The following is a 576,716-nucleotide window of genomic DNA, read 5'->3' on the forward strand; positions in this document are numbered from 1 at the left end:
GGAACACAGACTTGGGGCACGTTTATTACTTACTGGGATCTGTTGCCCTTCCGATTAAAGTCTGCAGTGCACTGCATTTTACCCTTACTCTGCTCTAAAACACGCCCTGCTCCGAGGGAGGCCAGATTCTGTTATTGTCTCAGCCTCTGCTGCCGCTGTGACCAGCACCCACAGGCACAAAGCACAGCACTGTGGAGAAACAAAGGAGGACGTAGACGTACGTGTGTAACGCCACTTTATCCTGTGCGAAGAGCGGCCTTGTTCTGCATCGACGCAGATCTTCCCTTAATAGGTAGGATTAGCGCTCCCTCTCCTGCAGTCAGTGTGGGTCTGTGATGTCACTAGGGCCGAAGTGATGTCCTGTATCTCCCACGCCTCCATACCCAAAGGTAATCCAGCGCCTGCCTCAGGCTGGGGGAATTGTCACCTTGGGACCCAGCCACCATGCTTCGGGGAAGCCAGGGGGCCACACAGACAGGTAACACGCCTGCCAGCAGCCCAGCTGAGGTCCCCAGATGACCGTCCCCAGACAGGAGAGAGTCACATTTCAGATGACGGCCTCCAGCTAGGCTTCCAGCAAGCCAGCTGTCACCACGTGGAACAGAGACAAGCTACACCCCCTGAGACCAGCTCAAATCGCAGATTTGTGAAAAATAACAAAATAAATGGTTGCCGTGGATTTCAGCTGGTAAGTGTCAGAGTCTTGTTGGGGAGCAAAGCAAAAGGGAAACACACATGTGCCAGACCCGGGGCCACTTAATAAAGGTATTGTTAGCTAATAATGTACAAAGGCTATTCAAATGTTAGCACTGTTGTTATTCACATCCTGCTCACCCTGCATTGCAACAGCAGGGACGGGACATTTAGTATAAACATCCTTGTGTGAAACCAGAACTCGAGTCATTTCTGCTTACATTATTATAGAGAAAATAGGGACAAACACATAAATTAGTGCCATAAAAGAGTACACGGGAGTGCTTTGCAAGTTATTCATACACAACTCGTGTGTTGAGAACTACTGTAGGCCAGGAACATTGCCCTGTTGCACCCGCAGGGATGTTGCGGGTTGCGTTATCAGGGATCTTACATTCGTGTAGGTGTAGATAACCATCACGCTAGCAAAGGGATAAACCACTGCCGATAGAGACCAGTGCGGAACAGGGCCGGGTGGAGAAGCTGAGATGAGCTAGGACCTTAGAGGCAGGATCAGAGAATTCTTTGATAAAATGGCATTTGTGCTGTGACCCTGCCATGACACCTGGCTGGCTTTGCCAACATCCAAGGGACCAGTGAGAAGAGAAAGTAGTCGTTGTTGGAGGAACGCTTTGAGAAACACATAGAATATAAGGAGCAGGGGCAAAGCAGTGAAAGGAATATCTTTTGGAGAAATGGGCAAGCCGTGAGTGGGTCCTTGAAGGCCGTTGGAAGGTGCTAGAACTGTATTATTCTGACTGCAGTGAGAAGCTGCCGTGTGGTGTTCAGCAGGAGATTCTAACGATTATCTATATATATGGCCGATAAATGATGTCAACTGCCATGTGGTGTCTAGGCCAGAGTGGAAACAGGGAGACGTGTCAGGAGGCTGCAGTCCCCCCTCATTATTCACGGATTCCGTATTTGCAAATTCATCTGCTTGCAATCTGTTTGTAACCTGAAAATCCATACTCTAGTCCTTTGGGGGTCATTCATGGATTTGCACACAGCGGTGAAAAATTCAAGCAGTTTTCCAGTTGGGGTTGACCAAGGTGACACTCTGTGTCGTTTCAGCTCTCAGGCTATCAACAAGTGTCCTCTCTGGAGATTGCTGAGTGCCACATTTTCCACATTTCTGTGCCCTTTGTTTGTGATATCTCTGTTGAAAATGACCCGCAAGCAAGTGCTGATTTGCTGTCTGGTGTGTGTAAGTGCAAAAAGCCTGTGACATGTTTTATGGAGAAAATACATGAATTACTTACGCTTCTTGTAGACACGAGTTATTAACATTGGGTCCCATGTGAATGAGCAAAATTACCTTTAAATATGGTGTCTTTAGGGATGCCTGGGTGGCTCAAGTCAGTTGAGCATCCTACTTTGGCTGAGGTCATGATCCCACAGATCCTGAGTTTGAGCCCAAGTCAGGATTGGGATTCTTTGTCTCTCTCTCTCTCTCTCTCCTCTCTCTCTCTCTCTCTCTCTCTGCCCCTTCCCCACTCGCGTGCTCTCTCACCCTCAAAAACAAATAAACATTAAAAAAAATTACATATGGTGCCTTTAAAACACACTTAAACACACTTAAAAACACTTAAAATACACAGAAACACACTTAAAACTAGGTTATATAGTGATCAGTTGATAAAAGTGTGGTGACCAAAGACTCCCAGAAACCTAACTTGATATTTCAACCCTCAGGCATGGTTAAGTATTCGCTAATTCAGTGTTGACAGCTCCATTATAGACCATAACAACAAGAGAATCGACCGTGTTTCACTAGGTCCACATGGTCCGCAGAGGTTGTGGGGGGTGAGAAGTGGTTGAGCTTGCTCAAGTGATGGGGATTGAGAGTGACGGGGATGTCAGGCGTGAAAAATCCAGCACTATTCCCAGGTTTTGATGTTGAGTGGAAGCTAGGAAAAGATTCTTCCAACCAAGGAGAAGACAATTACATATGGGTTTATGTAGAATCCAGCGTTTGAACTGTGAAACAATAGGCTAATGGATATGAAATTTAATATTTGATCACACGTGCACATGTATTTTTATGTGGGAATTGTGTACTCACAGGGCACAGGAAGTGCAACTCAGAAAAGTTGTGAGCAAATTAGAGTCATTGCTTACGGTATTTTTAAGGTTACGTTTTGTTTGTACATATCAAGAACCTCAAACCTTATCCACAGCAACATGTATGTTAACTCAAATGAATCACAGGTACATGTAATTAAAAAATGCCCGCAGAGTCAAGAAAAAAGTATAGCAAAGGCAATAAATGTTATGCTCTCTGTGAACCTAAAACATAGAAGTGAAGGTTCTGACATAGAAGCAGAGTCCGACTCTGTGGGAGTTAAGACTCTTTATGCTATCAGTCACTAGAGAAAATCTAGATAAGAGAAACCAATTACTTACAAATAACACCCTTCCTTCCCATCCTCCCTCCTTCCATGTCTCCTTCCCTGCATGATTTTTTTTCCAGTATTCAGTGAACACTTCTGATGTTTAAGAGACCTCTCCAGAATCTAGGAATACTTTAGAACTTACATTCTGTTAGAGTGAGGGCAGAGAAATATTGAGCAAAAATATATTTCACAGGGTTATTTCTTTAAATGGGATAAAGTGCCATGAAGAAAATAGAATTACATGCTACAGGGTAAGGGTGAGTGTTGGCCTATTTATATGAGATGGTTAGGGAAGCAAAGCCAGTAACGCTTTGTATGGCTAGAAAAGTAAAAATGAAAATATCATTCTATACTTGATGGTGTATTTCTTTTTGTTTTTGTTTGTTTGTGTGTGTGTGAGAGAGAGAGAGCACACACGTGCAAGCAGGGGAGGGGGCAGAGAGACAAAATCTGAAGTAGGCTCCATATTCATCATGGAGCCCATCACAGCCTTGATCCCACAACCCTGGGATCACTACCTGAGCTGAAATCAAGAGTCAGATGCTCAACTGACCGAGTCACCCAGGCGCCCCTAGATGGCATATATCTGTACATTCTCTATCTCTAAATATGTAGGCGGGGTGCCTGGGTGGCTCAGTCAGTTAAGCATCCAACTTCAGCTCAGGATCTCACAGTTCGTGAGTTTGAGCCCTGTTGGGCTCTGTGCTGACAGATCAGAGCCTTGCAGCCTGCTTCAGATTCTGTGTCTCCCACTCTCTCTCTGCCCCTACCCTGTTCGTCCTCTGTCTTTCTCTGTCTCTCAAAAATAAGTAAATGTTAAAAAAAAAAGGTAACAACTCGTTAACACAACGTATATCATCCAAAAATAAATAAATAATAAATAAATAAGTAGGCATCGATAATTTGTCTTTAACCCATATTTAGCTGTCTTTTTGGTTTGTTTGTTTGTTTTTTAGCAAGGATTTTGTTAACTACAGAGCAGAGAGTGAGTTAAAGCCAAGTAATGGGAAACATCAGTTATGAACAGGTGGTACCTCTGGGTCTGCCTCACCCACTGTCAAACTTGGTGGTTTTCAATAGGATGTCCTCAGGCCATATGCATCATTATGTAAAAGGCAGGTTCTAGAGTCCCACGTTCAGTCTTGCCATTAACAAACACATGCCATGATAATCTGGAGCCTTAATGTTTGAGCATCATTGACTGTCTGGTTGCAAATTCCAAATTTCTGACATAAGGTTATTTGCTTCTTGGCACATCTCTGTGATCATGAGTCACAATGGACCTTGTCGCTTCATTCAAGGACTTTTTAGGTTTTCCACACTCCCCAAGTTTCTGTCTTTCTGGGAGAACTCTGAAATGTGAATGTTAGACCGTGTGGCCAGAAGTTGTAACACAAGTTTAAGATCCACTGATGCAAGAAAAGCCTCTGAACATCCCAGTATCACACTTGAGCAGAGGATCAAAGGGACAGTAAGTGCAAAACCGTATAGCCTGCCAACTCCACTGATGTCCTAACCTGCAATTTTGGTGAGTCAAATATGTAAATCATATGTTGATATAACTTTTCCACGAAGGAAAAGGACCAAAAGTGATTTACATCCTACTATGTGCCAAGATCTTTCACAATATCTCAAACGAAATTGATGAAATCCTTTCCAGCACAGTTTAGGGACAGCATTGCTCCCTACATCCCCGCAGGAGAAATCACTTGCTGTGGCAAGTGGGAGAACAGAATTGCGCACTTACCATTGGCTTTTGCCACAATTCCAGGTGAATTCTAAAAGTATTATTTCATTATTTTATTCTAATTTCCTTTTTTTAAATTAAGAGTATTTTATGTGTTCCTCATAGGCATCAACCAAGAAAGATTTTAATTTGGCTTTCCTTAAATAATTCACCGTTCTTTCTCCTACTGTTTAATAACACGTTCTAATATGAAACCATGACTGAGATCTAAGAATTCACTTCAGAACATATGGCTTATCAGCAGTAGCAAGGTTAAAATGCACAAGAGGTACAGATACTTATCCCAAGAGTTTACATATGTATATTTATATACATATATGTATGTGTATATTTATATTTATATTTTGCTATTGACCATCAAACTGTAGACCGGTTTTTGTCTAATCATATTTCAAACATAGTGTTTAATTAAAAATATATAAATATATTAGGGACACCTGGGTGGCTCAGCTGGTTAAGCATCCGACTTCAGCTCAGGTCATGATCTTGTGGTCCATGAATTTGAGCCCCATGTCAGGCTCTGGGATGACGGCTCAGAGCCTGGAGCCTGCTTCAGTTTCTGTGTCTCTGTCTCTGTCTGCCCCTTTCCTGCTCATTCTCTGTCTCTTTCTCTCAAAAATACATAAAATTTAAAAAATAATAAAAATTAAAAAATAAAAATATATACATTAAATATATCTTTAATATAATTGTTGCTGTGGGTAAAGGTTGATGTTCTTGATGTGTACAAACTGTATAAATAAATATACACACTATATATGTATATATATATATATATTTATAAAATACTACATATAAATATGTGTATGTGTGTATGTGTATGTATATGTGTGTGTGTGTGTGTGTGTGTGTGTGTATATATATATATATATAATTTCTTTCCTTCCTCCCTAACCTGTGGAAACATCAGCAACACAGAAAAGTACTGGTGAATAAAGCTGTCCATTTTGGCAATCTAGGGAATGCCTTATAGCACACTCTGTCCTACTTTGTTTTTCTGCTCAAGACCCCTGTAAAAATTCCCCAGCCAAAGATAATTCATGGACCTTCATCATATACTGTCCAATATGCATGTCAAAGCATTGCTATAATCATATATATTGTATAATGTCTCCATTAACTTACATTGTGTTTGCTTATTATTTTTTATAATATTTTTTTATTTTTTTAAACATTTATTCCTTTTTTGAGAGAGAAAGACAGAGCGAGAGTGGGGGAGGGGCAGAAAGAGAGGGAGACCCAGAATCCAAAGCAGGCCCCAGGCTCTGAGCAAGCTGTCAGCACAGAGCCTGACATGGGGCTCGAACCCATGAACTGTGAGATCATGACCTGATCTGAAGTTGGACACCCAAACAACTGAGCCACCCAGGCGCCCCCTGTTTGCTCATTATTAAAACATTTGTTCTGTGCCCTGAAGCAAGGTATCTGGCCACTTTTTATTAATTCACTTTAATATATATTGGGAGAATCAACATATTTAATATTCCTACAATGAATATTTACCAATGTGTAGTAAAACCATATTTAAATGTATGTAAAAGCATTCTGAACATAGTATATTAATGATTCGAGTACGTCAACATATATGTGAGTGCATATATGTGTGTATACATATAGAGAGAGAATTTTTTAAGTTTATTTATTTTGAGAGAGAGTGGGAGAGAGAGAATCCCAAGCTGACTCTGCAATGTCAGAGCAGAGCCAATGAGGGGCTCCAACTCATGAACTGTGAGATCATGATCTGAGCCGAAATTAAGAGTTGGATGCTTAACCGACTGAGCCAACCAGGCACCCATGTATAGAATTTCTTTTAAGTTTATTTGTTTATTTTTTGGGGGGGTGAGTGTGGAAAGGGCAGAGAGAGAGAATCCCAAGCAGGTTCCCTGCTGTCAGCCCGGAGCCAGACAAGTGGTTTGATCTCAGGAAACCTGAGATCATGACCTGTGTTGAAACCAAGAGTCTGACGCATATCTGACTGAGCCACCCAGATTGTTTAAAATTTGTGCTCCACAAGCAAGCTATGACGAACAGTTGTATGGACTCTACAGGATTAAATTAACTTAAACTGTGTATATAATTAACCTAAAAACAGTACTCAGTGGGGTTCCTGGGTGGCTCAGGCGGTTGAGTGTGGACCACTCTTGATTTTGGTTCAGGTCATGAATTCGCGGTTCATGAGATCAAGCCCCGTGTCAGGCTCTGTGCTGACAGTGTGGATCCTGCTTGGGATTCTCTCTCCCTTTCTCTGCCTCTCCCCCACTTGTGTTCTCTGTCAAAAATAAATTAATACATTTGAAAAAAGAAAAGATAAAAAAACAATATGCAGCAACACTGCAGTCCCAGAATTTAAGGTTTCCATTATTTTATACATTCATTCCCTTTCTATAGCAAATATCCACTGGGGAATGACTTATACTCCTGTGGTTAACTGTAGGATTTTTAAAACCCAATAAAACCTAATAAGATAATATTTTACAAACAAGAGAATTAATTTCTATTAAGTATTTATCTGTTTGTATCGTACATCATCATAAATCAAATAAAAGCATGATATACCCTGGAGCTGAGAAGGAAGGACACATAACATACCCATCCTAACATGATTTTTATTACCTGCCTTTCCCCCCAGAGGAATACAGTGAGCGAATTAATGAAATCTGCTTTTATTACTGATTCACTGCTTTTGAAATGAAGACTCAACTGTGGAAGTTCCCGTATTTAAATTGAAAGTAGACTAGGAGTTCGGAAGTCGGTTGTCTGGGAGGGACAGGTGGTTTCTGGTGGGGAGAGTTTTGACAGCATTGAGGGCATGGGTGCCTGGGCCAAAGGGGCCAGCAGGTCATTTGTAACTAAAGCGTAAAAACCCTCTTCCATGATAGTTTTAGTATGAAGTGCAGGATGGCCGAGGGAAACCCATAGGGAATGCAGACTTGTAAGCTGAAGGATCTTATGGAGTCTTCAGCCCCTAAAGGTACCCACCCAACTGAGAAGGTAGTCTAGATCCTTCCAGGAGTGGGGCACACAATGTGCGGGTTATTTCCATTTCTTCCATCTTCACGGGATTTAGCTTACCCTGGGATATGTCTCAGCTAGGGAAAGCAACAATGAGCCAAAGCACAGTTGATGCATACTGGAAACTTTGTTGTGTGTGCAGAAGGGAGGTAGAAAGGCGGGGGCGGGGGGGGTGTGCCTGGAGGCTGCATAGTGTAATTCAGGCTGTGTGTCCTCCAGGTGTCATTGTGACTTCCCAACGTAATGGCGTTCTGTCCTCTAATCAGTCCACAATGTAAGCAACCTTTTCCTCACAGTGCAGGACTGGCAGGAGGGACGTGGTTAATATTTGTTGGAGGAAAGGAGGACAGGCAGTGGATGTGTTGGAGACGGATGGATGTGTGCACAGATGGACGGTCCATGGTGTGTAGATGGGGCAAAATGAGAAAATGTTGCTGACGTTGTTTTGAAGTTGTTCAAGAATGCATATAAAACAGGGTAGTCCCTTCAGAGAAATAGTGGATTGCACAAAGCCTGTGGCATCAGGTCTTAAGCTCGTGTGATTCCTTTAACACTGCTGGACAAGAACCTTCTACCCTGTATACAGAACATCAAAACAAGCCCCGGATGGTTGAGCGTCCATTTGTGGCTGCAGGTCTGACAAAACCCTCTCGGCTTCCCACTGAGCTTTCACGTGTTTTGTGTCCAATGTACCCCCTCTGTTGCTTTCTCTTCTTGTTTGAAACTTAGCCACTCTTTAAGATTTAGACGAGGATGGGCTTGGTTAAATTGCAAATGTTATAAAACCCTGCTTTGGTTTCCTTCATTTAGCTTTCGCTACCAAACGGTGCCTCTAGATCGACACTGATTCTGACCACGGGACACCAGAAAAATCTTCACTGTTGCACAGGAGCGGATCCCGGAGGCACTGGAAATTTATGGAGCATCAGGGAAGCAGATGTCTGGGCAGCTCTACGAGACGTCAGGAAAGCTGATGGAGATGTTGTAGAATTTCACCTGTATCATTCCGCAAAGACCATCCCTCGTGATGGTAAAAGTCCTAACAATTAATTACACACCAAAAGGCGACACGGTACAGCTGGGAACGTGAACATCCCAGGCCGGCGAGTACAAGGAGGGCCCTGGTTATAGAGTCAGGGCAGGAAGAACCATCTAGTAACACCAAAAGAGGGATGAAAGAGGATGTGTAAAGGATATGTTTCAGCAGGGAAACCGTAAGACACTACACAAAGGGGCAGCTATGAATCACAGTGTCTGAAAAGAAGCCAGGAAGTCAAGGAGGCGTAGGATGGAGTGGAGATGCTTGAAATGATTCTACGATGCGTTTTCCTGAAGCACCCAATGAGGATATTCTCCAAGTGTTCAGTAATAGATGCAGGGTGAGTCCTCTGAGCACGTTAGCTCGACCTAAAGGGACTACGGTAGAGATACAGTCTTCATTACGTGTGGCGGCACGCACGTGTCTGTGGAGATGACCATCAGAGAATTCGGGAACGGTGTGCCATAAGATGGAGTGTAATTTTTATCCTCTTCAGAGCACATTGGATGCCTTCTCTGTGACAGCCGTTACATGACTTGAAGCTGACATGCATGTCAGGTGTCTTCACCCACAAGTTCCTACCAGGGCACCAGATGCAAATGCCTCACAAGAGCTCAACAGGCACCTACTGGCTGGGCACCTTAACTATCTCGTGTCAGCATGGTGCTTACAGTTTAAAATGTCTTAACGTTCAGGAACACCTGGGTGGCTCAGTCAGTTCAGAGTCCCGCTTCGTCTCAGGTCATGATCTCATGGTTGGTGAGTTCAAGCCCCACGTCAGGCTCTCTGTCAGCACGGAGCCCACATCGGATCCTATCTCTCTCCCTCTCTCTCTGTCCACTCCTTCCCTGTTCACTGTCTCAAAAATAATAATAAAAAAAATGTAAATGTCTTCACATACATTCACTCATTAAAATCCCCCACTATTCCACGAGGCTGGTGCTAATCTCATCTCACATGGAGAAAACGGAGAGGCTGAGACGTGTCCTAATAAAGGCAGGGTTGTCTTTGTGCCAACGAGGTCAAGAGCCTTTCCCTCTCTTCTCTAACAATGGAAAAGTAGCAGCTATATCCCCAAATGTCCACTGTTGAACCAGTCCTAACGGTCTTACAGATGTGAGAAGTTAAGGTGCAACATTGGAAATTTAGTATTTCGTTCTTTAGTGGCCCCACCTACAAAACACTAGTAATAAGAAAAATACCTAAGAAGCCCCTGGGTGGCTCAGTTGGTTAACCTCTTGACTCTTGATTTCGGCTCAGGTCATGATCTCGTGATTCATGGGTTTGAGCCCCACATCAGTCTCTATGCTAATAGTGTGGAAGGAACCTGCTTAGGATTTTCTCTCTCTCTCTCTCTCTCTGCCCCACCCCTGCTTGAACATTCTTTCAAAATAAGTAAACATTAAAAAAAAAAATACCTAAACCACAGAGTGGTATGCAAATTAAGTAAATGAACACATGTGAACTTCCTGGAACGGTGCTTGGCAGAAAGCCACCATTATCACTGTTGTCGACACTCCATTAGTACAACAGACATGAAAAGTGCACATTTTCCTTGGGGAGGCCAGTTATTCATGTGTGAGGTATCTCCCGTAAGTAATAAAGAGGTATTTTGGGGGGCACCTGGGTGGCTCAGTTGGTTAAGCGCCGGACTTTGGCTCAGGTCATGATCTCACGGTTTGTGGGTTCAAGCCCCACATTGGGCTCTGTGCCGACAGCTCAGAGCCTCGAGCCTGCTTTGGATTCTGTGTCCTCCTCTGTCTCTGCCCCTCCCCGACTTGCATGTGCTCTCTCTCTCTCTCTCTCTCTCTCTCAAAAATAGATAAACATTGAAAAGATTTTTAAAAAAGAGGTATTTTTTTGGCTCCCGTTTGAAGCAGGCAAATTTTCAAGGGCCAAACAGTGATGAAAGCCGGTTAACCTGCCTGCCTTTCCAACGGGGGTCTCAGGATCTGATCAGCCGCAAAGCTACACACAGTCTCCTAGCTGGACTGCTACCTGCTGCCCGCCAAGGACACCGTCCTCCCGGCAACAGCAGAGAGGAAGCCGGATGTCCTGTCAGCTACGCCAGGACTGTTCCTTCAGAGCCACCTTTGAGCCGTGCGGCCTTCGGCACACCCGCTCGGAGGGCACCAGGTCCCCGAGATCCACTCTTCCCACTGGCATCTCATCAACATGGTGGCAGTAATCCCTCAAGAGAGTTGGCTGAGAGTATTCAATCAATAACACAAACAGGTTCTGAGTTAGTGAGGAAATGCTATGAGCTATGAATTCCTATGGCTGATAGGAACTCCTGGCAGATTAGCAGGGGCCAGGGGGAAGGATGTGGGGGTGCGGGCCTCTGGCCACAGCAGCCGCGTCACAGTAACCTCTGACCTCACAGAGAAGGCTGTGGCAGCAAGGGTGACATGACGCTGTAGCAAGCACAAACGTCCCATGCACTGAAGCAGCCTCGTTGCCTCCCCCCACCGGCGCCTGCTCCTGGAAGGCACCAAGGAATGGATTCACGCATTGACTCAGTACACCCTAAAGGAATGTCTGTTATTCACGGAGCTGCTGTAGGTGCTGGAAAGAATACTGAGGGTGGCCCACCAGGCTTCTGAAGCTGCTATTCGAACGGATGGGGACAGATGCTACACAAACAGGAAGACAAATGATGATAGTGGTTGAAATTGGGGACAGTGAAGACAACGAAGGAAGGTAATGGAGTACATTGGATGATAGCAGCCGCTCTTGCAGGAAATGCGAGAGCAACGGGCAGGATAGGAACGGGCAGGATAGGGGGCAGGGTGGCCACTTCAGTTCGCAGACAGGACATCCGAGTGGAAGAATTGAATGGTGGTAGGAGCCAACCCTGAAAACTACAGGTGTGTGTATTCGGGAAGGAGCATCAGAGCGGACAAGGTGCCAAGACAGAGCTTGGGAGGTTCTGGAGAGGTCTGGCATGTTGGGAGTGCAACAGACCAGGAGGGAATGTTGTAGGAGGGAAGGAGTTCGTGGAGCTGAGCGCCACGGGAGAGTGTGGGTCTTGTTCATGTCGTGATGGAGGCCCATCGGAGGATTAGTAGGAATCTGCCGCAAGGAGCTGATTTAGAGGATCGTGCTGCTGCTGAGTGGAAGGTGGGCTGCAGTGGTGTGGAGGGGCATTCTGGGAGAAGCAGCATGCCCCCAGGGGCCGGTCACAGTCCCGCCGACAGGACTGCTCATGTGCGCATGGCCAAGAAGCTTTCTGCCTCCCCACACCTTACGAGATACAGAAGATACGAAATACTTGTGATTGGACAGGAACCAGTAGGTTGTTGACAGAAATGCTCTTCAGGCAGAAGTAAGACATAAAATAGACATCACTCAACACATTATAAAGCCTCAGCCTTGACTGTCGCCGGTATCATGGTGAACAATTCCAGTATGAATCACGATGCCCCACGGATGGTCAGGCACGTAAGGCTCTTAAGTCTCAAACATTACTACTGAAAAAGAGAACGCATGGGGTATGTAAACAGGAAAAGACACCTTGGGAATGTTTCATAGCACACTTTGCTAAAATTTGCTTCTTTGCTTATATATTTAAAAATCACATGATTTACGGGCACCTGGCTGGCTCAGTCAGTAGAGCATGCAATTCATAATCTCGGGGTCGTGAGTTCAAGCCCCACACTGGGCGTGGAGCCTACTTTTTATAGATTCATTTAAAAAATTAAAAATCACATTATTTAAAGGATGACTGAAATGGGATATTCGTATCCAGTAATTTTATTGACAAGGCAAAATATGGTGATTTCTCTCTTCTTTTGATTCTTTGTCGGAACACAATGAGTTTACTCCAACTCGTCCAATATGGACCTCCCACTCTGTATCTCGGCCTTGCTACTGCTCTGAGTCTCCCTACTGTAAAGGTGAGCTTTGCTACCCCACTTCCTATTCATTGTAAAGCTTAACTCACACCCTCCTTTCTCCTCAGCATCATTATATAGCACGTTCTCATCTCAGTTCCTGAAGGGACACATGTCCCCAGTTTGATTTCCAATGTGTGATTCCCAGCCCAACATTTTACAGTATTCTACTTTGTGCATTCAACTACTGGAAAATGATTTCCTGTTGCCTAGTTTGGGGGCACAGATTTGTAGCAATTTTTTATCAGTTATTCCCAGAAGGCAGTTTGCTGATGTTTATAGAGTTTGGTCTATTACAGCGAGTAAGATGTGCTTTGCATAAGGACATCCCTAGTATTGTTCATGATAGCAGTACTGTGGAATGTACGTAGGCCCTGCCGAAATGGACCATGAGGTCTGAATCATTTCCACTTAGATTTTTTCCAATGCATCAAAAAGGCACAAGGAGGTATTGCTGTGTGGCTGATAAAGCCAGAAGCTTTTATTTTTTTTTTTCCAGATGATGATGATGAGAAGGCCCTGATTGTGTGCTGCATTCAGAGACAGGAAGTTTTTGGGTGAACTTCATGAATCCTCCGGCACTGACAGAGAATATCAAATTGAATAGGGGCAGCCTGGGAGGAAGGAAAGAAAGACCTCCTGCAATCGTATGCGGTTGTCAAGAATGAATCACCCACTAACTCTTCGTATGGAGCCTCTCAGTCGGGAATATAAAAATAGAAAGAGACACTCAAAGCCTACTCTGTCATTCACCTTTCTCCCTGGGAAACTGCTTTGCCAAACACCAGATAGAAAAAAGAAAACCTGAAAACAGTGGCAAGATCAAGGTCTATTGTTGGAAAAGAAATATTCCTGCATAGAAATGTCTGGAGACTGAAAAAAGAAAAAAAGAAAAGGCAAAGTGCTTCCCTTGAGGTTGTTGATGTTTGATGGAAATCTGTGTAAAGTCTTTCTGAGTCAACAGTTTAATGGGGTGCTGGCTGCGGATACACCTTGAAGGATGAACCTTCAAGAATGTGTTCATTGAGAGACCATACGATATTATATACCTGCCTCCTGGAGAGAACATCTTATAGATTCCTATTGGAGTAGAGTTTCTGCAATTTTGCACATGAATTTTTGCTCACATCCTCTACTGTCGCTAATCAAAGCCCACACAATAAAACATGCCTTGAATTTTAGTTTGGGGGAGGTTGCAGTGGGTGCAAGGGAAGGGAGAGATAGGTTTCTACAAATAAATGTGTGTGTTTTCTCTTATGAGCAAAGGATAATATTAGACTAATGAATCTCTCTTTGGTGTCTCTCTCAGCAAATGTCGACCTAAATCCTCAACCCAAGCTTCCCAAGCTACTGAATAGGGGTGCCTAAGAGCACCAAATTCCTCCGGGTTTTCTGATGGATTGCATACTGATACATCTTTATGTTTTTATTTTGTGCTTTGTCTTCATTGGGAGTTGACTCATAACCGTGTGGCTGTCAGCAGATATGGACATCAAATGAATGAACAGGATTGTCTTTTGTTGAGCCTGTGTATGCCTCATTTTCCTGAGAGTCCAAGTTTCTGGGGATGTCTAGAAATCCTTTTCTCAGTTATGTTGCGTACACAATTCTAAGACGAGGCAGCCTAACTACTCAAGCCATCTTTGGGCATCCCTCAGCAGAACATGTTTCTCTTCTAGATGGTTCAGCCAAGAGGAGACATCTACATAATATACTACACATGGGTCCATGACACATGATATCTATGAAGAAAAATGACACAGAAATAAAAACATAGTAAGTGCAAACCATATAGTGGACCATTTGGGGTTGTGGAGGCTCCTCATTAAAGGATGGGCCCATGGGGCATCTGGTGGCTCAGTCAGTTAAGCTCAGTTGGTTATCCAAGTCTTGATTTTGGCTCAGGTCAATGACCTTGTGGTTCCTGAGACAGAGCCCCACGTCGTGCTCTGTGCTGAAAGCGTGGGGACTCCCCAACTCGCTCTCTCTCTCAGAATAATTAAATAAACTTTAAAAAAGAAATATAAAGGACGGGCTCACTTAATGCATTGGGAGAGACAGGTATTCCTCAGCTATTCACAGATGACTCAGAAATAGCTTGCAGTCCACAAAACTGCCAGGTCACTAAACCTGAATATCTCGTTTTCCCAACTTCTAAACAAACCCTACTATTTTCTTGTGCACCAAATCTTTGTCTTACTCGTATGGAACGGTCATCTTGATTGCTGCCATCTCTACTAAATTGAGATGATGAAAGTTCTTCAAGGTGGTTTTTTGGGGGGCGGGGTAGATATTATTGGGATATTACTGCATACCTGTTGAAAACCTATGAAACATATGAAACATATGAAAACATACCTATGAAAACATATTTGGACTTAAGCTACGTAATGGATCTGAGTTGGACACCCGTCAGTCTTCTTATTCAGTCTTGGGCATGATGACAATGTAATGTTAATATCTTATGGTTTTCTGGGTATCTTCTTCCATGTAGACATGAAGCTACAAACTTCGCTTCCACAAGTGCACATCAGGAGCTCTGGCTAGCCCCCGCATAGCATCACAGTCCCACCACAGAAGGTGTCTTCCGCACAGTGTCAGAAAATGAAAAGAATGAAAGTGCCCAGTGGAAAAGAGGTAAGTAAATCATGGCGCCCACATAAAATGAAATTATCCTGCTGTTTAAGAATTATGTTTTCGGATGGCTCAATCGGTTAGGTGTCTGGCTTCGGTTCAGGTCATGATCTCACAGTCCATGGGTTAGAGCCCCGCATGTGGCTCTCTGCTGTCAGTGTGGAGCCCATTTCAGATCCTCTGTACCTGCTCCCTGCGCCCCCCCCAACACTTGTGCTCCCTCAAAAATAAACAAACATTAAAAAAATTAGGTTTTCAATACATGGGTTCATGGGTAAAGTTCAAAAATAGAATATTAATTGGGAAACAAGATATAACACTCTATAGAATTAAATTTTGAAAGTTATATGCATACATATCTATATGACCTGTGTATACACCGATTTACATCCCGTATGCACATCCCCCATCACATTTACCAGAGAGAGAAAGAGAGAGGGGAATGGGTGGAGGAGGAGGATGAAAGGGATATTATGCAGAATCTTGAGAGAGGTTAACAAATCACTATCTCTAGTAAAGGCATTGTTAGGTCACTTTTACTCTCTTCCTTGCCTTTTAGGATTTCTAAAATAAAATTAAATATTATCGCAAAGGTGGGATATAAATCTCCAAAGGTGATTCTTCTGTAGATACATGGCTTTCTGTTTTGCTACCATGGGCCTCCCCAGAAGTTAGTTACTCTTGCCCTGTAGGCGAGGGAGAATTGCAGTGTTCACTTTGGATGTGTACAAAGACAATGCAAATTGTTAAATCCATAGCTTACATTAACACCCCGCCCAAAAAAGATTTCCGTTTTTCCAAAACTAATGCTGTTATACAACTTTCTTATTCCAAGGTGGCATTTTAGTAGGAAACTTTGGTGATCTTGATTATACTTCAGCAAATGCATACTAGCCGGGCAAGCGCTGTGCCGACCTCTGTGTCTTGACTGACAAATGGCCAAGTTGCCATCTGGCGTTCATTTGAGATGGTCACCTGGGAAACCTGAGTTAATAACACATCAGTGAGTCAGGTAATCAGGTACCATCATTTATCGGGTGCGGATCTCAGAAGCTACAGAGATGGTGGGAGTGACACTTGCAGAAAGACATTGCCCTGGTTCTATTTCTGTCAGCTCAAGAAAGCAGAGATACTCATTTCTTAGAGCTCTCTTTGCACCATCTAGGAAGAAAGTCAGACTTCTCACACTACATGATAAAGATTTTTTTTTTAATTTTGTTTAAATAGCCGAGATTCTTTTCTTTCACATACACACAAGTATATAATATTAGAGTCCTGCATATATTTTAATGTGATCCTTCTGCCTGCTATTAAATCTGGGAAACTTTGTAAGAAGCATTTAAAATTATGTAGCTGTTGTCCTTAAATTTTCATCCTTTTCTTCATTATTTTCTGTTGTAAATACGTTTTCTTATCTCTGACAGTTTTTCTCATAGTCCTTTTTGGCTCATTGTCCTTTCCATCTCTTCTGTTGTACTGGTGATTGGGAGACTCCCCTAAGACCCCATGCTGGGCCTCCATTTATTCCTCCAGCCGCTCTGTCTCCCCAGCCGATGTTTTCTATTCCTGTGGTCATCTCATACCTTCATATGACTGCCAAATTCTTGTCTGCAGCCCTGACCTCACCCCTAAAACTGTAAATCCAACTATCTGATTAATATCTACACTTGGATGTGTATAAGGCTCTAGAAATTAACATGTCCACCATCAAGCTGTTGATTCTGTATTGCACACAAACATTTCCTCTCTCTTCCTCAGTTTCTCCATCTCATTAAACAGCAGGTGAAATCACATTTACACATCTGGTTTTTGTCTTTCTATCTTACCACACCCATTAATAGACCATATCAATAAGCCTCTCCACTCCATTTTTTAAATTGTAGTCCAGGGGTGCCTGGCTGGCTCAGTCTCTTGATCTCAGTGTTAAAAGTTCAAGCCCCATATTGGGTGAGGAAATTACTTAAAAATAAAATAAAATCTGGGGCGCCTGGGTGGCTCAGTAGGTTGAGCTTCCGACTTTGGCTCAGGTAATGATCACAGGGTTTGTGAGTTTGAGCCTCGCTTCGGGCTCTGTGCTGACAGCTCAGAGCCTGGAGTCTGCTTCAGATTCTGTGTCTCCCTCTCTCTCTCTCTCTGCGCCTGTCCAGCTCACATACTGTCTTTCTCTAAGGTGAATAAACATTAAAACAATTTTTTAAGAAATAAAATAAAATCTTTTAAACATTAATCAATCAATTAATTATAGTCCAAACCAGTCCAATTTCTTTCATGCCCACCACTGACACCTTACCCCTGACTGCCACCATAGTTCATCTTTGCTGTTATGAGAGCTTCCTAGGGCTCTCCCAAGACCAACTTGCCCTGTTGTGCAGTCCAGCAACTATTAACCAACAATTCCACACTTTTTTGGTCATAAATTACCACTCATGCTCAAACCCCCTCAGTGCTTCTAATCACGCTTAAAATGGCAGCGAAACCCGTAGTTTAGCCTAAAAGCCTTACATGATGCCTTTGCTTACCTCTCTAGGCTCATCCGCCATCTCAAACACAAAGCACATCATAATGTTTCATAAAGTTGTTTTCAGGGGTAAAGGACCTAATATATATCAAGTACTTAGAGCAATATTCACACGGGCAGTCAATAAATTTATTTTTGCATACCACATTCAATAAATATTAGCCAGGTAATATGAGCTATCCTATTATCTAGGATATGAACTAACTTGTTTTAAATCACAAGTAATAATTAGGCAATATTTCTCTCCTGCGGTGACCGTATCCAATATCCAAATCATCACTGCTCCCTCCAAACTGAAACAGGTCAGATATCTAAGGCTTTCATTTTCTTCTCGGAACTCGGTAGCTTAAAAACACTACAGAATGGCGCTATAACCATTCTTGCCCGCGTGTTTTGGTGAACACACATACACATTTATGTTGGATATTTATCCAGGAGTGGAAATGCTGGATCACGGGATACGTGTGTAGACACCACCACATGGCTTCACAAAGCGCTTTTATTCCAGATTGCACACCATGCTATTTTTTTTTTTTTGGTCTTGTCAAATGGTTTTCAAATTAGCTAGGTTGAAAAATAATTCTTCCAGGATATACTCCATATGACAAAATGTATTCCTGTTAGCTCAAAAGATTATTATAATTAGGAAGAAATGTATCAGCATAAAAATTATCTAGGAATTACAAATTACATATCACTCTGCATTTGTATTGCATGTATCATTATTTGGAATATCTCATTATTTTAATTGCAACCAATTACTCTGGTTGGCATAGTCACAGCAAGCAGTATTATATATTTTAGGAATAAATTAAATATATCATCTAATAGCTCATTTTAACATCCTGCCTTTGCATTCATTAAAGGATCAAAGTTTCCATTAATGCTCATAGGAATTCTGAATCCACATAAATATATCATGAGGCTGAAGGTGCACATCTTTAAGGTGGGTTTACCAGCAGTTGGGAATGTTAAATTGATGGCTCATGTACATTTCTACTTTTAATTTAGCGCATTCAGTTACAGGGGCCTTCAATACTCATGTTGATTGTACTGTCTGTAAGGTGTAAAAATAACTACACTCCGAGATGATATTCTTTGATCGTTTAATCGGGTTTTTACTAGTGATTTCCTAGGTAAATAAATTAGTTTCCCATCTCTTAAAAAAAAATTTATTTTAGAGAGTGTGAGCTGGGGACAGGGGCAGAGTGGAAGAGAAAATCATAAGCAGGCTGCTTGCTCCGTGCAGAGCCCAAGCCCAAGGGCAGATCCCCAACCCTGGGATCGTGACCTGAGCCCAAATCAAGATTCGAGTGCTCATCCAACTGAGCCACCCAGGTGCCCGTCCACTTTCTTAAAGTGTACAAATATGTTTGTTGAGTGAGAGAAGTGACCATTTTGAAAACAATTTGGAGTAATAATATCCTGAGTTGGACAGAATTTCAAAGATTGTAGTATAAACATTGAACTTGCTAATGCTGTTCAATGGGACTTTCCTCTGTCTACCAAAATGAAAATGCTATGTTTTGGTGCCGTGTTACATAATTTTGTTGCTGTGCTTCTTCATACTCGACAACAGATTTAACCTGAGTGTGTGCCATGTACCTGTGGGTAGTTCATTGCCCCTGCTGATGTGCACATCTGATCTCTGGCTTTCACTTGGCATTTCACTTCCAGTGTGCAACCACATTCTAACTGCACACTGCTGACTTTTATTGAAATTCGTTCTCTTCCTATCTTTTCCAGCTGTTTTTTTTTTATTGGTTTCCTCTTTCGTTTGTATCATTTCCTGTGTGTCATTCGATTGCTGCTCACTGATTTACACAGATTAACAAATAAATCCTACAAAAATAAAAATACATTGAGCACAGCCTTAATATTGGAGGAATTAACTAAGTTAGCTTCCTTTTCTGGAATCTGTGCTTTTCTTTTCCAATATGGATTTAGAAGTAGATAGAAAATAAAATCCATTTGGAGCATGAACTGTACCTAAGATTGATGTACACTTCTTCCTGTTTCTATCCTAATCCACCACAAATACAAACCCAGTGTCTTCACCCAGAATATTCTGGTCTGGGTGGCTTATAAACAGAAGACATTTATTTCTCACATGTCAAATACTGGAAGTCTGAGAGCAAGGTGTGAGGAGGTGTCTGGTGAGCCTCACTTCCTGGTTTTAGTCTTCATACTGTGTCCTCTCTCTGAGGTCTCTATAGAAGGTCACTAATCCCACTGATGAGGGCTGCACCCTCATCACCTAATCACCTTCCAAAGGCCCCTCACTCCTAACACCATCCCATAAGGGGCTGGGCTCCAGCATTAATCTGGGGGGACACCTTTACTCTATAGCACCACACTTTATTGTTTGTATTTTTTTAATTATAAATTATTGTCAAGTTAGCTAACATATAGTCCATACGGTGTGATCTTGGTTTCGGGGGTAGATTCCCATGATTCATCACTTACATACAACACCCAGTGCTCATCCCAACAGGTCCCCTCCTCAACGCCCATCACCCATTTCCTCCCTCACTCCCCACCCCCTACCAACCCTCAGTATGTTCTCTGTACTTAAGAGTCTCTTATGGGTTTGCCTCCCTCACTGTTTTAAACTATTTTTTCCCCTTCCCCTCCCCCATGGTCTTCTGTCAAGTTTGTCACGTTGCACATATGAGTAAAAACATACCTGTCTTTCTCTGACTGATTTATTTCACTTAGCATAATACCTTCCAGTTCCATCCACGATGCTGCAAAAGGCAGGATTTTATTCTTTCTCATTGCCAGGTAGTATTCCATTGTGTATATAAACCACATCTTCTTTATCCGTTCATCAGTTGATGGACATTTGGGCTCTTTCCATGATTTGGCTATTGTTGAAAGCACTGCTATAAACATTAGGGTGCATGTGCCCCTTCAAATCAGCATTTTTGTATTCTTTGAATAAATGTCTAGTAATGCTGTTGCTAACACCACACTTTAAAACTTAAAGCATGAGTATGAAGGCATCAGAACACCTTGGCCATATTGATTTCTCTGTAACAATGTCATTTTTAGAGGGATACAAACAATGGTATTTTATAGAAATCTGACATAAAATGGCTATTTCTAAAAGTGTGGTGAGTTCTGGTATCTAGTCCTTGCATTAGAAAAAGTCCCATTTTTACACAAGCCAAAGTCGAGCATCCTAACACTGTGTGGTTTATATCTTGGCTTTAGTCAGAGGGAGAACAAGGGATAGAACAAGGGCTTTGGAGCCTGGGAAATGTGAGCTCAAAACTTTAGCTCTCTAAGCTGCCATTCCATACTCTGGGGGACAGAGATACTACCATCAACAAAATTTGTCGAGTACGTAGCAGAGTATATGACAAAGTGCCCTTCAAAATGGTTGTACCAATTTCCCACCTTCCAGCGCCATTTGAGAATTCCACTGACTTCTCTCCCTCATGGCCCATAACCGACCAGCTGTTAAGCTCTTACCATCTGATCTGTAACAGAGGCAAATGAATGGCTACACAGTGGAAACTTAGGGTTGCCAGTGGGAAAGTGCGTAGATGGTGAGATACTGCTGAGATTCTGGCAGCATCTAGTGCACAGAAAACCCAAGGGTTACATTCAGTTAAAGTGGGTCTATACCCCAAGAGGGAGTATCTTTGAATGTGTTCTTCTCTTTGGTCATCTGTTCTGTCTTCACCCTCTCCTCCCTTTCTTCCTGTCTGGACTGACGTATGTCTAATGCCCATTCCTGTTTCAAATCCCAAGTAATCATCATCTTTCCCAATATGGAACCTAATTTTTTTTTTCTCTACCACACTGTATCCAGTCTTTTGCAAAGTCTGGTTCATCACAGATGTAACTTTCTCTAGGAAGCTTGACTGACACCTCTCATTGACTTAGTGGTGTTCTGAGTGAAATCACATGTACTTAAATGGACCAATAGCTTTCAGAAATGTGTCTGTTTCTCCCATACACCAGGCATTCCAAAGACAGGAGTGGCCTCCACTTTGCCCCCAAATACTCTGTCATTCTCTTTGCTTAATTCCCACCACCCCCTCCATCTTCCCCCTTCCAAGACCCTTCTCCCACCAGCCTTGGGCATTCCCCTGACCAGCCTACTCTATTTGAGGACTCAAGGATCATGCCCCCAGCAATACTAACGGAGTGATACAACACTGTGAGAAATATAAAGTACATGCAGGGCTGTTTTTGCCATGTTGCAAATGAACTGTTTACAACATAGCTTGCTATTGCTTCTTCCACCATTACTTAGAACTGGCTTCCTTTTTCTTCCTTTTCCCTTTTCAGTGATTTTTCTCATTTCCCCAGAGACTTATTTAATCATAGACATTGTAGCACTTAATTAATTTCTATTGAGTACGGCCTCAAAATATCTCAGACTTAAATGTGGGGTCTCCTGTTTTCCATCAATGACTTCCTGGCAAATATTGAGTTATTTACCCGCAGAGCAGGAAACATACACAGTCTCATTAATCTCTACTCAGCTATCCCAAAGTCCCCCTCCTCCCAGACCTCAGTGGGAAACATATTGAGTATCCAGTCTCATATATTATTTAGAGGGTACCATTGATTTATACAACTTTTCCTAGGTCAGAAGTCTGGTGATTCATTGGCCCCATATTTAGTTTGACTGCAAGAAGAGTAACTGTTTGTGAGAATACTATTTCTCAATGCATGAGACTGTTGTAGTGGGTTTTATCTACTTTTGGCAAAGAACAGCTCTCTGTAGGTGTAACAGCCTGAACCATGTGGCCTGCTTGGGGAATAAACGTTCTACGGTAATAGCTGAAAGGGACTGCAGAAACTATTAAACTAAAAAGGCTTTCCCCAAATCAGAGATTATCCCATCACCCATGTGTAGATGGAGAGATTTGAAAGCAATACGGATTATATTTCCACATGATTGATGAACAAAGGAATAAGGCATGTCCACAAAGAGCTCCTATTTTCAAAACCATTTTTGTATTAGACAAATGCCCATTCCTTTCTCAGAAGTCCATGGCAAACTTCTTTTATGGCTTTGTTCTGCATGCCGGAAAATACTGGCATTAGTTCCCCTCACTTTCCAAAGTTATCTGAACAATCAAATCTTGGCTCATTCCCTGGGTGTTTTCTGATGTTTGAAAATTTCAAAATGATAGTGAAAGAGTTTAGAGAAAAAAATGTAATGCCAAAATATTAACAGCCTTGGAAAAGATAGGGCTTGCGGCAGCCCATGAATCTACTCTTGCTTTTTGCTGGAGACACTGAGAAAAAGAAAGAAAGGGGACCAGGACACCTCCCCTGTGTCAGCTCTTGGCGAACACTGTAATGCTATTTCCTAATGGGAGAGTCCATATCTATGATTCACTTGGAGCAGAAGGTAACTGGCATGGCTAGGTTTCTTTATGCATTTAGGGACATGGCTCCCCCTGGAATATTACATAAGCTATCTAACTATCTGAGTGCAAAGGAGAAATTTCAGGAGAGAAGTTGACTCCCTTCTTTATAGAGAATGTTCCCACAAGCATTACTTAGAGATTCCAAGATTGAATGAAGGCCTCAGAGTGTCGCAGTGAAACAAAAAAGAATTTGAATGGTGCTAATGATCCCAGAATTTGCTCTTCCTGTATTATTTGTAAAGTTTGATACTGGGTGAGATTTTGGGACCTCATTTGATAATCCAATGTGACTTATCTCTATGCTGATTTTATATTAGTAGACATTCTTCACCTTTGTCTTTAAACATAAATATATCACATTTTAATGTTTTATGCATACTGTTCACTTAGCTCTGTCATATTTGTAAAGAAGAAAGGCTCAAAATTAATGCACAAAGCATCCAATTTTAGAAACAGAAGAATACAGATATATCATTTTTAAGGATAATTTTACCTGTCCTCTGAGTTACTTATTTATCTTCTTGTTAGATTTGGTCTATACATCATGTTAAAATATAACCACTTGATCATTCCAGACTGTGCAATCCATTTTGAGAGTGACACACTAAAATGTCTGCCTGTAACGTTTTTTTTTTGTTTTGGTGGACTTCACACCAGAGTAACTCAGTAGGGACCATGATCTTCCACAGGAGGACCTCCACTCAAAGAGCATCGAAGTTCCTTTCCCGTGGGTCGGTCAGTTTCTTGAGAAAGGAACTCTGGCTGTCAGCACTTGGTGGGCAAGTGAGGGAAGGATTGAATAATGTGTAATTTTGGATGAAGAATTTAGCCTCATTCACAGTTTTCAAGATCAAGGCACTCCACCACGAAATAAAAACAATCAATAATCATCTTCATGTAGAACTTTGCAATACCTTGAAAAATCCGTGGGAACATTATTCCCCACATAGAATCCCATATCAGACAGAATTATCAATCGTGTGTGAATGTAAAATACAAATATTTGCATATTTTCAAAGTCTCAATAATTTACCTTTTCTGAAGAAAGCACTAAAGTGTGTGCTTTACCAACAGAGAAAATATTGAGGGTAAAGACATAGGAGTACCAGTATAAGAGAGAAACCAAAGAAATTTGAAGAGGATGGGGAAGAGAAATCCAAGTATGGAAGCTACATGGCATGTTGGGAGACAACTAGTGCAAAATGACACAGATTTGTTTGTGTCATACATCTAGATGTATGCTTCTGGGAGAAAGGTTGGTGATAACTCAATAACAGATAAATAAAAATAAGTCAAGCAAATAAAAGGCAATTACTAACTCCAGGGAAAACCAAAGAGTTATACAAAAGTTAACCATATCATTGTACATTATATGGTTTGGTTCGGAATAACAGGTATACAGCCTTAATAGTATAAATGAAGACTATTGATTCAGCCAAAACTTGTGATTGTTATATGGGGTGTAGGAGAAGTGTTGGAGGGGAAATGGTAGGAGACACAAATCAATAAGTAATAGGTGGATAATCTCTAAAACTAAAAACTCAAAAATTGCACATCCTTGCTTTTTTATTTTTTGCTTTGTTTTAATGTTTATTTATTTTTGAGAAAGAGAGAGCAAATGGGAGAGGTCAGACAGAGGGGGACAAAGGATCCAAGGCAGGCTCCACACTAACAACAGAGAGCCCAATGTGGGGCTCAAAGTCACGAACTGTGAGATCATTACCTAAGATGAAGTTGGACACTTAATTGACTGAGCCACCCAGGCATCCCCATCTTTGCTTTTTTTTTTTTAATAGGAATACCTGAAGAAACAGCAAAAATAGTGAAAAATGCATACCTCCTGAGCTCTAGAGATGGGGAAGAGTGATATAAAGGACTACTGGTTTTTAGTACAGTACAGCAAGATAATTTTGTTTTATATATGTGCACACACATACCTTTAATACATTTTTAAATTAAACACTTTTATGAAATAAAAAGGTTGCTTTCCAGAAACACCCTCAATTTCCAACTCTTGGCTCTTTTGCCCCAAGCACCCAAACTGTGCCCATTTTATGAACTGGCCCTCTGCTGGGTGTAGTCACTTCGGGGACCATCGGATGGTGTTTTTCTCTGACTGTGAAATAAACACCAAATTCAGAATTTTTTTTTCTGTACTGCCAAAGAAATGCATATATTGTCCTATGTAAATGTAATAGTTTTATTTGCATACTCTTTAAATATTTTGTACCCTCTAAGTTTTGGTACCATTGGGCAAAGCTATGTCCCCTCATTCTAGATAAAGTCCTCCTTTGAGGAACAAAGTCTGTCCAAATCTGACCTTAACTCTTTCTAACCTTTCATCTGTTCCATCCCATCCCGCTGTCTTCACCTTGGCTATGTTGAAACTATGCCCAAGCTTTTTCATATTCTGCACCATCTAATACTAAATTCCTTTATTCGTCCCAAAAGAATGAAAAACTTAGAATACTTTTTTTTTAAGTTTTTAATTCTTTCAAGCCTTACTGAAACCAGGACTCCATTCACATGAGTCTGGTCAATCCATTCTCTCTCCTCTGCCCACAAGACTGTTTCTCTTCTTTCTTCCTTACCCTCAGGAATAAGTACTTATCTATATACACGTTTCCCTTTTTGAAATGAGATCCTCAGACATAGAGAATGTATCTTAATCATCATTATATGATGATTCTGTCCACAGTCAGCCCATGACAGTAGCAGACACTCAGTAGAAGTGCAGTCAATAAATATATAGAGAATGACTAAATAGTGACTAAGTTAATGGACAAAATACCAGCCTACTTGCAGTGTAAGGAGAGATGGATTCTCTTCTTCTATTATATGCAAGATCTGCATGGGCACAAAATTAAAAAAAAAAAACCTACGGTGACACAAAACATTGTTCACAGACTGTTTTTTATGAACACAGAAATGAATTTGTTCCTTTATCAATTCTCAAAACATCCAATTTTATGCTAAAATATAATGCCACTTTCATAAGATGGTTGTCGTAGTTGAAGTACTTGTATCCATCAGCAGAATAAAATTGTTTCCATAATGGAAATCAAACAACATACCATGAGATGCACATGTGTTCACTGAGACTGAACTTCCAGAAGTACTTTTCTTGAGATATCATTGATGTTTTACTATTTATCTGTCTTCGCCATATAATTACACATTATGTAGATGAAATCGCCATGATCAAAATAGTTTCTGAATGTTACAGAGATGTTATGTACAAGTTCTTTGATTGATCATGAGCTATTGTTAAGCTCCTAGTTTTTAACGTGCAGAAGGAATGGTGAGTCTTTAGTATTTGCTAAACAAAGCCTACACGTCTATGTCAAATTTTGTGTGCGTCCCCATCTTAGCAATTGACAATGAGTTCTTACCTTCTGTCTGTCCTTTGTTCTTTCACATTCATGTGAATGGATGCCTCACTGTCCAGAGATGCTCGGTGTGTACTTATTTTTATATACCCAGCATCTGGTACACTGCCTGTACATGCATAATCATTTTTAAAAATTTTTTTTCAACGTTTTTTATTTATTTTTGGGACAGAGAGAGACAGAGCATGAATGGGGGAGGGGCAGAGAGAGAGGGAGACACAGAATCAGAAACAGGCTCCAGGCTCCGAGCCATCAGCCCAGAGCCTGACGCAGGGCTCGAACTCACGGACCGCGAGATCGTGACCTGGCTGAAGTCAGACGCTTAACCGACTGCGCCACCCAGGCGCCCCTGCATAATCATTTTTTAAAAGTCAGTGTAGGGAGGAAAAATGTAGTCTCTACAGATGAACACAAACGTAACAACATGTTACTGGTGGTAAATCAGGAGTAGGAAGAACACAAGATGATATCTTTTTCTTGTTTCTTCATTTCTGTACTTTTCAATTTACAAAGCCCAAAAAATCTTTCCTAAGGACTAGATATTCACATTGTGGCCCACAGAACTGCTGCACTGTGGACATTGCTTAGGAGCCTCTTAGAAATGCAAATCCTTGGTCAGGTCTCTAGAAGTACTGAATCTGAATTAGAATTTTTTTTTTTTTTACGGGATCCCCAGGTGTTTCATATGCATATTTAAGTTTGGGAGGCATTTTTCTAAAAGAGTTTGTCTCAATATCCAGCAAAGTGTTTATCTCCCCATTTTGAAAATGTACTTCATATTGCCAATAATGGTTTTGGTTTTCTTAATATGAAAAGCTTGATGAAAAATATTACTGCCTCCTATAGTAGGCACTGGAGAACCAGAGAGGTCAGGAAGAAGAAAGCCATGTGCCTATCTGAGGAAGAGCCTTGTGAGGAGAAGCCCATGCCTTCAAGGGGATTTAAATGTTCACGGATCAGAAAAGGGCTTTATGTGGCCCCTGGGAACGAGTGGAATGAGCAAGATGGGAAGAGTAATAAGAAGTCAGGGAAGGGGGTCATGAAAGAAGAAGTCGTCAGATTCTGCTTGTACTTGGAAGATGGATGCTATAGGACCTCATGAAACAGGAGGCTCTGAAGGATGAACAGAGCTCCAAGATAACACCTTATGCTTTGTCTGAAGAGTTGACATTACGTTGTGTGGGGAATAAGCTTAGGAATTCCCCGGGCTTGTACCAATGGGTTAACAAGGCATAAAGAATTACAAAGCCATAGGGTGCTCTCACCCAAGCCTGGGTAAACAAGATAAGACCCCCAGAATAAAGTAGGGAGGGGCCTAGGCCCCCAGGATAGAGAGGGAGGGGCAAAGTTCCCAGAATAGAGAGGGGGACAAAGGTCCCCAAAATAAAGGTATATTAGGTAAGCAAGATTAGGTGTTCAGGGTGAAAACACCCCCCAATTTAGTATTATAGCAGAAAGCTGCTTTCACAGGATGGAAGGACCAAATTAGGTAAACAGGTATATAGGGCTATAGACAGCTGCACTGTGGTTGAAGCTGTCCAGAGCGGAGCTGATTAGCAAAAGGAAAGATGCCTTGTTAACCCATTGGTACAAGCCCAGGGAATTCCTAAGCTTATTCCCCACAAAGTTGGAGAAGACAGCAAGGGAAATAGGGATCTTTGCTTTTTTTTTTGGTTATGGCATTGGAGAAGAAGTGCTGAGATCTTCAGATTTTGACTCATTAAGATGAGTATTCCCTTCTTTCTCCTGGATAAGCCACTTAGGACAACATGGATGGAACGTGAGGGCATTATGCTGGGTGAAGTAAGTCAGACAACAGAAAGACCAATACTGTATGACTTCCCTTATCTGTGGAAGCCAAACTCGTAGAAACAGAAAATAAAGGGTGGTTTCTGGATGATGGGGTATGGGGAAATGGGGAGATGTTGGTCAAAGGGTACAAACTTCCAGCAATAAGATAAATACGTTCTTGGGATCTGATGTACTCCATGGTGATTTTAGTTAACAAGTTAGCAACACTGCGTTGTATATTTGAAAGTTGCTGAGAGTAGATCTTAAGTGTAATGACCACTAAAAAGAAATGGCAATTCTGTGAAGCGATGGAGATGTTAGCTAACTCTACTGTGGTAATCATTTCGCATTTTATAAGTAGGGCACATCATCACATTGTACTCCTTAAATTTATACAAAGTTATAGGTCAATCATATCTTTAAAAAGCTGGGGGGAAAGACTGGGATGGATTTTAGGCACCTGTGTAGAGCTGTTCAGGGAGAGCTGAATGTGTCAATCTGGCGTTCAGGGGAGACATACAAACTTGAGATAGAAATTTTATCAGCAGAGGTGAAGTGTGAAGCCATTCTGCTAGATGAGATCTTGATGGGAGCACGTGTAGACAAGCAAACAGAAACATCTGAAGACCAAGCCTGGGCCACTGCAGAGCTGAAACGTTGTGTATACAAGGGAAACAGACAAAGGAGCTTGGGAAGAAACAGCAAGGGACTTAGGGAGGGACAGAATGGGAGAGCGAGGTGTTCACATGATGAAAGGTTTCCAAGGTGGAGACAGTGAGGATTGTGTCAAATGACATAGGAAGTCCAGACTGAGGGGACAGGTGATGTAGGTGATGGGAATTAAGGAATGCACTTGTTGTGATGAGCACCAGGTGATGTGCTGAATCAGTGTATCAGACACCTGAAACTAATATAACACTGTACGGTAACTAACTGGAATTAGAAATGTGTTTAAATGACATATTAAGTCCAAGCGGCTGAGGACTGGGGTTAGCATTGTATGCAGCAGTGTGAAGGTTACTGGTGACCTCAAAAAAAGCGCATTGTCATTGCAGAAGTGTGCAGACACCTTCCTTGTGTTAAAGAAGAAAGTAAGGTAGAGATCGGAAGATGTCAAAGTCAAACAATTTTTTTCCAACATGTTCTCTCATCAGGAGAGAACAATGGGACAGTTCCTGAAAAAGGAAATGGGGATAAGAAGAAAATTATTTTTACTGTTCCTTTGCATGGGGGCGAGGCTTGACAGCTGAGTAATCACTCACTGCTGATTTGATTCATCTAGTTCAGTGTGACCGACTAATGATCACAGAGAAGAGAGGGAGAACCATGGAGGTCCCTGAGAAGTCGAAGTGGGGCCTCTTTCACTGGATGGGTGCTGGGGGTGGACTGAGGTCCCAGAGGGGAGGGTGAAACGTGTGGGCTTTACGAGGGGTAGGTGGGTAGACTGGAACGTATTGATGGCCTGTGCTTTCCCAGTGAAACATGAAGGTCATGACCTGCAGGCAAGGATGGGGAGAATGTATGGGGCATTGGACAAACGGTCTTTTGAGGAGAGAGGAGAAGGAAGGTTCTAGATCCCTGCCATTCAGAGCGTGTTCTGCAGACCGGCAGCGTCGTGACAACCTGGGAGTTAATTTAGTTATCACCAACTTGTCCTTCACTGAAGGAACCAGCATCCGCACAATCTCTCAGTGATTTCTAACCCAGTTGTTTTCAAATTTGTACACTGGATCCAACCAGGAAGATTTAAAATATCTGGATGCCCGGGACCGTGCTCAAGACCAATTCCATCAGAATACTTTGGGGTGTGACCCAAACATCATCATTCTTTAAAACTGCCCAGATGGTTCTAGTAGAAAACCAATTTCTATCAGCGTAGGTAAGTCGATGCCCTTGGGAAAGCCCACCGGAGGTTAATGATCCTGTGTTTGAAGACACCATTCTGCTAGGTTCCACGTTTTTCTCCAGCTCCATTCTGCACAAGGGCAGGTGCAGAATACAAGATGAGGTGCTTTTAATGAGTACTGGAGTTTTGCCAAGCAGTGAGACTAGGAGCAGAGTTCCGCTTCCTACTCTGCCTTCTTTCTCCTGCTCTGTTCTCACTCTTGCCAACCAGTGGGGCTCCATTTGCAACTCTTCCACATTTTAGCTTTCTGAAGGGATTTAAAAGGAAGTTTTTGAGAGTTGGATGTCCCGATGTGTGCCATGCTTTCCCTTCCCTGTATTCATCACATATTCCCATCAGAATCATGCAAGCATCTGATAATTCAACAGATCCCCATTGTGTAGTGTGTGAATAATTTTATTTTGTTGTTTGAGCCTGTAGAAACTCATAAGTAAATCTTTGTGATCCCAGAATCTTGATTATTATTTACTGTTTTTTTTCCCTTTTCTTTCCCTCTTTTTCTTTTATGGATTTACACAGATTTCCAACTTCCCCCTAGACTCCCTGATTTAATTTTGGTAATTTATATTTTCCATGGATATTCTCCATTTCTCTAAAATTTTCCAATTTGTCTGCACATATTGGCACATCATGTTGCCTTATAAATCCTTAATTTCTTTTCTGTGTGTCTGCCATATTCAGTTTCTCGTGTCCAACTTTGGCCTTTTTTGTCCTGCTTTTTCATTATCTTTTACAGAGTTTTGTTTCTTTTAGTAATTAAATCAAAGACTAATACTCTGGGGCTTATTGATAATCATTGTTTTCTTTCCTTTTTGTGAAGTTTTATATATATATATATAACATATATATATGTTTTATATATATATATATAACATATATATAACATATATATAATGATTGATATTTTATTTATATGTAATGAACATATTTATAGTAGGAAAATTAGGCTGCACATATAGGAAAGGGAGGGAGAAACAGTCATGACACAAAGCCCACGTGACATTTGATAGTTCTCTGCAAAAATGTTTCCTGTGCTTTTCTGTACAGATGCTGTCTGCCTACGTAGATTTCAGGTGGCCTCATAGTATAGTCTTCATTGTCTGCTGTGTTTTCTTATTCTCACTTTGATGGTAGAGAAAGTGATGAAGTTAGAGGTGAAGTTATGGAGCCTGGAATTCAGAGTCTCAGCTTCTTACTTTGCTTTGTATCAAGATGCACATTTCTTATCCACTGTGAAAGGCTCCACTCTCTGGTACTTTCTGTGGGAAGCGGAGATAGTCACACCTGCCCCACAGGGATGATGAGGTGATTGTGAATACGAGCAGTTTCTGCCTCATTACATATGCATCAGGTCAATGGCTATTTTATAAGCATCCCTTTTATCTGTTAGCTTGCTTCAAGGTTTTTTATTATTTTAAGGAAATTATTCTAAATCCCTCAATAGGCATTTTGTATATTCATCTGACAATCTTTACAGTTTCTGGAAGTACAATTGTCAGAAGTACTGGAAAGATTTTATTTTATTTTATTTTATTTTATTTTATTTTATTATTTTAATGTTTATTTATTCTTGAGAGAGAGACAGAGTGTGAGCAGGGGATGACAGAGACAGAGAGGGAGACACAGAATCTGAAGCAGGTTCCAGGCTCTGAGCTATCAGCACAGAGCCCAACGCAGGGCTTAAACCCATGAACCATGAGTTCATGACATGAGCTGAAGTTGGACGCTTAACCAACTGAGTCACCCAGGCGCCCCAGGACTGTAAAGACTTTGAATAAATATGTCTGAAAATGCAATAGTTTACATGATAAATAATGCTTGACCTCATTTTCAGAGAAGAAAACTGCATTTTCAGAGAAGAAAACCTTCTGTTGTTTTAATATGACTTCATTTATATATGCACGAAAAGTGAATCCACGTAGCCCTTTTCAACCCAGATTAGGCCCTAAGGGTAATGACTTTTTTTGGTAAAGCTTTTATTTTTAAGTAATCTTAACACCCAATGCGGGGTTCAAACCTATAACCCTGAGATTAAGAGTTGCATGCTCCACTGACTCAGCCAGCCAGGTTCCCCCCTCCCCAGCCAGCCAGCCCCCATCCCCCCAGTGATGTCTTTTCTGAGCACCTATATGAGTACTAGGTTTAAGAAAATGGTCACCGGGTGCCTGAGTGGCTCAGTCGTTGAGTGCCCAACCTCAACTCCAGTTGTGATCTCTTGAGTTGGTGAGTTCAAGCTCCAAGTTGGGCTCTGTGCTGACAGCTCAGAGCCTGGAGCCTGTTTCAGATTCTGTGGCTCCCTCTCTCTCTGCCCCTGCTCAGCTCATGCTCTGTCTCTGCTCTGTCTCTGTCTCTGCCTCTGTCTCTCTCAAAAGTAAATATGGAGCCTGCTTCGGATTCTGTATCTCCCTCTCTCTGCCCTTCCCCACTCACGCTCTGTCTCTCTCTCTCTCTCTCTCTCTGTCTCTCAAAGAGAAATAAATATTTTTTAAAATGGTCACTAAAATCACTGTTTATATGCTGTGGTTGAGGTAAACAATGCTTGTTGGGATGGAATTAATAGGGAAAATTAATTCAAATTAATTAATTCAAATTCATTTACTATATTTAGGATGAATATTCCTTGAGAATGATTTTGGGAAATTGATAAATGGAGTATGTTCAAAAGCAATCAACTGCCTTCAAAGAATTGGTTTTTAATAATTTGGCATTAGATTGATTAAATTGCAGAAATCAGCTATTTAATAAATAGATCTGGAGCCACACCATTTGATATGTAGCAATTAATTCAACCTTATGTAATTATTCATTTTCCTTGTTTATTTTTGCCTTTTAATCTGTCAAAAGCAGGAAAGATAGGTTATGTCTTCAACTGTCCTTTCTGTTAATTTGCCAATTTTTTATCTATTTTAGATTCACATTGTTCCTAACTCATTAGATGCCATAAAAAAAAAATTTTTTTTTAATTTAGTTTTGAGAGAGTGCGAGCAGGGGAACAGCAAAGAGAGGGGGATGGGATCCAAAGTGGGCTCTGTGCTGACAGCAGTGAGCTTGATGCAGGGCAGAAGCTGTGGAACCAGGAGATCATGACCTGAGCCGAAGTTGGACACTGAACCGACTGAGACACCCAGGTGCCCCATTAGTTGCCATTTAATCTATGTTTAGTTTGCTGTGCTTTTTCAGTTTTGTTCACTTTTCTCTTCCCTTTTATAACTAAGTTGAATGACTAGTGAATGTATTGTTGGTTTTGTTTGTTAGCTCAATATGTAAAACTTTTTGAATATGAACTTGCCTCTAAGTATACTTTGGGCCAAAGACCATATGCTTCAATATTCAGCCATTTCTGGTCACCAGCACCACCGATGGCCAGTGTCTGACGTGTCCATCTTTTCCCTGTCACATTATGCTTCTGAGTGAGATGAAGGCAATTGATATTTTTCCCTTGAACCCAACTTATCCAATGTAAGTATTTCAAAATATTTATTTATGGATGCATTATTGAATAAGACAGAGAAGGTTGAGGGATGAGCCAATAGGTTTGTCAGTAAGCACATGAATAAAAAGATACTCCATCATCAAGACAGTGTGGTATTAGCCAAAGACTAGACAAATGGGTGAATGGAACAAAACAGGCAGCTGAGAAACAGACCCACACGAACACAGTCAACTGATCTTTGACCGAGGAACAAAGGAAATACAGGGCAAAAGAGAGTCTTTTCAACAAGTGGTCCTGGAACAGCAGGATGTCCACATGCAAAAGCATGAATCTAGACCATAGACCTTGTACTCTTTATTTTTTATATTTTTTAAAGGTTTTATTTTCAAGTAATCTCTACACCCAAAGTGGGGCTCAGACTTACAACCCCGAGATCCAGAGTCACTTGCTCTAGTGAGTGAGCCAGCTGGGCGGTCCAGACATTATATCCTTTAAAAAATTCAAGTGCATCATAGACGTAAACGTAAAATGTGAAACTCTGAACATCTAGATGATAACAACATCTCGAAAAAATCAAGATGATCTGGGGTTTTGCGATGACATTTCAGGTACAACACCAGTCTATGAAAGAAATAACAGATAACCAACACGGCATTAAAAATTAAAAAGGTCCGGGGGCACCTCGGTGGCTCATTCGGTTAGGTGTTTGTGACTCAGGTCATGATTTCACAGTTCATGGGTCCAAGACCTGCATCGGGCTCTGAGCTGAATGCTTGCTCAGAGCCTGGAGCCTACTTCAGATTCTGTGTCTCCTTGTCTCTCTGTCCCTCCTCCACTCATGTTCTGTCTCACTCTGTCTCTCAAAAGTAAATAAATGTAAAAAAAAAAAAAAAAAAGAAAAAAATGAAAAAGGTCTGCTCTACAACAGGTACTATCAAGAGAATGAGAAGACAAACCACAGGCTGGAAGAAATATTTGCAAAAGACACATCTGAAAAGGACTGTTATCCAAAATATAGGGGCGCCTGGGTGGCGCAGTCGGTTAAGCGTCCGACTTCAGCCAGGTCACGATCTCGCGGTCCGTGAGTTCGAGCCCCGCGTCGGGCTCTGGGCTGATGGCTCAGAGCCTGGAGCCTGTTTCCGATTCTGTGTCTCCCTCTCTCTCTGCCCCTCCCCCGTTCATGCTCTGTCTCTCTCTGTCCCAAAAATAAATAAACGTTGAAAAAAAATATATAGAAAGAAGTCTTAACCCTCAACAATAAGAAAATAACTCGATTTAAAAATAGGCAAGAAACCTAAATAAAGAGACAGCTCACCAGAAAAGGTATACATACATATGGCAAATAAGTGGATGATGACAAGTTCTACTTCTTATGTGAGTAGGGAATTTGCAAATTTAAATAACACTAGAGACACAAATGTTGGAATAGTCAAAATCCAAAATGCTTACAACACTAAATGCCGGTGAGGATGTGGAAGACCAGGAACTCTCATATGTTGCTTATCGAAACGCAAAGCGATAAGGTCAGTCTGGAAGACCGTTTGGCAGTTTCTTACAAAACCGAACTGACTTTTACCATAAGATCCAGCAGTACTGCTCCTTGGTATTTATCCCAAGCAGTTGAAAACTTACGTCCACCCAGAAACCTATACTTGGATGTTTATAGATTTATTCATCAGTGCCAAAACTTGGAAGTAACCAAGGTGTCCTTGAGTAGGTGAATGGTTAGAAAACTGTCACACATCCAGATAATGGAACATTATTCAGTGCTACAATGAAATGAGCTATCAAGCCGTGGAAAGATATGGAGGGAATGCGAAGGTGATAGAAGCCAGTCTCAAAAGGCTACATATCGTGTGATGCCAACTCTGACACTGGAAGAAGCACAGCTAAAGAGACAGTAAAAAGATCATTGGTTGCCAGGTGTGGGAGGGAAGTAGTATGAATAAGCATAGTACAGAGGATTTTTAGGGCAGTGTATCTGTAATGTATGCCGTAATGGTGGATACACGTTATTAACGTATTTGTCCAAACCCACAGGTTATACAGCGCCAAGAATGAATTCTACTGTAAAGCATGGACTCTCGATCATAAAACGTGTCAATGGAGGTTTGTGGATTTTAACAAAGGTACCATTCTTGTGTGAGATGTTGATAGTGGGGTAGGCTATGCACGTGTGCAGGCAGGGGGTGTATGGACAGTCCCTCATTTCTGCTCAAAGTCACTGTGGACCTGAAACTATTCTATAAACTAGAATCTACTTTTTTTAAAGGTATTCTGGGGGGGCATCTGGTTGGCTCCATTGGAAGAACATGCAACTTTTAATCTTGTAGTCATGAGTTTGAGCCCATGTTGGGTGTAGACATTACTTAATTTTTTTTGTTGTTTAAAAAATAGGGGCCCTGGCTGGCTCAGTCAGTTGAGCAACTGACACTTGATTTCGGCTCAGGTTGTCCTCTCAAGGTCCTGAGATTGAGCTCTGTGTTGGGCTCTGTGCACTAAGCCTGGAGCCTGCTTAGAAATCTTTCTCCTGTCTTTCTGCCCTTCCCCACTCAGCCACTCTCTTTCGAAATAAATAAATAAACTTTCACTTTTTTTTTTTTTAAGTCAAAGGATATTTCAGGTGAGCGTTTTGAAGAAAATACTTGAAGACAATATAAGGAGTAGGTGGAAGGGGGCGATTTTGATGGGTTATGGGTGTTCTGAGGGAATTGAAACTCCTCTTCTTTTGGGGAGAAGGCTGATTTCCCATGGTTTGCTGCTGCCCTTATGGTGAGGAGAGTATTGTTATTACCATATTGTTAGCAAATTGTGTGTGTGTGTTCCAGTCAAAGAATGTTTTCAGAATTTTTTTTTATTTTTTAATGTTTATTTATTTTTGAGAGAGAGAGGGAGAGGGAGAGAGAATGAGCAGGGGAGGGGCAGAGAGAGAAAGAGATACAGAATCCAAAGCAGACTCCAGGCTCTGAGCTGTCTGCACACAGCCCGATGCAGGGGATGAATTCACGAACCGTGAGATCATGATGTAAGCCAAAGTTGGACGGTTAACTGCCTGAGCCACCCAGGAGCCCAAGATTATTTCTGTTTTTAAAAGTTAGCATAATATTCTTTATTACCTCATATCTGATCCTTTTTGTGAGGCCACCTGCATACAACTGGCCAAAACAGAAAGAGCATCCTTTGCTTCTAGACTCGTAGTGTAATTTACGTTGGCTAACTATCACTGCTGATCACATTGCATATATTCTCTGCATTTTCATTGATTTATTTCTTTTGACTTATTCTGTCAAAGGCTGGGAAAGCATATCAAGTTTCCCCAAACAGTTCAGTGCCGTCGCATTTTAAAACACATTTTGCAAGTACGTTTCAAATATATTCGGATGCTTTGTCATCCACCTCATAAATATTCACAACTATAATAGCGCCATTGACATTTTATCTTAATTGATGAGTGCTTTCAAATTTTGTCCTTGACATATTTTAGTATCACATATTTCAACAAATCAAACTTTGTTCCAGCTTAGAGGTTTTTTTTTTTTTTTTTTTTTTTGTAAACTTCTTTTTGTTCAGATGCATTGGTAAAATACTTGGAACGTTAACTTTTTATACAGAGTTCTAAAAAGAAAAATAGCATTACCTAAGATCAACTTCAGATTATAGGAAAGAGAGAAAAATGCTTCTCCATAACCTTTCCTAGGGTGATGAAAACAAGTGAAACCACAAGACTTCGTCACATGAAGTCATCATTCAATATATGCTAATTTTGAAAGGATCTAGATGGGATAGTCCAGCCCAAATTATTTAATTAATTAATTTAAATGTTTTTATTTCTTTTTGAGAGAGAGAACACAGACGGGGGAGAGGCAGAGAGAGAGGGAGACGGACATAGGCTCTAGGCCCCAAGCTGTCAGCACAGAGCCCAGTGTGGGGGTTGAACTCACGAGCTACGAGATCATGACCTGAGGTGAAGCCAGATGCTTAACTGCCTGAGCCACGCAGGCGAGCCATGTGCAGCCCAAATTTTAAAAAGAGAAAGAGAGAGAACCAAACAGTACAACACATTGATATACATATTTACTGGTTAATACATTGATAGTTAATGTTTATTCACCGTGTTTTCAAGTGTCTCATCAAATCCTGGTTTCTGTTTTACCATGTCCTGTGCTTCAACCTTAGAGATTGTTGTCCCGTGACATGCCTTGTCTTGTTGCGTTTATGTTGTATTTATGTATTTCACTCAGCAAGTTAATAAGTGTTAAAATTTATATGCTTAGAGGTTTAAAAAATAAGTGCATGAGATCTCCACGTTTTCACATTTAGAATGTTTCTACAAACGGCACACTAGATTTCTTTAAAAAAATTTTTTATTAAATTTTTGAAAAATTTATTTGGAAAGAGAGAGGTGGGAGAGGATGAGAGAGAGAGGAGAGAGAATCCCAAGCAGGCTCCACACTGTCGGAGAGGGGCCCGATGCAGGGCTTGAACCCACGAGCCTTGAAATCGTAATCTGAGCCAAAATCAAGAGAGTTGCTCAACCGACTGAACCACTCAGGCACCCCAGAAGATTTCATTTAACAGTATTATCATAGTGGAAATATATATCAGAGTTAGGCAAATATAGGAGACAAGCATCGTTATAAAAACAGAACTATGTGGTTTTAGGAGTAATTTCTTTTTTTTTATTTTTATTTAAAAAAAATTTTTTTTAACGTTTATTTATTTTTGAGACAGAGAGAGACAGAGCATGAATGGGGGAGGGTCAGAGAGAGGGAGACACAGAATCCGAAACAAGCTCCAGGCTCTGAGCTGTCAGCACAGAGCCCGACGCGGGGCTAGAACTCACGGACCGTGAGATCGTGACCTGAGCTGAAGTCGGCCGCTCAACTGACTGAGCCACCCAGGTGCCCCATAGTCCTTTTAATATAAATGCTGAAATATTTGGGATATTTGTCTTTTATGGTGTATGTGCCTTAAGAATTTAGAAATGGCTTAACTCATGGTTCTGACTTTTTTTGTGTGGCCACGAGATCATGACCTGAGCCGAAGTCGGCCGCTTAACCGACTGAGCCACCCAGGCGCCCCAGGAGTAATTTCTAAATTTTATTCCTTAAAGCTCAACCACATAAACTCTATGTGCTTGAGTTTCAGATGTGTAAAACAACAGGAATTAGATTATGTCAATTATATTTCGGGCAGAAGAATGCTGCTTCCCACAAAGACGTCTGTCTCATAATTCCCAAAACACATGACTACGTCCCCTTCGATGGGAAAGCAGAATTCTAGCTGCAGGTGGAATTAAGGCTGCCAATTCGCAGACCTTAAAATAAGGGGGTTATCCTGGGTTTGGTCCACGTGGACCAATGGAATTGGAAGAGTCCTTCAATGTGGGACAGAGGACAGAGGACAGAGTCAGTGTTCAGTTGAGATGACACTAAGCGGACTCTTGAGGTCATTGTTGGCTGTGAAGAGGAAAGGGGCGCCAACCGAAGAATGCGGTCAACAGAAAACACGTTCTGCCAGAGCCTTCAGAAAGGACCACGGCCTTGCTGACATCTTGGAAGCCCGTTAAGGACTTCTGAAGTCCACAGCTGTTAAGATGATCTGTAAACCTGTGTTGTTTCTAGTGTTCAATAATTTGCAATCTGTAGATTCACTCGCTTGCAGTTCAAATATTTGCCTAAAAGCCTAAAGGGCTCCTGGTTCTTCAGACTGATAAACTTGTGTCCGCCAAGAAACACAGTGGTGGGTTGCAGAGCCAAAAATATGGACCGTTGGGAGGGCATCAGCGTTCATACAGTGCAACTGTATTGGATTCCGGACTCCCCATGCTGAGCTCAGAGAGCCCCATTTTTACAAGGTGACTCGATTTCAGTTTTGCAAGCTCACGGTTTTAGAACTTCACTGGAAACAGTGTCAGGTCTTCTCGTTCTTTATTGTCATCGCTGTAGCTAGATTGAAATAGGATAAGAGCTTAATTATTTTGCTTTTTATTTTATTATTTCCTTTTCGTTAGTAGTAATGAAATGAGGCACACGTCTGAAGTTAGCAGAAAGACTTTGTGGTAACGACTTCCTTTATGCATCACTGAACTTCCTCATTCAATCAATAATTTCATTATTTTATGGGGAACTTTGTAAAGCTCCCCTTTCCGTGTACATACATACATAACCAGTTTTGTTGTTTGTAAACATCCGTTCCTGGGGCACCTGGGTGGCTCAGTCTGTTGAGCATCTGACTTCGGCTCACGTCATGATCTCACGGTTTGTGGTTTCGAACCCCGCATTCGGCTCTGTGCGGACAGCTCAGAGCCTGGAGCCTGTTTTGGATTCTGTGTCTCCTTCTCTCTCTCTCTGCTCCTCCCCTGCTCGCATTCTCTCTGTCTCTCAAGAATGAATACACATTTAAAAAATTAAAAAAAAATCCATTCCTGTCAAAACTATGTATATAATTTAAAAATATTATAAATTTCCATGTTTAGTTCCTATCAGCCTACCATCTTGATGATACTATGGAATATCATTATTCAGATCTGAAGTTTTGACAAATGACGAAAACCAATCTAGTGATTTGCTCCATTACACGATAGGAAAAGTCTTTCTTGGTAGTAATACTGCTGAACTTCAGAACAGTGTTCCCATCAGCAGATAGAGGTCTTGGGTTTTTCTCTGTCTCTGTTGGAGCATGTGGTATTGGCTATAACAGAGACTGGAATAACTTTATAGGGCTACAGAATGAAAACCGAAATCAAGGGGATCCTGAAGGTATATTTTTTTCTCAATACTTATTGCTAATACCGAAATGGAAGGCAAAGAAATGCACAGAAATGTGGTGTCTCCAGTTGTGAAATGTTGAGAATTTTTTTTCAGGGGGAAAAATGTGCTTCGAGTTTCTCGGTCTTTTGCAAGACTCTTTCCACCTAAGTAGACACTCCCTTTGTCTCCTAGAAATGTGCCTTATATTTATCCTGAGTGGTTATAACTCATTTATGGGTAGCTCTATTTTGCTCCTCAAGTAACATCTGAGGATGCTTCCTTTTTTATAAGAAGGTAAGTGTGCTTTCTCTTTGTGACAATCCTTTGTACCGCCTGTGTACGCATGTATCTTTTTATCTTTTTTTTTAAATGTTCATTTTTGAGTGTGCATGAGCTGGGGAGGGGCAGAGAGAGAGAGAGAAAGAATCCCAAACAGGCTCTGCACTTGTCAGCACAGAGCCTGATGTGGGGCTCGATCCCACGAACTGTGAGATCTTGACCTGAGCTGAAGTCAGATGCTCAAATGACTGAGCCACCCAGGCGCCCCACGCATAGATCCTTTTTTTAAAAAAAACATTTACGTTTATTTATTTATTTTGAGAGACAGCGTGCACATACACGCCTGCACAAGTTGGGGAGGGGCAGAAAGAAGGAGACACAGAATCCCAAGGAGGCTCCACACCGTCAGGGCAGAACCTGGTGTGGGGCTCAGTCCCACAAACTGTGACCTGAGCTGAAGTCGGATGCTCAACTGACTGAGCCACCCAGGCGCCCCACACATGTATTTTTTTAAAAAACAAACGAAGGTTTCAGAGTTTTCCAAGCCCACGCAGACCCCTTCTGTTACAAATCCTCTTATATTTAAGGAATTTTAAACCTAATTTTCAGTTCAGTTACCCCCCGACCCTTCTTATGTCAAGGTGAGTTCTAGAGTGAGATGTGTGTAGCTAATGTTTTCTGCTGTAGAGCAGAGTTGGTTAGCCGTTTGGCCCCCAAATGTCCAGAGGGCATATCCACTGAAAAATCTACAAAGGCGCTGCTAGGTATTCTGGGATCAGGGAAGGAAGGAGGAAACCAGGTGGCTCTGGAGGTGTTCCTGCTTTGAAGAGTAGGCTGCACACATTATTTTTACAGGAAAGGTAACAAATATGTATTGAGCTGCTCTCAGTCCCCATGTATGTAACCCTCATAACAACTTCAAAATACGTCCTATATTCCTTTGATAAATGAATACATTTTGGCTCAAGAGGTGAAGCGACTTATAAGACGATTGAGTTTTGTGTGTCTACAATGTCCTGTCTCTTGTGACTGTCTTCTCTCTTTCTCTCTTATTCTCTGCCGCACAACAGATACGGTTATCCAGGCTGCTCATGTCTCTGGGCTGTGCAGGAATTTACAGACCATCCACCGAACCATCTCTCTCGTCCGTGGAAACCAGAGAGGATGGGGTTAAGCAGATAAAAATAGCACCGTCATTTTAGAATAGATGCAACGCGAGATGATGTTTGATTACGATACATAATGGATTCCTCAAACGCTTAAATGTAATTAAAGATATAAAAAGGAGAGCGGGAAACGTAAAAACGTGATGAATATACACCAGTGTAATTAGTTGCTTTCTTGAGACACGGCAGTAGTCGCAGACGCCTGTCCATTAAAAAAAAAAAAAAGCAAAGGAGAGAAGGCAGTCACAAAGATGATGTAAACGGTGCTCCTGCAGGTGGTGAGAGTGGGGACGCTGGGAGAAAGGGTGGAGAACAGAGAGGCTCACATCGTTAGGCTGGCCTTCAGGAAGAGCCTCGAATGACAACTGCATTGTCCAGAGTGCTAGGTCAGTGTCATAGCCGCACTGGTAACTGAACACAATTTAGGACAATTCTACTGCAGTCCAGGCCTTGAAATTTAGTATATTCTGTCTTGCAGAAAGTAACGGATCTGGGATTTCTGTTCAACAGGACCAACCAGAAAGCAGTATTTCTCTTGGTATGTCTGTTCTGATCATTTGCTCCTTTGGTTACACAAATGAGCCTAGAATGGAGAGGAGACTCCAGTTTTACTCATTAAAGATTCCCAGGCACCCGAGAGCCTAGACTTCCCCCTGCTTTGAAAAGTCACAAATACAGGGGCGCCTGGACAGCTCAGTATGTTAAGCATCCGACTCTTGATTTCAGCTCAGGTCATGATGTCATGATTTGTGAGGTTTTGAGCCCTGCGTCGGGCTTTGTGCTAAGGGCCTGGAGCCTGCTCAGCATTCTCTGTCTCCCTCTCTCTCTCTGTCCACCCCTCACTCATGCTCTCTCTCTGTCTCTCAAAAATGAGTAAACATTTTTTTTTAATTTATACAAAAAGGTCACAAATACAGAGTCATTAGATTTGTCAATCAGATCCATATTTTTCCTTAAAAATATTAGCATCTTGGGGCGCCTGGGTGGCTCAGTCGGTTAAGCTTCCGACTTCAGCTCAGGTCACGATCTCACGGTCCGTGAGTTCGAGCCCCGCGTCGGGCTCTGGGCTGATGGCTCAGAGCCTGGAGCCTGCTTCTGATTCTGTGTCTCCCTCTCTCTCTGCCCCTCCCCCGTTCATACTCTGTCTCTCTCTGTCCCAAAAATAAATAAACGTTGAAAAAAAAAATTAAAAAAAAATTAGCATCTTGGTGTTGGTCAGTCTTCAGTTGAATGATGGTGGTGGTGAGTGCCGTGAGGTTTTGAACAGAACATTCATGGGGCGCCTGGGTGGCGCAGTCGGTTAAGCGTCCGACTTCAGCCAGGTCACGATCTCGCGGCCCGTGAGTTCGAGCCCCGCGTCGGGCTCTGGGCTGATGGCTCAGAGCCTGGAGCCTGTTTCTGACTCTGTGTCTCCCTCTCTCTCTGCCCCTCCCCCGTTCATGCTCTGTCTCTCTCTGTCCCAAAAATGAATAAACGTTGAAAAAAAAAATTAAAAAAAAAAAAATAAGATCTTCAGAAAAAAAGAAAAAATTCTGTAAGGTATACTCCTTTTATTTTTAGAAAAAAAAAAGCAATTTTTAAACTTAAAAATACTTTTGGAATTCCAAAGCAGTGAAGATATATATTTCTATCAATGATGTGTTATTTATGTCTATGAGTGAGAAGATAAGTATAGAAAGAATGCACAAAATTATAATTGTAGTGTTAGAGCACAGTTTCTGGACCTCAGTACTATCACTTGTGTCTAGATATTTCCCTGTGCTGGGGCATCCTGTACATTGCTGGACATTGAGCAGTATCTCTGGTTTCCACCCACTGGATGCAGTATTAGCCCCTTCCAGCTGTCACTCCAAAAATGACTCCAGACATTGTCCAGGTCCCCTCCAGGGAATCACTGTCCCGGTTGAGAACCACTATGTTAGAGATGAAGTTGTTTCTTATAATTCTGACATTTGGGAGACTTGTTTCCTTTTTGTCATATTTTTGGATCATCTGAAATTTTCCGACCCTCACATCCCAGAAAGTGTAAGCTCTGTGAGAACACTGATCTTGTCCATTCTGCTTGGCATACCCACAGCCTGGCAGGTTTTTTAGATTTTTGTAATGTTTATTTTATTTTATTTTATTTTTTTTAATTTTTTTTCAACGTTCATTTTTATTTTTGGGACAGAGAGAGACAGAGCATGAACGGGGGAGGAACAGAGAGAGACAGAGCATGAACGGGGGAGGGGCAGAGAGAGAGGGAGACACAGAATCGGAAACAGGCTCCAGGCTCTGAGCCATCAGCCCAGAGCCCGACACGGGGCTCGAACTCACGGACCGCGAGATCGTGACCTGGCTGAAGTCGGACGCTTAACCGACTGCGCCACCCAGGCGCCCCTGTTTATTTTATTTTTGAGAGACGAAGACAGAACGTGAGCAGGGGAGGGGCAGGGAGAAGGAGACACAGAATCCAAAGCAGGCTCCAAGCTCTTAGCTGTCAGCACAGAATCCAACGTGGGGCTCGATCTCACGGACGTCGAGATCATGACCTGAGCCGAAGTCCGAGGCTTAGCCAACTGAGCTACCGAGGCGCCCCAAGCCTAGCAGTTTTAATAAATACTTCTTGAATAAATGAATAGAAATATAATAAAAATAAATCTGCTCATGCTTTATGGAGTGGATAAAAGAAGATGTGATTTCATTAATAATATATTTAAATCTATGTGAGTTCTTAAGCTTTTTTTACTGACCTTGGTTTAGTGAATTTTACAAGTAATATAAATCTTCTACTCTTTCCCATTGTCCTCTCTGTTAATGGGGTTAGATTCTCCACTAATGGGCATTGTATGCAAGGTTGTAGAGAAATAAGTAAGAAATATATTACATATTATGATTACTTTGTAATTTATAAACTGGGGAAAACTCTATAAAATGTGAAGACAGCCTGTCGACTGAAAAGGAAGAAGCCATTCACATCCCTAAACTGGTTGTTTGGCTTTGCTTACATTTCAGTGGGATGTGATGGGGAGGGAGGTGATGTGTTCAAACTTTGGGAAGGGAACTGATGGTGGTGACCAAGTTACCAGACTTCGAGAGGAAATGAAGGAAGTAGAGAAGCTTCAGAACAGGTTACCCAAGAAAGCTGGAGAGTCAGGGACAGGAGCAAGGAAGAACCTGCTGTTATTCACAGAGGTACACGGGGTGTGTGGGGGTGTGAGTGCCCAGCTCAGTGTACCATGCACAGAGGCAACGTGCCAAGGCCAGAGGCCAAAATGTCAGCGCTATCCAAAATGCGTCATGTTTATTCACAAAACTGTGGGCGACAGGCTGAGCACATTTGGAAACAGCGGGCAACCTGGGCAAGTCGTAGAAAGTAGGCAGCTGTTGTTGGGGATTCCTAGCAGCACTGAAGAGAACCAGCCATCACTGGGATGTGGGCACTGGGGTAGGGGTTCGGCCTTCTGGGGTGCCACGGCTCACTCTGCATGCACACTTGAGGGCTGAGGGTCCTGTCACATGGTCGGGCTGTCAGGGCTGATGATCATGTGTTCTCACACTCAGGGGTCTCATTTGGGGCATGTGCTTACTTCCGCTGAGGACTTCACCAAGCCAGCATGTACTGGAGCGACCAAGAAGTGCCTGGGGCCACAGGGGCCACTAGGCACATTCTAGCCCCTGCAGGCTAGGCCACCATGTCCCTTCCCTCTCATTGGGAGGTCAGAGATGGCATGTGCCTTCTGCTGTTGTTGGGGGACTCAAGGGTGACTGGGGCCTGTTGTAGTGGAAGGGACGGACGGAGGGACAGAGGGAGGGAGAGGGGAAGGAAGGAAGGAAGGAAGGAAGGAGACAAAGGGAGGAAAGGAAGAAGGAAAGAACATAATGGAGAGTTACGTAAAAGTCTTAGATCATTCATGGATGTTGTGTTGAAATTAAAAGTACAGATTGGACACTTGGAAACCCAATGTGTGTGCAAACTCATTTCATGTGACTCTTTTGTGGATTCCATAACGGTCCGTGTGAAGGGCCCTTCTAAGAACTCTTCAGACAGAATCCCCTAGAACAGGGGGTGCTGCGTCTGCTGTTGTCTTTGGGATGCTAGTTCCCGGAACAGACACGGCTCAGTGCACTGTAGCTCTTACGCAAAGTCACTTAGGAAGAATTATTTCCAGTGGGAATGCACTGTTAGGGAAGCTTTCCACAAATGTTAAGTTATTGTCCATCTTCTTTGACTATTAACGTATTCAGGTGCATTTTGTGAACTGTACTACCTAGCATGTCCCCTCGAGACAGAACTTTCTGCCACCATGTTTCACTGCCAAACAGCCTGACTGAGAGCTTCCCCTTGGCGTAACTGTTGAATTCTTGCTCTTTTCCCCCATCTAAAGCCCCCTTCTTTCTCCAGGGTTCTTGACATTGCCGTCGGTGGGGTAGCTGTGAACTTCTGTTCCTCACGTCTTGTTCACGGGCTTGGCCTCTCTGAGGATTAGGCTGCTGCTCTGTGCCCCCCGGCGGTGGGATCACAGGAGCTTATGGATCTTCCTGCTGCCCCCCTCTTACTATGTAGTTGGCATCGTGATCCTGGAACCCCGCTGGAGCCTGTACCTCCCCTGAGAGCTCCCAGCAGTACTACAGGGGTACTGGGCCCCTTCCTTCCGTGTTTCCCTCCCTCCCTCGGTGCTCTGTCCTGAGGACACTTCCATTCCCTGGCCTGTGAATCATGGGCTTGGGGCTGGTTCTGGGAGAATCTGATACACCCTGTCTCCTTCCCCTCCACTTCTGTCATGTCTTTGTGTCGGTTCCTCTCCACCAGAGCAGCGCTGGCTCCCAGAGTTCTGCCACCCCACGCAGCACCACCCAAAGAGCAAGCCTTTGTCCCCCAGCTCCTAGCTGGGCTGTTTTTAAACAGGATGTCTACAGTTTCCCCACTGAATCCGTAGCAATGTGAGCCCATTGGGCGTAGACCACGCTTCTTCAAGGACATGTTGTTCCCTGCTTTCTTCCTCTTGTTCTCTCCTTATAGCCAAGGCAGGCTTCCTCTGTGTGCCGAGGCTGCGGTGGGGGTCAGCTGGTTCAGTTCTGGTCTGCATGCCTGTGAGGCTCCTGCTTGAAGACGGGAACATGTCGTGTGACGCTTGGGCTGTCCTACCCATAGACTTCATAGGACGCTTGGGCTGTCCTACCCATAGACTTCTGTCCCCTGTGCAGGGCAGGGCTCCGCCCCAATCCAAATTCAAGTGTGTGCTCTGAGCCACTTGTCTCTGAGCCAAACCAGCTTGGAAGGCCCAGCATTCCTTGGATCTCTCTGTCCTTAGGATCCTTCCAGAAACTAGTGGTCTGCCAATTGTGTGCAGTCTACTCAGCTCTTTCATGTTTTGAATAAGTCTTTAAAAGGTTGACCCCAATTAACTCATAATTAAAGCCAGTAATGTTTAGTAAAATTTTCTAAAGACTACATAATAACTCACTTGAGCAGAAAAAAACATTGTTCCTAAAATACTCCTTTAAAAAATGTGTGAAATAATAAAGACTAATTTGTGTATGCTTAAAAAAAAAAAGACTTTAAAAGGTTATATTGTTCAGGTTTTTAAGAATTATTTTCAGTCCCAGTGGACAGATGTGTAGGATGCAGGGAGTGTTGCTGGAACAGGAGAGTCTGTGACTTGTCTGCTCTCTGCCATCACTTCTTCCAGGCCCCTCTAATACCTTCACAGAGTTGTGATTGTCTCCAACACGGGTTACGTAAGTCTTTCCTGGTTCTTACTTAGTGACCCTAGGAATCAGCGAGGCCTTCCTGCCTGCACACTCAACAGACGACCAAGGTCTTTCAGCTGCCAGAGAAGGCCCTGCCCATCGCTTAGGCAGGCCCACACAGCTTTGTCTCCAGGACGTGTTGTTGTCTTAACGCCCTGCCTTTAGAAGATGCCTCTGATAAGTGAGTGTCACATTAGCATGCACTCTGCTCCCAGATATCTGTGGACACCCTCTTTCTTCTACGAGAGGGTGTACTTCTTCACGAGCCGTGCTACTCCGCACAAAACATTTCTTTACCCGCCCCCCCAATGCAGAAACATTTTCCCTATTCTCGCGTCCCATGCCTTAAAATATCTTCCCAGGGTGCTTGGGTGGCTTCGTCGGTTAAGGGTCCAAATCTTGATTTCAGCTCATGATCTCATGGTTCTTGAGTTCAAGCCCCACGTAGGGCTCCTGCCCTGACAGTGCAGAGCCAAATTGGGATCTTCTTTCTCCCTCTTTCTCTCCCTCTCTCTCTTCCTCTCTCTTTCTCTGTCCCTCCCCTGCTCACACACACACCGGCTCTCTCTCAAAACAAGTAATCAAACTTTAAAAATAAATGTTCCCAACTACCTCTACATGCCAACATATATCCCGGGACCTTTTCTTTCTTTCTTTTTTTTTTTTAATGTTTATTTTATTTTTGAGAGAGAGACAGAGTGGGCGTGGGAAGGAGCAGAGAGAGAGGGAGACACAGAATCCGAAGCAGGCTTCAGGTTCCGAGCCGTCAGCACAGAGCCCGATGCGGGTCTCGAACTCACAAACTGCGACATCATGACCTGAGCCGAAGTTGAACGCCTAACCAACTGAGCCACCCAGGCACTCCCAGGACTCTTTTCAATGCAGCAATCATCTTGAGTACTGGAGGTGGGTATCACCCTTTGGGTTCCGCCTTCTTGTCCTGTCACATGGTGCACGATGTATAGTTGACAGAGTAATCCATCCTTAATCTGAACATTTCTTTTTGTTATAACCATCCTAGTCCATAGTATTAATGCAGGTATATCCCTGTTTTGTTTTTTTTTTTAAAGCAATGAGGAGAATTTCAATGCAAATGAGTGTCACCGTCACTGGGGTTAATTAGGCATTAACCTAATTAAGAGGCAACCAAACCAGATGCTGAAGAATCCTAAGGAGGGGTCTAAGGGATAAAAGAGAACCCCGAACAGAAGTAGACTTTTACAGTAGACCTTGGGAGAGGTATCCTATGCTTAGGGAAAGTAAATCCAGGTTTTAGAAGTCTGCCTGTCTGTTAGAAGAATGATCAAACTGAAGTAAGAACGGAGAACATGTGTGTCAGCACAAAATCAGCATGAACAGAGCTAAGAGGATAATGCATATTGGGACTGCAGGCTGAGAAAGTTAAAGATTGCACTTGGCTGTTTATCCATTTACAGCACCCCCAGAACTCTGTTCTTCTGGGATGGTAGTGGGAATTAGCAGACAGTGCTTAATAATTGCACGTCATAAAGTCTGAAAGACAAGGAACATCTGGCTCAAGAAAAAAAGAAAAAATTATACCCCTCCGAATGAGCATCACTCTTCATAAATGATGCTCACTTTTAAGCATTAGCTTAAAGCTACAGGGAAGGAAAAATCTTGGAATGGATTTCATGAACAAAAGACGGCAAAGAGTTATCCATTGTAGAATTCCCCTAATTTCTAAGCTAGTATCATTAACATGCTGTGAAGGCAATAAGCTGGTTTATTGTGATGAAAAATTGTAATTATCTGAAACTTCAATGTTTACTTGTCACTTTGGTTCCTCTAACCATTCACATAAGGTCTTAAATTCTGCATCCTAAACATGTATACTTGCTTATATGTCGTTCCCGGGGACCCACGGCTATGTTGGCGTGTCTTCAGCGAATAGTGAATGAATGAGTGGTTAATGGAATGTTATATGAACGTCTCTTGTTTGTGTTTCTTCTTCTTTAGAGCCTCTCTACGTTTGTACAATAAGATTTAAATGAGCAGAGAATTGGATTTATTGTCTTCTTTGATATAGCACTGCTTTCTAATTCCATTCATCATTTTCTCTGAGTAGTTACTTTTAGAAGAACTGTAAACAACTATAAAATTGTTAGGCTGATTATCTGTGATGTTGGTTAATACTTAAACATACATCGATAGTGTTTTTGTGTGTCAGTCTAACATACAGACATTACCTTCATTCGGAATTATAGGTTTCAGTATTATGCAGAATGCACAGCCAATCTATGGTGAGATTAGCCAGAGATATTGTGAGATGTCCCAGAAGAAACATCTGCTTACATGGAAATATAATGTGCTTATAAAATGGTATAAAAATTTGGGAAATTGTGGATAATTCCCTTTTCTTTGTCATGTAAAAATTATTCTTTGCCATCTTCATTTTAGAAATACATCTCAAATTAGAAATATTAATTCAAACATCCCACTGGTCTTATAATTTTAGGTTCTGTATACACGGTCTGGGAAGCAGTGAGCAGACTTCCCTCCATCTGGACATCTGGTACGAGCAAAGAAATTCAGTAAAGTACAATTGTACAAATCAGATTAATCATGTACAAGCACAGAAACTCTTTGGCTCAGGTATTCGGAGGAGCAGAGGGTTTAGTCTGCGTATATCTCCTAGTCTCTTAATTACTGACCCTCAGAAGTCATGTGACTATCTGTAGAAAGACCCGCATGTCCAAATCGTTGGTTGTTGTATCTGAGAATGAATTAGCCCTGCAGAATCTTCTCATCCCCCAAACCCACCCCTATAAACTTTACAGTCCAGTTTTGGAAATATCAGGGCCAGCACAGAAAGTTCCAAACAGAGTGACCAAGGTGGAAGGTGCAAATTACAAATCATAGGCTTCTTTGTGTCTATCATGAGAGACAAGAAAACCATAAATGGCCTCTGTGCCTGAATTTGGAAGTAGGAGTTGAGAGAAAGCTTCTTCTTTTCTTTTTTAAAAACGTTTGTTTGTTTGTTTATTTATTTATTTATTATTTTTAATATGAAATTTATTGTCAAATTGGTTTCCATACAACATCTTCATTTTAGAAATACATCTCATCCCAACAGGTGCTCGTCCCAACAGGTTGCCTCCTCAATGCCCATCACCCACTTTCCCCTCTCCCCCATCAACCCTCAGTTTATTCTGTTTTTAAGAGTCTTATGTTTTGGAAAAGGTTCGAGAAGGAGGGAACGTTTATTTTTGAGAGAGAGGGAGCGTGAGTAGGGGAGGGGCAGAGAGAGAGAGAAGGAGACACAGAATCCGAAGCAGGGTCCAGGCTGTGAGCTGTCAGCACAGAGCCCGACACAGGGCTGGAACTCGTGAAGATCATGACCTGAGCCAAAGTCGGACATTTAACTGACTGAGCCACCCACCTGGCCCGAGAAAGCCTCTCTTTGAAGGCTGAGAAAGGTTCGAAGAGAGGCTTTGCCAAATGAGGCCACCTGCAGATACCCTTTGAGGGCACTAGTCTCTCGGATGGATGTGAAGGAAGAAATAAGAAAGAGATGCTGCAAGACCTTCCTCACTACTCATCCCTTCTACACCATAGAGCAGAGGTTTACCCCTCAGTGGACATATGAAGAGGACTAATAAGACACATTTATTTATTTTTGACAGGCAGAGAGAGACACAGCATGAGCGGGGGAGGGGCAGAGAGAGAGGGAGACACAGAATCCAAAGCAGGCTCCAGGCTCTGAGCTGTCAGCACAGAGCCCGATGTGGGGCTCGAACCCATGAGATCATGACCTGAGCCGAAGTCAGATGCTTAACCGAAGGAGCCACTCAGGCGCCCCTTAAGCAAAGGAATATATTAACAAGGAATTCAAATAGCGAAAATAGTCTAAGGCATGATTTTCTGAATATGGATGGAACTAATCTTTACTGTGTTCAAATCAGCCCAACTGAAGAGTATTATGACCTGTAAATTACAACAAGGCATACTTTCCATTTGTTTATTTTTGTCTACCTGGTCAATAAAATTTGCAAAGACTAATAATACTCATTGTTAGTGAAGGTGGAGAGAAAACTGTTCTCAAACTGCTGAGGGAATTTATCTAGGTACACCTTTTTGTGAAGGGCATCGTGCCCAGATCCTTTCGGAATTTTAATTGTGTGTTCCCTTTGAGCCAGCAGATGTATCTCTAGGGGATTTTCCCAGTGAGAATCCTTGCAGTGGGCAAAGATACAAGCACAGACATCAAACAGAATCTAAGTGACCACACGTAAGGGGAACCTGGCTGGTTCAGTCAGAAGAACATGTGACTCTTCATCTTGGGGTTGTAAGTTCTTGGGTACAGAAATTACTTAAATAAATACAACTTTAAGTGACCACGCATAGAAAATGACCATCTGAGTTTTAGCATGGTGATATAAGGCAACTTAAAAAGAATGAGCGAGGGGCACCTGGGTGACTCAGTCGGTGAAGCATGCGACTTCGGCTCAGGTCATGATCTCGTAGTTCATGGGTTCGAGCCCCATGTCAGAGTCTGTGCTGACAGCTCAGAGCCTGGAGCCTGCTTCAGATTCTGTGTCTCCTTCTCTCTGCCCCTCCCCTGCTCACACTCTGTCCCTCTCTCTGTCCCTCAAAACAAATAAACATTAAAAATTGTTTTAAAAGTTGAGGAAGAATATATACTCTACAGAAAGTATGAACCAAATCTATTCTTCATCTCAAAAAATGTGCTTTAGTGTATGTATATCACACAAGGAAACAAATATATACCAATCATATAACAAGTACTATTCTTAACATATGCATAAGGGAAAAGGATTGAAAGTCTTTTCTTTGTTTTTTTTTTACCTGTATATATGCTCTCATTTTGTTTTGCTTTGTTTTTAATATAATTTATTGTCAAATTGGTTTCCATACAACACCCAGTGCTCATCCCAAGTGCCCACTTTCCCCTCAATGCTCATCACCCACTTTCCCCTACCCCCACCCCCCATCAACCTTCAGTTTGTTCTCAGTATTTAAGAGTCTCTTATGGTTTGCCACCCTCCCTCTCTGTAACTTTTTCCCCCTCCCCTCCCCCAATGGTCTTCTGTTAATTTTCTCAGGATCCACATATGAGTGAAAACATATGGTATGTGTCTTTCTCTGACTGACTTATTTCACTTAGCATAATACCCTCCACTTCCATCCATGCTGCTGCAAGTGGCCAGATTTCGTTCTTTCTCATTGCCAAGTAGTATTCAATTGTATATATAAACCACATCTTCTTTATCCATTCGTCAGTTGATGGACATTTAGGCTCTTTCCATAATTTGGCTGTTGTTGAAAGTGCTGCTATGAACATTGCCCCTATGAACATTGCAGAACATTGGGGTACAAGTGCCCCTATGCATCAGTACTCCTGTATCCCTTGGGTAAATTCCTAACATTGCTATTGCTGGGTCATAGGGTAGATCTATTTTTAATTTTTTGAGGAACCTCCACACTGTTTTCCAGAGCGGCTGCACCAGTTTGCATTCCCACCAACAGTGCAAGAGGGTTCCTGTTTCTCCACACCCTCGCCAGCATCTATAGTCTCCTGATTTGTTCATTTTATATATGCTCTCATTTTGAATTAAAACATATGCACAACTTTTAAATTCATACATACATACATACATATACACAACTTTTAAAGTAAGATTAGCCAGCAGATGCAAACTTTCTAAAAACACTCAGAATTCATGCAGTAGGAAGTAGCTGGACATTTGGCTGTTCCCACTGAATATTTATGGCTTGACAGTCTAAGAGCTCTTTCTGAACATTCTATTTTAAAAAAAGATATATAGGGGCACCTGGGCGGCTCAGTCGGCTATGAAGCTGATTTGATTTAGCTAAGATCATGATCCCAGGGTTGTGGGATCAAGCCCTGTGTTGGGCTCCACACCTCCCTCTCTCCCCTTCAGCCCCTCTCCCCCACTCATACTTTCTCTCTCTTAAAAAAAAAGGGGGGGGGGCGCCTGGGTGGCGCAGTCGGTTAAGCGTCCGACTTCAGCCAGGTCACGATCTTGCGGTCCGTGAGTTCGAGCCCCGTGTCGGGCTCTGGGCTGATGGCTCAGAGCCTGGAGCCTGTTGCCGATTCTGTGTCTCCCTCTCTCTCTGCCCCTCGCCCATTCATGCTCTGTCTCTCTCTGTCCCAAAAATAAATAAACATTGAAAAAAAAATTAAAAAAAAAAAAGGTCTTCTGGCTCGCATTGAGGAGGTAAACCTACCAGAAACTAACATGTCACCTGTTCATCACATGGTTCCATCCTCAAAGGGGAAAATACTTGAGCCCAAATAATAACAGTTTGAAGTGCTTTTCAGGTAGAACGCAATTGTAAAAATAAATGGCTTTTTCCTCTACGAAATTTCAGGAATGTAAACTCATGTGAATATTGCTGCAGACTATTTGATGTCATGAAAGTTGAAAATAGAAAAAAAAATCTGAACACGAACAGAGCTTTAAATGAGTATTCATCAAGAGTATGAAGACACGTCATTGAGAGAAATGCATCATAATGAAAAAACATTAGCAAGAACAAAACTCGGTAATAAAAACGTCAGTAACTGCGTATAGTAATTCAGTACTTTGCACTGATTCTGGTCTGTATCATTCTGCATTCACTGATCTTCAAATTTTGTTATATGCTGTGAACAAAAGTTCATTTCTTTCACTTTTTCATGGCTCTTTTCTCCCATAAATAACATTTTAGTGATAGTTGCAGATTATTCAGGAAGAACAAGATAATGGGAACTAAAATAAGTAGGTAAGGAGTATTTTTCTTTATTCTAAACATTCCATCTGTCTAACTGTATTTATAGTATGTAAAACACCTGTTTTTATTTCCAAGGGACCAATCTGGTTCTACAGTCGCAGCTGGTGATAGTCTGTGAGGGTGTTTAGCTACTATTTCTTGAGCAGGGCAGATGGCTATCAAAAGCAACTTGATAATTTTATTTTTTATCACATCCCCAAATTTGGACAAACTCATGCGGACAGAATTGATAGTGGTTCAAGTCGAACAGTGCAGGACATGTGTTCAGTGTATATGCATGAGGGATAACCATAATCATGTCAGACTCGAAGGCACCAATCACTGAGAATGCTAGTCTCACAAAAATCATGCTGTCAGTAGTCAATACCTAGGACTAAATGGTAAAGGAACAATGATAGTAGTAATTTCCAACAGCCACATGGACCTAAACTGTCAGATGAACTGCACTGGACCAGACCCCTTCGGAACCAACGGTGGCTTAAAACAGTCACTCTCTCTACACGAGTCTGTACAATAAAGGGAGAAGTGGCACAAAAATAGGTTTATGATGAATTGTACTAAGACAAGATGCCCAGGTCAAGTGACATCTGGAGGAAAAAGCTAGGGTTACCAAAAAATAAAATTGACCAATTATTGGGAGCAGAGACTTGGACAATTCCTTATGTAAAGGACTAAAGATAACTATAAATGTGGGACCTCTCCAGCTGAGGAATCAACTCAAGCAAAATCAACTTGGAACATACAAAAACTTCTCATGATCTGGGCCAGGAATTAACTGGTTGATGAGCCAAAACCTTCAGCCGTGCGCAGTCTGAATGCTCGTTATCTTTAGGGTGAGATTATTGAAAGCTTTGGTGTGTGTACAGTTGGTACATTGATGAAATGCAAGAAAGACAACTCTAATAATGAATAAGAGAGAATAAGAATAGAGATGATGAATAAATACTGTTAAATTTAAGTCACTAGTACTTTTGACCTGATTATCCTACGTGAATGCAATTTTCAACACGTTCAATATTATATGTGCTTACTGTGTGCGCTCTATGTAATGCTTAAAGCATTTAAGAAAGTCAGACGTATCAGACTGTGATTTGAATTAAATGATTAGAAAATTTCATTAGGTGAGTTTTCAGTGTTTAAATGACTATAGATATCTTTTTGTTTAATAAGCTTTTGCTTTATTGGTTACATAAATAGAATACGGATATGTAGGAGAATGCTATATAAATAAATTGGGTATCGAAATAAAAATAGCATTCATGAACATAAAAAGGAATCAACATTATAAAGGACAGAAGCATTGATATCTCACATTGTTTATAGCTAGTAGAAATGAAGATTTAAATTAAATTCTAGAAATAACTTCTGGTGAAGGAAAGATAAAAGAAAGGAAAGAATTTCCTCTGGATTATGGCAGATAAGATCTTGAAACCATGGATGATATAATCACTAATTGAGGATACGTTATTTTGGGATATTTAAACCAGTAATAGGAAGCAAAGAAGACAGCCCCATGGAAGTATTTATTAGCTATTAATAAAATTCTTTTTTTTTCAAGTAATCTCTGAGCCCAACATGGGCCTCAAACTCACAATCCTGAGATTAAGAGTCACATGCTCTTCCAACTGGAGTTAATTCTTTTTTTTAATGTTTATTTATTTATTTATTTATTTTGAGAGGGAGGTGAGGAGAGAGAGAGAATCCCAAGCAGACTCTATGCTGTCCGTGCAGAGCTCAACGCAGGGCTCGATATCACAACCCCATGGATCGAGAGCTGAGCCGAAATCAAGAGTCCCAACTCTCAACTGACTGAGCTACCCAGACATCCCTGGAATTAATTATATTAAAAAAAATTTTTTTAATGTTTGTTTATTTTCGAGAGAGACAGAACATGAGTGGGGGAGTGGAAGAGAGGGAGGGAGACACAGAATCTGAAGCAGGCTCCAGGCTCTGAGCTGTCAGCACAGAGCCCGATGCGGGGCTCAAACCCACGAAGTCCAAGATCATGACCTGAGCTGAAGTCAGAGGCTTAACCAACTGAGCCGCCCAGGTGCCCCTGGAATTAATTCTTAATAGAAATGTTCACTATTGCAAGGGAAGTATGTGATAGAGCTGAGCGGTTAAAAGTGTGAATTAAAAGCCAAAGGGTAACAAGAAAAACTGAAAAGCATGTATTGTTAATCGTGGGGAGACCACCTGAAAAAGAACGTACCTGAGGGTGGCTCACGACGGCACGATGGTAGGGATGAGACTGACGGCTAAGTGAAGGACGTTTCTGGGACCGCCCAGTGGAGGCATTCAGTAGGCAGTGGGATAGATGGGGCTGGGAGTCCTCTGATGGAAGTCGGGGCCAGGGCTGGGTCTTGTTGGCCATTGGCTGATGGACTGCACAGGAAGACCCATTAACTCACTGAGAGGGAGTGGGGAGGGGTGTGGGCTCGCAAGGTGATCTGACGTCCCTAACCTGAGAGGTGTGGGAAGAAGACGCTGGCACAGGGCTGTGGGAAACAGCCAGGGTCACGGGAGGAAAAGTAAGAGGACAGCATGCATGTTTGCAGATGGTGTGTGGAACACGGATGAAAAGTGTCGCTTGTGTTTGTCAACTCACACGTCTCTGAGATCTTGCAGGAGCAGCCTGGATGGAGGTGGGCGAGGAAGCCAGAACAGGAAGGAGGAGGGTTGGTAGGAGGTGAGTAAATGGAGGTATTCGGCTCTGAAGGTGAGCGGAGACACGGGGTGTTTTCTCAGGGAAAAGTGGGGACCAGGGAAATTTGTGACATTAAATTTGGACGACGGTGAGGCTTGTTAGCACTGGGAAGTATGAAAGAGAAAGGGATGGGGGTAGTGATGAAGGAGAGATCAGAGAAATGATGGAAAGGGTCCCTGAAAAGAGAAGAGGTGATGGGTTACAGGGTAAATGCACAAATTCTGGGCAACGGGAGGGGAGACATGTTCTCTCCATTTCACCATGGAGAAAGGAAGGGAAGTGGGGAGTGAGTGCAGGAAGATTTGCCGAACTGGTTTTGAGAAGCTGGTGGTGGGATTCCCATTAAAGCATCTGATTCCCCCTGTCTGGCGTGGAAGACGAGGTTACAGGTGGACTTTGAAAAGAACAGGGGAGGTGTGATGGTTAAGCCCAAAAGAGAAGGAAAAAAACTTGTCATAGTAGGGTAGCTGAAGAGTGAATTTACTAGGAAACATTTGGCATTGGCTCCTTGTAAACATGAGAATGAATTTAACAGAACTTGAAGACAGATTTTTGCAAAATTGGAGTACAGTAAAAATGTAACATATATTTTGCCAAGTCTTAAACTTTAAATTATTAAGTAAACTGCTCAAGTCATTTTACCATTGGAAGTAGAAAGACAAATATTATCATTACTAACCATTAAAGTAAGTTACTGCGGAACACCCCATCACTTATTAATAGACTCTTTCCTCAAGTGGTAATGGAATCTGGATATTCATTTTCTATTAATGTCAAAGGTAAAGCCATTTTCTCTAATGCGTTTAGAAACTTGCTCACCAATACTACGGTCCTAAGTACTGAAGGTTTTATGGGATTTCGCATCACAAGGAAAATGCCTCACACCTTTGGTATTTCCATGTTTGGGAGAGCCCAGACTCTAGCACATTTCTTCCCATCCATGATCCTACTCGCTCAAATCCAGGGGGGGGCTCTGACATGAGAGTGCTTTTTCGTTACCACCCTAGGATCCTTCACTGCATAAATTCCACAGAAGCCGTTGAGTTCACAAACAGTAGAAGAAACAATGCCAGCTGGCCTGGCAGACCCACATTTTCCGCATAAGTTGTTCTAAACTTAAATGCACTGCCTTTCATTCTGCGAGGAAAGCCAACACCCCGCTCACTTTTCTCTATCCCTCAGAAAGGATGGTCATAGCTAACATCTCTTTCGAAGACCTGGCGTTTCAGAAAGGGTTCCTTCTCAGTCTCACACTGGGGCTTTTGATCTGGCCTCCACCACCTTTCCCTGGAAATGTGCTACATACACGGACGCTTTTTGTGCTCTCTGCCATTCAGCCATTTAACTTTCACATTTGCCTTCTTCTCTCTATCCCTTGAAAACCAAATAACTTGGGGACCAATGTGTCTATGAAATACGGCAATCTTGTCTGTGCCTTGGGCCATTACTGCCCTCCTGGAAGAATTTCTTCTTCACATTGCTGTGGGAACCAGCATCTGACCACTATTTCTCAAAACTCAGTGAATCACTTGGTAATGTAGTTAAAATGCGGGTTCGATTCGGAAGGCTGAGGATGAAGCCTGAACTTCTGCATTTCTATGAAGCTCTTAAGTGATTCCCCAGTACTGGCTTAAGGAATGCAATTTGAAATCCAGGGATGTAAGGGATCATCACTCAAGGACTTACTAATGTTTTTGCAGGGCGGCACTTGAAAACTAAAGACTAGAATCTTGTCTTCCTCGTTTCAACTGTTTTAACTTTCCAACTCAATATTTATCTCATGAGCCCATCCCTCCATGAAATTGGCTCTCACCGATCGATAGTCCTAGGGGGTCACATTCAATGGCTTTTCCATTCCTATCTTACTGGCCTTCTCTGCTCAACTCAACCCAGTGCACTACTCATGCGATTAAACTGTACATCCGGGCTTTCAATAACATTACCGGGCAAACATCAATTTTATAAAAAGCCAGTACTAAAAATATGTCAGTGTTTCTCTCATTTGGGCTCCATGCCTGAGCTGTCAGAATATGCAACCCCACAGGAGATCAGAGATGGCACATGACCCAATCACACCCTGTGAGAATTTTCTCTTGGAATTTCTGTTAGGCCTATTAAGAAAATAATAGAGGGGCGCCTGGGTGGCACAGTCGGTTAAGCGTCCGACTTCAGCCAGGTCACGATCTCGCGGTCCGTGAGTTTGAGCCCCGCGTCAGGCTCTGGGCTGATGGCTCAGAGCCTGGAGCCTGTTTCCGATTCTGTGTCTCCCTCTCTCTCTGCCCCTCCCCCGTTCATGCTCTGTCTCTCTCTGTCCCAAAAATAAATAAACGTTGAAAAAAAAAAAAGAAAATAATAGTAATAAGCATCATCATCATCATCCCTCCCTATGCCCTGTAACCACTTATATGGTAAAAAAAATAAATTTTGCTCAGAGAGCAGCCACCTTACTCGCCATCTGGAGAGAATCTATTCTAAAGATAGATGATATCTGGTGACTTGAGTAGCTGCACGCAGGTGTGCTAGATATACTCTGGACTGTCCAGCCAAGGTACCAGCCATTGCCATAAAATGTGGCCATCATCCTTCTTGTATTCCTCTTTGGCTTAAGGTACTTTCAGCTGGTTTTCCTTCACATGCAACAACAGCTTTTGACAATCAACTGGCCTAAAAGTGACCTCCATTTGGCTTCTAATCATCTCTAACGCCTCCTTGGAAAAATGGACAAAAGGCATTAAGAAAAAATTCTCTGAAGGAATTAAGAAAGTGAAGGTGACAGGGGCGCCTGGGTGGCTCCGTCAGTTAAGCGTCCGACTTCAGCTCAGGTCATGATCTCACAGTCCGTGAGTTCGAGCCCTGAGTCGGGCTCTGTGCTGACAGCTCGGTGCCTGGAGCCTGCTTCGGATTCTGTGTCTCCCTCTCTCTCTGCCCTTCTCCCATTCATGCTCTGTCTCAAAAATTAATAAACATTTTAAAAAATAAAAAAAAAAGAAAGTGAAGGTGACAAAATCACTTAACCTTTGTTGGCTCACATTGAGCAGCCCTTCTGCCAGTTGAATTTTACATTCCTTTTGTCATGTTTTGAAAACATAAACACTGACAGTGTGAATTAAATTTGCAAAATCTGTGCCTTACTATGTAGGGAGTAGATACATTCTTCCCATTCTGAAACATTCATCTCATTATCACATAAGTAGGTAAATCTGTAGAGTTTTCATGTTCTTGCACAGGTTTTATTTTTGGTTATTTAAGAAAAAAATTTTAATGTTTATTTACTTTTGAGAGAGAGAGCGAGATACAGAGCACGAGTATGGGAGGGGCAGAGAGAGAGACACACACAGACTCCAAAGCAGGCTCCAGGCTCAGAGCCCTCAGCACAGAGCTCAATGTGGGGCTTGAACTCATGAACCATGAAATCCATGACATGAGCCAAAGTCGGACGCTGACCTGACTAAGCCACCCAGGTACCCCATTTGCAGTTTTTAGATGTTATGCATCTGTTTGCTATTATGAATGCACTGTTCTACTTTTTAAATTCTGCTGGTATAAAAGTACTATTTTCATATATTACTGTTAATATTTTTTTTTCTTGGAAGAAATTGTGTGTGAGAGGGGGAGAGGGGCAGAGGGGCAGAGGAAGAGAAGGGAGGATCCCAAGCAGGTTCCATGCTCAGCACAGAGCCCGACGTGGGGCTCAATCCCACGACCCTGGGATCATGACCCGAGCCAAAATCAAGAGTCAGACGCTCAAACGACTGAGCCACCCAGGCGCCTCTAACACTGTCAATGTTTTCATGACTACTTCTTGTAATATTTTTTACTTGATTATATTGTTCTTTGAGGCCTCAAGTCATTTATTACTCAACTGTTGAAGATTTATGGCATGTTAGGTCATGAGCACAGTGAAAGACACAACTTACAAAGGAATATGGCTTTGCTATTTTTTCCACCATAAATATAAATACCATTTTCCACCATAACAAATTAAAACACACTTGCAGAAATGGCTGATTTGAGAGCTGGGGAAAAGAAAGTAGAAGATAAGCCTGGAGAATCTTGTTCTAGAAAGCAAGGAATGGTTCAAAAATGATAAGGAGCTGTCCAAAGGACAGGTGTGTCAGCCAAAATAGGTTCCCACTGACCAAACTAAGGCCAATGTGGTCATCAGAATAAATCCTGATAGTAGATTTTAATCCATTGAATAGAATAGAAAACCATGAGTCCACATGGAGATAAACAAATTGAAAACTTGATGAAGAACCAGCTATTTATATGATTCTGAAAATGCTTCCACACAGATCTGTATTAATCATAAAGAGGAACACAGTAAACTTATAGTGGAAAAAACCTGAAACACGTTACTTTAACCAAGATTAAGTCATGTACCAGCTGATAGAATGCAATTAGAAAAAGGCATCTAGTTCCTTTAGGTGTGCTATTAGATTTTGTATTTGGGATTTTTCTTGTTTCTTGAGATAGGCATGGATTGCAATGTATTTTCCTCTTAGCACTGCCTTTGCTGCATCCCAAAGTGTTTGGATTGTTGTATTTTCATTTGTGTGTGTATGTGTGTGTGTGTGTGTGTGTGTGTATATATATATATATATATTTTAGAATTTAACTTTATTTTTTAAAATTTACATCCAGATTAGTTAGTATATAGTGAAGCAATGATTTCAGGAGTAGATTCCTTAATGCCCCTTACCCATTTAGCCCATCCCCCCTCCCACAACCCCTCCAGCAACCCTCAGTTCTCCATATTTATGAGTCTCTTTTGTTTTGTCCCCCTCCCTGTTTTTATATTATTTTCCCTTCCCTTATGTTCATCTGTTTTGTCTCTTAAAGTCCTCATATGAGTGAAGTCGTACGATTTTTGTCTTTCTCTGACTAATTTCACTTAGTAAAATACCCTCCTGTTCCATACACATAGTTGCAAATGGCAAGATTTCATTCTTTTTCATTGATGAGTAATAGTCCATTGCATGCGTGTGTGTGTGTGTGTGTGTGTTATATATATATATATATGCACCATTTCTTTATCTATTCATCCATCGATGGACATTTGGGCTCTTTCCATACTTTGGCTATTGTTGGTAGTGCTGCTATAAACATGGGGGTGCATGTGTCCCTTCGAAACAGCACACCTGTATCCCTTGGATAAATGCCTAGTAGTGCAATTGCTGGGTTGTAGGGTCATTCTATTTTTAGTTTTTTTAGAAACCTCCATACTGTTTTCCAGAGTGGCAGCACCAGCTTGCATTCCCACCAACAATGCAAAAGAGATCCTCTCTGCATCCTTGCCAACATCTGTTGTTGCCTGAGTTGTTAATGTGAGCCATTCTGACAGGTGTAAGGTGGTATCTCATTGTGGTTTTGATTAGTATTTCCCTGATGATGAATGTTTCCATATGTTTTTACATTTCTTCTCCAATTGCCTGGTTGACCCATTCATTCTTTAGTAGGATGTTCTTTAACTTCCATGCTTTTGGAGGTTTTCCAGACTTTTTCCTGTGTTTGATTTCAAGTTTCATAGCATTGTGATCTGGAAGTGTGCATGGTATGATTTCAATTCTTGTATACTTATGAAGGGCTGTTTTGTGACCCAGTATGTGATCTATCTTGGAGAATGTTCCATGTGCACTCGAGAAGAAAGTATATTCTGTTGCTTTGGGATGCAGAGTTCTAAATATATCTGTCAAGTCCATCTGATGCAATGTATCATTCAGAGCCCTTGTTTATTGATCCTGTGTTCAGATGATCTATCCATTGCTGTAAGTTGGGTATTAAGGTCGCCTGCAATTACCACATTCTTATCAATAAGGTTGCTCATGTTTGTGATTGTTTTATGTATTTGCAGGCTCCCATATTCGGCGCATAGACATTTATAATTGTTAGCTCTTCCTGATGGATAGATCCTGTAATTATTATATAATGCTCTTCATCTCTCGTTATAGGGTTTAAAGTCTAGTTTGTCTGATATTTGTATGGCTACTCCAGCTTGATACTCCAGCATGGTAGATAGTTCTCGATCCCCTCACTTTCGATCTGAAGGTGTCCTTAGGTCTAAAATGAGTCTCTTGTAGACAGCAAATATATGGGTCTTGTTTTTTTATCCATTTTGATACCCTATGTCTTTCGGTGGGAGCATTTAGTCCATTTACATTCAGTGTTATTATTGAAAGATATGGGTTTAGAATCATTGTGTTATCTGTAGGTTTCATGATTGGGCATTTGCAGCAATGTGGATGGAACTGGAGGGTATTATGGTAGGTGAAATAAGTCAGGGAGAGAAAGACAGATACCATATGTTTTCACTCATAGGTGGATCCTGAGAAACTTAACAAAAGACCATGGGGGAGGGGAAGGGGGAGAAAAAAATTACAGAGAGGGAAGGAGACAAACCATAAGAGACTCTTAAATACTGAGAACAAACTGAGGGTTGATGTGGGGTGGGGGAGAGGGGAAAGTGGGTGATGGGTATTGAGGAGGGCACTTGTTGGGATGAGCACTGGGTGTTGTATGGAAACCAATTTGACAATAGATTATATTTAATAACAGAAAAAAAAGAGGCAGCATTACATCTGTGACGTCCCTGACAATCAGAAGGAAATATCAGATACAATGAAGCTCAGGAAAATCCTATAAAGTAACTGTAGTGAGTGGAATAGTGACTTCCCAAAGTCCTGTCCATCTAGAACCTCAGAATGTGACCTTATTTGTAAGTAGGTCTTTGCAGATATAATTTGCTAATAGTATCAAAATGAGGGGCACCTGGCTGGCTCAGCTGGTACAGCATGCAACTTTTGATCTCAGGGTTCTGAGTTCGAGCCCTATGTTGGGTGTAGAGGTTACTTAAAAATAAAATCTTAAAAAAAAAATAAAAGAATGGGAAGACGGCCTCATCCTGTATTTAGGGTGGTCCCTAAGTCCAAAGACTGGCATCCTTATAAGGAATAGTGAGGACACAGACACGTGCACAGCGAAGAAGCCCACGTGAAGACAAGATGGTAGAGGGATGAGACCAAAGGCCAGAAATGCCGAAGACCGGCCATCAGCCACCAGAAGGTGGGAGAGAGGAAGGGAGCATATTTGTCTTCAGAGCCTCCAGGAACAACCAACATGGCCTACACCTTGGTTTTTGGACTTCTGGCCTCCTGAACTGTGAACGAGTAAGTTCCTGCTGTTTGCAACCACCCAGTTTGTGATATTGGTTACAGCAGCCTTAGGAAAGTCATAGAGAAACAGACCTGTAAACTTCCACACTCCCACTGATGCTCCCTGTGCCACAAAGTCAAAGAAAGACTGACACAAACGGTCCAGACTGAAGGGCACTCCTAAAAGAGACCCCAGAGAGCTCCCTCACCCCGTCTGCCTTGGGAGGACACAGGGAGAAGACGGCCGTGTGCGAACCAGGAAGCACGTTCCCGGAAGACACTGAATGTGCCAGCGTCTTGATCTTGGCTTGTAGCTTCCATGAGTGTGAGAAGTAAAGTCCTGTAGTCTATGACCACCCAGCCTCTGGTGTTTTGTTATAGCATCCCAAAGGGCCTAAGACACCTTGGTGTGGATGATAAAACTGCCATGATCGTGTTCAGCCAGTGGAAGGAGCCATAGGAAGTAGCAAACTGGAAGAGATCCCCACCCCTTTGGAGGGACTGACGGGGATGACTCCCTTGGGTTTGATAGCACCGTTAGATACTTCTCCTTCGGGCTGGTCGGTACAGCTTCCCCTCCCAGCTCCACAGCCTTGCCAGTAGGAGGTTTGGGGGGCACCAGGAAGTGTGCCCATTGCCAAAGTATCGCCCGTGGGAGCAAGCCCAGGGGTCGGTCACTCCTTTGCCAAATTTTCTCCTTTCCTGAAGCAGCTACTGGGTTTGAAGCGGTGCCACCGTCAGCCTGCCCGCCAGCACTTACTCTGAGCCCAGGCGAGTGATGGGTTGGGTGGGGGTGACGGTGGAGGTGTGACCTTGGCTAGCAGTGCATACCAATATGTCCTGCGTTGTGACAAAAGGAAAGGCACTGACTGTGCGCCCCTCTCAAGCATCCTGGCCCTTTCACACTGCTACAGCCTCTCATTTGACCTGCACCTTCCAGGATGGGATTGGGCACAGTTCTAAATCCATGAACCCTTTGAGCCTATAGACCATAGCCTACGAGCCAGGGACCTACCTGCAGCCATGAGCTGGCCCACGGCTGTAAAATCATACGGCAAACCTGATGGGACGTGGTTAGGAGACAGCTGTGCTTCTGGACTATCTGGAACGATGTGGCTTTTCATAAGTGGATGGTACACCGATGTGCCCTTTACTTGGTCTGCCCACAAAAGTGAATTTGACTATAGCGCCCTAAAGAATATCTATAAACAGCGTAGGTACGTGAAAACTTCACAGTAAGTAAATAGAAAAATTCAGTAACTAAATGTGTCACCTGTGCTCAGTTAGGATGTATGTGCCATGATCTGCCGTATGTCAGGCCTACGCGTGTCTGCATGCATATGTATGCTGAAGTGTCAGGTTTTGACCAAGTAACTGTACCCTATTTCCAGATTAAGACGGATATGCTATTACTGTGAGGAGTGTAGGACTGCATGTTCAGAAATACTGTCTATGGTGTCGGAAAGACTGAATCCTATCTTTGCCCCTCTTTAAGTCAGTCAGGTGCAGGAGACATTATCCTCAGAGGAATACATAAATATATGTATCAGCCCTGAGCAAGGAGATATTTCACCTGTGTCAGCAGAGGCGAGGTTAAGTGCAAAGCTGAGTGATTACATGGTGAGTTCAGCCCAATCTGCAAATAATAACTGTCAATCTGTAAATAATAGTAATTAATAATAATTACTTGTAGTTATCAGTAATTACTACTAATCATTAGCAATTATTATTGTTGTTTAAAAATTTGTCCAGTTTTTCTGATCTTCACAGATTGCTTTTCTTCCTGCTTTATGTGGGTAATTACTTCAAATTTCGAATTTATTTTGCTATAGTGTAGCAATAACTTAGGCAAAAAAAAAACCCTGAAAACCCTGAGCTTCCTTAATTATTGGTTCCTCAACTGTAAAATTAATGGACTAGATCCAAAAACTTTCTATGATTAATATGTAGAAATATAAAAAGGGAAAATAATTATACATGTACCTGTTTTAATCATCAGAAGAACCTTAAGAGCAGAATAACTGAAATGTGCCAGTTTTAAGTGCCCTTGTCTGTTGAAACTCATCATTTAATGCCCAGAGCCGTACGGCTGTGTTTTTACAAGCTTCTGGTATGCACACAATACACCCAATATTGTGACACCAGAATGTAACAGAGTTGTTTTTTTTTTTTTAATACGCTGCTTGCTGCTTTAGAGTATTATTTAACTTCAAACCCAAACCTAGTTTCTCTAATTGTCAATGGAAACAGCGGGTTCCCATAGTTACAAAGGAAAGAGTGTTACTGAAGAGAACAGAAAGACTAATGAAATTTTAAATGACAGATTCAAAGGCACAAGGAATCTGGCCCCAACAGGGAACCGGGGGCTTATCAGGGCGATGATCACAGTAATTACCCTGCAAACATATCAGGATCTGGCTCTGAGCGTCTCCTCAGACTTTCCACACACCAGTGCCACAGCCCTTCCAAATACTGATGTCGATCCTGTTGCAGAGCCTGCTGGGAGCGCCTGGTTTCCAATCATCAGAGATGCGTGAGGGCACATTCTGGGCACGACAGAGCCTGCCCTGTGACCTGCTTCACACGGGGGCCCTGTGTGGCACCCCAGCACACACAAATTACATTCCACAGTGTCCCGCCTCCACATTTCCCTCCTGGTGGAAGGCTACTGGCCTGCACACCCATCTGGGATCTCACTGTGTTCCTCAAGGAAAGTACTGTCCACCAACATGCTCCAAGACCTAAGTGGTAGGGGTGGTAGCTTAGAAGTCTAACACGCTAATATCTGTCTTTGCTTCCGGGAGGCATCCTAAAGAATCTACTGAAATACCATACAAATGGGATGTTCATGTAAAATGAAAAAGGGGAAAATCTGGTGAATGAACAGATGTGACATTGAACTGAAAATCATCATGTCACTTATAAAACAACAGACTAAGATAGAACTACTTGTTTTCTAAAGTAACAAGAGACGCGTACTCCAAGGAGTATCGCTATTCTGTAGCGGGCCTCTGCCCAACTCGGAAGACTAAAGTAACAAGAGACGCGTACTCCAAGGAGTATCGCTGTTTTGTAGCGGGTCTCTGCCTAACTCGTAAGAAAAGAAGCAATAGTTGGTCCATGAATTAGTGTAAACCCACAGACAAGTCTTCAATGTGATAGGGTAGCCACTCAAACAATAGAAGGCCTAGAATCAGTAGAACATGACTTGAAATAATAAATGAATGATTACTTTGGATTTATTTCTTATTTACTAGGCTACATGCTTGAATTGGTGCTTCATATTTAGTAGTATATTATCTAAGTTTCTAGAGTAGATACATCCAGTCCATTGACTGATGGCTAAACATCCAGTGAGGTATGGCCTTGCAGGAACAGAGGGGGCAAGAGGGCGAGACATCAATATGTAGGCAGAAGGAGATTGAGAGATACAGAGATAAGGAGAGAGAGAATTATTAATGGCAGCTCCGGGTTCATAACCGAGAAGCATCAAGACAGACAAATAATCACGTTAGCTGGGGAGTTGGGGTTTAAAAGGAGGAAGGTGGGGATGGAATAAACCTCTACTGAAGAACGAGGAAACCCTACCTAGGGTCCAAATCTGGGCTTCTGGGCTACCATGTCCCATCCACCCTCTACCAGGCACAATCACGTCCACCTGTGAGAAGCAAACCTTTGCTCCTCCAACCCTGGTGACACTGGCATGTCACAGAAACGCCCACGTGTTTCACCGCAAAAACATGCAGCCACATTCTGTGTAGGAAGACAGCATTGGTGGTGGTCCTGTTTCAACATTCCATGGTTTATCCAAACTGCTGACCCTTCTAAATCTTTCAAAGGACACGAAAACTAGTAATCAAGAATCCTGATAGGCTTTTTAAAAAAGGGATTTAATTAGAAACATCCATCAAAAGCCATGTGGATAAAAATGAGAAAAAAAAAGGCATGAAATCTATTTTGCATTATAAACTTTGAAGCTTTCTATTCAAACCAATTTTCTTTAAGTAAAAACTTAATGGTGTCACCAAAGCCATGTTGATACAGAGATTCCATTTTCCTCTTGCTTGGTGGAAAAAGGGCTTGGTTCAGTCTCACCAAGTTAGCCACAGACAGCTAGAACAGAAAGACAAATTGAAGCTATGAGACATTACAGTACAGGGACATGTAACCTGAGATTTCTTATCACAGGTACAATTAGGGGCTTAAAAAGTCTGTAGGAGAAAAATCCAACTCGAAAGGTTAACTTCACCCACAGGCTAGATGAGGGTCTCTGGGTCTTGATGCTAATGACGTGTGGGGACACATACTTGTGCGTTGTGGGGGCTGTCTGTGCATCACAGGATGTTGGGCACCAGTCCTGACCTCTACCCCCTGGATGCCAGGAGTGCCTAAGCAGATGTGAGAAGCAAACGTGTCCAGGCATCGCCACTGTGTCCTAAGTGTAATATCACCTCGGGGTGAGAACGATTAGACGAGGTTAAGGAAGTCAATATGTAAGTTCTTCAGTCGAGTTTTCCTCCAATACTTTGTGACACTTAATTATCACCATGTTTTTAAACCAATAAACGATCTAATTTAAACTTGCCCTGAAATTCTCCCACTAGTTTACTGACCTGAAGAAGTGAAGAGAGAAGAACTTTTCACAAACGGACAGTAAATGGGGACAGGTCTGCATACTCACATCCGTATGCATAACATGTATTGGAAACTAGTAAAAAACCATATTACTGAGAACATGCAGTTTGTACGTAACATTATCAATGAGCTTCCAACATTTTGGAAGCGTGTGGAAGTTCTTAGGCAGGTGACTTCAAATATCACTGAACACAGCACTCACCATGATGTCCTGTTTGGCGATATTAACATACACATTCAACTGCCCTTTGTCCTGCGGGGAGATGTCCAGTCGTCCACTGAAGGGTGAGATGGTCACCGTCCGGCCGACAGGGAGGATGGGAAGGCCGTTGGTGAGGCCTCCATCCACCCACTTCTGTGGAAAGAAACAGCCCGTGTCGGCACATGTCCATGAGACACGTCCCACGTGGAGCAGATAAACACAGATTTTTCAACAGGACTCCTTCCTTGTAATATCATCGAAGCCTCTTCTATGCTCTTCAATTACTGTTTATGGGGACTAATCCGATGGGTGATTTTTTAAATCTTTCTACACAGATCATTTACCCATAGAATGAGAAGCTGACAGAAATCAGGAAACCTCTCCAATTGTTTAAAAACTTTCAGGGGCGCCTGGGTGGCTCAGTCGGTTAAGCGGCCGACTTCGGCTCAGGTCACGATCTCGCAGTCCATGAGTTCGAGCCCCGCGTCGGGCTCTGGGCTGATGGCTCAGAGCCTGGAGCCTGCTCCCGATTCTGTGTCTCCCTCTCTCTCTGCCTCTCCCCCATTCATGCTCTGTTTCTCTCTGTCTCAAAAATAAATAAAACGTTAAAGAAAAAAAAAAATTTAACAACTTTCAGAAGAGGGGCACCTGAATGGCTCAGTCAGTTAAGGATCCGGTTCGTGGTTTCAGCTCTGGTCATGATCTCACGGTTCGTGAGTTCAAGCCTCATATCAGGCTCTGTGCTGACAGTGCGGAGCCTGCTTGGGACTCTCTCTCTGTCCCTGTCTCTCTGCCCTTCCCCTGCTCCCTCTGTCTCTCTCTCTCTCTCTCAAAAATAAATAAATTAAAAGTTAAAAAAAAATTAAAGCTTTCATATTATTTATTTTTTAAATGTTTATTTTTGAGAGAGACACAGAGTGCAAGATGGGGAGGGTCAGAGAGAGGGGGAGACACCTAACCGACTGAGCCACCCAGGTGCCCCTAGTAGATTATTTTAAATACGACGTACCTAAATTTTTATGATGCCGGTGGATGCATGAGAAGACATGTAATAAGACTGGGGCTCACTATTTAATCAGAGTGGAAAGCCATGTTTACAGTTGATCCTGAATAACCAACTAGCAAATGGGACGTTCCATTTTTGTTATAAGAACTAGACATTGGCATTTCCTGTAGCAAACTTAAAAATAACCAGAACCAGAAATCCTTCTATTTCCAAAGTGGCACCTTGAGTTTAAGATGTGAGTTTTTATTTATTTTTTTTTCAGGTTTTTTTTTTTTCAGTTTGTTTATATATTTATTTTGAGAGAGAGACAGCGAGCATGAGCAGGGGACGGAGGGAGGGAGAGAGAGAGAGAGAGAGAGAGAGAATCCCAAGCAGGCCTCGCAGAGTCAGCACAGAGCCCAACGTGTGGCTGGAATTCACAAAACGTGAGATCACGCCCTGAGCTGAAATCAGGAGCCGGACGCTTCACCGAAGGAGCCACCCAGGCGTCCCAAGACATGTGGTTTTAAAGCCAGAAAGAATGAGAAGCACCACATAACAAAACAAAAACAAAAACAAAAACAAAACAGACATTAATCACAAGAGGTTTCTTTGTTTTCTTTCAGACTCGTGCCTAATGGAGAGGGATGGACAGAGCAGGTAAGAGCAGCTTTAGAGGCTTCCGCACAACCGTGTGGTCAAAGAGACAGAGCATGAGCGGGGGAGGGGCAGAGAGAGAGGGAGACACAGAATCCGAAGCAGGCTCCAGGCTCCGAGCCATGAGCACAGAGCCCGACGCGGGGCTTGAACTCACGGACCGCGAGATCACGACCTGAACCGAAGTTGGGTGCTCAACGAGCTGAGCCGTGCAGGTGCCTCATTATGCTGTCCATTTCAGAGCCACAGAGTGTCAGGCCACTGTTGTTCCAACGTGAGGACATAATCTGCTGTAACAATAAATAAATGTGTGTGTGTGTGCACACACACAGCTGAAGTGCAAAATCTCCAAGTTATATCTGTGATTGGAAATAGCTTTCAGTTGATAGTCGCAAAAAAAAAAAAAAAGAAAAGTCTGGTAATGGTTGACAAGCCCCCAGAGAAGAATCCTCACCGCAGAATTCTGCAGGCTGAGTTTCCCCTGAACATTGAGAATGTCATGTAGGGAACCATATCTGTGCTGCTCAGCGTAGAGGCATAGGAGGGAGGAAGGGTTAGTAGACAACGTCCTGAACTTGGTTAAAACACACACTCGTTTTGTTCTAAGGTGTCTTTTTTTTAAATGTTTTTTACTTGCTTTTATTGCTAAAGCTGGTGACTGATCAGCACTGCACTGTTTGCAATGGCTTTGGCCAGAAGCAGCTCCCCCAAAGGGCATAAAGGTAAATGAGTGGACCCTGTTGAAAAGTGGAGGGGACTGCATTTTGCTGTTGCAGAAAACAGAAGCAGATCAAGATGAAAAGAAAACCGATCTGCACGATTTGCATGTCATTATTTTTAAAAGAATGTCACAGGCCTTACCATGTAATTACATTATATAGGCACACATTCATATGTGGTTGTGTGTGTTTAACTCCCAGACTCGTATGTGTGTGTATTGTGTGTGTGTGTATATATATATATATATGTTTATATAAACAGGTTTTTTTTTATGTTTATTTTTGAGAGAGGGGGAGAGAGAGCCCGTGTGCAGGAGCGGGGCGGGGACAGAAAGAGAGGGAGACAGAGGATGCGAAGCCGGCTCTGTGCTCACAGCAGTGAGCCCGATGTGGGGCTCGAACTTATAAACCATGAGATCATGGCCTGAACTGAAGTTGGAGGCTTAAGTGGCTGAGCCACGCAGGAAGAATTTTTAAAAGGGAGATTTGCAGTGAGAAGGCCCCAAAATAAGCGGTTCTGTGCCTTATTGTCTCAGAGCTTGCTTTTGTCTTAGTTTTTTCTTTTGCTTTGGGCATGGATACCAATTTCTATAATATGTTAACAACTACAGGAAAAAAAAAACCACCTCCCCAAATTATCTTTCATAGTCTCAATAGGATATTTGACCAATGACGTAGAGCTGTGCTTCGTTTTCATCAAGGGATATCAATAATATGTACCTTGTGTCATGGGACTTGAGAGCTCATGTGACTTCACTCAATTTAAGGAAAAGAGGGCAATCTGGCTCATCCCACTGCCAAGTGTTCTAATATATCACAGGGTTAATGAGTGCTGTTTCGGGGATCTGAAAAGTCTTTGTCCAGATTTGCTTCACTCTTGTTAGCTGATTCTGATTGCATAAAGGACTATAGGAAACGTACAGCTTATCTAATGACTTGACTGAATGTGCAGCAGACCAGCACCTCTCTCACCGTGACCCTGCCGGCTCGGGCACTCTGGACGCAGCACCTCTGCCTGCTGATGCGTGCTCTAGGGAATGGATCTAGACCATTCCCCCAAAACCACTTGTTCTTTCTTTCTTTCTTTCTTTCTCTTTGTTTCTTCTTTTTTCTTCCTTCCTTATTTCTTTTCTTTCTTTCTCTTTCTTTCTTTTTTTAATACATGAAATTTATTGTCAAATTGGTTTCCAAACAACACCTAGTGCTCATCCCCAAAAGATCCCCTCCTCAATACCCATCACCCATCATCCCCTCCCTCACCCCCCATCAGCCCTCAGTTTGTTCTCAGTTTTTAAGAGTCTCTTAATGCTTTGGCTGTCTCCCACTCTGACCTCTTTTTTTTTTTTTTCCTTCCCATTCCCCATGGGTTCCTGTTAAGTTTCTCAGGATCCACATTAAGAGTGAAAACATACGGTATCTCTCTTTCTCTGTATGACTTATTTCACTTAGCATCACACTCTCCAGTTCCATCCACGTTGCTACAAAAGGCTCATTTCATTCTTCCTCATTGCCAAATAGTATTCCATTGTGTACATAAACCACAACTTCTTAATCCATTCATCAATTGATGGACGTTTAGGCTCTTTCCATAATTTGGCGATTGTTGAGAGTGCTCCTATAAACATTGGGGTGCAAGTGCCCCTTGCATCAGCACTCCCGTATCCCTTGGGTGAATTCCTAGCAGTGCTGTTGCTGGGTCATAGGGTAGGTCTATTTTTACTTTTTTGAGGAACCTCCTCACCGTTTTCCAGAGCAAAACTGCACATTCTTTCAGGCACGCTGATTCCAGCCAAATCGCTAGTAACAACAGTAACAGCGGTAAACATTCCTCGGCCCCAAATTAAAAGTGGAAATGTTTTGTATCCAGTGTGGTCTAGTTGAAACGCCTGCCTCGGACGTACTGCTGTCCGTGAATTCTCTGGCTCTTTGCTACTGATTCCTCCCAGTGTTCCGTGCTGCCCACCTTGCGGCCAGCATTCTGTAAGGTGGGAACCACTGCCGTGGGCTTCTATGATTCCAGAATCTTTCACAGAAAAAACAAGAAATAAGAAAACGAAACCCCTGTGCTGTTCTTCCCATGATGGTTCGGTATCAGTTATAAAGGGACTTTGGTGACGGTCACCATCATGCATGTGTCAGGCCTTGTGAAAGTTTGGGGTACACGCTGAGGTGCCCTGGGAACCTAGGAAGGACACGCCCGGGGTTTAGGAATTTGAGCACTTCTTGTGAAGTAACTAAAGGGGAAAAACGTAAGCAGGTGATGTCCACAGCGTGTGCCGTGGTGGGCACTGTGCTACGTCCATCCGGGCGAGGGTCTCCAGGCACGGCTCAATCGTCTTCAGGTGTATCTTGCTCGAAAAGCAGGTGAGTACAGGGGTGCGTCTGTCGGTTCGGCAGCCCACTTGATTTTGGCTCAGGTCATGATCTCACAGTTGGTGAGTTCAGTCCCCGCTTGGGCTCCATGCTGACAGCACGGAGCCTGCTTGGGGTTCTTTCTGTCCCTGTCTCTCTGACCCTCCCCTGCTCTCTCTCTCTCTCAAAATAAATTTATTTATTTATTTATTTATTTTTAATTTTTTTTTTCAACGTTTATTTATTTTTGGGACAGAGAGAGACAGAGCATGAACGGGGGAGGGGCAGAGAGAGAGGGAGACACAGAATCAGAAACAGGCTCCAGGCTCTGAGCCATCAGCCCAGAGCCTGACGCAGGGCTCGAACTCATGGATCACAAGATCGTGACCTGGCTGAAGTCGGACGCTTAACCGACTGCGCCACCCAGGCGCCCCAAAATAAATTTTAAAAAAGCAAGTGAATACAAACCACTTTGTCAGAACAAGCAATGAAACGCTGATGTCTATAATTATTTTAAGTACCAGAGCGCAGGGCTGAATGGTTCTTAGAATGTCTCCCCTATTAGTTTAAATGCTGTTGCATAGGAAGGTCATGCTGGTGTAGTCAGATTCCTCACTTGACAGAAGCAGAAACTGAGGCTTGCAGGGTCACTCACTCTAAGTTACAGGCTGGCTGCTTTTGCAAATAAAGTTTTATTGGCAGACAGCCATGCCCTTCCGCGGAGACACTGCTGTGCTACTTTTGCACTAAAACAGCAAAGCTGAGTAGCTGGGTCAACAGACACTGCACGCCCCACACGCCAGGGCGCTCACTACGCAACGCTTTACAGAACGTGTTTCCCAGGCACGGCCGCGGGGTGCGCGGACAGAAGGGGTGCAGCTGGCCTTCTCACCTCCCTTCTTCCTTCACACACACCGTAAAGCGGCCGTGTCTGAGGGAGGCAGGGAGGATCAGAGTTGTTTTCTGCAGGGGCACCTGGGGGGCTCAGTTGGCTGAGTGTGCGACTTCCGCTCAGGTCATGATCTCACCACTGGGGGGTTCGAACCCCACCCCAGACTCTCTGCTGTCAGCACGGAGTCTGCTTCCATTCCTTTCTCCCTGTCTCTCTGCTCTTCCCCAGTTTGTGCTTTCTCTCTGTCTCAAAAATAAATAAAAACATCAAAAAAAATTAAAAAAAGAATTGATTTCTGCAGGGTACAGGAGGTGGGGATGGGGGAAGGAATTATGGCACACATGCCTTATTTTCTTTTATGATATAGAGGACAGATAGTAATGTCCCACAGAACATTCTTGGGTTTGTTTTTTTTTTAATGTATTATTTTACTTATTTGAGAGAGAGAGAGGCATGGCAGATAAAGAATCTGAATCAGGCTCCAGGGTCTGAGCCGTCAGCACAGAGCCCCATGCAGGGCTTGAACGCACAAACCATGAGATCATGACCTGAGCCGAAGCCGGATGCTTAACCAACTAAGCCAGCCAGGTGCCCCTGAACACTTTTGGTTCTTGATTCTCAAAATAGAGGGGAGGGAAAGACAGAAAGACAAGCAAATACCCACTCCCCAAAATGTAGATCAGACCCTCCCATTAGACATAAAGAAATGCAGGAGGGGAGAAGAGATCTATGATCCCTTCTTAATCACAGGGAGACAACTTAAAACAAAAAATTTCAGAAGAGGTTAAAAAAAAAAAAACCTTCATTACTTCTACTAAAGATTATTGGTACATTGTCTTAACTTTTGAATTTCTCATTTTTGATTCAAAAATGATGACTTTAGGTACTTACTTTTCAGAAAATGCTAGAGGTGTTTAGCTAGTGACAGTATAAATGTTACATCAAAAACATTCCCTGGAACACTAACATGTTTTTTCAAACTGACAGTGCAAAAACTTTTAGGATGTTGCTGAAAACTAAGACCTTCTCCGTCGGAATAACTGACTTGATATCCAGATTCCCGTCAAGCCTAATCTGTCCGGTCGCCAGGCCAGTTACCACTTACTGTTGACTGTGTTGGTGACTGCACCACCTATCTGTGTGAAACATCTAAGTCATGAAGAAATAGACATGGGAGAATTATGGTAATAGTTATATACAAATACGTAGTAACAGTATTCCACGACAGTCTTTCCCACAAATATGTCAGTAATGAAAGAATTAATAATCCATATCCCATACAAAATGCTCAGTAGACTAGAATAATTCAATGTTAAATTTTCTCTAGATAATACATAGTCAAAATATTGCCTGAATTCTAATTCAGACAAGAAAAAAGAAAAAAAAAAAAACACCCTACAGCTTGTCTTGTGATGTGCATACCATCAGTTCTAGAGATGATCTTCTTCTGTTATTATGACCAATTAGACCATTGCCAATGCTGATGCTATCACTTAAAAAACCAAACCAGACAACTTGTTAGTTCAGACCTCCTCTTGAAAATGCTCATGCTTGTTCCAAATTGATGTCAAGAATTGTGAAAACGTGGCGTTTTCTGAGGATGCACATTCAGAGGCCAGATATGCTGACTGAAGATTCCTGAGTAAGAAATACAAGTCTGACCTTCAATATGTTTCTGTTCTTCATTCATTTATTCAGCGGCTAATGACTATCTACCATAAACAGGGTCCTAAAAACAGGTCTTAGAAGAGGAAGCCAGGAGACCTACAAGAACTTTAAAAAAGTTAGGGAAGGGGCTCCTGGGTGGCTCATCCAGTTAAGAGTCCGACTTTAGCTCAGGTCATGATCTCATGGTTTGTGAGTTCAAACCCTGCATTAGGCTGTGTGCTGACAGTGTGGAGCCTGCTTGGGATTCTCTCCCTCTCTTTCTCTCTAAACAAATAATTTTTAAAAAAAAATTAGCAAAGGGGCTCCTGGGTGGCTCATTCTGTTAAGAGTCCGACTTTGGCTCAGGTCATGATCTCATGGTTTGTGAGTTCAAACCCTGCATTAGGCTCTGTGCTGACAGTGTGGAGCCTGCTTGGGATTCTCTCCCTCTCTTTCTCTCTAAATAAACAAATAACTTTTAAAAAAAATTAGGGAAGGGGCTCCTGGGTGGCTCATTCTGTTAAGAGTCTGACTTTGGCTCAGGTCATGATCTCATGGTTTGTGAGTTCAAACCCTGCATTAGGCTCTGTGCTGACGGCGTGGAGCCTGCTTGGGATTCTCTCCCTCTCTTTCTCTCTAAATAAATAAATAAACAAACAAACAAATAACTTTTAAAAAAATTAGGGAAGGGGCTCCTGGGTGGCTCATCCAGTTAAGAGTCCGACTTTGGCTCAGGTCATGATCTCATGGTTTGTGAGTTCAAACCCTGCATTAGGCTCTGTGCTGACGGCGTGGAGCCTGCTTGGGATTCTCTCCCTCTCTTTCTCTCTAAATAAATAAATAAACAAACAAACAAATAACTTTTAAAAAAATTAGGGAAGGGGCTCCTGGGTGGCTCATCCAGTTAAGAGTCCGACTTTGGCTCAGGTCATGATCTCATGGTTTGTGAGTTCAAACCCTGCATTAGGCTCTGTGCTGACGGCGTGGAGCCTGCTTGGGATTCTCTCCCTCTCTTTCTCTCTAAATAAATAAATAAACAAACAAACAAATAACTTTTAAAAAAATTAGGGAAGGGGCTCCTGGGTGGCTCATCCAGTTAAGAGTCTGACTTTAGCTCAGGTCATGATCTCATGGTTCATGAGTTCAAACCCTGCATTAGGCTCTGTGCTGACAGTGTGGAGCCTGCTTGGGATTCTCTCCCTCTCTTTCTCTCTAAATAAACAAATAACTTTTAAAAAAAATTAGGGAAGGGGCTCCTGGGTGGCTCATTCTGTTAAGAGTCTGACTTTGGCTCAGGTCATGATCTCATGGTTTGTGAGTTCAAACCCTGCATTAGGCTCTGTGCTGACAGTGTGGAGCCTGCTTGGGATTCTCTCCCTCTCTTTCTCTCTAAATAAACAAATAACTTTTAAAAAAAATTAGGGAAGGGGCTCCTGGGTGGCTCATTCTGTTAAGAGTCTGACTTTGGCTCAGGTCATGATCTCATGGTTTGTGAGTTCAAACCCTGCATTAGGCTCTGTGCTGATGGCATGGAGCCTGCTTGGGATTCTCTCCCTCTCTTTCTCTCTAAACAAACAAATAACTTTTAAAAAAAATTAGGGAAGGGGCTCCTGGGTGGCTCATTCTGTTAAGAGTCCGACTTTGGCTCAGGTCATGATCTCATGGTTTGTGAGTTCAAACCCTGCATTAGGCTCTGTGCTGACAGTGTGGAGCCTGCTTGGGATTCTCTCCCTCTCTTTCTCTCTAAATAAACAAATAACTTTTAAAAAAAATTAGGGAAGGGGAGCCTGGGTGGCTCATTCTGTTAAGAGTCTGACTTTGGCTCAGGTCATGATCTCATGGTTTGTGAGTTCAAACCCTGCATTAGGCTCTGTGCTGACGGCGTGGAGCCTGCTTGGGATTCTCTCCCTCTCTTTCTCTCTAAATAAATAAATAAACAAACAAACAAATAACTTTTAAAAAAATTAGGGAAGGGGCTCCTGGGTGGCTCATCCAGTTAAGAGTCTGACTTTAGCTCAGGTCATGATCTCATGGTTCATGAGTTCAAACCCTGCATTAGGCTCTGTGCTGACAGTGTGGAGCCTGCTTGGGATTCTCTCCCTCTCTTTCTCTCTAAATAAACAAATAACTTTTAAAAAAAATTAGGGAAGGGGCTCCTGGGTGGCTCATTCTGTTAAGAGTCTGACTTTGGCTCAGGTCATGATCTCATGGTTTGTGAGTTCAAACCCTGCATTAGGCTCTGTGCTGATGGCATGGAGCCTGCTTGGGATTCTCTCCCTCTCTTTCTCTCTAAACAAACAAATAACTTTTAAAAAAAATTAGGGAAGGGGCTCCTGGGTGGCTCATTCTGTTAAGAGTCCGACTTTGGCTCAGGTCATGATCTCATGGTTTGTGAGTTCAAACCCTGCATTAGGCTCTGTGCTGACAGTGTGGAGCCTGCTTGGGATTCTCTCCCTCTCTTTCTCTCTAAATAAACAAATAACTTTTAAAAAAAATTAGGGAAGGGGAGCCTGGGTGGCTCATTCTGTTAAGAGTCTGACTTTGGCTCAGGTCATGATCTCATGGTTTGTGAGTTCAAACCCTGCATTAGGCTCTGTGCTGACGGCGTGGAGCCTGCTTGGGATTCTCTCCCTCTCTTTCTCTCTAAATAAATAAATAAACAAACAAACAAATAACTTTTAAAAAAATTAGGGAAGGGGCTCCTGGGTGGCTCATTCTGTTAAGAGTCTGACTTTGGCTCAGGTCATGATCTCATGGTTTGTGAGTTCAAACCCTGCATTAGGCTCTGTGCTGACGGCGTGGAGCCTGCTTGGGATTCTCTCCCTCTCTTTCTCCCTAAATAAACAAATAACTTTTTAAAAAAATTAGGGAAGGGGAGCCTGGGTGGCTCAGTCGGTTAAGTGTCCGACTTGGGCTCAGGTCACGATCTCAAGGTTCGTGAGCTTGAACCCCCACGTCGGGCTCTGTGCCGATAGCTCAGAGCCTGGAGTCTGCTTCGGATTCTGTGTCTCCCTCTCTCTCTGTCTCTCCTCCTCTCATGCTCTGTCTCTTTCTCTATGTCAAAAAAAAAAAATAAACATTAAAAAAATAAAAAAATAAAAAAAAAAAAATTAGGAAAAGGAAATAGACATCAGACTACATCAAATAGCTACTAGACAGGTTAGGAAGGAATTATACTGTCTATTAAGTTAATCTTCTGCCTTACGAAAGTATGAAACTTATTTAAAAAAAATTTTTAATGCTTATTTTTGAGAGAGAGCGAGAACGCACAAGTGGGCCACATGGTATACTCACCAGGCCGCACCACCACAGGGCACTACTCTGCCTCCTGCTGCTGCTGTCACCTCAGTCACTTCAGAAAAACCACCAAATCCTGCCAACCAATCAAGACCTGACTTCCACAAAAACACTAAAACCTAGAACAGGAGACGTGTTTTCAGCATGATGGGATTTTTTTCTGTAAGTTAAGTCATAGGAAAAGCTCACACCCACTGGCAAATGCTGCATTTAAATCAAAGTTTGTGTTTGGCTGAAAATGGAAAGATTCCAGCAAGCAAGCTGGCCTACAAATCCTACAGAAACTGTGGGAGGCTCTCAGGCTGAAAGAGCATCTGTGATAAGCACGGAAGGAGGCCAGAATGTTGGTAAGTGTGTGCACACGTGCACAAGGTCTCTGAGGGTTCTGTCCCTCACCATGTGCTCAGGACCCCCTCTTTGTGGACAGCAGTAAAGCACAACGGAAACCTGACGCTTTCAGGAGACCTTAAAATTAAGTAAGTGTCACATGTCTACTTTGCACAGACACGGGTAATGGGCAACAAACTAGACAGACTGGGGCAGGAGACACGGCAGAGGCACAAACACTGGAGATCATCCTGGGAAAGGTGCCCACTCACTAGCTAGGTGACCTCTGTGAAGTCAAATGCACATCTCTGAACCTCTCTTTCTCCTCGTCTGCAAAATACAGCACAGTCATCCCATGACAGGTGAGGGGGTTCTGTTGCAGCCAATAGAAAACGATAACAGCATGAGTTGTACTGCTTTTTCCATTACAAGGAAAATGGAGAGTGGACTGGTAAGGGTGGCCTCCCCAAGTCGTTCAGGGCACGTCTTTCCAGTTCACTCTGCGGCCATCTCCATGGTGGGATTGGTGACCTCATGATGCAGAATGGCTGCTGCAGTTCCAGTCATCACAGCTAGGTTCTGGGCAGCAGGAAGTAAAGAAAGGTATACAAGCTCCCTTCCTGTAAGTCCCACAGTAATCCAGCTTATAGCTCACCAGCCAGCACTTAAATGGGAGCCTCACCTAGCTACAATGGAAGTCTGGAAATGTCCGGCCAACCACTCTGATTCTGTCATAAGGAAGGAGAGGAGAGTTCACGGTGGAAGAAAGCTAGAAGCCTCTATCACCTGCACCTCATTCATAATACCTTTACTAGTATTTGTACAGGAAACTGTTTAGCATAGCGTTAGAGCATCCTTGGCTTCTGGGGCTCAGCTGTATTGTAACTTTTTAAAAAAATTTATCTTATTTTGGGAGAGAGAGACGGCGGGGGGGGGGGGGGAGGGGGGGAACGCCAAGCAGGCCCTGCACTGTCAGCACAGAGCCTGATGCGGGGCTCAAACTCACGAAGCGTGAGATCATGAGCTGAGCCGAAACCAAGAGTCTGGCACTTAACTGCCCGAGCCACCAGGCGCCCCAGCTCTTGTAACCTTGCTTCCACCCTCCCTTTCTGAAATTCCCACCTCCTTTCTAGCACATTCTGCATCTACACCCTCCCTGCTCAATTGCTACCTCTTAATTATTGATCACGTTGGCAATTCTGGGGACTCTTGACTCCCCAACCCCCTTTCATAACATGTCATCTCTAAGACACCTTAGAGGTTTTTTTGCCCATTTCTATCATTATTGTATATTCTATGTTTAGCCATTTCTATCATTATTATATATTACACAATCATACTTTGAAGTAAAATCATTACATTTCAGATCATTATAAAGTTAGTTTATAAGATAACATTGATTTTGGTAGCATCTTAATAAAAATTTATAGCTAAAAATAAATGTTAACTTTTACTCCTATCCTATAATAGGAGGGAAAATGCTATTGAACTTAAAGTAATTACAATAAAGTACAGTACCTCTCAAATTTTTAGATGGCAACATACCTCACACTCCTTGGGAACTAAATACCGGTTAGGTCTGAGAGAAAGTACCAACAGTAGGGGGAAAAAAAAAACAAACCCAACCCTGCTTTCCATGAACTGATGTTTAAATTATTTTATGTTGCTCTTAAAAAAAAAAAAAGATCAGTGTATATTTAGTTTCTAAACAGTCACAAAGAGGGTTTTAGCATTCTGTTTGGACTGTATGCCTATGGCTAATAAACAGAGCTAAACTGAACTGTCCCTCTTAGGCTCTGCAACTTTGCATCTACACGGCTTTTCCGGTTACTTAACATCTCTGTGCCTCTCTCTCCCCGTGTGTCCCTTTAGACAACGGTCCTGGGGCAGACCAATTTGGGCCCAGAAGTGTACAGGAAGCACGGCAAAGGCCTGGAAAGACCAAGAATGCTCAAAGCAAGAAAATCAGGAGGGCTTGCGAGATCACAAAAATCGATGCCTTTGTTGTGAGATCACCAATTCCTTGAGTAGAGGTACTGTGCACAGGGCCCTCGAAGTCCCTGAGTGAGTGAATGAATGAATGACAGATATTAAACATTTTTCATGTACTCACTTAGGAGTAAGTGCATATGATGTGTATATATATATATATATATATATATATACTAAATAAAACAAATGGCATTTATTCATCTGTGAATATGTGCCTGATCTTGGCTATGTGTTAAATAGATACTATATTGCATTATACAATATGTATCTCTAGTATGTGTTAAATAGATGCTGTATTTGATTATAAATACATATCTCTGGTATATGTTAAATAGTGTATTTGATTATAAAATGCATATTTCTGGTATGTGTTAGATATTCTATTTGATTATAAATGTATATCTAGTATATTTTAAATAGATGCTTATATTTGATTGTAAATATGTATCTCTGGTATGTGTTAAGTAGATACTGTATTGGATGATAAAATGCATTGCTCTGGTATGGGTTAAACAGATACTGTATTTGATTACAAATACGTATCTCTGGTGTGTGCTAAGTAGATACTGTATTTGATTATAAAATGCATAACTCTGGTATGTGTGAAATAGATACTGTCTTTGATTTTAAAATGCCTATCTCTGGTATGTGCTAAGTAGATAATTTATTTGATAAAATGTGTAACTGTGGTATGTTTGAAATAGATACTGTCTTTGATTTTAAAATGCCTATCTCTGGTGTGTGCTAAGTAGTTAGTGTATTTGCTTATAAATACGGATCTCTGGCATGTGTTAGAGAGACAGTGTATCTGTTCTACAGTGTGCGCCTGTATGCAGGAGCCAGAGAGGGTAGGTAGGATAATGAACCTTTACTGCAGCGGCTGCAGAAGGCAGAGAGGAGCTGGCCCACAGCCCCGCCTGAGAGCAGATGGCAGGTATTAGCTCACCTTTCCCTCCCTTCCTTCTCTCTCTCCCTCCCTCCTGCCTGGAGTGCGGGGCCCCAGGGGAAGAGAGCAGTCCTGCATTGCTGGGGAAGTACAGGGCCGGGGAGGGGCTTGCTGCCTGGCGGGGGGGGGGGGGGGGGGGGGGGGGGGGGGGGGGGGGGGGGGGGGGGGGGGGGGGGGGGGGGGGGGGCTGGGCTCCTGTGGGGGTTGGGGAAGGGGAAGGAGTGGGTGCTGGTGGGGGGGGGGGTGGTCACATGCAGAGCCCTGAGGCTTTTCCCTGCTGGCAGCTCAGCTCTGCCTGAAGGGGCTGTGAGTAGGAGTTTACTGTTTTAAAAATTCTTTTAGTCTTTTTTTTTTCTTTTAACAAAAGGGACAAAATTTATAACCCGATGGAAAAAGGGGCATCCCCATCATTCTGAGTGTCGAGGTCTTGCTGCCATGCCTCCCGTACTTGATTTCTTTTCTGTTAAAAACAAAATTATTTAAAAAAAAAAATCATATAAACTGATTTGGAATCACCAGCATAATGATAAAATTGGATCCTTGAAAGGAAACGTATTAATCCAGGGAATCCTGATGATTCATCAGTTAAAAGAAGGTTACCTGCCCGTTGTACTCCACTGGTTTCAGGCCCGCGTAAATGGGCAGGAAGCTGCTAGCCAGGAGAACCTGGAGGAGGAAACAGAGAAACAGCCGGCAAGTGTAAGCATTCACACACAAAACACACTTGATGTATTAGTAAAACATGTTACGTTTTTCCAAAAATAACAATGTTCACTGTAAAAGATTAAGTTCTATATATTTCTTTTTTTTTTTAATTTTTTTTTTAACGTTTATTTATTTTTGAGACAGAGAGACAGAGCATGAACGGGGGAGGGTCAGAGAGAGAGGGAGACACAGCATCTGAAACAGGCTCCAGGGCTCGAACTCACGGACCTCGAGATCATGACCTGAGCCAAAGTTGGACGCTCAACCGACTGAGCCACCCAGGCGCCCCAGTTCTATATATTACAACTGCACACCAGACACAGTTAAGGAGAAGGTGACACTTCTGTCTGAAAAGACCATGAACACAGAGGCGAGATTCCATGCTCTGTGACTCAACTGACTTCACCTGAGTAAAATCGCTATTTTAATTGCAGACGACCAGGTCATTAGAAAATTTAACTTCCAGGGAGGTCTACATTCGTGAGCACATACAGGCTGCAAATAAATTATTCACGATGCTCTGTCATATGCTATAAAAATCATTTCTCAGGTTGCACTGTGGAGGGCGCCTCGCTGGCTCAGTCTGTGGAGCGTGCGGCTTGATCTTCGGGTCTTGAGTTCAAGCCCCATGTTGGGGGTAGACTTTACTTGAAAAAAATAAAAATAAGGTTGCACTCTTATTTTTCAGAGGAGCAAACCCTCTGGTTATTACAGAGGAGACCAGCCTGCAGCTTGGGAGGATTCTAATTTCTCCCCACGATGTTGCTAACGGGAGCGACACATTTCATGTGCTAGCCACATGGTCTGCATATATAATGCGACGGCAGCAGCTTGGGACAGCAGGTACGCGTTATCTTCTATTGAAAAAGGCGAAAAAGGTCGCCATTTAGAATATTACCATTTCTTCCAACAGAACTTGGGCATTGGGAGCTTTTCTGACATTTACATGTTTCTTTTCTTTTTTCTAGTGCAGTCTCCAAATCACTACTGTTCTGTTTGGAAAGACACAGCAGTAGATACTGAATATTTAAGCTAGAATCTTTCAACTAGTAACTGTTTCTTGTCAAGGATTTCATGAGATTTGGCAGGGGTGGGGTGGGCGTATATTATTCAGAAATGGATTACGGCCCCACAACTGATTTGCAAATCGCCTACTTAGAATTATTTACAACTCAAAGAGCATTTTTCCCCAGGGAAACAATAGTGTAGGTATGTTTTCTGAGGTCAGCTCTCCAAGGCCAATATGTATATTCTGAACTGTGAGTAAGGATAGATCCAGTCACCAGCAACTGGACTTTCTGTAGGAGGCGTCCTCTGTGGGGTGGAACCTGGCTGGACAGCTTTTATTTCTGCGTCGTGTACCTGGAAGTTGGCACTGGCTTCTCTGTGCAGTGGTCCCAACTCTTAACAAGGCCCGTGGCTCCTCGCTGCTGAAAAGTGCTTAAGGGACAGGGTCTGTGCCTCCTGCATGGTCGGTCAGGCCTTCTCGGGCCTTCTCAGACCCACAAATACCTGTTTGACCTCCCCGTCTCCACGGCAGGAATGCAGATGAGCACCCTTGATGGGGCTCAGTGGGACAAACAAGGATTCGCCCATGGTGTTGGGGACGTGTCGAGCACAAGGGCTGAGGGTCTAACAGTCCCCATGGCAACGGGCTCCTGACAGGTGGCCTGGAAACATCTGGGGCGTCAGGTGTGAGTAGTAGAACAGCACAAACCAAGACTCTAGCAGGAAAGAAGGAAAGGACTGACACGCGTCACATATCCCTCTTGTTCCAGGCTGGTGCCGGGTGCCCGAACCAGCGACGTCATCTGTGTGCCCAGTGAAAAATGAAAATACAGGTATTAAGAAATGCAAGATGTCAGGGTGCCTGGGTGGCTCAGTCAGTGAAACATCCAACTGTTCATTTCTGCTCAGGTCATGATCTCATAGTTTGTGAGATTGAGGCCCACATTGGGCTCTGTGCTGACAGCATGGAGCTTGCTTAGGATTCTCTCTCTCTGTCTCTGTCTCTCTCTCTCCACCTCCCCTGCTTGCATGCACACTCTCAAAATCAATAAATAAAGTTAAAAAAAAAAAAAAAGAATTGCAACATGTTGACAACAGATCATCAAACCAAAGTACAATGGCAATCTTGCATGAGATTTGTCAACCATCTACAAACAAGACTGTAGGCATGCCTGTCCTTAGCATCCCTCTTCTATTTTTAATGTTTATTTATTTTGAGAGAGAGGGAGAAAGCGAGCAGGGGACGGGGGGAAGAGAGAGGGAGAAAGAGAATCCCAAGCAGGCTCTGCGCTGTCAGCACACAGCCCAACTTAGTGCTTGATCCCATGAACCGTGAGATCATGAGCTGAGCTGAAATCAAGAGTCGCTTAACTGGCTGAGCTGCCCAGGTGCTCCCGCATTCCTCCTGAAATGTGTGGCTTGATAGAATGCTGAGCTGTGACGCTAGGCAAACCTGTTATACAAAGAGGAAAGCAGGAGTGAATATCATCTCGGGTGATTTGTGGGGCATTACTTCATAAGCCAGTGGGGGATGACAGGACAGAGCCAACCTTCTCGGCCCCACGACATCAGCACTTGGGTGTTTTCCAGAGAAAGGCTGTGCACGGTTTCCATTGTCACTGCATTCACCCTAAATGAATTTGGCTCTATCATCAATTGGCTACTCTTTAAAAAAAAAAAAAACAATTACAGGCCCTAGGTATGTTTTGTAGACACGCTGTGGCTATTTAATGAAGTAATTTGGCAAAAAGCAACATCGTGCTGTGGCAATCACTGGAACGCTCTGGGGATAGCAGACATATTGTGAAATTACAGTTCTTAAGGGTCTTTAAAGAACCGAAGACACTCTGTAAATATGACGATTTATTTCATTATGCTGCATAAATAATCATATGTGCCCTGCAAAAAAAAAAAAAAAATCACCACCATTAGAATCAGAATGATGTGTTTTTCCTCCCCACTCTCCATGTCAGAGTATAATGTAAAGTTCACAAGTTAATGCTTGCAAGTGTTTTCGGTGTTTGGTTGAAAAATGCTATTCAATTACTTTCCTACAGATAAGAAGAGTACGAATCTTCCTAAATGATACGAGGACTGCAGTGAACTAGAAAATACCTGTCAGTCCTCCAAATCAATGTATTTACTCTGACATAACTCACTTTCCCTGTACGTGGGCTGCTGATTTGCATATCAGACCAAGTGCAGTGGGAAAATTAGCTTCCACAGTAGAGAACTAAGTGGTCTGTCTTATTCGTGGTCTGTTTGCCGCCATTTTATCGCAAGCAAATGGAACGTTCGAAGGAAGGAGGCGAAGACTCACACTCTGAGGCCACGTAATAGGACACACAGTAGGTCTAAACATGTCCCTACAGCGTGTCTTACCTCGTTGTTTTCCCAGTGAAATTTTTCTCACCAATAAAGCTCCACACACATAGAGTAGAGGTTCTCAGTGAAGGGAAGAGTGTCTTTGTTTCCTGGGGACATTTAGCGATGTCTGGAGACAGTTTTATTTGTCACTATTGTGTGTGTGGTGGTGGGGGGATGGTTACTACTGGCATCTAGTGGGTAGAGTCAAGGGATGCTTCTACACACCTATTAGTGCACAGGCCAGCCCCCACCACAGACAAGTATCAGACCCCAAATGTCAATAGCGTTGTGGCTGACACACGGATGTAACATCTGGGTCTTGCCATTCATGGCCCATCACAGGACTCAGTACTTTAAACAGTGCACAGAGGTCAGAACGTTGATTTGCTTTTTTGTCTCATTCTTACTTAAATACACAATGATAAAAATAAAAGCTAGTGACATCCTCTAGCAATGCACAGAGCATCGCCAAGTGCATATTCAATGCACGCTCTGACTAGCTGTTTTCATTTTACATGTTATAGAAAAGGGGTGTTTAGAAAATTATGTGGCCTGGCTTCCTTCGAGAATGAATTCCCAACAAGTTTCATTTATGCCTAAAGTTTGCTGTGGAGTTTAATGAGGAGCTGGCTATTTATTCAGAACCTGCTGGTGTAGTTGAAATTCAAAGACACGGTCAAATTTATCTTCCCAGGCTTCCCAGGATAATGAACAATCTTACATCAGGCCTTCGTTCACCTTCACTAGGCGAAATGGGCGAAGATCTTGCCGTAAGAGCATTCTCGCTAAGCGTGCGGCAACACGGGACTTCAGCACGATGGAGAGAGGGTGGTTCTTCGCAAGCGGGGCACGGTTCTGCACGAAAGCCTTCCTGGGACTATCGATCCACGAGCATTCACTTGGGTCAAATGACCAGCTCAGACTACCCGCGTCCACCAGCTTTACAACGTGAAGAATTCAGCGCTTGGTCCTAATGCACACAAGCGGCCACCACCAGCACGCCATGGCACAGTTAACTTCACAATCATGTCTGCTCGGCTGAGGAAGTGACCTAGGACTTTCTTAGAAACAAAGGATTTACCTCCCTCGTCACACTTTGCTGAAGGCTGATATTAAGATGTGCTTGCATTTCCTGGCTGCATGTTTCCTTGTGAAGAAAGATAGCCCAGAATTCCCGGGATAATGTGTAACGGGGCCCGCTAGTAAAGGAATCGCTAAGGACCTATGGCACACGGGACAAGAGCCTGGAGAGCAAGGGCCCCTGACTTGGTAAGTGCCCCCACACACATGACTGCAGCTGGTCTGCATAGCAATTTGTGGGGTAGGTGGGAGTGTGCATTCCAACTGACAGAGAAGCTAAGGCACTGAGAAGTCAGTGGTCCACCCACACTCCCCCGAAGATGAGGGCTAGGCTTTCCATCACCAAGGTACCAAATGCCTTTGCAGAAACTGACCTCAACGTGGTGTTGATCTCCTCAACACATCCGACCCACAGAAATGATCAGTGGAGTTCATCCTCCAAGGATACATTTTTATCTGCCCCCACAATTCATCCCCAAAAAGGGTGTGGCACCCCAAGTGGATATCCCTGGTTGATGAGAACAAGGGAGGTGTTTGGGGGAGGGGGCCCCTCGGGGCTCTGGCTTCACTGTGTACGGGGATCCTTCGTCTGGGGCTCATCTCCTACTGGCCTGGTAGCACACTTCACAAGTGCCTCCCTGTCTCTGCTCATTCACTACTAGGGGGAGGGGCGTACTCAGCACAAATGAGTTCTGCACAAAACAACACCTGCAGACCACACGTGTGACTTACAGTGGTATACAAACAATGGGGGGAAACCCCAACACGGAGTGTCTTAGTCAACTCTGGCTGCTGTACGAAATACCATAAATTGGGGGACTTCTAAACAATACACATTTATCACAGTTCTGGGGAGCACAAAGTCCAAGAACAGGGCACCAGCAGGTCTGGTGTCTGGTGAGAGCCCACTTCCTGGTTCATGGACAGCCATCTTCTCACTGTGTCCTCATGTGGCCGAAGGGGCCAGGGTGCTCTTTGGGGTCACTTTGTGAGGGCACTGTTCTCATTCATGAGGATTCGGCCCTCATAACCTAATCACCCCCAAAGGCCCCACCTGCTAATATCATCTCATGGGAGTTAGGTTCAACGTGAATTGTGGTGACAGAAACATTCAAGACCTAGCATTTCACCCCTGCCCACCCCCAAATTCATGTCCTTCCTGCATGCGAAATATATTCATCCCCTCCCCGTACCCAAAAAAGTCTTAAGTTGTTCTAGCATCCACTCCAAAGTTTAAAGCTCAAAGCCTCACGCAAATAGCATCTAACTCCACTCCGGGTGGGACCTGAAGTACCGTTCATCCTGAGGCAATCTGCTGTCCAGCTGGGAACCTATTAGATCAGTCAGGTTATGCGTTTCCCAAAAATGCGGTGAGAAGGCACAGCAGAGAAGGTCCCCTTCCAAGGGGAGAAATAGGAAGGCAAGAAGAAGCATTCGGAGCAAGTCTGAAACCCAAGGGGGCAAAGTGCCACTAGACTTGAAGGCTGGAGGGTAGTCCTCTGTGGCTTGATGTTGTGCCTTATGAGCCCATGGGGGCAGGGTCCTGCCCCTGAAGCTTTGCTGGGCAGGGATTGGGCCCCACCTCTGTGCTGGCTCTGCGCCTCAGTCTCCCGCCAGAGGCTCCCTGGGGCTGGACCCCTGTGCCCACTGCGCTCTGTCTGGGATCTCCATGGTGGGCCCTCTCCCATGGCTCTAAGGCAGGGAGGACTGGCCTATGAGAGGTGAGGGTGCGTCTACACTTGCCCTTATTCTCTGGGCTTCTGATGAGACGGGCAGGCCTCCTGTGACCTCTCTGAGATGCCTCAGGGGTCACACTTCCATTGTCTTGGGACAATAGTCCTGGCTTCTCTTTATAAGGCTGACAACAGCCTCATCAGATGACTGGTTTAGCCACCTCTTCCAGTTCTGTTCCCAAGAGGCTGTCATTCTTTTCAATAAGGACAGGCTGAGAAAGTCCCAAAGTTTTAAGTTCTACCTTGCCTTTGATAAGCAATTCCATCTTTAAGTCATTTCTCTCTTCTTGCATTTTCTATAAGCAGTCAAGAGAAACCAGACTGCTCCTTCAACGCTCTGCTTGGAATGAGGACTCATCAAGTATTCATTTTCATCACTTCCAAGTTCAACCTTCCAGAAAACGCTGGGACAAGAACACAGTTCAGGCAGGTTCTTTGCTCCCTCATAGCAAGGAGGGCCTTGCTCCTACAGCGTTTGAGGACATGTCCTTGTTTCTTTCCGAGACCTCATCAGAATGGCTGTGCCACGCACAGTCCTACCGATTCTGTTTCCAGCACCTTAGGGATTCATTACGAATATGGCGGCTCTCTCTCCAGCTCTTCTCGTTCTTTTCCGCGTCCTCTTCAGAATCACCTTTAAAGGTCCATTCATGGCAATGGGGGCTCTTTCTAGCATGTACCTCTAGTGTCCCCCAGCCTCCGTCTGCTACCCGGTTCCAAAGCTGCTTCTGAATGTGTAGATATGTGTTACAGAAGCACCCCACTTTCCTGTGTTGGTCCATTTGGGAGCTACAGACCGGGTAGCTTATAGACAACAGACATCGATTTCTCACATTTCTGGTGGCCGGGACGTCCAAGATCAAGGTGGAGTCAGTGCGTGCTGAGAGCCTCCTTCTTGCTGTGACAGGGAGGGAGCATGACCTAGCTGTGCAGGCTCTCTTTTATTAGGGCACTGATCCCAGGTGGGAGGGTTCTACCTTCATCACCTGTTCACCTCCCAAAGGTCCACCTCCTGGCACTATCACGTCAGGGATTCAGCATTCACTGTCTGAACTGGAGTGGGGGGGGGGGGGCTACAAACGTTCAGACCATAGCACTGAGTTAAATCACTGTGGACATAAGATGCAGAACACTATGGAAATCCAACGCTAAGGGAATCTTTGGACCACATAACTGGTTAACGGAGGTTCACAGAAAATAATCTATCAGCACAGATATCAAATCAAAGAGTAAACTAAAAGCAACTAAAAGCGCACTTAACTAATGAAAGTTAACTATGAGTCATTGCACAAAAGCAAATTTATAGAACGAAGCTAATGGTAAAGAGGTGTAAAATTAAATGCCACAAGGTGGCAAAACTGGGTAGTAATGCATCTCCTGAGATATTATAGATTTAGGTGAGCACACTGTGCGTGAACACAGATGATAAGTAAGAAGTGAAAGCAATACATAAGCAAAGGTGAATTGTACTCCCCAGAAAGAAAGCGGTGACACTTCAAATTTGACAACAGACTCATACGGACATGTCAACCGGTCACGTGTGTGGCTGAGTGCCTTATTTGTTTAACATTTACTGAATTTTGGCTTTAACCAACATGCACACAGGGCTTTACTGCTGCAACACCCTTTTCCATGCTTCATTCCATGTGCTCTCCATGGTGACACATATGGACTTCTCACCTCCATTCCACAGTTGGACAAACTGAGGCTCCAACATAATTAGCCCCAGAGGACACTGCCAGGAAATGGCAGACCGGGATGGAAACACTGGGAGATGCACATAAAACATGCAATACTTCAGGTGGGCCTGCGTGCGCCCACGCGGGCAACACTTTTACACAGGCACCCGCTCCGTAATGAGAACTGGCAGTCAGCTGGCGGATAATAAGGAGCCCAGCATTAACAACAACAACAACAACAACAAACACAAAAAAAGCCCTAGTTGGTGAGGGAATGAATAGTTACTGATAAAATGGGTGGGAGATGCAACATGGTAGGGCGTCTGGGGGGGGGCGGGGCTCAGTCGGGTAAGCGTGCAACTCTTCTTTCAGCTCAGGTCGTGATCTCATGCTTTGTAGGATCAAGCCCCTCATCGGGCTCTGTGCTGACAGCACAGAGCCTGCTTGGCATCCCTCTCCCTCTCTCCCTGCCTCTGTCTCTCTCACAATAAGTAAATCAACTTAAAAACCTAGGAAGCAAACCCAAGGCTGTGTTCAGACCCAGGTATACAAGACCCCCAGGAGACCAGCTGTGCACCGTGGGGCTGGTTGCCCTCCTGGCTTTGGGAGGCCTCGTGGCTCCCTGTCTCCCCATCTCCCCATGAGGGAAGTGGAAAAGCTGTCTCTGAGCTTCCTTCTCTCCTTCCCCGTGGCTCTACGTGGTCAGAAGGGCCACCCTGCACGTGGCACTTCGCAGAGCATTCCACCACTGGCCTCTTTGCTACCCAGACCACGTGAGCTGGTCACGTCCCCACCCAGAAGGGAGCGGGCTTTCTTCCCCCTCCACGAGTCTTCTCCTCTCCTCGTGTAGTCTCTGCTGGTCCTACTCCGGAACCAAATGCTTCCCAAGTATTCCAGGCACGGATATCAGACATTTCACAGTCACCGTCTACCATCGAGGAAATATCTATCCTTCCTATTTTCCGTTCTGAAAAAGGTTAGAGTGTTCAGCTAAACATTTAAAACGCTTCTCGTAGAACCTAGGATAAATGTTAATTATTCAATTATTCTCCTTACAAGATATTACACATTTGTGTCAACTATTTCTCTTCTGTTCAATGAACTCAAGTAATTACACCAATTCTCTGAATAGTTATTATCCAAAACAAAGGAAATTGAAAAAAAAATCATGTTTACTTACTGCAATAGTTGCTGTTGCTACTGTAACAAATTACCACAAACTGAGAGCCTTAAAATAACACATATCAGTTCCTCATGCTGTTGAGTGATCGGCATCTCTCCTGGAGCTAAAAGTGAGCTGGGACTGGCCCTCACTCCTTCTGGGAGGCTGCAGGGGGAGTGTTCCCTGCTCATCCACATACTGGCAGAGTTCTGTTGCATAGGCTGCTGGACAGGAGTCCCCTTGTGCCTTGATGGCTGTCGGAGGGGAGCGGCCAAGGCGCCCTCTATGTGTGTGCTCTATTTCCAAGAGGGCTCTAAGGCTCAGAACGAGCAATGGTGCCTGGCGTCCGGGAAAGATCTCCATCTGGAAGGACTCACAGACTTATTAGTTGGGATCCACCCAGATAATCTGGTGTCATCTCCCCATTTCTAGATCTTTACCTCAATTGTATTTATAAGATTCTTTTTGCCACGTGAGGTGACACATTCACAAGTGCCGGAGATTAGAGTGTGGACATCTTTGGGGGCCATTATTCAGCCAACCACACTGCCACATAAAAGGAATTGAGAGACAGGGAGCTTGGGTGGCCGAGTCGGTTAAGCGTCTGACTCTTGATTTTGGCTTAGGTCATGATCTCGTGGTTGGTGAGTTCGAGCCCCGTGTCAGGCTCTGCCTGCTTGGGATTCTCTCTCTCCCCTCTCTGCCCTTCTCCCGCTTGTACTCTCTCTCTCTCTCTCTCAAAATAAGTAAACTTAAGAAAATTAAAAAAAAAAAAGAAGTAATTCAGAGGAGGATAATTTTATCCACCATATGATAATCTACACGTAGTCATGTAGAATGTTGGAGACCTTGGCTGTATTCCCAGCAGGGCCATGGACCAACTAAGTTATTTTGTTTTTTAATTTTTTTTTATGTTTATTTATTTTTGAGAGAGAGACAGAGTGTGAGCAGCGGAGGAGCAGAGAGAGAGGGAGACACATAAACCAAAGGAGGCTCCGGGCTCTGAGCTGTCAGTACAGAGCCCAACGCAGGGCTCGAACTCGGGAACGGCAAGATCATGACCTGAGGTGAAGTCGGAAGCTTAACTGAATGAGCCACCCCGGTGCCCCAGCTAAGTTATTTTGTAAAGGTCACTCTACATGGAGGACCCAGACTCTTTGTTCTTTCATCGTAAACGAGGCCACTGTGACAGATGCCTCTGCAGTTCGTTTACGTATTCATGCATAGTCACTCACTGAGCCGTGCCAGGTGCTGGGACTATGAGAGTGGAGAAAACAGAGCAGCTCTTGGCCATGCAGAGCTTACATTCTAGTGAAGAGAGACTGACAGTAAAAATGAGGTCATAAAGCAGGAAAATCCGCAGCGGGTGAACAGGGATAAAGAAGGTAGGACGGGAGACAGGAAACACCAGGGCTCCGCCAGTGAGGACAGGGTAGGCAAAGGACAGATGCAATGAGGAGGAAGCGAGTGGAATGAAGTCCACCTGTTTTATGACACAGCCACTGCAGTCCTCCTCCCGTGCAAACCAGAAGAGGTCTTCTAACACACTGACAGCCTCCTGTACCTGTACTGGCATCAGCACGTTGTGACAATTCACGTGTGCACTGACCAGTTTCTCCCTTTATACTTTGCAAGTCTCCATGAGATTACAGAAAAATGTCTAAGATAGAAAGACTATTAATTTATAAGCGAGAGACTAGCACAGTCAGCACAGCAAGTAAAAATATTCTAATCTATTAAGTCACAAAGTAATTTCGCTTGTCAGTTCAACATTTCATTAGGTATTTCAAATTATATCATTCACCCAGTAAAACTCGAACAGTATGATTCGATGGTAAAAATCAATGCATTTATCATGTAATTCAGGCGGAACTTTTACCAGTCGCTCCAAATCCATTGCCCACTGCTGGAACCAAACACACATCCTCCATCATGTCATCCAGAGCTGGCCATGATTCCCACAAAGGGGGAAGGAAAGAAAAAAACGGCCCAGCTTCTGCAAGAAAAGTGCACTCTTTCCAATTTACAAATATTTGATGTATTACCTTAGCAAGCACGCTGTTATTTGCAACTTTAGCCAAAGTATTTCCCGGAGATAATAAATCCACCAGTGAGCAACTTTCCAATGCGTTTGCGTAGAAAAGCATGAAAACAAAATGGGAGAATCCAATGGGACATGAGACTGAAAAGCCAAGAGACCTGGGGTCCAGAGGGCATTCCCGCTGGCAGGTCATGCAAAATCTCTCCACCCCTTTCTCCTCCGTGAAAGAAGAATAAAAGAGCAGTCATCACGTCTGTCTTCCCTGATGTACAGGAGGCCTGGGAAGGACCGAATAAGGCAACGTGTGGACGAAGTCTTACGTGAACTGGAAGCTACCAGCTACGTCATTTCAAGGTACTGAGTACAGCTACCCTGCTCAGCTGCACCCAAGTGACGCTGTGTGACACCCAGGGACACTGGTCAATCGATCCCCAAACACATGATTTGTTGAGTGTGCATCATCTATCAGGTGTGGTGTGAAACCTGGATCTACAGAACGTGGTGATGCTCACTGCTGGAAGAAGTATTTAAATCAGTACTCGCCGAATTCCTCAAATGTTGAGATGCGGCTGTGTTACCTTAATAAGGTCCTCCCGGGAGGGAAACTTTGAGACCAGGTAATTTTGTCTGGTTTTCATGTTGGTGATAGATACGTGCAGTCGGTTGTGGGCCAGCTCATGAGCATTGGCAGGGAGAATCAAGTCCATTCCGCTTCTAAAGAAGAAAAAGTGACTCGCGTCACTCACCTTGAATTATTGAACGCCTTGTAAATATTTTAGGAGAGAGGATTCTGTGCTGAGCCTGCCACGGTTTACACAGAGTGTCCTCCACCCTGCGTCTTCACAGGCTTTGGGGGAAATGTTCTATACACAGAGGTATACCTCAATCGGGCCATGAAATCATAGCCGGGTGTGAGTGCCCCAAAAGACTGCCTTCGGATTTCTTCGGCAAACTTGTAGGTAAACTCATTACATTCCTGGAAAAGAAAATGAATAGGTGACCCTGTGATTTCCAAGGAACAATAACGACAACAATTCCTTCTTTTTCCAGAATGCTGTGGCCATCACACAAGGAACCCTGGACCCTACACCCTGTAAACCCAACCCTTAGAGTCTGGGGGCCCCTTTCCTTCACAGGTACGTGAATCCCCATTTGACCTGGCTCTCACCCATCGTTCTTAGTCCCCAGGCAGGCTCTGTGTTTTCCAAAATCCCATCTTTTTGTTTTTTGTTTCCCCCCCTTCTTTTCTTTTCAAACGAGTTCAAATGGCTTCAGCCACATCTGGGGAATCCTTGAAGTCTCAATTCTGATGCTCATTTAGGACCCATTCTGCTACACGTTTTTCCAACACAACTGACCTCCTCTCCCATCCCAACTCTATGGCCTCTGGGAACAGTCTGACTGCGACAGTACTGATTATTTTTTTTTTTTTAAATGTTTTTTTTCAACGTTTATTTATTTTTCGGACAGAGAGAGACAGAGCATGAACGGGGGAGGGGCAGAGAGAGAGGGAGACACAGAATCAGAAACAGGCTCCAGGCTCTGAGCCATCAGCCCAGAGCCCGACGCGGGGCTCGAACCCGCGGACCGCGAGATCGTGACCTGGCTGAAGTCGGACGCTTAACCGACTGCGCCACCCAGGCGCCCCACGACAGTACTGATTATTAATGATACCGTGAACGACCAAGAGGGGAGTCATGATCACTGCCGTTTGTCTTTCGAGTCCAGTCTCGGGCATTGGTATTTGTTTGTAACAGTCTCTGAGGGGCACGGAGTTGGGGAGCGGGGTGCGTCTAATGTGCTGGTATCCACGGATGCAGTGTCTGTCAGCTCATGCTCACATAACCCTGCAAGATGGATATAATCACCCCACTTGACAGGTAAGAAGACTGAGGCTTGGAAAGATTAAGCTTCCTTCTCAGTTTTTTCAGCAAAAATCCTCTAGAGTTGGATTTGAAACCAGGTCTATCTTTCCTTTATTAATTCATACATTAAGCAACCTAGATGGGGTCCGAGGCACTGGGACTCAGCCAAAATGAGACACAAAGATCCCTTGCCCTTATGAGACATAGCGGTGCCTCAGTGCGTGGGGCCCAGAGCACTGTGAGAGCGCCGTGAAGGCGTGAGAAGCAGAATGAAGCCTCTCATCCCCAAAGATGTCCACATTCTGGTCCCTGCACCGTGTGCATGTTTCCTCACGGAGCAAAGCAATCTTGCGGATGTGGTTAAAGGTTTTGAGATGGGACCTTATCCCGGATTGCCTAGGTGAGGCCAGTATAATCACAAGGATCCCTGTAAGTGAAAGAGGCTGTCAGGAGTATCAGCCTTAGAGAGATCTGAAGGTGCCGTGCTTAAGGTGAAAGAGCGAGGGAGGCGCTGTGACCCCAGAGATGCAGGCTGCTTCTAGAAACCGTAAAAGGCAAGGAAACCGATTCTCTTCTGGAGCCTCCCAAGGGAGCGCAGCCCTGCTGATGATCTGATTTTGTCCAGCGAGACCTTTCCAGAATTATGACCTCCAGAACTCGAAGGGAATAAATGTGTGCTGTTTTAAGCCACTAAAACATTTTATCGTAGCAGCCAGAAGAAAAGTAATACAGTGAGCGTTAACGAGAGCCTCCCACAGCGTGTGACATGCGTAGGAGCTGGACAGGAGATGGGAATAGATGGGGAAGACAGAGACATCTGTGAGCACAGGCCAGCAAGGGACACTGACCTGAAGGTCATCATCAGTGAGCCGTGTGAGGACTAAGTCACCTGGGGCCTTGGGAAGCATGCTTAGAAATCTGGATCCTATGCTGAGTCAAAAGAGAGACGGGAGTGGCGGGTGGGTGGGTGGGTGGGGGGAAGGTCGAGGGAATAAGAGAATCAGAGTTGTGTTTGGGTAAAATCACCAGAAGTGCTGTGAGGTGGGTGGTCTGTCGGCAGTGGGAGTGGATGCGGGCCGCCATCAGGAAGCCCCCCCCCCCCCCCCCCCCCCCCCCCCCCCCCCCCCCCCCCCCCCCCCCCCCCCCCCCCCCCCCCCCCCCCCCCCCCCCCCCCCCCCCCCCGCGAGAGACCGCCCCCCAAGTGTGTGCTGCTTCCACTAAGCTGGACGGCCCACTAACCTCCTTTCTTATGTTAATTTTAGTTACACACACCCCTGATCACAATGGAAACTTATTAAGGAATGGACTTTGTGTGCTAACACTGTGCCTGGCAAACTGTGAGGGCTGAGGAAAGGCTTGAAGCACTGAGCTCTTACATATCAACATCTAAATTTGCCTGCCACCTAAAATACACCCAGCATCAGGTGCTTCTCTTAATTATACATGCATACGCTCTGAACTAGATTAATTACTCACGTATTTGTCACAACACCACACAGCTCGAGGAACCGTCAGCAAGAGCTGAGCTAACACGGATGTGACTAAGTACAAAACAGTGTGCTAAAAAACTCAAAGCGATCCTACAGGTGGTGTATTTCAAGTGTTGAAAAGAAGAGAAATAAAATAACCTTAAACCACATGGCTGAAAATTTATGTTGAAAAAGGAGAAATGCGGATGCTCTAGGTTAATACAGAGAATCATTCTCCACCTTCCAGTGTGAACGCCCAATAAGTCCTACCCCTTTACCAACCTACCAACCAACCCAATCACAGCAACACAACTAGACGATAAGATGGGTTTCCAATTCATTGAAAAAACATGGAACAGGTAATCTAGCTTCAATATGATATCAAATCTTGAATCCAGATAAATCGTCACTATCTGATCACAGAATTTCAGGTAAGTGCCAGTATTATGGCAGAATTTCCAAATCACGTTAATTCTAAATCACACTTAATACATTTCTTTTTCTTAATGTTCACTTTTGAGAGAGAGCGAAAGAAAGCGAGCAGGGGAGGTGCAGAGAGAGAGAGGGACACAGAGGGTTCAAAGCAGGCTCTGCGTGGACAGCACAGAGCCCGACACGGGGCTCAAACTCATGAACCGTGAGCTCATGACCTGAGCTGAAGGTGGACACTCAACAGACTGAGCCACCCAGGACCCCACAATTAAAACATTTCAAAATCTAAGGATTCAAAATCAAGCCTACTCAATTCCATAGCTGGGGGTTTGCCCCACCTACAGAAAAGATGGCCTAGGGAGGAGGAAACAATCTCTTAGTAGACCCCTGCCTCAAAAAGTTCTGGAATAGAACTACTTTGCAATCCAAACCATAGGATTCTGCCAACTTAGGGGGTGTTCACACCTTAGTTATATGTTCACTGCCTTCAGGTTCTCATTCTGTGCCATGTATACAGTTTTCCATCACCTTCCTAGTTACCAATAAAGCAACCATAGAAAGACGGGAAGACAAGAAGTGTTATTTCCAAATAGCCTCATATCCAGTTTTTGTGCCTTAAGAAGCTTGTCATCGATTTGAGAACAAGATTTTGGGTGTTTAAAATTTCGTAGTTTTGAAATTTTAAACGTGACTTAAATTTATTCTTGGGCATGAATGTGTTAATTATTATTTGATTACCGCTTAAAGCCACTAGAGTACGTAAGGAAGGAATGAATGTGATATTCTCCACCTACAAAGACCGCTCTCACAGTCAGCAGATGCATGATTGCTGTCCAGAAGCAGAAAACACATTTTTACCACATAGAATGCATTAAGTGAAATGCCTAATGGAAGCTTATTTTCATTACTTCTGAATAAATCGCTTGAAATTCATGGCGTCTGACTGAGAATGAAAAACAAATAAAACCCCTGTATCATTCCACTTAATAGAAATTATTGGCCCACGTTTTCATTTATACACCTGTTTGTCAATAGGAGCGAACAAAGCGTTATCGGCCACATGCTCAGGGCCTTGAAAACAGGCCCTGTGTTCTCATGATCAGATAAGACAAATATTGTTTGCTTGAAAGAAACTGAGCTGGAATCTTAAGACTAAATACTCAAGAGTAAAAAAAAAAAAAAGGCATTTTGTTTCCTTGTCTCACTGTCACCCCAAATAATCCTTCCCGTATCTAGAGCACAGATCCCTAATAATTAAATTTTTAAAGAAAAGTCTTAACGTTTTCTGTTACCCAGGCAAAGGATTATTTCTCTGTAGTTAACTTAGCACAGCTAACGTTCATCTCTGTGGTTCGGTCTTAATTTCCTGACAAGGAACACAGCCTAGTTACCACTTAATTACCTCTATTCTTTCTGGTGCTGTTAGTAGGACGGTAGCAACCAAGGATCCCGCAGAAGCCCCTGCAAAGGCCTTGACATCCTTCAGGAGCTTTCGGCCATGTCTGTAAAGTGCCGATGCTGCCCCCAAGTGGTAAATCCCCAGAAACCCGCATGCTGCAAAGGACAGGTTGATGTGCTTCATTCGAGCTGTGAAATTGACGAAACAAAAGACGAAAATGCTGTAAACTGGTATAGCTTATTCCACATGGCTTGAGTCTTAGGATAGTCATCATTCCAAGGCTTTCTTTAAATATACAATTCTCTGTGCTAAGCACAGTATTTTCAATTAAAGTCTAATTAAATACTCAAAATTTTCAGGAGAACTTTTTCCCCTTTCCCCTTGACTCAATATAGTTTTATTAATGAAAAAAATGACACCATTCCATATTTATTCATCACATATATTATGCAATGTACAAGTACTCGGCAAGAAACGTCAAATTACAACCGGCAAGGCTTTTTTTTTTTTTTTTGACCTTTGTACTTTTGAGACAGGGCTGCTATAGTGAAAGGTAAAATCAGCATATACTAGCAAATTCCTAAGGAAGGAAGGGTGCATGTGTTCTTTGCAAATGCATCACTACATTTCAAAAGTCCCCCTTCCCATTGCCCCACATTTCCATTGCAAGCATCCATATATTCAAAACAAAACAAAACCAAAAAAAAACACTGATGCCCACGACTATTCCATAAGGCAATGAGCGATTATTCATTAATGCCATATATTTTCATCACCAAGTTTCTCAAGACGAACTAAGGTCATGACTGGCAAGGGCAACTGAAGGCTCCAAGATATGTGAAGCGCACCCGTTCCTTGATGGCTTGTTATAAAGTGAACGATAGAAGTGTTCCGTGAAGGCTCAGTGCACCTGGCATCACCACGTGGATGAAATCAAGCAGCCACAACGCTGCTCACCTGGAGGACTCTCATTCTGCCCCCCCACCCCCCGCCACGACTCCGGGGCCTTCGAATGAGGCACCTGGCCTGGGCCTCGAATTTAGGAACCTGAGACCACCCTTGTGGGCGGGAGGAGGCTCAGCCTAACCGCAGTCGAGCCCCGGGGTTGGTTTACTATCTGCAAAGTGGAGTGGGGGCACTCCGTATCGGGGAGGCCGGCCGGCGCAGGCCCTGCTTCCGTCTGCTGCCAGGGGGCGGTGGCGTGGGGATCGCCGCCACACCAGACAGGGTTCTGGGGCCCAGCTCCGACCCACCCACCCGGGGGAGCGACCTCCAGGGGCTGGAACCCGCCCCGCGCCCTCCCTGAGCTCCGCCCTACCAATGCAGGCCTGAGGCACTTCCATGTTGAGCGGCCCCCTTAACCGGAAGGCGGGGCCTGGCCGTCACTCAACAAGGCCCCGCCCATCAGGGCTGGCCCACGCTCGCGGCGCGCCTGCCCAGGAAGGTCTCGTGAAGGGGTCGGGGCGGAGCTACGCGCGCGACGCTCCGAAGCCGACAGGCTGACGCAGGCCTCCCCCCGCCTCCCCGCCTCCCGCGGCCCCGCCCACGCTATTTAAACCACTGGACTCAACATGGCGGCGCGCACTCGGACGCTTGACCCGGGCGTCCCCGGACGCGGGTAAGCGGCGACACTTTCGTCCCCAGTCCTGCTGTCTCCCATACGTAGCGATGCGTTGTAGTCCCTCTGCGCTTTTTAGCTGACCCCTCGCTTGCGAGCTCACTGACCCTGAACGACCCTCAGGCGCTACGCACCGGAAGTGCTTGGCCCTCTTCGCGGCTGTCTCCCGGAAGTGGTTTTCCTCCTTTTCTCCCCCTTCCCCTTTAGGGGCGGTCCTGCTGGCCCAAAGGGCGGGGTCCACGGGCGGCGTTGTGGCCGGACGCCTGGCTGCTCTTCAGCGCCCCTCTCTACTTGTTCCGTAGGCATTATTGGAAAGGCCGGACTGTGGCTTGGGGCAGCGTGCACAGCCTCAGGCTCCTTAGGCTTTGTGACCTTGCGCGGGTTGCCTCACCCCCGTGAACTACTCCGCTGAGAAACCTGCAAAGTGGGATGCTGACGTGCAAGCTGGTGCTAAACCGTACCGGCCTTCAATAGACGGCCTCTGTTTCGTTTGCTGGCTCCGGATAGACTTGAGACCTGGTGGCCAAGCCCGCTGGCATCCCCTGTGAGCCAGCTTCTCGGTCTAATCTGAGAATAAGCGAGGCTGGAATTCCTGGAGGAAGGTTCTCCAGGTTCCCTTTGTCGAAGGACAGATTTACCCTGACCGCAGCTACTATAGGAGAATCTGAAACATGTGCCAGTGTCTTGGCCCGAAAGTGAAGGGTGGGGGTGGGGGGCTCCCCAAATGGCCTTCACGTTGGGCTTTTTCTTCCTCCGGCACTGGGGATGCCAGGACCTGAGCCCACAGCGCTAGCTGTAAGCCAGAGAGCCCCGGATGTGAGGAGTGCGCAGATTTTGGTGTTCGTGCTCCTGAATAGCCTTCTGAGAGCGAGCGGGGGTCCTGAAGACACCCTAACGTCTAAGCCTAGTGCGACTCCGTTAGGTGAGGAGGCTTTCACTGCCCTTAGAGTTTCGGGAAGGGAAGGTGAAGTGTACGTCGAGTCGAGGAAATCGGGGAGGACGAGCTCTCCCTTCTCTCTTCCTTGCACCGCCCCGTAAGCGTGGTGGAGGGTGGTCCTGCCAGGAGAGCATCCTCCAGGAAGCGTCCTAGGAAGGAGGGCTCCCGGGCCTCCTATCGGGTGTCCTGAAGCAGCGTCTGCCTTTTAAGAGCCCCCTGCTCCCCCCTCCCCCCATTGCTATGCACCCCGAAGCTTGTGAAACCCTGGTGTAGCTGGTGGGGTGATCTGGCTCCAGGTGACCTGGTAGCATTGCCGGTTCCCGGAGAGACAAAGTCCCCAGAGCCAGAGGCTGGGGCGGTCGGTGAGACGGCAGCTCTTGCCTGTGTGTGAGCACTGTCGGCAGACTGATTCAGAGCGTGCTGAAAACTCGGTCACTGGGCAGCCTGGATGAGCAGCGTGACCACGGGAGCCTTCGCTTAAAGGAAACCTGAGATCCCACGCTGGTACCACACCTGCTGGTGAGTGAGATTGCTCGCCATTTGAGTGTCATGGCAAACGCGTTCCAAAAGCTGCATAATTTAATTCTTACCGTTTTAGTGCTCGCTTCGGCAGGACATGTACTAATTCTTACCGTTTTAAACTGTCTTAAAAACTAGTCTCTCCTTTTTCTCTTCTACCCCATGGTATATTCTCATGCAGCTGATTCGAATAGCTCCCCAATCATGGGCGCCTGGGGGGCTCAGTTGGTTAAGTGTCGGACTCCTGCTATGGCTCAGGTTTTGATCTCGTGTTTCGTGAGCTCAAGCCCTGCATTGGGCTCTGTGCTGACAGTGCGGAGCCTGCTTGGGATTCTCTCTCTCTCTCTCTCTCTCTCTCTCTCTCTCTCTCTCTCTCTTTCTCTCTCTAAATAGATAAACTTAGGGGCGCCTGGGTGGCGCAGTTGGTTAAGCGTCCGATTCAGCCAGGTCACGATCTCGCGGTCCGTGAGTTCGAGCCCCGCGTCAGGCTCTGGGCTGATGGCTCAGAGCCTGGAGCCTGTTTCCGATTCTGTGTCTCCCTCTCTCTCTGCCCCTCCCCCGTTCATGCTCTGTCTCTCTCTGTCCCAAAAATAAATAAACGTTGAAAAAAAAAATAGATAAACTTGAAAAAAAAAATTCAGCTCCCCAAGGTAAGGAACAATATGAGACCCATTCACATTTGTTTTCATAATTTAAAGGCCAGCCATTAACACTCGGTGCATCATCAGTAAGTATGTGTTTTGGGTTGTTGCATTTAAGTGAATTACTCGTGTGAATATATAGTAACTTAATTGCCCTTTAAGAACATTTTTTTACCAGTTCGTTTGCTTCTTTTTGCTTCTCTATTTTCCTTCGTAATTTAGTTTTGAACTGGTTTATTGAGCCATTCATCAAACATTCGTCAAGCATGCCTTGTGTTATAGATACTGTGCTGGTACAGGGCTTCCAGAGTGGAGCAGAATGGAGTTCTCCCTCATCAGAAATGCCGGTCGTACGGACAGGGAGGCGGTTGATTTATAATTACAGAGACCTGATTCTGTGCAGGCATGTGAACGCCGAGCTGCAGGGAAGGAAACGCTGCCCTCGGAGAGACCGCCCACGGGAGCACCTGGCAGGAAAGCCCAGGTGGAGACCTGCCTCTCCTTTCCCTGTGCCCAGCGTCCTCCCTCGGCATTTTATCAACTGTGCCATAAAGACGGAGAAAGGGACAGGGTAAGGGGTACTTGTCACACCTCTGCCCCCAGGACAGGACGTCATCTCAGTATTTCTGAGTCTACCCTCTTCTTCCAGTCCACTCTCCGGTCGTAGGCTCTGGCTCTGGAGTTCTGTCTTGTCCAGTAAGAGAGCGGACGCAGGCTTGAACTGCAAAAGAGGGTAATGTCCAGGAGGAGACAAGAGCCCTGAGGAAGGGTCCTGGCTTTGTTTCGATTGTTATTTTTACAAGCGTGATGGACGTGCACAAAGAGACGATGAGACCGTGAACATTAACTCATGGGCGTGGGGGAAAGGAGGTCTTGAAGGTCTGCGGTGTTAGGGGTTTGGGTCAATACAAAACAAAATCCTGGTGCCGGGCAGGTGGTTGTTAATGGCAGTCGTAAGACGCCCTGTCTCTTGGTCTTAGCCGGCCTAGAGGGTGAGACAAATCGAGCATGCTGCCTCAGGGCCAACAAGGCACCTGACTTTTGCTAATTAGCTCCGCTCCGGGCAACCTCGTCTAAAGTCCTCTTTACCTATCGTGGTCCTTTCTTCCTGTGAAGCATATTCTCATGCAGCTGATTTGAAAGCTCAGCAATCGTGGGCACCTGGGGGACTCAGTTGGTTAAGTGTCTGACTCTTGCTGTGGCTCAGGTTTTGATCTCATGTTTCGTGAGCTCAAGCCCTGCATTGGGCTCTGTGCTGACAGTGCAGAGCCTGCTTGGGATATTCTCTCTCTCTCTCTCTCTCTCTCTCTCTCTCTCTCTCTCTCTCTCTCTCTCTCAGTAAATAGATAAACTTAAAAAAAAAAAAACCCAGCTTTCTGCTGTTGTACTAAGTTGGGGGGCACTTCTGCCCTGACTACTTATTTTGATTAACTCACCTTGGAAGCCTTCATCCTGAGGCTTCCTGTCCCTATACCTTTTCTGTCCTGGGGGCCCTTTGCCTTATTTGCCTCATCTCGCCTGCCTGATCTTGCAAGCCTTCATCCTGAGGCTTCTGGTTCCTATAGGCCTTGTTAACTCATGGCTGCAAGCTCCGGGACCTTCTGAGCTCTTTCCCACACTCTCCGTGTACTGTGATGTCATTTTCCCATCTTGGCATCTTACCGCATGTTAATACCTCTGTGGGACTGGCTCTCGTTGCCTGGCAACAGCCTTGTCCTCTCTCCTTTTTGGTAACTCATCACCCCTGTCAACCTCCTCCCAGAATCTTGCACACTGTTACTGATTTCAGGGCAGTGTGGCCACACTGTTGGAGTGCATAGCAGTGCCCTTTCCACGGGGGCGTCAGGTCCTAACGGTAGATGATGTCGGCACACCTTCCATGCCTCGTGGAAGCGTCCCCTTGTTTAGAGAGCACCGCAGAATTCAGAGAAGGGCACTTTTGTAGTCATGGCGCAGAACGTTCCGTCCGAACCCAGGGAGGGACACTGGATCCCTTTCCAGGGATCCCTTTCTCTGAGGAAGGACGTGAAGTCATCGATGAATGGCAGAGGGAGCCAGCCCTCACGTAAACGTGACTTCAGGGGAACCAGGGCTGAGGAAGACACACCCAGGGGTAGGCGTGACGGCATTTCCTGAGCCCGTGGGTGCAGCAGTGACCGTCTGTGGGTCACTCCCCCATGGCACTCACCCTTTTCTCTTTGCTTTCTTGAGGTACTTAGAACTCACTTTCTACGTCCTGCAAACAAGACAGTGTCACTAACAGATGTACTTCTGCCATTGCATCTGTTTTCTCTTTACTGGAAATTTGCGGGAAAAACTAATGCCTTGAAAGAGCACTGGGCGAATCCTTTCTAAATGGGAGAATATTGTTCCAAAAACTATTTGAATTATATGTGTAATATATGCGTATTCTTTCTTTTGCATGTATATAACAAAAGGCCTTTCTTTGACACCATAAGAACACAAAGTAGACATTCTTAAGTGTGATTTATTTATGATTGGATGCATCTAACAATATATACGTTCTTCTAAACATGGCATAGAAATTAAATATCAAGTTATCTGTATGGCATAGAAATTAAATATCAAGTTTCTATGAAAGACGTTTTTAAAATGTAACACTTGTTTATAAGCTTCATTTTATTTAATTAAAATTTTGGGGGGGGGGGCGCCTGGGTGGCTCAGTCGGTTAAGCGTCTGACTTTAGGTTAGGTTGTGACCTCGCCGTCCATGAGTTCAAGCCCCGTGTCTGGCTCTGGGATGACAGCTCAGAGTCTGCAGCCTGCTTTGGATTCTGTGTCTCCCTCTCTCTGCCTCTCCCCACCTGCTGTCTCTCAAAAATGAATAAACATTAAAAAAATTAAAAAAAAAATTTAAGCTTCCTTCTAGTTTAACACATTCCCAATATGTTATACATTTGCATTGACAAATAGGGATGGTGAAGATTCTCCAAGTGTTTCTACTATTGAGTCGGAATTAATTAGACTACTTGTGGTTGATATTCTACATAAGCAGAAGATAGAGCAGGAGAGGTTTGAAAATTTGCATACTTAAAAATATATTTTGTTGCAAAGAGGTTTCAATCTTTGATACGGAAGTGGTGGAATTGGGGCACCAAATGCATTACCGAGTCCTAATTTAAAAAAAAAAAGATTTTTGGGAGACCGCAAGCAGGAAGGGGCACAGAAAGGGAGACAGAGGATTCGAAGTGGGCTTGAATTCAGAAACCTCGAGATGATGACCCGAGCCAAACTTGGTTGCTCAACGGACTGAGCCACCCAGGCGCCCCAAGGTTACAAATACCTTGGAAAGCCCAATGAAACAAGATCTGTGTTTGCTGCCCCCTATACTTTGTTGCGAAACAGCTCTACCCTTGACTGACCACAGTCGTGGTCCACAGTTCGTACAGGTGGATGGATGGATAGCATCCTTCTTACTGGCCTTCAAATGGTTTACTTACAGTGGAGATCATTAGGGAAATAACGTCAGTGTCAAATAAATGAAATTGTTGAATGATAAGCAGAATGTCCGCGTTCGTGACTTCAGCTTCATTAATTTTAACAAAATGCTGTATTTTAATGCAGACCGCTGTGTTTATTATTGCTGCTGTTAGCAAAAGAAGCACCCTAATTGCTAGAACATCCAATTATCTAATCACCTCATTTCAAGAGGACAAACTAAGGATTTCAGTCTCTTTTGGTTTTGCAAAATGCCTGCTTTTCCTGAGCATCTACTTCATTTATTGACCTCCCTTGACATGCTGGTCCTTCATAAACACCGTCTCGTATAAATTTTACAACAATGGGGAAAGGGAAAACACATATAATGGGTGGAAATTTAGAAAGAAAACCATTTTCCCATATCCACACAGACACAGAGATTATCAGCCGAGATCCCCGTCAGACCAAAACACCCCTGGTACACAGATCTGTCCTACACGGTTGGAAAAACGAATTAGTAAGTGCTCACCTACAAAAATGAATGAATAACATAGTAAGCTCTCATTAGGTGCTGAGGATTGTGCTGTTTGGCAACCAAAGGTTTCAGAACCTTGTTTCCTCCTTCAGTTCTCTGGCCGGAATTTGTAACTGGTGTTTGTATTTAGATACTTAAAACTTTACTGAAAAATGGTAGAAGTCTTTAATGTGACCTATAGATTTGTGTATGGCATTTAGAGAACTTGTTTATATCTGGCAAAGAAGAAAAAAAAAAAGCCAGTCTAGCAAGTAATTAAAGCTGCCCTTTCTCCATGTATCAATGACAGTAGTAACTCTTTCTGGTTACTTTTCCTGGAAGCTGTGTCACAAAGTAGGTTATTATAAAAAGAACATAATTTCCAGTAGGAGCGATGTGTGTCAGTGAGCAAGGTCTTAACTCAGAGAAATCATGTAGGTGATCATTTATCTTTATGCCTTTGTTCTTTGTTTTTTTTTAATGTTTATTTATTTTTGAGACAGAGAGAGAGGGAGACACGGAATGTGAAGCAGGCTCCAGGCTCTGAGCTGTCAGCACAGAGCCCGACGCGGGGCTCGAACTCACGGACCGTGAGATCGTGACCTGAGCTGAAGTCGGAAGCTTAACCAACTGAGCCACCCAGGCGCCCCTATGCCTTTGTTCTTTGAATAAACTTTATTTAGTGTTTGGTATATGACAAGGACTGCGCTAGGGATTAGGGGGAAAACTCTTAAGATAAACTTTCTGCCTTTAGTTTACTGTTTTTTAAATTTTTTTTTCTCTTGCTGGAATGTCCTTGCACATTTTTTTTTCTATTTTATTAAGCTCTATTTATTCTTCAAGGCCTAATTCAGGTGCTGCTGCCTCATTATATTGTTCAGTATTCACCATACCCTCCTCTTTGTTGGTCCACGAGGTGTTGCCATACCCTTTAAAAGTTTTTAGTTCAGTAGAGATGTAGTTGCTTCCACTGCGTTCAGAGTTCATTGGTAGGAAAGACTGGTGCTTCTTGCTTTTGCTGGCATCTAGTAAGTATAGACTAGTAAGTATAAGAGTTGGGAATCTTTAGTGGGCAACTTTCAGATAATCTAACTGGCTTAAGCAGGAAGAGAATTGCTGGTTAAAATAATCTAGAAGTTTAGAGGGAGGGCTACCTGCAGGTATGGTTGGATCAAGCACTCAGTTTTCATTTTGTTTCATTCCACAGGCAGAGCATCCCCAAGAGGCTGCTGTGACCCCCCCCCCCACATCCGCTTAGCCTATCAGTGGAAAAGCTTTTCCTTTACTGTCTTTCTTTCAGATTTAGAAAAAGACTCTGTTTTTATCACATGCCTATCCACGTATCTCTGGAACAGTAATTGTGAGCAGCAAATTGTACTACAGATTTCCTGGTATCTAAAAGTGGAAACTCCCTATGAAATCTTTCATTAGCTGAAATGATGTGAGGCACAGAGGCAATTGCCATTAATTTATATAGAAAAAGGATTTGTCAATTCCGGGACCTAAAAAACCTGATATGTTAGGATACATCTCGCTAACAGATGCACAAAATATGTCAAGGCAAAGCACAGATGCTCACAGACGTGACTCAGTGAGCATGTGCCGTGCAAGAAACGGACAGGTAGATGGAACCGTTCCAAAGTCTGCACTGGCCTGGGCACGCCTCCTTAGGAAGAGGCTGGCATTTCTACATCGACGTATCCACTGCAGTGTTCGGTAAATACCTGTTGAATTAAACACAAGTAACAGTGCAGGTATGATCTCTATATAAGACAGAGGAAAAATTTATTTACTCCTCGACTGGATAAAACTGCACAATACATACTCATTTTGTGACTCTTCCCCCAAAGAAATAAGAACACAGCTGTGATGTTTGATGCCTTCAAAGGTTAGTTGCAGTATTAATTATGTTTGAACGTACAGTAGATATTACTTGGCATAAATGTTGTTAAGCCCTGAATTAGCTATAGTATTGTTTGGCTTTTTTTTTTTGAGTTATATGGGATATTTGGGGTGTTGCTCATCAAGTCAGTATAAATGGAAGGAAATGTTTGCCTGTGATAAATTCCCCTGTAGGAAGGTGTGGGGCTCAGAGCTGTAGCAAGATCTTAATGTTTATTTATTTTTGAGAGGGAGAGAGAGAGCGCAAGCAGGGGAGGGGCCGAGAGGGAGACACAGAATCCGAAGCAGGCTCCAGGCTCCCGGCTGTCCGCATAGACCCCCACCCAGGGCCTGAACTCAAGACCTGTGAGATCATGACCTGAACAGAAGTTGGACGCCTAACTGACTGAGCCACCCAGGCATCCCAAGCGAGATCTTACCTTACACTTAGCGTTAAAGAAATAGATGCTAGCAAATGTTTGTTTTTGACAGCAATGACGAAAATGACAATGCCCTCGTACCAAAAACATTTTGCAGAATAGGAAGCAACTCCAAATGTCTTTTCGTCTCTAATTTTCAAGCACTTTGAAAAAGTGTATGGTTGCCATTGAGTGAGTGCTCACTGAACATCTTGTATTTTATTTTAAAACCATAAATAGATACACAATTCACAAACGTTCAAAAACATTCTTTACAACGACTTCAAAAATTTCTAGGGTAAAAGTGACATCCCCAACTATACAGGTGGATTCCCTGTTTGGAAAACGACAAAATGAACAGGTACAATGGGTCAGCAATCTGAAATGAGGGGCACCTGGGTGGCTCAGTCGGTTAAGCATCCGGCTTTGGCTCGGGTCACCATCTCACGGTTTGTGGGTTCAAGCCCCACATCGGGCTCTGTCGCTGACAGCTCAGAGCCTAGAGCCTGCTTCTGATTCTGTGTCTCCTTCTCTCTCTGCTCCTTCCCCACTCATGCTCTCTCTCTCCCTCTCTCAAAAATAAACAAACATTAAAAAAATTTTGTAAAAAAAAAAAAATCTGAAATGGAAGTCAAAGTGAAATTTTGAAAGGACCCAGCCTGACATGTAAAAGACAGTTGTAAGTTCAAGATCTCCTATTATGGGTTGGATTTTCAGCACACATGCCACGGAGCAGGAACTAGGAACATGTGGGAGCACGACGGGGTAGTATTTGTTGAATTATGTGGACCGACGCAATTTTCCGTGCAGGGGAAAAACATCCCCGAGTTCTGATGAACTGTCCTAGATCCCTGTGGGCATACGTACTTAAAATAATGAAAACACAAAATCCATTCTCTTCGTGGGAAAGATGGCAAGTTCAGGTCACTCCAACAACATCCCATCACCTAGGGAAGTCTACCTCCCGTGTGCTGGCCTCATACTTGGTTTGTGTTTGTAAATTTCTCATGCAAGGCAATTAGCTGTACCTGTGTTGTCGTTTTAAGCACCAGGCTTTCTTTCCAGTAACTTATTCTCTCTCTCTTCACCTTGGAGTACATTATCCCACTCTTGGCATACTTTGAAAGTGCCATATTGGGGCGCCTGGATGGCGCAGTCGGTTAAGCGTCCGACTTCAGCCAGGTCACGATCTCGCGGTCTGTGAGTTCGAGCCCCGCGTCGGGCTCTGGGCTGATGGCTCGGAGCCTGGAACCTGTTTCCGATTCTGTGTCTCCCTCTCTCTCTGCCCCTCCCCCGTTCATGCTCTGTCTCTCTCTGTCCCAAAAATAAATAAACGTTGGAAAAAAAAAATTAAAAAAAAAAAAAAAGAAAGTGCCATATTAAGAAAGTAAGCTTTTTATAGTGTAGTCCTTGAGTAGCTGCAGATTCACGTCTCAAAAAGCAACTATAAATGTAGAACACACTCCATATGGACCATCAGTTTAAGGGTCTTCAAAAGACTTTGTAATTCTGAAGTGTAATTTTCCTTTAACTTTATGTACATATACTCCAAATTTTATTTAATTCAATTTTGATTAAAAAACTTGGGGCACTGGGTAACTCAGATGGTTAACGGTCCGACTTCAGCTCAGGTCGTGATCTCACGGTTTGTGGGTTCGAGCCCCACATCAGGCTCTGTGCTGACAGCCTGGAGCCTGCTTCAGATTCTGTGTCTCACCCCTCCCCTCTCTCTGCCCCTCCCCTTCTCTCTCTCTCTCTCTCTCTCTCTGAAAAATAATACTAAAAAATTAAAAAAAAATAAACTTAATTGTGGTACAGTTAACATACAGTGTTCTGGATTAACTTCAGGTGCACAATACAGTGCTTCAGTAGCTATTCCGTACATTACCCAGTGGTCATCATGATAACTATTGTTCATACCCTTCACTTATTTCCCCCATCCCTCCACCCACTGCCCCTCTGGTGACCACCTGTTTGTTCTCTGTATGTAAGAATCTTTTTCTTACTTTGTCTCTTTTTGTTCATTTGTTTGTTACCTTTTTTTTTTTTTTTTAAGTTTATTTATATTAGAGAGAGACAGGGCAAGGGGCAGAGAGAGAGAGAGAGAGAGAGAGAATATCCCAAGCGGGTCCCGCACTGCCAGTGCAGAGCCGGGTGATGGGCTCAACTTCATGAAACCGGGAGATCATGACCTAAGCCGAAACAAAGAGTTGAACACTTAACCCACTGAGCCACCCAGGCGCCCCTGTTTTGTTGCTTAACTTCGACATAGAATGAAATCATATGGTGTTTGTCTTTCTGTGACTTACTTCATTTGGAATTATATTCTGCAGATCCATCTGTGTTGTTGCAAATGGCAAGATTTCATTCTCTTTTGTAGGTGAGTACTATTTCATTGTATATAGAGCACGTCTTCTTGCCCATTCACCTGTCGGCGGACCTTGGGCTGCTTCCATAATTTGCCAGTTATAAACAGTACTGCCATAAACATAGGGGTGCATATATCTTTTTGAATTAATGTTTTTGTCTTTTTTTACAGGTTAGTCTTAAAAGTAATCTTTATACTCAGCATGGAACTCGAACTCACAACTTTGTATTCGTTGGGTAAATACCCTGTAGTGGGATTATCGCATCATATAGCAATTGTATTTTTAATTTTTAAAAAATGTTTATTTATATTAGAGAGAGAGAGAGAGAGAGAGAGAGAGAGAGAGCGTGCGTGAAGGGGGAAGGGGGACACAGAATCGGAAACCAGCTCCAGGCTCTAAGCTGTCAGCACAGAGCCTGGAGCAGTACTTGAACTCACTTGCTCTCACATCATGACCTGAACTGAAGTCGGAGATTTAACTGACTGAGCCACCCAGGCGCCCCTCTATTTTTGATGTTTTTGAAGAACTTCCAGAATGTGTTTCACAGTGGTTGCACCAGTTTGCGTTCCCACCAACGGTGCACAGGGGTTCCCTCTTCTCCATACTCTGGCCAACAGTGGTTGTTTCTTGTGTTTTCCTTTTAGTCATTCTGACAGATGTGAAGTAATATTTCATTGTGGTTTTGATTTGTATTTCCCTGATGATGAGTGAGGTTGAGCATCTTATCATGTGTTGGTTGGCTGTCTGGATGTCTTCTTTGGAATAATGTCTGTTCAGGTTCTCTGCCCATTTTTTAATTGGATTATTTGGGGGTTTTGTGTGTGTGTGTGTGTGTGTTTGAGTTGTGTAAGTTCTTTACATGTATTTTGGATACTAACCCTTTATTAGGGGATGTCATTTGCAAATATCTTCTCCCATTGGGTATGTTGTCTTTTACTTTTGTTGGTTGTTTCCTTGCTGTGCAGAACCTGTTTATTTTTATTTTTATTTTTTTAATGTTTGCTTATTTTTGAGAGAGAGAGTGCATGCATGTGCACGAGCAGGTGGCGGGGGGCAGAGAGGGAGAAAGAGGTTCCAAAGAGGGCTCCGAAGTGACGGCAGAGAGCTGGAATGGAGGGCTGAAACCCACGAATCCAGAGATCACAACCTGTTGTACTCTCAAGAGACTGAGCCACCCACATGCCCCTGAAGGTTTTTATTTTGATGTCGTCTCCATAGTTTAATTTTGCTTTTTTTTCCCATCGCCTCAGGAGACATATCTAGAAAAATGTTCCTACGGCCAAAGTCAGAGGTATTAGCACCTGTGCTATGTTCTAGGATTTTTATGGATTCAGCTCTCACATTTGGGTTCTTAATCCATTTTGAGTTTATTTTTGTGTGTGGTGTAAGAAAGTGGTCCGGTTTCATTCGTTTGTATGTTGCTGTCCAGTTTTCCCAGCACCATTTGTTGAAGAGACTTCTTCCCATTGTGTATTCTTGCCTCCTTTGTCAAAGATTAACCGACCATATAACGTGGGTTTATTTCTGGGCTCTTTATTGTGTTCTGTTGACCCATGTGTCTGTTTTTGTGCCAGTACCATACTACTTGGATTAATACAGTTTTGTGCTTTATCTTGAAAGCTGGGATTTGGATAACCTCCAGTTTTTTTCTTTTTCAAGATTGCTTTGGCTGTTTGGGGTGTTCTGTGCTTTCATACAAACTATTTATGTCTTTTCATTGGAGGCTTTAGTCCATTTACTTTCAAAGTAATTATTGATAGATATCTATTTATTGTCCTTTGTTACTTGTTTACGGTTTTTGTAGTTCTTCTCTACTCCTGTCTTTGACTCTTTCCTCTCACATTTTTCTGGCTTTCTTTAGTGATATACTTTTACTTCTTTTTATTTTTTGCATGTCTATTACTGATTTTTTGATTTGTGGTTACCATTAGGTTTGTATATGACATACATATAGCACTCTATGTTAAGTTGGTTAAGTTTGGACCCATTCTAAAAGGACTTAATTTTTACTCCCTCTCCCAATTTAGGTATGTAGTGTCATACTTTTCATCAATTTATTTTTTTGGATGTAAAAAATACTTGTACAGTCTACTTTTCTTACTTCCTATGGGTTTTCCTTTCCACTCAAAGAGTCCTCTTTAACATTTCTTGTAGGGCTGGGTTAGTGGCGATGAATTCCTTTAACTTTTGTCTGGGAAACCCTTGTATCTCTCCTTCTATTCTGAGTGAGAGCCTTGCTGGATAGAGTATTCTTGGTTGCAGGTTTTTGTTGGTTTGTGTTTTGTTTTTGTTTTTAGCCCTTTGAATATATCCTGCTGTTTCCTTCTGGCCTGCAGTTTCTGCTCAAAAATCAGCCGATAACCTTATGGGGTTTCCCTTGTAGGTATCTGCTTTCTTTTCTCTTGCTGCTTGAAAATTCTCTATCACTACTGTTTGCCTTTTTAATTACTTGTATCTTGGTGTGCACTGCTTTGGGTAGATTTTTAAAAAAATTTCTTTTAGTGTTTATTTTTGAGAGAGACAGAGAGAGCGCGCGCGAGCAGGACGGGAGCAGAGAGAGGGAGACACAGAATCGGAAGCAGGCTCCAGGCTCCGAGCTGAGCTGTCAGGACAGACCCCGACGCAGGCCTCAAACTCACAGAGTGTGAGATCATGACCTGAGCTGAAGTCGGATGCTTAACCGATGGAGCCACCCAGGCACCCCACACCTTGGGTACTTTTTGACAGGAGTTCTCTATTATTTTTTCTCTCTCCTGTTCAGCTTGGTTGCTTTCCATTACTCTGTCCTACAGGTTGACGATCCGTTCTTCTGCTTCTTCTGATTTACTATTTATTCCCTCTAGTGTCCTTTTAATTTCAGTTACTGAGTTCTTCATCCCTGAATGGTTCTTTTTATTCAAACTTTATTTTTATTTATTTATTTTTCATGTACTTCAAATTTTAGGAAATTAGTTCAAATCCAAAGGTGACCATATATTTCTTCTTCCATTTTAGGAACAAATTGGATTTTTCAGTGGATAGAAACATTCATAAAGGGCACCTGGGTGGCTCAGTCAGTTAAGTGTCCGACTTCAGCTCAGGTCATGATCTTGCAGTTTGTGAGTTTGAGTCCTGTGTCGGGCTCTATGCTGACAGCTCAGAGCCTGGAGCCTGCTTCGGATTCTGTGTGTGTGTCTCTCTCTCTGTCCCTCCCATGCTCATGCTCTGTCTCTCTCTATCTCTCAATAGTAAATAAACGTTAAAAAAAAATAAATAAGAAACATTCATAAGATAACGTTTACATGTGATTACGCTTAATTTCACCATTCTGTGAGCACAAATATTTAAGTTCGTTTTCTTTGTGTTGTAAAGAAAAATAAAATAACATTTTTGCTTAATTTTTAGAAGATAAATACTTTTGTAACAATGTAGTCAAGCACATCAGCGACCACACTTTTACAGTACTTAAATTAACACCCGCCCAGGCTATATTTTCATTACGTGTTGGCATGTAATTATTGAAATCATGGAATGTTTCCATTATTTACATGTATTCCTGATATTTGGTTCATGCCTCTTATTGTCTTGACTAGAATCGTAAATCATTGTGGTACCCTGTGCAACACAAAAACCCTCTGAATGTATTTTTTATTAGCTTTGTATTTTATGTCGTTAAAGGAAAACATAAGTGCTGTCCAATTTGTATTTGTGTTTATTTATTTAACACACTCTCGCATGGTGTTTGCACTTCGCCTCTCTCAAGCAACTTAGGAATACCAATGCAGGTAATATTCCTAAGAACGCCGTGAGTTGAGTCCCTACAGCGGCACCCGCCTTTTAAGGCTGGCTGACCAGCAGAAGGAGGCTCACTTCCTTGAGATAGCACTGACCATTAGCAGAGCCAGGATTCATTTGTCGACCGTGTTACCGTGCTGCTTCCCCAGTACCAGAGTCAAGGGTAGATGTCCACTCACAGGTGTTCACAGTAGGCATTTTCACAAAGACATTCCATGAACAGAGTGAGAAGTGAAGCTAGCTGCCCAGCCGTACTTTCCCCGGATCTTTAGAGGCTCATCCTGCACCCAGCGAGGAAATGCGGATTCTCATGACTTAGACTTGGGGCCTCCTCCCTTCTCTCTCTGCATGTTCAAACTAGGAGGCACCGTCATGCCTGAATCTTCAGCGCAGCCTCCTGGCTGTGGCCTCCTCGTCAGGTGACGTGATGATCTGAGGACTACTAATGTTGATAGGCTCCCCATAGATGCGGGGAAATCGGGATATAATTTAGGGCAAGTCCCTGCCTCTGCAAAGGGGGAAAGCCCATCCCACCCACCGGCACCGTTGAAGACTGGGAGAAGGAAAGCGGGACAATGACCTAGGAAATCAGCACGCGAGGGGCGCTTGGATGGCTTAGTCGCTTAAGCGTCCAGCTCTTGATTTCAGCTCAGGTCATGATCTCACGGTTTGTGAGTTCGAGCCCCTCTTTGGGCTCTGTGCTGACACCACAGAGCCTGCTTGGTGTTCTGTCTCCCCCTCTCTCTGCATCTCCTCTGCTTGCTCTCTCTATGTCTCTCAGAATAAATTTAAAAAAAAAAAAAAAAAGGAAAGAAAATCAGCATACTAATTCCTGGCATCTGTATTATTAGGAAAGGACAAGCAAGCAAATGCCTCCCAGGGAAGCCTAATGTGTAGCCAGGGTTGATAACCACCGTTCTTGGAAACGTTCCCAATTTAGCCAGTGTGGGACTGGAGCCATAAGGAAGGTTTGGCACAAGGAGGTACCTGAATAGAGAGCCTGAGCTAAAATAAGCCTGGCATGGTGATCAGAAAGCCTAGAAGCTTCCGTTCAGCCTGATGAGCAGTCATAGAAGGGCTAGGAGAATCAGGACCAGCCTGAGATTGGGATGCAGAGTCCTGGTGGCCTTTGAGAACCAGGACAAAAACCAGCATCGTGACCCTACTATCAGGAACAAAATTAACGCTCCACAATGTCAGAGGACACCTCAGTGAACCCCAGACCAGGAAGCAAACCGTGGCAGCATAGACCAAGGCAGAGCCTGCCACTCGATCAGAACTTCCGTCTGTGTTTGCACCAAAAAGTCCCAGGAACAGAGCTGGATACAATTTGCAGGGTCCAATGCGGGAGGAAAACACAAGAACTCTTGTTCAAAAAGCAGGGGGGGAAGTGCCATTCAAAACCTTTTCCATATCTCCACAGTCTACCTCTCTCAACTCGTCACAGAGTATATTGTTTGCTATTTCGTGTCTTTCTAAATGAAGAAAAACTAAAATTTTAAGTTACCGGCACGAATTTTATTATTCGTGTTGACATCACGTAATGCCCAGTGCTGTTAGTTTACAGCCTGCTTCGGATGCTTTGGCCCCCCCGCCCCGACACCTCCCTCACTTTTGCTGTCTCTCTCTTAAAAAACATTAAAAAAAGGGGTGCCTGGTTGGCTCAGTTGGTAGAGCATGTGACTCTTGATCTTGGGGTTGTAAGTTCAAGCCCCATGTTGGGTGTAGATGTTACTTAAGAATAAAACATTTTTTAAAGCATTTTTTTTTATTTTTTATTTTGAGAGAGAGAGAGAGCACATTGGCGAACGGGGGAGTGACAGAGAGAGAGAATCTCAAGTGGGACTCCCATCTCATTGACGATGAGATTATGACCTGAGCTGAAATCAAGGGTCAGACGCTCAACCTGTTGACTTACCCAGGGGCCCCAAAAATAAGATCTTAAAAAAAAAATCTTGAGCAAACACAAGTTGAAAGATAAAATTATTATGAATTTCAGAATGGTGATCTTTAAATGTGGGTCCTTCTGGGCCTGGGGCCCATCAAGTAAGTCTTGCTCAGAAATACTCTTCTGTATACTCAGATGTTATCTTCAAAGAAGAGGGGAGAGAAGACATTTTCTGCTACCCCTGAAATGAGACTGTCTTGATTATTGGATCCTATTATAAATTGAAAGACTGAAATAATTACCTCTTAAAAATTATCTGTTCCCGAGATTCACTGCATTAGTTAAGATCCCATTGGTTGCTGAGAGAAAAAGTGAAAGTCATTATATATGTTAAAAAAATTATTTTTAGAATAGGGACCCAGGGAGGGGCTCTGGTTGGCTCAGCTGGTTAAGCATCTGACTTTGGCTCAGGTCATGATCTCATGTTTGGTGAATTCAAGCTCTGCGTTGAGCTTTGTGCTGACAGCTCAGAGCCTGGAGCCTGCTTCAGAGTCTGTGTCTCCCTCTCTCTCTACCCCTCCCCTGCTCCTGCTGTGTTTCCCTCTCTGTTTGAAAAATAAATAAACATTGAAAAAAATTTAAGAATATGAAGCTAGGGAAAGATGGAAGTGTAGAGGATGGACACTAGGAAGGGAAATCCCTCAGACACCACACCTCTGCTTTGGATTGCCAGGCTCTTGTGGATTCACATTGGCATGTTTTCTTTTCTTTTGTCTCAGGAGATCCACTTTCTTTGTTTCTTCAAGGTGCACGTGGCCGGATGTGGGAGCCCCTCAGTTGGGAAGTTTACGTTGCCTCGGTCCCAGCAGACGGCACTAAGAATAGCTGTTCTTCTGGTGGAGAGAACAGATGATTGGTCAGCTATACATCTGGATCCGTCTCTGGTCCAACCACTGATCACTGATGAGGGTAGGTACTGAGGTCTGGAAGCTCCTGGGCTGGCCAAGCGCTCCTGAAATTTTGTGCGGTGCCCTTTGCAGTTGATTAAATGTTGTGTGCATGAAAATAGTAAGCGTTAATAACAGCCAGCTAACATACTATGTACCAGACTCTTTGCTGACTGTATATTCCCCATCTCAGTCCCCACGATAAATGCTCAGGAGGACACAGAGTGGTCTCACAGACCCACTAAGACACTTTTCCCAGATGATCTGGACAATAAGCAAAGGAAAGAAACCCAGGTTCATCGGTGCTCAGGGCTATATCGTTAACCGTTTCCCTGGAACCTAATAAACAAAGGCTGGTCTTAGTGTATACTCTGTTGAAAAAAACTGTCATCACTCTTACAGTTTCCTTTTCCCCGTGGTTATGTTGGCTGCTATCAAAGAGCTGAGGACACTTGTGATCCTTGATTTTGTTCAAGGAACTCAGTTAAAGTGATGGTAGCAATTAAGCAGAGCAGATTCTCAGAAATCGTTGCCCGTAGTTAATGAGTGACTTTCAGAAGAGTGGTCGTATATCCTCCAAGAGGAGGTGCATAATAAAAATTGATGTCAGGTGGATCCGGCCTGCGTGCGGAAATAGGCTTCCCGGAAGGTTCAGGATGCGTTTGGTTTTCTGTAAGTATTTGCAGACTGCCCCCTGCTGGCTGATGGAGGGGGACATTGCCCACCCCAGAAGGGTGTGAATGCCAGCAAGAAACCATGGGTCCAAGGAGGCCTCAGTTTCATGTGGCCTCCGTCCAGGTGGAAACGGCTGAGTCTCCCCTCCCTGTATTTTATGCCCCACGTCACTTCCACAGAGGAGTGAGAAATGGTTCACAGCAGTTTGTTGGTTTTTAATCATCTCCTTGCTGCATCACAAGGGCTGATTTTGTTGCTTACCAGAGTCAGTGACTGAAATCTCGGTACAAAATTAATTTTGTAAACATCAGAAAGCAGTTCAGTTAGATTAGTGGTCATTTTTGTCCCCCTCATCTCTTGCCTTTCTCACCTGTAACCTGCAGGGTACTTACTGGTTTGAAATGTAGATGAACTAGGTTCTGTCCCCAATAAAATCCAGATGGTTATATAGTTACTTGTTTACACTGGTTTCAGTATTTATTAATTTTTAAAATTTTATTTTCCTCTTGTACTTTATAGCTGTGTCTGTATTCTGAGGCTGGTGAATTTTCTTTTCCTTTTTTTTTATTTTAGAGGGAGAGAGTGTGCCCATGTGTGCATGGGTGTAAGCATGCATGGGGGAGGGGGAGAGGGAGGAAGAGGGAATCCCAAGCAGGCTCTATGCAAAGTGCAGAACCCAGTATGGAGCTCGATCCATGACCCTGGGATCATGACCTGAACTGAAATCAAGAATCAGATGCTCGGGGCGCCTGGGTGGCGCAGTCGGTTGAGCGTCCGACTTCAGCCAGGTCACGATCTCGCGGTCCGTGAGTTCAAGCCCCGCGTCGGGCTCTGGGCTGATGGCTCAGAGCCTGGAGCCTGTTTCCGATTCTGTGTCTCCCTCTCTCTCTGCCCCTCCCCTGTTCATGCTCTGTCTCTCTCTGTCCCCAAAATAAATAAATGTTGAAAAAAAAATTAAAAAAAAAAAAAAGAATCAGATGCTCAACCAGCTGAGCCATCCAGGTGCCCCTTAATGTTTATTTTTATTTAAAACGTTCACTGAGGTGCCACCTAGCTACTAATGTATTAAGTCTACTTTAGGAATTATTATTATTTTTTTGTGTGTGAAGAAAGTTACCTTTAAAATTTTTTAATTTTTTTACATTTATTTATTTTTGATAGGCAGAGAGAGACAAAGCAAAAGTGGGGGAAGGGGCAGAGACAGAGGGAGACACAGAATCCGAAATAGGCTCCAGGCTGTGAGCTGTTAGCTCAGAGCCCTCCGCGGGGCTTGAACTCACAGACCACGAGATCATGACCTGAGCTGAAGTCGGACGCTTAACCGACTGAGCCACCCAGGTGCCCGGAAGAAAGTTAACTTTAAAAAATAATTGAAAGGTGGGGCACCTGGCTGGCTCAGTCAGAAGAGCACACGAGTCTTGATCTCAGGATCGTGACTTTGAGCCCTGTGTTGGGGGCGTAGAGATTACTTACATACATACTTACATACATGAATGCTTTAAGAAATAAAAAATAGGCGTAACATAATTTCTGTATTGGCTAGTACAATTATTCAATAGCTCTCATAGTTAGAGCTAATACAAAATATCTAGGACCTGAAAACTGGCAGTGAAACTGCTTGTGTGCACACACAAGTGCACTCAAGTCCTATTAGAATTTCATTTAGAATAAATTAGTTTAGGATTTAGTGTAAAATATTTTTCTAATTTCTAAAGAAGCACATTTTCATTATAGAAAATTCAGAGAGTACACATACAGATTTAGAGACATAGTGACATAGTAAAATTAAGGTGTGATGTATATATCACATGTATACGAATGTTGTGTATAATTTACTTCCTAGAGATTCCTATCTCAAATTTGAATACAGAACATTGTATAAAAGGCCATTAATATGAGATAACCTAGCCAAATAACTTGACACTAATTTAAATGATCATGTAGTGAACGAGCTAATACGATTAAAGGTGTGTAAGACTCCTATTTCCATATGTGGCTTCCAGCATCTAATCAGTAACCCAGACTGCTGAAGATGATGTTAGCATATAAAAGCGCCCACTCATGAATGAGAACAGAACACAGGTTAGGTATTGATGTTTAATTAGCTGCTAGGCTTTTTTACCACCTAGGTAACCTCTACCCACAAATTTTAACAACCAAGCTGTTTGAGCTTAGGTCTTAATGAATTTATAAATTGTGACATGCCATGAGCCTTGATGCTAGAAGTTTAAATGCGTGAAGACAAGGACGTGTATAATGTAATATAGTAGGTTTGTTGAAACACACCCCTTAGAGCTCATCCCTTCAAGTGTTTTGTCCCACGTAGTTGCGTTAAGAGGCTATGAGTTGTCTCCGCAATGCGTGAATGTAGTCATTCAGCGATATTGATGGACTGCTGTGTGTGGACGTAATTGTGGATGAGACAGACAGGCAGACTGCACTGTCATGATGGACAGAGATGACTCCTGGCCAGTCTGAGACAGGAGTGTAAGTCCTGCATGGAAGGTGGCCCAGGGTGATAGAGACTCCCGCCCAACCGTGTCCCTGGGGTCAGGTCGATGGAAAGACACATGACTTCTCAGCTGAATACTGGTCACTGAAATTCCAAGGTGGTGTGGGGCCTTTAGAGACTGCCTTTAGAGACTTGTCATAGCCAAGGCTTCAGTTAGCACTGTGGTTAACTGTGGCTTCAGTAGACTGTTCAAGTCAGACCTTTGACCTGTGGTTTTATTTTTATTTATTTTTAATGTTTATTTTTGAGACAGATTGAGAGAGACAAAGAGTGAGCAGGGGAGGGGCCGAGAGAGAGGGAGACACAGAATCGGAAGCAGGCTCCAGGCTCTGAGCGGTCAGCACGAGCCCCACGCGGGGCTTGAACTCACGAGCCGTGACATCATGACCTGAGCTGAAGTGGGATGCGTAACCGACTGCGCCACCCCGGCGCCCCGAGTCAGACCTTTGAAAAGCCCCAGGATTTAGCGGAGGGCGTCGCAGTACGTACTCAGCGACCGCTTACTGATGATCGACCGCAGCAAGTCTGATGAAATGGTGCTTGCGCGACTGAAAACTCCTTGTTCTGCTCTAAACCCAGATGGGTCTACGTGCTACGATGGCTGTGCTTGTCTGGCTTGCTAATTCGTTATCTCCATCCCAGCAGCTCTTCAGCAGTTCGAACGAGAGAGGCCAGGCTGCCAAGGTGTACTGAGCATGTGTCGCGCCCTCGGGGTGAGTAGTTTGACAAGGACCGTGTGTGTTTCCATCTTGAAACTGGGATACGTTTGTCTCAGTCATATCCATTCGATTTAAAATTACTCAGTTTGCATGGGGATTGATGCACTCATGGACCACACCTTTAATTGATGGGAGTTAAGATGAGTCAGCACTTCTTTTTCCTGGTTCGTGCTGACAGGTCAAATCCAGGCTCTACCGCTTAGAGCTGTGTGACCTTGGGAAGGTTACTTGACATCTCTGTTCCTCATTTCCTAATCTATACATGATGGATGATGATTACACCCAAATTATAGAATGCGTCTGAGGCTAAATGACTTAATGCAGGTAAGGAGCACAGAATGCTGTTTGTCACATAGTGAGAACTGTATAATTACTGTATTGTCACTATCCTAAAACATAAAACATTAACATAAAAAACATGTAATTCAGCAGAGAAGATAGTCTATAAAGTAGTTGTTAATATATACAAGATGATGATTAGACTTAAAATTCTAAACATACCTGAATCCAAATGAGTCCATATTGCAAAGAACAGAGAACCCTGTCACATGGTACTGATTTTATTATTCCTAACCGTGATGGTATTAATATGAAGAATATTTAGATTATTAAGTCAAACTAATATTTAGTTGATCATCTATCACGAAGGTTTCCATTATTTTCGATGTTTTAAATATGTTGAAAAACATGAATTACAACAATGAGGATGAAATTAAATGGTGAAAATGGAAATGTAGTCATTTAGAATAGTTTTTCTGTCTTCAGATGAAAAATTGATCCTGCAGGAAGCTAGGTCCTTGGAACTGAATACGTTTTAAAATCTAATTTGTTTTTCTTGCAGTTTGTAGACGTGGAATTGTTAAAACGTTCATATCTTTGAGCTAATGTGGCATAACAAATTTAATTTGCAAAACAAAGATGACGTGTCTAGAACATGATCCATAATCACTTTTTTCCCTCTTTCAGCTTCACGTTGTAGGGGCTCCGTTAGGTAGACTACTCAAGCATATTTTGTGACTCTGTAGAAATTTCCAAATAAATAAAGTCTTGGAAAATCATAAAAGAATAGCATTTTGGAACAAAACAGTCGCTCATAATTTATCCTTTTCACCGTTTCTAAGTTGTGTCTAGTTGTTGGAATGTCTGGGGTGCTTTGGGCTCGTAATTCACTGGGAAGCCTTCATGCCACGGTGATCGGATCCGTGGGAAGGGCTGGGGGAGTTGGGAGCGGATTGGGTGGTGAGAACCACACGTGGCATTTGCCCCCCAAGCCAGGGTGGGCTGACGGGAGGGCTGCCTGCAGCGTGGTAGCTCCTGGGGCCGCCGTGGCCGCCCCCTCATGCCCACCGCCATGCTCCACCCTTGGCTGGCGGCTTCCCCAGCACGAGCCGGGCCTTACTTGCAACACCGCGGCAAGTCTGGGGGTGCTGCGGTTGGAGGCTGCCAGCCAGTGCTCCACTTGCAGTGGGTCTCGGTTCATTCTGGAAGGCAGATTGGAGCGGCACGTCTGGTCACTGCTTCTAAATCCAGCTTAGCATCTGCGTGCGGTCTCCTCACACCTTTGCCGTGTCACACAGAGATGGCCAGACTTCAATATCGGTGCACTTCTGGGGTGTCTGGTTTCGTAGAGCGTCATCTTTGAAGGTCGTTCACGCTTCATGTTGCTGCTTTGGCAGAGTGTGTGGGAAGGGGGTAAAGAGTAGCTCAAAGGGTTTTATTATAATTGAGTTGTTATTTAAAGGGCCATTTACTCTGCCAATCGCAGGGATTATTATTATTAGCTCTAGTTGTAGTAGTAATTATGGTAGGAAAATCAGGGGAGGGGGAGAGAGGAAAGGAATCTCATAGCCATCCTAATGCCATTAATATTTATTGGGCCCACTGCTAAGGCCTGCCATGTGGAATGTCGTGCAGTACTTACATGGGCATCACAAACAGCGTGTCAGTATGGTTCTCAGGTTGGAGATGACGTACAGAGGGGTTGCGTGACTCGTCCCAGCTCGCGGAGCTAGTAAACGATACAGGTGGATTCAGACCTCTGTGGTAGGCATCCTTCATACCCACTCCCATCTGTGTCCTTAGAACCAGGACCTGGGCTTGATTATTCCGTATGCTCATCTTGTGATATAACTTGTCACTATGGGTTTGATCTTTTTAGCCTCGATATCCTCATCTACGGAAACTCCCTGATAATGATAACCGATCTTTCTCGCAAGCTTAATGTGGGGGGGGGGGGGGGAAGATGTTGTTGACAAACTGTTTTGTAAACTATAAACCCTTCATCGATAAATGTTAGCATCTTCCTGGTGTTAAGTATTTTGTGTTCTAGAAGTGAGACTAGGATGCAGTTATAAAATGTTGACAACAGCAGATGCTGTCAATTCATTCTCAGGAGTTGTGATCCCAGGATGTTGGATGTGGAGGTTATCCAGTCCACAAGTGCTCAATCCAGTGCTGCGTATTTGTGTCATTTAGGGGAGCTTCTAAAAATGGTTGTTGCTCAAGATTCAGTCCATTTTCAGAAATCGTATTTCATTGGTCTGGTGTAGGGCCGAAGCATCTAAGTATGTGTACACGTGCATGCATACGTATTTGTACGCGTAGACGTGTGTCTGAACATACGCGTTTATATGCATGTTTGTGTGTGTTCTCCGGAATGATTCTATATGTAGCCAGAGGGCAAAAATGGCTGGATTCAACCAACCAGCTTCCTTCTGATGTGAGGGGTGACCATCCGTTCACCAAGGACAGCCCCCTGGACACATGCTGCCCACTGTCCCACCTGGTTAGCCCACCCGCTTTTACTCTCAAAAGTCATGGTTGGGATGGCACATGATACACGTGACGTAGGTGATGTAGTCCCCTGCTGATGGGGAACTGAGGTTTTGGAAGGCTATCGTCCTTCTAAAAGGAATAGAATATGAGATTGCTGCAGAGCCATGTTGAACATCTTGTGAGTAAGTAGGATGTTTCTTGTGATTCTTAAGCTGAGAGGATTTCTCAATTTTTCTTTGATAATAAGAAGTCTTTAAAATAAGAATATGCTGTGTTTCCACGTCAGCCAACAAAGTTTTGTGATACTGACGTCTCATCCCACAGGTTGATTCACGTAGAAAACTGTTGATCCTCGTTTGTAATTGTTGAAAGCAGCTTCTTGTGAATACTGTCCTTTGTTATTTCACAAATTAGATTTAGGAAACAAATCAACAGCTTTATCAACTGTCTGAATACTGGTTTTCTGAACATCACGTATGGTCCTCCTGGGTACGATGTGCTTAATGACAATATTTATGCAAGCTCGGACCAAAAGAACATTTGATCCTGACCAAGAGATTTGACCTGTTGTTCCTCTGACAAAATGATGCAGTGTTCTTAGCTGACACTTTCTCAGCCGACGTCAGACTTGATTTTGGCATTAAAGCCAGCATTACCCTGCATATCCGTGCCCCAGAATAGCTAAGATACTTTTCAGCCAGTAGTCTGGGTTTTAAAGGATGCACAAGGAGTCTGTATTCAGTCCACATACAAATCCATGGATGTGGGCAGTTTGCTGTGGTAATAGTAACGTTATCCTCTCATCACTGGGCTGCTGTTCCAGGGTGACCCAATCAGAAGTGCAGATCTAGGAAGATAACAGGTCTCAGAGTGAAACCAAGGATGCTAGAAGTTTACGTCACTGTGCAGTAATGAGTGTCTGCTTGTGGAGTCCGGGAACTGTATGATACCCTAAAGATCCAATACAGTATACCATACGAGACTGGAGTGTTCTCACTTTTGTTTGTGTATGATTATGGATGAACATCAGAAATTCATTTAACTTTTTTAAATTCTGGCATAGTTAGCATACAGCGTTATAGTAGTTTCAGGTGTACGATATAGTGAGTCAACAATTGTGTACCTTACTCAGTGCTCATCATAGTGAGTCAACAATTCTGTACATTCAGTGCTCATCATAGTGATTTAACACTTCTGTTCATTACTCAGTGCTCATCATAGTGAGTCAACAATTGTGTACATTACTCAGTGCTCATCATAGTGAGTCATCAATTCTGTACATTACTCAGTGCTCATCATAGTGAGTCAACAATTCTGTTCATTACTCAGTACTCATCCTGGTGATTCGGTAATTCTGTACATTACTCAGTGCTCATCAGAGTGAGTCAACAATTCTGTACATTACTCAGTGCTCATCTTGATGATTCTGTAATTCCGTACATTACTCAGTGCTCATCTTGATGAGTCAACAATTCTGTATATTACTTAGTGCTTATCTTGATGAGTCAACAATTCTGTACATTACTCAGTGCTCATCATAGTGAGTCAACAATTCTGTACATTACTCAGTGCTCATCTTGATGATTCTGCAATTCTGTACATTACTCAGTGCTCATCTTGATGAGCCAACAATTCTGTACATTACTCAGTGCTCATCTTGATGATTCTGCAATTCTGTACATTACTTAGTGCTCATCTTGATGAGTCAACAATTCTGTACATTACTCAGTGCTCATCTTGATGATTCTGCAATTCCGTATATTACTCAGTGCTCATCTTGATGAGTCAACAATTCTGTATATTACTCAGTGCTCATCTTGATGAGTCAACAATTCTGTACATTACTCAGTGCTCATCATAGTGAGTCAACAATTCTGTACATTACTCAGTGCTCATCTTGATGATTCTGCAATTCTGTACGTTACTCAGTGGTCATCTTGATGATTCTGCAATTGTGTACATTACTTAGTGCTCATAATAGTGAGTCAACAATTCTGTACATTATTCAGTGCTCATCATGGTAAGTGTGCTCTTCATCCATGTCACCTATTCCCCCAACCCTCACTTCCTGTCTGATAACCACCTGTTTGTTGTCTAGTTATGAGTCTGGTTTTTTGTTTTTTGTTTTTTCTTTGTGTGTTTGGTTTCCTAAATTCCACCAATGAATAAATACCTGTGGTGTCCTTCTCTGACTTATTTCTCTTAGCATTATACTCTAGCTCTATCCCTGTTGTTGCAAATGGAAAGGTTTCATTCTTTTTTTATGGTTGAGTAATATTCCATTGTATACATGTACCACAACTTCTTCATCCATTCATTTGTTGATAGACACTTGGGCTGCTTCCATAATTTGGCTGCTGTAAATAATGCTGCTATAAGCATAAGGGGGCATATATCTTTTGAAAGTAGTGTTTTGGTATTGTTTGGGTAAACACCCAGTGGAATTACTGCATCATGTGGTAATTCTGTTTTTACGTTTCTGAGGCACCTCTATACTGTCTTCCACAGTGGCTGCACCACTTTGCCCTTCCACCAGCAGGGCATGAGGGTTCCTTTTCCTCCACATCCTCGCCAACACTTGCTGTTTCTTGCGTTTTTGATTTTAGCCATTCTGACAGGTGTGAGGTGGGATCTCATTGTAGTTTTGATTTGCATTTCCCTGATGATTAATGACATTGAACATCTTTTCATGTGTCGGTCATTTGGATGGCTTCTCTGTAAAAGGATCTGTTCATGTCTTCTGCCCATTTTTTAATTGGATTATTAGTTTTTTGGGAATTGAGTTGTATAAGGTTTTTATATACCCTGGATACTAACCCCTTATTGGATATATTATTGGTAAGTATCTTCTCCCATTCAGTAAGTTGCCTTTTTGTTTTGCTGATTGTTTCCTTTGCTGTGCAGAAGCTCTTTATTTTGATGTAGTCCCAATAGTTGATTTTTGCTTTTGTTTCCCTTGCCTCTGGAGACCTATCTAGGAAAATGTTGTTATAGCCGATTTCAGAAAAATTACTGCCTATGCTCTCTTCGAGACTTTTTATGATTTCAGGTCTCCCATTTAGGTCTAAATTTAATCTGTTTTGTGTTTGTTTTTGCGTATGGTGTAAGAAAGTGGTCCAGTTTCATTCTTTTGCATGTTGCTGTCCAGTTTTCCCAGCACCATTTGTTGAAGAGACTTTTTACCATTGCATATTCTTGCTTCCTTTGTCAAAGATTAATTGATGATATGATGGTGGTTTTTCGTTCTGTTCTGTTTGATCTGTGTGTCTGTGTTTGTGCCAATACCACACTGTCTTAACGACTGCTGCTTTGTAATGTAACTTGATGTCTGGAATTGTGATGCCTCCAGGTTTGCTCTTCTGTTTCAAGATGGCTATCACTGTTCAGGTCTTTTGTGGTGCCATACAAAGTTTAGGATTGTTTGTTCCAGTTCTGTGACAAATGCTGTTGGTATTTTGCTAGAGATTGCATTAAATCTGTAGCTCGCTTTGGGTAGTATAGACATCGTAACAGTATTTGTCCTTCAATCCATGAGCATAGAATATCATTCAGAGGTCGAGTTTGATGTATCTGAGATTTCTTCTACAAATCTCCAAAAAACCCTTTGCAGAATATAGTGGCACTTTCCTCGATTGTAAATTTTGAATGGTTATATGGTTGATTTTGAAAGGTGCTATGGCTGTGCCAAGTGGGCCCTCCGCAAACAGTTGGCTCGTGTTATTTGAAAAAGAGGAGTGTAACTCTTAATGGGATTTAGAGTCCAAGAAATGTATACTCTTCTTGTAGTTGTCTAATTTACGAAAGAAAGGTCAGCAGATTTCCCCATTTTCTGAGGAAAGGGGACAATTAAAAGAAACACTTACTCCAGCTGTTTTTCTGATTCTCCCAAGACATGCTGGGTGTCCCTCCTCTGTATTCTAAGCGCACCATGTACATTTCCTTTATTAGGATCCATTGCACAGTGTCCTAGAAGTACTGTTTTGGCAGTCTTTCTCTGGTCTAGAGAAGAAACCATGTCCTTTTTAGATTTGCATGCAAAGCTCTCGGCAAAGAAATTAACCCATACTGGATTTACAAAATACCTTTGGAGGTAACACATAGTCAGGGAGCAATATTTAGGGTGACATGAAAATCTACAATGAAGCATCACGGAAACCAGACTGTTCCCATAAACAAAACACTCATTCACTATTCAGAGTCAGTTCCTTTCTAAAGGTGATCAAAAGAATGAGGGAGGTAGAGAGAGCTTATCAAAATCTGATTTTGCTCAAATTGACCAATATATTTTGAAGACCCTAACACAGATGCTTTTAAATAGTTGCGCTCATCAAAGTTCACTCTGACTTAATCTGAGCAATGGGGAATGTCTTTGAATGTGGAGATGGCCAAAGGTTCATGGATACACTTTCCAGAATAATATGATTATGAGATCAACCAAGGATGACCAAATGCAAAGGGTTTAAGTAGTTCTAGAAGATGCTGGCTGATTGTCTGGACGAAAATGACAGCATACACACCCAATAAAGCACATTACAGATCCCGGTCACCTGCTTCGTATGGCTCTACTGTGGCCCTGTTTTCCAGGGTGGCAGTTTGGCCGTCATCTCCAGAGCATAAGGACTGCCCACCTTCCTGAGTCCGTTAGACTCCCCGAATGCTTTACTTACAGGCAGGTATCCATTTCTGAGCCTCTGCATCGCCTACGTGGTAGAGGAAAAGAGCAGTGATAGATGGAGTTGGCCTTGTGAACAGGAAGGTGCTTTTTGTAATACCAAGCAGTTACTGACTTCCCTGTGTGTGTTCAGAGGAGTGTAAACCACCTGGCGGGTTTCAGTTGTGCCTATCCATAAAATGCCAGGTGGCCCCGCGACACCAGCTTTGCTTACTAATCACAACCAGTGTCATCTGTATATCGGCGTAATGCGCACAGTGATAAAGTCATGCGGTTGTCATGGGACTAGAGAAGGTTTATAACCACACCAGCTTCTGCACTTTACAATCCGTAATGTTTACACACCGCTTTGGGGATGTTTCTCCAAGGATCAATCGATCCCTTTAATCTTGGTATCATCTATACATCACTGACGTGTTTCGCTCTGTGCTCTCGCCTGTTCACAAGATGAATGAAACTCTTCCTTTTGGATCTCACACCAGCATGTGACACAGGAAGCATGGGCGACCTCACGGTCCCGGGAACCCCATCACACGCCAAGCTGTCTGACCCCCAGGCCATCAGTAGTGCCAGTAACTAATACGGGTTGCAAACTGTATAGCTACCAGAAAACCAGATCTTCGAGAACATTTTCCCTGAGCTTAGCACGATTGACTGAGCCACCTGGCCTTTCTTCAGAGATCTTTCCTTTGTCTTTTGTCTTGAAGGAGGGGAGTCGATATCTACTGGTCTCCACCGTCCCTTTGTAAGAAAATCTTGCAGAGAATCTACTTCACATTTTACCAAGGACAGTAACTGTTTCATATGACTGGCATAATGGTGATTCTATTTCGGTTTCTTATTTTTTTTTTAAGTTTATTTTTAACAGAGAGAGAGCATGAGTTGGGGAGGGGCAGAGAGAGAGGGAGAAAGAGAATCCCAAGCAGGCTCTGCACCACCAGCACAGAGCCTGATTCAGGGCTCGAACTCACGAAACTGCGAGACCATGACCTGAGCCAAAACCAAGAGTGCAACGCCTAACTGACCGAGCCACCCAGGTGCCCCTCTGTTTCTGTTTTTTGTTTGTTTGTTTTTAAATAACAATTGTGACTTTAAAATGCAATATACAGCAGTTGTATTTTTTTAAATTAATTTTAAAGTATGTTCTATGTCCAGTGTGGGGCTTGAACATGACGCCGAGATCAAGAGTTGTGTGCTCCACTGACTGAGCCAGCCAGGTGCCCCAAACGGCAGGATTATTTTTTTTTTTAAACAAGATAATGTTATATGTGAGCTGCAATGCATTTCATTTGAATATTGTTTGCTCCACTATTTCTGTGTTTCAGTTCTTCCTTTCCATAGTTTTTACTCTATGAAAAATGATGTATTTTAGAATAGATGACTCTACCATTGTCCACTTCTAGTTTTCCAAACAGACATTTCTGAGACGGTTTTTAAAAAGTAACATTTTGGGAGCACCTGCGTAGCTTAGTTGATAAGCATCTGACTCTTGATTTTGGCTCAGGTCATGATCTCACAGTTTGTGACATCGAGTCCTTAGTCGGGCTCTGTCCTTACTGCACGGAGCGTGCTTGGGATTCTCTCTCTCTCTCTGTCTCTCTCTCTCTCTCTCTCTTTCTCTGCCCCCCACCAACTCTCACTCTCTCAAAATAAAGAAACAGTAAAAAAAAAAAAAATAAGTCACATTTTGGCTTTTACACAAGCGATGGAATCACACTTCCCAGGAGTAAAACTTTTTTCCAGTAATGTCTGCACCGTAATAGCCATGACACGACCAATTCTAAATTTCAAAATGATGAGGAAATCGGTATATTAAGTTAATTTTTAGAAGCATCACTTTTAGAGCAGCCTGTTGCTCTAGTGACATTAATAGTGTGTACACCTTTTTGTAATGGAGAACTAACTAGAATCACTTAAAAAAACTTTTTAGCGTTTATTCACTTTTGGGAGAGCGAGACCGTGCACGAGCAGGGTAGGGGCAGAGAGAGAGGGAGATAAGAATCCGAAGCAGGCTTCAGGCTCTGAACTGTCAGCACAGAGCCCAATGCGGGGCTCAAACCCATGAACTGTGAGATCATCACCTGAGCCAGAGTTGGACACTTAACCGACTGAGCCACCCAGGTGCCCCTGGAATCACTTTTTAAAATGGCTTGGTAGGGAGTCTACGGTGAGGGAGGACCTGAGGATTGGTTTCTTCAGCCTTTTGATAAGATACTAGTAGTCCAAAAATAAATAAACATTGAAAAGATACTAGTAGAGGTACGGCTTCCTCTTCCTAGATAACTGGTTTCTCACAGTAACCATAAATATTCTTTTGGATTTCACAGACCTGTATGTTCTGCTAAGGTCAAGGTTTCAGATAGAGCTTAATAAATTTGTGGTAGTATTTGGTGACTCAGTAGGGCTTTGGTTTGTCCTTGGCCAGACTCTCAAGAGAATATCCTGTCCTAGCCTCTTCATTTTTTTTTAATTTTTTTTACATTTATTTATTTTTTGAGAGACATAGAGAGACAGAGCACAAGTTGGGCAGGGACAGAGAGAGAAGGAGACACAGAACAGAAGGAGGCTCCAGGCTCTGAGCTGTCAGCACAGAGCCCGACGCGGGGCTCGAACTCACAAACCGTGAGATCGTGACCTGAGCTGAAGTTGGACACTTAACCGACTGAGCCACCCAGGCGCCCCTGTCCTAGCCTCTTTAAACTGTGGTGTTTCTCCCACTCCATGCAGGTGGGGACAGCTTCTCCAAGGTGGTCTCTTACTTTAGTGATGCCCTTCTCTGGGCAGAAAGTCCACATGCTGTCTGATCCCATTCAACTCCAAGTTGTAAGGAGAACAAAATTTTGTGACTGGAAACACAGGTGCTTATCTTTCACGTCTACCCAGCTATTTCTGCTACGCTGCAGGGGATCTCCATCAGTTAAAACTGGTAGAATACGGATGGCAAGCAAGCATATGAGTAGATGCTCTGTGTCTTGTGTCATCAGGGACATGCAAATGAAGACCATCATGAGATACCACTACACAACTGTTAGAAATGGTGGAATCCATAACACTGACAACACCAAATGCAGGGGGGTGCGGGTGTAGATCAACTGGGACGGTGTCATTCACTGCTGGTGGGCATGCAAGATGGCGCAGCCACTTGGGAAGACACTTGGATGATTTCTTACAGAACGACACAGCCTTACCGTATGATCTAGCAATCGTGCTGTGCAAAGGAACTGAAAACTTAACGTCTATGCAGAAACCTGCATGCAAATACGTATAGCAGCTTTATTCGTAACTTCCCAAACTTAGAAGCAGCCAAGGTGTCCTTCAGTAGGCGAAGGGCTAAACCGTGGCACAACCAGACAATGGAGTATTATTTAGCACTAAAAAGAAATGAGCTATGATACCAAGAAAAGACCTGGAGTGAACTTGTAGTGCATATTACCTAGTGGAAAGAGCTAACCTGAAAAAGCTACGTACTGTGTGATTCCAAGTCGATGACATTCTGGAAAAGGCAAAACCGTGGCACAGTAGACAGATCAGTGGTTGCCAGGTGAGTGTGGGAGACATGAATAGAGCAGAGCACATAGGACTTTCAGGGCAGTGGAAAGACTCTATGATACTATCGTGGTAGGGACTTGTCATCATACGTTTGTGCAAACCTATACTACGGACAGTACCGAGAGTGAACCCTAATGTAAACTGTGGACTTTGTGCAATTACGATGTGTCCATGTAGCTTCATCAGTCTGTAACCACGCTCTTGTTGGTACTAGGAGAGGCGATGCGTGTGTGGGGGCACAGGTGTGCAGGCAGGAGATATCCCTTCACCTTCCTCTCAGTTGGGCTGTGCACCTGAAACTGCTCTAAAACATAAAGTCTTAGTAAAGACAGAAGCAGAAACTAGTGATCACATTTTGGTGTAGCATGATCAGTTACTTCACGAGATCGGAGCCTCAATTTATGCTATTTAAATGCGATTTAATCCTCGGGTTGCAGAACTTACAATACCCTGTGTTCTCTGTGTTGGTTTCGTGCATCGTTTGTTTGCACACATTCTGCGTAAGCTCTTGTTTAGGTTATTTTATGAGTCCATCTGTGTATCCTAGATGCGGAAATGTGCTTTCTGCCTACGCCTTTTAGACGGCATTCCTCGCCTTTTCCTTGAGTTCTTTAAGCACTATGACCAACCTTTCTGTACACCGGCACAGGTCCGCTACCTGCTCGGATGCCATGCCCCTGGCAGCTACCTCCAACATAAACTTGTACTCCGGAATCCATCGGAAACCATATTTCCTTCTTTTTCTCCAAACGTGTGGAGTTTTAATAATTTTAGGAACAATTTACTAAGTGCTCGCTCTGAGGCAGGGATCCCACTAAACGTCAGACATTATCATTTTATTTGTCTGCCCAACAGCGTGGGCAAGAGCTGGGCGGTGATTTTATCCCTCTTTTGAGATCTGCAGGCTGCAGTTTAGTCAAGTAACTTTCCCCAGGTTGTGCAGCTAGCGGTCAGACCAGCCAGAACCACAGAGCTCTATCATCCTAAAGCCCGTCGTCTTCATCGGCATGCTCCCTCCTGGTTGGTAACTCGGCCTTCGTCCGGGCTCTGCAGCAGGCCTCACCGTGTCGACTCTGCGCGCCCCTGGCCACGTCTGCAGCACTAGCCTCGGCCGCTCCTTACCTGTGCACCGCCTTTCAGACACAGTGGTTTCCTCCTCTTCCGTAGCCCGTGTTCTCCCGTACAGTCCCTGAGGGCACATGTGGCTCCCTCGGCTCCCTCGGTTCTGCTGGTCTCCCCCTCCTCTGCCCATCTTGTGAACCCCACACCCTGCAGCGTCCACTTCACTCCTGACCTGCTGGATGACGTTTCCCCGGACGTCCTGTGCGGAGCTGCCTCACCCTGAGCTCACTTAGGTCACTCTGTGCATGGAGATGTGGTTGCTTTCTGCTGTGAATCTCTCTGACGTACTCGGAGTTCCTCAAAGACAGCTCAGGTTTCATTTGCCTTTGTATCTCCAAGATCTGCAGTGTGAAGAGCGTGATCATGCTGTAAGAAATATTTGCTCAACGTATTCCCACTGCCCACATGTGTGTGACTCGAAATCTTACGAGGTCAGAGCGTCTAAGGGCATCCCTTCGTCACGTCTTCTCCACTCTCTCAAGGTTGAGCAACACGACATCTCATCACTTCTGATGTGGGTGTGGGCATCTTGCGGGCAGTTTGTCCTCCGAGCTTTTGTTCGTCTGATTGTCTGTGTTCACAAATCCTTGCTCTCCATCAAACTCTGTGTGTCCCACGTTTCCATTCGTGTCTGCCTGGGTGCTCATACCGTGCTCATCTTGTGTCTTGTTTGTGTGGAATCTCTACTGGTGCTTTGGACCCATTGAAGTCTCTGTTCCTTTGGGTTGGCATCTCCAATCATGCCCTTCCTCGTTAGGGCACATGTGATGCGCTCTCCTTCCTGTTGTCTCCTCCTTTTCCTGCTCTCCCTCCCTCTCCTTCTTTCCCTCCTCTGCCCCTCCTCCCCCTCTTCTTCTCCTCCTTAAAGTAGGGTCTACACCTAACATGGGGCTTGAACTCAAGACCCCCAGATCAAGAGTTTCGTGCTTTGCCTACTGAGCTAGCCAGGTGCCTGTCTTTCCTGTCTTCATGATCCTTTATTAGAACCTTGGTCCATTCGTCTATCACTGTTGATTGACATAAACATATTCACATACATCACTGTTTATTTACACACAGATTTTATAATTTTATCGTCTTCCTCTTTGTATCGTAATGCCATGCAGTGCACCTCCTGCATCCCAGCCAGGAAATGCTTACTGCAAGGTCCTTCCAACTGCAGACCAATTTCAAAGGCTTGCTTACTTATTCAGCCTTGAGCTGTCTCTTGATTGAAAAGAAGTGACTCTCTTTCCTGAACAATAAGCACATATAGTAGTATCAATTTTTATTTCAAGAGTTGAATAATTACTTATTAAAGAAAACTTCCCATTTTTAGGAGTTTGCAGTAATCATGTAAATGAGTTAGTGACTTTTACCCAGGCTTTATCGGGGGAGCTGCTAATTTTCTATAGGTGTGTCAGTAGAGTTTCATTACATTGGGATGATATGGTTCTTTAAAAAAGTATTTTAGGGGTGCCTGGGTGACTCAGTCGGTTAAGTGTCTGACTTGAGCTCAGGTCATGATCTCATCGTTTATGAGTTTGAGCCCCGTGTCGGGTTCTGTGCTGACAGCTCAGAGCCTGGAGCCTGCTTCAGTTTCTGTGTCTCCCTCTCTGTCTCTTTGCCACTCCCCTGCTTGTGCGTGGGCTCTCAAAAATAAGTAAACATTTTTTTTAATGTTTGTTTGTTTATTTACTTTTGAGGTGGGGGGGGCAGAGAGAGAGGGAGACAGACAATCCCAAGCAGGCTGAGCACGGTCAGTGCAGAGCCCAATGTGGGTCTCAGACTCACAAACCGTGAGATCATGACCTGAGCTGAAATGAAGAGTTGGATGCTTAACCGACTGAACCACCCAGGTGCCCCAAGTATATAAACGTTTAAAAAAAATAAGAAATAAGAAGCAAATGTTTAGAATGCTCTGCAGGGGTCCAATATTTCAGGACCAAGGAGAGCCTTGACTTGGGAAGCCCGTCAGGCTGGCTCCCTGAGACCGAAGGTAAAATGTCAGTGTAGCGGTCTACCAGCTGTCCGAGCAGCACATGTCCGTCATGTGTAAGATACAGTATTCCATGTCAGAATTTTACAAGACACAATCTGGAGATGTTTTCCAAACATCAAGTGCTATAAAAGCATAAGTGCTTAATAACTACTTCAGTTTATCTTACTGAATTGTCTAGTACATGTGATTGATCTGTTTATTGTTACTGTCTTACATTTACTTCTTTCCCTCTTCTCCCTCTTTCCCATCTGCTTGTCCTTCTCCTCTCCATTCTCCTTCTCCTCCTCTTTTCCGTTCTTTCTCTTCCTTCCTCTCTTTTCCAAGTGATGCCCTCGAGTGACCTGTGCTCACTTGCATATAAGGTTTTTGTTCTACAGCGTGAGCATGCTCCCTACAGCAGTGCACCTCAGGAATTTTTGTTTGCATGCATTTTTCTCAGAAAGGAGAAGCAAAAGATAGGATGGAAGACAAACAACGTTTCTGGGGCAGCTGTGCACGTGAGAAAGTGTCCCTGCTGGGTTCCACAAAGTGGTTCGTTTGATCCTTGTATACACATAAGCGGCTTCACCTCGCAGGGAGAGCGTGGTCAGACTGCCACCTGTCACGGCCACACCTGTACCCGACTTGAACAGACGCCTTTCATGCGCTTCTGTGGTGATACGTGGAGAGTAGCTTGGGGGCTGTGGTCAAAAAATAAACACAAAACTCAGTCTTCATGGATGGACATCTCCACGCAAGTGTTTGCATGGGATTTCTACCGATTTGTGACCGAGCTGTACCCCAGGCGGTTCGGGATTGTTGGGTCCAAGTAGATTTATGTGATGCCCCGTGCTGTTGCACTTGACAAGCTTAGTAGTTGATACACGTAATAAAGTCTTCTTCGCGGAGAAAAGGATCGCTGACAGTGGGCACACTAATTCACACCGTTTCCTTTTTAATATCACTGTGTGTTTTGTCACTGACATTTTCCCATGAAATATTCTTGTGTCTCAAGTAAAGTGCCTCTGTTTAATTTCCTTCAGGATAATGAATTCTTTACAAGGAAAAGCTGTTTTGTGTGGGGCCTCATTTCTGTTCTTTTATCTTGCTGCTACTTTGCAATTTACTTACCGTTCTGTTCTTTGTTTGAGAACGCTGCTTTGCCACATGGCCCGACTTTGTTTTTCCTGCACTTCACTGTCCCCGCTTTGTGACAAGTATGCTGTGTGCAGGCATCTCGTTCTTACTCAGTGATACTGGATAAACCATGACTCCCGTCACACGGAGCACAGTCATGGGGTGAACCTTCTCCCTGCTCTGTACATGATGCACGGTGGACCTGCAGTGGGTGACACGCCACATGTTGCTTCACATCTCAATGTTTCTTTCCGGTTTTTTCGCTTTTTCCACAAGTGGATGAAAAACAATCACACGTAGCATCATCTACTTTTGTTTTTGTCCTTAAAAAGATTTTCCTGTCTATTTGATAGTGCACACATCCTCACGAGTCAGTTCTTGTGTTCAGTGGTTCCTGACATTGGTTTTGAAAATAAAACGGACAGACTTTTATAGATGTTTGATTGGAAAATAAAGCCCTTCATTTAGCAGAGATATTGCAAAATATGAGCGTTTGACATCCTGACAGTTGGTTGCAAACAGTGGCGGTTCCAAACTTTATTGGTTCACCAGTGCATTCTTTTCCTCCAGTTTCAATCTGTCTGCTTATCTAGTCCTTTTCTTAGGGCACTCAGGGAAGTAGACACCTTAAAAATAATATTTGCTCCCCAGCAAGGATGTGGGAAATACATACCTATGTATTTGCATGCCCACACACACATGCACACATGCCTGTATATGTGTATATATGTTTAAACACACACACACACACACACACACAATTCTTATCCATTATATCTATGTGTGTATATGTATGATTGATAGTATATGTTTGTCGCAAATATGTATTTGTTGGCAGTATATGTGTTACATATGCAACACGTATATACACATATACGTGCATATACATATGTATTTACATACACAATTACATATCTTTATACCTTTGTGTGTGTGTGTGTGTGTATATGATAGCATGTGTATATTTGTGTGTCATATATATAGCATATATTTGTCGGTAGTATGTTATATATGTGTACGATATGCACACGTGTATGCATATATAGACCTATATCCATACATAGATAATACATAGCATTATACGTGGGTGTTCATGTATACATGGTAGTGTGTAAATATATGTCATATATAATATGTATTTGTTAGCATATATATCATATACTACACAGTGCTACACATACACATACATGTATACATGCAAATGCATATTTACACAGATATGTGATACATATCATTATAGCTGTGTGTGTGTGTGTGTATATGATAGTACGTACATATGTGTCCTGCATATACTATATATTTTTTGGTTGTGTATGTATCATATGTATACTACATGCATGTACTATGCATATAAGAATGTATACACGTGCATAACAGTATATGATATATAAGCATAATAGTAATGCATAGTTAGTCTACAAGTTTTAATTAAGTTCACAGAGAGGAAGAATTGAAGGGCAGAAGGCCAGAGAAGTCCTATCATCACACCCACTTCTGGTTAGTTCTAGGACAGGGCCGAGTAAAAACCTTGGATGTGGGGCCATGTGGAACAAAGACTTTTTGCTAGCCTCAGTGATAGAAGATGGCCATTGAAGATGAGGGAAATCCATAAAGGTTCAGGCAAGGGAAAGTAGAAATTGAGTCCATCTGAGAGATGCAGACAAGTGCTTACAGTAAGAGTCCCATTGACTCTTGCCACAGTAAGAGTGGCTCATTGTTTAAACCAGCCAACCTGGAATTTGGGCTTATGCCCTAAACCCAATAAGGAACTGAGCTGGAAAGCGGAAATTAAAGCAGAAGTCAACAGGAAAGCTTAATTATAAATGGGCCCATGGCTCAGCAATTTTTAACCTTTCTTGTCATCCAAAAAATGTGTATTCACTGAGGAAACCACATTTCAGGGGCACCTGGGTGGCTCAGTCATTTTAGCCTCCAGCTTTGGTTCAGGTCGTGATCTCATGGTTTGTGAGTTTGAGCCCCGCGTCAGGCTTTGTGCTGATGGCTCAGAGCCTGGAACCTGCTTCGGATTCTGTGTCTCCCTCTCTCTCTGCCCCTCCACCACTCATGCTGTGTCTCTCTCTCTCTCAAAAATACATAAACATTAAAAAATTAAAAATAAAAAAAAACATTTCAAAATGTAGATAACAAACAAGAAATAAGCAACACAACGTGATTACCAGGATTCACTCTGAAGCTTTATTTTCTGTTAATTGGGGGTGAGCTGCATTTCTGTTTGAGATAGCCACACTGCTGCCGCATCACAAAATCAGGGTTGCGCACCATGGAGGGGTTGCTCGTTGGTCTACAGGATGTGGGGCGAGATGAGACCCACGGGTCAAACAGAGCGTCACGTTGAAGTGTTTGGACTATGCTTGTGGGCAGTGGGGCATCCTGCAGGACGGACAAGGAAGGTGGGGACAGGGAGAGCTAGACTTTAAAAATGATAATGATGTTGAGATGTTAAGCATTCTATAAAAGCACACGTGGCCGATGTTGTTGGCAGATAGTTCCAGGGTGGGAACTGCTTGTGTACCTGTAGAATAGGAAAGAAAGATCTGAGCATTCTCGAGATGTAGAACGGACATAACGTGGCATTTGATTAGAGCTGGTGAGTGAAGAAGGGCAAATTTTCAGAGAGGTGCGATTCTGTGTCCCAGTGACCACAACTAGTAGAAGATGACACTATTTGTGTGGATTTGGCTAAGAGGCCGTTATGGATCTTGGTATCTGGTATCCAGGTTAAAGGGGGACAGATGGGAACACGCCAGGCCAGGCTAAGGAGCCAACTTCGTTTGAAAATGGCCTCAAGGAGAGCAGCCTGTAGCCTAAGTTTCTTCTGTTCATGTAGGTATCATTGCTTCATTTCTGCATATTCTTTATGATCGAAAAAGCTCAGGGCACGTGTCAAGGTAGAGATCGGAGTCACATTTCGTGACTCCTTTGCCATCTTTCTTGGGATCAGGGTTCTTAGTGCAGTGTCCAAAAGTCTGTTGTGGGGATTTCAGTTCACCAGTGGAAGCTGGTATTACACCCCAGTCCAAGAAAGATGGGCTAGCTGAAAGCTTTTATCAGAGAGAACTAGAAAATGCCAAGAGGAGCAGATCAATGTGCGTAAATACGACGTCAGGATGCAGTCTGCATGATCTTCAGAAGTAGCACTCAGAAGTAACAGATGGCTTGTACGGCGAGGGAGCAATATAAGCGAGTACCTGAGTCGTTTCCAGCATTGGTGTGCAGGGATTTTTGAGTCACTGCCTCTGAGTTCTGTTTCATTATGACAGGTTGTAATGTCTAACATCAATCATAATGCTGAAAGGAAATTTAAAAGAAGCTCCTCCATTTCAATCCTTTGTCTTTAGACCCTGACCTTACCCTTGAGACAGGCCTTCAAAGTAACCTGCTAATCCAATCTGCTCTCCTACTCAAAACACACTGAGAATGTGATCCACCCGCCAAGGCCACTGGGGCAATACAGAAAATATGGCGGATCCTGAAAGAACAAAATAGCAATGCTCCATCAGTTGGGTGTTTTATACTCAGATGATGCACAGCAGTATTCTTACAATCCCCTCAGCACAGCTTTCTCTCCCTTGCATTATGTTATATGTTTCTAGTTAGGCCAATAGCAGCCTAGATTTCTAAAGACCCAGTACTTAGCAAGGAAGGAAAAATTGGCGACTTGGTTGTAACATAGATTGCAAACATACGCAGCCACAAAATCATTACATCACATCGTTGTACTTTTAGCCTTAGAATATAGGTAAACCAGCCATCCTGTTTTATAGTTAATTCACATAAACATTTTATGGGCCTGAAAATTAGAGAACAACTTTTACAGTGACAGAGATAATTTGGTCTCGTGTGTTTTTCACAAGAGAGATTCTCTGTTGATTAAAATGCCGTGTGAAAGGGCATAAGATCTTGCATGAGAAAGCTTCGGGTTCTGGATTGAGCGGTGAACCGGGACCAGTAGCCGAATCCTCTATGGAGAGCCCCTGCTAAGATCAGCTCCTCCATTGGGTCCGTGCAAGAGCCTCACAGAGAGCTACTGTGTGTGGAAGAATGTAGCCAGCTGCGTAGTTCAGTGCAAATTTAGAGGTGTCATTAAAGTATATAGTCCTTGCTTTAAATAGCAATATATATACATCTTTTTTCTTTCAGAACTTTACTCATAAGGAATTAAGTACTCCTGGAATAGTAATTCTAACTCCTTGACTAATAAAAGTAAGTGTAATTTCTTTTTCCTGCAATACACCATTTGATAGCAAGACAATAATGTTTATGGCTTTCGTTGGTTTAATGGATAATGGAGAGGAGAACTCTTTTTTTAAATGATCAGATTTGTCCTTGAATAAAAAGGCAGTGCAGTCCAATTAGTATTCAGTTGGCTTGTATTACCCCAACTTTCTCAGCTATTTCTTCAAGAATCTTTGAGTATTTGCCACCTCTTTTGAAATTCACAAGGTGATATTTAGGGAAGCATTCCATTTTAGAAAGATAAAAGTGTAAGCAATATTGAATGAGCACTTACGGTGTGCAGAATTTCTAGAAAATGTCATGTGACAGGACTTCTGGTGGGGCTCACAATGAGAATACAATGGAACTTTGTGGTGAAGCTTGGTAAAGCTTTGCCGTCTTCAGCACTTCGGTTTCACTTATATGAGCTGATTTATTTGTGGATTTAAGAATCCCAGGGACAGGATTGGAAGTCTCAAACCACATCAACAGTTGGAAAAATAGGTAACATTTCTGGTGTACTACCAGGTAGGACTGGGGATACAAGTAGATGGGAAGGACTAAGCCGCCTTTAAGACCCACATCCCAGAAGAGGATGATGTAGCTCCTGAGGTCATACTCCTAATAAAGCGAGTGAGCAGGGGCACCTGCGTGGCTCGGTGGGTTAAGTGACCGATTGTGGCTCAGGTCATGATCTCACAGTTGATGAGTTCAAGCCGTGTGTCTGGCTCTACACTGGCAATGCAGAGCCTGCTTGGGATTCTCACTCTCTCTATCCCTCCCCTGCTCATACTTTCTCCTTCTCTCAAATTAAATAAATTAACCTAAAGAATAAAATTAAGGGAGGGAGCATTCAGCAACATGGTGGGAATGTTGGCGGTACAGATATGTGGCAGATTTGCACACCATCCTGGTGACACATGACAGCTTTTGGAATTATAATTCAGTAAAAGACAAAAACAACTATTTCTGGGGAAAGTGCTTCTAGAAAGCGATAGACTGTCTCCTTGTGGATATAAGCCCACCTGCATGTGGCTTGTATAACTGGAATAGCTTCTCATTTGCCTGGCGGGACAGGAGAGGTCTCTCAGCTGCTGCCGTCCGTCCCATGCCCCGGGATACAAAACAGTGATTTCCCTCGTTGTAAAAGCACTTTGCAGTTAAGACTTTTGACTGATAGGTGAAATTGTCCTCAATGATAGGTCTCCTCCCAACCCCCGGAAAAAGTGTGGGTTCGTAGAAGACCCAGGAGAATATGAGCATATGGTGCTTCTCTTCTCTCCACCTCGGTCTGTAGTTTGCAAAAGGTTGGGGAGAGGAGGAGAGAGGCATCATGGCGTTGTTTCTTCTTCGGCAGCCCCTGCTCCTTCATTCTGTATCATATTCCCATTCTTTTTTTTTTTTTTTTTTTTTTAAATTTTTTTTTTCAACGTTTATTTATTTTTGGGACAGAGAGAGACAGAGCATGAACGGGGGAGGGGCAGAGAGAGAGGGAGACACAGAATCAGAAACAGGCTCCAGGCTCTGAGCCATCAGCCCAGAGCCCGACGCGGGGCTCAAACTCACGGACCGCGAGATCGTGACCTGGCTGAAGTCGGACGCTCAACCGACTGCGCCACCCAGGCGCCCCTCATATTCCCATTCTTACATACGTAAGCAGTATTCGTTACTGATGACAGTTTGTCCTATCACAAACCTTGGCTAATTAGTAATACATCTGCAGAGAGAATCCACTGCATCCAGTGTGGCACTCCAGGTTTCTGGGGAACCATAAATCAAGGAGACAGTATGTCATCTTTCACCAAAAATCTTAAGGGAAAAATGAATTAGCAATATCATCGGAATGAGAACGTTCTTCCTACCCTAGTCCGTATTCTCAGAGGATTTTCAAAAAAGGATAAGAAAAGTGTGTGGCATTGCTGGAGTGATGGTCGGGGTGCTGGGAGAACGGATCTGAACTCCTGAGGACTGGGTTCCTGTAACTTCACACTCCCTCTACCGGCCAGGACTTTACCTGCATCATGTTACCAGCAAAGACGGTCTCTCAGGCAGCCGGGGGCGTTCCCAAGCATCCTGGGCCACCTTCGAGTTTGCTCAAACGACTCCTTTGAGTTTCCATCCAACTCCATGACTCCCTGCTTGACTCTAGCTTTGGCAGAGCTTGTACTTAAGCTTGTGTCCTGGGATTAAACTCTGGGCTGTCACGTCTGCCTTCCAGGAAGTCACTGGCAAACACACACTCTCGGTTTGTTTTCAGATTGGTCACGTGGATGATGACCAAGCTTGTCAGTCAGCCGGAAAGCGCGTAACCTGCAAATCACAACTGGGGTCCATTTGCCGGAACGATTTCAGAAGATAAAGTGTGTGTCACCCAGAAAGCACATTGAACTGTGCAGAATTTACGTGTTTTAATTTTTGTCACTCTTGCGTGTTGCCCTGTAAATGTGAGCTCATGAGACAGAATTTGTGCAAAATGCCTAACAAGATCAGGTGGATGGTAGACATGTCAGATAAGATCCTTGGACTTTCTCTTGTACCTCTCTCCCTGTACTTGGCCAGCAGAGATATGACCCCTTAAAGGTGGTTCACTAACACCAGGCTGCCGGAGAGGTTACCGGTGCATAATTGTACGTGCAGCAACATGCACTCGGCATCCACATGACTCCACAACGACCCATGGGCAGAAGCTCTAATGACTCTTTAAACTTCCTCTGCCTGCAGACTTCTTCCTGATCTTACCTGGAATCTAGATATCGCTCCTGTGTTAGTACTGGGGGATAGACACGTAAATGAATACCAGAAGCTGACTACAGTGCATGACATAAATGCACGGTGGTGAGAGTACATGTGTGAAGGGTTCACGTGGTTTTAGCTATGCTTGTATTTACTTGAACTATTTTCAGTTGATAACTCAGTAAGTGAGACAAGAAGGTCTTTAAGAAGGATGCACCAGGCTTTGCGAGCCATGCCTTCTGTACTTCCCGTGTCCTGTGCTATTTCTGGATCCAGAATTCTTTGATTTTGCAATTTACAGCAGAGTAGAACTATCTCTTTTGGCTATGTGATAAAAAGCTAAAAGGAGCAGAGGCAGAGTTCAATGGGATATATTCATTTATTAACGGGCAAAAAGAACACATTTAATAATCCCATTGTCAATAAACCTGCTGGCCAAAAAGTGGGTTCAGAGGAAACCCACTTCAGAGGAAAGTGGGTTATTCGCCCACGATTGGAATTACTTGTCAGGCTAGTCTTAGCATGTGATTTTGATCACATGGTGGCCACCAAGGAAGGTGTTGTGCACAAAGAAGTTACGTGTTAAATAGAATGGAATTACACTGGCTGCAAATTAGTAAGACCAACTTAGAATAGCACCGGATAGCCTCGCGTGGAGTCTGATTTCAAAGCTTTGTGACACAAGTGGAGTGCAGGAGTCCTGTAGGGGACACAGATATGAGTCACACTGCCTAACAGCTTTGATGGCCGTTAGGACTCTGTTTACCCTACCCATGACTGGGTAAGCACACGATATAATACATGGATGATGCTTAGTGATGCTTCATGGCTTTGCATGACTCTCTTCATTAAAACACAAGTTAGTGAGGGGCGCCTGGGTGGCTCAGTCTGTTAAGCGTCCGACTTCGGCTCAGGTCATTATCTTGCGGTCCGTGGGTTAGTGCCCCACGTCGGGCTCTGTGCTGACAGCTCAGAGCCTGGAGCCTGTTGCAGATTCTGTGTCTCCCTCTTTTTCTGACCTTCCCCTGTTCATGCTTTCTCTCTATCTGAAAAATAAATAAATGTTAAAAAAAAAAAACAAACACAAGTTAGTGGAGATGTTATAAGCCAAAAAGTACAGAATCATAGAGAGGCTGAAAAAAGTATTTAGAGGGCATAATTCACTCAAATTGGATCACAATCTAGGAACGTTGTTTAGAGAATTTTACAGCATTTTTTTTCATCACATGCATTGTTGCCCAGTGATGAAAAACACTGAAGCTTTGTCAGGTGTCTGTAAAGGAATTCTGCAAAGGCACATTATATCACTGACGCATCATTTTAGCTCCATAGCTCAGGAACACATCTGTTCTATAAATTATGGTAAACTCTACTCACTATGGTTTCCTATGTTACTTGGTCACATGATAACTTTTTGTAGACTTACTCTTAATTCTTTTGACGTCCCTTATTAGGAAGTGCATATTTCAGAAAGTTAATCCCAGTGGCAGTTATTGGATGTGTAATATTATGCAGCAGGTACTGGAGGAAGCTGCTAAAACCAAGAGAACCGTCACAGATACAAGGACTCACCGAGCATCTGACTTGGGAAAGTGAAATAGAAACTCTGCGGGGAAAATGAAATGGGAAAACAGTGTATAGAATGCTCTGGTGTCTCTCTTCTTGAGGTCTGCATTCATGGCCCTTATTGTTTTCTTTCATGAGACAAAATATAATTAATTTGACTTTATTTTCCTGGTTCTACTCATATGCTGCCTGCAGGAAATTGAGCATCTTGGTTGCAGGATGTGCTGTAGAGCCCTTTAAGTCACACGTTGCCAGAATGTACCTTGATTCATTACGGCATTGGTTAATCTCCTTCAGAGCCCTTATGACTGTAATCATGTACGCTTTAAAGGGTCAGTGTGCTTCCCTCATTTCCAGCGTCTTGTTGTCTCCAAATATCAGGGCTCATAGACTGACTGCCTGAGCACCTACATTCTGAGACTTGTGCTCACATTGTTTTCTTGGTCACCTTCTCTCCCTTCTCCATTCACAATATCCTACTCATCCGAAAAGTCTCCTTCTACCCCTCCATCATCCCCGTCTCTCTTCTTCCTCCACACACCCCTTCAGCTTTTTATGATGTGTGTCGCTCCCGACCCTCACTGATGTCGCCTGTATTTGTACTGAGGTGCTATTTTTTTGAAAAATATTCCCGTACTCTCGCTTGCCCTTGGGCATAGCTTTTCTCCCCAGTGAACCAGAATCATCCATTATCTGAAATGCCGATAAGGATTTCTAAAGTAGGAAAGGAAAGAAGAAATAATGAGGTCATTGTTCACCTCCTCCCAAAAGCCCAGTCTTTTTTGAGCACCTAAAGTGGGGCAGCCAATCTTGAAAGTCAGGCTTTATCAGGGAGAAAGGGGATTTATAGTTCGCTTTACATATCAAAAGGAAAGCGGTGGCCTGACTGTCAAGTGTTGCTGCAGTCCTAGAGAGAGTACAGGGTAGGACTTAAGGCTGGCATCAGCAGACTTTTCCTGCAGTGCTCTAGATAGTAAATATTTTAGGCGTTGGGAGTCCTCTGCTCTGCCATTGTAGTGCAGGAGCTTGACAGATAACACTTAGACAAATGAGTGTGGCGGGGTTCCAAAATATGTCATCTAGGATACTGAATTTGCATTTAAATAAATTTCACATGTCACTAACTCTTCTCTTGTTATTTTTTTTTCACCACCCATTAAAAAAGATGTCCAAAATTCCAAACTCTTACCTCTTAGACTATAAAAAAAAATATATAACTGGGTGGATTTGGTCTCCCTAAGGCTGTAGTGTGCAGATCCCTGATTTGGAGGAAGAGTCTTTCCCCCAGAAACACTTTAGGTGGGTCCAGGAGGCACGAAAGGAATAAGCTGTTCAAATGGCACAGTAGCAAATCTAGATCCTTCTTTGGAGTTACGTGTGACGGGAAAGGCGAACACGGAGATTGAGAAGAAGGAAAGCCAGATGCTGCGGGCCATTTTCCCTGCTTCCAGCGTGAAAATCTGGAACACAACTGCTTTAGAGATCGCCCCATGCTAGCACAAGGGTGGGGAGTCTTCAGGGGAGTACAAATGCAGATTGTTGGTGAAGAGGAGGGCTGAGCCTCCTGCTGGAGGCTGTGTCTGGTCTGTGTAGGCAGGGGAGGTATGTAGTGCATCCTCAGGACCCCCAGTGGGGGTTGAGAAAGGGACTGTTGGTGGTGAGTCAATAGGGTGTTGTGGCAAGGGGCAGGGCGACCTCAAAGCAGAGGCAGGAGCATGGATAGTGGGTGACATCTGAGAGGCAGAGGCAGTAGTCCCCACAGGAGTTGACCTCTAGAAGCAGGAATATAGTTCATCCATTTTTCCCCCCTAAACTACCTCACTATCAATATTCATTATCTATCTCCTCTCGAAACTGGGAATTCTTTGAGAATATAGTCCATTTGTTTTTTTTTTCTTTTCTTTTTTTTTATATATGAAATTTATTGTCAAATTGGTTTCCATACAACACCCAGTGCTCATCCCAAAAGGTGCCCTCCTCAATACCCATCACCCACCCTCTCCTCCCTCCCACCCCCCATTAACCCTCAGTTTATTCTCAGTTTTTAAGAATCTCTTATGGTTTGGCTCCTTCCCTCTCTTTTTTTTTTTTTTTTCCTTCCCTTCCCCCATGGTCTTCTGTTAAGTTTCTCAGGATCCAAATAAGAGTGAAAACATATGGCATCTGTCTTTCTCTGTATGACTTATTTCACTTAGCGTCACACTCTCCAGTTCCATCCATGTTGCTACAAAGGGCCATATTTCATTCTTTCTCATTGCCAAGTAGTATTCCGTTGTGTATATAAACCACAATTTCTTTATCCATTCATCAGTTGATGGACATTTAGGCTCTTTCCATAATTTGGCTATTGTTGAGAGTGCTGCTATAAACATTGGGGTACAAGTGCCCCTATGCATCAGTACTCCTGGGTAAATTCCTGGGTTAATTTACTCCCTTGGGTAAATTCCTAGCAGTGCTACTGCTGGGTCATAGGGTAGGTCTATTTTTAAATTTTGAGGAACCTCCACACTGTTTTCCAGAGCAGCTGCGCCAGTTTGCATTCCCACCAACGGTGCAAGAGGGTTCCCGTTTCTCCACATCCTCGCCAGCATCTATAGTCTCCTGATTTGTTCATTTTGGCCACTCTGACTGGTGTGAGGTGATATCTGAGTGTGGTTTTGATTTGTATTTCCCTGATGAGGAGTGACGTGGAGCATCTTTTCATGTGCCTGTTGGCCATCCGGATGTCTTCTTTAGAGAAGTGTCTATTCATGTTTTCTGCCCATTTCTTCACTGGATTATTTGTTTTTCGGGTGTGGAGTTTGGTGAGCTTTTTATAGATTTTGGATACTAGCCCTTTGTCAGATACGTCATTTGCAAATATCTTTTCCCATTCCATTGGTTGCCTTTTAGTTTTGTTGATTGTTTCCTTTGCAGTGCAGAAGCTTTTTATCTTCTTGAGATCCCAATAGTTCATTTTTGCTTTTAATTCTCTTGCCTTTGGGGATGTGTCAAGTAAGAAATTGCTGCGGCTGAGGTCAGAGAGGTTTTTTTTCCTGCTTTCTCCTCTAGGGTTTTGAAGGTTTCCTGTCTCACATTCAGGTCCTTTATCCATTTTGAGTTTATTTTTGTGAATGGTGTAAGAAAGTGGTCTAGTTTCAATCTTCGGCATGTTGCTGTCCAGTTCTCCCAGCACCATTTTTTAAAGAGACTGTCTTTTTTCCATTGGATATTCTTTCCTGCTTTGTCAAAGATGAGTTGGCCATACGTTTGTGGGTCTAGTTCTGGGGTTTCTATTCTATTCCATTGGTCTATGTGTCTGTTTTTGTGCCAGTGCCATGCTGTCTTGATGATTACAGCTTTGTAGTAGAGGCTAAAGTCTGGGATTGTGATGCCTCCTGCTTTGATCTTCTTCTTCTTCAAAATTACTTTGGCTATTCAGGGTCTTTTGTGGTTCCATACAAATTGTAGGATTGCTTGTTCTGGCTTCGAGAAGAATGCTGGTGCAATTTTGATTGGGATTGCATTGAATGTGTAGATAGCTTTGGGTAGTATTGACATTTTGACAGTATTCTTCCAACCCATGAGCACGGAATATTTTTCCATTTTTTTATATCTTCTTCAATTTCCTTCATAAGCTTTCTATAGTTTTCAGCATACAGATCTTTTACATCTTTGGTTAGGTTTATTCCTAGGTATTTTATGCTTCTTGGGGCAATTGTGAATGGGATCAGTTTCTTTATTTGTCTTTCTGTTGCTTCATTATTAGTGTGTAAGAATGCAACTGATTTCTGTATATTGATTTTGTATCCTGACACTTTGCTGAATTCATGTATCAGTTCTAGCAGACTTTTGGTGGAGTCTCTCGGATTTTCCATGTGTAATATCATGTCATCTGCAAAAAGTGAAAGCTTGACTTCATCCTTGCCAATTTTGATGCCTTTGATTTCCTTTTGGTGTCTGACTGCTGATGCTAGAACTTCCAACACTGTGTTAAACAACAGCGGTGAGAGTGGGCATCCCTGTCGTGTTCCTCATCTCAGGGGGAAAGCTCTCAGTTTTTCCCCATTGAGGATGATGTTAGCTGTGGGCTTTTCATAAATGGCTTTTATGATCTTTAAGTATGTTCCTTCTATCCTGACTTTCTCGAGGGTTTTTATTAAGAAAGGATGCTGAATTTTGTCAAATGCCTTTTCTGCTTCGATAGACAGGATCATATGGTTCTTATCTTTTCTTTTATTAATGTGATGTATCACGTTGATTGATTTGCGAATGTTGAACCAGCCCTGCATCCCAGGAATGAATCCCACTTGATCATGGTGAATAATTCTTTTCATATGCTGTTGAATTCGATTTGCTAGTATCTTATTGAGAATTTTTGCATCCATATTCATCAGGGATATTGGCCTGTAGTTCTCTTTTTTTACTGGGTCTGTGTCTGGTTTAGGAATCAAAGTAATGCTGGCTTCATAGAATGAGTCTGAAAGTTTTCCTTCCTGTTCTATTTTTTTGGAACAGCTTGAGAAGGATAGGTATTATCTCTGCTTTAAATGTCTGGTAGAATTCCCCAGGGAAGCCATCTGGTCCAGGACTCTTATTTGTTGGGAGATTTTTGATAACTGATTCCATTTCTTCACTGGTTATGGGTCTGTTCAAGCTTTCTATTTCCTCCCATTTGAGTTTTGGAAGCGTGTGGGTGTTTAGGAATTTGTCCATTTCTTCCAGGTTGTCCAGTTTGTTGGCATATAATTTTTCATAGTATTCCCTGATAATTGCTTGTATTTCTGAGGGATTGGTTGTAATAATTCCGTTTTCATTCAAGATTTTATCAATTTGGGTCATCTCCCTTTTCTTTTTGAGAAGCCTGGCTACAGGTTTATCAATTTTGTTTATTTTTTCAAAAAGCCATTTCTTGGTTTCATTGATCTGCTCTACAGGTTTTTTTGATTCTATATTGTTTATTTCTGCTCTGACCTTTATTATTTCTCTTCTTCTGCTGGGTTTGGGGTGTCTTTGCTGCTCTGTTTCCTTTAGGTGTGCTGTTAGATTTTGTATTTGGGATTTTTCTTGTTTCTTGAGATAGGCCTGGATTGCAACATATCTTTCTCTCAGGACTGCCTTCGCTGCATCCCAGAGCATTTGGATTGTTGTATTTTCATTTTTATTTGTTTCCATATATTTCTTAATTTCTTCTCTAATTACTTCATTGACCATTCATTCTTTAGTAGGGTTTTGTTTAACCTCCATGTTTTTGGTGGTTTTCCAGACTTTTTCCTGTGGTTGATTTCAAGCTTCATAGCATTGTGGTCTGAAAGTGTGCATGGTATGATCTCAATTCTTTTATACTTATGAAGGGCTGTTTTGTGACCCAGTATGTGATCTATATTGGGGAATGTTCTATGTGCACTCGAGAAGAAAGTATATTCTGTTGCTTTGGGATGCAGAATTCTGTCAAGTCCATCTGATCCAATGTATCATTCAGGGCCCTTGTTTCTTTATTGACCATGTGTCCAGATGATCTATCCATTTCTGTAAGTGGACTATTAAAGTCCCTGCAATTACCACATTCTTATCAATACGGTTGCTTATGTTTTTGATTAATTGTTTTATATATTTGGGGGCTCCTGTATTCGGCGCATAGACATTTATAATTGTTAGCTCTTCCTGATGGATAGACCCTGTAATTATTATATAATGCCCTTCTTCATCTCTTGTTACAGCCTTTAATTTAAAGCCTAGTTTGTGTAAGTATGGCTACTCCAGCTTTCTTTTGAGTTCCAGTAGCATGATAGATCTCCACACCCTGACTTTCATTCTGAAGGTGTTCTCAGGTCTAAAATGAGTCTCTTGTAGACAGCAAATGGATAGGTCTTGGTTTTTTTTATCTCTTCTGATACCCTATGTCTTTTGGTTAGAGCATTTAGTCCATTTACATTCAGTGTTATTATTGAAAGGTATGGGTTTAGAGTCATTGTGATGTCTGTAGGTTTCATGCTTGTAGTGAGGTCTATGGTACTTTGTGGTCCTTGCAACAGTTCACTCACAGAATCCCCCTTAGGATCTCTTGTAGGGCTGGTTTAGTGGTGATGAATTCCTTCAGTTTTTGTTTGGGAAAACCTTTATCTCTCCTTCTATTCTGAATGACAGACTTGCTGGATAAATAATTCTCAGCTGCATAGTTTTTCTGTTCATCACATTGAAGATTTCCTGCCATTCCTTTCTGGCCTGCCAAGTTTCAGTAGATAGATCCGTCGCTAGTCTTATCGGTCTCCCTTTGTATGTGAGAGCATGTTTATCCCCAGCTGCTTTCAGAATTTTCTCTTCATCCTTGTATTTTGCCAGTTTCACTATGATGTGTTGTGCAGAACATTGATTCAAGTTACGTCTGAAGGGAGTTCTCTGTGCCTCTGGGATTTCAATGCCTTTTTCCTTCCCCAGGTCAGGGAAGTTCTCGGCTATGATTTGTTCAAGTATACCTTCAGCCCCTTTCTCTCTCTTCCTCTTGTGGAATTCCTATTATACGGATATTGTTCTGTTTCATTGCATCACTTAGTTCTCTAATTCTCCCCTCACACTCCTGGATTTTTTTATCTCTCTTTTTCTCAGCTTCCTCTTTTTCCATAATTTTATCTTCTAATTCACCTATTCTTTCCTCTGCCTGTTCAATCCGAGCAGTGGTCACCTCCATTTTATTTTGCACCTCATTTATACCATTTTTTAGCTCCTGATGACTGTTTCTTAGTCCCTTGATCTCTATAGCAATAGATTCTCTGCTGTCCTCTATGCTTTTTTCAAGCCCAGCAATTAATTTTATGGCTATTATCCTAAATTCTTGTTCCGTTACATTTAGTAATTGCAGGGGACTTTAATAGTCCACTTACAGCTTGAATCAGTTTTGATCAATTCGTTAGCTGTCGCTACTTCCTGGAGTTTCTTTTGAGGAGAATTCTTCCGTTTCGTCATTTTGGATAGTCCCTGGGGTGGCGTAGAACTGCAGGGCACTTCCCCTGTGCTGTGTGGAGTAACTTGTGTTGGTGGGCGGGGCCACGGTCAGACTTGCTGTCTGTCCCCAGCCCACCGCTGGGGCCACAGTCAGACTGGTGTGTACCTTCTCTTCCCCTCTTCCAAGGGCAGGACTCACTGTGGAGTATTGTGGCCCCTGTCTGGGCTACTTGCACATTGCCAAGCTTGTGGTATTGCTTCAGTGGGATCTGGCATATTAGCCGGGGTGGATCTGCAAGGTGCACGGGGGCAGGAGGGGCAGGCTTAGCTTGCTTTGCCATCGGTGTTCCCCTGCAGGAGGGGCCTGCAGCACTGGGAGGGAGGCAGGCAGACCTGTCGGAGGGATGGATCCACAGAAGCACAGCGTTGGGTGTTTGCACGGTGCAAGCAAGTTCGGTGACGGGAACTGATTCCCTTTGGGGTTTCGGCTGGGGGATGGGGAGGGAGATGGCACTGGCCAGCGCCTTTGTTCCCCCGCCGAGCTGAGCTCTGTCTTCCGGGGCTCAACACCTCTCCCTCCCGGTGTCCTCTCGCCCTCCCGCTCTCCGAGCAGAGCTGTCAACTTATAACATCCCAGATGTTAAGTCCTGCTGGCTGTCAGAACTCATGCAGTCCGGCCCCTCTGGTTTTGCAGGCCAGATTCCTGGGGGCTCTGCCTGGCTGGGCGGGCTGCCCCTCCACCGCCCCGGCTCCCTCCCCCCAGTCTGTGTAGCGTGCACTGCGTCTCTGTCCTTCCTACCCCCTTCCGTGGGCCTCTCGTCTAGGCTTGGCTCCAGAGAGTCCGTTCTGCTCGTCTTCGGGCGTTTTTCTGGGTTATTTAGGCAGATGTGGGTGGAATCTAAGCAGTCAGCAGGACGAGGTGAGCCCAGCATCCTCCTACGCTGCCATCTTCTATCTATAGTCCATTTGTTAACTCCCTTTGTCACTCAAAATGTGTCCTCACTGCTTCAGAAATAACTGGGGCTTGATATTATTGTTGAATTAAGATGTTATCGTATATCATATCCACCTTTAATGAAGGGGTTCTGGAGATGGGATGGTTTAGAGCTGATGGCCAAGAAAGAATTCTTAAAGGCATCTTTGGTGCAGAAAGGTGACTTTAGTAAAGCACGGGGACAGGACCCGTGGGCAGAAAGAGCTGCACTGGAATTGTGAAGACTGACTGATTAGGTTGGGAGGGGGGTTGCGTAAGTCTCCAAGGAGTTTTGGAAGCAAGGTTTTCAGGACCTTGAGGGGCTAGCTGTTGTTAGGAAAACGTCATTTATTACTGTTTAGTAAAACCTCAGTCATCAGATCCTTCAGATGTATATCAGGGACCATTTGCTTGGAGTATAATTGCCAACATATCCTTGGGGGTGAAAGATGAAGTTTGCAAATGAATTTTTATGTGTTTAAAGAGACTCACAGGATCCTGGGGGAGGGGGTGCTGTCAGGATAATGTTAAACTAAGATTCCCTTTTGCCCCCAGCCGAGTGTCATCATCGAAACTCTGCCAGTTTCAAGGACTCGTAACTGGGCTGTAGGCATTCAGGGAATTTAACTTTTCATTTGCCTTTGCTTTCCCACATCACTGAGGCCAGCACTTAAACCCCTTCCATCTTGGTGAGGGTGATATTAGGGCTCCAGGAAACGGAGTCTGTAGGTGTCTGGGGATTAGGTTGTGGATAAGATTGCCTTTTTCTTGCAGTTTACTAAGTGGTCCGTACACGGAAGGAGACTCCCGTCCTGCAGGACTGTGATCTCCATCCGTCATACATTTGCTTTTGTTCCTTTCCCCTGTTTTTGGGTGGCCAGGAGTGTCTGAGGAATGTCACACATACCCCGCTGGGGGTGGGGGGTGCTGTTAGCCTGTCCTCTGCCTTCAGCGTGCCCCACACTCCCTCATTATTTAGTATGTTATAAAGGAATAGAGACCCAAACTCACATGTTTTCCATGTAGCCTCTAGTATGGAATTATTTTATAATTATGTCTAATCTTCATTGTTGTAATGCTCGGAGATTTCTTAGCAAGGATATTTGATAATACATGTTAATAAAATTTGCTTTCTATTGTAACAAACCTTGACAAAATTAATGTTTATCTTCCTCTTCTTTTTTCCCCTAACTTTTCTACAAATCTTGACATGTTAGTGTTTGTTGTCAGTGTATAAACCCACGCTTTCTCCTTTCTTTCTCTTTTGTTCTTGAAGTGAGCTGACACTTAACCACATGGTTGTAAATTGGTTTGTCAAGAACAGTGTTTGTAACAAGAACTTTATGGAACTTTTATAGTAAAATATCTTGAAAGGAAGTACTTACCTAAATTTCATTTGTCCCAAGACATCGTATTTCAGACAGGATTTCGTATTGTTGACGTTTTGACACTTTGGAAATGTATAAGGGAAATGTGATTATTTTTTAAACCGCAACGCAAATCTGCACTGAGCTGAAGGATAGGAAGAGACCTGATCGGGACTTCAGTGTTGCATTCAGTGAGATGTGTGAATACACATTAGGAATGTTCCTGATTATAACATGGGGATGAGCTTCAGGGTGTTTTTTTTTTTTTTTAACTTTAAAAAAATGTTTATTTATTTTGAGAGTGAGGGAGAATGCAAGTGAGGGAGGGGTAGAGGGAGAGAGAGAGGGAGAGAATCCCAAGCAAGCCCCACGCTGTCAGTGCAGAGCCTTATGCGGGGCTCGATCTCATGAACTGTGAGATCACGACCTGAGCTGAAATCAAGAGTCAGTTGCTTAAGCGACGGAGCCAACCAGGCGCCCCGGGGGTGAGCTTTGTTAATTTACTTCATTATATCAAATGGAAAATAAAATGGCTGTATGGTCACATGTAATGATTATAGTTTCTTGAAAAAAATTTTTTTTTTTTTCTGGAAGGCTGATACAGGCTGAATTGTGTATCTTTCACATCCCCCAGATTTGTATTTGGAGTTAGACCCTAGGAGAAATGGACTGTACTGGCAGATAGGACCTTTACATAGGACCTTCTTCTAAGGTGCCCTTCTAAGACGAAGTTAGCACACAGACACAGAGAGTGACGACCACGTGAGGACACAGGGAGAAGATGGCATGTCCGTGCTGAAAAGAGAGACCAACTCTGTTTTACACTGTTATCTCAGACTTCCAACCCCGTCAATAACGAGAAAATCTGTGTGTGTGGTTTAAACCCCAGTCTGTGGGACTTTGTTCTGGCTGCCCTAGGAAATGAATGCAGAGGCCTTTGGGTCTTTCCCGGTCCCAGGAGATTTGGATGATGAATATATATATATATATATATATATATATATATATATATATATTATCACATCTTATCTCTGGGTGGGTATCTTTCAGCTCATGACCTCCCTTTACTGAGGTGGGCACACAGCTGGGGACAGTTGAAGCTTACAACGCAGTGGGTCTCTTGGGCTCATGTGCACAATGTGTTGATGTCCACGTGTCACCTGGGGACGGCCAGCTGGTGGGTGCCCAAAGGCCTCTAGGGCACAGCGGACTTCAGTGAGTTCCACAAGTCCAAGGTTTCGTCTTCAGCTGTGAGGGTTCAGAAATGGATTGTGATTGTGTAAACAGTTTTCTCAAACTGCAGAGTGCATGAAAATAACCATGCCTTTACTTCAACAAAGGTGTCACAAGGGCACCGTCACAAATGCCGTGTTTCATGTATTGCAGATATGCTGAGGGCTATTATTAGGGTGTGGAGAGGCTTCAAAAGTGAAACGTGCAGAGAGGAGAGTGGCAGTTGATTTCTTTGCATTCCAATTACGATTGTATTGCCAATCAGCTGTAGAAAGAGATTTGCACAGACTGCTCTCCTGATAGACTCTCAAACACACTGTGTATGAGAACAGAAGGCAGAGGAGCAGGGCTAACCCCCACCAAGAACCCTCAGTCTCTCCAAGCATGTTTGTAGGATAAAGGGCTGCAGTGAAGACATGTGAGCCTGCACAAGAAGGATTGCAGTCAGCCTGCTCTCTGTTCTCTGATACCTTTACCTCTTCCTAAATGAAGAAGCTGTCGCCAAGAGGGAGAAAGTTTCCCATGGTTTTTCAGGGCGAGACTCCCATCAGATCCAAGGTGTATTAAAAATATACCCTGGCTTAGTTGAGCCTTCCTGGGTGACTGAGCCCATCTTGGGGAACTTCTAGGAGGAGATGTAAGTCCAGAATCTAGGGAGAAAGATAAAAAGAATTAAACACAAGGAATTTCAAAGAATAAAGATAAGAAGAATCAAGAGATTTGGGGGACCACTTATTCTTAGTGCCTTCACTCCCCCAAGCTTATAGCAACCACTGGCTTCAGCAGGTGTTTGCCGTAGGCACCTGTGAAGCATCCTGTCTTCTTATGTGGGAACAGAATAGTCAGCACGTGGCTGCTTCCCTCTCGGTTACTTGGGAACCAACATGCACAAGTCTTAACTTGATGAGTGAATAAGAAAGGAAGATGGAGATAGCCTCTCACAGGCATCTGGCTTAGCCAGCTGAAGACTGAGATACAAGGTCTGCATAGCAGTGAACATCTGGCGTAGCCCGTGGGCTCATCAGGAGACAGAAAACTCTGCAACAGAACGTGCACCAAGATCTTTCTAATCATTGTCATTACCGTTTTCTGGCTCAGCTCAAGCTGGATGTCCATATGTATGAGACATCCTGGGTTGGGTGTTCTTAAGTTGGGGAGCTTCTGCCCTGCTTACATTCTTATGTCAGTAGCGATGATAACATATGTTGAGTATACCTCAGAATAACGACTTATGCATGCCTATCATGCACGTGAAATCTTGCATGTGATGTAGAGGTCGATGCCAAGACTTTGCTCTCTTTGGGCCTCTGCCATGACACATCTGACCCTTGGGGCTTCCTTGTGCCTGACACAGGACGGCCACCAGATCATCTCAAATCAACAGGGCTACTTGGATTTTAACCTTATTTGACTACTCGTAGATGCTATTATTGTTATCATTATTAATTAATCCATTTTTCTTTTAGTATATGATTTTACTGGTTTTTAGTATTCCATTCTCTTGCCCAGTATTTAATCTTTGAGAGATGAAACATTGTTGAAGCCATTGTGTACCCTAAATATAATAATCTTCAGGGGATAAAACACATGGCAATAATATGAAACAATACTAATAATTCAAGAACATTTTCTTGAAATAAAAGACAATTTGAATCTCTGCATTAAAAAGGCATAGTCTATAGCTAGGTTAATCAATCCAAAATGGTAAAACCAAGATATATAGTCTAAAAAAATTATCAGAATTCCTTCCTTCCTTCCTTCCTTCCTTCCTTCCTTCCTTCCTTCCTTCCTTCCTTTCCTTCTTTATTAAGATTTCATTTTTAAGTAATACCTACATCTAGTGTGGGGCTCAAACTCATGACCCCTGAGATCAAGAGTCATGTGCTCTACTGACTGAACCAGCCAGGTGCCCCCAAAATATCACACCTTAAAGACGAAAAAAAAAAATCATCTCCTGGAGGCTCCATGAAGGAATGTAGCCATCTTTCTTTTTAGGACCACATGATCTTCTTGGACTTCTGATCCCAGAACCGTAAGATAAACGTGTATGTTTTAAGTCATTAAATTTGTGGTCATTTGGCACAGCAGCCATAGAAAACCAATACAGTGGCCATTTTATTTTCATTTGTTCTATTTTTGCAAAAGTATCTGTGGAGATTTAAAAACTGTACTATTGTTGGGGTACCTGACTGGCTCAGTCAGTGGAGCATGTGACTTTTGATCTCAGGGTCCTGAGTTCAAGCCCCAGGATGGGCATGGAACCTACTTAAACAAAACAAAACAAAACCCTACTACTGTCATCTTGTGTTTGAGATTCCATTTCTAAATGATGAGAGAGAGAGAGAGAGAGAGAGAGAGAGAGAGAGAATGAATGAATGAATGAATGAATGAGTGGGTTGGGGGCACAGGGAGAAGGAGAGAGAAAATGCAAAGCAGGCTCCGTGCTCAGCACTGAGCCCTGTGCAGGATTGAGTCTCTCGACTGTGAGATCATGACCTGGGCTGAAATCAAGAGTCAGATACTTAACATTCTGAGCCAGCCAGGCACCCCTCTAAATGGTGATTTAATTAAATTTTAGGTCATAAGACTCAATTGAATGCAAATTATTAAATAATATATTCTCCCGGAAACTGTGATTGGAAGCAATATTTTATTTTTTATTTTCTCAATGTTTATTTAGTTTGGGGGGGGGGAGGGGAGGGGCGGGGAGAGAGGAAGACAGAATCCCAAGCAGGGTCCACACTGTCAGTGCAGAGTCTGATGCCGGGTTTGATCTCATGAGTGTGAGATCATGACTTGAGCCAGAATCAAGAGTGGACGTTTAACCGTCTGGGCCAAAATCAAGAGTCAGATACTTAACTGTTTGAGCCACCAGTGCTCCTGGAAGCAATGTTTTATAAATCAGAACAAATGTACGTAGAGATATACATGTGATTCATGACAGTGCATCTTAAATAGAAACGTATGTTTGATAGAAAACGTGCCAGGCTTGCTTACTGAGTATGGCAAGGGAGAAGGAAATTTGTATCGTTTTTCACCCCCTTTTAGCAGCACATGCCTTACAGATACTGAAATCATTCCTGGGCACCTACCCCGTAAGTAACAGGTTTATACTTCTCAAGAGCCATTCCTGAGATATCAAAGCCGTGAGCTGGGAAAAACATCTGTGTGTAACCTAGAAGGAATGAACCATAGCTCCTCCAGTCTTTAGGGCCTGTGGTTTAATGCCACTGATTAGAAGCTGTACTGACATGAATAAATAAAAGGACTTTTTGGAAACATTCTTCCAAATGTAGGGGATATGGATGCTCGATTGGTGGTGTGACAGTCACATTAGAGTGAAGTGAGCTAATTAAATATGTGAAATCAACTGCGGCATAGGCTTACTAGACAACACATTCCTACATTATTCTTAATCTCTTCTATTATGCTCAAGTCCTTTTGCTTAAGACTTACACAGAAACCCCCAACCCTGTCACCCGTTTCCTGATTTACCATAACAGGACACTCTCCACCATAGCGTGTCAAAGCACTGGTGCCCTAGAGAGTTTTCACGAAAGCATGGTCTTCTGTGGCCGAGTCATTTCTGGCTCGCTTGCCCTGACGGCAGTGTCTGACAGGATACATAACCTACAGGAAGGGTCACCGGGAGCTCTTTTGTATAATGTAGGTCACTTTTCTGACGAGAGAAATCTCATCTCTGCACCAGAAGTGTGAGCTGAGGTATGATGCTTTAGGGATGCCGAGCCTGGATTCTAGCATCATCTCTTAAGTCAAGTGCATCGCCGCTCTGGGACTTGTATACAGATTGACTCGCTCGGAAGAGCAGGCTTCGGCAAACAAGTTAACGGTGAAGGGTCAAAAACTGTTGAAGTGTTTTCTGTTGAGTCCAGTGTTCAAAATACTGTGGGACATCATTGGGAAGTATGTGTGCTCTCTCTTTCTCTTTTCTCTCTCTTCTGTCTCTTCTCTCTCTCTGCCTCTCTTGGTCTCCCGTCTTTTGAAAATACTGCTTCTATTTTTGCACATTCTCTACCCCCACCGCCAAATACTATATTTCACGAATCCTCATTCCATCAATCCAAGGGGCCAGACATATTATTTCAACAGAAATTGAAGAAAGAAGGTCCGGAAAGGGTTCAGACTTCCACTGCAGTCAGTCTGCAGGTCTGAGGAAGACACATGGCTCTGATTCGACTCAGTTCTCTGCCGAATGATACGGCCTTTCTCACTGCCAGAAACACAGCTTCCCCCCACCCCCCGCCTTAAGTTTGTAGCCATATTAGTGATTAGAAAATAGCAAAGTAGGGGCTCCCGGGTGGCTCAGACATGTGACTTCGGCTCAGGTCATGGTCTCATGGTCCGTGAGTTCGAGCCCCGCGTCGGGCTCTGTGCTGACAGCTCGGAGCCCGGAGCCTGTTTCCGATTCTGTGTCTCCCTCTGTCTCTGCCCCTCCCCTGCTGGTGCTCTGTCTCTCTCTCTCTCTCTGTCTCTCTCTCAAAAATAAAAAAAAAAAAAAAAGAAAAACCAGCAAAGTAGTTGCCCAAGACGCTCCCCCTTTGCCCCATGTTTCTGTTGTTCTCTCACCAACCCTCATCTGCTTCCAATTCTTTTTTTTCCCCTGCTAGCTCCAACCTCTTTCCCAACGTCTGGTGGAAACTTCCTCCGGGCAGGCCTTGTGTGTGTGTGCGCGCGTGTGTGCATGTGTGTGTGTCTGTGCCCTGACCCTCCAGCCGTCCCCAGCACAACTGTTGATCCCCATCCCACACATTGTCAGTTGTGGTTGAGTGTGCATGGGGCACCTGCAGAAAGAGCTTCTGTAGGGTATTTGCCAGCCTGGTCAGTGTTTCACACTTTGGTACACCTTATTCGTGACATCGTGAGTCTAATGAAAGTTTAAAGGATACGTATCGATTAATTGCTTCATTGCAATAACATAGCCGAGCTGTGGATCCCAGAGGAGACTTTATCATTTTGTCAAATATCACTCAGCATCTCAGTCCTAACAAAGAGCCATTAATTGGCAAGATGTTGGGTTTTCACCTGCAACTCTGGCCTTTTTACGATTGATTCTGCACACGTTTTAGTTACTTGTGGCCTCTGAAGTAACTCCATCAAACTCACTGTATTTTTAGGCACACAGGTGCCTAAATACAATGTGGATATTATTAGGATTTTATATCCACATATAATGGGGAAAAATCCTGAAGGCAACCACTTCACTCATTTAAAAAAAAATTTTTTTTTAATGTTCATTTATTTTTCACCGAGGGGGGGGGGATGAGCGGGGGAGGGGCAGAGACAGAGGGAGACAGCAAATCCGAAGCAGGCTCCAGGCTCTGAGCTGTCAGCACAGAGCCCGACACGGGGCTTGAACTCGAGAACCGTAGATCTTGATCTGAGCCAAAGTTGCTCAACTGACTGAGCCACCCAGGTGCCCTGCCAGTTCACTCATTTTATGAGAAAGGTGTAAGTTTTGAGAATTGGTTTGGTCTGGTCACTAGGCATGGAAGAGACTGAGGAAAGGAACCATTTGTAGGAAATCATAGTAGTGAGTATAAGGTGAACAACATTACGATTAATCTCAGTTTTTCAAAAAGTAAGCATGTAGTGTTAGACGTTTCGTGCTCTCACCTGATGCCTTCTGTCAGATGTAATACTATATTCGGTCTGCAGCTGACAAAATGCCCCTCCAGGAGTTCATCCCAGTTGTAAGCGGGAGAAACAGGTTCATCAGCAACTCGCTTGAACCCCAATCCAGTGTTCTCCTTTATAAATTGTAAAAGCCATGGAAGCTTCCAGAATCTATGGTCAGTCTTCAGAGAGGTCAGAAACTCCTGAGATCTATACACGCGTGTCCATAATTACATTTTTTCTTGAGGGAAGCACCTCAGTATTTCAGATTTCTCAAAAGGTTGTCTGACCCTTACCAGCTGTCAGAGAGCAAAAGCATAGCAAATGAAAAAGATCCCACTTAAAGAGAGGCTGTTTCCCATCCTTTCTGTTTAAAAAAATATGCTCGTTACTACCATAGAACAGACCTTCAAAAAAGTATTTTTTTTTACACTAATGGCATATCGATTTTTTTATGATGGCAGAGGAGATAATGATCACGAAAGGTGATAGTGTTTCTTTAGTTACATACAAATAATACGTAAATTGTATGGCATTTCCAGTCGTCAGATATTAGATAACAATTTGTTTGGATAAAAATCACTGAGAGCATCCATTTCTTTCTCTCCAAACGCCAGTCTGTCGGTATAAAAAGGGATCTCTGGGCCAGAGATGTCCTTCTTACTCAATAGGGATGTCATTGTGCTGAGTCCTGTAAAAGCTGTACCATTTCAGACAGCTGCGGGGTGAGCCTTTATAAAGTGCGCCCCCTGGTGTTGGGCAGCGTGGAAATGCAGACCTCTTGCAGTGGCCCTGATTCTGGGAGCGCAAAGGGAGGAAATCCAGCGTCAGGGAGGGAGCGTGACAACCGATGAGCTGCGGAACAAGAAGCTCAACACTGACCGCATATCTGGCAGAAACTGGACGGGACACGGATCAAAGGATGAGATAAATTAGTGAACAAAACATCAGGCAGCAGTCAGGCTGCCTGCAAAGATGGGGTGCTGTCCTTCTGTACATAGGCTGCACAGTCCGTCAGAGGCTGAGTGTGGTGCCTGCCCGTCTGCAAAGAGAATGTGGGTCCCGAAAGCAAGGAGGAGATTAGGAAGGTTCCCACTGACCCTCTGGGACACTCTGCTTTTTATCCCTGCAGCTCTCCACTGTGGAAGGTTACAGGTGCTGGTCCCTAAGGCAGTACGCCTTTGCCAGGGGATGAGAAAGCATCCCGCGAAACTATAACTACTTCTGTCTGGGCACTTTCGGCTCATTGTTTGCATTAAGGGGGGAAAGGTGGTGTCGTCATTTTGATCTTCTTTACAGAAGACTTAGGGATGCAGTTCTGTGATGAGGGCAAGGAGGAAGACGTGTGTTGCCCACGTGATTTGCTTTCAGTACAACAGACTGGTGCAACCATCCTGTGTTTAGAGGATTGTGGTGTTGGAGATCAGACCCCTCAGGTATGAGGACTTGTGTCACTGCATCCCGAAAGCCACAGAGCCAGCACAGGTGCTAGCCTAAGGGAGACGTAGCTGCTGTTAACCTTTCTGCGCGAAATTTCCCCCAGGACAAGAAGCAGGATCCTACAAGAGATGAGATTCCTGAGCAGAGATGGAAGAAAGGGGTGGACTGTGGCAGGCACGTGACATGCCTCCCAGACCCCCCTCAAGAATGTCTTGCAGGGGCGCCTGGGTGGCTCGGTCGGTTAAGCGTCCGACTTCGCCTCAGGTCATGATCTCATGGCCTGTGAGTTTGAGCCCCGTGTCGGGCTCTGTGCTGACAGCTCAGAGCCTAGAGCCCGTTTCAGATTCTGTGTCTCCCTCTCTCTCTGCTCCTCCCCTGTTCATGCTTTGTCTCTCTCCGTCTCAAAAATAAATAAACATTAAAAAAAAATAAAAAAAAAAAAAGGTCTTGCAGCCCACCTGGGGGTGTGTGAGTACGACATAGCTCCTTCATGGTGGCTTTAGCTGCAGAGTCCCTTGGCCCGAAGGCATATTTTCACCAGGGTGACCAACCCCAAAGGATGCTTGAGTTGGGGACAGCATGGTCATTCTACTTCCACACCAGACAGCGTTGACAGGCATAGTTGGTGCCATCTCCTCAACTTTGTCGTGGTGGCATTGTTGTTCAGTGAACATTCTCTGCTCCAAATCCTTTTTCCTCCTCCTCCTCCTTTGCATGTGTATCGATCCACAATAAATGGCCCCCTGCAGGGCCCATCTCGGTATCTGCTCCCAGAGAACCCAATCTGTGGCACATATGTTCTCTAAAAACATTTTTTAAAGATTTTGAATGATTACTTACTTTGTTATTGTCAATTCGCTTTTTTAACCCACCCCCTCCTTTTCAGAACTTAACTGTAGTTACTCAGAATAGACTACATTTGTGGAATTACTCTGTCTAAAACAAGTAGAACGTATGGGTAGTTCATTGATGACATAACTAAAGTGTCATTTTAAGGCAAGAACAGATAACGCAGAAATATATGATGATATGCATATATTTTATTTTTAAATTTTTATTTTATTTTTTAAAATACAATGTATTGTCAAATTGGCTTCCATACAATGCCCGGTGCTCATCCCAAGTGCCCTCAGCAATGCCCGTCACCCATTTTCCCTTCTCCCCCACCACCCCCATCAGCTCTCAGTTTGTTCTCTGTATTTAGGAGTCTTTTAATACTCCTTAATGCCTCCCTCCCTCTCTGTTTGTAACTATTTTCCCCTTCCCCTCCCCAGGGTCTTAAGTTTCTCAAGATCCACATAGGAGTGAAAACATATGGTATCTGTCTTCCTCTTACTGACTTACTTCACTCAGCATAATACCTTCCAGTTCCATCCACATTGCTACAAATGGCCAGATTTCATCCCCTCTCATTGCCATGTAGTATTCCATTGTATATATAAACCACATCTTCTTTATCCATTTGTCAGTTGATGGACATTTAGGCTCTTTCCATAATTTGGCTACCATTGAAAGTGCTGCTATAAACCTTGGGGTACAAGTGCCCCTATGCATCAGTACTCCTGTATCCCTTGGGTAAATTCCTAGCAGTGCTATTGCTGGGTCATAGGGTAGGTCTATTTTTAATTTTTTGAGGAACCTCCACACTTTTCCAGAGTGGCTGCACCAATTTGCATTCCCACCAACAGTGCAAGAGGGTTCCCGTTTCTCCACATCCTCGCCAGCATCTATAGTCTCCTGATTTGTTCATTATGGCCACTCTGACTGGTGTGAGGTGATATCTGAGTGTGGTTTTGATTTGTATTTCCCTGATGAGGAGCGACGTTGAGCATCTTTTCATGTGCCTGTTGGCCATCTGGATGTCTTCTTTAGCAAAGTGTCTATTCATGTCTTCTGCCCATTTCTTCACTGGATTATTTGTTTTTCGGGTGTGGAGTTTGGTGAGTTCTTTATAGACTTTGGATGATATGTATATACTTTAAAAGTTTATTTATTTATTTTGAGAGAGCAAGTGCGGGAGGGGCAGAGAGAGGGAGAGAGAGAATCCCATGTTGTCAGGTGGAGCCCAGCATGGGGCTTGAATCCATGAAACCACGAGATCATGACCTGAGCTGAAACCAAGAGTCAGACGCTTCACTGACTGAGCCACGCTGGCACCCCGACGATGAATATTTTAATTGGTTCTCTGTGTGATTCATTTATCCAGTGGTGAACATTAGTTTGTATTTTTTATGGCTTTACAAGTGATTTGTGTCTATTTATTATGTATGGTTGGCACACAGGTTCCCTTTGTGGAGATTTTCACAGTATGGTTTAATACTATGTTCCTAAGAAGAAATTAAAAAAAATGTATTTTTACATATTGTATGTTATCTGAATTAGTGCTACGTAATATCATTTCGGTATGAAATTCCCTGACAGACTTAATGAACTCGAATGCAAGAACATTAGAGATGGCTGAAAACCTTTACTCTGAAATGGACAGCGTTCGTTGTTCCTGCAGGGGGCGCTGTCCTACAATAAAACACTGACCAGCCTTTCCCTGATCCTCTTGATTTTGCCCGGTTTTCTTGTTACACGTTTAATATTCGGCTTCTGGACTTGATGTTTAAAAATATATTTTCCATAGTGTGGCAGCAAAACATGTTTGTGGTAATATGTACCAGCACCCGATCTTGGTGTTTTATTTAAAAGAAATACAGATACAGTTGGAAGTTTTACTGTTGAACATCAGATTCTTGTTTTTAGTACATTTTTTAAAAAGGCACCCAAAAAGTAAACATGCCTTAGCTTTCTGGAGCTTGTTCCTCCTCCTCCTCCTCCTCCTCCTCCTCCATCATCACCATCATCAGTTTTACAAAGCCAATACGCCGGGAGGCTGTTGAATCATCATGGACGTAGCTAACTTGTTAGTCTGTAGGTAAGGAAGCGGGGAACGAAGCCTGAAAACACATCACGATCCTCAGTCGTTTGGACAGAAGCACACCAGTCCCAGTGACACGCATCAGGACTTCTCTTGGGATCGGCTAAAACAGCAGCTGCCTTGGCTCATTTGTAGCACCTCACAGGGCTGAGGAACTTAAATCCTGTGCCCGAAACCTCGGACACTGTCCCCTCGGAAAGACCCAAAGTTGCAGTATTGTTGCCAATGGGAATTTCCGCCTGAGGTGAAAAAGAATGCCTTTGGGGCTGGGTCTCCTGGGTAGGGATTCAAATGGGAATGTGGTTTTGCCTGCCTCAGCGAGGTGGAGGGAGTGGGCTCTCAGAATTCTGAGCTCTTCGGTGCTGGGTGGAGGAACTCTTTTCGTGTGGGAAGCGGAACAGAATTCACTGTGTCCATGCACAGCTGTGTAATGCACACGCTCCACACAGCTGCCCGAGCTTCGGGCACCTGGGGGCTTTGTGCTACACGCACTGTTACCATCGGACACGTGTGTCAACCCATGTCTACACCTAAGCCTGTCCTCACCTCACTGTCCATCCTGAGCACCTGAGCTGGGCGCTGGGTCGCTGGCTTATGTTTGGACGTCTCCCGGGCGGTAATTTCATTTGGGAAGCTTCACTCAAATGCTTCGTGATCTGGTCTGTACTGGGCATTTTACGTATCCTCCTAACCCTTTTCTGCAATTTCATTTGATGAGACAAGTCTGAATTTAATGTAGAGCATACCCTCCTTCCTGACCCTCGCTAAGAGCAAACCTCCCAGGGACGCTTGTAACTTGGTTTGCTCTTTTCTTCCCCTCCCCCCCAACATTTTTGACGTGTAATTGACGAAATTGTGGGATAATCAGAGGCTGCGACTTGATGATTCGATGCATGTATACATTGTAGACGGGTTCCATGGGGTTCACACGGGCATTATCTCCCGTATTTGCCTTGATGTCTTTGTGACAGACCATTTAGTTTCTACTCTTGGCACATTTCTCATGCTACATACACATTAGCTCAAGTGTCATTCATGTTGTGACGGAACGTTTGCACCCTTCTACCAATTCATCCTGTTTCCCCCACTTGTCGCCGCTACCGACCACTTTTCTGCAGTATGTTTCTAGGTGTTTGACTTGTTTTGTTTGTTTGTTGAGATTCAACATGTGAGACTGCGGAGTATTTGTCTTAATCTCTCCGGCTTATTTTACTTTCCATAACGCCCTTAAAGTCCATCCATGCCTTCAGAAATGGCAGGATCCCCTTCCCTGTAAAGGCTGGATAATATTTCTGTCTGCACATGTTTTAGTGTTGGTGTCTTGTAGATTCCTAGGAATGGATCTCTTTCACGCTGTACGGTGGGTGTGTTGGTATCATTGTTCTTCATTTGCTCTTCTGAGTATTAGAATCTTGCCTCCTGGGGCGCCTGGGTGGCGCAGTCGGTTAAGCGTCCGACTTCAGCCAGGTCACGATCTCGCGGTCCGTGAGTTCGAGCCCCGCGTCGGGCTCTGTGCTGATGGCTCAGAGCCTGGAGCCTGTTTCCGATTCTGTGTCTCCCTCTCTCTCTGCCCCTCCCCCGTTCATGCTCTGTCTCTTTCTGTCCCAAAAATAAATAAACGTTGAAAAAAAAAATTAAGAATCTTGCCTCCAGTTGTTCAGGAGGTTCATTTTTTTTCCCCAAGTAATTCTCCATATAACCATTTACTTTTTTTTAAGTTTGTGTTTACTTATTTAGAGAGAGAGAGAGAGTGAATGAGAGAGAGAGAGAGACTCTGTGTGTGTGTGTGTGTGTGTGTGTGTGTGTGCATGCGCGCACACATGCACAAGCAGGGGAGGGGCAGAGAGGGAGAGAGAGTCCCAAGCAGGCTCCACACTGTCAGTGCATAGCCCCACGTGAAGCTGAAATGCACAAACCATGAGATCATGACCTGAGCTACCCAGGTGGCCCTCTCCATATAACAATTTAAACACTTTAAAAAATCCACTTGTACAAATACAGTGGGCAGATATCCTGAGGATGACAAAAGTTGCATTCCGTAATAAGAGTCTGTCACAGTTAAGTGCATATTGAAACGCTGATGTATGTGTGTCCTGTACATGCACTGCCTTCTAGAAGGTATAGAAGGTATACGTTGTAAGAGTCCAGGTTCATGGACTGTGAACGTGAAGGCCGTCTGTGCTGAGCGAGCTTGCCGTTTGGATAGGAGTTCGTATTTGCACTATATCAAGACTTCTTGTGAAATGGCCTTAAAATTCCTCTGGAAGTAGCACCCCTGTTTTAATTTTGTTTTTCAGTTTGCTCAGTATCCTCTAGGTGATAAAGTTAAACACGTGATCTGTGCATCTGTCACCTTCTGAGCAACTTCCACGTAGAGGCTGTGGAACAGACCAACTCATCCTCATTTGTGACTTAGAAGAGGAAGTGCGTCTCATCCCCTTTCGGGACCACTTCCGTGTGGAACCTCTCACTCAGAAATGAAAAAGTTTGAAATAATAACCATACATGGGGTGCTTCAATTCAGAGTGTGACAGAACCATATACAGCACGTGACAGGAGGCAGTCTGTGTTGAGGGTTACAAGGAAACAGAATCACAAATAGAGGCACTTATGTGATGATTTCCCTCCAGAATAGGAGCCATAGAAAAAGAAAATGGCAGACATTAGAGGTCGTGTCATGGTTTAGGAAGACCCTCTTCCAAGCATAGTCTCTGGACACCTAACGTGCAGTGAGTGGAACTTTCCACGTGGTCCTCACTGCTCTCTCTGGATTGCACAGTGGATCATTTGGGACCAACAGACGAATTCCCCTTGCCTTCACTGGGGCTTCCATGCAGACTCTGCTCCTCAGAACAAGGGGCCCCGAAGTGCCAAGTTCCCAGCAGCTGTGAATGGCCAGTGCCCAGTACTGACTATCAAGTAACCCATTACTGAGGGTAGTTTGATTAAGGTGGTCCCTAAATACAACACTCTTATATTTTAGATGAGGTGAGATCTATACCTGAGGCTAGCCCCCAAAACAATGAAGATTAGGGTCTATATTAATAGAATTCTATTGGGGTGCCTGGGTAGCTCAGTTGGTTAAGTGTCCAACTCTTGATTTCGGCTCAGGTCATGATCTCACGGTTTGTGGGTTCAAACCCCACATCAGGCTGTGTGCTGGCAGTGCAGAACTGGCTTGAGATTCTCTCTCTACCCCTCCCCTCGTGATGTTAGTGCTCTCTCTTTCAAAATAAATAAACATTAAAAAAAATTCTTTCAGTTTCAGAGGTGGCAAACATCGATTCCTCTTGGTAGAAACCCCTCTGATATCTAGAATGTAGAGGGGCTCAGTTGATTAATCATCTGACTTCGGCTCAGGTCGTGGTCTCACGGTTTGTGAGTTCGAGTCCCACACTGGGCTCTGTACTGAGTGCAGAGCCCGCTTTAGACTCTCACTGTCTCTCATTCTCATTCTCTGTCTCAAAATAAATAAACTTAAAAAAAAGTGGGGGCGCCTGGGTGGCTCAGTCGGTTAAGTGTCCAATTCAGGTCATGATCTCGTGGTTCGTGGGTTCGAGCCCCGCATCAGGCTCTGTGCGGACAGCTCAGAGCCTGGAACCTGGTTCACTTTCTGTGTCTCCCTCTCTCTCTGCCCCTCCGCCACTCATACTCTGTCTCTCTCTGAAAAATGAATAAGCATTAAAAAAATCAGAATGTACAGTGACCACTTGCGCATTGTCACAAAGGTCTCTCACCTTTAGTTTTGAAATCCATGTGACATTTTAAAAGAAATTGAACAAATGTTGAATGTTTCTGATTAAATTTCACTTAACTCTTCAGTCTTTTTTCTGGAAAATTCATCAAATGAAAATGCCTTTGGAGTACGAACTTTCTCAGTGTTTCTTTAGGAAAACAGGAAGCCACATTTTGGAAGATGATATAAAGAATTTTACTTTCCAGGAGACTGCTTCCTAACCCTTGTCTATTTTTATCTATCTATCTATCTATCTGTCTGTCTGTCTATCTCTATTATGAAATTTATGGTCAAATTGGTTTCCATACAGCACCCAGTGCTCATCCCAACAGGTGTCCTCCTCCCTCCCCATCACCCACTTTCCCCTCTCCCCCACCACCCATCAACCCTCAGTTTATTCTCAGTATTTAAGAGTCTCTTATGGTTTGCCACCTTCCCTCCCTGTAACTTTTTTTCCCCCTTTCCTCCCCCCTGATCTTCTGTTGAGTTTCTCAGGATCCACATATATTTTATTCATATTTATGTAGGAATTCTGAAAGTAGGCGGTACTTAATTGAGAACAATATATTTCATAAGGTATTTTCTCATGTTTCAAACTGATTTCATCAGGAGAAGATACAGGTCAAAGTAAACCTGTTTCTCAACTTGAGTGCTATTGCGATCATGGCTGGATAATTGTTGGGGGCTGTCCTGCACGTCATGGCATGTTGGCCAGCGTCATTGGCCTCTACCTCCTAGATGCCTACTCCTGATGACCAGACATTGTAAATGTCCCTTTTTGGGGAGCCACGGTGTGGACAAAGCTGCGACTGCCTGAGAACTGCTGAAGTGCATTATAGAATTTTTGTGTGATTTAAAAACTTACCATTCAGGGGCACTTGGGTGGCTCAGTCGGTTGAGCATCCGACTTCAGCTCAGGTCGTGATCTCGCGGTTTGTGAGTTTGAGCCCTGCATCAGGCTCTGTGCTGACAGCTCAGAGGCTGGAGCCTGCTTCGGATTCTGTGTCTCCCTCTCTCCCTGCCCCTCCCCTGCTTGCGCTCTCTCTCTCTCAAAAATAAAATAAACATTAAAAAAACTAAAAACGACAACAACAACAACAACAAAAAAACCCTTACCATTCATTTGGGGCACCTGGGTGGCTCAGTTGGTTAAGCGTCTTGACTTTGGCTCAGGTCATGATCTCATGGTTCGTGGATTCCAGCCCCGAGTTAGGCTCTGTGCTGACAGCTCGGAGCCTGGAGCCTGCTTCGGATTCTGTGTCTCCCTCTCTCTCTGCCCCTCCCTTGCTGTGCTCGCGCTCTCTCTCTCTCTCTCTCTCTCTCTCTCTCAAAAATAAATAAATATTAAAAAACAATTTTAAAAAACTTACCATTCACAAACCGTGGACATAATTATAGGTTATAATTGAGATTTCTACTTGAATAGAATTTTCAACATTTACATTATTAAATGTATTGGATTTTAAGTATAAATTTCAAAAGAAAGGTAGACCAGGTAGAGTTAAATTTTGAAGTGTTTCTGGAGATTCATTTTTGCAGTATAAAATATTGAAATGTATATAATACTTTGAACGAGGTGCTGTAGGAATATGGCTTATTTTTGGTAGAATTCATCAGAGTTTAGATATGCAGTCATCCTTTTTCATGTCAATTAAGCAAGTTATCTGTGAAGAGACATTGGTAGAACTTGTGAAATTCAAGGGTGAATTGTATGGAGCTATAATGATCCCAGTGATGGTAACCCATTGCTGGTAAGAATTTAGGTGGGAGTTTTGTTTTGTTTTGTTTTGTTTTTTTAATGCTCATGTATCTTGAGAGAGAGAATGAGCATGTACATGAGCAAGGGAAGGGCAGAGAGAGAGAGGGAGAGAGAGAGTCCCAAGCAGGCTCCAAGCCTTCGGCATGGAGCCTGACGTGGGGCTCGAACTCACAAACCCTGAGATCGTGACCTGAGCCGAAATCGAGTCGGGTGCTGAACTGACTGAGCCACCTAGTCGCCCAGGGAGTATTTCCCCCCTGAAAGCAGTGTACTGTTAATCATGACCTGCTATAATTGCTTTTCAGTGGTGCCAACTTTCTACTTTTTTCCGCCCTTTTCTGTCAGAGTGCCACCGTGAGTATTGAATAGCAAAGAACCGCAAACAATTTGAAATGGGTGTGTATTACACTCTAGAAATCCTGTTTTTGGCAGAATATTCTGACTAAACTGACTTTGTGTGCTTGGGAGGAGTTGGGGAGCAAATAATTTCACCCAGATTTACTGAGCTCTTGGGTAGGTGGGAATGAAGGCTGAGCAACCACAGGTGCTCAGAGAACATTGCTAAAGGCTTTCTGATGTGTTCTTTGCCCATTAGGGAAGTATTTGTTTTATCCCCACCATTGAAATAGTTTTACAGATATGTTCTGGCAGAGCAAGCATTTATTTTGGAAGCATTTGCCTGGCTTTTAAGGTTGCTGTTATTCAATTGTTTGCTCAGTAGAGGACACAAATAGTTGGGAAACAGTTTTCAAGTTAGTTGTCACCTAATGGCTTTTTTACTGCCTTCAAGAAGGAGTATTTGGGGTTGTGTGAGTGTTACAGTGAGTCAGGAATCACACACATGCCCGAGGAAGTCCGAATAAGCCACTCATTGTCACACAAAGATGACAGCTCTTCAGAGGGTTGAGAATTTTGAAAAAGAAAATAGGAGAAACCCGAAGATACAAATGGGAGAAACTCAGGCAGATAGGAGACTGATGGAAGTTAGAAACCCAGGGAGCTTCCAGGGAACAAGGAACATCGCTTGGCTCTAAGTTTCCCTTTTTCTGCGTTTCCTTCCGCTGGCCTATCGTGTTATCAGAAGCTGTCACGGGAAGTTAGTAGATATGAACGAGTATGATGTGGGCTTTGGTTGGGTGTGAATAGAACTTTCCACTAAACTGGATTTATGAACAAAGGACAGCGTGTCCCACTGGCAAGAACAGAATCAAGTTAATGAGATTCCAGGGATAAGGGGAAGAAAAGATGATTCAGCAATCGATATCGGTCCTGACACTCTGAGCCTCGGGAGGGACAGTGGCCTGGAGCCCAGGTGTGAGACAGCGGCCTTGGCAGGTGCCCCGAGGACACGGAAGACAGAGAGGTGAATTCCAAGTGACAGACACCACAAGGCTCTGTGTTTGTAACTACAGGTTTTTTTCTGCTGTCACATAATTTCTCCTGTGAGAATCCACACACGTAGAGTGGCAAAACTCAGCGCAATCAGGACCCCAAGAGAAGTCCTTCATCTGGATTGCAGAGATGTGCGGAAACATAAGCATAGCTGTATTAATAATTTACATTTCTAGTGCGATTGCCTCAAAAAAAAAAATTGCCAGGTTACCTCCCACCCACAGCACTAGCACATCCGTTTTTGGAGTGTGACAGAAGGAACCCGTGTTATATCCGGGTTGGGACTCTGGTGGATTTTCTGAGCTTTATTTGCAAAGCTAGTAAGTAAGACTTCCACTTGTGGAAGCTTCCCTTTTATGACCTTGAGAGACATGAATATAGTTAGTAATTTTTGTTTCCAAAGCAAAGTGCTTTCACCTGCTTTGACTGCCTTCTTCTGTGACGGGCACCTGCCTGTCACCCCCTCTCCCCTGTGCCGCTTGGAGCCCCACCTCTTCCCTGGATGCCTCTGACCCCAAGCTCTCCCATCTTGTCCTCCGACTGCACTGGATGGACTGTGTCAGCTCCCTGCTGCGTGGCCTCCTTACTTCTGACGTCGTTTCCACCCTTCACTAGCTGGGCGCCCCTCCCTGCCTGTGTCCAGGGTCTTCTTCTGGTCACTTACCATTCCTTTGACCACCTGCACTGTGTGGCTGTGTGTTAGGGGACATGTAGGGGAGACAAGAGGTGATCCGCAGTCACGCTCCATCACTGAAACCATCTCTCAAACCATGAGATCATGACCTGAGCCGAAGTCGGATGCCCAGCCGACTGAGCCACCCAGGCGCCCCCAGAACCGTCTTCTATCAGCGAGGGGAAAGTGATAGTGCTGGGATGGGGATGGTTACGTCAGGTGGGATTGGAGGCTCTGACCCTCCCCATCGGCACAGAGCGATCTGACGTTGGCTGAAGCTCATTGTTTCTAGTCACTTTAACCACTGCCCCTCAGTTTAGTTAAAGGCAGTGCTGCTAGGTTGCAGATAGTGCACGAACAGCCATAGGCTTGAACTCGCTGTTCGAAGACCTTCAGCTGATGTAATTAATGGACTTGCTTCTCACTGGGCAATAAAACGTGATTCTACAAATACAGAAAGAAGGCTTTTCTTTACCTCTTCCCCCCCCCCCTTTAATCTCTTGACGAAGCTGCCTTGTCTGTGGCACTTGACAAACTTTTTTGTTTTACAGTCCTTGTCAGTGCCCCCCCCCCCCCAGATGTATCATTACATGCCAATCAAGGCAGGCTGTGACTCTGAATAGAAAACATTCCTTGTGTTCTTTCTTCTGCAACTCAGAAAACACATACTATCTTATATTCAAAGGGACCTTTCTTTCTTTCTGCCTGGGAAGTGAAAATACTCACATGGGTAATAACCAGGGTGGTGTCTCATGAATACCGGTGTGCGTGATCACTTTCCATGTATTTTTCCATTTCCTGAGGCTTTTCACAGCACCTTACACGTGGATAGTGCTCAGGAAAAACTTACTGAAATGCACTAAACCGAGATTAAATTGCTTTCTGTAAAGCTCGTGGCAGAGCCAGAATTTGAGGTATGAGAGCATGGGCGGCGTCTGTCATCGTGCGGATACGTATTTCTAATAAAGTCTCAACTCCTGAGGGATCCATTGTCATTCCAAGCCTTCTGTTAGGACTCGTGCATAGTGTAAGACAAGTTGAGAAGTCTTGTCAACACCACATCATTGGGGACATAGATGGATTCTTCCCACCCTGAAATGTTATACGTGGCCACAGCAGGAATACAGCTAGTGGTGTCCAGGGGCATTTGAAACCCAAGGTAAGAGACATCCAATACAGCACTGATACCATCAGAGTTTTATTACAGAGCATCCGTCCTGGAAATACCCTCGCCCAAGCAGCTATGCAACAGCCGTCTGCTTTTTGGATCACTGAGAACAAGTTCATTCACACAAATAGCTAAGTGCTTTATGCAAGTAGGACACAAACAGCTAAAGGTTTAAATGACGGTTAAGTTTCCTAATATGATGGAATATTCTGGCCATTCTGATATCTAGATGTATAGGATAACGGATTGTGGCACTTAAGATTTGGTAAAAACATCTTTGTTATTGCTATCATTTCACATTAAATAAGCAAATTAAAATATATGAGCTTAACATTTTCTGTTTCTTAAGTTTTCCTTGGCTGAATTTCCTTTAGTTCTTTCTGCAAAAATCCTTACAACTAGATTCACATTACCTTGGCTGATAGAAAGTCATCCATACTTCTTGCTCAAGAAATCGTGCTATGGGTGTGTTACTGAGAATATTTCACTTGCGAATATTAATCTCTGCAAAGGTAAACACAGGTGTAGATGTAGGACTTACAGGGGAGGGGAAGGGGCTGAGTTATGAGCAAGTTGTGTTTCCACATGGTACCAAGCAGCAGTCATAGTTATTGGTGGGGGTGGGGATGGGGGGGGGGCGTTCACCAGGGGGCGGTCCCACCAGCTTTGTAATGCATACAAGTGTTGTGCTCAAGAGAGAAGTGCCCACTTCATGCCTTTTCAGCGACCCATTGGAAAGAGTTGTGTGTGATTCTCCAAAGCTAAAAACCAACTTATTATACCTAGAAACTCAAGGCATTCTCTTCATATATATATTTTTAAGATCTTATTTTTTAAGTTTATTAATTTAATTAAGCAGTCTCCATGCCCAGCATGGGGCTTGAACTCACAAACCTTACATCAAGAGTTGCATTTTCTACTGACTGAGCCAGCCAGGCACCCCTAGAGATTTTATTACTATTCTTTATTTTTATAAAGTTATTTATTTATTTACTGGAGGCGGCAGAGAGAGAATCCGAAGCAGGCTTCTCACTGTCAGCCCACAGCCCAACCCAGGAACCATGAGATCATGACCTGATCCGAAATTAGGAGTTGGACACTTAACCGACGAAGCCACTGAGATGCCCCTAAAGATTTGATGTTTTTTATTAAAAAATTATTTTTTCAGTTTTATTTACTTTTGAGAGAGAGAGACAGACAGAGAGAGACAGAGAATGCAAGCTGGGGAGGGGCAGAGAGAGACGGAGACACAGAATCCGAGGCAGGCTCCAGTCTCCGAGCTGTCAGCCCAGAGCCCAGTGCGGGGCTGGAACTCACACCCCATGAAATCAGGACTTGAGCTGAAGTTGGATGCCTAACTGCCTGAGCCGCCCAGGTGCCTCTAAAAGAATTTTTTAATGCTTATTTATTTTTGAGAGAGACAGAGAGAGTGTGAGTGGGGAGGGCAGAGGGAGAGGGAGACACGGAATCTGAAGTAGGTTCCAGGCTCCAAGCTGTCAGCACAGAGCCTGATGTGGAGCTCGAACCCACGAATCATGAGATCATGACCTGAGCCGAAGTCGGACACTCAACCGACTGAGCCACTCAGGCGCCCCCTAAAGATTTTATTTTTAAGTAATCTCTACACCCAACCTGGGGCCCAAACCTAAAACCCTAACATCAAGAGTTTGATACTCTACAAACTGAGCCACCCAGGCGCCTGTGTGTTTTAATATATATTGACTTGTCTATGAATACAACAAGCAGGTAGATTGAAGAAATGTTTTACTTTGTCTCATTGAGAATATCACGAAGAGTTGTTCACTGCATGAGTAAACCACACTAGTTTTGATAGTGCCCCTTGCTGTCTGAGTTGTTGATAGAGACTCCTGTATTAGGGTGCAGTGATATTTATGTATTTATGGTAGATTTATAACTATGCACAGATGTACTTTCGTGTTTTCAAAATACCAGAGTTTTGAAAAAGCGTCATTATTATTTGATTGAACTATGTCATCTTCTCTTGTATCTGAGGTTCTTTATAAATGGGAGCAGGCATATGACAGCCTCACTCTGCAGTCTGTTATTGTGCTCAATCATTTGCATATTTAGAAAATTTATTGTAAATTATATTTTCTTTATTTCCGTTTTATCTTGCAGTGGGCATTGTTCTCTATAATGTTTATAACTATATATGTAGATAGACTATGCTACCTTTGGATGTTATTTGAGGACAGTTTAAGAGGCATGATGAGGGGCACCTGGGTGGCTCAGTTGGCTAAGTGTCTGACTTCGGCTCAGGTCATGATCTCATGCTTCGTGGGTTCGAGCCCCATGTCGGGCTCTGTGCTGACACCTTGGAGCCGGGAGCCTGCTTCGGATTCTGTGTCTCCCTCTCTCCCTGCCCCTCCCCCACTCATGCTGTGTCTCTCGCTCTCTGTCAAAGATACATAAACATTAAACAGTTTAAAAGGCATGATGGAATATTACGGTACAGTGGGGCCATGCATGGTAAAGAGAAAACCATTGATACAAGGGCATTCAGGACTTGGGAGCAACTATGCCACCAGGGAAAGCTAAAGATCTTTGGTGGAGCTCTAGGAAAAGCAGTGAAGTTTAGGCTTTTAAGAAAAGTCCATATATAATTGTGGAAAGGAGCCTGGACTTACGAGGGTCAAGCAGACTAGGAAAGCATCGGATTGCAGTCACTCTGACTGGATTCTTCTCAAGATGTTGAACGTGAGTTTAAATATGTATAGGAGTTTTTCTAAACCAAAGTAAAAGTCACCTGTTAGCGACAAAGCTGTGTCCTGTGGAGCAGAGAAAACTAAGACATTTCTGACTTAGGAGGACTTTAACATCCTACTTTGAGTGGCCATGCATAAGCATTGACCTAGATGATAACTGGTTCAAAAATTTAGGAGTGGATTTCATGCATGTAAGAAATATGATTGGTACTATTGCTAAAGGTGCTATTTAAAAATTTTTTTAGTGTTTATTTTTGAGACAGACAGACAGAATGTGAGTGGGGGAGGGGCAGAGAGAGACGGAGATACAGAATCCTAAGCAGGCTCCAGGCTCTGAGCTGTCAGCACAGAGCCCGACGCGGGGCTCAAACTCACAGACTGTGAGATCGTGATTTGAGCCAAACTCGGACGTTTAACCACCTGAGCCGAAGTTGGACGTTTAACCAACTGAACCATCCAGGTGCCTGTAAAGTTGCTAATTTTTAGAAGATTAAGATAACCTTTATACATTTCTAAAATACTTTTAATATGTTTTTATATGTTTACAATTATAACTGTGTATGTAGTTACAATAGAAAATGGATATTTTCTTCTTCTACTTAGAAGTTTAAAAATCACTCATGTGGTCGCTTGGCTGGCTCAGTCGGTAGAGCACACAACTTTTCATTTCGGGGTCATGAGTTTGAACCCCACGTTGGGTGTAGAGATGACTTAAAAAAATAAAATCTTAAGTAAATAAATAAAAATCATTGACCTGGAGAAGATCAGAAACCCTATGTTTTATTCTCAAAGTTTCATAGTTTTAATTAAATTCTCTATAAACAATTTGAGGTTGAAAATAGTTTGATTTGATGTAAAACTCTAAAGCTTTGTATTTTCTGCAAATTGCTAACCAATTGCCCTGGTACTTTTTGTTCCACATCTACTTCTTAAGTGTCTATTTTAATTGCAGTGTACTTAGTATACAGTGTTGTATTAGTTTCAAGTGTACAACAGGGATTCATCAGTTCTGTACGTTACTCAGTGCTCGTCACAAGTGCACTTAATCCCCATCATCTCTTTCGCCCATCACCACCCGCCTCCCCTCTGATGACCACCAGTTTATTCTCTAGAGTCACAAGTCTGTTTCTTGGTTTGTCTCTCTCGGTTTTAACCCCCTTTGTTCCTTTGTTTTGTTTCTTAAATTCCACATCTGAGTAAAATCGTTTGGTGTTTGTATTTCTCTAACTGACCTTTTTCGCCTTAGCGTTACACCCTGTAGGTGCGTCTATGTTGGTGGAAATGGCAAGATTTCATCCTTTTATGGATGAGTAATATTCCATTATGTGTATCTACCACACCTTCTTTTTACTTATTTAATTTTTGTAATGTTTATTTTTGAGAGAGACAGAGACAGAATACGAGTAGGTTAGAGGCAGAGAGAGAGAGGGAGACAGAATCGGAAACAGGCTCCAGGTTCCAAGCTGTCAACACAGAGCCTGATGCTGAGCTTGAACTCACTAGCTGAGATCGTGACCTGACCTGAAGTCGGACGCTCAACCAACTGAGCCACCCAGGCGCCCCTATGTACCACATCTTCTTTATCCATTTATCAGTCATTGGACACCTGGGTTGCTTATGTGTCTTTGCTATTGTAAATAATGCTGCAGTAAACGTAGGGGTGCGTGTATCCCTTTGAATTAGTGTTCTTACAGTTTTTGGGTAAATACCCAGTGGTGTGATTGCTTGATTGCATGGAAGTTCTCTATTTAACTTCTTGAGGAACCTCCGTACTGCCTTCCACTGCACTGGTTTGCATTCCCACCAGCAGCGCAAGAGGGTTCCCATTTCTCCACCTGCTGTTTTGTGTGTGTGTGTGTGTGTGTGTGTGTGTGTGTGTGTGTGTGTGTTTTAGCCATTCCAACAGGTGTGAGGTGTTATCTCAGTGTAGTTTTGATTTGCATTTCCCTGGTGGTAAAGTGAACATGAACATCTTTTCATGTGTCTGTTAGTAATCTGGGTGCCTTCCTTGGAAAAATGTCTGTTCGTGTCTCTTGCCCATTTTTTAACTTGGATTATTTGTTTTTTGGGTGTTGAGATGTATAAGGTCTTTATATATTTTGGATACTGACTCTTTATTAGATATGTAATTTGGAAATTTCTTTTACATAGAGTGAGGTTAGGAATTTTTAAAGCTAATCAGATAGCCCATATGTGCAACCTTAATTCAGTCCTCCTTTTGCATGTTTCATCTGATTATCATCATTCCTTGGCATGTGTGTGTGTTCTCACCCCGCTATATGTACTTTTTGTTGTTAATCTTCTTTCCGTAGAATTCCAGAAGACATAGGATTCTTACAGCGTTTCCACTGCAGGTTACCTTTATATTTTAAAGAATACACTTTAACCCACTTGTCTACAATAGGCATCATAATTAATGAAATTTTATTTTGCATCATCCTTATATTTCCTCACTCTTCCCAATTCTTCATTACCATTTACATTCTGTAGAATGTTTCATGTGAATCTCACTAAATTTTCTTTAACATTGATTTTCAAGAGTTATTTTTACATTGTTAACTGTATGTACTTATTTATATAGAGCATTTGTGTTGACGTGCTTTCTGCTACAAGTTTTTCTACTTGTCAGTATTCTTTTAATATTCAACTTTCATATTCTTGACTTTGGGTTTATTTAGTCCTAGGATGGGAAGCGTAATTTGTTTTTCACAGAAGATATGCTCCTTGATCCCTTGTGGTCCTGAAATGATCTTTTACTTGTTTCCATTTCTTGAATGACAAGTTGGATGGATAGAGAATTCCTGGGTCATGAGCTTTTTTTTTCCCCCTTAAGAAAGCTTGTTAATTTGGTTCCATCATCTTTGGTAGTTAATGTGGTGCAGGCGTTTTGAACCAATCTGACTTTCTTCTTGTGATGCATGTGATTTTTCTGACTAGTTCTGACTGGAAAGGTTTTGTTTTCTGTTTTTTTCTTTTTAATGACGTGGGGTCTGTCGCCTTAGAACACACACATTTTATGGGGCCAGGTGGAGATGATGTGGATCTCAGGATAACTTTATTCTGGGTTAAATGAGTCCCGACCGTGTCCACACCATTGTGAATTCCAGCTTGGGGAAACCCACACTGCATATATCTATCTTCTCTGGATCTTTCCTCTTTTCTGAAAGATTTCATATACTTGTCATGCCCCTCTCTATTCTGAGAGGGGGCCTCAAGCTTGTTCTTTATGTCGGTATTCACATCTTGGCACTGTGCATCGGGCTGTGGATTTGGGTGTCACCGTCCCCCGTGGGTGCTCAAGGACGGGTGGGGACAGCGGATTAGTCCAGCACCCTTGGCCCTTCCCACCTGGCTTCCTCACTGACTTTCTGCCTCGCTCGGTGACTGGAGTGGACTCTGTGAACTACAGATAATACAGTGGGCCCGCTGGGTACTGTGATTTATAACTCATGTGTAGGAATACCCAGAATTGAATTAAGACTCGTCAGCTAACTCTCCAGCATACCAGTCTCGAAGCAAAAAAATAGCACTGGACTAAGTTAATTCCTGTTTTTACACATCGGTTCATAAGTGACTGGAGAAGTAATTAATTGGTTACCTTCATGAAGTTAGACACAATGTCTTCAACTGGAGATACCATGACAAAGGGAACATTTCTATTTCAGAGAGACCCTTTTGGCTGGCCATCATACGCAGAGGCAGTCAGTGGTCTACTGAAATATTCCGTTTCAATCGTCTGGAATTCTGCAAATTGATGCATGCTACAGTGTGGTAAACTGGATATAGACTGTGATTCTCTCCTTAATGAGGCTGAGTGGTTAATGTAGCATGGTATGACTACCTCATAACACGTAATGTTATGTCGTATGAATGGAATATGTTTCTTCCGTCATACAATAATACGCTGATGGTTATTTGTATTAACAGTGTTTTTTCTGTGGTGCCTGTTTGGCTCAGTCAATTAAGCATCCAACTCTTGATTTTTCTTCAGGTCGTGATCTCACAGTTTGTGAGTTAGAGCTCTGCACTGGACTCTGCACTGACTGCGCGGAACCTGCTTGGGATTGTCTCTCCCTCTCTGTCTGCCTTACCCCTGCTCACACGTCTGTCTCTCTCAAAACAAACATTAAAATTTTTTTTTTCTCTCAAAATTTTGAGAGCGAGAGAGCACGAGCAGGGCAAGGGGAGAGAGAGAAAGGGAGAGAGAGAATCCCAAGCAGGCTTCGTGCTGTCAGCGCAGAGCACGATGTGGGGCTCCAACTCACCAACCGTGAGATCGTGATCTGAGCCAAAAACAAGGGTTGGACGCTTAAGCGACAGAACCACCCAGGCGCCCCAATACTCAAACATTAAAAATTTTTTTCTACTCCATTTAAAATTCATGCACAGATCTATTTAGAAAATGTATTTTGAAAATATACCAAATTATTAATTTACCCATGGTGGCCACATACCTTGAACTGGCTTTAGGTAACTATTTACTGTCTCTTCTTACCGCCATCATCATCACTGTGAGTGGCGATTCTTCCCGCCTGTTCGGAGAACAGAGTGGTCATAAAGCTTTCAGTTGTAGGGGAGTGGGAGGGAGGGGAGGGTGGGTGATGGGTATTGAGGAGGGCACCTTTTGGGATGAGCACTGGGTGTTGTATGGAAACCAATTTGACAATAAATTTCATATATTGAAAACAAAATAAAAAATAAAGCTTTCAGTTGTAATGGGAGAGTCCTCCTTTTTCTCAGAAGCATTTCAGGGGCAAGTTAGAAATCACAAGAATCGCAGTCTCTCAGGGCTCCGTGACTTCGGGTACGTTTCTTTCTGAGCCTGTTTCTAGGTACGTGAATAAACAGTAGTAACAGCTCCATCGTATGGTGACTGGCATGGTCTTTAGCACGGTAAACGTTCAGTGACTAGTAACTGCTACATTTGCGACGTAAGGAAAGGGTGTATCAGAGAGTGAAAGCCTGCTGTTCTTTTTTGAGAACTCTGCCATAGGTGGCTTCAAGAAATGAGTATTATAGGAATGATAAGTGGATGAATGAATGGACATTTAACAAACACAGGTAACACAGAGGGAGGCAAAGTCCTGGTTGCCCTAGAAGTGTGCACCCTCCCTCTTTCCATCCATCTTTGTACAAGTCTTTCACGTTCTTTCCCATGAAGGTGAATTCCAGGTATGCAGTCTTTTTTTTTTTTTTCTTTTTAAGTTTTAGTTATTTAAGTAATCTCTATACCCAATGTTGGACTTGAACTCACCACCCCGAGATCAAGAGTCACGTGCTCTTCTGACTGAGCCAGCCAGGCACCCCAGGTGTGCAGTCTTGTTAAAGTCAGCTTCCCAGGACACCTCTTCCTCTTGACCACTTCATTTCCTCTAACCTGTCCTCAACCAGGTCTTGAGTCTCTGGTCCAAAATTCCCTGCCATGAACCTGAATTTGGTCTTCAGGTCTGGAACTTTTAACTGCCAGTGTCTGTAGTGTAAGTTTGGTTTCCCCTTAGGTTTTCCCCTTAGGTTTTCAACCTAAGATCCTTGGCTGGGTCTAACCCCTGTGTTTGTCCATGATCTGAAATACAATAAATCATTCAGTTGAACATCTTAAATCTAATTTGTTTCAGGGGAACAGTATTTCCAAGTTAGAGACTTGAGTTTTGACGTGTAAGTTACGATGTTTAATGTAGGAATGATAGTATTCCAAGAAATAAATGAATTTTAAAAGTATCTCTACATTAACAACCTATAATTTCATACAAAATTGAAGACAGAAATCAACTAAAGTCAGCATAATTCATTATTTTGGATGACGTCAAAACCGGGGGTATACTAAAAATGGGAAAGTCAATGCGTTATAATAAAATCCTGCTTATTGACAAATAAATAATTCATTTTAGTTACTGTCCTACCCTAAGCCATAGTTCGCAGCACACGTACTTGTCTTCACAGCCGGCAGGCAGAAACTACTTGCCATGGTAACAACATCCAAGAAAGTATGGTTTACCCACAGATCTTAGCCCACCTGCGTATGGAAGTCTCTTGCCGCAGAGTCTTATCCTTATGATTTGCTGTCACAGTTCACACATCCATAGCTCTTTGGAAAATGCCCATCAGTACCTTCTGCCTAGGAGTCCCGTGTCACCTTTTCAAATGGTTCTCTCTGCATCTACAGCCAGAGGAACTTGTGCTCGGTAGCACATGACTGCTGGTTCGTGCCTCTTGTGGTATGTTCATGACCCGAGAAATCGTTTTTAACCTCTTGTGCAACCTGCATCACTCTCTTGGTAGATTGAGGATTGTGAGGCTCTGGCCTCATTTGCACTGAAAGTCCAAAAGTCATGTGGTTAGTTACTCTGTGCGCCCTACAAAGTTAATTTTCAATTATTATAAAAATGTAATTATTGAAAGCATTACCCCAAATAATACCCTTTTAGAATACTTCTGCAGTATTCTGGTTCCTTAAAATCCTTTCCTCTCCCCTCTGAGTCACTTGGAATCTACTTCTGATACACTTACATTGTGGGTATCCCACTGGGACCACACCATAATAAGGCCCTCCCCTCAAAGGGGGTGGTTTGCACAGGAATCTCTGTCATTGTTCTTAGCTTCTGCACGACTGACATTCAGAGCTGGGTCACTCTCTGCTGTGGAGACTGGCTTGCATGTTATAGGATGTTGAGCAGTGTCCCTGGCTTCTGCCCAGTAGATGCCAGTGGTGCTCACCCCCAAGTTGTGACAACCTAAAATGTCTGCAGACGTTGCCTCATGACCCCTGGGGGACAGAATCCGCTCTGGTGGAAAACCACTGAGCTGGATTAATGTCCTCCTCATTCCAAGGCTGGTCACTAATCCCTTAGTGTGGGAGACTTGGCATATGGTATCAGAGCAACGTATAGAAGCTGTGGGTAGACCAGTCATGCCGACATAACTTTTACTGCTCAGTTAAAAAATCCCTGCCAGTATTGCTGCAGATAGCTATCTGGACTGTTTAAATTCCACCTGACGAGGCACTCAAAATTAATGTGCCTCGGGATGTGGTCAGACCTAGGTGTGCAGCAATCATTAATGTAAAACTATGTGGACTTGAAGAGTCTGTGTTTCACACACACACATCAATTTAAAAAATCAGCTTAGGAGGAATGAATAAACACTTCGAAAAAGACTCTCTCGTCAGCAAATGGTGCTGGGAATACTGGACAGCCACATGCAAAAGAAAGAAACTAGACCACTTTCCTTAACCATACATAGAAATAAGCTCAAAATGGATTAAAGACCCAAATTTGAGACCTGAAACCATAAAAATCCTAGAAGAAAGCACAGACAGTAATCTCTCTGACATTGGCTGCAGCAGCATTTTTCTAGACATGTCTCCTGAGGCAAGGGAAACAAAAACAAAAATAAACTATTGGTACCACATCAAAATAAAAAGTTTCTATACAGCGAAGGAAATAATCAGCAAAACTAAAAGCAAGCTATGGAATGAGAGAACATAATTGCAAATGACATATCTAGTGAAGGGTTAGTATCCAAAATATATAAAGACCTTATACAACTCAGCCCTCTCCCCTGAAAAAAACAAACAATCCAATTAAAAATGGGCAGAAGACATGAACAAACATTTCTCTAAAGAAGACATCCCAGATGGCCAACAGACACATGAAAAGATACTTAACATCACTCATCATCAGGGAAATGCAAATCAAAACCACAATGAGATACCACCTCCATATGTCAGAATGACTAAAATCAGCAACACGAGACATAACAGATGTTGGCAAGGATGTGGAGAAAGGGAACCCTTTTGCATGTTGTTGGGAATGCAAACTGGTGCAGTCATTCTGGAAAAGAGTATGGAAGTTCCTCAAAAAGTTAAAAATAGAACCGCCCTATGAGCCAGCAACTGCATTACTAGGTATGTATCCAAAGAATACAAAAATACTAATTCAAAGGGATATATACACCCCAGATTTTATTGCAGCATTATTTACAATAACCCAACTGTGGAAACAGCCCACCTGTGTATCCACTGATGAATGGATAAAGAAGAAGTGGTATGGGGGCACCTGGATGGCTCAGTGGGTTAAGTGTCCAACTTCGGCTCAAGTCATAACCTCACAGTTCGTGAGTTCAAGCCCTGCATTGGTCTCTCTACCATCAGCACAGAGCCTGCTTTGGATCCTCTGTCCCCCTCTGTCTGTGCCCCTCCCTTGCTTGTGCGTGCTCTCTCTCTCTCAAAAATAAATTAAAATTTTTAAAAAAGTGGTGTGTATATACACAATGGAATATTACTCAACCATAAGAAAGAATGAAATCTTGTCATTTGCAACAACGTGGATGGAGCTGGAGAGTATTATTCTAAGCAAAGTAAGTCAGTTACAGAAAGGCAAATATCATATGATTTCACTTATATGTGGAATTTAAGAAACAAATGAACAAAGGGGGAGAAAGACAAACCACGAAAGACTCTCTCTCTTTTTTTTTAATGTTTATTTATTTTTGAGTGAGAGAGAGAGAGAGAGAGAGCAAGCGGGGGAGGGGCAGAGAGAGGGAGACACAGAATCCGAACCAGGATCCAGGCTCCGAGCTGTCAGCGCAGAGCCCGCCGTGGGTTTCGAACTCACAAACTGTGAGATCATGACTGAGCTGAAGTTGGACATTTAACCGACTGAGCCCCCCCCCCCCCCCGGTACCCCTCAGACTCTTAACTGTAGAGAACACACTGATGGGAGGGTGGATGAAATAGGTGATAGGGTTCAAAAGCATACTTATCATGAAGACAAAAATGATTAAAAAATCAGCTTAATCAGATAAAACAGTATAGCTCTGAAAAATATTTTTAAAGAAGGTAATTGTGGCATAGTGGTCTATTCTTGTCCTTTTCAAAATTAAAGTAAAAAAGAGTACTTTTTCTTGAAGACCATATTTCGTTTTCCATAGTCTTTAGCAAATCTAGTGTCTCTGAATACCAAGCATTTTTATTCTGTAGAAGCAAAGGTTTTTTTTAAATTTGCTTCTTGAAAGAAATTTAATCCACATATAATACTTTTTAATTTTTATTTTGAAATCGTCTTAAATTTAAGCATAATGGTAAAACATTCCAGAAAGTTATTCTAAGCCATTTACACAGACCCCATCCAGCTTTACTGATTGTCCTCATAATGTTCTCTTTTTTTTTAAATGTTTAATTTTGAGAGAGAGAGAGAGAGACTGAGACTATTGAGTGGGGGAGGGGCAGAGAGAGGGAGACACAGAATCTGAAACAGGCTCTAGGCTCCAAGCTATCAGCACAGAGCCCAGAGTCTGCACAGAGGCTGATGTGGGGCTCCCACCCATGAACTGTGAGACCTGAGCTGAAGTTGGACACCTAACCAACTGAGCCACCCAGGCACCCCTGTCCTCATAATGTTCTTTATCCAAAAGGATTCTGTACAGAATCACGTAAAGAATTATGTTCTTATTTCTTTGGTCTTTTTCAATCCAAAGGAGTCCCTCAGCCTTTCTCTAACTTCCTTGACCCTGCTGGGTTTTTGTTTTTTGTTTTTAAGTTTATTTTATTTATTTTGAGAGAGAGAGAGAGAGAATGCAGGGAGGAGGGAAAGACAGGGAGAAAGAGAACCCCAAGCAGGCTCCATTGCAGAGCCCAGCGTGGGGCTCAATCCCATGAACCATGACATTACTACCTGAGCCAAATCAAGAGTCAGATGCTTAACCGACTGAAGCTCCCAGGTGTCCCTTGGCCCAGGTAGTTTGGAAGGTTACATGCCCATTATTTGTGTAGGGGGCCCCGAGTGGGGCTGTTTACTCGTGTTGTGTTTACTCGTGACTGCATTTGTGTTGTGTGTTTTTAGCAAGACTTCCATGGAGAGGACTTCCATGTCCTCACATACAGGACTTGCATGTGTGTTTGCCTTGTGTCCCCTCTGGTGGTACGTTTGTCTTGTGACTTGAGGTTTTTAACTTGAGCACTTGGTTAAGAAGGAGTGTTGTAGGTTTCTCCATTGTAATCAGTGTTTCGTGCAGAGGTACGTTGAGACTGGATCACATTTGCAGCCACTGGTTTTGTCATCCATCGACATCGAGATTCCACCATTTCTTCTACATTCTTTAGGTGACATCATACTGTGAGGAAGAGCTTTTCTCCTTTCCCCACGTATGTGTCTCAACGTGGACTCAGATGCCTGTATTATTTAGTCGATTATGATCTGTTCGTGTCATTACTTATTGGATGCTTATTTCTTACTAAATCCACACTGTGTTCATCCATTCTTTCATACGCTACTCTCTTTTAGGCCGTGCCTTGGATTTTTCCTCTCCCTTGTGAGCCTGTACTTGTCTTCTCCACACTGTAAAGTGCATGCCCCACAGACGTCGCGCGGTGAATCCCTTCAAATTGCACCAGCTTCTGTTGTTTTAATGTGGGTGAATAACGGGTCCACGCTTCACCTGGGTTCTCCTGCAATGGTAGGGCACTGCCTTCAGAACTGTCTAATGACTTTGGGGTCAGTAGCTTGAGCACCTCAGGAAAGTCCCAAGACAAGGACATGCCAGTTATCACCTTGTCATGCTTTGATTTCTGCTACTCTTTGTCCCTCACCTCCATCAGGTAATGGGACTCTTGTTACGCAGGGGAACCTAGCGTCCTCTACAAACACCCACCCTACAAGGCTGACCAGGGTTCTGTTCATTGTGACATCAGCAGTGAACTGGGTTATGGCTGCCATTTTGGTAACCTAGGCACCGGACAATCACGCGCCCCACCTCTCTCCCCTGAACCAAAAGTGTCTCTGCAACCCTTACAAGATTCATTTCTGCTTTCCTCTCTCACTCCCCCTCACTCATTCAGGACTGTGTCCTGGGTGGGTTTCCCTCACAGTTTCCTCACATCCTCCATCCCTTTCCACCCCACGTGCCGTTACAGATGTTAAGGCTGACGGGCTTGTGGGAGCCCAGGGACCCAGACATTACTCATTAAATGGGAGCGATGACTGTCTTTTGCAGCAACTGGTCAACAAACCATGAAAAGAAATGCAGACATGGACAAGAGGAAGCTCTAATGCACGAGCTCACTTCTGCGTGTTTTGCTTGCCTTGGGAGACATTTCAGTGGCCACTCAAATAGTTGTCTGCAGTAGGCGGTTCTACAAGGATGGGATTCCCCCATCAAGGGGCATGCGAGTGGCGTCTCACAGGCCAAGGCCTGAATGCTCTTACACAGTTCCTCACGGCAAAAGATCACCCAGTCTGCAAATGTGAACAGTGCCAAGATTCACAAAAATATGGGTAGTGTTGTCTTGAGATAATTTTGCATTTTATGGTTCTTTTCATGTTTCCCGAAGCCTTTAAAAACTTGATTTTCTTGTTCGTTGATTGCTTACTAGGCTCTCAGGATTCTAATTGTTCTAGACTTCATGAAACTGTCTCTGTCTCCTGGTTGATTTTCTCTCCTCTGACAGTTACCATTCTCTGCAGAGTTATGTTGGAGACCGTGCACTCAAGTCCAGATCTTATTATGGGTCCCTGACTGCGAAGGCAGAGGCCTGAACCTAATGATTATCCCCCCAAGTGATAGAAGAGTTCCTGCATTGACACTGGCTGTATTTATTTTATTTAGTTGTTTTGGGATGTGTATTAGGCTGTGGCTAGATGTCATAGCATTATTTTCTTCCCCTTTTCGAAAATACTTTTTCAAACACTTTGCTGCTTCCTTTACAAGACACACTAATGCTTTGCTTAGAGATGCATGGTTCCAGAAATGCATTTTGTGACTTCTTTTGTTACCTAGAGGAACATTATCGCTCTATTGTTCCTACTTAATTGCAAAGACATTGTATGCTTTGGGGCAGTGTTTTACCTACAGTGTGGGCTGGACTGTTTTCCAAAATATTTGTGTCATGTTGGTAACTCTAAGAACTCAGGATTTTTAAAAAATAAACACAGACACCTGAATTTAAGAAGAAAAAAAAAAAAGCTGGTTAGAAATAGATCTATGTTTTAGATCTTAGCACAGTTGTTAAAATCCATGGATTTGTGGTGACTTCTATATATTAGCACAGCATTAAAGAATGACTATTTCCTGTTTTCTCGATTCCCATAGTGTACCAATTAGTAATTTCTAATCTGTCCCCAGGCATTGGATATCCTTACCTAAACTGTAAGCTTCAGCAATGTTGTCTCCTGTTCTTGTTTAAACAGTTGCTATGAATTGGTCTTGAAGATGTAAACACGTGAAGAATTTTTTCCTTCGGATATTTAGAACCAAATCAGCATAAAACGTTTGTCAGTTGCATCAGACTTTATACTCACGTGAGGGTCCTGGTTAATATTGGAAGATGTGTACAGCTAGATCACACATACGTAATACATTGTGTTTGTATGCTTGGTTTTACATTTTATTAAATAGGCTAGAGTAGTTCCTTTGATTCTTACAAACAACTAAGTGCATTACACTTACAATTTTGAGCATCAGTAAAATATAGTGCAAGCAAGTTAAATCAGACAGTTGGGAGGTGGCCACGTGGGTCCTAGATCCAACTCCAGTGAACCTTCCCCACATCTCACTGCTTTGTCCCTGAAGATTGCCTAACATACGGGGACACTTAGGAAGTGGTTTTTTTGAATGAATGCGTGTTTGCGCTTAGAGGCCAGGAGTACTGCCATTTTTTTGTTATTTTAATGGTAGTTGTTTTTGATTATGACATTAACAGGTTAGGCGAGAGGTTTTTTTTCTTTTTTTAAGTTTGTTTATTTATTTTGAGAGAGAGAGAGAGAGAGAGAGAGCGAGCGAGCGAGCTGGGCACAGGTAGAGAGAGAGAGAGGGACAGAGAGAGAATCCCAGGCAGGCTCTGCACGGACAGCATGGCTCAAACCCACGAACCGTGAGATCATGACCTGAACAGAAACCAAGAGTCGGACTCTTAACTGGCTGAGCTGCCCAGGTGCCTCTAGGCAAGTGGTATTTTAAACTAGGTTTCAAAACTGATTTAAACCCCGAATCTGTTGCTAACATGATGCTGCTCACTGGTGATTCCCTTAGCTTCCTTGGTACATGCATTCCTTATTTTTGGAAAAACAGTCTTGGGAGGAAATTTGAATATTTTGTACGATCATTTTCTTGTACAAGTGTCTAGGGTTTGGAATTTAACTGCACAGGGTAAAGCCTTAATTCAAATTTTTATAAAGTTATTAAAAGGCAATACAGTTTTTAATTGGGTTTGTAAATCTTGTTCTTGTTTATAATAACTAAAATATTTACTTAAAAATCATCACGTGGCTGTGGAACACTTGTTCTCAGTAAAATTAGACATCGTTCTGTATCTAAAGTTCCCAGGATTAACAGTGTGAAGTTAATGGTCTGCCTTGGTGTATGAATTGTGTCAGATAATATTGCAACTTTCTTGGGAACACCGTTTATGTATCTTTGGCCATTCTATGAAGCGGGCTTTCTATTTGAAGTGCAACGTATTTACTTAGGTCTTACGAAGGGATTTGATTCTGGAAGAGCAAATGTACGGCTCATCATTTGACTCATGTTATTCCCAGTTTTGTCTACGTTGTGTATTGAGACTCCTCTCGAGCGGTGCTGACAGGTTGAGACCACAGGAGGCTCTTGGTACTTGGACATGTGCAGGAGGTGGCCTCAAACCTCCAGGGGTTGCCACGGGTGGAGGGGTCACTTCTCCACGGTGCTTGAAAAGATGCGTAGGGGAAAGGTTCTCCGTCTGAACGGGTGATATTTGACCTGGGTAAAGATATTGCGGGCAGCAGGGGAAAAGATAGTTTCGGTAGAGAGAGCCATAGGAACAATCACATGGATACATGACACCACTGTGACTTTGTGCAGATAGATGCCATCAGCTTGTCACATGCAGCAGTGAGTAAGGGTCCATCACAGGAGAGGAGGCTATGGAACCTGGTGGGAACAGACGCAGAGGGCTCTGAATGCCGTGTTTGATACTTTTTCAAGTAGAACCCAGGGAGCTATTAAAGGGTATAAGTTGGGGAGTTCCACGGTCAGGGTGGTGTTTTGGAAACCCTTCTCTGGGGAGAGTGAAAGAACACAGAGGACAGGGGGAGACAGGGGACTTAGGACACGACTGGCACCATTCAGGAAGGGGATTTTTCAGCTCAGGAGCCAACATAGTAAGGATTGGAGCAAAGCACGATGTTGGTATGTAATAAGGAAAGCATGCGGGCACCTGTTTGCCAACTGCAGGTGGTTTTAGGGAAGGGGAGAGAGATGTCTGGGATTTTCATCTGAGCGCGTAGAACAAGAGGGGGAGGAGGATGTCCCATGGGGGTAGGCAATGATTTCCGTTAGGGACTTAGCTGAGGGTGTGGCGGGACATTTGTTTGGGTAGATCTCGTGGTTGGGGAATATGGGGTCAAGCAGGATTACGCACAGTTAGTTGTTCAACACGTTGTCAGAGCCAGGGTGGCGTCACGGAGCCTTATCCATGAGGATTAAGAAGGTGCCAAGCGGACGGTGTAGGTGTGTTGGGACAGTATTGGAAGAGCACGCGAGGTGACATTTCTGGTGTCGCCTACCTTCCAGATGCTCAAGTCCACTGCCAGTGGAGGTAGCCTGGGTCGTGTCCTGCTGTCCCTGCGTTGGCCCGTCCTGGAATGGTTTCTCGTAACACCACGCAGGCCGTTGTTGCCAACGCTAACCCTCTCCTCCCACAGCACTCGTGGTCTGTGTAACTCACAGTTTGTGTTGATCATCTACCATGTTGTGTTTCCTGCTGTTTTCCTCTCTTAAGCATTTTCATTCGAGTGCGGTTAGCATACAGTGTTACATTAGTTTCGGGTGTACAGGATAGTGATTCCACGGTTCCGTATGGTAGTGCTCATCCTTCAGCCCCACCCCGTACTTCCCCCCTCCCTCCACTCATCTCCCCTCTGGTAACCACCACTTTGTTCCCTGTGTGTAAGAATCTGTTTCTTAGTTTGTCTCCTTACCCCCTTTGTTTTGTTTCTTAAATTCCACATAGGAGTGAGATCATATGGCATTTGTCTTTTTCTGACTTATTTCACTTAGCATAATTCCCTCTAGTTCCGTCATCCATGTTACTGCAAATGGCAAGATTGCATTCTTTTTTATGGCTGATAAATCTTCCTTTGTGTGAGTGTATATATATCACTTCTTCTTTATCCATTAATCAGTTGATGGACATCTGGGTGGCTTCCATAGCTTGGCTATTGTTGATAATGCTACTATAAACATCAGGGTGCATGTATCCGTTTGAATTAGTGGTTTTATATTCTTTGGGTAAATACCCACTAGTGCAATTGCTGGATTGTAGAGTGGTTCTACTTTTAACTTTTTGAGGAAACTCTGTGTTGTTTTCCACAGTAGCTGCACCAATTTCATTCCCACCAACAGTGTAAGAGGGTTCCATTTTCTCCACATCCTCACCAACACTTATTGTTTCTTCTGTTGTTGATTTTAGCCATTCGGACAGGTATGAGCTGATTATCTCATTGTGCTTTGGATTTCCATCTTCCTGATGATGTGGTGTTGCGCATGTCTTTTAGTATCTGTTGATCATCTCTATGTTATCTTTAGAGAACTGTCTGTTCATGTCTTCTGCCCATTTTTAAATTAGATTATTTGTTTTTGAGTGGTGGGTTATATAAGGTCTTTATATATTCTGGTTACTAACCAGATTGGATATATCATTTGTAAGTATCTTTTTCTGTTCATTAGGTTATTTTTTTTTGTTTTGTGGATTGTTGCCTTTGCTGTGCAGAAGCTTTTTATTTTTTAAAGAAAAATTTTTAATGTTTGTTTATTTTTGAGAGAGAGAGATAGAGCACGAATGGGGGAGGGGCAGAGCAAGAGGGAGATGCAGAATCGGAAGCAGGCTCCAGACTCTGACCTGTTAGTATGGAGCCCGACATGGGGCTCGAACCCAAAACCATGAGATCATGTCCTAAGCCGAAATCGGACACTTAACCAGCCACCCAGGTGCCCTGGAAGCTTTTTATTTTGATGTAGTCCCAATAGTTTATGTTTGCTTTTGTTTCCCTTGCCTCTGCAGACATATGTAGAAAAATGTTCTTATGGTCATTGTCAGAGAAATTATGACCTGTGCTCTCTTCTAGAATTTTTATGGTTTTAGGTCTCACTTTTAGGTTGTCAATCCATTTTGAGTTTATTTTTGTGTCTGATGTGAGGGAGTGATCCAGTTAAATCTTTTGCATACAGTTGTTCTGTTTACCCAACACCATTATTGTTGAAGAGACTGTTCTTTTCCCATTGGATATTCTTTTCTGCTTTGTTGAAGATTAATTGACCATATAATTTTTGGCTTTATATCTGGGCTTTCTATTCTGTTCCATTGATGTGTGTGTCTGTTTATGTGCTAGTACCATATACTGTTTTTGATGACTACAGCTTTGTAATATAATTTGAAGTCTGGAATTGTGATGCCTTTAGACTGGTTTTTCATTTTCAAGATTGCTTTGGCTACTTGGGGTCTGTTGTTTTTCCATAGAAATTTTAGGATTGTTCTACTTCTGTGAAAAATGCTGTTGGTATTTTGATAGGGATTGTGTTAAATGTGTAGATCGCTTTGGGTAATATGGACATATTAACAGTATTTGTTCTAACCCGTGAGCATGGGATGCCTTTCTATTTCTTTGTGTCATCTTCAATTTCTTTCATCAGTGTTTAATATGTTTCAGAGTGTAAGTCTTTTACCTCTTTGGTTAGATTTATTCCTAGCTGTTTTATTATTTTGGGGGCAATTTGTAAATGGGATTATTTTCTTAATTTCTCTTTCTACTGCTTTAATATTAGTGTATAGAAAAGCAATGGATTTCTATATGTTGATTTTGTATCTGGCCTTCTTACTCAATTTATGGATCCATTCTAGTAATTTTTTGGTGGAGTCCTTACAGTTTTCTGTATCTAATGTCATGTCATCTGCAAATAGTGGATATTTTACTTCTTCCTTACCAGTTTGGATGCCCGTTATGTATTTTTGTTGTCTCATTGCTATGGCTAGGACTTCCAGCACTATGTTAAATAAAAGGGGTGAGAGTGGACATCCTTGTCTTGCTCCTGACTTAGGTGAAAAGCTCTCAGTTTTTCACCATGACTATGATGTTAGTTATGGGGTTTTCATATATGGCCTTTATTATGTTGAGGTGTTTTCCCTCTAAACCTACTGTATTTTGGATTTTTATCCTGTAGGGATATTGTACTTTGTCAAATGCTTTTTCTATATCTTTTGAAATGAACATATGGTTTTTATTCTTTCCCTTATTGATATCATGTATCACGTTGATTGTTTTGTGAATATCGAACAACTTTTCCATCCCAGGAATAAATCCCTCTTGATCATAGTGAATGATGTTTTTTAATGTGTTGTTGGATTCAGTTTGCTATTATTTTGTTGAGGACTTTTGCATCTGTGTTCATCAGGTGTATTGTCATAAAGTTCTTTTTTTTTTTTCTTTTTTCTTTTTTTGTTTTTTTTGTGGTGTCTTTGTCTGGTTTTGGTATCAGTGTAATGCTGGCCTCATAAGTAGACTTGGAAGTTTTCCTTCCTGTTCTCATATTTGGAATATTTTGAGAAAAATAGGTATCAATTCTTTAAATGTGTGGTAGAATTCATCTGTAAAGCCATCTGCTTCTGGATTTTTGTCTTTTTAGCAGTTGTTTTGTTTTTTGAGAGAGACAGAGACAGTGTGAGTGGGGCAGGGGCAGAGAGAGAGCAGACAGAGAATCCCAAGCAGGCTTTGTGCTGCCAGTGCAGAACCTGATGTGGGGCTTGAACTCACAAACCACAAGATCATGACCTGAGCTGAAACCAAGAGTCGGATGCTTAACTGACTGAACCACCCACGTGCCCCTGTTTTTTGGCAGTTTTTATTACTAATTAAGTTTCATTGCTGGTAATCATTCTGTTCAAATTTTCTATTTCTTCCTGATTCAGTTTTGTTTCTGGATATTTATCCATTTCTTCTAAGTTGTCCGATTTGTTGGCTTATAGTTTTTCATAATATTTTCTTATAATTGTATTTCTGTGGTGTCGGTTGTTATTTCTTCACTTTCATCTCTTATTTTGTTTGAGTCTTTTTTTTTTTTTTAATGAGTGTGGCTAAAGGTTTATCAGTTTTATTGATATTTTCAAAGAACCAGCTCCTGGTTTCATTGATATATTCTATTGTTTTTATTCTTGTTGTTTGTTTTTTTTTTTTTAGTTTCTATATCATTTATTTCTGCCCTAATCTTTTTAAAAAAACTTTTTTTAATGTTTGTTTATTTTTGAGAGAGAGAGACACAGACAGACAGACAGAGCTCTAGAGGAGAAGGGCCAGAGAGAGAGGGAGACACAGAATCTGAAGCAGGCTCTAGGCTCTGAGCTGTCAGGGCACAGAGCCTCATGCGGGGGGTCGAACCCACGAACCGCAAGATCATGACCTGAGCCGAAGTCAGACGCTTAACCAACTGAGCCACCCAGGCACCCCTGCCCTAATGTTTATTATTTCTACCTTTTGATGGCTTTGGGTTTTGTTTGTTCTTTGTTTTCTAGCTCTTTTAGGTGTAAGGTTAGGTTGTGTATTTGAGATTTTTCTTGCTTCTTGATGTAGATCTGTATTGCTCTAAACTTCCCTGTTAGGACAGATTTTGCTACTTCCCAGAGATTATGGACTGTTGTGTTTTTTATTTTAATCTCTCTCCATGTAATTTTTGATTACTTCTTTGGTTTCTTGTTTGACACATGCATCATGTAGTAGCATGTTATGTAACCTCCATGGTATTTGTGCTCTATCCAGTTTTTTTTTTTTTTTTTTTTTTCTTGTGGTTGATTTCTAGTTTCATAGTGTTGTGGTCAGAAAACACTATGGTCTGAATTCATGGTATGACCTCGATCCTTTTGAATTTGTTGAGGCTTGTTTTGTGGCCTAATATGTGATCAGCTCTGGAGAAGGTTCATATGTACTTGAAAAGAATATGTATTCTGCTGTTTTAGGATGGAATGTTGTGAGTCCATCTGTTACATTCATTTAGTCCAGTGTGTCATTCAGAGCTACTCTTTCCTTGTTGATTTTCTGTTTGGATGAAATGTCCATTGGTGTAAATAGGGTCCCTTCTGCTCCCTACAGCATCTCTGCCCTTCCCGCCCTCTTCAGTGGGGCTTCTGGTATACCTTTAGTTGTGTAGGTTGTGCTGCTGGGCTGTGGGTCATTTTCCAGATACTTCCGCTGATGTGAGTGTTATCTAGTTGTGTCTGTGGGATGATGTGAGTTTAAGATCCTCTCACTCCACCATCTTCCCAGCCTCTATCAGTCTATGTTGTTGTTGTTGTTGTTTTGATGTTTATTATTTATTTTGAGGGGGCAGGAGGCAGAGAGGGAAGCAGAGAGGGAATCCCAAGCAGACTTCATGCTTAGCATGTGGAGCCCAACGCGGGCTTGATTTCACAACCGTGAGATCATGACCTGAGCCAAAATCAAGTGTTTGATGCTTAACTGACTGTGCCCCCAGGTGCTCCTGTGTTGTCTGTATTTTAAAGAATGTACTTGTCTTTAATTTCTAGAACCAGAATCTGTCAGAATCTGCACATTATAGCTGGCACCACTGTCTACAGCAGTCCATATGTGTACACACACACACACACACGCATGCATACACAGTGTGTGTGTATAGCATTTGCCAAATGTAGGTTAATGTAGCGTTGATCCAGGAGGTGTTGGTAGGATGCGTCGTTGATGGTCCTCTCTGAAAACAGGGATAGGAACAAGATCCACCTCTGTATTAATTTATTGAGTACTTTTGAGCTCCCAATATATGTGCAGGGGAGCGCTGGGTGCTGAAGATTCAGAACTTGATTACATATGGAGTCCTGTTTAAGGAAACTTCCTGGCCAGAACCACTGATCATTAGGGTTACAGGTGATCCTAGAACATTGTAAGCCCCACATTGTTCTCTTTATTTATTAGAATTTATTTTGAATTTAAAAACAGATTGAAATTCATCTTTGGTTTTTAATGTGTTACCAAAGTAGTAGCTATGGGCTTCAGGCAGCGGTTATTAGAAAAATGTGAAAGTAAAAGGGACTGTGTGTACTGTGTGCTTGCATTTTGTCAGACTGACACGTTCAAGGTCAGTAGTTACACGTGGGTTATTCACAATTAAAGATAAGTCTGTCTTTATTCTGAATTTCATCATCACAAGTTGAAAGTCTGACTAAAACTGCAAAGACCTTGTCTATAACATTGAAGGTATTTTTCAGCATTTGCAAAGATCACTGACCTGTAATCTGGAATCTAGAATATGTTTATTGCTGGCAGACATTTGTTAGATATTTGCTTCAGAAAACTTTCTCTTTGTTCATAAAATTTTAGAACATATTTGCTGTAGGAGGTTGGGTTGACTACTAGCCTTGGAGATAATTAGTTTTTGATGACCTCACTAATTTTGAGTTTAATTCAAGCTAAGCATTTTTTTTTTGTGATAAAATACATGCTTTCAATAGAATTAAATACATTTTAAAAGTAACTTGAAATAAAATGCAGAATCCTATGTTGAGGCGACAACAAATGAGGAAAACGAAATAAAAGCACAATTTCCCGGCCAGTGGCAAAACCACTGCAACCGGTCAGGTCTTCCTTGATTGATTGGTCCATGTATCCATCTATCTTTCTTTAATTAATTAAAATATTGAGGTGACAGAGCACATAGTGATTACAACCCAGGACCAGGAGTTGTGTTAGAGTCTGAAAATAGAAAGAAAAACAAGGCATTCTATTTTTAGATCAGTTGTTCTAAAGCTAGTTCCTCAGAGGAATTTCTGTAGATCATACAGGATACAGGATACCCTCAGTAGAGTTTTGAGACTCACCATGTAATCCCACAAAGCAGCGTTTACTCAGTCTTCTTCAAATGTGAGGGTTGCAAGGGTTAATCCACTCACTCGCTTAAGTGTGGACTTGACCAGTGATGGTAACTGGAAAAGGCATAAAACGAGCCTTTTTTGTGTTCTACCCAAACACCTTTGACTACTAGGCAGAGCCCCTGAGAGGCATGTGACCCGGAGAAGCTGGGGGCCCCTAAGTACCTGTCGGAATGATGTGTTAACAGTGCGTAGCTGACAAGCGGGAGACCCACATGAACACCAGGCCCGAGGTTGCCGTGCAAGCCAGACATGTGACGGGAGTAATGAGGTGCTTAGCGTTTGGGAGAGGCTGGTACAGCCTGCTGGAAGAGGAGCTGCTTTTTGTCAAGCGGAGATGGCCAGGCAGCAGGCCGGAGAAATGCGGGATTGTGTGCTTTGGGGGAAGAAGGGGCTCACAGCTGCAGAAGCATCGCAGGGAGAGCAAAGGTACTTCTGAAGTCTGTCAGAGCTCCGGCAAGATGACTGGAATCCACTGCACTGATAGTTCATTAATTTAACAGGCTTGTGTGTTAACTGAAAATTATCTTCTTAAGGCTAAAAGCGTATGCCTGTAATATATTTCAGTTTCTTTCAGAGCCTCCGGAAGATTTGCAGGCCTCCTTGTAGCTCCCAAATACAATAGCAAATAAATCCTCATCTAGCCATTAGATAAGTTAATACGTTTTAGGAAATTAGGTTTTCAGAATAACGCTTTCAGGGATTTGCAACAGCTTCTTGTTAACAGTTTCAGTTCTCAGCCTGGTGGTTGGGAAACACTCTTTCCTGATTCTGATTGGTATTTGCAAGGCTGCATGGGGCGAGCCTATGAACTTGTTCAAAGCATGATTTGGGGGGCTGTCTTGTGATGGCTGTCTCAAGTGTTATGTCTAGAAAACATTGCATGATTTTTTTTTCTATTTAAAATTGAATTAACTGTTACATTAATTTGCTGTATCTACTGGCCTTTCTTTGCTCAAAACGATTGTAAAGCCCACTCATGGGAATGACAAGTACGGCATAGGGACTCTAGTCGCTAATACTGGAATACTGTTGTCTGCTGACAGGTGGTGACCGTACTTCGCGTGGTGAGCACATTGGAACGTAGAGAATTGTAGAGTCACCGCGTTGTACACTTGAAACGAATACAACATTGGGTGTCCACTGAACTCCAGTAAAATAAAATCTATTTGAAAAATTAAAAAACCCACTGTAAAAGATTTCAGATATGAGGGCAGCATAAAGGAACAGCGAATCCAGAAATGATTGAAGGAAGACCAGCATTATTATATAAGTCCTGAGAGGATGTGGATGAATTCGGCATGTAAAATCAGCGTATTGGCCAAAGTCACCTCCATGTCCAGCTTAGAAACACAGTCTGTTAACATCTTGGATCATCGTGATGTAATCCAGAGGCATAAAGAACAGGTTTTAAAGGTAGCAACACTCCTGTCCGTTTACCTAGATTATAATCCCCTCCTCCACCATCTTGGATGGCCACCCAGCCACCTCGAATACTGCCCATTTGGCTGCGTGCTCTCCTATCCCACTGCCAGGTGGGAAGATCTTCTGTTCATGTTTATTGGGAAATTACACAAATTTGTCAGATTGGATGAGCGTTCATTTAAGTATTTGTGAGGTAAATTGATTTGGGAATATTCTGAATTTTCAAGGCTGACCTCAACATTACAAAAATAAAAATTATGATGTGTTTAACAGTGTGCCTTTTAGTCAGGTGTTTGGTATTGCGTTTGGCTTCGTGAAACTTGGAATTTTTATGGTCGTTGTTACAGTAGGAAATTTCAAGGGAATCATTTTATGGTCTGTATTTTACTCCTTACTCATAGCTTGGCTTCTGGGTGTATAACGTCCACTTACCTTTAACTCTGTGAATTAAGTTCAAATGTTTTCAAAACCCTCTTTGTGTTCTAATTGTTTTTGGCTTCAGTAGGTTAGGGCAAAGCCAAGTAGAAAGGAATAGCGAGGCTTCAATGAAAATCAGAAAATATTGGATTCTCCAGATGCTTTCCTCTTCATTTACTTGGGAAACACTCTTGTATTTTGCCAGGCTGTGAAACAAAATTGTGTTGTCCTCTAATACACCAAAGAAGACAGGGAGATGTGGACATGTAAAAATAGTTACCTCTCCTGCGTCTGCTCCTTTAGAGAGCTGTGGCAACACGTCGGTCAAGGTCATAAGCAGGGAAGTCGTGGGTGCCTGGGCTCTGTGAAAGCGTCGTAGCCATTCTGCATGACTGCAGTAGGAAGGTGGGCAGAAGACAGAAGGAGAGCAAACGCACCAAAATGTTACTATTAATTTTGGGGAGTTTGGGTCTCTAAGGAATAAAGATTACAGAATGTTGTGCTTGGAAAGGACTTACCTTCTCGAATCCAAACGTCTTCTCAGTTCGTAGACACTCTCCCCAAAAACCCTACACAAACTTTCACTAAGGAATAAGGAAATCACTACCTTCTGAGACAACCTCTTTCATCTCTGAAGAGACTGAATGTCCCTGCTCGTTCCCAAACAAAAGATCTCTCTGCAGTGCCTCTGCCTTGTTTCTCGTAGTCTCCTTCCAGGCAACACTGAGTAGCATGGTTTCCAAACGAAGCTATTTCTGATATTTGAGATGTTTGCCCCCGCCTTCCTGCTCAGGGGTTCCAGCGCCGTCAGGATTAGATTCAGCCTTGGGAACATCTGTCCAGCTTGCCATTACCCACACCAAATGGCTCGGGTCTGAGAACAGCAGCCTTGGGGAAGTGTAAAGAGGGGGAGTGGATGGGAGCTTTCCTTTATTATGTCTCTTTATGTTCATAGCCCCAACTAATGAACTGGAAATTGCATTGGCTTTTGAGACAGTAATTACACTGTTGATTTATACTGAAGTTACAGCAAAGTGGGGTTTTTAAGTAGTTTTACATACTACTTTATATGTAATATTTATGGATTTGTTTTTTAAATCATAGATTCAAAGCTTTATTTCGCCATTTTGTTAAAATAATATTTGGAGTAAAATAATGCCTATGCAAATCAAATAAAAAATGTATTAAAATATTATGATGTTGCAGGATTGAGGATAGACTTCTTTATCCTTTGTATGGCTATTTTTGGGTTTCTATCAACACTGATACAGTATTTGTGTCCTAGAAATAAACCATGTTGGTCTGAAGAGCTCATTCCAAATTGTTGAGATCGGATTCTCTCTTCTAACGTGTTGACTGTTCTTTCAAAGTCTCGTCCTTTGGAACATCTGTTTTCTCCTTCGGGTAACTGTCAGAAAGGACCACGCAGAGGAGAGGGTCCATGACTTACTAAGCCACACTTGCTCACAAGTCCACGTCAATCAGAACGTTGGCCTGTTAGTCACTAGTCCTTCTTTGGAGTCAGTTAAATGCCTATCAGGAGAAATTAATATCTTATAGCCGTGAGTTCAAGCACTGATATTGCTCAGGGACACATTTTTGCATATCCATAAAATGGTTACTGTAAAACGCATTATTTCCAAAAACATGGAGACTAAAAATTGCTAACAGAACTACTTCAGCCCCGCTCATCTGAGGAGGGTGGGAAATCGGACCTCTGCCAAGACTGTCAGGAGGATGCTCACGGCTTTGTTTAAATCCTTTTCCACATGTTGGGAGTTCTAGGACTTGTTTCTAATGTGGATCCCAAAGAAATTTCTGGAAAGGTCTGTGACTTGGGGCTGTGTATAGATTTTTAAAGAAATTTCTGGAAAGTTCTTTGGCTTCAGGGTATGAATAAGTTCTTCTTCTTCTTTTTTTTTTTTTTTAATAGGATTTCTTTTCTTTTCCTTTTTTCCTTTTTTGAAAAGTAGGCTCCGTGCCCAGTGCAGACTCTAGTACAAGGCTTGAACTCACAACCCTGATATCAGGACCTGAGCTGAGATCAAGAGTGGAATGCTTAACCGAATGAGACATCTAGTGTCCCTGGGTGTGAATAGATTGTTAAATTTCTGGAAAGTACTGTGGCTTGGGGGTGTGGGTCTTGTGCATGCACATAAATTTTGACGTGCTAATGGAGTGGACGTGGGATTGTGAGACCCTGGATGGCGACCGCTTTGTTTCTTTTTTCTTTAAGTGTCGACCCTGTTTTCTTACTCCCCTCAGTATGAGAGCACGCGCAATAATACCTCTCACGTGCTTGGAAACGCTTCTTCCTCTTCCCGCCTTTCCGTCTCTGGTTTTCATCGTGTGTTTTCTTGTTCCTTCTTCCCTGCCTTCTATTTCAGTGTCCCTTGTTCGTAATTTATGTTCTTTGGCACGTCCTGGGATTGGTGGCAGTGAGAATCCCTAGCACACTTAGCCTGGGACTGGTTGGGAAGTTGCAAGATAGCAAGAGGTCGGGACCCTGAAGAAGGGTGATAGGTGCGGGCATTGGCTGCTCTGAAAACTGGTCTGAAGCAGCAGGTAAACAGCCTGCCTGCTGGGGAAATTGTGTGTTTGCGATGAGTGAGTCAGCTACCCCATCTGGACCTCAGTATCTACCAAGCCCTGTGCTGAGCCCAATGGACCTCAGTATCTACCAGTCCCTGCTGACCCCATCTGGACCTCAGTATGTACCAAGTCCTGTGCTGAGCCCATCTGGACCTCAGTATCTACCAAGCCCTGTGCTGAGCCCATCTGGACCTCAGTATCTGCCAGTCCCTGCTGAGCCCATTGGACCTCAGTATCTACCAAGCCCTGTGCTGACCCCAATGGACCTCAGTATCTACCAAGTCCCTGCTGAGCCCACTGAACCTCAGTATGTACTAACTAGAACTCCCACGTACCAATGTTTAAATCTTTCCTTTCAAAGCCACATGCATATCTGTGTAACTGAATGAAAGAATGTGGGGGGTGCCTGGGTGGCTCAGCCAGTTGAGCATCCGACTCTTGATTTTGGTTCAGGTCATGATCCCAGGGTTGTGGGATCGAGCCCCACGTCTGGTTAAATGCTGAGCATGCAGATTGATGGAGATTCTCTGTCCCTTTCCCTCTGCCCCTGTCTCCCCGCTTATGTGCACTCTCTAAAAGAAAAAAGAATGTGGAGCTGAGCTAAATAGTTTGTTGAAAGAGAACACGCTATAATGTGATCTCCTTCATGCTTTTCGTTAGCATTACATTCTGGGATCTGCCCTGATTGATACATCATCACCACACATGCAGAATTTAATGGGAAAATTAGAGCAGTATTGCAACAAGTACACCAAACAAATATGCGTGAAACTGTCTTTATAAGTTGTTCTTCACTACCCAGGTTCTGGTTACCTAAATTCTGCCATCTAAACCATGAACAGACTAGATTCGGGTAATGTTTGAGATAGGATTATTTGGAGAAGCCTTTCAAGTGTATTTTCTCTTAGTTAAATACACATTGAATATCTGAACCCAGGAATGGACAGATTTGGGGGAAAGAATGCCTCCTGTCCGCCATCCCTAAGACATGGCACCTCGGATGTAAGCAGTCAAGTCAGAATGGAACTTTTCAGCACTGCCAGAACTTATCCAAGGCATCAGCACACAGGCAATTTACTATATAATGCCGAAGTGAACCAAGGGTTTGGCGTGAAATGATTTAAAAAATGTGGGTTTTGCACACACGCAAATCTGCAGTCACACCCAGAAGGCTTTGGTTCAGTGAATAGGAGTTCAGCACCAAAGGCCCCAAGTGTCTGTAATATAAACCAGCCCCTATGTAATAAGCCTGCACAGTCACACTCAATAAAAGGTGTTTCTGAGATTTAAGAATCTTGAAAAGTGTTACTATTCATTTTTATGAACACTAGCAAGACAGATTCTGCCAAAAATTGTTTCAAGTAGAGAGTTCAGCATGTGACTGATCGTTGGTTTTGGCACAAGTATTTGTCGATCGTCAGAAGTGTCCCAGTGTCCTTTATGGGTGTTCCCCCTTTCTTTGTTTCATTATAAAATTTCATTTTGGAATGGGTTTTTGGTTTTGGGTGAGGAAGAATTGCGTTAATGAGTTTCAAACAGTGGCAGCCAAGAGGCCATCGACTTTGAAACTGTCCGTTAGATGCCAGTGATACTTGAGGGCAAAATTCTGATCCACATTCTTGACCATACAAGTTTTTCCTTCTTTCTTTCTTACTTTTAAAAAAAAAAATTTTTTTTTAATGTTCATTTATTTTTGAGACAGAGACAGAGCATGAGCAGGGAAGGGGCAGAGAGAGAGGGAGACACAGAATGTGAAGCAGGCTCCAGGCTTTGAGCTGTCAGCACAGAGCCGGACGCGGGGCTCGAACTCACGGACCGTGAGATCATGACCTGAGCCAAAGTCGGACGCTCAACTGACTGAGCCACCTACGCGCCCCTACTTATTTTTTTTTTTTTTTATGTTCTAGTCACTTAACATATAGTGTAATCTTGGTTTCATCAAGTTTTTATTTCTGACTGTTGTGCACGGCGTGACTTTATGCTTTCTGGTGGTCTGGTTTCACCAACAACAAATACCTGTGTGGTGAGGCTTTGCTCAATTTAGAATGCAACAGGTAGGAAATAATTTTCATTGATGAACTTGTGGGAGTTTTCCTGCCTTGAAACATTGACGTGGGTACTGTGGTGCCAGAGTCTATGCAAGAGAAAATAAAACGATGTTCTTTGCGACTTCGCGGCCAAGTGGTGAAGGGTATACAGGTCAGGTCCGTTGCTAGTTAAATGTGTGGGTAACACAAGAGATCTGGTAGGGACTCCAGAAGCAGGAAGCAGATTCTGGTTTTGGGGGAGGGCAGGCTGATAGAAAGAGACTGTGTCATTGTGCATGAATTTGTGATTAATACAATGTGAGGTGGAGTTCGCTCACACATCGCATCCTTTCTCTTTTGAAGCCACAGCTCAAAAGCACTGTTGTTCCATTGCACGGAGGCCTGTGACTAGATTCTCATCCAGATAAAATTGCTTCCAGTTTTTAAAATGACATCTTGAGGGGCACCTGGGTGGCTCAGTCGGTTAAGTGTCTGACTTTGGCTCAGGACATGATCTCCTGGTTTGTGGGTTTGAGCCCCGAATCAGGCTCTGTGCTGACAGCTCAGAGCCTGGAGCCTGCTTCAGATTCTGTGTCTCCCTCTCTTTCTGCCCCTCCCTCACGTTCTGTCTCTCTCTGTCTCAAAAATAATAAAAAAAAATAAAATGACATCTTAAAAAATATCCCTGATGGGGCGCCTGGGTGGCTCAGTCAGTTGAGCGTCCGACTTCAGCTCAGGTCACGATCTCGCGGTCCGTGAGTTCGAGCCCCATGTCAGGCTCTGGGCTGATGGGTCAGAGCCTGGAGCCTGCTTCCGATTCTGTGTCTCCCTCTCTCTCTGCCCCTCCCCCGTTCATGCTCTGTCTCTCTCTCTCTCAAAAATAAATAAACGTTAAAAAAAATTAAAAAAAAATATCCCTGCAGCACACAAATGGAGATGTGCAAATCCACACAAATACTGTGTTTTTCTTTGCTTGTAATTAAGTGAGACACCTAGGAAGGCATATTCATACTTTAAGTCATTGGGAGACTCTTTCTGCTGCAATTTTTAAACAGCACACAGAAAGCAAGCATCTTGGACCATCCTGGTTCACTCAGCATCATAGGAGAATGACTGAGGCTTCCGTATGCATGCATCTTATTGAAAACAGAAGGCTTTTAAGACATGTGGGTTTTTAAAGCATAGTCATCCATTTTTGTAGGGAAGAAACCCATAAAATATATTGCCCATCACTTTGTCCTGCAGTAGAACCTGGAGACTTTAATTTATGTGGCCAGTGAGCCAACGTCACCACCGTGAACCTTTCGTTGTGTTTAAACCTATAATACAGAGGTTGTCCTCAAGGCAGATCAGGCTGCATAGGACTGTTTGTCTTTACATTCAATAGCCCCCAGATGCCTTGTTTGTTGAGTTATTGGTCTTATTTTTATAGTTTTCCTGCTTCCGGCTTCACTTTCCTTCCAGCAACTGCTGTGTTTTCGCAGTTGATGGAAGCTGCAAGCCCATGTGACATACCAACTTTTTTTCTTTCATTATGGACCTGAAATGCATAACTGGGAGTCTTGTGATTCACTGGGTGACCTTACCACACCCCTTCTCAGGAAATCTTATAAATAAGGACCCTGCTTCATTGATAAATCCCAAGGGAGACAGCAGGCATCAGATAGGACCTTAGAGAATCCCACAGAAGATTGCTGTGCTCAGCACAGAAAAAGCATGGGGTCTCTGTTCTTCAGCCTGTGAGCACCAAGAGGAAGAATGTCTCTGAGCCTGAAGTGGGTGGGTCGTCAGATCAGGGTGAGACTTTTCCAAAACATCCTGGGTAGACCTGTGTCCAACCCCAAGGCTTCTGTGACATTCAGTTTATGTAATAGTCAGAAGTCATAGTACCTGGAAAAAATAAACATCATGTTAACTTGGAGAAAGTCTGGAGGAGGCCATGTGGGATGATATGTAGCCTCACAAAGTTATCAAAGACCCAGGCTTCTTCCCACCATGCCCAGCTAAGGTGGCCGCTGGAGCCCTAACCATCACTTGAAGTGGGTGCTATCCCTCCTCTCCCTCCAAAGCTGCTGTCCTGCTGTCTGGAAGTAAAACATTGTTCTTGCTCGTTGGCCAGAACATGGGTACACAACCACATCTATTTGCAAGGGAAGCTAGGAAATCCAGTGTCTTTCATGAGAAAGTTTATGGGCATATAGAGATTCTGTTACTAAAATTTGGGGGGGAAATTAAATGTCAGATTAAGGACTATGTCTTAGAATTTGAGGGCTTGAATAACTTTCCAGAAGTCTTAGTTCCTCTTGGAATTTTCCAGGTTAAATGTGATTTTAGAAAAGAACACTTTGATAGAAATAATGGAAATTCTAATATTTTAGAATTCTATTTTGGGGGCGTCTGGCTAGCTCACTTGGTTAAGCGTCTCACTCTTTTGATTTCGGCTCAGGTCATTATCTCACAGTTCATGAGTTCAAGCCCCATGTCAGGCTCTGTGCTGACAGTGCAGAGCTTGCTTGGGATTCTCTCTCTCTGCCCTTCTCCCTCTTCCATACACACACACACACACACACACACACACACACACACACTCTCTCTCTCTCTCTCTCTCTCTCTCCCCCCCCCTTCTCTCAAAAGAAATAAACAATAAAATTCTATTTCATGCAGAAAAAAATGAATTAGAAGCACATAAGTGGGCAGTTTTAGAACAGAGTTTCAAAAAAAATGAAAATTTATGCTTAAGGCAAAATAGTAGGTTTTGGAAAAAACACATTGTCTTAGAGAATTATTTGGAAGTTTAAGAGTAGGTTGAAGAAACATTGGCAATTATGGGAAATCACCTAAAGGTTTTCAAGATTTGCATGAGGTTTTGGAAATGGAGCTTCTTGACTGACTATAGAAAAGGGAATGTAGAGAAAACATCCTTCAGTAGGTTCTGAATTCCCTGTATTTTGTAAATGAGTTAGCTGTAAGGCAGTTAATGAGAAGTCTGCGGTATCAGTAATCTTCCTTTCTGTCTCCCCATCTCCTCATCCTCTCCCTTCCTTCTCCAAACTGTATTACATCCTTGAAGAGAAAGGCTTCTCAGTGGTTGAGATCCTTGTGAAGTGTGGTGTTTTGTCTTCTCAAGTTGTGAGTTTTACTTTATTTTACTTTCTGTAGGAAGTCAGCAATCCAAATGCTAGACTGGCTGTCTTGTGTCAAACTCCTAGGCTTTCCTGTCTTCCCTGAACGCTGAGGTGCAGGTATCAGTAACATTTACAAAGGATGTCCACTCGGGCCTTGACTGCCCAGACTGTCAGTTATCAGGAAAGACTTAGAGCAGTGGAATCATAGGAAACCAAATTTGAGTTCACCAATAGGACGGACGAATGTAGCCGATGTAGTATGAGAGAGTGTAATTTTCTGCTTCAATGTGTAGACCCCACATTTATTTTTAACTTTTGTCAATATCCTCCATTTCAAAAAGTGATGTAGAGTTTACACATAGTGCGTGCCTAATGAAGAAAGTTTGTGATTTAATATCTGAGTATCTGCTATGAAAATGGCTTTTGGACGTTGGTCCCGTAAGCCCTGTGGAAGTCCTTTGTGTAAGGTGAAAATCTGAGTCTCAGACACATGTAGACATGAGCAAAGACCAGGTAGGATGCATTGTGCAAACAGGATAGAGCCTTTGTTAATCACAGTTTGAATGCCTTACATTTTAAGAACAAAGCAAACTATGGCTCACATGTTCTCAAATGGGAGCTCTTCTTGAGAGTAAAGAAGGAGATTCCCTACTTCTGTTTGGAATTTATCTTAGTCATGCATAGCACACCTGTAACCCTAAGACTGGTTACAGCCATTGGAGTGCTGGGGAATTGTGTGTCTACTAAATTATTTGGAAGGATCATGGGTAATAGCTAATTAATTACTACCAGTTAATTAATCCAGGATTAATTAGGAACTCTAAATTTTTATTGGTTTTATTTTGCATTTATGGTTGTGAATAACAACTTGTGTTTTAACTTTTCACCTCTCCTTCTGCCAAGAGAACCTGGTGATTTCAACACCTGTCTTTCTTCATTTTTGGCTTTATTATCCTGGACAGTTTGGGGGGTTTTTTGGTTTTGGTCTTTTTTTTTTCTCAGTCATCTATCTTAATTTCAAAGTATTATAAAAATGTTAAATATACAGAAAATGGATAAATGCCACCTATGTTGAACACTTGTGAATATTTTGTCTGTCTGCCTGCTTTCCTTCTTTTCTTCCTTCTTCCACTGCTTCAAAGTAAGCTGAAGAACCTTATTCCACTTTATCTGTAAATGTTTTAACATGCATTTCCTAAAGAATACATAAAATATATACAAATCATTATCCTAGCTAGCAAACTTACTAATTGCAGTATCTAACCCAAACTTGATATTCAAGTTTTCTAAACTGACCCACCAGTTTAAATTTAGCATTTGATGGTCCCATATCCTGGATGATTTTAATCAAGTATAGCATTATTTGAAAAAGATAAATATTAGGACACAATTGAAATTATTTAAATTGTACAGGCTCTGTGGCTTATGATAATTCTGTGTCATTTCCCTCTAGGTTGATGGTATTCTCAGGTGGAGACTGGAATGTTTCTTACTGGTGTGTGTGTGTGTGTGTGTGTGTGTGTGTGTGTGTGTGTGTTTAATGTGTGTGTGTATGAATTTGTGTTGACATGAGGGTGCAGTCTGGGAATGCTATGCTTTACATGTGACCTCATTCTCTCATGTATGTGTTTTTTCCTTTTGAGCCCAAGAAATTGGCTGGGTGCCTGGGAAGTCACTGATGGAGGTTTGACATGGGCTGCTGCCCCTGGTGAGTCTGTCACCGTTGCTCAGCAGGTCCCATCCTGGCAGAGACTCCTGGTGACAGGTCCCACTCCTGACAGGTGTGGCTGAGCCAGCCTTCCTCCTAAGGTTCTGCACAAACAGAGGGATCAATAAACAGGGGCAGATTCCACAGGCTCCGCTGGGTGGATTAAAGGCTGCATTCAAAGATCGCTGATGACACTCACCCACAAAGAGCTGTCCTCGGAAAGATGGCAAAAGCATTACATTTCAGGGTTTAAAGCCCCATGGGGATGCCTTTCGTCCCTCTCAACCACTCTCTCTGTTACACTCAGCACTTGTTGACTGCTGAGAGGGAGAAAGCCACGGAAAATAAGGGCAGAGAGCCCCAGGCCCTCCCTCTGTCTGTCCTCCTTACCAATGGGACCTTCCCAAGGACCACTGCTACCTCATTCTCCTTAGGAAGCTGCACTGAGGAGAGGAAAGAGGTTAGGTCACTGCCGAATAGCAAACCAGTCCACAAACAGCTGTATTGGACCTGCACATAATGTGGTACCTACTGTAACTTGATATGCTGTGAGCATGGCTCCTTGTCCAAAGGTAGAGCCAGAAAGGGCATGGAACCATGTCTATAGGAGGAGAACATAGTATGTGATGGATTGAAATGAATAACATTACCTAGATGGACAAAAATACCCAGAGTGTTTAAGCTTCAGTGTTTGATGATACACAGTGCCGAATTTGGCAGTGTGCCCATATAATGGAGCAAAAGTTTGCCATTTCTTCAACGTTTATTTATTTTTGGGACAGAGAGAGACAGAGCATGAACGGGGGAGGGGCAGAGAGAGAGGGAGACACAGAATCGGAAACAGGCTCCAGGCTCTGAGCCATCAGCCCAGAGCCCGACGCGGGGCTCGAACTCACGGACCGCGAGATCGTGACCTGGCTGAAGTCGGACGCTTAACCGACTGCGCCACCCAGGCGCCCCAAAAGTTTGCCATTTCTATAGTCACGCTGAGAGAGATGCTTAATTTGATGACTTCCACTCTTCATGGCAATCATTCATTAGTTTCTGCACTGTTAGATGCTGGAGAACTAACATAATGTGAAAAAAAAAGCTGCGGGGTTGATGGATGAAATTGAGCCTGAAGAAATACCAAGTTGAGTTTATGAAGATTATCTTTATTTAGCTGCTTTTTACTTTTGACTTTGATAAGTTCTTATGGTTGGGAGATACAACATATAAAATGTATAATCATATAAATCAGTAACCATGCACAACTGGTTTCCAGCACCAAAATATGTGGTCTACCAGCTGGAACAGCAAAACAAAGCTGAGGCAACATAGGGGAGTAAGGCTTTGTTTTATTTTTTTTCTCATGTGACAAGAACTTGGGACATAGGCAGCCCAGGACTGTCGTGTAGATCAATGACTTGGGGACTTAGATCCTGGGAATTTTCCTGCTCTGAATTAGGAATTCTTGTATGATGGCTCCCGGAGCTGCAAGTCTAGGGCCAAGGTTTCAGTGGGAAGCAATGGAAAGGTTGAAGAGGAAAAGCACACACCCATGAGTGTGCTCCCCCCACGCCCGCCCCGGCTACCTGTGGTTGTAAGGGAATCTGGAATTGCGAACACTTTGACTGGGCACAGTTTCACCGTCAGCATTATGGTTCTGACAAGGAAGACGGGGAGAAGGTGGCTGGTGGGTAGGCAAGCGGCTTGGTGGGGAGTGCCGTAGGGGTGCAGTTAGGAGAGCATTCCTAATCCCAGACACTACCCTGCCATGGTAGAACTTGAGACCGGCCTGTGAAATATTTACACAACTTGGGAGGCAGAGAGTCTCAAGGCCCGTGTTATGGGGACAAACATGTTAGGCAGGAAATCGGTCAATAGCAAAGAGCGGCTTTATAACAAACGATAACTTCTATGCCAGGTGAAGGAACCTCCCTATCATGAAAGTTAACATCATGCGTGTTGTAATAGAAAACTCTCACTTGCCTGGAATTTACATCGATGGCATTGAGGGGAAATTATTGAACGACTTGGAAGGCTGGCAGGGGGTGGGTGTGATGTAGGAAGAGAGCTTGCACAAGGTATTTAAAGCTCTGTGTAGGTGGGTGGCATGGAACAACAGCACGTGTACCAAGGAGAAAAGGACCAGTGGTCAGGTCAACAGGGGAGGGAGTCACTTGAAAGGATATTCCAAAGAATCCTGCATGTTGCCTTAGAATCATAGGTATGTGGCAAACTTGTAGTCACAAGTAAAAAGAAAGGGAACCATCAAACAGAGCCACACATTCTAAGCTTTCTTAGGATGCAGGAGAATCGTGGCCTGACCAGAGAGACCGTTGGAAAGAAGAAACACATTCTGGGGAAAAGGCATGATTCTGTTTGATGAGGGTCATTGGTGTGCTTAAGGTGATGACAAAGTCATCAAGCAGGCCGTAGGCCCCGAGAATGTAAGAGCAGGCCCTGGATGAGGGGTGGTCTGCAGGATCCTAGGTGGGATTTGACGTCAGCGAGGTTGGAAGGGAAGAAGACAGCGGATCGACTCTCCAAAGGGATGAATACAGAGAACAAGACAGAATACCGAAACGCAGCCTCGGACACCCTCAGCATTAAGGAATAGGTTGCTTACAGTAAAAGAGAGTTTGAGGATAATACGGGTCAGCAGGGTTGTGATACGACGCAGGCCGAGAGAGAGAGCCAAGGTGCGAGAGTGGGTGCAGGAGAGCTCAGTGTGGACGAAGAGGTTCCGCGTAATGGGCAATAGCAGGCCTCTAGATTTCAGCAAAGGAGCCCCTCCTGGCTGCAGGAGACTGGTGTCCGTAGATGAGAGGTAGAAATCCCGTCACAGGCATGTGGAGGGGGAGATGTGCAAAGAGGTGGTAGGCCCAGAACAGAAACACACAAACATGATACCACAGCTTGAAGAAGCGGTGAGGTGTCTTTCCATTGTGGTTTGCATCCCCCTTCAAGTCGGGTTGATCAGAGCATGCACAGGGACAGACAGGAATGTCTACATCCAGAACCTGAGTAGGCTTCTAGAGAAACAGAGCTGCTCTGTGTTTCCTAACAGTCAAAGTGAGGGTGATCTGCACACCTAGCCCCGGTTCTATGGAATGTACTACGCTTCCTGCATTATTTCTAAAAAAGATGGCATTTGTTCCTGACGACAGAGTTGTCATTTTTGCAGAAATATGTTTTTGCTTTAGGAAAAGGACCCTCCTCCTGGGAACTTTGATGGCGTTCCCTGGGCACAGAACTTTTTCCTCAACGGTAATACCTGCATGGGCTGGAAAAATGGTATCATTTAAACACGTATGGAATTTGTGAATGTATACTACAGTAGGCACAGTTCATTACGAGCACGCAAGGCCCTATTTTTTCCCCCAGTGCTATGTCTGAGGATTGCGATGCACTTAGTTCTGCTACTGAAAAGTGCAATTCTTAGTAGATACTGATGCTGTGGAGTTAGTTCAGGAAGGGGCAGGGTTTGCGGGTGTCTGGAGCCTAATCCTGTCCAGTAGGGTGTATTTCTGTGACCTGCTCCTTCACACAGAGAACAAAGCAAGTACTTCGGCCTTTTCAGAAACTTTGTAAAGAGGGACGATGGGCCCAAAGATGGACTAAGCTCATGCTTTCCAGTATTTTTAGCTCTTAAGTATGTATCTCCTGCTTCAACAACATTGGCTCCGTGCAAAAGAATGACTGAATCATGTGCTTGTTTCATTAAATGAATTAATAATTCATTCGATCTTTGGCTTATTTTTGCTACCAAGGCAACCTTCATACTGACTTTGCGAATAGCATATGTATTTTACAGATCAGGAACACGTAAATTTTACTGCCAACTTGCTACAAGCCTAGGCGGGAATATAAGATATTCACAAGTCTAAACTAAAAAATTTTGGGGCGCCTGGGTGGCTCGGTCGGTTGGCCGTCCGACTTCAGCTCAGGTCACGATCTCGTGGTCCGCGAGTTCGAGCCCCACGTCAGGCTCTGGGCTGACGGCTCGGAGCCTGGAGCCTGCTTCTGATTCTGTGTTTCCCTCTCTCTCTGCCCCTCCCCTGTTCATGCTGTGTCTCTCTCTGTCTCAAAAATAAATAAACGTTAAAAAAAATTTAAAAATAAACTATAAATTTTCTTAAAAACACGAACTTACCTGAAATGTAAACAGATACAAGCTGAAGAGTCTCCAAATTGTGACAGAAAAAGAATCAGTTGCGTGAAGATACATGCTTTAATTTTTACTTTACTGTTAAAGAAATGTAAAACTTAGGATTTTATTTATCTGGGTTCTACAGACTTTTCATCCTTAAAAAAAAAAAATCTTAAGCTTGAGAAAATGATGCACAGAATCCCTTCCAGTGCTAAGATTATACGATGCCATGCATTTCATGAATGCTGTCTAGCTTTCTGCAGAGAGGAGAATAGATGGTAAGATTCATCCAAATGTAGCCTGGATCTCTGCTGAGTGAACTTATACATGTAGACCAGTTAGAGACCATTCTCGGTTACCTTGTAACACAACTGACTGATGCACAACTGACTGGACATAGAAACTTCCAGAACTGAAATCAGTGCCCCTCTTCCAACACGCTTCATAAGCTGTTATAATTGGCCCCATTGGGGGTACCTGGGTAGCTGAGTCAGTTAAACGTCCGACTTCAGCTCAGGTCATCATCTCACGGTTCATGGGTTCAAGCACTGCGTCAGCCTCTGTGCCGACAGCTCAGAGCCTAGAGCCTGCTTGGAATTCTGTGTCTCCCTCTTTCTCTGCCCTTCCCCCACTTGCGCTCTGCCTCTGCCTCTCAAAAATAAATAAACATCAAAAAAATTTATAATTGTTCAATTGGGCTGTTAAATGGCTTTGATTTGGAAACATACACGTTAAAATGAGGGGTGCCTGGGTGGCTCAGTCGGTTAAGCTTCTGACTTCAGCTCAGGTCATGATCTCTCAGTTTTTGAGTTCAAGCCCCGTGTCCGCCTCTGTGCTAACAGCTCAGAGCTTGGAGCCTGCTTCAGATTCTGTGTCTCCCTCTCTCTGCCCCTCGCCCTCTCACACTCTGTCTCTCTCTGTCCCTCAAAACAAATAAACATTGAAAACATTTAAACAATTTAATAAGATCTATATCTAAATTTTCATTCATCCACAATTCGTATTTATTGACTATCACTTCTAGCCTCCCGAAATTGTGATTTTGATAGTATGAACTTACAAAAGGCACTTGTCCACTAGCAAGGCAAGTTTCTGTCATTCCAGAAAACAGAAGAGCTACGTGACGAGCTCACTGACAGAGACGGAGAGAAAACTCTCCTCTTCCTGCGTCCTGAGAGGTTGACTTGACGTTGGCTCCTTCAGAGAGAAATGAAGCCTGGCAGGCCCCTTTCTATAAGCCGCCTGTAGCCGCTCTGACCCCAGCAGCAGGTGTGTCCTGGACCGTACCAGTGGCTATGGGATTTCTCCTGCATGATCTCTGAAGTTATACTCAGGAGTACAAAATAGGTACTAGGTGAGCAGAGTGAGTTGGACACAGTTTCCTAAAGGGCACGTGTGTGCACGTGTGTGCACGGCTTATGCAGAGCACAACCACAGTGTGACTCTCTTGAATTTATATTCGCAGGACAGGCTCCGGGGCGGCCGTGATGGGCCGGTGTGAAGGAACGCGGTATGAAGCGTCTCGGTGGGAGATGGGGGCGCCTGGGAGCCTGCCCCCAACTCATTCCCAACGAGCTTAAATTAGGTGCTTCCCAGATGGCGAGGCCCCTCACGGCGTTGTCAAAGCATCCGCCTGTTCTGGCCCAGCGTCGTCTGGCCCTGCTTGTGCAACTTGCCCTTGTAGTTCAGAGCCCGCCCGGCAGTGGTGGAGGGGGTTTTTCGGATGTTTTGTCAGGCGGTCACCTTTCTGCACCAAGATAGCAATGTTCCTTGGCTACTTGCCCAGAGTCTTTAAGGAGTTCCTAGTGCTTCCGTATAGGCGTGTGGTCGACACATACACCCGGAATAAATACAACACCCTCCCTTCCAAGTCTCTACAGTCTGTGTACGTTGCTCTCATCTGTCAGCTGTAGCTGTGCTTTGTCCTCCCGTCAGCCTCACATCTGGGGAGGTGTGTGTGCTGTGAGGATTTGCAATGAGTTCGGGATCCTGTGTCCGTTTTAGCTACCGGAGAATGCAGCCGCTTGGCCACAGGGCAGCTCTCCCAGGCACGGGACCTTATCATGGTCATGGCTGCTGTTTTTCTCCCAGGGCCCTAGGAATTCATGTTCTTCATGAAGGTGCACAGGTGGTCCTTCAGGGCCAGGTGTCTGGGTCACATGCAGCTCCTGACTTCCGACAAGTCACGTGTCCAGCATTAGTGGAGAAGGTCAGAAGGAAACTAATCACATGGCTCTTACGTTATTTAAGAAACAAATCTACTTTGTTTTTTTCTTTCTATGGCAAAAAACTTATGTTCCAAAACATGCACATGTATATATTTTCTTTTTTTTTACTGCTTATTTATTTACTTTTGAGACAGAGAACACACAGGGGAGAGGCAGAGAGAGAATTCCAAGCAGGTTCCGTGCTGTCAGTGCAGAGCCTGATGCGGGGCTCAATCCCACCAACTGTGAGCTCATGACCTGAGCCGAAATCAAGAGTCAGATGCTTCACCGACTGAGCCACCCAGGTGCCCCAGACATACATATTTTCTGACATCTTTTCCTTCATTCTGTAGTACTTGTTTGATATTAAAAGCCATAATAGTATCCACATACTTCCAACTGAAGTTAGTTATTGTACATAAATCTAAAATGTCATCATACGGCCAGTTAAAATTTTGAACGAAGATTCTTTCGGTGCTAGTCCATGTAAAGATCCTTTCTATTCCTGATTAATCTTGGATTTTGAGAGCATCAGGCATCAACTTTATAGGGAATTAAGTCTTGACAAAAAAAGATTTTATAAGTGTGTAAGTATATACATATACATATACATACGTATATATATACACACACACATGCACATATGTGAATATGTATCATTGTCGCACTTTTAATAAAGAAGGAGTCCACAGCCCTAAACTCTCTTAACTTAGCATTTCCTGTAAGAATCAGATAATTGTAACCTCACTCTTACAGGAAACAGAAGAAAACAGGTATATAAGTCAAGTGTAGTCTAGGGTTAGGGACATGACTCACCTCCTTTCTACCGTTTGACCCAATTTTCACTTCTGTGAGCTTCAATCTCTTCATCTGAACAACTGAAAAATAGATTATATGCAGAGCCTTTGAGATTTAGCAGTGTTTAATGAATGCTCATTTAGTATGTTTCTATCTGTAGATGCACGCATGTACGTAGGTATGTATGTATGCCTCTATCTATCTTCCATCTATCTATGGCATTCCTGTGGCAGTTCTGAAGATGGAGGGTCTCATTAGGACACACCGTCACCAACAGAGGCACAGGCATATATTACTGTCAGCTGGAGAGTTATTTAAGGATTGAGCAGTTATGTAACGAGCATTAACTTTGTTCAAAACCTCACGGCAGACGTTAATAAAATCTACCCACCCAGTTGCTGAAGAATTATAATACACGTTTCCCAAATTTATGAATCCAGAATCAGTCCAGATTCTGTCATTCTTTTCCCTGGGTTTTCTTTACATAAACGTATTTTCTTGTTCACAGGCAGTTGGAAAAGTCACCTGAGTGGAGGCAAGCAGAAGAATTATGTGAAACATGGTATCACACTGTTTTCATAGGAAAACCCATGCCCAAAACTCACCCCGAAACATGAATCACATCGCTGTGGTTCAGAAGTTTCTTCCTCGATAAGTAGGAGCTTTGTTTGTTTCGTGTTAGTGCTATATTTCACATTTGTTGAGCAGTGAGCTGCATTTTGCCTTGTGTGCCTGATACCCCTGCTGTTCATAAAGGTGAAGTGTTTCTGTCTCTGGAGGGACCCAAGGTTTCTGCTAAATTCATTCATCTCTTCAAGGCTGGTTTGGGCAGGTTGGGGTAGCGTTTTCAGTCTTTAAGCCCTCGAAGAGGGTGAGGGTCTTCCAGAAAGCTTCTTTGTCACAGGCAAGAGGGACTGTACCTTGGATTCCTCATCGGACTCAAGAGCAGACGTAGAAAGCGGGGGCAGACATCCGCGGAGGCTTGTTACCAGGCTCTGGAAGGTGGAGGTCACCTGCTTCCGCTTACCAGGTTGCTGCTGCCTTTCCCACCAGGCTTGTCAGAGCTGGAGCCCTAATCGGAGTCCCTCGGCTTGCCGTATTCAAGGGACAGGACAGTCCCCAGGTGGCTAATGATTCAAGCCAGTTCAATCCATGAGATCATCCTGCGTCCTTCAGCGGATTCTGCAAGGCATAATGTTGGGGAAAGAGATGGTAACAGCTGGCCTTACTCAGCACACAGTGTGCATGACTACTTTCTTGGGAGTGCACGGAAGGAACAAGTGGTCTGGCATTTTCATGGTTGAATGTGTTGTGTTCCAGAAGGTACCACAGGAGTATAAATATCAACCCATTTCAATGCAATAATTTCTTCCTGTTCACAGGAAAGCATTCTGAAGAAATGGGGAACCAGTGTTCTCACTTTGCGCCCCTCAACTGTACTGGGTTTGGCAGACTACCGCCTCTGGGCCAAATCTGGCCCACCACCACCTGTTTTGTAAATAAAGTTTTATTGGGAGACAACCACTCACGGTCGAGCAGTCTGTGGCTCTATGTGTAATACAATGGCAGAGTCGAATTGTTGTGACATTCTTTGGCCCTCACTGTACCCGAAAATATTTGTTATCTGGTCTTTACAGAAACATTTGCCTACACTCTGAAAGGCTTCATTGCACTCAGCGTTCCCATTCCATGGGCTCTTAATGTGAGTTTCTTCTTGGCAGAAGCTTACCTGGCATCTCTTTCCCAAAATATCTTTTACTGAACACATGTGGTTGAGCAGTACTTGAAACGTGGCCGCCAAAACCAAAGAACTGAGTTTTAAATGTTATTTAGTTTTAATTAATTTATATTTAAATAGTTACCTATGGCTGCTGGCTACCTATGTTGGGTGCGTGAAAGAGTTCTGGGCCTGCATCACCAGCCTAGGAGCACAGAATCCTGGCAATGTCTGTTCACACTGTGGTATTCCCATTTGCAGTTTTTTATTGTGAAACATAATACACACGCAGTGTGCAGAAACACACACACGGTACCATTTTTTTTTTTTTTTTTTTTTAGCGTATCAGACCATTTAGGATTTCAGTTTCCTATTGAGTTTCTGTTAACGTTTGTAAGGAATGTGTATAATATAAACTTTGAAATTTGGGGCATAATATGGTTAATATGCTCAGTTTGTTTCTAGTGTCAGTTATGTGTGCTTTATGTATGTATGTATGTATTTACGTATTTATTTATTTTAGTTTATTTATTTATTTTGAAAGAGAGAACGAGCAGGGGAGGGACAGACACAGAGGGAGAGAGAGAATCCCAAGCAGCCTCCCTACTGTGAGCACAACGCCTGATGCGGGACTCAGTCCCCTAAACCGTGAGATCATGGCCTGAGCTGAAATCAAGAGTTGGACGCTTACCGGACTGAGCCACCCAGGCACCCCTGTCTTATTATTTTTTATTTTGTTTTTCCTTTTTACTGGGTCATCCTTCTAGGAGGTTATCAGTCTTTCCTTTCTTGAAAAAAGATCCCATATTTAGCTCTCTGTTTTATTTCTTTGCCCTCTACTTCATTAGTTTGTATGGTTTTTATTATTATCATCCTTGTAGTTTGTTGACTGGTTTCCTAGACTTTATTTCTTTAGCTGTTTGGTTTGAGTTCTTAGCACAAGGACATTTGAAAGGTTTTTATTCCCCAATATATGCATTTTACGTTCACATTTTCTGTCTCCTTGTGTTTGCTATTATTAATTTGACTAGCATCTGATACAGCTTCCTTTTTAATTGTCCTGTTTGGGATTGACTGATCTTTCTGATTCTGAAATTTGTGTCTTTCGTCAAACCCCAAGGTGGGGAGGGGGAAACTTATATTTCGTTGAATAAGTCTTGGACATTATCATTCAGTCAGTAAGTCTAAAACCTGTATTTAATTTCCATATTTCTCTACCTCTCTGTAGTTCACTGTGGTTTACTTCTGCACATCTGGATTATGATGCATTCGTATTCTTGTCAGTTCTCTTAATCTGCCTGTAATCCTTCCATTGGTTTTCAAGATTTAAACTATCTTTTTTGTTGGGGTGCCTGGGTGGCGCAGTCGGTTAAGCGTCCGACTTCAGCCAGGTCACCATCTCGCGGTCCGTGAGTTCGAGCCCCGCGTCAGGCTCTGGGCTGATGGCTCAGAGCCCGGAGCCTGTTTCCGATTCTGTGTCTCCCTCTCTCTCTGCCCCTCCCCCGTTCATGCTGTGTCTCTCTCTGTCCCAAAAATAAATAAACGTTGAAAAAAAAATTATCTTTTTTGTCTTTCTTCCATTTTTAAAGTTCTACTTGGTAGTTTCTCAAAATCTGCCTGGCGATTTTTATCTTGTTCCTTACTCATTGATTCTATTTTTTTTGTACATTCGATATATACTTATTTCATATTATGCTTTGACAGTCTTTTTTTTTTTATAATTTTAGCTGCATGTGGCTATCCAGTCCATTGCTGCTGGTTAATTCTTTTTATTTTTTTTAAGTTCATTTATTTTGTGAGAGAGAGAGTGTGTGCATCCAAGCGGGAGAGGGGCAGAGAGAGTCCCAAGCAGCCTCTGCACGGACAGCACGGAACCAACGTGGGGTTCAATCTCATGAACTGTGACATCATGAACTGACCTGAAACCAAGAGTCAGATGCTTAACTGACTGAGTCACCCAGGCGCCCCCGTACCTGATATTTTTAATGTCTGATATCTTTGGGGGTTAAATCCTACTGTTTGATTCTAGTGAGTGTCACACATGGTGGGTGGAAATCATACGTTTTGTGATTTTTTATTATTTTTTTTTCATTTCAGTCTGTCTCTATGGAATTTTTTTATTTAAATTTTTTTAAGGTTTATTTTTTATTTTTATTTAAAAAATTTTTTAATGTTTATTTATTTTTGAGAGAGAGAGACAGAGAGAGAGAGAGAGAGACAGAGCACAAGCAGGGGATGGGCAGAGACACAGAATCTGAAGCTGGCTCCAAGCTCTGAGCTGTCAGCACAGAGCCCAATGCTGGGCTTGAACTCACAAACTGTGAGATCATGACCTGCGCTGAAATCAGATGCTTATCCAACTGAGCCATCCAGGTGCCACTGGAATTTCTTTTTTAAGTTTTATTTAGTTTTGAGAGAGAGAGGGAGAGGGAGAGGGAGGGGGGGGCAGATAGAGAGGGAGACACAGAATCCAAAGCAGGTTCCAGGCTCTGAGCTGTCAGCCCAGAGCCCGACACGGGGCTCAAACTCTTGGACTGCCAATCATGACCTGAGCCGGAGTCAGACCCTTAACCGACAGAGCCACCCAGGCGCCCCTTCTTGGTGCTTCTCTGGCCACTCAGGGTTTCTTGATCATCCCTGCCCAAAGTCAGCTTGTTTGTTTTTTTGGTGGCTTCTTTGTTTGGGGTTTTTCTGTTTGCTTCTCCTGCGACGTAAAAACACAGATGTGTGAGGAAGTTGTGCTAATGTAAACAAACCCGAAAGTCTGCCCCCTAATGCGTCACCCCCCTCACAAACACGTGCACCTTTATGATCATCTGGCACATGTCAGCCCGGCAAATGTTGCTAAATCCATCCGTCGGTAATTTGATCAGTTCATCTGAAGTGGAGAAGCTATTGTGTCCTGAGTCAGTGGTTCATGGTCAAATTGTTCTCAACTTCTCCAGGATTGGGAAAGGACAAAAGAGTGCATGAGCAGTTTATTGGGAGGGAGGGTGTATTTCATAAAAGTGCCTTTGTACCTTCAAACTGAGGAATCTATTTGTAAACTATAGCTGGTTGATGTGAATGAAGGGTCAGATGTGGAGACGGGAAAACGTGTGCACCGTGTAGAGACCTGGTTTAGAGGATAGCCTTGTATCCAGACTGCTTTCAAATGTTGGTACTATCAGCGTGGGACATGTTCATCACCTTCTGCCCTGACAGGTTTTCTCTTGTAAGATGGCGTTGGGTTTGCAGAATAAAGGTGACTGCTTATCTGTACGAAAGCAAGTTTTCTTTCTTTCTTTTTTAATGTTCACTTATTTTGAGAGAGACACAGAGGGAGGGAGGGAGAGAGGGAGGCATGAGTGGGGAGGCATAGGAAGAGAGCGGGGCGGGGGGGTGGGGAGGGAATCCCAAACAGGATCTGCACCATCAGAGCTTGACATGGGGCTCGATCTCACAAACCACGAGATCATGACTTGAGCCGAAATTAAGAGTCAGACACTTAACCAACGGAGCCACTCAGGCACCCTTGAAAGCAAGTTTTCTTACCCCTTAATTCTGGGCAATTAAAATTTTTTAACAAGCTGAAGCATAGAAAGTCGTCACATAACTATCTGTTTGTGTACTTCAAGCCAGGAGATGCATGTAGGATGGATTTTACAAAATAACCTATATAGACGTCTGAGAAGATTTTCTTTTTCCTATTAAGCACTAAGTTCATGTTATAAAATTCATATATCTGGCCTTTGGAAAGTTGCAGGAATTAAAATGCAACATGTGAATCGACAGATGTTGGTTTCCATCTTGTTTTTGTATTTGTGGTGAAAGCGAATTTGGAGACCGGAGACTAATGTGACAGTGGTGTGTGTGTATGTGTGTGTGCAGGTGGCCTTTTTCTCTGCTTGTCCTGAACTAACACTGACTAGTTGGCTGACACATTAAGAAAGGGAGGTCATCCTTTAGATACTTTGCTTCACAGCTCCCAGGTGTGATACTAACAATCTGTACTTTTAACAAGTTTCCCACATGCTTCTTATCATCAGACAAGTCATGAAAACACTAATTTAGGGAATTCATTCCCTGTTAACCACACTCAATTTACAAAATGACCTAAGTGCTTGTGGAAATATTTTTTTTTCCATGAAGCACCAAAGTCAAGATATAAGATAAATATATTTGGCCTTTGAAAACTTGGAAATTGTCATAGAATATGAATTCTTAACAATCTTCCCACTGGTATAAATAATATTGGACCTTGTGGTTTTTTGTTTGTTCTCCGTTACTCGTTTTTAAGCTCTTACCCACGTGGGACAAGAAAAGCACCTTACTAATTAGAATTTTACTAACTTTATTAATTTTACTAATTATGAAGCATGTGACTTATTGGCTTAAAAAAATCTCTGTGGCCTTGCTGTGTCTGAGACTTAGAGATTTGGGTGCCCGATGAGGAGGAAGTAACAGCTCGGGTCTAGGGCTGTATGTTCTTTGTCTCATTGTCACCTGAGTCACTGGTTGGATGTGACTAGGGACTACCTGTCTCAGTTCCCTCTTCCGTAAAGTGAAGGAAAGAATTGCTCTGATCGTAATGGAATGATACGAAAGTAAGATGATTTACGTAAATGCTCTCATGGTGTTTAGCATCCGAGAAATGATACTGTCTCATTGTTATGGCGAACGTTGGTATAATTTTTATCTTGATGATGTCACTATTCTCATTAGAAGATGTATCCATTGTCTATGAGGATGACAGAATGGGGAGTCATATATAAAACACACATGCAATTCGACAATGTATCAGCTGAAACTTTTGCACAAAGTATTGCAGTAGAGAGAAGAGAGACAAATTTATCACACTGGGACCCTTTAAATATGTTATTTCTCTCAGTAGAAACATTTTGTTCTAACCCAGTTTTGATATGTGTCCATTCTTAGCAGTCACTGACTAATTTACTAAATGCTGTTAATCTGTTTTACTTTTTGTTTAGAAGATAGATAAAAGGTGGGGGTGTGGGTGGCTCAGTTGGTTAAGCGTCCACCTTCAGCTCACATCATGATCTTGTGGTTTGTGAGTTTGAGCCCCACATTGAGCTCTGTGCTGACAGCTCAGAGCCTGGAGCCTGCTTTGGATTCCTCTGTCTCTGCCCCTCCCCTGTGCGCTCGCTTGCTTATTCTCTCTCTCTCAAAAATAACATTAAAAAAAATTAAAAGATAAAGGTAATGACGTAATAACATGGAAAATGAAGAGGTGTATTTATAAAGTGGTTATGTATGGTAACATTGTACCTAAAGAGGCGTGAGAAGATTCCACAATCCTCATTTTGAGTAGACCAGATCATATGGAAACAAAATTAAGTAAACTGATTTTTAAAATGGCAAGGGCAAAAATAAGTAAATAAAGTAGATAATATAAATGTCAAAAAAAAGGCTTATGTACACGTGTGAAAACCAAATACACATGTATCATTACATTTGGACAAAAGCTGGAATATTTAAGTGAACTCAAAGAAATCTGTACAAGGAAGTTCATTACTTAGTTTTTCATTTTTTTGGTGGGGAAAACCCAAACATCTATTAATAGATAATGGTAGATGTTGAATAGATCTGTCATATGTGATACAATCAATACAACATTTAAAAGTAATTCACTTCTACATGTGAGAAGATGTCAGTCGAAAGCATAAGAAAAAGCAAGTCGTAGGAGAGGGTAAGGCCCGTACCGGTCACGGTCACGGAAAACGCACAGGACCTGGTATTGTTCACGACACAGTGGTTTGGGAGAACTTCGCTTGAAAGCAGAGGGTGGCTGTGCGTCAGACTCTTGGTGGCATTGCAGGTGCAGAAACAGCAGCGCTGGTAGGACAGGGTGTTGTCATGAATGACTTCATCTTTCTGTGAATCGTTTCATGCTCTTTTTAAGTGTGCGAGCCAAAACAGAAGTGACCCCTGTTGTTAATTCTGGGTGGCCTGTCCACACACGTTTGTTGAAGCATGTTGATACGCCGCTTTCTTTTATTAGGAATAATAAAGCAGGCCTTCAATAAATTAAAAGTAGACTCCCAGAAGGTGATGTTATTATTTAGGGGACAGCACCACTGTATTCCAAGAGAAAGCACATCAAACAGATGCGGACGCCCACTGCAGCCGTTGAAAGACACCGGAATCATATATTGAAAAAAAAATAAATAAATAAACATTAAAAAAATTAAAAAAAAAAAGAAAGACAGACACTGGAATCAAGAAGGAACCTCCGTGTCTCACGCTGGTCATCGATGATACGCCATGAAATTTCTGATGATTCAGTTTCTTCAAAGAAAAAAAAATCACCCATGGGATTTAATTAGCTGTGATCTGATTATATTTACACGGCCTGGGAATGAAAAGATAGGTATTTCCTCTAGATTATTAAGAAAAGAAAGACATTAATGGCGCATCTGGGGATAAAACTTGCCATCACTGTTCATAATATTCACCCGAGATTTTCATGGAGTGTTAGTCCAATAAAAAATATCTTTTCCTCCCAGTTATTCAGAGAGGTAAGTCTTGGATATGAAGAAAGGAACTTTAACAGAGTTCATATAATGAAAACTTTAAGCAGAAAAAACATCTTTTAAATTAGCTCTGGTTTTGAGATATTGCAGATTGTCATATGACAACCACCTTGTTTTCTGGATAATGCTTTGGTTTCTGTCATCCTCTTTTAATTAGTTAGAACGGTCACTGTCAATATATAGGGTGCAAAATAAACTACGTTTCTGGGGTCACTTATACTTCTTTTTCTTTTAAGTCTTTATTTTAATTCCAGCTAGTTAACTACAGTGTTATATTAGTTTCCACTTGTACAATGTAGTGATTCATCAGTTCCGTACATCACTGGTGCTCATCACAAGTGCCCTCCTTAATCCCCATCACCTATCTAACCCCTCCCCCCACCCACCTCCCCTCTGGTGACCATCAGTTTGTTCTCTATAGTCAAGAGTCTGTTTCTTGGTTGGTATCTCTCTCTTTTCCCTTTGCTCATTTAGTTTTTAAATTCCACGTATGGCTGAGATCATATGGCATTTGTCTTGTCTGACTTATTTTGCTTCACATCATACTCTCTAGGTCCATACATGTCTTTGCAGATGGCAAGTTTGCATTCTTATTTTTACGACTGAGTAATACTCCGTTGTGTGTGTGTGCGTGTGTGTGTGTGTGTATACATACACACACACACAAATACATACATACATGCATATCACTTCTTTATCCATTCATCAGTGGACACTCGCACTGTTTTCATAATTTGGTTATTATAAAATAGTGCTGCTGTACACATTGTGGTACATGTTTCCCTTTGAATTAGTGTTTTTGTATTCTTTTGGGTCAATACCCAGTAGTGTGATTGCTGAATCATAGGGTAGTTCTATTTTTAACTTGTTTGAGGGACTTGCATACTCTTTTCCACAGTGGCTGCACCAGTTCGCATTCCTACCAATAGTGCAAGAATGTTCCTTTTTCTCCACATCCTCACCAGCATTTGTTGTTTCTTGTGTTTTTTGTTTTAACCATTCTGACAGGGGTGAAGTGATATTTCATTGTGGTTTGGATTTGCATTGCCTGATGGTAGGTGATGAACATCTTTTCACATGTCTGTGGTTATCTGGATATCTTCTTTGGAGAAATGTCTGTTCGTGTGTTCTGCTCATTTTTAATTAGATTATTTATTTTTTGGGTGTTGAGTTTTATAAGTTGTTTATATTTTTTGGATACTAACCCTTTGTCAGATATGTCATTAGCAAATATCTTTTTCCATTCCATAGTTTGCCTATTAGTTTTGTTGATTTTTCTTTGGCTCTGCAGAAGCTTTTTATTTTGATATAGTCCCAATAGTTTATTTTTGTTTTTGTTTCCCTTGCCTCAGGAAACCTATCCTGAGGCAAAACAGGTTACTGCCTGTGTTTTCCAATAGGATTTTTATAATTTCACATTTTACATTTAGGTCTTTCATCCACTTTGAATTTATTTTTGTGTACGGAGTATGAAAGTGGTCCAGTTTGGTTCTTTTGCATGTGGCTGTCCAGTTTTCCCAGCACCATTTGTTGAAGAGACTGTCTTTCTCCCATTAGATATTCTTTCCTGCTTTGTCAAAGATTAATTGACCATATAATTGTAGGGTTTTTTCTGGGTTTTCTATTCTGTCGCATTGATCTACGTGTCTGTTTTTGTGTCAGCACCATACTGTTTTGATCACTACAACTTTGCCATATAACTTGAAGTCTTTCAAGGTTGCTTTGGCTGTTTGAGGTCTTTTGTGATTCTGTACAAATTTTAGAATTGTTTGTTCTAGTTCTGTGAAGAATGCCATTGGCATTTTGATAGGGATTGCATTAAATGTGTAGATTGCTGTGGATAATATAGACATTTCAACATTATTTGTTCTAATCCATGAGCATGGAATGTCTGCTTTTTTGTCTTCAGTTTCTTTCATCAGTGTTTCATAGTTTTCAGCATACCACGCTTTCACCCATTTGGTGAGGTTTATTCCTAGGTATCTTTATTATTTTGGGTGAAAGTATAAATGGGATTATTTTCTTAATTTCTGCTGCTTCATTATTAGTGTGTAGAAAGGACCTTCACTTTTTTTCAATGGTGGTTGCCATTTAATGTACAATTTATTTCATTTCTTGGATTCTTGCTTCTGACTCTCCATCTGCCTGAATGGTTTAGCGCTTACTCAAATTACAGTTACAGCAGTTAACTTTCAGCCCAGTTATGGTAGAACTGCTCACCCCCAGCATGGACTGTGAGCCGAGCATACCTGATCCTTGGTCACCCATGCCTGATAGTACGTGCACCTGCATGCCTCTGAGCACCTGCTCAACTCTTAGCTGTGTGAGGGCAGGAGTCGTGTCAGGTTGCTTATTCTAGGCCAGTACTTAGGACAGTAGCTAACCCACGGTACATCATCAATGAGCAACTGTGCAATTATTGAACAACACATGAGTGATTTATATAGAGCTTGAAAGTAGAAATGGAAACCACCAATCAAGCCAAGTTCAAATAAGATAACCCGAGACATGAAGACATGGCTGAATTTGGGTATAGGAGGTACGAAGGGCTAGTAAAAAGCATGTTTTTAAAATTTTATTATAAAAATTCTAAATAAGCACAAAAGTGAAGAAAATAGTATAGCTGGACAGTAAGTACCATCACTTACCTTCAAAGCATATGCGTTCGTGGCCAGTTTTGTTCCATCTATACCTCCTGCCCTCCATTTTGGATTATTTTAAAGCCAACTCCATCACACCCAAGTTTTGGGGTTTATCTTGAGAATGCTTGAATCCTTTATTAGAGTATAGTGCAAGTATGCTTTGGAAAGTAGGCTAGGACCTTTGAGCCTGTTTTGTGAGGGACAGAGGTTGACATGATCAACCGACAACACATGTGGCCCAGAGAGAGTGTTCCTTGAATGAGAAAATTAATCGGCCAAAGGCAACTTGCGTGTGGCATTGATGAGGGGGACAGAGCACATTGCTTGCTGCACGTTGCCTCTGAAAGCTCATTCCCCCAGGACACACCTTTCTTCCGTAACTGCTGTCTTAGTTTATTGCCATAGCTAAGTGTGTATTTTCCACACACCACGACTCCGTTAGACCAAACCTGATTTTGTCATATTCTGCTTGTGACAAGCAGACATCTTGTGTAGATCGGAGTAGGGTGAGAGAGAAGGTGGCCGAGTAACCCTGTTTGTCCAGGACAAGTTCAGGTTTTGCCCTTTGTCTGAAGGTAATGCCTGAGTGTAAACCCTTTCTGTTCAGGCTATGTCCAGACTTGAATCATCCAGTATGTGGCATCCCTAGACTTAGCTGTCTTAAACTAGGTTGGCGGCCAACAGTGATGGCGGGGCATTGCCCCAGATAGAATGCGTGGCCAGTCACCATGAGAAGACGGGATTTGCAGAGAAGCCCTTGGTCAGAATTAACCATTTCAAGAGCTCAGATGAGTGAATAGAGGAGTCTCTGAATACCGCTGACAGTTTTGGGTCCTCTGACTCTAGCGTTGAAGACAAGTGATCTCTTCCATTCATTTGTGAATCCTTCTTAGGGAGGCCGAAGGAAGCTGTCACTACATCCTGGGGCCCTTGAACGAGTGTCCTCCAGGGCCAGGACCGCTGATTTCAACCTGGAGATGGCTAGGTTTTTCTGGAATTCTTCCTGTTCTAATATGTTGGTGTTCAAGTGAGCAGGACTTACATTTCAAAGGACACTGTAATGTCCTTGAGAGCAGAGAGCTTTAGTAACAGGTGATGGTTTCATGAGTGTGTGCATATATAGGTCTGCACATACACAAAGTCATCAAATCGTACACATTAAAGCCATACGGTTCTTTCTATATCAGTTACACTTTAATGGAGATATTTAAGAACATCAATAAGAAAGAAAAGTAACAGTAAATGAAGGCAGAAGGGAGTAGTATTTCATGATGGAGTGCTTCAACCTACACTAGTTGGAGTTATGTACAGTGTTGCAGGGACAAAGAAAGGCCACAGATATTTGTAGTAGTGATTGCTAGAAGTAAATGCAAAAAGTAGGATCGTGTATCTGAGAGTGAAACCAGGAAGTATAAAAAAAGTACAGAGGTGGAATTGGTGAGCACTGTAGGTAGATTTGCTTCAAAGAACAAGAAAACTTGAAAAGGACAGGATGAATCAGTCAGGTCTGTGAAACCACAGTGCTGGAGAAGGTGAGAAAAAGGAAACCGATAGAAAGGAGGATTTTCCTGGCCCCTCTGGGCACGTGTTGTGGAAATAATGAAGATTTTCAGTGAAGATGCTTTCGAATAGAGTAGAATGGATAAAGCCCCAGACAAACACGGCTAAAGTCGCTTCATCAGAGAAGCACTTTGCCTTTCTCGGGTAGCAGATGGACCAGCTTTAACAAGTTTTGCAGAACCCCCTCAGCCCTTTTCTGTAATTGTTTTTAGCAATTCTCTTAAGAGTGCAATAATTTCACAGATAGGCAATTTGAACTAAAGAGAAAGACTTTTATTTTTCTATTCCTTCCTCTCTGGCTGCCTCTTTTTAAGAAATGGGTATTTAATAGATGCTCGGTGAATAACTCAAGGGGAAAGGCTCACTTAACCTTCCCAGGGCCTCATAACTGTTAAGTATTTCCATTTTGTTTTGATATCCATCATGGTGACTTAGTAGTTTGTCACATTAATTTAAGATTTAGTTCAGAAGGTGATATATTTATATATTCAGACATATATATATAGTATACATACAACTGCACATATGTAATCAGACATGCAGAGTTCATGTATGTATTTCAGGTATTTATAGCCCACATACATGCATATTATATGTATAATATATATCCACACACATGTATGCGTACATGTATATGTAATTTTATAATGCATATATATGCATATAATACATTTATATGCATATTATACACACACACACACATACATGTAATTGTAGATAAACACAAACCACACAAAGGGTCTAGGGATGTGCATTCCAGGAACATAAAGAGAAAAGAGTACTGGCTTGTTAAATATCAGTACTGAAAAGAGGGAAACACAGGTTAATATGGAATTTAAGTATGTGAATTTTTTAACCAGAAGCCAAATATTCTCTGCCACCATCCCTCTAACAGCATGCATCCAAAAAAATAAAATAGTGAAAATAGAGTTCTACATGTGTGGAACATTGGATGAAGAGTCTTTGGTGCCCAGTGAGACTGCATTTTTATTCTTGTATGCCATGTTCATTGTAAGAACTTGCTCATTTTTTTCCTGTCGTCCTGTGCCTCGTTTGTTTCTCCTTTCTTTCTGACCAAGCACTGGTGAGTCAACGGCTAACAGGATGGAGGGTTTTGATGAAAGTTCAACAAAATAAAATGGGTGATGGGAATATATTTTAATTCCCTAGAAAGGATCAGTAAACTCTGGAAAATTGTTAGTTTCACCTATAAAAGAAAGCCCTAATATTGGAGTTGTCTTCCTCCTGGACTTGGCCTCAGTTCTGAGCGCAGTGAATCGGGTGCATGAAAATGTACCAGAGAACAGCTGTGGGCTCATGGGGAGTGCCTAATCAGTTCAGAGTGTGGGCCTGGAAGACAGCACTCCTGTGACTGGATTTAAGGCAATAAAATAGTTCAGTTAGCTGTCTGCGTGTGATTCCATCCTAGTAAAACCTGAGCCGTGGATTGTGCTCACACAAAGTCACTTCTTTAGTCGGGAAAGGGGGTCTGCTGTGCCAGAAGGCGGTCGGATGGGGCAGATCGTTTACAGTCCTTGAGTGAGGCTGGGTGACAGGATAGAATCCCTGGGGCTCTTGCCAGGGGCTTCAAGAGAGTGAAAGCTAGTGAATGTGTCTACAGCACCTCACTGCGTCAAACATACACAATTGGACCATGACTTTAAGGTGAAAGGGACCTAAGAGGTTGATAACTCATGTAGCATTCTCTTAAATACAGGGCGGTAATGTTTCAGGCAGAGTGTAACACTTGCCCAAGGTCATGTTGCTAGTTAATGAAAAAACAAGACCTAGAAATACTTTTTTCCAGATTCCAGTGAATATCCTATATACCACACTGCCCTTCGTTTTTCTTTTTCTTTTTACGATTTTCAAATTGTTGCTTTAAAAGAACTAAAGGAACAGCCATCTGGTCTTTAATTTCCTCCATTGCTTTTAAGCATTCAATCCATGTGAAGTATATATGGACAAAAGGAGAGTATTATTTTGCTCACACGAACGCTCACCGTGGGTGTCTGCATCCCGCGTTACCATAACAAATGCTATGACTCATCCAGCTCAGCATCACGTAATGATCCCTTCAGATGTCTGGCCTCACTCCTTAGAGTAAGGAGTTGAGATCAGCTGAAAACGTACATCTCCGGTATTTGACAGTTGCCCCTCTTGTCCCTGTTTGCACAAAGAAATTAACTCTTTGCAGATACTAAGTTTTTTTCCTACTCTTCGTGGCCACGTGCTTCCACATCGCACACAGCGCTCTTGGTGTTTGCGGCCTGATTTCATGGCATCGTCTGAAAGTGCTGTCAGCTTCTAGCCGTCACTCACGCCCGTGTTTCAGACCGCGGGATCGTCTGGACGTGTTTCACCAATCAGCGGTCTCTTCCACGTTGGGTCCTTAAGTCGCTCATGAGAAGGCACAGCAGCCTGGGAGTTTTTGGTGGGAGGTATGTAGGCTGACCCACACGTGGCCCCCAGAACTCCTGCCCCAGGCTGTTAACTCTTCATTATGATATCACGTGAGATACATGGCCCAAGGAATTTTGCAGAGGAAATTCACATTGCTCATCGCGTGGCCTTCAGCTGGGGGGGGGGGGGGTTATCAGCCTGGGACAACCCACCTAATCACAGCAGCCACATGAAGAGGTGCCAGTAGCCGAGAAGACAAGCGAAAGTGACATGTAGTGAGGTTTTGGCTGCAGGGGAAGCACTGTGACACGAAGACACATTGAGGACCTAGAAGCTGAGAGGGACCCCAGCCGACCGCCAGGAAGAAGATGGGGCCCGCGTCCCACTTCACGGGGGGCGGCGTTCTGCCCAGGACCTGCATGAGCTCAGAAGCAAGTCTCTGCAGGGTTTTTAGTGGGCGCCCGGTCCTCCCAGCACCTCAGTTTTGGCCTTGGGAGGCCTTGAGCAGCAGACGCTGGCTAGGTTGTGGTCCTGTGCCCCGCAGCAGAAGAAAATGAATCTTCTTCCAGGGACACACAAGAACTTGGCCATCTTAAAGAGGAAGAAGAGAGAAGGAGAGAGACTAAGTCTGAATATACCAGAGTGTCATGTGTGCAATGGGAAAGGCCTCTCTTTCCGATGGCGGCTCGGTCAGGATGGACGTGTCCATGGCAGGGGGTTCAGAGGGATCATCTCTAGGAACGGGATTGAGCAAGGCATAAGGTGCCTGTGAGCCTTGCTGTATCCTTAAGCTCCGGGAGGAGAACAGTGTCTGCACATGAAGCCACGTCATCAGGGAAGAGCTAAGCTCGTGTGAGGGAGAGAAAGTGAAGAGCGTGTTCGGAGGAGATCTGAGCAGGTAGAGAAGTTCCCTGAGGACACGGGCTTAGTGCAAAAGCACCGTGGAGGATTGTAGAAGGGAAGAGAGGGAGATGGAGGCAGATTACTGGAGTGTTAGAGCATGGAAGAATGAGGACGAAGCAGAGGAAGGGGTAACCTGGTGGGGGTCCCCGGGTGATGCCTGATGACCCGCGTCCTGATGGCCCCTTAGGACACAGTGAGGGAAGGGGGCGTGAGTGACAGCTTATACCCTGCCGTGTTTGCCAGTCACAAGCCAGCTGACAGGCACAGGGGACATTCTGTAGGCATTCATGAGTTCAGAGCCCCTGAACATCAACACCATGAAGTCAGCCGTGGGGTCTGTCCGTTCGACGCAATGACCCAAGGTCAGGGAACAGTGCTGGCATATAACGGGCGCCTGTCTGTGTTTGTTGAATGAGCTCTGAGAAGTCTGTGTTTTTTCTGTGTCCAGCGGTGTACCACCTGGCAGGAAAGGAGTGGACACCCTGCCCCTTCTCTCAGGCATGTCAGATACAAATGAAGCCGAAGGATCAAGAGAGTCTCATTCCCCTTGACCCTGGTGCTCCCGTAGGAGAAGGTCTCCACCCCCTGACCCTGATGCTTGTGTACCAGAAGTTCTCCACCCCCTGACCCTGGTGCTCCCGTAGGAGAAATATTTGGACTGGTGTCGATATTTTTGTTTCTCTACACAGAGAAAGTGTTGAACGGTGAGAACTTTTGGTTTCGATGCCCCCAACGCTCACCCCACCGAAGACTCCCGCGTCCTCCCACAGATTCACTGTGGGAGCAGTTGGCAGCCTTTTGGTGGTTGTTCCACCAGGATCCTCCTTGAGTTCTCTGCTGCTACCACACTCTCTATCTAAACCACTGGCATATTTTGTAGGCTGCCTTCCAATGACACCTGGAATCCAGTCACTTGTCACCACTTCTACTCCTGCCGCCCTAAACCAGGTCGCCAATCAGGCATCAGAACTCACCTGGAGGGTTATGAGGGCTCTCTGGTCGACCTGCGTCTGCCCTCGCCTTCCTGCGCAGCCACAGTTATTGTACCCAAGTATAAGTCATGATACTTTCATGTTCAAGTGTGTGCCCTTGCACATTAAAGAACCCATCATACAGCCCCGCGTGGGTTTCCTCACTCAGCTGTCTCCCTCCCCCGGCAGGCGTTCCTGCTGTCTCCCCTCCCTGGAACGTTCTCCCTCCAGATACCTGTAGTGCTTCCTCCTTTACCCTGACTGTCAGAGGTAGTGCCGTTGTCTTTCTGCTGGAGTTAAATTTACAGTCACGTCCCCACTTGCCTCCCCATAACCTGGCGTATTTTTCTTCCCAGCTCTCCTTATCACCTGCCCTACTATATTTCTCTCTGTCGGGTCATTTTCGTTAGACTGTGCACTCCATGAGAGCAGGGCGTTTTCTGTCTTGTTCCTTGTTGTATTCCCAGCATCTCACACCATGCCTGTTACTTAGAAGGTATTTAATCAAAGCTAAATAAAATGCATGAATGGCTTTATTCTTTCCATGAATAATAGTCATTAGAGACGTGGATCAAAAGAGAGTCTTTCAGGTGACAATACATATGTATACGTATATGTATTTCAAGTTGTACAGGATACAGTGAGACCATGAAGGGAAAATGCCCTCTCAGGCTCAAGCAGCTGCAGGACAGCATGGTCAGGACTAGAATGGTCTTTGGACTGTCCAAAAAGAAACCTACCTCCAAGACGTAGAAGAAACCCATCCGGTGACAAATGAAGAGTAGAATCCTTTATTCATTGCATATTTACCAGTCACGGTGCTGGACCTTTATGCATTATCTCTTAAATGTATTTATTTAGGAGAATGTAAATAGAAGGGAACAGACTACGAATTTGTATTATGTTTTGTTTTGTTTCAATTTCGGCGGGGGGGGGGGGTGATAAGAGGGGGAGGTGTAGAGAGAGAGAGGGACACAGAGAATCCCCAGCAGGCTCCATGCTATCAGCACAGAGCCCACTGTGGGCCTCAAACTCACAAACCTGGAGATCATGACCTGACTTGAAATCAAGAGTCAGATGATTAACCAGCTGAGCCACCTAGGAGCCCCTGTGTTGCTTTTTTATGACTGGTGAAATGTCTTTGCTTTTAACCAACTGAGCCACCTAGGCGCCCCTGTATTGTTTTTTTATGACTGGTGAAATGTCTTTGCTTTTAACAGTGATCCTAAGGTTTGTTCATAGCCAAATTGGAATGGGCAAAAGTTTATTAGTTTTTTCACAATGTAGCATGGAAGGAATAGCATAAATAAATGTTACAAATAAAAAATCCAAACAATAGCATGCATTAGGGGGAAAGACTTATTTATGATTGCAAAAAAAGGAGAAAATATTGTGTATACCATGGCCAAATTACCACATCAGCCCAAACGATCTTTCATGAGGAAAGTTTTAAGTGTAGGTGAAGCAAACAAAGGTAATGTAAAAGTTAACCATGAAAGGGTGTAGGGAGATTAACCCAGCACCATTTCAGTCAAGTCAGCCTCACTTATTGTCACACTGGGTGGCGTATTTGCATTTGCTCATCCGCTGTGGGTGGGTGATTTATGGGGATAAGTCATACTTAGTATCTCTTGCCAGGAGGTTGCCTCAGATTAAAACATAAACACTCCCTAACTCCTGTCCTGTGGCTTTTGGATGTATCCTTAGCTTCATCTTCCTCGGTTGTGAGCAAATAGGATCCTCACACATTGTATTGAAACAGGGTTTCAACAATGTGTCATTTTCAGTGTCTTTCCCTCTGTGAAACTGTCCAACAGGCCAGCTACTCGCCGTCTGCTGGTGCTTGGCCAGATCACAACCTCTCTGTGCTACAAACTAAAAAGAGATCAAACCTCCCATCACTGCTCCCTGTGGGCGACTCATCTCGGTTTGAAACCTGCGTCTCCTTCATCCCTTGCCCTGAGCTCCGTGCGACCTAGGTGGCCACCTGGCCGCCCAGTGTCTCTCTACTTTCTCTTTTTCGAGTTTGAATTGGTTTTTTTCCCATTTGCTTCTTCTCAAAAGCGCAGGGTTGTCTCAGCTCTCCTGTCTCTGATTCCATACACCTTTCAGCAGCAAAGACCGCCTGTTATATCTCTTAGACACTTTATACTATCTGTTCCTCTTTTTCATGTCCCTGCTCACAGTCCGGACTTGTCTCTGGACCAGTCACACTGACTTTGACTTTCTGGCTATGGTCTCTGCTTCCAGTCTTTCCCCATGCTCATCCATCCTAAATAAAGCCCAGAGACTTACCTTGGCCGAGCTAAGCCCTGACTGCACTCTGTCTTCTGGTGTTCCCCATAAACTACAACATATCCCTGTCGGCTTCTCCATAATGAAATATCCTGTCTGCCGTTACCATGGCTTTAACTAGTGAGCAGCTTAGTTTTAAAAAAATATTTATTTTTGAGAGAAAGAGCTACGTGGGGAGGGGCAGTGAGAGAGGGGGACAGAGGATCTGAAGTGGGCTCCACACTGTCAGCAGAGAGCCGAATGTGGGCTCAAACTCAGAAAGCCTGAGATCATAACCTGAGTCAAAGTCGGATGCGTAACTGACTGAGCCACCCAGGCGCCCCTAACTAGTGACCAGTTTAATTGGAGAGTACCTACTCTAGAAAATCAATTTGTTTAAGAAAATTTTTTTTTTACACTTTATTTATTTTTGAGAGAGAGAGCATGAGTGGGGGGGGGGGCGTACAGAGAGCGACAGAGACAAAAAATCCCAGGTAGGCTTCAGGCTCCAAGCTGTCAGCACAGAGCCCAATGTGGGGCTTGAACTCATGAACTGTGAGATCATAACGTGAGCCAAAGTCAGATGCTTAGCCCACTGAGCTACCCAGGTGCCCTGAAAACCAATTTATTCTAAGCTTCACATCTGATGATGAATTCATATATTCTGTCTTAGGTGGGTTAGTTCCACTTTAGTTTGGTTCCTTACCGAATAAATTTAGTAAGTTACCCATGAAAACGTCAGACACTGAGACTCAGTGATGATGAGAAATTCAGGGTCTGGGGCACTTTCAGGAACTCCTAGACTGTATCGTAGAGGTGGGTCCCTGGGTCAGGAAAGCCATGAGGGAACGGATAATTTTCCACATTTGCTCACTGGTCTGAACCAGGTGTCTCCTAGGAGAGGCATATCTAAAACCACCATAGGTCTGACACAACAGGCCCTTGTTGTTGATTAACCACCCGCTAATAGTAAACAGTTGTCTTTGAGCTGTTCCGTTTTGGGGTGTTAGTACAGCTCATTCTGTCTTACCAGTGGGGGACCTGGTGTCACCCTTGACATCTCCTCTAGAGATATAAACTACGTCCTACCTTATCCAACTTCTAGTTAGAGCGTAATTCTGACAGGATGTATCTTCTAGATGTAAGCTCTGTAGAATCTGAGAAAAAAAGGGTTAATGAAGGATGAATTCAGTTTCCGAAGGAAAGAACAGTCATGCAATGAGTTATGACCCGTTAAGAGATAAAGTAACTTGGGGACATGAGTTCCTTCTTTCTTATCTCCCATCTCCCGAGTCTTCCTGCAAAGTGTGTTTGTATAAGGTGGTGAATAAATCATTGAATCAAACTTTGAAGAAGATTGCTATTGTATGAAAATAATCCCAGTTATATTTGTATATATAAATAGGATATAAGGCTTATATTCTGTCCACCTTTATGAATACCATTATAAAACCTCACTGATCCAACAGCATAGAATTAGTCAGTGTCTACTGTGTCTAAGAAACTAAACTACAGAGATTCAAGGTAATGGATAGGTCAGCTACACTGAAAGTCTAGGTCCACAGATGTAATTATAAAGACTCCATTGCTGGATTTGAGAACCAACAGCCTTTTAAACTGCATAGTTTCCCAATTTGAAACTTAGGATTCTGATTTAGAAAAAATATATATTATCATATTTTCATTCACAGTCTGTGTGTGTGTCTGTGTCCTTCATGTGTGTGTCTGTGTGTGTGTGCATATATTTTGTGTTTTGATATCTATATTACCCTTTCTAAAAATGGAAGAAAAATGGGACAAAAACCTCGACTCTTTCTTGAGTGCTGCAGCACAGTAAATCTGTTTCCCTGGCCGCATCTCTTAATACCAACTTAATCCCCTTAGCCTTCCTCGTTTCCTTCCCCTTTCACGAGCCCTGCATCTGCTCTGCTCATGTTGGTATTTTTATGGATGGACTGCGTGTTAAAAAAGCATCATCAGATGACGCGGATGTTTCAATGACTCAATGAAAGGGAGACAAACGCCACCTTAGAGAACAAGAGCAATCTGTCTCCGTCCACCCCCCCCCCCCCCCCCCCCCAGAGCTGGTGATTCAGACCACAGCTCACGTGAGGGAACGTCTGTTAGAAGGAAGCAAGATCCGTCACTCCTTTTCACGTGCACGCATTTCGCGGGAATGGACTGCACTCATCTAAGGGAAGCCACGTAGGAGATGTTTTGTTGCAAGTTCACTGCATCCAGCCATAACAGACCCATGGAAAGTTCCTACTGGCAATAGGTCTCCTGGTCAGAGACGCCACGTATGGGTACCGGGTTGTCGATGTGAGAGATGTAATGAGAGACGGGAAGTGATGTGTGAGTGTTTGCCTGGGAGGACACCATGTTTTACACAATGTAAGTGTATGTATTTATATATGACCCCACATTACCATCTGTTCCCTCTGGGGCTGTTTGTACAGCATCTTCCCCATGGCAAGGATTGGTCAGGCACAGGCGTTTGCGAGCCCGAAACCCTCCCACCGGGCCCCTCCCACCGCATCTCCCCACTGTCACTCTCTCCTGCTTCCCTTTCCTCCTGCTGCCCCTCCCATGTTCTTCATGGATGCCTGTTTCTTCTCCATCCTGAACATTCATCCCCAAACACTGTTGCCACCTTCCTCATTCCGCTGGGGAGCCTCAGCTCCTGTCCTGGTTGTCGTTCGGCACCATAGGCTGCAGAGTGCAGGCGTTCATGTGAGGTGCGGCCCCGCACGGCCACTCCCTGCTTCGGAACAGGCTGCTGGGGCGGGCGCCGCAGTGACGCCCTCCCCCAAAGGTGTCCGCATCCAAACTCCCTGAATCTGAGAATCCATTACTATACGTGCTGGGGAGTTAAGCTGGGAGATGGAATCGAGGTTTCTGATCTGCTGACCACACAAGACGCACGTTATCCAGGTGGATCCACTGAAATCGTGGCCATCCTTAGAAGGAGAAGGGCGAGACAGAAGTGGGCTGAGGGTGATGGCATGTGAGAAGAACTTGCCTGCCATTGCTGCTTTGGGACATGGAGGGGCCACGAGCCCAGGGCTGCAGGCAGCCTCCAGAAGCTGGAAGCAGCAGAGGGATGTATTTTCCCCTAGAGCCTCCAGAAAGAATGCAGCCTTGCTGACCTCCTGAGCTTAGCCCCGTGAAAGGTGTTGTAGACTGTTAACCTCCAGTACCCTAAGATAGGAAGTTTGTGTTGGTGCTCATCCCAACAAGGGCTCTCCTCAATGCCCATCACCCACTTTCCCCTCTCCCCCACCCCGCCATCAACCCTCAGTTTGTTCTCAGGATTTAAGAGTCTTATATGGTTTGCCTCCTTCCCTCTCTATAACTTTTTCCCCTCTCTCTTCTGTTAAGTTTCTCAGGATCCACATATGACTGAAAACATATGGTATCTGTATTTCTCTGACTTATTTCACTCAGCATAATACCTTCCAGTTCCATCCACGTTGCTATAAATGGCCAGAATTCATTCTTTCTCATTGCCACATAGTATTCCATTGTGTGTATAAACCACAATTTCTTTATCCATTCATCAGTTGATGGACATTTGTGCTCTCTCCATAGTTTGGCTATTGTTGAAGGTGCTGCTATAAACATTGGGGTACAAGTGTCCCTAAACCACAGCACTCCTTTATCCCTTGGGGAGATTCCTAGCAGTGCTCTTGCTGGGTCATAGGGTAGATCTATTTTTAATTTTTTGAGGAACCTCCACACTGTTTTCCAGAGTGTCTGCACCAGTTTGCATTCCCACCAACAGTGCAAGAGGGTTCCCGTTTCTCCACATCCTCTCCAGCATCTATAATCTCCTGACTTGTTCATTGTAGCCACTCTGACCGGCATGAGGTGGTATCTCAGTGTGGTTTTGATTTGTATTTCCCTGATGAGGAGTGACATTGAGCATCTTTTCATGTGTCTGTTGGCCATCTGGATGTCTTTGTTGGAAAAGTAACTGTTCATGTCTTCTGCCCATCTCTTCACTGGATTATTTGTTTTTTGGGTGTGGAGTTTGGTGAGTTCTTTATAGATTTTGGATACTAGCCCTTTATCTGATATGTCATTTGCAAGTATCTTTTCCCACTCCGTCGGTTGCCTTTTAGTTTTGTTGACTGTTTCTTTTGCTGTGCAGAAGCTTTTTATCTTGATGAGGTCCCAGTAGTTCATTTTCGCTTTTAATTCCCTTGCCTTTGAAGATGTGTCCTGAAGGGCCAGGTCCTGGACAGTGTATGACCCTCCTTTAATATAGCAGTGCTCACAGGTGCAGAGCACACAACAAGGTTTTGAAACGCATAAGGGATAGAAAACCAGCCAAAATGATGAAACAGAATAATTATCCTCAAAAGAAATTCCAGGAAGTAGTGACAGGTAATGAATTGATCAAAACTGATTTAAGCAATATAATGGAACAAGAATTTAGGATAATAGCCATAAAATTAATTGCTGGGCTTGAAGAAAGCATAGAGGACAGCAGAGAATCTATTGCTACAGAGACAAAGGGACTAAAAAATAGTCATGATGAATTAAAAAATGCTATAAGTGAGGCACAAAATAAAATGGAGGCAGCCACAGCGTGGATTGAAGAGGCAGAGGGGAGAATGGGTGAATTAGAAGATAAAATTATGGAAGAAGAGGAAGCTGAAGAAAAGAGAGATGAAAAAAATCCAGGAGTTTGAGGGGGGAATTAGAGAACTAAGTGATGCAATTAAATGGAACAATATCCATATAATAGGAATTCCAGAAGAAGAAGAGAGAGAAAGGGGCTGAGGGTGTACTTGAACAAATAATAGCCGAGAACTTCCCTGATCTGGGGAAGGAAAAAGGCATTGAAATCCAAGAGGCACAGAGAACTGCCTTCAGACATAACTTGAATTGATCTTCTGCACGACTTATCATAGTGAAACTGGCAAAATACAAGGATGGAGAGAAAATTCTGAAAGCAGCTAGGGATAAACGTGCTCTAACATATAAAAGGAGACCCATAAGACTACTGGCAGACTTATCTCCTGAAAGCTGGCAGGCCAGAAAGGAATGGCAGGAAATCTTCAATGTGATGAACAGAAAAAACTGTGCTGCTGAGAATCCTTTATCCAGCAAGTCTGTCATTCAGAATAGGAGGAGAGATAAGGGTTTTCCCAAACAAACAAAAACTGAAGGAATTCATCACCACTAAACCAGCCCTGCAAGAGATCCCGAGGGGGACTCTATAAGTGAAGTGTTGCAAGGACCACAAAGTACCAGAGACATCACTACAACCGTGAAACCTACAGACATCACAGTGACTCTAAACCCCTATCTTTCAATAATAACACTGAATGTAAATGGACTAAATGCTCCAACCAACCACCTTAACCCAGGGCAATGTATTTTGGGGGGCCCCCTGCAAAATGAGGTCCTCTGGCACTAACAGGACCTGTGTCTGTCACTTCTCAAGTTACCGCTTCTCAGGAACAGGTGCACGCTTCTTTGCTCGGCCTCGTGAAGTCTGGAGCCAGACCCTTTCCACATGCCTCGGAATGACACCCTAGTCAAGAGGGGCACTTTGTATTGTAGAATCGAAAGGAATGATTGGTGATACCACACCCAGCATTATTAAGAGATTGCTCTCATACAGTCCATTCCCTGTGCTGCAATTCCTTTTCCACTGGGCTCTCTTACAGGTTTGCTTGAATAGTTTTTGTCACAGTGAACCTTGCGGTCGGAACTACTGGCATACTTTTGCCCCAGAATTATAAATGGATTATAAAACAGTGCCCATGATGGGGCGCCTGGGTGGCGCAGTCAGTTGAGCGTCCGACTTCAGCCAGGTCACGATCTCGCGGTCCGTGGGTTCGAGCCCCGCGTCGGGCTCTGGGCTGATGGCTCAGAGCCTGGAGCCTGCTTCCGATTCTGTGTCTCCCTCTCTCTCTGCCCCTCCCCCGTTCATGCTCTGTCTCTCTCTGTCCCAAAAATAAATAAATAAACGTTGAAAAAAAAATAAAAAATAAAACAGTGCCCATGAATTTATATGTATAAACTCGAGAAAATTATTTTTTGTAACTATAAATGGTCTATATTCCAGATTTCTAAATCTGAGAACCAAGTGCTTGAAATTAAATAAACATTAGTGAAATATTGGCCCAATAAAATAACATTTTTAAAAATGAGACACTTATTACTGTGAATGGTGAGTGATACATGGTCTGACATTCGTGCCATTATATTTATAGCTGTCATGATAGATAGGTAGATAGATGGATAGGACCAGCGTATGTGTAGTTATAACTGATATATCTGATAGGCTATAATGTCATATACTTTTTGTAGGTGCTGGATGAATCTTTCATGTTTACACATAAAATTTAATTTGGAAACTATGTTCAGACCAAAGCTGCCTTGTATATTATAGTTTTCAGTATTTCCAGAACTTGTATATATTGTATTTCTAAGCATAAAACGCATCACGTTTGCAGATGCATATTTATTTGATGGCTGCCAAATTAATGCAAATGCAAAATAATCATCTGTCTTTTAGAACACACTAGAAACTTGGACTTGAGACTTCAACACAACAAACGAAAAACGCAGGGGGGGGTGGCGAGATAGGAAATCCTTTACGTTCTCGGTGTGCGGGGAAACAATGTCATTAGAAACAACTCAGGTTGTTAATTTATTGGGAGGAGTAGCTTTTTCCTCCATCTCAAGGATTCAGAAACATCCGCTCTGGGAGAAACCCCTGCTTCCCCCATGGTTGTCAGCTCTGTAAGCAGAGAAATGCCCCCTTGTATTGGCTGTAGCTTCATGAAGGATTTGTGGATGGTGTTTTTATGACCTGCACGCTGTTTGTATTTAACAGGTTCTAATTAAAAGATTACGGTAGATTTTTTTCCTTTACCCACCTGTTCTAGAAGTTTATCTCTTTGCTTTCAGGCATCTAAGTGTTGTGCTTTCACACCTCGCTGAGGGACACATAATTGTATCGAAAGGAGAACAATTCTTTATGTTTCAGGTGAAAAGTCTGTAACTCAGCCCATACTTAAGAGTGGCTTTCTAGATGAGAATTCACTCAAATCGGCCAGTTTGAAAGGGCAGCTAATGTAAACATCCTAACGATTTTCACGGCAAATAAGAAAAAGGGAATGAATACCCAGTCATCTTCCTAACTTGATGGTTCCTACTGTTCCCGTGTCTCTAGGCCATTTAGCCTTTGTCAGCTGGACGTTTGTTTCCATTTTTGTTTCCTTAAAGAGCTCCAGTTTCCTCCACACACAAGGATCCCTTGCTGTTGGCCAGTGGGGTGTGTCCCCACAACAATGACCTTTAATGTAGCAAGGACTGGAAAGGCAAAACTTCTCCAAAGATGAGGGCATCTGGGTGGCTCGGTTGGTGAAGCAGCAAACTTCAGCCCAGATCATGATCTCTCCTCCTCCCCCACATGGCAGACTCTCCCTCTCACAATGAATAAATTAAAAAAACAAACAGGAATGACTGTCCTTGGCTATGAATGAAACTCCAAATGGAAAACTGCCTTCATCTGCAGTTCCCACAAACTTGGGGTTTTTCTGTGAGCATGGGGTTCCTTTGGGTGTACTAAGTAGGCACCTCTCAATGTGTGCATTTCTCATTGTTCCTCCTTTGTCGCCTAAGAGAAGACTGACCAGTATAATGAGGTTATTCCCAGTGTCTAGGCCAATCCAGGACTGAGTTTGCATGTTGCGTGAATCCCCTGTCATGGGGGCACATCATCCATTTGTCCTAATGAACTATGATAAGCCAAGATTTTCCCTTTGTGTATTTTCTGGTATGTCAAAGAAACAAACGAATAGAACTGAAGACGTCATTGTATATCCAGGCTGGTTGGATTCAGGTCTGTTTGGTGGAAGAAGGATTAGACACACGTTAACTCTTGTTATTCTCAACAAACGTTTATTTTTACTTAAAAAAAATATTTGACGTGTGAAGTAAGTCATACAGAGAAGGACAGACTCTGTATGTTTTCACTCCTATGTGGATCCTGAGAAACTTAACAGAAGACCATGGGGGAGGGGAAGGAAAAAAAATGGTTAGAGAGGGAGGGAGCCAAACCATAAGAGACTCTTAAAGACTGAGAATAAACCGAGGGTTGATGGGGGGTTAGAGGAGAGGGTAGGTGATGGGCATGGAAGAGGGCACCTGCTGGGATGTGCACCGGATGTTGTATGGAAACCAATTTGACAATAAATTTCATAGTAAAATAAAATGTTTAACGTTTATTCCTTTTTGAGAGACAGAGACAGAGCACAAGCAAGGGAGGGGCAGAGAGAGAGGGAGACACAGAATCCAAAGCAGGCTCCAGACTCTGAGCTGTCAGCGCACAGCCCGACGCGGGTCTCGAACCCGCGAACCGTGAGCTCAGGACCTGAGCGGAAGTTGGATGCTCAACTGACTGAGCCACCCAAGCACCCCAATTCTCAACAAACGTTTAAAAACAAGCGTACCCCTTGGTGCTGTTGGTATTCTTTGGGAACGTGATTACGGTTCATTTCAAGAATGAGCAGTTAATGAAAGAACCTCAAGTTCCGTTTTCTGCAGACTCCACGATATTTGCAGTGAGCTAATCTTCCCAGAAGGAGACCAAGAGTTTAATGGTTCCCACAGGTAATTCGGTGTGGGGCATGAGTGAGAGAGGGGAGTGGACGTGAAGCACAAAATGGCAAACGGTGGATTCCCAAAAAGCAAGCCGCACGTGAAGCCCAGCAGGGCCGCCCGCGTCCCGGGAAGGGTGCGGTTATCAGGGTAATTGTGTCTTGGAATTCTGCCTCGGAAATGTAATTACCAGGATGTGAAAAATGATGGAATTCATTCAAATGATAAAATAGCATCTGTTAAGATCACTTTTGGCAAGGTTCCCAGCTTTTCATTACTTAAGAAAAATAATGATGTGTTAGTCATTGTGAAAAAAGAAAATTTGGAGAAAATGTTAATAATGACTGAAGGGTAATACCGTTGTATTCATCTGAGAATATCTAGTCATGAATTTTCTTGGCCTTTAATCCCTCTGAGGTACAATTTTACAGTTAAAAAAACCCACCTTTTTTTTAAGTATAAAGTTTACTACTAGCTAGTAAATTCCTTTTATGGTTGATTCCTTGTCATGTAGGGATACAACTCAGTGAAGGAGTAAATAAAAAAGGAAAAACAAGAGGCAAAATGTATGTGTTACAGAAACCTATGCATACAGGGCAGAGTGGAATGAAAATTCAGGGGCAGACAGCAGGAGGTTCACGTTTTCAGAATGGTTGTCCACATGTGGTCTGCTGTCTGCACCCACCCTGGATGTTTTAAGTTCCCAGTCTCCCCGCAAAATGCCAGAACTCTTTGAGCTTTTTCTCCTTAGGTGTTGAGAAGTGCCAGAGAACATGCAGGATACCCAGTTAAACCTGAATTTTGGATAAACAGTGTTTTTCTTTTTAATTTACACACGGGATATGCATCTACTGAATGATTAGCCACTGTTGATCTGACGCTTAAATTTAGTGATATCCTGTATTTTTATTTGCCAAATCGGGTAACCCTAGAAGCATTGCATATTTCTACATGTATGAGCTTATTTATTTGGTCAATAAAAGCAAAGAAGGTGATTTGCTATCACAGCATCGCAAATGCCCAGCATGCAAGAAAACATTCCAAAGGCTTTTTTGTTTTTTGGGGTTTTTTTTTTTTTTGAGGAAAACAGGTCACGTAAGTTTGGGAAACAGCACATATTATAATTCATTCTGGAAAATTCAAAATTTATGTTAGCATATTAGAGTCTGTAAAAATTTCTAAACTTTAAAAAATGTAGGGGCGCCCGGGTGGCTCAGTCAGTTAAATGTCCCACGTGCTCAGGTCATGATCTCACTGTTCATGGGTTCGAGCCGTGTGTCTGGCTGTGTGCTGACAGCTTGGAGCTTGGAACCTGCTTCAGATTCTCTCTCTCTCTCTGTCTGCCCCCACCCCGCTCACACTGTGTCTCTCTGTCTCAAAAATTAACGTTAAAAAATTGTTTAAAGCCGAGAATTGCATAGTCTTATCTTCCAGAGAACCAGATTTGTTGTCTTCGTTTGGAATGGGGTGGGGGTTAATTAGTCTTTGTGTGTGTCTGTGTGTGTGTGTGTGTTTGTGTATGTGCCCGTGGCATGAGAGTGCTTGTGTATGACACGCCTCTCTGAAATACAGGAAGTAGGAACGAATATGAATTCCAAGATTGTAATTTCTGTGGTTTATTCCAACACAACACTGAAAAATATCTAGTGCCTTTAATTTATATTTTACCATGGGTCTCCTGAAATCTTCACATTCAGTGTTGTTAAAAGGGGAGGAAATGTTCTCATGGGCATTTTGACTCATTCCCAGGACTCATAAGACCTAGTGAATATTAAACTTGTACAGAAGATTACGTACAATATCTAAGTGAGAATATCTGCTCATGAGAACATGTTGAACATTAACATGTTGACAGCAAAGTGTCAACGCTGAGAACGCTCAACTCTCCCTTTCTCCTCCTCCGTCTCTTCCCGCCTTCTCCCCTTCCTCCCTCTTCCCGTGGCCTAGCCTTCTTCTCTCCCCTCTCCTTCTCTCCTTCCCCCCCCCTTCTCCTCCCTCCCTCTCTCCTTCTCTTCCTCCCCCACCTCTGTTTCTCCCCATCCCTCCTCTCCTCCCTCTCCCTTCTCTCTCCAGCCCTTTGGCTGGAGGGATGCCCTGTGCCTTAGAAGCACCTTGCTACCCTCAGGATGAGTCGTCCCCTCCTGCCGAGCATCCGGACTCACTTGCTTGTTCCTTTCATTACACCATCGTCCCCCGCCACAGGCGTCTTTTTACAGCTTTCTGAGTGTAGGAGTATTACTAAAAACTCTCCAGTTGGTGATGCTCAGGTGTGTTTCCAGAGAGACGAGAAGAGGCAAATAATTGGAAGTCAGTCTGGTTGGGTTTTTTCTTTCTCTAGGACTTTTTGGAAGTTTATAGTGTAGCTCTTGGTAAATTTGGGAGGTTTGCACTTTTAGGGAGGCATACATCGGTAGAATATTGAATAGGGCAGTTCTGTGATATGACTTCATTCTACTCTTTGCCTAGAAGGAAAGTGGATATTTTAAAGATGTGAAGAATAATTTATGGGTTTAATGTGATGCTTGTTAAAGTCACCACGTTCCAAACTGCATCCGTCCCTTTCTCCACCTACCGTGCAATTTCTGTTCCTGGTGTCAGCTCAGCGGGGGAACAACCCTGCCGTAGACATCTGAGACCTAAGAATCATGTGATGACTTTTCCAGGGTTCTTCATAAAATGATGTATTTGGAATATGGCCTTTAGGTAAAAGGTAGGATTTTTCCCTTTTCTCTCCTATAATATAGTATTGAAAATATAATAACCTCATGTTCCTGGTAGCAATGGGGTATATCTTTTTTCTTTTTTTTTTTTTTTTGAGTAATCTCTGTGCCCAAACTCTGAGATCAAGAGTCGCACGCATGCTCTACAGACTGAGTCAGCCAGGCACGCCTAAAAATTTTATTTTTAAGTTATTTCTACACCCATTGTGGGATTCAGACTTACAACCTGAAGATCAAGGGTCACATGCTCTACTGACTGAGCCAGTCATGCGCCCTGCTTGGGTGTATTATTAAATAATCCATTTAACTATGCATAGATTGGCCAGAAATTTAAGGTCACACTTACGGTACAATTTGGGTGTATTGTTACATAACCCACGTAGATATTAACTGAAAATTATGTTTCAGCAACATATGGGCAATAGCCTGCAAAGAGTAATGTTTTTTAATTTCTTTACACTCAGCCTGTGGATAATGAAATTCACTATTTAATGGCCTTTTCTTTTGCCTGATGTTTGGGTGTTAAAATAGACCAAAACACAGCCTCGGGAGATACACAGAATCCAATCATTGGCCACTTAGATGATTGTAAGAGTAGCAATTCCTCTAACAGAAAGAATCGGTGAAGAATCGAGAGTAAAATTAAACACTACATTCGTGAGTTATCCTGGTGAAGCGATGAGAACGGGGTGTTTTCGTTTCAGAGTCAGAGATTATCAGTAACTCATGTCAAGTCTGCATGTTGTGAGGACACACACACACACACACACACACACGACAGCACGCAGTGTGTCTTCAAATGCATGAGGGGTTAAAAAGAACACGTAGAGAATACCTGTTTTACGTGTGTGTGCTCCGCATCTCATATGAGATCCCTGCTTGCTGAGAGGTCACCTTAACATGCTGAGCAAGATGAATAAACCGCCTGAGTTCGCGTCAGCCCGCTAAGAGTGGATGTCCCTTACCTCGGCAAGCTGAACACCGAGATTATAGATGCATTGTAAGAACCCAGAGAACTCGTACCCATTTTGCACTGATTTGGGCATTTAATCAGGACAATATTTAATCAGGGCAATGCCCAATAAAAAGTCGAACGTCTTCACGCATAATTCCAACGTGAGATCTGCATCTGAGCAATGGATTTAAGATGAAAGGCATAAATGCGTTTTGACCAAGTTTGCTGAATATATCGGGATTTTTGAGAACCTGAGATTTCATACTTTATAAGTTTTTATTTCACTTACAAAACTTATTCAACTTCTTGGAGACACTGTTACAATATCAAGTTCACTTGAATGATTTATATATCCATTTTATAAATGTTCAAATTGCTGTTTTGTTGAGTTTTGTCTGGAGAAAGTTGACTACTGAGACATCATACTCACATCAGCAGTCCCCATTCAGATCCTATTTTTTTTCTCCAAGGTTATCAAAGGTCTTCATGTGGCCACACCACAGCCAGGACAGGAAGACCCATCCTTGCTTGGTCGTTTCTTCGTCCTCAGCGACCCCCATCCCAACATACACCCATCAGTTACCCTCCATTGTCCCACAGCTTCTTTTCAGGATTTGTTTTCTCTGGTCTCCTTTCTTTTTTCTCATTCCCGGAGATACAGTTACAGCCTGATAACCTTGCTGGGGCCCTACTCTTGTTCTTTTCCAACCCGTGTGCAAGCCGAGACCGGCCACCACTTTCTGAGATACAGGTCAGATCGCGTCATGGCATCTCTAGTTTTTTGAATCCCCATGAGCATCCTGACACCTTAGGTGCCAACCTGGCCCTTCTACAGTGGCTGCTTGGGTTTGCAGCATTTATCTGTCTTTCCCTTCCCTGGAAACACATGCCTTTTGGGAGGAGGTGTCTCCTTCACTGTTACATTGGCTGTACTTTGCACAACACTTGGCATGGGAAATATGCTCAGTAAATGTTGGACAAATTTGTGAATTACTAACTAAGTGACTGCCTAACTGATAGACGTGCAACTTTGATGTTCCTGGTTGTTTGTTTATTCATATCAGCCAGTGGTTCTCAACTGGGCGTGATGTTGCCGTGTAAGAGACATTGGGCAGTGTCTGCAGACATTTTCAGTAGTCACATGGCAGTGGGCTGGTGATCATGGCATTGAGTGAGCAGAGGCCACATGTGCTGCTGAACATCCTGGAATTCACAAGGCAGTTCCTTATTTGGGGCAGGCTGTCAATGCTGCTGGTGTTGAGAAAGCCTGATAGACAGTGATGGTAAAATGTAGTCTTTCGTGGATCATGTTCGTTTGTGCACCACCAACAAAATACTTTATTTTATTTCTAGTTAACCATGTCTTCTCTGCACTTTATAGATTCTCTTTTAGTAGAACTTTCAATGTGCAATCTATTGTTTATGCACAGGGCTGAATGTGGAGAATTAGCGTAAGCATTATATCAACATTCCAGTTAGCTCTCCTTTGAACACCGAAATGCATCTCAACTGTGTTCTCTGTTTCTTATTCAGATTTATAAGCAACATAAATTCTGCTTCATTTGTGAAAGGCACTGAAATTAAACTTATACAGAAATAGTTACCACTTTAACAAGCTTTCCTGTATGGGTAACTCACTAGATGTATTTCAGGATTGTGAATTAGTTTACAAAAGTTGAGGGGGGCTCAGCAGTCTAAAAAAGTACTACCGAGGCAGATGAAAAATGGCTGCTATACCCATGAACATTAGTGCTCAGGATAAGGCTCTAAACCAACAGACTAATTGAGAATAATTGGTTGGGTAATAGCAGTGCAGAGTTCAACAGCATTGGCCTGGTTATCTGGCATGAGTGATTGAGAATAGGCGGTCTTGAAGCCACACACACCAGGATCGAGAGTCATTTCGTGTCAACAGCATATAGATGACTTATCACCAGCTGATCCAAGTTGCACATACATGCAAACCACGGACATCTAACAAACAGCTTTTCTTGAAACAGAGAAAATCTTTCAAGGGTCACTCCTACCAACGAATGGGGCAGAGTGAGTGGGAATTTGTTTTCTGTGAGAGGCAGATGAAACTCCGCTGCCCTATGGTCGGTAGATTTCAAGGACTGATTCGGGCAGTGACCCAGTTCTTCCTGAAATCAGCCTGCATACTCCAGAACTGCTTCTGAGCAGAGGACTGAGCCCACAATTCGTTTATTCAGGCCTCCATTAAGATGGTATAAATTCACCTTCCTGGACTTTTCATGGTTTCTTCTCTTTGATTACTAAACTAAACCATCACTAAGTTGGTAGAACAGTTTCAGCCTGTAGTGAGTTTTATGGCCAAAATAGGTGTGCAGAGCATGAGTAATTAAAAAGTGAAGACATTTCCATGCTGTTGAGTCGTGACTGATAACAAGATTAGCTCCTTAACTCCCTGAAACACTTTGTATGCAGCAATGTGGACTTCCATAGGCGTAGGCATGTGTAGGTATGTGGATAAATATTTATACAAGAGGTGGCTTTACATTTCTTTTCTGTTGCTGGTTTTTGTGAGCTGCCCTCAGGTTGATTAATGCTTTCCCCATGTACCATTTAGAGAGAAACAGCACAGACTTGATCCACTAGCAAAACAAAACAGGGCAGTGGTCATGTTGTGGCTACTTAGTGTAGTCACTGTTCTTCTATATATATCATACTTTAAAAATAGAAGTCTAGACTGAGTCCTGCTGTTCCTATATATTCATTTCCTTGATGGAAAAGATAGATGATCTCCGGCGAATGACATAGATCAATGTGGGTGACTGTGGGTGGCTTGGTGATTAAAACCCATGAACACTGCACCGTTTGGGAATTCATTAGATGAAACAGTATGTGGATGAAACCTTGTCAAACCTAATTGCTAGATCTGCTTTGATTTATCTGAGGAAAGTCTTCCAACTTTTGGAAAAGGTGAAGAAAGGTCTCTGGACATCTCATGGTCTGGTTTATTCTCACCTTTCTGAAGTGAGATAAGTTCCACTCCCTCTCAGAGTGAGAACAGCAGGCAAACACAAAAATATGGTGAGAGATTATCTGAAAAGAGCTGGGTTCACATCCATTTTTTCATATCACCATACATTTTTAATTTCTATGAGTGTCTAAGAATGATTTCGGAGAAAAGCAGTTGCAGGTTAAGTATTAAGTAATGAGTCCAGATGGAAGTCTCCAACCAGTTGCCACCATCTTGAATGTCCAAATGGATGTTTCATTCTTTGTATTCATGGCATAGATATCAAACCAGCTACAGGTAGTGTGGTGGGATCCCCTCCCTAAGGAATGAAAAATTTAAAAAAACCCTCAAGGCAACCTCGCTATATGCATATGTGACATCACTCACGACCTTGTAACATGAGACCACTTAATCAGACTGCATGTTTGTGTGTTACCATATTTGGGAGACAAAGAAGTAGAAAATGTATAAAAAACTGTGCCACATGGCGTTCGGGGCTCAGTTCTTCGGGTACAAACCGAACTGAGCCAGTGCCGGCACAAACACAGTTGCTTCCTGGAAAGAAAAGCCTCCATGTCGTGACTCTGTGCGAGAATTCTGCTACAGTAGGAATTGTATATGTATGCGTGTATACGTTCACACACACACATTAGGAATTTAAACCAGCCATTGGCACACCAAAGTTTTTAAGGCTTCTCTTAGTTAGCAGAAATTTACCTTTACCATGTAATTTCAGATGCCGAAGCAGCTGCTGATAGAGAACAGAAGCGGGGTGCCTGGGTGGTCTGTCGGTTGACATCCAGCTCTTGATCTCAGCTCAGGTATTGATCTCACCACTGTGAGTTCAAGCCCCACATTAGGCTCCATGCTGGGTATGAAGCTTACTTTAAAAAAAAAAAAAAAAGAAGAAGAAGAAGCAATTTTTACATACCATACGACTTTTGAGCAGATTGAGCCAAATCATTAACATGGTATGAAGTGCCTAAGCATTTGGTACACAGACAGGACATAGTAGGATTATTTCCCTATGACCGGTCATGTGTCGTCTATGTGTGGGTGTCCAACCTGTTGGTGGGACGGATGTCCTGGTCTCTGTATCTGTCCTTTGCCTCGGTTGGACCAGTTAATCCTGTGTGTTAAGTGTAACCACCCTCTATCTTTAAGACCATTGTGGGACTTAGTATTTAGTCCTCATGGTTTTGTGCAAATGGTGTAATAAACAGATTGTATTATGTCCCTCTCTTGTGACATGCTACCTGCCTTTGCTGGTTCTGGTGGACCAGATCCATGGTCTGTGACATTACTATCTTCCCTGAAACCCTAAACTCCCAAACTTGGAAGTCTCCCAGACCTTGCCTTCAGGATGAGCAACCCTAGTAACAACCATCCAAATGTGTGTGTGGAGGGTAAGGGCTTGAAGTTGGAAAGAAGGAGCAGTGGACCCCTCTGAAAGGTGCACTTGCATAGCTCCCTTACCTCTGGGTTTGAATTGGTTTTGTTGGGCTGATCTTAGAGGCAGCCCTTGGTGCTGGTGCTGGTGCTGGTGGGGGGAGGGATTCAAAGCCTAATGCTTTGAGGCACCGCTGTCTGCTTGGAGAGCTGTACGATGCATCTCCGTGCCCCTGTCCCCTGTGCGTCTCCTCTTCCTCCAGTTTGCAGTGGTACATTCATCTTTGAGACTCTGGATGCCTCTTCATCAAGTAATATTACTTGGTGCAGTAACATGAGTTTCCACAGGGGTCCCCGGGTGGCTCGGTTGGTTGAGTGTCTGAGTCTTGATTTCAGCTCAGGTCCTGATCTCATGGTCATGGAATCCAGCCCTGGATTGGCCTCTGTGCTGGGCATGGAGCCTGCCTGAGATTCTCTCTCTCCCCCTGCCCCTCCCCTGCTCACACTCTCTCTTTAAAAAAAAAAGAAAAATTAATTAAAAAGTTTTAAAAATGTGGCATAGGTTGCAGAAGCAGTAAGTGGCAAATGTGAATGTGTCCTCCTGATTGATCCATTCCAAAGCCGAAGTGATTAATGTTGATGCACATCCACCATCCTTCTGCTCAACTCCTTTTGGCTTTCCTTCGTGCATCTGGCTGACTCTCACCCGTGGACCCATCTTCTCCGTGTTGAATTTGGCTTCTAACTATCTAGGGATGTGAGCAGCTCACCTCCAAACGGGCAGGGTTGATTTCCAGTTGTCACCAGTCTGGTGTCACCTATCCCACCGTTGACAGTCACAACGTGCCTGGCTGAGTCCTGATGCAGAATGCAGTAATCTCTATTTCAATACCCAATGTGTGTCGGGGGGGGGGGCAGGGGGCAGGGTTCTCATGTACATTTTGATGGAGATTTTCACTAACATAGGTCTTTTGTGGCCCCTTCAAAATAAGTACATGTGTTTGTCATTTTCCAGTTCTGGAATATTCCTATCGCATATGTGGAAGTAACTAGTAAGGCATTTTCCTTATTTCCTATAAATACCTCCATAAGATGCAAACACACTGGCAAATTTTCACCAGTGTCTTAAGGGTTTCATCCAAGGTACTCACTCTCCTACTCTTAATACCTCATGATTATGCAAGTCGTTATTGCCGCAGGTAAAATTTCAGTGCACAATAAAACACTCCTCCTGATACTAAGCAACATTGTGTATTGTCATGGGGTGTGTTTATTAGGAAATTCCCAACAGTCCATATGTAAGTGGTTGGTTGAATTCAGAACATGTTTTCTCCTATAAATAATGTTGTAAATCCTAGAAGCATTCCCAGGATAGTACATAAAAAAACACTAAATCCATATGTAGCTGTATTAATAGTATAAGAAGAGTCCATTTCTTCCATTTCCATTAGCTAAACCATGTGTTCTAAATATGAGCATTATTTTGAGTAGAAGATGCCATATTTTAACTGAGAAATAGTACGTTTTAAGCCACTTTGGACGTGATCCTCTCCTGGACAGCCTATTCAATGGTTCCATCCCATCTCAGTCAGGGTGTTGTGCCTGTGCTGTACTCGGGCGCTCACAATCTGGGACAAGTGCAAAAGGCCATTTGCCTACTTGAAAACAGTGTCACTTAATTTCATCTCTTCGTCCAAGCGTTTTCAGTTTGTTGTCATGTTGAAGTAACAACATGCTAATCTGCCAGGTGAAAAGTGGTCAGATACAACAGTATTTTAATCACTTACAAGGACTACAATCATCTTTCCTGCTTTCTCGAATGAGTACTTGAAGATATTTTTGGTGATTAAGCGCTGTTCCTACATAATGGTGTCATGTGACCACATCTTTTGTCGTAACGTGGTTGACCAATCATCCTAAGGAGGTGATAGCCAAAATACTAATTTGCACAAGTTTTGTGAATGATTTCGCTGTACTCTGACCTAAGGAGATACTAAAATACAAAACTGGGGAGTCTTATTGCATTTGCTAAATTAATACCTCTGCAGCCTAGAAAAAAAGCCTGTGTTACTTAAATTTAAGAACATTTTGCTTTAATTTTCTTTAATGTTTGTTTATTTTTGAGAGAGAGAGAGAGTGCGAGTTGGAGAGGGGCAGAGAGAGAGGGGGGAGACACAGAATCTGAAGCAGGCTCCAGCCTCCGAGCCGTTGGCACAGAGCCCGACACGGGGCTCGAACCCGAGACGTGAGATCATGACCTGAGCCGAAGTCAGACGCTTAACTGACTGGGCCACCCAGGCGCCCCACTTTTAACAACATTTAAATAGCATTGACACTGCTCCTTTCCAGTTTGTGTTCCAGCATGGTCAGAACAAGTGAATATTCAAATGGTTTCAGTTTTATTTCATCTCCAATCTTTGTATCACGCGGTGCCTTCAGCTAGTGCTGTCCCACAAGAATTGCCTTGCGCTTACTGTGAGCACAGCTGTGGGACTGATCAATATCCAAGAAGCCTTATTAATTATTTCTGTAGCTGTTAGGTTATTTTTGTAACATCAGCATGTTTTGTTTTGTTGGTTTGTTTTTTTGCCTATACTGAACTAGTAACTAGATACAAGATTCAGCAAGGCAAAAGAGAACGCTTCATAAGAGCTCTTGACTGGGGAATATGCTGTGGTCAAACTCAGTAATATATTGTATAAAGAACAGTGTACTTTGTCAAGTGTCTTAAAGTTCCCGGTGGAAAATAACATACATACACACACACACACACACACACGCACGCACACAACAGACACACAGCTTGGCTACATTTGTAGTGATAGGACTATAACCATTTCACCCCTACTTTTCTTTTTTTTTCTTTTTTTTTTTTAATTTTTTTTTCAACGTTTTATTTATTTTGGGGACAGAGAGAGACAGAGCATGAACGGGGGAGGGGCAGAGAGAGAGGGAGACACAGAATCGGAAACAGGCTCCAGGCTCTGAGCCATCAGCCCAGAGCCTGATGCGGGGCTCGAACTCACGGACCGCGAGATCGTGACCTGGCTGAAGTCGGACGTTTAACCGACTGCGCCACCCAGGCGCCCCTCACCCCTACTTTTCAAAGTCACTGAATATATGATGCTACATCTGTAGATATGCACAACAAAATCTCTCTTTTTTTTAATGTTTATTATTTTTGAGAGAGGGAGAGACAGAGAGCAAGCAGGGGAAGGGCAGAGAGAGAGGGAAACACAGAATCCGAAACAGGCTCCAGGCTCCGAGCTGCCAGCACAGAGCCCAACGCGGGGCTCAAACTCACAGACTGCCATATCATGACCTGAGCTGAAGTCGGCCTCTTAACCAACTGAGCCACCCAGGCACCCCAACAAAATCTTTCAAGTATAGGTCAGTCTGCAGAGGTGTCTGAATATGCAAATTAAATGTTTTCATTTTTCTCTTGAAACACTAAGGTATATATAGTTGTAGAATCTTAGTTTCAGGTTTTTTATATATTTTTGATTTTTCATTACAGAAAAATTATCTCTGATATGACTTTTGGATCAAGAAGTTTATTTACTCATAATGAAAAGGGATAACAAACAGAGGCAGCAGTGACCTTTCTGTGAAGTGTTGGTCAAGTGTGGTGAGCATCTCCCGATGAATGAATTTCCTACCTTGAAAACACGGCACTCTGTACTTACCTTCCATTTTGGGGGATGGTAGCGGATGGAATGAATGAGTCAGCACTTGCAAATGCATTTTGAAAATCAAAGCTGAGGAAAAAAGTGAAACGTATGTTTTATAGTTCTGTCTGTTTTTGTGGACTGCAGCAAAATGGAGACCATGAGTTTAGGTGCACACACGGAAAAGTCGCAAAAAATGAGATAAAAAAAAAAATTACTCTTGGAGCCCTGCATTCCCGAAGACACTGTGAGGAACTTTAAGATGTAGAGGTAAATAGGGAAAATGAAACAGAAGAAGCCAACAAATCAGTCAGTCAACAAGAATTCAAAAAACAGGGAGAACTGACGCATTGGTAATACGGCTGGGGTTAATTATGGGTCGAGGGCTGTGATTGCTGTAGGAATTCAGAGGGGAAGTTGGCCTAGGATGGAAACTTAGCAGAGGCTCTCCTTGGAAGATGGACTTTGAGTTCAGTCTTAAAGGATGACTAAAGTCTGTGAATTCGGTGCAGGGTGGGTAGACATCTTCAGAAGGGAGAGTAGTGAGCCAAGCCAAATTCACACGTGTACGACCTGGTGAAAGGTGTGCAACTCTGTGTTCCCCTGCCAACACAGAGTAGTGGATGTACCTTCACGTACCAAGTGCTCCACCGGAATGTTACATCGTGGAGAAGCTACTTGGTGTGTGTCTTACCAACTCTGTGCAATTTAATTCCCCTAGAAACTTTCCAAAGGTTTATCATCTACTCTTCACCAATTTGGACCCTGAAGGAAAAGATACTAATTAAGTTCAGTGGTACACAGGTCATGATTTGAAGGCGGTTCTGTCTGTGTCCACATCCACATCCATTTTGCCACATTGCTCTGGCTGCGTGGCTCCCTCAGGGTCACACAGCCGGTTAAATTTAAGCGTGGAGCTAGGACCTGGTGTTCTGCCTCCCGTCCTGGCGCCCCTAATGTTCCATCCCCTTGACTGTTGCTATGTAGGGACTTCTCCGTTGGCTAAGTATTTTCACAGATCTCGTCTTATTTTAAAAAATAAAACTCCTTCCAGGAGTTGGATCAGATAAATATCCAGAGAGAGAGAGAGAGAGATGTAGAGAAAGAATCTAACCACATCAGCATCGCTAAGTGCTTAGCTGCTGGGGGAGTTTGGTATTTTAACGCAGATCTTCCGACCCCGAATCCCTTGATCATTCCGTACGATTGATTTGTTTTGAAATGAACGATCTTAGGTTGCCTTATTTGGAAACTTAAGTTGTGTACAGTCTCTGTGATAAAACTCAGGAGAGTATCAGATACAACCGAGAAACCAGGAGAAATGTATACAGATCACCCAAAGTCACCTTGAACTTAGCAGTTGAAATATTCTCCAGTCGACTGTAGGATCTCCAAACCAACATATAAAACAGGTTCATCAGTGGGAGACAAATGCTGTGAACACCACACACTTGGAGAAAGACTGATCTTGGGTTCATAGCATTTCTCTGCCCATGATAGGCATCATTTATAGTGACGTTGCACCAGAACATGGTTATTCCAATTTCCAAAACAAGTGTGATTTTTCCCTGACTTTCGTTTACATGTAAAAAAATTCTTCACATCATCCTATGATTTTGGTGGGATGGGTAAAAACTTGGTCACTTAAGAACTGTCCAGAAATCCTGCTTTTCCCATCACTTTCTTCTAGGGATTTTTAAAAAACTTTTGCCTCGCATGTTTTCTGACCATCGTTTTTGTCTCTGTGTGAATCTCAAAATCATCCTCGGTACCTGTGCAGTCACATCTGAGATCTTCAAGTGTTGCAAAACAGGACCCAGTTTCATAACTTGACCTATATTTTTTTCACGTTTCACTTCTGCTTTCCCCATCGTTCCATACCTTGTCAGCATCTACCAGAACTAAAATGCGATTTATGTGGATTGTTGAGTCTTCATAAAAATAGATTGTTTAACAAATGTTTTGATAATCCTGAAATGTAAATGTTTAATTCCTCACTCGTTTTAGAGGCTGCCTGAATCTCTGTAAACCCCTTGAGAGCAGAGGCACATATTCCGTATCCTCAGGGAGATTTAAGATAGTGTTCAGTGTTCAGCATCAGGATTTCTTTTGCATTTCCAAAGGCTTCCTGAATAGCAGTGTTATGAAGGGACCCAAATTTAATCTGCCTTTGAGGTCAACAGTTAGGAGCATTTTTATCTACCGTTCTTTCTGAATCAGGGCAGTATCATACAGTATTTCCTTTTGGGTCAGTTTATTTTTTAAGATATTATTATTGTTCGGGGCGCCTGGATAGCTCGGTCGGTTGAGCCTCTGGCTTCAGCTCAGGTCATGATCTCGCAGTGTGTGAGTTTGAGCCCTGCATCGGGCTCTGTGCTGACAGTTCAGAGCCTGAAGCCTGCTTTGGATTCTGTGTCTCTCTTCCCTGCTCGTTTTTTCTCTCTCTCTCTCTCTCTCTCTCTCTCTCTCTCTCTCTCTCTGTCTCTCTGTCTCTCTCAAAGAATAAACATTTTTTTAAGAAATATTATTATTGTTCATAGTTAAGTGATTTTAGGTGGACCATAAGGTTGAAATTGTATTCATTAAAACAGTGACTGAAAAGAACTTCTTTTAACCCATAAATAAAATTTAATTCCATTCACAACTGTCATGCTGACTTAACCTTGGGTATTAAGTCTTAATTTGATATGACATAAACACATTTAATTCGCCATAGATCAGTGTCTATTTTTGCAATAAGTGAAGACAATAAGCGGTTTTGTAGTACATGAGGCTAAAGCTGCTTTTTGTACAAGGGCATTTTCTGCATTGATGCTTGTTCTAAACTGACAGAAAGCCCACATTTTTATCAGTGGGGGAAGATGATGTGTGACTTCTAAGTGCAGCAAAGCCTTGAAGAAAAAAATAACTTACATTAAAGCAGATAATTCTCTGGCTAAAGAGAAGAAAGAAATTTTACTATTCAAAATTCTAAAAAACATACTAAATTTGCTTTGCAAAAAGGCGATCTATTCTTTATCCTCTAAGATAGCTCGTGATAGAAAAAAAATACTTTGCAAAGTTTAACTGCACTGACGACAAACTATTCTTTGAGTCTCTCTTCAAATTTATGTCAAGGAAGATGTTGAAAGGAAATTAGATTGTATGCTTTCACCTTAACAAAGTTTAGGCGTAATCCAAGTGAGAAAATCAACACATTTGCACTATATCAACTTAATTTTCATACACATGATACTGTACATTAAAACATTTTTTAAAGTGTGAACAATTTCCTGTTACAGTCTGATGCTGTAAACTCTGAAGTGGCAGTCTTTCAACATCTGAACTATTATAGGAATATCAGAATTATTCTTCATGTTGTTACTTTCACATTGTCATATTTGGGTCCTTCCTATGTACCATGGATCAGTAAATCGCAGCCCTTTGCTGAATTCATTTGGCTACCTGTTCTTGCAAATAAAGTTTTATGGGAGCATATCCAAGGTCATTTATTTACGTGTCGTCTCTACCTGCCTTTTATGCAATGGCAGAGTTGAATAGCTGCCCATGTGGTTTGCAAAGGCCAATATATTTACCATCTCACCCTTTACTGAAGATATTTATAGATCCCTGGTATGTATCAGTGTGTGTCATTTTTATAGGAAATGCAGGAAATTTGTAAGAGATGGGGCGCCTGGGTGGCTCATTTAGTTAAACATCTGACTCTTGGTTTCTCATGTCATCATCTCACAGTTCGTGAGATCGAGCCCCGTGTTGGGCTCTGTGCTGACAGCATGGAATCTGCTTGGGATTCTCTCTCCTTCTCTCTCTGACCCTCCCCTGCTCTCTTTTTCCAAATAAATAAAAAATAAATGAACATTTTTTTTAGAAGAAGAAATACAGCTGGTTTATGAAGTTCAGGATTACGCTAATGGGGGGGACTATAATTTTGTTCTGAGCTCTGCTAGAGAAAGTATAAAAATCTTTTCACGGTTGGCTGTGAGAAGCCTGAACTTAAAACACTGATGCATAATATATGTTAATATTTATTTGACAGTGATTTGATTTAGACTGTGTAATGCTCTAGTGTCTAATACTAACACTGTCTTTTAAAAATTATTGCAATTATAAGAGACTCTTAAAAACTGAGAACAAACTGAGGGTTGACGGGGGGTGGGAGGGAGGGAAGGGTGGGTGATGGGTATTGAGGAGGGCACCTTTTGGGATGAGCACTGGGTGTTGTATGGAAACCAATTTGGCAATAAACTTCATATGTTGAAAAAAATAAAATAAAATAAAAATTATTGCAATTAAAATTTAGTTATACTTTATGAATGTGGCAGTGAAAAACCCATTGTATTAAAAATAGAGGTTTAAAGATAGAATGGATTGCAGACCCAACCTGAACCTTTTTGCAGGAGAGGAAATCATGCTGGAGGAATTAATTTTTTTCTTTTCACTATCACAGTGTGATTAAATAAGAACTGAATGAACTGTGTCAGCTACTATTTCCATTTCTTTGCCTCTGATCCCAGCTGAACATATTCCAGGAAGAAAGTGAATATATTTCAGTATTGGTCCAGCTGTCAATGAATCCCATCTGAGGGTCGACAGACACATTTTTTGGTATTTGGCTGACTTTCTACCGTATTGTTTCTTCTTATTTTTTTTTGTCTTTATCCTGATGATAATCTAAAAATAAATGAAGCATGCCCTGCATTATAAGGATGGCTAACTTTATTTATTTATGTATTTATGTATGTATGTATGTATTTATTTATTTAGATGTTTATTCATTTTTAAGGAGAGTATGAACAGGGGAGGGCCACAGAGAGAGAGAGAGAGAGAGACAGACAGACAGACAGACAGACACAGAATCCCAAGCAGGCTTCAGGCTCTGAGCTGTCAGCACAGAGCCCAACGCCAGGCCCAAACCCGTGAACTGTGAGATCATGACCTGAGCCGAAGTTGAACACTTAACCAACTGAGCCATCCAGGCGCCCCAAGATGGCTAATTTTAGCCAAACTCAGTGTGAGGTCTCAGTATGTTTGTCTGTATTTACAGTTACCTTGGCACCGATTGGTACCCTTGCTTATCTCAAGTAGTGAGAGAGAAAGAGATGGGCTGGGAACGTAAATGATGTCTTTGCTCCAAAGAATACTGAATGGCTGCAACACAGGTTGTTGGAGGAACCTTGTTCTTCCAGAAAGATAGGAGCATACGTGGGTGGTGAGGTGAGGGGGAATGCAGTGGAGAACATCACTCTGCAGTTTTGTATGCCAAGCTCAGCACACCTGCACCTGCTTCCACAATTATGTTCTCAGCAACCATTCAGTTTCAGCAATCCCGCAGCTTGTATCACGTTAAATTAACAGTAGTTTGGATTTTATTGTCCTTGCGGTTTTGTTTGCTTTTGTCTTGTAAATTTGTTTCGGTTTTATTGTTGTGGAATGCTAGAGATCAAGGTGTTTATAACCAGTTTACATTTGCATATGTTTATATAACATGAAGACTCTAATTGAGTCAGTGTTGGAGATCAAGGAGAAGTTCATTATTTTCCTTGGCATATTTTTCTTTATTAAGCCTGTTTTTTTTTTTTTTAAATTTTTTTTTCAATGTTTATTTATTTTTGGGACAGAGAGAGACAGAGCATGAACGGGGGAGGGGCAGAGAGAGAGGGAGACACAGAATCGGAAACAGGCTCCAGGCTCTGAGCCATCAGCCCAGAGCCTGACGCGGGGCTTGAACTCACAGACCGCGAGATCATGACCTGGCTGAAGTCGGACGCTCAACCGACTGCGCCACCCAGGCGCCCCGTATTAAGCCTGTTTTTTAGAGCAACTTTAAGTTCATAGCAGAATTGAGAGTAAAGTACAGAGATTTCCCATTCACGTCAGCCCCCACATATGCCCAGCCTGCCCAGTTATCAGCAGCCTCACCAAAGTGAGACATTTTTTATGACTGATGAACCTTCATTGACACATCATCATCATCCAGAGTCCATAATTTTCATGGCAGGTCTCCTCTGATGCCATACGTTCTATGGGTTTGAACCACAGTATGGCAGCATGATTCTGTCATTGTGGTTGGTATACAGAGTGTCTGTGGTGTCCTAAAAGTTCTCTGTTCCACCTGCTCATCCCTTTCTCCCCCTAACCCCTGGCAACCACTGATCTTTTTTTAGTCATCTCCATGGTTTTGCCTTTTCCAGAATGTCATAGAGTGTGAGTCATACAGTATGATACATCCTGCCTTTTCAGGCTGGCTTCTTTCACCTAGTGACATACATTTATGGTTCTTGAATGGCTTTTCCTGATTCCTCATTTTTTCTCTTAGAACTGAATAATATCCCATTGCCCCACGTGCCACAGTTTATTTATCCATTCATTCACTGAAGACTTCCTGATTGTGTGGGTTTTGGTGTGTGTGTGTGTGTGTGTGTGTGTGTGTGTGTGTGTTAAAACTTTTAAAAACAACTTTTTAAAAACTGCAGTAACATGTATGTATCATAAAATTTGCCATTTTATCCATTTTTAAGTGTACATTTAGTGCCATTAAGTACATTCACGTTGTGTGCAACCATCACCACCATCCATCTGCAGAACTCTTCCATTTTGCAAACCTGAAACCTTATCCCCATTAGACACTAAGTCCCTGTCGCTTAGCATAGCATTTCTTGTGGAGGGCACCTGTGCCTCACGCAAGTGTGAGAATGTCTGTAGAGGCCTTTCAAGTCTCTGCCCTGGCTCTTCTCCTTTGCTTTTGCCAGATACTCACAGAAAGTTGGGATTTCCTGAGACAGAGGATTGCACTTGTGTGTGGGGGGGGAGGGGGGCGGCGATATATTTTACTTGCCCAGCTATTTGTGGGGAGACAGTAGGCATGGCCATCCTTCCCTGCTGTTTTACTTAATTTAGCATAAGATGTGTGGCTCCAGACCGTTAACCACCTGTGAGGGTGGGCTACCAAACTCTCAGGTTTCACATCCATTCAGCAATTTGCTGAGTGCTGTTATTTGGCCAGGCCGAGCACCTGACTCTCAGCGGCTGGAAGATTGTCTACTCCGGCTGCCAGAGATGGGTGGGCTTCCGCTGTGCTGAACCTGATTGTTGGAGAGTCCTACCGACAGCAGTGAACAGTCTGGGCATACATCTTTTCCAGGAGGTTCTGGACATTCCAGCGGTGGCAATGACTGCCATACCAGCAGAGGTGACCCACAGGTTCTAGAAGAAAGGGTGCAGGTGGATTCATTCCCCCCACCACAGATGCACGCTATTCTCTTTAGACTCCTACTAGAGTTCACTCCAGTAGCATGCAGCGAGGTCATTTCTTGTTCACCCGGATAAACATGTCTCTCATGTGACTGGCCCATCTCCCTTCTTCTTTCATCACCTTGAAACAATCAGAGGGAACAGTCACATACCAAGGTAATTGTACATACTGACAATGGCCAGCTTCCAAATCCTCTGGATGGGTGTTACTTGAGCTGTGATTACTTCAATAAACCTTAATTAAGATGGGAGAATAAAAGGTCATCTTTGTTATGTATGTTTGTCATCGTTTTCTGCTGTAAGGTGATTTTACTCTATGCATTTATTATGAAATACTGTGTATTTGTCTATTATGAAGGCAACTTTTCATTTCCTAGTGATTCACATAGGAAAGTTTGGAATTACTTGGAATTATTTCTGACTGGTTTTCTCCTTGATGTCTCTTAGCCAGTGATTCCCCAAGTGCCACAGAGTCTTCCTGCTCAGAGCATCTTGTGATCACTCTGTTCCTTTTATTACTCATATCTTGATTTTTTCCTTTGGGCCTTGGCAATAGCTTCCTTTCCCTTATCCTTATCCTGCTCTACCCCTCCTCTATCCATAACCTACCAGTGGTTGATCTCATTAGATGAGACTCTGCTCAACACTGCCATTGGTCCCATATTGTAACAGGTAATATTTGAATTTCTTTGCCTTCAGGGCCCCCCAAAGTGGGCTATTGTAAGCATTTTTGCTATCTGCCCCAGGGATGTGGTCTTTATATGTGGTCTTTCTCCTCCAGTCTTCCCATATCCAAAGCTGTCTTCTGAGGCAAATTCATTGCCTCCTGATTATTGTGACATCAAGGTTCTATGTGAAGCAGCTTTTTCTTGCCTTCCATTCTCATCTCATGAGAACCTCTCTCTTGTATCCAATCCACCAACCCCACCACACTCTGTTGTATCAAAACACACTCAGATTTTTCAACTCTTAACACTCTTTGCAGATGACATTCCTGCTACCTGTAAATGCTTCCCTCCACCCCTTCACATGGCTGCATGGTTACTGACTTTCTATCCTTTAGTTCACAAATGAAATGTCCTTTCCTGAGACAACTTGTGGACCCTATTTAAGTCAACTCCTTTTCTGTCTCCTCATGGCACTGCCATTTATTACTCCTTGTCCTCTTTTTTCCTGGCGTACCATTATTTTGTCTCCCAATATTTTCTTCCTTTCTTCCTCTCGAAGGAAGATTCTCTGTATGTCCAGTTTCTGCCACAGTTTCCAGCATGTGATAGGTGCTTGATAAATAAGTGGGGAATGAACTAAGGAATAACTGGATGCCTTTGCTTTCTCCATCTTCCTTATATGGAAAAACAACTCTCTTTCCGTAATATACTCTCTTCATTCCTGAAACCTGCTACTTCTCCGTATAGCATTGAGAGTCACTTCACATTCACAGGATGCCTCCTCTATCAGACATCTCCAGCCTGCCTGGCAGTGCATCAGGGACTGACATCATGATAAGTGCCATATCTTATACTTTTCTATTTTTATAAATATATTTGGAGGGCCTGGCTTGAGGAATATTTTCAAGCTGGTTGTTATTCTTGCCAGGATCTGGCCCAAGAGCTTCAATACAAAAAGATTGAATAAAGATATTAAGATGGGGGGCGCCTGGGTGGCGCAGTCGGTTAAGCATCTGACTTCAGCCAGGTCACGATCTCGCGGTCTGTGAGTTCGAGCCCCGCATCAGGCTCTGGGCTGATGGCTCAGAGCCTGGAGCCTGTTTCCGATTCTGTGTCTCCCTCTCTCTCTGCCCCTCCCCCGTTCATGCTCTGTCTCTCTCTGTCCCAAAAAATAAATAAACGTTGAAAAAAAAAAGATATTAAGATGGATTAATTGACAAATAGTATTGAGGGTCAGCATATAAAGAAGGCACAGTTTTTCTTCCCCAGCTAAAAGTTTTGAGGCAGTTGAAGCAAATGTTTGTGGAAACCTCACAGCTTCATCTTCTTAACTAGCGATCTCTTAAGTGGGATGGAATAGCAGGAACGGAGCGAATTTACTTTTTCTTAAAAGGGATCTGTATTTTACTGAGATTGCAGAAGGCTTATCTCGGTGGTCCTTTGGAAGTAATGGCAAGCATGGCTGGAGCCACGTGGGACTCTGTCCACTGATAATAATGGACCAAGAAGACACTAGCCAGTGGAAATTAACAAGATATGCTTACAAAGACCAAATTTTCCAGTTTGGGGACTGAGCCATGTAGGGCTCTTTCCACCGATAGTGATGGACAAAGAAGACATGAGCCAGTGGAAATTAACAAGATATCTTTGCAAAGACCAAATTTTCCACTTTGGGGACTGTTTGCTCTTTTAGTATCTTTCCTGATTATCACTACATTGAGGTCAAAGCTAAGTAGCTATAGCAAAGAGAAAGCATGTCACAGTGGATCAAAAAGACAGATGTGCATTCCTCCCTTACCTCATCCAGAATGTGAAGGTAGATCTGGTGCCAGAGGGTCATCCAAGACACTTGGAGAGTAGGAGAGTCTCATCCTCCTCATGTGGCTCTTGTTGCAATTCTCTGTGACACACATTTTAGCCAGAAAAAAAGAAAAAAGAGGGAGTTCAGCTAAGCACCCACAAGGACCTGGAAGTTTCATGCAACAATTTTATTTACAGCCCATTTCTGAAAACTAGATACAGACCACACCTGTATCTAGAGACCAGGAATAAAGTGTATGGTGACCTTAACCACAGAACAAAAAGGAAAAAATTAAGGTGTCACCCAAAGTCCAGTCTCTAAGCATGTAAATAGATGTGCATTACTTACTTTCCACACATAGAACTACCTGGACTCCAGTCTAAGAGAAAACCCCAAGTCCCATGTGGTGAGAGCATCCAGCTCAAAGTACAGGGTCTTGAGAGACCTATACTTGTCTCCTTTAGATGTGAGGCTCCTCATTACCCACTTTTTAATTTAGAATTTAAAAGCCAACTTCTGTGCCCTCTCACATGTAAAATGTCAGTGCATTAACAAGGTTCATATGAATATCTTCCATTCAGAAGAAGGAAAAATGAGGAGCAGATACATAGTGGTCATGAAATCTTACTGGATAGCTATGCTTCTGGTGTAGCTGCTTCGTTCTCTGGGAGGTGTGTCCTTATTCTCCTTGATTTTATGTATATATACATACACACGTGTATTTTATATATACTTATATATATAAATAAGTGTATATTTATATATGTATTTATATATGTATATGTATGTATATACATGTATAGTATGCTTGTATATATGTTTATGTATGTATATACACACACATACTTTTTTTTTTTTTTAACATAGGCTCCATACCCAACATGGGACTTGAACTCATGACCCTGAGATCAAGAGTTACATGATCTACTGTCTGAGCCAGCCAGGCGCCTTTCTCCTTGACTATGTATAATGCATGTTGAACATTATGTTCTGGGTTATTGTAGATCTTTGGAAGCTCTTCTGTCTGATATCCTTGAGAGCTTTTGTATAGGTATACTTTTACAGGTCAGGTGTGTGGTTTCATTAAAAACATGAATTCCTCAAAAACATAGTAGATTCCCATTGTACAACCAAGTAGGGTCACCATGCTGTCATTTTCCCCAAAGCTCTTTACTGGAGAAATGTTTCAAATTTGCCTTACATATTTGACCAAGAAAGAATAAATGAAGGAAGGAAAAAAATGTTCAACCCAACACTTTCTCATCTTAATTCTGGAGACCATGGGGTCATCTAATAAACTAGGCAACATCTTGAATCAGATCATTGCCTCAAGGCTTGCTCTCTCCATTTGCCTGAAATGGCTTAATAGGGCCTCTGAGCGAGCTTTGAGCAACATTTGTAACCCCTGCTGATGAAGAGCAGTTTCCTTTTTCTTAATAACCTCAATCTCCGACCTCCCTGTTTCCTTACATCTCTGCTTGCAAATTGGCCAATTATAGCCTCAGTTAATCTTCTTTTTCTGTGATGTCTTAATAAAAGCAGTTAGAGACAGTGAACGCGAGAACCTTCTGTCTTTTCTGTTCACATCCTGCGAAAACTACATACTCCACTTTTTGATTTATCATATGTGACAGATTTACCAACTATTTTCAAGGTTCGTCCAAGGTCCTCAGCTTTCTACCCTAAAATACGAGTTTCTTTGCTGCCTTGTTACCAAAGCAATAATAAGGCAATGCCTTTGTTGTTGTTGTTGTGTTGTTATCCAGCACTGTACCGTATTGTGGTCCTGGTTTCCGTATAGGATAGCATTCCTGACTTATCATAGAATAATATGCCGTGTGCTCAATAAATGCTACAAAACACAGCATTTTAAAGAGAGCTATCGTATAATAAAGGACCGGTTGTTGGAAAAAGTTGGGAAAATCTTGCTGAGCCCATCAAATGTTGTTGGCCTTTAGCAAGTAGCTGGATCCATTTCTATTTGAAATATCCTGCCAGGGCAGCTTTTAACGTTTGTTGAAATGAGCCAGTACTTTTGGCCAAAGAATCAGAGGCCTATAATAGACAGAAATAGCATGCAAGGTATAAGAGTTTGTTTAAAATGGTCAACGACAGTGCTACTGAAAACAGCTTGTAGGATGTTGGCCCAAGTGTAATGGTCTTGCTCTGAGGAGTGGTTTTGTTGATGTGTAAAGGCACAGACACAATTTGTTTGGTGTTGGGGAGCAGTGTGGACTCTGTATGTAGAAATACCCTGTTCCTGGATGAACGGTACTGAGATTCTTGGATTACTTTGGGGAAAGTGGATAATTTGTGTATTAACAAGTGTGGGAAGAAGGGCTGTGCATGAGTTTCAGATTTGTTAAATCTTTCCTCTTGAGATGCTGCAGAATATTTTTCACTTACGGTTATTGAAATAGAAAGTGGCTACAGACATATCATTTCCAGTATGAAGTTTGAGTACTTTTCAAGTTGAGTCATAAAAGGAATCTATCATTTATCATCATCGTATTACTTTGTGGTAACCGATATTATCCAAAAACAGGCAAATATTTTCTAAATGAAAAATGCATCTTTTCAGTTTTTCCAGAGAGAATAATCTGTTTATTCTATGAGAAAGGGTACTGATTTTTTTTCTTTTAAAATTCTAGTATTGGGATGATTTTTTTTTTCGTTTTCTCTTTTAAAGCTCTTAAGAATTGACCATAATGTTTATCTCAAAGGTCATTTTATGGCAGCTTTGCACCCAGTTTGGCAAGTCTTTTTTCTTTGTTCCCAGTTGACTCTATGATGTGAATTTATGGGTTATTTAGTTTATTTTGGACACAATTTTGTAACACGGGGAGGACAAACTTATTTTTGGCTGTGCTTTTTTGCTTTTAGAAGTTTTCCATGCTATCTTGACATTCTGAGATGGATTTTAATAACTTACATGTATAAAGAGTAAACAGTAGATTCCATTCATGACTACCTAGAGTAGGCACAAAGGAGGTCTGGATGGGAGAATCGATTTTCCTCTGCATTCTTTGCATTTACCCAAGGAAGAACACCTAGTAGGATAAGGCTCCTGGTCTCTCTGCCTGTCACTCCCTCCTCCCCGAGGGAAAAGCAATTATGTACCTACCATGACTCTGGGATGAGGAATTGGGGGGGGGGGCATAGCTCTGCTGTTTCCTTCTTTTATTTCCCCTTTAGGAGGCAGCCCACCCAGTGAGAGCGTGTGCTCTGGTCTCATCCTTTGTGATCTCAGTCCCATACGGTAAGATGGGCCCTGGGATCATTTAGCGCTGCTGTTTGCTGGGTGGAAAAGTGAAATCTTCATTTTGGAGATTTGGTTTTACCTTCTTGTTGATAAACCATCAAATACGTCTCTTTGATGTAGCTTTCATCAGTAAATAAAGTGATATTTAGCCACCTATCTGCCTGACTGCTTTGCAGGAGGAAAAAAAAAAAAGTGGAATGATTTCAGAAAGCCCAAATACCAAACTCTGGCTCTTTATTGGGGAACCTTGAGAAATAGACATAAGTTGGAATTTGGGACCCGCGTCAACAGGAAGTTAATAGAAGCTTCAAGTAGAGGTTGGGCTCAAGGCTTCTGGCCTTGGGATTATGAAGTGGCTTTGGTAGAAAATTTGAAATTATCTTGAAAAACTTTGAAATTTTACCTTTGGTAAGTCAGTCCAGTTATGGGCATCTTAACAATAGACAAGAAAATGCTTTCAGAGTGGTAGCTTATCTTAGGCAAAAACCAGCCTCCAGAAGGATACCAGCTAAGCAAACTTGTGTGGGACTCAGCAAACATGGTCCCTAGGGTGCAGCTGGAGGTGGCCTGACGTAGAATCACAGGCCCTGGACATACAAAGACCTTTACATCCACTGGGCAAATCAAGGACTTGGAAGACATCATGTAGAAGGGAAGGACTTGACTCAAAGAAAATATATTATTCTCATTTTCATATTCAGGATTTTCAGATTATGGGGGCAGGAATTGGCAATCATTTGCCTTTTTTTTTTTTAATAGGGTGTTTTATAGTCATGGTTTCATGGTTTCATGGTTTCATGCCAGGACTTTAAATTGCACCTAAGTTCCATGCATGTGGGGGCAGGGAGCATGAGTGTGCGAAGTTCAAGCATTAAAACGCTGTGAATACCAAGCTGATGTTGGCAGAAGGGGAAAAACATGGCTGCAGCCAGGTCTGTTGTATTTCGAGTTTTCTTAACTACAGTCACCTGAGGAAAGTATGGAAGGGCAAATCTCTTGGACTCATGTATTCAGGCTATTAAGAGTCTCTTAGCAACACGTGGACTCAGTTGGCTTTGGATGTGAATATCATTTAAGCTCACAAAATGGCCGTAGGTGTTGGAAATCAGTGCGATATGCTTTAAATTCCTGGCATTGTGTTTAGCAAATTTATTCCATAGACTTGCTGTACGATTGCAAGACATTTCCACAGACTAGCTTCTTCTGTCCATTTCAAACCTTGTTTCTCCTGCACATCAGACATACCTGTGGTGCTGAGACCCATTGAACATTGTCGTACAGAGACAAGTCTGCTGGTCTGGTGCCTTTGGGTTGTGTCAGTGAGAGAATCAGCCCAGTAGGTGAGGAGAGATTTTCTTGGAAGCCATTGCTACACCAGGATGGTGCAATAGGCATAATAATGGTCCCCAAAGATGTCCCTGTTCTCTACCCAGAATCCATGACTATTTTATCCTCCATGGCAAAAGAGACTGCAGGTGTGATAAAATTAAGAACCTTGAGATGGAGAGGTGATCCTGGGTGACCATGCAGCTAGGTGGTCCTGATGTTATTGTGAGGGTCCTATCTAATACAAAGGGTAATAAGGAAGAAGAGTTAAAGACATAAAGAAATGAGAACTGAATGCAGAAGAAGTATCTCACTCTTGCAAATGTGACTTTAATGGTTGGCAGTGTGAACTCAACATGTTATCAGGACCCACAGCCAGGAGTAGGGGGAGCCATTCAAGTCCAAGAACAGTCCTACCCTTATTTATCATTTTGATATTTTGTTCAGTTTGCTTCCTCTTTTCTCCTCCATTATCGGAAGCATCCTTCCTCCTCAAAAGCAGACATTTTGGTCTGCCTGTCCCTACCATAGTGCACAGGGTCACATCCCTCCTAGGGTAATTGGAGATCAAATGTGGGAGGTTAACTAGGATGAAATGCTTTTTCTGCATTTCTAACCTGTATCTTTCAGTCCACCTTGTATCAGACAGAGACTGTGTATTTTTATTTCCAATTGCCTGACTTCTCTCTCTCTCAGTTGTCCAAATTCCGGTGAGAAAAAGATGATGTTAATTTAGTAGGCCCCTGGGGCACCTGGCTGGCTCAGTTGGAAAAGCATGAAACTCTTGATCTTGGAGTCACCAGTGAGAGCCCCACATTGGTGTACAGATTACTTAAATAAAAATTTTAGGGGTGCCCAGGTGGTTCAGTTGGTTAAGCGTCCCACTTCGGCTCAGGTCATGATCTTGCATTTTGGGGGTTAAAGCCCCGTGTTGGGCTCTGTGCTGACAAGCTCAGAGCCTGGAGCCTGCTTTGGATTCTGCGTCTCCCCCTCCCTCTGCCCCTTCCATGCTCGCAGTCTGTCTTTCTTTCTCAAAAATAAACATTAAAAAAATTAAAAAAATTTTTAAAACACTTTAATTTAGTAGGTACCCTTAATCCCCAATACTGGGTGATCAATAAATCTTTGCTGAATAAATAAACAGCCTCATTTTTATGATTGGCCTCAATTTTATGCATTTGGATAGTTTCAAGAAAGTATGAATCATTTAGCTAAGATTACCACAGGGGAGAGAATTTTATATATATAAATCTTAAGTATATTTTACATCCAAATTTAATTAACTGTTTTTTGGTGAATATGATAAAACCGCTTATCCATCCTATCCCCTTTTAAAGAAATGTAATTATTTTTTATACATCCCATTTAGGGTGTGTGTGTGTGTGTGTGTGTGTGTGTGTGTGTGTGTGTGTGTGTGTGTGTTGGTAGCAGGGAGAAGCCAGATTGTGTGTATTAAGGACTTTCAGCATGCACTTTATTTGGTTTGATTTGAATTTGGTCTATTTTTAAATTCAGGGTGAAAACTCAAATCCAAGCTTGACAAAGAAAACCAAAAGCATTATGAAAATCCTATAGTTTCAAACACATCCTTCGTTTGGATACAAACTCCCAACCAACAGTGATTCAAGGAGACAGGTCTCCAATGATTGGTTTGGTTTTAGATTCCACTGGATTTTCCAGAGTTGGATCTTGTTGTTCATCAAGTGGCCTGTGTGTTAATTGGTCAGGATATCAGACATGTCAAAAACCCGAAACCCTTCCACACTGCCTAGTTGAATCAGTGTAACGAATCTGTTTTCCACATGTACAGGTCAATAGTTTTCACTGGCACCATGGCTAAAATTGAAACCTAAGACCCACATAGTTTTTCATTAATGCATTCCTACTTCATATTGTACACATCCTCTTGTTTGAGGCATTCCACTGCGATGCCTGTGTCTGTTCAGAGATGGTCTGCAGACTTTTTTTTTAGGATCCTATCCACCACCTGTCTGTGATTCTCGGTCCAGCATCCTGTAGGTATTCAAGGGCCCAAAGGAAAGGCTGTCCCCTTCAAAACATTCAGAAACTTTAAACAGGTTGTACATCGGTTGAATAACATCACCTTTTCTCTGCAAAAATAGAATATCTAGGTATTGAATATTTCTCTACTTATGTGTTGATTGTTCTGTAAAGGCAAAGAGAATGATACTGTTTTCATTCTAATTGAGCACTTCTTTCTGCCCCATTGCCTTGGCCAAGATTTTCAGAAGTGTTTAGCAAGAAGCATGTCGAGGAGGCCAGAACACCAGCCTGTTGTGTACAGTCAGACTTGTGGCCAGGCACAATTCCCACCACACTCCTGCCCTGTGCTCTTTCAAAATTCTATTGCCATTGTCTTCTACGGCTTTTGGGAAACAGAGAAAATGTTCACTTACCCCCCCCCCCCCCAGAATGTTAGGGAATCTAGAGGTAGGCCAGCAGAGAGTGCTGGAAATTACCTGACCACTGTTAATGGTGGTGTTACTGGGTGTTGGCTGTGTTTAGTGTACCAGAGAGGCTGCTAAGGGAGCATCTCGGTTCTCCGTTTCTGCACAGCTTCTCATCCCCTAGACGGCACTCTGCATCCTATCATCAAGGGCAGTCTGACTTCGTTTTTCTGCTTGCTTCTCCGGTGCTTCCTTTGTTAGGTCTGGGCCAGGGGATCAGTTGTCAGTCTTTTCCCTTTTAAGCTTTCAAAGTACATTTTCTACGGTGCCCTCTGAATGTGGTTTCAGGTTAGAGTTTACCCAGCATCATCAAGGTCATGGGCTTCTTTTCTCATCCAGCAGAAGGGTGGCAGGAACTTGCTGCACTTGCTAACCTCAGGGCAACTTCACCCTGTCCTTTTAGCTTTCTCTGGCCTGTACTTGGGTAAACAATTCACTTAAGTAAACTCCCTTTGAATGCCTACAGCGCTAAAGCCTTTCCGTCAGACTCTGGCAGAAACACAGTCAACTATTACCACTTATCTTATCATACTCTTATATTCATATATTCTTATTCTTAAATTCATGTATTTATATGTTGTGTTTACACAGCTCAAAAGCACGTCCCTGCCCTTCACCTCCCACCCTCCACACGAAGCCAGGACAGAGAGTAGGAGGGCACCCTGGTACCCAGTTCTTAAGGGAAACCTTAGTTTACCAGGTGGTTTGAAGTCTCCTTATTACGGCTTAAGACAGTTCCTGAAGTCATTTCCTATCCTTAAGGAAGTTCCCTGAGCCAGGAATGAACGTGAGGAAGAATCAAATCCACCTCGGTGACCAGTTTCCCTCGGAATTTTTACACTAGGCCATTTTTGCACATCCGAATGCTGAAACATCTTGTCAGCTTCGTGGGTCGACTCTTGTCCCATCTCAGTGTGATTGTATGTGTGTCCGAAGCGGACCATAGCAAATGCCCCAAGGTTCTCGAAGAATGGTTTAGAGTAAGAACCATCTAGTAGAAATGACAGGCATAATGTATTTATGAAAGCAGCAGTGAAACGCATCGTTGCATACAGATGGGGCGTCTTCTGCACTCCTGTGGCACTCCCCGCTTCGGACGTATGCGGGACCGTGGACTTCCTGTCTGCAGTACTGCTCATGTTACCTTCTGTCCTCTCTTGCAAGCCCCTATCGTACACAAAACCCCCATTTTTCACTTACGCGTGTTTCCCTCCACGTTCCTACGATGCAAAGAGATGTTTGTTGAAAGAATGGTGGTTTGGGGATGGGCCGATGGACTCCTCTCCAGATTCCTATCGCTGCTGAGGAATAAAGCCAGTAAAACAAAACCTGGGCACACCTTGTAGTGGTGAGGCTTTTCAGAGGCACCCTGTTATTTTGATCACTTTCAAAAGTTGTATGAAACAGTGCCTGCAAGCACTGGTCCAGACAGAGCCACCTGCTTAGAAGCTGAACACCAAGCTTCAGAACAAGAGAGAAAAGAATTTGCTAGACTCTGTATTGTGGTGCCTGAATTTCAAGTGCTGTCTTGACATCTTGAAGCCTCATGGGACCTTAAAGTTCTGTGAGTCCCCTCCCTACCAGAAATGCCCCTCCTCCTGCAAGAAAGCCTCCCTGCCCAGCTAGTTCTCATCACAGATACAACAGCTTCATCTCAGTGGTACTCAACAGAATGGGTTTCACGTCCCTGCCAGCCTGCAGAATTCTTCACGCAAGACCGTCCCACACCCTGCCGTGGAAGGAAGGGCACCTCACCATCACGTTACTGGGAAGCTGGCCTCCCAGGCCCACACTGGTTCACTCTGTGCCCGAATGCGCTCCCAGTGTGGCCCAGGCTTTCGTGCCCTCCCTGCCACTCCCAGAATGTGAGTATATGTGACCCCCCTGTGTTCAGTGTTGGGTGCTGCATGTTCAGCCACCACGCAGTATCGAGACTGTAGGATCCCTCCTTGTCCTGCAGTGTGGCTGGCCGACCATCACAGCAGCCTCCCAGTGAGGCACACCGGCCACAACAGGTAGTATCGCTGGGTCCCTTTCTGGACCTTTGCTTTCACGGATACGTGCCAGCTTCCAGCGAGCACTTCAGCTCTCTGCACTTGTGGATTCTGGCCTTACGACAATGAGACCTGTCACCAAATAAGAAGTGATTGTCGTTGTCAGAGGTCACAGCTGATTGAGGACCCGTGACACAGAATTGAGTTAGACTCTGCGAATTCTGATAGAAGCACATTTATAATTCTGCTGAACACAGAGGCAAAGCTAATTAGTTCCGACTGCGGGAAGGGATTTCAGGAAGGCTTAATAAAGGAGATAATGTTTGAGCTAGGCCTTGAAGGAGAAGCGGATGTTGGCAGAGGACATCCAGGAGAGGGCTTGGAGAGGGCATTCCAGGGAGAGTCAGTGCTGTGCTTAAAGCTGGAGGAACGGTCTTTAGAAGGAAGAGGCCACTGCGCCATCAGGGAATGAATCAGGTGGTTGGAATGGTGACCAGAATCCAACTGGGGACAACTTTGGGTGCAGTGATAAGACAGGCAGTCTTTAATCTTCATGAAGGTGGATGTGCCGGGTGTGTTGGGTTGAGACAGCGATATGCTTGGAAGTCTGCATTGAGCACATGTATCTACTAACAGCACTGGGGCGCCTGGGTGGCTCAGTCGGTTGACCGTCTGACTTCGGCTCAGGTCATGATCTCACAGTTCGTGGGTTCGAGCCCCGTGTCGGGCTCTGTGCTGACAGTGCAGAGCCTGGGGCCTGCTTCAGATTCTGTGTCTCCCTCTCTCTCTGTCCCTCCCCTGCTCACAGTCGGTCTCTCACTCCTACAAAAATAAACATTAAAAAATAGTTTTTGAATAAACATTAAAAAATAGTTTTTGAATACCTAACCTATCCCTCAGAAGTCTTTGTCCCCATTCGTACATACACAATTGCCAAATTGGAAATTAACTGTTTATATGCTAGTTCATGTTTCCAAACTCATCTCAGAGCAAAGTGGCTTTGAGCCGCTTCCTATTTGGCCATTTATGTTTTTAATTTTTTTTTTTTCAAAATCTTGTATGATTCAAGTATTAGGATTGGTTTAAGGGGGAAAAAAGTCATCTCAGATGGTTTCCGAAAATTACAAGTTAGTATAAAGTTGTAAATAGAAAAAGTTTTCCTTCAACCTGTTGAGTACTTTGGCAGGCTTTTGCTTGCTTGTCTGCTGCACAAATATTTCATGGTTTAGTATGATAAAGAGCAAGGAAGTCATGATGGCAGGGGCAGGAGTGATGAACAATTTCCCTCTACCATGAAGAAGGATCACAGTTGCGTATGTCACTGCTTTGTGCATTTTAACAGTTTGAGAGCAGACTTAGGATTGCAAACTTAGAGCAGACTTAGAATGCAAATAGGATTCCATTTCCCGTTTTGTCCCACCCACCAGTCCTCTATTTGTGCTTTATAGATGTAATTGTAAGAATGTCAGATCCATGAGCATCTTATACATCATTGGGAAAAAAGTGTCATGTGATAGTGTATGTTGCTGTAAGTTGTATCCTGACAAAGTTCACCCATGATATCCCTGTGAGAATTCCTTACCTTAAGAGAATTATTAAAATCTAGGGAGATGAGTGCAAAATCCCAATTTTCCTGTTCTTCCCCTAAACTGATAAATGTTTAACTGAGTAAGTAAAGTTAAAGTTGTGGTGATTAAGGAAAGAATAAGGAAACAAAATAACAAACAGGGACAACGCAGTTCTTGAAGCAATCGTTTGTGAAATAAAATAGATCAGAGTCGATTTTGTGTCAGGTGCCTTTGTTCGGTGGTGGTGTTACCCTGAAGGTCATAGTGACCGACCACTGGAGAACCATTCGTTGCGGCAAGATCTACATCTTTAATGTGATTCTCTAAACATTCCCTTCTAGACTGGTCCAGATCTTAGTATTTACCTGGGAAAGGTGGATTTGAGCTATGTAGACTATCCTGGGGAAAACATCAGGAAAACAGAAATCTGAAAGGTTTTGAAACCATTTTTCTCTCTTTTTAAAAAATTAATGGGGTGCCTGGGTGGCTCAGTCAGTTAAGTGTCCGACTTCGGCTCAGGTCATGATCTCACAGTTTGTGGGTTTGAGCCCCACGTCGGACTCTGTGCTGACAGCTCGGAGCCTGGAGCCTACTTGGGATTCTGTGTCTCCCTCTCTCTCTCTGCCCCTCCCTAACTCACACTCTGTCTCTTTTTCTCTCTAAAAAATAAATTTAAAAAAGTAAAAAGTAAAAAATAGAATTATCAGATTCAGACTTTAAAAGAACTGTCACATTCTATCTCTGTCTTTCAAAAAAAAATAAACGTTAAAAAATAAAAAAAATAATACTTAGAAGAACAAGCTATTGGACACATCAGGGGTGGTGCATAAGGCCAAAATATCCCTCCGAAGACTTTAGGGGGAACATGAAATATCTGTGAGCGAAGCAGCAGGCGGGTGAGGTGCGGTGCTGAGAGAGAGGCAAAAGCCATAATGCAGGTTATGATGCCAAATTCCAATCCTAGAGCAGTACTCACACTTTCTGTGTCTGTAGGATCCTTCCATTATGATGGGTATACATTTTGGAGAGGTGAAAAGAGCATAAGACAACCTTCAATGGTGCAACTGGATGGGTCTGGAAGGTGCTTGTGCGTCATTTCACAACCCGAGAAGCATATTTGTTTATATCCAGTAGCTTAATTTAGCTCCTTTTCTCTGAAAAACCCAAGGTGCTCTTGAGAGATGCCACGTGTAGGAGCCTGTAGGGCCTCTGCAAGCAGAAGAAAGGCAGGCGGGGAGAGAGGCAAGTGAACGAGTATGACATTGAGCATGAAAGTGAGTCAGGTCAGATGATGCTACAGACTTGGCATGGCTCGTGCGATGTGTGGTAAACAAAACATGTTTGAGGTGGGCATGGCTCATGAATAAGACCAGGAGGTGATGGGTGGACAATACTAGGTATTTGATTCTCTGGACTGCAGGAAATCCACTGTATCCAAGTTCGATGACATCATTGATGACATAAATGGTTTCCCAAGTATTGAAACCTGGTCTGGATGCTCTCTGCTAACCTTCCCAGCAACTCCATCCTTTTTTTAATTTTTTAATTTTTTAATTTTTAAGCAGCTGATGTCTGTGATTCTGCTTTTCCAAGCCGTCCCCTTCCATCCCAGAGGTCTGAACCCCAGTGCTTGCCTGCCCGCGCTCTCACGTGCTTCTCTCTCATGCGTCTCCCGTCCACTTGTCCCATGCTGCTTCTTCAGAGCTACATCCTTCTGGTTTCTAACCTCCGTGTACCCTTTCGCCTCAGCCCCTTTTCATTTCCACCATCTCCTCTCCTTCGGCCATGCTCCTTCTCTACATGTGTATTTTCTCCTCTCTGGAGTGACATCAGCTTTGCCTTTCGTGAGGAATGGTCTTCAGTGCAGTCAACTGGAGTCCCTTTGTCTTTGTTCTTTACGTCGAAATGTGTGTTACCGTCCCAAGTGATTTTCCTTCCTTTATGTTCCTAGTCTTCCAAGCATAGATGCCCGTTCCACACTCCTGATTCCTACCCTTCTCTGCTCTGGGGTCCTCTCCTAACAGTGGCAGCTTCGCTTCTCACCCCCATGGTCGGGACTCTTGTCTTCAAGGTGAAGGACCACGGCTACTGAGGCGTGAGTAGCCATTGACATCCTTCTCTCCTTTCCAGTCAGAAATCAGGATCTTGAGAACTGTGCTAACGTGCTTCCATGGACCCAATCATGTCCCCCCGATCCCTGTGTGGAAGCTGTCACTCACACTATTGGTATTTGGAAGTGGGGCCTTTGGGAAGTAATTAGGTTAGACGAGATCACAGACTAGAGCCCTGATGCTGGAATCACTGACTTTATAAGAAGAGGAAGACAGAGAGACCACTGGATCTGCCAGGACCCTGTCTTCAACTTTGTACCCCACAGAACTCTAAGATACAAGCGTCTGTCATGTTAAGCCACTCAGTCTGTGGTACTTTGTGATAACAGTCTGATTACGCTAATCTGGGTACCTCAAGGCCTCTGACCCACATCTGGTCCCTGGCAACACAGATCACAATTTCGTAACACAATGTTTGTCCAGGAAAATGTTAAATGTTTACAGTTCCCGTATCTGAGTCTATAAACTAACAATGCTCTGTGCCTTCCTTCTTTCCCGAATTTTGTAAAGACCAAGTGGTTATATCCTCAAATTATTTATGGCCAAATGGGGGAAAATTGGAGGTGGTTAATATTTTAAGGCACAGGAATCCATCCTGGAGGCACACAAACTTGTGTTCAGTGTTGGAAAGTTGGTTTTTACTTTTGTTCTTGTATCTCGTAGATTGTTTTCCAGCTGTAAGCAAAGTAACCATGAAAGAACAAGGTCACTGGTAAATACTGACTCTACACGCCTGGGCTAAAGCAAACCAATTTATGTTAGAGTATTTTCCACATTTTCCAATTCTGATTTGAAGTTTCTATAAGCATGTAGGCTTCTGTAATTACCTCTTGAGTCCTGTGATTAACAAAGAATGCTTGGGGCCTGGTGCTGCAGGGTGATGTAACCTTTCAGTGGAAATCACTTATTTTCAAAAATGAAGTTTGCTTTGCATTTAAAAACATAAGTGTCTTAATTATTTCTCTCTCTGGTTGATTAGTAGAAGTTGCAGAAAGGGGATTGTGATGTCTTTGCCTAGTATTTTTTAAAATTAATTTTAATACTAATTGAAGGCACGATCAAAGCTTTCTCAAAGCAGAACGATCCTGTATTTTTAATCCGTCTCATTTCACTCCAACCAATTAAACCCGGCAGACAGATGGGGCCAGAACATAGGTTACTGTGTAGACACGAGAATCCTGCCTCTATTTGCAGCTACCATAGTGCAGCCACATTTTTATTCATAAACACTTACAGTCTCATAGAAAACCCAAATATTTGTCCTCGAAAGTGATTGACAGAATAGTAAATCTCAGTCAAAACATAAAATCATACATTTCCCTATTGTTTTTTAGAACAGTAAAGTTGAATACCACAGTCTGTCAGATTTTAATAATTCTAATTATTTCTAAAAAACAAAAGAATGTCTTTGCCTTTTACTTCAGTTAAATGTAATTTTTTTTAAGTTTGGCTCAACTACGGATAGGTAAAGGAAGTGATTATTTCTTAAAGTTAAGGCGGGGATTCTTAACGAAACCAAATGAGATCTATTTGAAAGCCTTTTTTTGGAACTTGAGTGAAATCTCTGAAGGCCTTCGTAAGGGGAGTTTGTACAAACTTTCCTCGGGTTGAAAGGGATTGAGAAGGATGTCGGCAAACTGTTTCGGTTGCCGTGACTCATGCTGTGTGAACGCAGAAGGTTTCTGACTCAAGCCAACCGAGTTGCAAGTGTGTTTGGAGTGTAATGAGCTTCACTGATGAATACAAAACACCAAATCGCATCTCGGCACAGGCCGAGATGGGCGAGGCCAACTGTGTGTGGGAACCAAAGGCTGAAGAGGAGAGCTCTCTGCGGTGTTAGCCTCCTAGATGTCTCACACACACAGACGCCCTCATGCACGCACACACACACACTGCACACACCCACACATGCACACACCCACACGTCATTTCTTCTTCTGCATCTCCTATTTGCAAATATCAATGGCTGATGGTTTTCAAAGGTGTAACTCTGGCCTTTCTGGACACATGATTGGGAAGGAGGCCGAAAACATGTTTTAGATAATATTGAACTCAATTCTACAAGTAAATTTTGCTTCTGCTCTGAGTGAAAACAGGTGAGGTCACAGATTTGGAGATAACAGGTTTACCTTTTTCTTTTTTTAAACTTTTATTAATGTAACTTATTTTTCAGAGACAGAGAGAGCAGGGTGTGTGGGGGAGGGGCCGAGAGACAGGGAGACACAGAATCCGAAGCAGGCTCCAGGCTCCAAGCTGTCAGCACAGAGCCCGACGTGGGGCTCGAACCCACGAACCGTGAGATCATGAGCTGAGCCAAAGTGCTTGGGCAGAAGTGCAAAGAGCAGAAGTAGGGGCAGTCAGCAAGTGGGGCCTGCCCAGCTTCCCGGCCGACAGAAAGCCCAGTCGCAGGGAGGGCCCGGGAAGCATGATGGTGCAGAGCAGAAGGAGACGTGGGGAGAGGCGCTGGGGAAGGGATGGGATGGGCAAGGCATGCGCTCTGCCTCAACAGGAGGACAACGCCATGTGTAGACGCAGGAGGGACAGGAAGGGCAGGAGACGGGAGACAGGACGTGGGGACCCTGGGCTCTGTAGTTCTATATACAGAATCTGAATCCCAGTTCTGCCGTTTGCTGCTTGGGGTGTCTGGGCCAGCTTGTTTAAGCACACTGGATTCCAGAGTCCTTACCGTGGGACACGAGTGACGCTAGTGACCTTGTAACACGGACTGCAGTCATTCTCGCACAAGGTCGGAGGCCTCATACACAGGGGTGGCTGAGTGTTTGGGGTCTAGACGCCGGCTCTCTGGGTGGAAATTCTCAGCCGGCCCCCAAGACTCTCTATCTGAATTTCTCCTCACCGGAGGATGGATGTGAAACCCCGACAGCAACTGGCCTTACCCTGCGGGGCCTTAATAAATCACGCGTCTAAAATACTGAGTGCGATGACCCTCTTTCTAAAACTCTAATGTTTTGGGTCTGCTGTTCGAGTGATGAAGACTTCCGAAGGGCCCTGAGGAAATTATAAATAAAAGGTAGTGGGATGGTGAAAGTCGTCATTTTACTTTCCTATCAATATCCCATAAGGAGTAAGACTCAGGGATTAAGCGGGGCTACAGTTTTTCACCAGTAGAAACGTGGCAGTGGGGGTAACAGAAAACTGCTGTAGATACCCTATGTTCAAGTGTTAAAAGATGCCACCAGCATTTGTTTTAGTAATTGATGTTAGGAAACACTTTCCGTTCGTTTAGGAAACATTAAGTGTCTGCTTTGTACTGAGACCTGTGCTAGAAACCGGGGGCACAGAAATGACATGTGCTGCCTAAGGGAGCAGACTGTGAATTGTCAGGAATGACAAAACAGAATATGGCGGCGGGACTCGAGGCGGAGCTCTGTGCTGCTGTCCCCGGGGGCACCCCACTGCACACCGTCTTCCCCGGTCTTTGCCAGGCCCTCACTGCTTCGCTACGATGCAGCTCCTGGTGAGAACGCATTACAGGCAAGGGTGCGGCGGCCTCTCTTGGGGTCTTGTCTGCATTGAGAGGGCACCCCATTTCCTAATCAGGATTTCTTAACCTCGGCGTTAAGACATGAGGCACACCAGAAGTCTTTGTTGTGGGCGCCGTGCTGTGCGTTGGAAGGTTTTAGCAGCATCCCGTATCTCTACCCACTGGATGCCGGGAGCACTCTTCCATCCGTGACAGGCGAAAATGTGTCTGGATATTGCCGTGTGGTTTCTAGGGGGACAAAATCGCTCCCAGTTGAGAACCGTGGGTCTAATGGTATGGATGGGGAGCTGTGAATGTCCTCACATGTGACTTAGCCCTGCCCTAGGAAGGTTTGGGCAGGGAAGGGACATGTGGTGTTGGGGAGCCCAGAGGGTCGGTGGGGGGCAGGAAGGCAACTGTACTCCCAGGCTTTCCTCCTCTCTTCCGGCTCTTGTCCTGGATTTTTGTCTTTTCTCCCAAATGAATGAAGCGGATGAAGCCCCTGAGGGTAGGTCTTCACAGGTATCAGTTCTAGCCAAATGGCACCCTCTCCTTGTTCCAGCCTCGTAGATAACGACAGTGGATTATATGATAAGTCTAAACTCCTCTTCTGTTCCCAGACTTCTGTGTCCTTTTCTGATACAGCAAAGCAAGAAAATAGGTTTTCCTGTATATGCTGTTTCAGATTATAAAGGTAACCAGATTGTTTTGCTAGGACTGCCTTAGAGTACCACAGACTGGGGTGGCTTAAACAGAAGAGATTTGTGGTGCACCTGGGTGGCTCAGTCGGTTAAGCGTCCGACTTCGGCTCAGGTCATGATCTCGTGGTCTGTGAGTTCAAGCCCCGCGTTGGGCTCTGTGCCGACAGCTCAGAGCCTGGAGCCTGCTTCAGATTCTGTGTCTCCCTCCCTCTCTCTCTCTCTGCCCTTCCCCTGTTCATGCTCTGTCTCTCTCTGTCTCTCAATAATAAATAAATGTTAAAAAAAACACAAAAAACAAAAAACAGAGAGATTTGTTGTCCCGTGGGTCTTGAGGCTAGAAGTCCAGGATCACAGGGTGGCAGGATGGGCTCCTTCGGAGGGCTGTGACGGGGATCCTGCTCCCCGGCTGTCACCTAGCTTCTGTTGGCTTGCTGGCAGTCTGGCATTATTTGGCCTGGAGAAACATCACTGTCCTTCCTGCTTCCACCTTCTATGGCATCGTTTCTGTGTGCCTTCACATCACCTTCCTTTATGCTTATCTGTGTCCTGAGCAGATTTCCCCTTGTTATAAGGACCCCGATTACATCAGATTGAGGTCCACCCTAATGACTTCATGTTAACTTGATTGCTTTCGTAACAACCCAGTCTCCAAAAACGTTACATTGTCAGGTAATGGGGCTTAGGACTCCAGCTATGAACTTTGCGGGTGCACAATTCTACCAATAATAGTAGCTAACAGAGAACGCCTCTTTGGTGATGAAATGATCAAAAAGTAATGGGATAAGGGGAAAAGGGAGAGATTATAATGTAAGTAAATTTCATGTATCATAGCAGGACATCATTATGGAGAGTTGACAAATGAGAACTAGCAGTAGAAATGTATTCTTTGGTGACAGAGAGGTAATTCCTCAAAGAAATAGAAACAGAGATGGTTATAAAACCTGATTATAAAACCTATATTATGGTGTTTACATGAACGAGTCTCTTCTCAAATCATGCTTACCATCTCATTAAGTGAAATTTAATTTCTAATGAAAACTTTAGGCATCATTAATTAATTAAAATCACAGAGGGCTTTCTTTGCAAAGCCACGTGTTCAGCTCTGTCACTGTGCCGTAAAGCTGCCCAGGGTATGAGGGATTTTTTTTTGCTATTGTAAAAAATTACTGCAAACTTAGTGGCTCAAAACAATACACTTCTGGGGATCCGACGTCCTAAAAGATGATACAGGGCTAAGATCATAGGGTTGGCAAGGCTGTGTTCCTTCTGGAGGCTCTAGGGGAGAATCTGTTTTCTGTCCTCTTCCTGCTTCTGGAGGCAGCCTGCATTCTTTGCCTTTGACCCTTTCTTCCTCTTCAAAGCTGGCAGCATTGCATCCTCAGATCTCTCTCTTTGACCCTGTCCGGCCCCCCTCTTTCACTTGTAAAGACACGTGTGATAACATTGGCCCAAAGGGATAATGCAGGGTACTCTCCCATCTCAAAGTCCCTAACATAATCACATTAGCAAAGCCCATTTTGCTCTGTAAGGTAACAGATTCATAGCATCCAGCGGGGGCCATTTATCCAGTGTCCCAGCGAAGGTGCCTGGAGGACAGCATATTCTGTCTACTGCTCCGTCTGGCCTTGAAATCCTGGAGGAGTTTGTGAGCTCCTTGCTCAGTGTTGTGCTCTCAGAGGAGGTGCCGGCCCGTTACTCCTTCAAGCCAGAGGACGGATGAGAGTCCAGACAGAAGCTGTGAGCCTGTGTAGTGTGGTTGCTATACGCAACTGTAAAAGTGTGCAGAGAAAATCTTCGAGTCTCAGTTTACAACCGTATTGAAAATGGAACAATGTAAAATGCATATTCTGACAGAATAATTAAAATGAAAGAAAAATAAAATTATAGAGAATATATCATAAATAGGTTTGAAGAGGAGAAGGCAAAGAAAAGTACTGATGTTGGAAGTATGAAATAAGGGAAAACTGTATTCACTATGTGCTCTGGCTTATCAATACTCTGGAGAGGCCCCACTGACCCCCACCCCCACCCCGGAGGCCTCAGGAGCATATTTATTTAGTTGGAAATGGCAAAGTCATTGATTTTTTTATTCCTGCTACTTCCAATGCTGTCCCGAGGCTGTTCATTCAAACTAGGTGATAAATTCAATTAAAATAGAAATATCTGGCAATTACTAAATTCAATTGTCTTTATAGGAGTCCCATGCAGACACTTGCACAATTACATGCAATTTGATGTCAAAACAAGGCAAGCCAAGAAGTTAAAAGAAGCCTGTGGTTCTTCTGTGTCTAAAATAATGTGGTAGGGCATTTTTTTCTAATTAAGATTTAAACAGGCAAATTATATATGTTGCCTTCTTAGTTTTATGTTGATTTCTGGAAGCAGCTTAAGAGTTATAATTAAAACCATTGTTGAATTTTATGCGAACCACTCTCAGTGTGGTCAATTTCCCGGTCTTATCCAATATGAAATTCATGCAAAACACTCCCATCGTTTCTGTCCTAATTACGCCAATCTAGGAAGGGAAAGAAATTAAGAATAATTTCTTGCCAAGGTCAGTTTTTATAGATAACAAACATTTAATCAGAACAGGAAACCGCGTCCTCTGGAAGGGAGCAATTAAACTTGGAACGTTAGTTGTATACTGGTGAGGAAACCTTTGGTTTCAGATGAGTAGCACCTAAGTCCAGTTACTTGAAGAAGGAGAAGCCTTTCAGCCCCCTGGTTGGGGGAGGCACAGACAGGTGCAGGAGCCCCAAGGGTGTGTCAGGAAAAGTGTTCTTTGTTCTCCACGCCTGCCATGGTGACGTCATAAGGCACTGCAGTAGTTGTACACGTCGTGAATGCTTCTCCGTGCGTTGTGTCTCCTTGCGTTATGTTCGTTACGTTCCAGAAGTCATCGGCACTTCCAGGCACACCATCCCCAAGCCTTTGGTCTCTCCACTCATCGTTTTAGTGCCCCATCAGCCAGAATTATTCAATGTAGTCCTTCAGCCTTGAACACTGAAATGGGTTTTACATAGCTGTTTTGTTGGGACTTGATGATTAGAAAGAAAAGAAAATCAGAAATTGAAATGGTACAGATCTATAGCAATGAAATGCTGTCAGTGCTGGGGCAGACCTAAAACCTTGAATCTGTCAGGGTGAAACTTATGTAGTGAGAGGCAGTGATCCCATTTAAATACTTGGCCCACCGTGCGTAAAGAAATATAATTTTGATGTTTGCATAATAAAAATTGTTTCCTATTTAACAGAACAAAACCATGCCCATTAAGTTTTAACAGAAGAAAGAAAGCAAATCATGTTGTTTATTTCTTTAAGTTTTTTATTTATCTTGAGAGAGAGAGCAGAAGTGGGGGAGGTGCAGAGAGACAGGGAGTGAGAGAGGGAGAGAGAGACAAGCCCAAGCAGGCTTCACGCTGTCAGCATGGCGCCTGATGTGGGGCTCAAACTATGAGATCATGACCTGAGCCGAAGCTAAGAGTCAGACGCTTAACCACTTAAGCGACTGAGCTGTCCAGGCGCCCCTCAAGTTATTTGTAATTAGGTTAAAATAAGGTGAAACTTTTTCAAGATATCTCAAATATTGCCTCAATAAATTCTTCAAATTACCAAGATGCAAATATTCATTTCAGACTCATTTAGAATCTAAGACTCTTCTAACTTATACTATAAAATGTATTTTAGCTATAATTTTAATTTTGGAATTAAGAATTTGGGGCATTGCAATGGTTATCATTAATTGCATTTTGTCCCTGTTAGAAAATGATAAACATGGTTTCCTGTATATTTTCCCCTGTCATTTAGATGGGTAAATGATAAAACAGGTTGATTGAATGCAGGTACTTAACCTGTAATCCCTGTAAGAAACTATTCCAATATGCTCAGAGAATGGAGAGTGGTTGGTAATGCATATTCTTGTTTCTGGAGAGACACTGCCTGTATCCATATTTAATGTAGCAGGCTCAGGGCGCCTGGGTGGCACAGTCAGTTAAGCGTCCAACTTCAGCCAGGTCACGATCTCGCGGTCTGTGGGTTCGAGCCCCGCGTCAGGCTCTGGGCTGATGGCTCAGAGCCTGGAGCCTGTTTCCAATTCTGTGTCTCCCTCTCTCTCTGCCCCTCCCCCGTTCGTGCTCTGTCTCTCTCTGTCTCAAAAATAAATAAAAACGTTAAAAAAAAATTTAATGTAGCAGGCTCAGGCTTATGTACCTCCTGTCAGTGGAAGATTTTATAAGGCTACTCTCAACTGTCAATTCTTGAATTCAGTCCTTTCCCTATGATATCAACGGGTTGCTTTTGCTCAGTACTTTAGAGGCACAAATGGTAATAAAAGCTTGCTATAAGGACAAGATGGATATATTTTCTGCATTTCTAGTTGGTGGCAGGTCCCATATGAGGTCCCCTTGTTACCTCTTCTCCATCTCACCCTCTTCACATCTTCTTTGTGTTGGAGAGTTTAGAAATGTTACTGTGATCCTGTTTGACATGTGCTCCTAAAGCAAGTTGAGTCTGATGAACAGAAGCCAGCTCAGCACGAATGGACCTTTAGTCTCTCAGTGAATCCCAACACCTTTGCGTGAGGGGGAGGTCATTCAACTTAGACCAGGCATCTGACATGATGGCGTATGTGTGAATTACAAATCCTCCTTCTAGCCTTCCCCATAAAGCACTCCCGGCCCGTGACCTGGGTGTATGAACACTGCAAAAGGGGACCATCCTGCATCTTTGGTTTTGCAGACACTACCTCTGAGCTGATGGTAACCCCTGGGTTTGAAAATGCAAATGATTCCCTCAGAGAGGAGGATTCTGAGAGTTGGGTAAAAATAGAATTTGGGGGCAGTGAGTCCTGTCTGGAAACCCATTCTGTCATCATTTTCCCAAGACCTGACTGCAGAGTTGCAACAGCATCAGGCGGCAAATGGGAGAATGCCTACCCTTGGCTTCATGATCCCTGGAGGGAAGATAGTTATATTTGGAAGAATCAAGGGGAAGCCCACATGACTGGCTTCCGTATTAAAATTCTAAAACAAAATGAAGATTGCATTTCTGGGGAGAAATGCAGAGATGAGTGCGTCTGCCAAAATGCAGAAATTTCAGGTGCACTGTTTTCTCTCACAATGCCATCTGACTCACTTGTTTGAGCTGTGTGCCAGATGGCTGGGACTCGGAGAAGGATGTAGGTTCATAATTGCAGAAAGATGCCGATTCAGTTATAACTTTGGTCCAGATACCATTTGTGTAATTTGAACACATAACAGTGTGGCATCACATAGGTAATCATTGGCCCATTTTTGACCTGTATTTATTCTCCCAGTATCTACCCTTTTCTAGATACCTTTCTTCATATAAACCTAACCAAGTTTTCGCCAGCATATGAGCATCGAGGTACACCTTACATGTCCCCCACTGCTTCATAGCTTTGTTTGTGGTCACGTCACTAAGTTCAGGCCAGGGGAATATAATGGTAGTGCCATAAACAACTTTTGCCTTGCACCCTTGAGTAACAAAGATGCCTTCCATTCTTTCTTCCTTCCTGTTGGCTTAACAGTGTTAGTGCATGACTGTAACCTAGAGATCGCAGATCAGATGTCAGGATGGCAAAGCCATCCTTCCAACATTTGGCCACTCACCCACGTCTGGGCTGTTGCCGAAGAGAGACCCTGACATCTATCCTGTAGGGACTGTTGTATTTTTAGTGTCAGCGTTATAGCAGCTTAGTTTGATGCCCGAATAATAGAGAATATAATTCTTTGTTCACTTAAATTCATTATTCCACACTCAATGTAGGATACTAGTATATTTGCTCAGTCCCAGATGCTTATGTTTTGTTGGTCACTCGAATTCCCTCTTTTTCAGAGTGCTTGGGTTTCTCTGTGTCATGCTTTCCCTGTGCCATAGCATCGCAATGCAAACTCAGGTGCACTCCCTCACTTTCACAAAGGACAGCTCTCAGACACACACACACACACACCACACACACACACACACACACAGGTGTCACAAAATCTACTGATTATTTATATACTCTAACATTTAAATTTTCGTCAGAAGTAAAATAAGATGAGTGATTTTACAGTGGAGAAACCTGACAAACCCAGTGATCAAGGTCAGCATCCATCAACCGTGATGTCATGTTGACAGGTAACCTTGATATCATGTAATGAGAAGGTCACTTTGTCTCTGTGACCTTCCTCTCACATACTCATAACCTCCGTCAAATCATAAGGAAAACACTAGAAAACCCAGAATTAAGAGACATTCTACAAATTACCTAACTCGCATCCCTCAAAGCTGTGAAGGTCATCAAAAACAAGGAATGTCTGAGAAACTGTCACGGTCTAACAAAGCAAGAAGACATGACCACTGAACATAATGCGATATCCTGGTTGGGATCCTGGAGTAGGAAGCCAACATTAGGGGGAAAACTAAGGAAAATCAAATAAAGTTTTGACTTGAATAATTATGTATCAGTATCTCTAGTATTCCTGCAACTTTCCTGTAAATCAAAAGCTAGTAAAAGTTTACTAACGGTTTTAAAAATGCCCTTCAGCATTTTCTCTCTTGCTGTGATTTCTTTCAGTTTAAAGGTAAAGTTCGGTGGGAGGCTAGAAAGTGAGGATTGCAAATGCAGAGAACCGTAGCTAGAACACGGAGAAACTCGGGAAGTAGCTGGAAGTTGAAGGAGAGATTTCATTCTGTTCATGTTAAAAATGTGTGTATTTAAATGTAGGTAGAGGGGTGCCTGGGTGGCTCAGTCGGTTAAGCGGCCGACTTCGGCTCAGGTCATGATCTCGCAGTCCGTGAGTTCAAGCCCTGCATCGAGCTCTGGGCTGACAGCTCAGAGCCTGGAGCCTGTTTCAGATTCTGTGTCTCCCTCTCTCTGACCCTCCCCTGTTCATACTGTCTCTCCCTGTCTCAAAAATAAATAAAACGTTAAAAAAATTTTTAAAAAAAAGGTAGGTAGAAAGGAAGCATTGGAGAGAAAGGACAAAACTCTGGAAGGAGAGTAGACAATGGATAGAGTGCCCACCCTGAGAAAGCAGTACTCGGTGGGATCTGGAATACAAGGAGACAATGGGGAGAACATTTCTGCAATTGCAGTAGGAGATAAGGAAGAAAAGATTGCCCTCTTCCCAGGCAAAAATGTCAGTTTATGTTAAAAAGTTCCAATTGAGGACTTGTAGTTTCAGTCTTCACAGAAAAGTTCATAATTTGGCTGAGAATGAGGGAGATGGTCACTGGGTCAAAGGTTTAAAAAAACAGCACCCATCCAAAGATTCCAAAAAATGGAAGAAGTGTAAGAAGTCTTCAAGAACCTTGAACCAAAGACTCAAATATCACAAGGATTTACGGTGTTTATATTTTCTATCTTTCTTTCTGATTGTTGTTTTAATTTGGTATGTGGGCCACTTCCACTGTTCAGAAAACATGGCTTGCAGGGCTCCTGCACCTCCATTCACGGATTCACCAAAAGAGAGGTGTTAGTGTTCTTTATTGAGGCAGAGAAATGGCACCCTAGTCAAGAAGTAAGGGCCCTGGGGCCAGGCTGCCTGATTTGAATCTTTGATGTCATGTTAGACAGGTACTTTGTCCATTTTCTCATCCATAAACTGAAAGTGGTACACATCCCCAAGAATTGTGATAACCAAACAACAAACACAGAACACATAAGCCAGCATTTGACACATGGATCAGCTCAGAGTTGGGCTCTGATGGGAGATGTTTGCAAAACTGGGCCAGAGTAGTTAAATGCGTTGGCTAGATACCCAAAGAAATAGGAGATAGTGGATAATATAATGGAGATAATAGAGGGGTGACAGGACTGGGGATGGTAGTTGTTGAGTGAGTGCATCAGCTAGAGGGGTAGGAGTGTTGGTGGCCAGAGAGAGAGAGGAATATTTAATATTAAGATGTCTCAGGTGAAGCCATCCCATGGATGACAAGGACGGGAAGATTGGGAATATTTGGAGAAGTTGGTGTTTGGTGACATCCATGGGGTGGGTAGTCAGAACACCCAAGTCGTAATTGTTTACTGGGATTCTGTAAGGACAAATTTAAAAATGGAGGGAAAACGAGAAGGGAAGAATGCTATGGGCATCACAACAAGGGCCACAGTCTGATGAACATAGGGGAAGTCAGGGAAAGGTGAGAACTCAACAGCTGGTAGGCAGAGAGGAGAAGTAATAAGACTGAGATATTGGAACTGTTACCAGATCAGTACAGCATTCCCAGAATGTAGCAGTGTTAAAAAGAAATGAAATTGATTTAATCTAGCACCTTATCACAGTAGATACTTTTTTTTTTTTTTGACAGAGAGAGAATGAATACAAGCAGGGGAGACGCAGAGAGGGAGTGGGAGGGAATCTCAAGCAAGCAGGCTTCACCCATGCCTAGCATTGACTCTGACGCAGGGCTCAATCCCATGACTGTGAGACCATGACCCAAGCCAAAATCCAGAGTTGGACACTCAACCAACTGAGCTACCCAGGTGCCCCAGTAAATTAATTTTTTGAGCTTGTTTGATTCCAGATGGCCCTCAAAGTCAAATGTGAATCTGCATATTCCTCTAAAGGTCTGATGTATGACTTCATACATGGTATTAGATTTATTTTGGCTGACAAGTAATGTGAACAGTAATTGTGGATGTTTGAAAATCGGTGTATTACATTGAAGGTCAATGTCCTCATTATGTGTTGGATGCTTGATTGCGCCTTTGAATGGCATCGTAATTCAGAGGATCTTCACATTCTTTCTCATCCGCACTGAATTTCCCCTTGTGGAACATGCCAGTCATCAGGAAGAGGGCATGTGATAGGGACAAGATGGAATTGCTAAAGCAAAATGATTGTAGTGGAACTCTGGTTCTTTTTCTCATAAACTTTGTTACACCATTTTGCATGTAGAATGTGATAAAATCCAAGTCCTTCATTAACGGATGGCTTCAACATTCACATGCATAGGACATTTTAAATCTCTCAGTTTTTTTGGCTAACTGTGAACTTGACCTCAGAACTTCTATTTTTTTCCCCTCTTATTCTTCTTTTTAGAGATAATAACCAAATTTGAATCTCTTTGAAGGGACATTTATGTCAAGACTTTCGAAGGATACTAAAGTAACTAATCTGGATGGCTTTGGAATTCAAACTGAATGTGTATTTTGACTGGATGTGACATTCAAGAAAAGACCTTTGATATTGTCACAGTTTGCAAAGCTGTTACATAATATACTTGATTCAAGATCATGTCTTTGAAAACTCCTTACTGCTAATATAATAGATAATGTTGATAACACCAACATTGAAAATCATTTTCTAAATAACAGAAACTAATCACAGAAAACAGAATCACCACTACTTTACTGCCGAGAGTTAGTTTATTCTTGAAGGTAATTTTAACCTTACTGAATTTTATTATTTATTTAATTAATTAATTAATTTATTTATCTATTTATTTATTTATTTATTTTAATTTTTTTTTTTTTCAACGTTTATTTATTTTTGGGACAGAGAGAGACAGAGCATCAACGGGGGAGGGGCAGAGAGAGAGGGAGACACAGAATGGGAAACAGGCTCCAGGCTCTGAGCCATCAGCCCAGAGCCTGACGTGGGGCTCGAACTCACGGACCGTGAGATCGTGACCTGGCTGAAGTCGGACGCTTAACCGACTGCGCCACCCAGGCGCCCCATTTATTTATTTATTTATTTAAATTAATGAAAAAATTTTTTTTCTATTTTGTTTTATTTATTTTTTTAATTTACATCCAAATTAGTTAGCATATAGTGCAACAATGATTTCAGGAGTAGATTCCTAATGCCCCTTACCCATTCAGCCCATCCCTCCTCCCACAACCCCTTCAGTAACCCTCTCTTCTCCATATTTAAGAGTCTCTTGTTTTGTCCCCCTCCGTTTTTGTATTTTTTTTTGCTTCCCTTCCTTTGTGTTCATCTCTACTGTGTCTTAAATTCCTCATATGAGTGAAGTCATATGGTATTTGTCTTTCTCTGACTAATTTCGCCCAGCCTAATACCCTCTAGTTTGATCCACGTACTTGCAAATGGTAAGATTTCATTCTTTTTGATTGCCGAGTAATACTCCATTGTGTGTATATGTATATGTGTGTGTGTGTGTGTGTGTGTGTGTGTGTATGTGTGTACACATATCATCTTTATCCATTCATCCATCGATAGACATTTGGGCTCTTTCCATACTTTGGCTATTGTTGATAGTGCTGCTGTAAACATTGGGGTGCATGTATCCCTTCGAAACAGCATACCTGTATCCCTTGGGTAAATACCTAGTAGTGCAATTGTTGGGTCATAGGCTAGTTGTATTTTTAATTTTAACCTTACTTATTTTAAAATTGTAAGCACATGGTGCCTATGTTTTGTGGAGAGCTTCCATTTTGAAAGTGCACGGAAAGTTGCTTTCTTCTGTTTTTATGTTGGAGGATGGTAAGTAGCTGGGAAGTTCTAATATTCTAGGGGCTTAGAGGCAAGGCAGCTGACAAGTGACCTCTTGTTCTTTTCCCATCATGTGATTCTAGAATTTCTGTAGAAACATCATGTGACCTGGAGACCCCAGTCATTGCTGACAAAATCTGTGCCTACAGTCATCTGCTACTATTGACTTTGCATCCATTCCAGGACAAGCTGTTTAGTCTCTGTGATGATGTAAATTCCTCATCAGTCTAGTGAGGGAGGTGGGTACTTCAGAGCTATTGATAATGACTTGCAATGGGTCATGCTAAGATTAATGGTGCAACTGAGGTCGCCAATTTAGCAACATGTATTCTACCATTTTGTGGTATCATTTTAGCAGAAGAAATTGATTTAGCTATGGAGAACAATGTTTTTGTCTTCACTGTGGGTTTCTCAAAGTGTGTTCTCAGACTCATAGCATCTTCTTAGGCCCCCATCCCGCACCTACACAACCCCATCCTCTAGTGGGTCCTAGAAATCTGTATATTAACAAACCTCTGGGGATTCTGTTTCAAGTTCAGGTGTGAAACCCACAGCTCAACCAGAGGTCACAGGTTTTCTCCACAGGGCCAGATAGTACGTATTATTGACTTTGTGGGCAGTTTGGTTTCCATCTCAGCCACTCAGGTCTACTGCATGAGCCTGATAATGGCCGTAGACAATAGATATGGCTGTGTTCCAGGAAGATTTTGTCTGTTTCTTTCCTCTTTAATTTTTCAAATTATTTTTATTTTATTTAAGTCCAAGTTACTTAACATATAGTTTAATAATGGTTTCTGGAGTAGAACCTAGTGATTCATCCTCACATATGATACCCAGTGCTCATCTCAGCAGGTGCCTTCCTTAATGCCCATCATGCATCTAGCCTACCCAACACCCCGCCCCCCAGCAACCCTCAGCTTGTTCTCTGTTTTTAAGAGTCTCTTAAGGCTTTGCCCCCTCTCTGTTTTTCTCATATTTTTCCTTCCCTTTCCCTATATTCATCTCTTTTGTTTCTTAAATTCCACCTATGAGTGGAATCATATATTTGTCTTTCTCTGACTGACTTATTTCACTTAACATAATACATTCTAGTTCTCTCCACATTGTTGCAAATAACATGACTTCATTCTTTTTGATTGCTAAGTAATATTCCATTGTGTATATGAGCATAGATATACACACCACATCTTCTTTATCCATTCATCAGTCAATGGACATTTGGGCTCTTTCCATAATTTTGCTATTGTTGATAGCTCTGCTATAAACATTGGGGTGCATGTGCCCCTATGAATCAGGTTTTTGTATCCTTTGGATAAATACCTGGTAGTTTGATTGCTGGGTCGAAGGGTAGCTTTATTTTTAATTTTTTGAGGAACCTCCACACTGTTTTCCTAAGCAGCTGCACCAGTTTGCGTTCCCACCAACAGTACAAATTTCTTTAAAAATGTAGTGGGTCTGGTCAGTGGGCTACAGTTTGCTGGCTCCTATTTAAAACTTCTCTTACAAATTTTAGATGAATTGGGCTTGTTTTCTGTAAATTGAAGACATATGTGAAGACACATGTATGTTTATTCCTGAGTATAAATTGAGAACATGATTTTTCATTATTTAAACTTGTAAGGCTTTTGTGTGTAAACAGAAAAGGATGCTTATGATAAAATTAATTTAGGGAACAATACTCATTTTAAACCATTAATATTATTTTTGGGTTCATTACAAACCCATAAGGAGTAAAATCTGACCTTAGACCTTATTACTTATCTTGGCATATTTGTTGCATGCCATAACCGTTGAATTGCAATAAATGAGTTTTAACACCTCCTCTAAGATAGGAGGGCTTCATATATATCACTGCCCTCACCATACAGCTAATAAATGAATGCCTTTGATCATTTGAGAAATCAGACTTCGGAAGCTGTGTCGACAAAAACTGTTTACCGTTATAGATGTTCCTGATCATGTAGATGCTTTGTATCCAACAGTTTGGAATTAGAGAATGTATCAGTCAGATATTTAATCTGTGATAGAACTTTGCATGATTCGTTTTATAGTATTTTCACGTTGCAGCCCTAGGTTTTAATATATGTTGTTTCCGATTTATGGTTGAGCGTATTCTGGTAAATCAGTTCTTTCAACTGCCCGTGCAGCACCATGCTTTGAATTGGTGCTACAGTGGATTTCCTTTTCAATCGATGTGAACGTGCTTATTTCTAAACCTCATCGGCTGCTACAAAGGTCCAAAAACCAAACCCAAGTGACTCCATGTGGTTTCGCGTTCTTTGCTGGGAGACATTTGGAATGGAGTTTGATGGCATCTGCTTTTCCAGCCATGGCAAGCTGGTCCAGTTATCTGTCCCCATCCATTCTCCTCTGAGTTCTAATACTGTTTTGCCAGTCACAGAAATACTAATGTAAATAGCTCACATTCATGGTTTCCAGAAATTTTTAATACCAGGAAGTGTTCTCAATATATAGAATTTCCTTTTTTCTAGATCCATAAATATGATTTAATGATACACCATGAGTAAGTTTTAGCAATATATTATAAATACTTGTATATATACATATACAGTACATGGTAATTGTAAACTGTTTTCTATTCCCTTCCATATCTTAAAATTGAAGCTGATAGGAGGTCTTTCTTTTCATTTTAATTCTGACTTTTATTCCAGCATAGTTAACATACACTGTTATATTAGTTTTTGCTGTATTTAGTTCTGACTTGTATTCTCACATAGTTAACCTACACTGTAGTTTTCACTGTACTTAGCTCTGAGTTGTATTCCTGCACAGTTAACATACACTGTTATATTAGTTTTCGCTGTATTTAGTTCTGACTTGTGTTCCCACACAGTTAACATACAGTTATATTAGTTTCCGCTGTATTTAGTTCTGACTTGTGTTCCCACACAGTTAATATACAATTATATTAGTTTCCGCTGTATTTAGTTCTGACTTGTATTCTCACATAGTTAACCTACGCTGTAGTTTTCACTGTACTTAGCTCTGAGTTGTATTCCTGCACAGTTAACATACACTGTTATATTAGTTTCCGCTGTATTTAGTTCTGACTTGTATTCCTGCATAGTTAACCTACACTGTTATATTAGTTTCCGCTGTATTTAGTTCTGACTTGTATTCTCACATAGTTAACCTACACTGCAGTTTTCACTGTACTTAGTTCTGAGTTGTATTCCTGCACAGTTAACATACACTGTTATATTAGTTTCCGCTGTATTTAGTTCTGACTTGTATTCTCACATAGTTAACCTACACCATTATATTAGTTTTCGCTGTATTTAGTTCTGACTTGTATTCCCGCACAGTTAACATACACTGTTATATTAGTTTTCGCTGTATTTAGTTCTGACTTGTATTCTCACATAGTTAACCTACACTGTAGTTTTCACTGTACTTAGTTCTGAGTTGTATTCCTGCACAGTTAACCTACATTGTTATATTAGTTTTCGCTGTATTTAGTTCTGACTTGTGTTCCCACACAGTTAACATACACTGTTATATTAGTTTCCGCTGTATTTAGTTCTGACTTGTATTCCCGCACAGTTAATATACACTGTTATATTAGTTTCCACTGTGCAGCATAGTGACTTACCAATTCTGTGTATTACTCAGTGTTCCTCAAGATGAGCATACTCTTAGTCCCCATCACGTATTTCACCCATCCCCCACCCACGTCCCCTCTGAGAATCCCAGTGTGTTCTCTGTAGTTACAAGTCTGTTTCTTGGTTTGTCTCTTTTAACCCCCTTTGTTCCTATGTTTTGTTTCTTAAATTCCACGTGAGTGAAATAATATGGTATTTGTCTTTCTGTGACTTATTTTGCTTAGAATTATACTCTCAGTCTCCATCCATGTTGTTGCCAATGGCAAGATTTCATTCTTTTTCATGGCTGAGTAATACTTCATTGTGTAAATATATACAACATCTTTATTCATCTACTGATAGATATTTGGGCAGCTTCCATAATTTGGCTGTTGTAAATAATGCTGCTGTAAACATAGGGGTGCATATATCCTTTTGAATTAGTGTTTTCATATTCTTCGGGTAAATATCCAGTAGCAGAATTAACTTCATCACATGGTAATTCTATTTTTAATTTTTTGAGTAACCTCCATACTGTTCCACAGTGGCTGCACCAGTGTTATTTCCACCAACAGTGCAAGAGTGTTCCTTTTCATCCACATCCTCACCAACACTTGTTGTGTTTCTGATTTTAGCCATTCTGACATGTGTGAGGTGATATCTCTTAATTTGTATTTCCTTGGTGATGAGTGACATTGAGCATCTTTTCCTGTGTCTGCTGGTCATCTGTGTGTCTTTGGAGAAAATGTCTGTTCATGTCTTCTGCCCATTTTTAATTGGATTATTTGTTTTTTGGTGTTGAGGTGGATAAGTTTTTGTATGTTTTGGATACAGCCTCTTTATCGGACATGTCATTTGCAGATATTTCCCATTTAGTAGATTGTCTTTTAATTTTGTTTATTTCTGTTGCTGTGCAGAAGCTTTTTATTTTGAGGTAGTTGTAATAGTTTTTTGTTTTGTTTTGTTTTGTTTTTGCTTTTGCTTTTGTTTCCTTTGCCTCAGGAGACGTATCTAGAAAAATGTTCTTCTGGCTGATGTCAGATAAATTATACCTGTGGTCTGTTCTAGCATCTTTATAGTTTTGGGTCTCATGTTTAGGTTCCTAATCCATTTTGAGTGTATTTTTGTGTATGATGTAAAACAGTGGTCCAGTTTCATTCTTCTGCTTGTAGCTGTCCAGTTCTCCCAGCACCATTTGTTGATAAGACTTCTTCCCATCTTCCCTGCTTTATTGCAGATGAATTGACCATATAATTGTATGTTTATTTCTAGGCTCTCTATTCTGTTCTCTTGATTTGTGTGCCTATTTTTGTGCCAGTACTATAATATTTTGATTACTACATGTTTGTAGTATAGCTTGAAATCTGCGATATTGTCATACTTCCAGCTTTGCTTAGCTTTTTCAAGATTGTTTTGACTATTCAAGGTCATCTGTGACTCCCTACAAATTTCAAGATTGTTGTAGTTCTGTGAAAAATGCTGTTGATCTTTGATAGTGATTATAGTAACTGTGTAGATTGCTTTGGTTGGTGGGCATTTTAACAATATTGTTCTTCCAGTCCATGAGCATGGAATGTTTTCCCATTTGCCTGTGTCATCTTCAGTGTCTTTAATCAGTGTTTTATAGTTTTCAGAGTACAGCTCTTTCACTTCCTTAGTTAGGTTTGTTTCTAGATATTTTATTACTTTTGGTGCAATTGTAAATGGGATTTTATTTTTAAATTTTTTTAGTGTTTGTTTTTAAAATACAGACAGAGTGTGAGCGGGGGAGGGGCAGAGAGAGGGGGAGACACAGAATCTGAAGCAGGCTCCAGGCTCCGAGCTGTCAGCACAGAGCCCGATGCAGGGCTCGAACTCACGAACGGCGAGATCGTGACCTGAGCTGAAGTCAGACACTTAACCCACTGAGCTACCCAGGCACCCCTAAATGGGATTGTTTTTAAGTGCAATTACATAATTTATTGATGATAGAAAATCATTTTCTACTCTCCTCTAAATTTACCAAGTCCAGGATTATTACAAAATAGATTTTGGATAGCTTTTAGCCCAAACATAATCTTTTACTAACTAGAGAACCACTATAAATATTTGCGGTGATATTGAGTGAGTGAATTAATGAATCAATGAATCGACCAATGGAGCAGTACCTGAATTTAGGAAAAATTCTTTTTTTTCAGGAACATTAATTATAATGTACTTTAACAAAACAGCCCCATGTAACTGCTGCAAAATGATGGGATATGATTGCCCTTTGTCCATATGTGGAAGCATGTATATATTAATTTATGCTGGATATATGTATTTTTTCTCTTGGTTAGTATATTCATTTTATGTTGTATACTTTTTTTAAACAAAATTGCTCTAAAAGCCTGTTTGGTTATAATGAAGTTTCCGTAGGCACTAAAGCAAAAAAAAAAAAAAAAAAAAAAAAAAAGATACTAGTTTCATTCCTGTTGCACCCAAATTTTGAAAAATGCTAATTTTGGATCATTTTTAACTGCTTTTTTTCCTGAATTTGACTATGTTATAGTTATTTTTATATGTACTTTTTATTTCTTCCTTGCCAGTTATTATTTTTTTTAATTTTTTTGCATTTTGAAATTGATCTAGCGGGGCTCCTGGGTTGCTCAGTCGGTTGGGCATCCGACTTCAGTTCAGGTCACGATCTCTCAGTCCATGAGTTCAAGCCCCCATGTCCGGGTCTGTGCTGACAGCTCAGAGCCTGGGGCCTGTTTTGTATTCTGTGTCTCCCTCTCTCTCTCTGCCCCTCCCCCACTCATTCCCTCTGTCTCTCTCTCTCTCTCAAAAATAAAATAAAAACATTAAAAAAATTGACATAGAGATTATGTAACCCATAGAGACCTCAAATATTTCTTCACCACTTATGTAACAGGCCTGCGAGAGCCTCCTCCTGGTTAGGCAAAGGATACAGCACAGGTGAGAGGAAGGAGGTAAGCCGGAGCTGGAAGGGGAGAACATGAGGCGCCCCTGCAGGGGTAGAGAAGACGACAGCCCACGCTCTCTAGGGGCGCATGCGCCCTACTCGCCCCTCCCGGAGAGCGTGTCAGGGAAGGAATTGCTACAGCAGGGAACATCCCAGAGGATGACGTCATCAGATGACATGTGGCTTCCAGCCACAGGAAGTGGAGCAGAGTATCTGCAGAATTCAGATACTGCAAATGACTTTCTTTTTAAAAATTTTTAATTCTAGTACATTTAACAGAGTTCTGTTAATTTACATTATTGCAAATAACTCTTCCACAATCCTGGTGTAAGTACAGACTGGCACGAGTCCCGAGGAGAACTACATGGCACTCTCTACCAATATTAAGTATGTTGATGATTTGATCGTGATTCTTGGCCAAGCCATTTCATTTTTGGAATTTCTACAGATATGCTTGTGTGTGTGTGCAATAGGGCATTTGTGAAATTTCATTTATGATTGACATGGTAATGGTGACGGATTCCCCACAACCGAAGCCTGTCTCAGTAGAGGAAGGATTAGGTAAAGGTTGTGTACTCTGGTGATGAGAATGCCACTACAGCGTCAGGAGAAGGAACATTGTCCGTGACACGATGTCATGTGGAAAAAAGGAAGTTGCATATCCGTGTGCATGCTCTATTTACTGTGTAAATGAGGGGAAATGCACCTGTATGACTTTTCGTAAAGTCATACAAGGGAGGGATGTGGAAGAAGCCCGTGAAAGTGCTTATCTGCGTATGGTGTTGGTCTCTGGAATTGGGGACAGGATTCATGGAGGTGAAGGCTTCCTAGGAGACAGGAATAAAACCAGCTTGACCTACCAATTCTCTGCTGCCACCGTGATGAACTCATGGCCAGTTTGGCATCATTGGAACTCCTAGCCATTCCCCCCACCCTAGAATAGATGATTTTGAACAAAATCTCACATGTCATAGAATTTGACATATAAATTTTAATTTCTGATTGCAACATCATTATTGTATATTAAAATAAAAATAATTCGTTAAATAAATATTCGTTAAATTGTTCCATATACTATATGCATACAAATTATGTATAAAAATAAGTTGCCCTGTTATACTTATGTATTTATATTTATATACCTGTAGTTCTATATTTCTATATATTTATATGTATAGGAGCACATTGTGTATGTGTACATAAATCCATTTGCTTGACTTTAAGCAAGATCCATGCATAACAGTATTATAAGTATACAGAATGCAACTGCATCCAATATATACAATTAAGGGCATACATTTCTTTTTAAATGTGACATAGTCAAACAAAGTGAGATGCATCTCTCGTTGGACTGCATCTAGGCACACTCTAAATTATTGTCTGTGTGTGTGCACACGCACACATGCGTACAGGCGTATATGTTTATGTGACTACCTGTTTGTATTATTATTTATTAAGAGAGCGCATAGCTTTCATTTTCAAAGGAATTTATGGCCCAAAGAATATGAGCCATTTGCTAGATAGGTTAAATATTGTTACATTTGCATAAACTTTTTAAGATAGCATCTCAGGTGCGCTGGGCTGGCTCAGTCCTTAGAGCATGTGACTCTTGATCTGGGAGTCATGTGTGCGACCCCACATTGGGTGTAGAGTTTACTTAAAAAAAAAATTAATATCTCATCTGTCACACATATTTAGCACCTTTCTGCATCCTACAAAGCTAGGTTCAACTTTAAAACTACAGTATCGTGTACACAGATTAATCACCATAGAAATGTGAATTAAACAGGCATGCTCTAGGCATTGAGTGGGGTAGGACACCACTTTAAATAGCAGAATTACATCTATATGTATAAAAGCAAGAAAGAGATTGTGAAACCCCTAAAAGCCACTGGCCAAGAGAAATGTCACACAGACACTGAGAAATCTTTGCAATAATTGTAGCAGCCTTAAATTATGGAGTGACACAGTGTGACAGAGATTTCTTTAGAACACAGAAATGAATCTGCCAAGCCCCCAAACAGTCATGAACGTACCAACTGACCTTGTTATTAGAAAACCGAAGATGCTCTCGCCTGGAAGGCTACCGTTGCTATGGGAGAGGAAAGGTGAGGTTGAAACATAACCAGAGTTAATTATAACCAATGCAAGGAAAGAGTGTCTCTCTTGTATAAGTAATAACAAGTCATTTTATAAATTTAAATGAATGTCATCCTCACAAACTTTTTTTTAAATTTACCACAAAGGGACTGATGGGCTTGGTTAGGAAAAAAAGCTAAATATTTATTTGTGATGTCATAAAAATGAGTTATGGCTATTAATAATTACATAAATTATGAAATAAACATCTTTTTTTTTAAATTTTTTTTTCAACGTTTATTTATTTTTGGGACAGAGAGAGACAGAGCATGAACGGGGGAGGGGCAGAGAGAGAGGGAGACACAGAATCGGAAGCAGGCTCCAGGCTCTGAGCCATCAGCCCAGAGCCTGACGCGGGGCTCGAACTCACGGACCGTGAGATCGTGACCTGGCTGAAGTCGGACGCTTAACCGACTGCGCCACCCAGGCGCCCCGAAATAAACATCTTAAAATTATTTTTTTTTCTGTCAAGGGAAGATCGTCTTTCTGTTTTTCTGCATATTTGCTACTTAGAGGACACTTTGCACTCCAAATGTGTATGGGTTCTCCACACACCGGTCAATCCTGTGACACCAGTTGAGTATCCTTCAGTTCCACCCAGTGTGACCCAGTCCACCTGGAGATTGGGCCAGGTCCACAAGGTAAATTGTATCCTACAAGACAGCCCTTCCCCACCCTTCAGATGCTAATCTGACATCCAGATTGCCACCTGTGTTAATGGCCATCTGTCTATAAATCAAAGATTCCCCCTCCTAAGTTTTCATTAATTTGCTAGAGCAGCTCACAGAATTCAGGAAGACATTTTATTTACTGCATCACTGGTTTATTATAATAGGATATACTCAGGAGCAGTCAGACGCAGGAGATAAGTAGGTTGAGGCATGTGGGGAGTGGCTGGGGCTTCTATGGCATCGTAGCACCAACAATGTTCATCAACCCGAAGATCCCCAGACCCTGTAATTCAGGATTTGGATGGAAGTTTTACTCAATGGACAAGATTGATTAAGTCATTGGTCATTAGTGATGGAGTGGATCTGAGCCCCTCTCTCCTCCCCGGGAGTCACAGTTGGGACTGAACGTTCCCACCCTCTCAGTACACGGTTGCTTCCTCCTGCTAAGCTGCCCCCATCCTTACGTGACTTCCAAAAGGTCACCTCATTCATAGGAACTGAGGTGTGGTTGAAAGGGGCTTGTCACAAATAACAGGATCACTTATTTCACCTTTGTACCCCTGGAGCTATTTCAGGAACTTAAACAAAATTAAGTTCTGTAACCAAGATGCCTTTTTGCTCTTAGAGAGGAAGTTCCAAGAGTGTTAGCAGCTGTGTTGTGCCAGGGACCATGGACAGAGACCAAATCTATATTTCTAATTGTAAATCACAGTATCACAGCCACACAACAGCTGTGTTTAAGTCACTCATGAAGACGTGATAAAATGTGGAGTCCACTCTTGATTGATCTGTCTTTGGCTCTTTAATTACTACTCTTCCACTTCACCTCTCTCGAAGTATCTGATGCTTGTTTTTCCCTGGACACATACTGAGGGTACATGGTGTATAAAAAGAAAGTTGATGTTTCAGAACACTAACCCCCTGCCTAGTTTTACTTAACATGTGGCACTATACAGTAAACAGAAATTTACAAGTTACTTCCATTTCTTAGCAAAGGCTTCCATTCCTGACCTCCCAGTGTGGTTCAAAAGTCCCTGAAACAGGGATGCCTCCGTGGCTCAGGTGGTTAAGCATCTGACTCTTGGTTTTGGCTCGGGTCATGATCTCACAGCTCCGTGGGTTCGAGCCTGGCGTTGGGCTCTGCACTGCCAGTGCAGTGGGATTCTTTCCCTCTCCCTCCTTCCCTCTCTCCCTCCCTCCTTCCCTCCTTCCCTCCCTCCCTCTGTCTCTCTCTCTCTCTCTGCCCCTCCCCCACTTGTGCTGTTTCTCTCTCAAAATAAACAAAGTCCCTGTAACAGCTTGTGGTTGAGAAGGAACACTCAGTGTGGTGACACAGGTGACTTCTTAGGATTTGCCGCACATAGGTCACCCTTCTGTATGGAGCATAGAAGCATAGCTGAGGCACAGAGGTACAAGAGCACCTGGCCCCCAGGGATCCCAACAGACAAGTTCAGCCACTCGCCACTGACCAGATCCTAAGGCAGAGAGAGAGAGGGGAGGTGGAACAAGAAAGTTATTTCAGTGAGGACAACACTGGGGAGACAGCGGGCTAACATCTCAAAGACAGTCTCCAAAGTGCTGACAATACTTCCAAGTTTCTATAAGGAAAATGTGGGACAAGGTCAGTGGGTGCCTGCAGGTGGGCAGTGAAGGTCAGGTGCATCACTGGGGGCAGTGAGGTCAGGTCCATCACTGTGGGCACTGACGGTCAGGTCCGTCACTGTCTTGGGGTCTTGCGGTCTTGCTGGCTCAGGGCAGTCCTTATTGCTTGAGGGGGTAGTTTCGGTTCCCATGAGGCAGTGCTTCGCTCTCAGGATCTTTTGCCTGATTTAAGAGATAAGCTGGAAAGAAGTTTTTAATTAGGAAGTTAGAGGTCAAAATGGAGGTGGTTGAAGGCCTCTTTCAGAATGGCCAGCTGCTGCCCTCATTCCTGAGATCCGTTTGGTCTAACTTCTTTGAGCATCATTGACAGTTCATTAACACTTGTGTTTTCTGTGGCCACCCCGTGTGTATTGCATGTTGTTCAGGGAGAGACAGGGTTCAGTCCTTTGGAAGATGTGGCACACCTCCACCTTTAGATGTTTACTAAAGACAAACATCCTGTCTTACAGGGTGGCAAAAACAAAGCTCAGGAAAATGGGATAGTGGGCTATATTGCCTACTCAGTTTTCAAAGGAGAAACCAAAGAAAACATTGATGGACTTCAAAGTAAGAAAATGTATTCTACAAGAAAATAGTTTTTTTTATTAATGGATTCATTTCATGGCCTCCTGGGCCGTAAAGACTCGCTGAAAACAGTTCCAAGATTGAAGTTGACAAGGTCACTGAAGGCAGTTTTTCTGGCCCAGAAGACCACTGACATCTCGGAATTGTTGTTCACTTTCAGTGATGCCCAGATAAGTTAAAGAACGAAGCATGCCCAGATAAGTTAAAGAACGAAGACCATAAACATGTTCAAATATCCTTTCTCAAGGCACGCAGAGTCGCCATTCCAGCCGTATCTCCTGGAGAAGGGTTCTGAAATGGAAAGAGAAGAAATTAATGAAAGGTACACTCGGGAAATGATACTTCTAGAGTTCCCCTAATTGTATTCAGTAGATGGAGAGTCTATCCACTGGATAGAAATTAAGTTGTATGGTAATAATACTGTAAATACCGAGTAAAAACCAAACTGCAAACCCTGTGCTAACAGGCTATATAGTTATGTGTCCGTGAATTAGGTAATCTTTGCAACAGAGGGGAGACATATTTTACCATATTTTTAAAGACTTTTATGTTAACTCCAGTATAGTTTACACACAGTATCCTGTTAGTTTCAGGTGTACAATGCTGTGATTCAACAATTCTGTACGTTGCTCACTGCTCATCATGATGAGTACTATTTTTACCATATTTTAAATAAAAAAATTAATCCCATATTTCAGATAAAGACAGTAAAGTTTCAGGAGCTTAGGGAACTTGGCTGAAAGTTACATATCAATTATATGAAAAGATTGGAGCCTGATTAGAACTTTTATCTTAACTGCTACTATATATCTCCCTAAGTTTACAAAAGTAAACAATCAAGGAAGAAAAATACCAATAAATGAAATTGAGTAGGGAAAGGAAGCAATGAAAGTACGAATAAATTCACTCATCATAAAGGCTCCCTCTTTATTATGCAGTACTCTGCTTAATATATACATAAGGTTCACCTCCATTGTTGGTTCATCAAGTTAGCAATTCATTTCATCTTTCTCTGAGGTTTTTCTCAGTGGGGCGGGGGGCGGGGGAAGTGTGCCAGAGCAAGAGTTCTAATTGTGAATGGAGATTAGGAGGTTCTTTGTAAATGGGTATTTAAGAGCTATATCCAGAGTTATGTTGATGCAAGTATCATATATCAACACACAAAGTATATAGCGTTAGCTTTCATGATTTTCCAGTTTAATAGGGTAGTTTTCATGCATGTTTGGAAAATACAAAATCATTCACGAACACATTACCTATTTCAGTGTATGCATTTTATTCAGTAAATAAATTGACACCTGGCTAAGGTAAATAAATTTATGACTTTGATAAAGCACAGAGGACACAGAGACATTTACGTAGCATTGAAAGTCTTTGGCCACTGGGTGTCATGGTTTTCCCCTGTAATGGTTAACCCTTCAACAATACTTGAAGGGACAGAAATAGTCAGTGTTAACATAGGTAGCACTGTAAATGGAAAGTTGTATTAAACTATGCACAACCAGGGGCGCCTGGGTGGCGCAGTCGGTTAAGCATCCGACTTCAGCCAGGTCACGATCTCGCGGTCCGTGAGTTCGAGCCCCGCATCAGGCTCTGGGCTGATGGCTCGGAGCCTGGAGCCTGTTTCCGATTCCGTGTCTCCCTCTCTCTCTGCCCCTCCCCCGTTCATGCTCTGTCTCTCTCTGTCCCCCCAAAAAATAAATAAACGTTGAAAAAAAAATAAACTATGCACAACTGTTTTTTCAGATTACTATGTTGTGTGGGAAGCACGTTACCAGTATCATTTTCTACCTAAAAGTGGCCGATGAGGGCTAAATCTCTAAAAATTTAAATCACAAGGTATTGTGTAATTGTGTTGGCCATACTTCGGTTTTATTCCGATCTGAAGGATGTGTTCAGTGCAGGTATGCATGTGCTTGGGTATGGTGTTTCAAGCAGTCTTTGCTATAAAGAATTTCCAACTATAAAGATGTACTGATTATTAGATGTACTAATTGTATTTTAGTATGTAACTGCTCCTACCTTTGCCTCGTGTACACGTATGCGGTGGCAGGTGTCTTACACAATACCCAGCGTTAGGGAGCACCAGGCAGCCTTGGGAATATGGCCCACTCAGCCAAGCAAAATGGAAGTGAGGAGAGAGTCTGATGCTCTGAGGATGCCACAGACAAATTCCTTATATGGTATTTTCTCATTTTGAAAGCATATTCCTGTCAGAGTTCTAAAGGTGAGTCTGATGAAGCAGTCGACTCATTTAGAAGTCAGCCTTGAAGCCCCGTCATGGAGATACGTGTAGGGAAAGTGTTGGAAAAGATGAAAATGGGCTCATGAGCTATCTTATTGTTTCGTTTTTGTCGTTGCTGTTTAAAAGAAAGTGTAGACAGTCTCCAAGTTATGCTTGAGTGCGTAACACTGAATCCTTGACTCAGTCTCTAAAATGTTATTTTTTTAAGTAATCTCTACACCCAACATGGGGCTTGAACTCACAACCCCGAATCAAGAGTTTGTGCTGCAGTGACTGAGCCCTCCAGGGGCCCCTCATTGACTGAATCTTTAAATGACGCTTCTCACACATTCGAATTGTTATGAGCATTGAATAATTGCTTTTTGCTAGTCATACTGATCTCTTTATTAGGAAAGGGGTGGCAGGGGCAACACAACAGCCACTTAGAATTACCGAGAAAGGTACAATAGTACGAGTTAGCAAAATGCCTGGGTTAGACATGGAAGACCTACGTTCATATGAATGAAAGGATTTTTTTTTTCCTACTCATTGTGAAAACACAGCAAATTCCCCCTTCTCTCAAATCCGTGTTCGATTTCGTTTGTAGAAATGGTGACACAGGAGGAATAAAGAATCAGTGATGGGACACCTGGGTGGCTTAGTCGGTTAAGCATCTGACTCTTGATTTTGGCTCAGGTCATGATCTCATGGTTTGTAATTTCGAGCCCCCACATCAGGTGGTGCAGAACCTGCCTGGGGTTTTCTCTCTCTCAATAAATAAAATAAACTTTAAAAAACTCAGTGACATGGGGCGCCTGGGTGGCTCATTCGGTTAAGTGTCCAACTTCAGCCTAGGTCATGATCTCACAGTTCATGAGTCTGAGCCCTGCGTTGGGCTCTGTGCTGACAGCTCAGAGCCTGGAGCCTGCTTCGGAATCTGTGTGTCCCTCTCTCTCTGCCCCTCCCCCACTCATGGTCTGTTTCTGTCTCTGAAAAATGAATAAGCACTTAAAAATTCTTTTAAAAATTAGTGACAGAATGGAAAAGTGTTAGTCTCGGTTACAGTGCCCCACAGGGGAAAAATTTTTTTAATGAGATGAAAACCACAAAAAACAAAAATCACTCCATAAGTAAACATTTTCAGTGTATTTACTATTTGAATGAAACTCAAGTCCCACCTCCATAAAACCCCTCTACTTAAGGAATCTGCAGGTTCGTGGATAGTCAGATACCAAATAATCACAGAAAATACGTCATTGAAAATGTGACACATTCTGTTGGAAGACCTGTCTGGTTCGGGGGTACAGGAGACGTATCCCTGATGGATTGATGTTTTTCCCTCAGGCCTGGGCGGAACAGAGCGTGGGCCAAGTTGGTGTGAGTTCCCCAGGGGGCACTCCTGAAGGATGAGGTGCTGGGAAGGTTGGGGAACTGAGAGACTGGTTCTGCAGTTGGAATTTACAGGATGGGGTGGGTTGGGGCATTACCAGGGAGAGGAAGCACATGATAAATGTGGAGAGAACAGAAAGGAGGAAGTCTGCTGCATGGCTTTCTGGGAAGAAGTGAAAATCGTGGCCATTCCTCAAGAACAAGGGAGAAGAGAGTGACAGAGCAGTCCGCAGTTGGCACGGGAACGTAGCCGGGAGACGATGGTAGCCTGCCTGTGAGAGGGTGCCGTTGGGTGAGGGTTGGAAGGCGCTGACCCATGATTTGCAGTTGAAATTGACCAGACAGAATGGTACTTTGTAATTCGGTGTTGGGAAGAGGCTGGTGAGGGGGGTCCCCAGGAATGTGTCTCAGGCTTGTGGTTTGCATAACCCGTGGACATGCATTGAGGGATTGAGTAGTGGAAGGAACGTGGTCTGAAGAGAAAGGTTATTCATTCTCTCTGGAAATAGGGACCTTGGGATATCTTGGAAACTTGGTGGAGGTAAATATTGAGGAGACGTCTTACTGGTCTAAATCTCAAAAGAGAATACCAACTAGGGATGTTGTAAGAGTTCATTTTATTGGCTGGGCCATGGTGCCTGGATAGGTAGTCAAAAATTATTCTGCATGTGTCTCTGAGTGTATTTTTGAATGAGATTAGCATTTCAATTGGTGGACTTTGAGTTAAGCAGATCTGTTTTGGTTTTTTTTTGAACGTTTATTTGTTTTTGAGAGACAGAAACATGTTAATATCTGTTACGTCTCAGCCATCCTTACGTGCAGGGTGAGTGGCCTTGTGACGAGGTCAAGACCCATTTATAGAGCAATCATTAGCTTTACTTACCAGATTTTCTGGCTGTGTCTCTTTCCCTCCACCAACAAAACAGCCTTAATAAGCGATCTGTCCCATAAAATTTGTTTTCAAAACATGTTCTTGTAGAATAAAAACTTGTGTGTATGTGCTAAAAGCTGTTGTCCCCACCTGGGGTCTTGAAGGCAGATATATCAATTATTTTCTTCTTCTGGAAACCTGGCTACCCAAACACAATGGGGACATCCATCGAGGAAGGAAACTGTGTCATTCTGCCATGTCATTATAAATGTATTTGGGGGCCTCCTGCTGAGAAGTAAGCAGACGATTTCTATGGATCGTGTCCTATGTTTCTTTACTACAAGATGCATCAAAAGTAAAGGCCTCTACAATGGCTGTCTTCTGTTAGGTTGTGTAACTCCACAGGGGTGATTGCAACATTGCTAAAAGCAGACTGTGCTTGTGTCTGTTCTCAGGGTCTGTGTCTCTTGGAGCAGGGCAAAGGCAGTTTACAGCCCAGAGATCATTCTCGCAATCAGTTAATTCATGTGTTCCTTTGCAAGGGTGTCTCAGCTTGAATTCAAAGAAAAACTTACTTCGCATAGTAGGAAGGATGCTTTTTATCACTGGGTACCACTGTTGTGAGTCACTGTGAGTTCTGTCACACACTGCCTTAAACATCAGAGGTGCAGAGCTGTTTCGATCACATGTGGATCAGTCATTTTCATTGTCGTCAAGTATGTTAGAGCTGAATGTACTTTGTTTAAATATGGGTAAGAATGACGAAACCAGCAGGCACCCCGGAAAGTCTCAACAACCGTACTAACCCTGAGGTTTCAAAGTGCCACACTGTGGTTCCGTGGGGTTTATCTGTTGCCCTTCTCAGATTTCCCAGAATTTTATGCTGGAATGCTGGGGCTCCTCCAGAATTCATACCTGGGCGTACCTTGGCTCTTGTCCCCCTACCCCCTGCAGCTGAAATCTAACCTCTGGAACAGCAGCGAAGGGTTCAGTGTTCCTCACATATGTACAGCCCGGGTGCATGTCTCGAGAAGGACACAATTCCCTGAGCGGGGGCTCCGCCTGGGCTGTGTGGGGCTGTGTGCTGAGGCTGCCCTGTGCTCACAGAAGACACGGCGGGCCAGGCCGGGCCTTCAGAGACTCGAGGGAATCAGAGCAGAAGATGAAGGGACAGGATCAAACGCGGCGGGCAGCCAGCGCAAGCAACTGCCCCGAGAATAAGAGGATTAGCGGAGGAGGGTAGGAGCCGTCTAAAACAAGGACCATGGTGTAAGCGTGAGAACAAGACAGAAGGAGGCTGCATCAGCTGGAGAGAGGAGATGCACAGACAGCAGACAGAGAAGGAGAAAGGCATGCTTGTGTGTGTGCTCCTGCCGTGTGTGATGCGTGCTCACAGACGGAAATAGCAAGAGAGAAACAGACGTGCAGAGAAAGCGCGATCAGCCTTACACCAAGGCATTCTCGAGTTCGACAAGCGGCGCCTTATTGGGAGATGTTAAAAAGTGGGCACTCCGACATACCGTACTATCCGTCATATCAGGACAGAACGGCATCCGATTATAAAATTATAACAGTATAATTATTATTATAATAGTAGGCACCTTTTTAAAATCCCTCCTTCTGTAAGTGTCGTCCTGTGGAAATTGTAGGAGAACATGAAGTTAACATTTCAGATCAGTACAGTGAAGCACATGTGTTTTAATTATTGTGCTTACTCCGTGCAGACCAAAACAAGTTTCCAAAGAGTTATCTCGGTCTTCCAGTTGAATCTGATTCCAAATGCACTGATCAAATGCCTAATACGTGTCAGGCGTAGAAAGATGCTGAAGCACGAGACACACAGACATCAAGAAGCCCTAAGGAAATTGGACCTACGAGGCATGTCTACTAACCTTTGAGATGCAAGGGGGAATAAGAAGCATGTTCTAAAATGAAATTATGCAATGATTCAGGGGTTCCCATTCAGGGGAAAGTTCTCCCTGACTCCCGAGAAACAAATCCTCCGGTCAGAGTGAAAAGCTGAGAGACAGAGAGTGTAGAGACAGAGGCACAGTTTCTGTTGGTCAAGCAGGACAAGGATTCAGGGATTCAAACGTAGGGAAGCAGTGAGCAGTCTCATCAGGCTTGAACCCCAGAGAGTGTGGGATGGGGAAGGGAGACTAATGTTGGAGGCACAGGGCTTGGAAACATCTTCAAGGGCCTGATGTGCTAGTTGGAGGGGCATGTGGGTATTGAGTGAGTGAGAGGAAACCTGAATGATGTGCAACTGAAGAAGGACGTTGCCTGGCTCTGATAGACGGATGGGGATTTGCACTCAGTACAAACATGGTCACTGTCTTTGTAGATGACAAGCCAAGGCTCACCCCACAGAACAGAAACCCAAGGCTTGAGAATGAGCCTCACATATGATAACATCTGTGTAGCAGTTCCGTTCAGTAGAACTTTCTGTGATGGTTGAGATACTTTCTATCTGTGCGGTCCACTGTGGTAGCCACTAGCCACATGTGGGTTTTGACCATGGATATGTGGCCAGGGTGATTGAGAAATTTATTTATTTTTTTAATTTAAAAACTTCTGATAGGTCATAATGTTTTTATTTTTTATTTTTTTCTGTTAGTTTTTACTTTATATTTTTATTGGAGTAGAATTAGCATATGGTGTTATATTAGTTCAGGTGTACTGTATAATGATTCAGCAATTCTGTATATTTTTTGGTGCTTATCAAGATAAGCATACTCTTTTAATGTTAACTCATTTAAGTAAGAATGGAATTGCCCTGTGTAGCTACTGTCTACAAACTAGCTATATAAAGATACAGAGTAGGTGGGGGAGGAGATTATAAATCATGTCAAATAATAGAAGACAGATTTTTGCCCTTTGAAGTCAGGAAGCTTCTCTTCTGATAGTCTGTCAAGACCATTTTCAGGAAATTTCTGCCTTATTGTGAAACTTGATGTTTTAGAACATTGTCAGGGACACCCTAGAGGGTGTAATGGCCCAGGAGTCTATGGACTAATCTAATTTAGCAATCCACAGTTTCTATTTTTCTGTTACAGTTACTTGACCAATTTTAATTGAACGTTTTCGTGTAGTGTTTGTCAAATACCTCAACCTTTTAAAATGCTTTGCTTGGTGGCAGCTCATTTTTGAGGCTGGATTTCTTCTGGTGGCTGAGAGAAATGTAGCTCCAAGAAGTCATTTCATGCTCAGAGGTTCATGCCGCTATAATTGATTTAGGTGTTGGGCACAACGGTCCAGGGTGAGAAAATGCACGCACACAGAAAGGTCAGCACTATGAGAGGAAAAACGTGCGTTGAAATACCAGAGGTAAGAAAAAATAACGGGGAGGGCCTTTTCACGGGAAACCCAATCAAACCAAGGGATTCCAATCTTGTAATTGTGCCCATGGAAATGAACTGACAGGTTACAAGTAAGCTTTGGGGTGAGGTTCCACTTCTCTACAGTTAATGTGGTCCTAATAGATGAGGAGACTCACACATTTGACCCCAGTCTTACTCTGTATTGGCCTTCAGGCACCTTCACGTTGCCCTGTGTCTAGAGAGAACAGAGAACAGAGGTGAACAAAGTAATTAAGTCATTGTGTTTAAATTAGAAGACGTAACTCAGTGCTGTGTTGGAAGAAAGCAGTAATTCTGTTCTCACCAAGATCACTCAAAATAGAGAGAAAACCACCAAGGGCAATTCGAATGTGGTGTGACCAAAAAAAGAACTCAGATGAAAATCCCAAAGGGTCTAATTAGCGTTTGAGATACTTATGGTTTAGGTTAACACACGATAGGAAAACTACTTACTTATTTATGTCGACTACATTGCTAAGTGGAAACCTAAGAAATCAAGACCTTATAGATGATCTAACAATGAGAAAATTTATCAAAATTTCTTGATATATCGGGGCACGTGCGTGGCTCAGGCAGTTAAGCATCCAACCCTTGATTTCACTCAGGTCATGATCTCACACTTTGCGAGTTCGAGCCGCGCATCAAACTGTCAGTGTAGAGCCTGTTTGGGATTCTCTCTCCCTCGCTCTCTACCCCTCCCATGTACACTTTGTCTCTCTCAAAAATAAATAAACTTAAAAAAAAATTTTTTTTTGATATATCGATACAAATCTTAATGTCTCTACACCAGAGAACCCTACAAGGAAACACCCCATTGCTAATTCACTTCAGCCCTGTGGATATCACAGACAGGATCTGAAATCGTGGCGTGCGGGGCTCACACTTGGGAGATGTGTTTGAGCCCATGAAAGGCCGGGGGAGGGCCTGAATTACGAATTCAGTTCTGTGTCGATCCCAGGGCTTCAGCTGTTCGGCTGGCAACTCACTCTCGGAGCAGCATGTTAAGAATGAAAGGAATCCTCGTTAGGATGTATATTTTTTTTTAGTATGAAATTTATTGTCAAATTGGTTTCCATACACACCCAGTGCTCATCGCAACAAGTGCCCTCCTCAATACCCATCACCCACCCTCCTTCCCTCCCACCCCCCCCATCAACCCTCAGATTGTTCTCAGATTTCAAGAGTCTCTTGTGGTTTGGCTCCCTCCCTCTCTAACTTTTTTTTTTTTCCCTTCCCCTCCCCCATGGTCTTCTGTTAAGTTTCTCAGGATTCACATAGGGGTGAAAATATACGGTTATTTTCTAATTGCCACTCATTTGGTCTTGGTGTTTTGTAGTTCTCAGAAAAAGATAATTTTTCTTTGGAAGATGCCTTAAAGCGTGGACTTTTGTTGAGGAAACTCTCGAAGTCACTCCTTGCGTGCGTAGTGGAGCGAGAGCGGGGGCAGCACTTGAAGACTTCCTGCTTGTACAGTCGGAGAGGCGGAAGGCGGTGTGGTCCTTCACGTGTGAGGAACACCCATGACACTTCCCTCAGACCACCTCCACAAGTCCCTTACTCTCATTCGGCTGGAGGCTGGCATGATATTCCTGAACTGATTGCTCTCAAGGGCAGGGGGGCCGCCTTCCTTCCTTGTCGTGGACTGTGGTACAGATGTCGCGTGCCCTGGAGCTTCTGGCCGCTGAGGCCCTCCTCCGATGAAAGCCTCGCCTATACCTATAGGTCCTTCCTCCAATGAGACTCATGGCTGAGGCAGGACATGTGTTTCCCTCCCTTGCAGTCCCAGGCTGATCGTAGCAAGGGGGGGATTGAATTGAACACCAAGAAGGAATTGGGGGAGTGTGAGGATTGCAGAGAAGTCAAGGATGAGTGGACAGAGGTACCAGCTGAATTATTTGCCTCAGTGACACATCCCTGATACCTTATTTTTCTTCCCTAGTCAAAATACTGTTGTTCCACGTACAATGTAATTGTGGTAATGTGATTGCTTTTGTGATATAATTTGCTATATCTCTCATTCGAATGCACAAAAGCAGGAGCAGTGTTGTTGGGCACATGAATCACAAAAGCATAAGGACATTTCAGAAAGGATAATTTTTAATACATGTGAGCTGCTGTCATGTAGAATGTCCTCACTAATTTTGGAATTATTTGTTACTACAAAATAGGGTTTCTACTTTATTAAAATACATTACTGTGATTCTGCAAAAGTGCCAGATTACAATAATTTGAAATTAAGAATTTTTACTTCAAGAGCCCGATACATATCTTTGCGCGAAATCTTAGAGAATTATTTTTAGTTCATAAGGAAATATAATACGTCCACCATTCTTAACTAATATAGTTATTAACATGTGTATTAAAACAACGTAACTGTTTTCTTAAGCAACCCTGGATAACCACATAATTATTCTATCTGGATATAGGATTTTATCAGCACATGTTATAAACGGATCATTTTCTAGAAACACAAAAGGAGCAGGCACGAATTTCAGTGCCCTTACCGTAATCACCAGAGACCAAAATTGGTTTACTTCAAACTCTTGAAATCAAGTAAAAATGTCTACTCAGGTGCTTACAGAGTTATTTGCTCTAGATTTAATCTCACAGCTAATTAGGAGCAAAATTGAACTTAAAGGTAAAATGTCGCTATGTATTTTCAAATCTTTCTCAAAGCATGATTATTATGTTTATGTTTAGTCACCTTGAGAAAAAAGTTTTAATGCTTACCTCACGTTTCCTGAAAATTCCTCGTGTATTTTTCTGGGATGAATATCCAGGGAAGAGAGGAACATCTCTGTCCTGCAGAGAGAAATTTAGGAATAGACAGTGGGGTAGCTGCAGATGCTTCTTGAGACATCAAGAGTGTATGGTGTATAGGTCCTGTAGTATTAGAGTTAAGCTCTCAGGGGTCTACATTACAGGGTTTGTTGTAGACGTGACTCATCAGAGCCATAAACGTAATAAGTAGGGACACATAACATGGCTGAAGAAACATAACCAGTGTCATTGAAGGCACTGAATGTGAGCTACAAGAGAAGGACTTGTGCATTTCCGAGATTCTGGTAGATGGAGCCTTGGTGGTCATCCATGAGGGTTGTGAAGGAGTGGAAAGGCATAGTCATGTCACTAACCTCTGAAACTCCATTTGCAATACATGGTCCCTATTATTTTCCTGTTGAGCTGAATTGGGCATCTTGCTTTGCACGTTCCTGGGCGGGGGTGATAAAATACCAATAGAACGCATTTTCTGGTCTTAAGGAGAACGCGTGGGGACAGAGATGCAGTGTGTGTGCACATTACAAAAGAAATGGCGATACAGATTGCATGTAACACTTGCCAGATCAGGGGTGTTCCGAATACGTTGTAATCCAGAGCAAGGACACACTGCTTGGAGACAGATAGTTGAGCCTTCACAGGACCTAAAGGAAAGAGGAGATCTGAAAGAGCCAGTGCAGGCAGAAGAATGAATGAGTCAAGGTCTGGGGTTGGGGAGCACTTCGTAATACTCTTCCCCAGCTTTCCTGAGATCTGATCGACATACAGCATTGTATGTTCACGGTGTGCAGCATCGTCGATTGCATGCACTTACGTGTTGCTGTCCGGTAATTGTAGCATCTGCTAACACCTCCACCCTGTCCCGTCATTCCTTTTCCGTACTGTGCTAAGAGAATTTGACATCAACTCTTTCAGCGATTTTTGAAGTGTACAGTACAGAGTTGTGAGCTGTGTTCACAAGGCTGTGTGTTATAGAAAGTGGAGGAGAGAATATGAATACTGGTTCTTCCGGGGAGTGGTTCCCGTGATGATTCAACTAGGGTTCTGCCCACGGAGGTTTTCCACCCTGCTTCTCCTCTGAGATGTGACTTCTAAATAGACACAGGTGGAAAGCTAGGGTCTGAATGGCATTTTGAGTGGCATTCTCTGCTCTCGGAATAATGGTCTTTAGCATATTAATTCACCTTGGCACCCTGCAAAACCTGGTTCCATCGCATCTTCCCACGTGTGAATGGTGGTTTCTTCAACGAGTGGTATCTCCAGAGCCTTCAGATGGCCCACGGGCTGTGAGGAGGGTATTAAGGAACAAAAGGTAATTGTTTAAAAAGTACATTTGAAATAGATTTTCCGGTGAAGGAGCTGTGTAGTCAAATTACTTGGGGAAAAAAAAAACATGTTGGGATCTCAGAAATGGTGGAACCGGGTGGTTGACCATGTAAGCCACCGAATAATAACGAAACTCTCGTGTCTGCAGGAAACAGTGCGTTCGTGATATAGACTAAAAAGTCTAGCGTGGGAAATATGGCTGGTTGTCGGCATATACATGATGCCAACTGTCAGGTACGCCCCTTGTCTACAGAGTATGGTAAAACGATGTCAGTGCCATATTCAGGATTAGGTTTACTGTGCTCTGAATTCTTTGGTATCTTTAGGATTAATCTTTTAACCCATCTTTTATCAGGTATTCATCTCTCTCAGCAATTAAGACTCTGAGGCATAGCTTGAGGTCGGTCACTTGAAGATAACGCTCTAGTTCATTTGATAAAATGATGCAGTAGGAGCATGAATCAGCCCCTCTCTGCCCGCAATTCCCCATCCGAAGAAAAAGAAAGTCATTTCACAGCACGCTATTTATACAGGTATTTCCAAAATATGAACTTTGTGTGACCTTGGCACTTAGCAGATAATTGGAACCATTATGTAAGTGAAAACATATTATAAAAACATACAGAAGACAGACAAGTCATAACTCTGCACAGGCCAAATGTTTCATCTGAGCAGCATTTTTTCTCATTATTTGCTGGAGTAAATAAATATGGGAGCCAAGAATAACTAACTAACTTCTTTACAATTGGTAAAATGGCCAACTCCCCCAACTCCTGCAACTCGTCAGTCTTACAGTGAAGAGTTGAGAGCTCAACATCACGAGTTTCACTGGAAAGGCACAATGCTCAAGCTTGTTCTTTGGGATATATCATAATAACAGATTGGTAAAGTATCTCATTTTCATGGTCGCTCTGCCATTTTTCACATGGAGACCACATGTTTGTGACCAGATAGATGCCAGCTCCATCGTTGTGTCTAGCAGGTGTGTGAGTTGTGAAGTTCAGCGCGGACGCTGAGCACGGGAAGGTGTGGGTGTCCTGGGGGTGCCCGAGGGGCGTGAGTCACAAGGTAGACATGCAGTGGGTGGGCGTGAGTCACAGCGCGGGCGCGCAATGGGTGAAGGTGGTACAAAGCTCCAGTGTAGCCACCCAGCAGTTTTGTGTGGGGTCACAGGCTGGTTGATCACCACGGTGAAGCTCATTATATTTACCTGCAGAAAGCCTAGAACGTTCCCTCTCAGGGTCAGGCCTTGGTCTATTGCAGGCTCTTAGCTTCAGGGACCTATGCTACCTACACTTTGGGGGAAGTCTTAGGGTTTACCCTGGCTGTACGGTTACCGGTTGGGAAAGTGCACTAGTCTGCAACGCAAGGTTGATGTTCAGTCCAGGGTGAGCACAGCATTCCCTTGCAGGAGCCTGCACACGTGTTTGGTGCAGCAAGGTGTAAAGATGGGGATTCCTAGAAAAATGGTGTTTCAAACAGTGCTGGCTTCCTTTTTAAGTGAACAGTGGTTTTAGTCTTTGTTTTTTCCACATCAGACTGTTGAATCTTTAGAATGTCATGTAAAGATTATCTGTATTACCCTACCATTTATTTTTTATTTTCAAAACATGTTTATTTATTTATTTTGAGAGAGCGAGCGTGCGCGCGAGCACAAGTGGGGGAGGGGCAGAGAGAGAGAGGGAAAGAGAGAATCCCAAACAGGCTCTACGCTGTCAGCACAGAGCCCGGCGAGGTATTCGATCTCGTGAACCACAAGATGATGATCTAACCCAAAATCCAGAGTCTGATGGCCAACCGACTGAGCCACCCAGGTGACCTACCCTAACATCTGTAGATGAATGCTTGGTGTCCTGTAAAATTTCCTATGTTACACTTGGAAGTCTTCTTTGAAAAAGAAACGGTATGTGAAAATTTCTCCGCTTCTTCTAAATCATGTTTGACTAATAGAATTTCAATATAGGCCAAAATTAGAGGTGGCTGTGTCATTGTAAAACGTCACAAACGTAATGTGACATATTTCATTGAACACAGTATATCTAAAATGCTCTAAGTTCTACACACAATTGTTATAAAATGCACAGTGAGATCCTTTATATTCCATGTTTTCATATTTATTCTGTGAGATCAGAACATATTTTATATTTACAGCACCTCTCAGTTTGCAAGTACCACACTTCTAAGTGCTAAATAGGCCCACGTGGCGAGTGGCTTCTGTTTGGAATAATATGGCTCTAATTATAGTTGGTGTGGTTAGGCCGCGTGGAGACTGGACTTTTCCTCGGCCTCTACGTAACCCAAAACCTCTGTTAATAGAATTGATTCTCTGTGAAAGGCCCTCATTGGATTTTATGCCATTGACTTCTGTTGTTCTACAACAGCGGAGAAACCCTTGCTTTCTATCAGAAGATCTTTGCCCTGATTTCCCTCAGCCCCATTAGGCATTTCTCAGCACCACGTAGGGAGTTAAAATTTTCACAGTGTACACGGAATGAAGTTCACCTCAGAGATACGTGCTGTGGTTCATGGTTAGGTTGACTCACCCAGCAGGCGCTCATCCTGGAAGACTTCAAGTCTTATAAAGACAAACAAACCAAGGTGAAACTTCTAATGCGAACTTCTTTGTCAACCCACAAGAAAACAGTTGGCGGGGACCTGATAGATTATTGGACACATCCTCCCTTCTTCTAGCTGAAGAAGCCGAGGAGGCTCGTGCAATGTACTCGTCGCCTAGGAGTTTGAAAAACATCGTTACCAACACAAGATCTTTCCGTCATTAGAGATACTGCTAAAGATGGGTTTATTAAATGCATAAATAAATAAGGATGTCAAAAGTTAGCTGGTACCGTGTTTTTCCCCCTTGAGATCTCCTTAGATCTAAATGAGACATTACAAAATAATTCAGAGTTCTTCATTTCATGACTGTTTTTTTTTTAAGGTTTTAAGTAATCTCTGTACCCAGTGTGGGGCTTAAACTCATAACCCCGAGATCAAGACTTGCATGCTCCACCATCTGAGCCGGCCAGGTGCCCCCATGGCTATCGTTGATACCTTACATGAATACAGTACATCGGTCACCACTGATAAACCAAAACTGATACGTTATTGACTGAAGTCCAAACTTTTTCTAGATTTTCCTACTTTTTTACCTAACGCCCTTTTCTGTTCCAAGATAACACTTTGCATTTAGGTGCCATGACTCCTTAAAGTCCTCTAGACTGGGACAGGTTTTCAGACTTCTCTTATGTTGGATGTCCTTGTCAGTTTTTTTTAAAAATTTTTTTCAACGTTTATTTATTTTTGGGACAGAGAGAGACAGAGCATGAATGGGGGAGGGGCAGAGAGAGACGGAGACACAGAATTGGAAACAGGCTCCAGGCTCCGAGCCATCAGCCCAGAGCCTGACGCGGGGCTCGAACTCACGGACCGCGAGATCGTGACCTGGCTGAAGTCGGACGCTTAACCAACTGCGCCACCCAGGTGCCACTCGATGTCCTTGTCAGTTTTGAGGGTACTTCTCAGCGGTTTCATAGAATGCCCTTCAATTTAGGTCAGCCCATACTGCAGTCGAGACCAGAGGTTGGCAAAGTTTTTCTGTGAAAGACCACAGGGTAAATATGTTGAGGTTTGCAAAAATGACTTAGGACGTTATATGGTCTCTGGTGCAGTCACTAAGCTCTACCATTGTAGTGTGAAAGCGGACATAGACAGTATGCAAATAAATGGATGAGGCTGTGTTCTAATAGAGCTGTGTTTCCAAAACAGGCAGTGGGCTGAATTAGTTCCTGTGCCAAGCTCTGAAATAGAGGCAAGAATGCTAGAGTAGACTAAGGCTTTCTGTTTGGTATAGGAAGGGAAAGGGGAAGAAAACCGATTGAAAAAGAAATTGAAAGAGAAAAAGGTCAATGCAAGTTTCCTCCCATTTCTAAAAGTCAAAGAAACCCTTGATCCTAACAGCATCTGACCCTAACTAACCTCGTTCTAGCTTCTCTGTTCCTCTACGTAACCTGTGTGGTTAAAGAATAAGAAAAGAACCTGAGAGAGGAGGAGGAGGAGCTTTCTAATGGCTCTTTTACAGTAACCCCTCCCTCTACTTCCGTTAGTTGTTACTGCAGGGCTCTTTGGCAGGTCAACGCAATTGCATGTTGTGGAGAACGATGCCAGGCCAAGTCGACTGGAGTGTAAGAGCACATAGCTCGTTACCAACGTCCTTCCCTTCCTGGAAGCCCTGTTCGGTAATTTGTAAGCGCTTTTGCGAATTAACTAGATGCTTTGCTTGTTTTAATCAAAACCAGGACTCCAGTATTTCTTTAGGTTTTCTCTTCTTCCTAATGCTGGTGATATGATTACCATTATTAACAGTAATATGACCAAGGCCTTAAAAGAGTGAGTGGGTCTGGTATTTTAGATCAAATTCCCAGCTGTATAAAAATATTTTTCTATTTTTTTTTTGTAAGTCTGTGTAAGCTAAATTTGAGTCCTCTTTTTGCCAGATGGCAGGCAATTAGGCTGTAGCAAAATTCTAGGTAAACTCATTCACTTCGAGCCAATTAAATCATTTCCTGTTCTCTTTGTCCTCTTCAAGGAGATATCTGAAATCTGAGGCTGTTTATAGTCATAGCGCTGAAGCAAGGCATCATTCTAGTCATTGGCTTATCCCTCTCTTGTCTCCAATCCCCAGCCACTCGTTGGCCCTACGCTGAGATGCAGTAGGATATTCGGTGCCACCTCACACACACACAGCATCGGACTATTCATACCAGATCCCTCTGTCTCAGTGAAAATCTACATCATTGGTGGGAATTGGAGTTTCAGCTGCTCTCGCTTTGTCAGAGTCTGTGGGAGACACAGTGGACAGTCAGCCTTTGTCTTTGCCTGTATATGCCATTTCTTCTCTGTTGCCCCTAGAGCATACCGTACAGCTCTAGCTGACCTACAGATCCTTGTCCCCGGCCCCCAGGATGTGAGCATGTGTCCACTCTGCCCTAGTATTCCTGGATTCACATGGGGGTTCTGTCACTTGTCCCCCTTGCTCTGGTCTGAGGGAGTCAGAAGGCAGCGGCCTCTTTTGTCAACTGAATGGGCTCCTCATCGGCTCGCTCCTTCCAACACTGTCTTGTCAATCTGGCATGAGTTTGTATCTTTTCTCTTATGGTGACAGAAAAGAAAAAGGAGGAAGAGGAAGAGGAGAAAAATTGACCCTGCCCTTGGGCTTATTTTTCCTAAGTATTTTTATGATGCACCTGCATTATTGCTTAAGTAAGACTGACTCTGGTTTTGGACTCTGGTTCCAAAACCATGCTCTCTCATTTGGGCAATAGCAGCTCCTGTCTACCGGTTCCAAACTGGAGATGAGGAGGAGTGGGGGTTCAGTGTTTTGTGGGGACGGCATCATGGGCTCAAGGAGAAAGAATACACACCTGTTCTGTTTTCCATTATTAACCCTTGACCATATATGCACAACAGACAAGACCTCAAAGATGGAAAATACCAAGTGTCAAAGGATTGTTCATTGCTCCACAAAGCCAAGGAGAGTCCAAAATACGTAACCTTCGGAGCAGACAAATACATGGGCATTCTTTGCAGCTAATATTATTTATATATGTTTCATTTTGTATTTTGTGCCAGTGGAGAAATCTAATTTCCTTTTTTCCACTGTTAGTTTTTAATCAAAGCGTAATGCAGCATTCCCCAGGTCAAACATTATGAAAATAGGTAAAGAGGGGCGCCTGGGTGGCTCAGTCGGTTAAGCGGCCGACCTTGGCTCAGGTCATGATCTCGCGGTCTGTGGGTTCGGGCCCCGCGTCAGGCTCTGTGCTGACGGCTCAGAGCCTGGAGCCTGTTTCCGATTCTGTGTCTCCGTCTCTCTCTGCCCCTCCCCCGTTCATGCTCTGTCTCTCTCTGTCCCAAAAATAAAAATAAAAAAAATTAAAAAAAAGAAAATAGGTAAAGAAAACGTGAGTGCCCCCTTAAACCTGTCCCCAGCCCAGCCTTCTCATCTTCCCATCTTTCCTCCATGACTGTACAAGGTCATTATGCCTTCACACTGCCAACATCCCCTAGCTCTTCCTCTGATCTGTTCTGTGTCACGTACGGTAGACAGTTTTGTTTATATCTTCACACTGAAACCACTTCTCAGTGAGAACAAATTGATCTGTTTTGATCACTGGCATAATACCAGGCTAATATATGGAAGCCTCAATAAAGATTTGCTGGATGAATGAGTCGCATTGCACTCACATATTCATTTTTCTGCAATGATTTTTTTAAATGTACGACACATGATACAGAGCAGACATCCCTAAGTAGTTAGTATTCTGTGTGTGCTATGTAGTGAACATAACTTTGCGAGCATATTTTATCAGGTGGAGAAAATGGGAGAATATTTCTGGGGATACCCATGGGTTTCTATGTTTTCTTTTAAACATGTATGTGTATACGGGATTAATGGATGTGAGAAGGAACTGATAAAATGACTGTATTCATCTGACTTTCTTAGATGACAGTGTTAATATCAGCAGTGATATTAGAGTTGGCCTTTACCAAGAACTTATGTAGGAAGGCACTGTGCTAGTAAGCATCTCACCTATGTTAGAGAGTTCAGTTGTCAAAACAACCCTGTACGACAGGAACTATTATTGACTCCTGAGGCTTGGGGAGACTAAATAACTAACTTAGGGACCCTGAGAGGGTACATGATAGAACTTTTGAGAGCCATCTTGTCCTGGTACCTATTTTCTATAATCAAGAAGTATTTCTTGGATCTAGAGTAGGTTACAGAGAATGTCATATAGATTCTTAGAGTGGACCCATGAGTCCCAGGCCGGTGGCTTCCTATCTTCCAAATGACGTCAGAAGTAGGGTCTTCAGTCGAGGATAGGTTTGGGGGAGCTTTGAAGATAAATCATTGGAAAAGATTCCCAGAGTCTCAGAGAGACATAGAACCCAAAGGACAGAACAGATTGGGGCCACTCTAAAAAGGCCAGGGCAAATCCACTAAATCCCTTTAGGAAATATCCCTCCCTGTTTGAGGACTTGTACAGACATATGCTGCAGGCTTAACTCAGGCAGAACCAGGAATCCTGTTCCCAATTTTGAATAAAACCAGTGATCCAACTGCTCAAATTCTGAGAATGATAACTGTAATTTTTGTTTGTTTTGTTTTGTTTCGGGGTTTTTTTTTTTTTTTTTTTGGTCCTTATGTGAGGACATGGCTAAGCGTTTCATCTTTAAATCATCCCAGAACACTTTGCAACCAATCTGTGTATTTCTTTTCCCAGATGATAACGTTATTTTGTTTGGTTTGGTCGGCGTCACTGGCCTTGGCTAACGTCTGTGTTTCAAGCTCTTCATTTTCCAAGCTTCCCCGATGACTTAGCCACACGGTGCATTGTTTAAGCTCCAGTCCCATTAATCAGGCTCTTGCCAACTTTTCACAGCTTGGGAAGAATTTTTACTCAAGACATTCAAAACCAGCATTTCACGGAATTCAGCTGTGGTTAACAATGGGCAGCCTTGTTGGTGGGGACCACATTCAAAGTTAATGGGCTTGAAGGAGCATTTTGGTGCCTGCTGCAAAGCACAGCATCAGGGGCCCTAGCCGCTCAGTTATCAGCAGCTGGGGGTGCACTTAGGATGCTGAGGGCTGGCACCCCAGCCCTAGAGACCGCTTCGCCCGCTCGGCAGTGTTCTCAGGGCCTGCAATGGCGGGGGAGGTAAACACGTCCCCATGCGGACCATTGTGAGCATTCCCCATACAAGGCAGGGTTCACCATGAGAGCAAAGTTGGGGGTTGCACCGGCCACGCTTTGTGCTGCCCTCAAATTGAGGTCACAGTGGCCTGATTTTTCCCCCTGCCATAGAACAAAGCCCTCTAATAAATTTATTAAGTCTCAGTTATTTGCAATTCATGTGCTCTTTGCAAATCAAGAGTAGGTTATGAGACACACAGAATTCAAGCATGGGGAGGCATCTAGGCAGCGAGTGAGGACAGGAAGCCCTTCTGAGTCATCTCAGACGCACTTCAGGTAGGTTTGTCTGCAAACCACGTGAAACACCCTCTTTGTGTTCATGCTTCGGAAAACTGCTCTTTCTGAAGTTTCTGCTGGTTTGGCGCAAAATTGTATTTCACATATTGCAACAAACTGCCATTAACTTAAATTTTCTCAACAACTTACTGATTAAGGCATCACTTGAATTTTTTGCCATTATAAACATTTCATTTTCTGCATTCTGTGGATGAAATTAAAAAAAAAATTAATAGACTTTAGTTCTTAGCAGTTTTATGTTTACTGAAAACTTGAGCAGAAAGTACAGAGTTACTCTATCTGCCTTTTCTCCTCTGGTCAGCAACCTCCATTGCTAACATCTTACATTAGTGTGAGTCATTTGTTATAATCTAAGAACCAATATTGATACTTTTTTTTGATGTTTATTCATTTTTGAACGAGAGAGAGGCAGAGCATGAGTGGGGGAAGTGCAGAGAGGGGGAGACACAATTCGAAGCAGGCTCCAGGCTCTAAGCTGTCAGCACAGAGCCCAACGCGGGGCTTGAACCCACAGACTGTGACATCATGACCTGAGCCAAAGTCGGATGCTTAACCAACTGAGCCAGCCAGGCACCCCTATACACTTTTGTTAATTAAAGTCGTTAGTTTACCCAAGGGTTCACTCTTAGAGTTGTTCACTTTTATGGGTTTTGCCAAACATGTAATGTCACATATCTGCCATGACAGTACCATAGAGAAGAGTCTCACTGCCCCCGAGTCCCCTGTAATCCACCTGTTCACCCCTTCCCCCCATGTCCCTGTTATGCATCTGTTCACCCCTCCCCCCAAGACCGTGTTATCCACCTGTTCACCCCTCCCCCAGCCCCCTTTATCCACCTGTTCACCCCTCCCCCCAGCTCCCATTATCCACCTGTTCACCCCTTCCCCATGTCCCCATTATCTACCTGTTCACCCCTCCCCCCAGCCCCCGTTATCCACCTGTTCACCCCTCCCCCCAGCCCCTGTTATCCATCTGTTCACCCCCCCAGTCCCCATTATCCACCTGTTTACCCTGCTCCCCCAAGTCCCCTGTAATCTACCTGTTCTCCCCTCCCCCCCAGTCTGTTATGCACCTGTTCACCCCTCCCCCCAAGCCCCCATTATCCACCTGTTAACCCCTTCCTCTCCAGTCCCTGTTCTCCATCTGTTCACCCTCCCCCCCCCCCCCAGTCTCCGTTATCCACCTGTTCTCCCCTCCATACCTTCCCCTGATCCCTGGGAAGCACTGCTCTTTTTCTATCTGTACTGTTTTTTTAAAGTTTTCAAATCTGTACATTTTAACATCTGAGTATCTTCCTTTATCATAACTGTATGTATTTTCCCAAAAATGACCAACAGCAAGAGATTGTGATTATAGTTTTAGGTTCAGATCAGACATTTGGTTGTCATATGTAATGGGAAGCCTCAGGGTCAGTCTGGAGTCCGAGGAGGAGGGGAAAACATAGACAAGAACCGTGTTGTGGGAAGGAATGGGAGAGGTAAGCAGGCGAAGCAGGTGTAGAATGCGCCTGTGTGCATAATTTCAGCAGGCTCTGGGGTGTGGGAGTGACAGCAGACCCTGGGCTGTTCCAGGCAGGGAAATAGTGGCCCGCGGTGTAGGCGCCCAATAGGGAAAACAGTCGCCAGGGAGGGAGGAATGGACTCTGGAGTGGTTAGTTTGCATATGAAGGGTACCCCCCCCACCACGTGAGACATTCTCTGTGCCCAGGAATTGGCTAGCCTTGGGAGGGGCAGTTCCACCAAGGGTCACCAGAGTCCCTGGATATCATAACAGAGAATACAGAAAGTAAAAGGTTTCATTAATGGATGGGTGTCCAGCGGCACCCCAGAGTGGACAGCGTGTATCTCATGGTCACTTCTGGTCTCATGGCCAAGTAGGTGGTGAGCTCCACCGGGATGCTGTGCGAAGCCAGGAGTGGTTCTGACATGGATAAAAAACTGTGGGCAGAAGACAGCATGTGTTGCTTCTGAAACACGATCGGGGCTTCCGAGAAGCTTCATTCAACACCCTTACGTGCTGCAGAGCAACTAGAGGGCAGAGGATGATCTACATGATGGCACAGAGTGACAGCGAGAGAGTGTTGTAAGAGCCTCTAGAGCCATTGATGCAGCTCCTTTGTCTTTGCTGTTGGTGCCTCCACGCAAGTCTCACATCATCAGGAGGCAGAATGTGATTGGCTCAGCTTGGGTCAGCTGCCCACCCCTCTACTTACTGGATCGTGTTGCTGCAACACCACGCCCGTTCTGTTGCCGACACACAACTCCCCATCCTCCCTGTGTGCTGAGGCTTGAGTATGGAACTCAGTCCCGAGACATGGAGAGGGAAGAAGGGATGGGAGCCAGTTCCAGACCTGCTCTGACCAACATCCCCCAGAATGCTTCAGCCCTCGTCTCCTCTGCTTCGGGGACCTTGGGAGGCCACTGTGTTGTGGAGATGACACCGGGTAATCGGAGGAGGGCCACGTGTGCATGAAGGGGGCAAGAGATATGTCTTTGTGGTGTTGACTCCCTGAGATGTGCGAGACACTTTGTTACTGGATTGTCATCCCTCCTGCCCTAACTGGTGATACTGTGCTTGGTATATTCGCAACGGCCTTTTGTTTGCTTGTTTCTGTGTTTGTTTTTTGTGTGTTTGGCTTTCTGCTACTCTACTGTAACTCGAAGATAGGTTTTGGGGTTACTGTTTCCAGGAACTTGTAAAGTATTTCTGCTTTTCACTTACTAAGGTCTGAGGGAATAAATCTAAAGAGAAAAGGGTAACAATTAAATATGTGATATAAATATGGATACCTATGTATACTTACATGTATTCACATATACACATACATGTATATATCACAAAGTAGGAAATCTGTGTTTGTATGTATGTGTATATATGTATATGTATACGTATATATATGGAATAAATGGGAGTGGACGTAATGGAGTATTTGCTCGTTCATATACTAGCTTTTTCTTTTGACTTTTTCAGTGATTTATTTCTAGCTTTTAAAAGCTTAGATTGAATTTAACTGAACTTTAGATTAGGTTCCTTCATTTTTCAGGAGACCATCGTAGCTGTAATAGATGTTTATGAAGGTAGTGAACAGCAGATTGAAAATATATTACCATGTGCATTGAAACTCAGTCTGCAGCCTTGACTGCAGTCAGTTGTTTAGTACAATCCACATGAGTTATTGAGTTGTGGAGATGAGGCCCCACGTAAATGAGGTTATTCTGGAGCTAAAAGCATGGGAACGTATCATACTAATCACAATGCAATCGCTAGAGTCTCAGCACTCTTTTATGGTCAGTCTGCATTATTACCATTTTCTCCAACGTTTTCTTAAGTCTAAAGAAAATCAACAAAACAATCAGTTTAAGTCCTGGTTTGCAGGTCTTGCTGACCTCTGTGGTGTGAATACCCCCACCGTGGCCAATTCCAAGCTGCGGCTTGGTCACTACACACAGAAATGGGGACAGACCTGCAGTAGATACCACTATGTGACATCACTGTCATGGTCATAAGTAACCTCAGAAGCAGAGGTCATATGTAGTGAAAAAATAGGGGGAAAGGAGAATTGCAGGGTTAGATATGTGTCACTATGGTTTCAGGATGACTTTGTAAGTTTATATAATTTAATTTTTTTTATTTTATTTTTTATTTTTTATTTTTTTAATGTTTATTATTTTTAAGACAGAGAGAGACAGAGCATGAACGGGGGAGGGTCACAGAGAGAGGGAGACACAGAATCCGAAACAGGCTCCGGGCTCTGAGCTGTCAGCACAGAGCCTGACGCGGGGCTCAAACCCACGGACCGTGAGATCATGACCTGAGCCGAAGTCGGACGCTCAACTGACTGAGCCACCCAGGCGCCCCTATATAATTTAATTTTTAATAATGACAGCATTGAACAGCGGCTTCCTGAATTCCTGGAAATGTAACAGGTCAGCGTGAGCCACCTCCAACCCATCACACGCAGACGATCCAGTCCAGCATGTCCTTAGAAGAAAATTAAAATTATCTAATGTTTTCATTTCAAACCCAGTAAAGGACCATCCTTACAGTCATTTAACTAGACAACCCTAAAAATAGGAGGAAGGAAAAATTAATACAGCTAAAAACAACGAGTAGTTGTAAGATAGGAAAATGGGTGAGATATATAAGTAAATACTATATGGTTTCCTCAAACAAACTGGCCATGTGTGCAACTTAAATCTGCCGACACTGTCATTGTTTCAGTTGACCCCAGTCTTTTTTTTTTTAAACGGTTATTTATTTTTGAGACAGAGCATGAACGGGGGAGGGTCAGAGAGAGGGAGACACAGAACCTGAAACAGGCTCCGGGCTCTGAGCTGTCAGCACAGAGCCCGACGCGGGGCTCGAACTCACAGACCGTGAGATCACAACCTGAGCCGAAGTTGGCCGCTTAACCAACTGAGCCACCCAGGGCGCCCCGACCCCAGTCTTCTTAAGAGAGAAGGTCCCTGACATGGGGAACAGAACACATAAAACCAGAACATAAAGCAGGGGAGTGTTTGTGGGACATTACAGGGATAGATTCAGATGACTTTGAAGGCTAATCTGCTGTCCACCTGTTCTGGAACTAAAGTCCCTTTCAGTGACAAGTAATTTGGCCTAATTCTAAGAGCCTGGAGGTTATGAAGTTTCCCTATGATCACAGCATTCGATTTGGCTCAATTTGCCTTCATCTGGCCCATGGTGGGGGCACCTCACCACAGAGTAAGTCCTGGATCTGGTTCCACAGATGTGGGAAGGACTGTTTAACCAATAGCACTGGGTCGATACCAATCCAGCTTGTTCAGGACCCCTGAGCTAGCTGAACAAAGTAAGTACTTTAGGGAATCCAGACTCTGGGCGCAGACTTCTTTCTTGTTCTCATCATTCTGCTCAGGAGCTTGCTTCCCATTATCTTGTTCCCTGATGAGATGGCCATACTGGCTTCAGCGATCTTCTCACCTTCATTCCCATGAGTTTCTTGGTGCAATTTAACATAAGATAAGATAATTTAAGATAAGCCAAGGATTAGTAGAAGGTTGCAGATGAGGACAAGTTCTCCATTTGCTGTCTTGGAACTGGCCTTGGGGTCTGGAAACAAACTTGATAGTTCCTTGTAGGGTCTGTTTCTTAAGACATGGTGTAGTCTGCAGAACCTCTAGAGAAAACACTGTATGCACTAGCCTAGGTGAGGAGAAGAGAGAGGAGAGAAAGGGATAAAAGGAGAGAGAGGGAATGAAGGAGAAAGAGTAAAATGTAATGGATAAGTAAGAATGCAAATTTGGCATAGAGAGGGAAAACAGCAGAATGTTTGTGAGGATGATTTTTTTTCCCTGGTGGAATTTTAATAGACTGGTACTTATGGTCTCAACTGGAAAAAGATGTCAAAGATGCCCCCACTCTTTCCACCCACCTACAAAATGAGAGATGAAGGTTATCACATAGGTAATCTTCATAATATAAAGAAGGTGAAATTTCTCTGCTATTAAACTTTAAAGGAACAATTAATCCCCATGGTATTAAAACTGACCAAGGCCATAAAAAAAAGGAATACTTGTATTAAATATTATAAAGGTAGATTAACTGTGATATAAAAAATGTGACAGAGATCAGAAAATAGGAGGGTCATATGCATATATGTCATCTCAATTGCATAAATATTAATGCAGACTTTCTTTAAGTGAACATTTAAACTAGCCATATATTAAGAAGTAATACCCAGTGATGAAATAGCATCTATTTTAGGAATACTGGAATGATTCAATATTAGGAAATCTATTAATGTAATTCATGACATTATTAAGTTAAATGAAAAAAAATAACTTTACTGCTTCAAGAAGTGCCAAAAATAATTTTATAGAATCCAACAATTATTTCAGATTAAAAGTTCTAAGCAAAATAGAAATGAGAGTAATAAAAATAAATTCAACCAAATATGTCTTGATGCTTAAAGAGACATTCCATTAAAGTCAATAAGAAAGAAGGGTGCTCCACAAGAATAAACTTAAAATAGATTAAAGACTTAAACGTGAGACCTGAAACCATAAAAATCCTTGAAGAAAGCATAGGCAGTAATTTCTCTGACACCAGCTGTAGCAACATTTTTCTAGATATGATTCCTGAAGCAAGGGAAACAAAAGCAAACAAACTACCGGGACTACATCGAAATAAAAGGCTTCTGCACAGTGAAGGAAAAATCAACAAAACTATAAAGCAATGTACAGAATGGGAGAACATATTTGCAAATGATATATCCAGTAAAGGGTTGGTATCCAAAATACATAAAGAACTTACACAGCTCAACACCCAGAGAATGAATAATCCAATTAAAAATGGGCAGAAGACATGAACAGACATTTCTTCAAAGAAGACATGCAGATGGCTAACAGATACATGAAACAATGCTCATCATCACTCATCATCAGGGAAATACAAATCAAAACCACATCGAGATACCACTGCACCCCTGTCAGAATAGCCAAAATTAACAACACGGGAAACAACAGATGTTGTCAAGGATGTGGAGAGAAAGGAATATTCATGCACTGTTGTTGATAATGCAAACTGATGCAGCTGCTTTGGAAAACAATGTGGAGATTCCTTAAAAAGTTAAAAATAGAACTGCCTTACAATCCAGTAATTGCACTGCTAGGTATTTGCCCAAACAATACAAAAATACAGTTCAGAGAGGTGTATGCATCCCAGTGTTTATGGCAGCACTATCTACAATAGCCAACTTATGGAAATGGCCCAAGTGTCTGTGGACTGATGAATACATAAGGAAAACGTGGTATACGTACAATGGAATATTACTCTGCCATAAAAAATAACAAAATCTCACCATTTGCAACAACATGGATAGAGCTAGAGGGTATCACGCTAAGTGAGATAAGTCATGAAAGACAAATACCATATGATTTCAACTGTTTGTGCAATTTAAGAAACAAAACAAATGAGGTAAACCAGGAAACAGACTCTTAACTCCAGAAAACAAACTGATGGTTACCAGAGGGGAGGAGGGTGGGTGATGGGTTAAATAATGGTGGGGATTAAGGAGTGCACTTGTCATGATGAGTACTGGGTGTTATAGGGAAGTATTGAATCACTGTATTGTACACCTGAAACTAATATTACAGTGTCTGTTAACTAAGTGGGATTAAAATAGAAACTTAAAAAGGGAAAGAGAGCAGGGTACCTGCTGTCATTTTTATTATCAATCCCAGTGTGGAGGAGCTAGCCACTACAATTATTTAAAATGTTAGAAATCAAAATTAGCCCTGTATGAAGATGGGAAAGCCAAAATAATAATGATAATAATAACAACAACAACAACAACAACTAGTGGAAAACATAAGTATGGTAAATACAGTGGCTTTTTAGAACATAGGCATAGACATGTAAGTAGCTTTCTTGTAGTTAAGCCATATTGAATTTACAACAGAATTAACAATTTAATTTATAATAGCACAAACTGTTATAAACGCCCAAGAACATCATTCCCATACCTTTTCCTGAGGACATACCAGGGGACAGTCTTCGGACAGCGGAAATAACTAGAGACATCACCATAAGAATAGCGTTGGCCATTAATCATAGGTACCTTGTAAAAATAAGACAAAGCATAGGTTAAAGCGAAGAGAATGAATGCAGTTGCCATATATTTTGATGCTATGGATGTAGTGTAGTGATTGAAAATGAGAGAGAATGGCATAGCATATGCCAAAAATGGAAGTGTTTTTAGCAATAATCAGTCTTAGTACCATTTTACTGATACTGTTGTGTTTGTACTGTGGAATAGGGTGCCTGAATAATGGTGAGATACTTTAATCCTATCATCCTTTGTTCTTGAGAATGAATATTCTCAAGGTGGAACAAAGACGTGATCTGCAAGAGATTAAAAACCTTGCACTCCTAAATCTGCATTGGAAATATGAGTATGAACTCTCAGGTCGCATATGTACTTTTCAACCATGTTGAAAATTCTTAGAAACAATGACCAAAGTGACAATGGCATTGCTAGGACCCAGATTTGGTGTTTTGATATAGCATTTCCTATTTTCAGAAGTTTGAGTTTCTTGGAGAAATGACTGATTCTTGTTCAGGGGCAGAGGCTGCAGAAGATGAGACTAGAACATGAGGACAAATCAGAGCAATGAAAGTTATCAGAATCTAGTAGGGTTACATCAAAAGGACTCAGTGGCCAACTGGATGGAACCTATACCTGCTAAGGCTGAGCCAATTTGAGCTCCACCTAGGGTAAGATTTGCAATGGATTGAAACCCATCAATATATTTATATCCATGATTTTATAAAGACATTCAAAAATAAAACTAGTGGGTTACATTGTGAAGATGATATGTAGCCAATTACCTTGAAAATCTAACATATATCTTGCTTTTTGTATGTAAGCAGCAGAGTGTTAACTGAGAATTATACAGTTAGGACAGTTAAATGAACAAATAAAACAATCAAATTAGAACATCACTATTTTGTAGCCCTCAGTGAATTAATGGATATAGGCATTGAACACTCAATGCTGATGACATAAAAAAAGGCAAAAACCAGAAAACATGTACCTCCTGATGAAAAATAGTTGAATTCTAACTATGGTCTTGCCAAATGAATGAAATCTGATTTTCATCAAGCCCCTGCATTCAGCTGATGATTATCAGGAAATGTGGGGAACTCAGCAACCTGGCTAAGCACAAAACAAACATGCAGTAAGTAATGCTCAGACTGTGTAAGCCAGTGTTTGCAACAGATAACTTGTAGTGGAAGACAGGGATGGAATAAGCAAGATGAAAATTTGAAAACACACAAACCAAATACTGACCAGCCTGCTCCCCTACAAAGGGGAGGACTTAACAACCAGCATGCAATGTACCTGACATCTCCAAGTGTCTGCAACCTCACCTTGGTGCCTGTTCGTGTAGCTTCTCACGTTCCTTTCTCCTTTGAATCTCTAGAAGGAGAGAGGTTAGTAAATGTGACCCTGTGAGATGGTTGACAGTTACACTCAACTTGTGAGAGTGGCATTAGGATAGACAAAGAATTTGGCCCAGGATGGACTGGAGGAATTTTTCCAAGGAATGAATCCCTTTGAAGATCCGTGTTGCCATTAAAGACATGAGAAGACCAATAGAGTACACAGTATGATGAGAAAATGGAACAGGAACACCACTGTATTTCTTTTCTATCCTTTGCTTTTCTAAATATCAGGAACATGGGCGCCTGGGTGGCTCAGTCAGACCTGACTTCAGCTCAGGTCATGATCTCATGGTTCGTGAGTTCGAGCCCCATGCCAGGCTCTGTGCTGACAGCTCAGAGCCTTGAGCCTGCTTTGAATTCTATGTCTATTTCTCTCTGTGCCCCTCTCCCACTTGCTCTCTGTCTCTCTTTCTCTCTCAAAACTGAATAAATTTTTTTTAAAAAAATACCAAAAACATAAGGGAAAGAAGTTAAAGAGAAATAAAATCATTCAAGATCTTCTAAGTGAGGTGGGCTGCCCAGAGAGCCCACGTGACATCTGCCTCCCCATCCTTGGAGACTGAAAGCTGGAACACCAGATTCCAACTCACTCACTTTTTCATTTTCTGCAAGGTCTGTAAGCATGGCTTGAGTGGCACCACTGAGCTTGGCTGGAAGGAGAACCCAGCAGACTCTGTGATGGATGTAAAGGCTTCAGGTTTTAACCTGAAGTCAGAGATCAGCCAGATGCCTGAATGTAGTGTCTTCCTGGGGTAAATCGATCCCTTACAGAAAAGTCAGAAGAGCCGAATTCTGCCAGGCAAAGAATGGCACGTCCCCAGAAGAGTCCAAACCAACCCTCCTCAAATCCAGGGGTTCAGGACAGCTTAGAGTTTAAATCACATTCTGTAGCAAAAACAAGGGAAACTGTTGAGAAGCATTTGTTCGTGGCATCGCAGTAAAAGTAAAATGTCAGCACAGGGCCCAGCCATCACAAACATGGTCAAGATGGAACAGTAAACCAAGGACTTTTGAAAACGTAGGAAGCTGTAAAAGTCTGAAGGAAAGTACCGTAAGATGCTGGGGAAAAAAAAAATGTGACAGTGTTGTGCATTCACAAAATATTGGTAAACTTGTTTCTGGTAATTTTGGAAGTGAGAAAATGTACCTAATAAGTTGTTGCACTGGAACAGACATCATCGTGCAAATTGCTGGTGATGGCACCTGGCCCCTCCTAGCTGCGTGTGGTAAGGCATTGATGTAGAAAAAGCAAGTCAATCTGGAGACAGAATTTAGAGAAAGTATAGAGTCTGAGAAGCACAGCCTTGGAAAACAAACGTGTGTCTTAACACCGGCCTGTTTAGTGAAAAAGTAATTCCCAAAGTGAGTTAAAAGCCTGGGGGGGGGGGGGGGGCGCCTGGGTGGCGCAGTCGGTTAAGTGTCCGACTTCAGCCAGGTCACGATCTCGCGGTCCGTGAGTTCGAGCCCCACATCAGGCTCTGGGCTGATGGCTCGGAGCCTGGAGCCTGTTTCCGATTCTGTGTCTTCCTCTCTCTCTGCCCCTCCCCCGTTCATGCTCTGTCTCTCTCTGTCCCAAAAATAAATAAAAAAAACGTTGAAAAAAAAATTAAAAAAAAAAAAAAGCCTGGGGAGAAGATCAACTTCAGCACAGTACCAGAAGTCAGTCTCGGGATCGACATGAAATCAACTGCGTTGTAGTCTGGCCCCGGGCTAGGAATCCTGCAGTGGTTAAGATAGGGCCTCACAGCACCTCTCAGTTGGGAGGAACGGCTGACAGCGTGAGGGCCTTGTTCCCGCACAGCCTTCCATACTCGGGGAAGTAGCGACCGAGTCGAGGAGGCCTCTGTCTCGTGGCTGTAGGTTTCTACCTGGGAGGAGTCTAGGAGGCCTCTGTCTCATGCTTGTAGAGGCCGATGTGTTACCTCTTTGCCTTGCATCTTCAGATCAAGAGGAGCTACATCCAAGTAAAGCCATCTGCACCAGGAGATGATTTAGGAGACGCAGTCTTCTAATTTAAGCCTGACCCTGATGCTGGAATGGCGTGAGGTTTCGGCATCTTGCAAGAGAAGTGAATGTTTGGAAACCAGGTATTGGATGCTGGTCACAAGTCTCCAGACAGCTCCCACTGAACCGCATCTTGTATGCATGCTCTTGTGGGGCCCCCTGCTCCTTGAATTTGGGCTGTCTCCCTGACCTTATTGGTCACGTGATGCTGTGCCCCTCCGTGCCTGAGTCTCAGGGAGGTGTGGAAGCCTTTACTTTTGTGATTTCACAATCCCTGAGCCACTCTGCAAGAAGTCCAGCTTGCCTGCTGACGAGACCACAGGGAGACCTTGAGACTCACTCAGGAAGAGGCTCTGAGGCTACATGGGAATCCCAGATGTGTGGACATGCCTGCAGAGATCAGTCTCGTAAGGATCTGTGACAGGCTGCCAGAAATATAACTAAACCATCATAAATGTCCAATCCAGTCACGCTCTTTCAGATAATATTAGGTGAGCCCAGCTTGCCCACAGAATCATGAGCGATAATAAAATCATTATTTTAATAAATTCCCGAGTGTTAAGATAGATTGTAACATACAGTGAAAAGGCAATACTTACGTTGACTATAATCCCAACCCAATTATGTAATATTAATCTCAGGCACCACCATATCTGTTTGTAAGTTTGCAACAGATGCTGTTCCCTCTGAGAAATGAGTCTTTTTTCTTTGGGCAGGAAAAGCCTACTTATCAATAGTGTGCTGAGCCTAACATGACTCCCCATAGAGAGAAGTGACTTCCTTCTGTGCCTTTATAATTCTCTCGCTTTATATGTAGCTAGGTAGGTAGGCAGGCAAACAGGCGGATAAATATAGGTGGGTGGATAGCAGATCTATCGAGATCGCAGTGATCTGTGTAGGTCTGGCATACTCATGTTTTAAAAAATTTCTGGGGGTGCCTGGGTGGCTCAGTCGGTTAAGCGTCCAACTTTGGCTCAGGTCATGATCTCACAGTTTGTGAGTTCAGGCTCTGCATCAGGTTCTGTGCTGACAGCTTAGACCCTGGAGCCTGCTTCTGATTCTCTGTCTCCCTATCTCTGCCCCTCCCTGACTTGTACTGTGTCTCTCTGTCTCTCTCTCTCTCTCTCTCTCTCTCAAAAGTAAACATTAATTTTGTTTTTTAAATTTCTGTATCCCCACTGTGTAACACCTAATAGGTACTGAACAACTGTTGTTGATTGAATAAACTTTGCTTGCAGAATTGTTTAGAACCCTTGGGTGAATTTTGTAAAGAAGAAACATGAAGCCTACATTGTAGAATCACTCACTAACAAAAACGTGTAGTAAGTGTATTAAATATATCCCATCCATCCAACTTTTATATTTAATTATTGAAATCAGTTAGTTTTAAACATCCCTTTTAGTTGGTTTTTGGAAGAAAATTCTGGAATGTGGGAACCATGAATTTTCTTAACGTCTTCTGCAGCCAAAGTGCTGACTGCTGATTTGTTCTCCTCTTCCTGTGCCCTGGCCAGCTACAATTTATTGCATAAGAAATAATAAAGTTATTCCTTTTAACATTGAAATATTTCAGTAACAAATTACAAGAAATAACAAAAAGGATGCACTAAACATCATGTTGTTGCCTCTGACTTGTTGGCGTTTGCAAAAGTTAAAAATCCAACATTTTCCACCTAAGCAGGATCATCATTAAAAATGACAGGGGTGTCTGGGTGGCTCAGTCATTAAGTGTACCACTTTGGCTCAGGTCATGGTCTTGTAGTCTGTGGGTTCGAGCCCCATGACAGCTCAGAGCCTGGGATCTGCTTCAGATTCTGTGTCTGTCTGTCTCTCTCTCTCTCTCTCTCTCTCTCTCTCTCTCTCTCTCTGCCCCTCCCCCACTTGTGCCCTATCTCTCTCTATTCCTCAAAAGTAAACGTTAAAAACTTTTTTTTAATAACCCAAAATAGGGGCGATTGGCTGTCTCTGTCAGTAGAGCATGCGATTCTTGATCTCAGGGTCGTGAGTTCAAGCCCCACATTGGGCTTGGAACCTACTTTAAAAAGGTGGGAAATTATTAGCCCCATAAATAAATATGCTTGTATAGATATATGGTAAGTATCCAGATTGTAGTTCTGTCTCAGTAAAATTTCATCAGCATACTGTGTCATTCGCCAAGGTCTCACTTCTGTGTTTATGGGATCCTCGGACATAAAAGAGTTTTAGTCCCCAAGGAGGATTCAAAATATAAATCAAGCAAAAACACTGATCCTTTGACTCACAGAACCTCAGGGTATAGGAGGATTGGAAGGGGTGTTGGGAAATTTTCTAGATTGAATTTGTGGCCTGTTTGGGGGCTCCCATTACATCTGTATTACATGGGCACCCAGCTGTGTTTGAGCAGTTTTAGGAATTAGGACCTTCAAAGTCCTACAAAACTGTCATTCTCAGAGGCTAAAAAAAGAAAGCTGTCTGCAAAGATATGAATAATTGGCATTTGGAAAAGAATATCTTGCCCTACAGTTTTCAGGCACGAGTACATCAGGAAATAAATTGTGCACACTTGTCAATTCGTGTGACTTGTTTTTTCAAATTAAATTATTTGAAGTTCCTAATGGCTACGACAGGAGGATCAGTATTAATCCAACACCAGTAAGGGAGTTTTTCTGGTATTTGGAAAAGTTGAAGAGACCACTCAAACAGGGAAATGATTGATAACTTAGTAAATTCTCTGTAGAGTAGTCAGCTGAAAACCACACTAAAAAACAGACTCTAAAGATGGAAAATAAGAAAAGTCAATGTTACATCAAAGATAGAAAGTCACCATGCCCTTCACTTATAAAGACAATGAATGTGAACTTCAAACTGTTGCATAAAGATACTTGAAGGCTTTTGGGGATAAAGAAAGGATTTGAAGGTCTTAATAAAATACAGATACCATAAGCATGTTGTCATCTGCAAACCTGAGAAGAGATTAAATCTTTACAAGTGTTTTTCATTAAAAAACAAAACAAGAACTTTGTGCATCTCTGTCCCCATCTTGATATATACCTTTCTTAGCTCAGAGGCAGGCGTATACCATGTACTCAGGGAAATATTTGCTGAAAGACAGGGTGAAAATGGGGATTTTCCTAGTGGCATCCTGAATATAGATAAAATGAATATAATATAATAAATAATTGAACTGAATTAAAGAGGTTGACCAAGTAATCGCTTTACATTTTTGGAAATGATGGTCTTTGTTGGAATATTCTAATCAGTGTTCCTAAGAAGGTAAATTGGGGGAAAAAATTGGAATTAAGGATATGTACTATCATAGACTTATTTTTTGCAGTTTTATGCTACTAAGCTACAATACCTATTTGGTTTTCAAATATAATTGGAGACACTTGAAAATCATACTATGCTCTTGAAAGTGTTTATGTAAAACTTATATAAGTTATCCCGTTATAAATTCATCTCTTGGTCTCTTGGTTATTTCCTGTTATTTCAGTATTCAGACAAGATGAAATTCAATCACTTAAAAAGAAATTTACAACCGGGCCAGTGCACAAACCCCAAATTCTGAAATTGCTTTTCTTCTTGGCTTCTGTGGAGAAATATGTCAAGCACATTCTTTCATGTAGGTCCAGAAGTATGATCAGGATGTTGGGATTGTTTTTGACCATTCTAGAGTCTGTAGAATTTTCCTCATATTAGCTGTGAGGTATGGATGCCACGTAGTCTGAGCTTCGTACACTGTCTAGCCGGGTAAGGAACAGGAGTTAGCCCTCTTCCAAGATACAAAAGAGCACAGTTAATTCAGTAGGATATATGGCCAGTGAAACGATACTCGTAGAAGCTGCGATGTTAGCATCACGCACAGTCTACAGAGGCATAGAGTCCTATAAATGTCTTTGAAGTGTCTTGTGAGTTGTGATAGTGGCCGATGGGAAGATTATGAAACCGTGTTCAGAAGAGAATGTAGCTGCATATTGATCAGTTCGGTGCATCACGTGCTGTGTCGTTGGAGCATCCCGGATTTGACTGGCATCCTTGAACTTGGTATTTGTACCTAGAACACAGCAGCCCAGGCTGTTCCCCAGCCCTCTTCTAAAGTAGTTGAATTTGTAACTCCTGGCAAAAATATGGGTTCGGGATAGCACAGACGCCTTGAAAAATTCGTCCTGGATGACTGCACCCACATCCTCCATTTCAGGCCTCACTTTGGGGGTGTCGTTTGCTTGCTTCGTTAAATCAGGGAATATATACACACAGAAAGTTGAATTTTCCATTTGAAACTTTATTCCCAGCCCCAAACTGGAAACTTTCCAAATACCCATCAGTAGAAAAATAAATGATCTTATATTCATGGTTATATGCCATGGATAATTACAGCAAACACCTTAAAGGGACGCATACCATGGATGAATCTTATCAGTCTGATAATAAGCACGGGAGGACGTAAAAACCTGCCTTCTGTGTGTCAATTAGACAGCAGGAACCTTCTGACTAAGTAGATTCAGAAGTTGAGCTTATGTGGATAAGGTGAGAGCCGTGACCTTCAGTTGTGGGTGAGGTATTAGGTGTGGAATATTCTACGGTGTGGGGGAGACACTCAAGCAAGGTGCGGTGTTGTGTCCAGTGCTGTGATCATTCTGAATGTTTCGGCCAGCTGCACCTGTACCTCCCTGTCATCACATACCCCGGTCTGCCAGCACAAACCACAGGGAGCCCCATCTCTTCTGGGTACGCCCGGGAGCCCAATACCATCATACGCAGTCCCCTCGGAAGGAAGCTTTGATATGAATACATCAGTATCTGATGTATTGTAGTCCCGATGACCACCTGTTTAACCTGCTGTGTGTATCCGACTTGTCAGCCTTGCTGATGCCTCTTAGAAGTCTATACAGGGACATGTCATTTATCCACAGCTGTTTCCAAGTTCAGTGTTTTGGATTATCTCAATCAACCTTTCCAAAACTGTTCTCTTATTATTATGAATAGTGCCATGCCAATGACTTTGCTTCTTATATGTTTTCTTCCTAGGATTTATACATCTGTAGAATATTACCACCGAAGGCAAGTGAAGACATGATCTCCAAACCCAGCTTTTTCAGGTAAGGAAACTAATATTCAGAGAGGTTACAGCAACTATCCCGAAACACAGGGCTGTTTATGGTGAAAGGTATTGTTAAACGGCCAAAGGTATATTAATACCCTCATGTTCCTTCTTCCATTATAAGACTGCGGGGTTTTGGGGTGCCTGCGTGGCTCAGCCGGTTGAGTGTCCGGCTTCGGCTCAGGTCATGATCTCACGGTCCGTGAGTTCGAGCCCCGCGTCGGGCTCTGCGCTGACAGCTCAGAGCCTGGAGCCTGCTTCGGAGTCTGTGTCTCCCTCTCTCTCTGCCTCTCCCCTGCTCATGCTCTGTCTCTCTCTGTCTCAAAAATAAATAAAAACATTAAAAAAATTTTTTTTTTTTAAATAAAAAAATAAAAAAAAAGACTGCGGGGTTTTTCATGGGTCTGTTTTGTTAATCACATCTAAATTAGATTCTTTAAAGATTTTCATTAAGTTCAAATTATACCCAACTCACACTAATATTTTTCAGTGTCAAAATCTGTAGAATATTTAAAAACATTCGAATTCGAACCTGCTTAAAACACATTTTTAAATGTCTTTTAAATATCTTAGAATTATGTTTTATGTGTTAGAAATTATAGTCTTCATAAAGTGTTTTAGTCTGCTTTCTTATTTAGCACTTTTTTTAAAGTTTCTTTCTTTCTTTCTTTCTTTATTTTTATTTATTTATTTATTTATTTATTTATTTATTTATTTATTTATTTAGTTTTGAGAGAGAGAGAGAGAGAGAGCGCGCAAGTGGACAGAGGAGGGGGAGAGAGAGGGACACACAGATTCTGAAGCAGGCTCCAGGCCCTGAGCTGTCAGCACAGAGCCCGGCCCAGGGCTTGAACCCACGGATCGTGAGATCATGATCTGAGCTGAAATCAAGAGTCAGACACTTAATCAAGTGAGCCACCCAGGAACCCCTCTTATTTAATACTTTATCAGTGTTATTTTCCATAACACCAAATGTGTAAATTGTAAGTTAATGGTTGTCTTTCCATGGAAATAGCAAAACCTCATCTGCTAATCTCTTTTGTGGGCCCTTGACAGTGCTTACTGCTGTGAATGTTTCCTGACACGTAACTTTTGATTTGTTAAAACAGTTTCCTTTTGGCAAAGGTTCAGGAAGAAGGTTATTGCGATTAATGTTTTGAGAATGAATAAAATGTTGTGCAAAAGACAGAGGAGTCAATAGACAAGGAGAGGCCTCTGGGCGAGTTCCACCTTGTCCCTGTATAGTCACAGCACTTCAGCAAGCTACTGAACCTTTGGAGCTTCCCTTTTCTTATTAGGAAATGAGTGTAGTCACGCGTTTCTAACACGAATGTTATTAGGACAGTTTGCAAATAAAATATTCTGTCCAGTGGTAAAATACAGCAAGTGCTCAATGAATGATGTGTAATATTTTCTTTATGGGTCTTCAAATATTGTTTTCCAAAGCATTATGATATTTTACTTTCCTAACATCCACCTGGGATACATCTCTTCGTAACATACTGGTTTATGTATTGGGCCTACATTTATAGCTGAACTTTGCTCTGAGTTTGATTCCTCTAATTGTCTCTCTCGTTTTGTCCTTCTTAGATGAATCAAGTAGTTACTACATTACATTAAAAAAAAAAAGTAATGGATAAAGAGACTATCTATTCTATTAATTGATTAAAACACCAGATAATATTGTCATGAATATGTATCCGACTTAGATGGCCCATGAGAATCTCTAGCTGGCACCCCATTTCTCGAAACATGTGAACGTATAATATTGCATCCTGGACATTCAGAATACAGAAAAAAAGGCATTTAAACCACAGAGAATCTGAAGAGATATTTGGGGATTCTCTCCTTGCGTTCAAAGAAAACTGGAGATACTGTAATGTTTGGGGGGCATTGTACTGCTTCTGTTCTGAGACACTGAGGTCAGCCATGTGTAATGACAGTTTCGAGAACATGGCACTTTTAGGAGCCATGTTCAGGAGTTACAAGAGCATGGGTGATGCTGATGTGCTGCATGTGACTATATGCTATTTCAACTCAGAAACACCATTCCTGGTGATTCTTTTTTTTAAAAGATTTTATTTTTTGGGGGGCAGTTTTAGGTTCCTAACAAAATTGGGAGGGAGGTACAGAGGTTTCTCATATACCCCCTGCCCCTCACACATACACAGTCTCCCCAGTTATCAGCATCACTTACCAGAATGGTACATTTTTTACTGACGATGCATCATACTCCCCCCAACATCCACAGCTTACCATAGAGTTCAGTACATTCGGTGATTTTGGACAAATGGACAGTGACACGTATGGCCCATTATGATGTCAAACAGACCAGTTTCACTGCCTTAGGAATACTCTCTGCTTCCCTATTCATCCCCCCGACCCCCTAACCTGACGCTTTTGGGGAAAAAAAAATAATAAATGTTTTTCATTGAAAGTCACACGTGATAATGAAGTACAGAAGAAGAGAAGAATCAGAAAATTATCCATGCCCTTGACATTTTCAGAGTCTGTTAACACTCTCTTCTATCCTTTATAAATGCACAGGCTTGAGCACACAGGCTCCTGTTTTCACCTTGTGTGGTCAGACCGATGCGTGCTTCTTGGAGCAACCTAACATTGGCTTTCCCACTGACCTCTAGTGCGTCAACTAATGTCTTAGGTGCAGAAAATATAAGGGCAAGCATTGTAATTGGTTTTCCTTGTTGTTACTCTTGGTTTATTTTCTTGTGGGAATGTAAGGAAAAATATATATTAGAGAGGTGTGCATAGTGCAGTATCACACATAAATGGTCACTGATTGTACTTTTAAAATATGTGAGTAATCTGTAATCCTTTTCATGGTCCGCTGAGACTGTTTTCTATTTTAATGTATCTGATGCAGTGTGCCTTTTTCACAGAATCATTTTGTTTTGAAAAGATACAGAGAAGTTAGCACTTCGTGGCGTTACAAAGCTGCGAAAACTCATGTCCGCAATCAAATGAATAATTACATATCCTCCTAACTAAATGTGTAAAAGTACACCAATGTTTATGGTTTTAACTTGCAAGTAAGAAAAAGAAACTTTTCTGCCTCAGGATGCTCATGAGAACTGATTTTTGTGTTTTTGGCAGTGTCTTTTGGGTGGATGCATTTTACTGTCGTCTTTCTAAAGAATTAAATGCAAATTGGAAACTAAGGGAAGAGAAATAAAATGCCACAGAAATTGCAAAGGAAGATTTATCACTTGAATATTATGAACATTGTTGCTCAACCTTGCGATATCTGCAACCATGATTCTCAGACATCTAAGATTAACAGAATTGAGATTGGCTGGTAAATTTCAGACTCTAGAAAGCCTCAGATAAGATGATGTGAGCATGACTCATTAACATTAAATCAGTCACTGACTTAAAAATGTTTAAGTAGATTGTACAAAATAATATTTTATTAATGCTTTCCAGTGGGAAGGAGCAAGGAGGAAATAGAAAAATATGCAAGAAAGACTCCCTTGATCTTTTCAAGTAACATGGCATGCTCGCTGTAATTGTATTATTATTAATGTGCGTGTATGAGACTGGGATCAAGAGCTAATTAGATGTTTGAAGATTCAGATGATCTGAAACTATGCCAATAATGAGACAGAGAAGCAAACTCACCCAATTAAATGAGCAGCACGCCCTGAAACTTGGAGAAAATGCAGCGGTATTAAAACTGATTTTAGCATGGAGAACAGTGTTCCAAAATCCAGGAAAACATTAAGCCTTTGGAGGAGATACTGTATTTTCACAAGGTCTTCTATTTGGAAATCAACTTTACTCATCTGTGGTGCTCGTTCAGCTGTACTGATGGAAGAGAATGGCCAGTTGATTTGGAAAACAGTTCAAGAGGGGTCCATGAGTTTTTAACTGAGTGAAATATTTTTAAGCCACTATAATACAGCTCAGTTTTAACAACATTAATTTGTGCGCCTCATTCAGCTTTACTGTGTTCTTAGGGAGATGGAAAGTTTGCAATTTGTAAATAGGCCCGATATGCCCATTATGTGATTGTGGGTCCATCTCAAGGGTAGATTTTAGAGATGGACTTAGTTGTTTCTGTGACATTTATGGAGCATGTGGCATGTTAAAGGCAAGACATCAAACATTGGGGCCAGCCTTTGGCTGCAGGCGGTAGACGGCACAGGTCAGTACTAGTATTATACGTATGATGGCCCTAGGCCAGAAGATCTTTCTGCCCATCGGAAAATATATTGCATGTGTCCCGTGTCCGTAGCTTTGTTTCTTCAAGTTGTTGTTTTCTCTAGCCTCTTGCACATTAAGGCCCACAAGAGACTTACTTGTAAAAAGGCTTGTGTGGGCTCTCACTTGGGCGGCCAGGGGTAGGAAGGTTGTGGAAAATGCCTCTCTGTTTCTTAAAGGTCATTTTTAAAGGTTGATTTGAATGTGCATTCAGAGCCCAGACTGTTGTCTTGAGCCATAAACAGGATGGGGTTGCATCCCTATTGTCTTTCTCTCTTCTCTTCCATTAGCAAGACCTTTTGGAGCTATAAGGTAGAAATATGCAGTTACTTTCCAGTACATTTTAGAAATCCCTTTGCACAGTTCACTCTGAGAACACTCATAGTGCGTTGGAAATGAGCATTTTCCCCGAGTGGCGACTCACATGATAGTCTGGAGAAAATGTTGCAGGCACCCCCACTTTAAATTAATAAAAGGTGGCTGTGGTCCTGCAGAAGGCTCCATATTGGCTTGCAACTAAGGATGTCAACTGGTTGATTTTTGTTTCTTATAAAGTGGCCAATATGTGGTTTGGAGCTGTGATGAAGGGAAATTTTTGTAACAGTAAGAAACCATCCTTCTGCTTTGTAATAATCCAGGAATGTATAAATACTCACAAGCCTAAGACATTTTAATATTATGCCTGAAAACAAATACTAAGAGGAGCATCTTGTCTCTGTTGCCTTCATCTAGTTTTCATGAATGTAGCCAGTGATGAAGGCAGTAAATTAATGTACAAAACCAGAGAAGAGGAAGGGAGCTGTGAGTTGACCACGATGGTGTATCCAGACATGACAGACCTGTAAAACCCATAGCACGGCACCCCTGGACTTAGCCAGTACGAGTCCTCAGTTGGGCACACACCCTGTGCCATCAGTCCCATAAACATTGTGAGCACATGCTTGCTCACATAACTTACTCAGTTACTTACCACCTTCAGTCATGTTATGACTTTTATGCAGTCCGTTCCATTTTTATTTTAGTTGTTGTTTCCCTTAAAGGTCCATGAATTTTGAGTCCTAATTTGGATGGTTTGCTTCCAGGATGGCTTCTCGGATGTTGTTTCCTTCCTTCCCTTCCTTCCCTCCCTTCCCTTCCCTTCCCTTCCCTTCCCTTCCCTTCCCTTCCCTTCCCTTCCCTTCCCTTCCCTTCCCTTCCCTTCCCTCCCTTCCCTTCTTTTCCTCTCTTTCCTCCCTCCTGGGTTAGTTCACCCATTTTTCTCACCCAGACATTCTCTCCTTTATATGTAATACTTGTTTTCCTGAACTATATCTTCAAGTTATGTCACCAAGGAGACTGTATAGGACATAAATTTCATGAAGCCTGACTATATTTATGCTTTGCTTCTTCAGGCTTGATTAATAGTTTGACTTGGTTTGTATCATTTTTCCTAAGGACTCTGAGATGCCACTCTTTCTACAACCACACTCACATGTGAAATGTCTAAAGCCAGTCTTAATCTCATTCATTTGTACATCATCTCTCCTGATTATATATTCTACTCTCTGTGAGGTTTATTTCTTCTTGGTGTCCTGAAACTTCACAAGGATTTGAGTTCTCATGCATTCATGCTACCTTTGACCCAAAATCATGAGTTTAATGATTTTATATTTTAAAAATAAGTTACTCCCTTTTGTTTTTTTCTTTCTATAAGCTGGTCTGGTATGATAGAAGCTCTTGATTGAGCAACTAAATCCCTTATGCCTCAAATGGTATGTTTATTTTTTCGCTCTATTTTCTGCGACTTTCCTTACTTCGTCTACCATCCTACCAAGGAATTATTTCCATTCTTATATTTTAAATTTCCAAGTATTCTTTATGGCTTTCTCATTATTCAATGCCTTTTCATATAAATCTAATTTTTGTTAATGGATGGAAAATGATTTGAAAATTATTGAGAGCTAGGTCATTGTGTGTGTGTGTGTGTGTGTGTGTGTGTGAGAGAGAGAGAGAGACAGAGAGAGAGAGAGAGAGAGACAGAGAGAGCAAGAGAGAGAGAGAGAGAGAGACATTCTGTTCCCTAAATCATATGTTTCTTTTGAGATCAGTTCTATCTTTAAATTTTTTTTAATATTTATTTATTTTTGAGACAGAGACAGAGCATGAATGGGGGAAGGTCAGAGAGAGGGAGACACAGAATCTGAAGTAGGCTCCAGGCTCTGAGCTGTCAGCACAGAGCCTGACTCAGGGCTCGAACTCACAAACTGTGAGATCATGACCTGAGCTGAAGTCGGATGCTTAACTGACTGAGCCACCCAGGCACCCCAATTCTATCTTTAATGTACAGTTTTTTGATTATCATTGATTTTGGAGAGAGAGTGTGCATAAGTGGGGGAGAGGGGCAGAGGGAGAGGAATCCCAAGCAGGCTCCACTCTCAGCACAGAGCCTGACATAGGGCTCCATTCCATGACCCTGGGATCATGACCTGAGCCGAAATCAAGAGTTGGACATTTAACCGACTGAGCCAGCCAGGTGCCCCTGCTTTGTTTTGTTTTGTTTTGTTTTGTTTTGTTTCCCTAGTCTTCTGCCTAACTTCTCTTTGACTAATGCCTTGGAGTTGTCAGAAGATAGGGTTGGGGGTACAAAGTGAATGATGGGACTTTCATGATGTTCCATTTTCCCACTACTTTTCCCCAGTGACCGTGAAAGCCATCCAGGTATTCAGTCCAGATGAGCAATTTGCAGACTAAAAGGTCTTGTTGGATTGAGCTTTTGAGGGTTGGATTGAATATCAGAAAGTTCCTGAATGATGGAATAAGGATGTCCTTTTCTGTGGGATCCTAGAAATGGCTCTGGTTGTTCATTTCCTCCAGGCACTCTGTCAGCTTAGAAGGACAGGAGCCCTTTGGTGTTTGTTTTCTGTGGGGCTGAGGAGGCAGGGTGAGAAACGCCTAGGAAATCTGCCCTGTAGCCAACCTCCATTACCCAGGTCCTGTCCCACCCACGAACCTCTGCTCCATGTTCTCTGAGTCTGATTTTCACTACACAGTCAAGCATATCTCCTACAAGCTGGGTTGCAGGGCTCAGTTTCTTACACTTAATAGTCCTTCCAGAAACCTGGTGGAATCTGTTGTTCAGAGCTGACCACCTCCTACTTTTCCTTCTTGGCTGTTGCTATCGCTCTTCTTAAATGGTCCTCCTGGGGGCGCCCGGGGGGCTCACTCGGTTGAGTGTCTGGCTTTGGCTCAGGTCATGATCTCACGGTTGGTGGGTTGGAGCCCCACATCGGGCTCTGTGCTGACAGCTCGGAGCCTGGAGCCTGGAGCCTGCTTCTGATTCTGTGTCTCCATCTCTCTCTCTGCTTCTCCCCCACCCATACTCTGTCTCTCTCTCTCTCAAAGATAAATAAACATTAAGAAAAAAAAATTTTAAGGGGCATGCTGGAAGAGTGATTTCTGTGTGATGATTCAAACCTGACACACTCAGAACACACTTTGCACAATGACCCCCACATTTCATGAACTTTTTTTCTTCTCCTATAAAATGAAGAGATTGGACAAATCATCTGTAACCTTCCTTCCGTAATCATGGCCTTTATCCTGTTGCTGTCACATACTATAGGCAAACATCTAAAACACTAACTGAACTCTCGCCTTTTAGAAATTTGATTCACAACCAAAAACATAGAAATTACTAATGGTAGCCTATTCCTATGAAATGTTGCCATTTCATATGACATTTCACACTTATAACTTGACCTTATTTTGTTGGTAATAAGCTTCACAAGTAAAAAGATAGCCTTCTGAAAGCACAGAATATAAAAATACTTGTATAGATTTTAAGAAAAGTATTTTGATTCTGTAAGTATGAAAGGACATCTCAAACACTTACTTTTTCAGCAGTTTTATTTTAAATGCCAATTGTTTTGTTTTAGCTTTTTTCTGGGATAATGGAAATGGAAGTTCCGATTCTGCCTAATGAACTGAAGGCTACAGAATTATATATTATCTCTTTTCAAATAAAAGCAAAGACAGTGCCTTCCCTGTAAGGGTTCTTAGATTTTGGAGTTTGCGTCCGTCCAGCATTTGCCAGATTTATTTTACATCTGACCCCTACTGTTTGCCTAAATTAGATTGGAAATTAAAGAACAGAGGATGCCTGGAGCAAAAGAACACATTTTTTTTTTGGATGTTTGAGCAAAGCAGCAGAGGAAACATCAGCTGGGCACTGTGACCTAGGACTCATTGAATCAGCCTGGGAATTGCTAATAGAAATGGGCCTCATATGTGAAAAAAGTATAAAGACTTAATTTCTGCAAAATGTGCAACCTGACGGTAAGGTATTTTGTATTTCATTTAATGTCACTACTAGGAAGTAGCCCCTCCTGGCTTTTCATGTTTTTATACCACTTTATTCTTTCCTTTTTCCCTTTCTTTGAAAAGTCAACAAACAAAGAACAACCACAACAACAAAAACACAGATCATTTGGTGCATAATGTCCTGTAATGTGGCATTTTTTTTAAACGTCGGTGTGTATCGTGTATGTATTTTGAGGAGACCGTCAACGTCTTCACAAACTCCTTACTACTTGCATGGATTCGTCATTTTGGGGAATCAACCCAAGCTAAGACGTTGAAGCAAGTGCTGGAAGGAATACAGGATGAATATAATGTAGATTTTGCCTTTTACCATCTTAAAAGGGCTGCAAGACAGGCCAGATCATGAGGCATAGACTTCCAAGGGCCACATTCTTGCGCCATAGAAACTAAAAGTGGAAAAGACACTCATATCACGTAAGAGGTCTTCGTGTGGTAGGTCACATCTGAACTCAGTGTCAAGAATGGGCAGTATCTTGGCCTGTATTTCGCCTATACAGCTGTGCAAGGACACAAGTTAGAACATGCTAGAAGAAGAGCAAATACATCAGTTTGATCGGAGGAAACAGTGTGTGATGTCAGGAGAAGGGCAGTAATGCCAGAAAGGTAGACTGCAGGTGGGCTTGGAGACTTTGAGGACCATCCGGAGGATTTTACAGTTCATAAAGTATGTAATAATTCATGCATAGCTTTTGATTCGCACCGTAGCATGGTCACAGCTGCGTTTCTGGAAGGAGAATCCTAGCGGTGGAGGTTAAGGGGGAGCTCAGAGCAGAGACTGGAGATCAGGAGTGAGGAGGTTGTTAGAGAAATTTAACTAAAGTCCAGGCCAAAAACCAGGAAGGGGTGGACTTGAGAAATGTGTAGATGCTTAGGGTCTCACAAAGCCGAAGTCAAAGTGCCATGCAAGGCTAGGCTCTTACCTTCACGCGGTGGAGACTGGGTCTCCGCGCTCGTTCACGTGCTCAAAGAATCCAGCTCCTTGTAGGACGCAGGACCTTGCTTTGGGGCTGGGTGTTGGGCAGGGACCACTCTTACCCGTTCCTACGTGTGGCCCCTTTGTTTTCAAAGCAAGCCATGATGCATTGACATCTTCTCATGCTTGGGATATCTGTGACCTTCCCTTCTGCTAATGAACCAGGGATAGAGCCCTACTTATAAAGGACTCATGTGACACGATTGGACCCACTAGGATAACCGCCCTTTTACCTAACTCAAAATCAAACGATCAGTGACCTTATTTACATCTTCCAGAAACTCTTTGGCCTTGCACAGGATGTGCTCTCCTACAGTTGTACTTCTGGGGATCAGAGCAGGGACTCTGGTGTTCCCAGCACCTTACAACTCCGCCCGCCATAGCATCTCGTAAGGGATGACTCTTCTGCAGGAGGGGCACATCTGTGCCACTTTCTCCTTCACACCAGCTGTGTGATTGGTTGCCTTTTACATTTTAACTTAAGAGACAAAGGGAAAGGAAATGCACCGGTGAGAGATAAAGAGCTACAATAAGGCATGACTGTTATCCTGAAATAATGCTGTCTCTGAAAAGTGTGGGGTAAGCACATATGCTGTGAGTTGGCACAGAATCAGCTTGTCAGGGGCTGGGAAGATACTCAGAAATGAAGGAATCTGTCACCACTCAACTCATGCCAACAAAAACGTCAGACCACATCAGCCGTGAGGGTAGTTTTGGGCTGCAGTAATGTGACAAAAATAGAGAATTATAAGTGGAGAAGATTTCAAAACTGGCCAGATCTACAACCTGAGAATTATAGTGCTTATTTTATGCCTGCAAGATGAAAAAGACAGTCATTTGAAATTTATAACAGTTGCAAGTGTGAAATTCTGACTTTCTGTGTGTATGTGACTATTATTGAGTCTTCTGTCTCCTAGAGATGGATGGAAATTCATAGACTATTCACCTCCATCTGTCTCTCTGCGCTGCAAAACCATTGCATTTCATTCAAGCTTCATTTTGTCTTCTAATCTCTTGCTGTTCTCATTAAGAGAAATTGCTGAAGTGAATTCTATGATGGGGAATCAACTTGGCTCCATGTTTTGGAAAGCAAAAGGACTAGAGAGGCAGAAATGGAATCGATAGTGAATGGAAATAGAATTTCTAATGGGACTTGTTCTTTGAGATTTTTTTTTTAACTTAGATACCATAACACCACATTGCAATGGCCAGTCATGGTGTTGGAGTCAATGCTGTAAAGACCATTGTCTGACCAGTCAGTAGGGCCCCCTAAGGACATCGAGACAAATCACAAAGCACGTATTCATTGTTTATAATTCACTTTTGTTCTCGACCTTCCCCCCTCCTCTCTCCACATATTCTGCCATTTCTTTTTTAAAAACCTCTTTATCATTGGGGCACGGAGGTGGCTCAGTCAGTTGAGCATCCGACTCTTGATTTCAGCTCAGGTCATGATCTTACGGTTTGTGAGTTCGAGCCCCACATCAGGCTCCACGCTGATGGTGCGGAGCCTACTTGGGATTCTCTCTCTCCCTCTCTTTCTCTGTCCCTCCCCTACCCACCCACTCGCTCGCTCTCTCTCTCTCAAAAAATAAATAAATAAAAACTTAAAAAACTCTTTATCATTTAATTGTTTAGGTTTTCTAGGAGTTCAAAAACTGTCATAGAATCTTCAGTCTTTCTTTGTCACACATTTATATGAAACCTCTTGTAAGTTTTCTTTTGATCAACATGGTTATATTTATTTTCAACATATTCCTTCTTGGGGTGAGACGTTTCATAACGAGCTATGGCTTTTATGACCACTGATTATCATAATTTCAGGAATCCTGCCACTATATAAGTAGCATATTTCAAATCAATCCAAGCTGGCATAAAACTCCATTTATGATATTCATAATAGACATACATAACTACATGACCACTATTTATCTTTTTAAACCTAGCCTACTAAAAACTAAACATGTATAAAGACTGATAGACTAAAAAAAGTTGAAAGACACTTTTGAGAAGTGTGAATTTTTCTTCATAGGAGACAGATTTCACACACACACACACACACAAACACACACACACACATATATACACAAGTGGAGTTAAGTGTTTGTTTTTTTTTTTTAAATAAGCTCTAGATTCACAGTCTACTCTCTTTAATATGGGGATGTGGTACAATTAATGGAATTATATCACATTTTAAATTCAAATCACATTGTTTCTGCTTGTCTCAAATCTTGTTTTAGACATTAGATATTTAATTGAATTGGTGAAGAAGCAAGTTATTTAAATATAGGTATTTTATAATGTCTAATTCAAAGATGATGGCATTAAAGTGGCATTTTGTGAGATATTGTAAACATACTGCTCTACAACATTTCTTAGTTGTTCGGATTTAGAATAAAATCCCAACATTAAAGTTGAAGTACTTCCCATACTGTGTTTCACATTTTGTTCTTGGCCCCAGGGAAAGTCACTTTGGAATGTAGTCAGTGTTTTTCCTTGTGGGAATGGGAAAGATGTGTGTAGGGTTATTTGCCTACATTTTCCCAAAGGAAACTTTAAAACCTTAAATGTAGCCTCCAGCTAGTGGTCGTCTTAGTTTTCTAGAACTAAAGCATGGATAAATTGTGAACCCGAGAAGTGTATCTTGATGCCCAGAGAAAAGCTGGCTCAGAGCTGTGGAATGCTCTGGAATCCATGCTTGGATGCCTATGGTTGGTAGAAGGAACAGAGAAGTGAGATTGGAGAGGGGAAATTCCAGCCCATGAAACAGGCAGCATGGAATGACAAATTAACAGTCAAATACTGTTTCAGATATGATTTTACCCCAGAGAAAAATTACATCTCTTCTTTCTCCACATGTCATAGAACAGAAAAGTCCCAAACACCATTTCCCAATCCCAGAGACAATTTCTTTTTTCTTAAAATGAAGTGAAATTTTTCTTGGTCACGATGGCACTTAATTGTGTTTTTGCTGTTGCTGAAAGGGGCCACTGGTGACCTCAGGACAAGCATTTGGAAAGCAGAGATGTGAGGACCTGTGGCCATCTTGGTGATGATCAGCACCTCAAGGGACCGGACAGAGCCCAGGATTTGCTTATATCCTGAAAACATGACATGAGCTAAGACATAAACAGGGAGATTTAGATGTACAAACACACTCACAACTAAACAGGTCTTCCCTCTAAGTAGGAAAGCAGGACCTAAGAAATTCTTGGGCACAACACTCTTTCACACACAAGTCAATCATAATGAGTAATGTTACACCATATTCATGGTTTTAAAATCACTTTGATTCTCAATGATTGTGGATTACTGACATATGTTTGTGTTTTGGTCTCTCAGTTTGGTCTTAAAAATTTTAAACTGTCACCCATTCAAGAGTGAACCATTGGGTATGGCAAATGGCTCGTCAAAGGTGTTTAAAGTTCTTAGAATTACTGGCAAGCATTGTAAGAGAGATAAGACTGTCTTTAAATCAGAAGTGTTTATTTATTATTATTATTTTTTTAATATGAAATTTATTGTCAAATTGGTTTCCATACAACACCCAGTGCTTATCCCAACAGGTGCCCTCCTCAATGCCCATCACCCACCCTCCCCGCCCTCCCACCCCCGATCAACCTTCAGCTTATTCTCAGTTTTTAAGAGTGTTATATGGTTTGGTTCTCTCCCTGACGTTTTTTTTCCTTCCCCTCCCCCATGGTCTTCTGCTAAGTTTCTCAGGATCCACATAAGAGTGAAAACATATGGTATCTGTCTTTCTCTGTAGGACTTATTTCACAGCATAACACTCTCCAGTTCCATCCACGTTGCTACAAAAGGCCATATTTCATTCTTTCTCATTGCCAAGTAGTATTCCATCGTGTATATAAACCACAATTTCTTTGTCCATTCATCAGTTGATGGACAGAAGTGTTTAAAATACAATTGTTTAAGATACTTTAGAACCTGAATGTTCAGTAGGGTACAGCTGATTGTATAGCATCACTGTTTATGGGTTTAAAAGTAAGCCGAGGACAACCTCACCATGTGTACGCTGTCCTCCCAGATCCTGGATGTGCATCTGGGCTCGAACCTTCCCTGAAGAACTCTGACAGGAGCAGTGCATGTTTTATGCGTATTTTCCCATTTCTTCACGTGTCTGATCCCACGGTTAGGATTCCTCTTTACCTGTTAGAGAAACGTCAGTAATCTGTCGATGCCCCTCACTGTTGTTTCAAAACCGCTATTGTATTTTTTCACAAAATCAACTGTTTCATCATACTTTGGCAGAAGGGTGGATTGACGAGTGTGTCTAGTGTATCAAGTTTATGCAAGCTCAACACAGACCACTGTAGCTTTTCTTAAACTTTGTTTGTGCTGACATGTCTCACACACCTTGCCTATGTTGCCCAATGTATTAGTTATTAGTTATCTATTGCTGTGTGGAAAATTACCACATAATGTCGTGGTGTTTGAAACAACCAAAATTCATGTATTATTCACATCATCTGTGGGTCAGGGGTCTGGGAAGGGTTTACCTGGTCCTTGGCTTTGGGGTTTCTCACAGGCTGCCATCAAGATGTCTGTGAGGGCTGTATCTCAGTGCTTGACTGCCAAGAGTTGATTCTAAGCACAAATGGTTGTTGGCAGCCTTCAATTCTTCACCAGTTGTTGGGCTGTGAGCCTCGTTTCTCTGCTGGATGTTGGCTGAATGCTGCTCCCAGGATCTTGCCATGTCGGCCTGTCCAACATGGCAACTTGCTTGATCGAATCCTGCGGTCCTAGAACACAGTGTAGAACGTATGTGAGCAAGGTGGAGGTCATCGTGTTTAGTAGCCTCGTTGGAGAAGTGTCTTTTGCCATGTTCAAGTCACTGGTCAAGCCCATACTGAAGAAGGGGGGTGATATGAGGGCATAAATACCAGAGGTGGGAATAACAGGGTGGGGAGTGCAGTCTTACAGTTGGCTCACCCCATTTGTGTCATGCCCTCTCACTTTCCATGTTAAAGTTTTGAGGCAGACATCTCTTTCCGTGGAAGCTCTTCCTTAAAGTAGACTGGTCATAAATACTAAATGTCCCCCCACCCCCAGAAATGAAAGACTCCGTTCTTGCATATTCCTGGAATTAGGATGTCTCTCCCCCTTTAGGGATTATGTGGCCCCATGCTACTCATAGTGTATGCTATGGATCACCTGGGAGCTCATTAAGATACGGATTCTCAGGTTTCACCCTAAAACTAGAATCAGCATTTTAGTGCGTTGCCCAGGTGACTTGTGTACACATTGAAGTTTGACAGGTATTGATCTAGTCTGGTGCTTCTTACCATAGCTGCACATTGGACTCACCCAGGAAGTTTTAACAGTACATATATCTGGGTCACATCTTCAGGGGGTTGCATTTTATTAGCCTAAAACATGGCCTGCACAAGTTCCTTACATGAGTCTGGGTATAGCTATATAGCTAGGATACAGAAGTGTTAATGTATTCTAGCGAGCATTGTAATAATCCTTGATAGAGAGGAAAATTCCAAACAATTTTGCATATATCATTAAATTTTTTTTAATGTTTACTTATTTTTGAGAGACAGAGAGGAAGAGAGAGAAACAGAGAGAGAGGGAGACACAGAATCTGAAGCAGCCTCCAGGCTCTGAGCTGTCAGCACAGAGCCTGACATGGGGCTCAAACTCATGAACCATGAGTTCATGACCTGAGTCAAAGTCGGATGCTTAACCGACACAGCCACGTAGGCACCCCTGCATATATCATTTTTAATTTGTTTTTATGTAAAATGAAGTTAAATTAAAAATTTTTTGGAGGGTGCCTGGGTGGCCCAGTCGGTTGAATGTCCAACTTTTGATTTCGGCTTGGGTCATTATGTCATGGTTCATGACTTTGAGCCCCACATCAGGCTCTGCACTAACGGTGTGGAGCCTGCTTGGGATTCTCTGTCTCCCCCTCTCCATGCCGCTCTCTCTCAAAAATAAATAAATAAACATTAAATTTTTTCTGTCATATGGTACAGTTGAAGATGCCTTATGCCAGTCTGGTTTAATTTTAGTGCTTCATCTTGATCACAAATGAATGAAGACAAACATTTCCTGAAATTCTTGATAATTTGCCTACAAATGAAAGATTTTAAAATCTGAAAGGAGACTATTGGACCACTTTGAGAAGGCATGTTGTCAGTTTTTATTGTTGATATGGCTTAGTAAGTATAGAGAACCATCAAGTTGCATACTGGTTCCATTCTTAAGAGCTGCAAGTTGGGTTTGTAGTTGTCCAAGGGCATCTAAATTCAAGTCTAAAAATTCGCTCAGTTGAAGGGGTGGATTAGCCATCAGCTGATATATAAATTGTGATATTATAAATATTAGTATTTAATTTGAAAAATATCCTGAACACCAAGTCTGCCTTAAGGCTCAAAATGAAGAGACACGTATAAGAAATATGTCCATTTATACAGAAGGTACATTCACTTTGGAGAAATAGATATGACCTTTATAATTCAGCTCTTTGTTTAATTGAACACAGGGGGGCAGAAAAAGCTACACAGGACCAAATGAGCACTGAACGGGGGAACAGGAGCTAGAGGTGGACGGGGAAAAGTTCCCTCAAGCCTCCAGGTTCACCTGGGGACACGCAGCATAAGTGGATACCTCCCTGGTGATACGGGTGTGGCAGGGAGAGTGAGAAGGAAGAGTCACTGTATTATTGGCTTTTTGGAGTAGAAAGGGGCTAGGAATAGGAAGAATCGACGACCAGTAAGAATGGAGAGGGAACAGGATGGGCAGACCAGAAACAGCCCTTTGGCCACTAGAGGAAATTTGGAGGTTTTGTAAGAGTGAAGACAAATTAAATAAAAGCCTGAGAGACAAACACTAAGAAAGGAATGAGAAATGCATGATCTCTGTGTTGGAGGTCCTCAGATACAGGGGCAGAAAAATCTGATAGATATGAACCTCTAAACTGGGGTGATAGATATTCCAGTGCACATGAGGATATGAATGGATAAAGGAGTTGTGGTGTATGATATAATGGAATAGTACTCAGCCATGAAAAAGAATGCGAGCTTCCCATTTGGGACAACAGAATGGAGCTAGAACGTATTATGCTAAGTGAGATAAGTCATGCAGAGAAAGAAAATATTGTATGATTTCACTCATATGTGGAATCTAAGAAACAAAAAAATGAACAAACAGAAAGCAGAAGCAGACTCATAAGTACAAAGAACAAATGAACAAACAGAAAGCAGAAACAGACCCATAAGTACAAAGAACAAATTGATGATTGGCCAGACAGGATGGTGAGGGTCTAGAACAAGGTGGGTGAAGACAAGTGACTGATACAGACTTCCAGCAATGGGACGAATAAGTCATGTATTGTGACAAATGGGAGCCACACTTGTGGTGAGCAAAGTGTAAGGTATAGAGTTGTCGGGCCCATATGTTGCACACCTGAAACTGATGTGACAGCTGTGTGTCAGCTGTATTTCCATTAAAAAAAAAGACACAATGACAAAGTTGTCACCAAATGCCTCAGGGGCAGTTGGCCTACAGTAAGCCACCAGAAACACACTGCCTTTTTCCATAATCAATAAGAAAGTTAGACTTCGTGAAATCCCATCCCCCCCAGATTTGAAGCCAGCAGAATCTTTTGAGACAGAACTCTTTCTTTTTCATGGATTTATATCAGCTTACAGTGTAATGTTTCTGAATCGGAGCCTGATTTTTGCTACTCTCACTTTGAAGTTAGTTTTTCCCCTCTTTTGTGTTTTAATTGTGTTTACTTTTTTCCACTCCTAAAATTTTCTTTAAATTTTGAAAATGAAACAAATGGTGTTATCCAAAAGGGAGTCATTTCTCAGAGGTAAGACTCATTGAGAAATGATGCGTTCCGACAGAGACTGGGCAGGACTGATAGCTGTGTCCATAAAGAGACGTTGCTTTGCACATGGTCCTCATCCTTTCCATTTACGTTGGACCGAATAATTCAGTTAGAACACAGTAGTCTTACCTGGCCCTCGTCACAAGTAGTCACAGGAAGTATTTGCACTGTGATTCTTGTATGAATCTAGCAATATCCTGGTGGAAAGATGCTGTCTCTTATTTCTTGGTCCTTGTGCCAGATTCCTGGGCACACAGCAGCCTCTTTGCAAACATTTGTCAATCAAATTAGGCTTCAGCCATGGGAACACAGAAATCAAACTCAGTCCAATTCACTGGAGACTCCGTGGAAACCCAAGGAAAAAAAAAAACAAAACATCAAAATCCTAGCACAGCCAAAGACTAAAAGAGTGGCTTAGAATGGTCCTGCTCCAATTGTACAGAAATTTACGGATGTCTCAGATATATTTTTCACTGGCAGAACACGCTGTGAAAATACATATGCACTTTTTAATTTTAGCTAAAGGAATATTTCTTGATTGCTTCCTTCCTATCTCAAATTGGCCCAATATAGCCAAGGAAATGACCAGGAATAAGGTCAAACTTGGACTTGTACAGTTTTTAAATTAAAGAAACAGTTCATATCAATATTTAATATTAAATTAGTCTATTATTTCCATATGGTAAATATTACTTGAAATCAGAGTTGTTTAAATGTTTACCTTAATATCTTTATATAGATTTTTTTTTCTTTCAGGAAAAAGATTTTGCTGTAAATATTGCTGTTTTACTCATTAAGAGGAGATGGCCTGTCTTTTAAATCTGTTAGAAAGAGAAAAAAAAACTATTAAATTTAAAAAATCTTTAGTAAGATTTGTTGGGTCATACATACTAGAATGAATGTACAGCTTTTATATTACCAAAGGAGAAATACCCGAGAATATTTGTCTAGCGTTATCCTTGTCTGTCTTGAAAAAATAAAGAGATATATTACAATTAAAGAGGGCAGGGTATGAATAGATGAATAATTTAAAAATTATGCAAGGAAAACCTAAGAGTAAAAAACAGAAATACCGCCAGCCACCCAAGTAAAACAGAGGGCTGTTTGGAAATACAGATTCCCAGGACATAACCGTGGATATTCTGATTTAGACAGTCTGAGATAGAACCAAATAGTCTGTATTTTTTTACTTACAGTCCAGTGAGTGTGCTGTTAATTTCAGGTGTACAATACAGTTAACGAACACTTCCATGCATCATCCAGTGTTCATCACAACTAGTGCTCTCCTGAATCCCCATCACCTATTTCTCCCACCTCCCACACACCCCGCCCCCTTCCGGTAACCATCCGTGTGTTGTCTATAGTTAACGTCTGTTTCTTGGTCCACCTCTCTCTCTCTTATCCCCTTTGCTCATTTGTTTTGTTTCTTAAATTCCACATATGAGTGAAATCATACGGTATTCCTAACCATCTATATTTTAAGAAAAAACACAGAAAATGTGGCCATTCAGGGACCAAACCTTGTTCGTCATTACTTGTGCTATTTGTCACAAAATAACAAAGCCAGCTCTTCAAAACCTAGTGTTTTTAGTAGCTGCTGCAAAGCTCATTGAGCAGACAGCTCTTGTGTTCTGAGCCCAACATTGTGTGATTCCTGTGAAGGATGTATGGCACATGCATTTCCTTCTCCTCTTGACACATTCTGCTTTACAGTGTATGAAACATGCATGTACACAGAAACTCATATAATTAAGTAACTATGAGATAAGAGCCAAGTGCCATGGGACTAGAGGATGAGGAATGTTTTGACTGGGATCGAATCAGAGGAGTCTTAGGAGAAAAGATGCACGAAGCAGAGTCTTGAAGCAGAAGGAAGATGTGCACTTTGGGAGAATGGAAGAGGCAATATCCTACTCTTGACCGAGGAGAGGGTTGTGACACTTGCCCCGTGCTCAGGAAAGAATGAGTTCTAGCATATGGCAGCATGACCTGAGACACACAGACAAACACTGTTGGATGAGATGTGTTTGAACACGCAGCTTATGGAGATAAAAAGCAAGGGTCAGAGAGGTAGCAAAGTGGGGAGCTGGTGAAATAGGAAATGAGATCAGGAGTATGGGGGCCATGGTAAAGGGGAGACAGCAGAGCACTTTCAAAGCTAATCAAAACATACCATATTTATAGTGCCCTGATGGCCACAGAAAGCACCTCTGGGGCAGATGTTGACCACCCCCGCCCCCCGAGATGCCATTTTCATTCTCTGAAAGCCAAGCTCAGGACCAGAGCTCATCCCCACTCTCTATTGCCTTCCCAGACACTGTCCACCATGCCCAAGGCTTCAGCTGCTGTCTAAATGTGGGTGGCCCCCACGTGCTGTCTCCTTTCCTGTTGTGGCCCTCACATCCCTACTTGGCTATCTCGATGTCACCTGCAACTTGAGTGTACTACCCCGTGTCCGTAAGTGTATCACAGGTTGCCATCAAGTCTTTCCTGGGAGGAGCTTACTGGACACTACTGATCAACCTTTTTTTTTTTTTTTCAAGACAGCAGAAACAGTTACCTCTGCACAGGTGATTGTGCTCCACCTTTCTCCCCTGTCAGCTGGAAAACATCTCATCTTTAACATTGCCCCTCCACGGTGTTAGAGGGTCTGGCTGCAAATCACTTCTCCAGGCTCCCTGCGTACTGGTCTTTGGCTCTTTCTCTCTGGGCAACAACAATGCAGATTTTTTTCAGCTTCTTGAGCACTCCCTGCTTCCTCTAGCCAAACCCCTTTGCACATAAACACTGTTCTTTCCACTGGAATCTTCTTCCCTCCCTTCTTCTCCTTCTCCAAGATTAGTTGTTTATGCGTTCATCAGATCTTGGTTTTAAGGTCAGGTTCCCATAAAGTACTTCCTGAACTCCTAGATTGAGCCATGAGGCTACATGCTTTTTGTCAACGTTGTTCGGTTCCCTTGTACTACTAACCGCAGCACGTAACAATTTTTGTATTTTATTATTTTCCTTAGCATCTGTCCTGATTATTATTAACCCATGATGGTAGGAGTTGTAGTTGTAGGCAAAGATGTTATTTGAAGGAGTTAATGAATGAATAAACACATCAGTGTGTAGGAGGATATTAAATATTTAAGCTAAAAAAGAAAGTTTGTATTTTCTTCTGGAGGTAAAGTTTTTGTGTGTGTTTTATTTTGCTTGTTTTTGGTTTTGTTTTTGTTTACCAAGGTGGATTATGGTATCATATTAACTTTGGGAAGAGATATTAACTTTAGGTGACCATCCTATGGAGGATATAGAACAGAGGTAGGGGTGTTGAGAAAGTCTAGACAGACTTTGTCATAAGACGGAACTACAGAAGGGCTGAGGGGAAAGAGAGAGAGGGCGCACACGTCAGTGAAGTGATGGGGTTCAGTCACCAGCACTTGATGAGTCAGTGGATTCATGGGGAAAGGGACAAGGTGAAATAGGGGTCAGAATGCCTTTCCAGTGTCTAGGCTGGACATATGGAAAAGCAAATGGCACTGTAACCCAAATCAGGAAAGTTGTAAGTAACCGCAGGACTGATTAATTCCAGTTTTCTGTCATGATCACAGCTAAGGAGATGGCCTCTGCTGTAGCTCACGGACACCGTCAGTTATTTCCCATTCAATTAAAACGTACTCCAAAGTGGTCAAAAACAATGCATCATTCATTTGTAACAAATTGTACTAGTACATTTTACAAATGTCAGGGGAGTGGCTTCCTGCAAAGCTGACCACGTGGAGATTTGTAATGTTGGCGTTACTTTATTTACTTATATGCATTTTATATTTCTAACTTTATTTTGAGAGAGAGGGCACACACGTGGAGGAGGGGCAGAGAGAGGAAGAGAGAAAGAATCCCAAGCAGGCTCCGCAGTGACCTCGTTTACACAGGGCTCCAACTCACAAACTGTGAGATCATGACCTGAGCTGAAATCCAGAGTTGGACACTTAACCGACTGAGCCACCCAGGCGTCTCTGCATTTTATCTTTGTAAAGTGATAGACACAAACAGTCTTCAGGCACAATCTTCATTCTTCAGATATTTTCTGTTCTCAAAACTCTATGTGAAGTAACCAGATAGATGTAGTAGACTAGATCTTAGAGCTTAAATTACATCAGTTACTTTAAAGGAGCTTTCAAGGCTACTTGAGAGTATCTGTGCATGATTTTCTTTTTAAGATCCCAGGTAAGCTTGATACATTTTGGTTGTGCAGATGTGATGCTTTTAAGCCTTAAGAATACAGAACTGGAGAGTTTTATTAATCTAGTTAACTACTAAATAATTAGAGAAGACAGCAAGGACAGGCAGCCAACATAAACAGTGAGGTGCTACGATGATTAGTCAATGGTAATTCTCCCAAACCCTGCACCCTGTGCTTTCCGGTATGGCCGCCAACTGAAACTACGTTTGCATTAGGCAGCATTAAATAAATTTTAAAAGCAAGTTCCTCTGTTGCACTAGCCACCTTTAAAAATGTGATTCCATCTTGGAAAGTGCAGTTGTGAAAGATGTTTGTCACTGTAGAAATTTCTATTGCACAGCCCCTGGAAAGGTTTCTTCACTGTCCAACTCCGATAGCCAACATGTTTGGAACTAATATTATTAGAAGCAGCAATTAATTTCTTCCTGTCAAGTCAGCTTCCTCAATCTAGGAGTTCTTTTAAGGCCAGTTTTCTTCCCCCCCCTGATTTAATAATATGAACTGGACTCTATTATATTCCTGCTAAAATGTGTATATGCAGCAATGGAATAAACCTTCTGTTTCCCAGCACTCATAGTTGTGTTGAGATCCTGTAAGAGGCAGGGAAGCTGAAAATGAGAATGTCAACATTGTCCTCTGCCTGGGTCTCCCACTCTCGATGTCACTGCATTTGAAGGTTCTTTCCACGGTGGATTGCAATGTGGTTTGAAATAACCAGCGTTCATGATTCTGTAGGATTTCACAGGTAGGGCAGAAGGAAAGGAAAGGATGGATAAATAAATCTTCCTAGTTCCCAAAGGACACTGTATGTGCAGTTACTTTTCTTACTGGTTTTAACTCGTTTATTCAATTAGGTTTACTAGGCTTACCTCACCCTAAAACAATTAGTGGTAACTTACAGAAACATTTACAATGGCCTAGGGAAAATCGATGTAATTAGAGTAAAGGAAAGTAAGGTTAGGATAATAAACCCACGCATGAGCTAGATGCTTGGTACGGTGGAAGGCATACTGTTGAATTCTGTTTCTCAAAGCAGAAACCAAGGGTGACCCAAGAAACACAGATTACGTGCAGGTGTTTCAAGCATTTCTCCATGAGGATTAAAGTGCACAACCTAGCTGTGATGACAACTGGGTCGCACGAAGTGTGTTAGCTACTGGCAAGAAAATAGTTAGGAGTCTTGTGTGTTCACAACCAAAGGCCAGTCTGTATGCCTTCCCCGACTCTGACACAGAGGCCCAAGTAGGCATATTCTTAAGAAAACTAATGACCTTGTTATGAAAACACACAACTTTCAATCGATGTCCATCAGAGAACCGACTGAAGAATCATCTTCAAACAATATTCGTATTGAAGAAACTGTCCTTTGTAATGGAGTGAGTTTTTAACGATTTATTTCCCAATTACCTGCATTTACATTTTAAAGTAACTTCTGCTTTTTCAGGGACATGCATATGCATATATGTGTAAAGAGTTATGATTGTCTTCCTGTGCTTAAGAATTGTTGTCCCTAAGAGTTGTATTCTGAAAGAACTGAAATGAAAGTGGCAGTTTATGGCTCCGGACCAGAGCAAAGTTAGCCGCCTGCCTGGGGTTTTAACCTACCCTTGACCTTGTTAGCACAGTGTTGTAAGTGACCTCCTAACCACCAGCTCGGTCCTGTTACTTGATCTCCTTGTATAACTTGTCTCTCAATGTCATTTACATACCAGTCCTGGCTCCTTTTTCAAACAAAGCAGTCGCTTTGATAATTTGGGTCAAATTTTATTTTTCCTGTTAACTAGGTAATTACCTCCTTCTCTGTTATAAGTAGGCAAGCAAGTGTAGATGTTCGACTCTAGAACTAATAGGTTGCAGACAACCTACTCGAAACCCTCCCCTTTCTGTCTAGAGATCATCATCAGCGTGAGTGCGAGCAAAAGGGTGCCTGGGGGTAAATTAAAAACAGGGATTCATTTGCTCTTTTACAAAATTTAAACCGACAGTGGACCCATGAACTTACATTTACATTGAAAGACGACTTGTTCTTACAGGATTGTATGTGACTCACTAGCTTAAGTTAGAAACCCACATGATTTAAAACTTCAAACATATAGCTTTCTAAACATGTAAATTAAGACTACGGATTTCTTAGGAAATCTTATCTTAGGAAAGGGGACATTTGCATCCGATAGACGTATGAGCAAATTGGCTGGTAAGTGTAATAAAAGCATCACTTTAACATCCTGGAATGCTGCTTTAAAGGGCATCCAAGATAAAATGACTGACTCAGAGAGAAGTACACCACATATCGAAGTTACAAAATGTCATTTCAAGGATCAACAATGTGAGTTGTAAGTGCATATGATTTTTCCAAGTATAGTGGTGTTTTTAGAGGGACGGTGATGTTTGAAAATGAAATTGTAGTTTAATCCAGCGCAGTATATTTCTTCCACCTTGGTAGACATAACGATTTCTATTGAAGGCACATGCTCCAGTTTGGGGACTAATTTGTCAAAGTTGAACAGACCTCACTGACCTTTGTCAGTCATTTGAGAATCTAAAGTCATCTAATTTAAAGGAATATGTGTTTAAGATGCCACTGAGGGGCGCCTGGGTGACTCAGTCAGTTAAGCATCTGACTTTGGCTCAGGTCATGATCTCATGGTTCGTGGGTTCCAGCCCCACGTTGGGCTCTGTGCTGACAGCTTGGAGCCTGGAGCCTGCTTCAGATTCTGGGTCTCCCTGTCTCTCTGGCTCTCCCCTGCTCACACACTCTCTCTCTGTCTCTCTCTCGTCTCTCGCAAAATTAAACACACACAAAAAAATTAAAATAAAAAAATGCCAGGTGAAACCAGGAACTTTGTAAATGCAATTACAAATCCCTAAAATTAGAAAAAAGTTAAAATGAAAACTTAACATTTTTCTAATCGTAACAATTTTTTTTGGTTTTTGAGTTAATCGTAACAAATTTTATGTATATAAATAACACATTTTATTTCGTAGTACAGAGAACTGTCAGTAAACTTCTGGTTCAAATGCTTTCGTAAGTATTTTTAATTTCTGACACTTATCTGAGATCTTTCAGTGTGGGTTTCACCGAAATCACATTAGTCATATGAGTTGAAATAATGCTCACTTCCACTTTGTGCCACATCGAGAGCTGATGTTTATGTCTGCTCTGGTGCGGATGGCTTCATGGCTTTGAGCAAATAGCTTTTGGCCTCGGTTTTGTCTGGGAAATGTGCTGCTTGAACTCAAAGATCTCTGACTCTTCGAATGTCCCCAATTCTAAATGATCGATGGAGTTCAGTGCTGAAAACAGTTGCCATTTGGACTTCATAAAATTGACAGTACTGTCCCGGGCACCATTTCATTGATCTCTTCCCAATGACCCTACTCTCATTTTATTTTATTATTTTTTTAAATTTTTGTATGTTTATTTTTGAGAGAGAGAGAAAGAGAGACCGAGCACAATGGGGGAGGGGCAGTGAGAGGAGGAGACAGAATCCGAAGCAGGCCCCAGACTCCGAGCTGTCAGCACAGAGCCTGACGCGGGGCTGGAACCCACGAACCGTGAGATCGTGACCTGAGCTGAAGTCGGACGCTGAACCGACTGAGCCACCCGGGCGCCCCTTACCCTACTCTCATTTTCTGTGACGACTTTTTTTCCTTTCTGCTTCTCTGGCTCTTCCTTCCCAATTACAAAGAACTATAAGTAGTTCTTTCACCAGAGTGGTATTCTCAGCTACATTTTTACCCTGAACAAATATTCCATATTTTCCCAGTCATGGATACTTTCTCTCAAATCCCTCCACTTCCCAGTAGCACAGACACCAGTGACTGGTAACTCCCACGTTTCTATCTCTGTCGCGAAACCTTCTCACTTACTCATCCTTTAACCTAGAAAACCTTTGACTTCTCTGGTTTTACCAGGGGCCCCTTGAATTAAAGATTCCCAAAATTCAGTTTATTATTTCCCTCAAATCTGCACCTCCCACATGCCTCTCCTGGATTAAGAGCACCACCATGTACATAATGGATCAAGTCCCAAGCCTTGCGTGCACCTTCTGTGTCCCCCCTTACATTTAATAACTGGATGTTTAGTCACATTCTAAGTCCTGAAGATTCAATGCACTTACTATTCCTGTCAGCCATCTCTGTATTCTAGCAGCTGCCAGGGCTTTTTTTTTTTTTTTAATTTTGATGATTGTAAAACACCCCGAATTATGTCTTCCTATATCTTTAAACTATTCCCACACCAAATCATACTCCAGACAACTGGTGGAGTGAGCAGCAAAAAGAAATCTGTTACATAAATCCCTTTGTTCAGTTTTTTTCAGTGGTTCCTTATTAAGATAAAATCCTACTTCTTTAGCATAGTTGGAGAGGAGCTTTTATAACCCTCTAAATTTCCACCTATCCCACTGTCTCCACCATAGCAGGGTGTTCTGTTCATTCCTTTTTTTTTTTTGTAAGTTTATTTATTTTTTGCACGCGTGCTCAACCGGGGTAGGGGTGCAGAGAGAATCCCAAGCAGGCTCTGCACTGCAGAGCCTGATGCGAGACTCCGACTCACAGACTGTGAGATCTTGACCTGAACTGAAATCAAGAGTTAGTTGCTTAACCGTCTGAGCCCCTAGGCTCATGTCCTTCGTAATTACCTGCGGTTTCCTTCTCTACCCACCTGTGCTAATTCTCCAGTCTCTACTTAAATCTTACCTCCCTGCGTAGCTTTCTTATGTATACAAACATCCACGCTTGCATCAGTATTGCCCTACACACATCTCCCCCAAGCATTTACAATGGGGTTTATAACTGTGTGTTGACTTGCGTTTATCTCTTCTTCTCTCTTACCCCCTAAAGTTCTTCTCTATGTAGAATGCACACTAACGTGGAGCACCTTCTTGGCTCTCGATTAATACTTGTGAGTGAATAAACACATAAATAGGGAATAGTCCAGACGGTAATAGGAAGTCCTGGACAAGTGGTGTTAGAATGTGAGGCAAGATGGCAGCATTGAGACAGTCTCAAGGCTGGCTCCTTAGACCTCCAAGGAGAGCATCACAGGGGTTGAAGCTTGCATGTTTTGGGGGCTCGGGGGTGTTTAATGGTGGTTGTAATCAAGCCCTGCTCCAGGAAGAGTAAAATTTGAACAGATGAATATGAATTCTCTTTCCAGTAGAATGCATTGTAGTCATTTGGGGCACAACCACATGGGGATGTTCAGGAGGCAGTTGGAAAAGAGAAGCGTGGAAGGAAAACCTGAGACTTAGGAGAGGAAGTCACTGGCCTGGAGATGTAATTGTAGCCGTGGAGGTGGATGATACTGCCAAGAATTGAGAGAAAGATGATGACTGATTATAAATCCTGAATCAGTGTCAACATCAAGGGGCAGGTGGGGGCGGAAGAGAGAGGATCCAGCTGGAAAGATTCAGGAAGTGCAATCATAGAGAAAGAAGACCGAGAAATCGGAGAAAAACGCATATCAAAGAGAAGTGTAGTGTACAGTTTCAAATGCTGCAAAACTGATCAGGCTTACCATTTTTAGGTTAAAAAAAATATATATATATATATGTATCTGTTAGAGCAAACTCCAAAAACAGTTTCAGTTTTACAGTAGAGGTGGAATGTGTATTGCAAGAAGCTAAAAGCATTAAAAAGGGAAAAGAGGAGGCATTATTGATGTTAGAGTGTTATTTTGCATTATTATTCTTTGCATCAAAGGGAAGAAGAACGGGTGGAAAACTTTAAGAAAAAAGGAATTATTTCAGTGCAGAAAAGTTGAGCGTGTCTCTGTGTTTGGGTGAGGTTGGCAGTAGCAAAGTACAGACTGAGGATGAAGGAGGGACGTCAGATTGTGGAGACTGACTGCAGGGCCATGAGGTAAGGGGACGAGGGAGCTGTTGTACTGACGCGAGATGGGTTGTGAATTCTGCTTATGTCCACAGGAAGGCTGAAACAACACAGGGGACTTTGGGGATGAAGGGTAAGTAAGAGTGAATGACGGGTAACATACTAAAACCCAGATTCAAAGTACAGAAAATCCATTTCTTAGGGGTGAAGGATCTGTGCAAGAAAGAATGGTCTCAGGCATAACAATAGAATTAATTTTGGGGGCGCCTGGGTGGCTCAGTCGCTTAAGCATCTGACTCTTGGTTTCAGCTCAGGTCATGATCTCATGGTTTGTGAGTCCAAGCCCTACGCCCGACTCTGCACTCACAGTATGGAGCCTGCTTGGGATTGTCTCTCACCCTCTTTCTCTGCCCCTCCCCTGCTCGCTTACTCTCTGTTTCTCAAAATAAATTGATAAACATTAAAAAAAAGAAAGTTTAAAAAATCTCATTGCCTTCAAAATTAGTCCAAACTACTTAAGCACAGTTTGGCCCACCACACTTTTCCATTCTCCCTTGCCAGGATTGCCCTCACGTACCCTTGGTTTGGATTGCTGTCTGTGCCTCATACATACCCCATGATCACCTACCAGGAATGTCTGGAATATGTCCCTGTGCCTACCCCTAAAATCCTTCTGTTCAAATGCCATTGATCCTTTGAGATTCAAGCCAAACACTATTTCATGTTTATCAGGTTGATGGCTTCAACCTTGCCTTACAGATGCAGACTTTCCAGCTCCCACAGTCATGTGAGCTGTGACCTAAAAATCTCTCTTTCTCTCTTCTGTCTCTGTCTCTCCATGTATATAACGCACATTCTATTGATTCAGTATCTCTGGGAGACTCATTAATTTGTTATTAGCCAGTCATTTTTGTCATGTGCCTCCCTGTACCACATCGTATTTTCTAAATTCAGTCTTGTCCTTCTTTTTCCTCTGTCCATCATTATGCCTAGATTACCCCTCTGCTCATCATGACCACTAGAGATCAAATCCATATCCCTTCTTACTAGGACGTCCCTCAGAATCCCTCCCCCATGTACCTGCCACTGAGGAGAATTCATCAGAGTTGCAGTGTCATATTTGTTGGGATGGTTTTGTTAACGTCTGTTTCCTCTGGTGTATTGTAGGGACCACAGAGGTGTGGTCCTTATCTGATTTTTGGATAGTATCTGTCATGTAATAGGTGCTGTTTATCTGCATCAGTTGTGCATGTGCACACACGTGTGTGTAGCAGTGGAGAAGTGAATCCTTTTTGGTCACATATATTTTCATTTCTGTGTCAGACCTAATGCTTTGTGTTCAGTATTCGTATCTGACCCATCTCTGTCCCCAGCAATAGAGTCTTTCAGCACGGTGTCTTTTTAAGTATGATTGGTAAAGGGACATAATAATGATAAAGAAGCGATTACGTGCTGTGTACTATTTTAAAGATGGGTTCTCAACGCTTAGATAAAAAGAGGGTTTAATTATTCTCTTTGATGTAACATTAAGTTCTGAGGTTGAGGGTAACGTCACATTACTCTGTAGAGATGACTGAAAACTTCATGAAAGGCAGTCAAAATGAGGAACAAGAGTGTGGTTGGCACCCTTCAATCAGTTCAACAGTTTTAAGAGTTTAAGGATATTTTATACAAACCTTAATGTTTCCAAATTATTCCTGAAGATTCTATCCCAACATATGAAGGAAGGATAGTGTTTCAAGAAGGAAATAGAGCTCAACAGTGATGCTTTCTCCTAAAGAAATAGGCAAGATGACAACTGGAAAATAGCCGAGACTTAGCGAAGTAGGAGAGACCACTGAGCTCAACAAGACATGCACTGGCCCAGAGTTAAGGCCTGCAGTCAGACTGGAGGAGGTGATGAAGGCGAGGACCTGGGACTACATGTCTGAGCTGTCCTCTTGAGTAATCTCGGGTGACATATAGGTGTGTGCATTAGTCAGAAGGAAATTTGGGGAGGTTTTGCAGATGCTGTGATTGTGGGACAACCACAAAGAATTTAATGTCCCTGTGTGTATGGGGGTGGGGAAGGGAAGGATGTACCCCCTTGTGCTCCTGCAAATAATGAGATCAGTTGCCGGAAATGTGTTGGAGGAAAGATACGGAGGTGGAAACTGGAAAACCCATAATCTTAAGTCATTTTCACAAATGAGAAGGAATGTTTTGAAAGACTATGTACAAATTTTACCGTTTGCTGTTTTTTGTTTTGTTTTTGTTGTTGTTGTTGTTGCTGCTGTTGTTCAAAACTGCCAGGCTACAGCAGAAATCGGACTTCTTGGTGAACTGATTAATATATGTGCCTCTAAAGAGACATCAGCATTCAAAACGTGGTCTCAAAAATGTTTGCACAACGTGCATAAGTGAATTTATGAGAATAGGACCAAAAGCAGATGAACCTTGGAAGTCTTACGAAATCTCTCTATAAATGAAAGAGATGATCTCAAAATACCACTGTCACGAAGAAATTGAATGGATGAGCAGTTAACCCAGCTAGAAAGAACTTGTCAGCATAATCTGTGTGGTAGATAGGATAGCTCGTATCATAACCTGAAGCTGAATGATGGAAAATTTCAGTGTTCGCCATTTGAACAACTGCATTTGAAATTTTTAAGAAGATCATAATCAATGAGAGGACTATCTTTTTACAGTGTTTTACTATATTTTGTGTATTTACTATATTTTATCCCTGTTTTATTTCATGGAAAAATTTTATAGGTCTTATTTTTGCCTATGAATACATACCAAATGTTGAATTCAAATAATTGAAAGATATACAAAGCTGCTTATATCCACTGAATTGTCCCACTTCCAGTATAGACATTGTCAAAGTACCATTTTTATAGGAAAGCTAGTACTTAAATGTAAAAAAAAGCAAACATTATTACGAAGATAACGTGTGTGATGCAAAATGAGAAGAGCCAGATTTCATTTTCTTACGTAGTTTTCGTGATTTTCACTTTCTATCTCACTTATCCCTAAGTGTTTTTGCATGACAGATAGTAGAAACTTGTGTTTCCTGGAAAATATACTTTAAGCCCTACCACAGATAAAATATTGCCGATAACAAAATTAATTAAGACTTTTTTATTTTTTTTTTTTTTTAATTTTTTTTTCAACGTTTATTTATTTTTGGGATAGAGAGAGACAGGGCATGAACGGGGGAGGGGCAGAGAGAGAGGGAGACACAGAATCGGAAACAGGCTCCAGGCTCCGAGCCATCAGCCCAGAGCCTGACACGGGGCTCGAACTCACGGACCGCGAGATCGTGACCTGGCTGAAGTTGGACGCTTAACCGACTGCGCCACCCAGGCGCCCCTAATTAAGACTTTTTTAATGATAAAATTAAGGTGTTAAAATAGAACTTGTCTGTATGTAGTTGCATTGTGATATTTAGGGTTCTATAAGAACTTTGGGGTCGGTTCCATTTTTAGAAGATTAAAACTTTGAAGTATTTAAAAGTGATGCATTGTAGCTTTGAGGTCCTGTTAGTTAACTGATGTGATGGAGAGCAATGAGCTGTCATGTCTCCTTGGATTCTGAGAGTTGAAACTCCTGGCTTAAATGAGGAAATGTTCTTTATAAATCATTCCAGTTCAGTACAAATTCAAACCATTCCACGAAGTACGTAAGGGAAAAGAGAAAAAATTTACTTTCTCTTTTAATGTTTACCCCAGTGTATAATTTTATTATTCAGTCCTTCCAATCTGTCCATCACGGAAGTCTGTCCATGACTAAAGGAAAGTTGGACACTAATACCATCAAATGTTTATAAATATTTCACAAAAGTATAAATTTTACAATGGATTTAATATTAAAAATTCATCACAAGTTCAAACATTTTATTTATTTTTTTTTTAATTTTTTTTTCAACGTTTATTTATTTTTGGGACAGAGAGAGACAGAGCATGAACAGGGGAGGGGCAGAGAGAGAGGGAGACACAGAATCGGAAACAGGCTCCAGGCTCCGAGCCATCAGCCCAGAGCCCGACGCGGGGCTCGAACTCACGGACCGCGAGATCGTGACCTGGCTGAAGTCGGACGCTTAACTGACCGCGCCACCCAGGCGCCCCACAAGTTCAAACATTTTAAAACATTTTTGTTGTGATATCAAGTAGCATTATATTTGTTTCTGTGAATTTAAATTCTATGAATTTAAAACGATTCAAATCTATCATAACTGCTATCTACTATATATCGTATGTCATGTAATAGATAGTCCTATGTAGGGTAATCTTACATGATGGGTATACATATATAATATCATGTGCAATGTGATGTAGATATAATATTACATATGATTATATATTCATACATTTCAGACTAAAAATTAAATGGTGCAAAGAGGGGCGCCTGGGTGGCGCAGTCGGTTAAGCGTCTGACTTCAGCCAGGTCACGATCTCACGGTCCGTGAGTTCGAGCCCCGCGTCGGGCTCTGGGCTGATGGCTCGGAGCCTGGAGCCTGTTTCCGATGCTGTGTCTCCCTCTCTCTCTGCCCCTCCCCTGTTCATGCTCTGTCTCTCTCTGTCCCAAAAATAAATAAAAAATGTTGAAAAAAAAAATTTAAAAAAAAATGGTGCAAAGATAATGAAAAATATATATACCTGGTCTTACAAGTAGCAATGGAATTTTGAAAAAGCATATTTCAAATTAGGGCTGCAGAAATTCTGATGATTGAGATCAACATTGAGCTCACACTTTGAGATTATTGGGTGCTCAGGAAGGAAAGCCACAATGGTGAAGTTTAGAGATTTCTTACAGATCTTACAACCTTTAGGTATCAAATATAGAACAGATGGGTATGAAATGTTAAGAGAAATAAAAATAGTTTACATATGTATGGCTGCAACTAGAGATTATTAGGCATGGAGGTAAATATTTGACTATTAAAAAAAGAACTCCTATATATGTGAACTGTGATTCCTGAAATTCAGGGAAACTCAACTGACAGGTTATATAGCCGACTTCACATAACAAAGAGAAAACTAGTGCCCTGGGAAAGGTAATGGCGTCAGTCAGGGTTCTCCAGACAAACAGAACCAATGGGAGATTGACAATTTGTATAGAAGGAGATGTATTATGAGCACCTGGCTCATGCGTTTATGGAAGCTGAGTCCTGTGATGTGACATCTGCAAGCTGAAAGCCCAGGAAAGATGATGGGGTGGTCCCAAACCCAAAGTCCTGAGAGCCAGGACGCTGACGTTTGAGGGCAGGAGACGAAAATCTGTGGATGAACAGAGAGAACAAATCTCACCCCCCTCTGCCTGTCTATTCCACCCAAGCTGTCAATGGATGGACAGTGCCCACCCACACTGGAGAAGGTGGGTCTTCTTTATAAATCAGAAGCGAATCTTTTCTGGAAACACCCTACTAGACACACCTAGAATTAACCTTTTACCAGCTCTCTGGATGTCCCTCAGCCAGTCACTTTGACACATAAAATTAACCATTATGGTTACTTAGGCAAACTCCCCCAGAATGCATCACTATGAGAAACGGAAGTGGGGGAAAAGCCCACTAGATATTCTGGACGATGCTAAAGGAATATAACCTAATATATATTATGCTAATAAGGTTTACATCTTGGATGATCATACAAAATCCTCCAAAAACCACGAACTGTTAAAGGAAGGAAAAAGAAGAAACTTGGAATATCCTATCTATAAAATAAATGGAATTAGAAACCAAAAAAAAAAAAAAAGCTTAATAAAAAAAATGGAGGCCCTACTTCACTTCAGCAGTTGAGAAAACTCACTATTGAATGAAGAAATATTTAATTAGCAATACCAATCACATACACATTCTTTCAGGAAATAAAGAAAGAAGGGTACCTTCCTGGCTTCGTTATGTAACCAGTTGACCATTTATACCAAAACCTGGCCATGACTTTTCAGGAAAAAAAAAAATGAATTATAGACCAGCATCTTTTATGAATGTGGATATAAACGTCCTGATAAAACAACAGCAAATTGAATTCAGGGATAATCTAAAAAGGATGTTCCGTGATGCACCAGGATTTCTCCTGGGAATTCAGGGTTGGTTATGGCATTTGAAAATCAATCAGTACCATTCACCTCATTAAAAAGTGCAAGAGAAAATTCTCAAGAGATGTAGAAAAAGCAATAGGAAAACAGTGAACACCTGCTTATCTTATAAAATCTCAAAAAACTAGGAACAGAAGATAACTATCAATCTGATGAAGGATATGTTTTTTTATTTATTTTTTATTTATTTTTCTTTTTTTTTTCAACATTTTATTTATTTTTGGGACAGAGAGAGACAGAGCATGAACGGGGGAGGGGCAGAGAGAGAGGGAGACACAGAATCGGAAACAGGCTCCAGGCTCTGAGCCATCAGCCCAGAGCCCGACGCGGGGCTCGAACTCCCGGACCGCGAGATCGCGACCTGGCTGAAGTCGGACGCTTAACCGACTGCGCCACCCAGGCGCCCCAGGATATGTTTTTTTAAAAAGCTAACCTTATATTAATGTTGAAATATTGAATATTTTACTCTTAATTTAGGGAAGAAGACAAAGCTGTCTACTTTGATAGCCTTGAATTACTGTTACACAATATTTTGCATTTTACTGAAGGTACTGGCCAGTGACTAAGGCAAAAACAACAAAAAAAATACAAGGTCAAATTTATAAGAGGAGGAAGTAAAACTGTCTTAACTATTATTACCCCCACACATATCACTGTGCCCATAAAATCTGGCAAAATTATGAATATATACGTACACTAAAATATTAACTGAACTTATTAAGGTCGCAGAAAAAATATCAATATAAAAGTTTAAAACATCAATTGCTTGCCTATAGAGCAGTCACAAATTGTTGGAAAATGGTTTCAAAGTGGTATTCCTAAAGAATACTATTCAAAACAACATCAAAAAACTTTATCAAAGATTAAATTTAATGGAAGATGACAGGATCTCCACACTAAAGACTATAGAACATTTTAGGAATTAATTAGCAAAGACTGAAATACGTTGAGAGATGTGAGCATACCCAGTATTTTATAACGCTATTTTTCTCCTAGTTGATATGTAGATTTGATGCAACCCCAATAAAAATTACACCGTTTTTTCATGGAAATGACAGGCACTGAAGTGTGAAGGAACCACGTTCATCAAGAAGGATTGTAAAGATGAGGAATGAAATCGAGGCACTTGGATCCTCGGGCTTCAGCACTTACTACAATGCTACTATAATAGTGTGGCACCAGCATAAAGATCACCAATAAACCGAGGCAATGGTAGACTGCAGGGACAGGTCTAGCACATAGGATCAAAGGCATCACACCATTCAACGGAAACCAGAAAGTGTCTTCAGCAAATGGTGCTATCGAAGTGGGTTGCCTGTAGGGGAAGAAAATAAACTCTGACCCGAATTCTTAATAATTATGTGAGGGAGAACAGACTGATAAGGAGGGGCTGAAACTATAAATTGTCTTCAAGGCATAGAACTGAATTTTTTAAAGTTTATTTTGAGAGAGAGAGAACGAGCAGGGGAGGGATAGAGAGAGAGGGAGACAAAGAACCCCAACCAGGCTTCCTGCTGTCAGCACAGAGCCCGACTTGGGGCTCAATGTCACAAACGTTGAGATCATGACCTGAGCCAAAATCAAGAGTCAGATGCATAAACGACCGAGCCTGCCAGGTGCCCCAAGGAGTGCATATTTTTAACCTGAGCATAGGTGAGCATTTCTTTCTCAGAGTGCAAATTGCATTGCTTGTTAAAATTATAATATTAGGGGTGCCTGGGTGACTCAGTCGCTAAGACCCCACCTCTTGACTTCTGCTTAGGTCAGGATTTCACAGTTCATGAGATCGAGACGTCAGGCTCTGTGCTGACAGTGCAGAGCTTACTTAGGATTCTCTCTCCCCCTCTTTCTCTGCCTTTTCCTTGCACATGAGCATGTGCACATGCATGCTTGCTCAAAATAAATAACCTTAAGAAAAAATAATGATAATAAATCGGACTGTACTACAATACAAAATACCAACTCAATGAAGGTACATTTAAAAAAGTAAAACATCTTCATACTGTGAGAAAATATTCACAATTCATATGTTTAACAAAATCTTTTCAGTGAGTAATTATAATAAATTCATAAATTGATAAAGAGTAAAATGACTTACTTTTTTAGAGGGGCTAATTTTTACAAATGGGAAAACGTTTTAAGTGTCTTTTTAAAAAAATTTTTTTTACATCTTTATTTATTTTTGAGACACAGAGACAGAGCACAAGTGGGGTAGGGGCAGAGAGAGAATGAGACACAGAACTGGAAGCAGGCTCCAGGCTCTGAGCTGCCAGCACAGAGCCCGATGCAGGGCATGAACTCATGAACCATGAGATCATGACCTGAACCGAAGTCGGACGCTTAACTGACTGAGCCACTCAGGTGCCCCTAAATGTCTTTTTTCAAATGTTTATTTATATTTGAGAGAGAGAGAGTGACAGAGTGCAAGCAGGGGAGGGACAGAGAGAGAGGGAGACACAGAATCGTAAGCAGGCTCCAACCTCTTAGGTGTCAGCACAGAGCCCAACACGGGGCTTGAACCCATGAACCGTGAGATCATGACCTGAGCCCAAGTCACACACTTAACCAACTGAGCCATCCAGGTGCCCCAAAATGGGCAAAAGTTTTAAATCAGGAAATTGATGTAAGATACTGAAATCTCCAATAACATACAAAAAGGCACTAAATGTCACCCATCAGCCATAAATTAAAACCACAGTGAGATACCTAAATATACATCGCAGATAACTAAAATAAAACGAAAAGAAAGTGAGAATATGAAGTGTGGGCAAAACTATGGAGAAGCTGGAACTCTTCTCGTATTTTGCTGGCTGGGGTATAAAATGACACAGTGTGGACAATTCTTTGACAGTCTCTGCTGTGGTTCAGTTTATGCTCATGAACTGATCTGGTGTTCCAGTCCTGTGGGCCTACCCACAGGAAATGAAGGCATCCCTCCACAGAAAGAGTTGACCAGAATATAGAGAGACGCTTAATTCAAAAATAAAAGCCACTGGCACATCCATCACCTGGAGAATGAGAACCTGTTATACATTCATACGTCAGAACAGTCCTCAGGACAAGAGAGGGACCGAGCGCGAGACATGCACGCCCCGGCAGGGACGATGCCCGTGGTGTCATGCTGTGTGAAAGCACACAGACACAGAAGAGTGCCCAGTGTGCGAGGGACCCCCTCAACACATCCTGCAGCGGGCACAACTGATTTCTCCAGAGGCAGCGCAGAGTAGTGGTGCCCTCAGAAGGGGGCAGCGGTGACTGCGTGGGGGCATGAGCCATGGCTGATAATGGAAGTGTTGTCCGTATCTTGGTCCTGGTGATAGTTCCCGAGCGCGTTTCCTCTGAGCATCACACTGAAGATGTGTGTGTTCCACTGCTTGCCTCGTTAAAACATGCAGCTATTTAAAATACATAAGATGAAAAGGATGAAAGCAAACGTATATCGGCTCTCATTCCAAACGTGACTAGAGTGAAGTGACCAAACCAGAGGCAAAGGCACTCAGATGAGGTCAGTGTACTAAACCCAGCACTGGTCCTTCTGTCCAGAAAGCATGTCTGAAAGCGGGTGAGGAAGAAAGGGGAGAGAGACAGGCATGGAGTGGGGTACGTGAGGCAAACAAAGCAAGAGTGGTAATGTCAGTACCAGGTGAGGCAAAGCCACACTCAAGACGTTAAAAAAAACCAAGGAAGTATACTGATGAAATTTTTAAAAATTAAGTATCAGATTTCACTCAATAAGCAGGCACTTCCATGGAAAAAACCTGGAGCCATAAAAGAAACCCAGGCTACATAAGGAACTCTCCCGAACAGCACCAGGTCTGATGCTAAAAAAAAAGATAATCCCTGTGGTATATCTTTGCATAGAACTTGTTCAGGAAGCAGTATAAAGATGTCAGAAAGGTGCACATGGAAACAGAAACATTTCTCTCATGAGCGTAGATACGATGGGACGTTTAAATCACAACCGTGCATGGGTTGACTCAGACTTCCACAGATGTGTCGTGACACAATTGTCTGGAAGGCCCTCGGACAAACCCTACGGTGTTGTGCTGTCCCTCACGAAACAGATGGAATTATCTGACCAGGGTACTCTGCGGATTCACCTGTCTTCTACGAAATAGAGTAACGAGTAGAATACAATAAGGAAAGGGAAGGTGTGCTGAAACATTGCCGTGGCATCTTCTGGTTACCAGGGCACACGGGCTTGCTGTGCAATGGCTCTCTTGGAGAACAGACAAACTTGCTCCTGTGTTAGAAGCATGCTAACCGCTTACAAGGATTCGAAGCAGTCTCCACATCTTTCCCGTGGCCCTCATGTAATATGTGCACAAGCTCTGAGCGAATCATTCCTTCCTGGAGGCCTGGATCATTCCAGGAGCCGATTCTCCCCTGCAGAAGGAATGTGGAAGCTGCCAGGATCCACGTCCTACGTCCTTCACAGATAAAGGGTCTGTAGAAATACTGGACTGTTCTGTGACTCTTGGGAGCCACACGCATCCATTTCAAAACCGTAAGGTCCTTCAAGGAAGGGAGTGCGTTCCTGATTTTGGTGCGTCCTTAAACCTCCCCATTCCTGAGCTGTTTCAGGTGAGTAAGAATGAGGAACAGCAGAAAGGTTTGGCCTCTCAGAACCTTGCCCTGGCGTGCCCTGAATACCAAGCACTTGTCAGTTTGATGTCTACAAACGAGGTTTCTGGAATGCAGTCTACCCGATGTGATCACTGTGAACAAAGTAAGGTGAAAAGTTACACATGCAAATGAGTATTTTCCTTCAACATGGTCCCCTTGAGTGGTGACACATGTATTCTAAAAATGTTACCACGGCTCTAAACAATCTTGAAACCACTTTTGTTTGTTTGTTTTTTTAATTGATATCAGAATCAGCTTATGAGTCACATACAGGAAAACATAACTGAGACTCATTGGAAAGATATGTTTCCAGACACTGATGAAATACTTTCACAGAAAATATCTCAGATGAAAGAAATATTATTATTTTCTGTTTTCTACAAATGAGGAAATGAATCCTGACACTTTAAGTTGTGAAAGAGTCAAATTGAAATGTTTCGGTTTCTCCTTTTCTGTTAACAAAATTAATATCATCAAATATAATCACTTTCTTTATTTCCATATCCGTCTTGATGCAAAGTTAGCTATTGCTCTTTGGTAGCTCCAAGTTTGTCTCGAAAGTTGATAATCAAAAGACTGTGCCCATAATTTCAATAATAAGAATATTTCAGGGGCGCCTGTGTAGCTCAGTGGGTTAAACGTCCAACTTCGGCTCAGGTCATGATCTCACAGTTCGTGGGTTCGAGCCCCGTGCTGGGCTCTGTGCTGACAGCTCAGAGCCTGGAGCCTGCTTCAGATTCTGTCCCCCTTTCTCTGTGTCCCTCCTCTGCTCACACTCTGTCTCTCAAAAAAAAAAAAAAAGCCAACTCAATATAATTGTATTTTCGATAGCCAGGTATAATCTATTTGAAAATTAATTATACTCCCCAAAAGCATAAAAATGAGCAAGGATAAAGTCAGAAAGCTATTTCCAGTGATTCTGAATGATTTGATGATTTGGAGGGAATATTTCTTCTTTCTTATCTGAAAAAATTCACCTCTGTAAATTTTTACATCTTAATAATTTAAAGAAATCGTTGTTACAGTTTTATGGGAACCTCAAGTGGGTACATTTAAAGACGATCAGCAAATACACACATGGAATCTGGCCCTTTCTTTTGAGATAGCCTTTTTTGGTGGGGGATGGGGTAGGGGCATCTTTTGGAATGCACTTATTGGCCATTCAAATAAGGTCTCACAGTATTTACTTGACACTGAAGTCAATAAAAGGCAGTGATTATGGCACTGGTTTGCACATCCTAGGGAAAAATTGAAAATGATGAAATCATCTGGGAATGTTAAGTAGAGATTGTAGGAAAGCTCTCTTGCTAAGAACCTAACATCCCGTGTTCGGGAACTGGTCCTCTCTTAATGCTAAAATTACCTTGGCTTTGCTGTGCTCTGAGAAACAGTCTCTTTAATCATGAAATAATACATTGTGTCTTTATGTCATGAAAACGATATCAGCCTTGTCCACTGATAACACCAGCAACTTGTAATAGAAACCTGTTTATGCTGAGCACTCAGCGTCCCTTGTCTGAACATGAGATTTCAACCAACATTTCTCAAAAGACACTTCTGACGCTTTCCTAGGTTATGATTTCTTTAATCTTCAAAGCCATTGTGGGCTGGTTTGGATGAGGTTACACAGATGCTAAGTGACAGAGTTAGACTTTATTTCCTGTTTTTTGGGGCACCAAAGTTGGAGGGCTTTCTTCCCTTTATTAAAGGGATTTAGTGGCGTCTGGATGGCTCAGTCGGTTGGGCGTCCGACTTCAGCTCAGGTCATGATCTCATGGTTCACGGGTTGGAGCCCCGCGTCGGGCTCTGTGCTGACAGCTCGGAGCCTGGATCCTGCTTCAGATTCAGTGTCTCCCTCTCTCTGCCCCTTCTCCGCTCATGCTCTGTCTCTGTCTCTCAAAACTACAAAAATTAACACAAAAAAATTTTTTTAAACAAATAACGTGCTTTGGCCTTCACCTCACCCCAGGGGGAGAATCCATGGTTAAGGAGAGATTCGGGGATGTGGTGGTGGTGATGCTGGTGAGGGGCTCGGTTGGCGATAGGAGGGATAGCTTTCACATCATGAGTGCCAGCATCTGTAAGTTCAGTTTTCCTTGGTTCCTCAGGTTTCTGTCTACAAAAACATCTGTTTTCCCCATCGTCCACACAGTGTATTAAAGGGCAATGGATCCCTCTTACTCTTGTCATCCCTTAGTACCATGCAGATTCAATCTAAGACGCAGAAACCGGTCTCCTCCAATTAATAATTCCCTTGGAAGCAAGGCTGCCTCCCTTTCTTACTGCATTCAGAAGTCTTACGGGCCCACTGAAAAGGACTCATTGTGTTCCAAAAGACTGTTATTTCACAGGTTAAAACAACTTTTAAACTCCCAAACGTTGAGGGGAAAATAAACCCAGAAAACTATGGAGTAAGAAGGTAGTCTACAGAAAAACCCATTCCAGATAATTAGGGTGGTTTATTTTCCTCTTTATTTTCATCTGGGAAAAGTGCATTCAGTCTAAAAATCAACTTCTTAAAAATGTCAGTTCTTGGACGTGAAAGAGTTGGAAAGGTCACTTCCTTCTTTAAGCTTCTATCATTCTACAATTATTGTGTTGAAGATTTAGAAGCAGTGATCGAATGTGAAAATACTGTAATGTTCTTTTCCCTCGTAAAATGTCTGCTCTGCAAATCTTTACTTGCATATTATTTTTCCTAATTATGTTGTCTTCTGAAGAAGCTTTAATACCAGCAAATGCCATCATTCAAATCGTTACCATAATTCCAAAAATACTAAAATTGAAAGTCTTATTTGTGATGACAGAGAGAGTGGGGCGGTAATGAGTCACAAAAAGAAAAAAGGTTTCAATTTACTTGAAAGGACACCATATGGGATGATATATTCAATCTAATTTTACATTAGTTTTCTTCATTAAATTCCAAATTTGCAGTGCTTTTGAGACATTATTTTATGTTCCATTTTAAGTTATACTTAATTTCAGAGAGTTTTAAGATTAAATTGAGACCATATTATGCTGTTTTCTCTTTTATTACTAATATTCCATAAGAAATACTTAGAAAGATATAAAGTTCCTTGTTTTATGTACATTTGAAAAAATGGACATGAAGAAATATGTTTTATACCTCTTTCAAGGAGGTCAAGGAGAAGTCATGAATATTCAGAAATAAACTGGATTTTTGCGTCATTTGATATGAGAACATTTGTTCACATTTTTAAATTATCTCACCTATTGCTAGTTTCCACTTGTAAAAGAAGGTATTTTTTAAATCATACTGATGAGAGAAGTTTCTTCTGCCCTCTTTGTGCTAAGGTAAGTAGTACGCTTCATCCTTGGACAAGGCAGGGCTTGGGGCTCTGGCCCCTGTGCAGTTGAAACTCCATGTATAACTTTGGACTCTCCAAAAACTTTACTAATGGCCTGCTGTTGATGGGAACCTGACCCGTAACGGAAACAGTCAATTATTACATTTTTATATGTTGTGTGTATTATATCCTGTATTTTTACAAGAAAGTAAGCTAGAGGAAAGACAATATGATTAAGAAAATCATAAGGAAGAGAAGATACGTCTATAGTACTATAAGGTATTTATTGAGAAACAAACCCTCATATAAGTGCACCCATGCAGTTCAAACTCATTGTTATTTAGAGGTCAGCTGCATTGACCCAGTGGCTTCTGGCTTTGAAAAATAGCTTGCCCGGGACACCCGAGTGACTCAGTGGGTTAAGCGTCTGACTCTTGCTTTTGGCTCAGGTCACGATCTCACGGTTTGTGAATTCAAGGCTCACGTCAGTCTCTGCATTGACAGTGCAGAGCCTGCTTGGGATTCTCTCTCCTCTCTCTGCCCCTCCCCACCTCTCTCTCTCAAAATAAGTAAATAAACTGTAAAAACAAAAAGAGGAAGGAATAAAAAAGGAAGGAAGGAAGAGAAAGAAAGAAAGAAAGAAAGAAAGAAAGAAAGAAAGAAGGAACATGCTTGTGCTCGAAAATGACAGCATTGTGAACTAGTAAGTAAGTTAACCTCAACAAAGTACTGTGATTTTATTGTGGACAATTTGCATAATAATAGAAGGTTCATAGCTACTGTTTAGAAATACTTGATATTTCAAAATAAGTGGGCAGTCAGGGTGCCTGAGTGGCTCAGTGGATTAGGCGTGCGACTTCAGCTCAGGTCATGATCTCACAGTCCATGAGTTCAAGCCCCGCATCGGGCTTTGTGCAGACAGCTCGGAGCCTGGAGCCTGCTTCGGATTCTGTGTCTCCTGTCTCTGTCGCTGTCTGCCCCTCCCCCATTCGCTCCCTGTCTTTCTGTCTGTCTGTCAAAAATAAATAAACATTAAGAATAATTTAAAGAACCAAAGTAAGTCAACAGACTCATTTTTGCATGACAGATTTCTTGATCTGAATATATAATCACAGTTCAAACACACACGCTACAAAACGGAAATCTCACTAATTTTTAACATGCTTTCATTTACTTTCCACAAAAGGGAAAGCATGTACTTGGCAAGAATCTTGTTCCTTCATCAGGAAGTACAAACCAATGTGTAGTATGGCAAGGCTAAGTGTCTGTATGGTGGGTGTGTGTGTGTGTGTGTGTGTGTGTGTGTGTGTGTGTGTTATTTGTGTTTGTGATACTGGAGTTATCAGTTTGGTAAGTGCCCTCAAAACTTTTCCACAACAGCCACATAAGAATGTTCCTTGATTTCATGCTTCATGCATCTGCTTTATGTCCATTAAAAAAACTGCACGTGGATATTATTAGCAGCTTTATTGATAATTGCCAAACTTTGGAAGCAACCAAGATTTCCTTCAGTAGGTAGATGGATAAACTGATACATTCAGAGAATGGAATGTTATTTAACACTAAGAACAAATGAGGTATGAAGCCATGAAAACATGGAGAAAATTACAATGCATACTGTAAGTGAAAAGGCCAGTCTAAAAAGTCTCCATACCATATGATTCCATCTATGACATTCTAGAAAAGACAAAACTGTATGGAGACAGTTTAAAGGTTAGTAGTTGCCATGTGGTGAGGGAGAGATGGATGGGCAGAGCGCAGAGGATTTTCAGGGCAGTTAAGCCCTTCCGTGTGATCCTATAACGGTGGATACATGTCCTTGTACACGTGTCCAAACACACAGAAGGGACAACAGGAGTGAATCTTAATGTAGCCTCTTTGGGTGACTATGATGTGTTAATGAAGACACACCAGTTATAAAAATGATATGTCAGTGGGGATATATTATTAGGAGAGGCTATGCGTGAGTTGGGGCAGGGGATATATGGGAATTCCTTGTGCCTTGTGCTCAATTTTGTTGTGAACCTAAAAGAGCTCTACAAAATAAAGTCTATTGAATACATGTGTATAAATACCCTTCCGAAGTGAGTTCTCTTCACGACACATCTGGGCACGAAGGCACCATTGTGCAGGGAGCTGCTCGTTGTGATCCACGCTGACGGAGGAACGGTTTTGCGTAAGATGCAGTCATCTGACCTCAGTATGACTTCGACTGCTTATCTAGTTTAGCTGAGGCCCACAATCTACTTTTGAAATTGCTTGTTACCAAGTATGTGGATAAAAACATTTATAGATGACATTCCTTGGTACAAATTAAAAGTCTCGTCTCTTCCCTTCCCACTAGTGAGTGAGTTTTGTAAAAATCTGTTCTGCGTCCTCTTATACAACACTTCATTCATTCATTCATCTGTCCATTCACTCATCCAACCATCTATCCATTCAGGAAAAGCTAACTTGAACAGTGCACTTCTGTATCTTTTTTTTTTAATTTTTTTAATCTTTATTTATTTTTGAGAGTGGGGGGCAGGGTGGGGGAGCAGAGAGAGGAGACACAGGATCCAAAGCAGGCTCCAGACTCCAAGCTGTCAGCACAGAGCTGGACGCGAGGCTCGAACCCACAAACCATGAGATCATGACCTGAGCTGAAGTCGGACGTTTAAGCAACTGAGCCACTCAGGCGCCCCTGCACTTCTCTATGTTTGATGAAGATTACAAAAATGAAAATGAGGCACTGTTTGCCTTAAGAAATGCTGGTCCTGATAGGAGAGATATAATATTCAAGTAAATAAAGTCATATTTCTGTTATGTGATAGCATATTTAGCCAGAAGTAGACCTACAGGGGTTTGGTAATTCATATTAATAGTAAGTATTCACAAGTGCTATAGACGTTTGGACAAGCGTTCTATATATCGTATGCTTTCTTCTTGGCTACTAAATGGTTCTCTCCCGCCATGCATTCTCAACTGGAGCAGTATCATTGCCAACAGGGTAGAAACAGGGTAGAAATTTTTTCTTATGGATGAAAGAGTCACACTCTTTCTATACATAAAATACAGGTATGCATTCAATGCATAAGTGAATATACAGAATGTCTGAGGGCTTAAAATCTCTTTGGGAATGGCTAGTAGAGAAAATAATGCCCAGCAAGGCTCCTTAGGGAAGTGATAGTGGAAAAGTTAAGAAACAGCAATTTGTGACCTCTACCTACAATCCCATGGCTCATTCAAAATGACCTACATGAATCACTAAAATACTACACCTCAAGCCATTTTACCATATATGTTAACTAACCAGAATTTAAATTTTAAAAATGAAATTATGTATGTATGTATGTATGTATATCAACAAGGGTGGCCACCATTATTCTTACAGATATCATTTTCTTTAATTCTTTTCTTTGGGTAATAGAAAAAACAACTGGTTTGGCTGATTAACAGTGTTCTAATGAGTTAATCCCCTTCAAAATGCCATTGATGTGCCTTAAAGACAAGATCAGTGGAAGGGAATTCAGACACTGTACAACCACAGGACAGAAAGAGGAGAGAGGTTTTCTGCCTACCATCGTGTGATGGTCCACAACCCATTTAGAGATTACACCCATAGTTTTAGTGAGTTCAGTCCTGGTCATGTACCTGGCAACATTAATCGTGTTATTTGGAAGCACACAACAATTTTGAATCAAACTGTTCCATTTACACACTAAAGGAAAGCATTCTTTGTTACAGCCATTAATCTTAAACATGTTTTATTTAAAGTTTGACATACTTGAATAAATTACATATTTGTTGACTTTGTTCTCTCAGTGCATTGGCTGTACTTTATTAAAAGTCTCCCATTTTAGTATTTTTCCATTTCCCTCACACATAGCTCACTCAGTAAATTTTAGTTGAGTTGACTCTGTATAAGCAATTAGCCACAGCTACATCTAACCTTGTTATTAACCCCATGCTTGGAATAAAAGTATTTATTTTCACCAGTTCTGTCTTTAGTCAAATCCATCCTGAGATTGATACATAATTTGAGACCTTGCGGGAGTATGGTGTCTTTAATAGGAACCATCATTTAAATTAGATTGAATTGGCTGGACACATTTTCTGTGGGCGGGTCCAGCTTCTGTCTAGGACTGTTATAAATGAGTTAGGCCTGGAACTCCAGATAACTGCCGTCATGCACGAGTGATCCTGTGGATTTCACAGTGCTAGACCTAATATCAAATAATTTATTGGAGATTAGAGAAAACATACACATATCTTTACTGAATAATTTATGTGAGATTAAAGAAAATGTATCCATGTCTTTTCAAAAACTTTATAGATTAGATACATTTTTTTTTCCATTTGCAAATATATCCCTAGTACTTTGCAGGAAGCAAAGGGAGAATTTAGTTTGAGTCCTTATTTTATAGTGGAGGGAACTGTGATCTTACAATGTTTAAAAAAATACTATAGGAGAGAACATTCAGGAGGAAATACGTATGAATAGACTGAGCCCAGGAATTTTAGAGCAGTGATACTATTCTGCATGATACTTTATTTTCTTTTTGATTTTTCTTGTTATTTTTTTTTTAAGTTCCAGTATAATTAACATATGGTGTTATATTGGTTTAAGGTGTACGATATTGTGGTTTACAAATTCTGTGCATTCCTCAGGACTCATCATAGTAAGTGTACTCTTAATCTCCTTCACCTGTTTCACCCCTCCTCCCACCCACCTTCCAACTGGTAACCATCCGCTTGTTCTCTATAGTTAAGAGTCCATTTTTATATTTGTTTCTTTTTTCTTTGTTGGTGTAGTTTCTTAAATTCCACCTGAGTGAAATCCTATGATACTTATCTTTCTCTGACTGACTTATTTCACTAAGCATTATACTCTTTTGATCCATCTATGTTATTGCAAATGGAAGTATTTTGTTAACATTGTTTATGGCTAAGAGTCCATTGTGTATACCTATGTGTGTGTATATGTACATACATGTATATATATGTGTGTATACGCACCACATCTTCTTTACCCATTCATCAGTCGATGGACACTTGGGCTGTTTCCATATCATGGCTGTTATAGATAATGCTGCTATGAACATGAGGGTGCATCTATCCCATTGTATTAGTGGTTTTACCCTGAATTTGTTGGGACTTGTTCTCTGGCTTCATGTGTGATCTACTCTGGACAGTGTCCCATGTGTACTTGAAAAGAGTGTGTATCCACTGCTTTTGTGTGGAATGTTCCGAATATATCTGTTAGTCCATCTGGTCCAGGGGCACCTGAGTAGCTCAGTCAGTTACACATCCAACTCTTTTTTTTTTTTAACGTTTATTTATTTTTTGGGGGACAGAGAGAGACAGAGCATGAACGGGGGAGGGGCAGAGAGAGAGGGAGACACAGAATCGGAAACAGGCTCCAGGCTCCGAGCCATCAGCCCAGAGCCCGACGCGGGGCTCGAACTCACGGACCGCGAGATCGTGACCTGGCTGAAGTCGGACGCTTAACCGACTGCACCACCCAGGCGCCCCTCACATCCAATTCTTGATTTCAGCTCAGGTCATGAGCGTGGTCCCTGCTTGGATTTCTCTCTCCTCTCCCTCTGCCCTTCCCCCCACTCATTCTTTCTTTCTTTTTCTCTCTCTCTCAAAATAAATAAATAAACGTTTTAAAAAATATTTAAGGGGCACCTGTGTGGCACAGTCGGTTAAGCATCCAACGTCAGCTCAGGTCATGCTGTCACAGTTTGTGATTTTGAGCCCCACCTTGGGCCTGTGCTGACAGCTCAGAGCCTGGAGCCTGCTTCGGATTCTGTGTGTCCCTCTCTCTGCCCCTCCCCTGCTCGCCCTCCGTCTCTCTCTCTCTCAAAAATAAATAAACATTAAAAAATGTATATTAAAAAAAAGATCTATCTGGTCCAATGTGTCATTCAAAGCTTCTCTTGCCTTGTTGATTTTCTGTTTGAAGACTCTATCTATTGATGTAAGTTTGGTGTTAAAATCCCTTACTCATATTGTATTACTGTTGATTACTTCCATTGTGTTTATTAATCGCTGCTTTCTGTATTTGGGTGCTTTCATGTTGGGTGCATCAATATTACAACTGTTAGATCTTGTTGGATTGTCCCCTTTGTGATTTTATAGTGTCCTTCTTTGTTGCTTATTGCAGTCTTTGTTTTAAAGTTTATTTTGTCCAGGGGCGCCTGGGTGGCGCAGTCGGTTAAGCGTCCGACTTCAGCCAGGTCACGATCTCACGGTCCGTGAGTTCGAGCCCCGCGTCAGGCTCTGGGCTGATGGCTCGGAGCCTGGAGCCTGCTTCCGATTCTGTGTCTCCCTCTCTCTCTGCCCCTCCCCCGTTCATGCTCTGTCTCTCTCTGTCCCAAAATAAATAAACATTGAAAAAAAAAAAAATATAAAGTTTATTTTGTCCAAAATAAGTATTGCAGCCCTGACTTTCTTCTCACATTCGTTTGCATCATAAACACTTGCCCATCCCTTCACTTTCCATCTGCAGGTGTCTTTGGGTCTGAAGTGAGTCTCTTGTAGGCATCAGGGAGATGGGCCTTGCTCTTTGTATCCATTCTGTAACCCTGTCTCTTTCGATTGGAGTGTTTAGTCCATTCACATTCACAGTAATTATTGATGGCCATGTACTCATTGCCATTTTGTTACTTGTCATACAGTTGTTTTTGTAGTTCTCTGTTCCTTTCTTTGTGTCTTCTCTTGTGGTTTGATTGCTTTCTTTAGTAGTATACTTGGATTCCTTTCATTTTGTTTTTTGCGTATCTGACTCCCAGTTTTTGATACGTGGTTATCACTATTAGGTTTATATATAGCATCTTAGGTACATAGCAGTTTATATGAAGGTGATGGCTGTTTACGTTTGTACACTTTCTAAAAGCACTAAATTTTTACTCCCTTCCCTTCCACATTATAGATATATGATGCCATACCTTACATCCTTTATTTTGTGAATTCTTGACTGATTTTATAGATGCACTTGATTTTACTGCTTATGGTCTTTCTTTTCCTCTCAGGGAATACCTTTTAACATTTCTTATTTGTTTTAATTTTTTTTAATTTTATTATTTCTGAGAGAGAGAGAGAGGGACAGCATGAGCATGGGAGGGGCAGAGAGAGAGGGAGACCCAGAATCCAAAACAGGGTCCAGGCCATTAGCTGTCAGCACAGAGCCTGACGTAGGTCTCGAACCCATGAACCACAAGATCGTGACCTGAGCAGAAGTTGGATGCTCAACCAACTGAGGCACCCAGGCATCCCCCCGTTATAACATGTCTTGTAAGGCTGGTTTTCTAGTGAATACCTCTAAGTTTGTATGCTGGGAAACTGTCTTTCCTTCTGTTCTGAATGACAGCCTGACTGGGTAGAGTATTCTTGGCTGCTGGTTTTTGTCTTTTAGTACCTTGACTATCTCATGCCGCTCCCTTCTGACCTGGAAAGTTTCTCCTGAAAAAAAAAAAAAATCAGCTGATCGCCTTATTGAGTTTCTCTTGTAACTATTTTCTCTTATTGCTTCTAAAATTCTCTTTGTCACTACTTTTTGTCATTTTAATTGCTATATGTCTTGGTGTAGACCTCCTTGGGTTGATTTTGTTAGGTGTTGTCTGTGCCTCCTGCATCTGCATTTGTATTTCCTTCCCCAGATGAGGGAAATTTTCAGCTATTATTTCTTTAAATTTTCTGTGCCTTTTCTCTCTCTTCTTTTCCTGGTTTCCCTATAATGCAAATGTTATCATGCTTGCTTGATGGTGTTTTTGCCAAGTTCCCTAAGTCTCTTTCCATGTTTTATAGTCTTACTCATTTCTCCTGCTCAGCATGCTTGATTTCCATCACTCTGTCCTCCAGGCTGCTGATTCATTCTTCGTCTTTCTCTAGTCTATTTATTCCTTCTGTGTGTTTTTAATTTTCAATTTTTGATTTCTTAGTCTCTGATTCATTGTTATATTTTCTGTTTCCTTGTTGAGGGTCCTACTGAGATCCTCCATTCTTTTCTCAAGTCTTGTGTCTCTATGACCATGATCCTAAATTCTGTGTCAGTCGTATTGCTTATCCCTGTTTCATTTAGCTCTCATGATGTGCTTTTGCCTTGTTCTTTCATTGGGGACATATTCCTCTCTGTCCTCATTTTGTCTAACTCTGTGTGTCTTTGCTGTGTTAGGGAAGTCAGCTATGTGTCCTGCTCTTGAAAGCCGGAGACTTATGAAAAAGAGGTTCTTAGTGCCCTGCAGTGAAGTGTCCCCTGCAAATCAGAACCTGGTCCTCCAAGGGTGTCTCCTATGTGTGTTGCATGTGCCCTACTATTGTGCTTGAATTGTGTTTGCCTTCAGTCCAGTCATCTGCAGTGCCTCCCTTTGCCTGTTGTGGGCGGGGGTTAGTCCTTTTGTTGTTAGTGGGCCTGTCTAGGGCAGCCTAGGACTTGAGTTTGGTCAGACCAGGAGTTTGTTAGAGCTGCTTAGTACTGAACTACAGGGCCCTCTGCATGTGTTGTCCCCTGAGAAGCTTTTATTGGTGGGCAAACCCACAATCAGACCAGATATCTGTCCTCAGTCCCTCAGCTCACTGTCACTGCTGCAGTAGGACTGGGGTGTGTGTGTGTGTGTGTGTGTGTGTGTGTGTGTGTGTGCGTGCGCGCACGTGTGTGGTTATCGTTCCCTCTCCCTGGGGCAGGAGTCACTTTGGAGTGGTGCTGGTGCCTTTGGGGGCAGGTTGCACACTGCCATGATTTTGGCACGGCTCATGACAACGCCTGGTCCTCTGCGGGAGGGCCCTGGAGGTGCTTTGGATGGATTCCTGCTGACGGTGGGTTAGATGGTGCAGGTGCGCAGGACAGCCTCGTGCCGGGGCTTGTTACTCGCAGGCGAGGTGGAGATTATTTGCGCTGGCTCGTGCTTGTGTTGGTATATCTAGGCTGGTGGGCGGGCAGGGGAAATGGTGCCCGCCAGGTCTTGTGCTCCTGGAGAAGTCTCTTAAACATACCTGCTCCTCCAGCATGTGCTGTGAGATTAGTGAATAAATCTCCTCCAGTGTACCCCAGGCGTTTTTCAAACTGCTGCTTCTGTGCTGTATCTCAGCAGGGTTGTGTGTTAGGCTTTTTAAGGATGGGCACTCTATTTCCTGCGATCCTCAGGCTCTCCCTGAATGGAGCCTGCTAATTTTTAAAGTTCCAGGTATTAAGCCCTACTAATTGTAAAAACTTACGGAGTTAATCATCTCTGGTTTTCTTTTAAAAAATTTTTTTTTAACGTTTATTTATTTTTGGGACAGAGAGAGACAGAGCATGAACGGGGGAGGGGCAGAGAGAGAGGGAGACACAGAATCGGAAACAGGCTCCAGGCTCTGAGCCATCAGCCCAGAGCCCGACGTGGGGCTCGAACTCACGGACCGCGAGATCGTGACCTGGTTGAAGTCGGATGCTTAACCGACTGCGCCACCCAGGCGCCCCCATCTCTGGTTTTCAAAGCCAACTGTTATGGGTCATCACCCTCCCGGTGTGGGGTCCTCTGTGCCTGGAGTGCCTGCTGTGGGATCTGCTCCTCCCCCGTCTCCCTTCTCTGTGCTTGCGGTGACCCTCCCTCCTGTTGTCAGTCTCTCTGGTTCAGTTCCAGACCATGTCTCCACCCTTGCTACCATTTTCGATGTGGCTTCTTACCTGGGATGAGCGGTGGAAAGTCTCTCCTGCCAGTTCGGGACATTTTCCGGCTTATTCACAGTGATGTGGGTGTCATCTAGATGTACCTGTGGGGCGAGGGTTGCCTAGGGTCCTCTTCCTGTACCGTCTTCCCCAGAAGTCTCTGCATGGTACTTCAGTGCTGGACACATACCATTATACATCCACCAAGCCCCGTGTCACGCACAATGCCAATAATGAACCCCAGTGAAACGTATGTGGACTCCGGATGATTAGGATGTGTCAGCGAGAGGTTATTGAATGCAACCTATCGATCGTACAAATACATCCCTCTAGTGAAGGATGTTGATAAAGAGGGAGGTTGTGGGTGTGTGACAGGAAGTATTTGAGAACTCTGTCTGTTGCTGAGTTTTGCAGTTTATTTAATACAGCTCTAAAAAACCAAGTCTATTAAAAAAAAAGAATCCCTATTATGATTCATAGTCCTTTGCCATCATTAGCTTCTATTAAAATATAATTAGCTGATTCAGACTCATTAGGTCCTTTTAAATACAGTTGGAGGGGTTGGTTACTCTGTGACCATTAGCAATCTTCTAGACTTCCCTGCCTCCACTCTTGCATCCATACGATGGGCAGCTAGCTTGAAGAGTTCTGACATAGAAGTAGTAAATAATACACATGAAGTCATTTTGAATACACATGGGAGGCATATTGAATAAATGGGAGTAGTTGTAGTTGATGCCCTTTTGGATTAAATGTTTATTTTAGAATACCCATTGTTAGCTTTCCTATCATTATAATTTATAGTTCCACTTATAAAATATTTAATATCCAACATTTTTATTCTAATGCATATTTTGTGTTAAAATAACATTACTTGAGGGGCACCTGGGTGGCTCAGGCGATTGGGCATCTGAGTCGATCAGCTCAGGTCGTGATCTCGCGGTCTGTGAGTTTGAGCCCCACGTTGGGCTCCGTGCTGACAGCTCAGAGCCTGCTTTGGATTCTGTGTCTCCCTCTGTCTCTGCTCCTCCCCCACTCACGATTTGTCTCTCTGTCAAAAATAAATAAATTTTAAAAAATTTAAGCAATAACATTACTTGACATTTAATATTGTGTCTGCAACATATTTCATTTAATTTTTTGATAACATAGTATTATCAGTCAATACAGAATGAAAGCCATTACATTAAATGTCATGCCTTCGTGTAATGGTGTGTGTATGTAATCATGAACCGTGTGTCCATCGTCTTTTTGAATGCTAGCGAGAGCATGTAGGCACATTGGTAAGAACGTGTCATTAGTGATACCTTCTGCACTGTTTGTGGTGGGCAGAGTCAGAGAGGTATGGTTACCCTGCAGAATCTGGAGGGTTTTCATATCTCACTGTGTTCCCTCCATTCCTTCTTCCCCGAGAGGGGATCACGAGAACACACGAGAGCATTACCCCTTCCTTACCAAGTGTCATAATCAAACCATCTTGTATCTGCTCTGTCCCCGCTGTCGCCTCTCAACCATGAAATAGTGTGATGCCATGCTGGGGTGAATCTGAATGAATACGTGAACGTTACATACAGAATTATTAGCTACAAATAAGCAATTATTTTGTGTGTTCCTCTTTCACCATGTAATTTTTTTTAATGCTTATTTTTGAGAGAGAGAGAGACAGAGAGAGAGACATAGTGTGAGCAGGGAAGGGGCAGAGAGAGAGGGAGACACACAATCCAAAGCAGGGTCCAGGATCTGAGTGGTCAGCATAGAGCCTGACGCAGAGCGCAAACTCACAGACTGTGAGTTCATGACCTGAGCCGAAGTCCGATGCTTAACCGGCTGAGCCACCCAGGTGCCCCTCCTCTTTCACTATATAAGAGAAGAGAAAATCAAAGTGTCGGATGGATGAGAACTCAGAAGCCGTGGTGGTGATTGTCTCCCGTTCCTCCAAGAAGAGAAGCACGATGTGCTGTCCATGGCAGTCCTTTGCCCAAAGAACAGAATCATGGACTCTGTAGGACTGCACAACACCTGAGATTCATGAATTCCCACACCTCTCCTTGCCGTCTCTGCAACGTTGCTGGCTTTGAAGGTGGAGGAAGGGGGTCCGTGTGCCAGGGAATGCAGGCTGGCTCTGAAAGCTGGCATCACGAGCAAACGGATCCTCCTCCAGAGCCTCCAGTGGGAACACCACGCTGCTGACACCGTGACTTTAGCCCATGACAGCTGTGTTGACCTTCTGGCCTTCAGGACTGTGACATAAAATAGCTGCGTTGTTTTTCTTCCACTACATTTCTAGTAATTAGTTACAGCCGTCATAGAAAAAGAACACAGTGAACATCTCATTCGTTATTTCAAAAAAAATTTTTTTGTTTGTTTATTTATTAATTTTGAGAGAGAGAGTGAAGGGGAGAGGCAGAGAGAGAGGAGAGAGAGAATCCCAAACAGGTTCCGTACTGTCAGCACAGAGCCTGATGTGGGCTCAATAGCACGAACCGTGATATCATGACCTGAGCTGAAGCCAAGAGTTGGACACTCAACTGACAGAGCCACCCAGGCGCCCCTCAGAAACATTTTTGAGTGTTGAATAAGTGAGACGTGCTACCTACGCATTTAATTATGCAACATAAATGCTGTGGGGTACAGAAAATCGAGTGTCCTCAGTTTGGAAAGTGGGAAAGCACTGGACAGAAGAAGAGTATTTTTCATCTGGAACCCTAGAAAGTTTCCAGGAGGAAGAGAGGAAAAGAGTGCATTTGTCTGTTTGCTCTTGTGTCCCACACCCAGCACAGTGTCAGCCGTCTCGTAAATGCTGTATGATAGTTGAATGTGTCTGTGAAGCGTACCCTGAGACTCCCCTGTATATTCTTTACAACCATCTCAGAAGCCATGGGCACGGCTTCAGACCTCACAATCCCTACGTCTGCACACCGAGGGTCTTCTCCGGCTGCTGGAGGGCACTCTCCCACTCACCAGCACACTGATGATTTGTGGTACTCCTTTTCTGTCCTGCCCCTTTGCCAACATTCTCGGGATCGCGTCCTGGGTGAACAACTTGCCCTCACATCTTTATTTCGGGATCTCCTCAGGAGGGGGGAAAAATAGTCCAAATAAGACCGCCACCATACATTTTTCTAACCCATGAAGAATTGACAGGTAGTGTTAAAATGTGTTTGTAGGGGCGCCTGGGTGGCGCAGTCGGTTAAGCGTCCGACTTCAGCCAGGTCACGATCTCGCAGTCTGGGAGTTTGAGCCCCGCGTCGGGCTCTGGGCTGATGGCTCAGAGCCTGGAGCCTGTTTCCGATTCTGTGTCTCCCTCTCTCTCTGCCCCTCCCCTGTTCATGCTCTGTCTCTCTCTGTCCCAAAAATAAAATTAAAAAAAATGTGTTTGTAATACTGATGTTGAATAATCTATATGATACAGTTCTTCTCTCCGGGCTGCGAAACCAGAAGACCTTATTCCTTTTATCGTTTGGTGCCTGCAGTACTCTGTCTTACTGCCGACACAGTTTGAGAAAAATCTCAGGAGTTTATACAAATAGTGAAATTTTAGACATTGACCCTCAAGACGCTTGACTATAGGTTCATCTGCTACCACTAAAAAGCAAACAAAACCCCCCTAGATGGTGTGTAGTAAGTAGGTGTGTGCCCATGGACTGTGTGTGTAGAACTCCTCTGCATGTTACTGAAACACAGAAACAGTCCAGCCCTGAAATTAGCACCTGAGGGAACTCAGTCCACTGAGGCATTCAACAGTGCTCCATAGGGCCAGCCAACCCACTTAAGGAAATGTCAAACTAAATGCCAAGACCCTATTGATTGATTGAATGATCCAGAAACCATAATTAAGGTATTAATTTCACAACCTATTTATTACAAGTAGAAAATGCAGTGGTTATGTGGGCTCCGAAAATAATTTTCAACAATGTTTATGGAATCCCCAGACTAAAGCCATTTTCCGTATTTCTTTGCCACAAGGTGGAATTATTTGTCTCTTACAAGACAAATGGTTATCTCTCAATTTCTTGACGATTTATAGGCAAGGGCTTCCAACAGCAACACTGCAATTTTGTTTCTGATTTTCAGTGGAGAACAGATGTTGAGATTTTATGATAAATGCATATAAATATACAAGCTAATTTTATATCGTGACAGTCTTTTGAAAATACAGATGGAGTCATATCATTACTCTCTTTCTCATTAATTTCATCCTTTCTACACATGTTTCGTGATCTCTTGACTAATGTGTAGTACCTGGCATCAACTGCAGACAGAACCTTAATAAAAACTGAAAAAAAAACTAATATTTTTGTTTGCCGCATATTTTGTTTTTATTTTTTATTTATTTGATTTTAAGCCCAGTATAATTAACATACAGTATTATATTAGTTTCAGATACACAGCATAATGAATCAGCAATTCTATGTATTATTCAGAGCTCATCACAGGTGCCCTCTTTAATCCCCATCACCTATTTCCCCTCTGGGAACCATGAGTATGTTCTCTATAGTTAAGAGTCTGTTTCTTGGTTTATGTGTCTCTTTGTTCATTTCTTTTGTTTCTTAAATTCCACATATAAGTGAAATCACATGGTATTTGTCTTTCTCTGACTGACTTTATTTTGCTTAGCACCTAATAATAAATTTTGAACTTTGGGAAAATAGCGATCTTCATATTTTCTGACATCGCCAAAGTTGTGTCAGTCCTGATTGTTGGTAGAGCCTAGAATGGACACTATATGTTTGTATTTCTGTTAGAATTCTAAATTTTAAAGACAGACCTGTGATTTTTATGCTTCTTTTCATTGTCTTAAAAATGACATAATGGGGCACCTGGCTGGGTCACACGGGAGGTCATGTGACTCTTGATCTCGGGATCATGAGTTCGAGCCCCACGTTGGGCGAGGAGCCTACCAAAAAATATTTAAAAAAAGAAATGATCTTCAACATGCAACCTGCAACCTTTATGCTACCACTACTGTCTACAGGAAAAAGATGTTCCAGAAACCCAGAAATGTCCATGTCCACCTCTTCTGTGTGCAGCCCTTGCTTCGGGCAGCCACATGTCCCCTGACCTTCCCCGGGAGCTGTGTGGCAAGCAGTTCCTTGCAGGTTTCATTCACTCTTCCTGGATAACACCTCCCTTCAGGGGTACAGTGCTCACCCCAGATACATTCCCAGGGACCTTCTCCACTTGTGTTTTGTAGGGCCCCGGGAGACCTCTGGGCATGCTTGCTCGTCCATAAACAAAGATTACCACCATGGGGCAGTCTGATGTCCATAGTATCCTTCCGTTTTCCCTCCTTCCCTCTCTTCTCCTCCTCCTCTCCCTTTCTCTCTGTGTCCATCTCTGTCTCTCTCTCCCCCTCTCTCTGTAATCTTTTATATAATCTGTCATTTTATCTATCTTATCTGTCATCTACCATGAAACATGATAGAGACACAAACTTCTCAAAAGTTCTTTTATTTTTAAAAAGATTATTTATTTTTAGAGGCAGAACGCTAGCAGGGCAGGGGCAGAGAGAGAGGGAGAGAGAATCCCAAGCAGGTTCCACACTGTCAACACAGAGGCCGACGTGGGGCTCAAAGTCACAAACTGTGAGGTCATGACCTGAGCTGAAACCAAGAGTTGGGTGCTTAACCGACTGAGCCAGCCAGGTGCCCCTAAAGAGTCATTTTAAAGGACTGTTTGTGTATTAAAAGCAATTTTATCTGAATGAGAAAAAAGCAGACGATTGGTCATCAATGATTCTACTTTTAAAGTTTGTTAGAGACCAGGTGTTATGGACTGAATGTTTATGCCGCCCTCCTCCAAATTTGTATGTTGAAACCTAACCCTCAAGATGATGGTATTTGGGGGTGGGGTCTCTGGGAGGTGATCGGGTCATGAAGGAGAAGCCCCCGTGAATGAGATCAGTGCCATTCTAAAGGAGACTCCAGAGACCTCTGTTCCCTTCCACCATCTTGAGGACACAGTGGGAACACGGCCCCCACCCAGACACCAGCATGGTGGCTTCCTTATCTCAGACTTACAGCCTCCAGAACCAGTGATGCAAGTGCCCTGTTGTTTATAAGCCACCCCTAAACTAAGACCCCAGATTCGTATCTATTTAAAGAAAGATAACATGCTAATTATGATCAGAAAATGTCAGTCCAGGGGCAGAAGGCACATGGCAGGACCTCTTTAAGATGGAAGTTTGAATATAGATGTGCTAAACTTAACCTGTTGTTTAAAGAAACCAGCACAAATGAAGCAGAACCACAAACGGTACCCTCTCTGCCCCCCACCCCCTCACTCTGGAAGGCTGCTCCCTGGCATTAGTGAGCTGTGGACACTCTTCTGGATCCCCTCAGCCAAACCCAACCCTCTGCTGTTTTCATAACAACAGTGCTATGGCCTTCGTTGCTGCCTGTTTTTCCACAAACCAATGGACACCAGATAAGTTTTTAAATTTGATTTTTCTCCAAACCATGAGCTACGTATTACATGTAGTATACACATGGAATATCAGCCAAGTCCAACTCAAATTAGATCATCCTTGGCATCTCTTTACATAAAATGTTATGTCTGTGTGCTCATCAAAGAATTACATCCAGTTCCATATGATGAGTGTACATTCCCGCCTTAATCATCTCTAGAGCTTTGTCCCTTCCACTTAACAGTGATTGCACAGGCATCTGTGGTGCATGAAGTCATGTACAAAGACACTAGCCAAAAACCTCTTGTGAAAGAGATGTGCGGAAAAGACTTCACATTTGGAACTGGTTCCACCCTACAAACTATTTCTTCAAACTGTGTATTCAACCTAGATGGGGTATCTTTGTTTCGTTTTTAAGTTTGTTTATTTATTTTGAGAGAGAGAGAGCAAGCGAAAGCACAGGAATGGGGGGTGGGCAGAGAGGGAGAGGGAGAGAATCCCAAGCAGGCTTCATGGTCAACACAGAGCCCAACGTGGGGTTCAATCTCACAACAACCATGAGATCATGACCCGAGCCAAAATCAAGAGTCAGATACCTAACCTACTGAGCCACCCATGTGCCCCTAGATGGGTATCTTTGAAATAGATCCTATTTCAAAGTGCCTATCGGAAGGTCATAAGCAGCTGTGGGCAGCATCTTGTAATCCCGTCTCTCAGTCACTGTGGACAAACACTAAGGAGGGAAAGTGCCGGAGGCTGTCAGAGTTTAAGCGTAAATGAGCCTTTGCGTTTATGTGTACATTATTCACTTGATAATGCAGTGCCTGGTTCCCATATCATGAGTCAGGACTTCTTCCATATATGTGCACACTAGGTGAGTTCTCTATTTCAAGTGATACTGCTGTGACCCTTCCCATGCAGGAAAAAGTCATTCTTCTAAGTAAGTTACCAGTCTCCTTTTCAGTACACTTGGGTGTGTTCTCCTGGATTAAATTTTCTTAAGGAAGAACCACTTCAAAAATTAATTTGATCTTAATAGCTCAAAATTATTTTTTCTGTTGGAAGAATCACGACTTTTAGTTTGCTAGATGTCACAAGGAAACAAACATCTCTTTTTTTGTAAAGAGGGAATCATTCTAAAGATGAGAGGTTGGTGGTATTTGATCAGTCATGTAGGCAATGGAGTTGATACAACTTCTTACCCTGGAGGCTTTCCCTCTCCACCCCACCTGCAGGCCTGCCGTCATGCACACATTGTCACAATGCACACATGTGTGAGCATGATCTTGTCTGTAAAAATATAAATGCACGGTTACTGACAGAGGTCTCACAAACGCTCAGTATAATGCTGAAGTTGGGATTAGATTTGTGGAAATGCTAAGATGTGTACGCCCAACACAAGGTATCCCAGGCAGTTACTGGTTAGTAGCATGGGTATGCAGTGCTCATCCATATACTAGGTTTCTTAAAATCAAAAGAGGGGAGGGGCGCCTGGGTGGCTCAGTTACACGTCCGACTTCAGCTCAGGTTATGATCTTGCAGCTCATGAGTTCAAGCCCCGAGTTGGGCTCTGTGCTGACAGCTCAGAGCCTGGAGCCAGCTTCCAATTCTGTGTCTCCCTCTCTCTCTGTTGCTCCACTTCTCGCTCGCTCGCGCTCTCTCAATAATAAACATTAAAAAAAGAAAAAAAAATTTTAAAAAGAGGGGAGAAGACTGTGCATTGGCTAACAAGAGCAGGCCATGTGTGGAGCAAAAGCCCCTCTCTCTGTCTCAGTCACCAAAACCAGAGAAACTCGTTGTTCATTAGTTAATTGTGTCATGGTATTCATGAAGATTCAGTCTAGTGCTGCACTGAGTACAGAATACACATGTAGTTGTCTCGCCTTAGATATGTAAGTTGCTGGGTTTTTTGTTATAATTCTGTAATTATGAAACATCTTTAGGACCCTGCCTGAAGTTATTCTGCATTTAATATTTCACTCTTGTTTGGGGTTTAAATTCTATAAGTTAATTCAGAGTTCAAAGTTTCTAAGACAGATCATTAATTAAAATAGCATAAAATGAGTTGTTTTTAAAATATAAGTATAGATTTATAGATACTCTTTTTCTGTCTCTGATCAGTTGGTCTACACCTGTATCTATATGCATGTATCTATGCACAAAGCAGCCCCTAAAACCAAATACAGTAAAACCTTGGATTGCAAGTAACTTGTTTTGTGAGTGTTCTGCAAGACGAGCACACATTTCTTTTCCTTATTTTATTTTATTTTTTATTTGTTAAAATTTACATCCAAATTAGTTAGCATATAGTGAGACAATGATTTCAGGAGTAGATTCCTTAATGCCCCTTACCCGGTTAGCCCATCCCCCCTCCCACAACCCCTCCGGTAACCCTCAGTTTGTTCTCCATATTTATGAGTCTCTTCTGTTTTGTCCCCCTCCCTGTTTTTATATTATTTTTGTTTCCCTTCCCTTATGTTCATCTGTTTTGTCTCTTAAAGTCCTCATAGGAGTGAAGTCATATGATATTTGTCTTTCTCTGACTGGCTAATTTCACTTAGCATAACACCCTCCAGTTCCATCCACGTAGTTGCAAATGGCAAGATTTCATTCTTTTTGATTGCTGAGTAATACTCCATTGTATATATATACCACATCTTCTTTATCCATTCATCCATCGATGGACATTTGGGGACGAGCAAACATTTCTAATACATTTTAACTTGATAAACAGCGATGTCTTATAATACAAGTAGTACGTGATGCCAAACATCATATGATCACAACACAGCCAATGGTTCTTGCAATTCGCTTTGATATTTAAGTACTTTGGATTCCAAGCATGTTTCCTGAATGAATTATGCTCACAAACCGAGGTTTTACTGTATTGTGTTGCTCATATCTACATAATTTCAAATGACTTTATTATAAGCAAAACTGAATCGTTTTATTCTCTATAGAAATAGTGGTAGACTCAGAGCTTCCACATAGTGTTGACTCCAGAATCTAAGAATAACCAGACCTCGCCTCGATGCACTCATACTGCATGACTTCTCTGCTATCCCTGTATTCTGCCTTGTGTACAACTCCGGACTTGCCAACCTAAGGTAGAACAACACCTCTCCCCCTGCTTAAGTCTTTCAGGGATGTGCCATCATGTGCAGGGTAAATGTCAACCATGTTGGCATTGTGCGAGAAGTCTGGAAAACTGAGAAGAGCCTGTCTCAGTCTCTTGTCTCCAGCAGGACTCCCCCATCCCCCCATCTTCATGTTTTGTCTCCTATCACCTCCGCCTGAGGAAGCCAAGAAGGAGATGGAAATCCCAAACACTAGAAGACTCCTGAGACAAGTTAATTAAGTTATTTCCTGTATCTGGAATCTTACGCCATTCTCTTCTTGGCAAGACCCTATAACATCCAGCCCAAAAGTCACCTGACCTTGTGGGAAGCACCCTTAAACCCAGTTAGTCACTGTTCTCTCTGTCCATAACATTTCATTCATTAACAAGTGAATTTTTGCCACTTTATTTTCACAATACAGCAAGAATTTGGTTTGGACTCAAACTATATACCTCTGGGTACAGTTCTATTGGTTTTGTGTCAAACTGAAGGGTGTAATTGGTTGGATCATCATGCTGCAGATGGTGCAAACTAGAAGAGCAGTAAAAGTTGACATGGTATTGACCTCTTGTCTGAAAGTATTCTCACCATGAAACAAAGCCCAAATATATCACAGTCAGGTTTTAGAGATCTCTCGTATTTTAACTTAAATGAACCACCTTATATTGCACTGAAGAAAATGGAATACAACCCAAAAAAGTTACATGCTATGCTATAGGTTTCTTTCTTTTTTTTTTCCTAAAAAAAGAAAGCTGTAAATATACATCACTGGCAGGACTCCCCCATGGACTAATGGAGTAGGACTTATCAGCAAACTGCCGTATGGGAGTGATTTGAGGGGCAGACAGAACAGTCTCCATAAAAAGTATGTTTTCCTTGTCTGATGAAATCCCACAAACATCTTTGAGTCTTCCTGAGTATATACTTGCCTCTCTGTTAAAATTCCAATATGCGCTCTGAGCTTATTAACCACAGAGCCAGAATCCGAAAGTATAGGGGACATTCTGGCTCATTGAGAACAGGACTTTTTTTTTACTTTTATTTTAAACCCTGAAGCATTTTTATAAACTGGAGTATTACATAAAACCCTAATGGAGAGACCTATAAAAACAGAGCTGTTCAATTTCAGTTGGAAGGGCCACTCCGTCGTATTCACGTAAAGTACTGTATGGGTGGTTCCCCTTCTCCATGATGCATAAAGTGGCACCTGCCCTTGGGGTTGATCCTCACCCCTTTGGGTGTTCATGGGAACAACTCTGTGCAACCCTGTGGCTCCCTCATATACGAAAGGGAAAACCACTGACTCCAGACTCACTTCTGTATTTTACCTGAAATGTGAGTAGGTGAATTATGAGACAGGCATTCTTAAACAATCTTGCTATACACATGGATAAAGCAAGATGTGATACAGTACATAAACAGACATAAGTATACCTATACGAAAAATCTCATGGGCGTTTATTAGGAAAAAATGTTTCAAAAGTCTTCTTGGAGGGCGAGAATGAGAAAACAAAAATGTTTTTTGCTTGATTGCATAGAAGATAAGGTGCAGTGGGAAAGCCAGCTGCTTGGACAAGTTGGCCTCATGGAGACACCAGAGAGAAGAGGTATGTCCATGGGTCGGCTAGGATGAAAACAGAATGAGTGAGTCATACAATTCTGAACTAAGTGAGCAACGCAGAGCAAAAAGCTTTATTTTCCTTTAATATTTCCCTCAGCATGGTACATTGTAGGGTCTTTGTCCTTACCCTTAAACACATTTTGACCAGGGGCGCCTGGGTGGCTCAGTCAGCTAAGCGTCTGACTCTTGATTTTGGCTCAGGTCATGATCTCAGGGTTCATTAGATTGAGCCCCACATCAGGCTCTGCACTATCAGTGCAGCGCCTGCTTGGTATTCTGTCTCTTCCTCTCTGTCTGTCCCCTGATCGCTCTGTCTCTCAAAAATAAACTTGAAACACACACACACACACACACACACACTTGACCCTGTCCTGTTGCTTTCCAGACATTTCCAATTATGAGAAAAAGTCTCATTTTTGTAATCAAGTCCCATTTTCTTGATTGAAAAAAGTCTCAACCAGTTTCAAATTTGGGACCAATACTAGGCTTCTCTTCTTTGCCCAGTCTGTAGCTCGGGGACATCCAGAAGAGAAGGGTATGTAGTTTGACTCTTCCCTCTGTCTTCTTCTTTCCCCCTTCACCCCTTACAGATTTAGGGCAGAGAAGAAAAGAAATTAAAGAAGGTGGAGAAACTGGCCCACTGAACTAGGCTTGCCCTTTCAGGGTTCTCTTTGCTTTTGTTGGCTGGGGGTCTGAGTTGACTTTGTGGCAGGTGTTTGAGTGTGGAATTCTGGTCTGCTCTAGACTTGCACCGGAGTTCTTGGAGGGACCCATGGGATCCTCAGCCCTGCACAGCCACCTGGTACAAGCAAGGCTTGCCTCCCATTGACCTTTCAAGCTCCCTTCCCAAGTGCCCTCCCCTCCAACAGTCTCCTACTGCTGGAGCTCTCTGGGTTTGTATCACTTGAACATATTCAAGAGAACAAAGCCAGGTGCCCTTTCTGATTGTCCATGTAACGCAAGGAAAAACATATTCTTCTCACCAACTCCACTCGGGCAGTCTCTCTTTGATGTTGGCTACCCCAGACTTCTCCGGCCCTCAGAATTTTCCAGTTCATCAGCAGGCACCACTCGCCGTGTTCATGGTAGACCCTCAAACTCTCAGGGACATAGGCAAGGCTCCCAAGAGCTTTTCAAAACACGTGGCCATGCTCAAATGGTAGGAAAAGAAGTCAAGTTCTGAAAGTCAGCAAGGATGCAGCTAAGAAGGAACATGTCTGTCATCCCTCAGCCCCTGGATTTTGGGGGATCACCTTCACATAAGATGAAATATCAGAAGTACTTTGCTCTCTACCTGATGCCATGAGCTGTCTGTTAGGTTGATGACCCATTATAAGCAAACATTTACTGTTGTAACCAAATTCCCTTGAATTTCCAGTTTCCTTTTTTATGGCTTAGGGGTGGATGATTGGGAAGTTGTCACCGGGTCTGACGTCTTTATTGTCAGTAATGGAAGAATGTGTCCTTCTTGTGAATGCGGGAGTACTGACTACTGCCCTCAGCCCCATTCAGCTTCCTGCTACAGTGACATGGGCATGTTGCCAAAGACTATTTTTTTATGTCACGCTTTGGGTAAAGGCATTTAACTGTGCATTAACAAAAATATTTTTTCACTCTCATTTAATTAATTGGGCCAACTGACTTCACTATGAATTTTAAAATCCAGTTTTTAAAAGCCTTCAGTATGCCACCTTGAAGCATTGGAGTTCACAAAGCTAATAAATTCTTAATTAGGGTAATAAAATCCAACTATGCCCCAACAAAGTAAATTCCTTTTTGAATCTAACATATTAGGTGAGTCTTTTTCAACGGAAACAAAGATGTTCCTGTTTGTCATGCAAAATAAATGAGGATTCCATCCCAAAGTAGCCAGGATGTAGAAGTAGAAACACCTTGGGGCGCCTGGGTGGCTCAGTCCGTTGAGCGACCGACTTCAGCTCAGGTCATGATCTTACGGTTCATGGGTCCTGGCCCCACATTGGGCTCTGTGCTGACAGCTCAGAGCCTGGAGCCTGCTTTGGACTCTGTGTCTCCCTCTCTCTCTGTCCCTCCCCTGCTCGCATACTCTCTCTCTCGAAAATAAATGAACATTAAAAAAATATTAAACTTTTAAAAGTATCAAATAAAAAAGATTTGCAGAAAGAATAAATTTAATCCATACTGTAAATAGCAAACAGTGAAAACTGTGAGATATTAATGAAAGACATTGCACACATAAATAAATGGAAAGATATTCCAGGTTCCTGAATTGGAATGTTAATACTGTTAAACTGTTCATAGTTCAAACGCAATCTATAGATTCAATGGAATTTCTATCAAAATTCCAATGGTATTTACTTTACAGAGAGAAAAACCCTAAAACAAAAGTGCAACAAATACAAATAGCCTCAGCAATCTTCAAAAAGAGCAAAGCTAGAGGCATCATACTTCCTTGAAAAAGGAAGAAAAGCATGCATGTGCAGGAAACCCAGCAACACTGTAGAACATTTGCTTGTTTATTAAAAACCCAAGGGGGCGCCTGGGTGGCGCAGTCAGTTAAGCGTCCGACTTCAGCCAGGTCACGATCTTGCGGTCCGTGAGTTCGAGCCCCGCGTCAGGCTCTGGGCTGATGGCTCACAGCCTGGAGCCTGTTTCCGATTCTGTGTCTCCCTCTCTCTCTGCCCCTCCCCCGTTCATGCTCTGTCTCTCTCTGTCCCAAAAATAAATAAACGTTGAAAAAAAAAATTTAAAAAAAAACCCAAAGGATTGTGGGGTGCCTGGGTGGCTCAGTGAGTTAAGCGTCCGACCTCAGCTCAGGTCATGATCTCACGGTTTGTGAGTTTGAGCCCCGCGTCGGGCTCTGTGCTGACAGCTCATAGCCTGGAGCCTGCTTTGGATTCTGTGTCTCCCTCTCTCTCTGCCCCTCCCCCACCCATGCTCTGTCTCTCTCTGACTCAGAAATAAATAAACATTAAAAAAAAGAAGAAGAAGAAGAAGTAGAAACACCTCTTCAAGGCATAGGGAAAGTCATGAGCTTTGCCGTGTCTGATCTCGGAACTCTGGTTCCGTACATTCTCCCGGTGGCCAGCATGTCATCAAGAAGCTGGCTTCTCTCGGCCACTCCATGATCTCTTTGACGGTGGCTGCCTCTGGTTGTCCTCAGCCTCAGGTCTCCCAGTACCAGATTTGTAGACAAAAGATCTCCTGAACAGGACCCCCTGCCTGAGAACCACCAGGAGTCTGTTGTTTGCACAACAGCCTTTAAACTTCTACACAGAGGACACTCACATTCTCTACTGCTTCTATCAGAAGCCACTGTGTCCCAATAGTGGCAGAACTACCTCTGAGAGAACAGTGCAGTGAAAGACTCCGATCCCCATGCATGGACACCTGAGCATGAAATTCTAGGCATATTGTCAGAGACAGATTTGGAGAGAGCTTTCCTGAGGCCGCAGGGACCCCCAAACCCATCACAGAATGGAATCTGCATCTTTCTTTGTAGTCCTCTGGTCCCAGATGTACCATTTGGATTCTTTTTCCCCTGTGTGTCCTTAGGTGTTTTGTTTTGTTTTGTTTTGTTTCTTAATCTGACTCTGATTATTAAGTTTGTTGATACGCAACAGTATGCAATTTTCTTCTGTACATAGGATTACTTGTTTACTTTGGGACAAAGAAGCTTATTTTTTTGGTGGCTTGAAAGGCTCCCAAGAACAGAATGGGTTGACTATGGTTCATTGCTCACATCTCCCTGCTGCAAGAGGAAAGGAGAGATGAGTTCAAGACCGTAGCTACCTACAGGTATTATCACTTCACGCAGGGCTCCTGTCGTACATATGGTTCTTTAAAACAGAACTCCTCTCCTTACAGCGTGAAATGGTTCTCTGACATAGAGGTTCCTCTGTGTGAACGCAGCGAAGTGTCCAAGATCCAAGAAACACAACACTGTAGTGTGGCTGTTGCTGAGTCCCTGTGCACTGTTTGCATAATTATCATACATCGTCTTATCCGTCCCATTGTCCCAGTGGAGAAATCACTCTTATTTGCTTCTTGGCCTCTTGGTTGCAACAACAGCTTATAACACCTGAACTGTGTTTCATAAGCTGATTCTTGTCGAAACCTCCCATGAAACTTCATCCCAGGGAATCAGTTTTTGAATTAGGAAGCTTTGTCAGAGGGTGGAAAAGTAAACCTTTCCTAATGGAGACCCATGTTCACAAAGGAGCCTCTGAATCTCGTTGGAGAATTTCTCCTGGAATTCGATGAATCATAGGAAGATGACTTGCATGTGTTTCTGTGTCTTGATTATTTATTTCATATTAACGTCTATGTGTTTGGTATTTCTGGAAGTAAAGAAAGGCCAGAAAAAGTGTAATTTTAAGGGGATATAATTGTTATGGACAGGCGGAAGGGATACAGACATTTTCTTTAGAGAAAAAGACATTTTAGTTCTGAGTAAAAAGTGATTCTCCTTTTTCTGATGGAAAAGAGAAAAGAAAGGGAGCATACACAGAACAGCCAAATTGCTGTCACCCACCTCAACATTGGAGAATGCCTCCCGGGATTGTGAGTGAGGTCACCCCAGAGCAGCAAGTTCTGTGCGACATACAACAGAGGGAAACACTTGGCGGGCCCTGAATGTGGTCTCTTCAGAGTCCTCATAAATCAAACCAGATTTGCCTAAGATTGGGCATGGGAGAGGCCATGCTCAGACAGACCCACTTGCCAGTGCATTTTGTAGAATCGAATCCCTGCAGCTTGAACATACTCTTAAATGTAAACGTTGGATGAGACAGAACCTGCTTTATGTTGTTCTAATTAGCAACCTGCCACGCTTGATTGTTGATGGGATAAATGGGTCATCTACGTTTCATTGAAGTTTCTCATTTTTTAACGAGCAGCGGTTGGGGTGTGTGTGTGTGTGTGTGTGTTACTGTTACTTTGGTTTTTACTTCTTCAATATTTCTGGCAAAGGGTGTTGCCTCCAAATTGCAAATGGTTCCCGTCAGCAGATTCTCTGCTGATTTGAGAAGTCTTCTTCCGAGGGACCATTTAAAGAGGTAAACTTCCATTTGAAGGAAAAGACTCTTGCACAAATCTTGGTCCTTAACCGAAAACCGAATACGCGTAAACTGCTGCTAAGTCTTTTTCCTTTTGCTATTTTTCAGGTATCCTGGCATCGGCAGAGTTCTCTTCCCCTCGTCTTTGGGAAGTTTCGCAAGCTGGGCCCCTCCTGTGTGTAGCCAACAATGATGTTTTGTGTCTTCATCCCGTTGGAAGGCCCTGGCACACAAACAGCCCAGCCTATTCATTCCTAGAGCAATTTTACATATGCAAGACCGAAGCCAAGATTAATGTCTTCATCCTCGACGTGCTCATTCAGACACGTTCTGGTAAGTGCAAACACTGGGATCTTTCACACGAGAAGTGGGGTTCCTGATCGATACGTCTGGCCTTGCTCACATAGCCACCTCTTTGTTGCAACTCAATCATCCAAATGGATAGTTAATAGAAGCACATTTGTTTTGTCCATCTGGAGTTCCTCCAGTGGGACAGAGATGGCGTCACCTGCCCGGGGGGTCATGTTGGCTCCCTACTGGGGCAGGGGTACTGCCAAGCTTGAGAGAATCCCCCACATTGACTCCCCGACTCCCCAGCCAGCAGCCTCAGACCAGCATCTCATTGGAAAGGGAACTCTAGACCTCTGCATTTTCACTGGCCAGACGCTCTGAATACACTCTGTGTCCTCAGCCCTGGCACTTCTTCATAGAGCTCTTTGAGCGTTTGAATGGAGGTGCTGGAGAGGTGCCCTTTCACTTGCCGCAAACACGAAGGTCATGCAAATGCGTGTCACCAGAGGTGTGCAGGTGGGACCAGACGTAGTGGGCGACACGGCAGGGGGAACCGGACACACACCAGGTAGGGATGAACAGCCGCATTCAGTCCAGCAGGCGAGAGGTGGCTTGGAGACGCGGGCAGGAGGTGTGCCAATGACAGGGTCGCCTTCGGGGTGTCCCCGCTGAGACACGGTCACACGGGAGAACCAATAAAGAGCCCGAGTGGGTTAGAGTTGCCATGCCACTGATTTTGCACAGAGCTGTTTTTAAAGGGACCGGTGGCTCACCCCAGCTTCTGTGGCCCCACGGTGAAAAACATAAAAGTCATATCCGATGCCTGACACAGAGTTAGCAGGATTTCTTTCTTTCCCATTTGTTTTATGGTGATTTCGTAATTTTTACATTTCAACATTCCCTTCTTCCAACACGGCAACCTCTATTCTACTTCAATTGTACTTTATTATTTAAAGTCGTGGTTTAAACTCAGGATAGTCTGACCCTGATCCCATTCTCAGGATCTGGTTCACCTAAAGATATAAATAGTCAGTTATCCGACTTTTTTACTTTGGGATCCTGTTTGAAATAACTTTTTCTCCAAAAAATTATCAGAAACTTTAACATACATCTATCCTGATGGTTTAATGCTTTATATATATGTATATATATATATCCTGACAGTTTAATAATATATTAAACAAAATACTGGGAAATTCTCAGCTAGGCCTTCATTTAGTAAGTATTCTATAGAAAATAAGTACTTGTTAGCTACAGAAGCACACCGACCAGGGGCGTCTCTTCCTATGTTTCCTTTTCTCTGAAATAACACCCACTATGAAAGGTACAGAAACATAATTTGTTTTGTTTTGTTTATTTTATTTTTTATTTTTTAAAACTTACATCCAAATTAGTTAGCATATAGTGAGACAATGATTTCAGGAGTAGATTCCTTAATGCCCCTTACCCATTTAGCCCATCCCCCCTCCCACAACCCCTCCGGTAACCATCAGTTTGTTCTCCATATTTAAGAGTCTCTTCTGTTTTGTCCCCCTCCCTGGTTTTGTATTAGTTTTGTTTCCCTTCCCTTACGTTCATCTGTTTTGTCTCTTAAAGTCCTCATGTGAGTAAAGTCATATGATTTTGGTCTTTCTCTGACTCATTTCACTTAGCATAATACCCTCCAGTTCCATCCACATAGTTGCAAATGGCAAGATTCCGTTCTTTTTGATTGCAGAGTAATACTCCATTGTATATATATATATACAACATCTTCTTTATCCATTCATCCGTCGATGGACATTCGGGCTCTTTCCATACTTTGGCTGTTGTCGATAGTGCTGCTATAAACATGGGGGTGCCTGTGTCCCTTCAAAACAGCACACCTGTATCCCGTGGATAAATGCCTAGTAGTGCAATTGCTGGGTCGTAAGGTAGTTCTATTTTTAGTTTTTTGAAAAACCTCCATACTGTTTTCCAGAGTGACTACACCAGCTTATTCCCACCAACAATGCAAAAGAGATCCTCTTTCTCTGCATCCTCGCCAACACCTGTTGTCGCCTGAGTTGTTAATGTTAGCCATTCTGACAGGTGTGAGGTGGTATCTCATTGTGGTTTTGATTTGTATTTCCCTGATGATGAGTGACGTGGAGCATTTTTTCATGTGTCGGTTGGCCATCTGGATGTCTTCTTTGGAGAAGTGTCTGTTCGTGTCTTTGCCCATTTCTTCACTGGATTATTTGTTTTTTGGGTATTGAATTTGATAAGTTCTTTATAGATTTTGGATACTAACCCTTTATCTGATATGTCATTTGCAAATATCTTCTCGCATTCTGTCAGTTGCCTTTTACTTTTGCTGATTGTTTCCTTCGCTGTGCAGAATTTTAATTTTTTTTAATGTTTCTATTTATTTTTGAAGGTGAGAGAGAGAGAGAGACAGAGCATGAGCGGAGGAGGAGCAGAGAGACAGAGGGAGACACAGAATTCGAAGCAGGCTCCAGGCTGCGAGCTCTCAGCACAGAGCCCAATGCAGGGCTCAAACTCACAAACCGTGAGATCATGACCTGAGCCAAAGTCAGACACCTAACTGACTGAGCCACCCAGGCACCCCCAGAAGCTTTTTATTTTGATGAGTTCCCAGTAGTTTATTTTTGCTTTTGTTTCCCTCACCTCCGGAGACGTGTTGAGTAAGAAGTTGCTGTGGCCAAGATCAAAGAGGTTTTGCCTGCTTTCTCCTCGAGGATTTTGATGGCTTCCTGTCTTACCTTTAGGTCTTTCATCCACTTTGAGTTTATTTTTGTGTATGGGGTAAGAAAGTGGTCCAAGTTCATTCTTCTGCATGTCACTGTCCAGTGTTCCGAGCACCACTTGCTGAAGAGACTGTCTTTATTCCATTGGGTATTCTTTCCTGCTTTGTCAAAGATTAGTTGGCTATACGTTTGTGGGTGCATTTCTGGGTTTTCTATTCTGTTCCATTGATCTGAGTGTCTGTTTTTGTGCCAGTACCATACTGTCTTGATGACTACAGCTTTGTAATACAGCTTGGAGTGCAGGATTGTGATGCCTCCAGCTTTGGTTTTCAAGATTGCTTTGGCTATTCAAGGTCTTTTCTGGTTCCATACAAATTTTAGGATTGTTTGTTCTAGCTCTGTGAAGAATGCTGGTGTTACTTTGATAGGTATTGCATTGAATATGTAGATTGCTTTGGGTAGAGTCGACATTTTAACAATATGTGTTCTTCCTATCCAGGAGCATGGAATCTTTTTCCCTTTTTTTGTGTGTGCTTCAATTTCTTTCATAAGCTTTCTATAGTTTTCAGCGTATAGATTTTTCACCTCTTTGGTTAGATTTATTCCTAGGTATTTTATGTTTTTTTGTGCAACTGTAAATGGGATTGATTTCTTGATTTCTCTGTCGCTTCATTGTTGGTGTATAGGAACTAGTTTCCGTGCATTGATTTTATATCCTGCAACTTTGCTGAATTCATGAACCAATTTTAGCAGTTTTTTGGTGGAATCTTTTGGGTTTTCCATATAGACTATCATGCCATCTGCAAAGAGTGAAAGTTTGACCTCCTGGCCGATTTGGATGCCTTTTATTTCTTTGTGTTGTCTGATTGCAGAGGCTAAGACTTCCAGTACTATGTTGAATAACAGTGGTGAGAGTGGACATCCTTGTCTTGTTCCTGACCTTAGGGCGAAAGCTGTCAGTTTTTCCCCATGGAGGATGATATTAGCATTGGGTCACTCATATATGGCTTTTATCATCTCCAGATGTGCTCCTTCTAGCCCTACTTTCTTGAGGGCTTTTGTCAAGAAACGATGCTGTATTTTGTCAAATGCTTTCTCGGCATCTATTGAGAGGATCATATGGTTCTTGTCCTTTCTTTTATTGATGTGATGCATCACGTTAATTGTTTTGTGGATATTGAACCAGCCCTGCATCCCAGGTATAAATCCCACTTGGTTGTGGTGAATAATTTTTTTAATGTATTGTTGGATCCGGTTGGCTAATATCTCGTTGAGGATTTTTACATCCATGTTCATCAGGGAAATTGGTGTATAGTTCTCCTAATTTGCTTTTTTTAAATTATCTGCCCAAGGGATGGAAAAATAGCCGTCGTTTGGAGAGCACCACTAAGGCCGGGGACAGGGTCTAGTTCTGTCTGTACAGTCTCCATTTCAGCCACCCAACTCTTCTGTCTGAGCACGTAGGCACCCAGAGATACGTAATTTGTGAAAACAGTACACAACAGGTGTGCCTGTGTTCCAGCAAACCTTTATTTCCAAAACGCGATGGGGCCCAAATCCTAGTTATCTATTCCCTACATGATGCCATTATCACTCTGTAGGAGAATACCCTGCTGTGTTTGCCCTTGGATCTGTCCACACCTCCCATCTTTGTAGTGTGCTGCACCATGGAAAAGGCTCTTTTCCCTCCCGTGCTGTTCCTCATAAATTCCAAAATGGAAAATCACCTTTGTAAGTTTCTGCCGTCATCATACTTTGTGACAAGGTCAGTCTTGTTATGTCAGACATTTATTGTCCTGTCTGAAAGTGCCTATTAGAAAAGACTGCATTGTGGTTTTATTGGAGGAAGAAGGCCTTCAGGCATGATCCCTGGAGAGATTAGAGAATGGGCACCTCATGAAAATGTGTGTTTATTGCAAGCGCAGGGTGAGCTAGTCAGACCCAGAAATCAGGATAATGAGAAGTGGCTACTGTTGGAAAAGAGGAAAGGTGCTTCTTGCCTCCAGGATTTGAGAAAGAGAAAAGATGGTGATTCCTGTCCACAGTTATTCTGCTCAAAAGGGTGACGTATGCAGCCCCTTTTATGTGAATAAACACCGCTGTAAATTTGCATGACTCAGGGAGGAATTTCAGTTAGCCATATTCCTGCTTACAGATGATGTGTTTTCAGTTTTAAACTTTGGCAACAAGATAAACCTTCTCTGCTGGAGTGGCATGAAGGGGCTGATAGGGTTCAAAGTGAAATTTGTGTCTCTGTGTAAGGGGCCCCTCTCCTTCTGGCATGCAGGAGAGTGTTCCTTCTGGTTGATGAGGCTCGATGGTGTAGATATCTAATATTAAACATGAGGACACCGAATATTCAAATCAATCTGAAATCAAGAAGTCAAGAGGAAACAAAAAGTCCAGGCACCCTTTGTGTCCAAACATGGAATGGCTTGATAGGTTCCTTCATTTTCCTTCAGGGATCTCTGCTAATTGGTATTAATTATTCATTTTGCCTTTTCCATCCATCCACTAAGAACCTAGTAATCTCTGTAGCATACAAGTCTATCATTAAATTTCACTCAGCAGCAGTAATTCTCTGGCTAATGTTTTGTGAGTACTTGGTAAGTTCTGGGTGATGATGCCTTGCATATGTTCATGAATGACCTCATTTCATCTTCTCTGTATAAACATGGGATGGGTTCTATCATAATCACTGTGTAGACGATGGCAGTGGGTTGCTCAGGGTCACTGGTTTGGATCAAGGATTTGAGTCAGAATAGTTCGACTTTGTGAATCTAGGGCTGTGAAGGTTGATATCAACACCAGGAGGATTCTGCTTTCGTATCATGGAGCTTGGGGTTTCAGGAAGCAGCAAAGAACAAGGGAAGCTGTGTGCCTCTGTGCTTTTGATCCACCAGGTTATCTCGGGAGCAGAGGGTTAACTTGGTGAGAAGGCTCGAGCCATTACTGGGAATTGCATGAGTTACCTATCATTGTGTAACAGACGGAACAGCATAAAACACATTTGTGGTCTTGCAGTTCCCATGGGGCCAGAGCATGGGCGTGACTTAGCCGAGTCCTCTGCTAGGGTCTCACATGGCTTCAGCTGGTGCTCTGATCTCGTCTGGAAGGGTGGCTAGGGCAGGATCTACTTCTAAGCTCCCTGAGGTTGTTGGTCGAATCTGGTTCCTCGTGATGGTGGAATTCAGGGCAGAGCTGAAAATGCAGAATAGTAACCTAAAGGTTCCAATTTCAGAAAAGGAGCTACCACCCTCTGGCTGGGCACATGGAGCAGAGAGGTTGGGATTATTGTTTTAAGTCTCTAAATTTGTGGTAGTTGGTTACGCAGCAATAGAGAAGTAAATAACATAGCAAAATGGACAGAACGTAAAAGCACAGCTGGGTGTGAAAATGTGCACATAGAAAGGGATATAGATAAATGTTGTTTACATAAACGTGAAACACTATGAAAATATTTCATAAAAGGCGATGAGCAAATAGCTCATAGGGCACATGTTACATCGTTGCCGATGAGACAGGAAGGGGATACAGGTGAAAGGGAGCACATCGTGAAGGACGGAGGATCTCTACCTGGACCAGTGCGGTCACGCGCCATGATCAGAGTGTCCAATATAATTTACCCAGTCTCCTGCACCAGAGATTCAAGGGCAGGGGTGTGTTTTAAACTATCACTTAATGTATTTTTCTCAGAAGGTGGTTAAAGCAAAAGTAAACAGAAAGATGCCCCCCACCACCTTGTACATATGCTTAAACTGTTAGGATAGAATTATTCTGGCGGCCAAATCATTGTTCTCTGGAATTTCGCCAGCCTAAACATTTACACACTGCTTCTCATAGCTGGATAATTACTCCGTACCTTATTAACTGTACCCTTTTTTTCCCTATGTGGATGCTATCGTGATTTCTGCACTGTTAGTATGGGCAGGAAATGGCGTCAAGAAGCAATTGTCTTGTAAACCTGAGAGTCATGAAAAATGAATATGCGTTGGGTAGCGATGAGAGGAACTTCTCATCACAAATTCCAGACTTGGAAAGCGAGTTCTCTGTCCAGGCTTGATTAGCCTCACCTATTTATTGATGTCATCACAGCTAGATTTGTGTATGCATTTGTTACCTTTAATTAGGCTCCTCTCCTTCTTCTGTGTTGAGGGAAACCAGAGGAAGCCAAAGCAAACATGCCGGGACTCTGAATCTGGTGATGATGGCACTCTTCACGTAGACACTGTGGTTTCTCATTTTGAACGAGCAGTTGCTTCCCTGGCCTTCTTTGTTACGCGATGTTGGGTAGAGCATTGTCTGCAGGCCATGACCTCATCACAAGAAGACATCTGAGAAGATGAACAAACAGTGCGTGCCTGTGATTTCCTTTCCACACAGAAGCTGAGAAGCAATGAATGCATTTGAACCTCTCGAAATCCCTTTTATGTGCAGCTCTCAGGAAATAGGGTAGCCCCTTGTCATCGTTAGTGACGTTTTGGAAACCCAGGTCTCTTAAAACTCCTGGGTCTTCATCACTGATGACTTGACCACCATGACCCACTTACTAAGTCTAGGTGCAGATTCAACGTGAGTTCCCCACTGTCACGTTTGGAATCCTTGGACCCGCAGAAGCCACAGGAAATCTTCCAAATGGCTTGTTTATCGCATCTGGTGTCTTGACCTGACGTAAGACCAGAGGAGGTGCGAATACAGAGTGCTAGCTTTCATTGACAAAAATAACTTCAGTGATTAAAGATACGTCCATTACCAGTAAGACAGAGCTTGAGGTCACCTTTTTTGGATCTGATGTTAGTTCAGAGTGAGAGACAAAAACCCAGGTAATATGTGAATGCAACATCCCTTTTTATTCTCTCAGAAAATAGTAGGCATTGTGCTTGGCACACACAAAATAAAAGTAATATGAAAAGTGAAAGGTCCTCCTCCATATAACCCCACCATAGTCTTCCGTGGGGTGACTCATATGAAAACAAATAAAACCAAAACGATCACTGCGCTCCGTGCACATATGTTTAAGGTGAAGAGAAAACATGTGGGGATACATAGTCACAGACAAGTTTACTTCAGAAATGGTTTTGAGGGGCGCCTGAGTGGCTCAGTCGGTCGAGCGTCTGACTTTGGCTCAGGTCATGATCTCATGGTTCGTGGGTTTGAGTCCCGTGTCGGGCTCTGTGCTGACAGCTCAGAGCCTGGAGCCCGCTTCGGATGCTGTGTCTCCCTCTCTTTGCCCATCACCTATTCATGCGTGCTCTCTCTCTCTCAAAAACAAACAAAAAAAAACCCATTAAAACCATTTTTTTAATGGATTGGAGCCAAGCCTTAAGTATAAATAGTTGGCCAGGGAAATGGTTTTTAAGGTGGCAGGAGGCATAGCTACATTACTCATGGGCATTTCTCTACCGCTAGAAACTTAGCGATAATTATGTGTGTCTGTGGCACAAAACATACAGGCAGGCACACGGCAAACTAGAGAGGTAGTTTGATAGGCCAGTTCGTGAAACATAGGCTGTGCCATAAAAATCCACGCGGACTTGATCTTTATTGACAGTCGGCAACAGTTGAAGAACAGTAAACCAGAGAATTGCAGTCATATTTGCATGCTAGAATGGCTGTTTTATAGACAGTCTGGAGGATGCGGTGGAGAGAGGCAGACGACCTGGCTAGGCTGGACAGTGGAGAGGACGCAACTACAAGTGCCCTGTGTGCATGGGCACCAGAGGACAGAGAGAGACATCCCGTGCAAACTCCGAAAATACATGCATCCGTACACGTTTAGGTCTGATTAACAGGACTTGGAGACTGTTTAAGTTTGGAGGGTAATGAATGTGATAGAATGACTTACAAGTCCATGATTAAGGCCAGAGGTTATCAGAAGACTAAAGGAATGCCTCCTTCCCTGAGTCTGACCCAAGTAGGGAACAGAAGAGGGTTGGCATGTATGTATGATGCAGGGGCTGGCAGTGAAGGAGTGTCAGATGTAGGATACAAGGAATGTGAGACATCTGTTGGCCCGCGAGTAGAGGCACCTTGTTGGTAGATTGAAATATGGATCTGGAAGTGACAATGAAGTTATAAATGGATTTAGAAGGCAAGCATGTTGAGGAAGGACCAAAGACATGTGTGGGCATATCTGTAAATTGTGTAGCAGGATGATGGGAAGACCAGTAGGGACGTCAACCAAATACCCAAGGACCGCACATTCTAGGGAGATTACTTTAGTCCATTAAGGTCAAACACCTACTTCTTTTTGTAGGAAATACAATTCTGATACCGTCAACAATCTTTCCATAAACTCTGCTCTTGGTATTAAAAAAAAAAAAAAAGGAAAAAGGCTTTGCTTTTCTTGAAGCTGACTCCTTAAAACCCACAAATGCTTGTCTCTCTGATGACAGTCTCATTATTATAAATCAGATGTGCTTTGGTTTTCAAACTGAGTTTCTGCTGTATTTAAAAATTCAGCCAGGGGCACCTGGGTTTCTCAGTTGGTTAAGCACCAACTTCAGTTGGTTAAGTTGGTTAAGCTCAGGTCTGAACTGACGATCCGTGAGTTCAAGCCCCGCGTCGGGCTCTGTGCTGACGCCTTGGAGTCTGGATCCCGCTTTGGATTCTGTGTCTCCCTCTCTCTCTGTTCCTCCCCTGCTTGCACTCTGCCTCTCTCTCTCTCTCAAAACTAAATAAACATTAAAAAATTTTTTTTTAATTATACATTTTTCAACTTAATGCGGAAGCTGCCCTTTCAATGTTGCAATACCCATTGTTTCATTTTATCTCAGAAGTGTAACGTGCTCTATGCCCTCAGTTCGTCATGTTTTAATGACACCAGTCTAATGTTACCTTTTATAGTTCTTCAGTGTGCTCAGAATAAATGCTCTAGACACTTAGAGATGTGTATGCTTTGGGCAAGTTAAAAATCATTGAGAACCTGCCTGTGAGAGTGATGCTGTTAAACTCCAAGTTATACAGTCTACCAGTTCTGAGATTTATAGCTCACCGGCAACTCTCTTTTGAGACCTATTTCTTTTTAATTAATTTTTTAAATGAAGCAAAGCCTGGAATTGATCTTAAATTATGAATGTGTCCTGGTTAGAAAACCACATTTCATGAAAGAAAACATTTTTTTTTATAACCTATATGAACAAACCTTAAAACATCTCAGTATTTTTATCCTTTCTGCCAAGAATTACTACAAGTTCTTTTCTTTGGGATTTCTTTAAATTGTGTGTGGTGACTCTTTTCCCTACTAATCATACACCTTCTTTCTCTAGTCTAACACTTGTTAGACTTGCTTTTTTGTTTCTTCTTAGGATCCAGGGAGGCCCAAGCATATTCCGTAACACGAGCACACCCACGACATACACCCCCCCTACCACATCTTGACCCTTGTCTTGAAGAAGAAAATCATGGTATTCACATTTTAAAATGTCATTCTTTTTTTTTTTTTTTTGACTTAAGTAGTTAACATACAGTGTAGTCTTGGTTTCAGGAGTAGAACCCAGTGATTCATTGCTTACATATGACACCCAGTGCTCATCCCAACAAGTGCCCTCCTTAATGCCCATCACCCATTTAACCCATCCCTCCACCCACGTCCCCTCTACCAACCCTCAGTTCATTCTCTGTATTTAAGAGTCTCTTATTATATGCCTCCCTCTGTTTTATCTCAGTTTTCCTTCCTTTCTCCTATGTTCATCTGTTGAGTTTCTCAAATTCCACATATGAGTAAAATCATACCTCTGTCTTTCTCTGACTGACTTATCTCACTTAGCAAAATACGCTCTCGTCCCATCCACATTGTTGCAAATGGCAAGGTTTCATTCTTTTTCACTGCCAAGTAATATTCCATTGTGTATATATACCACATCTTCTTTATCCATTCATCATTCGATGGGCTCTTTTGGGCATTTGGGCTTTTTCCATACTTTGACTACTGTTGATAGCATTGCCATAAACATTGGGGTGCCTGTGCCCCTTAGAATCAGCATTTTTGTATCCTTTGGATAAATTCCTAGCAGTGCTATTGCTGGGTCATAGGGTAGGTCTATTTTTAATTTTTTGAGGAACCTCCATACTGTTTTCCAGAGCAGCTGCACCAGTTTGCATTCCTACCAACAGTGCAAAAGGGTTCCCCTTTATCTACATCCCCACCAACATCTCTTGTTTCCTGAGTTGTTAACCATTCTGACAGGTGTGAGGTGGTATCTCATTGTGGTTTTGATTTGTATTTCCCTGATGATGAGTGATGTGGAGCATCTTGTCATGTCTCTCTTGGCCATCTGGATGTCTTCTTTGGAAAAGTATCTATTCATGTCTTCTATTTCTTCACTAGATTATTTGTTTTTGCGGTGGGGGGGTGAGTTTTGTAAGTTCTTTATAGATTTTGGATACTAACCCTTTATCTGATAATGTCAGATATTTGCAAATATCTTCTCCCGTTCCGTCAATTGCCTTGTAGTTTTGTGGTTTCCTTCACTGTGCAGAAGCTTTTTATCTTTCTTTATACACTAGAGAATCATTCCAGCAAATAAATTTCAATAATTTCTGAGGGGTCTGAATCCCTTCCCATCTCTGGACTTGGGGATATGTCCAGAGACTTTTGCTTGACCTCTTATAATCAATAACTTAGAGAAGAACAAAATAGATGATTTTTTTTAAACTAAGTTGTCTGTTTTCCCCTTTTTTCCATGACTGCATATTGGAAACCCATAACATTTTGGATTCTAGCTATTAAAATTTTAACTATAGGGGCACCTGGGTGGCTTAGTCAGGTAAGCGTCCCAACTCTTGAGTTTGGCCCAGGTCATGATCTCACAGTTCGTGGGTTTGAGCCCCACATTGGGCTCTGTGCTGACAGCATGGAGCCTCCTTGGGATATTCTGTCTCCTTTTTCTGCCCGTTCCCTGCTTGCTCTCTATCCCTCTTTCAAAATAAAAACAATAATAAATAAGCTAAAATTGTAACTATAACTTCACATTGAATGCTAGCCAGGTTTTGGAATGATGCATGCCTACATCATAAACTTGCCATTTTAATGTTAGTCACCATTATCATAATACAAATGGTAAATGGCACTAATGGAGAATGTTTTTTTAACTTTAGATATCTCTGAAACAATCTCTCCACCCACTTGTTACTTATTGTCTGTTGATACTATTTGTCTTCTCTGCTGATAACAGTTTCTAGAAAGTCATGTTTGTGTTCCTGCTACCACTGAGAGGGTATGGAGATTCCCCTGATACACGTAAATTTCTTTTACGAAGGGCAACTTCCACTGGGTTTTCAGAGCTTCTCCCAAGATAATCCTTATGGCAATTAAGCACATTATAGGGTGTCATCATTTGTTCCCCTTCCACAACCCATTAGAGACCTCAGGAACCATTGCCTGAAACTCTTACTGTAGAGAAAGATTATTCCAGAGAAATCAAGCAGCCTGCCCTGGGATGCCATGAATTATTGTTAGCAGTGGGCTGGTTGCCGTTTTCGTGACATAAAAGCTACTTCTCCTTCAGTAAACATTTTAAAATACATATTCAGTGTCAAAGATCATACTAAATATTTTCAATCCACAAGCTAGAAGAGTATCTGAAATGTTAATTTTTTTTAGCTGTTAAGGTGAAACGTACTGAAAAAGTTTTCTGTAAGAATGGAAGATTGTAAAAATATGTGAGCTTAAATGCATGGTCCTTCAGATTCATTTCTTCTATTTTTTTTTACCTGCCTAAAAAAAATGGAAATAAAAAGTTAATTAAATGCAGTGGGTTCAGCAAAACATAATGATATGCTAAATGAATTTTATGGTTAGGGAATTTTAATTTAAAAGAATTTAAGCAGAATAATTTGATGGTAAAGGACTGTGACTCTGATAAAGCAAAAGCAGTTGATGAGCCATCATGATAGAAGAAACAATTCTGTCACACAACAGTTCTGTCAAAGACAATTTTTGTGCAGAATTTCTTAATGTAGCATGTTTCAAGTTGTCTGTGGTAGAAAGTAATAGTGTTTCCTTCAAAAGCCAATGGCGCCCATCTTGATATAGTGATGAGCAACTTAAATTTATTTTTTTTTAATTTTTAATGTTTTTATTTTATTTTTGAGAGAGACAGAGTATGAATGGGGAGGGGAAAAGAGAGAGGGAGGTACAGAATCTGAAGCAGGCTCCAGGCTCTGAGCTGTCAGCACAGAGCCCGACAAGGGGCTCGAACACACGAACTGTGAGATCAGGACTTGAGCTGAAGTCGGATGCTCAACCGACTGAGCCACCCAGGTGCCCCTAGTGATGAGCAACTTAAAACAAAATTTCCAAACTTTTTCTCCTTAAACATGAAGTTTATTCCTAAGAATTTGAAGATTCTCTTAAAAATGATTTCTTTCTGAAATCTTTGCAAATTATTGTCAAGAGCAAAAGCCAGTGTGACTCCTCTCTTCTTCAGAGTTTCACCCTTATTTTAACCTTCCTTTAAATAGAATATCAAGGGGTGCCTGGGTGGCGCAGTCGGTTAAGCATCCGACTTCAGCCAGGTCACGATCTCGCGGTCCGTGAGTTCGAGCCCCGCGTCGGGCTCTGGGCTGATGGCTCGGAGCCTGGAGCCTGTTTCCGATTCTGTGTCTCCCTCTCTCTCTGCCCCTCCCCCGTTCATGCTCTGTCTCTCTCTGTCCCAAAAATAAATAAATGTTGAAAAAAAATTATAAATAAATAGAATAGAATAGAATAGAATAGAATAGAATAGAATAGAATAGAATAGAATAGAATAGAATAGAATATCAAGGGGTGCCTGGGTGGCTCAGTCGGTTAAGCGTCTGACTTCGGCTCAGGTCATGATCTCACAGCTCAGCTCGTGAGTTCGAGCCCGTCATCGGGCTCTGTGGTGACAGCTCAGAGCCTGGAACCTGCTTTGGATTCTGTATCTCCCTCTCTCTCTGCCTCTCCCCTGCTTGTGCTCTGTCTCTCTCTCTCTCTCTCAAACATAAAAAAACATTAAAAATAGTTAAAAAATAAATAGAATATGAAGCACAAAAGAGAAATGCAAATTAGCGTTCTTTCCAGATAGTTTCTAAAGTTTTCTTAAATCTGAGTCGTAGTCTCTAGCTCTTTTTGATTAGTAGAAGGGCACAATGTCAGCTTTTTAAAATTTTTTTTACAGAAAATACCTCCAGAACCTCCTTCCTTTTTATTGCTACTATCAAAACTCAACATACATATACATATATATGTGTATATATATATATATATGTGTGTGTGTGTATATATATATATATATAATGAAAAAATTTTAGAAACAAAAACTCAAAAATAAAAAATATATACATATAGAAATAGCTGACGTATGTCACAGCAATGAATGTGAATGAGATACATTTATCCACCTATTCAAAACAAAAGATTCTCACACTTAGATGCATGCACACACACACACACACACACACACACACATACACCATCTTCACAAACAATAAAATGAGAAATCAGTAACAAAGTTTACAAAACTCCTGAAAAGTAAAATAAAACCAATTACCAAGTGTTAAGTGTAGAGTAAAAGAGAAAATAGAAACTTAAAATCCAAAATCTATAGAAAATAATATTTTTATTGTGGGTAGCTGAAATATGCTTTGAAGAAATTTCATAAGTTTCAGTAATTCATGAATAGGAAAGAAAAGAGCATTCAACTGAACTTAATTGGAGATAAAACTAATGCTTTCCTTCCATTTTGCAGTGAACCCTAAACTGGAAAAAATCTGCATTTTAAAAAAGAAAAAAAGTGATAAAGAAGTAAAATGAAATTAAGCATTAGAAAAGAGACAAATGAGGGGCTCCCGGGTGGCTCAGTCGGTTGAGCATCAGATTCTTGGTTTTGGCTCAGGTCCTGATCTCACAGTCATGAGTTCGAGCCCCAAGGTGGTGTCTGTACCAACAGCATGGAGCCTGCTCTGGATTCTCTCTCACCATCCCTCTGTGCCCCTCCCTAGCTTATGCTGATGCTGTCTCTCAAAAATAAACTTAAAAAAGAACAGAAAACAAATAATAAACCCAAGTGTTGACTCTTTGGGAAATGAGTAAAGTGAATAATATAATTTAAAAGTTGTTGATAGCATAAATCCAAAATGTGAAATAAACAATAGGGGAAATTAAACATGTTCTAGAAGGAATGACGTAAGTCTATGGAAGTAAATTTGAAAACTTTATAAGAACAGATAATTTTCTACATAAGAAGGTACCTATGCAGAACTATTTTGATAATTTTTTTCACAGAAAAGGACAGTGGTGGGTACATGTTTCTGAAGAGTTTCCCCCTGTAGATCTCAGTGAAATCTCTAGTTTTTTAATTAAACGGGTGAAGAAAAGCCCATATAGACAATAAGTGACGATGTGTTCTTCTTGGTTGATCCAGTGTCACCTGCTCAGTAAGAGAGAGGGGACTCAGAAGCCTCAGACACAAACACCGTGCCAGGCAGAGAAGAGTCAGCGGGTAGATAGCACAAACCAAGACCTAGTACTTTATTATGTAACTTACCGGTTCATTCTGCAAGTCCTGTTAGTGGGTAAGTCCCACATATGGCCCACGTCTAGCCATAGGACTGAATGTGACAAATCAAACACTGATGATAGCCAGTGCGAGAAGTAATGTCATTGTGTGTTTCTCTATCTCCACTGGAATATAAGACAGCAGTCTTTTCTGTGAGCAACTTCATGTTCTGGACTTGTGTGTGAGGTTGTTTTCCATTCCATCCGTGAGTCAGTGCTGAACTCACCACCATTTTTCGGCATGTGTCCCTTCTCCCTCACCACAGAAATGATTGTAAACTGAAAACACAAAGCTGCACCAATTCATCAAGTTTGACACAGAGCTTGTTACTAATAAGCGCCTTTGATGATTTTTAAATCCTCGCCAGCTGTTTAGAAATCATTGAGGACCTGAAGCACGTTAGACTGCTTCATTTCCTGAGCAAACTGAGTTGTATCGATGGCGTGTAAATTTCTCCCACTGTTATTTTTAGATACGACTACACTGGGGCAGATTAACACATTTGACCCATCTCCATCCGGTTTGAAAACAGGAAACATGTATAGTCCACGCTTTCTATTGAAGTTTCCAGTTGCTAATTTGAACTCATCCGCCTCTTTGAATTTTGTGAAATCTGGGCCCAGATGAAGAATTTGTAGATGTACGTAATTCCAGTGCTCTCCCTGCTGAATACAGTAGTGTGGGTGTAGCTGTGCTCTGACATAGGCACCATTCTGATCAAGTCTGTTCCGTTATGACCACTGTGTGCCCTTTCTCTCTCATTCCACATTGGAAATCACCCCCGACTTTAATACTTGTTTCCGTGCCTGTGTTCTCACATAAACTTTATGTGAGTCCAGAATAAATACTTGTCACCATATGTGCCCTGAGCAACCAAGACAGAGAAGTCCCTTGGAACCCACCAACTGGCCACAGAGGCAGCTATTTACATGGTAACGCCCATGCGAACCAAAGTGAGGACATTTATTATCTGAAAATTGTGACTTGGTGGCTCCCGTAAAATTGCTTCATGAGATATAAACCTGCTAATACCCCTTGTTAAGCACAGGCGGGGCCATAGTTGGATTTAGGAATGATCAGTTTTGAGAAAGAAGGCCCTGTGGCTTGAGCTTTGTTCCCAACAAACGGTGCATGCCGGTGGGAAGCAGTGGTTTCTCAGGGATTCTTTCTCGTGACTCCACCATCGTGAATCTGCTTTTCAAAACAAATAATATGAGATTGAAATGATTGATATTCTAATTCACTTGCAATTACTTCTAAATGTTTGTATGAGGTAAGTACAGAAAGTCTACCAAGTTCAAAACCTGTTTTATGGGGTGCCTGGATGGCTGTCAGTTAAGTGTCTGACTTTGGTTCGGGTCATAATCTCAAGGTGCAACAGTTCGAGCCCCGCGTCGGGCTCCATGCTGACAGCTCGGAGCCTGGAGCCTGCTTCAGATTCTGTGTCTCCCTCTCTCTCTGCCCTTCCCCTGCTCGTGCCCTGTCTCTCTCTCTTGTGTGTCAAAAGTAAATAAATGTAAAATAAAATAAGACCATTTTTAATTTAAAAAAAGATGTTAATGATACAACTGGGTGGTATGCCATCTTACAATTATATATGAGCTCTAGAAACATTTCTAGAGCAGATAAAATGTTGAACGTAGATGGAATCTTTCATTCTCTACTATGTCTGTGATTTTAGCAATAATTCCAGAGCTGAAGGAAAGTAGAAATAGCAGTATAGAATGTATTATTACACACACATTTTACATGTCTCCATCATTAGGAATTATCTGATACCACTCACTGCCTTCGGTATTTGTAGGTCATACCATGAAGCGTATGGAAGCAGAAAGACTTGTATTCATGTGTTAGTTCTCATTCGCCAAATGATACACTTTAGGGCAGGTAGTTTTGACCCACTGAGCCTTGCGTTCCTCATCTGTACAATGAAGACATGTGGGGTCTAAGATAAGCATAATGTATCAAGTCTTGAACAACGTACAAGTACTTTCTATTTTGACTCAACTCTTTTGACTCCCATAAAACACATAGTGAATCATTTCTTTTCCTCTTGCCCTTTGATTTATTGTTCCTAATCCAGGTTTCTTTTCCAAATGTATGTGAGGCAATATATAAGACCCATGTTGGGGGGCGCCTGGGTGGCGTAGTCAGTTAAGCGTCTGACTTCAGCCAGGTCACGATCTCGTGGTCCGTGAGTTCGAGCCCCGCGTCAGGCTCTGGGCTGATGGCTCAGAGCCTGGAGCCTGTTTCAGATTCTGTGTCTCCCTCTCTCTCTGCCTCCCCCCCCTGCTCATGCTCTGTCTCTCTCTGTCCCAAAAATAAATAAACGTTGAAAAAAAAATTTTTTTTTAAAAAGACCCATGTTGGTAGACAAAACGTCAAGGACATGTAAGTTGTTGGAGGGTAGCTGAAAAGTTGACATCGAGTTTCTGGGAACCATGGTAAGCAGAGAAACAATGAGTTGAGTGAGCTGGTTTCCGAGGACGCCTACCATCTCATCAGAAGAGACGGATGTTTTCCTGGATCTGAGTGGTGCTAGATGGCACATACATTTATGTAAGCTAGGCCAAAGATTGTATTGTCAATGGTCGTTTTTAAAAATGCAGCACAGGGTTGCCTTCCATTGGTTCCTATAATCAAGCTCTTGGTGCTGGAGGAGTTCCCTCCCAGCTTGGGTTCTGGAAGGCTGATGCTCTGCTCAGTCTTGGATTACTTGTCTGTTGTGTGGAAGGCCTTCTACCTGGTCTCCCTGGAGCCCCATCTACCCCAGGCAGTCACGAATAGCAAGCAAGGGGAGGTAACTCGCCCGAAACCACCGCCGGGGGTTAAATAACCCTCCGTGGGACGATTCTGAATGTTGTTGGGAGAGTGTTCAATTGGAAGAAGCTGTATGGACGGACGGACGGTGAGAACCTTTTCTAGCTGTTCTTGTGTGCTGAACCTTCTCCCTTCCCCGGCGGTCCTTCTTGGAATGCCTCTCCAAATAAACTGTCAGCCCCTACGTGCTGGAATTAAGGTCTCCTTTGGGGAAATCCAGGCTAAGACAGATTTCAATCAGAGTCAAAGCCTGTTGAAAATTACAGATTTGCAAAGGCTTTTCTGTGGGAAAAAGATGAAGCCAAAATAACATCCACAATATCTGTGTAGTGATCCACCCTGTTGCACGAATAAAGTTTAAATAACCTCGATGAATAAATAGTGTGCACCATCTCCCTGCATGAGTTGGTTGAAATAGTCAGCCTAATGTGCAATGTGTTAGAGGAATAAACAGAAGATACCAGGGGTGCTGGTAACTTTGCATTTTTTTTTGATCCACTTATGTCCACTTTGTCAGAATTATTTGTGAATAGACCAGATTCATTGTGAAATTGTCTGCAGTTTTCTGCATTATGTTATATTACAGTGGTAAGTCTTCCTATCAATAAAGTGACACTGGAAGCCACCCACGTTTAAGATTTCTGATTTGCAGTTAAAATGCAGCCATCTTCCATTGCCTTTCTATGAAACGCACTGATTCCTCGCTGGTAAGACTGTGGGGAGACCCCAGTTTTACGGGTAGAGTGCTCAGCCCTGGACTGCTAAAACCAGGAATTCAAACCACTGTTTCTTTGCCCTGTGTTTTTAAGTGGCATCATTCACCTCCTCTCAATATCGGGACGGTAGGTGGCATGGTGGTAATTTATTAACAGGGTAGGGGCAGAGAGAGAGAGGGAGACACAGAATCCGAAGCAGGCTCCAGGCTCCGAGCTGTCAGCACAGAGCCCGACACGGGTTTGAACTCACGAGCTGTGAGATCATGACCTGAGCCAAAGTCGGAAGCTCAACCGACTGAGCCACCCAGGCACCCCATCCTAACTGATGGGTGCCCGATGTTCCAGCAAGAAGACTTTAATTTGTCTTGAAGAAGTCTTTAATCAGGGTTCCTTGAAGGCTGGCGGAGAAAATCTGATGGTTTTGCCAACAAGAAATAACAACATCTGCCCATATCCTGGCTGTGTTTTCACCCTAGGCTCCTCACAACATCCAACTTTAGCACAACCAACAGCCCCTCCACGGTGAATCTTTTTCTCCATCATAAATCAATTATGTTGATTTCGGAACTTCAAACAGTCAAAGCTATTAAATTCAACTATTAAATTTATCAGCGATACCTCGCATTTTGTAGTTTTCATTTGACCATAATAGGTGCCTCAAACCCTTGTGTTTTAAATAACTGTTTTTACAAAACCTGGACGCTCATCAGACTCAAAGCTGGAATACGTACAGACTTGTAAGAGCCACTGGAGTTTGGTTTCATAATGTCCTTTGTGTGACCCAGGCTTTGTATCTTTAATTCCACATACAATGCTGAAACACAAGCTGGCCTGAAAAAGATTTTTAATACTTGAATTTTCAGTGCCTCAATCAAGAATCAATTTTCATACATAACATTTACACTGCGTTCTATTTTCCTCCAGTGAACAAGAAAACACTCTACAGTTTCTGTGTGAAATGTCAGTCAAGATCCGTGGACTGAGAAGGCGTACCTTTCCCTAATCTCCTCCTGATCATACCCAATTAATACAAATTCAGCCAAAATCACAACCAAATCAGGAACTCCTGGCTTCTCTTCTCAGTACACACTCATGGTGTATTCAACCACACAAGATTTTGAAGACATGTCTTTCGATCCAGCAATGGGCCAGGGTTGTGGACAAGCATGCTTGGCAGTTCACCATTCACGTACCTTGCAAACAGGCCTTTGTTAACAACATATGGCGTGATCGGTGCTGGAGGGGTCATGGAAAGAAAACCCACTGGAGATCAGGAAGGGCACCGGGGGCCTGAGAGGTTCAGAAAGCTTCCCCAGAGGGGCACCTGGATGGCTCAGTGGGTAAAGTGCCCAACTTTGGCTCAGGTCATGATCTCATGGTTCATGAGTTCGAGCCCCATGTCGGGTTTACTGCTGTCAGTGCAGAGCCCGCTTGGGGTCCTCTATCCCCCCCTCGCTGCCTCTCCCCCGCTGCTTCTCTGTTTCTCTCTCTCAAAAAAAAAAAAAAAAAAAAAAAAAGACAGCTCCACCAGACCACAGGGCCTTTCAAGGGAGAAGGGAGTTGATTCTGGATGAGTGATCAGGCATCAGGAAGATTGTCCATAAAACAGGGCAGAGCATGAGTGAAAAGATGGCACAGGTAGGAAAGGATGTGATGTGGAGTTATCGAGGCTGGTAGAGGCCATGGGGAGCAGAGACCACTCTTGAGTGGAGACCTTGTAGGGTGGTCCAAGTGTAAGCACTTACACAAGGAGCGTGAGGATGTGGGTTCCAATTTCAGAAGAGACTGTGCCACTGAGATTCCTGGCAGCAGCCGTTGTGGTCCACGAATCGTGTCCTCTCAACACCCGGTGAAAAGCAGGCCCTCGGTAGCAGTTGATTGACCAAGGGCTTGAAATCTAATCTCATCATTTATATGACACCATTGTATCCAGTGGCAAAAGAACGTAAGGACATTAGATACGACGGGCTGAAGGCAGTCAGACTGCACACAGGCACTGGCGGATTAGGAAGTGTTCGTGCCAGGAGACGTTTTCCAACTGGAATTCACCTCGAAAACCATGGAGCCCACTCGGTAGCCCTGTAATCCAGGTGTATGATGCTTCAGACAAACCTTGTTTATGTTGTGACTTCCTGAACCTCAATACCCAACTTAGGGATAGGACAGGATGGGATCCCTCCTACTGCAAATTTGCCGTCGAAGAAATTTTGTTTATCCCTCAGCCTGTGTGATTGAAACTGCTTCCCAAAGATCAGTAAAATATTGTATTATCTTCGTATACAGGAATGTTTAGGGAAAGAAAACATGTTTTTTCCTGAAGGATTTTTATTTGAATAGTATTCACATAAAATTTTCAGAAATATATTTGCAAATGTTTCACCTTTAAGAGCAAAAGATATTAGCATTTTGGAAAGATGCTAGAAGGAACAATTTTCATCAAGTACCTACCCTGCGCCTCTCCTAGCAACATTATCAGGGGAATACCGGTTTTCATCTTCCCGGCGGTACCAATAAGGAAACTGAGGCCTAGATGATTACTTCAGATGGCTCAGCCATGCATGCAGAGTTGGAATTTAAAAGCAGGGAATCTCTCTCCTGCAGCCAAACTCACAGCTACCATGTAATACTAAGGGCTTTGTTGGATTCAGTAAGGGTGCCGAAGTTGAAAACATTGCATGACAGTGCATTTTTATTTAATTTAAATCCAAGTTAGTAAACATATAGTGTAATGACGGTTTCTGGAATAGAATTCAGTGATACATCAGTTATACACAGTACATATAACGCCAGTGCTCATCCCAACAAGTGCCCTCCAGAATGCCTGTCACCCATTTAGCCCATCCCCGCATCCAAATCCCCGCCAGCAACCCTCAGTTTTTTCCCTGTATTTAAGAGTCTGTTATGGTTTATCTCCTTCTCAGTTTTTGTCTCATTTTTGTCTCTCTTCCCCCATGTTCATCTGTTGTGTTTCTCAAGTTCCACATGTGAATGAAATCATTGATATTTGTCTTTCTCTGACCATTTCGCTTAGCATAATACCCTCTAGTTCCATCTGTGTTGTTGCAGACGGCCAGATTTCATTCTTTTTGATTGCCGGGTAATAGTCCATTGTATATATAAGCCACATCTTCCTTATGCATTCATCAGTTGATGGACGTTTGGGCTCTTTCCATTATTTGCTTATTATTGATAGTGCTGCTGTAAACATTGGGGTGCATGCATTCCTTCGAACCTGTATTTTTGTATCTTTTCAGTAAATACCTAGTGGTGCAACTTCTGGGTTGTAAGATAGTTCTGTTTTTAGTTTTTTGAGGAACCTCCACAATGTCTTCCAAAGTGGCTGCACCAGTTTCCATCCCCACCAACAGTACGAGAGGGTTCTCCTTTCTCAGCGTCTTCGTGAACATCTGTTGTTTCCTGAATTGTTAATTTTAGTCACTCTGACTGCCGTGAGGTGGCATCTCATTGTAGTTTTGATTTTGTGTTTCCGTGATGATGAGTGATGTTGACCATCTTTTCATGTGTCTGTCAGCCATCTAGATGTCTTCTTTGGAAAAGTGTGTGTCTTTGTTTTTTGCCCATTTCTTCACTGGATTATTTTTGTGGGGGGGGTTATTGAATTTGATAAGTTCTTTATAGATTTTGGATACTAACCCCTTATCTGATATGTCACTTGCAGACATCTTCTTCCATTCTGTTGGTTGCCTTTCAGTTTTGTCGATTGTTACCTTCACCGTCCTGCTTTTTTCTTGATGAGGTGCCAATGGGTCCATTTTTGTTTTCATTTCCCTTGGCTCCAGAGACATGTCACGTAGGAAGTTTCTGAGGCCACGGTCCAAGAGGTTGCTGCCTATTTTCTCCTAGGATCTTGATGGTTCCCTGCCTCACATTTAGGTCTTTCATCCGTTTTGAATTTATTTTTGTGTAGGCGTAAGTAAGAAAGTGGTGCAGGTTCACTCTTCTGCATGTCGCTGTCCAGTGTTCCTAACACCATCTGCTGAAGAGACTGGCATGACAGTGCATTTTGCATCGTCACCCTCCCGTGCTGTAATGTTTGCTGACCATACATCTGTTTTTGCTTACAAGGTTTGGAACTTTTCCATTTTAAACGGTTTCAGAACTTTTTATATGTGTACAGCTTAGTTATTTGATTAAAGTATCCCATACTAATTTCCCTGTAAATCAAGCAGAGTATTTTTATAGAGATTGTCTAAATACCTTTAGGCATATAAGGATGACTTTTTAGAACGTGGAATTTAATTCTGTTCTTCACTGAGACATGGTGAATGTGGGGGTTTTCCCTATATAAACTTTGGATGAATGTGGGAGTCAGCAAAATCTTCCTTCAGATTTCTAGCACATTATTCTTGTTGGCCATTTCAATGGGAAAAGAAACTTCTTCTCTGAAATGTGTTCCTGAGAGGCCCCCACATCTCCTCTTTGCCACTGGGTAGCCAACTGTGTGTTTGGTTTGAGTCATCTTAGGGAGGAAGCTTTGGAGACAGGGCGGATTTATGTTTTCATGAAAACACACTAAGGGAACGGAATTCTCCGTCCTGAATCACTGTAATTTCAAGACATCATTTCACAAAAGAAAATATTTCCCCGTGTTTTTGTTTGTGTTTGCTTGTCTGGGGCTGATGAAATGTGGAATTCATGGTGGGATTATTCTCTGCGTCTCCTTTTGGTGTTCTTGGTCTCATGAATGATATCCTGTTAGCCTTATAACACATTAGGGTTGAAAGTTCAGCTAACAGCTTTTGTTTTGTTTTGCTTTGCTTTAAGAAATGATAGAAATTCTTAATTCAGATATTTACCTTCTCTCAGCCCACCCCACCCCCAGGGGAAAAAAAATGCCTCTTCCACTGAAAGAATATCTATTAAAATGATAAAATATTTTAGCCTTCATTGTAATTCTAGTTGTTGAGGAGAGTGAACCACCACATGAAGCTTTTAAGCTGAATCCTCTGTTTTATGCTAACCTCATTTAGAAACACTTCTGCAACATTTACAGATTTTTCCACATCCAGTTGTTTCCAAAGACCGACTGATGAACTTGAAACTTTTCCTCATTTTCCCACTCATATGTATATAACTGACGCTTCAGGCAGAGGCATAATCAGCAAAGTAATTCCCAGACAGAAGGAGGAATTCGTTTTTTTGAGCTTCTGTTTAAAAGGGGAAAAAAAATTTTCTTATAATAAGAAATCCCATCCATGCTCTCTACCTCATAAAGTTGTGGCTGTTATATTTGGTTGGTTGATTGCGTATAAGTTTCAAACTTGCTGGTGTGTGATGTACATTGTTTAATGGTTAAACCATTAACCTGTATTCCCCGTGGGGTATATCACTTCAAAAAAGGATCACTACTGTGGAAATGTGACTCTTTGGAAAATTTCTAATTTCAAACAGATTTTTCTCTACCATAGGGAGTTTTTTTTCCCCCCCTAGCTATGGGGAGTTTAGACACTTAGAAAAAAAATACAAAAACAGTATTTATAAGGTCTCTAGTCTTATTTGCCATGAACGTATAATGTATAAATTTATATTAAATATGGACATGCATGAAATGTACATTAGATTTATTCTATGTTGATATGAAATATTTAACAGCAAAGTCCCATTCAGATGCAGGGAGGAATATGTTCAATTTCTGTGACACAAAATCTACCATAGGCTTAATTTTGTCTTGTGATGACAAAAAAGGTAGGTTTGGCAGGTAGTCAGGAGATTCAGGAAATGCTCTGGAGCAAAATGAAGCACATTTAGGACTGAGCCAGCAACAGTGAGGTGGGGGACGCGGGGAACACGTAACAAGACATGCTGGAATGTGAGAATACGTAGCTTCTCCTCCGTGAGCCCTGAGCCTTCCACGTGTGAGGGAGAACACACTCCCAGCTCCCACCCGGGGCTCTGCCTTCCTTGAGGGCATCTGAAGAGATTTTTGATGGGCAACAGTGCAATTCTGTTGTGACACTGGTAGAAAGTAGAAAGGTAATTAGAAGGCCAGTATAAAGCAAGTAAACTTAGGCTTAGCACTTTAAAACATTATACAGCGTGGTACTGGGTTGACTGTCACCCCAAAAATCATGTCTACCTGGACCGATGAATGTGATCTCATTTGGAAAAAAGATCTTTACTGATGTAATCAAGTTCAGATGAAGTCATGGTGGGTTACATTGGGCCCCAAACCCAGGGACTGCTGTCCTTATAAGCAGAGGGAGATGTGGACACACAGAGAATGCCATGTGACGACCGGGGCTCACATCCAGAGGGATGTACCCATGAGCTAGGGAACGTCAAGGTTTGCCAGCAACCACAAGAGTCCAGAAGGGGCAAGGAAGGATCCTCCCTAGAGCCTTCACTGAGAGCACGGTCCTGGGGACAGCTGGATTTCCAACTTCCGGCTTCCAGAACCGTGAGAGATGAAAATCTCTTTTCAGCCCCCTAGTTTGTGGTAATTTGTTCCAGAAGCCCCAGGAAAGGAATACAAATACAACAGAAGTTTCCATTCTTCTGTCTCTGATGGGAACACTTAATACCAGAAGCATGGGGCCAGGATCCTTGTGTTGTCAGTCACGGCCCCTTGTCTTCCTGGCTTAGGGGAAAGGTAAGACACCATTCCTTAATTGAAATGCCATATCCACGCATCGTCAAGTTGATGAGTGACTCTCATTTAGAGGTCCTTTCAATTTGATTCCATTCGATTAGCTCAGCCAGGGAGCCCCGAGCCTCCTGAATCTAATCAGTTGAGAGAATAAATAAAGCTAATATGACTCGATCTGTATTTTTCTTCTTTTTCTTTTTTTTCTTTTCTTTCTCTTCCTTTTCTTTTCTTCCTTTCTTTTTTTTTTTCTTTTTTCTTTTCTTTTTTTTTTTTTTGATGGCTTGATCTATATTGTTGAGCAAGTTTTGGGGTTTTTTTGTCTTTTTTGTTTTTTTGTGTTTTTTTTTTTTTTTTTTTTTTTTTTACGAACATGACAGCAATCCAAATGCACAACGTCTTGGGCAATACACAGTGTCAAGATGGCTGGGGCACATGTTGGTGGGGAGAAGTATACATGGGTTGGAATTCTTGAAAACCAGGTTTGCAACCTGGACTGTGAAAGGCGAGAGAGGGGCTCAGCCCCTTGGGCATCAGTTTTCTCATGCCAGCAATGGGGAGGAAATACATCTTGGCAGACCTGTGCAGGGGGGATTCTTGGAATCAACAAATGTCAGCCCCTAGCTCAGGGCTGGGGGCTTCATCAGCACAGGATGCCTGCTACTGTCCTCACTGCTGCTCCTGCCTGGTGCTTTTGTGAGAACATTGAAGGTCAGTCTGCTGGAAGACGGCGGTGTGGACCATCATCCTACTGAAACCTACATATGACGGAGAGATGTCAGCTCTAGGGGGAAGCTGTCAGAAATTACCACTAACTTGGGGGGTTAAAGCAACAGAAATTTACCATCTCACACTTCTGGAGGCTGTAAGTCCAGACTTAAGGTGTCCTTCAAAAGACCTCCCCCAACCTCAGTGTCCCCAGTGCCCCCACCCCTGCATATTCCCACCCAGGCCTCCCTGCTGCCTTCCCTCCTTCCCATCACCATCCCCGCTTCACTCAGCCATCCAGGCCTTTGCTTGTTCCCCTCCTGGTACAGACACGAGGGAGGGTTTTCCCGGCGGCTTTCTGGTGCGTTCTCCATCCTGCCGCCAGACCGACTTGTTACAGCGCAGATCTGATTATATGCTTCCCTCACCCTAGCCGTCCACAGGATCCAAGTTCTCGTCATCTTTCCTGGAAACGTGTTCCTGAAGGTGGAGTAGGAGGAACACATATCACACACCTGTCCGTCCAGCCCCTGGGCCAGGAAACCAGAGAGTCCCCTTGCTCCCACCTTGTCTTCCAAACTCCCCTCCTTCTCTAAAGGTCGCCGCTGTCTCAGGATCGAGTTCTGACTCCCTTGATAGCCCCTGTGGTCTAGCCTCAGTGTCTGCTACTTTTTTTTTTTTCTACTAGTAAAACGAAACCACCTGGTTTTCCCACCTGTGCCATTGAAAGCCTCCAGACTCGCATAAGTGCTTTTCCTGCTGCCTGGAACACTGTTCCCTCACTTCTCTGCTAGCTCCTTCGTGCTTGCAAAGCCCACCGCCAGGGTGACCTTGGGCAAGAAAGCACCCTCTCTCCATCCCTGCGGATGATGAGCATAGGGGCTGTCGCTGTGGGTGTTTCCTCAGAAGCCTTCTTGAAATCAGTCCCTTTGTGCACCTCCAGCTTCTAACGGGATGTAGGACAGAATACACAATGGCATATACACGTGTGTGTATTCCGCAGGTATTTATATGGCCCCCTCTGTTCACATAGAACTCCGTATGTGAACGTGGAACTCTACGTATGAATATGAATCGCTGTTGAGTAAATCACTTGGTGAACAAACCAGCAGATAAAGCTCACAGCTCTGACCCTCTGCTCTGCCCTAACACCCCAAGGTGATGAGTGTGAAGGACAACTTGACATCACCTGCAGTCCACTGCCCCCCCCCCAGTCCCCCTCCGTCTCCTCCCCCTGCTTGAACTTCTCAGCCTTCCTGCCTGCCGTGCCACCTCCGCCCTCCTGGTTTCCTCACCTCCTGTATTTGTGGCCCTAGGGCTGTCCAGGAAGGTGCGGCCAGGCTTCCATTCACCCTGGGTAGAGTTTAGGTCTTGTCCGTGTGCTTCCGGGGAGGTCTGACTCACCGACCTCCCTGGGGCACATTGCCCAGCAGATCATCCTGTACGCAGCTAATCCTCCCGCACTCTCCACAGCCCACCCTGTGCCGGGATGTGCTCCCGAGTCCTGGCAGGGGGTCTGGAGGCCGCCCTGTGAGGCTCTCCCCTGGCCCGCTAACTACCAGGCAGGTGCTGGTCTTTGCTGAGCACTTTCCTGGGAAGCCTGGCGCTCCTGCTTCACTCAGCACCTGTCCACCCAGCACAGAGCCCTCACACTTCAGTCTGTGGGCACCTGAGGACTGTGGGTTCAACCCAAATTCTGCTTCACTTGATGACCATGCAGTGACACGTGCCTTGCCCTGCTGGGCTGCTCCCGCAGCACCAGGGACCAGACCCTAACCAGAGAAAAAGATTTCTACAAAGGTCTAACTACCTTCCCTGCCTCAGATTGAATAAGCAGGTTCATTCTGTCTGATGGAGCCTGTGGGGGTAACTAAAGTTCTGAGGAAACCATCCCCTTACAACCAATGTGTTGCAAGTGTCCACTATTTGACCAGCATCAGGCTGTGGTGGCCCCAAGATGCATTCTCTACCCTCCTTGTGCTCCTGGCTCATTGGGAGGCAAAGAGTAATTATGTAAACATGTAGATAAGTACAAAATGACTATTCAGCCAGTGGCTGAAGGGCAAGAAGGGGGGAGCCCTGTTAAGAGTTAGAGGGACAACATTCTATGTAAACGTTTATAGTGTATATACAGGCACATACATGGGTCCTATGGTGAGAGAATTACTTTATGTGTTTTATTCAAGCAAAGGAAAGCCTGGTGTTAGGTTGAGGGAGGATGGGCTGCGGAAAGGCACCCAGCTTGAATGCCTGGAATCACTTATTTGCTCCGACTTACTCATTCACGACTCTTACTTTAATTTTTGCTTTGTCTGAGTTGACATATCCTTAAAAGTATTTGATCACAACAAACACATTCGCTTCAATGGTGTTCCTCTTACGTCTTAATGTTTTTTCAAGTTTCACAAGAGAGGTGAGCAAGTAATTCTGTTTTCCTTTCATTTGTAAAATTGTATTCCAGAAAGTCTCCCTTCAAATACAATTCAAGAAAAGAGAAGGGAACTGAGAATTTTCTAAACCTTCTGTATGTCAGGGAGAGAAATTAGTGATTTGTATAGGATTTATCAAAATAGACCCGAAAATAATTGTTCATTCAAAATGTGGTCAAGCTAAGATGCGTTTGTTTAACACAAAGGTAGTTTGTGTTGAGCTGTATGGGTGCGCGTGTGTGTAAAATATCCATGCATGATTCTTTTGAGGGCAGAAGATTTATTCTTACCTCTTCATATCCTTTGCACAAACAATAGCTTCTTTGATTTGGCATGCTCTTGTTTGCTGCAATAGTAGAAATCGTGTGATGTTTCAATGCACCATAAATTAAGGTCCCCAGGGAATTAGAAATGTGTCACCCGAAAGATACGATGATGTTGTATTTTCTCCATCTTCCCGAATCCTTCAGGCTCAGAGTACTTCCAGCTTAGACGTATCCCCAAGTTTCATGTCACACTCTTCCGTTCGTTCGTGCATTTCAGAGCTTTTTAAAAAATTATCTTTGGCATTTGAAAACTGGGAATCTTGAAAGCTGTCCGTGTGACCCAGCTCCCCGATGTGTCGCTTGCCCCTCTGCCAGGTACTTGACACAGACTTCGCGATGAGCGCCGAATCAGGTTACCGATTTTCCTGTCGCCCGAATTGTGCGTGGCTTGCAGCTCTCCTTGTTCTCCGCCAGGCGGTCGCATGTAGGGGAGATCCTGAGCTCTCTGAAGGGGGTTGTCCGTGCTGCAGCGACGCCCGGAAGTGTGGGTTTCTCATCCAAAATGCGGCATCGGAAGGCACGTCCTGCCCGGGCATACCCGAGCAGGGCGGCTTGCTCACACAAGATCAGGCAAGGCTGTTAAATCACAGTTTCTCTTTCTGCAAACCCAGATCGTCCCCGGGGCTGTCCAGCCCGCAGTTTGTTTATTTGTACCTTTGCCGTCTAAGCCCCCAACATGGGAAATATTAAAGATGTTGGTGAACTCCAAGGTCTGAAATGATTCAGTTTAACAGAAAAGAAGCGCTGGAAATACCATAGGAAATATTTATATGATTAATAGTGCATAATGGGAATATAAGCACCAGGGCGGAACGCAGCCGAATCTTGAGGATCGGGGAGCAGAGTAGTAGCTGGGACGGTTAACGGGGGCCAGGCTTCAGCCAGACCCTCAACTGTGCTTCAGTGCAGAGTTCTGCAGCATAGTGAAGGAGTCCTGGATGACCGACCAGAAACAGGGCACCGGCCCTGGTTGTGACGCCGTCTTGTATGACCGAGGGACCGTGTGACTTACCTGGAAGTCAGGTGCACCCTCAGGGACATGAGTCATCTGTGTACGTGCTCCCCAGAGCCCTGTGGGTTGTAAGAGTCCCAGGTTCACATGTGTGTTCTCTTTACATAGCAGATGTCTCCCGCACGGGGCAACCCCGCGTGCGTGTGTTCAGCTCCCCCTAGCGGATGTGTCTCCCCTGCCCAGGGGAACCCCGCGTGCAGGTTTTCAGCCCATCTTTCCATTTCGGGGATCATCATGTTCACACGGTTGCTGGCTAGCCATTCTTCTCCTGTCTCCTCTACTTCACTTGCCATCTGGTTGAGCTTTGCCCTCCCCCATGCCCCGCACCCACTGCCACAGACAAGTACCAGGCAAGTATGTCCCAAGCGAAGTAGGCCTGCCTTTCTGCACAACAGACCCAGCATGTCACAGCTCCACGAGCTTAGGCCGGGGCGCCCAGGACGCTGCCGAGATGTTCTCTGTCACAGGGCTTCAGGCTGCTTCCCATGAAGGCTCAGTTCATCATTCCACCCCACTGCTTCTGTCGATGTACCTTTAAAAAGTTTTTTTTTTTAATGGTTATTTATTTTTGACAGAGAGAGACAGAGCACGAGGGGGATAGGGACAGAGAGAGGGAGACACAGAATCCGAAACAGGCTCCAGGCTCTAGAGCTGTCAGCACAGAGCCCGACGTGGGGCTCGAACTCACAAACCGTGAGATCATGAAGTCAGACGCTTAACCGACTGTGCCACCCAGGCACCCCTGTCGGTGTACCTTTAGTTGTGCACAAGGCTTTTGTGCAAACTTCTGGGCACAAGCCTTGGATCGGGGCCTTGCTACTCAAAGTGTGGTCCCCAGACCAGCAGCATCTGGATCCCTGGGAGCTCCTCAGCACACAGAGCCCCAGGCTCTCCCAGCCCCCCTGAACCAGCGTTGGCATTTCAACAGCATGTCTCTGCCCAGCAGGGAAGGGTCAGGGCTCCGCTTCCCCCCAAGCCGAGGCGCCTTCTTCTCATCCCGTGGGTGTGTGTGTGGAACAGCCCGCTCCCTCGTCACAACCCTGTATCTCAGGAAGCCCTGCTTAGTCACACGAATGGCGCTCAGAGTGTGATACACTGGGAGCCCCTGCTATCTTAATAACTGAGTGTTCAGAGATAAGAGGAAGTCCTCTCTGGAACCCACAACATGGACACATGTCCCTATTAAATATCCTCAAATACCTCAGATAAAAGTGCCTACTTTTTAACTTCAGTTAAAAAAAAAAAAAAAAGCAACATCTTGTCATTATCTTTGTATGTGCCTGTCTTGTCCACGAGACACCGAAGTCTGGGAAGGCAACAGTTGCGTCTGTTTCTTGTTCCAGGGGTAGTGTGCCACATTTACCATGAAAAGCACAGGACTTAGTTAAGCTGGAGGGTCCGAGAAACAATGAGGTTATTTTATTTTTGTTATTATTGTTTTTTTTTTTTTTATTTTTAGAGAGAACGCAAGCCAGGCAGAGGGACAGAGGGAGAGACTCTTAAGCAGGCTCTGTGCTCAGCGCACAGCCTGACGCAGAGCTCCGTCCCATGACCCTGGGATCATGACCTGAGCCTAAATCAGAAGTCAAACGTTCAACCGACTGAGCCACCCAGGTGCCCCAGAGTTGGTTTTATTTTAGAGGAAGTATACCCCAGGTGATACTTGAATCGTGCTTATTATTAAAAAAAATATATTTGTGGGCACCTGGGTGGCGCAGTCGGTTAAGCGTCCGACTTCAGCCAGGTCACGATCTCACGGTCCGTGAGTTCGAGCCCCACGTCAGGCTCTGGGCTGATGGCTCAGAGCCTGGAGCCTGTTTCCGATTCTGTGTCTCCCTCTCTCTCTGCCCCTCCCCTGTTCATGCTCTGTCTCTCTCTCTCCCAAAAAAATAAATAAATGTTGACAAAAAAAGTTAAAAAATAAATAAATAAATAAATAAATAAATAAATAAATAATAAAAATAAATTAAAAAAAATATTTGTGGGAGCGCCTGCGTGGCTAAGTTGGTTAAGCGTCCGACTCCAACTTGGGTCATGATCTCATGGTCTGTGAGTTCGAGCCCCGCGTCGGACTCTGTGCTGATAGCTTGCAGCCTGCAGCCCGCTTCAGATTCTGTGTCTGCCTCTCTTTCTGCCCCTCCCATGCTCATGCTCTCTCTGTGTCTCAAGAAGAAATAAAAACATAAAGAAATAAAAATAAAAATAAATATTTGTTATGTTCTCTGACCTTAACATCTAAGTCAGCACATTGTATTTTATTTGGTCACCGTGTCTGGACCTCTGCACTCAACTCAGTTCGCATCCCAGATGGGATGTTCAGTAAATTTTGAACATTAACATTATGAGGCAAAGAACTGAATATGTGAAGTGTGTAAATGGAGCAGATACTTGGGGAAGAGAACAGCCATGAGAAATCAGAGCCCGGCTTCTTTTAACCAACTTGGAAGACCTTCAGAATGGCTTTCAAAGAGGAGCGTTAATGGATGGGTTACTTCTGTGAGGAAAAGGGAAGTACCCTCAGGGCAGTTACCGTGTGGCTTTGGGTTCGTGGAAGAGTGAGGCTTCCTTCAGGGAGATTCGTACCAGTGAAACGTGTTGCATAAATTAGCCCCGGGAACGTTTGCTGGCTTCCTACGTGGCGCATGAAATTGTTTAGTGGCACAACTTGACACAGCAGTAGCGTATATTTGTTTCTTTGGTGAACACAGTAAATTTAGGCTTCAAAAGAGGGACAGTTGTGATGAAAGAGCACTAAAAAACACTGGAAGCTCTCCCGTGTAGCTATAAATGAAATGTATTAAACTGAAGGAGACTAACCCAATCCTGAGTAATTGTTTACTATTTACCCCATGCTTAGTACATTGCATTGTTATATCTGGTTTCTTCCCCACCCGCCCCCCATCCCTGCCTTTGTCATGGAACTACATGGCGGTCTCTTGCTGTGGTCAGGGTGTTCGTCCCTGGCCTGGACTCTGGTCTTCCCCGCGTGCGTTGCTCTGGCCTGTGGGAGGTTTATCACACTGGATGCATGTGGAAGCTTGGGAAGTGCTTGCATGATGGGGCTGGACCTCTCTTGCCCCTCTGCCGATGGCTGGAGAATATGTCCCAGCTAGCTGCTGAAGGATGAGACACAGCTGGAACACAGCCCAGTCACTCCTTCTGCCCCAGCCGAGACCAGCCAACAAGCTGAGTTTTATGTGAGCCCGGCACTCGTCAGCTGAACCGCCTCTGTGACCGCCACCCCGTCCCCGCTGACATCATACACATGAATAACAAACACCATTGTTCGCCTCTGGGATTTGTGGTTGGTTGCTTGTTATACAGCAGTAGCTGGGCAGTACATAACAGATCCAAGAACAGAACTAATTTAGGAACCCTCTTTTTTGTACGGAGCCCTTACAAAATCTTACGCCTCTGGTTTTGTCCCCTCCCACTCTGTACGAAACCTCCTCCCCTTCAAATATTGCCCAGTGGTCTGGTGATCTTGAGGAAAGTGCTCGTGTGTGTTGGATAGCTAGTCTTGCTTTCTGAGCACTTCCAACCACTCTGATTCCCCTCCTGGAGGCAGCTCTGACGAGGTGTCCTCCTGTTGAAAATGTTACAAGTCCCTCCTGTGTGCGACTGGTGCTTCCCCAAGTAGCCCGCAGCACTCTCCAAGGACAGTACGCTCCCTGCTGATTCTAATGCCCGCGGCTGAGCTGGCCCTGAGGCCACTTGTCCTTGCCGACCAGAGCTGTCTCCGTCCCTCCTGAGACCCATCAGTCCTCACACAGAGGGCACTGCAGATGACAAACAGCCCTCAGCTCCTATTTTTCTGTATAGCAACGTCAGGAAGTGGTACGTTTCATGTCCTTCCTACATACACGAGATACTCATGATGCATTTAATAGCCCTTTTTCAGTGTCCAGTGGCTGCTCTTACCCAATCACCACAAACTTGGTGGCGTAAAACAAGACACGTTTACCGTCTCACGGTATTGGAGATCGCAAGTTCAACATGAGTATCTTCGGACAGAAGTCAAGGTGTCAGCAAGGCTACGCTCCATCCAGAGGCTCTAGGGACAAATCTATGTTGCCTCTTCCAGATTCTCATGGCTGCTGGCGTTCCTTAGCCTGTGGCCTTGTCATTCCATCACTGTCACATCACATTGCCTTTTTTTTCTCTGCCTCTCTCTTACGAGGACATCTGTATGGCCATTAGCGCCCCCTAGGATAATCCAGGATAATCTCCTCACCTCAAGACCCTTCATCACATCTGCAAAGTCTTTGTCATACTATGTAACATGTAGAGGTTCCAGGGGTTCATTCATCATCTGTTGGAGGGGGGCATTATTCAGACTTCCCCAAATCTTACTTACACTGAAAAACTTGGTGAGAAATCATGAATATTAAGTTTGCCAGGAACAGATTTTCACCCCTGAGAAAGCCAATCAAGCATTCAACAAATATTTTATGGAGAACTTATTATGACCTTTAAATATTGACCCCCAAGAGTGAATCACAGGCTTTCTTGCAACTTAGGCATCAGTGAGCAACCAGACCCCCTTTGGTCCCCAGTGACCATCTGTTTAGTCCAGACTCTTCTTTATGTTCCACACCCACACATCCAACTGCGTCCACTTGTGAATCTCAAAGGTCCATCAAACTCAACATTTCCCAAAACAAAACTGTTTAGAAACACAAGACCACATCTGGTCACTGCAGTAGTGAGAAGTCATCTGTGACGTTCCACTGTTGCTGGGATGAATTCCAGCATCCCCCCACCCCGGCCCCCATCCTGCCAGACTTTCAAAGCTGGGCTGCATCTTGTCTTTGGGATGACCTTGCATTATCCTTCCCTTTTAGAGTGATACCTCATATGCACTTGGGTACTTTCACTGAATTGCTACTTCCTGCATGAGCATTGCTCTCAGCATCTGGCATAAAATATTGCATCCATCCTGTGTAATGAGTAAGCTCCTAATCTCCCCTCAGACACAGACCATACTTCCTTAGCAGGGCCACAGCTACCCGCCCACTGTGGTATGATTATTTCTTCACAGCACTTATTCATAATTCAATAGAAAAGAATAGTAATTCTAGAAAAGAATAGGGTAATGATTTTTCTATTGCCTCCCTCCCAGCCAGTGTGTCTTTTTTCTCTGTTGTAGCTCTAACAAAGTACCTTATACATAATAGATGCTTAATAAATATGTCTGTAAAGAAAACATACGAATGCGACACCTGGGTGGCTCAGTTGGTGAAGCGTCCGACTTCAGCTCAGGGCATGATCTCATGCTTCAAGGGTTTGTGCCCCATGTCAGGCTCTGTGCTGACAGCTCAGAGCCTGGAGCCTGCTTCCGATTCTGTGTCTCCCTCTCTCTCTCTGCCCCTACCCCCCTCACACTCTGTCTCTGTCTCTCAAAAATAAATAAACAGTAAAAGAAAATAAAAAGAAAGAAAATACATGAATATATCCTGGTGAATGAAACAGACCTAATCCTTGTCTTCTCCAAGGTAGTATGTCCCTGTTCCACTCACACATACCATGGTTGTATAAAGTTTTCCCTTCAAAGTCCTGAATACGTTGACGCTTTGCTTTTGGTACTTTCTCTTGCTAGTTTACAATGAGGGGTCAGCTTCCTTCCATACTGTCATAAACTAGTTTACTTTACTTGATACTGGAGGCACTTTTTACTCCTTTGTACTGCAGTTTTTTAAAAGCTTCATAGAGAATATACATGTGTTTTCAGGAATTTTGCCAAGAACTCAATGGATCGCTAATTCTATACAGACTTTTAATTTTTTTAATTTTTTTTTAATTTTTTAGAGAGAGAGAACATGAGCTGGGAGAGGAGCAGAGGGAGAGAGAATCCCAAGCAGGCTTCACGTGCAGCACAGAGCCCAACACAGGGCTCGATCCTGGACCCTGGGATTACGACCTGAGCCAGAATCAAGAGTTGGGCGTTAAACTGACCAAGCCACCCAGGTATGCCAATACTTCTCATTTTTAAGCTCAATTACATTTTTGATAATTTTGAAAAGTGAAGGTAGTTATATCAGATGCCTTTTGACACATGGGTTCACTAGACAGCTCTCTCCTTTTTTATTGCCACATTTTGAAGTATATAGAATGTGTTTTTATATTTTGGGGGGTTTTGGCACGAGTCATTGTGTTAGCTTTTACTTGTTTGCTCCTTGGTGCGTTTGTGTTTATTGGCTTTCTTCCACTGTCTTTATCTACTTTCTCCCTGCATCTCAACTTAACTTAAATAATGTCTCATGAAGATAACCAGATGTAGACTTTCTTTGGATTAATAAAACAAAAGATAAATAACATGAAAGATGGCCATGGAAGGATCAATAATGATAGTCCTTTTGAACTCAGGACTATAATTAATCTAGTATATACTGTTAAGATCCAGGACTATTTTAATCTTATTTAGTATACTGTAAATAAAATACTGTCTGCGGTATACATTTAAATACTGCCTGGCTTATCTTTCAAATTTAATATAATTATTTGTATCTCATTTTGGCTGCAGTTAGAGTACACAAACTTCATACAAATCTGACATAAAATGAATGCTAAGTTATTTTTATTTGAGTCATAACCAAGAGCACGTGATAAGCACACACATTATGGAGCTAGAGAGAACATTATAGTCAGGAATTAGCAAACAAACCTACCACAGTTAAGGGGTTGTATTGATATAAAATATAGCCTACTTAGCACTATAATTTACTCACTGACCTGTGTTTTATAAAAATGTAGAGTGTGAACCAGATTGAATAAGCACAATAATGGAGGGAAAAGATTGGTAGAAAAATTTGGGAAGAATCTAGACATTTAGAGGTTAAGAGATCTCAAAAATCATCTACAAAAGCCTTTTTGTAATTGATGTATTAGATGTAACTGATTTGTTCTACTTCGTATATAATAATTCTATTCAATTGGTTGGCAAATTGGCCTGTTGACAAAGATTGCATCGTCTCTGGTGATGATTCTGTGTGGCATGATCAGTTTGACTGCAGTGATAGTGGGAAGGTCCCGAATCTGCAGTAAAATGAACAAGTTTAAGGGTCAGGGAAGGCAATCCAGTCTAGTCTTTCATGGTGGAGATGGTCTTGTATTCAATGGGAGGTGGGAGGTCACCTTGAGAAACTGAAAGAGCTGATTGAAGTAGGCCAGCCAAATACATCAGCAGGAAGTAGGGTTCACCTCTTGAGATAGAATCCCAGGCTGGGCCATGGGGCCATGCGGCCATGGATAGTGACTGGCCAGAACATGTTGCACAGGTGTTAAGAAGACTGTGGTGTCAGGGATATTCCAAGGCAAGCACTCATGACCAATAGGCCAGTTATCGTATGTGGAGTAAAGGGCAGTGATCTGGTGAAGGGTCAACATGGGAGCCAATGTAGCCAAAACCAACCTGAGAGACCTCAGGGTGGTAGACGGAGGCTCCTTGAATCCGTTGAAGCTGAGGTCTACATTAGCGCTAGACCCTAGGACAGCCAGACATGCAGACAGATGTGAAGATTCTAAAACGAAGAGAGAAGTAGAACACGAGAGCCAGGCGGGACCACCTGGATTTTTATTATTATAATAATTGTCACATGTGTGTCTCTAGTGAGGGTCTAGCACTCATGTGTAAAAGTGGGAAAACATGATTTTAATGCAATATATACAATCACTTCTCATGTATTGCTTCTTCAAATACTTGATAATCTCATGGAGTAGTAAAGCTGTAATAAATCTCCACTAAAATCTCACGCAAACACAATCTCACAGCATGAATATACCACCAACGGACCCCGGTAGCCCGTCTGCGTATTTCAGCATGCTCCAAGGACATCTGGCTGAACACCCATGCCCTGCCATTTCAAGCTGTGCACAGAGGAACAGGGCTTCTGGGAGAGCGGGATAGGCACTATCGCCATATGCAAACACGGCTGAGTGACCCTTGGAAGAAATAATGTAGATTTCCAAGCATCTGGAGGGTGCACTGGACTAATTTACCACTAAGAGATCTTTTAAGCCTAACATAATTTGTCCGTGATTCAAGTAATGTGAAACATGACAAGGAGGCGTCTGGCCCTTCAGAACAGAAATGGTCACTTTTCAGTAGCCCACACTACTCCTAAGTCTGAGAAGAAGGCATAGCATATCCCAAGGACACTGATGTAACCACATAACTGGAATAACAGAAATTTCAGTGGAGAAGCAAGGAACAGAGGAGGTGATTTAGGAAAGGGACACACAACTGTGAGAGTTCATCTTGAAAAGTAAAAATAGTTAATGGAATGTCTTACTTGATTAAAAAATGGACTCTAGTTGGGCCACCTGGGTGGCTCAGTCAGTTAAGCATCTGACTCTTGATTTTGGCTCAGGTCATGATTCAAGGTCGTGAGACTGAGCCCTGCACTGGCCTCTGCGCTTGTGACAGCATGGAGCCTGTTTGGGATTCTCTCTCTCCCTGTCCCCCACTCACACTCACGAGCGCATGCTTGCACTCACTCTCTCTCTCTCTCTCTCTCTCTCTCTCTCTCTCTCTCTCCCTCAAAATGAATAAACTTTGAAAAATGAGCTATAGGGACACCTGGGTGGCTCAGTCGGTTGAGCGTCCGACTTCAGCTCAGGTCATGATCGCTCGGTTTGTGAGTTTGAGCCCTGCATCAGGCTCTGTGCTGATGGCTCAGAGCCTGGAGCCTGCTTTGGACTCTGTCTCCCTCTCTCTCTCTGCCCCTCCCCTGCTTGCTCGCTCTCTCTCTCTCTCTTCCTCTCAAAGGTAAACAAAACATTAAAAAAAATTTTTTTTAAAGAGCTATGGTAGGTCTGTTGCTGTGTTACCAATGATATTAACACTTGACATTTAAATTTATAAACGTGTTATATGAATAGATATAAATGCTTCTATGAATCATCATTCCCAATCTGTGAATTTGGAATTTGCGAGTGACTTGGCTGTGAGGTTTAGGCTCGAGGTCTCTCAGGATCCTGAATTTGAGTTTCCCATTGGGGCGGCAGTCTCTGATGGCTCTGGGGACTGGAGGGTCAGCTTCCTCAGTGGATGTCCTGGAGCCTTGGCTCCTCGTCACTTGGGCCCCCACATAGGGCCGCGTGAGTGTCCTCACAGCATGGCAGCTGGCTTCCTCCCCAGGGTGTTACCCAAGAGAATGAGAAAGAGAACCCAAAGTGTCTTCATAACCGAGGCCCGACAGTCACAGCTGACATTTCCCAGTCTTGGTTATACAAGTCAGCCCTGTTTGGCGTAGGAGGGGATGCTACAAGGACACAAACACCAAGAAGTAGAGATCACTGGGGGCTTTCTTGGAGGCTGGCTCCTGTCCTGTGACCGGATGGGAAAGAATTTCAGCCAGTTTTCAGGTCATTGCAGTGCTTTGGGGAATGAGAGAAATGTTATACTTTTGAGTGACAATGAAGCCCTTGTCATTTCTAAGGCCTCAGAAGTAAAGCACATACGCCACAAAAACCCAGGCCAGCACCGCAGATAGAAACATGACCTGAGACTTTTGCAAGGCAGGATGCTGACATACACATCACCTCTGTCTTCGACGTGCTCTGCAAAGTATGGAAGTCTGTCTTGGTGTGATGCACCTGAGTTTGCAGAAATCAGTTCTGGTGCCTGGTAAGAATCTTCACGTTACTTATCCTGGGGAAACGTCAACGTGGGTTGACCAGTGTCATCCAGTGTATTGAGGGTCACACTACGTGTACTCCACTTAGGTAATTTTACATTTTCTAGAAAAGGTGGAGGTAGTTTGAGTAGCACCTTCCACTGCCTCTGTATCTGTAACATATTATAATCTCAACACACAGTCAGTATGGAAGAATTCGGTTCGGTGAGTCTGACATCCAGAGCGTAGGTGACACTCAGTGCACAACTCCCTCAAATGAGCCACCCTGCACGTGTTCCGCAGGCAGATGGAGGCTACTGCGAACTCACATTCAATGGTGAAGACGATTTACAGGGGAAAAAACCTCAGCGGTCTATCATCAGGCCACGCCTGATCAAGAAGCTTACGTCAGCCAAGCCGGCAGGGACATCTCTGCGTCACTGCTGTGCTTCTTCCCGTGATGCCTTCAACTGGAGGCGCTAGCTGGGGGCGGCTCAGGGCACCAGGCTGTGCACTGTGATAGCGGAGCCTCCACACATCCAGTAGAGCTTCCCATCCTCACGCCAGCCGTGGGGAGAGTGGAGCATCTCTTACAGCTCATGGCGGGGGCGTGCGTTTTGGCACTCATTCTGCCTCGGTGTCCTCAATTTGGCAACCTGACCGTTCTGGGACTGGCCACTGTGGTTAGCATCACGGGATCCCTTCTTGGTGGCGTAAGGCCCGTAAGAGCTACTCCTAGAATTCAGAAGGGGGCTCGGGTCTCCCAAAGCACGTCGTTAAGATTGGGAAAGGAGTTAGTTGCCCTAAGAAAAATCAGAGCACTTTTTTTTTTTATTTTTTTTTCAACGTTTATTTATTTTTGGGACAGAGAGAGACAGAGCATGAAAGGGGGAGGGGCAGAGAGAGAGGGAGACACAGAATCGGAAACAGGCTCCAGGCTCCGAGCCATCAGCCCAGAGCCTGACGCGGGGCTCGAACTCCCGGACCGCGAGATCGTGACCTGGCTGAAGTCGGACGCTTAACCGACTGCGCCACCCAGGCGCCCCCTTTTTTTTTTTTTTTAATTTTTTTTTCAACGTTTATTTATTTTTGGGACAGAGAGAGACAGAGCATGAAAGGGGGAGGGGCAGAGAGAGAGGGAGACACAGAATCGAAAACAGGCTCCAGGCTCCGAGCCATCAGCCCAGAGCCTGACGTAACTTTTGACAAGACGTGAGTAGGTTGGAGATAAAAGCGGGGGTAATGGTCAACACACGTCCACCATCCATTTGCCTGTCTGGAGGTGTGTGGGCAGGCGTGTGGAATTCCATGCCTTGATGTGCTAACCATGAAAGGAGAGGCCTGCTGAAGGCCGGCCCGGTGATGGATCAGCAGCTGGAGCCACCAACATAACTCTTGGCTGGGGTTAATCCAAGGATTTGTACCTTGGAAGATCTGTGACCCATTTGTAGAACTCCTTAAAACAAAGTCACCGATCACATTGTACTACATGTTACACTATAATCGAATTATGTTTAAAAATATGTACCCATATGGGCAAAGACAAGACGGATTTTTTTCTTTAATTTAAGGAAGATGTGTTAGGGTAGAAAGATTGTGGATATTTTTTTCTTCAGAAGTCACACGTTGATATTATAAAAGCAGTTTTGCAAGTTTTAAAAGAAAACGTATTTGTTTTGTTACCCATTTTGTTAAGTCAGTGACTCACCACCTATGTTAACAGCTTCCACAGAGTTTCAGAACGAGGAGGGAGGTATTGACACAGAAGCAGAGAGAGGAGAGAGACTGTTTTCCTTTCACTCTGAGTGTACCACCATAGAACATGTGTCCTCCTCCAGAACATTCTCAGGAAACAGAGTAAACTTACCCAGAGATGCATGCAATAAGGAACAGCATAGAAATGTTCACGGTATGGGAAATTGGGTTTCTTCTGATACAGAGAAGGTAGGCTGCCGTATACACGAATGATTCTCATTCGTGTGGGCTCCAGATTGGTGGCTGGTGGCATGTGGAATGTGCTTCTCATCTCTTACATGTATCATAAGTTCCCAAATTCTTCCCCAGACGAATTTCCTCAAACTAAGAGGTGGGGGGAGGGGTGGAGAGGGACAGAGAGAGATCTTTCTATTTCAACAACAGGATGGCATTTTCACCCTCTTTGTAACTCAACCGAAACTTTCCCAAGGAGAACCAAAATAGCTCCCGTAGAATTTCAAAAGATGAGAATCCAGCCCAGATGGTCCGGACTTAAAACGTTAAATCTGATGCTGTTACTATGGTCAAGTGAGATGACTTATTTGCATTTTTCGGATTCTATTTATAATTAGTCTTTTTAAGAGGTCCATCTGGTTCAGAATATCTTTCCCACTGCCTTGCCAGTGCATGACGTTTCCACCCTGAGTCATTCACTGGGCATAGGGATTGGATGTGTGAAGGCCCTTGTGAAATAATGACCATGTCTGTGGAGCAGATAAGAGAGTAACCCAATGTACCCCGTGCCACCTGCACACGAAGTGTTTATTGGGAGACCGAGAGGGTGAGACAATGCGACTTGGTGCCTGTGGATAGACTTGGAAAGAAGGGAAGCACAAGTCCTCTCTGCCTTCATGATACCCATTTTCTGATGCCAGAATAACAGCTCAGTTACCTGTCTTGTTCCTTCTCTGTCTACACCGGGTGTTTCCTTAATCTACAAGGTGCCACCCTCTGCTGTGGGAAAGCCTCATCAGGCCGACAGGGTCTTTACCCTCTATAGAGGTCACGAGAGCTGTGCCTAGTATTGTTGAATTTCTGGGTATGTTCTCACATCATCTTCTTTGGATACAGCCAGCCTTTCTTTTTTTATAGTCTTCCTGAAATCTCAGTTTTTCTTCCTCTGTGCCTAAATCTTGGCACTGTAGATGAGGATTCCATAGGGGCACCTCGGTAGCTCAGTCATTTAAGTATCCGACTGCGGCTCAGGTCATGATCTTGCAGTTCATGGGTTTGAGCCCCACAACAGGTTCTGTGCTGACAGCTCAGAGCCTGGAGCCTGCTTCAGATTCTGTGTCTCCCTCTCTGTGCCCCTCCCCTGCTCGCACTCTGTCTCTGCCTCTCAAAAATAAATAAACATTCAAAAAAATAGATGAGGATTCCATGTGCACATTCTGATATCAGTCTAATGGCCTGAAAGAAGAGCCTTCCCGCACTTGCTCAAATGATGAATGGAGAGATGGAGATCCAGATTTCTTCATTGTTTTTCTTCTCCTGGTGAACTTCAGTGAACAAGATCTCTTGTTGGCTCTCAGGACAGAAGAGAGGATGGAAACAGTGTCCCTGCTGCAGCCCAGGGGAGATAGACCATCTGTGGACACTGTGGGGGCTCTAGGCTAGGACAGACCTGGTCGCATCCACAGCATCCGCCTCCCCCAGGGACACTGAGAGCAGGCAGCCCCAGCAAGCGTTCGCCACACCAGCTATCTTCTGTCTTCTTGAATAGGTAAACAGCTTTGGGGTCCTCTTGGGTCTCACTTCCATTCATTATCTGCTCCTTATTCACAAAATCAGCACTCTGTTATCTCTGCACTGATTTAAAGAGCAAAGGGAATGACTTCCAGTGCTTGTAGGCAGCTTGGCCAGCTCTAATATGTTGCTTCCGCAAAATGAAAATGCCCATGAGAACTAGCAGTAGACCTCAACCAGTCCTTCATGGCCAAACACAGGTTCAAGATCAGTAATTAAATGGGGGAATCCAACAATATGCAGCAGGTGTGATTTCCAGTCTGTCGGTTCTTGTCCTCCTTGCCAGAGTATCAGGCCACGCTGTTGCAGAATTTAGAGTGCACGCATCAGGACTGTGAGTCTGACTGGATCTGCATTTGTTGCAATATGGCATCCTTAGCCACCTCTTTTATTCTTAGTTACAGCTAACCTCCCTTTGCCCAGAAGTGGCCCCTTCCAGTTGTCAGTAAATATGAAGCTTTGCTTCTGTGTCGGTTGGACACGATGCAGAGACTCACAGGAAAGCATTAAGAGACACATACGAGGCAAGACACGATCCCCATCACCGCCGTCTCTCAGCCCGCCGAGCCCTGTCGTGCGCTCCACGAACACGCTCCCAGCCAGTTAGACACTGAGGACGCGCCTACGTGCAGTGTGAATTATTAGCTTACAGGGAAAAAAATTCACACAAACGAAGGTGACTTCATGGGAATTACCATGTTGAGTCTAAAAGTTTGTGTCATATAAACATCTCCCTGTTGAAAAGTGATAATAGCAAAGAAAGAAAAAAGAGTGAGCAGGATTATAGTCAGAGTGTGCCCACTTGCCAACATGTAGGTGAATTGGAAATCATCACGATTGCTGAAATCTCTCTAGTTTCCCGGGAGTGGCTCACACCGGATTGCACACGGCAGCTAAAACATTTCCCCACACTGCCAGCAGCCCTCCTCCTTTGGGTTAAGAACAACACAACATGGTTAACAGAAGTGTCACCAAAGTTTCGTGTTTTCTTTTTCCTAGTCGTGTAGTACTATTGCTTTGACGGCTCCGTTGAGATATATTTCCATACCATAAAATCCATCTCGTTAAAGCGTACGTTTCAGTATTTTCCAGAGCCGTGCAAACTTCCTTATTCTCTAACTGTATATTTTCATCACCTGAAAAGAAACCTGGTAGCATTTCACGCCCACCCCATTCTCCCTCCTTCCGGCCCCTGGCGGCCCGTCGTCTGCCTTCTGTCTCATTGCATTTGCGTTTTGTCGACGTTTTACGTCCATAGGATCATACGATATGTGTTTTTCTGTGATGGCCTTCGTTCACTCAGCACGTTTTCGCATTTCATCCATTTTTAGGAAGTACCAGTACTGCGTTCCTTTACTGCCGGGTAGAATTTTTGTCACTCACCCGCGTGCCACCGGTCAGCCCACAGTGCCCCACTCACTGCACGTTCTGCCCTAAGCTATGGAATCGCTCTCAGGATCTCTCCCTGTGGCGTGAGCACCACGGGCAGTTTTCTCAGTAGGGGGCGCTGGAGGGACGTGGCAAGGGAAGCATTCCTGCATTTCCCAGTGCAGGTGCCCGGGAGAGATCAGAAGAGGGGGTGTGAGGTCTGCCCGCGGAGCCTGACCCCATCACGGGACTATGACCCTGAGCAACCTGGGCCACCTGGATCTGGCGAGAAGCTTTCCCGAGCCCACTCAGCTCCGGAAGCAGTCTTCAACAGAGGGTCACGCCCCAGGCAGTTACTGTGTGAGCTCCCATGTGGCCTCCCTGGCTGGTTTCCATCACCTCCTCCCTCACCTGCATTCGAGGGGGCGGCCTGGTGCTTGCCCAGCAGCCGGAGACCAACTCTGGCCTGACCACACTCTGTTCACAGAAGCACACTCCCTCTAAGAAATTCTGAACACTTTCCCGGTCTGCCTTTGCCGGGGCACTCCTCCCTGAGGCCAAGGGTACCATAGGGAGTCTCTGGGTGTCTTAGAGTTACTCACCCATCATAGTTCAGAATCCGTTACATTGAACTTCCCCCGTTCAACCAACTGCATGGTTCCCGTCTCCCGACGGAGTCAGAGTGCGGTGGTATTTTGTTGAGTGGACGTGCCCAGTACTGTTTATCCATTCTGAGGTTGCTGGGTGCTTGGGTGGTTTCCATTTGTTTGGCTTCTGAAGTAACACTTCTCTGAACGCTTGTGTACAAATGTTTGTGGGGACCCGTGCTTCCATTTCTCTCAGGTGGATACTTAGGAGTTGAATTGCTGGGGCACATGCCATATTTAACTTTGTAAGAAACTGCCAAGCTCTTGTCCAAAGTGCCGCACCGTCTGTCCTTCCCACCAGCAGTGGTGGAGGGCTCTAGCCTCTGTGTCTCCATCAGCATGTGCTGTGGTCTTTTTGTTGATAGCCATTGTAGTATGTTTTATGCTACAAGTTCAAGGTATTGAAGGTGAAAATGGAGACTGAGTAAAACAGAGTCGTGTCCCGTATTCAAGAAGGAAGAGCAAAGCCTGGTCTGCTATTTTGTTCACATCCATATCAGAAGTCAAGGGACCAGTTCCTTCCTGGCTGCAGTCATGGTAACGTGTCCTCTCCTGGATGCCGAGGCAGCAGGGTCAGTGAGAGCAAACTCACATTTTGTTCTGGAACCCCAGCAGCAGGAAATTTTGTTTCAAGAAAGACTTAATGTGAACTTCAGTAAAATAATGTGAAGAAAAATTTGAGCCAAAAGAGAATTTGATTTTGTGTCTTTTAATAGGAGAGTCATTTCTTTCTTTCTCTTCTTATGGTAGGAGCTTTAAAACTAACTCGTGTCTCGGTCCAGAAATAACATTCAATCGTTATTTTGTACGCTACATGCTTGGGCCCAGCACAACTTCAAGAAATGCAGAAATCCTCTGTTTCTGCTTGGAATTCAGGGAATCTCTCTCTGGCTGTGGTACAGAGTTCCTGTTTTTCCTCGAGGACGGTTGAAGTTTGGGCCATTCACTGAGGTTCCAGTTGTGCTCCAAGAACACTGATGTTGTAGGAACCACTTAATGCTCTGCGTGGCCACCGCCCCTCCTTGCTTGCGTGGCCAGCCTCATCTGTCCTAAGAGACTAAGGTTTTTCAACAGGACTAAGATGAAAGAAAAACGCTAGGAAACTTGTCTGCTTCAGTTGGATTTTGCTAAGGTGCTCAGCTCACAAGCTACCTCCTTGCCCCCAGTCTGAGATTCCGCTGAGTTAAGAATGCAGCTATGAGTGTCTGAAATGCGCCAGTAAGCATTGCGGATTTAAAAGAAAAAGAAAAAGCCACATACTTAGGAAGCTGTTTGCTTAAGTCTTAACTTGATTTCGAGCTGATCTAAATATCAGACACCAAGTCTTGATATCGAGACTGTAGTTTTGTGCTGGTAGAAACTACCCCTGCCTTCCTATCTCCTGTTTCACAGCCACTTTGCTCCCTGATGCTGAAGTGAGCCCATTCTTCGGGCCCTCTGAGCTTTACTGTGTACAAACGCGAATAATGTTGAAGATCATGTACAACATTTTAATTTTTAGTAAAGTACGTAGGACGTTGTCGTGACTCTACCTTTATTTTGTTTTTAATTTTGCGTATAGTTGACACACAGTGTCACAGGTCACCGGGTATGCACCGTGGTGATTCAGCAAGTCTACAGTCACACTGTGCTCACCAAGGTCTACCTGCCATCTGTCCCCACGTAAGCTATTACACTGCTGTTCTCTGTGTTCCCTGCACTGTGCCGTTTATTCCCGTGGCATATTCATTCCGTGACTGGAAGCCCGTACCTCCAAGCCACCTTCACCCATTTTGCGCCCCCGCCCCCGCTCCCTGACAAGGATCAGTTTCTTCTTTATAGTTAGAAGTCCCATTCTGCCGTTTAGAACTCCACATTTACAGGCAGAACTATCAGAGTGCAAAAAGTAATGTCATTTTATGTAACTAATTTGTCACTTAACAAAATACACCGTTGGAGTATGATCCTTTTAGGTATGCTGTCTATTTGATAGAGTCCTATACATACAAAAAAAAAGAAGTATAAAATGTGGGTTTCAAAGGATATTCATTTGAAAATAGTGGTATTTATTTATTATTGTGTTAATTTTTTAAATGTTTATTTAGTTTTGACAGAGAGAGAGAGAGAGAGAGAGAGAGAGAGAGAGACAGACAGACAGACAGAGTATGAGCAGGAGAGGGGCAGAGAGAGAGGGAGACGCAGAAATCAAGGCAGGCTCCAGGCTCTGAGCTGTCAGCTTAGAGCCTGATGTGGGGCTTGAACCCACGAACCATGAGCCGGAGTCAGATTCTTAACCGACTGAGCCACCTAAGCGCCCTTGAAAATAGTGGTATTTAGGGCCCCTGGGTGGGTCAGTTGGTTAAGCCTCTGACTCGGGATTTCAGCTCAGGTCATGATCTCACAGTTCGTCAGTTCGAGCCCCACGTTGGACTCTGTGCTGACGGTGTGGAGCCTCCTTGGGATTCTCTCTCTCCCTCTCTCTCTGCCGCTCCCCTGCTTCTGCTGTCTCTCAAAATAATAAACTTAAAAAAAAGAAAGGAAAATAGTGGTATTTATTCTAATTACAAACGTTTACATGCTTTACTTTAAAAACTCATTTGTAGGTCTCTTTTTATTAGGTATTTATTATTTATTTAAGTACTTATTACTTATCTACTTATTAGGTGCCTAGTCAATAAAAATTATTATCCTCAGTGTTTTATGGTAAGTTTTTACATTAAAAACTTAATGCTGGGCTTTGGGCAGAGGATCTACACTGTTTGAATATAGGACTTTTGATTTTATGATACATGGAGAAGAGACTTTTGCTATATAATTGAGGAGTCTAGTATGTTTAAATTTTAAATGACAATGTTTTAAAACCATGTGGCCTCCACATGTTTTCATACATGGTTTTAGGCAGAGGCAGTCTTTGGGAAGGTGGTAAAGGGACCGTATTTCACAGGCAGACATATTTCAGGGAACAGGATTGAAAATTATGCTTTTGCCCCCTCACCTATTTTTCCAGATTTTGGTTGTCAAATTGCATCATCAACTCATCCCTAGAAAAGCAGAAAATGAAGAAAGGTTATATTTTGCATGTTTCATCCTGTGATTCAAGCAGCATTATTATCTTAGGAGGGAGATGTAGACCAGTAGCTCTCAAGGGAAAGAAGACAAGAGTATAGTGAGGAAGGCAGATTTCTGGAAAACACCATAACAAGTGCCTTGAATGTATTCTCTATTTGCCTTTGGGGTTCCATATCTAGGAATCTGGCCTATTACACGATAAGAAAAATGTAGACCAAGTTGTACATGCAAAGATACCCTCTACGTAAAGATGCATAATTTTTCAAAAAGTCAAGCAAAATATCTAACATTATACATGTATATTATTTATATAAAACTTATACAAGTCTGTGAATTTTAAAGTACTGAGGAAATAAAACGTTACAATGATGCACCCCAAAATTCACCTCAGACACCGTCCATGGTAATGTTTAGAGGACATGATCCCAGACTTCAATCACCATGTGGATGCGAGGGTATGCAGCTGGTCAGAGGCACAGATAGAAGTATCTTCTAAGCGGGGTGGCTGTGTGGCTCAGTTGGTTGACTGGCCAACTTTGGCTAAGGTCATGGCTCATGAGTTGGAGCCCTACATCGGGCTCTGTGCTGACAGCTTGGAGCCTGGAGCCTGCCTCGGATTCTGTATCTCCCTCTCTCTGTGCCCCTCCACTGCTTGCACACTCTCTCTCAAATATAAATAAACATTAAAAAATTAAAAAGAAAATATCTCCTAAGGATAATGCTTTTTAAGTAAAAATGAGTAAATGCATTTTTCTTAAATTTAGCTATCAAAACGGAAACTGAAGTAATACCAAAAGGATTGCTGACTTTCACATATTGAAAGTTAAAATGTCTAGGAGCACAGTGGGCGATGAGTCCTGAACGATGAGATGGGTCACCTTCATTGGCACTCTCACAAAGTCCTTTCCATATGTGTCTTTTGAAAGACGATATTTCATAAAACCAACAGGAGCATCCTGCAGTGTGATCTTGGATTAAAGTAGGAGCCTTGTTCCGTGAACACCTCTCCCATTTTGATACTCCAGCTGCAAACCACCTCAACCTATCCTGTCCCCTGTCCACTTGTCCTCCCTTACCTTGAGAACTTTCGAGAAAGAGGAGAAAGGAGACCATTCTCAGGCCACATCTCCCAGTGTGGTGGAGTGAGACTGCTCCAGGGTTCACTTTCCCAGTTAGAAAAAGAGAAGGGCCAACTGCAGAGACTGACTGTCCACCAGCCAAAGAGAGGAAAGTCCTTCCTTGGACTTAGAGCTAAAGTCCAAAATGGAAGAAATGAACCAAAGGCCCTCTCCTACTGGGCAGTTGATGCACTAAAACAAACAAGAACAAAAATTTAGTATGACTCACATGGTCCTGAAATCAAGATCAGTAACATAACTCTGATCATTCATTTGTGTTCCTTTATCTTCATTGAGGAATTCCGTATTCGTTCATAACTAATAATTTATTGTGAAAATATCTGGTGAAACTTCTTTACCAAGAAAGGTGTATCCTCCACTAAAAAATTTAGAAATATTTTTTATACTTCTAAATTTTTTAGAATAAGAATAAAGAGAAACAAGGTAAAGTGAGGATCTTATTCCAAAAGTAACTCTCACTAAAAGTTTTCCAAACAAGTGGGATGTAAATAAGAAAATTTAAAGTTAGCACACGTAACCCTGCTTTCGCAAAATGAAACTGAAGAATAAAAGGCTGAGCCAATACATTTGTTTTGGAGTAAAATTGACAACTTTATTACAACAGAAAGTTGCATTCTCAACCCCTCTTCCAAAGGTAATGTTTTAAACATATCTTGTGCAGCTCATATACCAGCCTGCCTCCTTGGCTCTGCTATCGTAATCACTGTTCACCTCTGTAGCACGTGGTACTAACATCACACTTCCTTCAATTTCCCTACAGCTTTGCAAAAGAGACTAAGAGAAGGCTCAGGGATACCTAGAGCTAATTCTAACGACGAAAAAGATCAATAGACCTTCTCCACAATTGGATGCTAAGTATTGTTGTCTACAGGGGGTGGGGGGGAACTACATGGTGTCATTGCTCGGTATATTCCCATTCTAACCATGTGCAGTAATCCCAGAGACTGTCTGTTTCTTCTTTAAATCAGGGGACAGAGAGACAAAGTGGAAGAGTTGACGTGAAAACAAAAGGCAGAAACTAGTGAGACAGAGAGAGAAAGGATAAGAGAGATAAAGATGATAGGGGACAGAGATAGATGAGAGAGAGACACTTCAGCCCTCCTGTATAGATGCATCCTCAGCTCAGCATCAGTACCCCACCCCTACTTGCCAGGCTAGTTCCCAGCTTCACGTTGTCCCTGTTCCTCTTAGTGCAGTCCATAGAGTTCATTCCCTAGGAACACTGCCTCGTCCAAGCCTGAGCTATTGGGTTATGCCCCACTCCTGAGGAAAGTCCAGGACCACACTGTCCAACGGAAACTCTTACGATGATGGCAGTGCTTTATAATCCTGTGTTGTCCAGTAGGGTAGCCACTAGCCTCACTTGGACATTGAGCACGTGGAATGTGGATAGTGTGACAGGAACTGCTCATTCTGTCCCATTCCAGTGATTTTGAGTATAAGCTGCCATGTGTGGGTAGTGGCCATGGGACCGGAGTGGACAGGTCCAGTAAGTACTGAGATACTCCATGGTTCAGTCCCTTGAAGGCCTCTGTGTCCCTGGGAGGAGAGGCTTTTCTCCTCAATTTTCTTGGTCTTCAAGAGGATGAGTATTAGAAAATGAAAGATCAAGCACACACAAATGTGTACACACACACACACACACACACGCGCGTGCGCGTGCACACACTTTCCAAAGATCAACAACAATTCTCAAAGTTAATGTCATCTACATCCTCATTCAGGAAGGGAGATTCTTCCCAGGTGGGGAATACCCTTCTTTTCTCTGAGAAAGTATTATCGGTTTCCTTGAACTCTCTTTTTTTCCTGCCTCTCATAATGCTTGAGAAACTGACCCATCCCTATGCATTTACAACAATGGGGACATATTCCCATCAAACAGAGGTTAAACTCAGTAAAACTTTGCATTTATTCACCATTTGTACCTTATGGAGATTATAGTTGACCCTTAAACAATGTGGGGTTAGGAATGCCGACCCCCCCTCACAGTCCAAAATTGGCGTCTAACTTGGTTCCCCCAAACTCAATCACTAATAGCTTACTGTTGGCCAGAAGCCTTAATGACAACATAAGTAGTCTGTTAACACATATCTTATAAGCTACATGTACTATATACTGTATTCTTATAGCCAAGTGAGCTAGAGAAAGGAAATGTAATTAAGAAAATCGTGAAGCAAGAGAAATTCATAGTAATGTACTGTATTCATCAAAAAAAAAATCCACAGTAAGGAAGCCTTGTAAACCATTACTGTTGACTTCTACTCAGGGCAGAATTCCAGACACTGTAGGCATTTATCTGTTTCAGTGACAGTGATTTTTTGAGAGGAAAGTATTTTGATCAAGTGAAGACCAAATCATTACTGTTGCTCACTGGCATCGAAGACCTATTAAAGTGGAAGAAACTGACACTGAAAAGCCATACCATGACTGGTGTTCCCATATCCCTCAGGAATTTTCACCTGCCTCAAATAACAGAAGAGGACCCGGCTTATGAGTGCAATCTGAGCAAGTGTTACTTCCTTCACGCACATGGGAAAGTGACCTCATCTTGCCGTTACATTTTGTTTGCATAGCAAACGAAGTTAGCGTATTGGGCTCCAGTGCAAGCCAGCTGACTTATAGAAATCAGAAAATAGAATGAGTAAAGATAAAAGGCGGTCACTCTTGTTGGCCCACTTACCTGTGATTCGGTGACCATTCACCCATGAGACCATGCAATACATACTAAGTCATTCAGACAAGGAAGTGAACTCGGTACCAGTGTTGCAGTGAGATGTTAATTTGTTTAGAAGTAAAGCTTTAGTCCCAGATACTGGGTTCACCTTCAGCATCAGTCATCTCCACTGAGAACTGTCCTGGGAGTGTCAGCAAAGCATGCATAACGCTTCAAGGACTGGGGCAGTGGGCCAGAACAAATTGGACGAGAAACCAACTGAAAATATGAAATTGTGAAATAACTTGACATATCCAAAATTCCTTCAAAAAAAAGTATTGGTAAAATAAGCCAACGATATATTTTTTTTAATGATGAAGATTTTTGTTTTGTGTTTTTTTTTTCTTTGGTTAAGATTTCACAGCCTCAGCTGCCCTGTTCAGTGTAGGGTGTTGAGCAGCATCCTCAGTATGAAGCCCACAGGTATTAAACCTCAGGACAGCGTTTCCAGCAGCTCTGGTGAGGTTTCATTGACCACAGTGACATCGGTGATTTCAGAAGGAATAGTAGGTGATTTTCAGAAAATCATCGGTGATTTTCAGAAGGAGGATCCTTGTATTTTATTCTTTTCATGCTTGAGTCAGAATCCAAAAAGTTTATATCCTGTGGATAAAATCGTTTAACCCCTTTTTCTGTGTATACTGACATTTGACATCGTGGATGTGTAGCTATTTTTGTGTGTTTGGTGAGATTTTCCTTTTTATCCTAGTGACCACTCTCATGGAAGGATATGTACAGTGGCCCCATCACTATCCCATGGTCACAGTAGGCCTTTGAAACTTGTGTTAAATTGATGTGATGTGGTGCTACTTGCAGTGACGTGGAAAAACTTGATGGGCACAGAACAAAGTAGACGGAGATGTGCAAGGGATTGGAAGCAATTCAGGTCAGAACAGGGCCTCTTGGAGCAGAGGCAGTGGACATTCAGGAAACTGGGGAGAAGCTCCCAGGGTAATTCAGTTAGCACAAACAGCCTCCCATTCTTCTTCTTAAATCAGTTTTGTATCAGACTCGCTTAACCCAGTTGACCAGATAGTTCCAGACAAAGGTGCACTGCAAAACCTGCCAATCGGTTCATCTATTTCAAAACCAGAAATCAAATTATTAAATCCACCATTACGACAGCTGAATTTGATCAGATGACTTTGTAGAACTGTAAACACTTGCATTGTTCTTGTGAACATTGGTCCCCAGTCACACACTCAGTGCCCTTGGGCATTCACCCATTCTCTGTGGACACCGTTCTTTAAATACCCTGATAGCCACCTAGCACTGCACAATGCTGTCACTCGCATGACTTCAAACAAATATTTGCAATTCTCCAGTGACAGAAGTTAAAGAAAACATGAAAAATATATATTTTTTATTTTAATTCCAGTATCATTACCACACAGGGTTCCAAGTGTGCAATGTAGTGATGTGGCAATTCCATACATGACTCTGTGCTCATCACTATGGCTGTGCTCTTCATCCCCCATCACCTGTTTCCCCCAACCCCCACCTCCCATCTGGTAACCATCACTTGGTTCTCTAGAGCTTAGACTTTGTTTCTGGTTTGTGTCTTGTTTGCTTGCTTGTTTTGTTCCTTAAATTCCACATGTGAATGAAATTCTATTATATTTGTCTTTCTCTGACTGACTTATTTCACTTAGCATCATACCCTCTAGATCCATTGATGTTGTTACAAATGGCAAGATTGCATTCTTTTTGATGGCTGAATAATAGTCGTGTGTGTGTGTGTGTGTGTGTGTGTGTGTGTGTACGTACACCATATTTTCTTTATCCATTCAACTGTTGATGGGCACTTAGGCTTCTTCAGTATCCTGGCTATTGTTGATAAAGCTGCAGTAAACATAGCAGTGCCTTTTTTTTTCCAAATTAGTGTTTCATATTCTTTCGGTAAATACCCAGTAGTAGAATTATTGGATCATAAGGTAGTTCTACTTTAATTTTTTGAGTAACCTTCATATTATTTGCCAGAGTGGCGGCACCAGTTTGCATTCCCACCAACAGTACACGAGGGTTCCTTTTTTCTCCACATCCCCACCAACCCTTCTTGCTTTTTTTTTTAGCCATTTTGACAGGTGTGAGGTAGTATCTCATGGTAGTTTTGATTTGCGTTTCCCTGATGTTGAGTGATGTCGAGCATCTTTTCATGTGTCTGTGGGTCATCTGTATCTTCTTTGGAGAAATGTCTGTTCGTGTCTTGTGCTCATTTTTAATTGGATTATTTGGTGAGTTTTGTTGTGTTGAGTTATACAAGGTCTTTATTTTGGGGACTAACCCTTTATAAGATATGTCATCTGCAAATATCTTCTCCCATTCAGTAGGTTGTCTTTTAGGCTTGATGATTATTTCTTTCTCTGTGTAGAAGCTTTTTTACTTTGACGTAGTCCCAGTAGTTTAATTTTGCTTTTGTTTCCCTTGCCTCAGGAGGCATATCTAGAAAAATGTTTCTAGGGCCAACGTCAGAGAAATCACTGCCTTATGCTCTCTTCTAGGATTTTTATGGTTTTGCATTTCACATTTAGGTCTTTAATACATTTTGAGTCTATTTGTGTGTGTGGTGTAAGAAAATGGTCCAGTGTCATTCTTTTGCATGTTGCTGTTCAGTTTTCCCAACACCATTTGTTTCTTTCCCTTTATTATATTCTTGTCGTTTTCTCATTATTATATTCTTGCCTCCTTTGTTGAAGATTAATTGACTATATAATCGTGGGTTTATTTCTGGGTTGTCTGTTACTTTGATCTATATGTCTTTTTTGTTGCCATTACCATACTGTTTTGATTATCACAGCTTTGTAGGTTATCTTGAAATCTTGGATTGTGATATCTCTAGCTTGGTCCTTCCTTTTCAAGACTGCTTTGGCAATTTGGGATCTTTTGTGGTTCCATACAAATCTTAGGATTATTTTAAAGTTTTTAAATGCTTATTTATATTTGAGAGAGAGAGAGAGAGAGAGATGGAGCATGAGCAGGGTAGGGGGAGAGATAGAGGGAAACACAGAATCTGAAGCAGGTTCCAGGCACAGAGCTTCAGTACACAGCCCAACACAGGGCTCAGACTCATGAACCGCAAGATCATGACCTGAGCCGAAGTCAGACGCTCAACCAACTGAGCCACTCAGGTGCCCCTAGGATTATTTTCAAATATATTTCTTTTTTTTTTTTCTATAAATTTGTGGTCAGAATTCAATGTCTGACCCCTTTTCAGTGAATATAGGACAATTGAAAGAAATATCTGGGAAGGAGGAGGAGAGAGGGAAATACTTTGCAGAGGGTGAAATAGAAGACCTCATGAAGGCCCTTTCCTCACCTTCATGTCGGTCTTTGTGATTGTTAATAATGGTGTCCTGAGGACCAAGGGTGGGGTGAGGAGACAACTGTGCAATGCTAGAAGCTGGGTGGGTCATGCTTATTGAGCACGGGCTTGGGCCAGAAGACAAATGAGGTCATGCTGTGTCCAGCTCCCTAGGCATGAGTGAGTAAGAGGTGTCTAATCTGCTCTCAGTTAGAACCATCTCAGATGATATGTAAACCACAATGTGATGGCCTCCTTTCCTGAAGTGACAGTTCTTAGCTCAGTGCTTAATGGTGGGATTTGGGTTGCATTTCTGTTGAGGTTTCCTAGATATGTGTCCTGCATATCCATTCGTGGCACAGATGCTTCCAGAGAGTCTCTTATGGTCATGGCACTGTCCACCTCGCTCCCCTGCGAGTCCTTGGTGCTGGATGCTGCGTTATAGGGAGAGCCACGCGAATGGAGACACGGTGCCCCTGGGGCTGGGGGAGCTGTCCACATAAAGCAGGCTGCCTGCAGAGTACAGAAGGTGGGCGGTGGAGACTGACAAATTGAAGGTTGTCCGGGAACAGAAAGAGGCGGGCCAGGATGGAGGAGTTCAAGGCAGAGAAAGAGGACAAGGGAAACGTGGAGGGAGGACCAGACCACGTAGGGCCAGGTGAGGCCATTTTAAGGACTTTGGCTTTGGCCCTAGATTGCCTGAGAAGTCCCAGGGCGGTTTTGAGCAGAGAAGGAATAAGATTTGCTGTCCGTCTGAACACGTGTGCTGTGATGCAGCCAGTAAGACATGGTTGTGTCAGTCCAGGTGAACGATGTGGGCGGCCCTGACCCAGCTCAGCAGCAAACCTTTCTAGTGGCACGGGAGTTGCTGTAAACGCCAGAAAAATAAAATAAATCTGTATTAAGTTGAAAGCCGCAGCTGAAGCATCCTTGGGCATATTGCAAACACGAAGACAGAAAAATTAACTATTCCTAATGATGTATATTTTGGCCGTGTCTCCTCTCACACAAAATACACATACACTCTTGCACATAGACACATGCAGTTTAAACATAAACTATTTTACTTTATAAATAGTTTAAATATAAACTATCCAATTGTTTAAATATAAACTATCCAAGTCTGCATGCCTACAAACGTCCTGAGTTCCATCATTTGCATTTATGCAACTCTTTATTTATTTAAACTATTATACCTTACCTGGGTGGCCTTTTTTTTTTAATTCTTAAATTTTTTTAAGTAGGCTCCATGGAGTCCAACGTGGGGCTGGAACTCACAACCCTGAGATCAAGACCTGAGCTGAGATCAAGAGCCAGACACTTAACTGACTGAGCCACTCTGGGTGGCTTTTTATACTTCTGGAATAAACTTGATTTGCTTCTTTGTATTAATAGATACTGGAGAGAAAGGTGCTGGCACGAGTTTAGGGCAGGTGATATCTTAGAACAGATGCCACCTTCCCCACCTTCCCAGCCAGAGTGTGCTCAGAAGAGCGCCATGTGAGTGAAGCAGGCATGAATGCCTTCCCCCCGGGACAGAGGGAGGACCAGTGCTGTCCTCCCCACCCCCCCCCCCAACAGGTCCTCTGCCCTAGTCGACAAGGACCTCTGTTCACACAGGAACCTTACCCTGGCATCCCGCCAGAAGGCTCCCTTGTGATTCTGGCCACAGGCCTTTGTCTTCATGCACTGAATGCAGAATATGGGCAGTAAAAGCCACTTTTTGCGAAACAAACAGGCAAGAGGAGGAGAGAAGAGTGGTCACCTGTAACCAGAAACAGCATGGATGTAGTTATGCTGGTGAACCGGCGGCTGCAGAGGTGGGAAGCGTGGGCTTTGCGGCCCGTGCTGGGAGATCTGCCTCACTAGCCATGTGCCGTTGGGTGAGGTATTTAAGCACGCAGAAACTCCATCCCTCTGGGTCAAATGGAAATAATATAAGTACACATATCATAGGCTTTCTGTGAGGCTTACATGAAGTAACCCAGCTTCCAGCATGGCATGGATCCTGTGGGCACACATCACATGCAATCACTCATTAGTTTCCTGAGGCAGGATGACCCTGTTTAAGTTTTCACCCGTTTTGTAAGTTCTTCAGAGACGCTTTGAACAAAGACAAAGCTGTATAGTCTGTCATATATTGATATTATCAGGTAACAACTAGCATATCACTACTTGTAAGTAAATGTTAATTAACCTTTAAAGTTAGAAAAGTATTGTCTCTTTTACAGAAAATGAGTTTTAACTACGAAACACAAGTACAGAAATAGCACTGTCTATCACTGAAAATACTGTCTTGCCATGGAGGGTCTTTTCTTAACAACTTGAGATTCCTGTTTCGCATCTACAACAGTAGTTCTTTTTTTAATGTTTATTTTAGTTATGAGAGAGAGAGAGAGTTGGGGAGGGGCAGAGAGACACACACACACACACACACACACACACACACAGAATCTGAAGCAGGCTCCAGGCTCCAAGCTGTCAGCACAGAGCCCAACGCGGGGCTCGAACTCACAGACTGTGAGATCATGACCTGAACCAAAGTCGGAAGCTTAACCCACTGAGCCCCCCAGGCGCCCCGAGAATCGCAGTTCTTAATCTCCATCACACGACACAGTCAGGCGGAGGGTTTGTGAATGGAACAGAACCCGGCTGTGCCCACAGTCTCCCTGTGTCAGTAGATTTGGGTGGGCACAGGAATTTCCATTTTTGAAAGGTCCTTAGGTGATGCTGGTGCTTGTCCAGGGACCACATCTTGAGAATCAGTAATTTAAGAAAAGGTTTTACTCTGTTACCACAGTGTCCATATTTGTACTCATTGAAAACTAAATTCAATTAAAGAATATTCTTGTGACGTAAACTGCTCTTCATCATAAATTCTGTTGTCTACATTTTCTAAAATGTGCGAGGAAAAGAAGTAAAAGGTCAAAGGGAAATTGGGACCATGAGAAAAATCAGGCACCTGACGTCCAGTGGGCACCCAGGACCACCACGGGCATCAGTGTGCAGGGAAAACACAGTTCAACATCAGTGACGCCCTGCAATCTCAAAATGTAGAGAACTCTCTACGTTGCGAACTTTCCGTCTTGCCCAGAAGTGGACAAATGTCCGTTTTGATGACCATGGTTTATCTCAGCAAACATTAAAAATAAAAGGGCAACCAGAGCACTGCTCCTTTCAGGATGATTTATGTGTCTCAATAAATAGGAGGCAAAATCCCAATTGCCTACAGAAGCATTTGATGTTCCTTATTAAAGAGAGCTTTAAAGTTCCTCGAGGTATTAGCCAGAGTGAGAGAGATTTGAACACATCTGCTCTACGTTAAGACTCCTCCGTGGGTAGATAACCTTCGTGACTGTGTTTACGCTGGAGGCATTGTCGGGTCCTCCGCTGACAGACACAGAAGTGTTACCTAACTTGCTAACGGTTTAGAAGTTGGACAAGAACAGATGGGCACAGGTGAAACTGAGGCCAGGACGCCTCTATACCTTGGCTCCGTCCGTTCACACACAGCCAGGGGCCACGCGGGAGCAAATTATTAGCAAATCATTTTAATTAAAACTGCCTCATGTCCTGTTTTTGTTTCTATTTTCCAGAAGCTACCACTTATTTAAGCTATTAAATAAGCTTAACTGATAGAACAGCAGGTCAGAACAGCTGGATTCATAAGCCTGAGAACTTTGGGTCTGAAAGAGTCTTTGGGAGAGTAGGTCTGCGGTTCTCGGTGTTACTGAATTGCAAGCTTGTATGTTGGAGACCTGCTTTCTTCTTGTATCCTTGACTTATTCAACCCCTTTTGGTTAATAGCTGATTGTACTAATAATGGTTTTTGGTGAATGGGTATGTATGTGTGGGTGGTTTATTTCAAAGCAACCAAAGAGGTATTTTTGCAATTTAAAGGCTGTGTCTCACCCTGGTGAAGTAGGAGTCTGTTGATAAAATTCTGCCCCTCAGTTTTAATCCTATTATAAAAGTGCTTTTTGTCCCTTTTCTCAAAGTTCTATAGAAAAAAAATATTTTCTCTGAGATGTTTTCATGTGTTAGCTAAAAATTTCCCCCAGAATTCCATCCATTTCGGACGGTGTCTCAACTATTCCACAAGTGATTTTTCAATCAATTCATGTGAATGTCTTTTTTTTTTCTCTCTCCTCTTTTTGTCCTTAATACAAGCCTTGGGTTCCATATTTAAACATTACGTTAAATTCTTTTAATGCCTACGCTTAACAAAATCATACATGTCTTGAGTAAAAGTTCCCATTTTGCTTTTTATTAATCTCCTAAAATTCTTTTTTTTTTTTTTTTTTTTCAACGTTTATTTATTTTTGGGACAGAGAGAGACAGAGCATGAACGGGGGAGGGGCAGAGAGAGAGGGAGACACAGAATCGGAAACAGGCTCCAGGCTCTGAGCCATCAGCCCAGAGCCGGACGTGGGGCTCGAACTCACGGACCGCGAGATCGTGACCTGGCTGAAGTCGGACGCTTAACCGACTGCGCCACCCAGGCGCCCCTAAAATTCTTAACACAGAAGAAAAAACAGTGTCTGTAATTAACTTTACAGATTAAAAACAAAGCTAGAAATATTGTCACACATTGTGGAAAAGTTCAAAAAAGTAAAGAGGTAGAAAATGAAAAGTAACGCCTCTGCCCCTTTCCGTACCTCTTCGTCTCCTCTCCTTGTCCTCCAAAGTATGTGCTGTTCTCAGATTCTTTTCACCTGAAACGTTTCGTCTGTCTTTTTGTCTTTGTGCTTAGGGATTCGTCCTGTTTTATAGCTGAAAGTCACACGTTTTACAAATATGTCCTAATATTTAATGATGGCTTTTACGTGATTTCCAACATTCCGTTGCTCCAGCCAGTATAGCAGTGGGAATAGCAGAATTCACTTGGATGGGAAGGTCTGTAAAATACATTTAAAGAGGGCAATAACAGTGTGTTCCAAGTGCTTAACACATTTTAATTTCTGATTGCTAGTTTTAAATCACCCATTTATAGAAATAGAGAATTCCCACTTGAGTCATAGGGCTGTGTCTATATTACAGAAAGTGGAAGTCTTATATTGCTTGTCATTTTTTAAATGTTTATTTATTTATTTTGAGAGAGAGAACATATGCATGAGCAGGGGAGGGGCAGAGAGCGGGGGGGAGAGAATCCCAAGCAGGCTCCACGCTGTCAGCGAAGAGCCTGACACAGGGCTTGAACCCATGAACCATGAGATCAGGACCTGAGCTGAAATTAACCGGCTGAGCCCCTCAGGCAGGTGCCATGGCCTGTAATTTTCTACAAAAAGAAATTACAATCACCATATACCTCAGGGACAGTCAGTTATCATCTGAAGGATTTTTATCAGCCATTCACAGAGCAAGGGAGGTTTCAGCAGAAGGCCCGCCATCAGGAATCCATCAGGAATCCACAGTCCAGACGTGGTTACTTATCACCTAAGTGTTGTTACTTAAAATCACTTAAAATCACAGCAGCCGATTTGTATCAGCGATACCAGAAACACGAGGATGATTTGGCACGAAGGGTGTTGGATAGGAGAGCCTGTGTAGGCCCCGCTGTCCCGGGGTGCATGAGGACCGGGATCAGAATGCTTATGCCATTCAAAAATGGCAGTTTGAGTGACGCCTGGGTGGATCAGTTGGTTAAGCATCTGACTCCGGCTCAGGTCATGATCTTGCAGTTTTTGAGTTTGAGCCCCGTGTTGGGTTCTGTGCTGACAGCTCAGAGCCTGGAGCCTGCTTTGGATTCTGTGTCTCTATCTCTCTCTCTGTTCCTCCCCCAGTCACACTCTGTCTGTCTGTCTGTCTGTCTGTCTCTCTCTCTCTCAAAAATAAATAAAGATTAAAAACGGCAGTTTGAGATAATAGTCATTTTATCTAAAACAAGTCATTAAAAAAAGCCTCCCTTCATTGTTACTTTTTCTATAAAATATTAATAAAATTAAACATGTTCACAGGGGTAGTTAAAAATTAATGAGAAACTCTCCTCAAGCAAACACAGGAAGTGTAAAGATTTTCATGGTTCTGTACACAATGAATGTAATAAAACATGATCCTGGTTGGCCATGGACCAAGACTAATCTCATAACAATCCACCTTTATCAAGGTGCAGGCTTCTGATGGAAACCTAGCATAGAGAAATCTGAACTCAAGCTGCCCGGTTAGTAGCTGATTATGTGATTCGAAAGAATAATCCTCTTTACAAGGAACACAGTATGCTATTCTTTAAAGTAATTAGTTCACCCATCTTAAAAATAAAATGGAATTCCCCTGAAAGATGCCCCAGAGAAATGTGTATTTTGAGTAGTCTGTCCATTCTCAGGCTTGGTTCCTCCTTACAAAATCTGTGATTAAGTTGCTCCTTTAAAACATGAACACATGCAGAAGGTCAATGATGTAGCCATTATCGGTGTGCATATTTTCTGGCTCTGTTTCTTTAAAGTTATGTAAGCAGTTTATTTATTTTTTTTATGTTTATTGATTTATTTGGGGAGAGGGGCAGACAGAGAGGGAGAGAGAGAATCCCAAGCAGGCTTTCTGTTGTCAGCGCAGAGCCCAACACGGGGCTCAAACCCAAGAACCGTGAGATCATGACCTGAGTCAAAACCAAGAGTCCTACTCTTAATCGACTGAGGCACCCGGGCACCCCAAGTTATGTAAACAATTCAAAAGGACCTTGAGGTGTAGCAGATGTTGGAAACTCTTATCTTTTAGAATCCTACCAACACATCTCAAATCCTCACCTTTTTTAGTTTGTGTGATCCCATACATGCTAGATCACTATATTGTAATTGGGGACTGAGAATAGAATTCATCTGTTTGCTTAAAGCAGAGGTTCCAATCTGGGGGTGATTCAGCACCCCACCCAGGTGGACAGTGTATGGAGACCTTTTTACCTGCATGGAGAGGGCATTCTACTGGTATCCAGTGAGTAGAGACCTGAGATACTGCTAAATGTTCTCAAATGCCCAGGACAGACTGCACAACAAAGAATTATCCTGCCCCAAGTGTCAGTAGCACCAAGGGTAAGAAGGCTAGAGGAAGGCTGGTTTTTCACCTTCTGACGCTTTGAGTTTTCCTTGGCAAGGTATCACTTCAGGTGGGACTTGATCTCTCAGCTTTCCAGGAAAGAGACCTGTGTGAGTCCAGACCTACGTGCGATTCACCTTAACCGTAGCAAGAACTGCCCTGCGTGCTTCGCTGTAACTTGTGTCTGATGTCACCCTAACTCAGCCCATAAATCTGTGCCGGGAAGCCACCTGAGTGGAACTCCCTTCTGCACGGGGCTGCCTGACCAGACACTGTGTTGTGCAGCTGTGTTTTCACTCAGGTCTTTTGTTCTAAGCACTGGCCATTTGTAGAGTCCTTCCAAAAGATGGGAAAGTGCTTAGGTACGGAGAAATGTGATTGGATCTGCTATTACTCTATAACTTTTATAAAGACAGACAGTATTCCTGGCAAAACAAGGTTTCTTGGCAGACCAGATTTGGGATTTTTTTTTTTCAATGCGGATGATTAACAGTGCCTTCCAAAGTGTCAGGGATGTTGGGAACTGGGGCAAAAAAGGAATTTCTTGCTGTCTTCAACTGGTGCTCCATGGTGTCTTTATATAAGCACATAGTTTATTAGTTATCTGTTATTCTGTTGCAAATTACCACAAATTACCAAGAATCACTAAGACTCACAGGTGAGTGAATAACCCACCTAAGGATTTGGGATTTGTACCTAGCCGTTTTGACAGGAAACCGCGTGTATTTTCAGATGGTTAATATGACAGGTGGCAGTCCTACCAGCCCTTTTGTAAAATCCGTCACCCTGAATTGGGGTCGCACCTGTGGATATGTTAGGATGACACTTCTTGTCCCCGAACTCCTGACCCATGGAAACTGTGATAATAAATATGTGTTCTTATAAGCCACAAAGTGGTAATTATTGTCCGTGAGCCTCAGTTGCCCAGTGGCTAAGCTGATGCCGGCCTCCGGGGTTGTCGTGAGCACTGACGTGATGCATGAAGAGCGGGACATGGAAACGGCTGTCCGTACACGCTACTTCCGTGCCTCTGCCACGCCCTGCCTGTCCCTGTCATTCTGTGTCCCTAATAGAGGGAAGGAGATGCTGGTAATCATATAGCAATAAAACCCTGTTGCAGAGTTTTAAATTGCAACATGGTGAATCAGAGTGCAATACAATTGTTCCTGGATGATAAAACACATCATCACCCAGAGGTACCATTCTTGTATGTGTTATGCATATGTTCATTAAATTTGTGGACTGGTGATGTGCCTGTACAGTGGGATCTAAGAGTCGAAGGGTAATGAAGTGGCTTTTGCATGCTCTCGTGGACCTTACTTGCTGGGGAAGGAACCACATAAGTGAGCAGGCGATGGCAAGGGAGCGTGGCTGGAATGTGCTGGTCGTCGGCAGTTGGCTGGCGGGAGAGGCCTTTCACTGGGTCTTGGTGATTGTGGAGGAGTACGTTGGGCTGGACAACGAAGTGGAGAGTTAGGAGGAGGAGGAGGAGGAGGGCACGTGGCAGAAGGCATGTCCAGTGCCAGGCCTCAGAGGGGACGTACACACGGCACAGTTTTGCTGCTTCGAGCAGGTCAAGGGCTAGACGGTGAGGTGTTAGGGAAGGAGTCAGGATGACGTAAATAGTTAGGGGGCCAGGATGGAGAAGGGCTCTGACTTAGAGCTCCAGAGTTGTGAACTTTATCAAAACAACACTGAAATGCATTAAGAGGTGGACGTATTTGAGAGGCGTGGGCCGGCTTGCACTTCTTAAAAAAAAAAAAAATTTAATGTTTGTTTATTTTTGAGAGAGAGAGACAGGGCATGATCAGGGGAGAGGCAGAGAGAGGGGGAGACACAGAATGCGAAGCAAGCTCCAGGCTCTGAGCTGTCAGCATAGAACCCAATGCGCATCTCAAACCCATGAACCTGAGCCGAAGTGGGACGCCTAACAGACTGAGCCACCCAGGCACCCCTGACTTTAACACAGTCCCTCTTGTTGCTCTTGGACTAAAGGCTGTTGAAAGCTGGTTAGGATCCAGGATATACTTCAGGAAGCTATGGTCCTCAGTGGAGGAGAGGGTATGGAGGCTGGAGGGACGGTAGAGGTGGTGGGGAAAGAGGAAAGACGCTATATTTAAAGAAGGAGAATCAGAGAGGCTTGGTGCTGGATTAGACATGGGGTGAACGACGCCCAGACATCAAAGCCTGAGAGGTGCCATCTGCTGATGTCAGGAATGTCAGAGGAGCTCAGACAGCTTACAGGAGAAGTGAGTTCAGTGTGGGGCATGTTAAGCTTACATTCTTGTGCGTTGGGGACATACAGGTGCACTTATCAACTAGGGTGGAAGAGTCTGCAGCTTAGGACACAGGTCTGGGTTGGGAGTGAAATAAATGTGAAATAAATGTGAAAATGTTTGGCTATGGACTTTAGCATCAATACTAATTAATGGGATGGAGAAATGGTGATGCTCAACCAGGCACATTTCATGGGATTTTATGCCCGGGGACATGTGGCAATGCCTGGACACAACCTAAGTCTTAAGAAGGAAGTCTAAGTCAGAGGAAGGGTGGGCCACCAGCATCTCGTGGGTAGAGACCACGGATACTGCTAAATATGCTACAGTGCCTGGGATGATCCAGGCCAAAAGGCCCATCAGGTTAGTGCCAAAGTTGAGAATGTCCGAGGCAGAACCATAGGAGTGGAGGACATGGGTACAAGAACAGTACCCTGCTCTCGTGCTCTCATGTCAAAAGGAAACGTGGAAAGGATCCCACAAAACAAACTGAAGAAATAGCCAGAGACACAGAAAACCAAGACATTGTGAAGTCATAGAAGCCAAAGAGAAGACATACAGGCAGCGTGGTCACATCCCTCAGGGAGACCAAGCACAAAAGGGCCTAGCGGGCGTTCATGGAGATCTCATGAAGAAGGTCCGTGAAGACCTTAGGAGGAAGAGATATATTGATGCAATGGTGGCATGGGCATTGGAGTGGGTGAAGAGGTGAAGGTAACATGAACAAGTCTTGTGAGAAATTGAAAGAGGGGACAGACGTTGTTTGGTGGATATAAGAAAAGGAAGGGTTGAGGGACGTTTTCCATGGAGTTGTTATGGCAGATACATTCTATGGGGATACTCATGGAAGGAGACCAGAGGCAGGGTGAGGTTGAAGACACAGGAAAAGCCACTGAGTCCCTAAATGGGGGTTGATGGGATAGGATCCCAAGCCATGGTGGAAGAATTAGTCTTACATAGGAATCAGACATCTTGTCCGTTGAAGCAAGACAGAATTTAGGAATCACTTAAACTAGAATTAGAGTTGACCCTTGAGCAGTGTGAGGGTTGGAGCATTGACTTTCCACCTGGTTGAAAATCCACATGTGACTTTGGGCTCCCCCAAAACGCAACTGTGTACTAATAGTCTACCGTTGATCAAAGCCTTTCTAATAAGATAAAGTTGATTAACACATAGTTTCTATGTTCTGTGTGTTATATACTATATTCTTACAGTAAAGTAAGCTAGAGGAAAAAATGCTTAGAAAATTGTAAGGAAGAGAAAATACATTCACAGCACTGTGCTGCACTTACCGAAAAATTCTACATATAAGTGGACCCAAGCAGTTCAAACCCTTGTTGTGCAAGGGTCAGTGGTACTTGGAGTAGGACTTCAGGAAGGTTCTAGGTGCTTCGTTTCCCAACTGCACCCCTTCAGATCTGTTCATCCTCACACAGAGGACTTAACCCCTTTCCACTTCCCTTTCTTGGGCCATGAAGCGAAATAATACGAGTTAACTCCTACCCTTAGAATAATGGTTGAATATGTAAATATATGAAAACTGCATACAATGGCTCTTCACATTTAGGGAGAACTCAGTACTTGTTAATTCCTTTTATCTGCTGAGTCTGAGGACAGACTTAGTGATGGAAAGTTTAAAGAGAGTATAACATTTGGGCTCTTTCCATAATTGGGCTAGTGTTGAAAGCGCGGCTATAAACATTAGGGTGTACGTGCCCCTATGCATCAGAACTCCTGTATCCTTTGGATAAATTCCTAGTAGTGCTATTGCTGGGTCATACAGTAGTTCTATTTTCAATCTTTTGAGGAACCTCAACACTGTTCTCCAGAGCGGCTGCACCAGTTTGCATTCCCACCAACAATGCAAGAGGGTTTTCCTTTCTCCACATCCTCACCAACATCCGTTGTTTCCTGAGTTGTTAATTTTAGCCAGTCTGACAAGTTTGAGGTGGTATCTCAATGTGATTTTGATTTGTATTTCCCTGAAGATGAGTGATGTTGAGCACCTTTTCATGTGCCTGTTTGCCATCTGGATGTCTTCTTTGGAAAAGTGTCTGTTCATGTCTTCTGCCCATTTCTTCACTGGATTATTTGTTTTTTGGGTGTGGAGTTGGTATGTGCACACACACACACACACACACAGTGGAATACTACTTGGCAATGAAAAAAATGAAATCTTGCCATTTGCAACAAGGTGGATGGAACTGGAGGGTATTATGCTAACTGAGATAAGTCAGTCAGAGAAAGACAGATATCATATGTGGAACTTGAGAAACTTAACAGAAAACCATGGGGGAAGGGAAGGAAAAAACATAGTTACAAACAGAGAGGGAGGGAGACAAACCATAAGAGACTGTTAAATACAGAGAACAAACTGAAGGTTGATGGGGAGGGGGAGGGGGAGAGGGGAAAATGAGTGATGGGCATTGAGGAGGGCACTTGTTGGGATAACCACTGAGCGTTGTATGTAAGTGATGAATCATGGGTATCTATTCCCGAAGCCAAGAGCACACTTTATACACTATATGTTAGCTAACTTGACAATAAATTATATTAAAAAAATAGAAATAAAAATAAAGAGAGACTAACAGCTTTAGGATAGCCTCTGGTGTGGATGGAGCAGGAAAAACAAAGCAGCTAATAGGGTGGCTGTGGGTCTAGTTGTGTCTCTGACCAACGTGATTGGCCACAGGAATTAGACCCTTAGCACCAGTTCCATTAGCTGAGTGCTCTGTCCTGCTCTCCCTGTTCAAGTTCCTTCCTGGTATTTCTGTTCATCTTGTTCTGCTTCTGGAGGCAAGCAGATAGATCCTAGGTCCCAATCATGTACTTCTAAACAGAAGATCAGAGGGGCGCCTGGGGCCTCAGTCGGTTGAGTGACCGACTTCGGCTCAGGTCATGGTCTCGCAGTTTGTGAGTTTGAGCCCCGCGTCGGGCTCTGTACTGACAGCTCAGAGCCTGGAGCCTGCTTCAGATTCTGTTCTCCCCCTTTCTCTACCCCTCCCCTGCTCATGCTCTGTATCTCTCTGTCTCTCAATAATAGTAAGTAAACGTTAAAAAAAAATCTAAAAAGAAGGTCAGATTGGAAGCTGGAGGCTTAGTTTGGCCATTTTGCATACATTGCTTACTGAAGGGGCTGTTCTTTGAGGAAGTAGGTTTACAGCACCTACTATGCAGCAGGCGTAGGAGGAAGAGGAAGTGATCAGTGCACGCCATTTTCCCGGTGTCACACATTTAGCACTTAGTGGTGGCAAGGCAGGAGGAGCTAGGCTAGAAGAAGAAGGGACGTTATGGGTTCTAGTGATTTGCATCTAATCCTAGGAGCTGGTTCCGGCTTTCCTTGCTGTGCAGAGGTTTGAGAAGGATCTAGCCAGATGATGTATGGCTGAGTGCATTGCAAATGCTAAATAAAGCTTTATAAGAATGCCGCTTCACGAGTTTCCTGGGGCCTGTAATGGCTTCCAGCTGTCCTCCCCACCGTGTCCTATTCAGGCCCTTTGTGGATGACCTCGCTTTAGTGGCCAGGACCTCCCAGACACAACTGTCTCAAGGGATCATCCTGGTTTTGATCTCTGACTGCCCCCAGTGCTGCTTCTCCACTCCTACAGACACACCCTTGTCACTCAGACACTCTGATGAACACCCACACTGCGCCTTCGCCAATCTCCAGCCCTCAGCCAATCCCAGCGGCATCCGACGTCCTCTAGAGGTGTTTAGACTCAGATAAAGACAGATCCTGGAGGGGCTGGAGTTAGGACTTGGGGCTGGAGGCTGGAGAAACTACGGGTGTAAAACGTGTAGAGGCATTTGGGAAACTGGACAACACTTTTTAGAACTTATTTTAAATTTGTTTTAATGTTTATTTATTTTTGAGACAGAAAAAGACAGAGTGTGAGTGGGGGAGGGGAAGAGTGAGAGGGAGACATAGAATCCGAAACAGGCTCTGAGCTGTCAGCACAGAGCCCGATGCAGGGCTCAAACCCATGAACTGTGAGATCATGACCTGAGCCGAAGTCGGACACTTAACCGACTGAGCTACCCAGGCGCCCCTAGAACTTATTTTAGAACACTTTTTAGACAAATTTTGGCAGACTTTGTCTCCCAGCCTTGGTTCAGGGAATCAGGTCACTGCTGTCTGATATTATGCTGGTTGAATAGACTCATTCATTTGTATTTACCAGTTACTGACAGGTTTAAAATACAGACGTTTGTGCCTGATAGAAAGAAAAATACTAGAGATATGAGGTCACATTCGAAAAGAAATAAAGGTCCTGAAATTGCCTATTGTTTTGTCTCCAACGTGAGCACATGGATAACTATTCAATGTTTGTATCCAGCAATCCAGTGGGCACTCAATAAATACTGTTTTCCTGACAGCTTACATATTTCTGGTCATTGAAATAACAATTACAAATCTAGACCATGAGCCTTGCTTTCACCAGGAACGTATTTTCTCTTTAGCAACACATGACGGTATTTTGTTGGCAAATCGGAATGATATATTGACACTGATGTCATGGTCTGGAAGTTGAATCCAGACGCAATATATAAAGTAATAGCATACATTCATGGGCGGAGGGAGAGCATTTTTAACAATTATTTATTTTTATTATGTTTATGGCCGTTGAAGTGGTCCAAGTCTCCAGATTTTGCTGGCAATCATCACACTCACAAAAATCAGGCTTCCTATTAAGATCATCTCGGCTGTTTATTTAGGGGATATATATTAGCTCTCAACTATGTTCAGAGTCTTTCCCATCTGCCGGTTGATCTCAGCAGATGTTGGGAACACTACTGCAGACGAACTATTCTTTCAGCCATCTTGCGCTTTCTGTGTGAGGGAACGATCCAACTGCCCCAGGGCCCAAGTTGAGGAACACTCGTTCATGGCAATCCACCGTAGGCGGGGTAGACATACACAGAACCCCACTGAAACCACATGTGACAGGCAGCAACACGGCGTACCGTGTTCTGCAGCCCCTGATGTCAGTACTGGGCACCCTGTCCCCGTCTCTTCAGTAAGGGCAACACAGAAATGTATTCTGTCTGTTCGGGTAGCCGATCTTCAGCACATGTGTGGAGCCAGCCACTGAGAGATATACAGCGTCCTGTAAAGTTTTCCGTGGCTCTTCACAATGTAGTATTCGCTGAAAACATAAGACTTAACCAGTGTAGAGTCAGTAAAGGAAAAGGAACAAATGAGCAAAGCAGGTTCTTTTCGTTAATTATTTTGAAGCATGCTTTACCGTGTACCTAGAGACACAGTAATTTTTCCTCACTGCGTAACCTCTTCAGGGTTTGTGTAGAATCTTCTGCTTGTTCATTGTTTTTCAAAGTGAACATTTTTCATCATTAGAAATGTTTTTCTCAAAAATATATAGACCCATGTCAAAATACACATACATTTTATCACAATATCGACATGCATCTAGATATGTGTCTAATAGATAGATGTACACATACCTATATATCCACATATGTCACTTACATACACACCCCCATAATTTCCCATACTTAGCAGATGACCCTTCAGGGCTTCTCTAGCAGCCTGGATCTCTTCCCAGACTCTTGCATTTGGAAGCCATTTGCCATGTTGCGATAGCGATTTGATCTGTTTCACAGATATCCAGATCAAGAGGAGGCTTCTCTGCATCTGATCCATATTTAGCGGACCTTGAATTTGAACTTGATGCCCTTATAGACAAGATCACTTGGGATGAGTCTATATAGGATTGCATATAAAAGGAATATAAAATAAGAAATGGAAATAATTTATCACCAAAGAGCAAACTGTGGTGGTTTTAAAATATGTCCACAAATTCCTGACCTCCCCCCGCCCCCTTCGCAGTCTGGAAGATTGGGAGTAGGGGATGGGGCCTGTGTCCCTCCTGCTGAGCCCGGGTGGTACATCCTCAATAAATAGAGTGCAGCAGAAATTGTACTGCTTGGCTCCTGAGGCCAGGTTAGAAAAATCAATGCACTTGCTTATGGTTTCTCTGGGGAGGTGGTTCTTGGACCTCTGAGTCACCATGGAAGAAGTCTGGCTACCCAGAGGCTACTGTGTGTAGACTGTGGTGTAGAGATGAGAGCAAGGGAGAAGGCTGGTGAAGAGTCCAAGCTGTGGCAGCCTCCAGCTTTGTGAGCCATCCCAGACCACTCCCAAGCCTACTAGGGGAGAGACCATCCAGGGAGTCTTGCCCAGCCCCGGGGGGACACCATCCCAGGCCATACCCAAGCCTGCGAGTGGAGGGACCATCGAGGGGGTCTTGCCCAGCCCCTGGGGGACATCATCCCAGGCCACACCCAAGCCTACTAGTGGAGGGACCATCCAGGGAGTCTTGCCCAGCCCCGGGGGGACACCATCCCAGGCCACACCCAAGCCTGCGAGTGGAGGGACCATCGAGGGGGTCTTGCCCAGCCCCTGGGGGATAGCACCCCTGAGGAGAACTGTCTGGCTAACCCGATCACCTTGGTTAGCCTACCATCGTGAGCGAGATAGCTGTTCTTATTCTAAGCCAATATTTGGGGGACGCTGTTTGTTCTTATACAACAAGGGATAACCAGAACAGCAGTGTTCTTTGGTTTGAAATTTTGGCCAAAGGCTGCATTTTCTGCCAAAGTTCCCCTCTTCTTGATCAGTGGACCCATTAGTATTTGTTAGTGTCTGAAACGTATCATTCAGATTTGAGTAATTAGGCAGACTTCACATCGCAGAAAGTGTTATTGTACTGCTGTAATTCTTAGTATTGTTTAAACCTTGTTTACTGTGCAAACTCGGTTTGATTTCATTCATACATGAGAATGGAATTTAAAAAAAAAAAAACAATTTTTAAGACTTGTTAGAAACACTGCATTGGTGGGGCGCCTGGGTGGCTCAGTCGGTTAAGCGTCCGACTTCAGCTCAAGTCACGATCTCGCACTCCGTGAGTTCGAGCCCTGCATCAGGCTCTGGGCTGGAGCCTGCTTCCGATTCTGTGTCTCCCTCTCTCTCTGACCCTCCCCCGTTCATGCTCTGTCTCTCTCTGTCTCAAAAATAAATAAAACGTTAAAAAAATTTTTTTTAAAAAGAAACACTGCATTGGAAATGGTGCTCCTTAAAGGCTCCCAGACACATGGTCTTCTCCTTGGAGCCACCCTGTTGGTGTCCATGGTCCCAGGCCTCACTGACATTGGTCCCAAACGAAGTGGGGCCCCTGATAGCATCGTGTCCTACGACTGTCGGTTCAGGGCCAGCAGACCCCCTGTGAGAACCTGCTGGTGTGTGGCTGGCCAGTGTTTCTGCCTTGGACAACGGAGCAGCCTTCTGCTCTGCCTTTTCATCTCTTGCATCGTGAAAGCGGCTCGCGGGGCATGAAGCGAGCGACTCCCAGGGCAGGCTTTGTCCCAGCTGTCCAGGATGCCTCAGGCTGTCCTTGCAGAAAGAGCAGGAGTGATGCCTGGTGCATCCTGCAGTCCTGGGTGGGCCAGGGGGGTGGGGGGGGGGTGCAGGTGGCCTCACTGAATGCATTAATGACCGCACTTCTCCTGCATTCAGCTCACTGCTGTCATCTTTCCATGCCGCTGCTGGTGACATAGGCTGTCACTTTTTTTTTTTTTTTTTTTTAGTGTTCCTACTTCAACCAAATTTTTTAGACTGGGACTAAACACCAGACATTGAAAACCACAACCAAGAACTTCATATGGACATCAAGAGTTAATTTCTTTGCTTCTTCCTAAAACGGAGCTTTGCCTTCAAGTAGTCACGTTCAGTTAAATGTCATTTCTGTTATTTCTGGTGCAGTGAGGATGAAGGGCCATGAGGATGACTTCACAGAGGCCACAATGGCCCTTAGTTAATTTTGTCAAAATAGGGACCATTCGTCACAGAAAGAAAATTAATAAAACTATCAGAGTTATGAAAAATACACTAAGAAAAAATTAAAGGATTATATTTTAAAGCCTTGGGACATAGAATATCATTCCTTATAAAATATGTTCCTTGATATTAATTCCTGGAACACAGATTTTTGTTTTAACTGTTTGATGACTATACCACAAACATGGAGATACTAAGCCATGGGGACAGTGTGGCAGTGTCCTTCCTCAGTCAGGTTCACGTGGGGACAGCGTGGTGATGTCCTTCCTCGGTCAGGTTCATGTGGACACAGCGTGGCAGTGTCCTTCCTCAATCAGGTTCGCATGGAGACAGCGTGGTGTTGTCCTCAGTCAGGTTCACATGGGGACAGCGTGGTGATGTCCTTCCTCGGTCAGGTTCATGTGGGGACAGTGTGGCAGTGTCCTTCCTCAATCAGGTTTATGTGGGGACAGCGTGGCAGTGTCATTCCTCAATCAGGTTCACGTGGGGACAGCGTGCTAGTGTCCTTCCTCAATCATGTTCACGTGGGGACAGCGTAGTGGTGTGCTTCCTCAATCAGGTTCATTTGGAGATAGTATGCTGATATCCTTCCTCAATCACGTCTACTTCTAGCCTCTACCATTAGTAGCATGAAGTGTTATCTCAGAACAATTCTCAAGTTAAAGTGTCATTAAAAATTTGTAAAATACCAAATAATCTCCACAGCACTCTGTGCCTCATGCAAGTCTGAGAAATGGGTACAGGCTCACCACCTGAAATGCAGTCAAAGCTCAGCTGTCACACAGAGGAAGCCCCCACAAGAACCAGAAGGGGATCACAAAGTATCATCTTCCCATCTGATTTCCATCCTAAAAGATGCTCTTTCGAAAGTAAAAATTCCGTGGTCGTTCCACGCCACTGAAGGTAGAAGTATAATTTGAGCAAACTGCCACTGGTGTTTTAATAATGTGGACTTGTCATACCCATGTGCAGGCATGGCTGGGGGCTGTCATTGCCATCGGTGCCGAACTTTGTCCCTGATGTACGTCAAACCACTTGGCTCGGTGGGGTGCAGTGCAGTTCAGTGGACGAAGCACCTCCCGGGGCCAGACCTCACATCATGTCTTAGCATCTCCTCTGTGAAGAGTTTGGATTACCTGCTGAGGAAGTCATGCTCTGAACCCAAGAGTGAGCCCACAGATGCGGGATTGAGGGATAGACAAACTGACATCCTCTCCTGGGTCAAAAAGGGGCAGCAGCGTGAGTGACAAAATTATCTTGGAGGGGAAGAAAAACACACTTCTTGAAAATATCAGGGCTTCAGCATGCAGAGTGATGTATGGGATTAGTCGGTCCCAACACAAGGAAAGTGCTCTTTCATTTTAAATGTGCCTCAGGAAATTTGGTAACGAGGCCTTCTGTGTCCTGAGAGGGAAATGCAATGAATTACAAATTGTATATGTAGTTTCTGTGTACTATGGTGGAGAAGAAGCTAATGCATGCTAAGAAGGGAATTGGGATTCTGGTACTTTCTTCATGGATATTTATAGGGCAAAGGCAGAGGATGTTTTCACTTTCACTGCTTCAAATGCATCGACCTATTTAATCTTTGATTTTCTTTTATTGAAAGTGCTTGTTTATTAATTTGCTTTGCAAGTGTAAACCCTTCAAGAAGAGGCAACTTTCACAAACCACTCTGAATTGATGCTATCTAAAAGAACAGGATATGAGACTTTCTAGAATTCCAATACATGCGATGCCATTTTTTAAAATTTTTGTTAATGTTTTTATTTATTTTTGAGACAATGCAAGAGACAGAGTGTAGGCAGCGGACGGGCAGACAGAGGGAGACACAGAATCCAAAGCGGGCTCCAGGCTCCGAGCTGTCAGCCCAGAGCCCAACGTGGGGCTTGAACTCACGGACCATGAGATCATGACCTGAGCAGAAGTCAGACGCTTAACCGACTGAGCCACTCAGGTGCCCCCATGTGATGCTATTTAACTGGAAGAATGGATGTAGGCATAGGTATAGACATAGATCCATCAAAACATTCACATTGGGATGGCTTAACTTTTTGTTACTGTTTTTTGCGCCTTTTAAGTTTCTGTCCTCATTCCAGTTAGTTAACATACAGTGCTATATTAATTTCAGGTGCATAATGTAGTAATTCAACAATTGTATACATGATCCAGTGCTGATCACAAGTGCACTCCTTAATCTCCATCACCTATTTCATTTATCCCCACCTTCCCGCCAGTAACCATGTGTGTTCTCTGTAGTTAAGAGTCTGTCTCTTGGTTTGCCTCTGTCTCTTTCTTTTTTCCCTTTGCTCATTTGTTGTGTTTCGTAGATTCCACATATGAGTGAAATCATATGGTATTTGTCTTTCTCAGACTGACTTATTTCACTCACCATTATACCCTCTCGCTCCATCCGAATTGCAAATGGCAAGAGTTCTTTCTTTTTTATGGATGAGTACTATTCCTTTCCGCACACGCACATGCATGCGTGGGCACACCAAATCCTCGTTAGCCACTCATCTACCGATGGATGCTTGGGCTGCTTCCATAATTTTGCCATTGTAAATAATGCTGCAGTAAAGTATCCCTTTGAATTGGCGTTCTTGTATTTTTGGGTAAACACGCACTAGCACAATTCCTAGATTGTAGTGTGTTTTTAACTTCTCGAGGAAGCATGGTACGATTCTCCACAGTGGCTGACTGTCGTTTCTTGTGCTGTTGATTTTAGCCATCCTGAGAGGTGTGAGGTGATACCTCACTGTAGTTTTGATTTGTATTTCCCTGGTGATGAGTGATGGTGAGCATCATTTCACGGGTCCATTGGCCTGATTACTTAACTTCTAAGGAAGTTTTAACCGTCAAACAACTCTGTCCTGGATTTAAAAGAAGGCACAAACTGTGGGACAATATTGTATTCACATCTTATTCGCTGTGTAACCTCAGGCAAGTTTCTTATTGCAAAACAATATTTTAAGATGTTCATTAGCATTCCTACGTCCACAACAGGAGATCTGTGGTTTGAATGGATCTGGTTCCAGATTCCTCTCCTAAGGAAGGCTTAGCTGAAGGGGGTTTGAGTCTGATGCTGTGAATTCTTCCAGCTTTGTGGGGTTCCAACTCCATGAACTGTGGCATGTTCCTCTTGGATCTAATGTTCTCCTTTGTGGATCATAGGGGCCTGTTAATGGCATTTCAAAGCTCTTCCAAGTTGGGGTAAGCAGCGATTAAAAGAGGGCTGACAAGGTTCTGCAGGGTGATTTCCCAGATAGAAGTCAACATTCTTCATTGTACACATGGAAATAGATGGTGGAAAACTTGCCCAGCACTGAGGTCCTTAAGGAAAGTAGACATCCACGGAGATCCTTCAGAGTGTCTAAAAGATATCAGATACATTTTGTTTTTTCAGTCTTTGTATTTTATTTTTACAGGGATTTATGTTTCTGGTCGATTTGGGTATTCTGTTTGTGTTTGCATTTTGCCGGTGGTTTTCACTTAAGTTTTACAGACAACAAGAACAGACATCTAGATATCTAGAAAGGGGTTTGAAAAGAAGTAGAATTTGGTAAACAAAGAATGTAGGGCCAACCTCCCACTTCCCAAGCAGGTAGAAAATATAAACCAAACCCCAGATTCTGTATGTATAATGTGGTATATTCCTGGAAGACGTGGCCTTCTGTCTGTGAGAAATCAGGCATGAATAATTTTTGGACATTATGCAACTTTTAAAGGAAAATATTTGATGAGTTGATTGAAGGAATGAACAATAGCCATGCGATTTAAATTTCCTGAAAATCCTCTAGAGTGTAAAGTGAAAGGAATTTTGACTTTGGCACGAGACATCTCAGAGTTGGCGAGACGAAACATATTTCTCAGAGAATTTGAACTCTTAGTTGAGCCTATAAAGCGTGTTTTGTTTTGTTTTTTTTCCCCCATAAGCCTTAAAACCATGGCTTCTTTTTACCCAGAGACTTTAGTTCCTTCATCCCGAGGGAAAGTGTAAGTTTGGACACATACAAAATAAATGGGAGTCTTTAAGTTAAGAGGAATGGTCTGTAACGTAATGTATAAACTAGCAGGTGGTTTTCATGCGGGCGCTGACCAGTCCTGTCCCCCACCGTGGCTCACCCTCCTGTCCCGGCCTCTCCCTCGTCGGACGATGCCTGGTCTGTGCAGCCCACGGAAGTGACTGTCTCTTCGCTCGGGGTTCCATGTTCTGTGGTAGCAGTCGTGTGTCCAGATCAGTGCTCAAAGGCTCAGATTCACGGTCCTTGTTGTAAATGCCCACGACTACATGCAGACAGGCAAGGCAAACACGGAAAAACTCTCTTTGACTAAAAAACAGAGCAGTCTGGCAGCCTTATCCTTGCATACATGCAGCATGGGAAATTTCAGTGTTGAAAATTCAATCTACCCGGGGTGCCTGGGTGGCTCAGTCCGTTGAGCGCCCCACTCTGGGTTTCTGTCATGATCTCACGGTCGTGGGATCGAGCCTTGAGTCAGGCTCCACACTCGGGATTCTGTCTCTCTTTCTCTGCCCCTCCTCTGCTCGCTCTCTCAAAATAAATAAATAAATAAAATTAAAAAAGAAAAGAAAAGAAAATTCAATCTACCTACGTGTTTTGCTTCTATGTTACAAATATGAAAGAACACTACCTCTCAAAATGGATCTTCTGTTTTGTGCCCTTTATGTTTATGAAGCTCAGAAAGATGTGAGGACACATATGTAGCAAGAGTGTTTCATCCAGAGGAACAATCAAGAGGAAGGTCCTGGGTTTCTGTCTAGAAGTATTGCCTCGGTATAATTCCCCCATTTGCTACAACTTTGCACAGAAAGTTTTTCCACAGAAGTATTTGATAACCATTGTGTAAAACCTCTAATATACCTCCGAATCCCTGGGATCATATTTTGTCCTGTGCACTGGAACATTTTGAAGTGCCTGGGTAGCAACAAGATGCAAAGTACCATTTTTTCTTAGGTGGCTACTTTGTGGAAATGAATATATCCATTGTCTTCTGGACTTCAAAAACATGGCATAGTTCTTATGCACCTTTGAACTCAGCCTAACGTTTGGCACTGTTTACAGTGTGGCCACTGGACAAGTTTTTGTGGTCCTGTAGACAGCAGATATAACATCTGAAATCTGGTGGTTTCTGCCAGGCCTGGGTTCCAGAAAATAGGCGTGCACTGACCACCTCGAGGAAGGATCATGAATAATGACGTCTCTTTCATTTCATACCCCGAGTCCCCTGCATTGCTGTTCAGCTGTTCGTTTCTTGGAGCTCTTTGGCAAGTGTATGCTGTTGCTGTCTTTTTCCTCACTTGATAGAACATTCTGTTGTTGCTAGTCATTAATGAAACCCCTCTTCTTCACGTTTGCTGTGGCCAATTGCATTCAGCCAACTTGCTTATCATAAAATTCGCAATAAAAAAAAATCTCATTTGTTTAGGACAGTAAAAGGTTATATACATTTTCGGGGGATGGTAGGAGGAATTAAACACAGAAGTAAGTCTCATTTTTACAAGGGCACTAAATTTTAAGTGCCTGCTTTATTTGCTTATTAGGTGAATAATTGAACCTCTCTCCTGCACGATTTTATTATGTTTTAGGATGGGAGAAGACTTGTAGGCTCCACATGATACCAATTTTCAGCACTAATAATATTCTTCCCAGCAGGTGAAAACTACCCGATTTTACATACTTGGATACTTTATTTTCATCATTGAGTAGATTAGCTTCTATCCCATCAGTGTAAAATATATATACTAAGCTAGTAAGTATGGGCATCATTTTTACACTAGGTTGCCTGTGACAATTTTTAACCTTACCCTGCTGAAAGTGAAACCCACCAATGAGGTAATATGGAAATAAATTATGTGGCTCTTTAGATAACATTATCCTAACCTGTCAATTTTTGACCACGGTGAAAAACCGTTGAATACCACTGTTCTTAACAGTTGGTCTCCAGGCAAAGAGTGACTCCTAGAAACACAGAAAAGATCTGGCAAGATACCTACTGAAATTTCTTCTCAATTGACTTTTCCCAATTGGTATATTTGAGAAATAATTAAAAAAATTTTTTTTCCAGACCAGCAGTGTGCATCTTGAATATATATTTACCCTCCTGAGTCAAACATTTATATCATTGTAAATACTTCTCTTCTGTTTCCTTGACGCCTCGCATGTTCACAAGTACCTGGAAGGTTCTGCTTGTTTCTCTGTTGACTGAACTCAGCGTCTTCAGCTCGAAAAGTGGAAAGAATAAAGTGTCATAGAATCTGTTTCAATCTGGTGAAATGGTACATTGCAAATTAGACCTGGTTGAGATGGTTTTGATGCTTTTGTTTTGATGGTGTCACCATGGCCCCAAGGACTTTAATCAGCTGATGCGATTCTAATGAGAACTATATTGATTTTTATATCTTTTCACCCAGCAAGTACTCTGCAACGCAGGTGCACCACATTAGACCGCGTGCTGAATCATCTCCAACATGCAAGATATTTCTGGCCTATTTCACTTCATGGCAATCCACACCCTCGGTCCTTTCATCACCAAGGCCTAGAACGTCTTATATTTTGGAAAGTAGGACCTACAGTAGTGTGAATAGGTTTGCATCAATGAGGGATCAGTGGAATTATGTGTAATAAATCATTACAGTGGTTTAGCATCTTTTGAAAAACTACCGTCGCCTCAAAACACTCTTTTGGCACAAAATTTGTCAGTAAATTTATACTAACATAACCCATTATAGATTTATCTTTGTTTTTAACGTTTGTTTATTTTTAGGTTTATTTTATTTACTTTAGGAGAGAGTATGCACTAAAGGGAGAGGGGCAGAGAGAGATCCCAAGCAGGCTCCACGCTGTCAGCTCAGAGCCCAATGGTGGGGCTCAAACTCACAAACCCATGAGATCATGACCTGAGCCAAAATCAAGAGCTGGATGCTCAACGGATGGAGCCGCCCACAAGCCCTATTTAGTTTTTGAGACAGAGAGAATGCATGAATACTCGAGAGTTGGGGGGAGGCAGAGAGAGAGGGAGAGAGAGGGAATCCCAAACAGGCTCTGCACTGTCTGCACAGAGCCAGACACGGGGCTCAAACTCATGACCCAGAGATCATGACCTGAGCTGAAACCAAGGGGTGGACACTTAACCTACTGAGCAACGTAGGTACCCCCATTATAGGCACTGATGTTCCTGTTGAAAGCTGTTTTGAATAGAACCCATATGTCATTTCATATATTAGCAGCATTCACCACCCAGCACTACATGGGTGCAGTTTCCATGGTAAGACCAGTCTTGAAAAACGAAAGGTCACTTGATAAAGAGTACTAGTTTCTGTCATCTGTGCTTAGGAAAGAGATTGCTTCCAGCATTCTCATTTGTACAGAGCATCATTGTGGCCCAAACCAACTATCTGAAGTTTACTTTCCTTGCTATTCCTCCTGATGGAATAGAATCGGAGGCTAGGGAAATATGTGGGCTAGAACACACATCAGAGGCCAGGAAAGGATGGGGGCTAGAACCCACCCACATCAGAAGGCCGGTGAAGGATGGAGCTAGAACGCATCCACATCAGAGGCCGGTGAAGGATCGGGACTAGAACCCACCCACATAGAAGGCCAGGGAAGGATCAGTGCTAGAACCCACCCACATCAGAGGCCAGGGAAGGATGGGGTCTAGAACTCACCCACATCAGAGGCCAGGGAAGGATGGGGGCTAGAACTCACCCACATCAGAGGCCAGGGAAGGATGGGGGCTAGAACCCACCCACATCAGAAGGCTGGTGAAGGATGGGGGCTAGAACGCATCCACATCAGAGGCCGGTGAAGTATCAAAGCTTGAACCCACCCACATTAGAGGCCAAGGAAGGATGGGGGCTAGAACCCACCCACATCAGAGGCCAAGGAAGTATCAGGGCTAGGATGCACCCACATCAGACGCCAGGGAAGGTTGAAAGCAAGAACACACTCACATCCGAGGCCAGGAATCTTTGGTGCCTAGAACCCACCCACATTAGAAGGCCCGGGAAGATGGGGGCTAGAATGCACCCACATTAGGAGGCCAGGGACGAATGGGGACTAGAACGCACCCACATGAGAAGGCCAGGGAAGATGGGGGCTAGAATGCACCCACATTAGGAGGCCAGGGACGAATGGGGACTAGAACGCACCCACATGAGAAGGCCAGGGAAGATGGGGGCTAGAATGCACCCGTATCAGAAGGCCAAGGAAGGATGGGGCTAGAATACGCCCACATCAGAAAACCGAGGAAGCATAGAACACATGCAGCCTTCCACCTGCCAGAGGAAGGAGAGCTAGAAACGTTGTGGCGAATGGCTCCAGTGACATGGGTAGGTGTTGTGACACTTGTAAATGAGGCTATTTCTCTGTAGTTTCCAGGAGCCGCTCTGAAATTATGGTTTCTGTTTTAGAATTCTTCTCCAGGTGAGAAGCAGAAGATTGAAGTGCTGTGCGAAGCTTGTAATTAAAACGTTAGTCAACCAAAAAGCGAACTAGTGAAACTTAAGTGGAGTAAATATCAATGATATCTTTCTTCTCTTTCTTTTTTTTTTCTTTTTTTCTTTTAAATTTTTTTTTTCAACGTTTATTTATTTTGGGGACAGAGAGAGACAGAGCATGAACGGGGGAGGGGCAGAGAGAGAGGGAAACACAGAATCGGAAACAGGCTCCAGGCTCTGAGCCATCAGCCCAGAGCCTGACGCGGGGCTCAAACTCACGGACCGCGAGATCGTGACCTGGCTGAAGTCGGCCGCTTAACCGACTGCGCCACCCAGATGCCCCATCTTCTCTTTTTCTAAAATGCCACTTGACTTTCATAGTAAAGAGACAAGACACTCAATTTAATATATATATATGTTTTTAACCCATGGAGTTTAGGCTTAAGATTTTTTTTAAAGAGTACGTATCTTGTTGATCTTGTAGTTGAGATACACCATGCATACTACATAATTCACCCTTTTAACGTCCACAGTGCAGTGTTTTATGTCTATTCACAAAGCTAAACAGCCATCACCACTGTCTGATTCCAGAACATTTTCATCACCCAAAAAGAAACCTGTTGATTTTAGGTCTTGGTCCCGTCCCACCCCACCCACCACAAGGCCCCCACCAATCTATTTGCTGTCTCTGTGGGTTGGTTGAGTCTAGACGTTTTGTATAAATGAGTCACGGGATGCATGGCCTTCTGTGCCTGACTGTTAGAGAAAAGAGAGTCAGTGTCTAAAATGGGACAAGAAGGTCATATTAGAAAACTTCAGGCAGGGGCGCCTGGGTGGCGCAGTCGGTTAAGCGTCCGACTTCAGCCAGGTCATGATCTCGCGGTCCGTGAGTTCAAGCCCCGCGTCGGGCTCTGGGCTGATGGCTCAGAGCCTGGAGCCTGTTTCCGAATCTGTGTCTCCCTCTCTCTCTGCCCCTTGCCCATTCATGCTCTGTCTCTCTCTGTCCCCAAAATAAATAAACGTTGAAAAAAAAAATTAAAAAAAAAAAAAAGAAAAAAAGAAAACTTCAGGCAGTGGCAAGAAATAAAATTTCTGCCATGAGTTTTTTAAGTTTATTTATTGAGAGAGCGTGCACAGGTGAGGGAGGGACAGAGAGAGAGGAAGAGAGAGAGAATCCCACTGTCAGTGCAGAGCCTGTTGCGAGGCTCAAACTCATGAACTTGTGAGATCATGACCTGAGCTAAAATGACGAGTCTGATGCTTACCCTACTGAGCCACCCAAACATCCCTCTGCCATCAGTTTTAAGAGGCTCCCTTCTTGCTTTGAATGAGGGAAATATTCAGTGTGACTTTATCACATGCACTCACTGTCATTCTCCCCCAGGATCTCATGACTTCTATAATGAACAAGAGAATACGGCCTCAGTGAGTATAGCTGCTTGTTATTAATACTGAGCTGAAGGAAAAATTGTTAGACATACGAGTTTACTTAGGTCAGGTTGGCCATGTATAAATTTGATCACAGGACACAGCAAGTGGAGAAGAAGCGGAATAGAGTGGTTGACATTCACAGAGGACCTGTCATGCACCTGACGCTTGATGTGCTCACTCATGTAACCCGGAGACAGACAGACCAATGGAACAGAATAGTCAGCAAACAGAACCCCACCCATGGAGTCAGTTGACTGCCAATGAGGGAGCAAAGGCAGTTTCACAGACCATGTATAGTCTTCTCTTGCCGGAACAATTAGACGCCGTCATGCAAAACAAACTCAAAGAGCTGGATTCAGACTTTTACAAAAGTGACACTCTTCAAACCCGTCTCAAAATGGAGGATGGACCTAAACGCAAAACACAAAACTGTGAAACTTCTACACAGTAACCTAGGAGAAAAATGTAGGTGGCCTCGGGTTTGGCAAGACATTTTTAGGTGTAACACCAAAGGCCTGGTCTCTGGAAGAAACAGATTAATAAGTTGGACTTCGTGAAAATTGGGAACTGCTCTGTGAAAGATACTTTTAAAAGAATGAAACTCTAAGACCCAGACTGGAGGAAAATATTTGCAAACACATATCTGATAAAGAAATGACATCCAAAACATACAAAGAAGTCTTAAAACTGAATACAGACAACACAAACGGGTCAATTAGAAATTGGCAAACACACACACACACACACACACACACACACACAGCCCAGAACAGACTCTTTACCAAAAAAAGATGTCCAGAAGACAAATAAGCATAAGAAAAGAACACCCAATATCTTTTTTGTAGGGAATTAAACATTTAAATGAGTTGTCTTACAGGCTATCAGAATAGCTACATAAAAAACATGAGAGGACCAACTGGTACCAGTTGCTGGAAAAGACACAGAGAAGCATGAACTTTCATTCAGTGCTGGCAGGAATGCAAAATAGTACGTTTTGAATACGGTTTGTGTTTTCTAACAAAGCAAAGCATAGGCTGCCTATAGAGTATGCCAACGACACTCCTAAATATTTATACAACCCATCTTAAAATTATGTCCACAGGAGCGCCTGGGTGGCTCAGTTGGTTAAGCATCCGACTTCGGCTCAGCTCATGATCTCGCGGTTCATGGGTTTGAGTCCCATGTTGGGCTCTGTGCTCACGGCTCAGATCCTGGAGCCTGCCTCAATTCCACGTCTCCTTATGTCTCTGCCCCTCCCCCGCTGGTCCTGTGTGTCTCTTTCTCAAAAATAAATAAATTTTAAGAAATATGCCCACACAAACACCTGCCCCGTAAATGTTTATAGCAGCTTTAGTCATAATCACCAAATACCACAAGTGACCAGGATGCCCTTCAGTGGGTGAATGGTAAACTAACAGTAGTACATCAAGACAATAGAATGTCACTCAGTATTGAAAAGTACAGAGTGAGCTAGCAAGCCAGAAAAAGACACGGATGAATCTTAAGTGCATATTGCCAGGTGGAAAAGCCAGTCTGCGAAGGATACATTCTGTAGGACTCCACTTACGTGACATTCTGAAAAAGGGAAAATTACAGGGATGGTAAAATATCAGTGCGGTCATTGCAGGAGTAGATGGGATAGTTAAAGCACAGGTATTTGGAAGTGAAAGTGTTTTGTATGATTCTGTAATTAACGGGACCTACGTGACACGGTGTATTTGATGAAATCAACAGAATTTTAGAGCACAAAGGGTGAATTTTGTCATATGCAACATCTTCCAAAATCATAGCATAGTTGGAAGATTCAGGATAGAAAACAGACTATGACAAAACCTAAGTGTATTGCAAATTTGTGAAACAACCTGACCTTGGAGGAGGGAGGGAAAGTGCTAAGCTCAAGTCTTTTGGAAATGAGTAGAGATTCTAAGGCTGAAAGCAAGAGAAACCGCATTGACTTCCAGTGGATAAAGTGCTATCTCAAAAGGCTACAGGTTAACGATTGTGGTATCGCTCTGTATGTGTACTGGAGTTGAACAATTATGTAAGTGGACGGTGTGGAGTGGGAGCCACACTTCTTTCTCTCTGTTGGAGTAGAGGGCTGCAGGATACCAAGCAGGAAGGCAGGAGAACCCAGGCAGTATGGATTAAGGTGGAGATACCAGTGTACATTCCCATATAGCTAAATACAGGTATGGATGTCGATCAGTGGACACTCCCGTAGAGCCAAATACAGGCATAGATGTTGACATGTAGGAATATGTTAGATACTTGTGCCTGAGTTAGTGTACTCAGAAACATTTACGTGAAATTTAAAACATGTGAACTAATCCATAATTACAGCAATCAAAAGAGAGATGGTCTTTGGTACAGTGAGTATCAGGAGAGCAGCACTTGGCAAAGAGAGGAAAATGTCCCATATGGAAACCCACGGAACTTTTGCACAGGTGCACACATAGGCAACAGTCACAGAGCTGTATGCTTAAGATGTGTGCACTTTACTGTAAGTGACATTACGCCTCAATTTTTACAAAGCCGATAACCCATTTCATACTGGGGTGAGAGTAAATGGTTTCGTAGCATCTGGACCATCCTACCTCCAAACAGCACATGTTACTGAGGGAAAGCACAGAATTCCTAGCAGATTGTTCAAGGCCAGGCTTATGGCACCCTTGACTGTTGCTGACATGAGGCGAGAGTGGAACGGCAGGCTCCATTTCCCCCCTCCCAAAGCCACCTTGAATATTTGTTATTTTGAGAATTGGCTTCCTTTGCTGGGTGTTGTTTCCATTAACCCTCAGTGTGTTCCAGGCAAGCATGGACTTTCACTTTTCCCCGGTGGGCTTCTGGGCTTCATTTGCTTGTAATCGTGTGCGGGAGTTGGATTATATGCTCCCCGCCTAGCTTCCATTCAGCATTAGCAACTGCTGATGAAGAAATCCCAGCACAATTGTGCGTCTCCGTAGTTTTCACAAAAGTAAGTGAGGCAAAGTCCTCCCCTCTTCATTATGAAAGTTTATTATTGAACTGGCTGCATTCAGATTCAAAATAAGCATCATCACTAGTAGGCCTGAAAGTACCCCCACATATGTTCAGAGAGGACCGCAAGCTGAGTGTGTTAAGTTGTGCACTTGTCTTTTCTTCACTAACAGGGACCAGTGAGTCTGCAGTAACTCACCTCAGCTCGTGCAAAGACGTTTGTGCAGAGCATTCACTCCCTAGGTTCCATGCTTTGGTTTAAAAATAAAATGTCCTTGGGGCGCCTGGGTGGCGCAGTCGGTTAAGCGTCCGACTTCAGCCAGGTCACGATCTCGCGGTCCAGGAGTTCGAGCCCCGCATCGGGCTCTGGGCTGATGGCTCGGAGCCTGGAGCCTGTTTCCGATTCTGTGTCTCCCTCTCTCTCTGCCCCTCCCCCGTTCATGCTCTCTCTCTGTCCCAAAAATAAATAAACGTTGAAAAAAAAAAATTAAAAAAAAAAAAAAAAGTAAAAATAAAATGTCCTTGTAAGAGAACAGAACCAAACAGTAAGGTCCTCGCTTGCAAAATAAAAAGTACTAACGTCTGGAAAGAATTTCAAATGCCATCTGTAAGTTCCTCAAACACAGACCACTTAGCCAGGGTGAGAGGCAATGGACTAAGGATTCAGGACTAAATGTTCACGTCTGAGAGTCATTTAAACATCTGGAAGGAATGTCTGGAGTGTGAACTTCACAAAAGGGCAACCTTGCACAGTGACCAAACGGGGCAACCTTCTAAAATCTGGAGAGGCAGGGGGAATGATGGTGGGCAACAGTAAAAGTGGGAGGGGGTACTGAAAATGTTACAGCACAGTATGGGCTTTGTCATTCTTTTCCTTTGCTCATGTGGTCCTTATTTTAAAGCCACTCTGTTGACCACAGAAAGTTGAAACAATACATTTTTTACAACTACGTGGAGTGCTATGATATGCAAAGTTCAGATCTTAATCTCATTCTCTTCCTGTTGAGCCAAGCATCGTGGTCTCTGTAGAGTAGGTTCTGAGTTCATTGTTTTTGAGTGATGGGAGTCCCTCATCACTAGCCTGCCTTCAGAGAAGAATGCAAAAGGAAGTGCTGGGCATGTATGGCTTTTCCAACATGCCATCTGTCGCCTACCCCTGCTTTAGGACAAATACAAGATTAATGTCCAAAAGAAAACACTAACTGGCACTTGGTTATTGTTTCTGCCTGTTAGCTGTCAAATCTGTACTCTAAATCTTGTATCGATATAAAACAGAAATGACTGTTAAGAATTCATGGAATCAGCCAGCCGACCAGCCAGTAGATTCTAACAAAAGTCGACCATTACATAGACGCTTGATAGGGCAAGATGATGTGTATCATTTGAGAGGGATTTTAAAAGTATATTCCAGCACCAGCAAATCCTGACATATGTACTCTAGAGTATTGACCAAAATCCTTCTCCCTCTGTACACCTTCACCTCCCCCACCCACCTCAAGGGCACACGGCTCTCGACACTTGTCAACTTGAACAACTTCTCTGTTTCTGCTCTGCTCAGTCACTCTTTGGCAGGCCTGGTGACTTTTTTTTTTTAAACAATTATTGTTAGAGCAGTTTTTGGCTTATAATAAAACTGAGAGGAAAGTACAGAGATTTCCCACATATCCCTGTGTCCCCACATATGCACAGTCTCCCCCATTGTCAACACCAGTCACCAGAGTGAGACATTTTTTATCAAGGATGAACCTACATTGACACATCATTTTCACCTGGAGTCCATAGTTTAGGGTTCACTCTTGGTGGCGTATGTTCTGTGGTTTTGGACAAATGTGTCATGACGTACATGCGTCATTATACTGTCATATCACACAGAGTGTCTTCACTGCCCTAAAATCCTCTGTGTTCTGCGTGTCCACTCTCCCTCCCCCCACAACTCCTGGAAGTACTGATCTTTTCCCTGTCTCCATAGTTTTGCCTTCTCCAGAATGTCGTCTACTTGAACTCATATAGTATGGAGTCAGCCTTTCAGGCTGACTTCTTTTACTTAGTAATATGCATTTAAATGTCCTCAATGCTCCTGATGATCTTTTAAAAACATAAACCAGGGGTGCCTGGGGGGCTCAGTCGGTTAAGCATCCGACTTCGTCTCAGGTCATGATCTCACGGCTCATGGGTTCGAGCCCCACGTCTGGCTCTGTGCTGACAGCTCAGAGCCTGGAACCTGCTTCGGATTCTGTGTCTCCATCTCTCTCTGCACCTCCTCTGCTCATGCTCTGTCTCTGTCTCAAAAATACATAAAACATTAAAAAAAATTTTAGAAACATAAATCAGATTCTATGACCCCTTTCAATTTTAAATTATTTACTGACCCCCCATTGAAATCTTCTTAGTATGTCCTTACAGCATGTTTTCCAGGCTGTCTTGACGTGTCAGAACGACCCTGACGCTCTTGGCCATCACAGTATGTCCTGCATTCACACACATGTGGGATTTACAAAAATTGCTTGAGCTTCCCCATCTGTGAGATTCTTAACCCAAACACTAAGAGCTTGTTTTTATAAGTCGAATTTATTATGCAGTGACCTGTGCATCCAAACAACATATTTGTTATATTTGTATAAATTATGAAACATAAGAACAAAAGGAACCCTTATGAACCCTCCAAACACCTATGAAACTAAATTTATCTGCATATTCCTCTTTTCTCTTCCCAAGAACAGACACTATACTGAATTTTTGTGCTTTTTACTATCTTGTTTTTTTTTTATATATAGAATTTTATTACATGTTCATTTGTCTCTGAATCGATTTTCTTGGGTAGACTTTCCAAATCGATTTCATATATTTGCATTGGTTTTGTCAAGGTTCTCTCATGGATAATGAACTGCATCTGTTTTTAGGTGAATGAGTATGTATTCGTGTAACCATCACCGTAATGACATGGGGTATGTTCCTATCATCCCAAAATATTATTTCATCGTCCTGTGGAAATAATTGCCCAACATTTCCCTCTTACCTCCAAGAGACTAACGACTGAAAATCCTCATTAACCTTAATCATTGGAAAATTCAAATTACCATCACAGTGAGATATCAGTACACACCAAAATGATTAGAATTGGAAAAGAGTGACCACAGCAACTGTTGCTGAAGATTTAGAGTAACCAGACCCCTCACATGGCTGGTGGGGATGTGAAATGTCACAGCCACTTTGCAGAACAACTTGGCATTTTCTTAAAAAGTTACACGCACCACCTGTCATTACCACAGAGCCATTCTCCTCATAGAATCGTTTCATCATTTCCCCGAGAAATGATAATCTATGTGTTCACACAAAGGTGCATGCACAAATTTCACGGCAGATTTGTTCGTGATAGACCCAAACCAGAAGTGACAGGTGACTCTAATGTAGAGTAACACAGATCCATTTTCCTTGCTTCTGTGCTTTACAAAAAAATGGTACTCACTCTGCAGTGTTTAGTGACCATTGTTTTCACTTACTATCAAGTTACGAAGATACTGTATGTTGCCATACATGACTGTAGTTCATTTTTTCGGCTTGTTGTGTAGCACTTCACTGGGTACACTGGTAAGATTTGGCCCATGGGTAGTTTTCCAACTCCTGCTTGAAGCTGTTATCTCCTTGCTCAGGACCCCAGACTCTAGATACCTGGATAATATCGGCTTCTAGAGCCAAGGACAACAAACTATAGTCTGTGAGCCAAATCAGGCCCATCGCTTGTTTGATTAAATAACATTTTATTGGGACACAGTGGCATTCATTTGTGTATACATTGTTCTGGCTGTTTTCATGCTAGAATGGCAGAGTTGAGTAGCTGGCCCCAGAGACCCACGTGCCCTTGCAGGCCGAAACTATTCACTGTCTAGCAGTTTACCAGAAAATTTTGCAGAAAACCCCCTGGACCAGAGTACCACAAATGAAGATCTCAACCTAAAAGTCTGAGGTGAGCAGATGTAAGCAAAGAGCCCCTGTAGGATGTTAGCTAGGAAGGAAAAATAAATTATTTAAATTATCCCACACTGAAGCTATTGGAATTGCCCAAACTGAGGCTCCTAGCCACACGGAAGCACATTCTACTGCTCTTAGAATTATGAAAAATGTTTAGCCTGTATAGCCCGGGTGTCAGTGGCTCTGTGACATTCACGCCGTTTATGAGCCAGGAGTGGTCATGGCATCACCTAAAGCTGGTGATAGTTTTGCTTGCCAGCTTGAGGCTGCCCAGAATTTGGATGAGGTTACAAGACCCCACATAGACCCTCATCAATCTTGAGATTGGCATCCGAGAAGAGATCGTGCCCCAGGGTTCTGGCATAAAGATGCACCCTCTAATCATGAGGGGGTCCTGTCCCGGCAGTTGTTCATCTGCAGAAAAGTAACCTGTCCAGACCCTGTTTTTCTGTACCCTAATTTGACACAGTCTTTTATTCCTACCGGTGACTGTTCCCATGTTCCAGGGCCATCTTCCTGGAAGGGGAAAGGATCCACCTTTGTTAAGGTCTAGGAGGGATTTACTTTCAACTCAGCAAACAGACCTCTTTTATTTCCTCAAACCTTTGAAAGAAGCTATTAGCCAAAGTTATCCTTAAAACACCCCTTTTTCTGTCTTTATAACAAAACCACCTTCAACCTGCTCTTTCTGTTGCTCTGAGAGAGGTCCCATTCTCTAAGAAACTAAGCAGGTGTCATTTTGCCAGCAAAGTCCCCAAATTAGAACCAGCATGCCCCGAGTTATCCTCAAAATAACAAGCCAACGGTCCTATGTCTCCAGGGAATTTTTGAGAGGAACATCCTTCCATTCAGAAATCCTTTCCTTAAACATAACCTGAAGAGGTAGCTTCTGAAACAAATACTATTTGGGCAACAAAAAAAGTTTTTAGGTTCTTGTTTTAAAACTGTCTCATTCTCTGGGGCACCTGGGGGGATCAGTCGGTTAAGCGTCCAACTTCAGCTCAGGTCGCAATCTCACAGTTTGTGAGCTCGAGCCCCGCATCAGGCTCTATGCTAACAGCTCGGAGCCTGGAGCCTGCTTCGGATTCCATGTCTCCCTCTCTCTCTGCCCCTCCCCTGCTCGCACTCTGTCTCTCTCTATGTCTCAAAAATAAAACATTAAAACAATCTGTGTCTTGGAAAGAAAAGCAGGTTGATGTGCCTTCAGTGTCTGAACAGTGTATTGTTCCCAAACACACCATCTTTTTATGGGGGGGGGATCTTGTTCTTGGGGTTTCATGGAATGATCTCTTTGCAAGGTATAAGAGTGAGGGAGAAAGCTGGAAACTGGAAGCAACAGACTAAAGGCAGGTACCATCAAACTGTTCTGAGTGAGAGAACAGTGCAGCAGTGGGGCCAGGAGGCTGTCCCTCCACGGATCCCTGGGGCCAGGAGGCGGTCCCTCCACAGATCTCTGGGGCCAGGAGGCGGTCCCTCCACAGATCCCTGGTTTTGACACAGGAGAAGAACTCTTATCTGGGCAGAAAGGTCCAGGAACAGGGTTGGAGAGACAGGTTCCCTCAGCAGTCCCCAGCGCCAGGGGCCCACACAGGCCTGCAGGGAGCAGGAACAGGAGATAATGGCCGATACTATTGAGTGCCTACTGTATACCAAATACTACCCACACATTTGCAATAGAGAAATGGATAAAAACCATGCAGAATTCAGACCCAGACCCTGTTGCCTACTGGCCATTGATTTACCAAACCAGCGAGGGGGAAGGACGCAGAAGTAGTCATCACACGGCAATGAGATGTGCTCAGAGGCGTGACTTAAATATTGCCGGGGAGCTGAACCGTTATCAAGGAGGTCCCGGTTGACAACCACAAGGGTGTGGAGTACCGGTGGATCCCAGCATGGCCCCCAGCGGACCCCAACATCACCACCACCCCCCCTACCATGGGCCCCGGCATTGCCCTTCTGGGGACCCGGGGATAGCTCCCTGGGTGGACCCCAGCATCACCCCAAACAGGGAGAAGTGCAAACTTTGGGTTTAGGATTGAAAGGCTGGCACGTCTGACCTTCGTTTTCCAAGGACCGTTTCCTTTCCATCTACCACAAAGGACCACGTAACTAGCTCTCTGTTCTTTTCCCAAAGCCATTTAGTTTATCAGCATGAATTTTTAAGGTTGGAAAAATTACCTGAAATGTTAAAAGTGCAGTGTCTCTTTTCAGACAACTTCCTGCTGACTTAAAATATCTACAAAGGAGAAGGCTCATACTAATTACGGCTCCCAGTGTGCTGAGTACCCAAAATGAACAGGAAGAGGCATCTTTCTTTAATTGCATGGAGCAGCAACACGGAGGTTCTTTTTGTGACTGAGGACAACAATTAGATACTTTCGTGGCACCAGTGAATAGTACAGGCCCTCCTGATTTTCCTCCAAGTGCCATACACTGTCCTTCAAAGAATGTAGACGCATGTGGCAATATTTTCTTCCTAAGCTAGCAAAATAAGGAATGCCCGTGAACAGTTTAAATTTTTGCTTTCTGAAGAGACATTTGAGCATGCATTTGTGTTTAAAACTTTTTTAAAGGGGCGCCTGGGTGGCGCAGTCGGTTAAGCATCCGACTTCAGCCAGGTCACGATCTCGCGGTCCGTGAGTTCAAGCCCCGCGTCAGGCTCTGGGCTGATGGCTCGGAGCCTGGAGCCTGCTTCCGATTCTGTGTCTCCCTCTCTCTCTGCCCCTCCCCCATTCATGCTCTGTCTCTCTCTGTCCAAAAAATAAATAAACGTTGAAAAAAATTTTATTTTTAAAAACTTTTTTAAAAATTCTTTTTAAAATTGTTTTTAAAGTTTATTTATTTTGACAGACACACACACACACACACACACACACACACACACAGGTAAGGCAGAGAGAGAGAGAGAGAGAGAGAGAGAGAGAGAGAGAGAGAGAATCCCAAGGAGGCTTTGCACTGCCAGTGTAGAGCCTAATGCGGGGCTGGAACCCACAAACCATGAGATCGTGACCTGAGCTGAAACCAAGGATAGGATGTTTAACTGACTGAGCCACCCAGCCACCGCAGTTTAAATCTTTTTATTTATTTTTTATTATCATTGCAAACATGTAGATGCCTGATCCTTTGTAGATGAGACTTTGCGGCAACCCATCTCCAAACCTTAGTGATGGGTTCTGAGTTCAGTTTAATTTTTAATGTTTTATCTTAATAATGCTGCTCCCACAGTTTCCTTGTAGAATACTGTACTATTTTCCTTCTGTTGCTGTAATAGCTTACCACACATTTTAGTTGTAGACAACACAAGTTCAGGATCTTGCAGTGCAGTTGGGCTAAACCTGAGGTGTTGGCAAGGATGTGATCCCCCTGGAGACTTAGGGGAAAATCTAATTTCTTATTTCTTCAACTCCTAGAGCCTACTTGCGTCCCAGTATCCCATGGCTTATGCGTCCCCTTCCAACACTCAACCTCTGGTCCTGCTGTCACGTCTTCTCCTCTGATTCCTCCCCTTCTGCCTCCCTCTTGTGAGGACCTTGTGATGGCACCAGACCCACCTGGGTAGACCAGGATGCTCGCCCCGTCTCAAGGTCCTTAACTTAATCACACCTGCAAAGTCCCTTTGGACATGTAAGGTGACATATTGACAGATTCTGGGGATTAGGACGTGGATATATTAGGGGGCCATTACTCTATCTACCCCAACTGAAAACACACACCATAGTCTATGCATAATATATATATACTATCTATATAACAATGTATGGCTTTTATGTGTGAGAAAATAGATGGTTGACAATTTTTGAAATTATACTAATACATTTATATTAGTCTGCTCAGACTGCCATAACAAAATACCTCAGACTGCATTGCTTAAACAACAAATTTATTTCCTCACAATTCTGGGTAGTGGAAAATGCAAGATGGAGACCTGGCATGGTTTCTTTCTGGGTTGCAGATAGCCAGAAATGTCCTCACACAGCCAAGGAGAGACTATTGTCTCTTGCTCTTCTTATAATGACACCAGTGCCATCAGATTAAGAGCCCACCCATGTGACCTCACTTAACCTTTATCACCTCCTCCCAGGCCCTGTCTCCAAATACAGTCTCACTGGGGATCAGGCTTCCACATAGGAATTTTGGGGGCGCCCCACTTTAGTCCATAGTGGTACTTATGTCCACTTAGGTTGGTGCATACAGAAGTAACTTAACCAAAAAGCTTGAAAAGAATAGATTTTGAAACTGCAAAGCTTAGGAAAGAAATTAATCTAGAAATATGTAGAATTGGAAAAATCTCCACATGAGGAGTGCAGAGGCCACATCTACTGGATTTTTCACCCCACCACTGGTTGTGTGAACCACTGGCTGCGAAGTAACTGTGTAGTGTCTGAACATATTTTGTTTTGGAATATGGAGGTCGTAGCCCCTGTTCTCCCTTCCATAAAGGGTCGTTTCTGAGAGAAAGGAAGGAAGCTCTCTTGTCCATAACTCTGAGGTGCTCTTTGAGCATCTGTGGTTTTTGCACATGGTTTCCGTGCCATCCATGGTAGGAGTTAATGGTTAATCAGAAGGTGAAAAGAAAACCAGACTGAAGTTCAGAAATAATTGATAGAAATTTAAGTTTATTGGGTTAACTATTTCCCAGTACTTGGGTACTTATATGCTGGTATTTCTCACTGTGCTTAAATCCAGCAAATGTAGTATTTTGGTAAATTTTATCCTAGTTTCATAATGAAAAAGAATTAAAGGAGAAAGTACATGATAATCTGAATCTGGTGCCAATGCCCAGGTACAGCATTTGGAATTCAGATGCCCCATGGCCACCACTGTCACTCACCCAGTGGCAGCTTTCGAAATAGCTGGAAAACAGTTCTAGGCAAATAACCAGTTTCTTGAAGGATGGCCTTTGCAATTCTAAACTTACACAAGCTGATGTCACAGAACATATTTGATTAAAAGTTGGTGGCTGTGTGAATTCTTCTCAACCATTTTACTATGAGTGATGGTTTTATTTATTTACTTTAAAAAAATTTTTTTTTCAACGTTTATTTATTTTTGGGACAGAGAGAGACAGAGCATGAACGGGGGAGGGGCAGAGAGAGAGGGAGACACAGAATCGGAAACAGGCTCCAGGCTCCGAGCCATCAGCCCAGAGCCCGACGCGGGGCTCGAACTCACGGACCACGAGATCGTGACCTGAGCTGAAGTCAGACGCTTAACCGACTGCGCCACCCAGGCGCCCCCGAGTGATGGTTTTAGAAATGTGTATACACATTGTCTTACAAAATGCAGATTTAGATGAGAAGAGAACCTTAAAATGTCATTACGATCTTCGTGAAGAAGGAGCATGATATCCTGTGACAGAGAGCAAGCCTGAGCTCTCTTTTTTTATGGTCCACCGTTGCAATAGCCTTCTCCACTCTGTGTCAAAACATTTGGCTTTAAATCAGCTTAATCCAAGTAACATTATACTTGTTCAGCAGGCTGGCTTGTCAGCTGGCAGTTTGCTCTATGAGGAACATTTTGGAAATATGATAAAACCTAGAACTTCCCTGAGTCTCTTGAACGTAATCAGGGTCACTAATAGGCTATGTCAGCAAGAGCATAATCTTGGAACCATAATGGAAACGCTGGTTTCCTCTCCCAAAGAATTCTGTAGAAAAATCTTACGAGAGATTCAAGGTTATGTTGCACATATTTCGTGAGGGCTATGTCAAACCTTGATCTCTTGCCTCTTCTCCAACATCTCACTTATTCTCGTTGCTTGAAACATCTAAGGCCAGTCCCCACTAATTTGAGGAGTAAAGGGAAACAAGCCTTACTAATTTTAGTGATATGCCGATAAACTGGCTACCACACTGCTATGGGAAGAAGGAAATAATGAATCTCACTAGCAAAACCATCCAGTAAACTTCATGGGACACACTATTTATTTCAAGTGAAATATAGCTCTTACATAAAGTATCTGGTAATATTGCCAATCTGCTTTATTTTAGGGGATAAAAATTACATAAGTTGACATTTATCAGGTTTTTAATAATACAATGCTGTAATTCAAATCTCTTATAAACATCACAGAGCAGTAACAATTTATGGCCTGGTTAAATAGGTATTGTCTTGCAAATTACGGATACCTTTTGCCCTTGGACATACACTGCCCTATGGAAATGCCTTGATTTCTGCATCTGCCAGCCATAATTCAGTGATTAGATTCCAAGATGCCGTCTACATATTATAAAAGAGAGTGGTGGGGAGGGTATCGGAAGGTACAATACTTTGTTTGGCTAAAACACGGAAATGTATAGAGACGATAATAAGAAATGGAGATGGTAGCCTTGAGTGAAAGCTTGCTTTCCCCTAAGTGTTCTTGAGTTCTCAGCCATCTCTGGAAGCATCGTCTCTCTGACACTCACAGGCCAGGGAGGACCACTGCATTGGGGTTTGCGCTGTGGTGTTAAGCCATGAATGGGCTGTCACCACTCACTGCACTGAGGGGAGATGGTGGCTCCACTTCCATGAGCTGAAGTATACTTCCTCTCAACTCCTTACTGACTCAGGATGAAGTCAAAGTGTGGCACTCTTCCGTTCAAAGCCCACCAGTGACTTTCTGTGTCTCCCAGGACCAAAGTCCAGTCTGCAATGGCCAGTGGGGCTCCAGGTGATGAGCCAATGCCCTACCCCTCACCGTCCCCAACCTCACCGGTGAGGACATGCGTCCTTGTTCACTCAGGCAGCTGTGTGCTCTCTCTTACTGCTTTGTGAACAACCTGAGCTTCCTCCTGCCTCTGAGACTTTCCTCTGGTCCTTCTGCCCAGAGCACCCTCTCCAGACACCCGCTTGACTTGCTCCTTAACTTCCCTGGGCTCTGGTCTCAAACGTTGTCGTATCAGAAGGGACTTCCCTGACTACACTCTGCAAAACAGACCACTCTCTTCTCTGCTAAGCTGCCTGTCCCTAGATACTTCTTAATTACTGTCCTCAGCTCTACTCACTGTGCGTGTGTGTGTGTGTGTGTGCGCGCGCGCGCGCACTTGGGAGAGCACATGGCAAGAATTTCGTTCTCTGCTGCAAGCCCCCGGGCTTAGAGCAGGGCCACTCAGGAAACAGTGCCCAATCACTGTTTTTGAGTGAATGAGTACACAATTGGGTTCATACATAGATGAGAACTGGGAGGTTCTAAGAATCGGAATAAACAAGGGCGTCTACCCTCAGGAAAACAATGCATCCTTGATGAATATGATGCAGTGGCTGACTTTATGTGACCTAAGACCCGCAGGAATTCGTAGGAGTATGTGCTGTCCCCTGACGTCATGCATGGTACAGTAAATAATATTTTAAATACATACATATATAGCTAACGTGCATTAATGAAAGATTAAGGTGTGGGATTTAAAACATGGAAGCCAGCCTGAAAAAAAAACTTGCATTGGTGGTCGTAACATATACACACATGTATGTGTATACATATACATGTACGTGTACATATACATATACTTATATACACATACATATCGTATACATACATGTACACATATGCATATATAATGTGTATATGTGTGTATATATATATATATATATCACATACACACACACACATACATACCCTGTTATGGGCTTCATTGTATCCCCCTAAAATTAATATGTTGATGTCCTATCCTCTAGTATTTCAGAATTTGGTTGCTTTTGGAGATAGAGTAGATAGGGTCTTTAAGAGATCATTAAATTAAAATGAAGGCATTAGGGTGACCCATATGACTAGCGTCCTGATAAGAAGAGATTGGGGCGCATAGAAAGACACCAGAAATATGTGCCCAGCCACAGTCCATCTGAGGACACGGCAAGAAAACTTGCCCCCAGCCCAACATACGGAAGTAACTAACATGGCTCACATTTGTGGAATGCTCACTCTGTATTGGACGCTGTGCCACAGACTGGCCGTGCGTTACGCCATCCTATTCCCAGGATGTCTCTGTGAGGTTGGCATTGTCACTGTCCTCCTTCATAGGAGGAACCAGATGGAGGTCCGGCCAAGTTCCCAGAGATGATGAGTGGCAGACCTAGGAAGGGAGCCAGCCTCACTTTAATTCCGCCACCTTCTGGGGCACCTGCGTGGCTTACTCGGTTAAGCATTCAACTTCGGCTCAGATCATGATCTCACGGTTTGTGGGTTCTAGCCCTGCATCGGGCTCGGTGCCGACAGCTCAGAGCCTGGAGCCTGCTGCAGATTCTGTGTCTCCCTCTCTCTCTGCCCCTCCCCACTCATGCTCTGTCTCAAAAATAAACATTTAAAACAATTTTAAGAAAACATCCTGAGATGATGTTTCTCTGTGGCAAGAGCTTTATGGAACATACTTTCTCAAAATCGTTTGGGCCCCAAAACTACCGACATTATTATTTACATGCTTTAAAATTAGTTAAATTTGAATCACTTTGACATGTGAGCCTTTAGAGCACCCGGTGAAGTTTTTCATAAATGTCTTTATGTGCCAAAGAGGTATATAAAGAAAGGTATATAAAGTGAATATTGGCCTATTTGAAACTTATTACAGCTATTATGAATTTATTCCAGTCAAACGTGATCATCCTTGCAAATTCAGCACACGATCTCATGTGTATTAGGAAAGGAACACTTTCTTTCCAGGGATAACTCTAAGATATATTAGAAATGAAACGAGGGCTCTGAATGATCAGGTACAATAGAATTCTTTTGGGTAACGTTTCTTTTGAAATACCAATATATAATACGATCAGAGCAATGCTTTATAAAAGAAGACAGTTTCATTGTTATGCATCTAATCATTGCAATGCCTCTTAATAGTCTCAGAGCCCCCTTTTTTCTCAATAAAATGAAGAAAATGTATTTCCTCTCCATTGTTTTGCTGAAATGCATAGTAAATGAAAATATTAAAAATTTTTTAATCTTTATTTATTTTTGAGAGAGAGAGAGAGAGAGAGTGAGAGCAGGGGAGGAACAGAGAGAGAGGGAGATGCGGAATCCAAAGCAGGCTCCAGGCTCCGAGCCATCAGTACAGAGCCTGATGTGGGGCTCGGACCCACGAGCCGTGAGATCATGACCTGAGCCAAAGTCAGACGCTTAACTGACTGAGCCACCCAGGTGCCCCTAGGTATATGAAAATATTTCTGTGAATGGAATTCTAGGGAAAAATGAACGAGAAATTGATTTTTGTCTGCTTTTTTAAAAAACTTTTTTAAATTTTTTTTTTGAGAGAGAGTGAGTTGGGGAGGGCAGAGAGAGAGGGAGACACAGAATCTGAAGCAGGCTCCAGGCTCTGAGCTGTCAGCACAGAGCCCAATGCGGGGCTCGAACTCACTAGCTGTGAGATCATGACCTTAGCCCAACTCGGACGCTGAACCAATGAGCCACCCAGGAGCCCTAGTTTTTGTCCCCTTTCTTAGAAAAAAAAAAGACTTTACAGTCATTTTTGTCTTAAAATAGAACATTTTACCACATTATAGGTAAAGGGGAAAAACGAGGTCTTAAAAAAATGATCGAGTTTAACACATAATACACATAAACTGGATAAATCTTTAAGTGTGAAATTCAGTAATATTTTATGGATGAATATACCTATGTTACTATTACTCTGTTCAAAATATAAATATTCACAGGACCCCAGCAGATTCCCTTGTTCTCTTTCTCAGTCAGCATCATCTTCTTACCCAGAGGAACCACAGGGTTCACATCCATTGTCATCACAGATGAGTTTCGCCTTCCATAACCTGTAGATAAATAGTCATGCTGCACACACTCTTTTTATGGCTTTCTTTTACTCATCATTATGTCTCTGAGATTCATTCATGTTGTTCCATGCAGTAGTTCATTCTGTTTTTATTATTACTTGGTAATGTTTATTATAAAAATGTATACCACTTGTTCTTTTCCACTGTATTGTTGATGATTATTTGGGTCGTTCCAATAAAGATGTGATGAACCCTCTCCTGCCTTTGTTGGACTTACGTACTCAGCTGTCGAAGCTGAATACCCAGGAAGGGGATTGCTGCCCGTGGGATGGGTACATGTTTGCCTTGAGCTCACACCGCCAAACTCTTCCCTGAAGTGACTGTGCCAGTGCCCGCACCCTCCAGGCGGATGCTCAGATTCCGTCCCTTCCTAGCCAAGTAGAGACTTGAAGTTATCAGTCTTGTTTTCGCAATTTCCTCCATTCTAGAAGCTGGGCGGTGGCATGCATTCTGGCTTTCGTTTGAGTTTTCCTGCTGAGTAATGATGTTGAATAATTGTTCAGAAGCCTGTTGACCATCTAGAAATCCTCACGTGGAAAGTGTCCGCTCAGGTCTTTTGAAAATGCTTATTAATTCAATTGTCTTTTTGGGGGATGGTTTGTAAGAGTAGGACCTTATATATCATGGATGTTGGGGTTGTGTGTGTGTGTGTGTGTGTGTGTGTGTGTGCATTTTGAGACTACGATGTCTTTCTGTGTTATCCATCAAGTTTTCTGTTGATGTCTGCTGATGAACAAAAGTATTTAATTCTAAGGAAAAACAATTTAGTAAGTTTTTTTTTTCCTTTGTGCCTACTGATTTTTGTGTCCTATTTAAAAACTGTTGTATACCACCCCAAGTTCATAAGCATATTCTGGTTTTTTTCTATAAGTTGTGCTATTTACATTTTACAGATAGTCTATAATCTATTTTAGATCCACTTATTTGAGGTAGAGTAACAATTCCTCTTTTAAATTATTGATATCGAATTGAACCAAAATGACTTACTTAATTGGCAGTCCCCAGTGAATTGGCCACCTTCCCATAAGTAAGCTGACTGTGTCAGTGGGTCATCCTACAGATTCTACACTGTGTTTCACAGATTCTTTTGTCTAATCCTATGCTACTTTCTTTTTTCTTTTATGTGTTTTACAAATGTGCTACTGTCTTGATTACTGTAGCTTCATTGTATGTCTTGATATCTGGTAACTTAAGCCTTTGACATTTGAGCTTTTTAAGGAAAACCTTGGCTAATCTAGGCCCTTTGACTTCCCGTGTAAATTTGAGAACTCAAATTCTCAATTGCCGCAAAAACCTGGTGATATATTGGTAAGGATTACATTGAACCTATAAATCAAGCTGGGGGAGAATGGGTACCTTAAAAATAATCGTGCCCTCCAATCTATAGACATGTTACGTTTTTCTACTTAGGTCTTCTTTAAATTCTCTCAGCATTTTTTGTTGTTTCCTGTGTAAAAGATATCATATAATTAGATTTATTCCCTGCCATTAGGTAGCTTTGATGTTGCTGTCAATTCTATGTGTTTTTATATTCATTTTTTTCTTTACCTTCAGGTTTCAAATTCATTGTTGTCTGTATCATTTTCAGGTTTTTCTAAATCATGAAAGAACTGTTTGACCTTTACCCTGGTGGGTCTTCTCATTTCTCACACAAGTCTAACTACTCACCATTTTAGGATTAGTTATTGGGAAGCATGGCTCTTATCAGAACACTTTCTTAGCAAATGTTCACAGCGTTCTAATATTTGTAATCGTCTGTGCTCTTTTTTTTCCAACTTTATCTCTGTTCTTCCTCTCTATGACTTTAGACGCTAAACGGACCATCCACCGTCACAGAGCCTAGATGTGCCCGTGGTTCATGGTGATTTTGCTTATGGAATCTCTCTCCATACTTGTTTCTTTAATATCCACTCCTTAGGAAATGTGTAGATCACAACTTGGTTTTCATTAAAAATATTGTATGAACACTCAATCAAATATAATCAAGTGCTTCTTTGAAATCACACAATACTTTTCCAAGTCACACAGTAATAACATTTTTCATTACGTTGCATAGACTACCCACGTGAGGAGATATGTTCCCCCAAACTTCTACTTATATCCCTAATAAATAGTGTTCAGCCCAGTATTTGGCTCACAGCTGATACTTAATAAATATATGTTGACTTAAATTTAATTTTAATAAATGCAAATAGGAAACCATAATGTACTGTGCTACCTTTTTTGTTTGAGTTTTATCAGCTGTGGAATCCTAAAAAAACCTTTTGAAGTGCTAAAACGAAAAATAGGCCAAGCTTCATTCTGCTCTGCTTGAGTATCATTAAAGAATTCTGAACCTTCAGCTTTTTTAAAGCACATAATTTATGTGCATTATAAAACCACCTTTTGTTTTCACAAGTCAACATTCTTAATGCAGTCTGTCAAAGTGCATTCTCGCTGAATTGCTTTGATGAACACGCCAGCCCGGGCAGTTTCTTTTAAGGGGAAGAGAAGAAAGGGGGAAAAAAAATACTTTTGCAGCAGCAGCAAAAAAAAAAAAAAAAAAAAAAATAGAGAGAGAGAGAGAGAGAAAGAGAAAGTAAACAGAACAGGTCTAGACTTTGCTGCATATTTATATATCCCACGTTGCAAATAATTTGGCTGAACATTCTCAGGAGCCAGGATTCTGCCTCAAAATTTGCAACACAGAAGCTCTGGTTTTGTTTTATAGCAGATACGTCGTGCTGTTTCCCCTGCCCTATGTCCTCACTCATTAGTGGGTCCCAGGCATGCACAGACTTGATGTAACTGTAAATGTACCACTAGGAAGGCAGTCCTCAGCCTGACCAACCTGAGCTCCAGCAGTTGGAGGCACTATGCAAGGCTCTCTTCCCTATGGACTCCCACCATGAGCTCCCACCTGTGAGACCTCAAGCACTAAGTCTTGGGTACTTTCGAAATGACTTTTATGTATACAGGATTATAAAAAAACTAGTAAAATTTTCCACATATATTTCCTAGAATATTTAAAACAAAATTCTTAGTCTCCCTCCCCAACTTGACGTATGGGTGGTGTTTTCTGTAAAAATGTTGGAAAATAGAGGGGCGCCTGGGTGGCTCAGTCGGTTGAGCGTCCGACTTTGGCTCAGGTCATGATCTCGCTGTCCGTGGGTTTGAGCCCCACGTTGGGCTCTGTGCTCAGAGCCTGGAGCCTGTTTCAGATCTGTATCTCCCTTTCCCTCTCTGCTCCTCCCCCACTCATGCTCTGTCTCTCTCTGTCTCTCTCTCTCTGCAAAAATAAGTAAACATTAAAAAAATTTTTTTTTAAATGTTGGAAAATAGAGTTGCCAAGAAGTGCATTTGCTGTCTTAACTGGAGCTCTTGACGAACTGAGCCTTACCCTAAAACATACGGATTCAAACAAATGAAAAATGTCTCATTATGTTTCCTTAAAGGCATGCCTGTGCCTGTGCGGCTGGGTGGGTGGGTGGGTGGGGGCACATATTCACTCTTACACACACGTATGCACATTTAGAGAGAAAGCCTTTTGCATGACTTCGATACCTGCCAACTCTAGAAAGCCTGGCACTTCATTCACTTGGTCCAATCTCTCTACAGAATATGGTCAGGTTTGGAGGAAAATCCTCTTTCTGGAGTTTCCATATTGTGGTTGAGTCCTAACTGCTCTGTCCTTAGACAGAAAGATGAAAACGTTTATGAGAGAAAGCTACCACATTCTTACGTAACACAATGTCAACTCAAGAAAAATCACCAGTGAATATTTTATTGTATGTACACAATTAGTTACCGTGATCTTTCTCTACTTTATACTTGGATGTCATTGTCAATCTGACAGTTTTATTTGCTGCATTTCACCAGGGTAAAAAAATGCCCTTCTGGTAAGGCAGCTGTCAGAATGTCCTTGCTCTGGGTCTGAACGACATTGCTCAGGATTTCTTTCAAAAGCTTCGGAGGTAACAGCAGATTGATGCCCTCGATTTGCTACCTGTCAAAAGGAAACATGGCAGGGAAAGACTAATAACTTGAGGCAGAGGCTGGTGGATGGAACAGGAGGCCATGGCCTATTAGGGCAGTTCTGGAAACCCCACAGGTGGCGAACCACACAGGCTCATCCTTTCCATGGGGATGCTTTGATGCCTTCCGAATTGTCTCTAATGCCTCCTCTGCGTCTCCAGAAGAAGAAATTCACACACTTCCTTTTTGAGATGCAACACTTTCCAGAACACTGGGGGGTGAAGTGAGAAGTAGAAAGAGATGGTCTGACTTTCAAGACTCACACAGGTCGGTCGAACCTCGTGTCCTGTCTCACCTCCTAGGGCTTCTCCCCATGAGGGGGCTGTTAATCAGCCTCGTCAAGTCTCTGGAGCATGATCATCTGCTTCCAAGTACTCACATGATCCAGACCACACCCTGGCCCATGGATTCCCTACCACACAGACAAAGAGCCTCCTCTTTGAATGCCAGGTCACCCCCATACCATGATGATGCCAGTCTCATTTCAGGCCATAAGAGCACTTCCCAGCTATGCCCTCATTTGACAACCCCACCCTCTTTACAAAGCTGCTCTATGAATATTTCCAGGCTAACCCCTTCTCTGGAGGCAGAGAAGCTCAAAAGGTAAGATTCAGTCTGACACAGTAAATTGTTGAGTCACAGCTCTGGAATGTGGAATGTTTTTTTTTCAGGAGGATGTTCCTCTTCTCAATCTGAATATAAAATACATGGTGATTACAGATGTTCAGTTATCAAGTATTTAATGCTGTCAGTCCAGCCGTGCGTGTTCCAGTGTGAACAGTTATTCCCAAACGTGAACACTTGAGAAAGTTGTGTAGGAGCATAAAGATGTGGGCTGCACCATACGTAGTGGTTTATGTCTGAGTAACCCATACCTTTGCACTTTGGAAAGCCTTCAGATGGCACGCCTAGATCCCTAAGGACAGGAGCCCCACCTGTGTTGTTTAGCATTGTACTTACAGAATCCGTTTTTGGAAATGAGCATTTCACTCAACTATTTGGTAGATACTCACTCATTGAGTGAATGAATAGATGTGAATAAGTAGACGAGGAAGCTATGGTATGATGAAATCAATCTGTGGGGGCCAGAAGCAAAGGAGCCCCACTGCACTGTGTCATGGGAGGCATTTCTTCTGGGGAAAAAGGGGTTTCCTGTTCCCAACTGGCCCTGAGAGATGCAGACCCAGGGACAGAAATTAGAAGCGAGAGAAGAGATGTTTGACTCAGTTGAGTCCACTGAACCCTGGTCTGAGTGATGTTAATCATCCCAGCAGTTGAGTGGGGGGAGGGGGGGGGATTCCTATCTCTTTTTTGCTTCATGGTAAATTGAGTCCTGGGCACAGAGGGATATTCCAAAGGTGTTCCTGGAGTTGACATTGGCTGTTCTTGGCAGTGAACTGGCTTCCAGTTGCTATTCTGATGAATGAAGATCTTCAGGTCTCCAAAGTACAGAGAAGTGAGGCTTACACACTGTATGTTTCTTGCCGCACGCCCCCAAGCCCCATACATGACTAAAATCTGTCTGTTCTTGGGTCATTTCCAGCTTGTTATGTAAAGCCTATCTGGTCACCCGAGGTCCATGATTCTTGCTTCTATGCAGGCCCCTGAAGGACAAGGGCTATGGTTTATTCTCTACAGTTCACAGATAGACCTTGTCCTACCCTGTACTCATGTGCATTCATTTTGTCTTTCTTACTTAGGTTTTGCAGTGTGCTTGCAAGGAGCCCCTTATTCAAGCAGACCAAGAAAACGTGAGACTTTCCACACGTGTATTCACTTCACAACCAACATGTCAATGCATGGATGGGTAGGTCCCTGTTACTCATTTGTGAGCAACCGTGTGTTACTGGGGCACAGCTTGACGTAGACTTGACCAGTCGTCTAAATGGAGATTGGATGTCTCAGTTCTCAGGAACTGCTCATGGTAACACTGACTCTGGATCTAGTCCTCCCCCGGAGCTTGGTCACCCTTCCTCCAGCTAGACTGGGAGGGAAGTCAGGAATGCTGTGGTTCCAGCCAGTGAAGGAATCTGTGGGCCGTCTTCCACTCCCACAGGCCTGCTAGGAGTTCGGGCCGTGTCTACTTTATTTGACATCACGGTCAAGTGGGGCTAATATTTATCTTCTTCAAGTTATGCTCTTTACATGCTTCACATACTCGCGTGTAATTGGGATTTGCCACATGGTTTAAGTTCCTGGGATTCCTGCAAAAGCTTCAAGTACAGCAAAGGAGGGTTTGAAGAGAATGAACTTGAGGGCTTTGCAGATGGAAATGCAGCTTGGAAACATTTCAGAGGCACAGCTAATAAATATAATGTGTGTGTATTATCACTAACATATAATATATATAACATACAATATAGCTCACATATGATATATGTAATCATTATATACAATTTCACATTATATAATATATATTATATAGTAGCAACATGGCTAAGGTGATCTGGAAGCTTCTATGTGTTCCCTTTTACATCCATTTGCTGGGGATTTGGTTTATAGATTCTGACTCAGTTAAATTCCAGGGGTCTCAGATCCTGAAAATTGAAAGGATTGAATGAGATTAATTTTGCTCTAGGTTTATAGATTCATGTTTTATTTGTTTTTTTTTAATTTTTTAAGTGTTTATTTATTTTTGAGAGAGAGAAAGAGTGTATGGCAGGGGCAGAGAGACAGGGAGACACAGAATCTGAAACAGGCTCCAGGCTCCCAGCTGTCAGCACAGAACCCGAAGCGGGGCTCAAACCCACAAACCGCGAGACCATGACCTGAGCCAAAATCGGACATTTAACTGGTTAAGCCACCCAGGCACCCCCGTGATTTATTTGCGAACACTGAAAAACCCGAAAGCTTATCTGGTTTGGTATATAGAGCATTCATTCTTATCAGATAATAACAACTCCCCTTCTAAGCCCCATGGTTTCAGGAAATACGCAGAATTTTTCTCTTCTCAGAGAATATTTGAGAACAGCATGTGACCTTAGCAAATCCAACATGGCAAGCATTTGACTCTGCTATAATACTAAAACCTACTAAATACTAAAACGTTATTTTAATTATTCCGTGTAAAAATATCTTTTTTCTAGCATTTAGATGTAAGCGGTACTATCACGCAAAGTAAACACAGGTTCACAAGCATTACCTTATCTTGCATATTTTGCCACCTCAGAAGACGATTGATGGAAGGTTAGCTGTGGGCTTGAGTAAATATTCATGATAGACAATATATTATTTGGCAGGCTTGTGCCAAATGCCCCAAATTGTTTTAGTTACTAATAAAACAAACACTAAACACTTACATGTTTGACCCACGGAAAGATTTCTGTACTAGACTTGGCCAAATGAATTGCCCGCAAGTGTCAGAGGATTCCGTGGGATCCTGGATGCCGTGATTTCATCTGAATGTGGTTTTGTTTGTTACTGGAAAATATTACAGTCAAGGGGCGCCTGGCTGGCTCAGTCAGTAGAGCGTGCAACTCTTGATCTCAGGGTTGTGAGTTTGAGCCCCAAGTTGGATGTAGAGATTACTAAAAAAATAAACAAGCTTCAATGAAATAAAATATTACAGTCAAGAGCCAAGTGTACAAAAAACAAGATTTGGGCAGCGTTTGTCTTCTTCTTTAAATAATATTAGACACCAAATATATAAGTAGAGTATGTAGACAAATATATATGGTTTTCTTTATATAGGCATTACGTATTACATAGTATATGTTTGTATAATATATGATTACTTATAATCAAGATATGATAGAATGGTGATATATGATCTCATCTATATGTACAGTTTTATTTCTGGTGACCAGCAAAATAGACGAAAGGAAGAACGGTGATTATCAGAAGGCAAGCCAGTGATTGTTAAAAGCCAGCTGTGTTTGTGTGTCCACCACCGTGCTGAAAGATCGGTAAGGCCCACGTTTGTAACTGCCATCAGCACATCTGCAAAGGTCACATTGTCTGTAATTCTGAATTTCTTACTGCAGCCTTAATTCTCAGATTCTGAGCCGCGTCCCTTGCGTTGAACACAATGAAACGTTTTAGAGAGCGTGGGCGAGCCTGTCCTATCCTCTCTTTGAATACGAGTTAACGAGGAATAAAAAGAAGGAAGATTAATACAAGCCAGGTTCTCGTGACTGCAAGCCAGTGTCGGGACTTTGTATAAACCCAGAGAAAGAAGCTTTCTAGCAGTAATCGTGAAAATTCTGACCTTTCAACGTGAATATCCAAAAAAGTAAATGCAAGCTTCAAAGACTTGAATCAAGTCAGTCCCTAGAAGGGCTGAAGTGGCCGTTGACCATGGAGAACTGATTTTCCAGTTCTTTGAAAGACTGGGGCTTGACATTACTACTTGACATTTTAAATTATTGTTCAGGAAGATAGTTGTAAAGAATTGCCTTGGTGATTTGTTTTATATAGATAGGTAGATAGGTAGGTAGGTAGGTAGGTAGGTAGATAGATAGATAGATATAGATATAGTCATCTCGCCTTAAAATCAGAGAATGTTGTCAGTGAGAAGAAACTTTTTTAGATAGAATAGTTTGACTAACAACTGAGATAGGAATGAATAATCTTCCGTCAGTGTTTTCATTTTCTCCCTAAGCCCCACAGTACTCTGCATTTTAGGACATTACCCCTTGTACTCTGCATATATCTCTGCATGGGCTAATCTGAATGATAGTAGTATGTCCCTGTGTTAGTCTGTCCGGGCAGCTACTACAGAATCCCACAGACTGGGGGAGGGGTCCTAAATAGCACACATTTATTTCTCACAGTTCTGGAGGCTGGACGTCCCAGATCACGGGCCCAGTACATTCAGTACTGGGTGAAGACCCGCTTCCTGGTTCAAGGACGTCTGTCTTCTTCCTGCGCCCTCACGGAGGAAGGTATGAGGGAGATCTCTGGGGACTCTTTGAGAAAGGCACTAATCCCACTGATGAGGGTGTCACCCTCGTGACCTAACCACCTCCCAGAGGACCCCGTCTCTAACACTAGAGCTTAGGATCTCAAAATATGAATGAAGAGTGGACCAGGGGCCACAATGGTTATATACAGAGTGTAGAAAACATGTTCCCATATGTTCTCGTGTTACCATCGTGATAGGTGTAGACAGGCTGTGAGACAGGCAGCACGGAGGGTCAGTAGAAACACAGTATTACACACTGGGGAGGTGAGACTCAGTCCGAGTGATGTTAATCATCCCACAAGGTACAGTCCAGTAGACTTTCAAAGCCAGGACAAAATCAGCAGTCTGAGACAAAAGGCATTTTCTCCCTCCCTTTTGGTATTTCACGTTATAAGTCACACAGGAAGATGTTCATCAAAAGAAAGTTGTATGAACACCCATTCGTGAGAAGCTAAACGTTGAGGATTATTTGGTCTTCAAAGTAACAGGTACATAGGTAGTCATACAGAAAGGGATTTAAAAAACATGTGCAGTCGATTGGGAAAATGTTGTTTATATTTTTCCTCAGCATGAAAACGAAACAGCTGTTTTAAACAGTGAGTATTCATTAATTCACTTTTCACTTACTTATTTTGTAATGTGTATTTGCTAAGCAACTACTATGTACCAAGGATTGGATTAAGCGTTGGGGATAAAAGAGTGAGCAAAACCAAACACCCAAACAGCCTATTTTCTGCCTCGTGGAATGTGTAGCCTCTTGGTGAAGACCGAGGTTAAGGAAATGATTTTTAAAATGTAAATTGTGTATCTATTACCTGGCAAGATGGAATAACTCATGTGGCATGCATTTGGGAATCAGTGCAACATTTTTGATGGAAGTAACATTGAACTGAGATCAGAAGGAGTTGAGGGAAATTTTCTATGTCAAGACAAAGTCACCCAAGCCAGTTCCTGAAACCCTCTTGGGGGAATTGCAGCTCTGTGGTTCTCTGCTACATGGTGGGCGTCACCCCAGGACTAAGATCTCAGTGCCCATCACATCACACTTTCTCTGCTCATTGTCTTAAGAGAAAACTTTAGGGGCGCCTGAGTGGCTCAGTTGGTTAAGCGTTTGACTCTTGATTTTGGCTCAGGTCATGATCTCATGGTTTGTGAGCTCGAGCCCCGCACTGGGCTCTGTGCTGACAGTGCAGAGCCTGCTTGGGATTCTCTCTCTGTCCCTTTTTCTGCCTGTCCCTGGCTCACACTCTGCCTCAAAAATAAATAAACAGTTAAAAAAAAAAAAAGAAAAAAACCTTAAAGTGGTTTATTAAATTGTAGTATCTTTGACTTAGGTTTGGGGAGTTTTTATTTGGTTCTCTTCTGTGTAGATGTAACTTACATACATGTGTTCATCATTTGATTGAAGTAGATTATTCTGTAATCGAAGTCAATTAACCAGAAAAAATAGCTCTCATTTTATGTTATTTAACTCTATCCTGTTAAAATAGCACCCGAAAACGTGTACCATGCAGGGGCAATCACAACTCACTATGACTTTGACCTCTGAGAACACATTTTAGAATACTGAAAAATGTGTCACGGCTGTTTTTCTCCCTGACAAGAACAAAGACAGATTTATCTAGAGATTTATTAGCAAAATATGCTTTTGTGGCAAAATCAGCAAGAGGCTAAGCTTTGAGACTTACAGAAAGCAGAACAAAACAGGATAAAAAAAATCTTTTAGTTAACCTATCATTCATGAGATAGAGCATTTATTTTATTTATTTATTTATTTATTTATTTTATTTATTTATTTATTAATATGAAATTTATAATCAAATTGATTTCCATACAGCACTCACCACTAGAGACTTTGGCATTGGTTGAAATCTTCGATGGCTAGCATTCTTCAGGGGAGAAGTTTTAGGTCTACTTTAAAAACAAATTGGAATTACACAAATTGGAATTCCTAAAAACAAAATTTAAAACTCTGTTTTTGATCCAGGTAGCCAGAGAAATGGTAAGCTTATTGGAATTTGAAAAGTGAAAAACAAACAAAAAATTGGCATGTTAGTCTCTTACGTGCTTTTCAGCCACAAGGACGTGTCTAAGACCAGAGAATGAAGGATAAGCAAGGTCCTAATATCCTCGGTTCTGGCCTCACATTTTCAGTATCTGTAATGACTTTGTGCTCAGCTAGACTTGTATTGCCAACGAACTCTAAAATGGTCCCGCACGTGGCGTGGACAAAACCAGGAAGGCAGACATCTCATTAGTATTTGTTCTTAGCGAGATTGCGTCTTTGTCCAAATGCTCTATAGTCAGAAACATGGTAGACTTTGGTTGTTGTGTGGGTGCCAGAATTCTTCTAGATCAGATAGTGTTTGTTTTGAGTCCTGGAGCAAGTGTCCGTCTAGAGGACTGTTCCAGAAGGCCAGTTTGTGTTCCCTGAATCAGAAATAAAGGCAAGTCCAGTGAGAGACCGAGCCAGAGGCACAGTGGACTAATGTGTCCTGCGTCCTGACCAGCTTTGCATCCCCTCCAGCTCCATCACGGCTGATGTCTGACCCGGTCCTGGTCCAACCACCTGATGCCTGGCCCAGTCCTGGTTATGGCTGCTGGTGTATTAGCACCCCAGCACTGCCCGCAGTTGGGATTTGGAATGGGTCTTGCTCAGGGTGCCCTGAGGGTCTGTGGTGATGCATCCAGCTGGCTCCCCTTCCAGGACTCAGATGCCTGTCAGCCTCCCTGCTCAAAATGGGCAATCCGCTCTGAACGCATCAGTCATGGGGTGGAGAACAGCCCTGCCTCCCTCCATTCCCTGGACCATCTAGCTCTCGCGTCCTTGCCCCATCGATTCCTTCGTTCAGGAGAGTCCCCATAGGAACATATCATTAATACCCAGTAATACCCAATAATACCTAGAGTTTTCAAGCCGGGAAAGCCCAGATGCTTCCTCACATGGGTTTATAGGGGATGGCAGAATGAAATCAGTGACCAACTCTCCTGGAGTCACGTTGTTTATGGCAGCACATTTCCTGGAACATTAGATCTGGAAAGGGTTGTGTGGCCACAGGCCATTCCTGGAGGCCTGGGATCTGCGGGAACCCTTTCCAGCACGGCCCTCACGGGCAGGGAGACGCAGGACTGGCAGACATGTGAGCTGTGGCTGCATCACCCGGACCCTCTGCCAGACCCGGGCATGAAGGATGTTGAAAACTTCATTGAGTTGGTGTTGACACAGATTGAGGTCTAAGTTTGCTTCATTTTACATTGTCAAACCTCAAGTGTTTAAGTGCAGTCCTTCTAAAACTTCACACGGGGTGAGTTGTAACACAGAAATGTGTTGAAAACGCTCCAGGAGACCTCCTACATAGATGGTTATGTTTGTGGCAGACTTTTTGTGCGGCTCCCTTTAAATCATGCATCTTAACTGATCTCGGGGCTCAGGTCTCCCTAACAGGGCTCCACATAGAGCAGAGATTAATTACTTCCAGGAGGCCTTTTTACCCAATCATTCCTGATGAGAGCAGGGGCATTTGAAATGCCGACTGTACAATTTATAGTTTGTGGTGAAATATTCATTTTGGTACCAGCCGTTCTGTTAGACATGTTCGCAATCCAGATAGCTCAGGAATGGCACCTAGCTGGGAATTGTACGTGTGGTTTTATCACTCACTTTCTGGGGGAGGAAATAGCATTGTCTTTTACTGCAAGAGCCCCTGGGGAGTGAGTCAGCTGTGGGTAAAGAAAAATGCACGGAGCCAAGAGTCTAGAATCAGAAAGGCATGATTTCTAGTGTTGCTGGTGCTGGCTTGCCCCATAACGTCTTGTACAATTTATGTTACCCTCCCAGAAGGCAAGGAGGACAGAAACCAAGCAGAGAAAACCCACTTTTATCACTTTTGTCTGTATAGGTTTCAAAGTTAAAAAAAAAAAAAACTCTAATTTATGAATGTTTGAAAATAGTTTAGTCTGTGGATTGGCCAGGATAAGGCATGGTGCTGTTTTCGTTGGAATAAGGAAGGGTGTGCATTGTCTGCATCCTGCTCTCAGAAGGCTCACGGTATATTGCAGAACATACAGAGTTTCTCCTCATACGTGCATGTTTGCTGACTGACTAAAATCTATTCAGAACCCCCAAGTCAATACTCGTGATTCTGCTGTAGTCATCCATGAATGTGCAGAGCAGTAAAACTCTCTAGTCCATAGACACCCACGTTCCTAGCTAAGTCTGAACAAGTCACTGCTTTGCCCTTCCTCTTTTAACGCTTGTCCTCTAAACAGGTGTTCTTTATGTGTTCTAACGATTTACTCATTTTTGTGCTTTTGGTTGGTGATTCCATAGCTTAAAATGACCCCCGAGCATGGTGCTGAAGTGCTGTCTATATAACATACACATATACATGTATATGTGTGTGCAGGTATGTGTATGTGTAGGTTATGCTGCTGGTAGTATGGGGTGATGTCATGGGAACACGCACAGAATACCCACACCTGGGAAAGGAAGGGCGTGGTCAGGCCCCAGCGTAAGTCTCCGTCACGTACAAACATAGCAGGGGAAGACGTCTGGCCCACCTCTCGTTTGACTTCCGCCTGCTGAGAGGTGACATGAACCATCACCACCATCCAGTTACTGTAGGTCTGCTGAGGCTGAACAATAGAAAGGAGATGGGAAACTTGGATCCTGGATACAGATTGGAAACTTGTTATATATAATATATATTAGTCAAGCCACTCCCCTCTTTATCAAACTTCCATAATCCTTTAAGGAAAGTTTTGACACCCCAATGTCATCTGGCCAACAGCTAATCAGACCTTATCTTTATCACTCTTCTCTATCAGCAGATGCAGTTACAGGTTCTGTGACGTCTGCATAAAGAACTGTTTTTAGTAAGAATATAAAACAACAAAATCTAAATTCAGGTGTGATGTTTTAGGAGCCTTGCAAAGATTCATTAGTTTGATCATAAATACACACTGGTCAGTAACCTACCACCCACACTCACGTTCCTTTTGGTCACTGACGAGGCCAAACCCATTCGTAACTCACAGTGCTCAAACTCACTCAAAGTGGGATCCTTCTCATCATTCATTCACTGAAATCATCAGCTCCTCAGAGAGATGGGGCCTTGGGTACCATGTCTACAGTAGTCACCCACCACCCCATTCCAAAGTTACTTACTATGTGTGCCCTTGTATTACTTTGTTTAGTCATTTCATGCTTTGGAATTATATTACATATAACGGTATGGAGCATACGGTCAATTATAGGTTGAATGAATGAATGCAGGAGTCCATACGTTTTTAGAAAGAGCTTATTAAAATAGCGTTACATTCCAGAAATCTGAGAATCAGTGTGGGTTAACAGTAGTAAACATGATGAGATTGGTCCTAAGGAGAAAGTCAAAACAATAAGATTCTCTTGCTACTGCACAAAAGCAGACATCTAAAAAAGGTTAGCATTCAACAAAATTCCTTAGTTAAGTCAGAAGAGCTTACTACTTTCTTAATCTGAGAGAGAACACAAGGCAAATCTCATGCCAGGCAGCAAGACAACAGTAGACTTTCCAAGCACAATGAAAATAAAGTGTTCTGTTATCCCCAGAGTGTTTACACAATGCCATGAAAGGGCTGGGAACTAAAAAACTTTTTGAAGAGTTTGACAAGGATTAGGAAAAAAAAAAAACCAAGAATTCACTTATGAAAGATACTTGTAAGAAAATGTTTCTATCCCCAAATGACACTCAGAAAATGGCACGTATGAAATATTGTGTTCACAGTAGCAAACAAAATAATTACACTCCCAGGAGTAAACTTAGCAAGTGTTATGAATGAAAAATATGGAGAAAGCCATAAAGCTAAAGAAAATTGAAGTGCTTCAGAAACAAGGCATAAATTGTCACTGAGACAGCTCAGTATTGTAGAAATGATAGTTTTCCCTAAATTAATTTGTAAAAATTCAAAACAACCCCAGCCAAATTCCTTTTGTTAACTTTTAAAAATCATCTGGAGTGAAAGAAGAGCCAGAAACATCCTAAAAATGGAAATTATGGGGCATTGGGACATATAGGACCATAAAATTGAAGTAATAATAAACACATGCTAGAATAGACAAATCACAGAAACAAGTATATAGTAACAGATAAATAGAAAGACTATATCATTAAAATAGTATTCCAAATCTGTCATGAAATGATGGATTACTCTTATGAAAACTGGTTTCCTATCTCACTCCATACACACAAAAAAGTGAACTATAGTTTTTTTAAATTACATGTAGTAAACAAAACCATCACAGGACAAAAAGAAAACATGGGTGACTCTTGTAATGTTCTGCCAAAGAAGGCATTTCCAGACATGGCAATTAAAAATGAAAGTATGAAGAAAAAACTTGTATTTTATTTATTCTATAAACAAAGCAAACTACCTAAAAATTCAAATTACACAATTATCTGGAAACAAATGGTCATATATCAATAAGCAAAAAGTTGGTATCTGTTAATTAGCCCTTACAATATCTTTCACAATCAGCAAAACAAAAATGAGCAAATTTGCGAATAGGCAATTTCCAGAGAAAGAGAAGGAAATTAATTAATAAACATTAAAAAAAAACCCAAACTCATTAATGTCCCTCTGCCAAAAATAATTTTGCAAGATTTTACTTTTTTCCTATTATTTTGGCAAAAAAAATTGACAAAGTGGTAATAACATAGTTTCACTTTTTAAAGAAAAGCTGAAAAATGGAAACCTTCATATAATCTCGGTGGGTTAAACTTATGAATAAACTCAAATTTCTATTATATTCAGTACATGTTCACTTTTGAAGTGTATGTGATTCTTGATCGTGTGATTTGTTTCAAATAAGCTAGTTATAAAAATATTTGCAAAAATGCCCAAAGATACAGCTATCTAGAAGGTAAGAATAGATAAAATGTGAAAGACATACAAATACATATGTCTATTTTTATAGAGCAAAACAATGATTGTTCTCAATAGAATAGATAGATAATTGTTCACAATATAGTTCACAATATAGTTCACAATAATAATTGTTCACAATAGAATATTATTCAATAGCTTATTTTACATTCATCTGATGGAGTAGCACTCTGACCTTTGAGGTAATGCTATGGAAATAAAAAATGTTGTGGAAAGATGTGAATAATATATATTTAGGAGAATGTATCATGAGATCCAATATTGCAGATGTATATTTACAATATATTTTGTGGCTATAACTGGGAGGAAGACTTATGGGGGACTATGAGTAGGTATTTAGTTTAGAATTTTTAAAACTTACCTTTATATGCCTATCTATTACTTTCAGAACAAGAAAAATAAGTAATAATATGCACAGTTCAAGTGAAAGTATATGAATAAGAATGTCATCTATTCTATAAGTATCTTTGGGGAGGCAAGATTTGTGTGAGCACAGCTAATATCATCTCAATGGGGAAAAACTGAGAGCTTTCCCTCTGAGATCAGGAAACATGACAGGGATGTCCACTCTCACCACTGTTTAACATAGTGTTGGAAGTCCTAGCCTCAGCACTCAGACAACAAAATGAAACAAAAGGCATCCATATTGGCAAAAAAGAAGTCAAGCTTTCCCTTTTTGCAGATGACATGATACTCTACATGGAAAACCTGAAAGACTTCACCAAAAAACTGCTAGAGTTGATAACTGAATTTGGCACAGTTGCAGCATTTAAATCAACATACAGAAGCTGGTTGCATTTCTACATACCAATAATGTAGCAACAGAAAGAGATATCAAGGAATTGATCCCATTTACAGTTGTACCAAGAACCATAAAATGCTTAGGAATAAACCTAACCAAAGAGGTAAAAGATCTGTACACTGAAACTATAGAAAGCTTAGGAAAGAAATGGAAGAAGACACAAAGAAATGGGAAAACATTCCATACTCACGGATTGGGAGAACAAATAGTGTTAAAATGTCGATACTACCCAAAGCAATCTACATATTCAATGCAATCCCGATCAAAATAGCACCAGCATCTTCTCAGAGCTGGAACAAACAATCCTAATATTTGTATGGAACCACAAAGACCCCAAATAGTCAAAGTAATATTGAAGAAGAAAACCAAAGCGAGAGGCATCGCGTTCCTGGACTTTAGCCTGTGCTACAAAGCTGTAATCATTCAAGGCAGTATGGTATTGGCATAAGAACAGACACATAGATCAATGGAATAGAATAGAGAACCCAGAACTGGACCCACAAATGTATGGCCAACTCATCTTCAACAAAGCAGGAAAGAGTATCTAGTGGAAAAAAGACAATCTCTCAGCAAATGGTGCTGGGAGAAGCGGACACCAACATGCAGAAGAATGAAACTGGACCACTTTCTTAGACCGTACACAAAAATAAATTCAAAATGGACCTAAATGTGAGACAGGAAACCATCAAAATCCTAGAAGAAGAAACAGGCAACAACCTCTTTGACCTCAGCCACAGCAACTCTTCTTACTTGACACATCTCCAAAGGCAAGGGAAAAAAAAGCAAAAATGAACTACTGGGACCTCATCAAGATAAAAATCTTCTGCACAGCAAAGGAAACAATCAGCAAAACTAAAAGGCAACCAATGGAATGAGAGAATATATTTGCAAATGACATATCAGATAAAGAGTTAGTATCCAAAATCTATAAAGAAGTTACCAAGCTCAACACCCAAAAAACAAACAATCCAGTGAAGAAATGGGCAAAAGATATGAATAGACACTTTTACAAAGAAGACATCCAAATGGCCAAAAGACACATCAAAGATGCCCAATGTCACTCATCATTAGGGAAATACAAATCAAAGCCACATTGAGATACCACCTTAAACCAGTCAGAGTGGCTAAAATTAACAACTCAGGCAACAACAGATGTTGGCAAGGATGCAGAGGATCTCTTTTGCATTGCTGGTGGGAATGCAAACTGGTGCAGCCACTCTGGAAAACAGTATGGAGGTTCCTCAAAAAAATTAAAAATAGAAGTACCCTATGACTCAGCAACTGCATGAGTAGGTAGTTATCCAAAGGATACAAAAACACTGATTCAAAGGGGCACATGCACCCCAATGATAGCAGCACTATCAACAATGGCCAAATAATGAAAGAGCCCAAATGTCCATCAACTGATGAATGGATAGAGAAGATGTGGTATATGTATGTAATGGAATATTACTCAACAATGAAAAAGAATGAAATCTTGCATTTGCAACAATGTGGATGGGACTAAAAGGTATTATGCTAACTGAAATAAGTCAGTCAGAGAAATACAGATATCATGTTTTTCACTCATATGTGGAAATTGAGAAACTTAACAGAAGACCATGAGGGAAAGTAAAGAAAAAAAAGTTATAAATAGAAAGGGAGGCAAGAGAGTCTTAAATACAGAGAACAAACTGACGGTTGATGGAGGTGGAGGGGCGGGGAAAATGGATGACGAGCACTGAGGAGGGCACTTGTTGGGATGAGCACTAGGTGTTGTATGTAAGTGATAAATTAAAGGAATCTATTTTTGAAGCCAAGAGCAGACTGTATACACTGCATGTTAGCTAACTTGACAATAAATTATACCTTTAGAAAAAGATTATGCAAGTGGCACATGGCTGGTGCAGTCAGAAAAGCATGCAACTCTTGATCTTGGGGCTGTAAATTCACGCCCCTTGTTGGGTCTAGAGATTACTTAAAAATAAAATCTTAAAAATGTGTATGAGCAAAATAACAAACTTTGGAAAAAGTGTTTTAACTTGAGTCCAGATGAGTAACATCACATGCTGTCTAACTATAAGAGATGGCTCCCTCCTGGTGAGAGAATCAACCTCAGTATGCTAGCATCTGCTACTCTGTTTCTCCCAGTGTGTTGAGATCAATGGGCTCAGGTGCCTGGAAAATAAAATAATATGTACCCCCTTCAAACCAGTTCTTTCCCCCTTTCTAATCAAGAAAAGGAATGATTCACATCTTCAGCCTTCATTAACTATCTTATGGAATAAGGAAACTGGCATCTATTTTCCCCAAATGAATGCTGTTCTATATTAACATTCTTGCCATAAAAACCTAACAACAGAGGGGTGCCTGGCTGGCTCAGTAGGTGGAGCATGGGACCCCACATTGGGGTTAAAGAGATTACTTAAAAAAAACATAACCACATGGTTGGGGGGAAGAAAGTCTTTAAGAATTGTAACAATCTGGGGCGCCTGGGTGGCGCAGTCAGTTAAGCGTCCGACTTCAGCCAGGTCACGATCTCACGGTCTGTGAGTTCGAGCCCCGCGTCAGGCTCTGGGCTGATGGCTCAGAGCCTGGAGCCTGTTTCCGATTCTGTGTCTCCCTCTCTCTCTGCCCCTCCCCCGTTCATGCTCTGTCTCTCTCTGTCCCCAAAATAAATAAATGTTGAAAAAAAATTAAAAAAAAAAAGAATTGTAACAATCTTTCTATCGTATGAAAACAATATGTCTCTGCAACTTGGCATCTGACTTGAAGGTTGGACCAATGTAAGACTGAGTAGGGTCTTCCTAGGACCAAGAGGAAGTTGACTTTGAGAAGGCTTCCAATCTGGAAGAAATATACCAGGTCTTTCCAAAAGCTGAGGTGTGGATGGTGGGGACAGATTGAGCGAGTACATGTTTCATTGAGGACCCAGGTTTTCTAAGCACTGATTTTTCAATTTTTCTGCGTTCCCATGAAATTTCTTAGTACCCACCTGCCCATTTTCACACATTTGCAGCCAGGAAGAAATAGCTCCTTTCTGGGACAGGTGGAAAAAGGTCTCACATCAGTAAATGAAATGACCTGGGTGAAAAAAAAAAAATGATTCACTTGGCCCTGGTCATTTCTATCACATAGCATTTTAGGCACCATGGGAAGGTGCATATCTGTGCACACAAGTTACAATGCTATATTGGACAAGGGTTGAAACACAGTAGCACAAGCATGTAGGTTTTTGTGATTTGTAATGGTTGACAATATTTTTCAAGGGCTGACTGATTCCACTCAAAAGTGTTTATTCAGGGAAATTCTGTAGTGTATTCAGAAAAAGCCAAATGATTAAAAGCCAACGCCCGTAACTCCAGGCTGACTTGTCTTCTTATTTTCCTCTGTGATGGTATATATAGCAAAGCAGGGAGCTAATGTGGTGCATTAAATCACAGCCCTGATTTTATTTGCTTAGAGTTCTCTTCTGTTCAGTTAAAATAAATGGGAAAAAATGGAAAGGCTTTCAGATTCTCCCCCTGCCCCTGTTTAACTCACTTCGATTTAGATCAGTCACACCAGACCCTGAAACTGTGCTGCATGCTCTTATAAATCTCCAAGTTCTCTGGATGTTCTTATGCCTCTATTTTGTGTTCAAATAGATGTCTGGGGAAACTAACGTAATACTATGCAGGGAAAATAATACGCAGAGTTATAACCAATGGCTTCTGTAACCACAGCAAAAATATATTTTCTCTCTTTTGCATGAAAAATATATTTACAAGTCCCTCCCCTAAAGCAGATATAACTAAGGGAAGGACCATCATTTCTGATGACATTAAAAAACGCCTTGACATATAAACTATTTATTATTGGTTAATATTAGAGGCTGGCAGCCAGTCTTGAGTGTTTTTTTTTATAAGCTTTTTTTCTTTTCCTTTTTAAAAAAAATTTTTTTTTAATTTTTCAAATTTACATCCAAATTAGTTAGCATATAGTGCAACAATGATTTCAGGAGTAGATGCCTGAATGCCCCTTACCCATTTAGCCCATCCCCCCTCCCATAACCCCTCCAGTAACCCTCTCATTGTTCTTCATATTTAAGAGTTTCTTATGTTTTGTTACCCTCCATGTTTTTATATTATGTTTGCTTCCCTTCCCTTATGTTCATATGTTCTGTGTCTTAAAGTCCTCTTAGGAGTGAAGTCATATGATATTTGTCTTTCTCTGACTAATTTCGCTTAGCATAATACCCTCTAGTTCCATCCACATAGTTGCAAATGGCAAGATTTCATTCTTTTTGATTGACAAAAAATACTCCATTGTATATATAGACCACATCTTCTTTATCCATTCATCTATCGATGGACATTTGGCTTCTTTCCATACTTTGGCTATTGTTTTTTTTTTTAACGTTTATTTATTTTTGAGACAGAGAGAGACAGAGCATGAATGGGGGAGGGACAGAGAGAGGGAGACACAGAATCGGAAGCAGGCTCCAGGCTCTGAGCCATCAGCCCAGAGCCCGACGCGGGGCTCGAACTCACGGACCGCGAGATCGTGACCTGAGCTGAAGTTGGACGCTTAACCGACTGAGCCACCCAGGCGCCCCTTTAATTTTTTTTCAGCGTTTATTTTTGAGACAGAGAGAGACAGAGCATGAATGAGGGAGGGTCAGAGAGAGAGGAAGACACAGAATCTGAAACAGGCTCCAGGCTCTGAGCAGTCAGCACAGAGCCCAACGTGGGGCTTGAACTCACAGACCGCGAGATCATGACCTGAGCCGAAGTTGGATGCTTAACCGACTGAGCCACCCAGGCGCCCCTGGCTATTGTTGATAGTACTGCTATAAACATGGGGGTGCATATGTCCCTTCGAAACAGCATACCTGTATCCCTTGGATAAATACCTAATAGTGCAATTGCTGGGATGTGGGGTAGTTCTATGTTTAATTTTTTGAGGAACCTTCATACTGTTTTCCATAGTGGCTGCACCAGTTTGCATTCCCACAACAAGGTAAAAGAGATACTCTTTCTCCACATCCTCGCCAACATCTGATGTTGCCTGACGTGTTAATGTTAGCCATTCCAACAGGTGTGAGGTGGTATCTCATTGTGGTTTTGATTTGTATTTCCCTGATGATGAGTGATGTGTAGCATTTTTTCATGTGTCAGTTGGCCATCTGGATGTCTTCCTTGGAGAAGTGTCTATTCATGTCTTTTGCCCATTTCTTCACTGGATTACTTGTTTTTTGGGTGTTGAGTTTGTTAGGTTCTTTATAGATTGTGGATACTAACCCTTTATCTGATATGTCGTTTGCAATATCTTCTCCCATTCCATCGGTTGCCTTTTAAGGGGATGCAAGCTGAGAAAGTGTCAAAGCACGTGGCAAACTGTCATGTGTAGGTTAGGTATTACTGATGAAAACGTGCGTTTGAGACTCAAGTATTAATTTCATTGCTTATGTATCTTTTGGCCAGATTTATTTTCAAAAATTTATCCTCAACTATACCTATTTTTCTTAAATGCCAGCAATATTAGTTTTAGACAGTGGGAAAAGATGATTATGTAGTAGTTCTGTAGATCTAGAAATAGTTTGGCTGCTTCTTTCTCATTACTTAACAAATGTGTCTTACTGAACTTGTTTAGCATTATGAATTGATGATTACCCATTGGCTAGACAAGATGTTAGGCAAAGCTTACTCTCACTACAACTGTATGTCTGAGACTTTGAGAACCATATTTTAATCAGGGTCTTTGGAATTTTTTCTAATCATTCTATAAATTCAAATGATCATATTTCAGGTAGAGTAAATATATAAAAATCAACCCTTCCCCACCACTTACAATAACATGACCATAAGAAATATGCAAGGTAGATGATAATATCAGTATCAAATTGGGAATTTTATTCTGGCACATATTATATAGAAGATTTTACATGAAAAAAGTTAAACCCGCTAGATAAAGAAACAAGGGATACAGCAGACAATTTTAGAATTATGGATTGTATATAGAAAACTTATGGAAAGAGTACCGGGCTGGCTCAGTCTGTAGAGCGTGCTACTCTTGATCTCAGGATTGTGGGTATAGAGATTACTTAAAATTAAAAGATTTTTTTTAAAAAGAATACTTATTGAAGAAATGCTTTAAAGAACAATAACAAAAAGAGTAGAATTAAAAATATGTGAACAGGGGCGCCTGGATGGCTCAGTTGGTTAAGCATCTGACTCTTGATTTCGACTCAGGTCATGATCTCACAGTCCATGAGTTTGAGCCCCACGGTAGGCTCTGTGCTGACAGATTCTCTTTCTTTCTGCCCCTCCCCCAAATCACGTGTTCTCTCCCTCAAAAATAAATAAACTTAAAAAAAATAGATCAGCAGAGGAGACATCATTTAATCCATCAGCCTGAAGAAAATCAGTATGCAAAGGTAATGTACAGTGTTGGGAACAGTGAGGAGGCTGGAATTCCGTACCCCATTACTGGGAGTGCACAGTGAGACACTGCTCATGGAGGGCAAGTCGGAGGAGTGTTCAGTATAAATGCGCACAATTCCATTACTATTTCTCAGCTATTTTCACACATGATAACGGTACGGAAATTCTTTTCACATTTGTTTTGTAAAATTACAATAATAAGCTTCCTAAAACACTGACATGATAGCATTGGTTAAAGAAATCCCTGTTAGCATGACGTGATACTAAGAACTGGTAACAAGATGGTATGTCTTCATTGCTTCTAGAAAGTTGTCTATGCTTTCAAATTTAAAAAGCAAGTAGTACAGAAAATATGTATATTTAATGCAGTCATACATAGTTTATTCTGTGCATGTAAACATACCCAAATTAACGTGTACTAGGCTCTGCACACTGTTTGTTTTAGGGCACACAGATGAATGGTGGGGCACAAAGACCAGTTTTTCTCTACTTTCTATAATTCTTAGCAACCGAATTTATGAATTCATTAAAAATATAAGCACTGTAGTGTCTTCAGTGTTTTTATGCAGAACACAAGATTGTGCAAATCTTGTATGTAACTCTCCAGCTTCCCCTCTCTGACCTATAAAAATAGGATAAGGATAGTCCAATGGCACTGTGTTCCTGGGAAAAGCAAACAACACAATGTGGCAGTAACTTTTCAATGTGTAGCCCATAACACAGATGTCGTGCTATATGATTTTAAGTATTAATCTACATTAGTATTCACCTGGGACAACTCAAGCCTCAATTTAATTCCACAAAACTTGGGATCTTTGCCCTTGAAAATATTTTGAAGAAACACAGTTTTGAAAACTAGAACCAAAGTACTCACAAATGTATCTTAGATGGAGCGGGGCGCCTGGGTCGCTCAGTTGCTTAAACCTCCTTCGGCTCAGGTCATGATCTCACAGATCGTGAATACAAGCCCCGCATCTGGCTCCACAGAGCATGCCTAGGATTCTCTGTCTCCCTCTCTCTCAGCCCCTCCCCCATTCATGTTTTCTGTCTCTCACACAAAAATAAACCAACATTAAAAAAAATGGATTGAGCCTATTAGGCAGCGGTCAGTCATCCGTGGCACACAGTTTCCCTGTTCTTCCTCCCCTTCCCTTGCCACAGGAGCAAGTAGACCCCCGTTTCCCTGTCTGTTGTCTTAGTTTGCAGGCTCTCAGCAAGCCTTGTCTGGTACTAGTCATGTGGACACATTACAGGTTGAGAGTCTGTCCCTTCTGTGGTAGCAACGAGTTCAGTGACACGATTCCATTGCCAAGACCAAAGGGAGTCATTTACAAATGTTGCCTGAATTCACCCCATCTCACAACCAGACCAGGTTGAAGTTCACATGATTGATCAACCCACTGGATGACATGAACTTACTCCTTGTGGTTTATGGTCAGTGTCCAAGTAACTTGTGGAGACCTTGTTAGATGATTCCTAACTTCATCCTCTGGATGCCTCTTGGGTTCTCTCGTTGGCTTTGGGAGCACAATTAATTGATCTCCTTTAAAAAGTAAGTGATAGAATTCAAATAAATATTCAAGAAAGCTGCAGGTTGGCCTAACGCTAACATGTACGCTGATGTGTATCATGAATGAGCGTTGAGGGCAAGCTTCAGAACACATTCCTGGCCACACGAAAAATCTAATGTTGGAACGTTGGAAAGACAAACATGGTTTTATTATTTAAAAAATGTTTAATGTTTATTTTTGAGAGAGAGAGAGACAGACAGAGACACAGCACGAACAGGGGAGGGACAGAGAGAAAGGGAGACACAGAACTCAAAGCAGGCTCCAGGCTCCGAGCTGAGCCATCCAGGTGCCCCGGTACTGCCTGCTTTTAAATGAAATGAATTGAATGTCTCTGTGTTGTAAAATTAATACATATTACTTATAAGAAATTTTGAAAAAAAATACAGTCAGCCAACTGTTGACATACATTGTGCATGCCTTCCATATTTACTAATTTTATTGCTTTGTATTTGTTCTCTATTTATCAAAATCTTTTAATCCATTTTTTCTTTTACATTATCATACCCATGCCAAAAATTTTAATAATTGTATAATATACTATCTTATGTTTTTGCTCACACATTTTTCTGCTGCTAGATTCTTTCTATTTTTGGCTAATATTTACTATTTTGACTAAGACTTCCACAGATTTTTTTTTTAACGTTTTATTTATTTTTGAGACAGAGAGAGACAGAGCATGAACGGGGGAGGGGCAGAGAGAGAGGGAGACACAGAATTGGAAGCAGGCTCCAGGCTCTGAGCCATCAGCCCAGAGCCCGACGTGGGGCTCGAACTCATGGACCGCGAGATCATGACCTGAGCCGAAGTCGGCCGCCCAACCGATTGAGCCACCCAGGTGCCCCCTCACAGATATTTTGGATGTTTGTTGATATTTATTAATTTTGATATTATGATAGCTTTTTATGTTTAATAGCCCTAGAATAATTTTCCAAATATGAAATTGCCAAATAAAGAGTATACCTGTATTTTAGATACTTGACAAGTATTGCTGAAAACTTACCAAATTATAATTTGTATTCACTGGACACACTCAAACCATAAACAATCTTTCCAAAAGTTTTGCCAGTTTAGCAAAATGAAAGTCTGGTATTTGTTTTTCTTTTTCTCTTTCTTTCTTTCTTTCTCTCTTTTTTTCTTCTTTCCTTCCTTCCTCTCCCTTCTCTCTTTTCTTTCTTTCTTTTTCTATAATGCATGCTTCTTTTGGTAGTGAGGTTGAATACTCCCCCTGCATTTTTCAAGCAACTTTATGGAGGTGTGATTGATAGATAAAAAAGCAGTATGTATTTAATGTATAGAGCTCAATAAGTTTGGGATTAAATATACATCTGTGAAACCATCATCCCTATCAAGGACATAAGTATATCCATGACCTCCCAAAGTTTCCTTGCACATTCTTTATCATCATCATCATCATCATCTGGGTTTGGTAAGAATACTTAATGTAACATCTGTCCTCTTAGCAGATTTTAAGTATACAATACAGTATTGTTAACTACAGCGTCTGTGCTCTAGAGTGGATCTCCAAGACTTACTCATATTGTGTAACTGAAATGTTGTACCCAACAGCCAACAACTGCCCATCACGCCTTCTCACAGTGCCTGGCAGCCATTCCATTCTCTGCTCCTATGAATCTCACTCTTTTAGTTTTCACATAGAAGTGAAGTCTTACAATATTTTTTTAACTACATCTACCTCTCAGTTTGTGTGGCAGGTTTAAACAAGTAGAACCAATTGTATTCTTTGTAGTTGTCTCTTTAAAGATAAAATTAATAAATTTGCTGCTCTATACTAGACATTTTGTAAAAACACTGACTTAATAAGAAAACTGACCACAGTCAGACACAACTATATTATTTTCTTCCAATGTAATAAATGAAAGCTAGTAAGTATAAAACAGAGTACGGTGTCTGTACAAGAAATTGACAATCTGTTGGGCTTGGGCAGTAGAGAGCAGGATGTTTAGTTTACAGTATGTAATTATTTCACTGATGCTGAGATGAGCCAAAATGTCTTGAGAATCTTGTCTTAGAATTTTCTTCAAGAATTAAGACATATCCCTTTAAAAAACATTTAAAAAAAAATCTTTTAAAGATGGGTTTGGAATTCTGAAAAAAAATATCATAAGTTATCTGGGTTATTCCATTAGAGGAAAGGAGAAGTAGTATCCATCAACAATAAGCTTTTATTTTATTTTTTAATGTTTATTTATTTTTGAGAGAGAGAGAGGGAGGGGCAGAGAGAGAGAGAGGGAAAGAATCCCAAGCCGACTCTGCACAGTCAGCACAGAGTCCGACACATTGCTCAATCTTATGCACTGTGAGATCATGACCTGAGCTGAAATCAAGAGTTGGATGCTTCATTGACTGGGCCACCCAGATGCCCAGACGATAAGTTATTAAGGTCAAGGGGTGATGCCTGACTGTTAGGAGGCCTCTTAAAATCACAACATCCTAGATCATTAGAACTGGAAGGAACCATAGGGACTGCATTGCTCAAGCCCCATATTTTAGATGAGGAAACTAATGTCCAGAGAAGCAAAATGGATTTGCAGAGGTCCCACATACGTTGCAGTTCTGAGAAGGAACTAAAATCTCCAGTGTCCCAATTCAGTCCTGTAGGGGAAAATGGAGAAGCCAAAGGAAGATCTGATACAATATCTCTTATGTGCGATAACTAAGTAAGGAGAAAATCAGACCTAAGAAATGGGTGTGGACAATAATGAATTAAAACTTAGAAACATTCTAAAAATAATAAAGCGATGGCATAAGAAAAAGACTTTGTAATCTAATGAATCATGACTTTTGAGAGAAGGGATTATATTCTATGCATCTTTGAATTTCAAGTGCCAGGCAAATTGCCCAACTCATAGAAAGTTCTCAAAACTGTTGTTGAAAACTGCTTACCAGTTTCACAACGCTTCTCAGTGACTGGGGTAAGTCGTACATTGTTGTTGTACCTCAGCAGTAGAGACTGCAGTGTGGGTGCTGGCCACACTGGGCAGTGCAGGTTTGAATGTGTGGGCACAGCTGGAGCATTGGAAACACCAGGACTGATTTTAAGTGCCAACCAAGTCCCTGTATCAACATGAACTGGGCCATAAAAGTTGAGCTGCTACTCAACATTACGTAACTTCCAATTGAGAACATTTGACTTCACCTTTGATTTTCCGTTAAGAGTTAAGAGGGAACATTCTGGATGCGTGGGTAAGCCTGAAACATTTGGAATCCTTCTTGCTCAAGTACAGCTCCCACTCAAATTTGAACTTCTTTGTTCTCATGGCAGTTCGTGGCCAAGAGCTCAGGATGCACTGAAGTGTCCATCTGGTGTTGGTCCCCGTGGCAGCATCAGTGCAGTCGGCTGATGACTTTGTCCATGTCTGATGTGTCCCAGATCCCCTTGGGGTTCCTGCAGTGGCTCACTTTCAGGAAGGAGAGAGTTGGATTTTCCTTTCGTAGCAACAGCTTTCACATGTTTTCAATAAGAGAAAACAGATGCACGTACAGTTCTCTTTGCAGTCCATAAATTCACAGGGAATGCATTCCTTTCTTTGTTTTTGCCTTTCTCACCAAGGGCTGCAGAGGTTTGCCAGGCATCCAAGATCTTGCTCTTGAGGCCCAACCTCGGAGCCCCATGCAATCCACAGCCAGAGACCCAAGCCTATCCCTGAAACAGTGCACCTGCTTAAACCATCTGTGGAGTCCAAACAGATTTGATTTCCCTTGCACCTCATTTATACTAGCAGCAATCACATGGGTAGGGCTGAATTCTTCAATCAAGGCATCAGTGGGGACGTAGCTGGATCAACCCCAAGTAATCACTATAGGTAATGTGCTAAAAAAACACTTATGGGCAGATATCCATTGAAATCTTCTGCTGTTTGACTCATGTCACAAATGAGGTAACCAAAGCATCTAATCACATAAGGTAACCTGCCTGGAGTACTGATAGACTTAACTGTAACATGTTTCACAATATCCATATGTAATTGCTACTCAATTCAGTTTTCATCTGTTAAATATGTCCATTTGTAGAGGGACATATTAGCTATTTCCTGAATATATCATTTATTCTAAGGATCATGTTGTGCTTAAAAAAAACAAAACAAAAAACAAGTGATCATGCCAGCAATTGAAAATACTATGTTGACCCAAGGGATACAGGAGTGCTGATGCATAGGGGCACTTGTACCCCAATGTTTATAACAGCACTTTCGACAATAGACAAATTGTGGAAAGAGCCTAAATGTCCATCAACTGATGAATGGATAAAGAAATTGTGGTTTATATACACAATGGAATACTACTTGGCAATGAGAAAGAATGAAATTTGGCCTTTTGTAGCAACGTGGATGGAACTGGAGAGTGTTATGCTAAGTGAAGTAAGTCATACAGAGAAAGACAGATACCATATGTTTTCACTCTTAATGTGGATCCTGAGAAACTTAACAGAAGACCATGGGAGAGGGAAAGGAAAAAAAAAGTTAGAGAGGGAGAGAGCCAAACCATAAGAGACTCTTAAAAACTGAGAGTAAACTGAGGGTTGATGGGGGGTAGGAGGGAGGGGGGGTGGGTGATGGGCACTGAGGAGGTCACCTGTTAGGATGAGCACTGGGTGTTGTATGGAAACCAATTTGACAATAAATTTCATATTAAAAAAAATACTATGCTGGTTATATGCCACTGTGTAAGCGTTAAGACTAAACCAGGGGCACCTGGGTGGCTCAGTCAGTTAAGCGTCCAACTTCAGCTCAGATCATGGTCTCGTGGTCTGGTCTCTGAGTTCAAGCCCTGCAGTGGGCTCTATGCTGACAGCTAGGAGCCTGGAGCCTGCTTCACATTCTGTGTGTGTGTGTCTCTCTCTGTCAAAAATGAACATTTAAAAAAATAAAAATTAAAGAAAAATTGTAAACCAATCTTCCTAACCATTCATTTATAAAGTCAGATACTTAAATTGTAATTTGGGAAAATTAGTGAATAGAACTACTCTATTCTTCATACTTAACATTTGGGATCTATTTCTATGATTATCTTCATTCTGAAGGTAAGAATAAAGCCTGTGGCAATGTCCTAAATCTTGAACAGGCTCTTCCTCCAGTTCATTGCCTTTGTCTTTATCTAGTTTCATTAATGCCTCTTACTCACATTTTACTGTCCCATCACTGGCTTTCAGCTTGAAAAAGGACTGAAACTACCTGAAATCTTCTATATTATAAGTAAGCTAACCACTCGTTACTAAAGTCCCCAATGTCCAAAAATATGCCTTTGTTAAACCTAAAAATTACATAGTTGTGGGAAACCAGGCTAATGAATGAGGGGTAGTGACGTGATGGTCACAGATGTGTCTGGTCTAGGTTATTAGTCCAGACTGTTACAATCTTTCCCTGACTTCTTTGATATTCGGAAGACATTTCTGTGATCCCAGAAATAAACACCTGCTTTTAAAAAATGACATTATTGGGGCGCCTGGGTGCCTCAGTTGGTTAAGCGTCCGACTTCGGCTCAGGTCATGATCTCGTGATTCCTGAGTCCGAGCCCTGCATCAGGCTCTGTGCTGACAGCTCAGAGCCTGGAGCCCACTTCCAATTCTGTGTCTCCCTCTCTCTCTGCCCCTCCCCCACTCACATGCTGTCTCTCTCTCTCTCTTTCTCTCTCTCTCTCTCTCTCAAAAATAAACTGTTTTTAGGGGCGCCTGGGTGGCGCAGTCGGTTAAGCGTCCGACTTCAGCCAGGTCACGATCTCGCGGTCCATGAGTTCGAGCCCCGCGTCGGGCTCTGGGCTGATGGCTCGGGGCCTGGAGCCTGTTTCCGATTCTGTGTCTCCCTCTCTCTCTGCCCCTCCCCCGTTCATGCTCTGTCTCTCTCTGTCCCAAAAATAAATAAACGTTGAAAAGAAAAAATTAAAAAAAAATAAACTGTTTTTAAATGACATTATTTTTTTAATAATATTGTTTCCTAAATGATAATCTGTGTAAAATCTGCTTATTTTACGTAAACCACATAAAAATGTGAGGACTAAATAAGGCTCATAAAAATTATTAATAAATGAAAATATTTCATTAATATAAAATTTATTTATTTATTTTTTTAATCTTTTTTTTTCAACGTTTATTTATTTTTGAGACAGAGAGAGACAGAGCATGAACAGGGGAGGGGCAGAGAGAGAGGGAGACACAGAATCGGAAACAGGCTCCAGGCTCTGAGCCATCAGCCCAGAGCCTGACGCGGGACTCGAACTCCCGGACCGCGAGATCGTGACCTGGCTGAAGTCGGACACTTAACCGACTGCACCACCCAGGCGCCCCAATATAAAATTTATTAATATAAAATGAATTAATATAAGTGAAATGAAAAATTTATTAAATGAAAGTTGCCAATATTTAATCAATGTTAATTATATGGCTCATTATGAATATAGGACAATTCTGAAAGGTATATTGTATATTACATAGTTGTCCAATCTAGTTTAGAAGTAACTTTTTTTAACATGTATATTTTAAATTCCTGTATAGTTGATGTGCGGTGTTACATTAGTTTCAGGTGTACAATGTAGTGATTCAACAATTCCATACATTACTCAGTGTTCATCATGGTAAGTGTGCTCTTTATCCCCATCACCTGTTTCACCCATCCCCTCACCCACCTCCCCTCTGGCAGCCACCAGTTTCTTGTCTATAGTTAAGACTCTGGTTTTTTTGTCTTTTTTTTTTAGTTTTCTTCATTTCTTTTGTTTTTTAAGGTCCACATATGATTGAAATCATGTGGTATTTGTTGTTCTCTGACTGGCTTATTTCACTTCGCATTATATCCTCTGGATCCATCCATGTTGTTGCAAATGGCAAGATTTCATTCTAATGGTTGAGTACTATTCTATTGTATATATACCCCATTTTCTTTATCCATTGATGGACAGTTGGGTTGTGCCCACAGCTTGGCTGTTGTAAATAATGCTGCAGTAAACATAAGGGTGCATATAGCCCTTTGAATTAGTGTTTTCATATTCTTTGGGTAAATGTGCAGTAGTGGAATTACTGGACCCTCTGGTAATTCTATTTTTAATTTTTCGTGGAACCTCCATATTGTTTTTTGGAGTGGCTGCACCAGCTTACATTCCCACCAGCAGTGCACAAGGGTTCTTTTTTCCCCACATCCTCGCCAACACTTGTTGTTTCTTGTGTTTTTGATTTTAGCCATTCGGACAGGTGTGCGGTGGTATCCATTGTAGTTTTGATTTGCATTTCCCTGATGATGAGTGATGTTGAGCATCTTTTCATGTGCCTGTCAGCCATCTGGCTGTCTTCTTTAGGCAAATGTCTGTTCACATCTTCTGCCCATTTTTTAATTGCATTATTTGTTTTTGTGGTGTTGAGTTGTGTACATTCTTTATGTATTTTGGATACTAACCCTTTATTGGATATGTAATTTGCAAATATCTTCTCCCATCCCGTTGGTTGCCCTAATTTAGTTTTGTTGATTGTTTCCTTCACTGTGCAGAAGCGTTCTGTTTTGATGTAGTCCTGGTTGATTTTTGATGTTGTTTCCTTTCTCTCAGAAGACATGTCTAGAAAAATATCGCTATGACTAATGTCGGAGAAATTACGGTGTGTGCTCTCTTCTAGGATTTTTATGGTTTCAGGTCTCACACTTAGGTCTTTAACCCATTTTGAGTTTTTTTGTGTCAGCTGTATGAAAGCGGTCCAGTTTCATTCTTTTGCATGTAGGTGTCCAGTTTCCCCGGTACCAGTTGTTGAAATGACTTTTCCCATGGCATATTCTTGCCTCCTTTGTTGTAGATTAATCGACCAGATAGTCGTGGGTTTACTTCTGGGCTCTCTGTTCTGTTCCATTGATCTCTGTGTCTTTTATTGTGCCAGTACCATACTGTTTGGGTTACTACTGCTTTGTAGTATATGAAGAGAAGATATTTAAACTGCATTTACATTACTAATAAGTAATTAGTCTTTACTAATTGCTAAGTAATAAGTAATAACTAACTAATAATTACTAAGTAATAAGTCTTAGTAATTGTTAAGGAGGGATATGAAAATGAGCAAGAACAGAATCTCTTCTCCTTTAAATTATAATTTCTTTAAGTGATTATATATAATTTGTAATTGCTGCAACCCTGATCAAAACCATTTGGAGGGGCGCCTGGGTGGCGCAGTCGGTTAAGCGTCAGACTTCAGCTCAGGTCACGATCTCGCGGTCCGTGAGTTCGAGCCCCGCGTCAGGCTCTGGGCTGATGGCTCGGAGCCTGGAGCCTGTTTCCGATTCTGTCTCCCTCTCTCTCTGCCCCTCCCCCGTTCATGCTCTGTCTCTCTCTGTCCCCAAAAAAATAAACGTTGAAAAAAAAATTTAAAAAAAAAAAACCATTTGGAAACAGATGGAGAACCTGGAGCACAAAATGAAAGAATGACATAAAAACCCAGAGTAAATGCAGAAGAAAGTTAAAATGTTTTTGAAAAACAACAACGAATGGGGCTAACCAAATATTGAAAAGACTTGCAAAGTGATGATGGTAAAGCAGTGAGATAATGGTTCAGGAATTGATGTAAACATACAAATTTAAGTTCTGGAATAATTTCTAAAGATGAGTAAGACATTAAGAGATGATAAAAGTGGCATTTTCGTCAATGGAGACAAGTCACATTGACCAAGAGATGGCCTGGAGACAGCCGGCTATTTGGAAAACAGTGTCTCAGAATAGACATGATATCCAGATAATATACAGACAGCACTATATACAGACACAAGGAAGATTTACATAATAAAAGAAATGCTAGCAACAGTAAAATGAATCATTTAACGATGGGGGTTAACATAATTTTTAATTGCACAAAGATTAAAACAACAGATATTTTTAAAAATAAGTAATTAAAAAGGGTTTGGCAAACTATATAGCAAGTGTGCTAGTGCTAACGTGAGAATGTGTCTTATTTGGCCAAATCTAAGAATGGTTTTTACACGTTTACATTGTTGTTTCAAAAAAGAAGAGAAAACAGAAAAGACATAAAACAAGGAAGGACAAGAGGAAGAAAAATAGGAAAAGAAAAAGAAAAATGAAAGAAAACAAGGAAGAATGTGCAACAGACATTGCATGTGGCCACAAATCCTGAAATGTTCACTGTCTGGCCCTTTACAGAAAAGTCTTCATTCCCTACTTTTCACTGTACACCAAATAAAAATCAAATGTGAAAAACACCATAAACAGTAGGAGTGAAATGAACATTTGGGGAGAGAAGGATTTGAAATATGTATGTCAAAACTCACCCATTTTTTAATACAAGAATAAACCAAAAAACAAACAAACAAGACTTGTTCCTTAGGGTTTAGCTTCAGTATTATATACTGAGAGTCTCTAAGAATGTTTACATTTTTTAATTTTTTATTTTATTAAAAAAGAACTTTTTTTAATGTTTATTTATTTTTTAGACAGAGAGAGACAGAGCATGAGCAGGGGAGGAGCAGAGAGGGAGGGAGACACAGAATCCGAAGCAGGCTCTAGGCTCTAAGCCATCAGCACAGAGCCCGATGCAGGGCTCAAACCCACAACCCATGAGATCATGACCTGAGCCGAAGTTGGATGCTTAACCGACAGAGGCACTGGGGTGCCCCAGAATGTTTACATTTTAATGTAACTTAATAATAGTGCATTTTTTCTGAGTATAATTTTATTAATTTTTTACTTATGATTTTCCATGTTCTGTCTTATAAGAGAAAAAGTTTTCTATGGATCATCAGTAGCTACAATTCGATGACTTAAAACTCCATTTGGCAGAACTGAGAAAAAGGCCTCAGTGTTGTGGGAGATGCAGATCCAAACTCCCACATGGCCTACTGAAACGCGTCACTACCTGGAGGTGTGGTATCTTGGAGGCAGGTGACAGGGCGAGGCGGGGAGGGGGGAGGGTCGACATGCTGGAGACCAACCTGAGGGTATGTGCTGCCCAGTTGTTGAGACTGATAAGCAGTAAATTCATGGTATTTTGTAAAATAGCCCTTCACGGGCACCTGGATGGCTCAGTCAGTTAAGCATCCAACTCTTGATCAGGTCATGATCTCGTGGTTCATGGGTTCCAGCCCCACACAGGGCATTGAGCTGACAGCATGGAGCCTAATGGGGATTCTGTCTCTCTGTCTCTCTGCCCCTCCCCTGCTTGGTTGCACACACTCTCTCAAAATAAATTAAAACAAACCAGCCATAATTTCATACATTCATATCTGCTGTGTGCCTGCCAGGTGACAAGATGTATTCCACCCACAGGCAAATAAAACCATAGCAACAACCTGGTGTCCCCACACAAGCAGGAGTCCTACGTGTCCATCAGAGCAAACCGCATCTTGTTCTGCCGCTGCCCCCTTGCTCCTCGCTCTGAGGCCGTGATACCAATCTGCCTCTGGCATCAAGCCATGTGTACGTCCTCGAACCTTTTTAGGGGGAAGCGGAGTCAGGAAAGAGCTGAGTTTCCTTTAAAAACCGTTAGTAATTGGTGATTTTTCTTTTTACTAGATTTTACTTTTCTTACCTCGGGGTTTGTATGGGTTTTGAATTCTGTACCTGCAAGAATCCAAAATTATGTCCCCCTTTATTTTTTTTTTTTAATTTTTTTTTTCAACGTTTATTTATTTTTGGGACAGAGAGAGACAGAGCATGAACGGGGGACGGGCAGAGAGAGAGGGAGACCCAGAATTGGAAACAGGCTCCAGGCTCTGAGCCATCAGCCCAGAGCCCGACGTGGGGCTCGAACTCACGGACCGCGAGATCGTGACCTGGCTGAAGTCGGACGCTTAACCGACTGCGCCACCCAGGCGCCCCAGTAAATTTTTTTTTATATTTATTTATTTTTGAGAGAGAGAGTGTGAGCGACGGAGGGTCGGAGAGAGAAGGAGTCACAGAATCCGAAGCGGGCTCTGAGCTGTCAGCACAGAGCCCAACGTGGGGCTTGAACCCACGAACCGTGAGATAATGACCTGAGCTGAAGTCAGATGCTTAACTGACTGAGCCACCCAGGCTCCCCATTTAATTTTATTTATTAACTGAATTAATTTGTTAAATTAGCTTCTGAAGTGTAGAGTCGTGGTGTGAACGAGAACACTGTTGAGATTGAGATATTATTCGATGTTTTTTTTTTTAAAAAAATTTCAAATGTTTATTTTTGAGAGAGAGAGACAGAGTGTGAGCAGGGGAGGGACAGAGAGAAGTAGACACAGAATCTGAAGCAGGCTCGATGCTCTGAGCTGTTAGGACAGAGCCCAATGTGGGGCCCAAACACGTGAACCATGAGATCATGACCTGAGCTGAAGTCAGAAACTTAACTGACTGAGCCCCCCAGGCGCCCCTATTCAATGCTTAGTAAATTGGACCTCCAGCACGCAGTCTGGCATGGGTGATGGAGGTGTAAACTTTTGGTTTGGCTAGGGACTCGTTAATCTGACATTGATTTTTAAAGCACAGGCTGCCGTTTAGAAAACAAAGGTACCAGAACTCTAGGTTATTTATTGATGAGCCAGGCCACCAAGGGGATTTTCTGACCGAGGTCACACCAGCTAGTGGAGGTCCATAGGGCAATTAGGTCAAGCCCTGTTTTAATTAACCTGAAATCACTTGAACATCAGTCCTGATTTTTAGTAATTGCTGTCCTCACAAATGGACTCAGGGGCTCTGAGGTTTCCCCAAGGTTCAACATGACTATGTCACTGTTATTTCTCAATTATATCTCAAATATGCAAATTTCTTATTTTAAAATTAGATGTCATGCAGGTGTGCAGGTTTGTGTACACACACACACACACACACACACATTGATGGTTAATGTGGAAGCTTTAATGTGTCCTACTTGAGTTTTGCAAAAAAATATATTCTGAGATCTTTACAAACTTCCAAAGATATGCATACCACTAGAATGGCATCCTTTAGCCCCTAAAAACGGTGACAATAGTATCAGGATCTTTCGTCAGAATCTGGGCAGTAAAGATCGAGTAAAAGGAAGAGGGAGCCCCTGGGTTGCTCTGTGGGTTAAGTGTCCGACCCTCGATCTCAGGGTGGTCAGTTTTAAGCTTTGCGTTGGGCTCCACCATGGAACCTACCTAGAAAAAAAAGAAAATGCTCATGTGAAAACACATTTAGAGTAATGAGAGCCAAAAAGAAAGCTGAGGAAGAAGTCCTGGAGTTCTGTTAGCATCACCAGGAAACTGCACAGCGCATTTACCCAGAAATAGAATTGATGCCTCAGCAAAATCCGTGCCACTTACGAAGAGTCCCGCCGTGAGCATTTGAGTCCAGCAGTGCCATGAGCCCACTATGCGGACTGACGCGCACCCAGGTCCCTGCACACAGCACAGATGTGATTACCCACACCCTCTCCATGGCCAACACTAGAACCGGACGCCTCGAGAGTTCCTAAAGACGTGCTTCGTGGGCACGGCACGTCTTTAGGGAATTAAAACAGCGTTTCTCCCTGTTCTGAACAACAGTTTCATCTCATACCTCCTCCTGTGGGAGAACGTGCATAGACACAGCATCTTCCATTGGGAAACGGGAATTTGCCACCAGTCAATGTTCCTTCAATGTGGCAAGGAAATGTTGCTGCTGCAAAATTCCAGAAGTTTGTCGAATATGGGAGGATCCGGCAGGATCACTGGCTGCTGTCTGAGTGTCCTTACTAGCCCTAAAATCATTTGATTTTCACGTGGGTAACGAAAGCATTTGGTCATGTGCCAAGTAGATACAGGTTGCGGAGCTGGAGTAATTATCATAAACGTCTAATAAACATCATGCAAGCAAGCCCTCGGTAAACGTCTGTCTGCCTCGATTTTTTATTGAGAGAATGTGATACACATACCCTAAAGGGGTGGGCAAATGTTTCCAGATGACAGAAGGAAGCAAGATGCTCACTTCCTAATGTATTTAGGCAAAGTGGATTTCCAATATTAGATTATACTTTTAATTGAAAGGGCACTGCATGACAGAGCATTTCCATCAGTGACTTAGAGGATTAGTAATGTATTTAAATTAATAAAATATATACTATCCCTGTAGCAAATCCATTTCTGAAAATTCGGTATTTGGTTTTGGTCACTTTGGTTACCTCAAGAACCTTTGTATTCGTAAATTTTAATCAAATAATACTTCGTTGCATGACTCATACGCAGTTTGTATGCAGTATTTTTGCTGTATTTATATCATAGTGTGGCATCACTATTTAAAATATTAAAACTAAAGGTTAGCCTTTTAAATACATGGAAATTTCATTTCAGTAGTTATCTAAGTTACCTCTAATCACCGCCCACTTCAAAGATTAAAATCTCTTTATTTTTTTAAGACCTGCACGTACACACTCAACCGATAAAAATTAGGATTTTAAAATGATGTGAACTTTTGTCTCGATTTTCCACCTGATCGTTCATAGAGAGATGTGGAAAGCACACAAATTTCAACCACAGTTAAAAGCACAGCCCTCTGCTGCCTGATGTTTCCTGCTGATGGATACGTTTGGACAAGGCGTCACACATGCACCCTCTCCCCAAGTGCACGCAGAGTCACAACGATGGCAACTGCAGGACTTCTTTGTCTGAGAAGTCCTGTGACAGCTCCAACGATCATCGTCACTGTGTATTCTGAGTGGGACAGAATTCCCCCTGAGCTAACAAAGTGAAGTTAGCCAAAGGCTGCTGTCTTGTTTTAGACATGTGTGCGTTGATGCAAAACTGTGTAGTTGACATGTACGTATTGAGGATTTATGGTAGATGAAGCCCGGAAAAGCATGAGGTGAAGACCGGAAGAGCCACTGAGGATAGACTGAACATTTTACATGTGTAATGTTTGCAATAATGAAATAGGTCATTTAATCATGAAGCATGAAGGATCACGTTTGGAATCAAAATACACTTGGCTTCTGTCTGTGGAGAGTCCAGTATCTAGTTCAGGATGTAAAGAAAACAGACTTTGCGCATGCTCAAAATCCTATCTGTATGTGTTCTGCTTGATTTGGAGTAACAAAATTGGAAATGTTTCTGGTAGTTTTAAGGATTCATGGAGCTATGGCTGTGAAATGTACCAGTGAAAGCCTGAGAGAAGGGGAGTGTTCATAGGAGGAAGATTTCTATTGAGCGTCATTATTGCTCTTGGAAAGTTCCAAGACAACAGGGCCGTAAGGAATGGGTGTTAGTCAAGGATACGTGCAATGCAGACAATGTAGGCAAATATGTCAGCATGTAGCCACTGACACATACACTCAGGGTTAAGACTCTGTCCTCAACTTATTTTAGAAAAATTGTGTTTTGTAGCCAGCACGACATGTTTTAGAAGGAGAAATATTTTCTATTAAGGATTCTGCATGGCTTTTTCCTTTTGTAACATTTATTTATTTTTGAGACAGAGAGCGTGAGTAGAGGAGGGGCAGAGAGAGACAGAGACTCAGAATCTGAAGCAGGATCTGGGTTTTGAGCCATCAGCACAGAGCCCGATGTAGGGCTCAAAATCATGGATATGAGATCATGACTGAGCCAAAGTCAGATGCTCAACTGACTGAGCCACCAGGTGCCCCTGCGTGGCTTTTATTTTGAAGAAGTAGCTAATTTTGCTTAAGCAACAGACCCTAGAAGAGGAACAGCTGCTGGTATTTCTTCCTAAAAATTCAAGATGAGCATCTCGAGTTGATGGAAGCAAAATGAAGACACGTGACTGTCCAAACTCACAGAACGTATGGCTCTAGAGTCATCTCCCTTTGATGTCATTCACATCCGGGAAAGGAAGCACGGGGAGAATGTGACGTGCCACCAAGAGTGCCCTTTACAGACAAGGGAAAATAAGCATCACGCATACGTGCCATGTTAAATAACGGTGGAAGCTGTACGATGCAGGAGAGGTCTGGAGGATTTGAAGCTGAGCCTGGGTCTGCAAGATGCCTTGTGAGTTCCTGCCATGCCACCCCCGATATTTACTGATCCCCCTGATGGTGTATATGAAGTGCTTCCTTCTCTGGTGACCCAGGCATTCAGTTTCCTGGAACTGATTTCCTTACAAGGAACACATACCTGTATACCGTGTAGCTGCCACATGTTTAAAACCGCTTCATGAGCCCCTTCCAGGTTTGCAGCCCAAAGTACTTCAGCCTTGTCTTAATCCCGCACTACTCTTGCATTTGGTGCAAGAAAGACGATATTGTGTGTGAGGCTATAAACACAAGGTGTCAGTGAATGGGTCGTCCATTTCCCGTAGCAGGTATCTTTTGCGTGTCTGTGACAGACACAGTTTTGCACTAGACAGGACTTCTGTTATAAAAAAGCAAGAAATCCCGGAGCACAGACAAGAAACGGTCAGAGAAATACAAAACTCTTCACTGAAATGCGAGAGATGTGTCTGGGGTAGAGGAGAGCAAACATGTTCACAATGTTCTGGGTACACGTAGGATTTCGTTTCCATGTTGTCCTAGGGTCCTCCGGAGAAACAGAGGCAGCGGGAGAATGTTTGGAGGTTTGGCATGAGGCATTGCCTCATGTGATTGTGGGGGCTGAGACGCCCCCACATCTGCCATGTGCAGGGTCGCGAGCCCAGGGAAGTCAGTGGCGTGAGCTGTAGTGTGAGAGCAGGAGAGCAAGAACTGTGATGTCCCAGGAACGGTCCACGTGGTTCCTTAGCAGTGACACATGTAGGGTGGTGACACGAAGCTGCATGCTAGCAGGGCGAACGGACGGGGACGAGGTACTCTTTGAACTCTCTTGGCAACTTCTGTAAGTTGAAGGCTGTTCCAGAATGAACCATTTCTGGCTTTGTTTCAAGCCAGAGGACACAGTGGGTGGCGAGAAGGGAGCAAAATAAGTAGTGGAAGACGGGATGTAAGCCAGTCACAGCGGGACAGCCCCCACCGTCGGGGGGTGACGTGATTAGGAAGGACAGCGCAGCTAGGAGCTGATGGGGGAGAAACGTAGACTTCCCAGCTCCAGCGGCAGAAGACAGGGCCGTGGATGGAGTTTCGGGGAAAGAAGGGAGGTTTGGGTCTGGGCACGGAAGGCCCATTTCGTACGGACGACTGAGAGCCGAGTCCCAGGTCGTGCCCGGGGATTGGCACTGTTGTTTGCAGAGACAGAGTTGCATACAGGGAGAGTGTGGCCAGAGGAACAAGAAGTCCATGTGGGACATACCGACTCAGGAAAGGGTGAGACATCCAAGCAGAGACTAATGTACGGATTTCATAAGTGATTTGAAAGGGCTGGCTTTAGAAATTAGAGAGTGAATTACTGTAAGCCAAGACAGACATGGGGAGGGGCACCGGGACGTGGAGGGACCCTGGGGTCTCAGGGGCACAGGCGACCAGAGTCCATGGGAGATGTGGGGGCCGTGCAGGGTCCCACGCTTACAGCCACAGCGGAGCGAGGAAGCAGAGCCAGGAGGCCAATGGTCAACCCCTGCTGATGACACTTAGTGCTTCTCTAGGGAGTTAGAGGTGTCACAGTGAATGAGTTCAGTGTAGACACTCGGTGGAGTGGACACAGCATGGTTCCACATCAAAGCACAGCAAAGGAGGCTTAGGCAAGAAGGAAGGAAAAGAACATATTGTGTTCCAGAAGATTTGTGAGGGAGGCTTGAGAACATGGGGGATCACCATACAGCACGGACTCTCCACCTCAGCTCTGCGGCAGTGGGGCCGGTGCCCTTCGGTGCTGGGGTGTCCCGTGCACCCCACGATGGTGAGCTGCCTCCCCCGTCTCCACCCCTGGCAGGGATTCTCGACCTCGGCTCTGCGGGCAGTGGGGCCGGTGCCCCTCGGTGCTGGGGTGTCCTGTGCACCCCGAGGTGGCGAGCTGCCTCCCCGTTCTCCACCCACCGCCCCTCCTCCAGGCACAACAATCAGAACCGTCTCCAGACATCACCCCAGGTCCCCTTAGGGGTGCACAGCAGCGAACCACTGCTTGGTCACAGTTTGTTTTATGTGGCAGAGGAAAGCAGGATGGGAGACAGGGACAGGAGGAAGGAAGGAGACAGTTGTGCATTTCTGCTTTGTAAAAACCTCAGCTCCAGCCACTGGCATCAGTGCACTCAGAAACACCCCCCGTGGTATCTGTTGGATAAATTTTGTAGGCAAGAAATATGTGCATTGTGTGTGTCCTTTCAACCAAGCTGAAGTTCGCATGTACTAATTCCCTCTCGACGTGGGAAGAGTTATTGTTTTCGCAGCCCTAAGTCCCAGGCTGAGCCGGGCCACACACGGAGCCACAAATGCCCAGGAACGTTGATTCTGTATGCACGTGAGGGGGCAGTGTGAGCAGGAGGGCGCAGCTGTTTGCAGCAGATGTTAGAGACACAGAGCCCGCCTGGCAGTAGCTTCTGAGCACCAGCCGAGCAGGGAGGCGCTTTCCAAACTAACCACTGCCCTCGAGTTTGCCTAATTCGTCAATTCCTGTGGGTCCCTTCCGTGCTCCTGTGTCTTACTTGAAAGGTGTGACATTTCACGATTCGGATGCAGCCAGAATGCTGTGTACCAAAAGACGTGCAGAGCAAAGACATTCCAAAATGAAGGCAGTTGCTTCTAGAAGCTTTGTGGACTCCCTCTGAGCATCGGGCACTTTTTATTAGTAAAGTGTTGCTTCAGGATTCTTAAATAGCACCCTAATCATGCCCACCAGGTCTGGTGTGTTGGAAAAGGCACTTCACTTCTATATGAAGCCAGACGTATATGCCCAGTCTAATGCTCCTAAAAGCATCAGCAGGGGCGCCTGGGAGGGCTTAGTCGGTTGACCGAACGACTCTCAGGTTCTGACTTAGGTCATGATCGCACGGTCCCTGAGATGGAACTGCCCATCAGACTGTGCGCTGACAGTGTGGAGCCTGCTTGGGATTCTGTCTCTCCTTCTCTGCCCCTACCCAGTGTGCACTCACTGTCTCTCTGAAAATAAATCAATAAACATTAAAAAACTCATCACTGAAACCAGACTGGGGGACAGTCTACAAAACGCCTGACCAGTCCTCAGAAGTGTGAAGGTCCTGAGAAATAAGGAAACACAAAATTCCATACGATGTGGGAGCCCAATGAGACATGAAGATTATTGCAGTGTGGGACCTTCAGTGGAACCCCAGACAGGAAGAGGGCTTTACCCAAGAACTGAAGAAACCCAGGTACAGCATGGAGTTTAGCTGATGGTACTGCAACAACGTTAATCTCTTAGTTGTGACAAGTGTTGTGTGGTTATGTAAGATGTTAACATCTCGGGGGTGCATAAGAGCTCTCTCTACTTATCGTCTTTCCAACTTCCTATACATCTAGAATTATTCACAAATAAAAAGTCTGTTTAAAGAAAGGGCACCCAGGGCACCTGGGTGGCTCAGTAGGATGAGCGTCCGACTTCAGCTCAGGTCATGATCTCACAGTCCGTGGTTCAACCCCTGCATCAGGCTCTGTGCTGACAGCTCGGAGCCTGGAGCCTGCTTCAGATTCTGTGTCTCCCCATCTCCCCTCCCCTCCCCTGCTCATTCTCTCTCTGTCTCAAAAATAAATAAAAACATTAAAAAAATAAAATAAATACATAAAAAAATAAAGAAACGGCACCCTTAAAAGGGGTTGGAAATGTGTAAGTTTTACATTCAAAAGGCATTAACCTGGCAACGACCACCCATGAAACCCTGAATCTGATTTGCGACCTCAAGACCAGGTGGTTTCAGATGCTGTGTCTCCCTCTCTCTCTGCACCTCCCCTGCTTGTGCTCTGTCTCTCTCTGTCTCAAAAATAAATAAACATTTTTAAAAATTTTAAGAAAAGGAAGCAATTAGAAGTGAAAAGAAAAGTAATGGAAGCCAGCCATTGTGTAAATGTAGCTCGATTCCATTTGCACAGCATCTGATGTCAGAAGTATGTGTGGTTACAGGTGAACAAACTTACACTCACAGTGGTTAAGCCACTTGTCCAGTATCACACAACTGCAGGTAACAGACTTCAGTTCCATTCCTTCTCTACCCAAGAAAAAGCCCCTATTTTCCATTCTGGCATCTTCCCCGCCAATGCAGGTTTTGCACAGAAACTTACAACACAGGAGAAGAGACCAGAAGGATCAAGAGAACATGTAACAAACTCCCAAAACAAATAGTTATGTGGACAGGCATGAAATGGGAAGAAAACAGAGCACTTGGGGAATGTGGACAAGCATGGACTGTGCTGTAAAAGGAACAGCTGGGGAGAGTGGAGAAGCATCTGGTGTGGTGGATAAGGAGCAGCTGAGGAGAGCGGAGAAGCATATGGTGTGGTGCATAAGGAGGAGCTGGGAAGAGTGGAGAAGCATATGCTGTGGTGGATAAGGAGCAGCTGGTGATAGTGGAGAAGCATATGCTGTGGCGGATAAGGAGCAGCTGAGGAGAGTGGAGAAGCATATGGCATGGTGGATAAGGAGCAGCTGGGGAGAGTGGAGAAGCATATGCTGTGGCGGATATGGAGCAGCTGGGGAGACTGGAGAAGCATATGGTGTGGCAGATAAGGAGCAGCTGGGGAGAGTTGAGAAGCATAGGGTGTGGCGGATAAGGAGCAGTTGGGGAGAGTGGAGAAGCATATGCTGTGGTGGATAAGGAGCAGCTGGTGATAGCGGAGAAGCATATGCTGTGGCGGATAAGGAGCAGCTGGGGAGAGCGGAGAAGCATGTGCTGTGGTGGATAAGGAGCAGCTGGGGAGAGTGGAGAAGCATATGCTGTGGCGGGTAAGGAGCAGCTGGGGAGAGTGGATAAGCATATGGTGTGGTGGGTAAGGAGCAGCTGGGGACAGTGGAGAAGCATATGGTGTGGTGGGTAAGGAGCAGCTGGAGATAGTGGAGAAGCATATGGTGTGGCGGATAAGGAGCAGCTGAGGACAGCGGAGAAGCATATGCTGTGGTGGGTAAGGAGCAGCTGGAGATAGTGGAGAAGCATATGGTGTGGTGGGTAAGGAGCAGCTGGGGACAGTGGAGAAGCATATGCTGTGGTGGGTAAGGAGCAGCTGGGGAGAGTGGAGAAGCATATGGTGTGGTGGATATGGAGCAGCTGGGGAGAGTGGAGAAGCATATGGTGTGGTGGATAAGGAGCAGCTGGGGACAGTGGAGAAGCATATGCTGTGGTGGGTAAGGAGCAGCTGGGGACAGTGGAGAAGCATATGCTGTGGTGGATAAGGAGCAGCTGAGGACAGTGGAGAAGCATATGGTGTGGTGGATATGGAGCAGCTGGGGACAGTGGAGAAGCATATGGTGTGGTGGGTAAGGAGAAGCTGGGGAGAGTGGAGAGGCATATGGTGTGGCGGATAAGGTGCAGCCTAGGAGAGCGGAGAAGCATATGCCGTGGTGGATAAGGAGCAGCTGGGGAGAGTGGAGAAGCATATGCTGTGGTGGATAAGGAGCAGCTGGGGAGAGCGGAGAAGCATATGCTGTGGTGGATAAGGAGCAGCTGGGGACAGTGGAGAAGCATATGCTGTGGTGGGTAAGGAGCAGCTGGGGACAGTGGAGAAGCATATGCTGTGGTGGGTAAGGAGCAGCTGGGGACAGTGGAGAAGCATATGGTGTGGTGGATATGGAGCAGCTGGGGACAGTGGAGAAGCATATGGTGTGGTGGGTAAGGAGCAGCTGGGGAGAGTGGAGAAGCATATGCTATGGCGGATATGGAGCAGCTGGGGAGAGTGGAGAAGCATATGCTGTGGTGGATAAGGAGCAGCTGGGGAGAGTGGAGAAGCATATGGTGTGGTGGATAAGGAGCAGCTGGGGAGAGTGGAAAAGCATATGCTGTGGTGGGTAAGGAGCAGCTGGTGACAGTGGAGAAGCATATGCTGTGGTGGATAAGGAGCAGCTGAGGACAGTGGAGAAGCATATGGTGTGGTGGATATGGAGCAGCTGGGGAGAGTGGAGAAGCATATGCTGTGGCGGATAAGGAGCAGCTGGGGAGAGTGGAGAAGCATATGCTGTGGCGGATAAGGAGCAGCTGGGGACAGTGGAGAAGCATATGGTGTGGTGGATAAGGAGCAGCTGGGGAGAGTGGAGAAGCATCTGGTGTGGTGGATATGGAGCAGCTGGGGACAGTGGAGAAGCATATGGTGTGGGTAAGGAGCAGCTGGGGAGAGTGGAGAGGCATATGCTGTGGTGGATAAGGAGCAGCTGGGGAGAGCGGAGAAGCATATGCCATGGTGGATAAGGAGCAGCTGGGGACAGTGGAGAAGCATATGCTGTCGTGGGTAAGGAGCAGCTGGGGACAGTGGAGAAGCATATGGTGTGGTGGGTAAGGAGCAGCTGGGGAGAGTGGAGAAGCATATGCCGTGGCGGATAAGGAGCAGCTGGGGAGAGCGGAGAAGCATATGCCGTGGCGGATAAGGAGCAGCTGGGGAGAGCGGAGAAGCATCTGGTGTGGTGGATAAGGAGCAGCTGGGGAGAGTGGAGAAGCTTATGCTGTGGTGGGTAAGGAGCAGCTGGGGACAGTGGAGAAGCATATGCTGTGGTGGATAAGGAGCAGCTGGGGAGAGTGGAGAAGCATATGGTGTGGCGGATAAGGAGCAGCTGGGAGAGTGGAGAATCATGGACTGTGTCGTAAAAGAAGCAGCTGGTGTGAGTGAAAAGGAGTGGGCTGGGCTATAGAAATAACAGCTGGGAGGGTGGAGACAGTCTCTGGAGAAGGAGCAGCACCGACGAGGGGATACAGGCTGTGAGGACATAGGGTTCACCGCCACACAAGCTGTGGACGTGTAGGAAAATTAACGTCCTTAACTTCACGTTCCTCTTGGGTAAAAGCAGGGGCTAAGGGTACCAGTTTCATACCATTTAGGGATTCTTTAAAATGATATATGCAAATCTTGTAGTCTCATGACTTGCTCATAAGATGCGTTTCGCCTCCAAGGAATCCCCGCGGCACCAGAGATACTCGCGTCCCTGAGTCATTTTCTGTAGGAATTGTTCATGGGAAGAATGTGCATCTAGGGGCTGTACTCGCATCACGGCAGAAAGAATCCGGCACAGTGTCATGCCCAGCACACACGACATTTCAACTCCGTCATCCACAGAGGTTATTTCTGACGTTCTTCAACTGCAGGGGGACGTATGTGACGCAGATGTATCCTCCCCGAGCCTGGTGCCAGCTGTAGTCCCAGCATGATGTGTCAGCATAAAACTGGTATCCCTCAGGTGTGAAAGGTGGCAACTGTTTCAAAATACGTCTTCTGTGCCAGACCCCTCCCCACACCTCCCTGGATTTCTCAGTAATGATGTATGAAGGACTCTGACAGCTCAAAGCGACATTTCCAAAGGAGAAAAGAAAACAAGTCCAGGCTTCTATAAATCATTGAAAAAGTGTGCTGAGTTCAAGAAAGAAAGTTCCATGTTGTGGTGAAGACTGATCCATTCTAAACCTATTGGTAAGTTGAGAATCTGCTTTGGGAGACCTTTCATTGGAAGTATCCAGTGACCATGGCAGTTAACTCTCCTAAAAGCTATCCTGAGTTCACACTTCATCATGCTTGGGTGTTAGGGTCTGGAAGCAATGACGAATCTACTAGGTTCCAACACTGTGCTGAAGTGTTCTGTTTGGGCAGTGAAATTGGATCCTAATACATGCCTTTCTCTGAAAAGATGAATAAACCGTATTGAAAACACAGTCTAGTTAAAACGTGTTGTTTCCTTCCTTGCTTCATTAAGCTTATTATGGTAATAACAAACAGGGAAAGATGGAAAAGGAAGAAATTATAGGAAGGAAAATAAGATGGAGATATATTGAAAATAAATGAGAGTCCGTATATAATGTTTATGGTAAATGCTTTCCAATCATAAAGTATTTTTTAAATGCACAGAAAAGTATAGGAAATGTTACAGTGAACAATTTTGCACCTTGCAGAAGTTTTAATATTTTGTTTCATTTGGTTCAGGTATTTTTTAAACGATTAGACAGAACAATTAACTGCATATATTGTCCCCTTTTTCTCCCCCCTTATTCCAGATGTAATTACTAATCCTTATGTGGTTTTTATTATCCTCATAAAACTTTTATACTTTTATTATGCATTCAGGCGTCTGTAAACAATACATGGTTAAGGGGCGCCTGGGTGGTGCAGTCGGTTAAGCGTCCGACTTCAGCCAGGTCACGATCTCGCGGTCCGGGAGTTCGAGCCCCGCGTCGGGCTCTGGGCTGATGGCTCAGAGCCTGGAGCCTGCTTCCGATTCTGTGTCTCCCTCTCTCTCTGCCCCTCCCCCGTTCATGCTCTGTCTCTCTCTGTCTCAAAAATAAATAAACGTTGGAAAAAAAAAATTTAAAAAAAAAAACAATACATGGTTAAGTTACGTACATGGAATCACATGGTCTATATTCTTTGGTCCTCGCTTTTTTTCACGCAATGTGTTTGAATTTCAATCATATTCTGTGGGTGATGGTATAATGTGTTTTAACCCAGGGAAGATGTCATTAAATTATCCTGCACTTTAAATATACATGTATCTATTCTATCGGTGATCCTAAGTTGATCCCAGTTCCATCAGCGCTGTGGTTTGTTTATCCATTATTTGGGGCTCATTTTCGAGTTCTGTGAGAGAGCCTAATGGGCAACCTAGGTTCTCATCATGTTTCTCCCAGATCATCATGATCAGATTTGGGCAGCAAGGACCAGGCATTGCTCTTTGTGAAGAACTCCTCAAGAGATTCTCATGGGCACTGGGATCAAGATAGGCCCCTTCTTTAGAGAAACCCTTAGATCTGATGGACAAGTCATGGTGCTTAAGAATGTTTATTGCCCCATATTCTAGAGCAGGGATTCTAATGTGCAACCAGGGGTAAGAATTTCTGCTCTAGAACACACACATGCAGGTGGAGTTTCCAGGTGGTCCAGATGGTAGGAGAAAGGTTATCTTTAACTTTGCTCAATATTGCCAGTTGCCCACCAGAAGGATTATGTTAATTATATATGCTCCCCTCAACAGTTGGTATTGCCGCTCTTTGGGGATAGAAATGCATACTTTTGGGCGCCTGGGTGGCTCAGTCATTTGAGTCTTTGACTCTTCGTTTCAGCTCAGGTCATGATCTCACGGTTCATGAGATCAAGCTCCAAGTCAGGCTCTGCATTGAGCAGGGAACCTGCTTAGGATTCTCTCTCCCTGCCTCTGTCCCTTCCCTGCTCTCTCTGTCTCTCTCAAGGTAAATAAACTTATGTATAAAAAAAAAAAAAAGAAATGCATGCCTTTGTAATGTTTTATAACTTCTCAACTGACAGTGAGGTCAAGGTCTTTCTGGTCACTGTCCATTTGGGTTTGCCGTTCAGTAGATTGCATCCCATATAATTTGCCCATTTTAATTTTTTTAATGTTTATTTATTGTTGAGAGAGAATGAGAGAGACACAGAGTACGAGGAGAGGAGGGCCACAAAGAGAAGGAGACACAGAATCTGAAACAGGCTCCAGACTCTGAGCCTGCCGTGCGGCTCAAAGTCACAAACTGTGAGATCATGACCTGAGCTGAAGTCGGCCACTTAACTGAGCCACCCAGGCGCCCCTACGTTGCCCATTTTAAAATGTCTTGAGGATTTTTTAAAGTAGTAATTTCTCGGTTTTTTTTTAAAAAAAAATGTACCTGGAAATCGTCCATTTCAGTGAAATGAGTTGGCATACGCGGCCTCTCTTTGGTGTCTTCATTTGTTTTCATCTCATTTATGGTCTCTTTCCTTATGTAAAACAGAATAATGCCAAAGTTTCAGTGTTTTTAGAAGTGTCTTAATGATTTGCATACTGATACAGCTTGAGGAATTCTGTAAAATGCAGGCACCTTTTGCAAAACACACCCGTGTTCAAACACAGAACATTCCATCACTGCAGAAAGCTCTCTGTGGCCTGAGAAGTCCTCTACTCATTTCTATTTTCTTAAGATATGGAGATGTTCTAAGAATATATTATGGTAAGAAAGACTGGTTCCGACATATGTATTCCAGTTCTTTGCTTCCATCTGTGTTTTTACTTTTCCCTTTCTTGAAAGTATCTTCTGATACATAGAAAGTGTTTATTATTATTATTATTGTTGTTGTTGTTGTTGTTGTTTTGAAAAGCCTACAGACACCTGGCTAGCTCACTCGTGGAGCATCCAACTCTTGATCTCAAGGTCGTGGGTTTGAGCCTCATGCTGGGTATGGAGCCTAATTAAAAAAGAGAAGAGATAAGTCTGGTTTATTAACTTTTCCTTCATAGTTAACGCATTCCGTGTCCTGCGAAGTCTTTGGCGACCCCCAGGATCATACATGACACTCTTCTTTTGTTGTAGACGTTGTTTATGGTTTCAGATTTCATGTTTTGGTCTCTGATGCATTCAAGTCTACTGCTTCTCCGTGTACATATCCTGATGTTATATCACCATTGTTGGCGATCTGTTTTTTTAATTGGCATCCAGTGGGTTAGGTTCAGATCCTATCTTCGGTCCTACTTTCTGTGGGCTATAGTTCCAACATCACGTCCATTTGCAAGGCCTGTGCCGGCTGCTTGGGTCACCGGGTGCGTGCATCACTTGAGGTGGTATATACAGTGCTCAAGTTCTCAAAGCCTTTGCTGTGCCCCCTTGTGTGTGTCCCACGTGTTGCCCAGTTGAGGAGTAAGACCAGGACAGGGGCTTCAGTGGGTTCACACTTGGAAGTGGGGGCTGTGTTTCTCCAGCTCGACCCCTCTGGAGTGAGCTCTGCCTCGGGTCACCAGGAATAATACAGCATGCCCCGTTTTGGTATGTAATGAGTAATTGTTTAGTGTGGGCACGTTCTAGATATCACAGGGAATGTCTTGTATTAAAAGCATTTTCGTTGTTTATCTGAAATTCTAATTTTACTAAGTATCTTAGTATTTTAATTTTAATTCTGATCTTGTATTTAAGTCTGCTGACTGTTCCTCACACTCTGTGCCTCCTGGGTGCCTCTTTACCTGATTTTTGTGGCCAGAAAGACAGGTTTCCATCAGGGCTTCAGCTTCATGTGTGCGTGCTTGCGTGCGCGCACACACACACACACACACACACACACACATGCATGCGCGTGCACACACACACACACTCTGTTGTGTAGTTCCCTGTGACCAGGGTCACATTTGGGATGAAGCAGGAAGAGAGGAAAGTCATGACTCGCCCACGGCCCACAGGTGGCAAGGGCTCCTTTTCTCCTCTGTCCCTGGGAAGGAAGTGGGATGGGTCTCCTGTAGGGGCTCCCCCTGCAACATCTGTAGCTGCCTACCTGGCAATGAAGTCATTCAGCCTGCATCAGCCAGGAGAGAGAGGAGAGAGAGAACCAAGCAGAAAGAAACACACATTCCCTCCATGCCGTCGGGCACACACGAGGCTGTTTCTCTAGTTTGGGGGCAAAACCCGGAGAGTTGCTCTTAAAGATAGATATCTTGTCCAAGCTCCCTGCCAAGTTCTGGCATCCACTTAGCCCTCTGGTCAAAGCTGCGAAACCAACAAGGAAAAACTGGGAAACTCACTTCTATTTATGGGACTTTTTTTTTTTTTAATTTTTTTTTTTCAACGTTTATTTATTTTTGGGACAGAGAGACACAGAGCATGAACGGGGGAGGGGCAGAGAGAGAGGGAGACACAGAATCGGAAACAGGCTCCAGGCTCTGAGCCATCAGCCCAGAGCCCGACGCGGGGCTCGAACTCACGGACCGCGAGATCGTGACCTGGCTGAAGTCGGACGCTTAACCGACTGCGCCACCCAGGCGCCCCTATGGGACTTTTTCAGGTCTGGATTTCAGTCCCTCCAGGTGCTTACTGTTTCCTTTTTAGGGATCCTGACTGATTGTTTTTGTATTTTGGTCCCGGATTTTAACTATGCCCAATGGAAGGAGAATGTTAATTTAATTGTCTTATTCTATCCTATCCCCATTATTATAATTTGAAAAATCTCCTCTTTCCTCCGTGAAATTACTTCGGCCTAGTTTATTTTCACCATATATATAGTTGTGTCTTTCTCATCGCTGATCTATGCACGTGTCTTCCTAAGGCCACGCAGTTTCTGTGTGACCTCCTCAGGCTCCAGAACAACGATCGAAAGCAAGTAATGGGAGTCCTGCAAAGTTGCTCGTGTTTTTCAAGGTTGTTTTGGCTATTCTGGGTCCTCTTCAGCTCCTTTAAATTTGAAGCATTGGTGGTCAACAAAGCTTGCTGGAAATAGAACTACATTCCATCCATACATAATAATGTGGGGAACTGAGATCTCAACAATAAGGAATCTTAAAATCCGTGAGCATGATTTATGTTTTCATTTATCTAAATCTACTTTAATTTCTCTCAGCAATATTCTGTTGTTTCAGGGTAGAGGTTTTGCTCAGATTTTGTTAAATGTATCCTTAATATCCTTTGTTTTATGATGTCATTATAGATGGCATTTTAGCACCTAAAATTCCATTTGTTACTAGTACGTAATGTATGTATATATACACACATACGTGTGTATTGAAATTTTAACTCTATCCCCATGCAAAATTCACCAATTAGGATTAATAGTTGTTTGTAGATTATTAGCATTTCCTACATACAAAATCGTGTTTCTGCCATGATAGACTCTTGGTCTACCTTCTTAATATCATCCCCTTAAATAACGATTGACAGTTGACCCTTAAATAACAACACTGGAGTTTGGGATGCTGACCACCCCCCGCCCCGCCCCGCACAATCTGCCTATAACTTCTGCCTCCCCAAAAACTTAACTACAAATAGCTTATTGTCAACTGGAACCCTTATCAATAACAAGCACTTGATTATCACATATTTTCTATGTTCTATGTATTGCATACTCTGTTCTGACAGTAAAGTAAACTAGGGAAAAGCAGGTATTATGAAGAAAATCATAAGAGAAAATACATTTACAGTACTGTACTGTACTTATTGAAAAAATATCCACGTGTAAGTAGACCCAGTTCAAACCCCGTGTTGTGCCAGAATCAAATAATATTTGTATTGTTGCACTGTGACCTTCAGTACAACCTAGAATAAAATGAGAATATTCTTTTTTTTTTTTAACCGTGTTTTGTTGGAACGTGTTTAGTCTTTCACTGTCAGACTCCAACAATCATAATTGGGTCTTGAATTTTACCACAAGCCCTTTCTGCGTCTAAATTGACCATATGTCTCTCTTATATCAATACTAGAAGTTACATTGATTGTTTTTTTTATGTGTTAATGCAGCCATGCGGGTATGGAACGAAGCCTCCTTAGCCATAATGTATTAATCTTTTTTGCTCCTGATGATTGCTGAATTTTGTTAAGGATTGTTGTGTTTGTGTTTTATTTCTTACACTATTCTTACTTGGTGTCATGGTTATTCTGGGTTTATTAAGTCATATATATATATAGTGTCTTCTGTTTTTTCCTGAAGAAGTTCATATAGTTTTAATATTATTACTTCCTTTAATGTCACCTAGAATTGATCAATAGAGCCATTTGGCCTCAAATTTTCTTTGGAGGAAGGTTTTATTTTTTTTTTTAAGTTTATTTATTTATTTTAAGAGAGAACGAGCTGGGGAGGGACAGAGAGAGGGATCCGAAGCAGGCTGTCAGCACAGAGCCCAACACGGGGCTGGAACTCACGAACCATGAGGACATGACATGAGCTGAGGTCAGACACTTAACTGACTGAGCCCCCCCCCACCCCCAGGTGCCCTGGAGGAAGGTTTTAGTTATAAATGCAATGTCAGGCCTATTCTGATTTTTTCCCCTGTTTATGTGTGTGTTTCCCTGCTTATGTGTGTTATGTTTTTTTTTAATGTCTGCTTCATCCAAGTGTTTCATTTGATTGGCGTGCATTGTTTCATAGCATATGCTCCTTACATCATGTAATACGTGCAGTGATGCCCCTTATTTCCTGATGACTGCTAGAAATCACTCTCTGTGTGCATACCCTTCGTTCTTCACTGCTCCCGCCCCCTGCTACATCAGGTTCACGTAGGCTCTTAACTTCTTTCAATGTACTATATTTTGGTTAGTTGATATTTGCTATTAGTTCATCATTTTCTATTCCACTGATTTCAGTACTATGTTTGATAGTTCTTCCTTTCTTGTTGTTTTTACTTAATTTGGGATTAATTCGCTATTGTTTATCTAGCTTAAGTGTAGGCTCAGTGTGTCAGATTCCAAACTCCCTTCTTTTCTGAGAACCCTAAGAGCCATAAACTCTCCTAGAGGTGCCTAGGTGGCTCATTCAGTTAAGTGTCTGACTTCAGCTCAGGTCATGATGTCTTGGGTTCGTGAGTTTGAGCCCTGCGTCGGGCTCTGTGCTCACAGCTTAGAGCCTGGAGCCTGCTTCAGATTCTTGTGGCTCCCTCTCTCTCTGCCCCTCCCCCACTTGTACTCTCTCTCAAAAATAAATAAACATTTAAAAAACTTAAAAAAAAAAACCTCTCCTGTACGCATGCTTTAGGTGCATCCCACAAATTCTGATGTGTCGCTTTATCAGTTTTTCATGTTTTCTTACTCCTGTTGTCATTTCTTTCTTGTCCTATACCTATGTTGCTTAATTTCTAAGTATACTGGGATTTCCTAGGCAGTCTTGTTCCTTATTTCTAATTGTTTTCCTGTCGCTGAATATGTGTCGATATTTTCAATTCTTTTCAGTTAATTGAGATGTTTTATGACCCTGTAGATATCCTCTGTTGATAATTACTCCATGTCCCTTTAAAAGAGCATGTCTTAGTGCTGCTCTTGGGTGGAGGGTCCCATAAACATCGATTATTTAGGTGCTGTCTGTGAGAGTGCTGTTCAGATCGTCTGTGTCCTTCATGACTTGTGTTTTGTCTACATTCGGTAACGGGTGCAGAGTCAGTTATAGATCTTTCTTTCTATTACCTTCCGACCTGTTTTTGCAAGTGAGAAATCTGCTGGCATTGTAATTGCTATTCAGTGCAACCAAATTGTGCTTTTTCTGTGGGATAATCTGTCATTTTATCTGTTACCTTAAACCTGCCATTTCCCTCGGAAAGTCTAGGGCTTAGTAGGTTTATTGATCCTGCTCGTTATTTGAGTGCACCTTAGATTGGACTTGTCTTTCGCCTTTCTTGGTTTCTGCCAAGATCCCTAAGGCATAAGGCTGTTTTTTCTTAAAATGTTTATTTCTTCTAGAACTTCAACTTACACTTATGTCATCGCTTCTCAATCTACTCCCCAAATTGTCTCAGCTTCTCGTTTCATATTTCATGTCTCTTTCTATGTCTGTGCTGAATCCGAATAAATTTGCACACACTGCCCTTCCTGGTTACAGACTCTCTTTTTAGATGTTCCCAGTCTTATGTTGATCCTATCCCTTCAAGATTTCTTTTTTCCATTTTGGAGAATATATTTTCAATCTTCAGTGTTTTCAACTGCATCTGTTAAAAAAAAATCCATCTTTTTTCTATATCTGTTTTTTTATTTCCCTTTTTAAATATTCAACTTTTCACATTATCCTTTTGGGGATCCAAAGTCTTTGTCACATCTCTTTCTGTAGGTTTGTTTCGTGTGGACCAAACTTACGCTACGACCATTGGTTTCACGGGGTGTGTGTCTCATTTGTGTGTAGGGGTGTGAGTTTGCATTGCAGTCCCATTCAGAGGAGACATGCTGTCGACCTTGCATCGTCTAGCCCCCAGCTCCGTGTACCCCCTCCCGTCCCCTTCCTGTGCCCTCAGTGCAAGGGGCTGTCGTGCTCTGTAGTCCTGCCCTCGTGAGACTAGGACTGTGGCAGATCCTCATGATAGTAAGCCTGCCCGTGATAGTAAGTGACCTGCTTGATTTGCCTTCTTTTTAGTTACCGTTTAGTGTGTCCTTTCATCCGGGGTCCTAAGCCACACCTTTAAAGTCAGCTGAAGCCACCAGGCTACACACAACGCTTCTGTGAGCCTCCTCCCCGGAGTCCCCGGTTTCATGTGGGTAAAGCTGGCCCCCGGCCCCTGCCGCAGGTTGGGGAAATGCAGTCCTTGCTGTTTCCGTGCGGACAGACTCCCAGTGAACCTTGAGCCCCGTTGGCACCCTCCCCCCACCCCCATCCCCGGCGGCTTTATCTTACTGATATTTCTGTCTTCTGTGAAGGTCAGTCCGCACCACTGCCTGTTTGAAACAGGGGGTTCTGCACACTGAGCTGTCTTAATCGGAAATAAGCGCTCTGGTTTGTTTTCATTTTCATTTTGTTTTCCTGCAGGGAAAAGGCTCTCATATGTCACTGGAAAGGAGCTATCACAAGCTCTGACCCTTAGAGATTGTTGCCTTGCTCTTGAGTTCCGGACTCCTTAGAGGCATAGCCTTGGTGCCCCTCCCTTTAGAAGAGGGTGTAATGTTTTCATTCCATCCCGTTCTCACTCCATCCGGGCCGCCCTCCTGCACGGACACACAAAGTGGCCTTGTCTCCAGCAGCGACCCACACGCTGAATATTCCGGTCCTGCCACCTTGTCAACAGAGGGTGTGGAAGGACTGACTGAGCTGTAAGCCCCTCCATGTGTCAGGGCTCTATTGACGCCCTGTCTCCTGTCCTTGGTGTCCCAGCAGAGCGGCACAGGTACTTGTGTGGGTCTTTAGCAAGAGCAGAGGGCTTGCGCCCAAACTTTGGCTGCAACTGGATGGCGTGCTGTGATCTGCACTTTTTCTAGCAGTGGAAATGGCCTGAGCCATGACACAAGAGTGCTTGACCTTCAAATGGGAGTAAGTCACAGAAAGAGGAAGTATCCTAGGGAAAACTGGGTGAGTGGGATTCCACTAAGCCATCGAGAATTGTTTGAGTTCCTACCATGTGCCATATCACAGATGTGAATGAGAAAGAACTTCACTGGCCTGAATTACTATATTGTGGTTGAATGCTTACAGTCAAGAGTCAAGAAGCCTGTTACGTAAAATTGGACAAAACAGGATGCTTCTCTGGACCTCAGTGACCGTTTCTGTGTAAATGATAATGTTCAGATCCGTTGAGTTCTTCCTAAGGCCCAGAAGCTAAGAGCTTTATGTGTAGCACAGCATTTAACCCTCACAGCTTTCTGGTAAGGCAGGCACTGCTCCCCATCCTTTAACTAATTGCCCAGCACAGCACAGCAGAGAATGGGGAGTCCTGAGGTTGACAGAGTCCCAGCCCATCACATTCTGGTGTGCTTCCTCCCGTGAAGGGGGACACGGGGGTGATTGGTCCTGCCTTGCTAGTCAGCTCAGAGGAGGCAGTGAGAGTTACAAAGGCCCTGGCCCCCAGCACGTGCTCAAAAATTAGTTCATCGGCAACGTGGAGGTGACATCTAGTAGTGGGAAACCCATTAGGAGATGTCCATCAGATTTTCCTGGGGTTTCTTTCTTCCCGACATCTCCTGCTAACCGACCACCATCACTGCCCTTCGCACAGGTTTACATCTTTGTAGTGCTGTCTGTGTCCTGACTGAGGGTTCAGTGTAAAACCTTGAACTCTTGAGAGAAAATGTTTTCTTTTCAAATGGAATGTGTGATTTGCATCAAGGGTCATGGGGTGGCACAGGCAGGGCTGAGGCAGTGTCCTGGCTCCCATCCATGCAGGCAGGGACAGTGTCTTCAGAAGGGGTTGGGGAGCTCAGTCGGTTAAGCATCTGACTCTTGGTTTAGGCTCAGGTCATGATCTCACGGTGTGTGAGTTTGAGTCCTCAGTCAGGCTCCACACTAATGAGACAGAGACTGCTTCGGATGGTCTCTCTCCTTCTCTCTCTGCCCCTCCCACATCTGTCTCTCTGTCAAAATAAATAAATAAACTTTAAAATAAAAAGGGAGATTTTATGTCTCCTGTCTCATTGAGAACATGATGCTCGGGATGAAAAGTGGGGAGACAGGGGTAACAGGTACTCGTCATGCTTCAGTGCCCACCGTGAGTGACAGAATACAATGAAACTTCATGCTTATTCACGGGAGAAGCAGCTATTCCCCTGGCCACAGCCAAATCTCTACCAGCATTGCCCCCAAATCCAGTAATTAAGTACCCCCCCCCTGGGTTCTGCCACATCCTCATGGCTGCAGTACGTGAACACTGTTCTTCAACTTGTATGATTTAAATAACTATATCTGAAAGTTAGACTTCACATCATGACTGTAACTTCAATCCTGTTAACACGTGCCATCAACAGAAGGTTCCACGGAAATATATCCACCACCATTAGCAACCACGTCTCTGCAACCCACACTCATGTCTGGGACTGCACTTGTCGACATAGGAAGGAAAGAACCTTCCATGTCTGCTGACTGCACAGCGTTGTTCAGGAGGAAATCTGTGTCCGTCCTATCGTCCAGTTAGAACCCCTTAAAAGAGCAAAGATATGTAAAGAAAACCTGTAACCTGCACTTCTTTGTAACACTAACGACCTTAAAAATAATGATTTGATGAGCCCCAAAAGCCATCCCCCACAAAAAAAAAGTGGGTAGGGGGGTTCAGCTTGAACCATGAAATGAGAAAACCTGATACACCTCCATTGTCTTCGCAAAAGTATGTTATTTTTCTACTTTACTAACAAATGGTCAGAGAACGGTCTTCCCCTTGTGTGTGAGCACAGTCTTGTCTCCTGAGGTTATTGGTGTAAAATAACTGAACCCCTGCAGTGAGTCCATGGAAACATCCCCAGGGGGCATCAATGGATTTGAACAGAATCTGGTTTCCTTTGTTTGGACCCTTGAAAATGGTTCCCTACTTTGGTTTTTTTCCCCTCTTCTCTTTCCCCTGTTTTGCTCACTTGCCCTCCTCTGGACCTCAGTAAACCACAAGAGTCCCATCCGCAGTTCTCAGAAGAGCTCTTCTGACACGTGCCAGGGTGGGATTGTGTCAATGGCGCTGAGTGAGGGGCATGAAACCCAGAATGACCTCTGGGTGTTCCATCTGCAGGTTTTACAGCAGTCGAAGCAAATGGCTACTGGGGCCAGACCATAAGGATATGTCCCTCTGTCTTCTCATAGCCCCATAATCTCCAACCCGGCTTTGCTCAGGGGATTTCCTTATCAGCTGTTCCCATTAGCTCAGTCAAGCCTTTCACCTTGAGTCTCTTCTGAACCAGGGCTATCATGACAGTTGTAACCTGTGGCCTCGGCAAACTGATGCGGGCTTGCAATCACAGGAAGCAAGCGTTGTTCCCTCCCCTTACGGCCTTTCTCACTCCTCTCTTGAGTTCCCTCAGCCCACCGCTGTCACCTCAGCAATGCTCCAGCCTCTAAAACCCATGTACTCATGGACAGAATGTGTCGCCCCAGATTTGGTATGTTGAAGCCCTGACCCCCAATGTGATGGATCTTGGAGGTGGGGCCTCTGGGAGGGAATAAGAGTTGGATGGAGTCATGAGGTTGGGGCCTCATAATAGCATCAGTGCACTTACAAGACAGATATGAGAGAGTAAGTACACACAAAGAAGAGGCCATGTGAGCCCACAGCAAGATGGCAGCCATCTCCAACCCAGGAGTAGAGGCCTCAGAATAAAACCTATCTTGCCGGCACCTGGATCTTGGACTTCCCAACCTCCAGAACTATGAGAAAATAAATGTTGTCTGTGTTTTTTGTTACGGCAGCTGTAGCTGACTGATACATATTCCACTATAGTTGATGATAATCCACACAACAGGAAGTAGTAACCCCTTCTCTGAATTTACCTTCTTACTGCTATTGTCATAACCTGCTTCCGGATATAATCACACATGTACATGGATGTTTACCCTTGCAGATAATAAGCTATTTAAGGGCAGGACCATATCTCATGTCGTAGCATCTACTGCTCTGTCTTATCTAGGGTCGGTGAACTATAAAGTATTTCTCATTGTTGAAAGACACAGTTAACAATGGATGTTTTTTTGTGTGTGTGAAGATTTCCCCACTTACTGTTTATAACATTTTACTTCTGACTGTATTCATTTGAAATCCAAGGGAAAAAGAAAGTGAAGTTTATGACCTCTCAATGCAAATGTGAAAAAGAAGGAATCACAAAGGGATCCGTTTAAAAAATAGTGTGATTACAGTAATAAAAGCATTCCAATATATTTATGCAAAAGGCTGAACTTCTCCCTCTCTTTGACGTATGTTCTCTGCATGCTTACCTCTGTATCTTTGCTACCATTGCAGACTTGTGTCCTGTCTCATTTTCCATTGAATTTGATCTTTTTAAGTCCAATTGAAGCCCACTTCCTGGAAGAAAATTTCTGAACTCCTATTCCATCCATTAGAGGTCTCATTTTTTTCCCACTTTTATTTGGAGTAGGGGCACCTGGGTGGCTCAGTCGGTTGAGCTTCCAGCTTCGGCTCAGGTCATGGTCTCATGGCTCATGGGTTTGGGCCCCGTGTAGAGTTCTGTGCTGACAGCTCAGAGCCTGGAGCCTGCTTTGGATTCTGTGTCTCCCTCTCTATCTGCCTCCCCTGCTCATGCTCTCTCTCTCTCTCAAGAATAAATAAACATTAACAAAATTATGAATAAATAAATAGGAGTAGATGATTCTTGATGGGGCTCCCATATGCCCTATTTGTTTCTGTGCTTCTCATAGATAATAAGTTCTGTATCTCCCACTGGTTTGTTCTTAATTAAGATCAGTGATTGAGCTTTTTTCTTTCCTGAGAATCCCCATCAGACTGGGTGCTGAGCCTGGTGCACAATTTAGGATCAGTATTTTGCTGTTGAGTTTTCATTTGTTAAGTTTAGGATAATTTTGTTCTTGGTTTTTATCATATATCCTTTTTCAAAAACTTTATTGAAGTATTCTGAGGCATTCATGTTGCAGATTGGATACCAGAAGTGACAGAAGATACATCCCCCCTTCTCTTAAATATAAATTTTTGATGTCACACAAGTCTTTGTAGGCTCCCAGGTGGAAAAAGGAGGGCCCTGAATCTGGTTGTGTGCAATGCTTCTGGTGTTTCTTACCTTCATCTCCCTCATTCTGGCATCTCTCCTGACCTCTTGCCCACGACGCCACTTGAAATCCGTGTCCAGGAATTTCCACCATTAGGACAGGGATCATCTCTGAATCAGTCTCATGGCCATGGAAAAAATGAGCTCTTGCTTTCCTCTATTGGGGGCACCTCGGTGACTGAGGCAGAGAGAGCAGGACTTATCTGATTGGTTGTTGCTATGGAAATCAGGACCCACCCCCCAAATTGGGTATGATGTCATAGTGGGTAGGGTGAGGGTTGGCACCGCATTTTAGGCAGAATGAGGAAGCAAGCCTAGCACTCACCACAGCTTTACAGTTACTTAGGGCATAATATGTAATATTTAATTCGGCATTTTTCAGAAGCTGGTTGGCAAATTTAAACATAAGAGTTCATCAGGTTGAAACTCTTCAATGAAGTCATCATGTACCTCTATAGAAATCTTAGGCAGATTTTGATAGTCCCATCTGGTTTGGGCTTATTATTTGTATTAGAATTTTAAAATTATTTAAGATAAATAAAAGTAGAAAAATTGAGTAAAGGATAAATGAAATTAAACACTCTTGTGTATATGTACAAAATAAAAATTCACTTTATAGAATCCCATGCTGACAGCTCAGAGCCTGGAGCATGCTTCGGATTCTGTGTCTCCCTCTCTCTCTACCCCTCTCCCCGCTTGCACTGCCTCTCTCTGTCTTTCAAAAATAAATATTAAATAAAATTAGAATCCCATTTATTTCAACCATTAAATCATTTAATAATAAAAACAATCTTGTAGTGGTTCTGCGAGTGTTTATAATGCATCTCTAGCACAATTGAACAGCGTTGCACCTTGAAATAATGGAAGAAGCCCACAACACTGCACTCACCCTCCCTGTCCTGTGTTGTTTTTATAACACGTGACTCCAACATACATGTTAAACCCACAATGTACTCTTAAATGTTGCTTTAAACTGTTCATTATTTTTTTAAACGGGAGAAGAAGAGTCTTAGATTTGCCCACATAAACTGCGTTTTCACACCCTTCCCTTTGTGTACGTTCAGTTTTCCCTCTGGTGTCCTTTCCATTCTGCCTGAAGAACTTTGTTGAAGATTTCTTGAACAGCGTGTCTCTTGGAGACAAATTTCTCAGCTTTTCTGTGTCTTCAGAAGCCTTTATTTCCCCTCTCTTTTTTGCTGATATTTTTACTATACGTAAAATTAGAGACTGACAGTCTTGGGGTTTGTTTTTGTTTTTAGCCCTTTGTAGAGGACACTCCACAATGTTCTGACGAGCATGGTTTCCATGGGCTCAGAGTGTATGTCCTAACTCACAAAAAGAGAAAAAGGCTGCAAAGCAGCCCCAAAATTGGCATCTCGGTCTGCTAATTCCTTCCCAAGTTCACATCAGTGACATAGGTCTCCATTATCCACCTGGGAGTTCGAGCACTGAGTATATTTTGGGCAGTGATGGATGCCATCTTCCTAGAGCAAACGAGCAGCTTTGAAGAAGGAAAATGGTTAAGAACTTAAGCGGCTGATTCATCCCATTAACCAAAGGGCTTTCAAAGTGCAAATGTGCCAAAGATATCACTGCCTCCTTAAATGGATTCTACGCACTGTTGACATCACTGTACCAGTAAGCACTGGATGCGTCATGATATTTTGATGGCCATGAACACCACAGCTATGGACATTTCTCCAGAAACCACTAGACACACTTTTGACTAATTTATCTAGTTCTCCTTAAACACCTGTCAGTTGGTGGAACAATTGCTTAATATTTTTCCTTTATTTAAATGGGAAAACAGCTTATTTGCCAGAATCCACTGATTTTTGTTTTAGAATTCTAGGTACACACTCTTAAAAATAGCATTAAATGGAATAAGTGTCATGGGTTTGTACTGGCAATATTTGCAGTGAAGAGTTACACCTTTTAATGGCAATTTTCACTTCTGGGAATCATGTTTAATGGGGTCAGAGGCAGACATCAGACTTTTCATTTTGTCTCCATTAAGTAACAATGAAATGGTGGGGGGGACTGTGGACCTGTTTGTGCCTAAGTGGAAAATGTGCATATAATCTGGTTGCCTGGATTTTTTTTTTTAGCTCTTATTTCATAGCGAGCACTGACATTTCAGGTGAATAACATGTGAAAGTTACTTAAACTCTCACAAATGAATCCCATACTAAACAGAAAGTCTTTGTCTTGGTTTTATTCTGGTCGCACTCTCATGTGAAAATCTCCCATATTATCAAAGCTGAAAGATAAAACTATAAATGATCATTTGTAAATTGGAAGAAATTAAACCTTAAAATGCACAGGATGAGGGGCACCTGGGTGGCTTAAGCATCCAACATTGGCTCAGGTCATGATCTCACAGTTGGTGAGTTCGAGCCCCGCATCAGGCTCTGTGCTGACAGCTCAGAGCCTGGAGCCTGATTTGGATTCTGTGTCTCCTTCTCTCCCTGCCCCTGCTCTGCTCATGCTCTGTCTCTCTCTCTCTCTCACACCCACACACAAATAAAGAAACATTAAAAAAATTTTTTTAATATTAAAAAAAAAGACATGACATGAAAAATAAAACCGTAAGAAATAGAGGCTGGTTGATTATGAAGCAGTGACAAGTCCTTGGAAAACAGAAATCATGTATTCCTCCCAGGGAAGAGAGCGAGATTAAACACACCAGTACAACGTAAAATACCACTTACAGTGCCTAACTGCCTGGCTGTATGTTACTCTGAATGCAGGATGGAGCACGGGTTGTTCCTAATTGACTTTGCAATGTGCTTGAGGGCCAGCCTTCAGGAAGATGCTGGTTAGTGATTGGTTATAAAGGCCCTGGCTGTAGCCGGCAGCAAAGCCTGGGGGGTGGCAGGGACTTCAGACTTCTGAGCATGTGGAGGCCAAGGTGAGCGGTAGCCTGGCCTCTGTTTCCTCTCTCAGAGCTTAGAACCATCCCCAGCCTCTCTGCTGCTGGTGTCACAGGTGTTAGAACTCCTGTAAGATGCTATCAGATCTTAACTGAATGGTGTTGGATTTAACTGAATTCAACAAGCCATGCATACAAATAATAAAAATTAAAGCAAGGGGCGATAAGCTGAGATCACTTGGAAAACGTCACCTTTTTCCAGTCCCTCGTATAACGCAATTAATGACTTAGGTCATTACCAAAAACCATCACAAAGGCAGAAAAGCCCACAGAATTTGCTGCAACCATGCATTTTTAACTTAGTAACTTGAATTGAGCACCCACTATGTGCCAGGCAGTGATGAACGCTGTGGGTAAAGACAGATAAGAACACAAGTTCCCTGTCCTCGGAGGGAACCAGGTGTACTCATAAAGGGATTCTACTACGTATGGCCACTGACATGTTCCCTGTGCAGCACTTTCTAAACATCTTAAGAGATGACGTATTAGAATAATCATCACCTAGGGGTAGTCAGGTTAACTCTAACAGAATGAGTTTCATTGGATAATTGAAAATGGATTTATATCTTAGATGCTGGAATTGTTTATTTGCAGACTGTTATTTTAAATGGTTTCAAATTTATTTTCGAGAGCGAGAGAGACATAGTGTGACTGGAAGAGGGACAGAGAGAGAGGGAGGCACAGACTCTGAAGCAAGCTCCAGGCTCCGAGCTGTCCGTATAGAACCTGATGCAGGGCTAGAACTCACGAACCGTGAGCTCATGACCTGAGCCAAAGTCGGACACTCAACTGACTGAGCCACCCAGGCGCCCCTATTTGCAAACTATTTTAATTACCCCAAACTAGAAGTTGTCCATGTACTTTCTCAGGGAAGGTTATAACTCGTAGTGTCTAGGTTTGGTGACAAAGCCCATAATTATGGAAAAGTAATGACAGCAAAAAAGAGTACATACATTTTATTCTCAGAACTGTGGCCTTAATGTTACTGATTTCTGAAAGCAATGTCATCATTTAGAACAAAAATGACCATTACAGTATAAATTTTACTTCTTCATGATATTAACCTAACTTTTCAGGTTTTATTTATGCACTTCTGTGTCTCAAATTGTTCCTCTTTGGCACTATTATTTAAATTTTTTGGGGGGCGCCTGGGTGGCGCAGTCGGTTAGGCGTCCGACTTCAGCCAGGTCACGATCTCGCGGTCTGTGAGTTCGAGCCCCGCGTCGGGCTCTGGGCTGATGGCTCGGAGCCTGGAGCCTGTTTCCGATTCTGTGTCTCCCTCTCTCTCTGCCCCTCCCCCGTTCATGCTCTGTCTCTCTCTGTCCCAAAAATAAACGTTGAAAAAAAAAATTTAAATTTTTTTTAATGCTTATTATTTTTGAGAGACAGAGACACAGACAGAGACCAAGCAGGGAGGGGGCAGAGAGAGAGGGAGGCATAGAATCTGAAGCCGGCTCCAGGCTCTGAGCTGTCAGCACAGAGCCCGACGCGGGGCTTGAACTCACAGACCGCGACATCATGACCTGAGCCGTAGTTGGCTGCCCAACCAACTGAGCCACCCAGGCGCCCCCCCCCCTTTGCCACTATTATTATATATTTGATCTATTCCTGTTATAGTCCGTACAAATAAGCTTTTTTCAAAGACACGTTCAGAACTCTTTCTCCTGCTTGGTGTAATGCCAGTGCTAGAATGCTAACATGGAGGCTGGTCTAGGCCAGCACTTCTCAAACGCTAATGTGCCCACTGCGTACCTGGGGTCTTGTTAGAAAACAGATGCTGATTCTGCAATGGTTTGCAAGACCACTGTCATGAAATGCACAGACTTAGACGGCTTTCAGACCAAGTCCTATTTTCTTATACCCAAGTTTGTCATGAAGCAGGTTGTTAATTTGACAAACTATGGGCGACTTGGAATGGTTGGGCATGTGTAGTCATGATCTTTGTGTCTCCCATTGCAAAATAATCTGTCTACAGTTAACATCATTCCCGCAAGTAGATCGGAATGCTTTGTTAGTTTTGTTTTGTGTAATAATTGTTGTGTGCTAATCAGGGAAGATGATGGGCACAAATTATTGTCATCTAATTAAATTCAGACACAGTGATCACAGTGAATTACCTGCATTACAGGCTTATTTTTTCTTTTTTTTTTAATTTTTTTAAATGTTTATTTATTTTGGGGACAGAGAGAGACAGAGCATGAACAAGGGAGGGGCAGAGAGAGAGGGAGACACAGAATAGGAAGCAGGCTCCAGGCTCCGAGCCATCAGCCCAGAGCCCAACACGGGGCTCGAACTCACGGACCGCGAGATCGTGACCTGAGCTGAAGTCAGACGCTCAACCGACTGAGCCACCCAGGCGCCCCCAGGCTTATTTTTTCTAACAGTTATAACGATAGCAACCATAGTATTACATACAACGTAACTGAGTGAGCACCTGTGATGTGTTTCACGGTGTAATGACATCAAATCCTACCAACAACCTTAAAACTTAGGTATCATTTTATCCCTGTGTTGCTGTGGCGAAACTAACTTTTTGAGAAGTTAATTCATTTATTCTTTATATCATTTCTAGCAAGTTAAAAGTGGAACCAAAGATTCAAGCCCACACAGATTCTTTTTCTTTTCCCGGATGTGGCTGCGGCTTCGTTTCAAACTTCCATTGTGCCAGTCGAAAAGCTGCCACTTCCTGAAGGTGAACTTGCCAGTGCATTTTCTGTCTTTTGAACTCCTTTCTCTCAGAGAGGTGTCACTTTCCAGGAGGTGATCTGTTGTTCATTTCAGCTGAATTGTCAGCCCCATCTTGGGCCCTCAGCCCTCTTCTGTTCTAAAGCTCCGCCATATGTCTCTGGGGCCCTCAGAGAGTCAGAAGACGGCCCGTATCCCGCTATCTTACTCTCCCACATATATATTTTCCCCTTTGAAGGCAGGGATTGCCTCTTACAAGAGTTTCAGGTGGGGAAGGGAAATTTCATCTGCTTCTTGATAAGAGGCAGCCATGCCCACCCCCACCGGCAGGCATGGTGCTGTGCTATCCCCTCATCGGCTCCTTACTGTTGGGACTCTGGTGTCCCTCTGCTTGGAGAGGTGCATGTCCCATGGTGCACTGCTCTCACTTGAGGACTTAAGGCCATACCCTTATGGTTTTGAGTTCTCAAATGATCTGACTCTTGATACTTAAATGCAAAATTTGGAATAAAAACAAATTACTTTCTCAAGCACCAGTTTCTTGGAAGAAATGCTTTGCTCAAGATCAGTACTTCTGCTGGGAAATGAAAAAGAGCTCAGCTTTGCTACTCAAAGCCACAAATTTCACTCCAGCCTTCCTGGGTTCTTGTGTGTTCATCCTCTTGAGGAGCAGTAAGTTTCAGCCCGATGGCTTTCAGTGCTGATGCTCTGCAAAATATAAAGAGTTACCAAGAATAAAACATGCACCAGATATTACTTCCAAAAAAAGGGTTAAATATTTATTTTTGAGAGAGAGCGACAGAACATAAGCAGCAGAGTGGCAGACAGAGAGGGAGACACAGAATCTGAAGCAGGCTCCAGGCTCCGAGCTGTCAGCACAGAGCCCCACGTGGGGCTCAAACCCATGAACTGCAAGATCATGACCTGAGCCAAAGTTGGATGCTTAACTGACTGAACCACCCAGGTGCCCCACTTGCAAAAAATTTTTAAAGGGCATATTCATATGTTTGGAAATAAGAGTACAAATGTGAACAGGATGCTTTTGGACAGCGATCATCCAGAAAATAATTAAGCAGGTGACACATGTATTTTTCTTATACACATACCACTGTGGAGGTTGAATCAAGAAACTGCCCTGGGGTTCCTGAGTGGCTCAGTCAGTTAAGCGTCGGACTTTGGGTCAGGTCATGATCTCATGGCTTGTGAGTTCGAGCCCAGCATCAGGCTCTGTGCTGACAGCTGGGAGCCTGGAGCCTGCTTCGGATTCTGTGTCTCCCCCTCTCTCTCTCTGCCCCTCCCCTGCTTACACACTCTCTCTCTCTCTCTCTTTCAAAAATAAAGAAACATTAGAAGAAACTGCCCTTATTGGAAATATTTTGATTTCTGTAACTATCTGAAGCCAAAAAGAGAAGGGATTTATCTGAGATGAAATGTCACCAAGGTTTTATAGAATTCCTGAATGAGTCTCTTGAAACGCTTTGGAAGTGTTAATACAACAAATGAAAATTTTGTTTTCTGTGCATTTTGGTTTAGGTTTTGTTTTCCATTCTCTTTTATTATGATTTTCTTATCTGTGTAGAATTGCTCAAATCTAGGATGGATCTCTCTCTTTTTTTTTTCCTATCTTTTTGAATTACTGCTAAAGGAAAGTTTCAATTTTTAAAAAGCTGAAGTGTTTTCCAGGAGTTCTTATAATCCCAAGCTAGGTAAACTGATATAATTTATACTGATAGTGTAGACATTGACCATTCTTTTTTTTTCCACAAAGGCAATTTTTTTAAACCAAAGTTACGACTGATAGAGAACAGATATTTTGCTAAAATGGAAATGAAAATTATATGCATACCTGAATTCACGCTGATGTGTATGCAGAAAGTTTAACAGGAGGCCAACGGTACAGGAGGAATAGTCTCTCTCCAGAGTTATCCTGGGGTAAAGTGGTATCGTGTGACTTGTAACGCTCTGTGAATGTCGTTGTAAGCTATTGCCTACAGATGTCTGATGGAGCAAACAGACCATGAGAATGCCCGCCTCTCGTGAAATCTCCTTACAAGCCTTTTCAACTCACTCAAGATTTATGGGTCCTGGATCCAAAGACAGGCACACAAACCTCATTCCTCCAGTTACATCTGTAAGACAATACCAGATTCGCCATCTTGTTTGCAGGCACCAAAGGGTGATGG

The 576,716-nt window shown here is 42.9% G+C and overlaps 1 protein-coding gene and 1 long non-coding RNA gene across 5 annotated transcripts; one reads left to right on the plus strand and one right to left on the minus strand.

Moving 5' to 3' along the window:
* Positions 1-68,281: 68,281 nt before the first annotated feature.
* Positions 68,282-101,778, minus strand: PNPLA4 (patatin like phospholipase domain containing 4). 4 transcript variants are annotated; one of them, XM_043570786.1, is made up of 8 exons: positions 101,666-101,778; positions 100,007-100,191; positions 95,720-95,814; positions 95,417-95,552; positions 86,149-86,229; positions 83,664-83,729; positions 69,250-69,402; positions 68,282-68,525 (listed from the first exon to the last, which is right to left on the minus strand). In XM_043570786.1, the coding sequence occupies exons 2-8, from the start codon at positions 100,184-100,186 to the stop codon at positions 68,394-68,396; spliced, it is 843 nt and encodes a 280-aa protein (XP_043426721.1). In that variant the 5' UTR covers positions 100,187-100,191; positions 101,666-101,778; the 3' UTR covers positions 68,282-68,393. The 4 variants fall into 4 exon arrangements, with proteins under 4 accessions (XP_043426721.1, XP_043426720.1, XP_043426722.1 ...); XM_043570785.1 differs by lacking the exon at positions 101,666-101,778 and adding an exon at positions 101,322-101,428; XM_043570787.1 differs by lacking the exons at positions 86,149-86,229; positions 101,666-101,778 and adding an exon at positions 101,322-101,428.
* A 247-nt stretch (positions 101,779-102,025) lies between these two features.
* LOC122477601 lies at positions 102,026-412,015 on the plus strand. The gene is made up of 6 exons (XR_006295734.1): positions 102,026-103,077; positions 118,810-118,972; positions 122,783-122,850; positions 341,890-341,960; positions 409,382-409,606; positions 411,976-412,015. It is a non-coding gene; the product is annotated as an uncharacterized LOC122477601 (long non-coding RNA).
* Positions 412,016-576,716: the final 164,701 nt, after the last annotated feature.

Source organism: Prionailurus bengalensis, chromosome X, assembly GCF_016509475.1.
Source record: "Prionailurus bengalensis isolate Pbe53 chromosome X, Fcat_Pben_1.1_paternal_pri, whole genome shotgun sequence".
Classification (NCBI taxonomy): domain Eukaryota; kingdom Metazoa; phylum Chordata; class Mammalia; order Carnivora; family Felidae; genus Prionailurus; species Prionailurus bengalensis.

Bases quoted from the DNA above. Each gene is read 5' to 3' on its own strand.
- PNPLA4 (XM_043570785.1), bottom strand. From the start codon at position 101,346: ATGGAAGTGCCTCAGGCCTGCATTG. The intron at 95,815-100,006 runs GTAATTAAGTGG...TTTCTTTTCCAG, and splicing joins CAGCACCAGAAAGAATAGAG to GAATGTAATGAGTTTACCTA. The intron at 83,730-86,148 runs GTTAAGCGACTC...TTCCTCCTCCAG, and splicing joins GCACCTGGGCAGCTCAGCCA to GTTCTCCTGGCTAGCAGCTT.